Genomic DNA, 476,781 nt, shown 5'->3' on the forward strand with positions numbered 1-476,781 from the left:
AATCTACATTATTCCTTTATTTCCATTCTATTTCCCTACAGTTTTATAATATTTACACTTAGAAACCTATTCGTGCTAAGTTGCTTCAGTCATGTCTGACTCTTTGTGACCCTATGGACTGTAGTCAGTCGGGCTCCTCTGTCATGTGATTCTGCAGGCAAGAATAGTGGAGTGGGTTGCCATTCCCTTCTCCAGGGGATCTTCCTGACCCAGAGATCGAACCCATGTCTCTTACGTGTCCTGCATTGGCAGGCAGGTTCTTTTAAATTTAATTTAAAAAAATATCTATGTATGACCCTTAAATGTTGTAAAATATCCTGAAATGAGGTACTATTATAATTATTAGTGTGCACATTTGGTCAAAGTAACATAAATATATTGATATTAAATATAAACATTATTGGGAAAGCATTTATTTTTTTTTCTTTTGGAAATACATTTCTTAATTAACCAAAGTTTTTCAATTAATTAATGTACCAATAATTTGTTTCCTAGCTTCCCAGGTAGTGCAGTGGTAAAGAAACTGCCTGCCAATGCAGGAGATATACATTTGATCTCTGGGTCGGGAAGATCCCCTGGAGAAGGAAGTGGCAACCTACTCCAGCATTCTTGCCTGGAAAATTCCATGGACAGAGGAGCCTGGTGGGCTACAGTCCATGGGGTTGCAAAGAGTCAGATATGACTGAGTGGCTGGACACGGAGTGAAAAAGGGTTTGTCATACATTTTATTCCTTTTTTTCTTCTTTTGAATATGTGTTGAGAACATTTATTCACAAAAAAATTATGAATGATGGGAATAGAAAGAGTTTTAACTACATCACAACGTTCTTTAACCTCTTGAACAGTGATGCTGGAGAAGACTCTTGAGAGTTCTGCAAGGAGACCAAGCCAGTTGGTGGTCCAGTGGCTTGACCACTGGAGCATGATACCATGCTCCCAACGCAGGGGACCCAGGGTCAATCTCTGGTCAGGGAACTAGAGCCCACATGCCACACCAAGAGCCCACATGCCACAACTAAAAAAAGTCCCTCATACCATAGCTAAGATCAGGCACAACCAAATACATAATAATTAAAAAGAAAAAAAACCCTAAAGGAAATCAACCCTGAATATTCATTGGAAGGACTGATGCTGAAGCTGAATCTCCAATACTTTGGCCATGTAATTCAAAGATCCGACTCACTGGAAAAGACCCTGATGCTGGGAAAGACTGAGGGCAGGAGAGGAAGGGGGTGGACAGAGTATGAGATGGTTGGATGGCATCACCAGTACAATGAACATGAACTTGGGCAAACTCCAGAAGATAGTGAGGGACAGGGAGGCCTGGCGTGCTGCATTTCATGGGGTCACAAAGAGTCAGACACGACTGAGCAACTGAACAAGATACATGCAAAAAAAAAAAAATCCTTGTGATCTATCGCAGGAGATTATTTTTAATGATCAACTGACACTTCAATTAGGGTCTTCTTCAGTTCTGCTGGAAACTATTAGCGCGGCAAAAGTGTGGCTACCAAATAATTAGGGACATTCACTTTTTCAGCTTGTCTCTGGTGCTCCTTTTCCATCCTGGGGCAATATAAAATGATATAAGAAGATCAGGGATGAGTGGGTGATTTGCCCCTTTCAGTGCCGTGAAAGCAGGTGACTGGGCAAAGGCAGGTGGGAAAGGAAACCAGTTTGAGAGGAGAGATCTCCAGCAGTTCAGTTTTGGAAAATGTATGTGTGGAAGTTGAAAGCCTGACTTAAGGGCTTACATGTGCTGAGCTTAGTAGCTCAGCTGAGTCCAACTCTTTTCGACCCCATGGACTGCAGCCCACCAGGCTCCTCTGTCCACGGGGATTCTCCAGGCAAGAATACTGGAGCGGGTTGCCATGCCTTCCTCCAGGGGATCTTTCCAACCCAGGGATCGAACTCAGGTATCCCGCATTGGAGGTGGGTTCTTTACCAACTGAGCAAACAGGGAAGCCCTACGTGCTTACATATCCCTTGGAAATTCAGTGTATACCTCTAGAGCTAAGCACACCCCAGTTTGAAGGTCACTGGACTAGACCTGAAAGCATTAGTGTTTTCTTTGAAGTAGTTACATTCCAATCCTGGGATGTACCCTCAACCTTGAAGATACCCTAATCACAGCTTTGGGATGGTATGTTTCTTTTGTAAAAACCAATCTCATGATTGATATTGATTCTCTCTGCTTTAGTTTCAAAGTGTGGAATTTTCTGACCTTGACATTACCTCCAGATTCTGGGAGAAGGGAGTTACCTTATTTGGAATGTAAGACTCCTAAGAGTTGCTGCCTGCAGTGGTGTAGAAAGTCCCACTTTAGGTATTTGTTTATGGCATTGTACGTTATGGCCTTGGCATCTTTCTGCCTTCCATGGTTCCTCAACTGACCCTTCTAAAGGTAATTGGTTTGCATTTATAAATTTATGAAAGAGGTGAATTAGTGTGGAATGTATGGCTACTGAGCAGAGTCTAGTTATTTAATCAGCCTAGAAGGTCTGTGAACCAAACAGTATCTGTAAACTAAATATTTGGGATGGATCTTCTACAAAATCAGTAATCCATATGTGGTTTTATAATTCAGTTTTCAATAAAAATAAGTGTCAACCTCCTACCCCACTTTTCTCATCCTTTGTAGCCTAAAAATTCATATTGTAAAAAGAACTTATTTTTTTTTTACAATTCACATACACAAAAGAGGCATTTTACTTTTTACTTCATCTCTCTGAGATTAGAGTGAACTAACTCCTATCTGTGATTAATTAGAATAAAGACACTCCAACCACAAAAGGGTTCAGTTCAGTTCAGTGCAGTTGCTCAGCTGTGTCCAACTCTTTGCGACCCCGTGAATTGCAACACACCAGGCCTCCCTGTCCATCACCAACTCCCGGAGTTTACTCAAACTCATGTCCATCGAGTTGGTGATGCCATCCAGATATCTCATCCCCTGTCATCCCCTTCTCCTCCTGCCCCCAATCCCTCCCAGCATCAGGGTCTTTTCCAATGAGTCAACCCTTCACATGAGGTGGCCAAAGTATTGGAGTTTCAGCTTCAGGATCAGTCCTTTCAATGAACACCCAGGACTGATCTCCTTTAGGATGGACTGGTTGGATCTCCTTGCAGTCCAAGGGACTCTCAAGAGTCTTCTCCAACACCACAGCTCAAAAGCATCAATTTTTTGGTGTTCAGCTTTCTTCACAGTCCAACTCTCACATCCATACATGACCACTGGAAAAACCATAGCCTTGACTAGATGGAACTTTGTTGGCAAAGTAATGTCTCTGCTTTTTAATATGCTATCTAGGTTGGTCATAACTTTCCTTCCAAGGAGTAAGCGTCTTTTAATTTCATGGCTGCAATCACCATCTGCAGTGATTTTGGAGCCCAAAAAATAAAGTCTGACACTGTTTCCACTGTTTCCCCATCTATTTCCCATGAAGTGATGGGACCAGATGCCATTGATCTTAGTTTTCTGAATGTTGGGCTTTAAGGCAACTTTTTCACTCTCCTCTTTCACTTTCATCAAGAGGCTTTTTAGTTCCTCTTCGCTTTCTGCCATAAGGGGTTAGCGATCATTAAATCTGGGTTTCCCAGTTGGCAGAGTGATACAGAATCTACAAGCCAATGCAGGAGATGCAAGAGACTTGGGTTCCATTCCTGGGTCTGGAAGGCCCTCTGGAGAAGGAAATGGCAACCCACGCCAGTGCTCTTGCCTGGAAAATCCCACTGAGAGGAGCTTAGTGGCCACAGCCCATGGGGTCGCAAAGGGCCACACAAAACTGGGCACCACCAACCACCACCATTCGATTTAGAATTTAAATTAAAAGCGTAACTTCACAGATAAAGTAGTTTTGCATATGTTTTAATGATCTGGCAGCTTAAATTGAAATTATCACTCACTAGTTATAATTTTTTTCAATTTCCAAACAACCTCTCTACAACTGTATATTTTATGGAAATACCTTGTATTGTGTGATATGCAAATATTACCAACACTTAAAACCGACCATATTTCCGTTCTACCAGCTTATTCAGTAAAAAATCTGTTTTAGTCTTTTGTTGAAAGTTCAAGGTTGTAAGTACCTAGTGCCTGCCAATCCGCACACTGATATACTGTTGATTCATTTGACAAATTCTTCCTGATTCTCTATGTCAGAGCCACTGCTTTTAGATACTGAACACACAATATTGAGCAAACCCAGAACGGTCCTCGCTCACATGGAGCTATCAGTTTATTGGAGGAGTATGTGATAATCAAATAATTATACACATTTAAAAGCTGCGATTTTGACAACATAGAGCTTCCCTGGTGATTCAGACAGTAAAGAATCTGCTTGCAATGCAGGAGACCCAGGTTCAATCCCTAGGTTGTGAAGATCCCCCACGGAAGGAAATGGCAACTCCAGTATTTTTGCCTGGAAAATTCCATGGACAGAGGAAGGAGCCTGGTGGGCTACAGTCCATGGAGTCACAAAAAGACACAACTGAGCGACTAACACTTTAAAAACTGCAGTTGTGACAAATGCTGTGAAAGAGAGATGAAAAAGTGCTGGGAGAACCTGCAACAGGATATATGAATGTTGGGGAGTGTGGGTGGTCAGGGAAAGCCGCCCTGAGGAAGTGATGTAAGAATGAACGTGGGTTGATGAGAAGAAGGGAAGGAAGAGTGTTTAGACAGGGAACAGTGCAAAGGCCAGACAGAAATCAAAGCGAACCTGAAGGACAGGAGGAGTCTAGCTTTTGGAAGAGAGAGTTAGAGGAAGAGGTGAGGCTGGAGAAGTGGAAGGCAGCCAGACCTTGCTGGGCTCTGCAGGCCTCTCACGTGTTTTGATATGTAGACCAACAGAAAATAATTAAAGCCTTTGTAGGGTTTTAATGTTGGTGGGGTGATAAAATCAGATTGGCATTTTAAAAAGATTACTGACTTCACAGTGAGAAGGGATTAGAGGGCAGGGCTAGAAAGTTTGGTGAGATAGAAGCTTCACTGAATGTATATGCATGTAAACACAAGCTTTTCAAAAATAAATCATGTTCTAAAGGGATTTGGAATTTTTTAAGGAAAGAATCACTGTTTTTTTATCTTTTAACTCTTTGTGTTTATTTTTTGGAGGCAGGGTAAAATGGGTTCACAGATAAATGAAGAGAAAGAACAAAGAACAATATTTTCCAGAAGTCCTGGGGGAAAACATACAGAGGTAACTGTGTTAGCTTTATTTTTCCAATTACATACTCAATATAAATTATAATTTCAGTATATAAGACAGTATGGAGAGTTCATCCTCTAAATCACTTTTCATACTTATAGTCACACACAAACTTACATGTACTCAGCAGCATGGCTTAATAAAGACTAGGTAAGTGTTCAGTAGCTATGAATTGCACTAATTAGTCATTCCTATTATATTTGTTAATATACTTATTGCTTTTTCACTTAATAAAGATGACTTGGGTTACATAATACCACATCAACCTTTTTAATAGCTGGTCAATAATCATTATAGGCATGTGTCATTATGTCATTATGTAAAACCCCACACTGATGGAAGCTCAAGTTTTTTAGGTTTAAAATCCTTGTGATTCAATGAACATCCTTGCACAGACATTCTAATAGTTGCCTGGGATAAGTCCCTAGAACTGAAGTTGCTGGGTAAAAAGATATATACACATTTTACATTTTGATATATACAGCCAAAGAGCCTACCAGAAAGTTATTCCTACCTCCATTCCCGATTATATTCATTTTCTTATACCTCTGGTGGGTTGAAAAAAAATCACACCTCCTGGAGTTTTTTATGCACTTTTCTCTGATACCTGGCCAATTCTGCACATCTTCTCATAAGTTTACTAGTCACTTGTATTTCTTCTTACATGATTTTCCAGTAAATGTCCTTTGCTCATTCTTTTAATCTTCTACTAGGTATGTTTATCTTGTTGACTTAAGGCAACCCTTTGGAGATAGTGATATTAAGCCTTTGTCTGTCATATATAGCCTGATCTCTTTTTCCTAGTTTAATAAAAATCTTTATTATGATTTTGGAAAACAAAAGTTTTACAATTTATATAGTCAGTTCTGACAATCTTTTCCTTTAAGGTTTCTGGCCTTTGTATTCTGCTTAGAATTAAAGCTTTCACTCCCCAATATTACAGAAATACTATCCTAATAACATTTTCTTTTGGTACTTTATTTACAGTTTTGAGAGCATTTCTGGAGGGCAATCAGGTAGCTAGTACAGGACTTTATAAAATGCTGGTTTCCTTTGCCAGAAATTCTTTTAGAATTTATTCTAGAGAAATAAGATGCAAAGCTTTAGTTTCAAGGATATTCACTGAAAAGTTGTTAATAATTGCCAAAAACCCCAAAACTGTAAACAATGAAATGTTCAACAATGGAAGACTGGTTATATCAATTATGGTATATCTATCCCATTAAATACAAAAAAATTTAATCATATTAAAACATATAAGTCCAACTCATAAACACCAAAATTTTCTTTTGGCTATGCACAAAAAAAGGAAGCCTGTGTTTACACAATAATTTTTTTCTTTTCTTCTATGACAGTATTTGAACAATAAACACATTTAAATTTTAGTACAGCTTCCAATTATGCAGATACATTGTTAAGTGTACCATTTGTATTTTAGTAGCTAAAGGTGCTTTAGACTAGCGGGTTTTTAAAGTCGCTCAGTCGTGTCTGCCTCTTCGCGACCCCATGGACTGTAGCCTACCAGGCTCCTCTGTCCATGGGATTTTCCAGGCAGGAGTACTGGAGTGGGCTGCCATTTCCTTCTCCAGGGGATCTTCCCAGCCCAGGGATCGAACCCGGGTCTCCAGCACTGCAGACAGACGCTTTACTGTCTGAGCCACCAGGAAGCTAGAGTATATTACCTTTATATTCAGCTTAGGTCTGCCTCAACCAGTAACTTTAAGCAAGTCAACTGACCTTTTCGTTTCCTTATCTGTTGAATGAGAATAGTACCTACCCTGATTTAACTCATAAGGAAGTTGTGTAAATTGCAATTCAGTGTAGGCAACATAGAAAATGGTGCTAATGTTATTTATATTGAACTACATTATTATCATTGCTTTTGCTTAAGTTTATTAAGGTATGATTGACACATGAAAAGCAGTACATATTTAATGTATGTAACTTCATGAGTCTGGAGATAAGCATACACTTGTGAAACCATTACCACTATCTGTGCCACAAACATTTTCATCATCTTCCAAAGTTTCCTACTGCCCATTCTATTTGTTTTTTTGTGTGTGATTTGTTTGTTCAGTTGCCCAGTCGTGTCCAACTCATTGCGAGCCCATGGACTGCAGCACGCCAGACCTTCCTGTCCCTCACCATCTCCCAGAGCTTGCCCAAGTTCATTTTTGTGATAAGGACACTTAAAATCTATTCTCTTTTTGAGTGTACAATACAGGTTAACTATAGACACTACACTATACTAAGTATATATCTCGAAGACTGTTCATCTTGTATAACTGAAACTGTAACCTTTGACTAATGTCTCTCATTTCCCTCTCCTTCTGGCCTGTGGCACCATCCCACCTTCTGCTTCTATGAGTTTCACTAGATTCCTCATTCTGGATTTCATTGTATTTTTCCCTTTGTGTCTGGCTTATTTTACTTAACATAATTGTCCTCAAGGTCCACCTATATTGTTGCAAATGGCTGGACTTCCTTCTTTTATAGGGCTGAATAATATTCCATTATATGTCATATGATGGTTGTTGGTTTTAATGTAAATGCAATGGAAATAGTGGGTCAATATCTTCAAAAAGAATATTTTTTAGTTATCTAAGGGAAAGAAGACAAACGAAAAGAAAAGTGGCCTACTAAAACAGATTGTGAGGGAAGATAATTATCCAATAAATATTTACTAATTGCCTACTTCAAGCTGGGTTGGGGTTGGGGTAGGGGAGAGTAAGAGTGAATAATGCAGTCTCTATTCTCAGGGACTTTATTCTGGTGGATGACACATGTCAGTGCCACATACAGAATCACCGCATATTGTCCCTAGAACCTAAAGAGGCAAAGGGCTGTCGAGGCAAAAATGCCTCTCAAAGGCAACAAATAGTCAAGTTTGATCATCAGAGATCAGCTGAACCAGATAGAGTTTAGCCTCGTCAAAGAGTTACAGGGGAAAGAGTTATCAAGGTAACCTGCAGCAGTTCTACACAGCCTAAAGTGAAATTAGGGGACAAATTGGCTGGGGATGCCCCATTCTGGAGGGGTTCCCCTGGTAAGCATGAGGGGGAATCCCCTTGAATATGGTAGAACCCCAACAGCAAATATAGGGGCTAGAGGGGAGAACAGATCCCTGCCTGCTAGTAGGAGACTGGAAGGGGTGGGGGAATTCTTAAAAACTCCATTTACAGAACAGGAGATCCCCTTCTGTTACTCAAAGTTCCCTTGTTCAGGGTATTCTGAGACATTTTTGGATTACTATCCTCTTGAACTTTGTTTCTGATTTGATCTTCCTTCAGTGTTAAGAAGACAACTGAATATATATTTATATATAATGATAAAAATATACACACACTCATACATCATACACTCACACTGTTTGGCTGTGAGGTCAGCGGCGCTAGCATTTAAGTCATTTATTTGAATCAAGTGTTGTTCATCCCTAATCAGTGCACGTTTAACCAAATCTCCAGAGAGAAGATGGTGTGAATTTTCCAAAACAGAAGGTAAGCTACATGTCTGAGAAAAATACAGTTTGGACACAACTAACAACTTAGTGGAGTAAAGCATTTTTGGCGATTCTGATGCTACCAGAATCAGGAAAAAAAAAAAAAAAAAAACTAGCATACTAGCACAAATATATATTGCCTGTTATGTACTAGGCAAATAAGATGAAAACAACAACAACAACAAAGATATGAGTTTAACAGTTTGGGAATGGAAAAAAGCTTTAAAGCTGAAATAAAAAATTCTTAAGAACACTTACTTCCCATCACCTTAACCCTGGATAAGCGATTAACTTCAATAACTCTTCCCTCTTTTTCTGGAGAAGGGAGTGAGAGTTAAAGCTGAATAAATAATGTATTTATTTGCAAGTGCCTGGAATTTTTAAAAAATGCATTAAGGACAAAGCACCACATTATTATAACATTCTTCCATATAGTACATAATACATACAGCCAAGTGGGCAGAATCCTCTCATTTCTCCAACATACAAATTAGGTCATCAGAGATTCCACTGTCCTAAGTTTTCCAACAACTAAAACAAAGCAGGACAAAATTTTTTTAAATCCACAAACTCTACCAATCTAAGGACCTATATTGCAGTTTCAGGCTGTTTATCATCGGTGACCAGGTGACAACATGGATATGTAGCAATCTGATCATTACTAACAAAATAACTAAAAGCCAAAATCTCTTTGTGGCAGGTTAGTACTATCATTCTTTACATTAAAATTACATTTCATCTATAAGGTAGAACTAACAATTTTTGTTTGACATACAACACTGTTCATTCATTACAGATACTAAAATTACAGTGAATTAAGTAAAAGTTGATATGAATAAATCTATACAATATATGGGTATGGCTGTGCATGCATTTAGTCCATTCAAAAATATTAAGGCAAATAGTATTTTATAATACGTCTGGGATAACCTTTTTTTAAGGTTAATCTTGAAAAAATACCATATTCCTATTCCACATGATATATTCAAAGTTTAAAATGCTGTTTATTTTAAAAATAGAAATTACTGAAGAGAACAGAATCATAAAAGTAGAGAGCCTAAATATTGTAACACATGTTGTAACACGTTCTTTATTAAATACATATAACTTTCCATTAATATATAACATTTAAGATTAAAGCCTCTAACACATGATAATCTATAGAGTTGTGTTTTTCTCATTTTTCCCCATGCACATCCTGACATACATTAATGTAAAATGTAACATGTCCTTTTTTTCCCTACTCAATAATTATCTTGAACGTATTTTGAATGTTTGTGATTAACCTTTTAATATACAGTTTCAATTTCTGTAATTTACTGAGTTATTTTTACGGTTACATATACTGTTTCATTTAGTCCTCTTAACATATTTATTAAAAGAGTAAAAAGCTCCTCCATAGTTTGAGAATATCTTTTTTTAATCCGAAATAAATTTGAATAAAAATAATTTGTTTCACTTTGCTTTTTTTTTAACTTGTTTTTTAAAGTTTATTTCACGTTTCGAAGAGTAAAATGAATCTCAACACTTCAGAATTTGCTAAATTTAGCATATTAAAAAATATTTTAAAATATGAGTATAAGGGCTCCAAATTGGAAAATCTTTTTCTGAACAAGTAGACTACGATTATTATTCTAAGAGTTTCATTTCCAGCTCCATCTGTTCTTCTAATCACTCTAAATTCCATGTGCAGTGTAAACAGTTAAAAAAAAAAACAAACCCCAAAGTCTTAAAAATCAATTCTTGCCTTAACACACACGCTCTTCAGAGTCGCACGCAGCGTCTGTGTGAGCCGACTCCTCCCCACTCTTGGGGAAAACCCTGCCTAATATTTATAACGTTATGACATACTGTAATACTCACAAGGTGGTTGTAGAAGTATAAACACGACTGGAGCTATCTGATTGGCTGCTGGTGATGTAACACCCATGTCAATACTTCCCACTGAACGCACGTGTTCGACCTTTTATTTAAATTTCCATTTCATCACAGCAATAAGACACTCGGGGCGGTGCATTTTCTGTGAAATGATTATCGCCCAGAGGTGCTGCATCGAATACAAAATGCAGCAGACGAGAAGGTGCCCGCGGTTGTAACCTCCTCGCGCGAAAGGTACAGCCTGGTCCAGTCTTTGTGAAGGAACAAAAATAAGTTCACTTCCTCGGGCACCGTTACCCCCCACCCCCACCCACCCCACCTCAGCAAATGACAAGGCTGGAGCGCAGCTCCCACCGCACAGTTATTTCTCAAAGTCCCAGGTGAACTCGTGGCGAGGGAAGGAAAATGTGCGTCCCGGGCGCGGGTAGGTGCGTGCGGGCAGCGGGGAGGCGGCCAGACCTGACATTCGCCAGCTGTTTGTCCTCCGCGGAGCCCGGCCCCGGCCGCACACGCCCGCCCCCTCCCCGAGACCCCCCAGCCCGCCGCCCGGCCTTTTGTCCCCCGCCCCTCGGCCGACTTCCTTCCCCCGCGGCCGCACCCCCGCCCCCAGGCCGGAGGCGCGGCCCGGCCCCTTTCCCGGTCCCCAGGCGCCCCCACCCCACCCCAGCCCAGCCCCAAGCCCAGCCCCCTCCCCCCGCCCGGCCCCCACCCTTTCCCCCTCCAGCGGTTACTGCTACCCCGGTGCATTGTGGGCGCACGGTCCGTTGTTCATTTGCCATTCGACCTCCGCCAGGGCCTGGTCGGACGGAAACGCTCCGCCGGCTTTATTGTCGGTTCGTTATGTGGCGGAGCCCGGCAGTTTAACGTGCCTCTCGCCCTCAGCGCTTCGGAAGCCGGCAGCCGCGTCGGGACTCCTCGGCGCGCCGGAGGAAGGATATCGTGTTTGGAGGGTCGGTGTGTGCGCGCGGCTTTAAAGAGGGGGCGGCGGAGGGTGTCCCCGCACTCCGCCTCTCAACTTCGAAGGCCCCACGCGCGCCGGCTCGCTGCTCACCTCTCCGCCGCCCGCCCCCCCCTTCTCCGCGCGGGACGCTGCCCGGAGCGCCGCGGGGCGGGGGTGGAGGACGAGGAGGCGGCCGGAGGCGGCGGCCCGGCGGGCGGCGGCGGCGGCGGCGGACGCGTGAGGCAGCCCCGGGGAGCAAGCGCGAGCCGGGCGTCCGGGCGGGAGGGCGAGGCCGAGCCCCGCGAGACCGGAACGCCCGCGGTGGGGGCGGGAGCGAAGCGGAGGGGGAGCGGCGGGGAGCGCGCGGGACGCGGCCCGAGGCCGGGCGCGAGCCGGGGCACCGGGCGGCGGCGGCGGCGCGCGCCATGTCGTTCAGTGAAATGAACCGCAGGACGCTGGCGTTCCGAGGAGGCGGGTTGGTCACCGCCAGCGGCGGCGGCGGCTCCGCGAACAATAACGTTGGCGGGGAGGCCTCGGCTTGGCCCCAGCAGCCCCAGCCAAGACAGCCCCCGCCACCAGCTTCGCAGCCGCTCAATGGGCGGGGGGCCGACGAGGAAGTGGAATTGGAGGGCCTGGAGACCCAAGACCTGGAGGCCTCCGCCGAGGAAACCAAGGAGTTGCTGCTCCCCCAAGACGCGGGCGGCCCCACCTCGCTGGGCGGCGGTGGCGCCGGGGGCCCCCTGCTAGCGGAAAGGAACCGTCGGACTCTGGCCTTTCGAGGCGGCGGCGGCGGCGGGGGGCTCGGCAACAATGGCAGTAGCCGCGGCCGCCCCGAGACCTCGGCGTGGCCCCTGAGGCATTTCAATGGGCGAGGGCCGGCGGCTGTGGAGCTGGAGCTGGACGCGCTGGAGGGGAAGGAGTTGATGCCGGACGGCGCGTCCCTGAGCGACAGCACCGAAGACGAAGAGGAGGGGGCGAGCCTGGGCGACGGCAGCGGGGCGGAAGGAGGCAGCTGCGGCAGCAGCAGGCGGTCGGGCGGCGATGGCGGGGACGAAGCGGAGGGCAGCGGTGTGGGAGCTGGAGAAGGAGAGACTGTCCAGCACTTCCCGCTCGCGCGGCCCAAGTCCCTAATGCAGAAGCTCCACTGCTCCTTCCAGACCTCCTGGCTCAAAGATTTTCCCTGGCTGCGCTATTCCAAGGATACTGGCCTTATGTCTTGCGGCTGGTGCCAAAAGCCCCCCGAGGACGGAGGAAGCGGGGATCTGCCCCCGGTGGGGCACGACGAGCTTTCGCGAGGGACCCGCAACTACAAGAAAACCCTCCTTCTGAGGCACCACGTCTCTACCGAGCACAAACTCCACGAAGCCAACGCCCAGGTACGATATATGTTGCTCCTGCTTTTTCAGATCTTTGGGGGAAAGGTTTATCAGTTAAAACTCACTCTCCTGGGTGAAGACATCTTTCCTGTTGGGAGAGAGGTGTAGGGAGCTTAGGCGTGGGGGCTTCGAAAGCCTGGGAATAAGTTTTCAAAAGTTAACCGGGGGAGTTGGGGGGAGGGGAAGGAATGACAATTTTCTAATCGTAGCGCTGAATTTGATTTAATTTTTTTCATGACTCAGATTTCTTTGCCCGTCAGACTGAATCAGAAGGAAAGTTTAATAAGCGAGATGGAAGGTTTTAACCCTGTAAGGTTGGCTTTGTGGTTAGAATGGTATTAGCTGTGATTTTAGAAAAGCTGCTTTAATGTTGGTAGTCTTTTAACGTGGTGTTGGAAGTCAAATCTGGTAACTCTGAAGAATTAAACTCTTGCCTTAACCTTTGACGCTACCCCTTTTAGGAGAACATCCAACCGAGAAAATTCTTTTTATCATGTCAGAATAACGTGAAATGTGAGAGTAGTATGTAAATGTAGAGGAAACTCTTTGGATAAGACTTCGTGAATGATTATACTAAATTCATCTCGTTAAACTTTTTGTTGAACTTCTCTTTCCAAAGGTATGCTTTTGGTAAATTGTGGTAGTTTTTACTTGCTTCCTTCTCTCCAGATTTCTGTGCTGAGATTTTCTTTAATCCCCCTTTTCAAAAAGTTTTCATATAAATGTGGTTTACTTTAAACTTAGGATATTTGAAATGCTGAATGTAAAGTTATTTCTACCAACTAGTTGATTCGAACTGGTAGAGAATGTATTTACCAAAATTATAAGTTCTTAATTATAAAACAGGTAAACGGTACTTCAGTTCTTCTTAGATCTTGTCTTAATATTTCTGGGCTAAAGATAATAGTCTTATCATTTTGATAATCTCTTTTCAAGCCAAGCAGATGTTAATCAGTCCTCTTAAGACAACCTGTGGTTGTGGTTGGAATTCATTCTTTTGTATCGGTAGCCAGGCGTTGATTTCAGAAAGTCACCTTTCAGATACTAGTCCCTTTGTGTGTTGGAGTGATCTTGCTGTTTAGAACACTTTTAGTGGAGTTAATTAGGCACTACCTAATAACCCCATAGCCCAGAAATTTCTCAGAAGTTGAGACTTTAACGTTAAAGCATAGGGTTGTTTATCTCAGGTGGGCAATGGTAACAGTTTTTGCACAACTTTTAGTTGCCTAAGCCCTACAAGGAAGGTCATTTAAAGATGTAAGGCCCGGAAAGGTTAAGTAAATTGTCCCAAGTCTTACAGTTCTTGGTTATAAATGAGACTAGCCTTTATAAGGAATGTTGCAATGGAGGAAGAAAAAAAGATTTTGGAGTAAATCTAGGTTTACATCTCAGCTTTCTGCAATTACTAGCTTTGTGAGCTTGGGCATTGGAGTGCCAGACTTGTCTTCTGTATGCCAAACACAGATGTCCCTTATTTTGGCAAGTAATTATTCTGTTCCCATTTTACAGAAGAGAAGTCTAGAGGCTTCAACGCAGTATATATTCCTGAAGTTAAGTAGTGTGATGAGGTGGAGGGCTTGTGAAAATGAAAGTATGCTTTTCTAAGTGATGAGTTGGTTATTTAGAAAAATCTAAAACGACAATCAAACTGAGTTTTCTTAATTCGGTGGACCAGTTACTCTTCTTCATTGTAGTCTATGTAGGCAGATCTGAGTGGGAGTGCAGATTATTACAATTAGCTGCTTAGTGAACCTGGAATCAGAGGAAGGGCGAATTAGTTGGATAACCTTATGATAGACTTAGCATGGTGTATTCCTCTCCGCTAGGCATATATCTGGATTAGGGAATTCATCCCTAGGTAAAACCTTTTCTAAACTTAATCCCTGAATTATCCCTCCCTTACCCTTTGCCCCCTTGAAACTCCCTTTTTACGACATAATCTGCAGACCAACTTCTTTCTCTTAGGACATTATTTCATTAGACTGAGAATAATACAATTTAGTAAGTCATTTCTGTTTGTCTAAGGCTATTTATTGGTTCCCTTGATTGGATTTTGGATGTTTCCATCAGTTCCACTCTGAACTGATTCTAATCATTTCTATTTTCATTCTAAGCGTAGTTTGGGGTATTACCTTGTAATTGACCCCAGGTACCACCTATCGGATCTTTTTGTCTTGTTAATACATGAGTGACAGGTTCAAGAACTGACTTATTTCTTCCTATGCACAGTTAATAATTTTTTTTACATTGCCCTGCAGCTTTTGATTACCTGCAGGAGGCAGTATAACACAGTCTGTAAGAGCATTCTTGAGCTTAAAAGTAGGGGGACCTGAGTCCTAATTCTCTTTCTTGACAGGCAGATGAGTTAATTTCCAGTCATGTATGCAAAGTGTATATGCCAGCACCTAGTCACTTAGTAAATGATAACCATTATTTATTATCACCATTATTTATTTTCTTTGGAAATAACTAGCTCTGCGGTGGGGGTAGCTGGTCCCTCTGTCTCAATGTTACCAATTTTCTCAGTTTGCAAGCCACTTAATCTCATGGAATCATTCTTGATTCTAGAAAACAAACCAGTTTTTTCCATGCTTTTAGACACTTTGGCCATTCAGGTTCTTTGAACATTCTCATCGCACTTGCAGTTTTTCTCATCTTCATGAAGAATATCTTGCATGAGCTTTCTCCTGCCTTAAAATTACTGAAATAGTTTTGTAGTTCTCAGGCAAGAATTAAGTTTGAAGTTGGGACTTAGTTCATTCCCTTTATTCCCCCTCCCCACTTTTTTTCTTTGATTTTAAGGAGTCTGTTTTTTGTGTTTAGCCAAATCTTAGTATGTGAATAAGGGTTATTTTACTTACGATTTCTGTGAGGGAAAAATCATGGTGGTGGCCAAGAGACTGGCATATTTTGGGGGGGGGTGCTGCCTTACTACTTGTGGTTGGGATCCCTGACTAGTGATGGAACCTGTGTCCCCTGCAGTGGAAGTAACCACTGGACTGCCAGGGAATTCCCAGTGGCCCATTCTTAAAACCTTTGATGTTCTGTTATTTTGATGTTGATTGTTAAGGATTGCTCATGCAAGAGTCTACAGATGCTCTCAGAATCTGTTCTGTAGCGTTCTATTTCTGAAAAATCCTTTTAATTTATAAGGATTTAAGGGACAACATATAATTTCTGTTTTGAGTAACAACTGACTATATATATCTGGTTCGGTGATTAGCTTATATAAGATTTGACCGTCTAGCCCAGAGGACTTTAAAATTGCTTTAATAACATGGATTACCACTGTATCTTGGTTCAAATCACTTTTACCCAGTTGGGAAATTTTCATTGCCTAAATCACACATTCTGTCAACTCTTTCCAGTTTAGTAAGCCTAAAACGTGTTCAAGTGTGTTATTGTTATAAACTTAGTTAACCTTTCCAGAAAGTAAATACTTAATTCAGATCAGTGATCTGATTAAAATTACTAATTGGAATATGTTGGTGAGCAGCAAAAGCAAAGGTGAGACAGCGCTCCCAGACTTCTTTGCATTTGGCAAAAATTAAATTGCTTTTTAAGGATTTTGGAAGAAAGACTGAAAACCTTTCACTGGGAAGGAGAAATAGATATTACAGACAACCACGGAGCCATTGAATAACCGATTTGTATAATATTTATATAGGCTTTAGCAGTCATTCATTGTGTTTGTAAAAACTGATTCCTTTTCTCTTGTGTTTTTGACTATGCTTTATAATGTGTCTAGGGACTTCTTTCTCTCTCTTAAAATATACCTGTTAGGGAGATTCCAAGGCACTGAAGATAAACCTATGTAAATAAGACATTTTTCTGACCTCAAGAAACTTGTATTCTAGTAAGGAGAGAGAGACATTGCAGTAAAATGATAGCTACCATGTTAGAAATATATTCAAGTTACAGTTAAGATGCTAAAGGAAGTCATCATTCTATTTGTGAAGGTTGGGAGAAGCTTGTAGAATTGGCTCCTAACTTGTGTTAAATGAGTAAGTGTTGAAGAGGGGAGGGCATTCTAGGCATTGCAGTTGGAAACAGCTTGAGCGTAATGGAAATTGATGCCTTGATGTGTCTGATAAGTAGATGATTTAATTCAGCAGGATGAAAAATTAAGTTTAAGTGAGTAGACTGCAGGTTATGGATGATCCTTTCATGTTGAAATGATTGTATTTTTTCTATTGGGCAAACCATTTAGCAGTTTTAAGGAGAGGAGAACCACAATGAAATATGTGTAAGTTGATGTGTAGAAGCACCTGTTGGTATGTATGTGGTTTTTGAGGAGAGCTGGTAATAAAGCATATTTTTGGCACATAAAATTGGCTGGAAGTTGTAATCACCTGAAGACATCTACGATCCCAGGCCTATAGATCTACAATTTCTGGGGATAGTATTAATAGTTAAATTGCAAGAGAAAATGTCATCACTCAAGAGAAATATTGATTTCAAAGGAGATATTCCTTTCTTTATCTACTGACTTACATAATTTGTCAGTACTACTGGCAGGCATTTATTTTGCATCATGCTCACTATGGCCTTGTTTGTCCTCATACTAGAAATGGAGTTTGAGTTTTAGAATTTGGATTTGTAAATGGACATTGGTATTTTTATTCTTTTAGTATACCATTCCAGTGGGTTGCTGCAACAAAAGATTTTTATGTTTTTAATGCTTTTATTTTACACTTTATGTTTGAAATATCTTTTTTTCCTACTTATCCATTTATCAAAAGGGGACTGGAATTCTGGGTAGGGAAGTAAATACTAAGTACTTGATTAGCCAGTAACATTTTCTAATCATTTGTGAATTGACTACAGATAGCTAACTGCAGCTGAATTTCTCTCTCCCCCGCCTCTCTCAGAAGAATGGGGAGACTGGGTAGTGTGATCTTGGGTTCTCTACAGTAGCAGGTGTTATCCAGTTCTCCCAGCTGGAATGCTGTGAACACCCTATGATCTCCCTGCACACCTCTGCCTTGAAATCTAATTAATCACTCAAGTTTGGATTTTACTTTAAAAATTTCTCTGGGCTCTGCCTCACTTCCCCTCCCCCCATTACTGTTATCCGTCTTACCCAGTTAAGGTCCTTGTTTGTTGTAGGTATGCTGCACACTTAACAGTGGCTTGCCCTGGTCACAGTATTTCCAGTGTCATTCCCTAGTAATTATCCTCCACTTTGCTACCACAGTCATCTCTTTATCAGTTAATTCAGTCAGATCATTCTAAAGCTCTGTAGGCACCTATACCCTTGGTCTTTAATCTTGTGCAGGATTCAGATCTTCAGATAATCTGGTGCAAGTTATAGACACTTAGCTCCAAAAACATTAAGAGCATATTTGCATTTCTTGGGCTTTTTTGGATCACCTTGAAGTTCTTCATAAATCTAGAATTGTGAGGATGCCGTAGACATCCTTGGTTTTTTCTCATGCTGTCTGATTTGCTTAGAATCTCATCCTCTCATTCCACTCTTGCATCTTTCAAGGCTCTGCTCAGATCTTTGTTTCAAAAAAAGATCTCACCCAAACCCCTCCAAAAACTGGGTTAGGTGCACCACCTCTTTGCTCTCTTAAAGCTCTTGTTATACTCTTCAGTATCTTAAGAATCCTCCTCAGTAGTAATAACTTCAGGCTGAGAACAAAATCATTTTGGGTTCCCAGTATAGAACCTGTCTGATACAGACATTCATTTAATGCTTATTAAATAAGTGAGTAAAGTCAAGATTTTTCAAGCTTTTAGCAGCTTTTTCTCTGATTAAAATATTTACTTTTGGCCTCTCTGGAAATAAATTTGAAGATAGTAAACTGAGGATTTTAACCAAATGTATACTTCTATATTTTCTTAATTTTGGAAGAGTTAATTAAGGTCTCTAAAAATAATTTTACTTATGGGCATCTCCACAGGTAAAAATAACAGGAGACTTTTCATATTTATAGACTCTCAACACATTGTCTTTTTTTTTTTTTTTTTTTTTTTAGTCTGAATGTCTGTTTCCTCAGTCTCTCCTTGTTTATCTAGTTTAGACTAATGCTTGGCTAAGTTGTGTTTTCCTTTTTGGGAAAGGGAATAGAAATTTTTCCAACTAGTCTTTAAAAAAAATCAGTTCTGGAAATACTTAAACCTTTTTATCAGTGTATTTTTATCAGTGGTATCTCATGTTTATCAATATACTAAGAATGGACATAGAATGTTAAAGAGGGAACTGGAGAGACAGAGATGACTTGTTCTTAGGGACCTACCGTTATTTTTGTCTTTAGTTATTAGGAATTTATTTGGTTTAGCAAGTAATATTGGCAGTTTATTTTAGTGCTTATCCTGCTTTATTTTACCCATATCCTCAAATAATACTTCCCTTGTAGAGTACATGTTCTCTTGACTGGTAAACTCTTCCTTGTGGAGAGCATATATAACATGTGCTACAGAAACATGGCACAGTGCTGTGATCAGTCCTGAAGGAGAAACTGCTGGGGCTGTTGTAGCGTGTAACATTACTATTCTGTTTCAGTAGTAATGAAGAAAAACAGTTGTTGAATAGTTTGTTTGGCTTGTATAGCTTGTGTCAAAAGTGGAATGGACAAATATTTTGGTGGATAGGCTTTTCTCTTTAAGTTATTTTTAAAAATTAGGACATTTGGTGTGATAATGGCAGAGAATTACAGAAATTGGGCCTGGCCCAGAAATTTCAGAACACAGTGACCATGGCCTAAAATGACTGCTATGACATGGCCACTTCCTTCTTAAAGTGTTTTGAACTGCTTAATGCATAAACTTAAAGCACTTTTCTTGACTTGTAAAGGCTAATTCAGTGCTTCCACAGACACTTTACAATTTGCTGCCAAATTTTTTGCTCTTACTGTTACTACAGTATCTGTTAGAACTTTGAACCAAATGAGCTTTGCTGGGCAGGTATGACATGCACAGCAAAGCTTACTTTTAAGCCTGCATCATAGAGCAATGTAGTTTGGAAATTTTCTGTAGTCAATAGAGAGCATAAGCAAATTAATAATAAAAAGTCTTACTTAGATAGCCTCATAAACAGTATGATGAGTCTATAGAAAATTATAGCAGTAACAACTTTGGACATTTTTAGTATTCATTTAGTTCTTTATATAGTCTCTATAGTCCTAAACATTTCCCGTCCCTTTACTAAGTAGTTGGAAACTTCACAGCATACTGGTTTTATATACAGGTATAAAAGTTAAAATATCTTTTTACCTCACTTTCTTCCAGCCCCCAGAAGCAAAAATTTAATCGTGAATTACTTGATTACTTCATCTGTGGCTGTTAGCAGTTTTTGCTTACGATTGGGTGTCTTTAATAGGAAGAGAAAATAACTGATTTAGAATATGGGCCATTTTGGTATGATAGAGCAAGAATGTGGGGGTGGGGTTAGAGTATAAATGTGATTAATGATGCACTCCCCTGGGAAGCAATAGGGATGCTGCCAAGTGTCAGTTGGAAGTGCAAAGGGAATTCTCTCTGCTTCCTGTGCTTCATTCTATAGTGACCATATACTCCAGATTTGCAGGATTATCTCTAATGTTTCATTATTGCTGTGAAATACTGATGTGTCCTGGAATTCTGGCATTTTTATTCTGTTTCAGTTGTGATCTGGTTTAGTTTCAGGATTATATATGCCTGACCCACTGTATTCAGAATTCAGAATGGAACCTAATGTTTGTGGGATTAAGCAATACCCATGATGAGGTTGCTTCCCAGGTGATGCTAGTGGTAAAGAATCTGCCTGTAGTGCAGGAGACCCAGGTTCAATCCGTGGGTCAGGAAGATCCCCTGGGGGAAGGCATGGCAACCCACTCCAGTATTCTTGCCTGGAGAATCCCATGGACAAGGGAGCCAGGTGGGCTACCCAGTCCATAAGGTAGAAAAGAGTCGGACATGGAGAGAGTTGACACAGCTGAAGAACCTGAGCACAGAACAGCACACATGGTGGGGTTGAATGGAGATGTGGGATTGCTTGGAATCTCACCACCATTTGCAATATTGTATGAGAATCTTTTTGCATTCCTAACAACTTTGTTCCCTACGCCCTTTCCCCTGCCCCCCATTGTCTGTTCCTCTCCAGGCATATCAGTCCTCCCAGCATCCAACAATCCAGTATGTATCTTTTCTGTGTTTTTCCCAGACTCTGTCTACTCCATAGACCTGTATATATGTGTCTTATTATTTTATAGTACCAACTTGTATTTAATATTTTGTGCCAAAGAAAATAATCTTTAACACTTAATAATAGACACCTGCTTAACTTAGGGAGCTTATCCACCTAGTGCCTGGAGAAGGAAATGGCAACCCACTCCAGTATCCTTGCCTGGAGAATCCCATGGACAGAGGAGCTTGGCGGCCTACAATCAATGGGGTTACAAGAGTCAGATACGACTTAGCGACCAAACCACCACCACCCACCTAGTGACTCTGTGAGTAGGGCCTTATTTAGAAACACTCCTAGTACTTACTGCTTTATTAGTTTAAGAAAGGACACACAGTTAGTAACTAATGTAGGCAGCATTCCAAAATCTAGATCACATTCCTTTATTCTTGCTGTCAATACAGGAAATTACGGTAACGTAGTGATGCTAAACTGAACTGTAATGAGTAATTAAAAGATTGATAAGAGGGAAGATTATAAACATTAAGTATTTTGAGTTCAGGAATTTTACCTGATGGATGGTATTTATGATCCTAAAGAGAGAAGTCATTTTGAAAATTGATTGGGGATTTATATAACTGGGTATTCCTGTAGTTTGAATCACACTTTTTTAAATTAGGGTTTTACCTTACTTTCTCTTTCAGTTCAGTCACTCAGTCATGTCCGACTTTGCGACCCCATGGACTGCATAGTTAGATATGATTAACTTTGTTGACCTAAATGGTCCGACTCAGTATTTGCCAAGACTTTTAAAATTCGCTTTTTTTATAATGTTAAATAGAATGCGATGCTGAGCATATTTTAATTGAAATATTTTAAGTTCAACCAGAAAAACTACTGTGTTATTAGCAGTTACAGAGATAAGGCAGATTAATTTGATCACTTGACTTGTTGGATCTCAGTTCCCTGACCAGGGATTGAACTCAGGCAATGGCGGTGGAGTCCTAACCACTGGACCACCAGGGAATTCCCTGTTTTAATTTTGAATAATTCTCAATCCGTGTCTTCAGCTATATTTGGAAAGAGCATGATATGTGATACATAATATTCTTTAAGTGAAATTCTAGCCCTCAGGATGTTTCTATTTTTTTTTTTATGATAGTAGATTGCAGCAAGCTGTTTACACCCTTTCTCTTAATATTTAGATTAACACCTCAGTCTCAAAATATGTAATGATTACTAATAGATTAGTGTATTTGATAGTGCTTTTAAAAAGTTACATTGACAATGATTTATTGTCATTGATATGGAGGCTTTAAAAAGTAAATAAAAGTTAATGTTAATGTTTTCCATCTATTGCAGGAGTCAGAAATACCATCAGAGGAGGGATACTGTGACTTTAATAGTAGGCCAAATGAGAACTCTTATTGCTATCAACTTCTTCGACAACTAAATGAACAGAGGAAGAAAGGTATTCTTTGTGATGTCAGCATCGTGGTGAGCGGAAAAATCTTTAAAGCTCATAAGAACATCCTGGTTGCAGGCAGCCGTTTCTTTAAGACTTTATATTGTTTTTCAAACAAAGAAAGCCCTAACCAAAACAATACTACCCATTTAGATATTGCTGCAGTTCAAGGTTTTTCAGTCATCTTGGACTTCTTGTATTCTGGTAACCTGGTGCTCACAAGCCAAAATGCCATTGAAGTAATGACAGTGGCCAGCTATCTTCAAATGAGTGAAGTTGTTCAAACTTGCCGAAATTTCATTAAAGATGCCTTAAATATAAGCATTAAATCAGAAGCTCCAGAGTCTGTAGTTGTGGACTATAATAATAGAAAACCAGTTAACAGAGATGGCCTGTCTTCATCACGGGATCAAAAAATTGCCAGTTTTTGGGCAACACGAAATCTTACCAATTTGGCAAGTAACGTAAAAATTGAAAATGATGGTTGTAATGTCGACGAGGGCCAAATAGAAAACTACCAAACGAATGACAGTAGTTGGGTCCAGGATGGTTCACCTGAATTGACAGAAAATGAGTCTCAAGGCCAAACAAAGGTGTTCATTTGGAATAATATGGGCTCCCAGGGGATTCAAGAGACTGGCAAAACAAGGAGAAAAACCCAAGCTACAAAGAGATTTGTTTATAATATACCACCTAATAATGAAACAAATTTAGAAGATTGCTCGGTGATGCAGCCACCTGTTGCCTATCCAGAGGAAGATTTGTCATTCATCAAGGAAGAACCAGGTAAATACTATATTGAATATATACAGAGGTTTGTCAGTTTTTATTCTCATTTGTTTGGATATAATCTTGTGTGTATTATTAAAGTCATGTACATAAGAAATAGTAAATTTGAATCTTTGTAATAGAAGGGAAAAAATGACTCAATCACATATCTTATATAATCTTGTATCAAATGTAAGATTTGGTATATCTTAGTTTCTCTATACATGTATGTTGTGGGTTTCTCAAAGGTTGTGTTAACTAATCAGGAATTTGCCCATATTTTATGGCATGTGGACTCTATGTGTAGTTCTTTGATTTTCCTCGTCTGTAGCCTCTGCTCACTTTTTTGTACCCAGTGCTGGAAAAGATAAAATCTTTGGTTGTAATACGTGATTCGTTTGTCATTTCAGAACGTTTTTGAGATTTAGTTCGCATTCTTTACTGTCAATTTTTTGTAGTTAAATATTTGTCTTAGAGAATTTTGCAAAAGTTAATGGGATTCTACTTTGTTTAGAACCACTCACTGTTCGTTCTCCCCGTAAATCTTACAGAAACTAGAATGTTTTAAGTTTGTCCCACTGTTTCCTTATTTTCATTCTCATTTGCATTAGTGAAGTAAGAGAGGTCTCTGAGACCTTTCTCTTGACTATAAGAACCTTTACATATCACATCTTGTAGTTTTTTTTTTTTAATGAAGCGAGGCAGACCATTGTTGAAGAGTGAAAATAGATTTGAAACTTTAACATAATTGTCTGTGTGTAACTTACTTTTATTTGAAGTAATCCAGTGGGTTTGAGGTTTTCCTTTGTGGACCCCAGATTTGACCATGTCCACCACTGTCATATATCATTTAGTGCTTGTGTTGCCTCAGAGATCTGTAATTGTTCAGTGTCTGATTTATGTGATGGTGATCACCTGGGGATGAGTGCTTTCCGTTTAAAAGAATCATTGTTTTTAGTTCCCAAAGGGCAAAATGCCATAATCCTGTGAAATGATTTCCCTGGCTGTTTAGGTTTGGGTTTAGTTTTCATTGGTAGAAATCATGTGTAAATCAGTATACATGTATAATGAATACTGTTTGATGAGCTTTCCCCTCCAACTTGTCGAGTCTTTAGCAATAAAATCCCAAAGGTGGTTTCTTTAAAAGTATTAATGATAGACTTAGCAGCACTTTGTTTTGGCTTAATTTTTAATGTAGAAGATATTGAATCAGTTCTCAGAACTGCATTTTTTTTTTCTACTGCATGAATTACTCAGTTAACAGTATGGTGGGAGACCTATAGTGTATTTTAAAAAAATATATATAGGTGCATGGAATATGAGGAGTAAGATTTTTTTTGCATGGTAGTGCTAACCTCATTCTTAAAACTAATGCCACACATAATTGGAATGATTCAAAGAGAAGAAAAGCAGTATTAATTAGAACCACAGTGAATACTTTAAAAAATAACATTACTGGTGATTATCATCTTAGCAAGCAACTCCTAGCTGAGGTTTTATCAATGCACTAGGTCTGTCATAATTTTTGGTAGTCTAATATGCTTTTATCTTTGATAGCTTATAAAAGATAATTCTATTGTCTCATTGATGCCACCTTAATATCTGATGAACCTTGCTTAACTGAAATTTGATTATATCAGTGATGTGCTACATTCCTGCTGTTAAAGTTTTAACAAAAGTTTAAAGTTTTTGGTGCCTCTGAATCCACCTTCATTCAGTGGCAGAAAATCCTATAAGAGCTAGAACATGATATGATACAGAGCTAGGAAATTTTTACTGTAAAGGCCCAAGCAGTAAATATTTTGGGGTTTCTTGGTCGTGAAGTCAGTTACTTAACTGTCCGTGTAGTGTGAAAGCAGTCATAGAAAGTATGTAAACAAATGAACAGGAGTGTGTTTAGGTAAAGCTTTATTGCCAGCCCTTGGTGTAGAGCAGTGGGTCTTAATCATGGCTGCATGTTGGCATTGCTTGAGAACTTCAGCCATCATGATGCCTGACTGTCCCTGCCAGGGATTTTGGTTTATTGGTCTGGGATGTGGCCTGGTAGTTGAAATTTTTGTCAGCTGTACAGGTGATGGTGCTGAGAGTCACTGATAGAGGAAAGAGCCCAAATTGAATCAGGTTTTGTAAATGAGTTCTGCTATTTAACTATGTTACCATAACCAAATTAAGCTAAACGCTGGCCCCCAGTTTCCTCCTTCTTAGACTATGCTACTTTTATAGGGTTATTTTGAAAAATGACAAAATACAAAAGCATAGCTTTCGTGGTCATCTTAGTCCCCCATAATGATACCAGTGCCGTGTGCTGTGTACCAGATTCTTGATAGGTGGTCTAATAGCCTCAGCTCGACCATTTGTTTTCACGTAGGATGAGTATGATTATAAGGAAGTTACCTTATATTCAGCTAGAATTCGCTTCTCTTTAACTTCCTAATTCTGCCATTTTTAGTAGTATAATCTGAGCCTGACCTCTAACCTCTGATACCTGATAACCTTTCAGGTATTAACATTAAAAATTTCCCCTGACGTCCCCTTCTTTAGGCTAAGTGCCGTGCCTCCTTGCCGCCTTGTGAATTCCAAACCCTTTTTACCGCTTTCTTACCAGTCATAGGCAGTTTGTTGGCGCACAGGATTGACTAGAACTCCCCAGGCAGATTCTGAGCAATAAAGAAAGAACATAGTGGGTCTGTATTTACCAAGGTCTTTCAGTTACTGAAAATAGAGGCAGGTTCCATCTTTAGGACTGCCCAACATTAAAACCTTGGCAATTTATAAACTAGTGACCCAGTCTTTTAAAAAATTGAGGCTCATTTAAAACTTGTAGAAGTCCACATTACTGGTTAAACTTTCATTTTTATTTATTGAAAAAGACAAAACTTACAGTGATGTAATGCTTTTAAGTGTTTAATTTAGAATTCTTTATACCTAATCATCTGAAAAGTCATGGTGAATTATGCATTTAGTCTACAAGCAGTGCTTGATGTGTTTGGATTTGTGAGTCTCTTGTAGGAACTGTGATTTCCCAGATTCTTAAGCCTACTGTTTGTAGGCTATAAATAATGTTGTCTTCTTGCCATATACTATTGAAGGTGGTATTTGGGTGCTTCATAAAGAAATGTAAGATACTGAGATAGGGTTTATCAGAGGTTATATTCATAATGGTATTTCTTTAAAAATCTTAGGCTAGTATACCTATTAGCTGACTCTGCTGGGATTCCCTTAAAATCATTTTTGATTTGTACATGTAAACCTCAGATTAGAAATTAAATTGTATAGTGGCAAAAGTAACCAGTGCCTTAATTGTTTTACACAGTGTTTTCATCTATACTGTTGGAACAAGTCAGGTGTTAATCCCATTTTTTATCTACTCTGGACTCATGGAACGTGGGCTTTCTGAATCTGTATTTTGTATTGTTTATGCCAGTCACACTAGAAAGTTGCAGCCATTGTAAATAACTGTACTCTTCCTATAATACATTTGTATGTCTATGCATTCAGTAAGATTTTGAAATTTCTGACAAGAAAAAAATACAAATAAAATTTTTAGCAATAATAAAATGAGCTAGTCAAGAGTATTAATATGGTTAGCCTAATTAAGCTTTTTATTGGCTCTAAGATAATAAGCAGCCCTTCAGAATGAGGAAACGGTGGTTCTACAGGATGACAAACTTTCTGGTACTGAATTCTGAAAGGAATTCCTCCAGTGGGGTTTTATATAATTGACATCAAGACAGTTTTCTGAAAAGCATTTTCTAGTAAATACAGCAGTAGGTTATAAAATTGATTTTTGTCTTTAATAAAAGCTGGTAAAGTTTCATATAGATTGAATTTTTCATAATGATGTACAAATATTCAGATGCACAGTGGTTTTATTTGATCAAAGGATATAATTTAGAGTTTGTAAACAATCTAAAAGCTCCTTTCTCTCATCTGTACTTTTGTTTTGTGGCATTTGTGAATTTTTATTGATCCTTACAAGTAGAGTTGAAATCGGGTTTAAGCTTTAACATCTTCAATTTGTGTAATTGGGTTTTGGTTGAAAAGCATATAATTCAAATGTATAGAAAACAATTTTGAGAGAAGAATGCTCAAACTATGTCTTTAAGATACCCTAATGAGTCATATTTGAAGTAGTGAATTATTACTTCTAATAAAGTTGTCTACCAACCAGTACTTAGGCCCCTAATGTATTTTGAGTGACACTTGATACAGGGGATCCCTTCAGAGTTTCCAGAATCTTGAAATGCTTTCTTTCTTTATTTTACTTAATTTGGCTGAGTTGATCTTAGTTGTGTGGGACCTGACTAGGCATGAGGGCTCAGAACATGAGGTGTTAGTAGCCCTGCAGCATTGGGATCTTAGTTTCCCAACCAGGGATCAACCTGGTGTCCCCAGGTTGTCTGCAAGACAGACGCTTCACTGGACCACCAGGGAAGTTCCTTGAAATGCTTTCTTAATGATTGGGGGTTTTTGTTTGTTTATTTGTTTTAATTTAAAATATTTTTACAGCTTTGAACATTGGCCATCTGATTTGAGACTTTTCCATATTTTGGCCATGCCATATAAAATTACTGTATGAGCTACTTAAAATGTTTAAAAACCATGGAACCTAGACTTAGTAAAGATTTGGACTTTGGACTTGGTTCTGCCACTTAACTTGCCTTAAGTTTATCATACAGAATGTCTCTATAATTAGAAGGAAAGAAAATTTTATAATTATGAAATCTTGAAGGCTGTAAAAATTAACCAAAGCTTTTAAAAATTCATTTTGGCAACAAAACCTGATATTCAATTGGCAGCAAAACCAATTTGTATTTTTTGCTTCTTTCCTTAAATGTGAACATCCATATGTTTTGTTGCAGAAATACGTTTTGATTACAGGATGCCACCCTTGGACCCCTCTGGGGGTATATCATAGTTACTACTTTTCCTAAAATCTGAAAATGTATGTATCCTACATCTTAACCCAAACATTCCATATAGCAGGTTTATGGGCCTGGATTTAGTTCTTTCTCAAGGAATTCCAGATGTACTGCCCTATCTTTCAGGCATCCTTTTGAGTATATTATGAAGAACGAGTTACAAGTCACTTTTCTTTAGAAACTGTTACAGTTGGGTAGTCAGTGGTAGTTTGAAGGGCTGATGCTCATTTTAAAAAATAAATGTCCACCATTAGCTAATGGACTGTCAGTTATACTAATGTAACACTTCAATATTTAATCTTAAAGGATGATAATAAATAACTGTATGGTAGTAGGAATATTCTGCCATCTTTTTTTCCTTCTTTATTTTCCTCTGCCTAGTGTTCCTTTCCATCCCACTCTGCCATACTTGATCCACGGGATGGCTGCATTAGTGATTATTCTTTTCAAGTTATAAGCATTAAGGAAACAATTTGTATGGTCAGACTGTTGAAGAACTGCATGTTGAAGAAGCATTTTGTGGATCAGTTTTAATGCTTTCTACCTGCTGAGGGTATTAAGTTTTCTAAAGCCTGTTAATGTCAGCCCTTGAGAATTTTTTAAGACTGAATTTTTTATTTCTGATGTAGCCTTCTGGGGTGACCAGAAGTGTCATAACCAAATACTACTTTTCTGGGACCCCAAAATGACTTCCCACTTCATAAGAGGAAATTTGGTAGTAAAATTTTTGAGTCCACACGAAACTGAGCGAACAGGTTAGATGATATTGCTGTCAAGATTGAGAACTTGTTCACAATAGGATGGCTGTGAGGTAGAAACGTATCAGTGTAATGTGATAAATGTTAAAATCAGAAGTATGGCAGAGTGTGGTGGGGGAGGTTCCTGATTTCTCATTAAGAGTTGAAGAAAGCTTCACAGAGTTGGATCTTTTGTGTAGGAGTTTGCCAGGAGAGGGTGCAAAGTGGCAAGAAATTGAAGGGAGTAAGTGAATAGAAAGGGGAGTGTAGTAGGTATAGTGAGGTGGGGTCAGTAGGTTAGGGCCAGGTAGTAATTCTCTGACATGGTAATAAATTGTGAATTTTATTTCACAGACTGTGAGCAATGAGAGGTTCTCAATTAGAGGTGCAATCTTGCTTATTTATTTGCCTTTAACATAAAAGCATTTGGAAGGTGTTATTCATGGATTGAAGTGGAATAAGTTCTGAAGAGACCTGTTAAGGCCTGGTCATGAAAGAAATAACAACCTTGTTTGAATAGGAGCAAAGGAGAAACAGTGAAGCCTAGTCTGTCACTTGAATCATCACTGAGTTTGGGGGTAAAGGGAGACTACAGTTTGTTGAGTCTCAGCTGCCATAGAACTGTCAAGGGTGCTTTATATAATATGTTTGCAACTGAATTTACTCATCACTGAAAAAGGAAAAAAATCTTGACTGCAATGAACAAAGGAAAAAAAATCTATAACAGTTTATGAAATAAAATTAGACTTAGTCCTCAGAAGCTGTCTCCAGAGAAATTTGTTTGCTTGTATATATTTACAAGAAAACAAAAATTGAATAGATCTTAACTGAGTTTTTGTAGGACGGAGCTATCATTGTTTCTATAACCTCTATTTCTGATGTGCTCTCGTATGTCATTCTTTTCAAGAATATTTGTGTTTTAAGAAAATCTGGATTAGTCTGCACCTGCCTCATGTGTGGAATTTTGAGAACCAAAACAAAACAGGAAGACCTCCTTCCCAACGTAGTTTTGTTGAGCACTTACAGGCAGGTTCTGTGCAAAGCACTAGATGCTTCGGAAGTGACCCTTGTGCCCTCTGTGGTCCAAGAGAAACCTATAACCACATGCCCCAAGATTAACCTCGTTTAATGACATCATGATTTATGTTCCACTTTATAATTTGTACATTATTTTTGTTTACTGATGTTACTTTTCATAGCAACCTTGTGAAGTAGGTAGATACTGCTATTCATTTCCTTGTGGAGAAAATAAAGTTATGATTGTTAAAATTTTAGGAGAAAGTAAAGGCTGAAGTTTCTACCATGTCGTCCTTTCCATTGGTTGGTAATCAGGTTTTTAAAACCCATGAATGAGATGTCAGAGAAGAATAAAAAATGAATTCAGAGGTGGAAGTTGCTTCAAAGAGACAAAAATGTATATAAAGGACAATGACAGCTTATAGTTAGGTACACTTAAAATTTTGGAGGATTTTTTTTTTTTTGAGGGGGGCGTTACACTGGATCTTAGTTGATGTGTGCAATTGTAAGCAAGGATTGAACCCCAGGCCTCCTGCACTGGGAGTATGTAGCCTTAGTCTTTGGACCAGCAGGGAAATACCCAGAGATGTTTTTATTAAATAAAGAGATTAATAAAGTGAAGGTTGGTTTGCTACAGAAGGTTGATAGTTTTTTTTTTTTTTTTTAAATTACAAAAAAAATTTTTTTGGATGTGCCACATGGCATATGGGATCTTTGTTCCCTGACAAGAATCGAACCTGTTTCCCTTCTTCCCTTGCATTGGAAACACAGTCTTAACGCCAGAGCAACAGGGGACGTCTAGTCCCTGTAGATAGGTTTATTTATTTTGACTTAGCAGTATCACTGAATGGTATTAGTATCACTAGAAAAGTGAGTGAGTATAATTTAAGATGGGTATACTTCTGCACCCTTTCATTTCCAACATTGCAGTTGTACCTTTTTTTAATTGCCTGCTTTCGTGCCAGGTTTGGTGCTCATGTTGTCAGGAGGCAGTGTAATACTGTTAAGGAACAGTGCAGCACTCTGCAGTAGCTTTAGTTTCCTCTTAAGGTTGAGTGAGGATAAGCATAATCTTACTGCATAAATATGTAGTGACATTTAATATGTTGTGTATATTTGATAATATATGTGTATATATTCTTACTGCATAAATATGTAGTGAAATTTAATGTGTTGTATATGAAGATTGCATAAAATCAGGGGTGTATGCATAAAATCATTATGACTTTAGCCATAAAATCAGGGGTGTATTTTTTGTTTGTTTTGTTTAGGGGGAGGATCACCTATTCACTGGCAAAAATGCATTTGAGAAGGATTTCCATGGGAAGGTCATGAATGTCATTTATCAGGCTTTATTTTTTAATGTACTTGTTTATGTGTGGCTGCACTGGGTCTTTGTTGCTGTGCAGGCTTCTCTAGTTGCAGGGAGCAGGGGCTCCTCACTGCAGTACGAGGGTGGCTTGTGCAGAGCTCTGGCTTTAGAGCACACTTCGGTAGTTACGGTGCACAGGCATAGTTGTTCGGTGACATGTGGGATCTCCCTGGACCAGGGATCAAACTCATGTTTCTTGCATTGGCAGGTGGATTCTTTACCACTGAGCCACCAGGGAGTTTATTTTTTAACCCTATGCTTTTTTGAGAAAATGATGAATACAGAGTTCATATAAGTTTCCAGGTGGTTTGAGATAAGATACAGCAGTGATAGCATGTATTGATTCCTGAGTTAGGTGTGCTTTTATGAAAGCTATTGTCAACCTGGAGGAGCTCACTTGTTTTGAGATTTATTTTTGATATCAAGAACCAAGTAGTTGATGCCTTTCAAAAGGGTTTTAATATCTGTAGTATGGATATGACTTGTTCTTGTACACAGAGTTTGTTCAGTCACTAAGTTGTCCCCAACTCTTTGTGACCCATTGGACTGCAGCACGCCAGGCCTCCCTGTCCCTCACCATCTCCCAGAGTTTGCTCAAACTTATGTCCGTTTGAGTCAGTGATGCTATCTAACCATCTCATCCTCTGCTGCCCACTTCTCCTCTTGTCCTCAATCGCAGCATCAGGATCTTTTCCAGTGAGTTGGCTCTTCATATCAGGTGGCCAGAGGACTGGAGCTTCAACTTCAGCATCAGTCCTTCCAATGAATATTCAGGTTGATTTCCTTTAGGATTGACTGGTTTGATCTCCTTGCTGTTCAAGGGACCCCCAAGAGTTTTGAGAGTACCACAGTCCGAAAGCATCAATTCTTAGTGTTCAGCCTTCTTTATGGTCCAGCTCTCACATTCATACATAACTATTGGAGAGACCTCAGAAAGAATTTATTAGCCATCTAGTAAGGTTTTAGGTTGAGGTGAACATTCTGTACTAGTGTCCATGTAGGATTAAAGATCACAAACTAAATCCTAATACTTCATAGATAGGGTAGGAGACAGGGAGTGTCCATTAAGAACTAGCTGAGGAAAGTCTTCAACAAATAACTATAGAATGTTTATAAATAGAAACACCCTATATTTACAAACCTACTTGGCAGAATTTTAAGAAATGCCCTGTACACACTTTAGAGTGACTTTTTTTGAAAGATATTTTGAAGAGTAACATTGTTTGAATGATTTTCAATTTTTTTTTTTGAAGTTTTTTTTTTTTACTATTTTTGGCTGTTCTGGGTCTTCCTTGCTGTGTGCAGGCTTTCTCTAGTTGTGGTGAGCTGGGGCTATTCTTTCATGTGGTTTGTGGATTTCTCATTGATTGTTGAAACACATTTAACTTATCAAAGGAAAGCAGAGTCATTAGATTTCAATTAATTTATGGTTTATGGATGTTTTAGTAGTATTATATACCAGAAAATTGACAAAATTATTCTTTTCTTCCCCTTATATTTTTGCTGTACCATGCAGCTTCTGGAATATTAGTTCTGTGACCAGGGATTGAACCCAGGCCATGGCAGTGAAAGGGCTGAGTTCTATCCACTGGTCTGCCAGGGAGCTCCCGAGATATGTGAAGTTAAAACTTAATAACAGGTTGCAAAGGGCAGACTATTCAAGCCAACAGTTAACAGCACCTATTGAAAAAGCCTTTTAAAGTCATGCATTATGATAAATACTGGGAAAATAAAATCCTAGTTAGTATCCCTGCTATCAAGGAACAGGAAAGGATGAGTGTCTGTTTACTGTTCCTTCTTTACACGTAAACTACTTGTTTATTCTCCTGACTTCCAACCCTTTTACTCTAGGGAGTAACTTCACATTCTACATTTAATGTTAGAGAAAATAAAAGCTAACAGACATGTAGTTTTTAAGTGTCTGTCCTCCAACCTCTCTGTGTATGTATATTGATTGTCTAATGCTTCTGGATCCCAGACTTTCTAAGAATCTTACAAATTTGATAATTCCTTCCTTTGCAGTATTTCTCTTTGCAGTGTCGTCTTTTTCTTAATGACTCCTCCTTTCAACATTTAAACATGTTTCAATTTTCACCTTAAAAAAACCCAAACTCTTAACCTGTGTCTCACTCTATCCCTTTACAGCCAGATTTTTCATTGTCTGTCTTGTGTCTCTAATTCATCTTCTATTCATAACACAAGAGTAGACTGTAGCAGTGGGATGATGCTAGATTCATAAATTATTGTTGTTTAGTCATTAAGTCGTGAGTGACCGACTCTTTTGCTGTCCCATGAACTGTAGCCTGCCAGACTTCTCTGTCTGTGGGATTCTCCAGGCAAGAATACTGGAGTGGGTTGCCATTTCCTTCTCCAGGGAATCTTCCCAACCCAGCGATCAAACCTGAATCTCCTGCATTGGCAAAATAGGAACCTGAATATTAGGAAACTTGTATTGTAAATTAAAGAATTTTGAAGATTATCCTAAAAACTGGTCAACCATTGAAGATTGTTAAGTAAAGGAGCACCATGAAACTTGTGTTTTAGGAAGATCTTTCTGGCAATGTTGTGGGAAATGAAGAAAGTATTGTATCTTGGAGCAAGGAGACCAAGAAACTGTTGAAAAGAACTGTTGAAAGAAATCCAGGAGAGTAATGATGAGTTCCTGAATTAAGGCAGTGGTAGAAAAAAGAAGAGATAAAACAAATTCAAGGAAAATAATTACATCTTCCTTTTACAAATGTAGGAATTAATCTTCCTTTACAAATCTAGTATTAATTGATCTTTCCAATTCTGAACCAGTGCAGAAACAGTAATATTTTATACATCTAGCACTTAGTACTAGCAGCTGCAGCTATCTTTTGGATATCAGACACATACTTGGCTTGCGTTAACTGATTAAATTTCTGTATCAGATCTATGATACAGGTGGATGCATATGAGGATATTGAGGCATGTGGTCATACAGGTGGAGCTAGGGTACATAATTCACCTTGGCTCTAAGGCTCATTCTAATCCAGTGTGCTATTATTCCTGTGGCTGAAAAACATGTCTTATGTATGCTTTTATGCCTTGTAGTGTTAAGCACATAGTAGTTACTCAGTACTTGCAAATAGCCTCTATTTAGTCTGCATAAGAAGCATTTCCAAGAAGAGAGGGGCGTTTTGGGTGATGGCTGTGGTGTGGTTATAAATAACATACTTCTCTATCTCCTTTTCAGATCTGGATGGTGCTCTACTCTCAGGGCCAGATTGTGATAGGAATGTCAGTGCAAATTTGTTGACTGAAGCCAGCTCTGGTCAAGAAGGAGGTGATGCTGGTAGGTACAGTAGAATTTTAGCAGGAGTACCTTTAAGGATTTGAAGTTTGGGAATGTGTATGTGTTTATCAAGGACCTACAGCAGTTTCTTTTCCTTAAAGGAAAGTGTTAGGTATTAATATAAGCACTTTCAATCTGTGGCAGCTAATGTTAATTATAGAATTTAGAAGACTGGTAAATACATGAATAGGTGTTTCTTTTTCTTTGAAGGAGACATGTTAAAGCTCTTAAATATCAAAAGCAATTAAGTTAATAGATTGTGGCTTCTAGCTAGTGTATAGATGGCATGAGAATGGTAATTATCAGAATGGTTGACTAGTGTATTTTAACTAACTGTGATGTAAAATAATTGTTTGTTGATGACTATAGAAAATACCAATTCTAAATAGTGATATTTATAACTGCTTTGCAGAAAGTGTCCTGCACAAGAAGACAAAGAATCCATGAGTATTCCAAAGAATAATATAGGTACATTAAAAAGGGAGAAAACTTTCTTTATAGAATGTCATGCTGATAAATATAGAAGAATGATAAAATACATTTTTTTGCAACCTCCGGGGAGGTAGTTCAAAATCATCATTAGATAGTGAGCCACTATTGCTAGGTTCATCCCGTAATGCCTTGGTGAAGGTTTGTGACGGTATATTCCATGGTCTCAGTATCATCCATCTTGATTATATCACTGATCCAAAAAAAAGAGATATTTGCTTGGAGATAGTTGGAAAAGTGAATATGTAGTACGGTTTAAATGATATTCCTAACAGTATAAAAATTCTTGGATGTGATAAAGGCACTATAGTTTATGTAAGAGAAAGTTCTAAAAGATACTGTGTTGAGGGGTAAAGTGATGAAGCATGCAAGTTGTTTTCAAATAGTACATAAAAGGTGTACATGTGCATCCATAGAGAGAAAGCACTTGGCAAAACTAACGTGTTGAAGAAAGTGATAAAATTTCTCTAGCTTTAGAAATCTTTTAAACAACTGGGACAACAGTGGTACTCCTTACAGAAAGTTCTCAGGGGCTTGTGAATGTGCAGTGTGCACAGACCAAAATTAAGCTATAATTCTGAAGAAACTGCCTTAAGGTGGTTTCTCTTAACTGTTGAAAGAAGTTACAAAAAAAAAGTTGTTGTTTTTTTTTTTTTTAATTGGCTGCTCTGGGCCTTCTTTCCTGTGCACGGGCTTTCTCTAGCTGCTGAGAATGGGGGCTTCTCATTTTCGTGACTTCTCTCGTTACGGAGCAGAGGCTCTGGGTGCATGCTGTGGTGCAGGGGCTTAGCTGCCCCGAGGCATGTGGGGTCTTCTCGGATGAGGGATCAAATCTGTGTCCACTGCATTGGCAGGCGGATTCTTAACCAGTGAACCACCGGGGAAGTCACTGAATGGTGTATGTCTTGGACATTAAGAAGCACGGAGATGAGTCGACAAGCACAGTCCTTGCTCTTAGGGTTTACTTTGTTTTGCTCTGATTTGGACAAGAGCTCTGAGTCATAAACTCACAACTTTATTTAGAAGTGTGAAACTGAAAATTGATTAACCTTCACAGGCTGCTACTCCCAACCTTCCTCCTCACACACACAAATGTGGTGTCTCACTTTACCCCAAAGCAGTGTTACGTTACAATTAAAATACGTAATTATGGATTCAGAGGACTTTCCTAACATTAAAAAACAGTAAGTGAAAGTATTCTCAGTACAAAACAGTTTACAGAAGTAGTAATGAATCACAATTTTTAAATACATTAGAGATTTTTTTGTATTGTGGATATTAATACTTTCACTTTTTCCTTAAGAGGGAAATCTTTAAATTCTTTTAATCTTTATAAAAGGCAATGTGTTTGGCAAATAGATGTAGAAAATTGTATTTTCTATATTTTCTGTAAATTCTTAGAAAACCCATTTGACAGGCATTCTTTTATAAAATTGTGTGTATGGGAGAAAAATTGCTAAATTCCTACACAAGTGTGCTATGCTTATATCTTAGGAGTGTTCAGGCTGAGGACAGAGTAAGTGCAAAGTGCAAAGGCTTTGAAGTAGTAGCCATTTTACCGACGTGGAATGGCACAGAGGCTAGTGTGGTTGGAATAGAATAACCAAGGGTAAGGGCTAGATCAGTTAAGGCTTTGTAGTATATTGTTAATCTTTGGCTTGTACTGTGAGTAAGATTGTTAGTCTTAGCAGACTTTTTAGTTGGAGTAGTATCTGGTTCTGATTTAAAGTTTTTTTTTTTTTCCACTTTTTAAAAAAATTTTTTCGTTTATTTTTATTAGTTGGAGGCTAATTACTTTACAGTATTGTAGTTTAAAAAATCTGACTGCTGTGTTGAGAATGAGCTCTCTAGGAAGGCACCACGGTGTGAGCTTGGAGACAAACTGATGGCTATTGAAAATAATCCAGAGGCAACAATTGATGATGAGTTGGGATAGGGTGGCAGTAGTTATGGGGGATTCTGGGTATGTTTACATTGCCAAAGGAGTACTTTCCAAATTTTTATTTAAGGATGAAGTTAGAGAGATTTTGGTAAACTCCCAAATTCATTATTATCTTGCCCTCCAACGTGTTTGAAACAACAAACAGGGGTCTAATAATTTAAGAATTTTACTTTCGTAATTACCCTATATTTATACTCATCATCCTTAGCCCACCTTTTCTGTACTGATAGAAGACTATCCCATTCCACAGCTGGACTTCAGGGTGGTATAAGTCTTCAGTGGGAGAAACAGCAACAAGTAAAAAGGTAGTTTCATGTAGTCTCAACATACCATTAAATGGTATTTTTACTCTACTGAATTTTTTTTTCCTGTGTTTAAATTGTATTTTAAACTTTAGTTTGTCATTTATTCTAATACCAGGCTATTGTAAATTAAAATAATAAGGTATGAGGCCATCTCAGTTTTAAACTAAAATAGTTTTTTAATATATCTATTTTATATTAGGCTGTTGTTCATATAATGATGCTCGTAAAATAGTTTTATATCCATCTTTTTAATTCCAGTAAGAGTCATCTTAATTACCATCATTATATCAAAATCACTTTTTAATTGTATTAGGTCCTTCACATGATTTCAAGTATGGCCTGATGCCTGGCCCTTCTAGCGATTTCAAGTATGGATTGATACCAGGTACTTCAAACGATTACAAGTATGGATTGATACCAGGTGCTTCTAACGATTTCAAGTATGGATTATTGCCTGAATCTTGGCCAAAACAAGAAACTTGGGAAAATGGCAAGTATTAGTCAAAACATCTACAGAGCTCTTAATACTGTTTTTATCAATTAATTAAAAGCTTCCACATTCTGGGTTTTAAAAAACTCAGATGGTAGTAGCCATACAATAATCCCTATTCTCAGGAATAGGCAAGCTTTTGACGAGTTTTGTATAATGTATAATAATAAGTGCTTTTTTTTGTTGTTTTTAATTCTCAAAGGTGAATCATCTCTAATCATGAACAAGTTAAAATGCCCTCATTGTAGCTATGTAGCCAAATACAGACGAACACTAAAAAGGCATTTGCTCATTCATACGGGAGTCAGATCATTTAGCTGTGATATTTGTGGAAAACTGTTTACTCGAAGAGAACATGTAAAAAGACATTCCCTGGTAAGTAACTTTAAGTGGTCATTGAGATAAACTGTGTTTAAGATATTTTAACACTATTACCTGCAAATTTTTGCTTTAAACAATGAATGTTATTTGTGAAACTAGTACTGAACTTCATACAGAAAGATAATAGTATATTTACTCTGTTAAATGGGAGGTTTAATTTGAGTGGTTCAAATGTATTATATTGTCTGTACTGTCCTAATATCGGATTTGTTTTTCACCTTTTCAATTAGGTGCATAAAAAGGATAAAAAATACAAATGTATGGTGTGTAAGAAGATCTTCATGTTAGCAGCCAGTGTTGGAATAAGACATGGATCTCGGCGCTATGGTGTTTGTGTAGACTGTGCAGATAAATCACAACCAGGAGGACAAGAAGGTGTAGATCAGGGACAGGACACAGATTTCCCTCGGGATGAAGAATATGAGGGGAATGGTGGAGGAGAAGCTGATGAAGAGCTGGTTGATGATGGAGAAGATCAGAATGATGCATCTCGATGGGATGAATCAGGAGATGTTTGTATGTCTCTTGATGACTAACTGACCTACTATACTCCTCAAGGATGCTGCATTTGGACATAATATGAATCAACAATTTGGATTGTTGAACTTGAAGGCTTGCAAAATATGGTACATGCTGGATGGTAGTTACATTGCTGTGAAAACTGTAGGGTCAAAGCCTTATAGCAAAAAAAATTTTTTTTTTATATTTGCACAGGACTGTACAGCAAACAACCTTGTGGTTGAATTACATGGAGTTCACACATCTTCAGTCAGTTATCAAAGTAAAAATATTTTTTATTTATAGGATATACAGTAAGTATTTGGATCCTCTGAAAATATAATACCTGTTCTTAAAAAGCTTACATTCATGTGCCACTTTAACATGAATGAAGAAAATTCATTTATTAAGAGTACAGTGACAGCTGACCTAATTACTCTGTCCATCAAACCACTCAGGCTAGTTTGTACTAGTAGAGTTTTGTTTCTATTTTTATTTTTATTAATTTTATTTTTTTTAATACAGATTTTCAGTGAGGGGCCTTTTCAACCCCATTGGTTCTACTTTTCTGTATTTTTCACTTTATTTTGCTTCATAACTTAAACCAAGTCTCTTCTAGTCTTAGATATAATTTCTCAATTTTGTGCTGATGGGCATGTTTATAAGAACTGGAGAGGTAATTTATTGGAATGAACTAACTGACTTCCTCCATTCCCCCTTTCCTTTCTGACATGAATTTTACTACTTTACAAATGAAGAATGATGTTGCAAAGTACCATGGCAAGGTTGACAAATACCACTAAAATGATTATGATTTAAAAGTAACTTTCTTCTGCTGCTCTAATCTGATAAATGGTTACTATATGATGTTTTCTGACAAGGCATTTGGTTTTGGGTATCTGTTACTTTGGCACTACTCCTGTTTGCTTCTTTTTATTTTTGCCAGTGTACTATACCTCAGTCCTATTTCAAAAGACAGAAGTCTAATTGAAAGAAAAGTCATAGAAATAATAAGTAAAATGATTTGTTTTATAATTTATCCTCCATGTCCAGTTTGGTTAGCTTGTTATGCAATATAAGTGAAATATCAGGTTTTTACTCCTGTGCCCTTTTATCATTAAAATGAACACGAAAAGCGCATTCTCTTTTGTTTCATACTTATGGGGTATTCAGGGTTTGAAATTATGATAGAAAATTAATTTATTTTTCAATTCCTTGAAATCACTACATCTTGATATGTATATATATAGTCTTTTTAGTAGGCACCATGATTCAACAAATCTGAAAAAGTCTTACAAATAAAATATTACGAGGCTTTACAATTTATTATTCTGTTCACTAAATTCTTCAGGATACAAGGGATGATGTATTAAGTTGAAATCACCAGATTTATTTAGTCTAATGACAGATGAATTAACTGATTGACTCACAGCAGCATTTCACATAATTGATATGAATATGCACAATGTTTATCAGGAACATACTGTATATTATATAAGATTGAGGGATATCATATTTTCAGCTTTCTTTTAAATAGAAATTGAGTATATTTTCCTATTTTATATCAGGTAACTAAATTATGCTAGTCATATGGAAAAAGTACACTTTGACAGACATAATCCTTTTGGTGCTCTATCTGATCAAAGTTGAAAAGACTGAGGTTTTTAAGAGACAGACTTTCTTACTGTCTCTGAATTCAGTAGAAAGATGGTTTAACATTAGACATTGATGCTTCTGCTTCGATAAATCAAAGATAGAGTACAGTTACATGGTGAGATGCATCATTTGTCACCTATACTTTATCATAGTTTCTATAAAACTGAAAAACTGACATGAATAGTTTTGGTTTGGTTTTTGTTTAAGACTGAAGAGTACATCTTTTTCTCAGTGTTCTAGACAAATGAGTAAAATGTAATTCTGGTGGGGTCCAAAGTAGACATTAGTTGGGCAAAGATACTATGAATGGAAAAGTATTTTAAACGTAAAATGTTCTGCTTTGTGAATATGTAAGTATAGTATAAAGATTTCTTTCATCCCATTTATCCCTCTCCTTTAAAATAAACCATAGTTTACAATTGGTAGATCTGTCTATATATAAATATATATTAAAGAGAAAAGATATATATCTGAAAATCACCTAAATCTGCTTTATTAGACTACAGTTCACTTATTGCATAGAAACTGGACTTGGCTTTACATTCTTAATGTACTTTTACTTTTCCTTAAGATATGAACTTACTCTCTTTAAACTGAATTTTCTTTACTACTTAAATTGTTTATGTATATCTGGTAAATTATGACCAAATTTTTGTTAGATTGCATACAGTAAATTGAAAATACACACTTGGTACACTACAGATTGTTGTGCTTTTGTTTTGGTTTTAGTTGGAAACAAGGTTTGATGTAGATGGCTTGTTACTGTTAATTTAAAATATTCTATAATTATTGTCCATTACCTTCTGTGTTGTGTTGTGACAGATTTGGCTATATTTTTAGTCAACTGAAATAATGATACTTTAAGAATTTGATTTTAGAAAGGTAATCCAAAGGAAAAATGTTTATACTCTTGAATATATTAGCCTCAGCCTATATAAAAATTTCTTTTAAAGTAAACATTTTACCAGAAACAGAATTGACAGATTTTTCTACTTGCTGACTGCCTAACTTATTTTGTTTCATGATCTTGAAGGGACTGCCTTTTCCCTTCTAGGTCTTTTTTAAAAAAATAGTTTAGTACTAAGGTATACTACTGGATGTTTCTATTTTTTTAAGTATATTCTTTTTCTGACTTACAATACAATTTCAGGAAGTTGATAGATACTAAGAACTCATGATTGGTCTCAGAGAAGTAACAGTGGAATACTCATAATTTTGTCTGTGGCGCCCTGGCGGAATTATGTGTTACACACTTGCTGAATTTTTCTCTTGTAACTTATATTTTAAATGAAAAATATTTTAGATCTTTTATTTAATGAAGGGGGAGAGTATAAACTGTTTATTTCCTATTCATTTTGTAGTAACAGACCCTCTCATATAAATCAAGATACCATGTATCATTTCTTAGGAGTCTCAGAGGCAGTTACTTCCATACAGCCCCTGCTTTTTCATTGTTATTGGCCCTTATTTTTCACATTCACTAGATATTTTGCTAAATTTCAACACCCTCGCAATTAAGAGCTAAAAAAGAAAAGAAGCATTATAAGGGAAAACAGAACAGTAATGAATAGTTTTGAAATTTGGGGGAAAGCATGAGCTGGTTTTTTGGTAGAGCCATCCTGCTAAAGAAGAGATGAAGAAGTTTATTCATATATGTAAAGCACTTAGAACACTGCCAGGTGCATAATAGTGACATGACACATCTTAGTTGTTTAAATAATACATGGGAACCAAGGGGGAAAGGGGTGGAGGAATAGAGAACGGGAATGAAAAAATTGGGACTTAGAAATTTGTATTAATACAATGTTTTGTAAAAGGCCTGAAGATGACTAGTATAATATTGGGGAAAGTGTGATGGAAGAAGGGTCTTAAAAACCATAAAATTTAAAACCAGTAAGCTTTATTTACATTTTTAGGGTGTTGTCAGCATAGGATGAAAAAGTTATTTTTCTGAATAATTCCAAAAGCTAGCTTTTTTTTGGTGCCTGCACATGCCATTGCGCTTTACCTTATCAAATCCCTTATAAGTAGGTGCTATTGTCTCCATTTTATAGACAAGGAAAGGCTCCATGAAATTGCCTAATTGAACTAATGTAACAGTCACTACAAGGTAGAGCTGGGTTTTGACCAGGTCTGATTCTGAAGCCCATGCTCTTTTTTAGGGGGCTCTCTTACCCCTACTTTTGTAGGATTTTAGCTCTTTAAAGTGGTCTGTCTATGGAGACATATTTTCCGTATAAAACAGCTATGTTAGGAATTTGAGTGTCTGTCTAATCCTTCCTCCCCCAAATGTCCTTAACTACTCTTGCCTCTTAATACAGCAATTGTTATACCACATGACTGTAAACAAGATACCTTTCAGTGTAGCCCATGCTATTAATTGGCTGTAGCATTTTCATTTTAAAAGGATGATTTGTAACTGAAGAATTAAGACATGAATCCCAGTTTTGTGCCGTTCAGTCACCCAGATCCTTAAACTTAACTATGGTACATAATATACATGCTTAGAACTAACAGGTATTTTTTCTTAGTCACTTTAGGATTTTAAATGGAAACTTTTTTTTCCCTGCTGTATCCCTACTTTCAAGTGTAGTTGAGCCATTCAAGGTATTTAGTTTAAAATGTTTTAGGGATAAGCACATTTTAAAAGATGTTTTGTAGCCCTGAATTTTATGACATTGGGTACTTAAAATTTGGAGTATGCTGCCTATTAAGAACAAAGTTGGATTAAGGAGAGGGTTGGTTGAGGCCATTATGAGATGGAAGAATCAGCATTTTAAAAACACTGTAAACAAAAGAACACTTTCTGCCTGCTGTTTGTAAAAGCTCTTTGGGAAGATCTTTTACGAAGACCAATTTTTAATGTAATTTACCTACCTAGTATAAGTGTCCTAAGACATGTATGTAAACTTCCACAATGTTTTTTTTTTTTTTTTTGGTCTGTGTATTTAGAAAATACACAAGAATCTTTATCAAACCTAAAAATATAAACTTGTGAGCACTGAACTGCTTCTGGCTTTGTGAATTTTGTTGACTCATATTTCATCCAGATTGCTTTTAACGATAGTAATTTAGACTAACGGGGTATGGGAACTCCTTTATAAACTTCAACATGTATAATTCAGATACATTTGTATTGTAAAATATTAAGGTTTATCTCTTTTTACGTGAAGTGCATAAAAGACTCAAACTACCTCCTAGTAGTAATTCTTGGAGAGCTGCTTTAATGAATAGAAAGCAGTGGTATAATCAGCGTATCATTTGTCTTTTATCTTTATTACTTTTGAAATTCTCTCCAGGTTGTAGAAAACATTGAAACATTTTCCCTGAAAGTACATACTTGGACATGGGTTGAAAAGCAAAGGTAAACTGCTTCACTTATATTTATTGCATATGTAGCAGATTAATGGGTTAACAACTTTGAAGTCTTTGAAACTTTAATAATTCAGAAAACATTTTTTGTGTGTGGTGATGGTGTTAAAGTAATAGAACAAAGGAAATCATAGAATGACTGGATATCCAGACTTTTAATTATTAAATAAGTTTTGATTTAGTTTGGAAAATGAAGAGGGGATGCCCATATTGCATACAATTCCTAGTGTCTTTAAAGTTCTAAAAGAAGTCTCATGTGGCAGTAAGATACATTCTAATGGTTTGTGTAGATAATATTCTCTGTGGTTCCAAGGGGTTAAGATTGGGACAAAAGATGAAGTGGGGATTACTTGAGGGAAAAAAACAACCCCTTCACCCCAAATTTCAATTTCAAAATGAATTTTTTGGTTGCGATTTTTCTGGACCATTGTAGTTATCAACTTCTTGTTTTTCTTAGAACATTGTTAAAAACTATGTATAAATATCTCATGAAGGACATTTTGACACCAAAATGGACACAGCTGAAACTTAGAAAATCATGTTTAATTTTATGGAAAAAATTGTTACTTGAACTTTTTTCTTTTTCATGAAAAATCCAGACCAATGTTTGGAAGATGGTGGAGGAAATTCAATTATTGGATCTGTAATTGGATAAGAAAATTAAAGCTCTTTTGAATTTTAATAACTATCTGAAATAAAGGAAATTTAAAAATGGAATATAGGAAAGCTAAAGTGAATAAAAAATAGGTTCTGTAGGTGCCTTACATGCTATTAATATTACCTTTTGAATTTTTCCCCCACCTAACAGTCTGTTTGACAATAAAGTACTACTCTTCCAAACATAATTAGGTATGTTTTAGTCTTAGTGAAAGATATGCAAAAGACAAGTCTTCTTGAAACATATCCCCAACAGTTGTTGAGAGGACAGTATATAAGATGGTCTCATTAATTATTAAAAAGATTCTTAGAAGTAAAGACAATTTATAAAGTTAACCAATACAGAATCGATTCCCAGGGAGGTCACTACAATGACTTTACAGTCAGTTTTAGATCAGGGCTCTTCAACTTTCAGTATCTTACCTGTAGCCAATTCATTCAATAAATATTTAACATTTGGGAAAACTTTTGAAATTGAAGACTACAAATTATATTCAAATAACAGTCCTGACACATAGAGCTCAAAGTTATTTCTACAGTGGGAAAGACAAATAAGTTTATCTGTCCCTTGTTCTTAGTTATCTACTTAAATTTTGGTAGCTCCTGGATTCCTAAACAGAGATGGTAGTATTTACATAGAGACATAAGTGATTCCCCAAAGCAGGTTTTACCACACTGAATTTTCAAGTAATTGCCACTTAAATCATTAAGACAATTAGCTCATTCCAAAGAATGAGAGTGGAATTGGATCAGCCTCCAAGAGTTCTTACCCAAGGTCTTAGACTTCTCTTCTATGGCAAAGAAAGTGTGAAGAACTTATTTTAAGAATTACTTTGTGTGTGTTAGTTGCTCAGTCATGTCTGACTCCGACCACATGGACTGTAGCCTACCATGCTCCTCCGTCCTTGGGATTTTCCAGGCAAGAATACTGGAGTGGATTGCCGTTTCCTTCTGGTTGGGATCTTCACAACCCAGGGATTGAACCTGGGTCTCCTGCATTGCAGGCAGACTCTTTACTGTCTGAGCCGCCAGGGAAGCCCAAGAATTACTTTAGTTCTAGGTAAGCAACTAGAGTTTTATATATGTAGGTATAATTCAGTTGGTAATCTTGAATTTGCTTCCTTATAAGATTTTATTATTTCATAGGCTTCGGGGCATTTACCTTGGAGTCCTGCCTTAGACTTCAGGCAGTGTTTTTGAGTCATTAATCGTCCTAAACCTCTGCTGTGTTCCTGCCTTCTGAACATCACTGACTTTTGGGCACCCTAGTTTGTTTGCTGGCCTTTGTTACTAGTGATGACCTATATCACACTCAGAATGTAAGTTCCCATTTCAGTCAATGGACTCTGTTCTTTGGTCACACATATGTTCAGCAGACATATTCAATACCAGTTTGTGAGAAAATGACTACCTATGATGGATAATGGGGTCACACTGCGTTCACTATTTTACTCTAAACGATTTGGGATGGGAAAAGATGCAAAGTTAGACAATCAGGGAACTTTATCAAAGAGGCCTTTAATTTCAGTGATTTTTAAAAAGTGATTTAGTGGAAGGATCGAATGGCTGAAAATAGAAAATGGTGCAGATAAAGTTAGTAATGCATACACAGCACTTTGCCTTGCTCCTCTTCAATGTAATAAAAAGCTGAATATTTTCACCTTGAAAATTTACTACTTTCTACGTGCCTCCCAGTTCTCTGTCAGCTATACTGGACAAGTGTATAGTATTAGACAGGCTCTTCTTTTTTTCAGAAGACCTGACTGTACTCAGGGAAACAGACACCTTAGTGTAGGGTTCCCATACTGTTAGGGGGACTAGATGATGAAATGACTTGACCTAGAGCTTTCTTATCCAATAAAAGTTCACTCAATTGCAGAAATTTGGGGCTGATGTTCATTCCACATTTTTTGAATAGGGAAAGAGCATCACCTTTCCTCAAAGGGTGAAATCACTAGCTTCTGTATTCTCCCATGCCCTCCACCCCAAGTTATTCTTAAAGTAGTAATACCCTAAGATTTTTACTCAATTTTAATGTACCTTTTTTTTAAGCATGGCATATTTAAGTGAAGTAAAGTTGCTCAAGTCGTGTCCGACTCTCTGCGACCCTGTGAACTGTAGCCTACCAGGCTCCTCCATGCATGGGATTTTCCAGGCAAGAGTACTGGAGTGGGTTGCCATTTCCTTCTCCAGTGGAATCTTCCCAACCCAGGGAAGATTCTGGGTCTCCCACATTGTAGGCAGATGCTTTACCGCCTGAGCCACCAGGGTAGTCTGGCATATTTATGCATCACTAAAATTAATCTCACCTCATTCAAAATTCCAATCATCTAATTCATATTGCATGTCTGTGTGTGTTGTGTATTTTACAGTTTGCTTTTCAGTCAGGATTCTGATAATCTATAATAGGAGTCAGCAAATATTTTCTGCATAGGGCCAAACAGTAAATCCATCAATAGATATACTGAGGAAGGATGTGCCTCCTCAACATCAATGAATTATTTCCTTTCTAGGATTACAAATCTGGGGTAACAAACAGGATATAACACTTTGATGGCACCGTTTTATCTTACAGGTTTTTTTGATGTGGACCTTTTAAAAAGAATTTTTGTTTGCTGTGTTTTATTTTCTATTTATTTGTCTTTGGCTGTATTGGGTCTTTGTTGCTTTGCACAGGCTTTCTGTGGTTGCAGCAAGCAGGGGCTACTTTTAATTGCAGTGCATGGCTTCTCCTTGTGGTAGCTTCTTGTTGCAGAGCACAGGGCCTAGGCACGCCAGCTTCATTAGTTGGGCACACAGGCTCAGTAGTTGTGGCTCATGGCTCTGGAGCACAGAAGCTTGGTAGCTGGAATCTTCCCAGACCCGGGATCTAACGTGCATTCCCTGCATTGACAGGTGGATTCTTATCCACTGGGCCACCAGGGAAGTCACAGTGTGGACCATTTTTAAAGTCTTGATTAAATGTGTTACAACATCGCTTATGTTTTCTTTCACATGTTAGCTTTTTTGGCCACTAGGCATGTCGTATCTTAGATCCCCAACTAAGCGCTGAACCCACCCTCCGTGCATTGTAAGACAGAGTCTTAACCTCTGGACTGCCAGTAAAGTCCTTCTGTGCCACAGTTTAAGGTGCCACCTTGGCTGTGATGAAACAAAAAGATTTTAACAGGAAATCAGATAAATATATCCCAGTATACAGTGTCCCCTCCCATTCCCTAGTTGCTAAATGAGAGAAAGTGAAAGTCAGTTGTGTCCTACTCTTTGTGACCCCATGGACTGTACAGTCAAGTCTATGGAATTCTCCAGGCCAGAATACTGGAGTAGGTAGCCATTCCCTTCTCTAGGGGATCTTCCCAACCCAGGGATCGAACCCAGGTCTCCCACATTGCAGGCTGATTCATTGTTACCCAAATAAGAATATGTCAAATTCAGAAATATATTCAGAGCTTTAGGGAGAGATTTTAACTTGCTGATAAAAGTATGTACACTTCTAATTTAGACTTCTTTATTGCCACAATCCTGCCCTTACCCTTTGTTATAAGATTCTTTAAATCAGACTTCAACCTTAGTTGAGTACTATGACATTGAGTTTCCATAGCCTTTAGAATGTAAACTAGGAGTCTTTCATTAATATCTACACTTTAAAAAGGTGTACTTGAATCAGTTAGACTTGTGAGTCATCTTGGACACAGTTTGAAAATACTAAGCTTGTAAGTAACTGAGCCAAGATATGTGACCTGAAAAACACATTCTGTCAAGCTGAAGAAGAAAATTTCCCAAACTAAAGCCTCTCAAACTGAACCAGAAGCCTATGTCATTGTTTCAAACACATTTAATTCCCCATTATGAGCCCCATTGAGGATGCTTCTCTTTGTGTTGCTCGGTCTCTTGTAGTAGACTCAAGTACATGGCAAATGAACAAATACTGAGCACAATTATTAGTCAAAATTTCTCTTCAAGCACATTTTCAGCATTGGTCTAAAGTAGTTCCAAGAGTCTTTCCTCAAGGTTAAAATTAATCACAACAGATGGTCCGATTTTAAGAGATTTGGGAAAAGTTTTGTTGCTCTGTTAATGTGGTACTGTCCCATCAGCTGTGTCAGTATATCTAGAAAGGGCACAGTGATGGAAACTCTGAGAAGAACATAGTCACTTGAGATGACAGCAGGGGTTCTTATCTGGGCATCCCATCCACTCCTCAACTCATTGCAACCTAGAATGCAAATTCAGTATTTAAAACTACTTTCTTAAAGGCCACTAATGAAGTTGCCACAGCCCCACCTCTGCATCATTTCACACTGTTAGTGACTAATTTCCTTCCCACACCTGTCCTCTTACTTGACCCTGTACGCATCAATGTTCTTTTCTTTGCAGGGCAGTCTCTCTGTTCTTTCCCATGGGGGGGTGTGTGTGCGCGCGCTCAATTGCTCAGGCATGTCCAACTCTTTGCAGCCCCATGGACTGGAGCCTGCCATGCTCCTCTGGCCATGGTGTTCTTAATTACAGATGATCACAGTGACAAACCTTGGTTGACCTCTGTCCAGAGCTTACAAGTATTTGTTGAAATGACACTGCATTGTTTGATGCACAAGATTTTCAATTACATTCTAATTTGGGTCACTGTTCTTCAATTTCTTGTGGATGACCTCAAGGGTCTTTAGATTTACATTTTTGGTGTATGGAGTCTCATCATGATCATAGCAAAGTTACTTTTAGAAAAATTACAGCCTTAATTTTTTTTTGAAGCTATTCAATGTATGCTAGCCATGTAAACACAATTTGATGAGGTGATGTCTAGCTGACTTGATCATGTCATATCAATATGTATGTATCTCTGTTAACTATGCAGACTAATAAAACCTTCAAACTGAAGGGACCTGAGAAAAACGTACACATTTATTATCCAGTCTCTGCTTGAACTCCTGCCATCAGTGTTCGTCTCTGGCTCATAGAGCATCTGTGTTAGGTTGAGATCCTTCTCTTCTCTAAACTGAGTTGAGCTGAAATTTGCTTATTCCCTCTCCCAGTGCCACATGAAATCTACATAATGCTATATGTAACTGAAAAGCAAAGTATGTTATATATTAGGACTACTTAGCTCCTTAAATTTTTTCTCCTAGAAAACAGTATGTTTTCTGTCCTGTAAGTATAAAGTAAAAAATCCATACTGTTCATTCTTTTCCAGTTTAATGTTTCATTCTTCATTTTTAGAGGTAAGAATCAAATATTTAGTATGAAAACCTGATGCCCAAAAAAAGATTTTAAAGTATCCAGAAATATTTCTTGTAAAGTAGAATGTTAATTTGCTGGCACTGATAAATAACACTTAAGATTAAACTTGCTTCTTCAAGATAAGATCAAATTTGCAGCTTGATATAAAAATTTAAATGTTACTTAATCCTAGGCTTTCAAGAACTCATAATTGATTTCTTAATTCAGTACAATTTTAATGTATAAATTTAATGATTCAACTCCCTTTAGAAAATTATTACAAGGGAGATATGAGTTATTTTTTCCTTTAATTGCATTTCAGATCATATTCGGTATCCATGTCTGAGCACAAAATACAGGAATATAAGCTGAGGATCTGAGGACATTTTGCCTGTGTAGGTAATTAATTTCTTTGCAATTTTTCACCATTTATGGATATGAGAAAGAAAAAAAGGGGGGCATGTTTTCACCTTTTAAGAATTTCTCACTAACATCGTGACAGTCTGTTAGAAACTTTGGTGTTTAATGTGAGCAGTTTCTTTATAATATCATCGTAACTCTAATCTAGACCTCAGAATGGCAGGAGCTTTTTAGTTTTTCTTGTAAACTAACCTTAAATGATGCAGATGTGATTTGCCGGCAAAAATGAATAAATTTGCATTGGATAGTTTGCCACTGTAAAGGTCCGTTTTCTGCATATAATGAAAGTGAAGAGACTTGAAAAATCAGATTTGAGAATGTTTCCAACATATCATATTGCCATTAATGCCCTGCTTTTTAAATAGAATCTTTTTAAAACATTGATTCATTCATTCATTTTGGCTGTGCTGGGTCTTCGTTGCTGCACGTGTGCTTTCTCTAGCTTCGGTGAAGAGGGGCTCCTCTCTGTTGCGTTGTGGTGGCTTCTCTTGTGGAGCGCGGATTCGGGCAGTGAGAGCTTCCGTGGTTGCAGGCCCAGGCTCTCGAGCCACAGGCTCAGTAGTTGCGGCACACTGGCTTAGTTGCACTGTGGCATGTGCTATCTTCCTGGATCCGGGATTGAACCCGTGTCTTCTGCATTGGCAGAAGATTCTTTACCACTGAGCCATCAGAATAAGTCATCAACCATCTTATATTTCCACCTTTATTAGTATGTTAGTATAATTAATTGTTGGAGATGAATAATGAGGCAACTGCAAAGTCTCGCATTTTGCATTTTCTAAGGACTGCCGGGCCTCCCTAGTGGCTTGGATGGTAAAGAATCTGCCTGTAACGGGGGAGACCTGGATTTGACCCCGGGGCTGGGAAGCTCCCCTGGAGGAGGGCATGGCAACCCACTCCAGTATTCTTGCCTGGAGAATCAGAGGAGCCTGACAGGATATAGTCCGTTGGGTCACAAAGAGTCGGACACAACTGAGCGACTTAACACACACACACAGAAAGCAAAACTTATGTTGTTAAAGGAAATTGGAAGCGCTTGAAATTGTACTATGTAATTGAGTCCCATCATAATAATTTAAGTATGTTCAAAGTATTTTCATTGTAGGATTAATAATTAGAATATGGTATATATTTAAGACCTTTTATAGTTTAGTTTCAGAGTTGCAAGCTTTCCAAAGCTTCTAAAAAGTAAAGGTATAACTCATTTATGTGGCTCTCTCATTTATGGACATTAGAGAAGGGACTTTTATATAAGTCTTATGAAGCAAAATGTATTGAAAAAGAGTGTTCCTTAACAAAAGATTTCATGATCTGTAGACATGATGTAGAAAGGTTTCAGAATAAACTATAGGATTTCATAGGAACTTCACTTGTTTGAGCAGGTAAATTTGGAAACTAAAAGAGTGTTTCTTTAATAAATCCAGTCTACAGATAATTATCATTCAGTTCATATCTGTTTCTTTAGCTCTATTAGAGACCCTTTGTTCTTTCTTTAGTAAACAGTGATCTAAATTATCATATATGCTGCTGTATTCTACAGTGATTAATTAGCATAAGCTATTCAAACACACAAAGGCATTTCTATTTTAAAATCCATCCTTGAAGAGAAAATAACACTTTATAAGATAATTGCTAGTAACAGTATTCATTTTCTGTATATCTATTTAACTTATTTACAATGTGAATTTTAAAAGTGAGCATTTTGTTTGCACATTTTGTTTCCCTGTTTGCATTTTTACTCCACAGTCTCCACTCACTCTTTCCAGTTCCTGCTTTAAGTCCTTGCTTACGTTCATCTGATCTTCGTCTGACTCTTAGGAGTTATTTTTCTCTAGCTAAATTCTTTTAAGTAAATCTAGCCATGTTTTAGATATAAATACAAAACTATTCAAATTTGAATTTGAATCTTTTTTTTCCAAAATCCAATTTTAAAAAGTTTTTATTCTGATGGGCAATTTAAAGTTACTGATTGATTCTGAGTACTTCATCTCCAGAAACCGTTTCTTAGTGAATTTCTCTCTGCCTTAAATTTGGCTATTTTGCCCTGACTATGACCTTTCTTATTTCAGCCTAACTGGCTAACAAATGCAAAGCAAATCTCAAAAGAGGACCATTGTTTTCACTTCTAAATAACCACCTTCAGGGGTTTTCAAGCTATGCTCTAGGATCCTAAGAGTCTTTGAAGATGCCTTCCTGGGAGTGGGGTTAGAGTAGGTGGGACCCTTGGGCCTTCCGCCAAACCTCTAAAACAGCTTCACTTTTATCCTGCTATGTTTTCAGGGCCCAGTAATTTAAAAAAAAAAAACAAAACTTTTTTTTAACTAGCAACTTAATTTAAAAACATTCATGAATGATTCATATTATTAGTAATTAATAATAGTAATAGTAGCTTTTGTTTATAGAGGATTGTCATGTGCCAGACTCCCAAGTATTTTCTAACGTTAATCTATTAATCCTTAAAACAACCCTATAAGAGTAAGCATTTTTGCTATTCCCATTTTACAAAAGAGGAAACTGAGATTTAAGGGTATCAAATAACTTTCCCAGGAACCACAGCTACTAAGTGACAGACTCTGACTCAAATCTGGGTGTGCCAGTTAACATCTTAGTTTAAGTCAAGAGTGGCAAATACTAGGTAAGTATGCTCCCACCCTGTGATCCCACACTTGAGGCAGACAGAGCTAATAGCTGAAAACAGTGTTTGCTGATCACCAACACAGCCTTAGAATCCTTCTCCACAAGGTACTGTGGGCAGTCACTCCTAACCCATTGGTGTTGGCCTTCAAGAGGAGACCCATCTTCTTACCCTACTTTAAGGTATTGGTTGTAGAAAAACACCAAATTATCTTTGATTCTAGAGGAGACTATTTGATCAACAAAAATCTGTAATGGTATCATCATCATTCTTGCTAACTTCTAATAGAGGCTGTTTGTAACTTGTATAAATTCATAAGTTAGTTATAAACACTATATAACCCTCAAAATCAGGATACTTAAGGTTTTTAAGCTCCTCTTTGCCTGCCTGCAGGAACAAAGACAAAGTAAATTTATATTCTTAACCTAATATTTTAGATGTGAGGTGGAGGTGGTGAGGGAGAGGGGGGGAGAACTTAGGATTGAGGTAAGTCTGCCAGTTTCCATATTGTAGAATGGAGAATTCAGTGGTTTGAATAACTTTCACTATTTCCACTACCAGCATGCCCTGCCCAGGAATGTCAGAGCCACAGAATTGGGTGAATGCCCAAACATTTACAAAAGGAATACCCGTGCCCAACCCCCAGCTGAGTTTTCAGTTGTTCTTGCCGGGAGGTAACCAGTAGTTCCTGTACTATGTCCATTCTCACCAGAGAAAGCTAGGTGCAATTTAACTTTTTCCTTTTAGGTCCAAGACTTTTAAAATGACTCAGTAGTTTCTGCTCAAGACACATCAAGAGAGATCCAAGACTATATTTAGGAACTTGCTACAAAATTACCTGTCAGTTGCAACCAGTTTTTCTAATACAGTATATATAGAGAGTCAGTAGCAAGTAATTTATAATTTTCAATACACAAAAATAACTTGTCATTTTTTGTTGTTAACTGGTATCAAAACCTAGATTTCCTTAAATGGATGGACATCCCTTCAGTGAAATTATATAACATTTGTTTAGCATACACATTAGTGTACTGGAATGACCTTCATGTGATCATTATCATGGAACCCATTAACTCCTTGTTCATAAGAATGTTTGAATATGTCTTAAATATGTTCTCTATTTGAATAAAGTTTCTTCCTAAAAGCTATTTTTGATGCATTCTCTAATTATTTGTAAAATTGTAAATTGCCAGGCAGTGATAAGGAGAGTAAATCACAGTGACCGGATTTGATTTGACACTTGGATAAAGTGAAAGTCACTCAGTTGAGTCCAGCTCTTTGCTACTCCATGGACTGTAGCCCACCAGGCTCCCCCGTCCATGGAACTTTCCAAGCAAGAATACTGGAGTGGATTGCCATTTCCTTCTCCAGGGGATCTTTCCAACCCAGGAATAGAACCGGGGTCTCCTGAATTGCAAGCAGACTCTTTATGTCTGAGTCACCAGGGAAGTCCTATGGTTACTAACTAGGAAGTTATCTGGACTTTAAAAATCAACCTCCTGCTGATGAGGATGTTGGAAAATTCTATGCGGGTGGTGTATGGTAAGCTCCACGTACCTGACTTTTACTTTTGTTAAATGAGAGAATAAAGCAGCCAATTGTAAACTGTCCTATTCCTAGGTGATCAGGACTTGCTAAAAAAGATAAAAAAGACAACCAAAGCCATTGATTGAATTATGCAAAAGAGTTTACTTAGGATTAGTAGCCCACATGAAGTGGAGATAGGAAAACTGACCTAAGAATCGTGTGATGCTAAGATTAAGATTTCCAGAAAAGAACATTTTAATTAAGACTAGAGATGATAACAAGGTTATATTAAATGGTGATTGGAAGTAGTTAAGGTTTGGTGAGAAAGGTTTAGCTATGTGTATTTCTTTGAAAATCTTCTTCCCCTTCATATTTCCAAGTCATTGTGTATTAAAGTGTCTAAGCCTAAACATTAAAAGTTGAATTTTTTTAAGTGAAAAAACATGCCACTGCAGTCACCTGATGCTACCACATACTAACTGCATGAAAAATATTCTACAGAGATTAAAAACCCTTTTGAATGTTAATTTACAAACATGTATCAGTGGCAAATACCATGAGCTATAAACTGACCAGGCAAGAATAATGGAGTGGGTTGCCATTTCCCTCTCCAGATTTTTAGTGATATATGCTGATAAATAACCATATCAGTAATTTACAGATGGTGTTTTGGTGGTTCTGTGTTTATACCTACAGGTGGCAGAATATGTGGACTATCACCCTTTTCCAATCTTTATCAATCCATCAATCTATTGGTTTGATATATATATATATATATAATATATATAAAAATTGATATAAAATATTTCTATATTTTTAAGCGTGCAGTCATATTATGTGTTCTGTTTTATAATCTGCCCTTGTTTTATTTAACAATATAGTGACTCAGTGGTAAAGAATCCACCTGCCAATGCAGGAGACAGACCCAGGTTTGAACCCTGGGTCGGGAAGATCTCCTAGAGAAGGAAATGGCAACCCACTCCAACATCCTTGCCTGGAGAATCCTATGGACAGAAGAGCCTTGTGAGCAACAGTCCATGGGGTTGCAAAAGAGTCAGACACAACTTTGTGACTAAACAACAATAAACATCTTTTTATGTTAATAAACATGTGGGTCTACATAGTTTTAACAACCGAATTGTTTTTTATTGTGTGCTTAGCAAAATCTTCTCCACTTCAAAAACATTAAACTATCCATCTACCCTGCTTTCTGGTTAAGCTTATTATCTCAAGCGCAGTAGTCAGCAAACTTTTTCTGTAAAAGGTCAGATGGTAAATATTTTTGATTTTGTGAGCCATACAGAAGGTCTCTACCACAGCTGCTCAACTCTGCCATTGTAGTGGGAGAGCAGACACTGACAATACGTAAAACTAATGAGCATAGCTATGTTCCACTGAAATTTTATTTATGCACACTGCAATCTGATTTCACATAATTTTTATACGTCCCCTCCCCCAAATCTTTTTCAACCATTTAGAAATGTAAAACCATCCTGCCTTCTTTAGTTTGCCAGTTCTACAGAAACAGGTGGCACGTCAGCTCTGGGCCACAGGTGCTTTCCTTCACAGGTTTTGTCTCCTGCCATGAAGTATAGTGTCACACCAAAATTTCTTTCAGTTAGATACTAGCCTTTTTTGAAAGTGTTCTCTTGACGGTACCGAGAACCCCTAAGGAATAAAGCGAAACCACCATACGTCTGACTTAGCTGCCTGTTTCTGTCCAAAGGGCTTCCCTGGTGGCTCAGATAGTAGAGAATCCTCCTGTGATGCGGGAGACCTGGGTTTGATCCCCAGGTTGGGCAGATCCCCTGGAGAAGGGAATGGCTACCCACATCAGTATTCTGGCCTGGAGAATTCCATGGACTGTACAGTCCCTGGGGTCGCAAAGAATTGGACACGACTGAGTGACTTTGACTTCTGTGCAAAATCTAAAGTCATAAAATTCTGAGCTAAGATGAACACCTTCATTTCTATTTTAGAATAACAACTATTTCACTTTCTCCAGAAACTTTTCATTGAATGTACTAATATATTTTATAAATTCTCTTTCTTTCCTTGTAAAAGTTTCCCATTGCTTTATAGATTTACTGAGACAAAATTGACTTGATAGTGAAGATCTTATGTGCATGTTGTCCTGTGGAAGCCATACTCCATTATATATGCTTCTTTTTAATAATTTGTTTTTTAATTGACTGCCACAAAGAAATACTGCATATTAGTAGTGACCATGTATTTAGAAATGTTTTGTTTGCTATGTACTCTCTAAAGGACCTAATACAAACATTATCTCATTTAATCACCACAGAAACCTTTGTGTAGTAGGTGTTTATGTCATTTCACAGATTTAAAAAATATGGGTCACCCATTTCTCCAAAGAAAATACACAGATGGCTAAGAGGCACATGAAAAGATATTCAACATTACTAATTATTAGAGAAATGCAAATCAAAACTATAATGAAAAAAACTATAATGATATGTCACCTCATACCAGTCAAAATGGCTATCATCAAAAAAAATCTTCAAACAATAAATGCTGGAGAGGTGTGGAGAGAAGGGACCCCTCCTATGCTGTTGGTGGGAATGTGTTAATAAATTGGTACAGCTACTATGGACAACAGTATGGAGGTTCCTTAAAAAACTAAAAATACAGATATCATATGACCCTGCAATCCCACTCCTGGGCGTATATCTGGGAAAAAACAAAACAAAAAACCTTGTTTGAAAGGATACATGCACCCCAATGTTCACTGCAGCACTATTTACAATAGCCAAAACATGGAAGCAACCTAAATGTCCATCGACAGAGGAATGGATAAAGAAGATGTGGTACATATATACAATGGAATATTACTCAGCTATTAGAATGAAATAAAGCCATTTGCAGCAACATGGATGGACCTAGAAATTGTCATCCTGAATGAAGGAAGTCAGGGAAAGAGAAATATCCTATGACATGGCTTATATTCTGAAATCTATTTGCAAAACAGAAATACACTTGAAGACTCATGGTTACCATAGGGGAAGGAAAGGGAGAAGGGATAGTTAGGGAGTTTGGGATAAACATGTACACACTGCTATATTTAAAATGGATAACCAACAAGGACCTACTATATAGCATGGGGAACTCTGTTCAATGTGATATGGCAGCTAGGATGGGAGGGGAGTTTAGGGGAGAATGGATGCATGTATATATATGGCTAAGTCCCTCTGCTGTCCACCTGAAACTATCACAACATTGTTAGTTGGCCATACTCCAATATAAAACAAAAAGTTAAAAACAACAGCAACAAAAACTATGGGTCAGAAAGGTAAATGACCTGTCAGCTAGCACATGCAAGATCAGAAGTTAAATCTAGTTTTGTGAGTCTTTAAAGCCATGAATGCCCTTGAGCAGTGCTAGCCTGCATCCTTACAATTTATTTGCCACCCTGATGAAGTATAATTTTTAATACAAATAAATAAAAATTATTTTAAACATTAAGCCCAACAAACTAAATATTCAAAAAACCTCTCCCTGGAAAGAGGTATGTTTCTGTTTTTACAGTAAATATATAAAAACTTTTAAACATTTATTATCTTACCTGTTTGGTAGATTTTTAAATGAAAATGTATATATCATTTTTTAACATGGTCAAATAGATCATTTCTGTTTTGTTTATGGTTTCTACCTTCCCCAACTCAAATTTATTAAAATAGTCTCCTGGGACTTCCCTGGTGATCCACTGGTTAAGACTCCACACTCCCAATGCTGGGTGCATAGGTTCAATCCCTGGCCAGGGAACTAGGATCCTGAATTGCCCTGAAGCACAGCTAAAGGGGAAAAAAAAAAATAGTCTCCTATTTTTCCTTCAGTATTTTTCATAAAGTAAACCAATCTCCAAGCCGTTTATAAGATTGCTTACAGACTTATTTAGAAGAAATCTATGTCAAAGGATCAAATTTAGTATGCTTTTGCCTTTATTTCAGTCCCAATAATTTAGATAATTTTACAGTGACAGTCTTTTCCCCATTACAAGTCTTGATACTTGAATTTATTATGCTCAAACTTCACGTCTGAACAGATTGAATTACCTTTGAAACCATGTTTCATGCTTATCAGTTGCAGAGAAACCCATGAACTGAGAAAGAGAGCCCCTTTTCCTAGAGATTAAGCTTAGATTACTATCTAAATTCTTAGCTCATATCTTAAATGATTTCTTAAATATTCTTATTAATTCCCCATAAGAGACTAAACTTAATTCAGAAATTGTATCATTTCTCTGACAATGGATGATCCATATGTTGTGAAGGAACTGGCTAAAATTAGTTCTTTAGGTATTACTGTAATTGAAATTTATAATCACCAAGTGAGCTTTTCTGGTTTGTAGCTAGGAGCTGGCCATTAGGACTTCATAGTATCTTTTTTTTTTTCCTTCTTTAAATATTTCTTGATTCCACACAGATCCTCTGATTCCATAGCCTTGCTTGTCTCAAGGTGGAATACTACTGAATAATGCATACATTTAATTTTACTTATATTTCTCGTGTTTTTATGACTAGTAGTACAAAACTGTAAGATTTTAAAGTAAGTGAGAAAAAAGCAGTATATGTAACTATATATATATATAGTTATGACAAACCTAGACAGTGTATTAAAAAGCAGAGACATCACTTTGCCAACAAAGATCTGTACAGTCAAAGCTATGGTTTTTCCAGTAGTCATGTACAGATGTGCGAGTTGGATCATAAAGAAAACTTAGCGCCAAAGACTTGGATGTTTTCAAATCGTGGTGCTGGAGAAGACTCTTGAGAGTCCCTTGGACTTCAAGATCAAACCAGTCAATCCTAAAGGATATCAACCCTAAACATTCGCTGGAAGGACTGATGCTGAAGCTGACGCTCCACTATTTCGGCCACCTGATGTGAAGAGTCAACTCATTGGAAAAGACCCTGATTCTGGGGAAGATTGAAGGCAGGAGAAGAGGACGACAGAGGATGAGATGGTTGGATGGCATCACCAACTCAATGGACATGAGTTTGAGCAAGCTCCAGGAGATGGTGAAGGACAGGGAAGCCTGGCATGCTGCAGTCCATGGGGCTGCAAAGAGTCAGACACAAGTTAGCAACTGGACTGAATTGAACTGATAATATATATAGTTAGTTAAGTCACTCAGTCATGTCCAACTCTTTGCGACCCGGTGGACTGTAGCCCATCAGCCTCCTCCGTCCATGGGATTTTCCAGGCAAGAATACTGGAGTGGGTTGCCATTTCCTTCTCCAGGGGATCTTCCCGACCCAGGGATCGAACCCAGGTCTCTCACATTGTAGGCAGACACTACTGGAAAGATCATAAAGTTTGAAGTGGTTATTCCTATGTGGTGGGATTAATGTTTATCAGTTTCTTTATACTTACCTTTGTGGTTTTCAAACTTTTAACATGAATACTTATTACATTAGAAAATAATTACAGGGTTACCTGTAATCATTTTATTGCACTTCATAGATACTGCATTTTTTGCAAATTGAAGGTTTGTAGTAACCCTGAGTCAAGCAAGTCTGTCAGCACCATTCTTCCAATGGCATTTGGTCACTTCGAGTCTCTGTGTCACATTTGGGTAATTCTTGAAAGAATTCAAACTTTTTCATTACTATTATATTCCTTACAGTGATCTGGGATGGTGATCTTTGATGTTATTACTATTACTTACTGAAAGTTTGGATGATGGTTAGCCTTTTTTAGCAATAAAGTAGTTTCAAATTAAGGTATGTAGTACACTGCTTTCTGGGCTTCCCAGGTAGTGCAGTGGTGAAGAATCTGTCTGCCAATTCAGGAGATGCAGTAGACTGGGGTTTTATCCCTGGGTTGGGAAGATCTCCTGGAGTAGGAAATGGAAAACCACTCCAGTATTCTTGCTTGGGAAATCCCATGTACAGAGGAGCCAGGTGGGCTACAGTCCACGAGGTCACAGAGTCGGACACAACTGAGCACACATACACACACACACACACTGTTTTTTAAGACATAATGCTATTACACACTTAATAGACTACACAGAATAGTGTAAATATAAGTTATATATGAACTGGGAAACCACAAAATTAAATGCCACCCACTTTGTTTCGATATCCATATTTGTTTATTGCATGGTCTGGAACCGAACAAGCAGTATTTCTGAGATATGCCTATATTTGGGGGAAAACAACAACAACATAGGTCTATTACCTTTTACTTAAACACACAGGTATTACTTGGCATAGATATTACTTGGTATAATTCTAAAAACTTTGCTTCTGACTAAAAACATATATGTAAAAAAATACAGCAAAATATAAATAATTACTAAGCCATTGACCTTATTCTATAGCACTGTAGAAAATAAGGACACAAAGAAAACTCCAAAACGTGGGAACTGAAAGCAGGCAGCTGATGGACCAACGATGGGAAGACATTAAGATTTTGAGGACTCCTTCATATCCTTTTTCCTTTTTTCTTTTTCTGAAGGAGTATTTCCTAGAATGAGAGAAAAATCATGAAAAGCAAAATATTTCTACATTTATTATTTAGAAGATTAAATGAACTCTTTAATTACAAGCATTGGTGATGATGATTTATCCATTTTGAGCAAACATTTACTGAGTAAGGATATGTAGAAATGGCTTCCTAGGTGGCACTAGTGGTAAAGAACGTGTCTGCCAGTGAAAGAGACGTAAGAGACATGGGTTCAGTCCCTGGGCTGGCAAGATCCCCTGGAGAAGGGCATGGCAACCCTCTCCAGTATTCTTGCCTCCAGAATCCCATGGACAGAGCAACCTGGCAGCCTGCAGTTCATGGAGTCGCACAGAGTCAGACACAACTGAAGAGGCCTTATATAGGTCAAGAAATGAAACATAAAGTTTGAATTTTGTATTTGTTCACTTAGGTCTTGATTGGCTTTGTTGAGCCCCTTTTAGGGTTGAGCCCCTTTTAGGGCCTCTTTCTTGACCTTGGTGATAGTTACATGGGTGTTTCCACTTGGTAAACATCCATCGAACTCTGTATTGGGGTTAAAATGTGTGTGTTTTCCTATATGTGTTACAATTCAATTAAAAATTTTCTACTTAAAAAAAAAAACCAAACAAACCAACACTTCGCCATAGCTCTGCTCCTGCCTTTCTGAGGTGCATTACTGTGACCCCCGTGCACGGCTCCCCAGAACGTTTCCTCCACACCCCAGCTCTGGGCCCGGCCAGTCACCATCGCCCGTCTCCTGGGCTCAGTGGTGGTGGGAAAGGCAGGCAGGGCCACAGGTACCCTTCCTAGGCCGCTCTCTGCAAGTTAGGGGATTGTTTTAAAATATGGAGATAGGGTTGGTATATTTTAATACTTCCCTAGATTTTAAAAGTTTATTCAGTCTTTTAAGGATTCGTCTATGTACAAATTTAGCCAGTCTGAGTCAGAACATCATTCCTCATTTTCTCAATCCCTCCTTTCTCAGTCCTCTGTGGGGTGGAAAGTAAAGCCTTTCATATCCTCATGTTATCAGCGTCTTTTCTTGGTTAAAATGTTAGGTTATTTATTTAACCTGAGAAAAAAGGAGAAGGTCCTCCACGATACCTTTTACTTTATGGGATCCATGTGACACAGGAGTCTTGGACCTCTACAATGCAAAAAAAGGGCAAGACTAAAAAAAGAACAATTTTTTTTTCTACTCCTCCATTATCAAGCACTCAAATAACAAACACTATTAGCTATATGTCATCTGTGTTTCTAGGATCATTTGCCTTAGGCAGAATGAAATTAAATAATAGGTCTGAGCCAATTCTGAAGCCTTAGTCCCTCCAACCCAGGCTTTAACCTTTCTGAAGCTTTCATTTCTAACCTTTTAATCCTCTTCACAATGTGTTGACGGTCATCCTGGGAATGATTTATGCAAGGAGCCCACTGATCAGGACCATTCAGCTGTGGCACTACCTTCAGGCCTAGAAATAAACTAATTCGTCTATGTTGTTCTTTTGTGTTTTTCTGGATCCTCTTTATATGATCCATACCACATTTAACAATATATGTATCAACCAACACAACACTGTAAAGTAACTATATTCCAATTAATTTTTATATATGTTTACTGATATATATATATATATATATACACATACATATAGATAGATATATATCAAACAACACATTATTTACTCAGTTCTGATTGCTATGAGCCAGAGGGCTTAAAGGAGAATAAGAAAAGAAAATAATAGACACAGTGCTATATGTGTCTAATTTTAGTTATCTCAATTGCATTTAATATTATTTCCTCTACACATAAGCACCCTGTCTGATATTGGAAAAAGTTTTTCATACATTTCTTAATCTTCATTCATATTTCCCTTGTTGTGGTACCTTGAATAAATCATGCAATATTTGTTGATATATTGTGTATTTGCTAGTTCCCAGGAAAAGAACATTACATCATCTCTGTGAAAAAAACTGGTTTATTTACATATTTAAACACCAGAATAGCTGATACATGTATATAAAAGCAAATTAATAATTTGAAATTACTAAAAAAACAAGAATTGGGTTGATTTATATATCAGCCTCTACATTAAACATTGAGTCCTATAACCAAATATATGGGTGACTTCCTTCATTTCTGGTTTTTCTATACACTATACTTCTATAATATCTGTACATGAACCCTCCATGGATAAGGGTCCAAAGTAACTGTGTGTAATATAAATGCCCCCCCCAAATCATTAGGAATGCATGCTGTAAGCATCATTCAAAGAGCATCAGAAATTATTCCATTCACATAAAACTTAAAACTTCTAAATATAAGAGGTCACCATAAAAATAAAAAGGCAATGATTGCAAATTTATGACATAAAAATTTACTCTTGTTTGTGTGTAAAGAATTCTTTTAAAACCATAAGGAAAATACAAACAGAAAATAGGTATGGGCCATAAACTGGCAATTCACAACAAAAGGCGAAAAATATAAATGACCAATAAATGTGTGGAAAATATTCAGCTTCATTAGTGGTTGCAGCATTGCCACATAACAATAGGATGCATTTTTCATGTAATATCAATGAAATCAAGATTTTATTTATTAACTAACTACCCATGATATGTAAGGGGCTTCCCTCATGGCTCAGATGGTACAGAGCTTGCCTGCAATGCAGGAGACCCAGATTTGATCCTTGGGTTGGGAAGATCTCCTGGAGAAGGAAATGGCAGCCCACTCCAGTATTCTTGCCTGGAGAATCCCATGGACAGAGGAATCTGGCAGGCCACAGTCCATGGGGTCCAAAGAGTCAGACACAACTGAGTGACTAACATATGATATCTAGGATGCTGGGAAATGAGCACTCCCATATACTGTTAATGTAAGTAAAATGCTGGAAACTGTCAGGAAAACAATTTGACCATGTGCATTGAATTCATACCTTTGACCAAGTGATGCAGCTTCTAGGAATCTCTTCTAAATTATCATAGATTAATTCAAGGATGTATGTACAGATAGAGATCGCAGTATTGTACACAATTGTGAAAAATAACAACAACCTCAATGTCCAACTATCGCAAATAAAGAAAACTCAGGCTAAGAAAGTATTTAAGCAAAATTTCCAAACTCACAGGAAATAAAGTGCAGGGCTGAACTCAAACGCAGGTCCATCTGCCTCTAGCTCCCCACCCTGATGTCCCTCAAGCTTGTGGTTTCCCTGAAACTTTCTTTGTTTTTCTTTCCATTTATTTTTATTAGTTGGAGGCTAATTACTTTACAATATTGTAGTGGTTTTTGCCATACATTGACATGAATCAGCCATGGACCCTGAAACTTTCTTGAGGCGTCTCTCAGATTCTGGCATTTCTATTTTTTCTGAGCTCAGGATTAGATATTGGTTTCCTGCCTCTCCTGTGGCCCAGCCTCAGTGCTCTGGGGTCCAAGTAAGATTTCTTGGGGTGGGTGTGGGAGGGATGCAGAGTGGAATAATGCTGCTACTTTGACACCCTTCATCACATTGGGTTGAGTCCCATTCTGCACCAGTATGAGAGGCCTCCTCAGACCACGCGGCGGCTGAGTCCCAGTGCTGGCAGGCTGGCAGGAAGACACCCTAACCCAGGACTGTGTCATCAAGATGGCACACCTCAGGACATTTACTGCTTTTAGATTGCGATTATCACTCCCCTGCCCTAGGAACCAAGAGCCCCTGCCAGCCTGCCCTGTCCCTCTTTTCTGTTTTATTAACAGCAGTGTTTTCTCACTGCAGAAGCAGTACTTCTAAAAGCCTCTACTGTAGTTCTTTCGACAAACACTCTGACAAGGAAAGACAATGGCTAAGGTGCTTCTCACAGTCAAGAATGCACAGGCGGAACTGGCATCTCTAAGTTGGATTTCTGGGTTCCTCAATACCTGAATCAGCTGTTGTAACTGAAAATGCCAAATGTCTTATTTTCCCTGCCCTGATTTAAATGCCAACTAAAATTAATTATCCTAAGCCAGTGATTTTCAAAGATGGCAAGATCACCTGAAACTTGTTAGATATGCAGATTCTTGGGCCCTACTCAGAACCCACTGGGTCCTCTGGGGGGAGGGAGTACAGGAGGTGGGGTGCCTAAACACAGGTGGCAACAGACCCTCCAGTGGATTCTGATTTCCTCAGGTCAGAACCATTGCTCAAAGCTTCCACCCCTTCCATTCCTCACACTGCTGGACAACTTTTAATCACCCCATTCTATGTGGCTCCATTGTGTTGTTATATTACGTTATGATATTCAGTTGTGAGTCTGCATTCCCCCAACCCCGCCATTGTGAACTCCTTAAATAACAGAACCTAGGTTTTTCGGTGTTCGTATTTCTAGGGCAAGCACAGCACCTGGCACTTACTGCTGCGTCACTTCAGCCGTGTCCAACTCTGCGCAACCCCACAGACGGCAGCCCATCAGGCTCCCCCGTCCCTGGGATTCTCCAGGCAAGAACACTGGAGTGGGTTGCTATTTCCTTCTCCTGACACTTATTAAATGTGTGTTACATGAATATTGAGTAAATTGAGGCATTCAGAAAAGGAATCTCCTGGTGGCTCAGACAGTAAAGAACCCGCCTGCAATGCAGGAGACCTGGGTTCAATCCCTGGGTTGGGAAGGTCCCCTGGAGAAGGGAAAGGCTACCCACTCCAGTATTCTTGCCTGGGAAATTACATGCACAGAGCAGCCTGGTGGGCTACAGTCTGTGGGGTTGCATAGAGTCAGACATGACCGAGCAACTAACACTCCACTTAAAATAGTCAAGAGAAAGTCTGAAACCCACAGGCATTAGTGGGAGAAGACTATCCATCCACATAGTGTACAACCACCTACAGTCATGTTCTCAGGTTTCCAAAAGCTGCTTCCCCTATATCATCTTTCATAGGTTTCACTATATTTCTTACTGCATCTGAATTTTTAGCAACAGTTCCCGTCTACACAATATCTTGAGCTGAAATTAGTTCCAGTTTTGTCATCTTGATCACATCTTTCACAGAGGGCTTTTTTTTTTCATGTTGGAAATCTTAAGACATTGTTGAATGTGAAAGTGAAGTGAAAGTGTTTAGTCGTTCAAGGTGTCCAACTCTTTGCAACCCAATGGACTGTAGCTCACCAAGCTCCTCTGTCCATGGAATTCTCAGGCAAAAATACTGGAATGGGTTGCCATTCCCTTCTTCAGGGGATCTTCCCCACTCAGGGATCAAACCTGGGTCTCCTGCATTGCAGGCAGATTCTTTACCGTCGGAGGTTAGCTAGCATCTTCCTTGGTGGCTCAGAGGGTAAAGCGTCTGCCTGCAATGTGGGAGACCCAAGTTCGATCCCTGGGCCGGGAAGATCCCTTGGAGAAGGAAAGGGCAACCCACTCCAGTATTATTGCCTGGAGAATCCCATGGATGGAGGCAGCCTGGTAGGCTACAGTCCACAGGGTCACAAAGAGTCGGACACGACTGAGCAACTTCACTTCACTTCACTCGTTTACTTAAGAAATATGTATTGAGTGTCTACTGCATGCCAAGCACTATTCCAGGCACACTACAAAATAGAAGAGAAAAAAACCTGTGCTCTGTGTCTGACTCTGGGCTGGGTGTTTTCTACACATATCTTGTTAAATCCTATGCTGTGAAAATTAACTTGCCAAGTATCATGATGCGCTTTAGCTTAATGGGGGAAAATGTCTAATTTACATTCATCTCTTTTAACTCTATCTTGAATGGCAAAAGGGGCCATCATATTATCACTAACTATGCCATATCCCTGTATAGATTATAAAATTTACCAAACCCCTTTTGTGGCTCTCAGCTCTTCATTATCGAGCATGGAGTAGGCTCTCATGAAAACTGCATCCTAACCCATGGATTTCATCCAACTCTCCCTGTTTATTGAGTGAGGTGACTAATAGTATTTTGTGCCCGGGCAGCAACTTGAATAAGACTGTTAAAAGTCCTGGGTGCCTGGGTTCTTGTAACTCTTGTTACTGTTAAGATGACAACTACATGGCATAGGACTTCAAGACTCTTCAATTTGATTTCTAATCTCTGTTTACTCTGGGAACTACTGAAGAGTAATGATGAAATTTTAAATCTAAAAATTTTCCTACTTAAATAGTATTTTTAAAAACACACAGTAAGATATTGTTTTCCTGTGGTTTAAAAAAAAAACAGATAACATAAAATTTACCATCGGAATCATCTGAAAGTATACAGTTCAGTAGGGTTGAGAAAAGGTTGTGAAACGGATCTCCAGGACTTTATCATTTTGCAAATCGGAAACTCTTGTACCCATTAAGCAACCCCTTAACCTCCGTCCCTGGAATATTGTCACAGGGCTTTCAGACACAGAGTTTAGAGAGTTTGACCCTTTCTTCTTGTACTGGTCTCTAAAAGCCCAAGGAGAAAATAGCAAAGGCAAAAAACACTTCTGTGTTTCTCTGAGTTATCTTACTCATCTGTAAAAATCAGTGGCTGTTGGAGAGCCCCCTGAATGCCTTCAGGTCTTTAACAGATAACTCTGCCTTTAGTCATGCCAGGAAGCTGAAAAGTCTTTTGCCTGTTTGTGAGTTTTGGAAGAACATCTGGAAACAGGTTCTAGGAGACAAAAGGGCTCGCAGCTGTGGGCTCCTCCACTGCCTCCCAGTGCTGCGCTCTCACACTCACACTGCAAACTATAGCATGTGGCTTGCACTTACACAGTTCCAGTGGCAGAAACCTCATACCTGAGGCCAGGGCTCCTTCCTTGCCTTGCCTTTACGGTTGCTATAGATTCTGAGAAAATGTCACAAAACTGCTTTCCCACATGCCTGAAAGTATTTGGAATTACCTGTCTGGTCTGATTCTGAGTCTTAACTGCTTCAGGCTTGCTTTCTTTTCTCCTAGATGCACTCAGAAAATACTGAATTTAGGAAATAGTAAAAGAAAATATTTCCAATGAGCAGAATATTAATATGTGACAACTGAGCTTTCCCTATCAGTAGGGTTCATTCATGCATTTGACAGACAGCAATACAAGTAACAGCTTGATGCAGGATAGAACCTAAAAGCTGGGAGACCTACTAGTGGGATACCTTTCTTTGTTTGGCTTGGGTTTTTTTAATTTATTATCTTATTTATTTAATTTTCAGCTGCACTGGGTCTTCATTGCTGCATGCAGGCTTTCTCCAGTTGAGGCAAGAGGGGGCTTACTCTCTAGTTGCAGTGCTTGCTCGGGCTTCTCTTTGCAGTGGCTTCTCTTGTTGCTGAGCAGCGGCTCTAGGGCTCCTGGGCTTCAGTAGTCGCAGCTTGTGGGCTTTAGAGTGTGAGCATGTGGAATCTTGCCAGACCAGGGATCGAACCTGTGTCCCCGGCATTGGCAGGTGAATTCTCAACCACTGAACCACCAGGGAGGTCCTGGTTTGGTTTCTTGTCTTCTCAAAATCTCCAATGACATCCTCCCTCCCATTCTTAGTCCATATGATTCAGGTAAATTTGCCCCACAACTGCCTTTATAGGCAAGGATGTCATCCCCACCATGGTACGGATGGAAGCCACCGCATTACCCCTCATCCTTGGCTAAGGCTTTGGGAATTGCCTCTTGCGAGACATGAGTTTCCAGAGAAAGACCCAATAATAGGTGCCAGAATGTAAATTTTAAATACAGGATCATGGTCAAAGAGAATCAAAGTGAACAGGTTGCAATGAAGGTCACTGGCTCAATCTGATTGGAAGGATAGCTGGGAAATAATTAGATATACTAAGTAGTATAAAAATAAAAGTGAGATTTTATTAAGAAACTACTAATGGATAAAGAAAATATAAAGGCAGACCTAACCCAGAAAACATTTGTAAAGAATTAAGAATCAAATAGAAGTCATATATATGTATATCTGAAATGTATTGAAACTTTATTTTTTCACACAAGAATGTAACATGCTATTTCCATATTGAGCCCCGTGTGTGTGTTTTGTCTTTTACTTTTTTTGCAGTGTTGCTACAGTAATACCTTCTATACAGACCGTTGATGTATCCATCGCCTATTTCAAAAAGTATTTGTGGACATTTCAAAGTGAACGGTGCCTCTGAGTTGAAGATTAACTTGTTTAGAAGACTATGTGCTGCCAAAACTACCAAATGATAACCAAAAATAATTTAAAAAAATAAGCAGCTCAAACTTTGCTGATCTTTACGCTAACCTTTCTTACAGCTATCTACTTTTGAAGCTCCGTTAACTCTATCCTGCACAGGCTACTAGGGAAGTAGCTTTCCAGTTTTTTGACCCTGACACACATACAAAATACTTTATATGGAAGTTTAGAATAGACATTTACATGTATACATATGACAGAGAAAAAGTGTTATGAAATACTGCTTTCCTTCACTATTTGCAAGTCACTAATATTTTCTATTCCATTCCCTTCTGCTTCATCCTCTTCTATTCCCTCTATTTGTTTTGGTCTAACCTATTTCACTTTAAAATGTCATTTGGGGGGCTTCCTTGGTGGCTCAGTGGATAAGAATCTGCCTGCCAATGCAGGGAACATGGGTTTAATCCCTGATCCAGAAAGATCCCACATGTGCTGAAACTCCTGAAGTCTGAGTACCTGAAAGCCGGTGCTCCACCACACTGAGTAGCCCGTTAACCACAACAGAGAAAAGCCCTGTGCAGCAAGGAATACCCAGCACAGCCAAAAATATAAATGAATGACAATTAGTTTTTCATGTCATTTTTGACTCACAAAGTTGATTTCACAACTTACGAGTTGATCTTCATGAGTAGTTTGAAAAATACTGCCCTAGTCTATGGTGCGGCAAAGGATGAAAACCAGAAAGGTTTTCTCCCTGGACCCGGCTCAAGAACTTTGCCAATCTATTTCAGATTATTTCCACACTTCTTTTTCATTCATTCACTTATTCCCTCATTTCACTTATTAGAGGAATAGCTATGAAGTCCCTACCATGAGTTGGGCACTCGAGTCCATTATTAGGAAAACACTGATGGGCAGGCTAGATTCCAGAGCTCACAGAACTAACCAATTCTAAGGAAACTCGAGTCAGAGGAGATCTAAACCCCAAGAGAGGTGCAGTGGTGGCGTGAGGAAGGAGGTCAAATGTGCCCTTATATCACGGCACTGGGGGAATCACTTACTCAACAGTTTCTTGGTGGTAACAATGAATGCAATTTTCAGAAAGGAAGACACTGTATTTGGTTCTGCTAATAGATGAGGAATGAACACAGTCTCTTCACTGCTGCTCATCTGAAAATGTTGGGTGGGGAACACAAAGGATTACAATAGTGCAACAGATTCACATAACCATTTTGAGTTGTAGAGGGTTAAGGGATAGTTACAGAGAAGGCAATGGCGACCCACTCCAGTATTCTTGCCTGGAAAATCCCATGGACAGAGGAGCCTGGCAGGCTACAGTCCACGGGGTCGCAAAGAGTCGGACACGACTGAGCAACTTCACCTTCACTTTTCACTTTCATGCATTGGAGAAGGAAATGGCAACCCACTCCAGTGTTCTTGCCTGGAGAATCCCAGGGACGGGGGAGCCTGGCAGGCTGCCGTCTATGGGGTCGCACAGAGTCAGACACGACTGAAGCGACCTAGCAGCAGCAGCAGCAGCAGCAGCAAGGGATAGTTAAATACAGAGGAAATGGAGACTATAAGTAGGAGGAAACGGCAGAAAATGAGGGCAAACATTGGGGAAGGAGCCTGGTTGCGGGCAAATATTTTTGCAGACTAGGAAGAGATTTGAGTGTTTTTATCAGGCTGAGGGAAAGGAACCAGTGGAGAGGTCAAGATAGGTTATGATTAATTGATGTATTAAGGTGTTGGTGGATCTGGGGATGAGGTGAGGAAGTGAAAGATTTCATCTGGGAAAGAGTAACTAGCCTGCTGACCATTTTATGGATAAAACAAAGCATTAACAGTCAAAGTCTGCAATATTATTGAATTTATTACAAAGAGCAAAAAAATATTATTTGATATGGTGGGCATTTTTTCATTAGCTATCTTTTCTCATTTTCTTGAATGACATAGAGATAGCAAGTTTTCCTGAAATTACTTCTTCAGTTATAAGTCCTCCTGCCTCATCCCTTTATTTCATTGATTTTTTTTCCTTTGGGCCTGCCAAAATGACATCATCTTTCACGCGTAGCCCTTTATTTTTAAACTTGTACTTGAAGAATAGTATATACATAGCAACGTAAAGGAAACAAAAGTGTACAGTTTGATGAATTGTTCACAAAATGAGTACATCTGTGTGCAGCATGTGGCCCTTTTAAGAAACAACATTACCAGCACTCCAGAAGACATCTCCAGACCCCTACCAGTTATTCTCTATCCATCCAAGGGTAACCACTACCCTGACTTCCAACAAGGGGTACACTTCTTTTTAAAGTCTTTATTGAATTTGTTACAACACTGTTTCTGTTGTTTATGTTTTGGTCTTTTTTAGCTCCCCGACCAGGGATCCAACCTGCAACCGCCTGCATCGGAAGACAGAATCTTAACCACTAGACTGCCGGTTAAGTCCCAAGGGGCACACGTTTAGACAAGAAAATAATCTAAGCTCTCTAACAGATAAATATTACTGTTAGAGAGTAATAAATAAATCCACGTGCATGAAGGTATTTCTTTAAAAGTTGTCCAAACAGGGAAACTATTTCCAATCTGTTCTTAGTTGTTTACTCAAATGCTTCCCTCACTCCTATATTGTTTGCCCAGTTGGAGTAAAAGTGAAGAATAGACCAATCAGAAGGCTTTTTCCTGGAAGACTCCCCTTAGAAACAAACATTTTGAAATGAAATGGGAGATAGAATTGAAACCAAATGTGAACCACCTTTTATATAATAAGTAACCTGTATCTAGCTATTGTATACATCTGCATTTTGGTATCTTTTTCTAAAGCCCAGGATATATTTTCATATTACTTCCAAAATGAAACTCAAAAACTACAGGAAAGTCAAAACAATCCACAGTTACTATCTAGAGAGACCACTGTTTATAACAGTGAAATACAGGAAACATCTTAATGTCCATAAACAGTAATATTTCAATGCCCATCAATCTGTAAGTGAAAAAAGTGTCAGAACTATTAGCATAAAACTATCTCACTCGTTAAAAATGCACAGGTGAAAAAAATTTGGACATTTATTTTTTAATCCAAAACCACCTTCTTTGATCTCACATAGACATGATTTAAATGTTTTTTTTCAGAGTAATTAAGAACACTTTAATACTTTGAGAGACAATGCTATTTGAGAACAATGACAAAGGCTTATTTTTCATTTATTCAATGCATATGTATTGGTAAATAATGCTTTGGAAGCCAACACTCAAATGTCTTGTGGAAACATCAGGTATTTAGATATTACATATAAAATATATTATGCACTAATTCATAATTTTCAGCATGTCATTCTCTTTTGTCATTAAAGTGTCACTAAGCCAAGTGTCACTTATTCAGATATATTTATATGAGAAGCTGACCTGGAGATTCAGCTAGAGTAGTTAGCAGTGAGGAGAGGGAGTGAAGAAGAGGGAGGAGAGAAAGGGGAGGGGAGGAGGAGGAAGAGAGAGGGGAGGATCGAGAATGAGATGAAATTTTCTTTCCACATACGTATCAATATTTACCTGGATTATTGCATTTACACATATAAATTATTTACTTCAGGTCTCTTCTACTAGATTACACACTCTTTAAAGGTAAGGATAATGCCTTACTCCCTACCTTCTAGGATACTGCTCAGCACTATACCTGAGCCAACATTTACATAATGGTACCTAGAAACCCATAGTAGTAACTGAATATTTTCAAAAGCAGGTCCTTTTTTTAAATGGATATTTCCATCTGAATGATTTATTTAGCAACTGTGGAAGATTTTCTTTTCCAAAGATGACCACCAAGATATGTTCCATCCCTCACATCTCCTTGTTTGGTAAGGTGACACTCCTCCCATCAAATAGTGTGGCCAGTGTCCCCACCTCTCAAACCTGGGCCAACCTCTGTGATGGCCTCAATCAATACAATCCAGTGGCGAGTGGTGCCATATGATTTCCAAAGATAGGTCAGAAAACACCTTGGACTTCTGCGTGGTCCTCCTGGGACACCTGCTCTTGGAAGCCGGCCGTTCTGCAAGGAAGCCAAGCTGGTTTACGGAGAGGCCACATGCAGGTGTTCCAGCCAACAGCCTGAGCTGAAGTCCCAGTTTCAGCCAGCATCCACTGCTAGATGTGGGAGTGAATCTCTGGATGACACTCCTGGCCCCAAGCTGTTCTCAGCTGCTGCTGCGAGGAGAAGGAAAAGGGTGGCCTCCCTGTGCCCTATCCAAATTGTAGATTCAGGAGCATAATAATTGTTTTAAGCCACCTATACATACCTATGGGCTTCCCAGGTGGCGCAGTGGTAAAGAATTCACCTGCCAACACAGGAGACACAAGAGATGCGGGTTCAATCTCTGGGTCAGAAAGATGCCCTGGAGAAAGAAATGGCAACCCACTTCAGTATTCTTGCCTGGAGAATGCCATGAACAGAGGAGCCTGGCGGGCTACAGTCCATGGGGTCACAAAGAATCAGACACCACTGAACATGCACATACTACACGCTATACTTCCCTGTACTAACAGGTAGCTCGCTGTGTCTCAGTAAGTGAGCAGAACAGATCCCACTAGTTCACACACCAATGGAAATGGAGGAAAGGCTCAGGGCCTTCAGAGTCCCCCCCAATTCCTTCTGTTTCCTGTTCTTAATCCAGGCGTATTGAGGAGCATCATGGAAATGGAAGTAGGGTTAGAAACAGCAGGATGAGCCCAAACTAGGACAAACAGTCCCTGGAAAATTAATTAGAGCCCATTACATTTCAAACAGAAACACTAAAAATGCATTTGTGATGCCTGGATTTTTTTTCTCTTTTTTTCCTGAGAAAGGAGGCAGAAAGCAATATTTTCAGTGATCACCAAATGATTGTGACAACCTCTTCTAATGTCTTACTGATATGTTAAGAAACATGTTATAGGTATGGGAAGTTTAATTATCTAATGCTGGTATTTTGTGATCTTGTAATGAAGGACCTGTTGACTTGCTGTGGGACGATTTGCCTAAACTAACTGAATAATCAGTGTGGACAGAATGTGGTTACCGACCTCATCAACGCCTTTGACACAGTAAATCATATTGTGCTGAAAAATGATATAGGAGTGAAATGTGCGACGCAAGCACGGATGAGTTAACTGGCTGGTTCACGGACATAGGCTGCTTTCTTTCCTGGGAAATTACGTGTGACAGTTAAATTAACCTTAAGGGACTTGGAGGCTGGCAGAGATTTGCATATTTTTTTTCTATTCTTTATTTATGAACTGCCAAGTTCTTTCTAGAGTACAACAGTGGACTTTTATATTAACAATGAAATACATTATTTGGGAGGAAGCACTGAAAAATGAGATTGAAGAAACCAACTTGGGTCTTATCAACCATTTCAATCTATGAAAATACCTCAGCGTTTAACCTTGGGTGGAACTGCTTTGGCTTTTCAGTGAAGATAAAATGTAAGCTATTTTTTCTAATTAAGAACAAAAGGTCTAAATTAGATCCTAATTTTCCTTTTATTCCCATTTAAGTCAAACTACCTATTTTTGACTTTGAAAATGGCAGCTGTCAAGTTCACAAGTAGTCTGACTTTGGCCAACAGGGGTGTACTTCTTTAGTTATCCAACTGAACAAACGTGAGCCTTTCTACTTACTCTCTGGAAGTGGGATACCCGCTCTGATAAAGTTGGAAGAATTGGACATTGAGACCCTCTGCTCCTCCCTCTAATGTTTCCTTCCTGTTTTCTGTCTTCAACTCTGAGTGCAAGCTAATTTAAACAAACTACAAATCTGAATCCTAATCACATTTTTTAAAAGAATGTCAAGAATATTGTATTATGTGGTGCTTATATATTACGGTTATAAAGAACATTTAGCAACTAGGGAGATCTTACTGTATAGAACAGTACCCCAAACTGTAAGTAATTGTGATTACAACTATGCAAAGAAGTTGATTGGAAAAGGAAGGAAACATTTTAAAACGCTAACAATGATTGCATTATGATAGTATATTAACTTTTCCTTATTTTTCTCTACATTCTGTATATATATAAATGATAATGTAATTGCTAAGTTAACTGTACCTGTTAATAAAATTGGAAGAAAAGGAAAGGGGGGGGGGAACCAATTGGTAAGTACTTAATGCTTAAATCCAGCAGGAGAGAATAGAGACCGTGTTGAGCTACAGGCTAAAATTAAGTGACACGCAAGGATGGAGAAAGTCTTGACAGAGGTCCTTTCCATGTCGTATCACTCAGATCCAACAGGCACAGACACACAGACGACTTCCATCGTAACAGTGGACACATTCCCCTTACAGATAAACTACTTCCTCAAAAGAGTCTTTGCCTGACTTCTCCAGCTAATCCTCCACATTTTCAACCCTTCACACAAAGTGGAGTTTTAAAAAGGCATTCTGTTTATAAGGAGGCATGAATGATATCCTACTTTTTCATTTAGAAAAGGGCAAATGCAGGAATTGCAAGGCTGTTTTTGAGGAAATGAGAATCAGTCTACATGAAGAGCGATGACGAATAAATGAAGATGTGATACTGTCAGAGCTAAGTTTGGTTTTGAGAAAAAAAAAAAAAACTAAAACTAGCATAGGAAAGCCAGTAAGTGGTAGAAGTGGAATCTGCAAAATCGATGTAATTGAACCACAAACTTTAGAGACAAGTGTTGATAAAAACAAAAGTTAGGCTTTGAACAGAAATCAAATTAACCTGAAGTGGTTGGGAGAAAGGGGGTATTCTGTGTTTCCCAAGTGGTCTGGAGCTAGATATCTGCAGCCTTTATGATCTGCTCTTCTCTCACAACAAACTGTGGAAAATTCTAAAAGGGACAGGAATACCAGACCACCTTACCTGCTCCTGAGAAATCTGTATGCAGGTCAAGAAGAAACAGTTAGAACTGGACATGGAACAATGGATTGGTTCCAAATTGGAAAGGAATATGTCAAGGCTGTATATTGTCACCCTGCTTATTTAACTTACATGCAGAATACATCATGTGAAATGCCAGGCTGGATGAAGCACAAGCTGAAATCAAAACTGCAGAGACTAGTACAGCCACCATGGAGAATAGTGTGAAGATTCCTTAAAAAATTGGAAATAGAACTGCCATACGACCCAGCAATCCCACTGCTGGGCATACACACCAAGGAAACCAGAACTGAGAGAGACATGTGTACCCCAATGTTCATCACAGCACTGTTTACAATAGCTAGGAAATGGAAGCAACCTAGATGTCCATTGGCAAACAAATGGATAAAAAAGCTGTGGTACATATACACAATGGAATATTACTCAGCTATTAAAAAGAATGCATTTGAATCAGTTCTAATGAGGTGGGTAAAACTGGAGCCTACTATACAGAGTGAAGTAAGTCAGAAAGAAAAACACCAATACAGTATATTAATGCATATATATGGAATTTAGAAAGATGGTAACAATGACCCTATATGCAAGACAGCAAAAGAGACACAGATGTAAAGAACAGACTTTTGGACTCTGTAGGAGAAGGCAAGGGTGGGATGGTTTGAGAGAATAGCATTGAAACATGTATATTACCATATGTGAAACAGATCACCAATCCAGCTTTGATGCATGAGACAGGGTGCTCAGGGTTGAAGCACTGGGATGACGCTGAGGGATGGGATGGGGAGGTAGGTGGGAGGGGGGTTCAGGATGAGGTACACATGTACACCCATGGCTGATTCATGTCAATGTATGGCAAAAACCACTACAGTATTGTAAAGTAATTAGCCTCCAATTAAATAAATTAATTAAGAAAAAAAAGATTTTGGGGGAAATATCAATAACTTCAGATATGCAGATGACACCACCCTTATGGCAGAAAGTGAAGAAGAACTAAAGAGTCTCTTAATGAAAGTGAGACAGGAGAGTGGGAAAAGCTGGCTTTAAACTCAGCATTCAAAAAACAAAGACCATGGCATCCAGTCCCATCACTTCATGGCAAACAGATGGGAAAACAATGGAAACAGTGACAAACTTTATTTTCTTGAGCTCCAAAATCACTGCAGATGGTGACTACAGCCATAAAATTAAAAGGCGTTTGCTCCTTGGAAGAAAAGCTATGACCAGCCTAGATAGTATATTAAAAAGCAGAGATATCACTCTGTCGACAAAGATCCATCTAGTCAAAGCTATGGTTTTTCCAATAGTCATGTATGGATGTGAGAGTTGGACCATAAAGAAAGCTGAGCACTAAAGAAGTGATGCTTTTGAACTGTGGTGCTGGAGAAGACTCTTGAGAGTCCCTTGGACTGCAACGAGATCAAACCAGTCCATCCTAAAGGAAATCAGTCCTGATTTCAGTCCTGGAAGGACTGACGCTGAAGCTGCAGCTCCAATACTTTGGCCACCTGATGTGAAGAACTGACTCATTGGAAAAGACCCTGATGCTGGGAAAGATTGAAGGCTGGAGGAGAAGGGGACAACAGAGGATGAGATGGTTGGATGGCACCACCGACTCAATGGACATGAGTTTGAGCAAGCTCCAGGAGTTGGTGATGGACAGAGAAGCCTGGCACGCTGCAGTCCATGGGGTTGCAAAGAGTCAGACATGACTGAACGACTGAACTGAACTTCTCTCATAAGCATGTTATGAAACTGTAATTTATATGTGTACTTGGAATACAAATTCAGATTTTAGAGATTATCAAAAAGAAGTTCTTTCTCTCCTTGCTTAAGTAAGTTTAATCTTGGATGATTATGGTTTTCCTGTTCAGTATGCACTAACTGAAAAAGATTATTCTGGTTACAAGTAACTAATAATAGGTTAACACAAAATTTATATACAGTGTTGTTTTAAAATGTTCATTTTGCCTCCTACCCTGCATGAATTCAAAATAATTCCATCAAAATCATATTCATTTTCAAATATGAAAACCAGTATTCCTGAAATTCTAGCTGACATCTTTTAAACTTATCAGTATCATTATTTTGGGCATACATTTACTATAAAAACAAAGGACAAATCACACTATCCGGCAATGCCTTGCTTGAAGCCATTTTTTTTCCTGAAAAGTATCATTAAAAAGTATTTTTTTCTTAGCAAATCCATTTCATAGTCCTGATATGTGGCTGTACTAGTTCTTTGTTAATATCAACTGGGTAAAACAAATTGTTTATCCATTTCTCATCCCACCGTCATTTCTCTCTGACAAAAAAGTATGGGATAACTGTTTGCAGAAAACACCCTGTTAACGCTTTTTAAAAAATGTCCTCTTCTCCTTCTTTAAGTAAACAGTTCTAATCAAATTTTCCTCACCTTCTATGCAACATTCTTTCCCCTTCAGAAACAGCAGCTGTGTTCATCCAGAACTTCCAGTTTTTCCCCATGGAAGTTCCAGGCTCAGGACTCTATACGTACATGTGTGCATGCTAAGTTGATTCAGCTGTGTCTGACTCTGCTACCCCATGGACTGTAGCCCACCAGGCTCCTCTGTCCATGGGATTCTCCAGGCAAGAATACCAGAATGGGTTGCCATGCTCTCCTCCAGGGGATCGTCCCGACCCAGGGATCAAACCTGCATCTCTTAAGTCTCCTGCATTGGCAGGCGGGTTCTTTACCACTAGCACCAGCTCGGAAGCCCGGAGATGTACAGTCTACACCAATTATTTAACGAAGGACTACAGAGAATCTACTGACTGAATGTTTGTTATTCAACTGTTACACACATTTCAAACACGAGCCAAGTATTTTGGAGATAAATCACACATGAGTCAGGTACTTGACTCACACTTACTTTTGACAGTAATCCTTCTTAATGCTCTAATTTTATGATGTAATTTTAGTGGTGGAATTAACTTGGAACAACTCAAAATTATGTAATTAATTGCATTCAGCTTCAATTGTAATTACTGTTTGATCTCAGCCTGACACCCCAGCAGAAAGCCAGTACACACAGTGGCAGTCATGGTGGGGCGGAGGCCTTTCCAGGGGCTGGTTTGTATGGACTCACTAATTATATAAACTATATTTATCTTTGCTAAAAAAAAAAAAATCTCAGGAACTAATCAAGCATATGCCATTTATTTGGACATAAGGGCTTAGAGAAGTCAAGAGATAGAGAATAAAGGGAAATACTTTCAGCAATTCCTAATTATGTTTCCCTCAACATTCATTTTGAAAGGGTTTCGTTGATGTAATTTTTTAAAGTTTCTGTGGTCACATAAATTTGGTTTATGCTGGATTAAAAAATTAAATAAGTTTCTAGCGTTGCTTGGCCTTTAATATGTTAATATATGTTGTGAATCTCCAAGATGTGAGAAGTAAAGTGTTTCTCAAACTGTTTTAAACACAGAACACCCTCTCCTTTAAACAACAACTTCACTGAAGTATAATTTGCATGCCATGAAGTTCGCTTGTTTTAGGGTACAACTAAATGATTTTTAGCAAATTTACAGAGTTGTACCACCATCACTAAAATCTAAGTTTCGAATATTTTCACCACCTCAAAAACATCCCTTCTTCCCACATTTGCCATTACTCTGAATTCCCACCTCCAGCTCTAGGCAGCCACTAATCTACCTTCTGTCTGTAGATTTGCCTCTTCTGGAAGTTTTATATAAATGGAACCATACAATATTTGGTTTTTGTGTCTAGCTTCTTTCACTAAGCATGGCTTTAAGGCTGATTTATTTTGTAGCATGTATCAGGACTTCATTTCTTTTTACTGACAAACAGTATTCCAAATAGATATACCACATTTTTTTAATCCATTCATGTGTGGAAATTTGGATTGTTTCCAGTTTTTGGATACTGTGAATAATGCTATGGAACATTCATGTAGGAGTCTATGTTTGAACAACTTTTTGTATTTCTCTTGGGTATATATTGCATATTGAAGTTTTAAATCATACGATGAATTTATATTTAACTTTTTTTGTTTGTTTTCCATTTATTTTTATTAGTTGGAGGCTAATTACTTTACAATACTGTAGTAGTTTTTGTCATACATTGACATGAATCAGCCATGGATTTACATGTATTCCCCATCCCAATCCCATATTTAACTTTTTAAGAAACTTCCGAACTGTTTTTCCAAAATGACTGCACTATTTTGCATTTCCATCAGCAGTGAGAGTTTTAATTTCCCTACACCCTCACCAGCTAGTCATCCTCGGGGTAGTGTACTGTTATGCAACAGTGGGTTTGATTTGCATTCCCTGATGGCTAATAATGTTGAGCATCCTTTTATGTGTGTATTGGTCATTCATATGTATCTTTGCTCTATTCAAATTTTTTGCTTATTTTAAAATTGGGTCATTTTCTTGCACCGCAAGAGTTCCTTGGTCTTCTGGATATGATTTGCAAATATTTTCTCCCTTTTTTCATTTTCTTTTGGTGTCTTTTTAAGCACATATATTTTAAATTTTGCTGGAGTTCAGCTTATCAACTTTTTTCTTTTACTGCTTGTGATTTTTTTTTTTTTATTTCTAAGAAAGTCATGAAGATCTACTCCTATGTTTTCTTTTTAAAAAGTTTTGTCACTTAGCTCTAATGCTAATGCTAGATGGAATTTGAATAGGGTGGGATACTTTATTTGAATATATCTTTTTGCACATGGATATCCAATGGTCCCAGTACCATTTGTTGAAAAGACTACCTTTTTCCTGTTGAATTCCCTTGACACCTTTGTTGAAAAGCAATTGAGCATAAATATAAGAGTCTTTAATATGTTAATATATGTTGTGAATCTCCTACAGGGAGGATACAGAATGTTTCCCCAAATGTTTTTAACAAGGAATTCTACCTCCACCCCTCCCCACTTTTTCAAACACAGGCTTTCACAGCGGTTCTCACTGCTGTCCACAGCACAGACTTTAGGGAATGCTTCTCTAAGGTGCTCAGGGCTCTAACTTTTACTTGCAACTAAACTTGTTGCTTGTTTTTAGAGGCTGGGACCCGAGGCTGCAAAACCAAAGACATAATTTCTAGCAATATGCTTACAGTAAGTACTTAAGACAACTCACTATGCAGACATGTATGTAAAGGATGTTGGAAATATTTGGTATTGAATTAGATTCATATTTTACACACAGAAACAAAATGAGTTTTCTCATAGGCATAACTGATGAAACTTTGGAAGCAGGGAGAATTTTGCAGTTGTGTTTTACATTTTTAGGGCAATGCAGCTTACCTGATCATGACATCTGACAGGAGTGAAAATCAGTAATAAGTTGTCATAGTAAAGAAGATCTATTTACATACACTTTATCATATATATACATACACGCCTACAGACACGTATCTGTTGGAAATGTACTGTTTTCAAACTAGCAGATTTGTCCTAATGCTTTTATTTAATCAACTATAAGGTACACTGTTGGATAACTGTTTAAATGACCTTGTTAGAATGACAATATTATCACTTTAGTATTGTATTATTCAAACACACACAAGTACAAAAATAAAAAGTGGAATTAAAATTACTGTCTTTATCATCCAATATTTATCTGCAGAGCAAGAAAAATACAGATAAAAGTCAACAATGAGGGGAGAAAAGATGAACAAAACACTTTCATGGGGAGAATGTGTCATCAAAAATGTAGAAAAGCAGACCCAAGGAGCTCTGTCAATGCTCTAAAGACGAAACCTGGTGGATGTCACTGACAGACAGACAGGCAAACTACTCCAGTGAATGCCTGAGGTTCTAGAAACCCACGTAAAACGACAGTATAAACCAAACATGTAGGCGTGCTACCAACATAGGATGAGGTGCATTCAGTACCCTAACCGATATGTTGATTTCTCTCACCAAGCCTCTTTGTTAGTGATTTACTGTTCTTTTTAAAAGCCTCATTTTGTTTTCTGAAGATTTAAGATGGCATTATCTTGCCTTGTCTAAAAGAAATCATTGCATACCTAAGTTTCCGAATACATAATAATATTTTTCTTTTGGATATTCTATTATGCCAAACAAAATTTATAGCAGAAAAATACATTTTCTTGTAAAACTGTAGGCATATTTAGGTCAGGATTCAAAAATGTAAAGCCTTGGCTCCCTCTCGGTCAGGGTTTGTATTCTATCTAGTTTTGAGCCTTAACTGCCCTTGTCCATTTCTAGGCTCCCTACACTTTTAAAGTAACTTAAGAGTTCATTTTAGTTTAAATCTGAAACTTTTTTCAGACTGGATTTTAGTAATTAGCTAATTTAGGACAATTTACTTGTATTTTATTTTTTTCATTTGTTACTGAAACCACGCCCGATGCTTGCTCAGCATTTTAGACTTTTTTTCCCCCCAAGCATACTTGGAAATATCCAAGCTCCTTCCCTCTAAAGTGCCACTTAACAGATTTTGTATTTATCTGTTTTTGGCCTGTGTGTGTTCTCATTGTTTCTCCTCTTAAAGGTTATGTTAGGCTTACCTACGAGACCCTGCCGTCGAGGGAGTGGCGCTCAGCGTGGACGGTACCAAGTTGAACAGTTTTTACAAGTCTGCCCTCCGTGACCTTGTGAACCTCGGGCGCGCGGTGGGCGGGTGTTGATGACGTCACGGCCCAGATGCTCGGACCCGCAGTGACCTCCTACGAGCCCCGCGGGTGTGTGTGGGTGGAGCAGGGAGGGAGAGAGTTAGGATTTGACATCGTCGTGGGGCATCCGTGTTTCTGCCCACGGGGTAAATCTCGTTTTAGCCGGGTCCCCATCCCTGCTCCAGGAGGAAATAAAACTCCCTCCCACGTGCGCCCCTGGACAGTTTCAGAATGAGAGGGGGTAGGAGGAAGATCAGAGCCTGCTGCGAGCAGGAAGTCATTCCCCAGGCGCTGGAAATAAGGGGCAGGAATTCGCCGCCAGCTCCCAAGAGTATCAGTGTACAGGAGATTTTCCTCCCCAAAGTAAGATACCTTCAGTGGGACTAAAGAGATACCTCTCAAGGAGCACCCTGGAGCCGGCACCCGTGTAGGGACCAGGAGAACTTGGAAAATTTGGGAAGAATTCACTCAATTATGGGGATATTCTATTGCACACCTGGCTAAGATTTTTACAAGAGTAAAGAGGGATTGGAAATGAATCTGTTTGTAGTCACATATCAACTAGATAGTGTAAAATGTTTGTAGTTCTTATTCTGCAGTGTCGGTTCAATCATTACTACCATCAGTTACTCCTTTTGTTGTCTTTATAAAGCTCTGGTGTGAAGAGCTACCATGTTGTTACGGATACATGTTTGGGCTGGCAAAACTCCCACATCACTCTAAGTGACTAGTGGGCTGTTTTTCTGTCTGTTTACTTCAGTGCTGCACCTAACACCTGCAATAACAAATACAATGAATGATGACATGAGTGAAAAATGACCAGCAAATGGGTAAAGTAAATTACAGTAAGCTGACAATATCTTCCCATTTAGTGACTTGCACTCTTCCATCTCCATTCCTTCTATTTACTTTGGGAAGAGAAAAGCCCTTTGAACCCAAACATTTATTGACCCCAGAACCAGACAAGTCACAGAAGAGGCCGGAGGGAAGGCCACTCTCTCCAGCATCTACTTCTACCCTGAGTAGAATTGCAGGGAGTGACTGCTCAGGAGAATTTAAGCAAAGTTGGCAGTTTTCCGTGACGCAGCTAAAAGAATGGACTTGGAAACCACCCTCATACAGCCAGTTATTGAAAACATAAGTACAATATATTTACCAATTGAATGTGAATGATGTTTGAATTGTTCTCACTGCTGTTCTTTCTTATAGATTCTCTTTAATTACCTGAAATAAATGTATGCATTTTGGTTAAATAAAAAGAAGGAAGGAGGACTTTCCTGGTGATCCAGTGGTTAAGAATCCACCTGCCAGTGCAGGGGACACAGGTTTGATCCCTGGTCTGGGAAGATTCCACATGCCCTGGGACAACTCAACCCATGTACCATCACTACTGAACCCAGGAGATGCAATTACTATAGCCTGGGTCCCTAGAGCCTTGAAAAGAGGCCATTACAATGAGAAGGCTGAGCACCGCAGCTAGAGAGGAGCTCCTGCTGATCACTTGAAAAAGCCCATGTGCAGCAATGAAGGCCAAAAATTAATTAATTAATTTTTTAAAAGGACGGAAGAGGTAGGTTGTGAAATGAACAGAAATAGAGGCACCTATCTTGAAAGTATCCTGATACTCTGAGGTGGAAAAAAGAATTCCCCTGCTTATATATAACCAGTTTATTGACACTTCCTTTATTATTTGTTTTCTAACTTTTAGAAGTGCAGACAGCAAGATGTTTTCAAGGATTACAAAATTTTACACTTGATCTTAGCCAAAAGGCTGAGAAGCGGTTGATCAAAAAATTTTAAATTAGTCTGAATTTCTAGGAAGTTGGAGAATTTGAGAGTATCTACAAAGTGAGGTTCATGGTGGTAAAACTTGGATTTCAGTGTTGTTTGAAAGGCAAGTAGTATTTCTATGTACTCATGTGTATATTACTCTATAATCACTTACCATCTGTCTGAACCAGCTCTTAACCTCAGTTTTACACTGCTTTGGGGAAACATCATGCTTTTGATACCCAAGAAACTAAAGTTTATTCCAAAAAATAGTAAATAGGTTTTGAAACTCTCAAAGTATTTGTTCTGCATAGAAAGTGAAAGGAGCTCTTTTGTTTGAGAAATAGTGGTGGTTAAAGATGACTGTAAGTTCTGTCATCACCTCCCTTCCCTCAAAGGTGGAATTTATTTCCCCTTACTTTGACTAGGGACTGACTGTGCATATGTGTGTGAGCTCAGTCTCTTGTCGTGTCTGACTCTTTGTGACCCTATGGACTGTAGCCCACCAGGCTCCTCTGTCCATGGGGTTGTCCAGGCAAGAATACTGGAGTGAGTTGCCATGCAACTTTCAGGGGACCTTTCTGACCCAGCTATCGAACCCAAGTCTCCTTCATCTCCTGCATTGCAAGTGGATTCTTTACTGCTGAGTCACTGGGAAAGCCCATGGGCTAATTCTGGGACTACTTAATTAATAGAAGATGGCACAGAGAGGATGTGCCTGGTCTAGGCCTAGGCCTTATGAAGGCCTGGTGATTTCCATTTTGTATTTCCTTTGGGGAGCCCCAACTACCACACAGAGAGACCATATCCCCTGCATGGAGAGAGAAGAGACAGCCTGCCTGCCTGCCTCCTGGGGTGAGAGGAGGTCTCCCCACGCCTCCAGTTCCAGCCATCCTTTGGATGACTCCAAAAGAGACCAGCAGAACTGCCAGTTGAACTGTCAACATCTAGAAAGCCATATCTAGGAAGCAAACAAAGTGGCTGCCGTTTTAAGTCATTAAGTTTGGGGTAATTTGTTCTGTAGCATGAAATAACCTAAATAGGAAGCAAGTCATTCACGGTCACCTATAACTCTTGGTTCATAGGGAGTGGCTTTGCCTTATAGAAAAGACAGCTAGATGGGTTTCTGGCTGATACATTATTGTGAGTTGCAAAGGACTTGGGCAAGAGTTCCCTTAGTTAGGGAGGGTATGGAGATGGACTCAGAAAAGATGGTGCAGAGGGCTCAGTAGGGAGTAGGGGGCAAGAAGGGACCTTCTGGGCCTGGGATTCTGGTGGGAGATATGAGGAACCAAAGAAAAAGAGCTGTAAATAAAACCAGTGACCAAGGAGGAGTATAAGAGGTGCGTGGGTGGAGGGGTGAACAATAAAAATCTGTGCATGATTACTCACATAAAAAGTTTATGCAGGGGCAGTGGAGAGATGAATTAGGTGTTCAAAATTAATATATACACACTACTATATATAAACTAGGTAAACAACAAGGACCTACTGTATAGCACAAGGAACTATATTCAATATCTTGTAATAACCTATAATGGAAAAGAATCTGAATTAGAATATATATATATAATAAGAATATATATATATCTGAATCACTTTGATATACAGTTGAAAATACCATAACATTGTAAATTAATGATGCACCTCAATAAAAACTTTATTTATATGCTACATTAAATTATCTACCCCACTACACTTTTGGAAATACTGCCTAGAGATAACACCCTTTTAATACCTCATGGCTCCTTCTGAAGAATTTCTTCATGAGAAAGTAAATACATTGGGATTTTCTCATTTTTTAAAAGACTGAGATATGTTTTCTTACATAATGAAACTCAGATCTTTCTTCATTGCTCCATGTAGCAGTCACACTTAGCCCCATCAACATGGTTACACAGACACATGCACATGCTGAGAAACAACACACACAAACCCAGGCACACACACAGTCCCAAACATACATTCTTAAAATGGATGTTTTTCAAATTGGCAAAAAGGAAGAAAATTTATCAATTTTTATACTTATAAAATGTCCTAATATTTGTCAATTTAATGAGGGAAATAAGTTTATTCATGTTTTTCAAATATGTCAGCATAAAACTGTATAATTTTTAAAATCATATATATCCTTGATTTGCATAACTTCCTTAACATTTAACTATAAAGATGAGATTTCATGGCTAGCCTTTTTTGAAAAATCAAAGTGAAAGTAGGCTCATTGGAGAAAACGGTTCTTCTTGTTTTAAAAAATTTCAATTTTTCCCATCTCTTGAAACCTTGGGTTATGGACACAGCAGCATATAATTTTGCCTGAGACATCTTAAGTAATTCTTTGAATCACACTGTCTTTGCTTGTAAAAAGGGTTTTTATCTGCTTCAGAACAGGATCACTGCCATAGGATAATCCATGTTTAAAGAACTCCATAAACTACAGAAGAGAATAACTTGGTTAAGTCTTAAAGATTTAACATACAGTGTTTCATTTCATAATTTTAAAATTATTTATTGTTAAGACTGTTTTTTCCTTTACACAGTGGTTACAAGAGCATTTTCTTACAATTCTTAAGCAGTTCATTATTTGGGTTTTGGTTTTAAAATATCCTGGATTTTTAAAAATTGCATTTTTTCTGAGTACTATCTACCCCTTTTGCATTTTATTATATGATAGATTTCTCCTATTCTTTTTATATATTTATCATGAATCGGTGGGATTTTAGAACTGTGAGCGGTCATGGCAGTCCCTTAGTTCTTATCTAAACATTTCATTTGGTAATGGTGACCCAGAGAGAGTCATTTTTGCATGTGATTTCTCCAAGATATCTCATTTCTATGATGCAGCAGCTCTTTTAGCAGAGGGAACATTGTGCCCTAGAGGTGAACCACAGCCCAAACACCATCACTGACCTTTCCTGGAGCAAACCTTCTCCAGAATGCAGAAGATTTAGAAATACCACGTGTTGAGACCTGATCATCCCAAGTCCTGCCCTTGGAAACATCTGTACAATTGCATGGCACCATGGCACGATCACCGTGGCAGAGTGAGCACATCACTGAAGGTTGCCCACCCTGAGCTGAGACATACACTGGTGGTGAAGTTCCTGCTCTTCCTATTTTTGCACTTTGTCTTGGTCCCTGATACACTTGGGTGGAAAGCAGCATGTTACAACTGAAAAGGCTCTGTATAGAAAGTTCTGCCACCTGTGAGGTGTGTGATCCCAGGCAAGGCACTTAACACCTTTAGTTCTTAATAGACTGGATTAGTATGGCAGAGAGTGAAGAGGAACTAAAAAGCCTCTTGATGAAAGTGAAAGAGGAGAGTGAAAAAGTTGGCTTAAAGCTCAACATTCAGAAAACTAAGATCATGGCATCTGGTCCCATCACCTCATGGGAAATAGATGGGGAAACTGGAAACAGTGGCTGACTTTATTTTTGGGGGCTCCAAAATCACTGTGGATGGTGACTGCAGCCATGAAATTAAAAGACACTTATTCCTTGGAAGGAAAGTTATGACCAACCTAGATAGCATATTAAAAAGCAGAGACATTACTTTGCCAACAAAGGTCCGTCTGGTCAAGGCTATGGTTTTTCCAGTGGTCATGTATGGATGTGAGAGTTGGACTGTGAAGAAAGCTGAACGCCGAAAAACTGATGCTTTTGAACTATGGTGTTGGAGAAGACTCTTGAGAGTCCCTTGGACTGCAAGGAGATCCAACGAGTCCATCCTAAAGGAGATCAGTCCTGGGTGTTCATTGGCAGGACTGATGCTGAAACTGAAACTCCAGTACTTTGGCCACCTCATGTGAAGGGTTGACTCATTGGAAAAGACCCTGATGCTGGGAGAGATTGGGGGCAGGAGGAGAAGGGGGCAACAGAGGATGAGATGGCTAGATGGCATCACCAACTCGATGGGCATGAGTTTGAGTAAACTCCAGGAGTTGGTGATGGACAGGGAAGCCTGGTGTGCTGCGATTCATGGGGTCGCAAAGAGTTGGACACGACTGAGCAACTGAACGGAACTGAACGGAACTGAAGATAAATGAGAAAAAAACAATTGAAGCTTGTGTGTGTGTCCTCAGTTGTGTCTGACCCTTTGTGACACTGGACTGTAGCCTGCCAGGCTCCTCTCTTCATGGGATTTTCCAGGCAGGAATATCAGAGTGGGTTGCCATTTCCTTCTCCAGGGATTATCTGTCACTGTTTCCATTGTTTCCCCATTTATTTGCCATAAAGTGATGGGACCGGATGCCATGATCTTAGCTTTCTGAATGTTGAGTTTTAAGCCAGCTTTTTCACTCTCTTCTTTCACTTTCATCAAGAGGCTCTTTAGTTCTTCTTTGCTTTCTGCCGTAAGGGTGATGTCATCTGCATATCTGAGGTTATTGATATGTCTCCCTGCAATCTTGATTCCAGCTTATGCTTCATCAGCCCACCATTTTGCATGATGTACCCTGTATATAAGTTAAATAAACAGGGTGACGATATACAGCCTTGACATACTCCTTTCCTGATTTGGAACCAGTCCATTTTTCCATGTCTGGTTCTAAATGTTGCTTCTTGACCTGCATTCAGATTTCTCAGGAGGCAGGTCAGGTGGTCTGGTATTCCCATCTCTTGAAGAATTTTCCACAGTTTATTGTGATCCACACAGTTAAAGGCTTTGGCATAGTCAATACAGCAGAAGTAGATGTTTTTCTGGAACTCTCTTGCTTTTTCTATGAGCCAATGGATGTTGGCAATTTGACCTCTGGTTCTTCTGTCTTTTCTAAATCCAGCTTGAACATCTGGAAATTCTCGGTTCATGTACTGTTGGAGCCTCCCTTGGAAAATTTTGAACATTACTTTGCTAGCTTGTGAGATGAGTACAATTGTGTGGTAGTTTGAACATTCTTTGGCACTACCTTTCTTAGGGATTGGAATGAAAACTGACCTTTTCCAGTCCTGTAGACACTGCTGAGTTTTCCAACTTTGCTGGCATATTGAGTGCAGCCCTTTCACAGCATCATCTTTTAGGATTTGAAATAGCTCAACTGGGATTCCATCACCTCCACTAGCTTTGTTTGTAGCGATGTTTGTAAGGCCCCCCTTGACCCCACATTACAGGATGTCTGGCTCTAGGTGAGTGATCAGATCATTGTGGTTATTCTGGGTCATTAAGATCCTTTTTGTATGGTTCTTCTGTGTAGTCTTTCCACCTCTTCTTAATATCTTCTGTTTCTGTTAGGTCCATACTATTTATGTCCTTTATTGTGCCCATCTTTGTATGAAATATTCCCATGTTATCTCTAATTTTCTTGAAGAGATCTCTAGTCTTTCCCATTCAATTGTTTCCCTCTATTTCTTTGCATTGATCACTGAGGAAGGCTTTTCTTGGGCTCCAGAATCATTGCAGTTGGTGACTGCAGGCATGAAATTACAAGACACTTGCTCCTTGGAAGAAAAACTATGACAAACCTAGACAGCATATTAAAAAGCAGAGACTTTACTTTGCCCACAAAGATCTGTCTAGTCAAAGCTATGGTTTTTCCAGTAGTCATGTATGGATGTAAGAGTTGGACCATAACAGAAAGCTGAGCACCGAAGAATTGATGCTTTGAACTGTGGTGTTGGAGAAGACTCTTGAGAGTCCCTCGGACTGCAAGGAGATCAAACCAGTCAATCCTAAAGGAAATCAATCCTAAATATTCATTGGAAGGACTGATGCTGAAGCTGAAGCTCCAATATTTTGGCCACATGATAAGAAGAACTGACTTATTAGAAAAGACCCCAGTGCTTGGAAAGATTGAAAGCAGGAGGAGAAGGGGATGATAGAAGATAAGATGGTTGGATGGCATCAGTGACTCTATGGACATGAATTTGAGCAAGCTCCAGCAGTTGGTGATGGACAGGGAAGCCTGGCGTGCTGCAGTTCATGGGATCGCAAAAAGTCAGACACGACTGAGTGACTGAACTGAACTGTACTTGGTTGCCTTGCCATAATTCGGCCTTCCTTGCTGCCCCTTTTGTTGTTCAGTTGTGCAGTCATGTCCGACTCTTTGCGACCCCATGGACTACAGTACACCAGCCTCTCTGTCCCTCACTATCTCCCAAAGTTTACCCAAGTTCATGTCCATTGCATTAGTGATGCCATCTGGCCATCTCATCCTCTGACGCCCTCTTCTCCTTCTGCCCCTTAAGCCAGAAACAAAAAGAATGGAGGGGGGAATTCATGGAAGATTGTGGTCTATCTAGTGGAAGGATGAAAGTGTTGTGAAGTTGGGGCTATGGAAAGTAGAGAACACATTTATTATTATTTTTAAAATAATAAGAATGAATAGCAATAAGCATGGGAAAAGGGGAAAAAAGCATATTTTTGAGAAGGAAGTCAAGATATGAGGATTTAAAACATGATGTGGGGATTGTGTAGGAGACTGCCTTTCTAGTTCATCTCAAAGCCCTTTCTCAGAGAGGGACCCTCCTCCCTATATGAAATCAACATCCTCAACTCTGGGTGACTGGCTCAGGGGTGGACATGTGACAGAGTTGATCAGTCTCATATTTGCCCTCACACTTGGCTATGAGATTCAGTGTGTAGTGTTCCTGGAACTAAGGTGATGTAAATTAAACTCTTCTCTGACTTCACTGATCACATGTTCAGAGGAGCAGCAGAACAGGTCTGCAGAGGTGAAAAGGTAAGGGCTCCTGAAGAAAAATAGAAACAAAAGGCAGAAATGGGGAAAGCACGCTGTCTCACTCCTGACGACCTTTGAATTTGGAACCAAGTCCTTTCTGGGCCAGGGTGCACCTGCCCTTGGGTGCCATGAAATATGCTTATGGCCCTGAATCCTGACAGTAAACTCCCTGGGTAAACATTGTTAAGGCATCATATAAAAGGGGGTGGGAACATTCTTGTCTAGTTTAGGCTAATGGGGAAGATCAGTAAAGATAAAACATGTCCTTAGTCTGGAAGTTTGGTTGTTAGACTGCAGAGGAAAGCGTGGAATCCCAGAAAAATTGAAGCTGTCAGTTTCACAAGGTCTTTGCAAAAGCTGCCCCAAACCAGCCCCACCCCCCATATCCCCATCTCTCTTCCTTCCAGCTCTGCTCATGGTTGGCGCCTTCTTAACCAGTGCAAGTGTTAGTCCCTGAGTCCTATCCGACTCTGTGCGACCCTATGGACTGTAACCCACTGGGCTCCTCTGTCCATGGGATTCTCCAGGCAAGAATACTGGAGTGGGTTGCCATTTGCTTTTCCAGGGGATCTTCCTGGAAGATCCAGGAATCAAACCTAGACCCAGGGATCAAACCTAGGTCTCCCGCATTGCAGGTGGATTCTTTACCATCTGAGCCACAGGAGAAGCTCATTAAAGCAGGTGGAAGTGATGCTAAATAAAGTCAGCACCTCAGGGAGACCTTCCCTCCTCCGTCCCAGTGCTTCTATCCCTAAGTTTCCTCAGACCATAAAGAAATACACTAATGATTTCCAAATAAGCACATTCCACAAAATGAGGATCGTTTGATTAGATTTAATAATAAACTTATTAACATTATCCTCCATCCTTATTTCAAGTTTCAGCTAGTAGATTAGCTAAGAATGTTTCGCTCCCATTCTTCAACTCACTCCTAAGCTGTCATCACCCCCTCAGTTCTATTAGGTCAAAACTTATGGTTCAATACTGAAAACTACAGTCAGTCTTTTGGATTTTTCTAAGCATGTCTTGGATGCTCAAGAGATGACCTCTGCTTTCCACTTGATCTTAGGTAAAAGAGATGATATTATCTAAAAACTTCTCTCCATAAGGAAAGCTAGCAACACCCCCAGCTCTGATGCCTCCCCCAGTGATACGAGTAACACAGAGTAGAAGACTAAAAGCTCTAAACAGCTGAAAAGTGCTTCTCCAGGTGCTCTTTTCCATGGTGGTCTCCATCCACCTCCCCAACCCCCATACCCCCCGCCACACACGCTAATCAATGGGATGGAAGGATGACGAGGGAGAAAGGAGAGGGAATTCCATCTTTGCCGCCTGTGTCCTGGGTGTGCTGGGGTCAGTTATTCAGCCTATGCCATCCTCAGGCTCCTCACCTGTACAATGGGTCAGTGTTAGTCCTTCAGTCATGTCCAACTCTTTGGGACCCCATGGACTGTAGCCTGCCAAGCTCCTCTGTCCATGGGATTTTCCAGGCAAGGATACTGGAATGGGTAGCCATTCCCTTCTCCAGGGGATCTTCCCCACTCAGGGTTTGAGCTGTGGTCTCCCCATTATGGGCAGATTCTTTACTATCTGAGTCACCAGGGAAGTCTATACAATTGTGCAGTAGTAATAATACAGTGGGTGAGAGAGTCTTATAGGGTCAATATGAGGATGGCAAAAAAATAAATACATATAAGGATGGCAGATAATATATGTAACTTTATTGCTCGGCATCTTGCACACACACAAAAAAATGCCAGCTATTCTTTTTTTTATCCAAGCAGAGAAGCCCATCTGGACACTCAGTCTATCACTCTTGTCCATTCAGACCTCTCTCCTAACGTAGCCCTCATCCTGAGTCTTATCTTCTGTCTCTGGACACTATTACAGCTTCCGCTAAATAATGTGTCCTGCCCAATAAAGTTGTTTTCTAGTGTGACAGTGTCCCAAGTCCCATTTTATAAGTTTTTCCTCTTTTCCTCATGGTAATGAGGTCCAGATATAGTGTTGTTGCTTTTATTTTTCTAAGAAAATATATTGCTTCCTTCCTATGTAAATAGCACATGTGCTTAGAATTATTTGGTGATCAATACTAATTAGGTATTCTATTCGGTGGATGTTTAATGCTTTAATTCTAGACTTTCATCTAGTTAATTTGAATTGGTTAACCCAAACTCTATATGGATTAAATAGTCTTCTTTTTGTTTGAAGAAGCAAGGCATGCAATAACGTTAATGGCAAAATGTTGTCTATAAATTCAATTAAAATGAATTCTGTTGAGACAAAACCTAGAATCCTGTGAAAAATTCTTATCATCTCTCTTTCTCTCCCTCCCTCATCCCTTCAATCTTATTTTCTAATAAATGTTATTCAGACTTGAAACTCTACTGGGAAATTTCACTTTTGGTTTTGAGAAATGTCATCTGCCAGTGGTGGGAATATCACAGTTTTTAAGCAGAGATAATAACCTCTCTCACACATGTTAAAAAGAGTCACAGGGCATTCTCCCTCACTGCTAAATTCTGTAAAAGGAAAAAAAAAAAGACTACCCCCTGGACTAAATTAATGAAAAGGGTTTTCCTACGAGGAAAATCTTTTTAGAAAATTAAAAGAAGCACAAAGATTTGAAAATTGCCGTCACTCAGCAGAAGGACAGAACTTCCCCATAGCATCTGCTCGGGTAGAGCTCATCAGCCCCTTCTTTCCTTCCCCTCTTCCCCCTTCCTTGGGACAGGTCATCAGGGAAAATGGCTCTGGCCATGACCAAACATCCTTTTTTCCCCTTCAGTTTCTCAATTCAGTTCAGTTCAGTTCAGTCACTCAATTGTGTCCAACTCTTTGCGACACCATGAACCGCAGCACGCCAGGCCTCCCAGTCCATCACCAACTCCCGGAATTTACACAAACTCACGTCCATTGAGTTGGTGATGCCATCCAACCATCTCATCCTCTGTTGTCCCCTTCTCCTCCTTCCCTCAATCTTTCCCAGCATCAGGGTCTTTTCAAATGGGTCAGCTCTTTGCATCAGGTGGTCAAAGTATTGGAGCTTCAGCTTCAACATGACTGATCTCCTTTAGGATGGACTGGTTGGATCTCCTTGCAGTCCAAGGGACTCTCAAGAGTCTTCTCCAACACCGCATCAATTCTTCAGTGCTCAGCTTTCTTTATGGTCCAACTCTCACATCCATACATGACCACTGGAAAAACCATAGCCTTGACTAGACAGGCCTTTGTTGACAAAGTATTGTCTCTGCTTTTTAATATGCTGTCTAGGTTGCTCATAACTTTCCTTCCAAGGAGTAAGCGTCTTTTAATTTCATGGCTACAATCACCATCTGCAGTGATTTTGGAGCCCCCAAAAATAAAGTCAGCCACTGTTTCCACTGTTTCCCCATCTATTTGCCATGAAGTGATGTGACCGGATGCCATGATCTTAGTTTTCTGAATGTTGAGCTTTAAGCCAACTTTTTCACTCTCCTCTTTCACTTTCATTAAGAGGCCCTTTAGTTCTTCTTCACTTCCTGCCATAAGGGTGCTGTCATCTGCATATCTGAGGTTACTAATATTTCTCCCAGCAATCTTGATTCTAGCTTGTGCTTCTTCTAGCCCAGCGTTTCTCATGATGTACTCTGCATATATGTTAAATAAACAGGGTGACAATATACAGCCTTGATGTACTCCTTTTCCTATTTGGAACCAGTCTGTTGTTCCATGTCCAGTTCTAACTGTTGCTTCCTGACCTGCATACAGGTTTCTCAAGAGGCGGGTCAGTTGGTCTGGTATTCCCATCTCTTTCAGAATTTTCCACAGTTTATTGTGTCTAGCAGGAGAAATAAGGAAGAGTAAGTCCTAGGACTTCCTTGGTGGTCCAGAGGGCTAAGATTTTGTGTTCCCAATGCAGGGAGCCTGGATTTGATCGCTTGTCAAGGAATTTAATCCCATAAATTGGAACTTTATTTCCCACATGCTGCAAGCAGAGATCCTGCATACGACAAGTAAGACCCAGTGCAGCCAAAGAAATAAAAATAAATAAATCTTAAAAGAAAAATCGAGTAAGGCCCACCCTCTGAAACTTCCCGGGGGCCTGGCTTCTTGGGCAGACATCTTATCTCACCTCTGGTGAGTCAACCAAAATTCAAGCTTGACTTCTAAGTCAAGCCCCAAAAGAAGCTCTTGCTTCTAGTTAGCCTAAGAATTGGACCTTAGCCTTCTTACTAGCTCTCATCTCATTCCTCATCCCTTCCCCATCCTGAGTCTTGCCCAGTTTCAGTCCAACATTTGCTAAACCAGCACATGAAAAAGTCAGGTCTTTGCTTACTTTTGTGGCAAATGTTCCACTTCTGTTTCTTCTGTATTCCTTTCCTTTCCTTTCCTTTTCTTCCTTTGTTTCCTTAGATGGGTCAAGTGAAGACTGGAGAACTGATTCAGACAGGAGAAGAGAAAAGATTTCAGAGGCAAACATTTTAAGGGTGGGTATAGTCTCATTGGGGACTTCCCTGGTGGCGGAGAGGCTAAAGCATCTGCCTGCAATGCGGGAGACCTGGGTTCGATCCCTGGGTCGGGAAGATCCCCTGGAGAAGGAAATGGCAACCCACTCCAGTATTCTTGCCTGGAGAATCCCATGGATGGAGGAGCCTGGTAGGCTACAGTCCACGATGTCGCAGAGTCGGACACAACTGAGTGACATATTCTCCTATTCTATAGTCTCATTATCTACTGATAGAAGCTAAATTCAGCAGAAGACTGAATGTCTTGGAGTGTGCAGGTGATGCTTATCCATTTCTCCAAATTTGCAGATGACTAAGAATTTAAGGTTGTTGTTAAATCTTAGATAAAAAAAAATAAACAAGTCAGTATAAGTAACAGGACAACCCCAAATGTGGGGAAACTTGCATCCATCCAGGTTCTGGATAAAGAAAGAAACTTAAGGCAAGGGTAATCAAAATAAAACCACCTGTGTGGTCTATAGACCCTTAAGTTTTACTGGCTTCTATGGCTGTCCCTGGAGTAGGAAATGGCAACCCACTCTAGTATTCTTGCCTGGAGAAAATCCCATGAGGAGCTTGGCGGGCTTCAGTCCATAGGGTCGCCAAGAGTCAGACACAACTGAGCATGATATAACAAGAATAGCTATCATCTTTCCAGCCCCCAGCCACAGACTCAAACTGGAAATACCAGGGTCATTCATGATTCAAAATTCACTTCCTCTGTTCAGGTGCCTAAACCCCTGAATAGAAAATTAAGTGAGAATGAGACTTTAATCAGCATTCTTTCCTTAACTCTTAAAGATATTGAAGAATTTGCTGCTAAAGCAAATAAAAATCCCTAGACTGTATGGCTAAAGTTGTTCTTGATGATAGGATAGCCCTTGATTATCTGTTTGCTGAACACAGAGGTAACCATCTGTGTTGTGATCGACAGTTACTACATTTCTGGAGAAGTTGAGACCAAGCTACATAAAGTCACTAAGCAAGCCTCTTGGTTTAAATAAGTAACTCCTTCAGCAGACTTTTTCTCTGATCTGCTTGATTTAAGTTGTTTTGGGTCATAGGGACCATGCCTTCAGAGTGCCCTCCAATCACAGGGTATTATTCTGCATATAGTCTTTCTAATCATCTTTCTGGTTTGCTGTCTTCTCTCAAAAGCTTTACATGCATGCATGCAGTTGCTGATGACCAGAAAAATGATCTCCCTTTGCCTAGAATGCCAAAAATGGGATGAAGAAAGTCAGCTCAGAGAACAAGACTTTGATATTCCAACCTTTTTTTTTTTCCATTTGGAGATTCAACCTGACTCCAACATCAACAAGTGGTAGCTCAGAGTGGCACTAATACCTTAAACTTTGACTACACTGAGAAAATTGATCAAAAGGGGGGAATTGATAAAGTTAATTTGAATATTGGCACCCATAAAATGGAGGCCAACTCAGTGGCCCAGCCCATGTCACAAATCTAAACTTAACGTCAGCCTGCACTTATGGAAAACCCCTGTCAATGAAACCAAATATATATCTATCATAATCCTCCAACCCAGCTTTAGCTAGCTTAACTTACCCTAGAAAACAGAACTTCCAGGCTTTCTAAGGAAATCCCTGATCTCCTAGTTAATCATGCCATGTTTCCATATCACCTCTTTCTAACTCTCTATAAAACTCCCTCTTTTCACAGATTCCTAGAGAGCAGTACTCCTCTGCTTATGAGGCACAGTACTCCATGATTCATGGATTGTTTTCTCTTGAATAAAGGACATCAAACTCTTTACTGAAAAAAAAAAAAAGTATAAGCAACAGGGTTTAAACAACTAAAAAAGTTTGGTTTATCATTGAACTCAGAATATATGCTTTCACCTGTTGCCACAATTCTAAGTGCTCATGTGAAACTACATTAACAATTTGTACTTAGTAGGTTTGGGCCTGGTAGGTTGCTGCTTTTTATATTTCTGAAGTTTACAATATAGTACCAAGATTTTTTAGAGGAACACTTAAGAAATAAAAAAAATAATAACTTGTGAATTTACCTATCTAATGCCAGAAAAACTAGGTGAAATTGAGAAATTCAGTTTACCCATACACATATTGATCCATAGTTATATTCAGTTAATCCATACATATATTGATCCATAGTTATATTCAGTATTATTCTAGATGAGATGTAAGAGAAATCCCACCCTTGAGGAATGTGTGGTCAGGGAACACACTGCTCTGTGACAGCTGGCTTGGTGGGTCTTCATCCCAACCTTTCTAACTGCAGTTGTCAGGATCTGCACATGTTTTATGCCCTCTCTAAGCCTCAGTTTCTTCATCCATAAAATGGGATAATATTAATATTTACTGTCTATATTTAAGAAGATTAAATAAAATGCTAATGTCTATAAATTTCTGAGAATAATGCCTGGAATGCAGTGAACTCTCAAAAACTATTACATACCAACTAGTTGGGAAGTGAAGACTAGAAGTCATTCGTTTTATGTCAAAATAAGTTAACATTTAGAACAGACATACTTGGAAGTTTGCCTACGTTTTCATCTTTTCTTTTTGGTCAAAGAGTTGAAACCAGATGGGATATTGTACGATTACAAGCCTACAAATTTTCCTGTTTCTTTTAATTTGATACCTAATTTGGGAATATGTGGGGAAAAGAAACCAAAGAATATTCCTCTGAGTGATACCTGAAAACAAGAGTTACAGATTAGGGTTTTCAGAATAAACAACAAAACCAAAGCCCTGGCTATCTACACAGAAAGTGTTCTTTAAGGCTTGACAGGATTCTTTGACCTTTGTTTTATGAAACATGGACAATCTTACATTTGATTGGTGAATTTTCTGCTGGCTTTTTTTTTCTTCTTAAACCATGTTCCCTGCCTGCAAAGCTAAACCTATTTATGGTGAGCACTGTTTTTTCAATTAGGTTTATTTTCATTTTCCCATAGGCCAAGTTAGCTGAGAATGTCCCAAAGTTTATTTTCCTTTCCTTTACTTTGTATAATGGTTTTTAAAATTAAAATATACAGCACTTCTATCTATTGATTTTTTAAAAAATACTGTCTAGTTTTTTTTCTTTTTTGCACATTTAATGCTCCGTCATGAGACGTATTATTCAAAATGCTTTTCACTATTCAAAAATGCTTCTCAAGAGTGTAATGGTGGTCCATTTTTGTGGTCAACTCTTAGAGAGCAAGGATCAAGTCCATTCCGCCAACTTTGTGAAATGTCTCGTACAAGCTGGTGCTCAGCAGAGTACTTAAGAAAGCTGATGTGTTTGTGACTTGGCTTTTCCCCAAACTTTTCAGCTGGATGTCAGCATTCCATCCAGACTGTCAATTTCTCAAGCTTAACACTGGCAAGACATCCTTCCAAGAGGCCCCTCCTTTTGGGGGTGTGGGTGGGGGTGGGATGGGAGAAAAGGACTCTAAGCTCCGCATCAACTTTCTAATAGTTTTGTAACACTATTCTCTGGTGAGAACCCTGGGTGAGAGCGAGTCTTAGCTAAGAACTTTGCTTTCGGGAGAGCGCTTCAGGTTCACAGCCCTTAGGGAAGAGGGTTTGCTCATCCCTGGAAAACTGCGGGCGGCTCTGGGGCCGGGGAGCTGCGGGCGGCTCTCGGGGGCTGGGAAGGTCAGCGCAGCTGGAGAGGGGCCCTCTAGCCTCGGGGGAAGGGGAGAGTCCTCTTTCGCTCCCGGGGCGCTCCCTGCGGGCTGGGGTGGGCGGACCCCCGGCTCCAGGAGCTCCTCCCCGCACGGCCTCCAGCCCGCCGGCCGCGGTCCCCGCCCGCGCCAGCGCTCGGCCGCCGGCTCCCGCCCCTCCTCCCGCCCAGAGGCGCGGGGGCAGGAATTCGGCCGCCGAGCTCCCCGGGGCACCGCGCCCTGGAGGGCTGGGCCGCGCCCTCCTCCCCGGCTCCTTCCCGCCCCCCCGAGCTCCCCTCCTCCCGGCCTCCCCCTCCCAGCGCTCTCCCCTCCCCATTCCGGCCGCTCCGGACTCCTCCCGTTCCCCTCCTCCCCGCACTCCTCCCTGCCCCCCACCCACGCTCCCTCTCCCTTCCTTCTTTTCTCGCCTGGGCCCTTCTTCCTGCTCCCCTCTCCTCCCCGCTCCCCTCCTCTCTCCCTCCAGATCCCCATCCTCGCCCATTCCCCACCCTCCCCTCTTCCTCCTCTGCTCCCCCCGCGCGCGCCTTCTCCGGGCTCCCCCCCCACCCCCCGCCACTTTCCTCCTCGGTTCCTCCCTGGACCCCCTCCCCTCTCCGCTCCTCCCCCCTTATTCCTCTCCTCTGCTCCCCGCCTTCCTCCCGGGCTCCTCTTTCCCGGTTCGCGGAGCTCCCACGCGGTTGCTATGGAGGCGCCCGCGGCTGCTAGCCGCCCGCCGGGAGCTGCCCTGGGGCCCCGGGGACAGAGTGGTGACTCTGCCCGAGGCCGTGGCGCCTCGCCCCCTTGGGGCCCGGGAACAAAGCGCGTCCTCCCCCATCTCGGGAGTGCGCTTCGAGACCTTCAGGCGCCCCGGACCCGGAGGGCGAATCTGCTGGCCCCCAACCTCTGGGGATCGGACCCCAGGGGTCGGGGTGACAGCTGCGTGCTACCGAGCTACCTTTTGGCCCCCCGAAGATCACTCCCGCGCTCCCCATCCCTACCCCCCATCCCGGAGGTGTCTCTGAGGCCGGGGACGACCAGATGGCCCCATTTAAAAGGATCGTCCCCTTTTGTTGGGGGGCCGAAGCAGCGCCCAGGCCAATTTACATAGGAAAATGGGGTTTGTGTCCCCAATTCAGGGCGGTGCCCCGACAGCTGGTGGTTCTGTCATCGTGTCAGGACCCCACAGCGTGATGTTTAAATTGACTTGATGTGTGCAGATGTTTGCCTGTAAATAGCAATTGATTGAGAACCGGTAGCTATTAGGTCAGGCTTGGAGAAACTCAGTTCACAGAGGAAATTTTTATCAGCCTGGGCACAACGTAAGATGGTAGAATGGAATTATCCTGCTGAAGACTTAGGATGCTCTCTTAGAGAGCTTACAGTTTATCAAAATCCAAAAAGCCCAATAGTTGAACCTGAAGAGAATTTTGAAATCCTTACTGTTCATTTTGGTTGTTCCTTGTCAAAGTTGTAAGGTTGAACATAAAGAGGTGAGGAGGACTGCTAGGACTTCAAAATGATCCATGAAAGATCTAATCTAATTCAATTTATTAAAATAACTCAGCCAGCTGCTATAGCCTGTAGCAGACTGAAAGTTGTCACTAGTTTGAAATCAGTAGTTTAAACATGTATGTGTAAATGACAGACTGTTTAGAACAGAGGACCTTCAATTCTTATTTTACCAGTAAGGAATTTGAATCTCAGAGAGGTTAAGTGATTTTCCCAAGATCATAACAACTCTTGGAATATGATCTCAACGAAGGAAAAGGAAACTTTAAGACAGTAGATTTAGGAGCCCTTGAAAATACCTTAATCAGGACGCTCTCAAACCTTTCCACCAGTCCGCTGGAGCCACCAACAGGTAACTCCCTAGAAGACAAGGAATGGAGAGGAATTTTTTCCCCCTCTGTCTGCATTCATCAACTTCAGCTCAAGTCTGTTGTTTTTGTTGTTTAGTTGCTAAGTCGTGTGCGACTCTTTTTCGACCCCATAGACTAGCCTGTCTGTCCATGGGATTTCCCAGGGAATACTGGAGTGGGTTGCCATTTCCTTCTCCAGGGGACCTTCCTTACCTAGGAATCGAACCAGCGTCTCCTGCATTGGCACGCAGATTCTGTACCACTGAGCCACCAGGAAAGCCACAGGGCTTTGGGGCCAATTTTAGCCACTAGACTCTTCCTGAACCCTGAACTGAAACTTGTGACTTCATTTCCATCAGTGTTCATTTTGTGATGAAATGGAAAGGGACTGGTTAGAATTTGTATGAAATGGGAAATCAAAGCTAGGCAGGAACACTTGGTCTCATTTTCAGGAAGAAGGCCAAAGTGATCAGTGGAACCAGTGTTCACCTTACTAGAAGGTAGGATAGCTCATTTGGAAAGGCTTTGTGGTTAAGACTTTATACTCCCAATGCAAGGGGTGTGGATTTGATCCCTGGTTGGGAAACTAAGACCTTACATGCTCCAAAAAAAACATTGAAAAGAACGTTTGAAATGTGGTATCCTTACTTCAAGGATTGTGTTGGAAGAGTTTTATCTGCTAAACTTGCCAGTAGACTTATATTGGAAAAAACTTCTGCTTTTAAACCTGAAGTAACTGGGAAAAATTAGGAAAGAGTGTTTCTGGGTAAGATTTTAGAAGAGTTGTAAAATGCCACATAAAAGAAGAACATGAGTTCACACACTGTACTTCAAACATGAGAAATACCAAGAAATGTGCAGCTGGGTTGGAACTGGACATGGGTGTTAATTTATGCTCTGCTTCTTCTACCGAACAAAGCAGCAATGTTTTTTTTCTGCCTCCTATTTACTTGGCCCCAAGTGGTACTAAGATGAGAGTGCCAAATATGTGATGAGTATATTAGGTAATGAATATAAGAACCTCTCGATTCTTAGAAACAGTGTTTTTAGAATAATATGTTATATTTAAAAAATAACTATATTCAAGAAAATTATTTGAAATGGACTCCCACATTACTACCACATACGTACTCTCTTATCTCTCTTTACTATTTTGACTACCCTTTAGTACTTGTATTGGTTAGTTATTGAGGTGTAACAAACAACCCCCCAAAACACCAAAAAACAGCTGTTTATTAGTGTAGCTCATGCACCCATGAGGTCAGCTCCTATAGGTAGGGCACACTGGTGGCCCTGCTAATGCTGGCTCAGCTTAAGCATGCATCTCAAGGTCTCCTGGAGCTCTGCTTTAGCCTAGGTTTGGCTGAGGAAGTTTAGCTGAAACAGCTTCATTCCATGTCTTTTATCCTTCTGGCGGACCATCTCAGGCACCTTCTTCCCATGGCGATGACAGAGGAGCAAGAAGGGCATGGGAATCATGGGCTCTGGTGGTCTATATTTTCCTAGAGTCAGGAGCTGGCACCCTGCACTTCTGCCTTATTCTACTGGCCAAATCGGGTCACATGGCCAGACTTGATCAAATCAAGTCACAATGAAAGAAGAAAGCCTAGCTCACTGCAGAAAACACGACAGAGGGAATGGATAGAGGTAGGGTAAAGAATTAGTGCCTTGAATGCAGTCAAACACAGCTCTTGTCAACATCTGCTATAGTATTCATTTTACTTATAAGCTTATTCAGAAGTTTGTTTCTGTTCCTGCTAGAATGTAAGCTCCATATGGGCAGGAATTTTTGTCTGCCTTGTTTGTTGCTAATCCTCAAAATCCAAAACAGTGGCACAATTTAGATGCTTAATAAGCCTTGGATGCATCTTTAAGGAGGTTTACATTAATTTTTTGGCTTATATATAAAGCCCAAATTCCCTGGGACAGAATGTAATTTTATTAGTTTTTCTTCATCTTCTGATTTGAAGATCATGGTTTGCATTTGCTCACAATGGAAACTGCTGTCTGTTTGGTATAAACATTATTTCTTAAGTTTTTAAAAAATTTCCAGATCTCAAAGTAATTTAACATTTGTCTAGAACATATAAATAGGTACTACGTAAAAGTTGATTATTAGATGGGCAGAAAATTTGCAGGAGAGGGAGGATTTTACATATATTTTGGCAAAGAATACATTGATTCTTCCGATGTGGGAATAATACTGATAAAAATTTCAAACTTTCAGAATTTGAATCTGAAAAATAACCAAGATCTTTGAATTTGAAGTGCTCCAAAATGTGTAGGGTACAGGATAGTTGTTGTCATTGTTCAGTCACCAAGTCGTGTCCAACTCTTTGTGACCCCATGGACAGCAGCATGCCAGGCTTCCCTGTCCCTCACCATCTCCTGGAGTCTGCCCAAGTTCATGTCCGTTGAATCGGTCATGCTATCCAACCATCTCATCTTCTGTTGCCCTCTTCTTCTGCCTTCAATCTTACCCAACGTCAGAGTCTTTTCCAATGAGTCAGCTGTTCGCATCAGGTGGCCAAAGTAGGTACAGGATAGTACCTACCCAAATTATCTTTGTTGGCCTTTGGGGGGCCATAGAAATTCAATCATTTCTTTCTCCTCTCTACCCCTGTTTACCCTATCCAGGAGACATAGGGCAAAGGAATTTTCTTAAGGTCATGCATTAAAGGGGAATTCCTGTGCAATATATTTTTTTATTTCCTTGAAATTTGAATTTATGCTGCCACTTTTTGACTGTGGCAGATGATGTGGTAGGAGATAAAGTAGGCGTTAATGCTTAGTTACATAAAGGGGAGCTTTACAAATGTCCATACTTAGCAGCAGGTTAATTTGGGACTCCCATGAGAAACCCAGGTCTTGGACACTGGAGTGAGTTTCTGAATTGTCATCATGTCAGGTGACTAACTCCACAGACACGCAGGTGTTAGTTAGACCTGAAAGCTCGATTCTAGGTGGATCTATAATTTTCGAAAAGACAGGAACCTGGAAAGTTAAGGGCTTAGAGACATCCTGAATTATAGTCATTTCTTTCTCTGTCTCCCTCCCAACCCCCTCCTGTCTCCATCGCTTATCCCCTCCACATCACTCAATAGAATCCCCACAAAATGACTGTTGTGTTATAGATCTGTAAGTTGTGAATATTTCTCAGAAAGGTTTTACTTACAAATTTATGATTAGGGGCTTCCCAGGTGGCACTAGTAGTGATAAAGAATCCACCTGCCAATATAGGAGATTCAGGAGATGCAGGTTCGATCCCTGGGTCAGGAAGATCCTCTGGAGAAGGGAATGGCCACCCACTCCAGTATTCTTGCCTGGGAAGTCCCATGGACAGAGGAACCTGAAAGGGTGCAACCCATGGGAACGCAAAGAATAGCCTTATTAATAGTGAGTCTGTAAAAGCGCACAGGTTGTTTAGTTTAACTTTGGTCTTTGGGGTTGCAAATCTGGAATTCAGAGGTTTCTACATTTAGCAAATAGCAGCCTGGTGAGTTAGTCCATAGGCTGGCAGAGTCAGCCACGGCTGAAGCGACTTAGCACAGCAGAACACATTCAGCAAACATTCATCAAAGGGCTCCTGGCCGCACCAAACACAGTTAGATGAAGCCCCGGGCCCTGAGAGAGCTCAGAAACGGGAAAGATGTGCAGGTTGATGGGCAGTTTCAGCACAGGGGGATAAAGGCTGTGGTTGGGGAAGACTTGGGGTGGGAGCTCAATGGAGACAGAGGCAGCAAGCTAACACTGGTAACTGAATAATGCCTTCCGTTGCGGAAGTTCTCTTGCATTCATCTCCTTTCATCCTGGCAGTTTCCCTACCTGCAGGCTGGGACAGGGTATTATCCCCATGATGTTCAGAGGAGGAGACAGCGAGAGCTATACTCTTTGTAAGGGGTGAACCAGCCTTCACACTTGCCTCCCCTAAAGCTCTCTTTCCAGGCTCTTTGCATCTTGGTTTTACTCCTGCCTCCTCTCTCTGCCAGGCTTGCATGGTTTCCAGAAGTGTGGTCTGGTCCAGGCCTTGCATCCCTCAGGTGTAAAATGAGTACATGGTTCAGGATGATTTCTAAGACCTTGCGTCCCTTTGTTGTTACTGTTCAGTTGCAGGGTCCTGTCCGACTCTTTGAGACCCTGTGGACTGCAGCACGCCAGGCTTCCTTGTCCTTCGCTGTCTCACGGAGCTTGCTCAAACTCGAGTCCATTGAGTTGATGATGCCATCCAGTCATCTCATCCTCTGTTGCCCCCTTGTCCTCCTGCCCTCAATCTTTCCCAGCATCAGGGTCTTTTCCAATGAGGGTCTTTTGCACCTCTAACTGTCTCAGATCCCAAGAACGGTTGCTTTTGTAGTCAGTCTGAGGAAGTTTGATGTGAAAGTCCTGTTAAGTTTTTATTCATGTTTTGCAAAAGCCTTTGTGGCAGGTTGGTCTTAATTTTTTAAAAAAAAATACCTGTTTCAAGATGAAGATATTGAGGAAGTAGCACCCTGCCACTTCTCTGTGGCCCCATAGTGTCCTGGCAGGGTCAGCATTCACGCTTCTGGCTCCTGAGTTTCTGATCTCCTATTCCTGTCCGTGAAATGGCTTCTCTCATACCTCTTAACTTTTATTTTACTTCCTTTTCTAATGGGTAATGTTTGAAGCTCTGTTCTGTTATTAAATGTCCTAAGTGGCTTCTGGCTCTAGATGTTTTCAAGTATGTGTGTATGTGTGCCTGTGTGTGTCCTCCATAATTTGTTCATTGCTCAAAAGAGAAGCCACACACTGAAGGTTGGAGAGTCAAACATTTACTTGCAGACATAGTTTTTTAAACTTTTTACTTTATATTGGAGTAGAGCCTATCAACAATGTTGTGATGGTTTCAGATGGACAGTAAGGGAATTCAGTCATGCATATACATGTATCCGTTGTCCCTCAAACTTCCCTCCCATCCAGGCTGTCACATAACACTGAGCGGAGTTCCATATGCCATGCAGTAGGTCCTTGTTGGCTATCCATTTTAAATATAGCAGTGTGTACATGTCCATCCCAAACTCCTCAGCTATCTCCTCTCCCCAATCTTCCCCTTGGCAACCATAAGTTCATTCTCTAACAGATAGATTTTAAAATATTGTTTTATTTTGAATAAATTACCCTGAACAATGGTATACATTCCAAAATGACTTGTATAAATATTTTTAAGTTTAAGCTGATATTTAATGATTGAGAAATTTCAAATATAAAAATCTGGGTTTGTGACTTTTCATGAAAGTCAGATCTGGCAACTTGGCCCAGATTTCCTATTGTCACCAATCAGTCTTACCGTCTTTGGGTTAACTGTGGGCTCATCAGACCTCCTCCCCTCCTTCCTACTCCCAAGTCCTCACCACTGACAGCTCGGTGAGTCATTTAAATCCCTGGTTGGCCCCTTTAGACATTAGTGGTTGGCCTGCTCACCTCAAGTATTTGTACCTTAGATGTCCCACCAACATACAAGGGAGCCTGGTGGACCTGGGGCTGACCTGCTCTGAGGCAGCTGATGGCGAGAAGGTGTCTTTCACCTGAAATATCAGGATGAAGTGGGTGGAATCAAACAGGAGGCCCAAGAAGAAAATGCCAGTATATCAGGAGGAAAGCTTGGGATTGGCTGGGTTATTTGTCCTTTGGACAACAAGCAAGAAAACAGCAGTAACAAATAAAATGGGAAGACCAAGGGAGAAAGAAAGGAAGAACAAAATAGGGCCTGTTGAAGGACAAAATGTACCAATGAGAGCAAACTGAAGCAAGACACGAGATGATGAACATGAACAAATTTATTATCATTATTATTAGGCTTGCAGGATCTCAGTTTCCTGAGCAGTGATTGAACCCCAAGCTGTGGCAGTAAAAGTGTGGAATCCTAACCACCAGGCCACCAGGGAATTCTCCATGAACAAATTATTAATTTCCTTAATTCTCAACCACAAAATGGGGTATTTTCCTTAAAGGGTAGTCAAGAAGATAAGAGGCAGTGTAATTGAAGACTTGACCACAGTGCCTGGACTTTGACAGATGCTAGATGACCGAGTGATAACTCGTGAGTCTCTGTGTAACGGCTTTACTACATGCTCTAGGAAGTAAAAAATTACATTGCTTTTTCTGGATAAAATTCTATTTTTAAATAAAGCATACTTTGGAGAGGCTTTGAGAATAAGCTTTTGAATATGGCAGCGTTTTTCTTTCCAGTTTCATGGGGGCCTCCTGGTCCCACAGGGGTTACACAGGGCCTACAAAACAGGCAGCTACACAGTCAGGGTGACATCTGGAATTCCCAAAGTAAGCTGACCTCACCAGTCTCCTCACCACGGCAAGGTTCTGGCTGAGCCCCAACCTGGGTTCAGAGTTTGGCTATGTGTGCCCCTGACAGGGGGTCACCAGCTATTTGAATGGCTTTATTTGATGGCATCAGGCTATTCACAGCTATTCTGCTTCTCTTCCTTTCCAAGCACGTGGTAAGATTGTACTTACCTGTTGTCTTGAGTTTGGGCACACCGTGACACTTTGGTTGATGAAATGCACTTAGAGGTGATTTGTGTCACATGGAGCAGCTGCTGGGCCACAAAAGCCGGGGTAGCATGTTAAGATACTTCCATCAGCCTGGTTTCTTAGGTAACCCAGGTGGTCAGAGAAACCCCCTGACTGCCTGCACTGAACACACAGGAGACTCCATTTATACACTTTCGCTGCTACTCACTGCTAATTTTGGTTTGTTACTGCTGCATAACATGGCCTATCCTTACTGATAGTTGGTATTCTAGAGCCTTTTTTTCTTTTTTAACTGAAGGAGGAGAGAGTTTTTTTGTTTGTTTCTCTTTCTTCTTTTATGCAGAGAAAAGGAGGGATGAAAACAAGGACGGTGGAAAGAGATGGCCTTGGTGTGTATCTGTTCTCCATCTAGGCCCTTGACCTAGTTGGAAGGCCCCACTGGAGAAAGAAGTTGAGCTGGAAGCTGAAAGAACCCTTCTTTAAGTGATTTTCAGAGAATCTTGCCATAAGTTTTCAGGCCTGAGTGACAGAGAGGTGCCCTGAAATCAGCAAGAGGCCATGCTTGCCCTTCCCCCACCCCCACCCCCAGGGCCCAGCAGTGACATGACATCTGATGCACTGTGGTTCTGGGACGATCTTGACATGGCCTTTCTTTGTCCCACACTGGGGAGCCGCAAAGGCAGGTATGACATCCTGAAGAGACAGCAGGAGCAGGGAAACGTGAGTAGATTTGATAGGACGTGCCCTAGGTATCACTCTGAAGGCTCCCAGAAATAAGCGGGGAAGATTTGGGAGGAGTGGTAACATCCTGGCATCACACTGGGGATGCCAAGAGCCACTGTCATTTGAAGTTAATATTAGTAGGACCTCAAATGGATATTCAGGCTTGGGAGGTGTGAGGACAGTGAGTCAGCTGCTTTGGTTCAGCTGGCCCTGAGGTCTGGCTACCCGCTGGTTACTATATACCTACTGACATTTCTGACCACCCACCAGCTTTTCATTCTGTCATTTTCGCACAGAAGCTACTTTTTAAAAAACCATTAAAAACTGAAGTATAGTTGATGCACAATATCATGTAAGTTAAAGTACACATAGACTACTTTGATCTGACCTTATGGATCAATATATATTTTCTTCAAAGTCAAATTGATGCATGAAATATTCATTCCTTGACGAAGAAAACAAAACTGTCTGATATTTTTAAATACCACTGTAATTTCTAGACTTTGTTACAGGACTAATTTTCCTTTAGTTTTCTTTTTTATAAAAAAAAAAGAATTTCTTTTTAGGCGAGAGTTTGGGAGGCAGTTTGCTAAACTACACTGAAATTTCCTTCTCAAAGAAATACCTTTAGGAAGCCAACATATGCTCCTAAGGGAGATTTGATAATGAGTGAAGAGTGTTTTAAAGGAAGAAATAGAGAAACTGCTATAGAAACAGATGTCTGTGTGAGTCTGAATGATGCAAAAAATTAGAGATTATTTTATTATAATCAAACTTAAACTGGGTTGGGGGGAGTTCCATTTTAACACTCTTTACAAATCCACAAATTCAGTCCTACCACCTAGGGAATGTTATCAACAGCTTGCACTCATACTCAAATAACACAGGGGGTTATCTGCCCCCAGGAGATGACCTAAGAGGATTGACTGCTCCTCTCTCTCTCTCTCTCTCTCTCTCTCTCTCTCTCTCTCTCTCGGTTTTATCATCTTTGTCCCTGTCTTTAGGCAGCAGCAAATTTCCTGATGACACCTGCAGTGGCGAAGCTGGCTTTGAGAATCCATTAATTCTTTTCCATCTTCTTGGATCGATGGCTTAGGCAACCCTGGGCATTATGGTCTTGTGCACAGCGAAGCCATCTTCCTCTTGAAATACAGTGCAAAAATCTGGGACAACATCAACATGGAAAATAGTTTTATTCTCTTTGTGTGTGTATGTGTGCGTGCGCACTCAGTTGTGTCCGACTCTTTACAACTGCATGGACTGTAGCCCGCCAGTCTATATGTGTAATTCTCCAAGGAAGGATACTGGAATGGGCTGCCATTTCCTACTCCAGGGGCCTTCCTGACCCAGAGATTGAACCAGCATCCCTTGTGTTTTCTGCCTTGGTAGGCGGATTCTTTACCATTGCACCACCTGGGAAGCCCTATTCTCTTTATAAGCAGTGGCAAATTTTCGTACTTGTTAATAAAGCCACATTTCTTTCAGATATTATAACTTAAAATTTATAGCCATCTTTCAAATACATTAATACAATTTCTCACCCCTAAATGGTGAAGTCCTAAGTCTTTCTCAAGGTCACCAATTAGAAGCAGAAATGGAATTCAGACTCAGGACTTCATGCTCCTTGATTGTCCCCCTCCTCCCTTAGTTTGGGAACATTGGTAAATGATTAAAGGGGTGATGTTTTCTATATTACTTTTAATGTTTCAACACTGTTATTTTGCTTTTATAGAAAAGATTACAGAAAAAATATTTCTCTTTTGATGTACAGTACAATGGTATGCTACCAGTGTGTGAATTGCTATATTTCCCTGAGTAAAGCTCTCTTTCTTAAACTGGCAGAACAAGTCTGTGTTTCTATAAACCACCCTACAAATTCATCAAAAAATCTAGTTGCTGAAGAGCGTATATAAAGCAGATAGCTAGGATTTGACAATTAAAGAATATTGAGAGAAAAGTAAATAGTTGCCTTTAATTAATCCAAACCCCCCCTTATTAGTTTTAAAGAGAATAATAATAATAGACTATCAGCAGCAGCCTTACTGAATGACTATTCTGAGGTTAAGTGTGGCACTCAGCCTGATACTCATCTCCTGTCATTTAATGCTCACGATAACCCCATGACGTCAGTACTATTTTAGCCCTATTTTACTAGTGAGGAACTGAGGTTTATAGAGCTTGTGCAACTTGTCCAGGTTTTACAGCAAGCAAGAAAGCAGCTGAGTGGTATTTAAAACATACCACTGCTTTTTACTCTTCTATCTGAGGAAACCTCATTTCTGGAAAAAGAAATTTTTTCCACACACACATAAACAAATTCAGCCAACACAGAAATGAGTTGAAGAAGCCAAGAGACCTATGTAACCGATTTCAGCTTCTCTTATTGGAACCTGGCTTCAATGGAGACATGTTAATCTTGTCAATTTCCTTGGAAAATTAATTTGCTTTGAAGCAAAGCCTTAGGACTATGTATATTAAATATTGCAATTAAGCTAGACCCAGTCTACATTTAGCCAGGCACAAATTGTATAATTTAGAGGGAAAAAACAGTAAATTAAGATGAAGCAACATGAAACATTTTTCATTTAAGGAAAAGCTAACAGCTCAATATATTATTTTTTCTAGCTACAGGGGCTTGACCCTTTGGGGATGTTGAAAGGAAAGGAATAATGGAATTGATTGAAGAAAGGGAAAAACAGCAACTTGAAAATGGTTGTGGCAGATTAGATGGCATTATAATGCCTGTCATGACTTCCTCCTGCCAAAATGAGATTCATTAAAGAAAACTCTTAACTAAATAACTTCTCACCAATATCCTCCCCTCCAGATGTGAACAGCAGACTGTGGCCTGGTTAACAGGACTGTGGGTAATTGGTGGAAATATTTCATAACATTCTAATAAGAGGAAGACAAGAAACACTGAGAAACATTTTATTTACTTTTAACCCCAAATGACGAAGACAGCTGGTTGACTGATGACTTCTTCTATCAGGAATCCACAAGGAGACAGCGAGATGTTGTCTTCCTGAGAGGGGATTGCTCAGCTGCGGCCACTCTGCTCTAGCGCCATGCTGTGGTTGTTGCCTGACTTACACGCAGGATGAAAAGATGGTTTAAGAGCGGCAGTGAGGAGGAGCAGTTGGCTCAGGGAGCATCAGTTCCTTGGGTGAATTGTGTTCTGTTCTGGACTTTACTGGGATCATCTATACTGTGGGAAACAGCAACAACTCCTCCTGTGGGCATTTCAGTTTATGGGACGTGGTAGAAAACAGAACTGTCCATGTCAAACAAAATACATTATTATTATTATTTAAAATATTTATTTAGTTAGCTGTGCTGGGTCTTACTTGTGGCATGTAGTATCTAGTTCTCCACTCAGGGATCGAACCTGAGCTTTCTGCATGGGGAGCGTGGAGTCTTAGCTACTGGACTACCAGGGAAGTCCCTGTTTTATTTTTTTTGAGAGAGCTCTCAAAAACTTCCTGGGTGGCTCAGATTGTAAAGAATCTGCCTGCAATGCAGGATACCCAGATTCAATCCTTGGGTCGGGAAGATCCCCTGGAGAAGGAAATGGCAACCCATTCCAGTATTCTAGCCTGGAGAATGCCATGGACGGAGGAGCCTGGCGGGCTACAGTCCGTGGGGTTGCAGACTGGACATGACTGAGAGACTAACCCCTTCTCTCAAAGGGCACGTTGGATTATTGGAGCTGCCGAATGATGCAGCTCCTGCGCAGTGTGGCAGGTGGAGTTCTGCTCCTGGAAGAAGATGGTGTAGGTCACACATCTTGTGTTTCATGTAACTCTGAGGGGGTAGTTTAGAGTTCCTCCCTCTGTCACCTAAATCCCAGGGAATAGGAGTGTCGATGTGAATCAAGGTACTATTTGTTTCCTTGAATCTTGAAGAATTTTAAAAAATTAATTAACTGAATTTTCCTTCAACTTGTCCTGAGTTGACATTCAGCACTGTATTTGTTTAAGGTGTACAGCGTAGCGATTTGACTTACGTGTGTGTGTGTGCACATGTTAAGTCTCTTCAGTCATGTCTGACTCTTTGTGACCTTATGGACCCTAGCCCACCAGGCTCCTCTGTCCAAGGGATTCTCTAGGCAAGGATACTGGAGTGGATTACTATGCCCTCCTCCAGAGGATCTTCCCAACCCAGGGATCAAACCTATGTCTTTTATGTCTCCTGCATTGGCAGGCAGGTTCTTTACCACTAGCGCCACCTGGGAAGCTTGATTTGACTTACAGACATCATGAAATGATTATCACAGTAAGTTTAGTGAACATCTACCATCTCATCTCATGGATGCGAAATTAAGGAAACAGAAAAAAATGTATTCCTTGTAATGGGAACACTCAGGATCTACTCTCTTAACAATCTTCATGTATAACATACAGCAGTGTTAATTATATTTATCCTGTTGTACATTGCATCCTATAACTTATTTGTCTTATAACTGTAAGTTTGCACCTTTTGACTGCCTTCTTCTAGCCCTCTCCTTTCACCAGATCTCTGGCCTCTGGTAACCATAAATCTGATCTCTTTTCCTGTGAGTTTGTTTGAAGCATAATTGACCTATAATATTATGTTAGTTCTGTTACACAACATAGTAATTCAGTATTTCTATACATTTCAAAATGATTGCCAGGATAAGTATAGTTACAATCTGTCACCATAAAAAGATACTGCACGGTTATTGACTGTATTCCCCACATGGTACTTGTCATACCCAGGACTCATATATTTAGGAACTGGAAGCTTGTACCTCAACCTTCCCCACCTATTTCTTTTCTCTCCCAACCGTCCTGCCCCTCTGACAACACCTGTTCATTCTCTGTATCTATGAATCTGTTTTTGTTTTGTTTTTTAGATTCCATATAAATGAAATCATACAGTATTTGTCTTTCTCTGACTTATTTCACTTATCCTCTAGGTCCATCCATGTTATTACAAATGGCAAAATTTCATTCTTTTTTGTGGCTAAGTAATATATATACACACACACACACACACACACATATATATATATACACACATATATATTTATATATCCCATCTTCTTTACTCATCTATTGATGGGCACTTAGGTTCCTTCCATATCTTGGCTATTGTAGATTATGCAGCAATGAACATAGGAGTGCATATATCTTTTCTAATTAGTGTTTAAATTTTATTCAGCTAAATTCCAAGGAATTGAATTGCATGATCATTCTATTTTTAATTTTTGGAGGAATCTCCATACCATTTTCCACAGTGGCTTTGCTGATTTACATTCCCACCAATAGTGCATGTTGTTGTTCAGTTGCTCAGCCATGTCCGACTCTTAGTGACCCCGGGGACTGCAGCGCGGCAGGCTTCCCCGTCCTTCACTATCTCCCAGAATTTGCTCAAACTCATGTCCAGCGAGTTGGTAATGCCATCCAACCATCTTACCCTTTGTCACCCACTTCTCGTCCTGCCTTCTCCCTTTTCTCTACATCCTTGCCAACTTTTGTTGCTGTTGTTGTTGTCTTTTTAATAATAGCCTTTCTGATAGATGTGAAGTAATTAGTTATGTTGACCATCTTTTCATGTGCCTTTTGGCCATATTTGCTTGAATCTTTTGCTAGATCATGAACTCCTTAAAAGCAGGGACACAACTTGTTTAATTATATTCTCAACTTCTAGTTTAGTGCTGGCTCATAATAGGAACATAAATATTTTGAAGGAATGAATGAGTTTAGATCTGACTATAAAATGGAGTTCAATTCAGTTCAGTTGCTCAGTGGTATCTGACTCTTTGCGACCCCATGGACTGCAGCATGCCAGGCTGCCCTGTCCATCACCAATTCCCAGAGTTTACTCAAACTCATGTCCATCAAGTTGGTGATGACATCCCACCATCTCATCCTCTGTCGTCCCTTCCTCCTGGCCTCAATCTTTCTCAACATCAGGGTCTTTTCCAACGAGGTGGTTCTTCACATCAGGTGGCCCAAGTATTGGAGATTGTTTCAGCATCAGTCCTTCCAGTGAATATTCAGGACTGATTTCTTTTGGGATGGACTGGTTTGATCTTCTTGCTATCCAAGGGACTCTTAAGAGTCTTCTCCAACACCACAGCTTAAAAGCCTCAAAAGTAAAGTGGAGGAGGCCACTTTGTTCATTATCTTGGAGGATGCTGCACTTAGGCAGGAGGCGGGGGTGCCTCTTGCCAGGGTGGAGTCTCACCCTTAGGAGACAAGTGTGTCCCATTGTGCACAAGGGGGAATGGAGGTGTGGAAAGGGCTGCTTTGCTCACCCTGTTCAAGAGCTTAGAAAAGGAGATACTTGTGGTTTTAAGTTTATCCTAAAGCCAATCTGGAAGCCATTTGGAATTCTCTATTCTCCCTAAAGCCATTGGAATTCTCTATTTTTACTGAACCTCAGAAGCTACTAGGAATATTTTTCTTAAAATACAGATGCCTACTCCAGACTAATTAAATCAGAAGATGGGATGGTGATACCAAAGGGAAAGAAAACTTCAGAAAGTCTCTCATGTGTAGCCAGAGTTGGGCCACAGTTCCAATTCAGTGGTTCTGAGCTCTGTGGGTGTTAGAATCACTGGTGAATGTTCACAATGTGTAGCTGCTTGGCCCCGCTTCCAGAGGTGGGATTCAAGAGCTCCGCTGGGCTCACACTTGTATACTGACACAGGGTCTGGAAAAACATCAGGGCTGAGAACTCCTTGGCTGATGGTTTCACTGTTCTAAGAACAGTCTGAGGTGCTTGTTGGTGGCTGAGTAATATTCCCTGGTGTATATGTACCACAGCTTTCTTATCCATTCATCTGCTGATGGGCATCTAGGTTGCTTCCATGTCCTGGCTATTATAAACAGTGCTGCGATGAACACTGGGGTGCATGTGTCTCTTTCAGATCTGGTTTCCTCGGTGTGTATGTCCAGGAGTGGGATTTCTGGGTCATATGGCAGTTCTATTTCCAGTTTTTTAAGGAATCTCCACACTGTTCTCCATAGTGGCTGTACTAGTTTGCATTCCCACCAAAAGTGTAAGAGGGTTCACTTTTCTCCACACCCTCTCCAGCATTTATTGCTTATAGACTTTTTGGATAGCAGCCATTCTGACTGGTGAGGTGCTTGTTGGGAGCACAGATTCTGGGTCCTCCAGCACCTACTGTCTTGACTCTAACAGAGGGGCATGGGTATCGCTAACTTTAAAGGTGCTCCAGGTGATTCCCATGATTAGGGAAACATCATTCATTTTGTGTTTCTCAAAGTGTGGCTCCCAGACCAGCAGCATCAGTACCATGTGGGAATTTGTTCCTACAGGCTCTGAGGCTCCACTTTAGATCCCCCAAATCAGAAACCCTGGGAGGAAAGTCTTCCCTGGTGGTTCAGTTGTTGAGAATTAGCCTTGCAATGTAACAGTTTCGGTGCCTGATTCTGGAAGATCACATATGCCTTGGGGCAACTAAGCGTGAGCTTCACAGCTAGTGAGCCCTGGAGCTGCAACTACTGAAGCCTTCGAACCCTAGAGCCTGTGCTCAGCTACAAGAGAAGCCACTGTAAGGAGGAAGCCATGCACAGTAGCTAGAGTAGCCCCTTCACTCAATGCAACTAGAGAAAGCCCACTCGTAGCCAAAAATAAACAAATATTAAAAAAAAAATAAAGAAACCCTGTGGGTGGGACCCACCTCTCTGTTATCTCTCAAGCCCTGCAGGGGATTCCAGCACTTCTAAAACTTGAAAACCACTGCTCTAGTTCCTGTTTCTCAAAGTGTGGGACCCAGACAAAGGCATTAGTATCGCCTGGGAACTTGCTAAAAATGAAGTATCTCAGTGTCCCCGCCCCAGACCAAATGAGTCATAATCTACATTTTAAAAAAATCCCCGGTGATTCCTATGCACATTAAAGTTTGAGAAGCCCTCGTTATTATCCAGATAAATATCACTTTGCTGTGGAAATAGAAAAATGTAAGCTGCTTTAATAAGAAGCAGAACCAAAAATAGTAATATGTCTCCCTTTAAGAACAGAAGTGACTTTAATTAAAGAGAAATTAGGAGGCAGATCATTTAGAGCTGTATTAATGATAATAAATAAATCCCAGTTTTGTGTTGTTAACTGGGTTAAAGTATTGAAGTAAGGTTAAATGTAAAGATATTCTAACTCCTATTCTGTATTATTTCTCTCCATAGTGTTTCTTAATTCAATATACTACTGCTACTACTAAGTCACTTCAGTCGTGTCCGACTCTGTGCGACCCCATAGATGGCAGCCCACCAGGCTCCGCCATCCCTGGGATTCTCCAGGCAAGAACACTGGTGTGGGTTGCCATTTCCTTCTCCAATGCATGAAAGTGAAAAGTGAAAGTGAAGTCGCTCAGTCGTGTCCGACTCTTAGTGACCCCATGGACTGCAGCCTACCAGGCTCCTCCATCCATGGGATTTTCCAGGTGAGAGTACTGGAGTGGGGCGCCATTGCCTTCTCCGTAATTCAATACAGGGTCTATCAAATTGTTTTACTCTAGAGTCTGACTCTATTCCTTTGGAATATAAATTTGTGCTGTGTGTATGTATACATGCACTCATACACACGTATTAAAGTGTTAGGGTTAGCCTACAGCTCAAAATCTGTAGGGCAGACTGGCAGCCTAGAAATTTCAGCAAGAATTAACACTGAAGTCTTGTCTTCAGTCTGGAGACAGAATTTCTTCCTTCTTGGAGGATGTTATTCTTTTTCCCTTAAGGCCTTAAACTGATTGCACGAGAGTAATATATAGAGAATAATCTATGTTAATTAATTATATTAAATAATTAATCTCCACTTTGTAGAGAGTAATCTATTTTACTCAAAGGCTACTGATTTAAATGTTAATAGCATACAAAATATCTGCACAGAAACATCCAGATTGGTGTTTGACCAAACTTACTGGGTACCACAGTTGGAGCCAGTAGATCCATAAAATTAACCATTTGTACTCATAAAACATATCTTTGAAAGTTCTAGAAAGTCATAAAATATGGCTAGAATTAGAGCTAGTGATGATTCACTAGGTTTTGTCACTCATTTTAAATGTGATTGAGCTCTTTGAGTTTCTCTTCTGCCCCCCTCCACCCCAACTTTGCATTAAACTTCTGTTCAGACAGCATCAACTCTTAGTGCAAACTCTTTGCTCTTACAATGGCTCATACTTTGTTAATAACAAATTTGATTTAAATAAATAATTTATGACCATTGTAAATTTTTAAAAAATGAAGTATAGTTGATTTACAAATTTGTGTTAGTTTCAGGTGTATAGCACAGTGATTTAGTCATATATATGTGTGTGTGTGTGTGTGTATATATATATATATTCTTTTTCCTTTTTCAGAGACAGTTGTAACTGAGAACAGACTGTGGATAGTCATTTATCGTCCACATTGCTCTCTTTAGGGGTTTAAGTCAACTTAGCCTGAACCCATTTTTCAAGTAAAAAGTCCTTCTTACTCTTATTTTGAATTGCCAGTCTAATTGCCTCACTTCTCCATTTGCCTCCTCTTCTGTATCCAGGTGTTTAGTTATGGCTCCAGCTGTGCAGAAAGATAAATTTGGTCCAGACAAAGTCAATGAGATAGCCCTCTTGGTGACTGTCATCTATTAACTTTGAGATCTTTTCCCTTAGTGTGTTATTTCTTTAATGAGATAAGTGATTTCTATGTGATAGCATGGAGGTAATTTTGTATAACCGAGACTCTGAAGATACTGTGGTTCTGCATGGCCCAAAGAAAGAGAGAAGAGAATGTCTGTGTGTGGTCCCTGGTAGCTCCCTGGATTTGGACTTTGGCTTGTCTGAACTGCTATGCAGACGGGTCAGTCTAGAGGACAACGGAGGTAGGGATGACTGGTACCAAAATCATGCAAAACTCTGTGCAAATAACAGCGAGTCCACAGATGCCTTTGGCCACCGTTTAAGGTGAATGACTTCCCTGGTGGCTCAGAGGGTAAAGCGTCTGCCTGCAATGCTGGAGAGCTGAGTTCGATCCCTGGGTCGGGAAGATACCCTGGAGAAGGAAATGGCAACCCACTCCAGTATTCTTGCCTGGAGAATCCCATGGACAGAGAAGCCCGGCAGGCTTTGGACTCACAAAGGTCGGACATGACTAAAGCAACTTGGCACACAGCATGTATGAGGCTGAGAGCAGCTTCAGGCACTCAGGGATGGCTTATCCCTTGTCATCTTCTCAGGCTTTGCTATAAGGTAAGTGGGGCCTGATGCTGACTGAGCTGAGGTCAGGTGAGTGTCACTCATGGTCAAAGAGGGAGCAGGCTTTCTCACCTGCCTCAGCAGAAAAATCTCTGTTGAGGATTTCACTTGGCCCCAGTTGTGTTCCATGCCCATCCCTGGACCAGTCACTGAGGCAGGAAGAGGGTCTTGTGACACTCAAGCTGGGGTCACATGTATACATTCTTAAGGAAGGGGGTTAGGGTTTGTTTCTAGGGAAAGTGGAGACAAAGTGGGCTGGGCAGATAAAAACAAAAGCTATTGGGGTTAACCAGGAATTAATTTACTTATTCATGGATTTTAATAGCTCTATTGGAGGCCCTTTCTGTGAGAAAGATCTGCTCTTTTGTAAAAGGTTTTCAGCGTTTTGTTGTATGCTTCCCAAGGTAACCATTTTCTCCCATGAAGGGTTTTCACGTTCCATCTCATATTTATTTATTTTCCTTGGGGAACTCTTGCTATGATCACAAGATGTTTTATTTTGTATACATTGAGGTTCTATTTGATGATGGTATTACATTATCTGATAGGTGATATAATAGTTATTTAAATGGTTTTGTAAGTAGATACTCTTGTACTTTACTTAGCCAACCCTGTGGGACACCTAAAGTATTTCTACTTTTTCCTCTTATAAATGTGGCAAGATGGAGTTATCTTTCACCTTCAAACCTACCTTTCCTTTCTCTCATCATCTTTTGTGAGAGAAGACATTTTGCAGACAGAGTAGAGACAGATTCTGTTGAATAATAACCTCAGAATTTTGCTATGGGAGGTGGCCAATGTGAGGAAGAAAAAGGTTTGTTTTTCCAGTAGAAGTTCTGCTCTAAAGAATATTAAAGTCCAAAACTTCTCCCAAGAAGCATGATGAGAACCTCCTGTGACCCCTCAGGTCGGAGAAACTAAGGACTTCGTGGAAAATGCATGAAGGAGCAAGTATGATGAGGGGAAAAAAGGAAATTAAAAAAAAATTTTTTTAGCTTTTTATTTTACATTGGAGTATAGCTGATTAACAGTGTTGTGATAGTTTCAGGTGGACAGCAAATGGACTCAGTCACATATACACATGTATCCATTCTTCCCCAAACTCCCTTCTCATTCAGGTTGCCACATAACATTGAGCAGAGTTCTCTGTGCTATAAAGCCTTGATGGCTATCCATTTTAAATATAGCAAAGGTGTAAATGTTGATCCCAAACTCCCTAACTATCCTTTTACTCCTTCCTTCCTAATAAAGGAAAAATGTTTAAAAAGACAAAGAAGTGGGGAGAACATAGGAAAAAGAGGTTCCTGAAAACATATCCTTGGAAAAATCTGGAGGGATAGTAAGGGTTATTTAAGTTATAAACAATAGAAATCAACTATGGATAACTTAAAGATTGGAGAGGTATGGATAAGTCATGGGCTTTAAAAATAAATTCATGAACTAGACTCAGAGAGGACATTTATAAGAGCAGCTCCACCCTATGCTATACAGTAGGTTCTTGGTGATTACCAGGTTTGTATATAGTAATGTGCAAAGTAGTGTCATTTCCCCTGGAGAAGGAAATGCCAACCCACTCCAGTATTTTCTTGCCTGGGAAATCCCACGGACCAAGGAGCCTGGTGGGCTACAGTCCATGGGGTTGCAAAGAGTTGGTCACAACTGAACGACTGAGCACATACACACACGTGAAAAAGCTGTACACTTAAAGAGAAAAGAAAGCATGGAACCAAGGAGAAATGTACAATAATTAGTTATGTCTTAAAAATGTAAATGCAATCAAATACTTTTATATAAGAGTGATAATATATTTGATAGCTATAAGTGGAAAGATTTTACCTTTTAAAGATAGTGAAGATAGTGCAAGATATTATAAATATGACAGTTTTAAAAAGAAAAATAACCTTACTATATATAAGAAAAAGAATACATGATCTCTTTGAAATAAAAATATGTATTCAGTGGTTTTACTCTATAATTGAAGCTGTTTAAAACAATAGCTGTTAAACTGAAGAAGAAGAAAAAAAAAAAGATCAGCTCCAGAGACCTAGGGAGCAGGAACCCATGAACAGTCTTCAAGGATAAATTAGCTTCAGTTACTGGCTTACCTGGGTGTGGTCCAAGGATTCTTGGAAAGTCACACCAAATCTTGGCACGGTGGTGCAAAGGTATTTCTCAAAGCAAACTCAAAGTGTTGGTACCCAAAGGAAGGGGCATGGATGTTGTCCAGGCAGAAACAACAGTCGAGGAAAACCAATCCCCGAGCAGGGTGCTCATGCCTCACCACTCCTTTGATTTTGCCTGTAAAAGCACCGACCACTCTCCCAGAAAGACGTTCCCTTACTTCCTGCTTATATTCTTTAAAATTGTTTCAATTGGCAAGTTGGGCCTTTCTTGCCCTTGAGCCCTAATAGAAAATTGCTGATGGGACCTCCTCGGTCAATGCCCACGTGTCTTGGGTTAGACAGATTCAGAGATGGTTTTATATATATATTTATGTATATATATATACATTTTAGTGAAGTATAGTTGATTTACAATATTGTGTTAATTTATGCTGTATAGTAAAGTGATTCAGTTATACATACATATATATATTCTTTTCAAAAAAATATTCTTTTCCATCATGGTTTATCATAAGATATTGAGTATAGTTCTCTGGGCTATACGGTAGGAAACTGGTTTATGAGATGGTCCTGTAGCTGAGCATGAGAAGGCATTGAGGAAACCCTGGACGAGTTTTCCCACGGCAGATCCCAAATGGCCTCAGACTTTCCAAGCTCGCAGAGGTGGGAGGAGGTACAGGCAGGCCTAACAGCCTGGTTTCTGGTTTCCAAGGCCAGCACTTTTATTTTGATGTACCTGGTTGTGATGGTTAATTTTATGTGTCAATTTGACTTGGCCTTGGGATGTCCAGATAACTGGTTAAATATTCTTCTGGTGCCTATGAGAATGTTTAGGCCTCCTAGGTGGTGTTAGTGGTAAAGAACCTGCCTGCCAATGCAGGAGACAAAAGAGACATGGGTTCGATCTCTAGGTCAGGAAGATCCCCTGGAGGAGGGCATGGCAACCCACATCAGTATTTTTGCCTGGAGAATCCCATGGACAGAGGAGCCTAGTCAGCTACAGTCCATAGGGTCACAAAGAGTCGGACATGACTGAAGCAACTTAGCATGCAGGCATGTGAGGTTGTTTCCAAGAGAAATACATGACTTGGTGGACTAAGTAAAGCAGATGGCTCTCCACAGTGTGTGGGGGCATCATATAATCTCCTGGGGGCCTGAAGAGAATGAAAAGGCAGGGGAAGTTTGAATTGTCTCTCTGCCTGACTGCTGAGCTGGGTCATTGATTTGGGAGCTCCTGAAGCCCTTCTCAGGCCTTCAGACCTGGACTGGAATCTACACCACTGGTTCTGGCTGTAAGGCTTTCCAACTACACAATCAGCTTTCTTGGGTCTCCAGGATGATGGTGTGGGACTTCTTAGCCTCTGTAATATTATGAGCCAATATCTGATAATAAATAAAGAATGTATGTATATAATCTCCCACTAGTTCTGTTGCTCTGGAATACCCTGACAAGTACACTAGTCATTACAACTTCAGACAGAAGGTTGTGCTCCATGGATGTGTTTTTGCAGAATTTGAGAATCTCTGTGAAAAGTCAAAGAATAATTAAACCAAATAGTTGGAAGGAGAAATATTATTGATGGTAAGGGGGCAAGAAAGGGACAGAAACATTTCAAGGGAAGTCTTAGATTTAGAATGTGGCTATTGATGGGACATAAGGCAAGATGCTGCAAGAAAAAAGATGAAGCTCTTTATAACTTAAAAAAATGTATATTTATTTTAAAGATTATTTGTTTATTTGTAATTTTAGCTGTGCTGTGTCTTTGTGGCTACATGCAAGCAGGGGCCACTCGCTGGTTGTGGTGCGTGGGTTTCTCATTGCAGAGTACAGGCTCTAGGCATTCGGGTTTCAGTAGCTGCAGCATGCAGGCATTAGAGCAAGGGCTGTTGCCCCTTGGCATGTGGGATCTTCCTGGATCAGGAATGGAACCAGTGTCCCCTGCATTACAAGGCAGATTATTAACCACTGGACTACCAGGGAAGCCCGATGGAACTCTTTAATCCCGAGGCCGATTGATATATTACAAGCACAAGATAGAAATCAGTGTCCACAAATCTAAAAATAAATGATACAAATTAACTTACAAAACAGTAAGAAACTCACAGACTTAGAGAAAGAACTTGTGGCTGCCAGGGGACAGAATGGTTAGGGAGCTTGGGAAGGTCATATAATCACACTGCTATAGTCAAAATGTATAACCAACAAGGACCTATGGTATAGCATGTGGAACTCTGCTCAATGTTATATGCCAGCTTGGATGGGAGGCAGGTTTAGGGGAGAGTGGATACATGTATATGTATGGCTGAGTCTTTTTGCTGCTCACCTGAAACTACCACAACATTGTTAATCAGCTATACCCCAATACAAAATTAAAAGTTTAAAGTTTGGAAAAAAAAAATCAGTGTCTACAGAGAAATTTCACTTTTTGACACATACATATTTTGTCCCCCCAAAATCCATAAAACACTCTGTCATAGTTCAGAAACAAAGAGTAGGGGGTAACTATAAACACAGATCCTAATAGAAGTGAGGATCAAGAATCAGGCAAAGGCAGGCTCAGGCTAAGTGTCTGCATACTCCAGACTCAGGTCATTTCAGGGTGAAACAGGAGGGAAAGACAGATGAATGGGATGTTGTCTAGAAAACAAAGGGGAGAGATTTAAAGGATTATAGCCTGTTGGTTTAGAACCTACATAAAACACAATTAGATGATGTGGCTATCAGACACAGCCAGAAACTACAGTTACACCTGTTCTTTAGTTTTACAAACTTTGTTTAAAAATGGTATGCTGAAAGAGTACAATAGTAAAAAAGTTAGCGCTCTCTGTTACAATTCCTTAAATTGAAGTTAAACTCTGAAGTTCTCAAGTTCTGAAAACTAAGGTTAAAATTTTGTTTTCAGTTTTCATAGAAAGAGCAAAGCACAGGTGATTTGGAACAGCTGAAGGGGTGTGCTAGCCTAACCATGCAGCCACAGAGACCACATAAGAACCAGGACTACAAAGAAATAGAAAACTTTAGATGTGGATGGTATGTAAAAAGTACTCACAAAATCTGCTCTGAACTGACCTAAAGCTTTTTTTTTTTTTTTAACTTTACTTATTTATCCATTTGGCTGTGCTGGGTCTTAGCTGCAGCATGTGGGATCTATCTAGTTCCCTGACTAGGGGTCAAACCTGAGCCCCCTGCACTGGGAGTGCAGAGTCTTAGCCACTGAACTACCAGGGAAGTCCTATTTTTAAAAAAAAAATTTTTCCTATTTAGTATGATAATTTTTTTCTGCTGCAGAGTTAAAAAACATTTTTTATTGCAGTATACTTGATTTATAATTTGTGTTAGTTTCAGGTGGATAGCCAAGTGATTTGGTTATACATCTATATATTGTTTTTCACATTCTTTTCTCTGATAGGTCATTACAAAATATTGAGTATAGTTCTCTGTGCTGTACAGTAAGTCCTTTTTGGTTGTCTATTTTATGTACAGTGCTGTGTACATGCTAATCCCAAACTCCTAATTTATCCCTTCCCTGCCTTTCCCTTTCGGAAGCCATAAGCTTCTTTTCTGTGTCTGCTGATTACAGGCAGTTTTTGGGCTCTCCTTTCACATACATTCTATTGCCCAGGACTTAGGAAATAGTCATTCGGGACACTTCTTAAGGTTATCTCTTCCTGACCCTTGATTTTGGCATATAGCAGATGTTTCCATTATCCCAGAGTTGTGTCCCAAGATATGATGGGAATGGAACAAGTGCCTAATAGGATGAGCAAAAAAGAGCGAGGATAACTTGCCACGTCTTGATCTTTCCCCACTTGCCTTCTTTTATGATTCTACTTCTTGAGTCTTCGTTTGGAGTTCAGTGGAAAACTCCCAAGTGAGAAGAAGAATTCTTTCCCATCCAGAACTTTTTCCCATCCAGAAATAGTAAATCACTTTCTATCTCTGTTATTAGTACAACTTTGGCATCCCCCGTCACACAAACTCCCTGCCCACGCCTCCAAGGACTCTTCTTTGCACCTGGAAATTGTTACTTGCCTGAGCCTTGACGTGTTCTTCTCCCTAACATGACCTTGTTTGTGAGTACTCTATGTCCAGATATTAAAATATATAAAGTATATAAATATATAAAGTATATAGAAAGTGAAAGTGAAGTCGCTATGTCGTGTCCGACTCTTTGCAACCCCATGGACTATAGCCTAAAGGCTCCTCCTTCCATGGGATTTTCAGGCAAGAGTACTGGAGTGGGTTGCCATTTCCTTCTCCAGATCTTCCCAACCCAGGGATTGAACCCGGGTCTCCCAAGTTGTACACAGATGCTTTACCATCTGAGCCACCAGGGAAGTCCATAAGGTATATAACTCAAGTATAATTAATTTTCACACAATATATTGAATGAGATCATGAAAAGAACACATTTCCAGGCATTCTATTAAGATTCCATACCACATCATCATGATGACGATGTTGTTGATGATGACAGTAGTTATGATCTAAAAGTCAGACTCTCCAGTCAGGCTTGTCATTATACCACACTCATTTCCCTTACTGGTGACCCTGAGCTCATCTTGTACTTTCTGATGCTTGTTGTTTGGGTGAAAGCAAATGAGGTTTCCCCATTTTCTTGGAATCCCAAGGATCCAGCTGAGTTCTAGCCTCTCTAGGTCTTCCTCTGGATTGTATCCTCATCCAGGGAAGTGGCTTGGACAAAATCATCCCAGGACTGATGATTTTGGGCAGCACAAACTTAGAGGTAGAAAAGCTTCTCTGATTTATCCTAGAACCGTGGTTATATTCTCTCTTCATACATCATAACACTACTTACTTCTTTTTTTCTCTCTTTCAAGTAAGCCCACCTTTCCAATCCCACAAGAGAATAACAGATTCTAACTCTGAGAATACCTCCACAAGTTCCAAATTTGCTGCCTTCTTGATGCTTTCAAGAGCAAATTCAAATATTATATACCTTTGCTCTCCCTGGAAAACATATAATCTATGAATTATTTAGCTTCTTAAGCCACATAGAGTGTTCATACATTTTATTTCATTATCATATTAATAACCAGTGCTTATTGCAGATAAATTAGAAAATATGCATTTTCCACATATGAAAAAAGGAAAACAAAATTATGTGTAATTTCAACATCCAGGATTTTCTCTGTTAGCATATTAATGTGTGCGCTTCCATATTGCTTCATATGGGTCCAGTCCTTGAGATGGGATCATTGCGTACATACCATTTTTAACCTGATTTTAAAAATTTTAATTTAATATATTTTGAAAATCTTTACATATTAATAAATCAAATCCAGTGAAAACCCATCACTGAGGTTTGATGATGGAAAAGAGGGGAGTTATGGTGTGTAGCAAACAATCTTACTGATGGTTCATCAAAATCCACATGGAACCCCAAAATACACAAACATCACTATAGCCAAGGCCACCACATGTCTTGCCTTGTTGTTCTTAAAAGCTCTTATCTCTGCTTATTTTTTTATGTGTCATTTGTGGGTTGTCTCTCCTCCCAGAAGAATATAAGCTTTGTTTTATTTATCATCATACTGCTGGCACTAGAACTATATCTGGTACAAAATCTACTACTCAACCCAAATTTGTTGAATAAATTAATGAAGAAACCCCACATTAGTTCATTAGTTAATTAATAAAATTCATGCCACAATCTGTGATTACCTCCTTGCTTATTTATCTGGTATCTTGTTTATTGTCCAGGTAATTGAGAAATAAAGCTCTGTGGCAAGGGTGGGGGTTGTTAAGCCACTGATTTTTAGAGTTTTTCTTTTTAGGACTTACTGTAACATTAACCAAGATTATCCTGACTAACACATATATAAAGCCAGAGCTAGAAATTTGCTCTTTGGCCATGGAATTGAACAAATTCAATTGATATAAACTAGGATTTAGGCCTATGGTTTTCACCTAATGGTCTTATTTTCTTTTTTGTTATTAGAATACTCATCCTGCACTCCTGGCCTAAAAGCAAAAGATATAAACCCTGAAAATGTTCTGAATACAAATTAGTTTTCTTCAGATATTTGTTGAGCTTGAAATAAAATATTTCAGTTTCATACGCTATCTAGATTGTTTCTATTGTAAATTCGAATTTCACCTAACCCATAGTTGTTTATAATACTAAACGGGAACAATTAATTCCCTTAGAGCTGGAGTAAGAAACAAATATATGTGCTCTTCGTGGTGGTGGGGATCCTATTTTTAGGCTGACAGCTTCAGTGATGGTAAATTTGAGGAAGAGAGAGTGCTGGAGAAAAGTATTTACCTGCTTCAGATTTTCCCAAACTTTCTAGGCTCATGGTTATAGTCAGCTCAGTTATTTATTCATGGGTATATGTATAAGGTTTTAGATTACTAAGTAGTTAGATCCAAAGTAATTTACTGACTGTAATTTGTATGGCACCCACCAAGTGTTCTTGTGTTTTCCTCAAAAGTTTAAAATGTCCTAAAAAAAAATAATAAATAGAATAAAATAAAATAAAATATCCTGCAGGGTTCATCTGATTCACTGCAGTGACCCTGGTTTCCTCAGCACACACAGTTTGGGAATTCTAGATCCCTGACTTGATAGGTAGAAGGATTTGAGGAGCACTATATTTGGAGGAGATCTTTGGGGAAGTTCCTAGCTCTGCGTGAGCTTCTGTTTTGTTTTGAGGAGTCTATATTTTATTTAAGTCATTTTTTTAAAGCTCTAATTCACTCAAAATTCTTCAGTTTGTGGTGGTTCAAGTGGTAAAGAATCTGCCTGCCATGCAAGAGACCCCAGTTCGATCCCTGAGTTGGGACGATCCCCTGACCCACTTCATAATCTTGCCTGGAGAATTCCATGGACAGAGGAGCCTGGTGAGCTACAGTTCACGGGGTTGAAAAGAGTCAGACACAACTGAGAGACTCTCTCTCTCTCTCTCTCTCACACACACACACACACACACACACACACACACACACCAGGGTGGAATAGGGTGGGGGCTAGGGGTCAGGGGGACAGGCAGTCGTGGGGACAGGGTTGGGGCGAGGCTGAGGCTGCCCCACTCCCACCCCCTCACCGCCCCCCGTCATTCTTCTGCTCTCTCATCTCCATGTCAGCCGGCTGTTCTGCAGCCACTGCGGCCTGGGCCTTTTGCTCGCCTCCTCAGCCAGCCTGTCAGACGTGTTGGCACAGAGCTTCTCCTCCCCTCCAGCTGCTTGTGGATCTGCTGTGGGCACGTGGCCAGCTGAACCTCGGCCGCCTTGTTGCTGGGTAGAGCTGCAGGCCCTTCTGCAAGTCAGCCCGGGCGTTCCCCACTGGGTGGGCCTCTCCCTCGTGGACAAGGCCCTTCTCATCGTTGCTGTCCACTTCCTGGGCCTTGTTACGGTTTTCAGTGGCAGCTGAGAAGACTTGCAGCTTCAGATGACACATGGCCAGGTTGAGGTGGGAGGCCAGCTGAAGGGCCTGCACCTTCTTGTGCGTCCTCCTCAGAGAAGCCCCACTATTATTCCAGCCAGGACACAATCTTTTTTTAAAAAAAAAAAAAAAGTTATTTATTTATGGCTGTGCTGGGTCTTCCCTGCTGTGTGCAGGCTTTCTCTAGTTGCAGGGAGTGGGGGCCACTCTCTAGTTGTGGGGCACAGGCTTCTTACTGCCGTAGCCTCTCCTTGTGGTGGAGCACGGGCTCTAGGGTGCTCGGGCTTTGGCAGTTGGGGTGCACGGGCTCGGCTGCCCCATGGTATATGGGATCTTCCTGGACCAGGGATTGAATCAGTATCCCCTACGCTGCAAGGCAAGTTCTCAACCGTGACCACCAGGGAAGCCCCAGGACACAGTCTTTTTATACTGCAGCACAGCTTGCTTGGACTTGGCCTTCCTCAAAGTTCACAGTACCTCGCTCCTTCACTACGGTCCTCTGCTCCAGCGTCTCAGAACTCATCTCCCAGGACTCGACCCTCTCAAAAATTCTTGTGCTGTATTTCATACATCAGCTCAGCATTTGGTGGGATCTGGAACTTCTCCTTCCCAGCACTGCTGAAAGCATATAGGTATTAAGATACACAATGGAATGTTCTCTTTTATCCACACACTGAATGGCTTTCTCCAGCCCACAGGGGAAGATGCATGCTCTCTCCCTCACCAACTTCAAAGCTGAGCTCCCGTGGGTCAAAGATATGGTCCTCGAAGTATCCTTCCAGTGCAAACTCCAGGGTGGCGCTGTCACTGGACTTGGCGTATCCTTCCCCATCACCTCCGTATTCTCCTGATGATCCCCTGTGGTCCTCTTCCTTGAACTCCAACAACTCCACTTCAAACACAAGTGTGGTGTTGGGAGGGATCCTGGGAGAGCAGCCTGCTGAGCCCTAGGCATGTTCTGGCTTGCAGGTATTGTGGCATAATTCGCCTGCCTTCATGGTCGCTACAGCAACATCCCAAGCCCTGATGACCTTGCCTCTCCTCAGGTCAAAGGAGAACCTGTCCTTGCGGTCCAGGCTGGAGTGGAACTTGGTACCATCGAGCAGCCAGCCCCTGTAGTGGACAGAAACTCGGTCCCCGATCATGGGCATCTCTGTGCCAGGGCCTTCTCGCTTGATGAACTTAAGCACACCCTCATCCTGCTTGGGGCTGAGGTCCACTGCCTTGAGGGGCTGCGGCACCAACTGCGCCCTGCTCTTGGCCACCTTCATCTCCTTGGTGGTCATTAAACTGTTTCTGCGGTTGCCAGTGGCTGGCCTGGGCTTGTGCCTTATTTATTTATTTTTTAAAGTATTTATTTGGCTGCTCCAGGTTTTAGTTGCAGATGTAGGATCTTTCATTGCAACATGCAGGATCTTTAGCTGAACGTGTGAACTGAAAGATTTTGAAACCAAGGATCAAACCAGGGTCCTCTGCATTGGGAGTACAGCGTCTTAAGCACAGGACCACCAGGTAAGTCCTTACATTTCATCTTATTTATTTAAAAACGTTTTCATTTTACATTGGAGTATAGTTGATTAACAATGAAAAAGTGTTAGTTTTAGGTGTACAGCAAAGTGATTCAGTTACACAAATACATATATTTATTCTTTTTCAAGTTCTCTCCCCTTTCAGTTTATTACAAAATATTGAGCAGAGTTCCCCGTACTATATGAGCTTTTTTTTTTTTTTTTGTAGAGAAATCTGAGTATCTATGGACAACATATCCAAGGGGAGTAACTTGAGCTTCCAGTGAAATTTGGAGCATTGTTGCCATCACTCTGAATATTCACATTTCACTGAAAGAAGTCACCAGCATAGGTGACACCAGGTGAGGTCAGTAGATAAAAGACTAAAGTGGGTGAGCTCGTTCTTGGTGCTTTCAGCCTTTGTTCTCTTGGCTTCCAGAGTCCATGCTCTTGTGGATTTCCTGTGACCTGCTCTGGATAATCCCTCCCAGCTTCTTTGATCAACTAATCCTTGCTATGGAGCTTTTAATTGTTGACATTCTTCGGGTCTTGGTCTTAGATTTCAATTATAGTCTATGAGCAGATGACTCTCCAAACCTTTAATTTTTTTTCCCCTTCCTATTGGAGTTTTCCTTTTAAAATCACCCCAGTCCTTTAGTAAAAGAAAATCAACCTTGACAGCCATATGCAGAGACCTTGGGGAGATAGAAAGGCAGGGCAGTCTAGGGTTCCCTCCATCTAGCCCCACAGAGAGACACGGAATTCTATGAAGGAAACTCAGATACGGAGGTTCAGGGGGTCCCCAGCTGTTCAGTAAGGACTCAGTGGAGGAGACACACGACACCCACACATAGCGTCTGGGGACCTGACTCCAGAGACATTCAAGAGGCAAAGCTTCCACTTTTCCATGGTATGCTAGACCAAGGGTTCTTCACTCTGGATAAACAACAGAATCACCTGGGGAAATTGCTAAAATGCCAGAGTCCCACCCCGACCAATAAAGTCAGATTTAGAAAGAAAGACTTGGGTATCGGGGATTTTAAAAAACTCCTGAAGGGATTTCAATGAGTAGTCAGGATTGAGAACCACTTTGCTAGAGGAGGCTGACTTGAAAAACTGGTGGAGACATGATGGAGAAGAGTGAATGTGCACTTCTCCTGGCCCACCGGCAGGTTCAGGGGAGGGGCCTGGGTCTGTGGGCAAACATCTTGCCACCATGTGAAGCATAGGAATGAATCTACCATGGAGGACTATAGAGCCAAGATATGGAGAAGGGCCACATCTTGATGACATCCCTGAAGTTAGCACGGTGTCTGAGAATTTCAGTTTTATTTCTTATGCTTCCTTGGTGGCCAGTTGGTAAAGAACCCGCCTGCCAATGAAGGAGTTGCAGGTTGGATCCCTGGGTCGGGAAGATCCCCTGGAGAAGGAAATAGCCACCCACTTCAGTACTCTTACCTGGGAAATCCCATGGACAGAGGAGCCTGATATATTTCAGTCCATAGGGTGGCAAGTGTTGGACATAACTTAGCGACAAAACCATCACCACCACCACTTTCTCTGTTTACTTAAGCCAAAATCCACATGGACAGAGGAGCCTGATGGGTTACAGTCCATGGGGTAGCAAAGACTCAGATATGACTGAACAATTAAGCACAGCACATAGAGAGACAGCAGAGGGCTGGTATTCCCTGCTCCCCCTCCTCTGCCAACAATCTTCAAGGTACCTTCACGTTTTATTTTTCGGCTGTGATGGTCGTTGTTGCTGTGCTTGCAGGCTTTCTCTACTTGCGGTGAGAGGGGGCTATTCTCTAGTTTTGGTGCTTGGGCTTCTCATCGCAGTGACTTTTGTTGTAGAACCCTGGGCTCTAGCTGCTTGGGCTTCAGTAGTTGTAGCTCATGGGCTTAGCTGCTCTGTGGAATGTGAGATTTTCCTGGACCAAGGATCAAACCCATGTCTCCTGCACTGACAGGTGTATTCTTAACCTCTGGACTACCAGGGAAGTCTGACATTCGCATTTTAGACCTTCTTTAGGTCTTTGTTTTTGCTTTGGTCAGTAGAGACTACTCACTGTGTCCTATTATTTATTCTCCCTTTCTTCCACAGCACAGTTTTCTAGCTGAACTTCCCAGAGAAATAAAGGCTACAATTCTTAGCCTCCATTGTAGCTATGGCCATACTAAGTTTTGGCCAGTAGGATGCAGCAGGATAATGTGATTATCCAGAATCCTTAAAAGACAGCAAGAACAGACTGTTTTCTCCATTTTGCTATCTGAAACATAAATGTTTCCATCTTTGACTTGACGATGAGGCTGTATCTTAGGAGTGGGGCAGACGGGGAGCTTGAGTCCTGGGAATTCCAGGGGGTGGAGCCACCCCACTGACTCTGGCCTGACACTTCCAGAGTTCATTTGTGTGAATGAGAAATATCAAATTTCTCTCTTATTAAGCCAATGCTATTTTGGGTTTTCTGTCACTCAAAGCTGAATCTAATCCTAACTAATATACCCTATTAAGTTTCACCTTGAGATATTTGGACCATCACTTTGTGTCTTTGGGTACTAATGTCATCATTCAACATCTCTATGCCATCCAGCTCTCTATCATCGGTTAATGAGATGGGCGTGCCATCTGTTCTTCCACCGTCATTAATAAAAATAGGATCAGGAGAGGGTCAAGGACAGCAGTCTCCAGTCTACTCTGAAGAGCTCTCTCCTGGTGATCTAGCCACCTTCTTTTTGGACACAGATGTGAGGTGGTGCGGAGGGAAGCTGAGGGGTGTCATCCACAGATCAGTGGGTCTCAAGCTTTAGTGTGTAGCAGGACCACCAGGAGGGCTTGTTAAAGTACAGATTACTGGGCTTCAGCCCCGGAGTTTTTGATTCAGGATGTCTGGAATATGACCCAAGTATTATTTTTTAAATATATTTTATTGAAGTATAGCTGATTTACAATGTTGTATTGATTTCTTCTGTACAGCAAAGTGAGTCATATATATATGCATATATACACACACATATTCTTTTTCATATTCTTTTCCACTATGATTTATCACAGGATATTGAAGAGCTGATTCATTGGAAAAGACCCTGATGCTGGGAAAGATTGAGGGCAGGAGGAGAAGGGGATGACAGAGGATAAGATGACTGGATGGCATCACTGACTCAATGGACGTGAGTTTGAGCAAACTCCAGGAGACAGGGAAGGACAGGGAACCTTGGCGTGCTGCAGTCCGTTGGGTCACAAAGAGTTGGAGATGACTTAGTGACTGAACAACAACAATTGAAAATAATTCCCTGTGCTATACTGTAGGACCTTGTTGTTTATCCACTTTATATGTAATAGTTTGCATCTGCTAATCCCAAACTCCCAGTCCAGCTCTCTCACCTCCCCTCCCAAGTATTTGTGTTTCTAACAAATCCCAGGTGATACTGATATTGATGGTCCAGGGACCATACTTTGAGAACCATATCCTAGCATATCATCTTTCAGCTGGAAGATGATTTATAAAAGAGAAAGAATATTTAAAAGTTGTTTGCAGATGGAAAGCATGTCTTTGAAGGGACAAAAGGGGTGGACTGCAGAATATCATGGAGGGTTGGACGCTGGTAGGACCAGAGCACTGTCTTGTGGCTTCCAAGAAGACCAGCAAGACAGGGAGCAGGTAAAGGCAGACTGGTCCATTTCCTTTGAGGAGGTTGTAGGAGCTTCTGTCTAGTGTCTTTTATTTTCTCAGTGAAGAATATATAAGGGCATTAACTGAGGCAAGGGACATTAGCTGAATGAGAAATTTTGAAATACTTTTGGCATATCCAATATCCCAGGGGAGTGTAATATGCACCAGGAAATGATAGAAGACACAAGCAGGGTTGATATCTGCTTAACGAGCTAATTAACTAGTTTTTTTTGCTTTAGCATATTACTAAGAACATCTAAATGTTAAACCTTAAGCAGTTCCATGGAAGATACGGTACTAAATTCACCAAGATATCTCCAGACCCAGAAAAGTGCTTAGTGAATGTTCAGTTCAGATTTAACAGTAAACAAGCAGGTGAAATTCAATTTGTAGTTAAGATTATACCCTTGGGGGGGAAATGACACAAAATGACAGCTCATTACTTTTTCAGTTAATTATTTAATTAATTATTTAGGCTGCACTGACTCTTTGTTGCTTTCTCTAGTTGTGGTGAGCAGGGGTTACTCCTTGTTGAGATACATGGGCTTCTCACTGCAGCGGCTGTTCTTGTTGAGGAGCACAGGCTCTAGGCACGCAGGCTTTAGTAGTTGCAGCCGTGGGCTCTAGAGCACAGGTTCAGTGGTTGTGGCCCAGGGGCTTCATTGCTGCTTGGTATATGGGATCTTCCTGGACCAGGAGTTGAACCTGTGTCCCCTGCATTTGGCAAATTCTTACCTACTGAACCACCAGGGAAGTCCTCATTCGTTTTTACATGGATATATTTTTTGTTACTTTTAATGAATTAAAACAATATTCTGTTTCATGGCCAGGCATTATATAATGTGTGATTGTCTTAATAGAAATAACACTTTGCACATTGTTGGAATCTCACACCTTTAAAAAAAAGAAAAAGAAAGACTACAAGTGTACTACTGCCAAATCCTGAAATGCAATTTTCTTTCTAGAGTTACAAGAAACTCCAACAGGTTCTGCTACATGGAAGCACATTCTAGCTTACTTGTGACACACATGAGCAGTTAGAATCATAATTTGCTAGGCTTCTCTCTGGGCACATGAGAAGTCAGGTAATAAATCTAGGGACACTTGGAATAGCTTCACACACCTCCACAGAGGTGGAGACTGGCTTCAGATTGCCACTGGTTCTGAGAGCAAGAAATTAAGACCAGGAGACATCCAGAGGACAGGTCTATCACTAGATTGGGTCCTCAGAGAAGAGGGTGGTGACCCACTGTTCCAATTTGCCTGGGTCTCGGGAAATGCCTGGGATGTGGGGTTTTCAGTGCTAAACCTGATGGTCTAGGACAAACCAGGCCAAGTTGCTCACCCTAGCAGGGGCTGACCATTTTGGGGAAAATTCCCCAATATAGCTAGTACAGCAAGACTGCTGTTTTGATTTATGGTGGCTTATTTAGCTTCAGGAGTGTGCGACTGGTGTAGTGTTGCACACTAACCCTAACCTAACCCTAACCCTAACCCAGGGCCGCACCCTCAGAAGGGCCCAGGCTTGGTAGACTAAGTCCCCTACACACCAACCTTCAAGTTGCGTACTTTCAAAGGTGGGAATGTGTGTTCCATCAAAGTCGGGTGTGAGTGAAATTGCAGCTTGCCCTCCACTTCATATTGCTGATGATCCTGCAGCTCTACCATCTCCCATTTCCACTTTCTCCTCCAGTCAGTAACTCTTCTTGCTTGTTCGCTCGATGCCAGCCCTGTATGCCAGCTGCTGTACTGAACTACTGAACTTTTCAAGGTACTGTGATGGAAGCTTTAAAATGTTATCTTTATTTTTTTTGGTATTTGTATGTTTTTGTGTATAATTTGTGTGAAAAGAATTATAAACCATACTATAAACAGAATTATAAGAATTATAAACTGTACTATAAATTATAAGCAGTACCATTGTGTTAACTGGATATCCAGGTTAACTTTGTTGGACATACGAACAAATTGGACCCATGAACACACTCTCAGAACGGAACTTGTTGGTATATAGGGGACTTACTGTTTAATACTCTGGTATCGTCACTTGAAAGTCTTAATAACATTTGAAGGAAGTGTTCCTCACTTTTATTTTGTACTAGGTCCTGAAAATTGTGTCGCCATTCTGCAAATTATGTAGGAAGGGAGCTGGGCCTTCTGTTTTTATTTCTTTGTGTCTTTTCTGACGAGAGATGGAGACAGTTTTCTCTCCCCACTCTGCCTCTCTCCTCTCTGCTTCCTCTCCTCTTTTTGGTTAAGCCAAACTTACATCTATTAATTTTTTTAAAAGGCCATGCTATCTTATCACAAATGTTAGTGTCTGAAAATTAAACTTGGCTCAAATGCAGCTTTTCCATCCTGGATGTGTTTCTGCCAGTAACGAAAAGAGAGCAGGGGAAGGAAGAAGGAAAGTATTTGGAAAAGCTGAAGAAAGTGTGGCAGAAATACCAGCTGGGAGTCTCCACAGCGGGAGAAGCCACACACAACTCTGATCAAAGGAAGAAACCTCAGGGAAGATGAAAGGGGGTGATAATTGTAAGTGGAGGCAGAGTTTCATAATAGAGGTGATAATAACAGGCATTTATCTGTGAACCTGAGGGAGAGTTAAAATCGAGCAGGGTGGGTGTTGGCCTGAGGATGGTCCCTTGACTTACCTCTTCTGTGGAAATTTTCATTCCTTCCAAGTTATGTCTATTTCTCTTCTTGGGTGTTAAAATCAAGCTTTTCCCAACAAAAAGATATTTCACTGAGGTATGGACTTATGTTTTTAACATGGACCGTAAGGAGGACAGGAGATGGTTCGCTGAGAGAGAGTAAGGAAGGCTGAATTTGGACTGTGAAGCCAGCGGCTGAGCTCTGCTGTGTTCTAACCCTGACCGCGACTCGGAACAGGACCCAGAGGGCGGGCTCACCGTCCTTGTCCCCAGGGATGGGGTGTGTGGGGACCTCATTCTCCCCTGGCCAGGCCGCCGAGCGACAGTCGTGTTGGCCGTCGTTGCTCTGAGCTGCTCCGGGCAGCAGGGAACCAGACACCGCAGCTTAGAAAGGTAGGTGGAGTAGGGCCTGCTGTGAAAAACGCAGGCTCTTGGAGATTTAAAATGTATTTTTCTTCCTGTCTTTGGATGGATAGATGTAAAAGCCGTGTGATAGATGAGGCCCGGGAAAGGGAGTTGTCATCAGATGCAAAGATTCTGCCCCCAGGCGCTGAAAGGATGCTCTGGTCCCTGTCGTCTCTCTACCCCCATCCTTTGCTTGGACATAATTGGATTAAGAATCACTCTGTGGAGATCTGGACAAATCATTCTGGGCTTCTTAGGGAGGGAAAAGTATTCTGTAAATACAAAGTCTGACCTGGCTGGAAAAGAATAATTTTTAAAGCTTAGAAAACTTGGCAGCATGTGTGTGTTTGGGTCCCGAGTTTTATTAAACTAAGTGATGAATGACTTCCAGGCAATGAGGCAGAGAGGCTAGAGAGAAGTTTCCAAGTAGCTGCCAATATGTCTAGAGCAAGGACACCAAATTCAGGTTCCCCAACTGCTTTTTGCTACAACGCCCTTACATTGTAAAAGTTGCTCTTTTTTTCTGTTTTAACGGTATTCAGACTCAGAACAGGGTTGCTAGAATGTGATTTTTAAAATATTGTGCATACACCTGGCATCATTGACACAATGGACGTAAGTCTGAGCAAACTCCAGGACAAAGTGAAGGACAGGAAAGCCTGGCAAGCAGCAGGCCATGGGGTCGCAGTCGGACAGGACTGAGCAACTGTACAGCAGCAACAACACAGTTCTAGAAGCACCTTGTTATGAAATAGTATGCATTTAAACTTTTTTTTGGCGTGTTTGTGAAGTCAACTCAGGTCTGCTTTAGAAAGTAAAACTATATTTATGTGTTAAGGTAAAAAATTCTCAGCAAGGCAAATATTTAAAATATTTCAGGAAATGATGACAATATCAGAATGAGGTCATTGTTGTTGGATGGTGACTATTTAAATTCAAAAGACATACATCAACTCTGTTCTCTCCTTAAAACACATCTGAGCCTTAATTAAACATCTATTTTTAGCAGAAGGTTTTACTAGTGTTCCACTAGAGGGCAGCATTTGATAAGGGTTTGATATATGGATTCACGGTGTATGCTATCATAGAGGTTTAATTTGTTTTTTAAACAATGATAGAAGTAGAAAGTACTTATCCTGCTTTCATCAGCACAACTAAAGTAAAGAAGCTGTGCTGTGCTAGGTTTGAACATGGGGTAAATAGTCCTTAAAGCAGCGTATCCTGAGTTGAAGAGGGTGTGTTTGTTTTGTAGTTTTCAAGATGAAAAAGCCATCAAAGGAACTAAAAACAATTTAGGTGGTACTTTACAAGGGCTGGATTGATCCCATTGGCTTGCTAAAAAGGAGTTTGGTTGTTTTAACTCAATCTCCAACACACTATTTACCCTCCCTGGGAAACCATCCAAATTTGGCTGCATTCCATATGCTAGAAAAAGCTCGGAGCAGGAGCCAACTGTGGGTTTGACTGAGGTGGCAGAATAGCCCAAGGAGAGGTTGCAAGCTGCTTCCCAGGGGCCAGAAATGTCCTAGCCGCACGCGTGGAGTGGTAGTGACTGGGAAGAGGCAGAGAGGTGTGCCTGGCACATAGGTGTTAGTCAATAAAGATTGTTTTTCTTTTATTCACTTCTGGGCAATTGTATCCTGTCTTGCGGTGCTGCTTACCTTATTATAATTTTAAAAATTGAAGAAACTCATGCACATGGTAAACAAGCAATGTAAGATGGAGCATGATTAAAACTGCCTTTCTGAACTCCCAAACCAGACCCACTGTCCAGAGGTAACCACCAGCAATGATTTTTTGGCATAACATGCAGAAAATATTCTTGCAGAAAGATGCTTATATCATTATATGTATATGTTATACAAATAGGGGCAAATTATATAGACTTTAGTCTATACTTCTCTTTTTCTGTTCCACAATGCATCTCGGAAGGCCTCTATATCTTATGGCTTAGCTTTTCAATTTTATTTCTCTAGTGAGACATACTTCTCAACGGCAGGAACTTCATTTTTTTCCCTTTTCCTTTTTTGCCTCATAATGTCAGAGGGACTACTGTCATCAGTCTAGGTGTTTAATAACCACTCTGAGGATAAAGAAGATGTCGTGTATGCATATGTGTGTGTGTGTGTGTGTGTACGTGTGCATGCATGCTAAGTTGCTTCAGTTATGTCTGACTTTTTGTGACCCTATGGACTGTACCCTTCCAGGTTCCTCTTTCCATGGGATTCTCCAGGCAAGAATACTGGAGTGGGTGGCCATGCCCTCCTCCAGGGGAGTCTTACCCACCCAGGAATCAAACCCGTATCTCTCACATCTCCTGTATTGGCAGGCAGGTTCTTTACCACTAGCACCACCTGGGAAGCCTATATATATGTTTGTGTGTGTGTGTGTGTGTGTGTGTGTGTGTGTACAATGGAATTACTCAGGCATAAAAGAGTGAAATAATGACATTTGTTGCAACATGAAGGGAGCTAGAGATGATCATGTTAGGTGAGTTAAGTCAGAGAAAAAGAAACATCATGTGATATCACTTATATGTGGAATCTCAAAAAATGATGCAAATGAACTTATTTACAAGACAGAAACAGACCCACAAACATAGAAAAACAAACTTAGGGTTACCAAAGGGAAAAGGGGAGGAGGAGGGACAAACTAAGAGGATGGGATCAACAGATAGATACTACAATATATAAAATAGGCAAACAACAAAAACCTACTGTATATCACACAGAACTCTATCCAATATCCTATCATATCCTGTAGTAGAAAACAACCTGAAAAACAGTGTTTATATATTTTCTCTTATTAATATATATATATTCTGAATCACTTTGCTGTATACCTGAAACTTTGTAAATCAACTATACTTCAATAAAAAAAATTTAAAAAACAAAAATAACTATTCTGGTATTGTTTGGCTGGAGTGTTAGTCTGCTCCTGGTGAGAAAGGAGGAGGAAGGTTTATAATCATATTAAGGAATTTGTTTTGTTCATTTCCAAAAAGCAAGAACTGGAAAGGGTACAGTGGGTCATCTTGTCTAGTAGTTTACTCAGCTTCTTATACTTGAAATTGACTGCAAAAGCAAAAGCCTTGCATTATTTTGGTCTGCGGGTTGCCCCAGCTCTTTTCATTTGCCACTCAAGAGTGAGCTGTGCCTTTGAATTGGCAGGTGTTCATAATCTCATTATTACGACTGGATGCTCTGTGCTAACAGGGTATAAAGGGAGCCTCAGATGCCAAAGATGGCGTTCATGTGGGTCTAATATTCCCATGCTATAGAGCACTGACGGTGGTCCTTCATCTTAGAGGTTGTGTGTTAGGAGAGCTGAAATCGAATGCCAAAATCTTAGTAGTTTTTACATTTTATCCTTTGTTTAGCTTTTATAGTCTTGATTTGATGAAACTTTCGGTTCCCAAAGGATCTGTGAATTAGATCATTTAGAAATAATCATATCTAGAGACTTGATTGTTGTGTAACCTCTCAATTTTTTTCCAAGTCCTTGCATAAAGAACTAGAGGGTGTTATGCTAAGTGACATGTCAGACAGAGAAAGACACCATATGATTTCACTTGTAGGTGGAATCTAAAATACAAAACAGAGGAGCAAGTGTAACAAAACAGAAGAGGTGTTATAGATACAGAGAATAAACAGGTGGTTGCCAAAGGGGAGATGAGTGAGGGCAAGAAAGACATAGGTGAGGGGGACTTAGAGGTACAGGACTCCAGTTGTGAAATGAATGAGCCTTGGGTACGAAATGTACAGTGTGGGGAATACTATCAATAACTCTGTAGTATCTCTGTAGGGTGACAGATCATAATTAGACTTGGACTGATCATTTTGAAATGTACAGAAATGTTAAATCACTACATTGTCTAACAAGAACTAATATAGTGTTATGGGCCAATTATACTTGATAAACAAACTCTTAGAAAAAGAGATTGGGTTTGTGGTTACCAGAGGTGGGGATGGGGAGAAAGGGAATTGGAGGGATGAAGGCAGTCAAAAGGTACAAACTTTCAGTGTTAGATAAGTAAATACTAGGGATGTAACGTATAACATGATAAATACAATTAACAGTGCTGTATTATAAGTGGAAGCTGTTAAGAGTGTAAAATCCTAAGAGCTCTCATAACAAGGAAAAATATTTTTTTCTATTTCTTTACTTTTGTGTCTATATGAGTTGATGAATGTTCTCTAACTTACTGTGGTGATCATTTCATGATGTCCATAAGTCAAATCTCTACACAGTACACCTTAAACTCATACAGTGCTGTATGCCAATTATATCTCTATAAAACAGAGGAAAAATAAATAAAAGTATTCCGATACCACTTTGGAAATTAAAATATAAATGGTGAACCACAACCACTTCCTGCTAAATAAAGGCAAAGTCTCTTAATTTGGGGCAAGATCATGGTGAATTTTACACGTCTATTTTCCTCCAAGAACTCACGTGTCAACAAAATGGACTGTTTCCCAAACCTGCTCCCACTTTCTTGCTTCTGAGCCTTTTCTCCCTTGTTTGTCTTTAGACAAGTTTCTTAAGACACAGCTTTGGTTCTACCACTTGCATTCAAGCCAGAAGACATTGAAGGACCTCTGTGTGCAGAGATGCATCATGGATGCCTGGCTCTGGGGAAGACAGTATAGATAAGGCTCAGTTTCTTTCCTTGGCAGATCTGAGGGTGATGGGGACCACAGCTGCATGGAAAGTACTTCAGGGGAGGCTGCAAATGTGCTTCAGGAAGAGGCAAAAAGAAGTGATGAGTTCACACTGGGGACGACATTGTGGTTTCAAAGAGGTGATGTGTGAGTTGGCTTTCCAAGGGTTTGAAGGTCTTGGCTGACCAATTACAGTTAGTGGAAAGATCTTCTAGATTTGTAGTCACTTTCTAATGATGACACAGTTGAAAATGACAAACAGTCTGTGTCTAGAGGATCAGGTGAGTAGAAGAGGCTAGAGGCAGACCATGTCTATGTTCAGAAGAGCTTTAATTATCATGCTCCAGAATTTGGATGAAAACCCTAGAAAAATGCCATGCAGTGGATGATTGGATGGATGATGATTGTGTTAATCAATACAGGTAACATAGAGAATTCCCTAGTAGTTAGGACCTGGCACTTTCACTGCCATGGACCTGGGTTCGATCCCTGGTTAGGGAACTAATATCCTGCATGCAAGCCACTAGATACCACCAAAGCAAACAAACAAACACAAACCCCCAAACCCAAACAAACCAGGGAACATAGGTGTCCAGGGAGGGAGAAAGGATAGAATTATGTGGGCAGGGTCTTATACATACTGAGTTTAGGGCTCATCAGAGACTTTTCATTGATGGTTTCTGATAAGATTTGGGGAGTTCAAGCAGGCCAAGAATGGCAATGAGTGAGTAAAAGATGAACAAAGCATGTTCTTCTTTATGAGAAAAAAACAAAATGGCCTTAGGTTACCTTTCTAGCTCTGTTTGCCTGGCAGTCTGACCGAAATGGATGCTAGCTGTGTTACCAGGCAACATTGCTTCTGGTAAGAATGACCCATGGTTGGTAAGCTGCATGTGGACTAGAATGTCCGTAAGTGAATATAACTGCCTGGTGAGGAGGCACAGCTTTGGGTTTCTCCTCATCGGGACCAGGAGGCTGTGGCTCAAGGACTGATGTATGGGGCTTCTCCCCCACCTGCATGTTTCCAGGCTCTCATTTCTGACCTGTGACATACACCTTTACAATTAGCCCCTGGTCAACTGGGAGCGTCTCTACTGGTGTACTGCTTCCTGTCTGGGATCCCTAGTACACCCAGCACCAGGTGAGGCTTCTTGTGCCTTGTATGTTCCCTTAGCTGAGCCAAAGCTACAAAGAATGGACATTGCAGGAATAAATGTTGGATGTATTCATATGTGACTGGCCAGAAAACTTAATTTCTTCTTTCTGCCCCTGTAAGAATATTTTGGCTTTGTGTGAGCAACATATTCCTCCACTGAATCCCAACAATGATTCAGGTATATGTCCTTAGCATCTAGCACAGTCAGGGGTAGTCTCATGGCAGACACTTAGTCAATAATTGTATAACTAATATCAATAAGTAAATATTACATTCCACATATTTCAAGTACTCAGTTGCTGGGACACAAATACATGTCAATATAGCCCTTCTCTCAAAATCTTCACATTCTACTAGATGGAAGGTTATATTTAAACTCACATTTTTCTTTCTCTCTATCAACTTCTCGCTAATTATCCTCCCCCACATCATCATAATTTGCACTTACTGAGCACATATCTGCCAGAAACTATGCTTGGGGCTTTATACAGATTATCTAACTAAATCCTCATCACAACCCTATGAGGTAATTTCTATGCTTCCCCATTTTACAGAGGAGAAAACTAAGTTTGTGGAACCAGGATTCAAACCCCAAGAGCCCATTTTGTTTTTTATTGTTCCATTTTTTTTAAAAGATTGAAGTCTACTTGATTTAAAGTGTTGTGCTAGTCTCTGGCATACAGTAAGGTAATTCAGATACATATATATATATATATATATATATATATATATATATATATTCTTTTTCAGATTCTTTTCCACTATAGGTTATTACAAGGTATTGAGTATAGCTCCCTGTGCTATGCAGTAAGTCCTTGTTGGTTATCTATTTTATATATACTCGTATGTAGCTGTTAATCCCATCCTCCTAATTCATGTTTCCCCTCCCCTCTTTAGTAACCAGAAGTTTGTTTCCTGGGCCTGTCAGTCTGTTTCTGTTTTGTAAATGAGTTCATTTGTATCATTTTTTAGATTCCACATAAAGTGATGTTTATCTCTCTTTCTCTGACTAATTTATTTCATTTAGCATGATAATCTCTAGTTCCATCCAAGTTTCTGCAAATGGCACTATTTCATTCTTTTTTATGGTAGATCCCACCTTTTTAACTACTCCACCATTCTGCTTCTTGCTGCCATCACTTCAGTGATACTTCTGCTAAGTCACTTCAGTCGTGTCCGACTCTGTGCGACCCCATCCCTGGGATTCTCCAGGCAAGAACACTGGAGTGGGTTGCCATTTCCTTCTGCAATGCATGAAAGTGAGAAGTGAAAGTGAAGTCGCTCAGTCATGTCTGACTCTTTGAGACCCCATGGGCTGCAGCCCACCAGGCTCCTCAGTCCATGGGATTTCCTAGGCAAGAGCACTGGAGTGGGGTGCCATTGCCTTCTCCGTCAGTGACACTTGGGTGACATATATTTTAGGCATTTATCTGCTTGGGCCATAAGAAGGACAGAACTGCATCTTGTGTGTGTCTAGAAGGAAAGCAAAGCCAATTATTCTCCGACTGTTTCAAGTGTACAGTGGGTTTAGGAGTGATGTCATAAAAAATGTCTAGTTCTCATTTACAAAATTGCTAAGTGGGAAATCACTTAAAATTGTGTGTAAGGCTTTAAAAATACACATGAGGCAAAAAACCAAATTATCAAATTTTAAAATGGGCAAAGGACCTGAAGAAACATTTTTCAAATGAAGATAGACAAATGGCTAACAGGTATATGAAAAGGTATAAACATCACTAATCATCAGGGAAATGTAAGTCAAAACCATAATGAGATATCACCTCACATCTCAAAAAATGAAAACTAGAACTACCATATGATTCAGCAGTCCCACATCTGAAAATGTATCTGAAAGTAAATAAAGTCAGTATTCTGGAGCAATATCGGCAATCCCAAGTTCATTGCAGCTTTCTTCATGACAGCCAAGATATGGAAACAGCCTAAGGGTCAAAGGATGGACGAATGGATAAAGGCGTGGTAGGTGTATACAGGGGGATATCATTTAGCTACAGGAAAGAAGGAGATTCTACCATTTGTGACAACATGGATGAGGCTGGTGGGCATTACACTAACATGAGATAAGCCAGACAAAGATCAGTACTGTGTGATCTCACTTATGTGTGGAATCTAAAAAAGAAGAAGGAGAAATTTGTTAGAAGAGCAGATCTTGTCTTTTCACCACACACACACACCACACACATAAGGCAAAAACACACATGAACAAAGGAAATGTTGAATTCAAAGTTAGAAATTAATGCCTAATATATTTTAGATAGGGCTTCCCAGGTGGCGCAGGTGGTAAAGAACCCGCTTGAGAATGCAGGAGATGTAAGAGACACGGGTTTGATCCCTGGGTCAGGAAGATCCCCAGAGGAGGACTAGGCAACCCACCCCAGTATTCTTGCCTGGAGAATCCCATGGACAGAGGAGCCTGGCAGGCTATAGTCCATAGGGTCGCAAAGAGTCGGACACGACTGAAGCAACTTAGCACACATGCACGCACATCCTTTAGATAAGGCTCAGGCTATAGGACTTTTTGGTTTTACCTTACCTTCCACATGCTGACATTTTATTTTATACTGGTGGAAATCTCAGATAATTTTATTTTAAACTTTATGCCTTGAAGAATTTTTCAAGTATTGGTATGGGCTTAACCGCTATAGAAGTTTCTTCATACTAATACTGAATTTTTTCAAGCACAGGGAACTGGAAAGACTTTAATCTGTCTAATTTTTACTGGTAATGCTTGGAAATGCTGGAGAGACTCTATTTCTCTTTCCTTTTTTCCTTGACAGGCTCTCCTTACTCTGTCTCCCCTCTTCCGTCCTCCTCTAGTTTACTTGGGAAAGACAGTTTGGTCTCACTCCTGTCCCAACCAGGCCTGTGTGAGGGCCCCACCATGTTGTTTGGCTCCTCAGCTCCGGGGTCTGCCTCTCCCTCCCCCAGCTCTTATAGAGACTTCTGGGGAGAGGAGACAGAAAGTCCAAGTACATTCCTGTCCCTAAATCACCATGACACTGTGAATACAAGGCTGTGTGCTTAGGTAAGGAGTCCAAACGGGACACTTGTGAGAGTGAAGTAGACACTGTTAGCAGTTATACCAGGACGTTATACAGACACAAAATGGCAGCTCCAGGCAAGCTGAGATGAACGGTCACCTGAGTACTGGAGGCATTTCCTGAAGGTTTGTGGACAACAAGAGGGAAACACAGGGCGAGTAACAGCTTGAACTCGGCTATCACTCACTCATGGCCTTCTGGAAAGTTCCTCAGTGTCCCTGCTCTAGGAGCTTCCTGGTTTCCTCAGACTGCACCCTGTTGCTCATGGCTCAGGTTTGGGGAGGAGGAAGGATAGATCTGAAGGGTCCTCTTTTCTGCAACGTCCATTAGGACAACCGTTGGTCACATTTGGAAATTTAAATTTAAACTGAATAAATAAAAAAATTCACTTCCCTGGTAACATCACCACCTTCCAAGAATTCACAGGCTAACATGGCTAGTGCCTATCATGTTGGCTGGTATAGATGTAGAGAATTTTCATTATCTCAGAAAGTCCTGTTGGACAGCACTGTTCTTTCCTCTAATCTCCCCACTTCCGTTTCTAGTCCCAGGTCCTTTATCCTTTCCTCCTTACACACACACACACACACACACACACACACACAAGTTCAACTGTGCAGATAACATTTGTTTATTATGTGTGCTTCACAGGTGGTATTAGTGGTAATGAACCTGTCTGCCAATGCAGGAGACATAAGAGACTCAGGTTTGATCCCTAGGTTGGGGAGACCCCCTAGAGGAGGGCATAGCAACCCACTCCAGTATTCTTGTCTGGAAAACTTCATGGACAGAGGAGCCTGGTGGGCTACAGTCCATAATGTCACAAAGAGTCAGACACAACTGAAGCAACTTAGCATGCACATTATGTACAAAAATTGGCTACCCAGTCTTGCCCAAAGTGTCTCTTTTCTTTCTACTAAAAAGAACTATCAGTGTTTCCCAAGGTGTTTTCCTCAAATCTAAAGACCCCTCTAGCTAGAGATGTATGATCCCTCTCTGCCAGAAGGCAGAAATATCTACTGTTGGTTCTGGTTTCTCTAAAGTTATGACACTGATTTTCGAACGTGACATTTGGAAACATTTTTATTACTTTATCATCATATGGTGAAGAAAGAAGTAGAAGAAGTTCTAAATCAAACACTTTGTTTATTTGGCTATAAAAAGTAAAGAGAAGAAAATGAAAAAGAATTACAGCTCAACCTTCGGCACAACGTCAACTTTTAAATAGAAGATATTTGACTTGTACTGGGGAAGAGTCTGCACTGTGTTAAATAATCTTGCCAGATGGCCGTCCAAACAAATGAAGTGAAGCAAAACAGGCCAGATTTACGGTTTCATTGCAGTCAAAAATAACTTTTCTATTATTGTTGTTCAGTCGCTAAGTCATGTCCGACTCTTTGCAACCCCTTGGACTGCAACACTCCAGGCTTCCCTGTCCTTCAACATCTCCTGGAGCTTGCTCAAAATCATGTCCATTGTGTTGGTGATGCCATCCAACCATCTCATCCTTTGCCATTCCCTTCTCCTGATGCCCTCAATTTTTCCCAGCCTCAGGGTCTTTCCAATGAGTTGGCTCTTTGCATCAGGTGGCCAAAGTATTGGAGCTTCAGCTTCAGCATCAGTTCTTCCGATGAATATTCTGGATTGATTTTCTTTAGGATTGACTGGTTGGATCTCCTTGCTGTCCAAGGGACTCTCAAGAGTTTTCTATTATTAAAAGTAAATAATTTCATGTCAAGGTGTTGTGGTTTGCATAACAATTTGGGGTTGTGAGACTTGCTAAAAAATAGCTATATTGCACGAAATGGCAAACATATGCCCAAGAAAGAGGCTATTCCCTTTGTCTAGGCAATGCCAGGGGTGTATGCTTATAATCTAGTTTTTCCAAATGATTATCAGATTATTAAACTTCTAGGGTTTAAGCTTCTGTTCAGAAACATTTGTTGCTTTCATCTTAGAAAACCACCTTCCTTTCATTGCTATCCCCTCAAAAAACAAACCAGAGATGCTGCTCTTCATATTTTCTTTCTTTTTTTTGTAACTCATTGTTTTGAGAGAAGATCTGACTCCATGTGACTGAAGTTAGCCTTGCAGTTTTATTCTGTTTATTCATTTAATAAACTTTCAAGTGCATTTTGATGTCTCTTCCTCTCAAGTTTGTTTGGAATTTAGGCTTCCATTTCTGTCTTTGGTAGACTAGATAGACAGAGGCTACAGCATTATGTACAAGGAAAGGGATGTGCCCAATTCACTACTGGAAATTTTGATCAACTGAATGTGATAAACTGAATGTGATAAATGAAGGTGCATGAGTTGGGAAAATAATACATAAGAAAGGATGATCAATATCAAGTACAGTAAACCTCCTACATATAAACCTTGAAGTTGCAAACTTTCAAAGATGTGAACGTGTGTTCTCAAGTCCAGTCACATAAGTAAATTCACTGTTCTGGCATACATTGTCACACACATGCATCCTCTACAAGTGGTTGTGCGTTTGTGTATTTTATGGTACAGTACTGTATGGAGTACAGTAGTCCAGGGTCTTTATTTCAAGCCCAGAATTTCCAGAAGCAAGTGCAAAAACAGTGGTGATGTAGCTAGTAATGCTAAGAAGGGCCAGCTCTTGTTCTGGACTACTGTACATTTCAAGGTACTGTTCTATAAGATTAGAAATTTTTTCTTTATATCTTGTGTTTGTTTTTTATGTATTATTTGTGTGAAAAGTATTTTACAGTACTATATAACTGATTTGGCTTCCCTGGTGGCTCAGCAGTAAAGAATCCACCTGCAATGCAGGAGCCACAGGAGACCTGGGTTCGATCCCTAGGTCGGGAAGATCCCCTGGAGGAGGGCATGACAACCCACTCCAGTAATCTTGCTTGGAGAATCCCATGGACAGAGGACCCTGGCAGGCTATGGTCCATGAGGTCTCAAAGAGTCAAACACAACTGAAACGACTTAGCATCCACATATAACTGATTGTGTTAGTTGGGTACCTAGACTAAATATGTTGGATTTGACAAATTGGGCTTATGAACGCTCGGTTGGAAGAGATCTTGTTTGTATGTAGGGGTTTTACTGTACAGACAGACACTTTGGGTACCTAAGATTTAGTTCATGTTTCCTACTTGGATCTCCTTCCTTTGTATTCATTCATTCATGACCCATTGTATGCTATGTACTAGAGAAGCAGCAAGTAAGATCAGCATACTCCCTGCCTTTATAGAGCTCTTGGGCTGTGACTAACAGAATCCTCACCTCTGGCAGGGGTGGAAGGCTTCTCTGAGGAGGTGGTGAGGAATTAGCCAGATGAGGAGGTGGGGGTGAAAGTGAGGGCAGGGAAAAGGATAGTAAAATGCAGGGAGAGCTCTCTAGGCAGAGGGAAAAACTAGGACTAACGCGGGATGGGAGACAGGATGTGTGTGCTTTAAGGGGCTGGAGGGTCAGCAGGTGTCATGGGGAGGGTGACTTTGAACATAGCTGAAGTGGGCAGGGACTCACATATGCCAGCCTGGGCAGGATCCAGGTGGCACTAGTGGTAAAGAACCCATTAGGCAGAGCAGGAGATATAAGAGACTTGGGTTTGATCCCTGGGTTGGGAAGATCCCCCGGAGGAGAGCAAGGCAACCCACTCCAGTATTCTTGCCTGGAGAATCCCATGGACAGAGGGGCCTGGCAGGCTATAGTCCATAGGGCCGCAAAGAGTCAGTCACAACTGAAGTGACTTAGCACACACGTGGATATTGGATCTGGAGTTGTATCCTGAGAGCAAAGGAAATTTGCCAAAGTACACAAAATTGGAGTTACACAATCAGATTTCTGTTTTTAAGATCTCAGTGGCTTCTGTGAGGAGAGTGCTTTGAAAGGATGCAAAAGTGGCTGAGGGAGATCTGAGAAAGTACAGGTCGTGAATTATGAGGGCTACCACCTGGGTCAGCAGAGGAAACAAAATTGAGTAGATTTAAGGGATATTTGAGGAGGGCATGGCTACCCACCCCAGTATTCTTGCCTGGAGAATCCCATGGACAGAGGAGCCTGGCAGGCTACAGTTGATGGGATCGCACAGAGTCGAACACAACTGAAGTGACTTAGCACTCACACATGAGATATTTAGGAGGTAAAATCCAGTGCACTTGGTAATTTTCAATAGAGTTGCCACAAGAAGAAAAGGAGAAGGTGGTGTCAAAAATGACACTGGGCTGGGAGAAGTATAGGATGCTCTAAGGTGAAGACTAACTGGGGAAGGGAAGGAGGAATTCCAAAGAGGCAGAAAGGACAGTGAGGAGAAAAGCGCTGGCCTGGTCTCACCAGAGGTCCTACAGGAGCAGGAGATGCGAGCAGTACCAGTACATTTAGGGCGGACCCGTATACAGTCGAGTGGGCCTGTGCCCTGATCTCCAGAGGATGCTGCAGACAGTGGTTATCTTGGCACCAGAGAGGCCATGCAAGAGAGGTAGTGTGGCAGCCTTCCAGTCTCCCAGGACTCCAGGAGGGACGGAGAAGGCTTGAGAAAGACCAGGAGGCTGTAAGAGTTCTAGAGGGAGTAACATGAGACATTATCAGCAGTTGAACCATGGACTGTGGCCAGCTAGAGACCAAGGCAGAGTCATGATGGATAATTAGTCAAGAGTGGATGAGGGTCAAAAACAATGAAAGAATGCCATTTGGAAGCTACATGGATGGACCTAGAGATGATCATACTCAGCAAACTAAGTCAGAAAGAGAAAGGCAAATATCATATGATATCACTTATATATGGAGTCTAAAATACAACACAAATCAGCATATCTATAAAACAAAAATAGACTCACTGACATAGAGAACAGACTTGTGGTTGCCAAGGGCTGGTGGGATAGGGGTGGGAAGGACTGGGAGTTTGGGATTAGCAGAGGCAAACTATTAAATATAGGGTGGATAAACAACAAGGTCCTACTCTATAGCACAGGAAACTATATTCAATATCTTATAACTAACTATACTGGAAAAGAATATGAAAAAGAATATCTGTATTTAAAAAAGAACAGATGATGGGATGCTAGAGACAGGAATCCAAAGACCAGGTGGAATTAATTTCACCTTAGATGAAAATACATGACTTTCTGGGACCAAAGACTGTTCCACGTTACCATCTCCATGCCCGTGTGCTTGCTCAGTCGCTCTGTCCTGTCCTACTCTTTTGAGACCCCATGGACTGTAGCCCACCAGGCTTCTCTATCCATGGGATTATCCCAGCAAGAATACTGCAATGGATTGCCATTTTCTCCTCCCGGGGATCTTCCTGACCCCAGGATAGAACCTGCGCTCCCTGCATTGGCAGGTGGATTCTTTACCACTGAGCCACATGAGAAGCCCTAGCTCCATGCTTGATCATGTGCAAATGCTCAGAGAAAAAGGAGGCAAGGGTAACTTGGTTAACTGAGTTTAAACAGGAAAAAAAGAGCCTTGAGAAGATCCATAATTTTATAACAATTCAGTAGCTAATGGTAATCAGTTCTGGAAAATGACTGAGTTAATTGTAAATGAGATTGGGACAATTAGCCAGCTATTTGGGGAGAAAAAATACATTTTAAACCTTACCTATACAAAAATATTCTAGATAGAAAAAAAAAAGCCATAAATAAAACCTGAAAGAAAATATAAGGGAGTATTTCCTGACACTTAAATGTGAGGGGCTCATCTAAGCTCTAAGTAAGATGTGAAATTAAAAAAAAAAATTGGCAGACAATGATAAAAAGATTTTAAAATTTGCATGCAAAAATGTCTGATAACTGCATTTAAAATGTACATAAATTGGATACTACTTAGCCATAAAAAATGAAATATTGCTATTTTTAGCAATGTGGATGGGCCTAGAGAACATTATGCTTAGTGAAATAAATCAGAGAAAAACAAATACTATAATTACTTATATGTGGAATCTACAAAATAATACAAATGAATGCATATGCAAAACAGAAACATATATGCAGAATCAGAAAATAAATTTATGGTTACCAAGGGAAGAAGGGAGTAGGGAGGGACAAAATTAGGTGTATGGGATTAACTTTGCTGGCAGATTCTTTACCATCTGAGCCACCAGGGAAGCCCATATAGAAAACAGATGAGCAAAAAGGATGTACTCTATATCACAGGGAATTGTATCCATTATCTTGTAACAACCTATGATGAAATATAATTTGCAAAACTACTTAATGTCTATGCTATACATTTGAAATTAACATAATATTGTAAATCAAATATAGCTCAATCAAAAAATGCACATAAATTGAGATAACTATTATAGCAAATAAGGCAGAAATTTAAAGCCTAACAATCTAAAGAATACCTACTAATACACAAGGGCAAGGTTTCAAATGATAAATAGGCAAAGGACGTGAAGTGACATGTTGTCAATAGAAATTATAAATGGTTGACATAGAAAAATGATTAATACCATCAGTTAATATTAAAAAAATATAATTTATTTCTTTAAATTTTGTTTTTTTAATTAAAAAAAAATTTTTTGGGCCATTCTGTGTGGCATGTGGAATCTTAGTTCCCTAACCTGGGATGGAATCTCTGCTCCTATAGTGGAATCACGGAGTCTTAACAACTGGACCATTATGGAAGTCCAAGAAATATAATTTAAAAGAAGAATGATGTGCTTTTTAATATATATCAACTTAGGAATGATTTTAAAAATGATAACACTCATCTCAGTTGATCATAGAGAAAAACATCCATTTTGCTGATGGGAGAGAAAATTGAGCCAGATCATTTGGAGAGTAATTTGGCAATCTGGATTAAGGGTTTAAAAGAGTTTAAAATTGGAAATAACCTATGTTTTCCAAATAGGGTACTATTTTAAGAAATCAGTATATATCTCTATACTGTACTATTACCCAGCCATTAAGATAGAGGCATTTGAAAATATTTAATGATGTGAGAAAATGCACATGCTATAACATTAAGTGGTTAAGAGCAATGTGCTGAATTATATAAACAGTGTGATCACAACTATGCAAATAAATATGCACAGAAATAGTTTGAAAAAAAAAGTAGCAATCTACCCATGCTTATTTTTGAGTGTTGTAGTTATCAGTGATTTTATTTTCTTTCTAGTTTTCTGCACTTGTATAATATGGAAGAATTCTAAATTGGAAAAAATTAGAAAATAATCTTTGTTAGAAGTAAATATATACTTCTAGCTTTTACTGTAACTTAACTAATGGCTCTTTGTTCTAATGGTTTCCGGATGATTTTGTTGACTAACGCATTTGTCTCAGGGTATTTAAGTGATGACACTGTTGATGACTCATAAACTTTTATGGCCCTCAATCTGTGTCAGGCACAATTTTAAATACTTTACACTTATTAACTCATTTAGAACTCACAGTACTCTTATACGGTAGGTCATATTAATATCCACACTTTATGGAGCAGGAAATTGAAGCACAGATAGGTTAACTAATCTTTCCAAGGACACATTTCTAGTAAATGGTGGAGCTAGAGTTTGAACTCAGGTAGTGTCACTTCAGTGGTCCTACCCTCTGAACTCCACCCTGTTATGTTTAAGAGAATAGAAAACCTTGTCTTTCAGAAAGCTAGCCAACAATAAAGGCTTATGAAAACAGGCTAGCATCAGATAACATTGTTGTTCAGTCACTCAATTGCTGGGTAAGACTCTTTGCGATCCCATGGACTGCAGCACGCCAGACTTCCCTGTCCTTCACTATATCCCAGAGTTTGCTCAAACTCATGTCCATTGTGTTGATGATGCCCCCAACCATCTCATCCTCTGCCGCCCCCTTCTCCTCCTGCCCTCAGTCTTTCTTGGCATCAGGGTCTTTTCCAATGAGTCAGCTCTTCACATCAGGTGGCCAGAGGATTGGAGCTTCAGACTCAGCATCAGTCTTTCTAATGAATATTCAGAGTTGGTTTCTTTTAGGATTGACTGGTTGGATCTCCTTGCAGTCCAAGGGACTCTCAAGATCTCCTCCAGCACCACATTTCAAAAGCATCAATTCTTTGGCTTTCAGCATTCTTTAAGGTCCAACTCTCACATCCAAACGACATTAATAAATATAAAAGGGTCATGAATCTCTTGGGTCGTGAATCTCATCTATGAAATAAGAGAGTTAAACTAGATGACCTTTAATATTCCTCAGATGTAAATTTTATAATTATATTTATTAGCAATAAAAATGGACTTTCATTTCCTATACTAGGAGTGACAGCTATTTTCTCCCTTCCCATCACTGCCTTGCCAACCTCACACTTTTTAATTAGAGACCCTACCATGTGAACCCTGATACCACTGAGCCCAATTGACTGGAGCAAGGAAAGATATTTCGCTCAAGCCTGGCCAATGATTTCTGAGTTTGGGACTGGTGATACAAAATTCTTGTGCACTTTTGACCACATGTGCTGTGAATTCAACGTTGGTCTCTTGTGGCCATTTTCCACCTTCTGCCCATTTTTCATCTTGTGCTAGAGAAGCAAAGATAGCAGCTATGTAGAGAGAGAAGAAAAGAAACCTACAGAGAGGAGTCCTGATTCCGCTGCCGCATGGAGTTGAGAGGACAGGACTGGGAAGGTGGGGAGTGTGGCTTTCTTGCTTCCTAATGGCTTTCTCAATCTTGGTTCTAGGACTCCATGACATCTGGCAACTCTGTCTGACCTTGGATCCTATGAGAGACTCTGTGTCCTCTCAATAAACGCCGCACTTGTGTTTGCTTAATCTAGCTTGAGTGGTTTATTACTCACTTTCAGCCATGTGAGACGCATGGGTGCAGCTGGTCCCCAGCATGTCTGGTATGTGTAGCCAAACAGTGAGCAACTTTTGCATTGAGCCTTTTTGCAAAATCTGACTTGGGATGTTTTCCTGCAATGATCTGGGCTTTATCATGAAATCAGTTGCAGTAAGGGATACACTAAAAACTGGAGTGACAATAAAGATGGTATTAATAGAGATGGCGTGGGGGACTTCCCCGGTGGCGCAGTGGATAGGAATCCACCTGCAGCGGATTGGATTTGATCCCTGGTCCTGGAAGATCCCACATGCCACGGAGCAACCAAGCCTGTGGGCCACAACTACCGAGCCTGGATGCTATAACTGCTGAAGCCTGAGCGCCTGGGGCCTGTGCTCTGCACCAAGGGAAGCAACTGTAGTGAGAGGTCTGAGTGCTGCGACAAAGAGTAACTCCCGCTCCCTGCAACCAGAGAAAGCCTGAGTAAAGCAATGAAGACCCCGGAAAGCCAAAAATAAATTATTTTTTATAAGTAAAATTATTAAAAAAAGAAAAGAGAGAAAGCGATATGGCAAGGGACCTGCTAGCCAGCTTGTTGGCTGAAGGCTTTGGTCTGGCTTTCAGGGCTAGTTGGCAGGTTTAACATGGAGCTGAGGACTTTTGGTTGTTTTCAGTTTACCCAGGGCTTATCGCGCTTTGGAGGGGAGTTGATTGTTAGCCATCTCCTGAGAGACTCTGGGTCAGGCAATAGGACAGCGTCTTGGTGTTCAGGGAGAGAGGTGTGTGTTACTCAGAATTTTATCTCTTCACTGTCCTGTGTGCAGGGGCCCCCTTGGAGCAGAGGTGCTGACCTGTGCTGGGCACTTTGCCACCCTTTATGTATCCTGCAGCATTGTGCGGGACCTTGTCTCTCTTGGTTCTGATACTGTTGATGTCTTGGCCTGGGCTGGTCTTTCTGTTTGCCAGGCAACACTTGCATTGCTGTTGCTGGGTCACTCAATCGTGTCTGACTCTTTGTGACCCCGTGAACTGCAGCACACCAGGCTTCCCTGTCCTTCACTCTCTTCCGGAGTTTGCTCGAACTCGTGGCCACTGAGTCAGTGATGCCATCCAACCATCTCATCCCCTGTTGCTCTCTTCTCCTCCTGCCCTCAATCTTTCCCAGCATCAGGGTCTTTTCCAGTGAGTCAGCTCTTCATATCAGGTGGCCAAAATATTGGAGCTTCAGCATCAGTTCTTCCAGGGTTGGTTTCCTTTAGGATTAACTGGTTTGATCTTCTTGCTGTCCAGTGTCCAAGGGACTCTCAAGAGTCTTCTCCAGTACGACAGTTTGAAAGCAACAGTTCTTTGGCGCTCAGCCTTCTTTATGGTCCAGTTCTCACATCCGAACATGACTACTGGAAAAACCATAGCTTTGACTATAAGAACTTTGTTGGTAAAGTGATGCCTGCTTTTTAATATGCTGTCTAGGTTTGTCATTGCTTTTCTTCCAAACAACAAGTGTCTTTTAATTTCATGTCTGCAGTCACCATCTGCAGTGATTTGGGAGCCCAAGAACACATTTTCCCCATCTATTTGTCATGAAATGATGGGACTGGTTGCCATGATCTTACTTTTTTGAAAGTTTTAAGCCAGCTGTTTTACTCTCCTCTTTAACCCTTATCAAGAGGTTCTTTAGTCTCTCTTCCCTTTCTGCCATTAGAGTGGTATCATCTGCATATCTGAGGTTGCTGATATTTCTCCCGGCAATCTTGATTCCAGCTTGTCAGTCTTCCAGTCTGGCTTTTCACATGATATACTCTGCATATATGGAGAAGGCAATGGCAACCCACTCCAGTACTCTTGCGTGGAGGATCCCATAGATGGAGGAGCCTGGTAGTCTACAGTCCATGGGGTCACTAAGAGTTGGACATGACTGAGCGACTTCACTTTCACTTTTCACTTTCATGCATTGCAGAAGGAAATGGCAACCCACTCCAGTGTTCTTGCCTGGAGAATCCCAGGGACAGGGGAGCCTGTTGGGCTGCCGTCTATGGGGTTGCACAGAGTCGGACACAACTGAAGTGACTTAGCAGCAGCAGCATTCTGCATATAAGTTAAATAAGCAGGGTGACAATATACAGCCTTGACGTACCCCTTTCCCAATTTTGAACCTGTTTGTTGTTCCATGTCTGGTCCTAACTGTTGCTTCTTGACCTGCATACAGGTTTCTCAGGAGACAGGTAAGGTAGTCTGGTATTCCCATCTCTTTAAGAATTTTCCACTGCAGCACAACTTATCTTGTGCTCCACAACCACTGAGCCTGTGCTCTAGAGCCTGTGAGCCGGAACTACTAAAGCTCGTGTGCCTAAAAAGTCGTGCTCCACAACAAGAGAAGTCAGCACAATGAGAAGCCCTCGCACCACAACTAGCGGGTAGCTCCCACTCACTGCAACTGGAGAAAGCATGTGCAGAGCAGCGAAGACCCAGCACAACCAAAAAAAAAAAAACAAACAAACCCCCCAAAACCACCAAAGTTGGTGTTACTTCCCACAGTGAAATTTGTACTTATAGAGAGTTGATCTAGAGCCATACCTGGTTGCTTTATCACATATAATCTGAATGGCAGAGTGTATGGTACAAATGAGATTGCTACTAAAACATTTACATTGAAAAAAAAAAAAGAATTTTCCACAGTTTGTTATTATCCACACAGTCAAGGGCTATAGCATAGTCAATGAAGTAAAAGTAAATTTTTTTTGGAATTCTCTTGCTTTTACTGTGATCCAGCAGATGTTGACAATTTGATCTCTGGTTCTTCGCCTTTTCTAAACCCAGCTTGTACATCTGGAAGTTCTTGGTTCACAAACTGTTGAAGCCTAGCTTGAAAGAAATTGACCATAATCTTGCTAGCATGTGAAATGAGTGCAGTTGTACAGTAATACGAACTTTCTTTGGCATTGCCCTTCTTTGGGGTTGGAATGAAAACTGACTTTTTCCAGTCCTATGGCCACTGCTGAGTTTTCCAAATTTGCTGGTATTGAGTGAAGCACTTTAACAGCATCATCTTTTAGAATTTTAAATAGCTCAGCTGGAATTCCAGCACTTGCATATAATTTAGAAAAAATGTAATCAAGTTAAACAGAACTGGCTGCTTCTCAAATTGTGATGAAGGGCGGAAAGGGGATGAGCAGAAGGGCTTCCTTTCATTATAAGCATTTTACTGCTCTGATTTTTTTTTTTTTACTGTGTACATATATTACCTGGGTGTGAGCAATTACTATCATATCCAGATCCTCATCGTAAAATAGTGTTTATTTTTTAGTGCCAACCTAGGTTCTCTCTCCTCTGTTATTGACTCAAATCCTATTGACTTCTTCCATTTACTCTGCATGCTTTTAATAGTACAGACTTATGCTGCAATGTATTTCATTTTGAAGCATTCATTTTTTTCACTTACTACCTTTATTGAATTCTTGTTATGTGCAAGGAATTTCTACATAAAACCAGTGGATGTTACTGTACACTTTGTCCTATATTAGATAATTGTTAAGTAATCAACAGTCATTTGGAGTTGGTGATTTTGAGAATACATGTCTTCTAAAGAAACTTTAAAAATGCTCCTTAGACCAAATAAATGTCTATGTGCATGCATGCTAAGTTGTTTCAGTCATGTCAGACTCTGCACAACCCTATGGACTGCAGCCTGCAGGCTCCTCTGACGTGGGATTCTCCAGGCAAGAATACTGAAGTGGGTTTCTGTGTCCTCCTCCAGGGGAACTTCTCGACCCAGGGATCTAACCTGCGTCACTTACATCTAACCAGTATTGGCAGGTGGGTTCTTTACCACTAGCGTCACCTGGGAAGCCAATAAATGTCTATGCTAGGCTTCAAAATGTTCACTTCTTCCCTCTTTGCTTTGTTTGGGCCATGGTAGATGGAAAGCAGGGAGCATATCTACAGCCTGAAGAAATGCTTCATCCGAACAGTTTTTCATTCATTCAATTAAAAATTTATTGAGCACCTACTACATCCCAGAGTAAGAAGTGTAAGGTCTTGAAGGGTATTTTTTCCAAGGAAGGTGGCTTTCTTCTTTTTTTTAATATTAAAATAATTCATTACTGGGACTTCCATGGTGGTCTAATGGTTAAGACCCCACGCTTCCACTGCAGGGGGCAAAGTTTCAGTCTCTGGTTGGGGAACTATGATCCTGCATGCTATGTGGAATGGCCAAAATAAGAAAAGAATCCAATACTTTGTTAGAGGTTTGCTGCAGACTCCCGTCAAATAGTTGGCATTTGGTCAAAACTTGTTTTGCAAATATATGATTGACATATAACTTTGTAGGACAACATCTCCAGTCCAGTTTCTCAATATTTTCTCCTGTCCCCACCTGAGGGCCATGCAACTTCCTGGCAACTCTCGGGGAAGCGGAGTTTCCTGGGACCTTGGCCAGAGGGCCTGGAAGAAGCAAGAATGTGCGGTTTGAACACCATTCATAGAGGCTGTTACAGCTATCCTTCTCCTTGGCAAGAATGTGGGCATTAAAAGTGAACTGTTTAGAAATCATCTTCAAGAGCCCTGAGGCCTGAGGATGACAATATGTTGTGCAGAAGTATGTGACATTTGATGTGGCCGCAGGCTTGGCAGACATGCTGTGGGAAGCACGGGGAGAAAGAACTCTAACTGACGGATGTGAATACAGGGTCAAGCCTTCCCTGCACTGTTTTTTTGTTTGTTTGTTTGTTTTTAATGAAATATTGTTAATTTGCTATGTTGTATTAGTTTCAAGTTCTTTGCGACCCCACAGACTGTAGCCCACCATTCTCCTCTGCCTATGAGGATTTTCCAAGCAAGAATACTGAAGTGGGTAGCTGTGCCCTCCTCCAGGGATCTTTCCGACCCAGGGATCAAACCCAGGTCTCTTGCATTGCAGGCAGATTCTTTACCATCTGAGCCACCAGGGAAGCTCAAGAATACCGGAGTGGGTGGCCCATCCCTTCTCCAGGGGGTTTTTTGGACCCAGGAATTGAAACAGAGTCTCCTGCATTGCAGGTAGATTCTTGTAGATTCATTTTTCATTTTTTTTTTTTTTTTTGGAGGCAGATTCTTTATCAGCTGAGTTATCAGGGAAGCCCAGTCTCAAGTGCACAACAAAGTAATTCATTTTTATGTGTGTCTGTGTGCATCATCTTTCTCAGATTCTTTTCCATTATAGGTCATTACAAGATATTGAATATAGTTCCCTGTGATATACAGTAGCTCCTTGCTGTTTTTCTCTTCTATTTATTTATTTAAAAAATATTTATCTATTTTTTGCTGTGTCAGGTCTTCATTGCGGCATGCAGGATCTTTGCTCATGTGGGATACTTGCAGCTAAGACTCTCTAATTGTGGCCCTCGGGCTTAGTTGCCCACGTCATGTGGGATCGTTGTTCCCCAGCCAGGGATCGAAGCAAAGTTCCCTGCATCGCTAGGCAGTTTCTTTTTTTTTTTTTTTTTTTTTTAAATTTTTATTAGTTGGAGGCTAATTACTTTACATCATTACAGTAGTTTTTGCTATACATTGATATGAATTAGCCATGGATTTACATGTACTCCCCATCCCAGTCCCCCCTCCCACCTCCCTCTCCACCCGATCCCTCTGGGTCTTCCCAGTGCACCAGGTCCAAGCACTTGTCTCATGCACCCAACCAAGGCTGGTGATCTGTTTCACCCTAGATAATATACATGTTTCAATGCTGTTCTCCTGAAACATCCCACCCTCGCCTTCTCCCAGAGTCCACAAGTCTGTTCCATACATCTGAGTCTCTTTTTCTGTTTTGAATATAGGGTTATCGTTACCATCTTTCTAAAGTCCATATATATGTGTTAGTATACTGTAATGGTCTTTATCTTTCTGGCTTACTTCGCTCTGTATAATGGGCTCCAGTTTCATCCATCTCATTAGAACTGATTCAAATGAATTCTTTTTAATGGCTGAGTAATATTCCATGGTGTATATGTACCACAGCTTCCTCATCCATTCATCTGCTGATGGGCATCTGGGTTGCTTCCATGTCCTGGCTATTATAAACAGTGCTGCGATGAACATTGGGGTGCATGTGTCTCTTTCAGATCTGGTTTCCTTGGTGTGTATGCCCAGAAGTGGGATTGCTGGGTCATACGGCAGTTCTATTTCCAGCTTTTTAAGAAATCTCCACACTGTTTTCCATAGTGGCTGTACTAATTTGCATTCCCACCAACAGTGTAAGAGGGTTCCCTTTTCTCCACACCCTCTCCAGCATTTATTGCTTGTAGACTTTTGGATAGCAGCCATCCTGACTGGCGTACAATGGTACCTCATTGTGGTTTTGATTTGCATTTCTCTGATAATGAGTGATGTTGAGCATCTTTTCATGTGTTTGTTAGCCATCTGTATGTCTTCCTTGGAGAAGTGTCTGTTGAGTTCTTTGGCCCATTTTTTGATTGGGTCATTTATTTTTCTGGAGTTGAGCTGGAGGAGTTGCTTGTATATTTTTGAGATTAATCCTTTGTCTGTTGCTTCGTTTGCTATTATTTTCTCCCAATCTGAGGGCTGTCTTTTCACCTTGCTTATAGTTTCCTTTGTTGTGCAAAAGCTTTTAAGTTTCATTAGGTCCCATTTGTTTATTTTTGCTTTTATTTCTGAAATTCTGGGATGTGGGTCATAGAGGATCCTGCTGTGGTTTATGTCGGAGAGTGTTTTGCCTATGTTCTCCTCTAGGAGTTTGATAGTTTCTGGTCTTACATTTAGATCTTTAATCCATTTTGAGTTTATTTTTGTGTATGGTGTTAGAAAGTGTTCTAGTTTCATTCGTTTACAGGTGGTTGACCAGTTTTCCCAGCACCACTTGTTAAAGAGGTTATCTTTTTTCCATTGTATATCCTTGCCTCCTTTGTCGAAGATAAGGTGACCATAGGTTCGTGGATTTATCTCTGGGCTTTCTATTCTGTTCCATTGATCTATATTTCTGTCTTTGTGCTAGGCAGTTTCTTAACCACGGGACCATCAGGGAAGTCCCCGGTTTTTCTAGTTTATGTATCGCAGTGTGTATATGTTTCCCTGCTGTAATTTTAGATTATGGGGAGAAACTGGCAAAAGAAGTGATGGGAATGGACAGTGTAAAGAGGAGGACAGGGTTGGGAGAGAAGGCAGCATAGGGTGAAGAGCAGCCCATACCTGGTTCAAAGGAGGAGGAAACTATGAAGCAGAGAGAAGAGAAAGGAGCACTGTCTTTGATTGCTCACAGCAGATACATAGACTGAAAGCCCCTAAAAAAGGAGAAGAACCACTGGGTAGTGTCAGAGGTAGGGAACATCCACGTCTATGTAAGCTCTGTGACCTCAAGACAGTTAGCGAACCTTTATGAAGGTCTTTCATTCTGGATAAAATGGGGTGGTGGTTCCCACACGCAGAGCTGCTGTGACAGGCAGTCCACCTGGAAGCCTCCAGTACTTGCTCGGCACAGAGTAGGAGCAAAGTGAGTCTGGTGTCCCATCCTCCTGCATCACAGGAAAGGTCAAAGGGCTCAGGGTCCCTGTGCCAAACACAAGGGAATCATTGAGGTTCAATGACAAGCAGCTGGGCTGGGGGTTGGGCTGGCGGAAGAAAGCAGTGGGTGTCCAACTGCACAAGCTAGTTATCAAATAGGCTGAGCTTTAAAACTCTTTCTACTGCTGAGGCTATTAATGGATGAAATAATGATGGCCAGGAGTAACCAAGAGAACATTCAGATGTGGTATGTAAGCTATACTAAGGTTGGACATTTTTTATTTTAGAAAGAAAATTCTTAAATTGAAAAGAAGAAATTCTGCAGGCACTCATGAGTTTCAAGGCACTTATTCCAAATATCTGAGGATTCCAGTATTAGAGTATTGTGGCCCCCCATTTGGGAAACAGTTCTCTGTGTATGATGACCTGTTATTCCAGGTAATTCTGACAACAGCTCCATGAGGTAGGAGCTTCTTGGAAGCAGGCAGCAGACCATGAGTCATAGTCCTCCGCACCCCAGCTATGGAGGACTAGACTAGGAGTAGATCAAGATTTTGCCTAAGTCAGGCTAATTAGTTTTCATCTCTTCTATTATCATTCCTAATGTAAGAACAAGACTTACAAAGGTTAAATCTCATGTCCAGTTATCTATCTCACAAGACCCAAAACTCGGATTTCTGTCCAAATCTGTTGAACTCCAAAGCCTGCTGCCTTGCTGCACAAATACATATGCTTGGTCTTTGGAGGTGAATATGTCAAGTTCTAGCGGACATGGCCATGGCTTCAAGGAGGGTCTCCAGAGTGGCTTGGCACTAGATTAGACATTGAGTTTCCTCTGCCTGCCAGCTTGAGTTCACATGATCTGGGCAACAAGATCAGCAGCTCTGGGTGAGAAGTTGATATATCTGGGCACTCATTGCCAAGGGAATGCGTTTGAGTTGAAATTATCCAGGCTGAACTCTAGACGTGAGATGTACCTACAACATGCTTCTAAAAATAGTCTTGATGGTGAGCAGTTGCTATGGGAAAGAGATCCCTTTGGTTTAAATTTTTTTTTTTACAACTGTAGGTAAAACCTCAAACCCTCTACCCCCCGAGAACCTTTCTTGGGTAGCAGTTAGTTATCCTTTACTCAAATCAACAGCTCCCAAATAGAAGCAGATACACAAAAACTTTTATTAAGTGGAAGTTAGACTTCATGGTAATTAACCAGTTACAAGTGCATTTAAATGCATGTGTGTGGACACCGTAGAAATCAGAACGGTCTTCCTGAAAGTCCAGTGTTCTGGCTCGGCACGTGCCAGTGCAACCCAAGGTAGAACCATACACACAGGAAATACAGGGCGACGATGACGTCAGACTAGATTGGCAACACCATATTCATTGTTACAGCTAAGCATCACAGAACGTGAAAGTCCAAAGACCAGAAGACTATTACTAAAATGATTCTTACTATAGACCCTTACTTCTACTTAAATGCTTCCATAGGACCCATGTAGCAAATCCTCAACTCCGGGGGGACAGCACCATTTCCTGATTTTACGCTTCAATGGGCCACAGAAACCATAAAGAGTCAGGGGTCCTTCTGATGCCCGTGGCAGGGAGATGCCAGCTGTCCCCTTGGGAAAGTACAGCTTCATTTAACTGGTGTCAACATTTGATACTGTAAATCTTCCATTTGAAAATCTGCCTTCTATTTCAATTAGCACCAGTTTATTTGAAATCGTTTTCCTGGTGTTAAATATTTAGGAAACATTTTTTTTTTTTTTAAACCAACACACAAAGTCCCAAACAATGGAAAGCAAAAAACATTCAAAAAGTTGTTTTAGATAACAGCATTTAGAAAAACAACATCATTTAAACATTCAACAAATCTATGTACAAGGTGCCCAAAGCTGGCAAGGAGCATGGCTGAGGAACAGTCACGTAAAAGGTTTATTAACCTGAACCTCCTCAGGCTGTATTTACAGTCAGATAGGTATTCAGAAATGTAGTATCAGAACATCTGGATTTGGCTAAAAATCATATAAAAAGACACATCCCGGCCCCCAATAACTTCTAAATAGGTAGCAAACATATCCAGTATAACCACAAGTACCAGGTTTAGAAGTATATTTTTCCATATTTTACAAACAAACAGCTGAGAAACTTTATCAATGGACATAGAAGAGATCCTAAGTGGCAGAGAAATGAAGTTCTGTATGTCAACATTGTCAGATGAAGGAAAGAATTTTATTTTTCATGCCGAGTAACATAGGAAAGTACTGATTAAGGAGCAAGAATAAATTATTAGGGGAAAAGGTTTCATGGGAATACAAAATCCCCAAGAGTGCTGAAGACATGTGTGTTTATTTTATATGGACTTTCCAAAAAAATATAGGTGATGATCTCAGTTTAATTTTGAAAAAAAAAAAAAAAAAAGCCAATGGTTTTTCTTCGCAGAACAATATTTTTATATTGTTTATATTTCTATATTCTGTTTTTATATTCTTTAAAACTATATAATCCAAACCCTTTGGAGAAGAGTTTCCCCCCCCCCCCTTAGATTGGGAATTACACACAATAGACACAGGCTATGCTATATTTATCCAAGGCAATATGCATTAACTTCATGCAGTTTTGTTTGCTTGCTAATCCAGTGTTACTAGAACATTCACCTCTAAAAAAACTGGGCCCATTTTGTAACACCCACATTTCCCATTTCTGCTGAAGAAGTAAAATATAAACCATTTCTCCTTTAATCACCTTTGTGGCTGAGATTTGTTTAGAGCCTGAAGTTTCAATGCACTGTCTTTAAAAGTATCAGCTAGAAGTGTATAGCTGGAAGTCCTATATCCCCATAATGATATGCATTCAAGTCTGTTTTGAATAATTTGCAGTTGTGGTAAGTCTCAATGAAAAAAAAAATTGACTTGAATTGGATACAAAATAACATTACCCTTTGAAAATGCATAGCTTGTCACTTTTACATTCATTCACTAATATTAAAGACTTTTATACACAAGTACTTACCTCTAAGTAGTGGTAAGATTGTATTTTGAAAGATTTCTAAAAATTGGAGAGCACTGCCTCATTGTTTTTGAACTAGTGCCTGATTCCAAGTTAACACTGTCATGTTAACACTTGCATCTCACAGGAAGGACTGAGTCTTCTTTTTTTTTTGTTAGCAGGCACTAAAAAGCAATGCTTTCTACTGACAGCATTTCCACTAAATACCCCATTTTTAGCTATTTTGTCCTTTTATTTGAATAGGTTAGATTTGGTGTAGAAAACAACTTGAAAGATGGCTTAATTCTTAAAAGTAGAATGTTTTAAAATCTTATCATGGATGAAGGGCAACAGAGGTTTTGTGATGACTGTGGCTCTCTCACTCCCCGGCTCCCTCATTCAAAAAAGATGACCACAGGCCACTCGGCAGTTGTATTTGATGATAGTCACGAACCCTTTGGGACCTAGCGATTTTTTCTTATCCTGAGTTCTTCCTCTAAGTATATAGATTTTGATACATGAAACACTTTGGAAACTACACTAATGTCTGGTTATTCCAGAGAGCTTATGTTTCAATGGCTGACTATCGTCCAGCCATTAATTATAAAAATAGGAATTTAAGGTCGTGTTGTAGGAAAATATTGATTAATGGCATTTTTTTAAAAACATATATGATCTGCCTGCCTGGGTTATTTTACACCCAGGATATTTTCAGTTATTGAAGTCATGGAACAAGTATATTTGGGGGGTATTGAGTTCTTCCCTAAACATCTAAATCTATTCTAAAGCTTTCTACAAGTGATCACAGAGATTCCCCAAACAGCTGGGACACTTTGGAAGAAGAAGCTTTGCTATCATCACAGGGCTTGGTCAAATCACAGTCATTGCTTTCCAATTAGCAGAGTGTAAGGGAAAAGGCGTAAAGAGCAAAGCAACGGTTTACAGTCTGCAGTGATGCATCTTTCTCTGCCTCTCTCGTTTTGGCTGCACTGCACAGCATGTGGGATCTTAGTTCCCCAACTAAGGGATGGTACCCGTGTCCCCTGCATTGGAAGCACGGAGTCTTAACCGCTGGCCCACCAGGGAGGTCCCCGCAGCGACGCATCTTTTTTAAATTTCCCTCGGGTGGGGGTAGTTTGTGGTTGCTACACGGTAGATCCGTGAGGGGCAATTCCACTGGCCCCCGAGCTCTGCCTCTTTCCTGTCTTGGTCATCTGTGCCCAAAACACGGGAAGGAAGCTCCACTGGAGTGAGAGACACGTGCTTCACAACACGAGCAGACTGGAAGAGCCTTCTCTTCGCATAAACTTAAAACAAGTATGCCCCGCAGGAGCCACTTCCTTTTCACATAATAAAGGGCAGTTCCATTTTCACGCTCTGTGATTGTGGGCGGAGGTCAGGGCCCAGACCAACGAACGTGAAGCTCTCTTTCTGTCCTGATCACTCCATTGGCTTTGCTCCGGAGGGGGACTCATGGGGGTAGAGGACTTGCAAGGCGGGCTTTGAACCAAAGTGGAAGGACTAGGTGTCTGCCTTGCTATTCTTTGTCAGTGAGTCTGACCGGATCTTTTGTGCTGAACATGGCAGGTTGTCTGCTGATCAACCTGCCCTCTGAATGGTCATCCCAAACTGTGGAGACAAATGGAAATGTTTCACTGAAGGAAGTGAGGCGCCTCATCGACTCAGCCTAACATGCAAGTCCTGGTAGTGTTTATCCCCTTGGACCTTAATTGAAGAGTGAGAAAGCAAGAGCACAGAAGTGAAAATGTTTAATCCAGGGCTTTGGGAAGCAAACATACATTAAAAACAGCATGGCCGCTGGCTCAGGCAGATTAAGGCAGAGGGGAGACGGACATTTTGCTAGTGAATTCAAGATGGTTGCCAAAAGGGATAAAGGGACCATTGACTAGAATGGGGACTGTTCTTTCTCCCTTAAAGTCTTTTCCAGCTGCTGGTTTTTCCTCTTCAGTCAGGGATGTAAAGAGAATTCAGAAGGAAATAGATGAGAAACTTTTTTTTTTTTTTTTTCAAGAAAATTTTGTTTTTTAATGACAGTGCTCTTGCCTTTTTCGGGAGTTGCTGCTTGCTCCCCTGGCTAATTTTCTGAATTAAAAATTTAGAGAACTGCTCCTAGTAAGTATGTAAATATAACAGTTAATCAGACATGAGAATTAATTTTTAACACTTTCATGATATAAATAGCGGGGAGCTTTCCTTTGAAAGCTGGCAGTTAATATTTATGTGGATGGTGCTCAATAGGAAAAGAATATTTTGAAGAAAAAAGGACTATGGCCTAAGTGTTGAAGTCATAATCTCCACCTTCTTTCAAAACCTACAGTTATTTATTTTTTGAATGGTAGCTTTTCTCTTGTTCCCTTGAACTCGGGTCCTTTTAAGTCCTGCCACTGTCTTGGCATTGGGGCTAACCATTGCAAAATGGGCTTCTTTTCCACCAGAATAGGAAAGCTCACAATTTCCTCTTCTAGTACTGTATTGCTTTAGAGACATAATAAAAGTATAATTTATCAAAAAGCAGGTGATGGGCCAAAATGGTTTAGGCCCATCTAGCTCCATGAATAAACTTGTGAGTGACTTTACTCAAAACCTGTGAAACCTGTGAGCTGATGAGAGAAGAGGAGCATCCATTCATGGACTGGTCAACCTGTCAATCATATGATGACAGAACCATCAGGCATTGTCAGTGTTGTTTAAGTTGCATTCATATTTACCATGTGACATAACAATATTACCAGCTATTTCCAACTTTGAGATGACAGTATTTTTCAATTTAATCCTTACAAACGGTAAATTTGAGCTTATTTTCAAATTTGGGGGCATCAGTACAAATTTACATGGATAGCAAAAGCTGACTGTTAGCAGCAAAATAACTTTTTTCAAAGGAGTCAAAAGTTTAACTCAGAACATTGCACTAGCTAGTCATCTCCTATAATTAACCACTTAAATGGCTAGAATTTAGGGGATGGGGGCCTGGAAGGTAGGCTAAAGGGATAAATTTCAGAGTGAGTCTGCATTTGACACTGTGAATGAGAGGGTTCTTTACTTCCATGCTGAAATACTTGGATTGTAAGGATGGGTAAAGAACATGGGTCCCTGGGGTCTTCTCAGGTCTAGAATCATTCTGGAAGATTGAGGTCTAAGCCAGCTCTTTAACTTGCTCTTTCCCTCCTCCCTGGACGTAGTAATGAGGCTGACTCAGGTTCAAGACCACTTGCACCAGGTTTGGCTTTGGAGGTGGTGGAAGTAATTTTAAATATTCTCATTCTATGCTGAGTACTAGGGAGGGTCAAAGGAAGTCATGTATCTGAAAGAGACACACTTTCTTATATATCTGAAAGGGTTAGTGATTATCCTAATACCATCAGGACTCTGGTGTAAGATACACTCTAAAATTATCTAGTTTATCCAAATGGAGAAAGCAACTTCTAATTTTTTCCATGACACATTTATTCCTACTTTGTCTTTGCCCTCAGGGAAAGATGTTAAGGTTTTCTACATGGAAAAACTCCATTTTGAGGTTAGTGGACACTCTAAAATACCTAAGGACCTACCAGTTATGAAGCAAGGGTTTTGCTGTGTCAGAGGTGGAACAACGGAACTTTTATTCTGGGATGAAAACTCACGAGGCAGGATGGAGTGGGAAGGGATGTGGAGGGGTTGGCAAAGGGCTTTGGCACAAGGAGGCAACGTGTGCTATCTGAAACTGCAGGGGCTCCTGGCTGCCTTCGCTGAAGGCACAAGGCTGCTCTTTGCCAGCCCCTCATCACAGTGGTCACGGCAGTGAAAACAGTAAGGAAGTTAGGATTACAGTCATTCAATGCTTAGGGGCCCGGCCTGGGCATGCCAGGAGGCAGAGTGAGAGCTGAATAATACTTCGGTATATTTTGATCAGAAGCAAGGCTAGTTTAAGGATGTTGTATTTTAATACTCAAATCTTCCATGAGAGTGATTTTTTGGGGAGAACTGACTTCTCTCCCTTTTTAAATTTTAGTTGCCCAGATAGTGCCAATGTGTGAGTTGGGGGAGCTGCTGGAAGAACTTGACTTGATGGCTATGGAAGGTGAAATCTGCTTTTTCCCAACAGTTGAAACCGGTGCCCAAAGGCTGTGTCTGTCCATATACAGGTTCTCTTTGGTCTGCACACTGCTGGCCAAGAATTTGAATTTTGATTAAGTGTCAGGTAACATTATATTTCCAAGTCAGAAGGTCTAGCGCCCTGGGCCTGATTTCTGCATGGTTCTGATTGTCTACAGCTGGGGTCCCCCTTCAATGGGGACACATGTCCTCTGGTTCACTGTGATCTCTGTCATTCTCTAGTGTCCTTCTTTTGCCTGATCTGAATCATTCGTTTACACAATTTGCCTGTTCTTTCTAACGCATTTGCTATGTACCATTAGGAGGCTTCTATTTAAATATGAAGCAAGACTCATTTGATCAAAAACCATGCAGCAATGAACACTTCTTGGGAAACTGTAATGCCAACATTAGAGATATTCCAAGAGAATGAAGAGAGACATTGGACTGCCTCATCTCAGAGATGAAGCTGTACATGTCTTCCCGTAACCCTGTGCATTTCTAGTCCTCATGTGTGCAGATTCTGAAGCCTGTTTGAAAGCAGAGTCTGAGTGACCCTTTGACCACCTCACAGGGGTTGCCTAATGGGTGTAAGACTGTTCTGTCCTAGCTTTTCTTTTGATGTTATCTGCATACTTGACTAATTAGTCTAGCTTTTGAATTACTAAAATCTTAGAAAGAAAAGATGTTTTCTTGCTTAACAGTGAGTGGGCTAGAAAAAACTAATGCATTATGAAATGGTTTTGGCAAAGCTCAGAATTATTTGTGTGGTTAATCAACTCTCCATGGTAGCCTTCCTTGTTCCCTGACTCCTGGGAATATAGTGACTTTCTGATCTCAAACTTGCCTGTCTGTGAACTTCTCATGTGAAAAATCAAGCACTTGTTCTGATAAGGAAATGAAAGTTGTTTAGTTAGTGGTGAGCACAAAATTATTTTAAACATCACCAATCAGCTAAGAATTGTATCTTTGGGCTTATACACTATGATTTTAGAAATTACCATCAAATGACACTTGCTAGTCAAATGCAGCTTTGTGGTTCTGGTAGGCTGAGCATTAAGCTTGTCCTTGTGACAGAAATCTATCACGGTACATGACAGAATTTACAAGTTTATTTCTCTCATTGCCTATAAGCATATCTATTAATATTTTAAAGATTTCAGAGATATGATTCTTAAAGTGTTTTCTTTTCCCCAAATACTTTGAAAAAACACTGGTAAAGATAAAAGGAGTAGCTGTTGCAATCTTGATTCTCTTGTAATAATCTTTCCATCTGATCTGCATTTCTACTCTTGCTGCAGAGGGTGGATTGAAAAGATATGCATCAAAATGCTTGCTTAAAAGAGGCATAGCCCTTTGTTTGGAGAGCAGGAATTGCTTACAGTATTAACACTTCCTGTCTGGTAAAATATTGTATTTTAAAAAATAAGCTACAATGTATAAAACCAAGGTCATTTCCCACAAAATGTTCATGTTCTTTGTGATTACAAAATGCTGCATCTTGTAAAATATTTCCAGTTCTGTTAACTTGAGAAGTTAAGTACTAATGCTTATTATAAAAATGTCACATCTTTCAGAATTGTAGAAGCCTACGCAGTGTATTTCTTGCCTTATTTGGAAAATTAAGTTATAATTATTATTGTATTTAAGATCACATTTTGACACAACACATTACTATTGTGATTCTCAAACTCACAAGAAAAGTTATAAAACATGAGATTGTCTTCAATTAAAAAACAAAAAAGGAACTATTTACAAAACAGGACCAGAAGTAAAATTCCTATTTTGATTTCTAGTCCTATGATAGATACACCTTTTAAAGCACATACGTCATTGGATCTGGGCTTTTACAGTTAGTCATGATAAGCAAACCAGTCGGTCTTAAATACATTTTACACTTTCTTGCTCTACTGGTGTGCATTACTTAGTGATACAATTGGTACCTAAAAGTGCTTATAAGCTCATTTCATTTACCAATTTCCGGTTTGACTAGTTACAATGTGAAAAAAGGAAACAGTTCCGCTCTGGAGGAAGCCCCACAGGTATGGGGAACAGAGAGAGCGTGTGTGCTGCTGGTTGGGTGATTTTCTTAGAGAAATGAAAATTCCAGTTGACCCGTGTGCCCAGCACTTTCTCCACAATGATCCGCATCCTCATCCATATTCATGAATCCTGCTCTTGTTTCCACTCATTTGTATGCACAAATTCTTCCCTGCGTTCATATAGGTCAGAGCTACAGTTGATGTGGTCAATAGAAATTCTACAGGGTCATGAGAAAAGGCAGCACCTTGTCCACAAAAGTTCATGGAAGTTTGCTCCTTAACCTGTCATTAAAGCAAAATGCACAACTTTCACATCCCTCCCCTACAGAATTCTTGCGTACAGCTAATTATCAGTTCTCCAACCAGCTGATTATAAAAAGGAACACCAAGGCGTCATATTCATAATTACATTCAGAAACAGCCTTATATGAGTCTGTGAAAACCCACCAGGGACTGCGCTGTGGTTCAGACGTCACCCTTCGAATGCAGGTCTAAGAAACAAAGAAACTGCTCTGTTTCATAAAGCATTCCTCCACACCTCAAAAAGTTTGTACTGTCCAGTTCATGGAAATTGGTCATGAAATGGTATGTTCATTAAAAAACAAACAGAAATTATTCTGACCAGAAAAGATGCTGGAGATAATAAAAAACCTTTCTAGTCTTAAAATTCTCCAGATCCACTTTTCATATACCCTTTAGTTTTCCCTGAGGAAATGATTTTTTTTTTTTTTTACAGTATTTTGCTACTATTCTCAAGGTATTCTCTCCCATATGTACAGTTTGTGCCACTTTTCCCTAAACTTTCCCAAGTGAATGCTGCGTTTTCCTTTTCCAATGAAGTCAGATGGAGGCGGACATGGGTTGAGCAGTGCTGGCCAATTCAGAACTGCTTTTGAGTGTGGCTTAGTGTGACATCAGTGACAGTAGACTTCAAGTGATCTTGAAATCTGATAGAGGGCATGTTAATTTCAGACACTTTTTACAACATACACGTAACTTTAAAAAAAAAAAAAAAACTTTGTTGGAAAGTCCAAGAACTGTAACGTGCATCTTTCTCTATTGAAAAGTTTTCATCTGCAACAAGGTTATGACTGGACAAAAACTCCTCTCATAAAGGGCACCCGCCCTGTTGGTGCACGGAGTTGATGACAGGCACGCACATTCCTGCTCAGAAACCCACTGCCCTCTTCCTGACACTGGCTTTCGCCAAACAATGGAGGGAACTTTTCAGCAAGCGAGGAGGAGAGTAGCACGTGCCCACCGAGGATGTGCATGGGGCACGCAGCATCCCTGCCCGTGCTCTTCCCATGAAGGAGCTGTCTCTTGGCTTTAAGCAGTGGCTCCTTGGATGGGAACATGGCAGCTCCCTTGTAGATGCCCAGGGACAGTCACCACCAGCTGATCCGCACTAGGATGGTGAACCCCAGTCAGGGGTCCAGAGTCCTCCTGTATCCCATCTCTGGCTTCCCACCCACTTGCTACCGGATGTTTCCTCCAGGTGGCCACACTGCCTCCCACTCATCTTCTGGGAAGGACTAAGGCTTAAAATGACTGCTGTCTGTTGTGCAGCTATCTGGAGAAGCCTGTCCATCACCAGGGAGTGCCTTCTTTGGAGAGAGATGAGAAATCTTTTCTGCAGGAAGGGGCATCGGGGAGAGAAAAGTCAAAGGCTACCACATGCCTTCTTTAGAAAGACTCTGGGACCAGAACGCATTGCCTTTGCTGTTCCTTTTGCACATTCTCTGAGCTGCCCACGGTAGGCGGGGCTCCCATTAAGCAGCTCCATGCCCTGGGACTTCCTTCTCACTCATCTCCCTCCTCCCCCTGACAAATGAAGACACAAAAGAACATGGTACCACAAAGAAGGCATAAAATAAATCCTGGGCTTAATTTGGCACATCATTTAGTTCCAAAATATCTCTACTTTTTTTTTTAATTTTAGCATTTACAATCAGTTTTGTATATTACAATTTGTAGCTTTCTGGGCGGCTTGAAAGAAATTTTATCCCTTTTCTTCAAGGCCAGCCAGGTGAAGCCTGGTGGTCCCCTAGTCATAACATGCCTGGTGCAGAGAATAGGTGTCTGTGTGCAGGAAGTACGGAGGGTCTATGCCCACCTTGGAGTTGGAGCAGAGGACACGCAGAGCCCCGGGCTGGCCTGAAGAAAGGAGCCCCGCATGGGTCAGAGAGGTGGAGAGTGTGTGAGAAGAAGGTTTTAGAAAGGAGAAGAAATCCCAGGGAAGCTGCATTCAGATCTACGCTTCTGCTTACCCCCGTGCATCAGATAATAATCAGGTAAGGACTGAGCTTGGCTCAGCCAGGCCAGAGCCCAGAACTAGTCATGGACTGTCCCTCTCGGGGCAGAATCACAGAGCCTCACGCCAGGACTGTCCATAGCCACCATCTCTCCCAAAGTTCTGGGAGTGGGGGGATAGCTTTAACCCCTTGCCATTTTAATCTCTTTTGATTAGTGATTTAATCCAAGGAGCAAGGGCCATGGAACTTTGCTGGAGAGAAAACCCTCTCCTCCAGGGTTACACCCAACAGCACTGAAGTCCACAGTGAGCCTGCTCATGGCTGACCAGTCTGGGACTCACCAGTGGGCACTGTGGCCGCTGGGCAGTCCAGTCACAGCGCAGGGCTTCCTGGTTCAGGCCAGAGCGTCACCTCCTAGCTGAGATGCCAGTGGGTGAAGCAGCAGGATACCAGGGAGAAGAAAAGACAGGCTGGGATAGAGGGTGCAAATACGTTTCTGTTCTTAAAAAACCCTTTCCTGGCTGACCTTGTCAGTGCTAAAACATATACTATAGCTAGTACTGTACTGATTGGTAATCACAATGTGATATTAAAAGAGAAGCTCTTTCTCTGCTCTCTTAAAGTGTTTTTAAGGAAAAATGAAGGAGGAAAACAGGATCTCTTTCAAGGAATAATTCTTCAAATGTCATATGAGAGTTTAAAAAATAAAATTGCCAAAATATATGAAAGCACAGATTGTTACATTGTAGAACCTCCTTTTTCCCCTTGTGTATTTAAAAAAAAAAGGATATCTGTTATGACTAGATGACTTCTTTCTACTCTTTAAAAAAAAGTGTATGTACAACCTCTAAATATATTAAACTTTGCTCTGTGCAATTTCATTCAACATTCCTATGGCTGATCCTAGGCCCCCGTCCCACACGGTGCATCCTATAAGGTGCTCTTGCGTCTTTGCATAGGTACAGGACGAATAACTCAGGGCGATCAAGAGGAGGGTAGACAGAGAATGAGCTTATTTATAGGGCTTGAGAACTACCCCTGTCCTGGCACCACTCCTAGCAAGACGGACGAACAAACACACACCAGGCTAGAAAGTCTAATAAATGGAACACAGTGTAAGCCCTGGTCCTATTGAATTGAGAGATTCCTATACCAACACGCAATTTCCTTTTGGTGTTTCGTACATTCCCTTCTGAGCGAATTCTTAATGAATAGCTCCAATATTCTGATAAGAAAAATAAAGGTTTGGACCTTCCCTTACCCCATATAATCTTTATAGTGTTCATGAACCCATCTCCCAGACACACTAAAGCCTAAAACCTATAAAAGTGCACTCAGGATGGATGTTGACCTCACATGACTTTCTGAACGCATGGAGGCTGTGCTCTGCATGGTCTGAAGCAACCTGCTGGGATGGTCTGAGTTCTCTACCTTTTCTGAAACCAGTCTGCTGAAGGCCTGATGAGCCACTGACCCGGCAACAACTGTCAGATGAGCAGTGATGAACAGATCTGAGCTGGGGTTGGCATCGCATCACTGAAGGAAGCTTCGAGGCTTACCCAGATGGCGACACATCAGGTCTTGAGTGCACTGTAGCCAGGAGAAAGTAGGTGGGGCCATCTCTCAGGGTGGGGCTTCTGAGGAAGACTCCCAGACGTTTTCCAACAGTGACGCAGGATGTCCTGAACTCAGCTGGGGCTGAAATCTGCTGGTGATGTCCACTATCAATCTCTTTTTGGGCTTATGCCCTCAAGGGCCCTTCAAGCTAATAGCTCTACCATGGTTCAATTTGGGGCCATTCTTCAAAACAAAATAAAACAAACAAAAAAGACATAGAAAAGATACCCAGAGTGCTGCCACTTCCTGGCAACACATCATGATGTGAACTGCTCCCAGAAGTCCGATGGAGAACAGGGAAAAGACTTTACAATGAAAACAGCTATTGTTCTTTATACAAATGCTACTGAGTAACTTGTAGCTTCTTAAGTGTCAAAAAAAAATCTCAGAAATGGTATTATTGAGAAAGTTTATCAAAATAGGCCTCCTTTCTAGGAAAAATGGGCTTGGTTGGTTCGATTGCTACAGAAGTCCACAGTTTTCAGACCTAGACCTACAGCAAAAAAAAAAAAGTTGACTTTTCTTTTTAAGGAAAAGAATAGTTACAGCTGCTCTCAGCTGGGTTCTCAGCAAGAACAGGGAAGGTGGTGACCTTTTTTGTTTTTTTGCTGTGATTTCACCAAGGTTCCTAAAAGTGCTTTCCCTGGGCTTCAAGTCGGTTTGGTACGGAAGGAAAAGCACTTTTCAACACCCTCGGAAGAACGCGAGGGCAGGAGTGTCTGGGGCGGGCTAGGGGCCCACGCATCAGTCAATGAAACGCTGGCAGGCCTTCTTCCAGCGGCAGGCTGTGCACCACATATCCCGGTTCTCCATACCATACACCTTCCGGCACTTCTTGCCCTCTCCCCTGGGCTTCCTGTAAGACAGGCCAGGAAACGGCGTTCAGTGCGAGGGATTCTAGAGGCATTCTTTGAAGACCTCAAAATCCCTGGAAAGCTCTAGAGAAAGTTAGGCCACACCGTAGGGGATCTCTCTAGGTACAGAGGTTAACCTGTGTGGGATGTTTTCACCATACTTCATCACTCACCTGCGCGCAGTCTTGTCTGACTCTTTGCAACCTCTTGGGCTGTAGCCAGTCAGTCTGTCCATGGAATTCTCCAGCAAGAATACTGGAGTGGGTTGCCATTTCCTACTCCAGGGGATCTTCCTGACCCAGGGATGGAACCCGTGTCTCCTGCATTGGCAGGCCTATTCTTTACCACTGAGCCAGGTGGGAGGCCCTTCACTGAACTGTTAAAATTTGCTACTTTTAAGAGTACTTACAGCCTTCTTCAGCTTCTACATGTCCATTTAGAGACATGTCCATTGGGAATCTTCATTACACTGAATTACATGAGCAAATACAAGAATTAACAGCAGTGAGCCCTACTCTTTCACGTTTTTAAATATGTACTTGCAAGTGGTCCCTGGCTTCTCAAATGTCTAGCGTTCTGGTCAAGGGAATCCTGGGGAGGTCCTCCTTGATCTGGGTTAAAAACTAAAATTCATATCATACCGAGGTTAATGCAACATGCCTTTAAAGAGACCCAGTAATCAGCACTACCTATTCTGCAAGAGAACTAACCATGAACTGTTGCCCCGGAAAAATGAAAAATCTTTATTAATAGTTAATGGATGGGGGGAACCATGGGAACAAAAGAACGGGTGTTTCAGCCATTCCAGGGGAATTTTATGGAAGACTGCATCTCTGGTTTCTCTCTTCCTTGCGGTTCTGTTTTTGGCTAATTCCCTAGAGAGGAGGCACGTGGGGTTTCAAGCACTCATACCTCAGGCTGACCGTCCCTCTCGGGGGGGAGGACAGGATGGTGTGAGTGTGCGGTCTCTGCTCTCCTGTGCCCGCCGGGTGGCTGTGGGTTGGTGACACCTGTAAACACACGGGAAACAAAGTTGATGGGGCAGGCTCTCCTCACCATGCACTTCCTCAGCCTTTGCCATGTGGGCGGTGGTATCTGACCATTAGACACAGAGAGGCAGTGCCTCATTCACAGGGACCACAGGTTAAAATGGATGGGGTGATGCTCCTGGTGGAATTTAAACGCCTCCGCCAACAGAAAAGATCCGGCAACAATGAATACTTCAGAAATCTTCATGACTTCACATCTCTGCATTCCAAATTGCTCATTTTCACTTGAATAATATTTTAAACCTTGAAGGATATTTTTCTTCCAAGCTTCAATCATCTCTCTTTTAAAGAATAAAAGAGGTTAAGAAAGTTTTCTAAAATTATACAGCTACTCAGTGGCAACACACAGTGTGGACCTTGGCCTTCTGTCTATTCAATTAGATTATTCACAGTCAATAACATAAATGGCTTCTTGCATAAGACATCCACATGGCAGATTCTGGGGTCCGAACAGGAACAAAGGCAAGCAGCAAAGAGCCTGAGCAAAGCAAGAATGAATGTCAACCTTGTAGACCTTTTGAGCACCCACTTTGTGCCAGGGTCCCTGACAACAGCTTCACTTTCAACAACTACATGTAATAAGTGTTCATCATTCCCATTTTACAGATGAGGAACCCAAGCACAGGGAGGCTAGATAACTTGACCAGGGTTGTGGAACCGTAATGGCCAGAGTTGAGATCCTCCTGATGCCAGACCGTGTGTTTAACCGCCTCATGCTCTTGTCTCTCAGCTGTGATGATGGGAGAGCCCCCTTTGCTCTCCCTTCCTCTTGTGTTTCTCACTTATTCTCTTTGCATCACCTGCTCACATAACACTAAATATCTCCCAGCAAATGGGATTCTCAGAAGCTCCAAAAAAACTAACAAAAGACAAATGCCGTGTCATGTAAATATATAAGATTGCCATACACAAAAGAGCAAACATTTAATAAGCTTAAAAACTTTATCACTGAGAAGCCAGCATGACCACAGGAATACCAGTACTGATCAACAGTCATGGGAACATCCTTACGCACACTTAGAGAACTGACTTTCTCTAGTATAGGGACTTGGACTTTTAATTTTTTTTTTCAATTAAAAAATTGAATGTAAAAGAATGGACATATAAGTGCTATTTTCCCAGCTATAAATTAAGAAGAATTAAACACATAAGAAAAAAACTAACATTTTAAACCATTGTTGCTATAAGTCTGATTTATTCTGTACCATTGGTCTTCGCTTTTTTTTCTTTTTTAAAAAACTTTATTTTATTGTAGTAAGAAGAACTAACACGAGGTCTACACTCTTAACAATTTTTTATGTGCACAATACAACACTGTTGGCTCTAGATATAGTGTACAGCAGATCTCTAAAGCTTATTCATCTGGTTTAATGGAAACTTCATGTCCATTGATCAGTAACTCTCATCTATCCCCTCCTCCTAGCCCCCGTGGTCTTCTCTGGTGGCTCAGACCATAAAGTATCTGCCGGCAATGCTGGAGACGCAGGTTCGATCCCTGGAGAAAGGAATGGCAACCCACTCCAGTGTTCTTGCCTGTAAGTGAAAGTCGCTCAGTCGTGTCCGACTCTTTGTGGCTCCATGACCTATACACTCCATGCAATTCTCTAGGCCAGAATACTGGAGTGGGTAGCCTATCCCTTCACCAGGGGATCTTCCTGACCCTGAAATCAAACCAGGGTCTCCTGCATTGCAGACAGATTCTTTACCAACTGAGCTATCAGGGAAGCCCCATTCTTCTTGCCTGGAGAATACCATGGACACAGGAGTCTGGTCGGCTACAGTCCATGGGGTCACAAAGAGTTGGACGCAACTGAGCAACTAATGCTTTTACACTTTCCTAATCCCTAGCAACTACCATTCTACTTTTTGATTTTATGAATGTGACTATTTTAGATATACCATACATTATAAATGAAATCATACAATATCATATAATATTTGTCTTTTGGTGACTGATTCATTTCACTTAGCATAATGTCCCTGGGGTTTATCCACATCAGCATGTATTTTAGCATTTTCTTCTCTCTCAAGTCTTGAATATTATTTTACTGTGTGGAATACACTAGGTTGCTTTTTAAGCATTCAGATTCATAAGTACCAGTCCAGATGTACTGAGAAAATGTCTTGGCATGGTTTTCAGGAATTTACATTTAAAGTCTTTCCCCAAATTCTCATGAAAGTGAAAGTCACTCAGTCATGTCTGACTCTTTGCAACCCCATGGACTGTAGCCTGCCAGATTCCTCTGTCCATGGGATTTTCCAGGCAAGAATACTGGAGTACATTGCCATGCCCTCCTCCAGGGGATCTTCCTGACCCAGGGATCAAACCCTGGTCTCCTGCATTGGAGGCAAATTTTTACCACTGGAGCCACCACAGAAGCCAAATTCTCACGCTTACTTACTTTTGAGAACTAATTAACACCATGAGAAATACTCTGCTTGTTGAGATCATTATAAACTCCAGATTTACCTGATACAGTGCAAATAATTACTGGAGGAATAAATGAATATGTTAAATAGGGAAGAGCAAAGATGAAAGGGCATTTCAGAGTTCAAAGCCTACAGCAATGGTGTCCTCAGGGAATGACTAGCGTCCAGTATATCTGGTTCTGTCTTGTCCTTGAAATACCAGAATATCATTTTCCTTTTCTTTTTCATATCAGGATGAGAATTAATTTTCCATTAAAGAATTAATTAACTGACTCTACTTTTTGCTAAAGCTGGGGAGATTAAGGGCCAACAGAGGTGAGTAACATACATAATTTTTTTATAAAATGAAAGCTTTGGAGTTCAATGTATGCGTTTGATGTGGATGGGTATGTTCTTCCAGAAGCAGAATCCTCACACATCCCCCATCCCGTTGGGATCAGGATGCATGTCTGTGTGCTCAGTCGCTTCAGTTGTGTCAGACTCTTAGTGACCCTATGGACTATAGCCCTCCAGGCTTCTCTGTCCATGGGATTCTTCAGGCAAGATTATTGGAGTGGGTTGTCATTTCCTTCTCCAGGGGATCTTCCCAACCTAGGGATCGGACCCCCACCTGTTATGTCTCCTGCATTGCAGGTGGGTTCTTTACCACTAGCAGACCAGGATGCATATTAGCAAACCAGCGGCAGTGAAGGCTTCACTCCACTGTACAGTTTACCTCCACTGTAGATAATCTAGAATATGCTCATATGAATTTAAGTACTCAGGACAATGAAAAAAAATTTTTTTTTAAATTATTGTGGTGCACTGGGAAGACCCAGAGGGATCGGGTGAAGAGGGAGGTGGGAGGGGGGACCAGGATGGGGAATACATGTAAATCCATGGCTAATTCATTTCAATGTATGACAAAAACCACTGCAATGTTGTAAAGTAATTAGCCTCCAACTAATAAAAATAAATGGAAAAAAAATTATTGTGGAACTTGTAGAAAAAAAAAATTTTTTTTTAATTATTATGGAACTTGTAGAATCCCAAGAATACCTCCTTGTTCAGTCAGAGAACTGGAAACGTTTAGGTGACACGCCAGGGACACTATTTCCATCAGTTGGGGATAATGTGGAAGGTTCTAAATTTTGCAAAATGGCCATACCCTTTTTGTGGGCTGGTATGAGATGGTAAAACGCTCTTCAGTCAACAAATATTTATTAGGTTCTCACCATGCCCAGGTGGCGCTAGTGGTAAAGAACCTGCCTGCCAGTGCTGGAGACACAGGAGACTAGGGTTCAATCCCTGGGTCGGGAAGATCCCCTGGAGGAGGGCATGGCAACCCACTCCAGTATTCTTGCCTGGAGAATCCCATGAACAGAGGAGTCTGGCAGGTTACCGTCCATGGGATGCAAAGACTGAAATGACTGAGCATGCACGCATCCATGCCCTAGGCACTGTTGGAGATTGTGGGGATACAGTACTGAGTACTGAACAAGATAAAATCTCTGCCCTCATAGAGCATACCTTCTGGTGGGGAGAGAGACAATAATCACAAAAGAAGTAAGAGCATTTTAGTGATAAAGGCATGAAGAAGCTAGAACAGGCTACCAGACCAAGGGTGATGGGAAGCGTATTTGTTTCGGGTGGTGAGGGAAGGCCTACTGCATTGGCTGCCTTTGATCTACAGGGCACTCTGGGGAAAGGGGAAGGCGAGGGCCAAGACCTCCCAGGTGCAGAGGCCAGTGGGGCTGGAAGATGCTGCATGGGAGGCGGAAGTCAGGAGGATGGGAGGTGGTGGATTCAGGTCAAGCCTTGAAGCTGTGATGAGGAATTTCAGTTCCATTCTAAGTGTGAGGGAAGCCAGTGGAACATTTTAATAAAGTGAGACATCCGATTAATGCTTTAGAAAGATCACTCTGGCTCCTTGGAGAATGAACTGGAGATAGCCCTGGACAGGGCTGAAGACTACTTACGATGCTTTTGCACTAATTTAGTGGGGAAATGCATTGGTGATTTAGATGGGGGTGTGACAGTGATGGGAAGAAGTGCTTGGATTCATATCCTATAGAGGCAGACTCTGGGACCTGCGGACAGATGGTCTACAGGACAGGAAATATGAAGACAAATCTTTAGATTAGTCAGGGATGAATCAAGAGGAGTCAAGGATACATCCTAGGTTCTGGCCTGAGAGGATGAAGGGATATGGGTGCCATTTGCTGAAATTAAAAAACTGGTAACCTGGTCGGCTTACGGGAGGATGAGGACCAGGTTTGGACGTACTCCAGGAAGAATCCTTCTCTATTGTTCTTCTTTCTGCTAATGGCTTCTTTAACTCTGGAGTTGAGGGCACACCTGTTTCGTGCTTAGTCCTGTCGGATGGCAGCCCCTCCGGTTTCACAACAGACCTGGGGTTTCTACAGCCTTCAGTGTAGCAGAAGCCAGGACTCACTTCACATACCAGCATGTGGCCCAGTTCTGTGGGAGGATGAATACAACCTAACTCATGAGCTTTCCTGGAGACTTTTAAGATCAAGATGATCATGTTTTGGCATCTTATGTTAACCGGGGCTGAGGGTGGGGAAGTCAAAGGGAGAGACTGGCAGAGGAAGTCTGCCAGCATTTATTCAGTGCTTGCAAATGTGAAAGATGGGCCACTGGGTTATTTATAATCTCTTTTAATCTTCACCAAAAAGCCTGAAAAATAAGCAGTATCTGCATTTTGTAGGTAAAATAATATAGGCTTGGAGCAGGAAATTGGCTTATATGGATCCCAGAGTTAAAAGCAGCAGCAGTAATTTCCTAAGAACTTGTTAAGCTAAATACTTTCCCCCATGTTATCCAATTTAATCCTCATAATGACCCTGCATAAGCAATGCTATCACTTCCACTTTATAGACAAGGAGATGGAGAAGGTAAGGAAGTGGCTGAGGCCATGCAGTTAGTAAACAGTGGAACACTGGCTGTCTGACACTCAGGGATCTTGGTATTTGGTTCTGAATGGTGCTAATGCCCTGTTTTCTGCTGTCTTCTAACCTGCCTCATAAATGATGACAATAATGAGTGCCCTGGAAAACATGATTTCAGTTCTCTTTCCCAGTGGCTTCCATATTCTGTATTTATTTGTTTTATATCTTAACTTTTTAAGTTCTATTTGGGGACTTGTTTTATAAAGTATATAGCATACGTGGAGAGAGTACTATGTGGTATTACTTCTAAGTTAATAAAATGGGCTACATGCGTATAATTTCCCTCCTGATTAGGTGTGATTTCAGGAGAGTTTAAAGAACTCTAAATTACAGTCGGCAAAAATTATGGCTGATTTCTCCCATATGTTGAGTATATCTGTGATATATGAGTCAACGCCAATAAGGAGAATCCACTTCCTCGGCCCCCTGTTTAATAGTAATGAGATACAACACAGATAACAACGCTAGTAAGTTCTACTCAACGTCAACCAATGCCAAGCATTGTGCTTGAAAATACAATACAAGGTAGTGAGTGTACAGCTAAGTTGAAGGTGTTGCTTATGAGCCGTCCTGTGACTGACTGGCTAGAGGTCACAGCTTGTAAATGCCAGAGACAGTATTTGCGTCACATCAGATCAGTAATGGGCTCCCCCAGTGGCTCAGTGATAAAGAATTCACCTGTAATTCAGGAGATGTGGGTTTGAACCCTGGGTCAGAAAGATCCTCTGGAGAAAGGAAATGGCAACCCACTCCAGTATTCTTGCCTGGAAAATCCCAATCCATGGGGTTGCAAAAGAGTCAGACATAACTGGGCAACTAAACAAAAACAAAAGCAGTAATGCAGATATGTCCTTTTGTAAATATGTTAGAGAAATTTCTTTTCTTTGTGATTTTCTATCTCTCAAATGGAAAAAAGACCCCTGTCTTGGTTTTAATCTGTTCTAACAGACAATTTTGAATCCTCCATCAAAGTGTCAAAAAAAAAACAAACCAGCTAACGAGCTAATAAGTACTATTTCAGGTCTGGAGATGATCTCTCTGGCCTGAAGCCCTTGGCATGGCCCTTGGATAGCAGATTGATTAGCTCCTACTTACTTGCATGGGGCCTATTATGGGCCAGGTTTTGTGCAGTCCTACCTTCACATGTCGAAGCCCTAATTCTCACTGTGGCTGTATTTAGAGATGGAGCTTTTAAGGAAGTAATTAAAGATATGTGTTGCGTGTGTGCTAAGTTGCTTCAGCCGTGTCCAACTCCTTGTGACCCTATGGACTGTAGCCCACCAGGCTCCTCTGTCCATGGCATTTTCCAGGCAAGATGCTGGACTGGGTTGCCAAGCCCTCCTCTAGGGGATCTTCCTGACCCAGGGATAGAACCTGCATCTCTTAGGTCTCCTACACTGGCAGATGAGTTCTTTACCACTAATACCACCCAATGAATTAAAAAAGGTGGGACCCTGATCCAATAGGATTAGTGTCCTTATCAGAAGGGACACCAAAGGGCTCTCTCTCCATTTCCCCAACTCCAAAAGAAAAGGCCATGTGGGGACATATTGAGAAGGTGGCCCCTGACAAGTCAGCAGGAGGGCTCTCACTGGGAATTGAGTCAGTTAGCACATTGGTCTGAGATTTCTGGCCTCCAGAACTGTGAGAAAATAAATGTGGGTTGTTTAAGCCACCCAGTCTCCTCTTATGGCAGACTAACACAGGGGCCAAGAGCTCTCAGCTTTCTGCCCTGAGAAGATAGCGGAAGAAAGGGAAATAATTAGAAGAAAAGAGGAGTCACTGGGGAAAAACAGGTCAAGAAAGCTGTAATTAACCATGGTCTTCTCCCTACCTTATGCCCATAGCCTTGGGCTAGAAAAGACTGAATTTATAGTTAGTTTGTGAATATGCAGATCAACTTTCTCATCTATACACCTCTGGGAAGAAGTCTTACCCAGGGAACTTATTAAAGGCCCCAGTTCAGGAAGTCCAGTGTAGGCAAATGAATAAATAAAATTCTGCAAACCTTGGGATTTCACAGAAGGAGATTATTTCTACTTTCGAGGAAGCATATGAAAGCATCCCCTCTTCAACACTAGGTCTCAAAGACAGGGGAGAAAAGGAAATCTTAAATGGGGTTGACAACTTCAGGGTACTTGCTTTTGAGTAAAACAAGAAATGCGTTCATTAAAGAGGATTGGCTTTCCAGGATTCTTGCCTGGAGAATTTCATGGACAGAGGGCGACAGTCCATGGGGGTCAGAAAGAGTCAGACATGACTGAGTAACTAACACTTTCACTTTTAATAAAATGGCAACTGCTCTGTTCATCAGTTTGGATAAAGTTGAAGCCACCCCTAATACTAGTGCCTTATCATTTGAAACTTTTAGAGCTTTTGTCTGAAAACCCTATTACACAAATATAGGAGGTGGGGATTCACGTGTTCTCAGAGTCAGCCTGGCTCCCCATCTTCTAAGGGTGGGACTAGCACATGTGGAGAATTCAGGGACCGTTGTTGGCATCCAGTCAGTGGACATGTGAGGGTCCTAGGCTAGGAGGTGTGGTGTTGTGAGATCCAGCCCCCAGTGTAAGTGGGCAGACAGCAAGCAGCTACTTTTTTACCTTTTTAAAAAAGACATGTTTGAGAGTAGGACAACATGAACACTTTGAGTAGTAAACCTTCTTGTCATCTTTCTAGAATAAAACAAAAGCCTTGGAAAAGGGCAGCATTCCCTACTCCCTTACCTTTGTTTTTAAATAGTAATGGCAAGCTTGACTGCTAAAGCCATCTAAAATCAGATAGATTGGGAATTCTCTGGTGAAAGAATAAATTAGTAGCTCACATAGGATTTTAGTGGGAATCTACTTAACTCAGTTATTCTACATACTTTCTGTCAAAGCTCTAGTCCAGGATGTCCCTGGTAACCAATAGTGAAGGGATGAACTCTGAAAAATCTAGGACCTTGAGAGGAGGGCCGAGATATCCATAGTATCCATAGAGAGAAGAGTCTTAAACTTTGCTTGTTGAGAAATCATCAAGAGGAGGGAACCTGACTGGTGTCCTGCTGTGTCCGCCACTTAGGAGATTCAGGGGACTTAAAACTAGTGAAAAGCCACTCACAGTGACGTCACTTTATTTCAAAAGGAAATGATTTAATTAATAGAACAAAGGGGAAATACTCCATTTGGGCTGATAAAAAAGGTAACTTGAAAGGAAATCTGAACACCAATGTTCTGTCTACATGCTGTACTTATTTTTTCATCAGATGAGCAATGTGGGGTATGTTCCTGAAAATTCAGCTCTCATCAAAGACAGGAGTGAACAGAATTCAGAAGAGCAGGTCTCTGTAATTCTATGTTTGGAGCTGCCTCTCTGGGTTAGAAGGGTAGTCTCAAATGTCATATTGAGAGCCACTCAGGTCTTTTTATGTCTGTCCAAAAAAAAAAGTTGCCAAAAAGGCTGACACCCACCTCGGGGGAATTATTGTTCTTGCCAGAAGCAAAACTAATACCTCCACATCTAATCTCTTCTTTTTAAATGTTTGTAACAAGGTCATCCATCATATTCTTGTTCTTTGAGAACAACCAGCAGTTCCCACTCTTCATGAAGCAGGCACCTTTCATAATTACTCCAGATCCACCATACTGCTTAAACATCCAATTCTAGGAGTATTTTCTGGAAGCCACAGATTTTCAAATTGCAGCCAGCAGGATGCTTTTTTATTGTTGGCTATTCCTCTAAGGAATTTAATAAATATTCTTTGACAGAGCACAGCATAATTGATTGAGCCACTTTCATTTTTATCAGCTCCACAGGAGGCCTTAGTATTTGCTGGAAACCTCTGGGAGTTGCCAGCAGTTGCAATAAGAAGCTTTTGTGAGGTCCTTGGGGAAAAGGGTGGAGAGGAGAAAATAAGGTTAATATCTATTATCATAAGCCACTTTCTGAACCTTATCAGGAGTTGTAAACCCCTGAGCATGAGCAATGTGGAGGTCTATGGATATTCTGTGATAAGCTGTAAAAGACTCCGTATCTTCTAAATGAATAGTTAAGAATCAAGTAAATTCATGGTGAGTTTTCAGACAGTAATTATTTAATATGTCAAATCAATTCTAAAATAATCCTTAAATCCGACGGCATATTTCAATACTCATTTATTTGCAAATTACCCATCAGCATGGATTATTTAGGCTTTGGAAGAAAAAAGTTGATTTCAATTTCTACTATCTGAACTTTCAAAATGACATACCCACAAACAATAATTTCAAAGTCAAATTGTATATAGTTGAAAGAAAAATTGAAAGTGTTAGTCTCTCAGTCCTGTCTGACTCTTTGTGGCCCCCTGGACTGTAGTTCACCGGGCTCCTCTGTCCTTGGAATTCTCCAGGCAAGAATACTGGAGTGAGTAGCCATTCTCTTCTCCAGGGGATCTTTCCGACCAAGAGACCGAACCCAGGCAGATTGCAGGCAGATTCTTTACCATCTGAGCCACTACAGAGCTCATAATAATATATGCCATTTACCTGTAGAGTCTCTTTCTTTTATCTTTGGGGTCTGAGTTCAACTATTAATTTTATAAAACCTTTAGGAAACATACAAATACACCATCCATACAAAAAAATCTTGATATATTTCCAACAAGTTGTTTATCAACAGATGAAACTGTCTTTTAGTTTCTAAAATTCCAGTCAGAACACCTTTTCACAGAGAAGTTGGGCTAGTCTGGACCACAGGATAGCTTGCTAAGTTTACAAATGTCACTTAAAAAAAAATTATTCTGGCATTCCAATTTCTGTCTTTTTCTTGCATGTTTCTACCATTTGTTCTCTAAATGTATGCTTGGCTCTGACCAGATTTCTGGCTTTTTGCTTTTCTACTTACTGGAATGCCTGTGAAGGTAACTGGAGGAGACTGCCAAGAAATGCTGAAGCTGCTGCCATTGGGGGTGAACTTGGCTGCTCCTGGAATGGTCACGGGGGGCGTGGCCTGTCAAATAGGAAACAGAGAAAGTTGTTTTGAAAGAATATTTCTCCTTGGAGTCCTCAGCTGTCATTACCAAAATAAGGCTTCAGAAATAATCTCAGCTTTATTAATGACAAAATTATAATAGGAAGAAATTAAACACGGTTAAAGAAAGTAGCTAGAGGTAAACTTTTTATACATCTAAGCAATCTAAGGTATAGAAGGAGAAAGATTTTGGCTGCTGATTTCTGAATAGAAATTTGATACACATACCTATCTTAGGACATCTGTGAGATACAATTCCTTGTTATCAAGTTGGGAGATCAGCTTTTTATAAGTGATGGTAGGTTGTCAATTACATTTTGGGAAGGTAATTTGGCAATACATGTCAAAATTCTTAGTGTTCCGTACACTAGCTATTTCATTTCTAGAATTTATTCTAAAGAAATGGACACAAGGATGTTCATTGCAGAATTACGTATTATATGTTTTTTAAAAAACTGGAAACACATAGGGAAGGTGAAGCTGAAGAATACTCATTGGCATGGGAAAATGTTCATGAGATCTCAAGTGGAAACAGCGAAGTACAGTGGAAACAGTACTATAATAGATTCCGCTTTTAAAAATGCACACGCAAATAAATAAATAAATAAAAATGCGCACAAAGAACTGTCCTGAAGGACCTACCAAAAATATGAATCAAGGGGCTTTCTTGTTGTTGGGACTTGGGATGGATTTTCTTTCTTTGCTCACGTTTTTAATATATTTATGTTGAACATTTATATCTATAAACAGAAAAATCCCAATGCTGTGAATCTATAGTTTGGAAAGGCACTTCTAGATTCTTTAGTGTATGTTCCAACTCTCATTATATACATAAGAAAAATAATTTAAGTTGGTTCAAGCCCATGATTTTGGACCTAAATGCAATATTGACAAACAAGAACTAAGGGATGAATTATTCTTTTTGAATAGAAGAGGCAGAATGAAAGTCGCTGCATCAACTAATTTAATAATTAGCACTATTCCATTGCTCTTGAGTTGAAGTCTACTTAATAAATGGCTGAATGTCTCCTCTACAAGTTAAGTTTTTCTACTTTTATAAATATATTTGCTAGTGGCAGTGGTTTTGTAACTGGCACCATTGGAAAATATTTTGGCAATACATAGCTGTTCATGCTCTATCCTAAGACTCAATAATTACTCTTCTGGAAATTCAATGGGGAAAAAAAAAAAAACTACTGGCATGGAAGTGTCCTCAGTAGCCTTATTGATAATAATTAAAAAGTAGATACCTAACATAAGAGAAAGAAACAACTTGGTGTTTTGATTTAATTGAATTCAGTCATATATTCAGTTCTACAGAGAGTGTTTATAAACAAGAGTAGAAGAATACAAATTACAAATATGTATAGGAGAGTTTTCTTTTAAAAAGTTACATAAAGTAGTTGAAAATTATGGGAAAACTTTTTTTTTTCATTTGAGTGTATTGAAATTTTATTAAATCGACAATTAAAAGAGTTCAGAATTGCTGGGAGAGTGGGGAAGGAGCTTTAGCTGTGTCCTGTATTTGCAGGATTTGTCTCTAAGGCCTTAACAGACTTCAGAGTGAGGCAGAATCACTGGAGGGTTTGTTAAACACAGACTGTTCGGCCTCACCCCTCGCTTCTGGTCTGCAGGTCTGGCAGTGTAAATTTCTAACAAGTTCCCAGGTGACGCTGACACTGTTGATCTGCTGAACACTGACAACCATGGCTCCAGCCTGAGAGAGTTAGTTACCAATTCAGAGAGGCAGGGCACAAGGTCCTGTATCTGCAGTATAGGATGAGGCTGTCAATGTGCCAACGCTTTTCAAAGTTCATCTTTTCATTTATTTAATTTTTTTATCTAACAAGTACTCACATCATGTACCAGGCACCCTCCTGATAGTGTTACAATATTAAGGATTTTAATCCTCATAACAACTTCTCAGGGATCAGATCTTCAGTCAGTACTGGGAAGTTCAAGAACACCCTAGGGTCCAATCTGCATGAGATTCTGGCTTTAAAAGGAGAAAAAGGCGAACTCTGCTATTGGGCTCTCCTGGATGCTGTTTTCCCACTGAGCTATCCTTTACTCACCTTGGAATTGGAAATGGCAACTCACTCCAGTATTCTTGCCTGGGGAATCCCATGGATAGAAGAGCCTGATGAGCTACAGTCTATGGGGTTACAAAGAGTCAGACACAATAGTAACAACCCTTAACTCACAGGTCAGAATGCTACTGCTTCTGGTTAGGAGTAAAGTGATTGCTCTCACGATCCCTGGCCAGTCACCTGGTAAGCGTGGTCAGTGTGCACGAGGTAGAGGGTGGTGGGAGCAGAGCGGCTCAAGGGCGTCATCAGTTTTGTCTCAGTTTTGGCACAAGGAGTTTCTGTTCGGCTGGAATCTGGGATGGGAAAAGTAGGAGGCGAAGCCAGGGATTGGGAAGGCGAAACTGGGGCCAGGCTGCTCAGACCGTCTGCCACGGAGTCTGTGTTGAGCTTGATCTCAGTGTAGTAAAAGTCTTCTTCTCCATCACTGTAGTCAGACTCCCCAACACGCCTAATGCAAAAGAGAGCAAAGCAATCCTACTCACCCATACTGCTTTCTTGCCTTGAGATCTTGTACATGCTGTTCCTTCTGTCTGGAATGCTTTTCCTCTGTCCTGTCTGCTTGGCAAACTTCTACTTATCCTGCAACTGTCCCCTTCCGGGGAAGCCTTCCTTGATATCTTAAAGCAATTGACTCAACTAATCAACTAATCAATTATTCAAAAAAAATTTACTGAGAGTCTACTATGTCCAGGCACTTTTTTAGGAACCCAATATTAGAGTGAACAAAACAGATTCTGCCCTGATGGGACGTACAGTTTAGTGGGAGAGGCAGACAAGAAACTTGTAACAGGACACATCAAAAATAAATAATAATATCCCCAGGAATAAACCTGCCTAAGGAGGTAAAAGACCTGCACTTGGAAAACTATCTGACACTGATGAAAGAAATTGCAGACAACACAAACAGATGGAAAAATACACCATGCTCTTGGATTGGAAGAATTAATATTGTTAAAATGACCATGCTCTCCAAGGCAATCTACAGAGTCAATGCAATTCCTATTAAAATACCAATGACAGTCTACGGCCATACCACCCTGAACGCTCCCGATCTCATCTAAAATACCAATGACATTTTTCATTGAACTAGAACAAATAATTTTAAAAGTTGTCTGAAAATACGAAAGACTCCAAATAGCTAAAACAATCTTGAGAAGGAACAGAGCCGGAAGAATCATTTTCCCTGACTTCTGACTATAATGTAAAATTACAGTGAATGAAACAGTATGGTACTGGCATAAAGGGGATTCCCAGGTGGCTCAGTGGGTAAAGAATCCACCTGCAATGAAGGAGATACAGGAGCCACAGGTTTGATTCCTGAGTCAGGAAGATCCCCTGGATGAGGGCATGGCAATCCACTCTAGCATTTAGTTTGGAAAATCCCATGGACAGAGGAGTGTGGCAGGCTACAGTCCATAGGGTCTCAAAGAGTCAGACATGACTGAAGTGACTGAGCATGCATCCACTGGCATAAGAACAGATATATAGACCAATGGGACAGAACAGAGAGCCCAGAAATAGACTTACACACTTATGGTCCATTAATCTATGACAAAGGAGGCTAGAATATACAATGGAGAAAAGGTAGTCTCTTCCACATAGGTTGCTGGGAAACTGGACAGCCACATGTAAATGAATGAAATTAGAACATTCTTTAACACCATATACAAAAATAAACTCAAAATGGATTAAAGATCTAAATGTAAGACATTACACCACAAAATTGCTAAAAGAAAACATAGACAGGGCACTCCTTGACATCTACTGTAGCAATATTTTTTTTTTTTGAGTCTGTCTCCTAAAGCAAAGAAAATAAAAGCAAAAATAAGGAAATGGGACCTAATTAAACTTAAAAACTTTTGCACAGCAAAGGGGAACTATCAACAAAGACAAACTACTGAATGGGAGAAAATATTTTCAAATGACATGATTGATAAGGGGTTAATATTCAAGACATATAAATAGCTCATTAACTCAACATTAAAAAAACAAACAATTCTATTTAAAAAATGAGCAGAACTAAATAGACTTTTTCCCAAAGAGGACATGAAGGTAGCCAAAAGGCACATGAAAAGATGCTCTACATCACTAATTATCAGGGAAATGGAAATCAAACCAATAATACCAACAATGAAATGTTACCTTACACCTGTCAGAATGACTGTCATCAAAAAGAACACAACAAATATTGGTAAGCATGTGGAGAAAAGGCAACTTTCATACACTGTTGGTGGGAAGGTAAACTGGTGCAGTCACTGTGGAAAATAGTATGGAGGTTTCTCAAAAAACTAAAAATAGAACTACCGTATGACCTAGCAATTCCACTCCTGGGTATATATCTGAAAAAAAAAAAAAAAAAAAAAAAAAAAACACCAGAAACATCAATTTGGAAAGACACATGCACTCCGATGTTCATAGTAGTATTATCTATAATTGCCAAGATATGGAAGCAACCTAAGTGTCAATCAACATACGAACAGATAAAGATGTTATATATACACACACACTGGTGGCTCAGATAGTAAAGAATTTGCCTGCAATGCAGGAGACCCGACTTTGATCCCCGGGTTGGGAAGATCCCTTGGAGAAGGAAATAGCAACCCACGCCAGTATTCTTGCTTGGAGAATTCCATGGACAAAGGAGCCTGGCAGGCTACAGTCCATGGTGTTGTAAACAGTCTGACACGATTGAGCTACTAACACACACACACACACTCTCATACTACTCAGGCATAAAGAATGAAATTTTGCCATTGTGACAACATGAATGGACTTTGAGGGTATTATGCCAAGTGAGATAAGTCAGACAAAGACAAATACTATGATATTACTTATATGTGGAACCTATAAAATACAACAGACTAGTGAATATGACAAAAAAGAAGCAGATATAGAGAACAAACCAATAGTTAAGGAGGGGGAGGGGAAGAATAGGGGTAGAGGATTAAGAGGTGTAAACTATTATGGGTAAAATAAATTACAGGGATGTGTGTATGTATGTGAATATTGCGCAGTTGTGTCCAACTCTTTGCAACCCCATGGCCTATAGCCTGCCGGGCTCCTCTGTCCACGGAATTCTCCAGGCAAGAATACTGGAGTGGGTAGCCTATCCCTTCTCCAGTGGATCTTCCCAACCCAGGAATAGAATTGTGGTCTCCTGCATTGCAGGTGGATTACCAGCTAGGCTACAAGTTTTACAATGTATTATTGTAAAACACAGGGTGTATAGCCAATATTTTACAGTAAATATAAATGGACTATAGTCATAAAAATTTGTGAATTACCACACAGTACATGTGCAACTTATATAATACTATTCATCAACCGTAAGTCAATTAAAAAAAAAGTAAACCCACAAATAAACAGATATTTAATACATTGCTGCTAAAGTCACTTCAGTCGTGTCCGACTCTGTGCGACCCCATAAACGGCAGTCCACCAGGCTCCCCTGTCCCTGGGATTCTCCAGAACACTGGAGTGGATTGCCATTTCCTTCTCCAATGCATGAAAGTGAAAAGTGAAAGTGAAGTCGCTCAGTCGTATCTGACTCTTAGCGACCTCATGGACCACAGCCTATCAGGCTCCTCCATCCATGGGATTTTCTAGGCAAGAGTACTGGAGTGGGGTGCCATTGCCTTCTCCATTTAATACATTAGGTAGAGATAAATCCCAGAAAGAAAAATTAAGCAGCATTAAGAGCATCCTTAATCAGGGCAAGCGATGGGGGACATTATTTTAAATAGAGTATTCATAGGAAGACTCTCTGAGGAGATGACATTTGAGCAGAGGTCTCAATGAGGTTAGGGGAAAACCCTTGTGGGAACTATGGGAGAAGAATGCACAGAACCCTGGGGCGGGCTGGCTTGTTGGTTTCTGAGAAGGACCGAGAGGTAGGTGGCTGGTGCTCAGGGAGCCAGGCAGAGTGATGGGAGAAAAATGGGAAGGAAGGCAGAGACACAATGGCACAGGGCTTTGCAGCCCTGGGGAAAAACTTGGTATTTTTTTCTGAATATGATGGAAACCTCTGGGGATTTTGAAGAATCTAGGTTACTTGTTATTTTTATTTTTTAAAATTGAAGTACAGTAAGTACAGTTAATTTACAATGTTGTGTTAGTTTCACATGTACAGCAAAGTACCACATGTATGCACGCACACGTGCATGTGCGTACGTGCGTGCGCTTGTGTGTGTGTGTGTGCGTGTGTGTGTGTGTGCGCGTGTGTGCATGTGTGTGTATTCTTTTCCAGGTTTGTTTCCATTATGGGTTACCACAGGATATTGAGTATAGTTCCCTGCACTATACAGTAAGTCCTTGTGATTTATCTGTTTTATACATGGTAGTGTGTATTTGTTAATCCCAAGCTCCTAACTTATCTCTCCCCACTCCACCCCTTCCTCTTCTATGCCCTTTGAGAACCATAAATTTGTTCTCTAATGCCATCTAATGCCATTTGCAACATGGCTGGACCTAGATATTATCACATTAAGTGAAGTAAGATAGAGAAAGACAAATATCATATTCTACCACTTTTATATGGGATCTAAAAATAATGATACCAATGAACTTACCTACAAAACAGAAACAGACCCACAGACATGTTACTTTTAAAGGGCTCACCCCGGCCATTGTCTGGAGAGAGAACAGAGGGTAGGAGGGCGAGAGGAACAGCAGCCAGTGAGCAGGCTGTGGAGCGCTGGCAGCGGCTGGGCGAGGGGTGGGGGCGCAAGTGACCTGCGCTCTCAAACTGGGGACTTCGTTTGAGTGACAGGCATCAGGATTTAGCTTCAAACAGTTAAATCTTCTGAGCTCCCTTTGAAGAAGTGGAAGTGAAAGTCGCTCAGCATGTCTGATTCTTTTCAACCCCCTGGAATTCTCCAGGTAGGTGGTCGCACTGGAGTGCGACATTCCCTTCTCCAGGGGATCTTCCCAACCCAGGGATCGAACCCAGGTCTTTCGCATTGTAGGCAGATTCTTTACCAGCTGAGCCACCAGGGAATTACTCTGAAGTGTGTTCATTTCAATTCACTTTATTTATTTAATGATTTGGTACATTTCTGTAATTTTTTTTAAACCTCTGCTGCCTCCCTAAGACAGAGTCTTTAGGGCTGTGTCGTTCATTTTTGTTTAACAGATACCGCATGTTTCAGCGCATCTGGCACACAGTAGGTGCTTGTTAAATGCTGAACGAATGAAAGAAGGAAGCCGATGCTATAGCACAGTGATTACCAACATGAATTCTGGAGTGACACTGCCCAGGTTCAAATCCTGACTCCTCCCAGCTGCCTTTTGGCAGTCCGCGCCCTTATATAAAGTAGCACAGCAGAGCTGGCCTTCCGTGTCCACCGGGAGCCTGCCGAACACAGTGCTTAGAGGTATAGTGCACTCACGTGTAATAAGCACTAAATGTTTATTAAATAAAAATAAGGCTGAAGCTAGAAAGGCTCAGTGTTTACTATCACCAGGAAAAGTATCTTCTGGTGCTCCCACAGGTTCTTCTGAGACACAGAAAATTGTGCTTTTCCACAGTAAGTTTTGTGTAAAAGAAAATAACTCTCGTGTGTGTGTGTGGGGGGGGGCTCAGTCGTGTCAAACTCTTTGCAAACCCATGAACTGTAGCCTATCAGACTCCTTTGTCCATGGGATTTTCCAGGCAGGAATACTGGAGTGGGTTGCCATGCCCTCCTCCAGGAGATCTTCCCGACCCAGGGATCGAAGCAGCGTCTCTTGCGTCTCCTGCATTGGTAGGCAGATTTTACCACTGTACCACCTGGGAAGCCTGTCAAATAACTAACATTTGTTGGATTTGAGGATTTCTAGGGAAATGATGCACATTCTTGTACCCGGTTTTATGGGATGGGATCTGTAAATCTTCCTTTCCTGGGGCATCTCCAAGTTTCGTGACCATATTTGGCAGGAGCAGGGCACTGACTCAGAATAAACTTTTTTCCCACTGACAATCCCTGTACAGAACCTAAAATACAAATCTCCCTTTCTCCTGGGCCTTTCTGTTCAGCCAGATCAGCGGCTTCTACCAGCCTGGTTCCGTTTCCCCTGAGCTCTCTGGCTGAGGCGTCTAGGGAGGTGTCTGCTCCGTATCAGGTCAGGCAGGGCTTGGCTCTCCTACAAGCAAAGCATCAAAGACCCCAGAGAGTGGGCCGAAGAATGTGCATCTGTTCTATTCCTGTCCCCACTTCCTCTCCAGGAAAGGGCGAGCCGAGTCGCTACCGGCTGCCGAGTGCTACTAATAGACATGCAGGCCTGGGGAAAATTGTGTGTCCTACACGGGGGTAAATCAGGATCAGCCCCTGGTGTGTAAGAATGGAGTGAGAATTAAGAGAAAAACAGTGTACTGCTTATGCTGGCGTGGTGTACACTGCAGCTCTATCAGACACAAGATATTTATTTTGGGGCTTGGGGTATGCTCCCTTCTTCACAAGCAATCAGCACTCATTAAAAACTGCCACATCCTCCTATAGCCTCCCAGGCTCATTCCTGGGCGGTGGCTGGCAGAGATGGGGATTCTAACTCATCAAGGCCATGTGAAACATGCAGAGTAAAAAGGGAATCCCAGGGAAACAAATACAGCGCCTGCTGCACTTGAATTTCACCCACCAGGAGAGCATCCTGGAAGCTCAAAAGAAAATCATGTGATGCCACTCACAGTCTATAAACACATCGATAGGGTATGTGTTTCTGTGTGGTGCTGAATAGGATTTGACTTTTTGGGCAGATGGACTTTAAACCAACGACTTCCAGCTCCTGATTCTAGCTTCAGGAAGCTCTTTCTAAACGTTCAAATAACTGAGATATTTACAGTGTGAGCTGTCCTGATGGTGAGAGGTGAGGGGAGACGCTGTAGGGTTTCCTTCCCTGAAGGAGTGGGTTCTGTGTGGGGTTTCTTGGAGGGTGAGGTGGACCCTCTGGCTCGTGGAGCAGAAGCCCTGCTTTGCTGGGCCATGACCACAGTGCTTAGTGATTTTTCACATGCCATCCTCTGGAAGGGTCTGGCTATGTCCCCAGCATCCCCAGCCTATGGGTGAGGGAGCTGGATTCCTGCTTCTCTCCAGCCATGGCAGGAGCCCATCCACAGGAAGCAGCAAGATCACCTGAGAACCCGTTATTGTTTTCTTTTTCTACCACTTTTTATGGATGATGCCTTCCCTAGATTTATCCTTGGCTGAGCAAAGTGATTGTAATGCTTATTTCTCAGCACTCATAGCAAGAAGATCCAACCAGTCCATCCTAAAGGAAATCAACCCTGAATATTCATTGGAAGGACTGATGCTGAAGCTGAGGCTACAATTCTTTGGCCACCTGATGCGGAGAGCCAATTCATTGAAGAAGACCCTGATGCTGCGAAATATCAAAGGCAAGAGGAGAAGGGGGTGACAGAGGACGAGATGGTTGGATGGCATCACTGACTCAATGGACATGAGTTTGAGTCAACTCAGGGAGATTGTGAAGGACAGGGAAGCCTGGTATTCTGCAGTCCATGGGGCTGCAAAGAAACACGACTTAGCGACGGAACAACAACAACATCTTTTTGAAAAGATCCCTCTGTGTCCAGGCATTTGGGGGGCTGGATCATGTGTTTGGATTTGCCTTGTGCACAGTTTATCACTTACAGCTTTTCAAGATCCCTTCTTAGTTCCACATCCCTGGACACGAAAGACCTACAGACTAAAGAACAAGAGGCTGTACCATCACAGCCCTTCTGGAGTGGCCCCTAATCCCTGCTGCTCAAAACTTCCTTTTATCTTTCCTTGGAAAGGCTTTTTTTTAACACAGGGAAATGTATCTGTTGTACAAATAAAGGACTTATTTGGGCAACAGAAAAGGATAGAGCAGGTCATCAGGCTTCATAAGAATAGAAACACTGATTGTCACTGTGTTTCTTAAACCCTTTTCAGGGTATGTCTGCCTTTGAGGCTCAAAGTCATGAATATACTCCACTGGGGAGTATATTGCACATATAATTTTACAAACATTTTCAGGGGGGTCTAAGGACTCCTTATTCTACCCTACCCTGGTGCTCCATCTTTTACAAATCACTCTCACATACATTTTATTTTTGACCATCACACATGACCCTGCAGGGCTGATATTCTGAGTTTCCTTTTCAGACAGAACTGGGGCTCTGAGCAGCAGCTTGCTTAATATCACTTAGTGAATGTATTAGGGAGGCTTCACAGCTCTAAGTTCGTATTCTTTCCACTTGTCATACTGGCCTGTGTTATCTGCATGGCCATCTCCATAATCCATCTCTCGATTAGGAAGACCAAGCAGGCCCAGGCTCTGTTTCTGTGTTTGGAATTTTTAAGGCACAATGTGAAGTGTAATTCCGAGTGCAGGTGGTCCTGGACTGAACTTGATGAAGATACACCGAGCTCCAAAGCGAGGGCTCCTTACCCGAGATGAATGGTCCGGATGTGCTTCTGGATACCCACTGCAGTGCTCAGAACCTTCCCACAGTTCTTCCAGAGGCATTTGAACATCACCTTCATGGAGTTCTAATAAGGGAAGACAAGGTTACATTACAATGAAAACTAACCCATCAACATAATAGCTTCCCATTCTCTTGACAATAACTCAGCACACCATTCTAGGAAACCCCCCAGGCAAGGATCTTAGTGACCTCAAGAGATTTTCTTGCTTCCTTCTTGAATACTGAGCCCTGCTGGAATGTTTAGTTTACTTTTTAAAAAATTATTTTTAATTGGGGGATAATTGATTTACAATATTGGGCTGGTGTCGGCCATACATCAACATGAATCAGACACAGGTATATGTATGTCTGCTCCCTCTTGAAACTTCCTCCCACCCCATTAGTTCACTTTTTTTTTTTAAGGTGGTTACAGTGTCTTTTAGGCATTGTTCTGTGCTTAGTCGCTCAATCATGTCCGACTCTTTGTGATCCCATGGACTGTAGCCCACCAGGCTCCCCTGTCCACAGGGATTCTCCAGGCAAGAATAATAGAATGGGCTGCCATGCCCTTCTCCAGGGAATCTTCCCAACCCAGGGATGGAACTCAGGTGTCCTGCATTCCAGGTGGATTCTTTATCATCTGAGCCACCAAGGAAACCCGGCATTAATGACAGGGAATTTTAGAATATTCGTTCAGCACTTAGTATGTGCCAAGTGCTAATCTAAGAGTTTATCTCATTTAATCCTAAAAGATGGATACTATTATCATCACCGCTTTACAGATTCATGGAAAGCTTCAGTAAAACATGCCTAGTCAAAGGAGCCAGCTTCTAGCAAAACCAGAATACGAATTTTGGAAGTCTGGCTCCTGGAACTACTCTCTCCACCAGGACACAAATCTATCTTCTCCTACAAGGATCTTAGAAGTTTTCCAAAACAGTCCAGCAAAGTGATTGAGAGCACTGATTTTGGACTTACTTTCTCAAGTTCTAGTTTCCTTATTTATCGAATAAGAACAATAGTACCTGTCTCACAGGGTTATTATGATGATTAAATGAGGTTATGAAAGCAAATCGTTTAGCACAATACTGACAGGAGTAATTATTCAACCAATGGCAGCTATTATGGTCTTATGGTGATTATACTTCCTGGAGTGAATTTGACAGGGAGTGAGTTTTCTCCCATGTGCTCACCAAGCCCCATCCTTGTTTCCTCCTGGGAACACAGCTAGACTTCATTTCCCAGCCCCCTTTGAAGTTAGGCGAAGTCACGTGACTGAATTGGGGCCAATGGAATAAGGGCAGAAGTGACATACATTCCTTCTAAGCCTGGTCCCTAAGCTACTTGTCAATGTCACTCCAGCCTGTTTGGCTGATTAGAGGTTGGGGATACTCAAGGACTTAGGGGACAGTAGCGCCACTAGATCAGGGATTTTTTTTCCCAATATTTTAAAAATGGATGTATAGTTGATTTACAATGTTGTGTTAATTCTGCTGTACAACAAAATGATTCAGCTATACATTCTTTTCTATATTTTTTTCCATTATAGTTTATCATATGATATCGAATATAGTTCCCTCTGCTATACAGTCAGAACTTGTACTTTAGATTAGGGGTTGTTAATCTTTTGTTGGCCATGAATTCTTTTGGCAGTCTGCTAAATTCTATGAACCCCTTCTTAAAGTAATGTTTTTATTAATAATGTATAAAATAAAATACACAGGATTAAAAAAACTGTGAGTGTGCTGAAACAGTTATCAAAATACTAAAAAATTTTGTGAAGCGGTAATATATATACTCTTTAACACATAAACTAATAAGATCTTTAAGTGAACCTAGTAACTACCATAATTTCAAAGTAGCGTTGTGCATAAATGATATTTCATGATATCTGCTAAGATTGCAGGGTGATATGGAAACATCCACATTTCGTATTGGTAGTAACATCACAGGAGGCACTAATAGTATTGTGGTTTGATGTCTCCAATCATAATTGTAGGAAATGCTAAATTATAGTTATAACATTAATGACAATAAAGATTACTTTTGCTCCCATCTAATTTCACAGACTCCCTGAATTCTTTCCGCTCCCTTTACGGGACTTGTGGACTCCAAGTTAAGAATCTCTGCACTGGGAGGAAGGGGTCTGGGTCCCTGGAGGATGTGTAGAGCAGAAACACCCTTTCATCACTTCTGCTGACCTGATTGGATTGTGACATGAGAAATCCTTTATGGAGTTAAGCCACTGAAGTTTAGAAATGGGTTGTTTCAACCGTAAGCCTCCCCTGATCAATAAACAATGACACCTTCCCTGAACTGACGGAATTGCTGTAGGTTTGTTTACAAGTCTAGTAGGATTTCTGCTCTCTAGCCCTGTTCTAGAAAGCCATCATTTACACATTTAGAGGATGACTCACTGGCTATTATAATGGAATTAGTACTCTGATTCAGCCAGTCACCCCCACCCAAATCTTTCTCAATTGAAACAAAATACCTAGGAACTTACAGAAGTGAGAAGTATCCTGTGTGTTGGGAATGATCACTTTCGGGGTGGCAAGTGGAAGACACAGTGTGGTGGCACATGGCTACAGTCTGTTGCAACAGATAGATTAGTGGCAGCAAGAAGGAGCCCATGCCTCCTGTGAGCTTCACGAGCCCAGGGAACTGGGGGGTCCCAGAGGTTCCAGGTGGCTGGCCTTCCTGACACCGCGACCTAGCCATTCCCACTGCAGCTCCCGGACATGCCCGCCCATCTTCCTGCTGCAATGAGCAGTACTGAGCTCCAGGACCTAGCTGCAGCAGCAGAGCTGGAGCAGAAACTGAGAGAGGGATGTGAGGGGAGCTGAGAAGCAGAGACAGAATTAGGACACTTTAAAGTACACTATCCTGATGAGTTGGTGTTTATTCTAAGGAGACCATTCACAAATTTCAGGCTCCTTGATCTTCTTGAGCCACTGATCCAAATGCATGAGATGGAAGATGAACCAAAGGGGGAGAATTTAAAACTTGCCCTGCCCTCTACTCCAGCTCCAAGGTTCACAAAAAAGAATTTGGCTTGATTTTTTTTTTTAATTCAGAGCAGATGAAGACGATATTAATGAACAAATCCTCACCCTATGAGTGCTTTCTGCTCATTTTTCAAACAATGAAGCTGTTCTATTAAAAAATATCTTCCACTTAAGGGAATTAATGACTCAAACCAAAATTACAGGTATCTGAGAGTCCAAATATCCATCTGGAAATGAAGTCATGATAGATGAAAGCACTTTTTGATTCATTCCTAGCCTTCTTGCTGATGGTATTCCTTTATTCATTAAATTAAATAGCTACTTAGCAAGGAATATTCCAGTGGCTGTGATGGAAAGAAAAGAAGCAGTTCTTCAGGAACTTCCATTCTAATGGGGGAGAGACAGAAATGATCATAAATGATGACTGTTTCAGGTATGGTAATGTTTCTGGAAATGGGGGTGGGAAACGCTAGGTCAGACGAAGCCTCTAGAAGGTGACTTGTGAGCTGGGACCTGAAGATTGGAAAAGGTGCCAACCATGCTATGAGCTAGTGTTTTCCAGGTAGAAGGAAGAGTTAATGAGAAGCTGTGAAGATGCAGAAGAGCTTGACATACTGTAGGGCCAGAAAGGAACAGTTAGTTTGGAGGGAAAGGAGAGACGGTGTGATCTGTTTGAGATCATGTGGAGAGGCAAGGAGGGCCACGGAGGCAAGGAGGATTATGCAGGGTCTTGTAGGTAAGGGTAAGGACTCTGGATTTTATTCCAAAATAAAGAAGCTACTGAAGGGGTTGAAGTCGGGAAGTGATATTATATGATTTAGATTTTAAGAAAAAATCACTCTTGGACTTCCCTGGTGGTCCAGTGTGATTAAGACTCCATGTTTCCAACGCAGGGGGTGTGAGTCGGATCCCTGGTTGGGAAACTAAGATCCAACATGCTGTGTGGTATGGCCAAAAAGAAAAGAAAAGATCACTCTGTTCTGTTCTGGGGAGGAAAAATAAGGTCACCAGTGTAGTGCTACTGCAGGTCAGAAAAGACGGCGGCTTGAAGAAGGTTTGGGCCGTGAGAAGAGATAAGTAGACACTTTTAGGGTCCATTTTGGAGGCAGATCCAGCAGTACCTGTTGTTGGGCTGAGCGTGAGGAGTGTTAAAAGGGATGGTATTAAAGATGACTTCTGTATCGAGATGAGTTGAGGTTCTCTTTGGGATACATTCATTTTGAGATACCTACTGGCTAGTAGGAAAATGGATCTATGAGCCTGAAACTGAGAAGTAGTCAGGTCTAGAGATATACATTTGGAGTCAGGACTTGAAGGAGTTCTTAAAACAGATCTAGATGAGACCATCTAATGGGATATACAGCTAGAGATAATTAGAAGGCCCAGCATACTGCAGATTCAATATTTCATGTTGGAGACTGAGAAGGAAAAGACAGAAAGAGAGAGAGGGTGTGGGCAGTAGTGTTAATCAAAATAGGGTGGTATTACCAACACAAATAGAAGAAAGTGGCTTAAGAAGGAATATGTGACTTATGCAGTATCATTTGATGTTCCCAGGTGGCGCCAGTGGTAAAGAAACTGCCTGCCAATTCAGGAGATGTGAGAGACGCAGGTTTGATCCCTGGGTCTGGAAGATCCCCTGGAGGAGGGCATGGCAACCCACTCCAGTATTCTTGCCTGGAGAACCCCATGGACGGAGGAGCCTGACAGGCTACAGTCCTTAGAGTTGCAAAGAGTTGGATACAACTGAAGTGACTTCACATGTGTGCATGTACAATTAGTCAGTTATTAATAGATAGTCTTTCAAAATTAATATAATAGTATTACACAACATGCAGAGCCAAATTCCTCCAACACCTTAGGAATTTCTTACGGTCAAATTGGTAACTGTTTTGGGAAATGACAATCACAGTGGTATTTCTATGCCACAACGAGTATTATTGATAAGACTGCTGTTCCTGGTTCTTGAAATAATATGTCAAGCATTTGCTTCTTGAATTGATTAATAAAGCCTGGTACTAATGATAGAAAAATAAATCTCATTGGTATAACTCCTTTCCTTAGGAGGAAATAGCTGATACAGAGGTGTCAAACTCCCCAAATACAATCACTTGGATTTTGGAGAACTACCAATTACAAGTGTTTGTGTATCATCTCCTCGATTATGTGCTGTATACTGTAGTCATGTCTGACTCTGCCACCCATATCTGACTCTGCTACCCATGGCATTACACTTATTGTGGACTTTATCTGTATTATTAGTACATCAACTCCGATTCAGATAATTAGGAAATAGATCGTGGAGGTTGGGGACTCTTGCCTTAAATAGTGGTTTAAGTACTTTTCAGAATACTCTGTTTACTTTTAGTGGAGACAAATCCTTTGTCTACAGAACTATTCCCTGTTACGCTAAAGGAAAGTCTGCCACGGGAGGAGGAGAACAGGAAAACATAGCTAAATAAACAGCACCCAGATTGCCACATGGGTCCAGGCTCGCCCAAAGAAGCCAAACTAAGCAAAGCGGCCGGCAGAGTCGCAGCCGCCAAGTCTGAACGTGACCATCTGTGCCTCAGCCCTGGCTTCTCTTCCCAGCTTCAGCAGATGTTCACCAGGCTGGGATGTCTGAGGCAGGGAGAGGCCACTGCTGGCTGGGAACCTCAACGAGCTAGGGTCCTCTGCGCATCTGCCTGGTCTAGCTGAAGCTCCTGGCAGTTAGGCTTCTCAGGTTGCTCAGCAGTAAAGAACCTGCTTGTCAATGGAGGAGCTGCTGGTTCCATACACTGCAGAGAAGGAAATGGCAACCCACTTCAGTATTCTTGCCTGGGAAATCCCATGGACAGAGGAGCCTGGTGGGCTACAGTCCATGGGGTTGCAAAAGAGTTGAATGTGACTTAGTAAACAACAGCCTGACAGTTATAAGCCGACTCAAGGAATCTCACACATGCTCAGTGCGACGTTCGCAGCAGCTTCCAGGAGCTGCTTCTTTAGAATCACTCAACTTTGGCCTTGGGGCTACTATGGTTGGAGAGAACTTCCTGAAGACTCATCACCTTTGTGGCAGCTCCCAGGGTGTCTCTGATACCAATTGCTCTGGGGTGATAGGCTGAGATCTTTGGCTAAGCCTTCCTTCATCTTCTCTCTGCTTCCCTCTCCATGGCAAGCCTCCATGCTGGTTTTGACTTGTTTCATACTTAGGATACATGGAGTGGCTTCTATTTTCCTGAGAGAACCTGGACTGGTACACAGGACTGATAAGATCACCACTGAAGTCAACTTCAGATACAAGAGTGCAAACATGGCTGGATTTTGAAGTATACAAAATGCCAGGGTAAGTTCAATTACAGCTATATTCCAGAAGGTATATAGGTATGACTTTAATCATCACATGACTGGTTTACCAGATAGCAGCCTGGGGTTAATGCCAAGTTGCCTTTATTTGGTGATTGGCATGTTTGTGTGTGTGTGTGAGTGTTGGGATAAAGGGTGGGTGGATATTCATGCATTCAAACTTCCCGGAGAGAAGACAGTCCAGTTATTCTACACAGGTCAATGTGTTGCATCACACACGCTTCCTCAGCCTATCTCCGGGGAACTCACAGCTTTGGCAGAGCCTCCAGGGGCTCTTTCAGGATCAAGAAGTCCACTCAGACCCTCAGCAGGTTCCAAAAGACTGACAAATACTGTCTTTAAAAAAAAAAAAATCAATAACTGTTAGAAGTTGAAGGCATTCCAGTTCTTTACTGGGACAACAGCCTTGTACCTGTCACCTCACTAGTTTGGGGCTTTCTTTCTTTCTTTGTAAAACAAGAAGAGTGAACAAGATTAGTGACCTTGGATCCATGAGGTGTATAGGAAAATTCAGATGTTTATCAAGCAGGGATTAAACATTTCCCACCTATTTGTCCCATTTATGGGTGCTGTGTGAATACATAAAATTTAAGAATAACAAAAAGATTTCTATAAATGGAATAATACAGAATGTATTCTCATGTATCTGGTGTCTTTGTCTGAGCATATTTTTTTTTGAGCTTCACCCCCTGTTTCATAATTCAGTCATTAGTTCCCTTTTACTGTGGTACAGAATTCTGTTGTGTAAATATACCAGAAATTATTTATCCACTTCCCTGTTTATGGAAACAGGTCTCTAGTTTGGGGTGACAATGAATACAACTCCTATGAAACTTGTCTACAAGTGTTTTTGTGGACACGCTTTCTTATCTCTTAGGTAAATATCTGAGAGTGGAATTACTGGGTCATGTGGTGAGTATGTCCTTAACTTTATAAGAAATGGCCAAACTGCTTTACAAAGGGGTTATATCATTTTACACTCCTAAGAGCAATGAACGAGAGCTCCTGTGGCCCACGCTTGGTACTTAGTACACCAAAAAGTGCACACTGTCTGATTCCATTTACAACAGGCAAAATTAATCTCTGGTGACAGAAGTCAGGGCTGCCTGTCTGGGTTGGGGGTTAGCATTTGACTCCAGAGGACACAAGAACTGCTGGCCTGGATCAGAGTGGTGATTACTCACGTGGAGACATTAGTTAAAACTCACTGAATGATACATTTAAAGTGGGTTCATTTGATAGTGTGGACATGATACCTAAATATGGAGTCAATTTTAAATGATGTCTAAAACCACAAACTAAAGTATTCCTGAACTAATAGAAATCCCTAACCATTAAATTAAGTTTTCTCCATCAGTGAATTCTAAAAGTGCATCTCATCTTTGGGGACATCTGCACATTTCCAGACATGATCCAAGTGGTCCTGTAACTTGGAAACGTTGATCCTGGGCTCAATGAGTTTTTAAGTCCTTTGCGCTCCTGGACCACACACTGCCTGGCAGACTATTCTAAGATGCTGTCATTAAATTGCCGAGATCTCTCGTCTTTACCCGGATCCTCCCTGAGGTCAATCAGCCCTCTGACTCTGGCAGGCGATGCTGTGTCATCACCCTGAGATCCACACGGTGTGACCCCGAGTGGCTTTTCTTAGCACTGCCCTCCCCAGCACTTCTAACAGATGGGTCTATTTCTGGAGCAGCAGTTCTTCTTACAGAAGGCATTTCTCTGCTCAAAATTAGTGGGTTAGGAATTAAGTCAGCCTAGAGACTGGCAACAGTCATAACTGTGAGGGCCGTGAGGGTCTGTTGGAGCAGTCATTCACAACTTAAAAGTGATTCACTGCTTTCTGATTCCGAAAGATCGAACACGCAGAGTAGAGCAAATGTTTAATTCACTGTTTACTACTGTACAATGATGAGGGAAGTATCTTATGTGAACAGAGCTATTTTTTTCCCCTCTGACTTGAGATTCTCCCCAGTCTACCGGTAAAGTGGTTCATGGTCAAGATGCCTGTGAGATAAATGAATGTGATGAAGACGAATTTTGCGATTGCCTTTGAGTCGTGCTAATGTTTTGAAATGCAGAGTCCTGAGTCAGTTTTCCTCGGGAGACCCCAATTTCTGCCAGTGTCATGGCTTCCTTCACCCCTAACCTCACATAGGCTGGCCTCTTCCACTAACCCTAAGTAAGCCCAAGGTGACGGAGGTGGCCGAGGGGCCCTGTCCTGAGCTGCAGCGGCCCTGGACCTATGGGGCCAGAACAGAGGATGGAGGCAGGCAGCCTTCCCTGTCCACACGCACGCTTCTCAAATGCCATTCAGTCCATTGTCAAGTGGGTGAAAAGGAAAGCAGAATATTAGCAGCCAGCCCCTCACAACAACTTGACCATTACGGTGCTATCCTTTTTCATATTTTACAGATGAGGAAACTGAGCCTTAGAGAGATCAGGTTATTTGCTACGCTCACACGAGTACTGTGGGCTTCTCTGATGGTTCAGATGGTAAAAAATCTGTCTGCAATGCAGGAGACCTGGGTTCGATCCCTGGGGAGGGAAGATCCCCTGGAGAAGGGAATGGCTACCCACTGCAGTATTCTTGTCTGGAGAATTCCATGGACACAGGAGCCTGAAGCCCCGTGCATCCATGGGGTTGCAAAGACTCGGACGTCACTGAGCGACTAGCACTTTCACACTTTCATGAGTACTGTAGCTGGGGTGCTGATTCCAGAGCCCGAACGGTTTTATCCTGTTTAGGAAAGGACAAATCCCAAATCTGACTGAACTAGGAATCTGACGTGGAAAAAAGCACAGTATTTTAGTTATGAGCCCTTCTTGATTTTCTAGAGGTCTTCAGGAATTGAACGTTAACTCTTGGCCTTACATAGAACTGTTCTCTCCCAGACGCCCGGAGCGGCTGTCTTTAGGGCCATGGCATCACCTTGTGGTCAGGGTAGGAACTGCACCTTCCCGGTAGTCCCCGAGTCCCAGCTCATACTACTAGGCTTTTCTCAACATCTGAGTACACTCAGTCTGAAATTCCAGAGGAAAAATTCTGCTAGAACGGGGCTTGAGGCAGTTGGCTGGCTGATTTCCAGAGCCAGGAGAAAGAAGCCTTTCATTTCCCCTCCTCGCGTTCCCACCTACCTTGGCTAAAGAGCCATGTGCCCTTCCCGCGGCTAAAGAGCCATGTGCCCTTCCCGCAGGAAGCTGTCCGCCCCCCTCTTCCCCCAGCACAGTGGTCCACAATCTTTTAGGTATGAGGCACCGGTTTTGCGGAGGGGGGATGGTTTCAGGGTGATTCAAGCATGTTACATTTATTGTGTACTTTATTTCTATTATTATTACATCAGCACTACCTCAGAACATCAGGCATTACGTCTTGGAGGTTGGGGACCCATGCCTCAGCAGACAGCCTGGAGTTCCTTTCTGTCTTTTAACCCTCTGTTCTTTTAACCCTCTGCACCCCACTCCCACCCTGCCATGTTGTGCTGGCTGTAACTGGGTCTGACTGTTTTCTTTCCATGTTGTTTTCTTCTGGGTGCAGAGGGAAATGTGGATTCTTTGAAATTGCCTCAAGAGTTTCATCTTTGCTATTTCAGCTAAGCTGATCTTATTTCTAAGATTATAAGCTACAGGATTTTGGATAATTCACATAACCTCAGTGAGCCTCTTCTGCACAATGGGGATATGACTAGGCCAAAGATGTTCATGATGATTAAATGACATGCTGCACTTAAAAGTATTTTGTAAACTATAATAAAATATACAAATATAGTTATTTATATATGTATATATAAATTTGATAATATCAGCAATTGTTTCTTGCTCACCACTGAAAGTAGGCAGCAAAAATGCCTTATTTAGGCAATAAATCTCTCTTCCTCTTTACATAAGTGGGATAGGGATCATATAAGAGGTGAGAGTGAGGAAAAGTGTTAAGACAACTTCCCAATAAGTTTTCATGAGGAGGAGGACCAGGGTCTTTGCTTCATAATTAGTATAGGGTATGCCTCTTCCCACTTTGTTTCAGGGTCTTAAAATAGGTCTATTACAAAATTGCTACATTCCAGTTTTAGAGCTTATAAGCCCTTCCTATACTTATGGTTGGTCACACTTAGTCTTCATGATCGTCCTGAAAGAGGTTTGATAATATCTGTTTGCCTGTTTAACAGACGAAGAAGTTGATGATCAGACAGATGAAGTGTTTTCCTGAAGTTCTCAGGGTAGCAAAGTTGAGTCTAGAATGTGGATTTTTAGATTTCTAATCAGGACACCTTCACTTACCACTAATCATGTTCTCTCTTTATACTAACGAATAGGGGCTTCCAAACGTTTTTGACCATCAGTCACAGTAAGAGACACCGTTTGTAAAGTAGACACATAGGTGACAACTGAAACCAAAGCATCAAGGAACAGTACTCATCCTGATTATGCCCACTGCACCCTATTCTGTCCTGTTCCTTAAAGATGTGCTGTTCACAGTCATTAAAAAGATTCACAACCCACCAGTGGATTGAGACATGCAGTTTGGAAAATATTGATCTAGAAGGTTCTCAAACAATCCCCACAGGACATATGCCCAATACAAGTCCACGGTCTCAAATGGATATTATAAACCTCAGGGAATGAAGAGGAAAATAAAATGAATCAGAAAGTGTCCCCCAACTAGAATATATTGTCTATGGATTAGACAGTTAACTCTTGGAAATCGTTTGAGATATGATTTAAAAAACCAAAATAGCAGCACTACAGCTACTGTGATTCCACCACATTATGTGCCTGGTAAGTCACTTCAGTTATGCCCAACTCTTTGAGACCCCGTGGACTGTGGTCTGCCAGGCTCCTCTGTCCATGGGATTCTCCAAGCAAGATTACTGGAGTGGGTTGCCATTTCCTCCTCCTGGGATCTTCCAGACCCAGAGATCAAACCCACAACTCTTATGTCTATCTGCACTGGCAGGCGGGTTCTTTACAACTAGCACCACCTGGGAACCATATTGTGAGCACAGCATCTATCACTCATAATAATTATTGTCTTTTTATACATCAGTGTCCACCTGCCTAACTTTCGACCTTGAAGGAAGGGGCTGCACTTTAATCTCAGGGTATTGAGCATTGTGCCTGTTGGGTGCTCAATAAATGTTGGTTCACTTGATACACTAAAAAAAATGAATCATGAATTGCAACGATCCTACTTTCTTTTATTAACACTGTTCAAAATAACTTTAAGTTCAAAAGGCAATGACTTGGTCTATGTACGATCCATGCATTAAAAACTAAGGACTACTTGGGACTTCCCTGGGGGTCCAGTGGTTAAGACTTTGTGCTCCCAATGCAGGGGGTGCAGGTTCAATTCCTGGTCAAGGAACTACGATCCCAAAGCAAAAAAAAAAAAAAAAAAAAAAAAAAATTAGGGACTACAAGCTTCATCCTTTTGCTATCACCCTGGGGAAATCCAGAGTCTAAATGGAAGGAGAAGTCACAAAGAAAGAGGGAGAAACATGGCTCCCAAACTCCTGAAGAGTGGGTCTGTGCTATTCAAATAAATGCCAGTTTGTAATGATTTTTTTTTTTTCATTTGGTGACTTGACTATCTCCTAATTGAGTTGAAGCCTAAAGACTTTACATACAAGTTTGACCAAGGCAACCAAACTGCAATGCAAGAGTATGAATTTTGGCTCATGGCTATGTTGGAAAGGAAAAGCTGTGATGAGCCTTCCAGCAGGGCACCTTACAAGCACTGGGGAGCTCCCTCTGCTGTGAGTCTTTGCCACAGGCTTGGCTGCGCTTAATGAGAGCCAAGATCACACACTCCGAAGGCCCCAGAGACAAAGTCTGTGCAGCCTGAAGCAACAGGACAGACTCCAGGTCCACACAGCTGTCCTGCCTATGGGTTCTCACAGATGCAAGTGCAGCCTCTCTCCCCAGGTAGTCAAGACCCAGGATCTCTGGGGACCCACAGGATGCCTGGACAGCTCCAGGACCCTGCCCGATGGACTGGTGTGTGAAACAGCAACTCTTCATGCCCCAGCCTTTGGGAAGGACCAGAGATGACATCAATGCCCTGTTTGTTCTCTGGGCAGAGAGAGTGCGTGTACCAGCAGCACCATTACACATGCTGCCTGATGCTAAGAGAGATGCAGGGACGGATGGTGTTGGATCTGTGCCATCTCTTTGTTTTTCTCTTTGAAATGAACTGGGAAAATAGGTTGCACTGCAGTCCACAGGGTTTTCTTTGGATTTTTGTTTGTGAATAGTCATTAATAATGAAGCTACCAATTGCAAACTAAAAAACTAAAATATATTTAAAAAGTCTATTTACATGGAGATTTAAAAATAATGTTACAATGTCTTTTAGATATTGCAGATTAGTATTTCTTTATTCTATGAAACATAAATGCTTTTTAAAATTGTGAGTGAACATAGTCACTTAAATGTGTATGAAGAGAATGAAAAGAATATGAGCTTTCGGTTTAGGCAGACCTGGGTTTGAATGGTAGTGCTGGCCCTTTCTAACCTGCATGTGTGCATGTTAAGCTGCTTCAGTCGTTTCTGACTTTGTGCAACCCTGTGGACTGTAGCTGGCCAGGCTCCTTTGTCCATGGCATTTTCCAGGCAAGAATATTGGAGTGAATTGCCATTTCCTTCCTCAGGGGATCTTCTGGACCCAGGGATCGAACCCACTTCTCTTAGGTCTCTTGCATTGGCAGGTGGGTTCTTTACCACTAGTGCCACCCGGGAAGCCTTCTAACCTGCACGACAGGGGTGAAATGTATAACTTCCCTGGTCCTCAATTTCCTATTAAGATGGGAAAGCAATGCCATACAGGACTGCTGTGAGGATTAAATACAAGTGCAGTCAAATTAATTTATTAAATCAGCGAGATCTACTTTTTCACTTCTAATTTAATAAATACATAATTTGGGGCATGTAAATACTACATATGTTTACATGTTAGCTTTCATGTATATTTCACATCTAGTTTTATAAACGTAAGTCAGAAAATCTTCTTTCCCACAACCCTTTATAAGTCTGTGAAGCAGAAAAGAGTAAAACATAATTTTATTTTACAGATGAAAAAGTTAATTCCCACGAAGAGAGTGAGTTAATTACCAAACCAAGCCTGAAGTCCAATTTTTTGACTTCCAAATACTGGTAAAGTCCCAGGTGGAAGTGTTGTGAAAGTGTTAGTTTCTCAGTCCTATCCAACTCTGCGACCGCATGGACTATATACAGCCCACCAGGCGGCTCTGTCCATGGGATTCTCCAGGCAAGAATACTGGCTGCTGCTGCTAAGTCACTTCAGTCGAGTCTGATTCTGTGCGACCCCAGAGACGGCAGCCCACCAGGCTCCTCTGTCCCTGGGACTCTCCAGGCAAGAATACTAGAGTGGGTTGCATTTCCTGCTCCAGGGGATCTTCCCCACCCAGGGATCGAACCTCAGTCTCCTGTGTTGCAGGCAGATTCTTTTCTAGGTTACCTTATGTTCCCAGTGCAGCAATTTAAAACCAGGGGAGAGGAGGGGATGAGATTGGGGGTGGGGTGGGGATGCATACTTGGAAGAAATATAGTAATATTTTAATCATTTCTATTTGTCTTTAATCATGACCCTTAATTTATTTGAAGACTTCAAAGGACATTACAGGCGAACGCGGGCTGTTTCTGTCGATCAAAAGGGGCATGTGTTGGAGAAGTGCCAAAATCACCACCTCAGGAAGCGGATTCCCCCCACATGAAACCTGAAACCAACCTTCCGTTTCCTGGGGATGGGCTCATCAAAGAGCAGGTTGCCGGCCTCCGCCTCGTCGATGCCGTCGTCGGGGGGCGCGGGGCTGCGGAAGGGCTTGAAGCTGTCGGCGGACAGCGGCGGCGACGGCGTGGACGGGTTGGACTGGTCGCTGGGGGCGCTCCAGCTCCAGTAGCCGCTGCTGCTCGAGCTGGAAGGCACGCCGCCCGCCTCCTTCCAGGATCCGCTCAGGCCCTCTGTCGGAGCACACAATCACAGTGTCAGCGCCCAGTCCCCGGCTCCCGGGCGCCCAGGCCGGGGGCAGAGGGGCGGTGTGAGCCGGGATCCCCGGCTGCTGAAAGCACCTGCAGCCCACTCGGTAACCTGCAACAGCTCAGGACGTACGTTATACTCTATTTATACTTTCCAAAAAGTTGCATGGTAGTTTGTTCATGAACATTTGTTTTAGCCATATGTGTGTGCGCGCTAAGTCGCTTCTGGCCTGTGGACTGTAGCCCACCATGCTTCTCTGTCCATGGGATTCTCCAGGCAAGAATACTAAAGTGGGTTGCCGTGTCCTCCTCAGGACAGGCCTTTTCTAAGAGTTTTCTGACGGATGTTGCTTTATGCAACACTAGTTCTTTAGGATGATAGTGGAGAATACATGAAAACAAGGAGAAAAAAAAAAGATGTTATGGTTCACTAAGTTTAGGAAGTTTAGGTGTTTATGGACTATGTTACTAAGGGAGTAATGATTTGCAGTATTTCTCCAAACCCCATCCCCACATTTTAACATTTTAAAAGGAATTTCTTACAGGGCTGTGATCTTTGGAATACATTTATAGAGTTGATCTAAGATTTAAGAACCTAAGAGAGAGAATTTCTGATTAGTTACCTAAAGCCATTTGCCATCCAGCTTATTATAACAAATAATTGTGCCTTATATTTGGCGTGTGTTTTACATGTTACAAGGGCCTCCTGGTAGCTCAGCTGGTGAAGAATCCGCCTGCAATGCAAGCGACCCTAGTTCGATTCCTGGGTTGGGAAGATCCCCTGGAGGAGGAATCAGCTACCCACTCTAGTATTCTGGCTTGCGGAATTCCATGGACAGAGGAGCCTGGTGGGCTACAGTCCATGTGATCAAAAAGAGTTGGACACAACTGAGCGACTTTCACTTTTATTTCACTTACATCTTACAAAGCTTATTCACACAATCTGATGCATTCTCATAATATCTATCTTTCAGAGTAAGGATTATTATGCCCATTTTACAGATGAAGTCCCTGAGGCACCAGGAAATTAACTGACTTGCCATGATTAGTACATAACAAGGATGGGCCAGGGTCTCAAAGGCTGGTCTACCAGTTAGCCCTCCTTCTCCTTCAGTACATGCAGACTCTGGGTGTGAACATCCTTGTTTCTTTCTGGCAAAGCTGAGATCAGAAAAGGACTTATTGGTAATAATTACTGATAAGATTGGTGTTGAATTTTACCTTTCCACTTGTGGGAGAAAACATGAAATGCTTGCTAATAGAGATTTTTGCCCAGTTGGAATGTCTTCAGGGGCTCTCTTAATCACTGAAGATTTGCTTTACTTTTCAAAATGCCCAATCTTAATTAGCATTTGTATAAATTTGACTTTCTTTTGGATAACTTCTCCTCCATATTAATATGCATTTTGAATATATTAAAACTATATCCTAACTCTTGTAGGAAAAAAATCCCCAAATGCCTCATTAAAGAAATGCTATTAACATCTGTGTAATTAGTAATGAACTGAAGACAAACAACATGCTGGCATTCATCGAAAAATTTCTTGACTATCTTCACCTAATGATAGGTTTCCAGCATATTCCTCAACTATGTCAAGCAAAAAGTTCAGTTAGATGAATGAAGTTTTAAGTTGAATAGCAGAAGTAAGTTAACCATCTCATTAAAGCCAAGCTCTAACCGAATTACAAGGTCTGTTATGCAAGTTCACACCTTGATAGCATTAACAAAACCAAACCAGCATCTCACTCCCTGTGGTCTACACAGAGACTGAGATACTCCCTGGACTGGAGTTGCCTCTACTAAATAAGAAAGCTCTTTGCAATATATAAATTCAAGAGCAGTCTAGTGTAAGGTCTTAGGTAATATTACCTGGTGGACAAACTCACTTGGCAGGCCCAGGAGGCTTATAAATAAATATATTTATATTTATATAAATATAAATATATAAATATATAAATATATATATTTATATATAAATATATTTATAAGCATATTTATATATATGCTTCAATAGAAGCATAAACTTGCTTCAAAAACAAGTTCGTGGTGCAAGATCTGTAATCATGGTAAGTATGAGGAACTGGCAGGAGGAGAAGGGGACAACAGAGGATGAGATGGTTGCATGGCATCACCGACTCGATGGACATGAGTTTGAGCAAGCTCTGGAAGTTGGTGATGGACAGGGAAGCCTGGCGTGCTGCCAGGCTTGGGGGGTTCCCAGTCCATGGGGTCACAAAGAGTCAGACACGACCGATCAACTGAACTGAACTGATGAGGAACTGAAATAATTTTGAAGCCAACTATTGTTCCAGTGTGGTTACACACTGCTTCCTGCATGTGCCAAGAGTTAATTTATTTGTTTCCCTGTGAATGGCATTTCCTTTAGAAACACTATTTAATCAGAAGGACAATGGAATATAGAAATAAATCTTTCAGAAGCCAATTTCTAGTGTTTTTTAGAGAGCAGTGTCTTCTTATCTTAAACAAGCTTTTGCTAAAAATTCAGACAGGCATTTTGCTGGAATCTCCTTCGTTTTGGACCCACATCCTAACAAAATGATCCTTTCCTAGCACAGCAGAGGACCACAACAGTTTTCAAAAATTCACTGATATGCAATAATTCTGGAGATAATCTTCATTTCTAAAAAATAGCTTTCCTTATCATAAATTGCTTTCCCTTTTTAAGAATTTGCTTCCTTTTGCAGAATAAATGAGAGACATCAGATATTTGGGATTACTATCTGGATAGTTATTTTTTAAAGTCATAACGAACACTCTCTTTATAACTATGCTAAGAAAAGTTTGTAATGAAGATGCAAAAGGCTTATTTTGATCCTAACATTTCAATACAAAGGAATATAAAAACGTTCTTAATTTTAAAATTCCAATGGTAAAAGGAATGAGTACATAAAAATAATTGTTTTCCCCTGAGGATTCCATGAAATTCTGTCATTCTTTTTTCCTAGAATAGGTTTTGGGGATGACTTCAGCCTTGCTTTTCCTATCATCTTTCTTTAGCAGCTTTGCCAGGCTGAGAAGGCTATCAGGAAAGATCAGGCTCATCCCAAGAGCATAGAAGCTACTCTAAGTGAAGTGACATCACCCCAACTTGTGGGGAATCAAGACAGTAGGCACCGCTGATTTCTGGTACTGATCTGAATTCCCAGCATCTTGATCATTCTTCCCACTTCCAAATAGATTGCAGTAAGTTTGGGTGAGGACTTGATGGATGTTCCACAAATTTATTTTAACACCTCCTGTTTATAACCAGATTATGGGGGAACCCTAGCTCTAGCTTGCCAGTGACTAGGCTGGCTTTTGAGAGGAGGTTTTCCCTGGCTGGTAAGTTCTACCCGGTGGCCTCAGAATAACTGATCTGCATTTCACTGATCTGCAATGTGGCTTCCGCTCCACAGGTCGTCCACTGTAAATGCTCTTTTCAAAGCCATCACATTCTTCTTGATGCAGAATTGAGTCCTTTTCACCTCGACCTTCTGAATCATCAGCTGTTGCTCCCTGAAACAAGCTTTTCTCTTGACTTCCATGAAATCACACTCTCCTGCTCTCCTCTGCTTCTCCAGTTACCCCCTACCTTCCTGGGTTCTTTTCCTTACATAAGGAGGAGGCTCACCACTTCTCACTTAGCCACCTTCTCATTATCCTTTACTTTTCCACAGCTCTCTTAGGGTCAGCTCATCTACGTTCATGGCTTCAAAATGTCGCCTTTCAATTCTGCATCAGCCCAGATCTCTCTCCCAGGCTGACCCAGAACCCCATCAGATGCTGTCTTTGGATGATCCCCAGGTACTCCCTACTAAATGTGTTTCAAGCTGGATTTCTCTTCTTCGGCAACGCCACCTCTTGCTCCTAACATTCACCAATAGATCTCTTCCTCTGCCTTTGCTCATCACCACAGGGAATAGACTTCCCAGAAGTCACCCTTGTCACTCCTTCTCCTTTATCTTCTCTGTCTATCACCAAGTCTTGCTGATTCTGCCTTCTTCATATTTCTCAATTATGCCCTGTATGCATCCCCACTGTGACCACCAAGGTGCAGGACACGCACATGTTTTGTTCTGTTTATTTATTTTTTTGTTTTTGTCTTTTATACCCAATTATAACTTTCCAATGTTTCAATCATCTAATAGCTCTCCTATAGCCTCAGAAGAATGTCCAAACTCATAACCAGACAGATATGACTCCTTGATTTCCTGCCAGGCTCTCCAGCTTCATCTCCTACTCCCCCACTAATTTATCATATTGAATTATATGAGTCAATATTATATCATGACTGAGACAAGAGATCTGGAATCAGAATGATATGGAAAGAGGTTCAGCTCTGTTTAAAGTCAGCTAATCCTCAAGTGTCTCAGCTTACTCATCTGTAAAATAGAGATAACATCTCATAGAATTGTGAGAATTACATGAGATAAAGTAAACCTAGTATAAGGCACATACTAAGTTCTCAATAAATGCTAGCTATTAATACAGCTGTGATAGTCCCCCCCCCCCAAAAGGTTGTACATTACCTAGGAGTATGGACACTCTTTCAACGATATATTCAAACCATCTATTATGGTTGTTGTTCAGTCTCTAAGTCATGTCCAACTTTTTGTGATCCCATGAACTGCAGCATGCCAGGCTGCATCTGTTATGGTACCTAATAAATATATACTGAATAAAAGAATGGATTAAGGAGCCTGGGATAATGCTTTTTCAAGATACTTAATCTTCAGAGTTCTTTGGTCCAACTATCCCTCCAACCAAACAAAAAAAAAAAAAAAAAAAAAGGCTGGGGAAGTAACTTCATGAGACCAATCTCCATCTACCTGGGGCAATGCAGAACACAAGTTCTTAAAGACAAGTTGGAAAGGTGGTGGAGGTCAGTAAATGTGCACTCGATGGGTGGACGTAGGAGTGAGATGCAGTGGGGTCTTTGGGATGATGAGGAGGAGGCTGGTAGCTCCGGGGTCCATTTCTTTCACATTTCCGCTCACTTCCCACTAGTGGGTGAGGGTCCATTGTGTGTGTCGGGAATGAGTCTGCACGTAAGTGCAAAGACCAGAGTCTGGAAGGATGTGTTCCAAACTGCTGAGAGCGACTGCCTCTGGGGAGGGGCTGGCACTGGGAGGGTTTGTGCAACACATGGCTGAATTTTAAAATACGGGTGTGTTCATGTGCTGTGTCGTTAAAAAACAACTGGGGAACAAAAAAAGGGAAAAAAGGGGAAGAGAAAGAGAAAAAGAAAAGAGCTTCCTCAAAGAGCAGCTCTGCTCCTGATGTGAGAGGACCCTTCCCTGCGCCCTGCGCACCAGGCTCACCGTTCTGCCGCACGGGAGGGCTCCGAACCAACGGGCTGGTGGACAAGCTGGTCAGGACCATGGCTGCCGTCACCTTATCCATGTCCAGCTCCTCCGAAGACTTCCTGGAAGACAGGAAGGGACGTGGTGAACTGTTTATTCTGCCTCTCTGTGCCACGTTCCCACACACGTTTGCCCCTTTCGATTGTCCCCATGAAAACGCAATGCTTTGTTAGTTTTATTGTACAGATGAGGAAGTCAAAGTCCAGCAGTTAAGTGATTCAGTCAAAATCATATAGTATTGATGGTCCACGGTTAAGACTCCGAGCTTCCACTGCAAAGGTTACAGGTTCAATCCTTGTTCAGGGAACTAAGATCCCACAAGCTGCACAGTGTCTCAAAAGTTTAATTTGATAAAAAAATCTGATTAAAAATTGTATGTAATATTAGGAGGTGTCAGGTTCATCCATCGGTCATTCACCTAACAGGCGTTTATTCAGAGTGCAGTATGGGGCTAGACTCTTCTAGGCATGGGTGATTTGTGGTAAACCACACACAAGGCTGATGAGGAGAAACACAGGGTCAGCAAACAACCAAAAAGGGAGAGACTAATTTCTGGTAGTGACACGTGCTATGTCGGGTACAGACGATTTGACATGACAAGGACCGTGGACAGCTGCACTTAACGGGGTCAGGGAAGGTTCTCTGAGGAGGTGACCTTTCAGCTGAATTGTGAAGGAGGAGGAGGATAAATTGAGCCCCAGCAGCAGGACAGCTGTGCGAAGGCGAGGCATCAGGAATCGGCGCTGGACGTTTGGAGAGTGACCCACTGGTGTGAGAAGGGGAGAGTGGTGCTGAGCCGGTCACGCGGGGTCTTTTAGCTGTGGGAGGCACTTCCATGTTATTCCAGGTGGAACAGGATGTGACCAGAAGGCTTGAAGCAGGTCTAATGATGTAAAATGACTGATATTTAAAAAATCACGACCTGAGCTGCTATGTGGAGAATGAGTTCTAGGAAAGGTAGCATAGAAGCAGGGAGGCTAGTTAGGACATAACTGTTAGGAGTTCAGGCGGGGGGACAGAGTCTCGTGGACTAGGGTGGGGGCAGCAGCAGGGGCTTGGAGGACTGGCCGCTGCTCGGGGTGTGCGGGGTGAGCAGAAGGGAATGTGCCCAGGGGTGTGGCTGGAGCATTAACTGGACCCATCTACTGCTCTGGAGAGGGTGGGAGACTATGCAGTGAGGGGTGTTAAACTCCAGTGCTGACTTTTCCACGTTCTACGAGAGGAAGGCTAGGGCAGAGAGTAGTTGCTGTGTTAACATGAAGAGCCACTGAGATGAAGAGTTCACTCTGGTTCATTAATTTTGGCCAGCTAACCCTGAATAGAGGCTCATCAGATAATGATCATTGTGAATTGAAACCGGCTTGTTTAAATTCATTTCAATAATGAAGTCAGCACTGAGAGGGGGAAAATGTATGCATTAATAGTACCCTGACATTAGATAAATTGTACCGCCTCCTCAGAGATGAATATTTTATTTCAAACGAGGGAACAACTGAAGGAGCACAGTGGAGGATTAATAAGTCATATCGATAAAGGAACTGACATTTTGACAAAGGTGGTTTTCATCCACAGGTGTGCTGTATAGTTTGTAAAAGCAATGAACTCTTGAGAGACAAACTTTATAGCATCGCTTCAAAACAACAAAGGGAAAAAAGATTCCTGACTTGGAGAAAAATCAAACGGTTCCCAGTTAAGGTAGGTTGGGGAACTGCTCAATCAATTTCATCATGAAATTACAAAAATTATTACAATTTGGCTCTCTGATGTTCACCATAGTGCTGAATTACTAAGCAAAGCTTACTCTTTCAATCTAAGGTACCAAAAGATGGGAATGTTTGAAATTTTCTTCTATAGTTCTTCTCAAAGTGCCTTATGCTCTCTCTTGGCAAATTGATCTATCAAAAGACAAATTACTTGGTTCAGAGAAAAGTACTTCTAGAAAGCAAGCTTGAGAACACACACAATGAAATTCACTGCACAGAAACTTTCAAGACAGTTTCGTACACTTAGGGAAGAAACCACTCACTCATTTGGCATACCATTAAGAGATTTTACAGCATCTACAATTTATAAGATCCTCACACTTGGGAGTAAAGGTGATCCTAATTTTTTTTTTTTTTTTTCCCCAGAAATGAGACCTCTTGAAACAGCACCAGGGAAAGAATGTAAATCATCTTAAAGTAATTCTGAGTGTTTTATGCCTCAGTCTTCCCATGTAGTCATGGCCACAGAGGGAAGGGGTTACTTGGGGGGCGTGAAGGAGAAAAGGTTGCTGTAGAAACGGTTAGGTATAAACAGATGGTGGGGCGCCTTCCACAGGCGGCTCCGGCCGGAGCTCAGCTGTCAGGACCACTCCCGGCCAGCAGGGGGTGCACCTGAGCAGTCCATGCTGCCATCTCTTCCAGGACTGAATAATGGGAGCTGCTCATTTCTCTTTCCAATTATCAGCCTTCTCTTTTTTTGTTAACACAAGGTTTAAGAACCTGGAAACGAGTTCCATGAGCCTGGCGCAGGGAAATGGCATGACTCTGTAGGGAGAAGGTCCCTTTGCCACTTGCTCCCGTCCCAAAAGGGACCTGCTATACAGTCATGGTTTTTCCCTCTTCTATCTCTAGGTTTCAGGGACCTTCGTTTTTCCTTCCTCAATCTGCTCTGTGGCCTTTTTGATTTTTCACATCTAACATACACGTTTATGTTTTATAGGTCTCATTGATAATTAACACAAAAGCTGATTTGTGTGTTAAGTATGATGATCAATACAGCATGTATCATTATAAAATATGCATTTATTTTGCAATTCCAAAAGCTGGCATTTCAAAATAATTATTGAGTGTCATAAAGCAGATTTCTGATGAGCAAAAAGAGGAATAAACATTAGTATAATCAGGGTGTTTTTGTATTTAAGTTTCCCACCGGTACTGGAAGTCACTAAAAAACAACAATAAAAAAATCAAAAGAATACATAGCTAATGATTCAGTTAACCTATATTTCTTGGGAAGCATTGTTATCATGCTACATGAAACATTACCAGATGATATGGCCTTGTGCTGAGTTGTGTTTTTGTTTTTATCTTTGTTTAATTTCTTTTGGTACAGTACTATCTAATTACTGATTAATTGGTGCTGTAAATTCAAATCCTTATAATTAAACATGAAGAGATGATATCCAAAGTAGAATTTGTAACACTTTGAGAAAATCGCTACAAAGGCCCTCTGGTAGATTTAAAGTTGTTGAGGCAGGGGGAAAAAAACATTATCGGTAATACTAAATATTCTCTCCTAGTTTGAAATTGAATTTGAGTCTACTGTAGAAAACCTTACTAATCATATGTTTACAAAAGGCTTTTCAATTTTTCTTTTCTCTCAAACTTAGTTGAGTACTAGAAGACTTAATAATACGTAGAATTATTTTTTAAAAACAGTAATATTCATTGTTACTCTAAATGTCAGTGGTCTTGAACCTTTTTGGCACCAGGGGCCAGTTTCATGGAAGACAATTTTTCCATGGCCTAGGGATGTGGGGGGGATGTTTCAGGATGATTCTCACAAGGAGCGAGCAACCTAGATCCCTTGTATGTGTGGTTCACAGTAGGGTTCGAGCTCCTTCAATTCCATTCAGTTCAGTCACTCAGTCATGTCCAACTCTTTGCAACCCCATGGACTGCAGCACGCCAGGCCTCCCTGTTCATCACCAACTCCCGGAGCTTACTTAAACTCATGTCCATTGAGTCGGTGATGCCATCCAACCATCTCATCCTCTGTCATCCCCTTCTCCTCCTGCCTTCAATCTTTATCAGCATCAGGGTCTTTTTCAAATGAGTCAGTTCTTTGCATCAGGCAACCAAAGTATTGGAGTTTCAGCTTCAACATCAGTCCTTCCAATGAATATTCAGGACTGACTTCCTTTAGGATGGACTGGTTGGATGTCCTAGCTGTCCGAGGGACTCTATGAGAATCTAATGCTACCATTGATCTGACAGGAGGCAGAGCTCAGGTGGTAAAGTAAGCGATGGGGAGTGGCTGTAAATATAGATGAAGTCTGATCACACGCTTGCCACTCACCTCCTGTTGTGTGGCCCAGCTCCTAGTAGGCCATGGATCAATCCCATGGCCCTGGGGTTTGGGGACCCCTGCTCTATGTGATTTGTCCCTCAGGTTGACCTGGCTTACTGAACAGGATTTCAAAGAGGGGAGAATCACATTTCAGGCAAGGAATTAGGCAAGTCCTTGCCTTGCAATCTGCCTAGGAGTCCTATTAGAAGGATGGGAGATGACGGCACAGAGCCTGGGCCAGTTCGCAGGGCCTCACATGCCAGGCTGAGTGGTTTGTCATGTCCTTGCAAGCAGAGGGAAGTCACTGAACCCTTTTGAACCTGGGGGAGAGAGAGATGACCAATCTGTATTTTAGGAACATGTCAAAATGGAACATGTAATGGAAAGGGAAGAAGCTAAAAGTAGGTTGTTTAGCTACTTATAGTTAATCCATAATTCAAACCCCAAGTAATAGACTAAGAGACAACTATTCCTCAATGAACAGATAGTATTTAGTCTTTGAGTACAGACTCCCTATATATCTGCTAAGGAGGAGTCTTGGGCTTCTCTGGGAGAGGCAGTAAAGGTAATGGTTAAGAGCACAGGCTCTGGAATGAGTTAGATCATGTGGCTTCAAATCCACTCTGCCATTACTAGCTGTGTGACCTTGGGTAAATTACTAACATCTCGGAGTCTCTGTTTCTTCATTATAAAAAGGAAGACAAAAAATAGGTCTGTTGAGGGGCTTCCTTGCTGATCCAGTGGTAAAGAATCTGCCCGCCAATGCAGGAGACACAGGTTAGATCCCTGATCCAGGAAGATCCCACACGCCATGGGTCAACTGAACCTGTGCGTCACAGCTACTGAGCCTGTGCTCGAGAGCCCGCGAGCCACAACAACCGAGTCCACGCACCTAGACCCTGTGCTCTGCACCAAGAGAGGCCACCACAAGGAGAAGCCCATACACCGCGACAGAGAGTAGCCCCTGCTCACCGCAACTTGAGAAAAGCCCGTACACAGCGGTGAAGACTCAGCACAGCCAAAAATAAATAAAGTTCAAACAGAATAGATCTGCTGAGAAGATTAAATGAAAAAATGTACATGAGCACCAACATACAGCCTCACTAGAGTCAGGGTTCCATGGGTGTTAGCCTTTATTAACCTTCAAGTTCATGAACACGCCCATAGCACGTAACCCCCATGAAAGAGGAAAGTGTTAGGTTTCTTCACTTGCTCTTCTTATTCAGCACCAGCATTAGCAGTTGTTGCTTTTCTGTGTGTGTGTGTGTGTGTGTGTGTGTGTGGTGGTGGTGGTGATGGTATTATTTTTCATAAAGACAGTTGTAACTTCACAAGAAGTGCTCTGTAAGAGGTGGCAACTGTGTAGCGAGGAGCAGCTGCTGGGCTCCTCACTGGTGCCACATGCTGGAGCCTTGGCAAGGATGTGGCTCATGACATCATGGCTCTTGAGGTCCCCCCACAAGCAGCCAAAGCCTCCAGTGACCATTTGGATTTTATTTCTGCTCTCAGCCCTCATTCCTGCACTACTAGCTATGTGCTCAGAGCTCTTTTCAGTTCAGTTCAGTTCAGTCGCTCAGTCGTGTCTGACTCTTTGCAACCTCATGGACTGCAGCACGCCAGGCCTCCCTGTCCATCACCAACTCCCGGAGTTTACTCAAACTCATGTCTGTTGAGTTGGTGATGCCATCCAGCCATCTCATCCTCTGTTGTTCCCTTCTCCTCCCACCTTCAATCTTTCCCAGCATCAGGGCCTTTTCAAATGAGTCAGTTCTTCACATTAGGTGCCAAAGAGCTCTTTTAGTTCCTGGAAATACAGTGTCAAGAAAACTCAGCAGAGACTCTGCCCTCCAGAGCTGTGCTCTGTTGGAGAACCAGACCTTCATCAGACACATAGATAAACATAAATTTAGCTTCTCAGGTGGCTCAGGGGTAAAGAATATGACTGCCATTGCAGGGGACGTGGGTTCGATCCCTGGGTGGGAAAGGTCCGCTGGAGAAGGAAATGGCAATCCACTCCAGTGTTTTTGCCTAGAAAATCCCATGGACAGAGGAGCCTGGTGGGCTACAGTCCGTGGGGTCACAAGACTCAGACATGAGTCAGTGACTAAACCACCACCCACAGACGTGATAAATGCCAGGTAGGAGTGGCTGGACTGGGGGCTCCTGGCTAAGGGGAAAGCTCCCAGCTCAGGACTGGAAGGGGGCACTGGCCGTAGCCTTGCTGAGGGTGTGGACGAGCCCAGGGCCGGTCAGTACCGGAGCACGGGCCAGGCTGCCTTCAGAAGCAAGGCTGAGGGCGGTGGGGAGGGCCAGCTGGGTCTGGCAGCCCTCCCTTGGGGAGCGGCAGCTGGGTCGGGCCTGTGGAGTTCTCTAAGGCTCTTACCTTAAAGGCCTGGGAAGCATTGAGGTGTTTCCAGCAGGGTCGGGTGGGGAGGGGTCAGGTCAAGTTGAGGTGATGCTATCAGATTTACTTTTCAAAAAGCTCACCCTGGCCGCCATGTGGAAAATGAGTTTCTGGGGTTTGACAACTGATCTTTTATCTGAGGAATTGACTGCCTGGTGACTGTGGCAGCAGGTTGCGGGATGACAGCAACTGTGACACGAAGAGGCAGTCAGGGGGTGTGTGCAGCATCGGCGGACCCGGCCCCAGGCCCAGGGTCTCCGGCTGGGTGGGTGCGGCCAGCTGGCCCTGAGTGCTTGGCCCTGGCCTGCGCCGACAAGCCCAACTATTGTTCACGCCTCAAGAAGCGTTTTTTTTCTTTTGAAACACGTCATGCCTGAATGCCATCTGCTCGGAGGGTGTGTACAAACACGGTCTCCCCTGGCTAGCCCACCAGCTAACAGAAAAGTGTTTTACACCCCAGAGAGCCATAAAAGACATTTATCTGCAATTAAAATGCTGTAGTAAGAAAACGGAAATAAAAATGAATACTACATCCCTTAGATTAGAACTAATCTAGTTCCTTAGCAACCACTGAAATCTGCTGTCTAGACCAAGTTCAATTACTTTTAAAACTTGTGGTAATCTTCAGACAAGGAATAAATTCTGAAAATAAACTCTCTCCCACTAGAATGGGCACAGTGACATCTCCAATCCTGGAATTCTGGGAGAGCTTTCCCTGAGAGTTTGGAAAACTGGATTCAGTCACTGTTAAATGTGATTAAAAAGCACAAAAACTTCATTTTCTTTCTAAAGGGATCTTGTAGCAAAAGTGGTCCATTTTCCTCCAGTTTCATTTTAGCTGTTGTTTCTTTGAGACTACAAGGAAGATGAGAGAAGCTGCCTATTGTATTAAGGTGTCCAGTGGCCTTGATCAAACAAGATGCAAAAATGAGAGCAAACACATGATAATACATGAGGCAACACAGGTCAGTACTTCTGAAACTACCTGTGGGGAAGGATAATTTTTAAGAAATTTCTAATCAGTCATGGATCAATACTTTTGTCAAATACAAGGGGGAAAATGACCCATTGAAGATGTGTGTGCTAAGTCGCTCCAGTTGTGTTTGATTTTTTGCAACCCCATGGACTGTAGCCCACCAGGCTCCTCTGTCCATGGGGATTCTCCAGGCAAGAATACTGGAGTGGGTTGCCATGCCCTCCTCCAGGGGATCTTCCCAACCCAGGGATTGAACCCGCGTCTCTTGTGTCTCTTGCATTGGCAGACGGGTTCTTTACTACTAGTGCCAGTGGAAGATGTGGTCATGTCAAACTGCTATGCAAGTTTCTAAACTGCTGCTTCCTCTCAGTTTCTGTACCAGCTCACTGTGGGCTGATGACAGAGTGCAGACTGGCACTGGTCCACGGACCACCCACTGAGTACGTGGCACCAGGCAATTGCTTTGATGTCCATTTCACTTTGCCTGAAAAGTCAACATCCAGTCCCCTCCCTCTTTCCTGACTTGCTGCTCTGGTCCCCTGGGGTCCTCCCACCACCTTTGTCACTTGGTACCCCGGGGCCCACGTTCCATCATCAGTAATTCCTCACCTTCTCCCCCTACTGTATCTCAGCCCTCCTCTGAATTCTGTCCTCTTTTCCATCAGAGTTTCCTGTCAGTCTCACTGAGGTCAGGTGGGGATGCTCACCTTTGACCTGCCCCCCTAGGAGACCATCCCCCTTCACCCTCATGCAAAAACTCCTGGGCTTTTGAGGCTCAGCTGTGCAGTTACCTGACTCTCTCCTTCTTTCTGTTTGAGCCATCACCTGCCTTTCTAACAGCACCTCTCTCCCCTAACAGTCATCTAATATTTTGGCAAATACATTATAGCTGTTATTTTTTAATAATTTATAATTATAGCTATGCTCCTAGGAGACTGATCGAAAGCATCCAATAACCTAACTTCTGTGCCCCTAGCCCCCCAATATTCAGCCTAGTGCTGAGCTTAAGGAAAGACCCTGCAGCCAAGTATACTGAGGGTTAATTCCCAGCAACTCCATTTACTAGATGAATGATTTTAGGCAAACCTTGTAGCTTTGTGCAGCTTCATTCGTCTTGCATAAAATGGGTATAATAATGATACTGACCTCACAGGGTTTTGGAAGAATTAAATAATTTACGTAAACTATCTGACCTATATGTATGTGAGTGAGTGTGCATAGTCAGGTCCGACTCTTTGCGACCCCATGGACTGCAGCGTGCCAGGCTTCCCTGTTCATCACCAACTCCAGGAGTTTACTCAAACTCATGTCCATTGAGTCGGTGATGCCATGCAACCATCTCATCCTCTGACGTACCCTTCTCCTCCTGCCTTCAATCTTTCCCAGCATCAGGGTCTTTTCCAATGAGTCAGTTCTTCTCATCAGAGGGCTAAAGTACTGAAGCTTCAGCTGCAGCATCAGTCCTTCCAGTGAATATTCAGGACTGATTTCCTTTAGGATTGACAGTCCATGTTGCTGCAAATGGCAAAATTTTATTCTTTTTTTATGGTTGAGTATAGTCCATTCTGGGCTTCCCTGGTGACTCAGATGGTAAAATGCCTGTAGCTTAGATGGTAAAGAATCTGCCTGCAATGCAGGAGAGCTGGGTCAGGAAGATCCCCTGGAGAAAGGAATGGTAACCCACTCCAGTGTTCTTGCCTCGAGAATCCCATGGAGAGAGGAGCCTGGTGGGCTACAGTCCATGGGGTGGCAGAGAGTGAGTGACCAACACTACTACTGTTATATTCCATTGTAATATATATACTACATCTTCTTTATCCATTCATCTGTTGATGGACACTTAGGTTGCTTCCAGGTCTTGGCTACTGGGGACAGAGCTACTATGAACACGTTTCATGTATCTTTTTGAATTAGGGCTTTTGGTAAACAGCGGATACTCTAACCTCCTACATTTTACAGTAAATTAAGGCCACCAGCCATGACCTCTCACATTTTGCCTCTTCACCTCCTTTCTCCGGCATCACAAGTAGGTTCAAGTGTTGCCTTTCCTGCTTGAAGCCTTGCTCCACCGGACCCATCTTCATCCTCCTCTAAGAGCCTGCTCCTCCTTCTGCACCCACTAGCTTTTTTCTCCGTCCACTAACATGCTTAAGGGTTTCTTCCCATCTGCACTCGGGGTCACGGAGCAGGAATGGATGGGGTAGAACAGGAATGAGGGCAGGGGTTGGAGATCACAAGGGACAAAAGACTCTCAAGGAGGGACAGGCTTATAGTGTCAACGGCTGTGGAGACCAAGCCCATCAGGACCAAGGGAACCAGCAGCCAGGAAACAGAAGAAACTGTAGTATGGATGGAAGTGACATTGCTGTGGGTTGAGGAGTGAATGGTTACTAGGAGGTGAGAAATCCAAGGCAGGGATCATAAACGACTTTGGAAAGAAGCTTGGCTATGAAGGTAAGAAGGCTGCTGTTCCTGGAGGGAGTTAGAAGGTATTTGTTTGTCTTCAGATGGATGGGCTCTGTGCTCAGTCGCTTCAGTCGTGTCCAACTCTTTGTGAGACCCTATGGACTGTAGCCAGCCAGGCTCCTCTGTCCATGGGATTCTCCAGGCAAGAATCCTGGAGTGGGTTGCCATGCCCTCCTCCAGGGGATCTTCCTGACTGGGGGATCCAACTCTTGTCTGCTTGTGTCTCCTGCACTGCGGGTGGATTTTTACCCACTGAGCCACCTGGGAAGCCCAAATGGGAGTCTAGTGCATTTAAATGCTGACAAGAAAGGGCCAGTAGGATGGAGAAGTTGGAGATCCAGGAGAGGATAATAAATGGACAAGGTCTTTACTAAGGCTGCATAGAGTGGGGTCCCCAGCTCAGGTGGAATCCACTTTATACACCGGCAGAGCATCGTCCCTGTAATGAGCGAGCAGAGTGCTGGTGGCCTGGGCACAGCCACGTGTAGTGTGGGCTCGGGGACATGATGACGTGTCTTTATGGAGGTTTTCTGCTTTAGTTCTTTCCTCAGAAGCAGGCATGGTTCTCTGTGGGGAGTGGGGGCCCTGGGCTGAAGGTTTGATGTCAGAGTTATGAATAAGGAGAGAGAAAGCTGAACAGGACACCACAAGACAGCCACCAAGAATAGCTCTGCTGAGAGGCAGGGGTGGGGGCTTTGAGAGCTGCAGGAGGGGGTGGGGGGCAGCTGCTGGATTTTCCTGGTTGGGGGGGGGGGTCGATGAAGAGGTGTGCAGAGAGGGCCGTGGGATCTTAGTTTAGGAAATGAGTGAAGGCTGGAGGGGCCGAAAGATGGGGGAGCAAATGCAGAGAAACCAGAGATCTTAATGAGATCTAAATACAAGCGGGTGGGAGCAAGAGAGAGGAAGGGCTGAAAGAACTGGAGGTCATGAGCAGGCGTGGAGTACTGGAGATGGAGATTTGAGAGAGAGAGAGGAATCGTGGCAGACAGCAGGGCCAGGGCCTGGCCACAGGAGAAGCGCAGAGGTGGAGGAGGGGTGAAGTCACTGCATCATGAATGGTGAGGCTGCCTATATAATGGTCGCTCATGTCACCTAGGAGAGGAAACTGTGAGCAGGTGATGCAAGTCTTTAGTAAAGGGTGAGTGACCAGGATGTCAGGAGAGTCAAGCCAGGGGAGAAGTGGAGGGGCCTCAAGCAGCAGGAGGTTTATGCGGGAGTGGAGAAGCTGACAGCTTGTTAACAGCCGTGGGGACTGGGAGACATTCCTTCCTGAGAGGTTCCCCACCGCCTTCGGGAGGAGGTTCACACCCCTGCGCAGGAAGCAGAGGCAGGAGACGCGTGGCCCTCTCTAGTGGGGTGGCTGTGTCTCGCCGCATTTCAGCCCAGGTACTCCGCAGGGCTTCCCTGGGGGCTCGGTTGGTAAAGAATCGCCTGCAATGTGAGAGACCCCGGTTTGATCCCTGGGTTGGGAAGATCCCCTGGAGAAGGGAAAGGCTACCCACTCCAGTACTCTGGCCTGGAGAATTCCATGGACTGTATAGTCCATACAGTCGCAAAGAGTCGGACACGACTGAGTGACTTTCACATTCACTTTCCACAGGGCAGCTCCCCAGTGGTAGTCACACCCTCCTCTCCGTTCCTGGGCACAAGTTACCCCCTCTGCTTTGGGAGCAAGCTTCCTCTGGGTTTCCCCCTGCCCCGCCTGTCTCCCCCTTGCACCGTCAGCTCCGTCCCACAGGGAGCGGGAGGAGGGAGTGGGAGTCCTCCAGGGAGGAGGCCTGCGGACCCTCGGCCGCAGGTGTGGTCAGGTGTGCGCTCCCCCTCGCCCCTGGACATCACGATTGTCTGACATCTATTGCCAACATGGAGCACAAAACCTGGCCTAAGGTCAACTCTTCGTGAAGAGTTTGGGAGGAATCAGTGTCAAGTAGAGGCGGTGGCCGGGTGGCAAAGAGCAGCACAGAAGCCCAGCTGAAGATCTTGCGCCGTTTTCTTCCGCTCATTAGACCCAGTAATTCATTCAGTTCCTCAAGTGGAAAACAATTTCTCAAAAATTCAGCTATTAAATAAATCATTCACATGAATATCTTTTTTACTGGCTCCAAAGAGTGCCGGCCTATCTCTGCAGAATTGACGTGGGACCGGTGTCTAGGGTCCTGCTCCGTATTCACCAAGGCCCGCAGACCCGTCAGCGCACTCTGGGATGGCAGCAGTAACATTATTAAATAATAAGTTCCAAATCCCCTGAAAACAATTCTGTGTGATGAGCTGGACTTCTGCATGTGAGCAGGCTGCAGAGTGTAGCTCCGGGAAGCATCAAGAACACCCCTGGTGGCCTTTTTGCTGTGTAGGTTTGCGCTTTTGATTGCAGTCAGTGTGTTCTCCGGGAGCCACGAGGCTGGGCTGAAATCCACAGTTTTCTCTGCACACAAAGCCTTCTATAAATGTGAAAGTGCCCTTCTGGGATGGCCTTTTAGGCAACAGATGCTGGAAGACCAGAGGGGACATGTCAAATCCTCTCTTGTGACAATGTGCGTGTGTGTGTGTGTGTGTGTATCTGTGTTATCTTCATGCCTGTGTCTTTCCGGGTTGATGCCCTGCGTGGGTCTGTGTGTGACTGTCTACATGTGGACGTATGTGCTCTGTGCAGAGAAGGGGATGGAAGGAGCTGCAGGTGACCATGGTCCCAGACTCCATCTCCTGCCCAGAACAGTGGCCTTTTTCTTCCTGAACTCTGGATGGCCAGGTTCTTGCTGACTCTCTGTATTCCAGAAGCATCTGCCTGCCTCTCAGCAGTGGCCAGGCAAGGTAGTCAGACTGTCTGGAAAGGGCCCATGGATGTTTTAGCGGGTTTTTGCTTGGGCTGCTATCTGTCTTCCCCAGGTGGTGCTAGTGGTAAAGAGCCCTCCTGCCAATGCAGGGGACATAAGAGACGTCTGTTCAATCCCTAGGTCGAGAAGATCTCCCAGAGAAGGGCATGACAGTCCACTCTGGCATTCTTGTCTGGAGAATCCCCATGGACAGAGGAGCCTGGTGGGCTGCAGTCCACGGAGTCACAAAGAGTTGGACGTGACTGAGTGACTTAGGATGCACGCAGTCTGTCCATCTGGGCAGCAAGCCAGCCAGTCCCTGCGTTCTCGGGAGCACCTGGCTGGGCAGAGCCGGCCATGTGTGCAGAGGTGGTGGGTCCCAGGCCAACAGAGCCGAAGTCTGGGTCATTCAGGTCACCTGCAGCAGCTAACAGGCTGCAGGTCACATGCCCCAGCTGTCCTCAAGAAGGAAAATGTGATCACAATCGCATCTCTCACTTGTACTTTCACATCCAAGTCAGGTCATTCCAGACTTTCTGGTGGGGTTAATTACATTGTTGCTCCAAGGCCTGAAATCCATTGAGGCTTCAATGATAGATACGCAACAAGAAATGAAGGTTTACTCTCTAGCACAGGAAACCATAGTCAATATCTTGTAATAACCTATAATAGAAAATAATCTGAAAAATAATAACATGTATATGTTTAACTGAACCACCTTGCTCTGCACCTGAAACATTGCAAGTCAACTATACTTCAATAATACATATGTATGAAGAAAAAAATTCATAAGTTTAAAGATTAAAAAACAATAATTTCCAGCTACACTGATGGGAATAACAGTTATTTCATAAGGGCAATTGGGAAAAAACCAATTGAGTGTTTTCTAGTTTGCCAATTTAGGGGAAAAGTGATTTTTTTTCTCTAGATATTAATTTTTTAAAGTAAGGTTTAAAAATACTGTTTCTTATTTCTCATACTTCTCTTTCCTGAGTGGGTATCATTATTATGCTGGCAACAGGCCTAAGTGTGGGTGAGGGATGGTCACTGTAGCTGTCTTACCTGACTTTTTCCACAGAGAGAGGCTCCTACTGTTTCCAAGCAAGCCGCCCCAAAAGGCTTCTCCAGAGCAAGAGGAAGCCCCCTCTCTGTAGGAGAAAGCAGCTTTGTACACATTGCTGCCCACATACTACAGGCACCGGGGTACCTGCCCTACCTCCCAGGAGCGGCCACTTGAGCTGGGCAGACGAAAACTGTTAGCAGGTCAGTGGGCTAGCTCATTCCCCTGCTCTAGGCTGGGGCAGGGCTGGGGGGTGGGGGGGAGGGTGCTTGAGGGTGGTGGGAGGGGGTAGATATGGAACTTGTTGTTCTATTTATAATCCTTGGTTTATTTCATCTTTAGCTTGTCTGGGGCCTGCTTGCAGACTTCAGTCACTTCTGGCTACACCCATGGCAGGACTGATGTGTGCATTGTCTCATGCTATTAAAGAAGGGGGCAAACTGGTATGTATGTTAATGAATTAACTCCTTTTTAAACTGCTCATTTTAGATTTGACTTAAAAAAAAGAAAAAAGTCATCTTTTTTTCAAAAACATCTTTTTTCTAATAATAGATAATATTTATTCAGCATTCCCAATGCCAAATGCCTATGTACCTTATTTGAAATGGTCACTTTATTGATATTACTGCCCATTTACAAATGTGAAGACTATGGTAATTTCCTAAGGGCACTTGGCCAGTATGCTAGCCCTGCCTTATTCCAGTGGTCCAATGGGAGCTTCACAACACACATGAATGCCATTTTCATGATCTGCTCTGTAACCTTGTTTCAAATTCAAGACATGCTTGTCACCTTCTGTAAGTGCAATATATTGGTGAGGTTAGCATGATCTATTTTAGATTACACATTTTTTTCCTATATTACACTTCAAATTATCTTATAATGAAAAGGTTCTCTTTATATATATGGGTGATTCCACATTAATGAGAATACAAAAGTTCAAGTAGAAAAAATAAATTAAATTTTAGGCTTATTATTAGTTTTTAAAGGGGTTTGGCTTTCAAAAAGATTCTCTATGGATTTTCTTTAAATAGAATTCTTATAACATTCTTAAAATGTTTTGAATGATTAAATTTCAATTCAATTCATCCACCCAAATTCTAACCCCTACACAAGTACCTGTTATATTGAACTGTTACGTTGAACCATATGAAATTGCGATATTCACTCTTTTCTAATATACCAAAGTGGCAGTTTCATAGGGTTCAATCTGATTTATGCTCTTATCAAACATTTATTTTTAGTTTCAAAGGCTAGAAGTGAACCAGTTTATCCTCAATTTAAATCGATTGTTTGAGATCAATGAGCCAGACAGTGGTTCTTTCCTTAAGTGTGTATTGTGGGTAATTTTATTTCTGGAGTTGGCTTTTATTAAAGATAATCTCCTATTAATATAATTCAAGCAAGCTTCAATTCAATATCTACTATGTGAAAAGTACTTCTTTAGGCAGAACTCCTTGCCCCACACCTCATCAATGTTCTACATGAGACACTTGGAATGTCCAGATTCTGGGAAATGAGTGCAAGCATCTACATCGCCCTCTAGAGGACTCACACACACTGGCTCTGTTGGCTGAAATCTCTATATTTTAACTATGTTAACGATATATATTTCTGTCAATTCATACACCTATTATTTGGTGACAGATCAATTCAAACTGTCAGTTATGAATCTTCTCCCTTGAAAATGGTAATTCTACCATTCTTAAATGTGTTCATAACAGGACAATCTGAGCTCTATGAAATCAAACCTATTTATTGAACACCCAAAGTCTGAACAATTGCACATTTTGCTTTGTATACTCTGTGTATGCAGGAACATGACTTCCCCGAAGGAATAAGCAGGAGAAACTGATATAGTTAGGAACACAAGCCAAGGTTACTGCTGGACATAACAGCAGATCAGTGACACGGCTGGATGGCTACTGGCCAGGGCATATCCAGTTTCCTGTAATAAGAGGTGGATGAATACAGGTTAGGAATGCCATAGAGGGCTTAGGCTGAAGCCAAGAGAAGTCCATGGACCAGAGAAGTAAAGCATTGTAGCTACTATTTCACGTTTCTTCTGGAAACAATATAAATGGCTTATAAGGCTAGGATGCTGGAGTTAATATTTAATGTAAAAAGCATTACTGAAAACAATTGCACAGCTATCAGGTATAAATAATAATTTCCACCTCTGCTGGTAATTTTTCACTCGTTTAGGTTGTCACACTAGTGTACCAGCAGTTTATAGGTGCACTTAACTCTAATGGCACATTGATTAAACTATGGCAGAATTACCCATTCAATATATCTTTCCATTCTGTACTATTATGAAGTTCTAAATATTTCAAATGCAAATAGACCTCTATTAGTCAACAGTTCAGCAGTTACCTGTCTTCTTTCCTCTTTTTGGAATCATTACGAAGGCTTATAAATTTACTTTTCTGCATACTTGTACCAATAATCTTATGATAAGGAATTAACACACATACAGGCTAAGAATCTGGATTTATTTGAAATCTGATGAGAAAATGAGCCAATTAAAATGAGTATAAAAATATGGAGGAAAAAACCCTTTGACTATGATACATCACTGACTCGCTTGGTATGCCATATCTATGAAGGTTCATCCAGCACAGACAGAAATAAGCATCTGCTTTCATTTGTAGGCAGGTAAAACTTCTAGAAGTTCAGAGAGGGAGTAATAGCTCTGTGTCAGTCTGAGTGCTTCCAGAAGCAGTCACCAAGACAAGAGCAGCTCTGTAAGTTCACTTATAGAAGACTCCGTGGGAAGAGGCTATGAAAGGAGATGGGCTGGGAGCACGGGAAGGTGGGGGAGCCTGCCCCCATCCCCGAGCCAGGTCTGACACCTGTGAGGAAAGAGTAAGGACAGAAGATTGGGTGCTAAGTCACTTCAGTTGTGTCTGTCTCTTTGAAACCCCATGGACTGTAGCCCCCTCCCCAGGCTCCTCTGCCCATGGGGTTCTCCAGCAAGAATATTGGAGTGGGTTGCCATTTCCTCCTCTAGGGGATCTTCCAGACCCAGGGATCGAACCCACGTCTTTTACATCTCCTGTATTGGCAGGCATGTTCTTTATCACTAGCACCACCTGGGAAGCCTGAGGATTGGGTAGGAAGTACTTGGGAGCAATTCAAAGAAAGTCTCAGATCAAGCTGATGGGGTCCTGAAGTTGCCCTTTAGAGGAGCTCCAGGTCAGGCAGAATGGCCCACCTCTAGGAGCCCTGTTGAGCCAGGTCCTTGGAGGAGGGCAGCCCAGGAGAAGTGTGGTTTTACCAGCTGCAGTGGATTCAAAAGAGTGGCCTCAAGAGGCTGGCTGGCAACTGTGTTCCCCACAGCTGCAGCTTCTTTTGAAAGGAGATCTGAGTGGTGTACTTCCATGCCCTCCACAAGTACTGTTTCTTTTTGGTGACTATGCAATTTAACACAGAGATCTTGTTTCTTTCAGAAAAAACTCAAAAATCCCCCGATTGGACATCTTCCTCAGCTTCCTTGGGATACACTCCTGGAGGACCAGCTGTGTTCTTGTGTTTTCTTGATGAGGTACAGGTTATATTTGCTGTCGTGGTTCAGAAGGCTAAGCGCTGAAGAACTGATGCTTTTCGAACTGTGGTCCTGATGAAAACTCTTGAGAGTCCCTTGGACTGCCAGGAGATCAGATCAGTTAATCCTAAAGGAAACCAACCCTGAATACTCTTTGAAAAGACTGATGCTGAAACTGAAGCTACAATTCTTTGGCCACCTGAAGCAAAGAGCTGACTCCTTGGAAAAGACCCTGATGCTGGGAAAGTTGGAAGGCAAAAAGAGAAAGCGGGTGATAGAGGATAAGATGGTTGAATGGCATCACCAACTCAATTGACATGAATCTAAGCAAACTCCGGGAGATGGTGAAGGACAGGGGATCCTGGCATGCCGCAGTCCATGGGGTTGCAAAGAGTCAGACACGAGTTAGCAACTGAACAATAGCAAAACATGGTCCAGAGGAAAAAGACAGTCAAGTTATATAAAGCATCTGGAAGGATTTCCTGTCTCCAGAACTGCCCGAAGATCACTCTGACATTTGCCCAAGCGTTTCCTTTATTAGGGACTTCCCTGATAGCTCAGTTGGTAAAGAATCCGCCTGCAATGCAGGAGACCCTGGTTCAATTCCTGGGTCAGGAAGAACCCCTGGAGAAGGGACAGGCTACCCACTCCAGTATTCTTGAGCTTCCCTTGTGGCTCAGCTGGTAAAGAATCCACCTACAATGCAGGAGACCTGAGTTCGATCCCTGGGTTGGGAAGATCCCCTGGAGAAGGGAAAGGCTACCCACTCCAGCATTCTGGCCTAGAGAATTCCATGGACGGGATCACAAAGAGTCAGACTCGACTGAGTGACTTTCATTTTCACTTTCCTTTATTATAACTCCTTTGGATTGTGGTCCTACTGGGTCAAATCCAGGGTATAACCTACCTCCTTAAATAAATCACAATAGTTAACATTTATGCAGCATTTGCTATATGCCAGCTACTGCTCCAACCTTTACTTTTATAAACTCAGTTTATCCTCAAAATAAGTCTATGAGGCCAATATTATCATTACCTCCATTTTTAGGGATGAGGAAACTGAGGCACAGAGAGGTAGTGGAAAGTAAGTAGTGGGTACTGGATTCCCATCCAGGCAGTGGGACACCACCATATGTGTTTCTGATTGAGTGTCTGTGTCCTCCCCAAATTCAGTGTGTTGGTATTAGGAGGTATAGCCTTTGGACGTAATTAGGTTTAGATGAAGTTATAATAGTGGAATTCTCCAGGCGAGAATACTGGATTGGGTAGCCATTCCCTTTTCCAGGGGATCTTCCTGACCCAGGGATCTATATTGCTTATAAATATGATATTCCACAGCCTGAGCTAAGACACTGTTTCTACCCAGTATGCTAGGGAAAGAGACGGGTAAGACCTCAAGTGGATAGGGTGGCAGACATGTGAGAGTAGTTGGCCACAAGCTGGAGCCCAGTGACACGCTCACTGTGCAAGCCGAGCCAGCTTGGTAGCAGCGAGGGAAAGGGCCCACCTTGGTGAACTTGGGGTGCCTGGCAGCATTGCCAGGCAATGCCCAGAATCTTAGGCCAGGGGGAACACCATTCTTCCTGGTACATCGTGTACTTTTGGCCACAATCCAAGTTACTTCACGAGCTGTGTATGTTCCAGCTTCCTAGTGACAGATGTCAGAGACTATAAGCAACTGGGAAGATAGAAACTGATGACAGTCCTGATGACGGTGACAGTTCTGATAGTAGCAGCAGTGGTAACAGAAGTGAATAGTAGCAAACAACAACAATCTCATGGTAGTGGGGCTAATGATGCTTTGGTCTCATACAAAGAAGGATAGAGAAACCCACTGTGAGTGGCAGGTCAGCTGTAAAGTTTGAATCCGGAAGGAAAAATGACTATATACATGAGCACAAGATTTTGTATATTATTTCAGTGAATTGATAGATTGCTTGAAATTGATCCACAGCCTCCAGCAGGTTACAAACTGTTTTAAAGAAACTTAAGAGAGAACCTACAGAGCTCAAAACATATAATCTGTCTTTAAATAGCCCTGTGCTAAAGGGCAGAATATAACTAATTTTATAAGGAGTCCCAGGGGATTGTGGAAACCTACAACTACTGAGGCTCAGATTTTTTATCTTTGATGTTGGTCAAAGTAAAAAAGTGGGGCCACAGACACTGAGCAAATGATATAACTTCTGCAAAAGCAATTTATGGCTGATTCACCCATTATATTGATAAATTCTGGAGGAGAGAAATATGCACATAGATAGAGGGGAGGCAGTGAAGGTAATAGAGAAATATGCACATAGATAGAGGGGAGGCAGTGAAGGTAATAGCTCACAGCCCTGTCTTCCCTACTGATGTTTAGTGATAGTGCCGAGTGGGTTAGACCACACACAGCTTCCAAACCACTTCAGACTGCAACAGGAAATACATTGAAGGTAGCTCCTTTAGTCTTTTTCTTTTTTTAAAAAAGCTTTAGTCTTTAAAAATGCCTTTAATACAATTCCACCTTATAGACTATTTTTAAAAAGTGGAATTACCAGAGGATTGAGGGAGCCTTGTCATGAACAGAGAGCCAGTTTAGAAACAGGAAACAAGGTGGAAATGAATGGGTACCTCTCTGCATGGAGACATGTTAACAACCACGTTCCTGCGAAGATGCTGCTTGGATCATTTTATAAATGATCTGGACAAGGGCACAGAATAACATTTGAATTTGCTGATGATCCTGACTTTTGGTTGATAAGGATAGATTTCAGAAGATACTTTAAGCTCATGTCAAATAGACAAAAACACTGGTACATGTGATTGTGTGAAACTGCAAGTAATAAATGTACTTAGAGGGAAAAAAAAAAAAGTATCACAGACTTCCAGGCATATGAGAGCTGAGAGATCAGTTACAACCCGCAAGAGTTTCCTGGGATTAGATGATAGAATCCACTCATAGGAAAACTATCTCAGGGTCAGCCAGTCCGACCTGTCATTTGAAGCCACACCTGGCCTTCCATAGCATCCTGACCACATGAACTCTGACTCCTTGCTCTCACAGTGAGGAACTCCTCATGCTCAGAGAAAACTCTGTCTTCATTGAGACAATTCAGAAAGAAAGTTCTCTTTCGTGTTGAGGCAACACCAGCCGTTTCCTCAGGCAGCTCAGTATAATAGAGCCCGGTTCTGATTCCTCTCCCACATAAACACCAGGCAAATTTGAAGAACTGTGTCCTCAGCCTTGTTTTGTTTTTTTTAAAAAAAACAAAAACAGGTTAAGCATCTGATACATTCTCAATGTTCTGCTCAGAACAAGTCTAAATGTCCTAACTATTGAAACTGCTTTCCACTGGTGACACAGTTTTACTTTGCTTCTGTCCCAGGTGCCCAGGACTGAATTCAGTGTTTCAGGCGGGAAGTGACAAGTGCTCTATGAAAGGGACCTTGTTCTGGGGAAGCCTTCCTCATGCCACTGCCCCCTCCCCCATTTTTTTAATAATGGCTTTGCATGTGTGCATACATGCTGTCACTTTGGTCGTGTCCCACTCTCTGTGACCCCGTGGACTGCAGCCCACCAGGTTCCTCTGTCCATGAGATTCTCCAGGCAAGAATACTGGAGTGGGTTGCCATGCCCTCCTCCAGGGGATCCTCCCGACCCAAGAATCAAACCTGAGCCTCTTATGTCTCTTACATCGGCAGGAGGGTTGTTTTTTTTAACTACTAGCGCCACCTGGGAAGCCCAATAACACCTTTATTAAGGTATAATTTATATATCACAAAATTTATGCTTTTAAAGTGTAAAATTCAGTATTTTTTTGTGGTTTTTATTATGTCTACAGAGTTATGCAGTCGCTATTGTTCAGTCGCTAAGTCATGTCTGACTCTTTGTGACCCCATGAACTGCAGCATACCAGGCTTCCCTGTCCTTCACTATCCCCCAGAGCTTGCTCAAACTCATGTCCATTGAGTCAGTGATGCCATCCAACCATCCCATCCTCTGTCGCCCCCTTCTCCTCCTGCCTTCAACCTTTCCCACATCAGGGTCTTTTCCAATGAGTCAGCTCTTTGCATCAGGTGGCCAAAGTATTAGAGTTTCAGCTTCAGCATCAATCCTTCCAATGAATATTCAGGGTTGATTTCCTTTAGGATCGACTCCTTGATCTCCCTGCAGTCCAAAGGACTCTCAAGAGTCTTCTCCCACTTCCATACCTATCAGCAGTCTCTGCTTATTTCCCACCTTCTGGCAACCACTGATCTGTTTCCTGTATATACTTGTCTCTTCTGGACATTTCACATAAATGGGCCGATGGGTGTGAAATCACTTTGATTTGCTTTACCCTAGTGACTAATGATGTTGAACAAGATGTGACATTTTGTGACTGGCTTATTTGACTTAGTGTTTTACTTTCACGTTTATATTTTCAAGCTTCATCCGTGTTGTAACCTGTATCAGTACTTCATTGCTTTCTATTGCTGAATAATATTCCATTGTATGGATACATCACATTTTCTTTATCCATTCATCAGGTGATGGATTTTGTGTTCTTTTTAACTTGGGGATATAATGAATAATGTTTTCATGAATATAAAAATAAAAGACATACAAGTGTTTGTGCATGTGTTTTAATTCTCTTTGGTGTATACTTAGGAGTGGAATTGCCGGGTCATACAGTAATTCCATGGTTAACCTTCTGCAGAGCTGACAGAATATTTTCCACAGTGGCTGCACCATTTTATAATTCTACCAGTAAAATATGAAGGTTCCAATTCCTCCACATCCTTTCCAACACTTGTTGTTATCTCTTTGATAACAGCCATCATAGTGGGTACAAAATCACTTTGACTTGCCTTGCCCTAGTGACTACTGATGTCGAATATCTTTACACATGCTCATTTTCCATTTGCATATCTTTCTTAAAAAGTGTCTATTTAAGTTTTTTTTAAAAATTGAGTTGTCTTTTTATATTGAGTTGTTAGAGCTTTTCTAAATTCTGGATATTAGATCAGTATCAGGTATATGATTTGAAAATATTTTCTCCCATTCTGTGGACTTAGTGTTTAACTTTGATGAAGGCCAATGTATCTAATTTTCTTTTGTCACTTGTGTTTTTGTTGTCATACTTAAGAAACCGTTGCCTAACTCAAGGTTATGGACTTTACCTCTATGTTTTCTTCTAAGAGTTTCATAGTCTTACCTCTTACATTTGATCTTTAACCATTCTGAGTTTAAATTTTTTAATATGATTGAGGTATGGGTCTAACTTCATTCTTCTGCATGTAGACACTTTGTCTTAGCATGATTTGTTGAAAACACAATCCTTGAATTATCTTGGCCCCCTTGTGGCAAATCAGTCGACCATAATGGGGGACACATTTCTAGTAATGATATTGGCCATTTTCTCTTCATACTATTGACTCAGACTGAGTTTATCATACACAGACTCCTGTAAGTGCTTCATAGGTGTTGCTCTTAAGCCAAACTTCCGCCATCCTTCTCTTGTGCAGATGGAAATGGGGGCCCAGATAAGAGACTTCATCTTTATCGCTCTTAAATGTCACCTTGTCAGTTCAGCTGGTCATTCCACTAAGCTGACAGCTTTGGGATATGGAGCCTGAAGTCCCTCCCAGGTTTATATCATCTATACCATCAGTTATTCAGCTCTGTCATGGAATATTTAATAAAGTTCTTATCAGGCAACTGGTCTATGCTGGCGAAGAAGACAAGAACCCACCCTCATGGAAGAGGCACAGAGAAGGCAGATAATACAGAAGTGAGCTAACAAACAAGATAATGTCAAATAGTGAGCTTCTTCAGTAATGGATCATTTAGGGAGGATGCATGCATGAGCGCTCAGTCCTGTCCGACTCTTTGCGAACCCATGGACTATAGCCCTCCAGCCTCCTCTCTCCATGGGGTTCTACAAGAAGAATACTGGAGTGGGTTGACACTTCCTACTCCAGGGGATCTTCCTGACCCAGGGGTTGAATCTGTGTCTCCTGCATTGGCAGGTGGATTCTTAACCAATTTCACCACCTGGGAAGCCTGGATCATTTAGGGAAATCTCTTTCATTTACAATTGCTTTGCATTACAATTATGTGTCCACTATCATCTTAGAAGCCAATTATGTCTAAATGCCATTGCTCAAGGTTCATTTCAGAAAGCCGTATACTTTGAGAAGGGCCTTCCTTTTATCTGATGCAGACATGAAGGAGAACTCACACTCTCTGGTGCCACTCAGAGGGGCACATGGTAGGGATGGCTGGGCCACGAGACTCACCCGGCAGAGTCGGGCTTCAGATTTTAGAAGAATACTCTGCAATCCTAAATTGACTCCTGCAACCCGTTATTATTAGAGAAGGCCTGATAAACTCCACCGCCACTTTTTCCTGGATAAATAATTTCTGTCTGGAGTTTTGGTCCAAATTGTTTCACTGGCAGCCACAACAGCACGTGCATGTCCTTCCTCTCTGTCAAAAAAGTCACTTTGTGGGAAGTCTGTAGTCAATAGAGAATGATGTTTGACTTCAGAGTCCTACTGCAGCTGATGCAAATGAGAGGCACTGGGGGGAAAACCTTTTCCTAAACCTCCATCCCCTCTGAGATGAAAGTCTATCAACCCTAAAGGAAAGCAACTTTGTTGCTAGAGCTGAAAATAATGCCTGACAAATCCATCAAATCGTGGTTGAACAAAGGAGGGAATCAAGGAAAATTTCTGCACAGTTCAAACGTTTGGCCTCTTCTGTAGGTTCTTGTTCATGGGATATTTTTAAAAATTAATTTTTATTGGAGTGTAGTTGATTTACAATGTTGTACTGTCTATACCTTAAGGTGAATCAGTTATGCATACATTTACATATATGTAAAATCTATCTATCTATATATATAGAATCTAAAAAAGTAGAGATATATGTGTATATATATATAGGTTATGCTAGTGGTAAAGAATCCACCTGTCAATGCAGGAGACATAAGGGACATGGGTTCCATCCCTGAGTTGGGAAGATGCCCTGGAGGAGGGCATGCTAACCCACTCCAGTATTCCTGCCTGGAGAACCCCATGGACAGAGGAGCCTGCTGGGCTACAGCCTAGGGTTGAAAAGAGTGGGATGTGACAGAAGCGACTTAGCATGCACGCATATATTTCCCATATAGGTCTTTACAGAATATTGAGTAGAGTTCCCTGTGCTATACAGTAGGATTTTTAAAAACCTTATTTTGTATTGGGGTACAGCCAGTTAACAAAGCTGTGACAGTTTCAGGTGAATAGTGAAGAGATTCCGCCATACATGTACATAAATCCACTCTCCCCCCAAACTCTCCTCAGTAGGTTCTTATTAATTATCTATTATATATATATATATATATATATAATGGTGTGTATATGTCAATCCCAATCTCCCAGTTTATCCTTCCCTCACCCTTTCCCTCTTGTTTTCTTTTTTTTTTAATTTATTTATTTTTTTATTAGTTGGAGGCTAATTACTTTACAATATTGTAGTGGGTTTTGTCATACATTGACATGAATCAGCCATGGTCCCCCTTGTTTTCTATATCTGTGACTCTATTTCTACTTTGTAAATAAGTTCATTTGCATCATTTTTTAAGATTCCACATGTAAGTGATACCATATATTTGTCTTTCTCTGTCTGACTTACTTCACTCAATATAACAATCTTTAGGTCCATCTATGTAGTGGCAAATAGCATTATTCTGTTCTTTTTCATGGCTGAGTAGTGTTCCATTGTGTATAGGCACCACATCTTTATCCATTCCTCTGCTGATGAGCATTTAGGTTGCTTCCATGTCCTGGCTATTGTGAATAGTGCTGCAATAAACACTGGAGTGCATATATCTTTTTAAATTATGGTTTTCTCTGGATATATGCCCAGAAATGAGATTACTGGATCATATGGTATCTCTATGTTTAGTTTTTTAAGGAACTTCCACACTGTTTTCCATAGAGACTGTACCAATTTACATTCCTACCAACAGTGTAGGAAGGTTCCCGTGAGACTGTTTGAAAGTTCACTATCAAGCTTTTTTTTTTCCCCCCAGTTTCATTTTTAAATTTCTTCTTGATTAATGGACCATTGACTACTCCCAAGGGGCTAAGAGGGTATTAGTGATTGTCTGGGAGCTCTTGGTATCTTTAGACAATCTCTTTCCATGAAATTATTGGATGCTGTTAATGATCTCCTCTGGTCTCCTCTGGGTACCTTTGATCTTTTTCTTCCTGGCTTCACATATTTACATCAGCAGTTTTCTGCAAGAATGGAGGGCTCTAGAGCTGTGTTCTCTTATCAACCACTGGTTTCCATTTGATGGATGTCGCCTCATAAAGCACAATTGTGAATAACATACAGTTCCCATTCGCGGTCACATAAAGGGGATGGTGACAGGAGGCTGAGAGGGCTGGGTCTGTGATATTTCAGTAAGTATATATTTTAACACAAAACCTCTCTATTACCACTGATTTTTCTTTTCTGCCATTTTGCCTCCATGCACACAAGGAGCAGTCAGATTTAATATTCATCAATTCAGCAGACTCCATGGAAACAATAGTGATTTGTAAGATGAAAAAGAATTACGGATGCATGCTGATCATATTTCTTGGCTGCAAAGCCCCAAATTCTGACTCATCAAATTAAATTACTCATTAAAATACAGGCCAAAAAAGTATACCCTGCATTCAGGTACTCTTGACTATCAGATAAAACAAAGAATGAGATAATATCATGAAAGAATAATTCACTCCCCTGCTCTCTTGGGCAGAAGTGCAGCACATATTTCTGGGATCACTATTAATTTATGAAGGCCACACAAGATGTGAATTAAATTGCCCCTGTCCTTTGTTTTCAATAATGTCTAAGGTGCATATTGTTATACTCCTCAAAGTGGACATTTTATTCTTTTTCTCATGAGAGGGGCACTGAGATCCCGTTGGGGCTTCAGAATGGGCTCCTGAGGGCACAGCATTTGGGGACAACATCCCCAGGCAATAACTCACTTAGGGTGGTAACTCTGGTGTTTGAGTTAGAGTGGTGTGCCCCTTGGCCCTCTATTCTGTGCCTTCAGGCTTCTGTTTTGGGGGATGCAGGGTGACAGGGGAGTATGAGGCCCAGGGAAGGGGTGAGGGCAGAGGTTCCAGAGAGGTTCCACCTTCCAGAGAGGTTCCCCACTTTCCAGTGGCAGAAGACTCTCACCTTATAAAGCTGGTCTACAGAAACTATAAAACTCTTAGAGGAAAACACAGGCAGAACACTCTCTGACATAAATCGCAGTAAGATCCTCTATGACCCACCTCCCATAGTAGTGGAAATAAAAACAAAAATAGACAAATGGGACCTAATTAAACTTAAAAGCTTTTTCACAACAAAGGAAACTAAAAGCAAGGTGAAAAGGCAGCCTTCAGATTGGGAGAAAATAATAGCAAATGACACAACTGACAAAGAATTAATCTCCAAAATACACAAGCAGCTCATGCAGCTCAATACCAGAAAAATAAACAACCCAATTAAAAACTGGGCCAAAGAACTAAACACATTTTTCCAAAGAAGACATACAGATGGCTAACAAACACATGAAAAGATGATCAACGTCACTCCTTATCGGAGAAATGCAAATCAAAACCACAATGAGGTACCATCTCATGCCGGTCAGAAAGGCTGCCATCAAAAAGTCTACAGAAAATAAATGCTGGAGAGGGTGTGGAGAAAAGGGAACCCTCTTACACTGTTGGTGGGAGTGCAAACTAGTACAGCCGCTATGGAGAACAGTGTGGAGATTCCTCAAAAAACTGGAAATAGAACTGCCATATGACCCAGCAATCCCACTGCTGGGCATATACACTGAGGAAACCAGATCTGAAAGAGACACATGTACCCCAATGTTTATCACAGCACCGTTTACAATAGCTAGGACATGGAAGCAACCTAGATGTCCGTCGGCAAATGAATGGATAAGGAAGTTGTGGTACATATACACAATGGAATATTACTCAGCTATAAAAAAGAACACATTTGAGTCAGCTCTAATGAGGTGGATGAAACTGGAGCCTATTATACAGAGTGAAATAAGTCAGAAGGAGAAACACCAATACAGTATATTAACGCATATATATGGGATTTAGACAGATGGTAATGATGATCCTATATATGAGACAGCAAAAGAGACACAGATGTAAAGAACAGACTTTTGAACTCTGTGAGAGAAGGCAAGAGAGGGATGATTTGAGAGAATAGCACTGACACATGTATATTACCATATGTAAAACAGATGACCAATGCAAGTGCAAGCTCAAAACTGATGCTCTGGGACAACTTGGAAGGATGGGGTGGGGAGGGAGGGGGGAGGGGGTTTCAGGATAGGGGGACACATGTACACCCATGACTGATTCACATCAATGTATGGCAAAAACCACCACAGTGCTGTAAAGTAATTAGCCTCCAATTAAAATAAATAAATTAATTTTAAAAAGAAAAAAGAAAAAAAATAAAATCGGTCTAATTCTGTATCCCCCTTACCCTACACACATTAGACCTCCTTGTCCAGATGTCTAGCTCCATCCCAAACTAATTAAATCAGAATCTCTAGGGTGGGCCTGGGGCACTGATAGTTTTAAAACTTCCTAGGAGACTCTGATGAATGGCCTATGTTAAGATTTGCTGAGTCTGATTCTGAGGTTAACAGGTGAGGAATCCCTCACAAGGGGCTGGGGACTTCTACCAGCTCCTTTCAAAGGACTTTCTTGATATCACTTAATTTCTTTCCTCTTTAATTACATATACCAGGAATAGAGTATTAAACCAAATTTCATACATATTAGTATTAATGGGAGTTTAAGGCTTCCCAGGTGGTGCTAGTGGTAAAGAAGCCAGCTGCAAATGCAGGAGACTGAGAGACTTAGGTTTGATCCCTAAGTTGGGAAGATCTCCTAAAGGAGGGCATGGCAACCCACTCCAGTATTCTTGCCTGGAGAATCCCATGGACAGAGGAGCCTGCTGGGCTACAGTCCACAGGGTCACAAAGAGTCAGACACAACTGAAGCGACTTGGCATGCATGCATGAACTCCAAAGGACTTGGTGTTTGTAGATCAGAAAACAGGACTGTCTCCAACGCTTAACAGGACCCATCTCCTTCTGCCCGTTCTGCTTTCTAAAATACTTCTTTCCCTTGACAGGGTCAAAGGAAATCAGATCACTTAAGAAGTCAGTGACTCACAGAAAACATCTTAGTGCATCTGAGACCCTCTAGCCTTGGCTCACTCAAAGACATCTTAGCCTTCCAGCTCTGGAGCCAGAGTAATCAAGAAGACCTTGAGCATCCTTAAACACTGCAGCTGATCCTGATTACTCAGAGGAAACTAACTACATCAGGACTTGATCCACAGGAGTTTTAGAATAGACACCTAACTACACGTCCAGAAAACTCATTCATTTTGAGTCACTTAGTCTCTTTATGTTCAGTGTGTTAGTCACTCAGTCGTGTCCAACACTCTGCGTGGACTGTGGCCCACCAGACTCCTCTGTCCATGGGATTTTCCAGGCAATAATACTGGAGTGAGTTGCTATTTCCTCCTCCCAGAGATCTCCCCAACCCAGGGATCGGACCTGAGTCTCCCACATTGCAGGCAGATTCTTTACTGTCTGAGCCCCCAGGGCAGCCCTGTTTTTGTTCATAACTTAACAATTTTAAGCAAAAGAGCTACATTTTGGGTCCTGGTCTCTGTTCTGTATCCTTAAGATTGCACATTTATTCCTAAAATCTGGAAACAAGAACTCAAGAGTCTATTCAAAGTGGGATTACAATATTCATCAGCTTAATCTACTGAGGGAGCTTTATATTAAATTCTACATGGTAGGCATGTGCTGTCAAGAACAATATCTAAGAGCCAGATCAGCAAGATTTGTTACTGCTGTTATTCACTGTCAGCTTCTTCTGCTAGTTTGGTTTATCTGCCTCAGGGAAAACTAAGAAAAGCCAATTAAAACACTGCTTAAACTTTATCACACTTCCATTTGTAAGTTGCAAAGGCATTCCATACTCTTTAAACAGCTCTAGTAGTTAAAGCTTCTCTGAATACTTTGAGGTAATGTAAAAGCCCCCTTGGTAGGAAAAAGTTTAAGTAGAAAACATGTATCTGAAATATCTTAAGTCCTACCACAGTCCAATTCTCACCTTCAAGTGAAAAGTGGAAGTGTTTGCTACTCAATCTTGTCCGACTCTTTGCAACCTCACAAACTGTAGCCTGTCCATGGAGTTCTCCAGGCAAGAATACTAGAGTGGATTGACATGCCCTCCTCCAGGGGGTCTTCCCGACCCAGGAATCAAACCTGGATCTCCTGCATTGCAGGCAGATTCTTCACTGTCTGAGACATCAGGGAAGAAAAGAACAGAGCTAACCTTGCACATAAATGTTGAAGTGCGCACAGGTGAATTTTTCTAGGATGACACTTCAGAGCATCCACAAAGTTGCCATCCCCTAGAGATTTTTCATTCACTTATTAAACTCAGTTTTGTCCATAATGTTCTCAATGGAGTTCACTTTACCTGGAGTACACAACCCCTCAGCTTGGCTAATCCATATCCTACCTGCTCTTTAAGTTTTCTCAAATTCCATGTTCTCCAGAAAGTGAAAACTAATTTCCCCAGCTAACATCAATTACCCTCTATATTATGTCCCCCAACACTTTGAAATTCTATTATATCATTGTGGTAGTTGGCATCATTCTTCCCAGTCCCTCACTTTCCCCTGAATCCATGCCCTTTTTGAACTGACATTTTTCTATTCTCTAGAGCAGAGGTCCCCAACCTTTTTGGCACCAGGGACAAGTTTCGTGGAAGACCATTTTTCCATGGACCAAGGGGGTGGGGATGGTTTGGGGATGATTCAAGTGCATTACATTTATTGTGCACTTTATTTCTATTATTATTACATCAGCTCCCCCTCAGATCATCAGGCATTAGTTCCTGAAGCATGGGGACTCCTGTTCTAGAGGCTGAGCATTCTTCCTCACCCCATTGTTTTGGGTGTGCCAGTTCTGACCTTAGGCTTCAAGGGGGGGCGGGCATTGCAGGTTTCTGTTCTCCCCTGTGGCCATTTCGCCATCGCTGTGAGAAAAACATGCTCTGGCTAGCTTGCTGGTCCAAAGAGGAGGAGAGTCACATGGATCAAACCTGAACCCAACCTGCAGTTTGATACCCAGCCCTAACAAATCCAGTCTAGATCAATTGACCCCCGACCAGCCTATATGAGTGAGTGAGGATATATAAATGTGGGTTGGTTTGCTCTTTCATATTTTTGTGCCAAAAGCTAATGGATATAATTTTTGTACAGTATTGTATTTTAGCTTTTCATATACACAGGTCTGTTCCTTCCAGTAGGCAGAAGCCACACTCTTCATCTTTGTATTCTTTAGCGACTTAGTTTCTTTCACTGAGTGGGCATTCTATATATTGCCATTGGTTTCAATCAGATAATAAAAGACTTTTTTAAGGTTTAAAATCAACAGAGGGAGCTCTTGGCTAGTGATGTCTTGATTATCATCAAAGACTACCTCGTGTGCTCTGCATGGCGGTACCAAAACAATTTGACAAGCTTCCATGGAATGGTTCCAGGAAAGATCAAAGTAACAATAACTACTGATTAGTACACAAATAACTCCTAGTTGCTAGGCCAATAATGGCAGGGTTACTCTTTTCACAATGTGACATAGGTCAATTATCACAACGCTTTAAGGAGATGGGACAAAGGAACCATGACTTGTCTTGTAAATAGCAGATTTGGGGGTCTTTAACATGTGCTCAAAGAGGTTTCCAGTTTCCACAAACCTTTGAGGCTTTTTTCTTCCTTTTCACCAAGCATTTTGGCTAGTTCATGGCTGTTTAACTCAAAAGAGGTTTGTTTACCACTTTGTTTTTAGGAGCTACATTAGGAGCCGAGGGCAGGGAGAAAGCAGGTCACTGACAGAAGTATTGATAGGTTACTGAGTACATGAGCAATGAGCCAACTCCAGTCAGAGAATTGGGTCTGCCTTCCGGCCTAGAGTGGCTTCCATAGAACAGATTGTTTCAGGAAATCTCTTAGTTTACATGACACAGAAGGAACCACTACTGATGGGATGCGATCATTGGTCTCATATTCTATACATGCTGTCTCCTTTCATCCTCACAGTAATATCATGGGAAAAGGGAAGAGCTTTAAAGATGCTCATTCATCCGAGACTGCATGTGTATTCAGAGAAGGCAATGGCACCCCACTCCAATACTGTTGCCTGGAAAATCCCATGGACGGAGGAGCCTGGTAGGTTGCAGTCCATGGGGTTGCTAAGAGTCAGACATGACTGAGCAACTTCACTTTCACTTTTCACTTTCATACATTGGAGAAGGAAATGGCAACCCACTCCAGTGTTCTTGCCTGGAGAATCCCAGGGATGGGGGAGCCTGGTGGGCTGCCATCTATGGGGTCGCACAGAGTCAGACACGACTGAAGCAGCTTAGCAGCAGCAGCATAGGTATTAACTGGTAAAGCTCAGGTTTACTTTCAAGTCTGTCTGTCTGCCACTCAAACTCAAGCTCTTCCTAGGACACCCGTGTCCTCTGTTGGTGATCCCTGGTGCCTTCTTCCATCAGCAGATGTGACTTCCTTGGGTATCAGCCTCAGTCCAGGTTGCATCTGGGGTTGTCGAGCCCCCTTCAAGGAGATGTATATTTCTATGTCCCACATCCACTGGAAGTCAGTCCTAAGGCTTTCAGCCCCAGACACCAAGCCACTTCTATTTTCTGTCCTTTTTCCTTCCTTCTCTCAAAGTTTCAGTCAAGGTCACACAGGTTATGAGAGAACTCCTGAACTTTCTTTTTATACATATTTGTACATGAAAGCGAAAATTGAAAGCGAAAGCTGCTCAATCGTGTCCGACTCTTTGCAACCCCCTGGACTATACAGTCTATGGAATTCTCCAGGCCAGAATACTGGAGTGGGTAGCCTTTCCCTTTTCCAGGGGCATCTTCCCAGCCCAGGGATCGAACCCAGGTCTCTTGCACTGCAGTCAAATTCTTTACAAGCTGAGCCACAAGGAAGCTCAAGAATACTACAGTGGGTAGCCTATCCCATCTCCAGCAGATCTTCCAGACCCAGGAATGGAACCGGGATCTCCTACATTGCAGGCAGATTCTGTACCAACTGAGCTATCAGGAAGTGCTAAAGTATGAAGTGAATTTTCAAGACTAGTTAATAGAGTAGTCTCTGCGTTGTGGCCACAAGAACTTCCTATATAAATTTCCTCCTGTATTATTCCACAATGTTCAATGTTAGTAACTCAGCATGGAGAAGCCTAAGTATCTGGGAAGGAAAGGAGTCGTTCTCCTGCCGCCTGTGGTCTTTTCCTTTCAACCATACCTAGCAGCAGCAGTTAGTTGCTCAGTTATGTCCAACTCTTTGTGACCCAATGGGCTGAAGCCCACCAGGCTCCGCTGTCCATGGAATTCTCCAGGCAAGACCACTGGAGTGGGTTGCCATTACCTTCTCCAGGGGATCTTCCTGACCCAGGGATTGAACCCAGGTTTCCTGCATTGCAGGTAGATTTTTTGCTGTCTGAGCCACCAGTGGCCAAAGCCATAAGGGAAGCAGGAACCCAGCAGAAAGTTCATCTCATTTCCCTCAGTGGTAATGTAGGAAATAGAAGGACAGTGCCCATCAGCCCCACTTTCTCATCCAGAAGGGAAAACTTAAAAGCTGGTGAGAAAGCCCTGCAATTAACCATTCAAAGGTAAACCAGCTATTGCCCTTTGGTGAATCTCATCAATCTCAGTCAACCAGCTCACCATCAAGGGAGTTAGTGAAGTCATCAGTCCACCAACCAGGCAATCAGAAGCTCCTGGGCCAGGCAGAGAGGTCAGGCATTTACAACACAAAGGTTGACATTAGATGCCACCTCATCTTCTAGGCTCTGCCAGGGCATCTTTCACAAAGTACATACACTGCCCCACTTGTGTCACTTTTCAAATTTGATTTTGGATTCAGTTGCTCTCACCTTCTTCTCAACTATAAGCTCTGTGAGGGACAAAGCATTTTGTCTTTTGCTCCTATTCTACTGGACATGGAACAATAGACTGGTTCCAAATCAGGAAACGAGTACATCAAGGCTGTATATTGTCACCCTGCTTATTTAACTTATATGCAGAGTACATCATGCAAAATACCAGGCTGGATGAAGCACAAGCTGGAATCAGGATTGCCAGGAGAAATACCAATAACCTCAGATATGCGGATGACACCACCCTTATGGCAGAAAGCAAAGAAGAACTAAAGCGCCTCTTGATGAAAGTGAAAGAGGAGAAAGAAAAAGCTGGCTTAAAACTCAACATTCAGAAAACTAAGATCATGGCATCTGGTCCCATCACTTCATGGCAAATAGATGGGGAAACAATGGAAACAGTGACAGACTTAATTTTCTTGGGCTCCAAAATCACTGAAGATGGTGATTGCAGCCATGAAATTAAAAGATGCTTGCTTCTTGGAAGAAAAGCTATGACCAACCTAGATAGCATATTAAAAAGCAGAGACATTACTTTGCCAACAAAGGTCTGTCTAGTCAAAGCTATGGTTTTACCAGTAGTCATGTATGAATGTGAGAGTTGAACTATAAAGAAAGCTGAGCGCTGAAGAATTGATGCTTTTGAACTGTGGTGTTGGAGAAGATTCTGGAGAGTCCCTTGGACTGCAGGGAGATCAAATCAGTCCATCCTAAAGGAAATCAGTCCTGAATATTCACTGGAAGGACTGATGCTGCAGCTGAAACTCCAATACTTTGGCCACCTCATGCGAAGAACTGACTCATTTGAAAAGACCCTGATGCTGGGAAAGATTGAAGGCAGGAGAAGGGGATGACAGAGGATGAGATGGTTGGATGACATCACTGACATGATGGACATGAGTTTGATTAAGCTCTGGGAGTTGGTGATGGACAGGGAAGACTGGCGTGCTGCAGTCCGTGGGGTTACACAGTGTCAGACATGACTAAGTGATTGAACTGAACTGAACTGAACACAGAGTCTGGCCTGTAGGTATTGCTTGAACAGAGATTTGCAAATTAAATGTTAAATTTTGAGAAAGCTAAATTTACTTTAGAATGATGTAACTTTAAGGAAATAGAAAGAGGAAGAAACTTGAGGTTCCTTAATATAAAAAGGAAGGATATATGCAAATGTTGCAGTCTGAATATCTTAGATGGGCTAAATAAAAGTGGGGAGTTAGGGAAGAATGGAAGGTTCAATAGCAGAGGATAGAACAGCTCAAGGATACTTAGTATTAGAAGTTGCACTGGGGTTTGTCTGTTAAATTAAAATATATTGATATTTACAGTGTTCACAATTCTCTGTGATGTACCTAAAGGGATTCTGAGAACTTTTTAAAAGGCACACTATAATGAGAGAAATACATGTCATTTTTGGCAAAAATTAGGAGAACTTGTTCAGAGCTGCATAAAACACTTTAATATTCATTTTCACCAGGTATACAATGATTTATTATGTTTTTGTAACCAAACTGGCTAAGCAGCTTTTGAACACTAAGAGGTGCATTGCATCATTCGTGACTTGTAGTTTCTAAAATAATAACCATAGCTTATTATTTAACATTTATAGTCCTGCAGAAAAACTCTTAACATGCTTGCCTGATCAGTTAATCGAAGAAACTTATTAAAGAAGAAAATGATAAAAAACTCTATAGGAGTATAGAGTTAGTCACTCAGTCGTGTCCAACTCTTTGTGATCCCATGGACTGCAGCCTCCCAGGCTCCTCTGTTCATGGAATTCTCCAGGCAAGAATACTGGAGTGGATTGCTCCTTATAAATTCTATTTTTAATTCAAAGTCACGATCTTTGAGTAGAGGTTTATGTATTAAGAATATAGACTCTGGAGCAAGAGTGCTTGGTTATGTCATTATTAGATGTGTGATCTCTAGCAGTTACTGTCTCTCCATCTCTGTTTCCTCATCTGTAAAATCGGAATGAAAAGCTATCTACCTCATGGGGTTGTTGTGAGGATTAACTAATGAATACAAACAAATTAGTTAGGTAGGACCATTCCTGGCACATGGGAACTGTGTTAATTAACCTTTAATAAGTGTTAATTATTGTTGCATAAACTATGCATTGTATAAAATAATCAGTTATGATTGAAAGTGAAACAAGAATTTAAAGACATTTACCAAGCAAAATAAATGCCTAACTCAAAGATTTTTCCAGTCTGTTATAATGTTTTGTAGCATGTAGCATGTTATTAATTGTTAAAGCAACTTACCTTCTTCAAAGCAATTAACTTAGTTTTTAATAGAAATGACCTGTTACTACACTCCTTCACTTGTATACACATCTTCTAGCAATTGGTCTGAGAATATATTTGCTATTATACAGGGGGAGTTCTTTCTGTCTGTATTCCAAAGCACCTTGTCCCACTTTATCAAAAAAAGGCAACTTTTCATCTATCTGTAAATTACTCTCCCCTGGTAGCTCAACTGGTAAAGATCCACCTGCAATGCAGGGGACCCTGGTTTGATTCCTGGGTTGAAAAGTTTTCCTGGAGAAGCAATAGGCAACACACTCCCGTATTCTGGCCTGGAGAATCCCCATGGACAGAGGAGCCTGGCGGGCTACAGTCCATAGGGTCGCAAATGTTTGGACACGACTGAGTGACTAAGCACAGCACAGCACATAAATTATTCTAGTGTAGTAAGATCTCCAGGGTGGCAACCGGAGTCAATTAGAAAAATTAGTGTTGGTGTCAGAAAAAATGAATGACTCTGAGTATTGGATTTTAAAAGTTCTTTTGCAATTTAAGTGGTTTCCAATTCTTTGGTTTCAAGAGAACTGAAGGAGAATTTAATCAAGTCAGATCATTAAAAAGTTTTTGATGATTCAGTCCTGTGATATTTGGCATTTATCTCTCTTGAAAGCAATTTCATTAACTGAGTGACTCTGATATAATGGGCTTCCCAGGTGGCTCAGTGGTAAAGAATCCGTCTGCCAATGCAGGAGACACAGGTTTGATTCCTGGGTCAGGAAGATCTCCTGGAGGAGGGCACGGCAACCCACTCCAGTATTCTTGCCTGGAAAATCCCATGGACAGAGGAGCCTGGTGGGCTACAGTCCATGGGGTCACAAAGAATTGGACATAACTGTGACTGAGCATGCGCGCACAATATAATGAAACTCTTTCTCTTCCTATTTACCTGTCTATGTGCACAAGGTTTTTTTCAGTGCTCACATTAAAAATGAAAAATGGGAATAAAAATGCTGCTGAATAGTGTCTCATTCTCATAATATATAATATTTTCCACAGACAGATAATTAACTTAAAAATCCTGTATCTCATTAGAGATGTGGTTTTAATAAAACCGTACTTTATATTCACTTGTTTATCAAAATTTTAGTGTGTTGTGTTGGTCAAATGAGTACTACTAATAATTTTAAATATAGCTTACACCAGAAAAAATGTTAAGTACTCAGAAACATATGGTCACAGGAAATGCAAAATATTTTAATTTAAATTTATAAATATGTTTTTCTTGCAGAGAAGTATGGTGGGATGACCAATAAAAATCTTTAAAGCATAAATATATTAGGATAAAGTTCTGTGCACAAAGTGGAATGGATACTGAACTAAAAGGAAAAGGAACAAGTAGAATTTATGCCAGTTAAAAGTTTGTGTATTATAAAAAATGGATGATGGTAGGTATTAAATCTCTATGGTATTTAGATTCCATTGGATACTTTAGAAGTGATGCTACAGCTTTTTTGATCAAAATATCAATATTATTATTTAAATTACTATTAAATTACTACTTAAACCTACAATGTAAAATTTAAGATGTCAACTTTAAAATGTGTGAGGGAGTGCATGGTTTTCAAAATTCTCTGAATTTTGCTCAGAAATCATGAACAAAAAGTCTTCAATACCCTCATCTAGAGAGTAGCCTGGCAGTTTTGAGTTTAAGCCTCAAATGAAAAACACTGGTTAGTCCAGTGCTGTGATAAGTCACTTCAGTCATGTACGACTCTTTGTGACCCCATGGGCTATAGCCTGCTCCTCTGTCCATGGAATTCTCTAGGCAAGAATACTAGAGCGTGTTGCCATTTCCTTCTCCAGGGCATCTTACCAACCCAGGGATCGAACCCGTGTCTCTTATGTCTCCTGTACTGGGCACTGGTAGGCAGGTTCTTTACCACAAGAGCCTCCAGGAAGTCAGTTAACAGATATTCTAATGTTCTAAGGTTTCAAAAACCTTTATCATAGCTTAGTTATTAATGAGGGAAATGGTATTTGGTGGTGACTCACACCCTGACTCTTATCAGCTTCTACAATTCCAAAGCCATTACAAGCCTTTAGGCAGAACCATATTATCTTTATGCATGTACATAAAAATAGAACTGCTTTGAAGATTCTTAAAAGGGATTGCTTTTAAATAATATTTTATCATCATCAATAATTATCTTGTGATTTGGGAATTTCATTTTTTTTCTCTTCCATCTATGCAAATTACTTTGTAGACTGTATTCAGTTAGTCTTTAACAAACCTGATGAAATAGGTAGTAGGTGTTCAGAAAGGGGTTAAGCAACCTTTCTTTAGGAAGTCAGAGATAGTGTCAACAGTAAATCAAACCAAATAATTGACTCTCCCTTTTTATAAAAACACTATGGATATAGAACAGCAAGGCAATATTAATGACTCGTTATTCCCTTTCCAGGCTGATGCTAGGTTTGGGCTCACTCAGTCATTGCTGGGAGAAATATCAATAACTTCAGATACACAGATGACACCACCCTCATGGCGAGGTGACCTCAAAGAAGAACTAAAGAGCCTCTTGATGAAAGTGAAAGAGGAGAGTGAAAAAGTTGACTTAAAACTCAACATTCAAAAAATTAAGATCATGGCATCTGGTTCCATCACATCATGGCAAATAGATGGGGAAACAGTGGAAACAGTGACAAACTTCATTTTCTTGAGCTCCAAAATCACTTCAGGTGGTGACTGCAGCCATGAAATTAAAAGACGCTTGCTTCTTGGAAGAAAAGCTATGACCAACCTAGACAGCATATTAAGAAGCAGAGACATTACTTTGCTAACAAAGGTCTGTCTAATCAAAACTATGGTTTTTCCAGTAGTCATGTATGGATATGAGAGTTGGACTACAAAGAAAGCTGAGCGCTGAAGAATTGATGCTTTTGAACTGTGGTGTTGGAGAAGACTCTTGAGACCACAAGGAGATCCAACCAGTCAATCCTAAAAGAAATGAGTCCTGAATCTTCATTGGAACGACTGGTGTTGAAGCTGAAACACCAATACTTTCACCACCTGATGCGAAGAACTGACTCATTGGAAAAGACCCTGATTCTGGGAAAGATGAGAAGGATGAGATGACTGGATGGCATCACTGACTCGATGGACATGAGTTTGAGTAAGCTCTGGGAGTTGGTGATGGACAGGGAAGCCTGGTGTGCTGCAGTCCACAGGGTCACAAAGAGTCAGACATGACTGAGTGACTGAAATGAACTGAACCATCTGCAGATATGTAAATATGACAAATATGTATCTGCAAAATGGCATTTTCCAGGCCCCCTTCTGATTTAATTTTATACTCTCACTCTTTGCTGGCTTCATCCATTATCATGGCTTTAACTGTCAATGATTCACCCAATGACTCTCTGATGATTCCCCCAATTGTCTTCCTGTCCAGACTTTCTAAAGCCGTCCTCCTCCCGTGCTCCAATGCAGTGGTCCCCAACCTTTTCAGCACCAGGGATCCGTTTCATGGAAGACAATTCTTCCATCGACCTAGGTGGGAGCATGAAGGGATGTTCACTTCATTAGCATAATGCTCAGGATGATTCATGAGCACTGTATTTATTGTCCACTTGACTTCTGTCATTATTACATCAGCTCCACCTCAGATCATCAGGCATTAGATCCCAGAGGTTGGGCACCCCTTGCCTAATGGGATCTGGTCCAGACGGCTGTAGAACCCATAAACCTGGGAGCTCTCCAGGCCTTGTTCCCTTCTCCCCCCACCCTCATTCTTGAACTCATACCCAATCAATCCAAATTTTTATTGGTTTTACTTTAGAAATAACCCTAAAATGTTTCTCTCATTTTGATGTTTCACCACCACTGCTTGATACCAGCCCTGGTTCATCCTCCCCAAACAACAGACACTTAACTGGTCTCCCTGGTCTCCACTTCACTTAACCCATTATCCACAATGCCATTCAAGCAACCATTTCAGACATTAAATGAAATTGCCCCATTCCAGACCTGAAAATTTCTGATGTCTCTCCAATGTTTATCATTTGAATTCACATTTCTAAGTGTGCTTTATGAATCCCTTCATCTGTCCACTGTCTGCTTTTAGAATGACACTGCCCTGCTCTCAGCTTTGGTCATCCAATCTTCTTGCTTTTCCCTGAGTACACCATGTTCCGTTCATTCACTCATGCAACTGTTTATCAAGTGCTCCCTCTGTGCCCATCTCCAGTCAAGCATGGGGTCATATCAACGCAGACAAGATCAAGCTCCTATCCTTACAGAGACCACATTCTGGGTTTTTTTTGTCCATTCTTTTGCACTTGACAAGCTTTCTTCCTGGGGTGCTCATTTTCCACCCTTCACCTGTCTAGCAAGCTCATGCCTTACTCTAGGACTCAGTCTACTCATGAAAAATCGTGGAAGGCTTCCTGGAAACTCTCATTCACATCTACCCATGGGATATTCCTTCTTCAGGAAAGCAACTCCGGGGAAACATAGGCTTTCCTTGTACACAGTTGCATGCTCAGGGCCTAGAACACTGCCTGGCATGTATTGAGCTTTTAATAACTATTTATCAAACACATCAGACCTACCAAAATACCTACCTAGTTATGTGTTTCTACTTTGACACCATGAGTTACGTGTTTCTACTCTGACAACATGTGAGCTCCTAGTGATCAGAAACTTATCTAATTCACTCTTTACCTCCACTGCTTATCACAGTGAGTGGTACATGGTTAGGAATGAATAACGGTGAATATAGGCCATACAAATTTATATGGAGAAAACAAAACAAACCCAAAAGCAGTGAGAAAAATACTATGAGGGGTTAATGTTATCCAACCCCTGGAGTGGAAAGAGAGAGTGAGGTGTAAATGCTAAGTCTTAGAACGCTAGGCATAAGACACAGTGTTTGTGTATGAAGTGGCCACACATATGACCAGTTAAAAAAATACTAGGGTGTTTTTGTATGTAATTGGAGGTTCCAGCAAAGCAGAGTGTAGAGAAGGCACTCAGGAAGGCTTCTGGGAGGAAAAGCCAGCCCTTTAAAAGTTTCTTTAGGTTAGCACCATCAGATAAAACCCAGGACTCTCAGTTAAATTTGAATTTCACATAAACAGTGAATAACATTTTTGAATTACTACAGTATGTCACATGCAATATCAGGGATATGCTTATACTAAAAATGTACTCATTGTGTGTCTGAGATTCAAAATTAACTGGGCCTTCTGTAATTTTATATACTAAATTCAGCAACTCCACCTCAGATATGCGGAATAGCTTGAGAAGAGCAGGGGTGGAAAAGCATAGAGAATGGCCAGTTGTCCGACACAGCTGGAGTCTCAGGTATATGGGGGATGAGGGAACAAAAAAGTTATGGGGATTCTGCTAAGGAAGGAATGAGGCCAGGCCAGAAAGCCTTGGAGTGACCTTGACTTGTCAAAGAAGGATATGATGTCATGACGGGAACTTATATTCAGAAGTGAGAGACTATATCCTTCATGAAAAATAGAGTGTACATAAATTTTTTGTGGACATAATCCATGCCTCTCTGGAGACTTACTGTAACACTGATTATATGAATTTAAATACATCAGGATCCACACAGGGCTTTCCCTTAAATGGGAAAAGATGTATTTTCTGAAAGTTAAATTAAATGTTTACATTTAACCAAGAACAGCTATTGGCAAACTGAATGCTAAAAATCTTTCTAAATAAATTTCTACTGTACAGTGATTTACAGACATTAAATTAAGAGGGAACAAGCTAATGAAAATGCAGCAAAAAGAATAAATTATGATCTTATTTATATACTAAGTGCCAGTTTAAGTAAGATTTTAAAGTCATGTTTAGATAATGAGCACATCAAAATATTGGCTATCTGAATCACAAATACAAAACTAATGACTAAAAAATTAACACACATTTATTATTTGTCATTCTAATCAGTACAGAATCTCTTACTTTAAGACAAATCATTCAGATTAACAATTGACAAAAACAAATTAGTAATCTGTTTTTGTCCTACTGCATAAGTATCAATATTTGTGTTTACTAAAGTTTGAAATTTAGCTCTGAAAACGCCAAGAATCCACATATTTAGAAACCCCTTAAAAAGTCTAAGCATATTTTCTGCGATTTTTTTTTTTTTAAGGTATGAAAAGACATTTTTGAACAACTGGGGAAATTTGAATAAGGACTGGACATTACATGATAATAAGGAACTATTTTAACATTGTAGGGTTAAATTAAAAATAAAATCCTTTTCAGTTAAAGTATTACACACTCAAGTATTACAGGTGTGTATGTGTGTTCAGTCGCCTCTGACTCTGCAATCCCATGAACTGTAGCTGCCAGGCTCCTCTGACCACAGGATTTCCCAGGCAAGAATACTGGAATGGATTGCCATTTCCTGCTCCAGGGGATCTTCCTGAACCGGGGACTGAACCCGAGTCTCCTGCATCTCCTGCACTGTAGGCAGATTCTTTACCACCAAGCCACTGGCGTCTTCCTTACACATACACACTCAAGTACTACAGGTACAAATTTAATACTTGGGATTTACCCTTAAAATACTCCTTGAAAAGAAAGGGTGGAGAATAAGTGAAACAAAGCTGCCAAAATGTTGATAGTTGTTGAAGTGGTGTGATAGGTATGTGGGGGGTTCAGTATATGATTCTATTTTGGTGTATACTTGAAAATTTCTATAATGAAAGGTTTCTCTTGCAGTGAGTGGTTAATAAAGCAGTTGAGCATATATATATTTTATTAATGATCACTCACATGGATTGAGCACATTCCATGAACCAGGCACCGTGCTTAGTGATTATCAGGCAATAGTCATTTAATGTCTGCAGCACTCTTTTGATCTAGGCTTGACTATTATCCCCATTTTAGAGGTAGAGAAGTTGAGGCTTGGAAAGGTGACAATTCTCACCATCCTAAAGATACCATATGTGTCTGTGTTGAGATCCAGGCTCAGGATCTCTGAAGCTAAAGTCTGTATGTTTAATCCCTCTTTAAACAGTCAGGTAGATTAGCAGGTATGCAAATAAACTCACAATATATGTAATAAAGAAAAGAACGTGGGAAATGGTTCCCATATTTCTCTCTTGCCCCAGCCATGGCTCAGGACCAGATTCGTGATCCTCTGAGATCTAGCAGAAGACCCGGGTTCGAACTGTGGGTCAGGAGGATCCCCTGGAGAAGGAAACAACAACCCACTCCAGTATTCTTACCTGGGAAATCCCGTGGACAGAGGAGCCTGACCGGCTACAGTCCACCGGGTTGCAAAGAGTCGGGACCGACTGAGCGACTAACAGGCACACAACACAAATTCCGCCTGGGTTCAGTCACAGATCAAGCTGTTGTGAAAGCAGAAAAGGGGAAAGGCTGCTGGAGACAAAGAGGTGAAGCAAAGACAACCAACACAAGTCTCTTCTCATTGACAACAGTTCTGCAATCGTGTTTTTGTTTTTTTAATACAAAATAACAGCAATGCACGGTTTGCCTTTATTGTGTGCCCTCCGATGTCTGGTTATATTTTGCAGGACTTCACCTCCGGTTTAAAGCACTCGTCTCGCAGTGCCTCTCCTCGGCGCAGGCGGCAGGAGGTGGGTGGAGGGGGCCGCGGGGAGAGGCGGCAGGGGGACGCACATCCTACAAGTAAGGGGCCCGCGCAGCTGCAGCCCTGCGAGACCCCGCCCCATGAGCTCATCCCCTGGCAGTGCAAATTAGGATGACATAATGCTTCTGGAAAGCTCCTGCAGCCCACCGCAGTGGGAGCGCTCTTGCTTTTCCCGAGCACAGGAAAAATTAGCATCGGTATTTCTAGCTGTTCCTGAGGAAATGGCATTTTATTCAGAGGTGTCGAGGGAAACCGAACACCCTGCCTGCGTTAGGATCAGCTTCTGTGGCAAAGGAAGACAGAGCTTATCAGTATAAATAAGTCACTGATTACGGGCCTTATCAGACTAGGAAGGTAAGTGGCATTCTTCAAAAATAGACTCCGATTAAAATGGCAAGAGGTAGCCTTCCAGTTTCTTCAAAGTTATTTTAGCCAAAGAGTATTAAAAAAAAAAAAAGGACAACACCATAGCAAAAATATTAAGTAATAGTAACAATCATTACCATTTATTTAGCTCTTGCTGTATGCTAGGAACTATGTTAAATGTTTCACATATTTTATCTAATTTAACCCAGTGTGTATGTGTTGGGGGGGCTCAGTCATCTCCAACTCTGCAATCCCATGGACTATAGCCCGCTAGGTTTCTCTATCCATGAGTTTCTCCAGGCAAGAATACTGGAGTGGGTAGCCGTTCTCTTCTCCAGGGGATCTTTCTTGACCCAGGGATCAAACCCAGGTCTCCTGCATTGCAGGCAGATTCTTTACCATCTGAGCCATGAGGGAAGCCCTGTTACAAACTTACTAAGTAAGCATAACCCCCTATCCCACCCCAATCCCCCAACACACACACACTTTAAAAATGACAAAGCTGAGGCCTGGAGAGGTAGGTAATTTCCCAAGGTCAGAAAGCAGCAATTGGCAAAGCCCAGGGATTCGAGTCCAAAGCCGGCATCGTTAATCATTGTGCTGCCCTGCTCTGGAGGCCCTGGGACAGGCCTGTGCACGGAGATGTGTAATAACAACTCAACAAAATATAGACGAGGGAACTGTTTCCACCAAGAACTCACAGGCCAAAGCTTGGCATGCTGAGCATGCCATACCTGCCATGCTAGGCATTTCTCATCTCATTAGAAACCCCATCTGGTAAAGGGGTAAGGAGGGTAGAGTACTGTTTATTAAGAACCTAAATGGAGTTCCCCTGGTGGCCCGGTGGTAAAGAATCCCCTGCCAGCGCAGGAGACGTTGGTTTGATCCCTGGGTCAGGAAGATCCCCTGGAGAAGGGAATGGCTACCCACTCCACTATTCTTGCCTGGAGAATCCTCTGGGGAAAGGAGACTGGCAGGCTACAGTCCATGGGTTTGCAAACAGGTGGACACAACTTATTGACTAAACCACCACCACTTTCCCACATAGTTGGTCCTCTGCATTTCTTCCATCTGTATCCTTTATCTGTTTATTTTTATATACATTCTTTTTAAAATATTCTTTTCCATTATGGTTTATTACAGGATATTGAAGATAGTTCTCTGTGCCATGCAGTAGGACCTTGCTGCTTATCCATCCCATATATAAAAGCCTACGTCTGCTAGCCCTAGCCTTCCACTTCATCCCTCTCTCATGTCTCCCCTGATCCTTTTATTATAAACCGGCAAAGAGTAGGTAACTTTTCGCTGATGGTGTGAACTACTCTAGCAAATTAGTTGAACCAGAGGAAGGGGCTGTAGGAACCTCTGATGTGTAGCTAACTGGCCAGAATCTGGGCTTCCCCAGGGACTCAGTGGTAAAGAATTTACCTGCAATGCAGGAGACACGCGTTTGACCCCTGGGTCAGGAAAATCCCCCTGGAGGAGGGCATGGCAACCCACTCCAGTAGTATTCTGCCCTGGAAAATCCCGTGGACAGAGCAGCCTAGCAGGCTACAGTCCATGGGGTTGCCAAAGAGTCAGACACGACTCAAGGGACTTGGCACGCACGCATGGTTAAATCTAGACTTGTGATTGGTGTTGGCAGTAGGGGGCAGTCTTGTAGAGCCGAGCTCCTTGCCCCATTTCAGATACCAGTGGAGGAGAAGAAACAGTAGAGAGAGAAGGTGGGATGAAAGCTACCAAAAGGGGAGGAAATGCGATGTGGCATGACGGTTATGTGTGGGGTTCTGGAGTCTGGGGGATTTAACTTTGGGTACAGGCTCTACTACAAACTCTGGGTGGCCTTGTGCAATAGACTCAATGGGTTTGAGTCTCAGTTTTCTCATCTGGAAAATGCAGGTGATAATACACTCCTCACGGTGTCATTGTGAAGATCACCTTTGTGGTAACTGAAATCTTGTGTCCTCTTGGCTCACAGAGAGTAACCATGTTTCACTGGATTAAGTGAGAGCTGATCACTTTTCTGTGAATTTGGGGGGAAGATTTTCACACCAGAAACCATTTCACTCCCAGCTCACTGCCTTTTATTTTAAGCATTTTGGTTCTAACAGGGGTTGCAGTTGGGGAAGCGCCACCCAGTTGGCAGGTAACTGAGCACTTCTACTCAATTGTAGCGCTGATCACCGATCAGAAATGCAATCATGGTCCTGGGGGATTCCAATTGGGCAGAGAATCTATTCTCCATGTGTGAGATTTCATTAAACCTGGGCTTATTAGGTATAATGAAATCTCACCCGTAGAGAAGAGATTTTGATTACTACTAGAAACCCCTGGAGCCAGGATCAAATTTTTGATTAGCTCTACTACAGAGAATCACCTGAATGGCAACTTATTATCTGTGCCTAATATATCTGTCTGTAAAATTACATGCCCAGTTGTTAACACTTATTAAGCTAATAAGGCAGCGTGATTTTAATAGCATCAAAATCTATGCCTTAAGATGCCAGAAACAGAACACTCCTGGGGAGATGCACTAAGAGAGGAACTTTAAGCTTCAGTCACATGGCAAGGAAGTAGACTAAAAAAATGCAATTCCTATGAAAGAAATTTTTGTCTTATGGTTAAAAGGAGAAGTACACATACTTCCAGAAAATATTGTTTGTATACTTCATGACTATATCTGAAATCAGGCTGTATCTTTCATAATAGTTACAGATTTAGCTAACTGTGGTTTCAGATGATAAAGCATAATACTTACCAACAGTAAAAAATATGTTTTAATTTCTAATTAAAAGAAATACCTGGCTGGATGAAGCACAAACTGGAATCAAAATTGCCAGGAGAAATATCGGTAACCTCAGATACACAGATGATACCATCCTTATGGCAGAAAGTGAAGAGGAACTAAACAGCCTCTTGATGAAAGTGAAAGAGGAGAGTGAAAAAGCTGGCTTAAAACTCAACATTCAGAAAACTAAGATCATGGCATCTGGTCCCATCCATCACTTCATGGCAAATAGACGGGGAAACAATGGAAAAACTGAGTGACTTTATTTTCTTGGGCTCCAAAATCACTGAAGATGGTGATTGCAGCCATGAAATTAAAAGATGCTTGCTTCTTGGAAGAAAAGCTGTGACCAACCTAGATAGCATATTAAAAAGCAGACATTACTTTGCCAACAAAGGTCTGTCTAGTCAAAGCTATGGCTTTTCCAGTAGTCATGTATGGATGTGAGACTTGGACCATAAAGAAAGCTGAGCACCAAAGAATTGATGCTTTTGAGCTTTGGTGTTGGAGAAGACTCTTGAGAGTCCCTTGGACTGCAAGGAAATCAAACTAGTCAATCCTAATGGAAATCAGTCCTGAATATTCACTGGAAGGACTGATGTTGAAGCTGAAACTCTAATACTTTGGCTACCTGACGCGAAGAACTCACTCACTGAGAAAGATCCTGATGCTGGGAAAGACTGAAGGCAGGAGGAGAAGGGGATGACAGAGGATGAGATGGTTAGATGACACTGCCGACTCAATGGACATGAGTGTGAGCAAACTCTGGAAGTTGGTGATGGACAGGGAAACCTGGCATACTGCAATCCACAGGGTCACAAAGAGTCAGACATGACTGAGTGACTGAACTGAACTGAAAAGGTTAGATTTCTTTTCTCCCACTGTGGGAGCATCTCCTTCCCCACCATTTTAAACTGGATGTTTGTAAACATGAATTCTGACCTTTGCTCTGGTACAATGAAGCTGGTGTTTTATACTAGGGGGAAGTTACTCTTTGTAATGAAACTGAAGACCCTCAAACAACATGAGTTGAATTTATTACAAATTGGGAAATGAAAGGTGTGATAAGGATGCCTCATGTGCCCAAGTTTTTATTAAACTTTGAAGAAACACATAGAAACATATAGTTTGATAAGTGAGATGTTCTTAAGATATTTACTTTAAGTATTCTCATATTTGGATAAAAATAAGTTCATCTGAGAATTTTTTTTAACGAAAGAGAGGCCAGTCTAAGACATAATGGGTTAAATACTATCTGTTTAAAGTTGCTCCTTATGACAACCACCAGTCATTAGTTGCAGCTGAATGGCCATCTGTCCCTACCTGTGATGAACAAGAACCAGATTCTATCTCAAAATGGACAGCATCCTCTACATGGACAATCCATACCAACATTTTGGGAGCTTTATGCTATTCAATTTATATTGTTAAATTCTTGTCATCACTTTAAGTATCTGTCACTTAAAAACAACTAGTACAAGCAAAATTGGCAGTTTTTCTTTACACAAAAGAGTTAAGTATGAATCAAGTTAAGTCTCACTGATTCCTTCCAGGTCAAGGAATGGTGTCTGTGGTTATTCATACACTCAATTACTAGTGCTACATGGTCGATTTCTAATTAATTGGATTAAATGATGATGTATTGAACCCCCAAATATAACAAATACATCATAATGTTAAAAGACCTCTTCATGGATCACAGCCTTGTCATGCTGAAGGGGCTTGTGTAACTCAATCAAGCTATGAGCCATGATAGCAGGGCTACCTAAGATAGACAGGTCATAGTGAAGAGTCTGACAACGTGGTCCACTGGAGAAGGAAATGGCAACCCACTCCAGTACTGTTGCCTGGAAAATCCCATGGACTGTACGAAAAAGCAAAAAGATATGAGGCCAGAAGATGAGCATCCCTTCCACCCCCTGTAGGAAGATCAAACTGCCAACATTCCTTGGATCATGGAGAAAGCAGGGGAGTTCCAAAAAAAAAAAAAAAAATCTACTTCTGCTCCATTGACTGTGCTAAAGCCTTTGACTGTATGGATCACAACAAACTGTGGAAAATTCTTGAAGAGATGGGAAAACCAGACCACCTTACCTGCCTTCTGAGAAACCTGTACGCTAGTCAAGAAGCAACAATTAGAATCAGACATGGAACAACAGACTGGTTCAAAATTGGGAAAGGAATATGACAGGGCTGTATTTTGTCATTCTGCTTATTTAACTTCTATGCAGAGTACATCATGTGAAATGCTGGGTTGGATGAATGACATGCTGAAATCAAGACTGCTGGGAAAAATATCAACCTCAGATATGCAGATGATACCATTTTAATGACAGAAAGTGTAGAGGTAAAGAGCCTCTTGATGAGGGTGAAAGAGGAGAGTGAAAAACTCAGCATTCAAAAAATTAAGATCATGGTATTCGGTCCCATCCCTCCATGGCAAATAGAAGGGGGGAAAGTGGAAGCAGTGACAGATTTTCTTTTCCTGGGCTCCAACATCACTGTGAATGGTGACTACAGCCATGAAATTAAAAGACGCTTGCTCCTTGGAAGAAAAGCTATGACAAACCTCGACAGTGTATTAAAAAGCAGATAAATCACTTTGCCCACAAAAGTCTGCATAGTCAAAGCTATGGTTTTTCCAGTAGTCACGTACAGATTTTGTGAGAGCTGGATCATAAAGAAGACTGAGCACCAAAGAATTGATGCTTTTGATTGTGGTGCTGGAGAAGACTCTTGAGATTCCCTTGGACTGCAAGGAGATCAAACCAGTCAATTCTAAAGGAAATCAACCCTGAATATTCATTGGAAGGACTGATGCTGAAGCTGAAGCTCCAGTACTTTGCCTGCCTGAGGTGAAGAGCCAAAAAGACCCTGAAATGACTCACTGGAAAAGACTCCAATGCTGGGAAAGATTGAAGGCAAAAGGAGAAGGGGGCGACAGAGAAAGAGATGGTTAGCTATCATCACCAACTCAGTGGATATGAATTTTAGCAAACACCAGGAGATAGTGGACGACAGAGGAGCCTGGTGTGCTGCAGTCCATGATGTTGCAAAGAGCTGGACATGACTTAACAACAGCAATGTTAAAAGAAATATTCTGATGATATTTCAAAACTTCAAAGTCATTTCTACAGATTTCAAATGTCACTGCTTTCTACATGTGTGAAAGTACCAGTGAGTAATAACTGAATACTAGACATCTAGATAACATCAAGTTAAAGAGAGTTTTATTCTTTGCTACACTGCACATTTTCCCTTTATATAATACTTTGGGCTGATCCAAAATCTAGTTACTGAGGACTAGGAACAATTAAGAATAAAACACAAACAATATCAAAATTGCACATCACATTAAGGAAGGACTTTTCCAAAATTACAAAAATGAACAACCCCATTCAAACCAGCAACAATGTTTTCAAACAGAGGCTAAAAATATTAAGTAAGCAAAGACCAATTATATGTGCACATAATGCAGGAGAGACAATGATTTTGTAATTTTATCCTGCTTGGAACTCATAGGGCTTCTTGAATTTGTACCTTGAAATCTTTCAACAGTTTTAGCAGAATCACAGTTGTCTCTTCAAATACTGCTTCTGCCTTAATCTCTTGCCTCTGAAAATCCAGTTACATATGATATCCACACCCCCACTTCTGGATTTTCTATCCTTCTGTTTCTTTGTGCGGTTCTGCGATTCTCTTTCCCTGCTCACGAATTCCTCTACTGCGTCTACCCATGGCAGCCATTATCAAGTGAGCTCCGACCTCAATAATCCTTACCGTCTAGTTTTCACACCATGAGCAGCTTCCTTTCACGTTAGAGCAGGGTTGATTTGTATGACCAGATAGGTATGACAGAATATCACAGGGTCTACAGAAGTGGTGGTGTGAGACTTCTGAGGCTAGGTCATGAAAAGCATTGCACCTTCAGCCTTGTGCTCTTGGATTTCCAGCCCTGAGGAAAACCAGCCACCATGTTATAAGGACACTCAAGCAGCTCCCCAGAGAAGCCCACATTGAAAGGAACCAACTTCCCGTCCATGTGAGTGAACCCCCTTTAGATGGTTCCAATCCCAGTTGAGTTTTTAGATGACTGCCCCCCAACCAATTATCTGATGGCAACCTTATGAAGGACTTTGGGCAATAATCAGCCAAATTAGCCATTCCTGAATTTTTGACTCACAGAAACTATGAGAAAGATTAAGTGATTACTGCTGCCTTAAGTTACTAAGTCTTGGGATGGTTTGTTACATGGAAATAATTAGATAATTCAGCCATCAATCAAGTTTTAAAATTCAGATCTTGGATATTTCAGGTGGCTCATTTTGAGAGTTTCTTGTTCTTGTCTAAAATTTCCAGTCTTTTAAAAAATCTGACAGAACATATTAAGAATATTTTTTGGAAGTCTGTTTGTGCTAAATTATGTGGAGCCCCATGTTTCCATTACCTGTTGTTTTTCTCGTTTTTTTCATCCATACTGTTTGCTTTCCTCATGAGCCTATTATTTAAATAGTGGACATGGTATATGAAAATTTGTAGAAATAATATGAGATCTTGATAACATTCTCTTCCTTGAGAGAGATTTTACTTTGCTTTGCTATCAACAGGTTTAGAAGCCAGCAATCTGAGATCATCTTGATTCAATTTCAAGGATTAAAAATGACTTAAAGTTGAGTTTCCGGCTCTGAGAGGATAGTCTATTTACAGTTTAACTTCTGGTGGGTAGATATTGAGTGTCTCAGTACAAAGTCTGGTACATTTACCAGTCTCACCTCAGCTTTGGCGGGTTCTGGAGTCCAGTTTTATTCATCTAGTCCATGGGGCTGTTAGGAGTCCCGTTCAGTTTCTCAGCCTTTCAGTTACTCAGCATTTCAGTTATGTTTTCTGGGGTCAGCAGACATCTGAGAGAAAAAGTGGCCCCTCATGGCAGGCTCTCTCCTCTAGATTTTCTTATTTCCCACATTTTCCCCATAATTCTGCCTGGTTAGACCTCTCATGTCTCCAAGCAAGTCCAAGTGAGTATATTTCATCCAGGTTTTATTGCTCTCAGTAGGAGGACTGGCCTAAATTTTGACCGTTACAAGAAGTGGAAGTCTTCACGTTGTTTTATTAGCTAATCTAGAACACTTCAGACAACAAAAACAAATATGTACTTTCTTTTTTTTTTTTTTTTGGCTAAGGGCCTAATGGTATCACTTTTTCAAACCACTTTACATAGTATAGGAATAAGTATTCTTTAAATAAAGTTGTAAACATTTACTACAAGTCAGCCTGTCAGAGGAGTATAAAAAAAAACTCCTATTGATAGAAATAAACTCTTTCTAGACAATGTCAAGCCAATTCCTCCAAGGCCAAACCACTAGACAGGTTGGCTGTTGCTCCTCACATTTAGCCTTCAGAAAACAGCACTGGTCTAGCTCTGTGGAGAACCTGGCAATCATGTTGTGAGACACTCAGTGCTGTGGAGAGGCCTACAGGCCACTGAGAATATTCCCCACCCATTTCTGGGTTGTTTGATACTGTCATTACACCAGAAAGCATAAAAGTTAGTTACTGAGAAAATAAAAGAAAGAAATATTTCAAACATGTAAAGAAATCTTATTTTTATAGTAATATGACTATTAATTACACTTCCCGTAAGGGTCAAAATTTAGACCAACTCTCCTACTTAGACTATTAGATCAAACAAGATAAACTAGAACTTAAAGCATTTTTGATTAGGAATGGAGGAAACAAATTCCTACATGTAACAAGGTCATTTTAAAAGGAATATTTTAAGTTTGTATTATAGACAAAACCTTTTTACTGCTGAAATACAGTTTATCTAAAATAGAAAGCTGAACATTTAATGAAGATGTCTTTGCAAGTTTTATCATGTATCCCAATTGAATTACAGGATTTTATAAGAACTACAGGACTATAGAATCACACTCTTGGTTTATTGATTTGGGACATGAATGTTCAGAATAGGTTTTTTTTTTAGCTTTTTATTTTATACTGGAGTAAAATCGATTTTACAATGTTGTGTTAGTTTCAGGTGTATAGCACAGTGATTCACTTGTACACACACAAGGAGCTGTCTTTTTCAAATCCTTTTTCCATTTAGGTTGTTACATAATATTGAGCAGAGTTCACTGTGCTGTATAGTAGCTTCCTGGTTTTCTATTTTTAAATATAACAGTGTGTACATGACCATCCCAAACTCTCTAACTATCCTTTCCCTCTCTCTCCTGCCCCCTCCCAACCATAAGTTCCTTCTCTAAATCTGTGAGTCTGCTTCTGTTTTGTAAATAAGTTCATTTGTATCATTTTTTAAAGATGCTGCATGTAAGGGCTATCCTGTGATATTTCTCTTACTCTCTCTGACTTACTTCACTGAGTATGACAATCTCAAGGTCCATCCACATTGCTGCAAATGGTATTATTTCATTCTTTCTAATAGCTAAGTAATAAAATAGAAGTATAGATAAGGTGGGAGGGGGGACTGGGAAAAAAAAAAAAAAAAGAAGTATAGATAAATGGAATGGGATAGAAAGCCCAGAAATAAACTCATGCACCTATGATCAATTAATCTATAGCAAAGGAGGCAAGAATATACAGTAGAGAAAAGACAGTTTTTTGAATAAATGATGCTGGGAAATCTGGACAGTTACAGGTAAAAAAATGAAATCAGAACATTCTCTAACATCATACATAAAAATAAACTCAAAATGGATTAAAGACTTAAATTTGAGACTGGATACTATACAACTCTTAGAGGAAAACATAAGCAGACCATTCTCTGACATAAATCACAGCAATATCTTTTTTTTTTTAAATCCATCTCCCAGAGTAATGAAAATAAAAACAAAAATAAACAAATGGGACCTACTTAAACTCAAAACATTTTGCACAGAAAAGGAAACCATAAATAAAACAAAAAGACAATTCTCAGAATGGGAGAAAATACTTGCAAACGAAGCAACTGACAAGAGATGAATCTACAAAATATACAAACAGTGCATGTGGCTCTGTATCAAGAAAATGAACAACCCAATCAAAAAATGGGCAGAAAATTTAAATAGGCTTTTCTCCAAAGAAGACATACAGATGGCCAAGAGGTACATGAAAAGATGCTCAACATCACTAATTATTAGAGAAAAGCAAATAGAAACTACAATGAGGTATCACCTCACCAGTCAGAAAGGCCATTATCAAAAAATCTACAATTAATGCTGGAGAGGGTGTGGACAAAAGGCAACCTTCCTGCACTGTTGGTGAGAATGTCAATTAGTACAGCCATTATGGAGAAGAGTATGGAGATGCCTTAAAATAGAACTAAAATAAAACACTAAAAACAGAACTACACTATGATCCTGCAATCCCATTCCTGGGTGTGTATCTGGAGAAAAACATGGTCTGAAAGGATATATGCACCCCACTGTTCATTACAGCACTGTTTACAATAGTGAAGACATGGAAGCAACCTAGATGTCCATCGGCAGAGGAATGGATGGAGATGTGGTACAAAGTAGGTTATTTGTTGACAGAAAGCCCAGTGTTTTTATCTCCATCACTATCTATTGATGGCGATTGGCCACATGAAGCTGGCCCTCAGACTGAGATGCATCTGCTAAAGGGAGACTACACATCTACTAATAAATAATCATCCAGTTTCTTTATTCATCTCTACCATGTTTGAGATTTCTCTCTCTCTAATTTTCTACTCTTTCTACATCATCCTGCAAATGGCTTGCCCCTCCTATCCTTTCTCCTAAACAGCCCCCACCCATTTCAAACTGTTCCAAGAATCTTCAATGATTTCTGGGTACTTACCCGGATCTTCAAGGATCTTCAACATTATCTGGTCTTGGTCTCCTTATTCTTTTTCAAATAAACCTCTACTTTATATGTCAGTCATTTCACCACTCCCCACATGATGCTTAGTTTTGCTTTTGTGATTCTTTTCCAGCTTAGATGCTCTCCTTTCTCCTTATTTATTCAAACCATATTCAAGATTGGGTCATTGAATACCAAGCACCTATCACTCTTATTTATTAGCATCAAACACTACTTTTACCCACATATCTTTTCTATCAAATCTGATCCATGCTTGTAATTCTTTTCATTGAAATTATTTAAAATGCAAAAACTTGAAGTACATTATATACCAACCTTCATTTTATCAATGGTATTTGCAAACCTGCTGAGTCAGTGGCAGAATCTTCATAGTCTTCTAAAGTGCCACTCACAAAATCTTCATTCAACAAATGCCTTTAAATACATTCTACTTAGTGTCCAAATCTAAGTAAGTCTTTCATTGGACAATAATGAGACTGCTTAGCTCAGAATTATCATTTGATTCACTCCTTTGCCAATAAGTTACCCAGATGACAAAATTAAAAGGTCAAAACTCATTTTGATAGAGACCTAATGCCTGGTGGATTATTTCCTTCCTTGGGTTATGCAAGGGGATGAAATGACAGACTCTGCTATGTTAATTATAGATTTCCTATTTCATGGCTCCATATTTTCAGTATGAAATATGCAGACCTTTTTTTTTTGTCAACTAAAGGATATTTAAACAAGTTTGCAATTAATTTTTTCCTAGATGCCTTAAGTAAATCATTCTCTTAGATTCACGTTCAGCAAGTGCTTCTTTGATACTTATGCTTGACAGAGAGAAAGAAAATATAAACAGGAAAGAAGGAGTTCCAGTTCAGCATATTAACCAAGGAAAACATTAACTGTCCTTCAGAATACAGTCCACAAATAGTCTGTTTCACTGCCGCAAGGTCAACAGAATTATCCTGTGGTCTCTCTGCCTAGCTGATAAACTCTTAGTTAAAGGTTGCTTCATTCCCTTCAAAGGAGGCTGGTATAAGGTAATATGCTATTTCAGTGGACAACTTTAAATTTTCTCTTTGTTTGCAATACATTTTCCTTAATGTATAAAGACTATTTTGATAAATTAGCAAGAAATAGCACTTTATGCTCCTAAAGTCAGAGGTCTTAGAATTTTAGTAGTCCTTATTTAAATATTATTGTTTCTATAGCAGTGGTCATTTACCCTGTCTGTCCATGAAAATTACTATGGGAGTTTTTAAAACATTGATTTTTGAGCCCACCCCAGAATTCTTTATTTAATTAATCTAGCCTAAGGCTATAGGCCTTAAGGCTTTTTTGTTTGCGGTTTTTCTGATGCTGTGGTTTTTATTTTTTTTAATTTAATGTGCAATAATGGTTAAGAATCACTATTCCAAGTGGAGAGCAAATGGGAGGACCAGAATAACTGGGTAAGAGAAATAAGTTTTGAAACAATTAAAAAAAAAAAAGGCGGCGGGGAGGGGGGCGGTTTCCTTGGTGGCTCAGTGGTAAAGAAGCTGCCTGCCAATGCAGGAGATGCAGGTTCGATCCCTGGGTTGGGAAGATCCTTTGGAGAAGGAAATGGCTACCCACTCCAGTATTCTTGCCTGGAGAAGCCCATGGGCAGAGGAGTCTGGCAGGCCTCCATCCATGGGGTCCCAAAAGAGTTGGACATGACTTAGCAACTAAACAACAATAACAACAATAAAAATAAAAACTATAATTTATTCAGTACTTACATATGTATATCAGACAGCATGCTAAGCATGTTTCATATTGCATCAGTTATCTATTGCTGCATAACAAATGACCCTAAAGCTTAATGGCTTAAACAACAAGCATAGTCTCATGGTTTCTGAGATCAGAAATTTGGGAGTCACTTAACTTGTGTTCTGGTTCAAGGTTTCCCTTGAGTTTGTAGGCAAGATACAAGCCAGGACAGCAATCATCTGAAGGCTTGACTGAGGCTAGACAGACCTCTCATAGAAAGGGTCAATGGCAAGGGGGGAGGCAGGAAAAGGTAGTTCTTTGCTGACTGCTGGCAGGAGCGCTCAGTTCTTTACCATGCGGGCCTCTTCACTGAGCTGCTAGAGTGACTTCACAGCATGGCAGCTGGCTTCTCCCAGAGTGAGTGATTCCAGAGAGAGCAAGGAGGAAGTCATTTGCCTTTTATGACCTAGTCTTGGAAATTATATATCATCAATTGTGCCATATTTTATTCACTAGAAGTGAATCACTAAACACAGTCCACTCTAGGGAAAGGCAGTCAAGCGCTGTCTTCTGGTAGTAGGAGTATCCAAGAATTTGTGGAGATATACATATATATATATATATATATATATATATATACAGATATATGTATACACACACACACACACACACACACATATTTAAATAAAGACAAATGTATTAGATTACAATTCTGGAAGTCAGAAGTTCAAAGTGCATCATCAGGACTGCATTCCTCCTGGAGATGCTAGGGGAGAAACTGGCTCCTTTCCTTTTCCAGCTTCTGGAGGGAGCCTGTACTCCTTGGCTTAGGGCCCCTCCCTCCAGTGAAGCATCTTCCAGTCTCTCTCTACTGCTGTTGTCACACTGGCTTTTGATTGACCCTCCCCTTCCCTCTTATAAGGATCTTCATGACTACCGTGAAGTTGAAACTGAATATCCTACCCAGATATTCCAGAATTGCCTGACAACTCAATATTCTTAAATTAACACATCTTTAAAGTCCCTTTTTCAATGTAACGTAACATATTTCACATGTTTTAAGGATTAACACATGGACATTTTGGGGGGACCATTATTCTGCCACACTGTCTAAGCTGCTGGGTATAGACACCTTCCAAAATCCATTCCATCTGAGTAAACATGCCAAAACATTTCTAAGCTGTGTTATACAACTAAAACTGAATACAAAAATGTATCTCATTGTAAAATATGCAAATACTATCATAAAATTGATTTTACTTCACCATCACATTTAATTTCCTTCCCTCTAGGTGACTATTATTATAAATGAGCACCATCTATGTTATGAAGTCTATCTACATATTTGCATAAAATAAATGGACATATATATTTTTTAATTAACTCTTTATTTGGAATAATTTTTCAAATAGATTTATTGAAGAGTTGTATAAAACAATACAGAAGGGGACTTCCCTGGTGGTCCAGTGGTTAAGACTTCACACTTTCACTGCAGGGGGTTCAGGTTCAATTCCTGGTCAGGGAACTAGATCCTACATGCCTCAATTAAAGATCTTGAGTGCCACAATTAAGACAGCACAATCAAAAAAATGACAAGCATCAAAAAAACAATACAGAGATTTCCTGTATGCCCCTAGCTTCACTTTTCCCTAATGTTATCTCACATTACTCTGACATGTTTGTCAAAGTTAAGCCAAAACTAGAACATTACTATTAACTAAACTCCAGACTTTATTGAAATTTCCCAACTTTTTTCATAACTATTCTTTTTTTCTCTTCCAAGATCCATCCAGGATACTACGTTGCATTTAGTTGCCATATTTCCTCGAATGTGTGATGATTTCTCAAGTTTTCCAAGTTTTTCAAGACTTCAGTTGGTTTTAAGGAGTGCTGGTCATTTATTTTGTAAAATGTCCCTCAATTTTGGTTTGTCTGATGTATTTTCTCATGATTAGACTGTGGTTATGTGTTTAGGGAGGGATTACCAACAGAGGTAAAGTGCTTCTCTCATTACACTGCTGCAGAAAGGAGATCTTATCAACATGATGTTTCTCTCATTATATTCATCTTGACCTTTTACCCTTTAGGGATATCTACCACGCTTCTCCACTATAAATTTAATATTTTTCCTTTTCCAGACTCTTTAGAAGTGAATCACTAAGTCTGGTTCATACTGAAAATGAAGGGAGTTAATATCTACCGCCAGGAGGAGGGTATCTACCTAAATTATAAATGATTTTCTGTAGGGAACATTTGAGTGGACATGTTATTTGAGAGATGCACACATATATTCTATCATTTGGTTTTTACAATGACCCCAGAGGACCATTGCTATTCCTACTTTATAGATAAGAAATCTATACCTCAAAAAAGTCAAGTGATATGCCAGAGGTGACACAGTCAGTAAAGCCTGGCTTTTAATGTGAGGTTGGTTTGATACCAGAGTCTATATTCTTTTACTGAGCCCCTTGACCTTTGTACTATTAAGAACCTGTTGTTGGTACTATTCAAATGTATTTTTAATATTCTACAAAATTCTCAAGAACTTGTTAGAAAAGGCAGTATAGGGCTTGTGCTCAGTTGCTGTCAATTCTGACTCTTGGCAACCCCTTGGACTGTAGCCTGCCAGGCTCCTTTGTCCATGGACTTTTCCAGGCAAGAATACTGGAGTGGGGTGCCATTTCCTCTTCCAGTGGATCTGCCCGACCCAGGGAATCAAACCTGAGTCTCCTGTGTCTCCTGCATTGGAAGGCAGATTCTTTACCACTGAGCCACCTGGGAAACCCAATTCAGGGCTTGCTTGCTTATATCTTGTTGTGTATTGTTTCCCTGATGTATGTCTGGCTTTCCAATCAGACTTTGAAAACAGGGACAAGTTTTATACACTCTGCCTCCTCTGAACACCTAATACACAGGTACCCAGAAAATACTTCTTGCCTGAAAAGAAAGTGACTCCCTTTCCTCACAGTTTCCCATACTGTCTTGAGCATCTACCAGGGGACATCTAAATTTACAGTGGTTGATCCCTTCATGCTCAGACCCGGGGCTAAGCCCCAAGATATGACAGGTTCACACCAGAATGACTGAACAACACCTGGCAGTCAGGCTAGAACTGCAGGAAAAGCAAGGAATGTTGAAATTTTCCCTCTTTCTACTCTAATGTGCAATTATCTAATGAGAACAGATACCAATTTGGATTATTTAACAAATGCTCAGCCCAGAGATCCATCAGGCTATGAGTACAGTTTTTGGATTTCTAAAGTAGTGCATTGTTTTCATCCCACCAAAGACTAGGAATCATATTTCTAGGTCATACATAACAAGTCATTTTCTCCAGATCTTGGGTTATTTGGGAGTCTTGATTCCAGGAAAACCATTAGTCTTTCTGTCAACCTTTCTTGCATGGCAGGTATCCATGCGGCTCAGGTGGGTGTCCCAAGCGTGTGCCTGCTAAGTCCCTTCAGTCATGTCCAACTCTCTGTGACCCTATAGGCTATAGCCCACCAGGCTCCTCCGTCCATGGGATTCTCCAGGCAAGAATACTGGAGTGGGTGTCATGACCTCCTCTAGGGGATCTTCCCAACTCAGGGATTGAATCCATGTCTCTTATGTCTCCTGCATAGGCAGTATTCTTTACCATTAGTGCCATCTGGGAAGCCCACACTTGGGTTTAGTTGAATCACTCTGTCTCCCTGGGATACAGAAGCAAACCTTTCCTCTGGAGAGGAAGGCAGCAAAGTTCCAATCTTCTTTCCCCATCCTTCCTGGCCTTGTCCTATATTGCTGTGTAGTTGGACAAACAGAAGCAGTCCAAGGGAAGGGGCTAGCTCTGGATAAGCATATTTGTCGACATGCTAACAAATTTACGGAGAGTTAACAAAGTTCTCCAATGTCTCCAAAGTCTCCTCTAGACTAAAGAGACTCAGGTCGAGATCCTTACTCCAGAGAAAAAGAAAAAGCCTCCTCACCAACCAATGTGGGGCATAAAGACTCAGCAACATTTACAAATATGCTTACGGCTATGTCTCTATGATGGTAGTGAGTAAATATCCTTACATGTCTCAGTAAGCAAATATGAACCAAAATATAAATGTGTTCTGGAAAGAGAAAAACATGGGCGTGGAGATGTTCAGAAAAGCAGGTAGTTTTCAGAGCTAACCTAACTACTTCCCCAGCTGTGAGATGCCATTGTGTACCTTCTCCATTCCCACCTGATCTTTGAGGGCTCCTGGGAACTCAGCCTGAAGTCCCCTCTCCAGCCCGGAATCCTCTCTCCAGTTCATCACCGTCAGCACAGTAACTCTGCCAGCTACTACCCATGTGACCTTCCCTGGTGAAACAAGCTCTCTAATCTTGACCCAGCCACCTACTACCGATGTGATCTTTACCAGGTGAATCAATCACTCTGAATCTCTGAATCACTCTAAATACTCAAGAGTTATCAGTGCCTAGCTGCATAAGGTCACATGAGCATAAATAAGTTAACTAATTAGTGTAACATGCTTAATTAGCACAGTGGATGGTTCAGTCTGTGATGGCTTTTATAATTATTGAAATGTCCATTCCTAATGATCTTAAGACTTCACGATAGTGAAATGTGGCTCTAAATTAAGGGGAAAAGTTAGGAATTTTCATGACAAAATCAGTGAGTGGCTTCCAGGTGGCAGGATAGGGAGATCTTTCTAGAGTTGAAATGAGGCTAGTCTAATTTGAGGTGTGTTGTGAGTGTAAAACAAATGCCAGATTTCGATGATTTATTTTGAAAAAAAAATCTAAAACTAAAAAAAAAAATCTAAGATTATTAATAATTTGAAAATATTGATTACATGTTGAAATGATAATGTTTCAGACATGTTGGGTTAGACAAAATATAACTTATTAAAGTTAATTTCACTTGCTCCTTTTCATTTTTTAAAAATGTGACTATGAGAAAACTTAAAATGACATATGTGTCTAGCAATATATTATTTTTTTGCACTGTGTCATTCTAGAACACTGAAGTAGCACTGAGAGAAATACTCCATTGGATTACACCCTAGGCCATGAAAGAGTTAATGCATCTCCCCAAGATACTGCTTGAAAGTTACCCAGTTACAATGGAGCATGAAGCCAAAAATGTCACAAACTGCTAATCACATCATTAAATATAGTTTCCCTTACTGCATTGTATAATCACTTATGAGCAAAGAGCTTAGGGACTTTCAAATTACAGAAAATTTCAAATAGCCATTTAAGAAATGTTCTTGTCATCCCTGCTACATTTGTCTTGATCTAATCTGGCTGCAATTTAATGCATGGCATTTTTATCACAATCCACAAATGCACTCAACTAGCACAAATACACTTATTTATGCACAGAGCCAGGGGAAGGGTTATCTATGCTTAAAATACTGTGCTTAACTAATGAACTGTCCCTTGAACTGTTGGGGAGGCCAGAGGTAATGGGCAGACACACATGAACTAAACCAATACTAAATCTTCACATAGTTAATTACATGGTTTACATGAACCAGAGGATAAACAGATGCATCTCCATTTTTTATGGATCCTCAAAACTCAGCACTAGTTCCTAAACTTTTAACTTACCCCTTGTGGTAGTATATTTCTATAAAAAGGAATCAAAACAATAAAAAGAAACAAACAAAAAGAAACTACCCCTGTATGCACTGATGAACTCTTTTTTAAAGAAATATACAGTCAATCATTTAAGAAAAACATTTACAATTGAAATGGTCAATTTTTAAAATGTGTAAGTAAATTTAGAATGAAAATTGTGTGTGTGCTTTTAAGAGGAGAACCATCTCTTCCACTCCTATCACATCATGTAACATTTTCCTAAAATATACTTTAAGTATAGGTATCATCCTCTCAACATACTTAATATAAAAAATTTAAAATTCCCAAATTCATAATTAAGGAACTAAATAATTTTACCTCTTTTGAGCCCCTGTGGAATTAAGCAGTGTTACATTATATTTTTCATGGCACCCTTTACTTTTTCAATGTTATTATCTATTATATTAAACTTTAAAGATAATCAAGATTAAAAAAATTTCAATTCAAGGAATCCCTTGAGCACAGAGGGAAATTCCTTGGTTACGGTTGATAAGGAGGTGGCAATTATGCAGCTCAGTTCTAGCACCAGAAAAATGTTCTAGAGAAATCTAACTACAGATGGGCATAACAGCTTCCAGGAGAAGTAACGCTCTGTGTTAGTAATGTCTGGTATCTTAATGTATTGGCCACCCACTTCAGCCAAAGTTTATTTGAATAGGGGAGATACCCTAAACTTACACTAAATAGAATACTCTAAAAAGTTTATATGCAATTTTGCTAGAAAGCATATATATCACAACAGGAAGGATTCCTATACATTTAAGTGTTTCCATAAAAAAAAAAAAAAAAGTACTTTGCAAACTTTGCCAGTCCTCTTTCTGGGCCTGGCCAAATTCCACAGATCAGATTACAGCTGAAAAAACACCATACTTCAAAATGAAGTGGAACACGAGCTTGGAACTAAGCAGATTCTAAAGACAGACAGAGTGTATGAAACAGGAACAAGCAGGCCCTTTGGAAAGATAAGGAAAACATCAGAATCGTCTCAAGTACTCTTAGCTGATTAAATATATTTCTGCCAAGGGAAAGTAGATTTAATTTCCTAGTACAACTCAGACTTTCTCAGGACTCTTGTGAGGATTGCAAATTGGTGCAATCGTTCTGCAGAACTGTGTGACAGTTTCTTATAAAATTAAACAAATATCTACTCTATACTTCTAGGTGTTTACCCAAGAGAAATGTAACCTCACACAGGACTGTTCTCAGGGCTGTTGGAAAGATTAAATGAGATCATGTGTGTGAAAGTGCACACAGAGTCGTGCACGTGGTAGGATCTTATGAAATAATACTTTCAATCTCCTTTCATGTATTTGGATATAATAGCATATAGGATTTCAGCAGGGCAGACTCTCATTTATATCCTGGTTCTGCTATTCACCTGTCATATCCATTCATCCAAACTCTTTTGAGTACATACTCTGTGCCAAGCATGCTTCTAGATGTTGCGGATACCATATTGAATGTGATAGCTCCCGTCTTTACTCTCATGGGGTTTATATTCTAGTGCCCTGAGCAGGATGATTAAGTTTTCTTCACTTCCCTTTCCACCTCCATAATTCAATTCAGTTCAGCACCTTTGACCAACTGAGCTGGAGGACAGAAGAATCAACTAAATACAATCCGTGCTTTCAAGTATGGAGGCAACAGACAATGGAAGCAAATTCAATGGTGAATTTTGGCAGTAGGTGCTGTGAGAGGGGTAAGGACTCAGTGCCGTGGGGGATGGGCTCTGAACTACGCTTGCTGGCAAGGAGACTGGTCACAGGAGTGAACCAGAAAAGGCTTCCTGGAGGAAGAGCATTGAAGTGAAATCTGTAGAGTAAACCAGGCAAAACCTACTCACAAATTCACCATATTATCAGAAAGCTAAACTGAGAATATAGTTGTAAAGGCACTAATCAGTCAATAAAGTCCTTTATAATTAAAAGCAGTTCTATTTCCACTTTTAGAGCAATAGTATTAAGATGGAAAATTGGTGGGTAGTCTTGAATCCAGTTCATATTCTCTCTGACAGTATGTTTTCTTCCTAACACATGTGATTAATCTGGGCTTCCCACATCTACCTCCTGGGATCCCAACACTTCGAGCTTTCTGCTTGAAGGGAGTGGGCCACTGAAAAAATTGTAATCATACGGGGCCAATTTTGACTTCCAGTCAAGTTTCTGGATTTGCTACAAATCCAGGCTTTTGCAACAAACCAAGATTCTTGCTCTTCAGAAACCCATTGAGTACTTAATAATTTGTATTTTTCAATTTAATTGAAAGGCTCTGTTTATGGGACTCAAATACAGTTTATATCATAAATAATCAGAACTTTAAAGCCGTACAAAAAGCACCAACTCTGCTGGAAAACTTTTGATCTGTACTTGATGCTTTGTTTTATATGCTACACACACCTCTGGGAAAAAAAGGGAAGTAGGAAGTGGGGCTGGGGACACTTGTGCAGAAAATTCCTGCTTCCAACTACTGAGGAATTAAAATGAACTTGGAAAAGGATGTCATTAGAGAAACATAGACTACGTTCAGTACATCCTCAGTCCATGGAGTGACTTAGCCTGACTGAAGGCCTTCATGATTGCATTAGCAATTAGGATGGAAGTCACTCCAGCTACACGAAACTTAAACCATTTCAGTAACTTTAAAAAATATTTAAAACACCTCATTTTCCTCTTGGGAGGTTGTGATAGTTAATAAAGCAATAATTCTTTCAATGACAAGGGTTTATGTGATATTATAATTCAATGTTAGAGATGTTTTCTGGATTTTCAGGGGGGAAAAATGAATTATGATAAAAGATGTCCCTCCCTCAAATAATGGCAAGTAGATACTCAGAATCTGGATTTTCAGGGGGAAAAAAATGAATTATGATAAAAGATGTCCCTCCCTCAAATAATGGCAAGTAGATACTCAGAAACCAAATCAGTGGTATATTCAACAAAAGTGGGCCCTATGCAAAGATTAATAGAACCCTCTCCTCAACTGGGGTACACTTGTGCCCTCTCATGTGAATAGGGAAAGTATTATGATGCAAGATGAAGGAAAGATTTTTTTATTTTGGGGGAAGGACAAGCTGAAACCAAAAAAGGTGCCCAAGGCATCTGAGTCAAGTACATCAGCCAGTCCTGCTAGCCCTGGCATCAATGCCTTATACTCATACGCGATCAGACTTCTGACTTCAGAGTTCTCACTCTGCCCTGGAAGAATCTCACAGGCTTCCCTCATAGTCTGATGACCCAAACCAATGATTTAGCAACATCCTCTTCTTTTTTAAACCACTATATAAAAACAGTGAAGGACAGGGAGGCCTGGTGTGCTGCAGTCCATGGGATCGCTAAGAGTCAGACACAACTTAGCTACCGAACAACAGCATATAAAAACAAACATCTTAGATGAGTGGAAATAGATGAGGAATGGGCAATGATGGTGGGAAATAGCAGGAGAAAAAGCAACTTGCTTTTGGGTGGGAAGAGGAACGAGCCAGAGAAAGTTCTGGAAAGAAGACTGACTGGAACAAGGGAGACTTGGCTTAGAATCAGAAAAGACAGCACATTTTGGAAACAAAGAAGAGGAAGTTAGCTAGTTTGAAGATGTCTTCAAGTTCTAAGCCTCCAGGAGCCATGTCAGGCCTGGAGAACAGAGAGGAGTACAGAATTTCACCTCAACCATTGTTTATTTAACAAATACATATTCAGCACTTAACTGTCTAATCATTGTTTTTGGTGCTGGGGATTCAGCAATGAACCAACAGAAACAAAACCCCTTGTTCTCATGGAACTTAGGTTCCCTGGGCAGGTCTAAAGCAGCTGGATATCCAGGTTCCTCTTCCAATGAGTGAGGGTGCTTTTGAAATTAAGCAGGACCCTATGGTCCTTGCCCCCTGCCCATGTCCTCCGCCTGCCTTTCGCCTGTGGAAAACTTTAGTCAAAGAATAAGTTTAATCAGAGAAGTGAGAAATGCTGAAACAAAGGAAAACAGTCTAAGGAGACTAAATAATAATAATACAGTCATTAAGCATAGTCAAGTACCGTTAGTTCTTTCTCAAGGGCTACAGATAATATTCTGAGCCATAGCCTGTGAGCTGTCTTAAAGATACTGGAGAAGTTAACTACATTAACAGATGACCAGCCTATACCCAGGGCATGAGCTGCCACGATTTTAAGAACTGACTGCAAAAAATGGGAACAAATGGACCCTAGAACTGAAGACTGACTGTAACTAAAACAATGAAGATGGTGCTGGTCAGACCACTAATGGCCAATTCAAAGATGACTGTTAGAGATCATGTAGCCCCCTACCACACTGTCTATAAAAGCTCTCACCCACTGCTTGTCAGGTGGGGGAGAGTCAGCCTTTGGACAGATGTCCACTACCCTCCCCACCACCCCTAGTTGGCAGCATCTGACGTAAAGCCAACTTTCCTTTCCACCAACCTGGTCTGTTTATTGGCTTTTGAGCAGTGAGCAGCCAGACCCCCTACACATACCTTTCGGTAATACTTTCAGACCCTCCACCCACAAAAGAGTTCCACCTTCTAATTCCTAAGGCCTGTTCCATTTTCAACTCAGTTCAGTTCAGTTCAGTCGCTCAGTCGTGTCCGACTCTTTGCAACACCATGAATCGCAGCATGCCAGGCCTCCCTGTCCATCACCAACTCCCGGACATTACTCAAACTCATGTCCATCGAGTCAGTGATGCCATCCTGCCATCTCATCCTCTGTCGTCCCCTTCTCCTCCTGCCGCCAATCCTTCCCAGCATTAGGGTCTTTTCCAATGAGTCAACTCTTTGCATGAGGTAGCCAAAGTATTGGAGTTTCAGCGTCAGCATCAGTCCTTCCAATGAATACCCAGGACTGATCTCCTTTAGGATGGAATGGTTGGATCTCCTTGCAGTCCAAGGGACTCTCAAGAGTCTTCTCCAACACCATAGTTCAAAAGCATCAGTTCTTCAGCACTCAGATTTCTTCACAGTCCAACTCTCACATCCATACATGACCACTGGAAAAACCATAGCCTTGACTAGATGGACCTTTGTTGACAAAGTAATGTCTCTGCTTTTTAATATGCTGTCTAGGTTGGTCATGACTTTTCTTCCAAGGAGTAAGCATTGTTTAATTTCATGGCTGCAATCACCATTTGCAGTGGTTTTGGAGCCCCCCAAAATAAAGTCTGACACTGTTTCCACTGTTTCCCCATCTATTTGCCATGAAGTGATGGGACCAGATGCCATGATCTTAGTTTTCTGAATGTTGAGTTTTAAGCCAACTTTTTCACTCTCCTCTTTCACTTTCATCAAGAGGCTTTTTAGTTCCTCTTCACTTTCTGCCATAAGGGTGGTGTCATCTGCATATCTGAGATTATTGATATTTCTCCCAGCAATCTTGATTCCAGCTTGTGCTTCTTCCAGCCCAGCATTTCTCATGATGTACTCTGCATATAAGTTAAATAAGCAGGGTGACAATATACAGCCTTGACATACTCCTTTTCCTATTTGGAACCAGTCTGTTGCTCCATGTCCAGTACTAACTGTGGCTTCCTGACCTGTATATAGGTTTCCCAAGAGGCAGGTCAGGTGGTCTGGTATTCCCATCTCTTTCAGAATTTTCCACAGTTTATTGTGATCCACACAGTCAAAGGCTTTGGCATAGTCAATAAAGCAGAAATAGATGTTTTTCTGGAACTCTCTTGCTTTTTCGATGATCCAGCAGATATTGGCAATTTGATCTCTGGTTCCTCTGCCTTTTCTAAAACCAGCTTGAACATCTGGAAGCTCTCAGTTCACATATTGCTGAAGCCTGGCTTGGAGAATTTTGAGCATTACTTTACTAGCGTGTGATATGAGTGCAATTGTGCGGTAGTTTGAGCATTCTTTGGCATTGCCTTTCTTTGTGCCATTTTAACCATCTTCAAATGAGCAACAGCCTTTACCCTCCTAGTAGATTATAATGCCTTTATAATCCCTTTGACTTGAAAAACATATCTCTTACTTTATATTTAAAGCACAGAAGGAAACGTAGAGCCTGGATCACTTAACACATGTGTAGTTAGCGTTCAGCAAATATTGTCTGAGGGAAACAGTCCCTGAAGAGAGCAGCAAGAAGCAAGCCCCTGGGACCCTGCTCCGGGGTGTCAGTCACCACTGAAGGATGGACCTGTCCTCCATCCCTTCTTCCTTCCTGCTTTCCTGACGTGACTTTCCAAGCTGGATTTGGTCTGTTTGGGTTTTGTGAGGTGTGAAGAACTTCTCTCGCCAGAGCTGTGCCAACTTCTTCTAGGTGGAAGTACTTACAGAACTTCTTTAAGCTTTGGCCTGTAGTTAGTGCCTAGCAAGCTTCTACTCAATATCCTTCAAGGGGATCAAGAATTCTTCCTGGGTGGGCAAGTAAGCTGAGGCCAGGAGTTCAGAGGATGCTTTCCCACTAGGCCCTTAGTCTTCCCCAGCACACCCCCTCAGGCAGCTGCAACACTGCTCAGGGTTGGTCCAGGGAATCATCCCTTGGGGTCACTCAGATCCACCCAGTTTACACTTAGAAGAGGCAATGATCACCAAGTGGTAGAATTAGGGGCCAGCTATCATTCCCTACTCTCACTGACTTGGGGTGGTCAGCGGGGGCCTCCTCCTGTTCTCAGGCACCATTCAGTAAACATCTGTCCAACAGAGACAATGTAAGCTGCTTACGTCATTTCAAATCTTCTAGTAGCCACATTAAAAAAAGGAAAGGAGGAATTAACTTTAATCATGCCTCTTATTTAGCATAACATATGTAAAATATTGTCATTGCGATTACATTGCAATGACAATTGTGATTACATTGTCAACATGTAATCAACATAAAAGTTACTAAGATATTTTCATCGTTTTTTTTCCTTACAAAGTCTTCAGAACCCACTGCGTATTTTAAACTTGGAGCACACAGCTACCTCTTAAAACTCAACATCCACAGAGGCCCATGCGACTAGAGTGGAGAACTCAGCTCAAAGGAGTTCTGTGAACTCTCTCAGGGCATCTTGTTTGAAGACAAATCTTTTCGCATAAATGTCAATTTAGGAAAAATGTTTAGAATAAAGTGGAAACAGTGACAGACTTTTTTTTCTTGGGCCCCAAAATCACTGTGGACGGTGACTGCAGCCATGAAATTAAAAGACACTTGTTCCTTGGAAGAAAAGCTATGACAAATCTAGACAACATGTTAAAAAGTAGAGACATTACTTTGCTGACAAATGTCCTTATAGTCAAAGCTATGGTTTTTCCGGTAGTCCTATATGGATGTGAGAGCTGGACCATAAAGAAGGCTGAGCACTGAAGAACTGATGCTTTGAATTGTGGTGCTGAAGAAGACTCTTGAGAATCCCTTGGACTGCAAGGAGATTAAATCAGTCAATCCTAAAGAAAATCAAGCCTGAATATTCATTGGAAGGACTGATGCTAAAGCTCAGACTGATACTTTGGCCACCTGATGTGAAGAGCTGACTCATTAGAAAAGACCCTGATTCTTGGAAAGATTGAAGGCAGGAGAAGGGTGACAGAGGATGAGATGGTTGGATGGCAACATCAACTAAATGGACATGAGTTTGAGCAAACTCTGGGAGATAGTGAAGGACAGGGAAGCCTATCATGCTGAAGTCCATGGGGAAGCAGAGAGTTGGACATGACTGAGCAATTGGATAACAACAAAATGTTTACAAAATAATAGCTCTAATAAATTTTTTGTGGAAAAAGTTTATTTTTGCAATATTGACTACTAATTTATTTTAGCCAAAGAATGCTATTGTGAAACTTTTGCTCCTTATCAGTCACTAAAATCTGAATATCTGGACACACTGGAGAAATTATGTGGCAAAGCTGAGGAAGTTTTTAGACTTTCAGCCAGTTCCTCACTGCTGGGGGCATTCTGCCCTGACCAAAGAATGATTCCATGGGTCTGTCCCCTGCTTCTTCCTGGGTTTTTGCTTATAGTGGCAAGACAAGAGCCCTATGAAGAGGCATAGAAATAGACTGCATCTTGGTTTCCAACATGTGGGCCCTGATGTTTCTGTAGTCTGCCTGAACACTAACAACTGTCCCTCAGATGAATAATGTTTGCTTCCAAGGTGGTGCAGTGGTAAAGATTCTGCCTGCCAATGCAGGAGACATAAGAGATACAGGTTTGATCCCTTGGTCGGGAAGATCCCCTGGAGGAGGAAATGGCAACCCACTCCAGTATTCTTGCTTGGAAAACCCCGTGGACAGAGAAGCCTGCCGGGTTACAGTCCATGGGGTCACAAAGAGTTGGACACGACTGAGCACTCATGTATTGAAAGATGCTTAATTTTCAGTAAAAATTAGTTATTGACTACTAAATATGAGGTGAACATGGTTTCTGGGGCTGCATGTTGTCTCCCACATATTTGTACTATTTCCCAAATACAGATGGAAGATATTATAATGATAAGATAAAAATCCATGTAAAAGTATTAGTGAATTACCAGTAATTATTGATATCTCTCTCACATTTCCTATAATGGAACCTAAAAGTACACGTAAGTATTCATGAAACTGCCTGGTTCTAAAGTATGGCCTTTCGGCATCACAAATCACTCTTTACCAATTGGTTGGCATTAGTTCACAGTTCTGCTCTCGTTCGAGTGGTCCAACTCATTGTCAGCCAGGGTTCGCCTGAGATGGGAACCTCCCACTGCTTCTCTGTAACTGGGTTCATGTCTCTGATTAAGAAAACCTGGGTTCAGAACCAACTGTGTGCTGTGATTAATTGCTCAATACTAATACATTCAACATAGATGATTGCATTACATAACACGTACCAGCTACTTTGCAGTATTTCCTTAGGCATAATAAGCTTTTACCAGTAAAAACCAAATCAACATTAATCTGCAAAGCTGTCATTTTATGTCCACTGCCAAGAAAAAAAAAGAAGACGAAAAACAGAGTGAGATAAAGTAAACCTTATCAAGGAAGTGGACCCAAACAGTTGTCCAACCAGTGCTCTACATCCCCTTCAGGCAATCTGATTCATATAAACTGAGGTTCCAAAGTATATTTTATTTAATTGCTGAGAGCAAGAGCTTGGTAGGCAGTTCTGAGCTAAGTTGTTTATTGTACTGACCTGCTCTGCTTTTGGGGAAAACTGAAAAGTGATCTTCTAAAGTTAGCATTTCCAAGCTGGTCTACTTATTCTACGTGCTCTATTTCCTTTCAATTGCATCAAGAGGAAACAGGTAGGAAAGATGAAAAGTCACCCTTGTGAACAAGAGCAAAATAGTCAAGTTTCAAAGCTTCCTGGTAGACAGTAGCTAGCAACACCCTCTCATATTTCCAAGCAAACACAGGCGAAGCCACATTTTTTCCTACCTCCTGTAAACAACTGTGTTGAAACAAGGCATCTACAATGCCTTCTCCTCGGTCTCTAAAGCTGGCTGTTGTTACGTGTTTAATCACACATCTGAATCCTGAAGAGTAAAGAAGCCAGCTAGGTAGGGACTGTTTGATTTACACCTCTTGGCTGGAGACGTGAGTGCCAAGCCGACCTGCCCTGTGTCCGTCTTTGCAGTCAGACGGGGAGCCCCCTGCCGGAGGGCAACTCAGCCAAAGCTGCCCTGTCCCCCTGAAGGGTGGTGGGGAGTATGCAGCACACACCAGTTGCGTTCATGAGGAAACCATCTCCCTGCCCACCCAGCACTATATTTAGAGCCATCTCTTGGCATGCAAACTTATATTTCTGGGCTTTCTGCCACTCAGACGGGGCGGGGGGAAGGGGGAGGGAAGGACCAGAAAAACTGGTTTGGTTCCAATGCTGAACCCAAACAATAAACGTTGAAAGTGGCCTTCCCCACTGCTGCGTGTCCGTCAAACATCACTCCTTTTTCAAAAGCAATGGGCACTGGATGTGGCTCTGGAGAATGCTTTTTTCTTCATGACCCTAATGAGGAAAATGCGTACTACTCTAAAGGAAGCAGTGAAGCAAATTTCTATGGAAAGGACAGATGATGTTTAACTTTTTAATGTAGTATCATCCAGGCTGGAGTTGTCAACTTCCCCAAAGATGTGTTAGCCCCTGAACAAAAGTGAAAAAGTGTTGGTCACCCAGTCATGTCCGACTCTTTGTGACCCCATGGAACTGCAGCCTACCAGTTTCCTCTGTCCATGGAATTCTCCAGGCAAGAATACTAGAGTGGGTTGCCAATCCCTTCTCCAGGGGATCTTCCCAACCCAGGGATAGAACCTGGGTCTCCCACGCTACAGGCAGATTCTTTACCATATGAGCTGCCAAAAGTCACTTCCCAAAGCTAGCTCCAAAGCGGATGTAAAAAGAACACACAATACTAAATTGTATGGCCTCTCCAAGCCTTTAGTGAAGACCCAACAAGAAATACTCCCGATCATTCTGCCGTTTGGCCACAAGAACATCTGGCATTTGGGAACATCTGAGTTCTTTACCAGGAAGAGAATTGACACAGGAAGGGACCTTGATACACACCCACCCTGAGCCAGTAGTTACAGGTTTTAAAACACCAGTTCCAAACCATGGAGGGCCTGGCCATATGAAAAATGAACAAGGCAAATGGCTCTCTTCAACCTAAGGGCCCTTCCCAACTTTTCTCTCCTGGTGTGTTTTTTTCTTACAGTCATATTTACTGAGTTAATTTCAGTAAGTCTTCTTGCTCAGTATCCTGCCATAGCACTCACTGCCTAGAAGTATAGTAGTGGGACAGCCCATTTCGTCCATAAACAGAGCTTGAGCAGCATAGCCATTCCGTGGTTTGGGTATTTCCTCCTCATCAGCACATGTCATTAGCTCTAATGACTTTAACAGCTATATTAAAGGAAAGAATAAAAATATTCTTTCTGCGGCCATTCCTCCAACCTAAAACTAATACTATGACAAAAAACTAAAACAGTATTAAACAAAAAAAAAGCCCTCCACAAAATTTCTTGAAAATAGTAAATGATATGCATGCAAAATAGAGGTACTGGATGTGAAGTATGAACACTTCTGAAAGTTACAGTTCTATATAAAACCTCTAAACGCCGGGGGCTCAGTCACAAAGAATCCGCCTGCAATGCAGGAGACGTGGGTTCAATCTCTGGGTCAGGAAGATCATCTGGTGAAGAAAATGGCAACCCACTCTAGAATTCTTGCCTAAGAAATCCCAAGGACAGAGGAGCCTGGTCAGCTACAGTCCACAGGGGTTGCAAAAGAGTCAGACACAACTTAGCAACTAAACACCACCACCACCAAATGGACAAGTGCAAAGGAAGCTGACTAGCAGTCAAACAGAAAAACACTCTCAGTGTTCTGGGGACTTTGGGACTGTCCACAAGGCCTCCTTCTTCCAGGCCCAGGTGGAATTCAAGTCCTGCTCCCCTGAAGTTGGGTACAGCCATACAATTTGCTTGAGTGAGAGGGATGTGAGGAGAAGTGACCAGTGTCACCTTTCTAATACTGGTGTTCACGTCTCTGTTCTCTTCTGGGCCAGATGCACCTCAGTTCTAGACGGATGTGAAGCATAAGCCGGAAATAAACCTTTGTTGTTTGAATCCGATGAGATATGGGGGTTGCTTGTTACCATAGCAAACCAAGCCTAACTGATCAATACAGTAAATTAGTAAATAATGAATAATAATTAGCAGAAGATAATTGCATCACAGGTCCCTGTACTGAAAAGGCACCCAAGTCAATCCTTCCAGGGGCTCCCTTCCATCACAGCTTAATAATTGTAGCCAGTCAACTTCTAAGAACTGTGGTGTTGGAGAAGACCCTTGAGAGTCCGTTGGACTGCAAGGAGATCCAATCAGTCCATCCTAAAGGAAATCAGTCCTGAATATTCATTGGAAGGACTGATGCTGAAGCTGAAACTCCAACACTTTGGCCATCTGATGCAAAGAACTGACTCATTTGAAAAGACCCTGATGCTGGGAATGATTGAAGGCAGGAGAAGGGGAATACAGAGGATGAGATGGTTGGATGGCATCACCAACTCAATGAACATAAGCTTGAGTAAGCTCCAGAAGTTGGTGATGGAGAGGGAAGCCTGGCGTGCTACAGTCAATGGGGTCGCAAAGAATCGGACATGACTGAGCGACTGAACTGAACTGAACTCAACTTCTAAGATACCTCTTAGCAGCTCTATTGAAACCCAAAGCAAATAAAATGTTCAAGAAAAAACAAAACAGAAAGGGTCCAGCTATGAAAACAGACATGACTGGAGAGAAACGAAGTGATCCCAGAATCTCTAAATCGGATTCTTAATCCTATGCGGACCTGGCCCCAAAGATTCAATGGCTTCACTTGGTTTCAGTTAGAATCCAGGCATCTGTACTGCATAGTCTCCCTCTGTGGTTTCAGCGTGCAGCCCAGTTTAAGAATCATGGCTTCATGTGGCTGGGATCTGTTATTTTCCAAAACTCAGTCCTGAGACATTAAATATTATAGGAAAAAAAGAAATGCTCCCAAAACAGTGTCCTTAACTGGCATGTTCATGTTACACGAAATGAGTGTTTTCAAGTGCTGAGATTGTCAGTTTTCCCCTGGTCCAGCAGTAGAACATGTTCTCAATCCGTGGTTAGTGGGTCATTTTTTACTCTTAGCATTCCATCCTTGGAGTAGCTCTAATAGTAGCTCTAAAGAGGCAGTAGCTCTAATACCATAGCATGTGACATTCAACAGTCAGGGAGTCAGCTGTCCTACAGAACTCTAAACACAAGTTCAGTATGGATCAGCATCAGGGCAAGAAGTCAGCTGGGCTAAGGGACACTACAGATGCATGGGATATGTCAGCAGAGAAAGTGTAGCTGAGGACCTGGAGTATTATCGGAGCCCCTCAAAGAACACATTTAGCTACAACAGAAGGCTAAGTCTTTTGGAGACCAGGAAAGACTATTCAAAAGAACTGTATCATTTCTCTTCCCCCTAAGAACATCCAGAGCCTCCCCATGAGGAGGTATTATTCTCATTTCCATTTTAGAGACTAGGCAATTGAGACTACAAGTTTCACCACCATCACATGGCCATGAACATCACTGAGGTGCAAAGAGAGCACCGGGGTTCATAATCAGCCCCATGGAGTAAAGCTGAGAGGCAGCTGGCTTCTAACAATTCTCTACTGCTCTTCCCATCGGCACAATACCTATTTCCTAGGAACTTGGTATAACTGAAAGAGCATGCCTTCATGGTAGACCCATAATGCAGAATTTTGACAAAGACATCCCTGAATAATTATTTCTGTTCAAATGTATTTATTTTAAATTGAAATTTTGATAAAGTGTGGTATCAGTACACATAATTCACTCCCCTAAGGTTAAACATCATTTACTCAACCATCCGTGAAGATTTTAGAACCTTCTGAATGTTTCCTACTGCATACATAAGGGGAGCAGGAAAGACACAATCACCACCCCCTCGGAGCTTACAGTCTGGCTAGACACACAGACAATTAAATAGCAAGAAAACTGTGCTACAGGGTACGAAGGGACAAGTATTATGAAGTCTTTTAAGGTGTCCATGGCTTTCCTAGTAGCTCAGATGGTAAAGCATCTGCCTGCAATGCAGGAGACCCAGGTTCGATATCTGGGTCAGGAAGATCCCCTGGAGAAGGAAATGGCAACCCACTCCAGTATTCTTGCCTGGAGAATTTCACGGACAGAGGAGCCTGGTGGGCTACAGTCCATGGAGTCGCAAGAGTTGGACAGGACTGAGTGACTCACACACACACACACACACACACACACACACACAAAGAATGGACAGCTGTCCTTCTGAACATTTGAAAAGCACTGGGGTTTGCTTCTCATACACACAGCCAATTTAACACATACCCTCTGTGTCCAGGCTTTGTGCTTCTCTGGTGCTGTCTTAGAGCTCTGCCTTTAAAGCAACTGATATCAATACCACATCGCTTCAAATAGCTCTTCACTGTCATTGGAAGCATTGCCGGCTTCAAGCATAAAGGCCTTCCTTTGGTTTACTGTGGAGCAATTGCTCAGCCAGTCGCCAAGTTATCAGCTATCACAGGAGCAGGCAACCGAGCGGAGCTGCATTAAAAGCTGGCTTTCAACCTGTTGAGTTACTAAGCATAATTTGGGCCTTTATTCTACCTTCATTTAAGACAAGACATGTGGGAAGCACACTTCCCACCAAAAGCCCTTTGTCAAGTGTTACACTTATTAAGATTTTTGGACAGAGTCATAGCTCTGAGACATTTTGCCAATATCCCACTCCTTATCTGCAAAAATCAACACTGGCTTTGTAGATCTGGTCTGCAACTCAATTTGAGACATTAAAAAAGAAAACAACGCACAATCATTTGCTTTCAGAATTTCCAAGATGACCATTGCTAATAACAATGAAATAGCTAATATTTATTGGGCTCTTACTATTTAAAAAGTACCATTTGCTAGGTGTTTTATGCATGCTAGCTCATTTAAACTTTATAAAAACCACATCAGATCAGTACTAGGACAATACATAAATTCTAAAGCACACATTTCCCCCCCATTCTATGTTAGTAAATAGGGTACATCTTAGAATAAATCAAGTTATATCACAGTGTAAGACTCACAGGTATCGAACAGACTTGTGGTTGCCAAGGAGGAGGTGGGTAGGAGACAGATGCGTTGGGACTTTGGGGTTAACAGATGCAAACTATTATATATAGAATGGATAAACACCACGGTCCTACTGGATACACAGGGAGCTGTATAGGATTAAACCATAATAGACAAGAATTTTAAAAAGAACGTATCTACCTATCTGTCTATAACTGAGTCACTTTGCCGCACGGCAGAAATGAACACATTATGAGTCTACAATACTTCAGTTTTAAAAAGCTATATCTAGTTTAACTGGTAGCAATTTTTCTCTGTGAATTACACACCAAATAATGGTGCATTTTAAAATCCAGGGTGCCTCGGATGGAAAAGATTATGGCATTATCAGCTCCATTTCACAGATGAAGAAACTGAGGCTCTGAAAAATTTAAGTATCTGGCCCACCGTCACATAGAAAATAAATGGCAGAACAAGGATGTGATCCCAGGTTTTTCTAGCTCCAAAGTTTGTGCTCTGGACTGGAACATTGTACTGCTTCAATACAACCTTTAATAAACATTAATTCATTAAGCTCCTAGCATCTGATATGAGTTAGTCACCAAGTTGGGAATGCTGGAGGTACAGGGTAAGACACCTCTTCATAGCACTATTTAAGCACTGGGAATCTGAACAATGAATTAGAATGTTAAGCTTCATATACTTTTGATGGACTCTAGTGTAACACCAGATCTAAGCCTGGATTTTCTTTTGGAAGTCTTATTCTACCCCCGCCCCCTGAGAGCTGCTTTTTCATTAGCTAAATACCTTACTTCTAGCCTTACACTGGGTGGATATTATGTAAATCAACATTTTAGTATGACAGACAGATGCTGAGTTGCCCATCAGTGGTATTTCCCCACTACTATTCACACCTTGTGTAATATCATCCCCATGAGTGTGGGCAGGACTTGTGACTTACTTGTGACCAATTGTCATTGCCCGATTGCCCAGTCAAGTCCAGTTCTTTGCAATCCCATGGACTGCAGCACACTAGGCCTCTCTGTCCCTCACCATTTCCCGAAGTCTGCCCAAGTTCATGTCCATTGCATCAGTGATGCCATCCAGCCACCTAATCCTCTGACACCCTCTTCTTCTGCCTCAATCTTTCCCAGCATCAGAGACTTTTCCAATGAGTCAGTGGTATACATCAGATGACCAAAATACTGGCTTTTGAGCTTCAGCATCAGTCCTTCCAACAAGTAGTCAGGGTTTATTTCCCTTAAGATCGACTGGATTGATCTTCTTGTTGTCCAAGAGACTCTCAGGAGTCCTCTCCAGCACCACAGTTCAAAGTCATCAATTCTTTAGCACTCCACCTTCTTTACAGTCCAGCTCTCATAACCGTACGCGACCACTGGGAAGACCATAGCCTCGAGTATATGGACTTTTGTCAGCAGAGTAACGTCTCTTCTTTTCAACACACTGTCTAGGTTTGTCATAGCTTTCCTGCCAAGAAGCAAATGTCTCCAGGTTTCACGGCCGCAGTCACCATCCATGGTGATTTTAGAGCCCTAGAAGAGGAACTCTGTCATACTTCCACCTTTTCACCTTCTATTTGCCATGAAATAATGGGGTCAGGTGCCATGATCTTAGTTTTTTTAATATTCAGTTTTAAGCCAGCTGTTTCATTCTCCTCCTTCACCCTCTTCAAGAGGCTCTTTAGTTCCTCTTCACTTTCTGCCATTAGAGTAATATCATCCACATAGCTGAGACAGTTGATGGTTCTGCCTCTCTTGATTCCAGCTTGTAAAAGTCATCCAGCCCAGCATTTCTCATGATGTGCTCAAGCATTTAGTTTAAACAAACAGGGTGACAGACAGCCCTGTCATATTCCTTTCTCAATCTTGAACCAATCAGTTGTTCCATACAGGATTTTAACTGTTGCTTCTTGACCCACATACAGGTTTCTTAGGAAACAGTAAGATATGGTCTGGTATTCCCATCTCATTAAGAGTTTTTCACAGTTTATTATGATCCACATAGTCAAAGGACTTAGCATAATTGATGAAACAGAGCTAGATGTTTTTCTGGAATTTCTTAGCTTTCTCCATGATCCCACAAATGTTGGCAATTTGATCTCTGGTTCCTCTTCCTTTTCTAAACCCAGCTTGGACATCTAGAAGTTCTTGGTTCACATAATGCTGAAGCCTAGCATGCAAGATCTTAAGCATGACCTCACTAGTGTGGGAGATGAGTGCAGTTGTCTGATTGTTAGCACATTCCTTAGTACTACCCTTCTTGGGAATTGGGATAAGGATTGACTTTTTCCAGTCCTGTGGCCACTGCTTCCAGATTTGCTGACATATTGAATACAACACCTTGATAACATCACCCTTTAGGATCTTGAATAGTTCTGTGGCAATAGAATATGGCAAAAGTGACGCGTTGTCACTTTTGTGATTAGGCTACATGACTGTGAATTCTATCTCACTAGCAGACTCTCCATCTTACTGCCTTTGGTGAAGCAAGTTACGGAGACCCACATGGCAAGAAGTTGAGAGCTGCCTCTAGACAACAGTCAGCTAGGAACTGAGACCCACAGTCCAGCAATCTTCAAGGAACTGAATCCTGCAGACACCCATACAGGTGAGCTTGAGAGAAGACTCCCTCCCCAACTGAACCTCTAGATGAGACCTCAGCCCTGGCTGAAAACTTAAATGCAGAGAGACTGATGAGACAGACTTGGAGCTAAGCTGTGCCCAGATTCCTGACCTACAGAAACTATGAAATAAAAAATGTGTTATTTTGTACTGCCAAATCTGTCATAATTTGTTATGCAGTAATAGCTGAGTGCTAAAGAATTGATTCTTTCGAACTAGTGCTTCAGAAGACTCTTGAGAGTCCCTTGGACAGCAAGGAGATCAAACCTGTCAATCCTAAAGGAAATTAACTCTGAATACTCATTGGACGGACTGATGCTGAAGGTGAAGCTCCAATACTTTGGCCACCTGATGCAGAGTCGACTCATTGGAAAAGAGCTTGATGCTGAGAAAGATTGAGGACAGGAGAACGGGGCAACAGAGGGTGAAATGGTTGGATGGCATCATAGACTCTATGGACATGAATTTGGCAAACTCTGGGAGATAGTGAAGGGAAGCCTGGCATGTTGCAGTCCATGGGGTTGTAAATAACTGGATACAACTTACTACTGAACAACAACAATAGCTAATATATTTGGTGAAAAGGCAAATTTCTTTGTCATGGACCTTTATGATGTTCTCAAATAGTTGACACCACAAAATTCCAAGGTGATTTCAGTCTCTTGGTTACATAAAAAAAAAAAAAATCTCAGCTACCACTTACTGAGCATTCTCTGAGTGCCAAGTAAGTTCTAGCATGGTATCAGCAAACCAAGGGCCACAATTACCAAGCAACATCTCATTAGTGCAGTTAACTGCATACATAAGAAATATTAAATATTCACTTCATTTCACAATTAAAAAAAAATGTTAGTGGACTTTATCATTTTATTGTCTATTCCCCTTCTTTTGGTAAATGTAATCTTTCCTTCTAGAAAATGCTTCTTCCTCTAATTCTAGTCATGTTCTTCTTATCTAACCCACTCACTGCTCAGTGACTGATCCAAGCTTGTGCACCTCATCACACAAGGCTGGGCTAACAAGCATCTTTCTCTAACCCTTCTTGAGTCTTACTGTTGTGAGAGCCCAACGTTGAATTCTCAATGGCCATGCTCCCTGCAATTTGCAGGAAGACATTCTGCAGGAGGAGAGAACAGCCTGATACTCAGAAAGAAGCAGAGACAGACAGGAAGAGCCTGCTTCCTTCCAGTCCTTGCTGATGGAGTCCCCAGAGTCCAGCTGCGCCCCTCCCCTTTCTCCAGGTCACAGAAACCTAACTGTAAACTTACTCTGAGATCCCAGCCAGCATCCATCAAAACTCAGTCACTTCCACTGAAAAAGACTCAGGTAACACATGGACGAAGATTTTTCACTATTTTAGACTGTCCTTTCCTGATCTATGTTACTGACGTTTTGAAATATCTGGGCCCCTCGTGTTAGTTTAAAAATAATTGTTCTATGACTGAATTACACCACACCCAGCTGATTGCTGCACCACAGAATGTTAAAGTGGGAGAGACATTAGGGGTGATATGGTCTGACTCTCATTCAAAAAAGAGGAAACTGAATCTAGGAAGGTGAAGCTACTTTCTTTCCAAGATAAAAGTGAGTTTGTGCCACAATTTCCTAAAACTTGACCTTTTGTACCCATTCCAGTGAGTTTTGTCTATCATACAGCTTTATTTTGAAGAATTTATAGAGGCTTAACTTAAGAGTTTGATTTTTGTTATAAAGCTCCTTCAAAAATCTGTCATCTCTCAAAGACTTGTAATTAACTTGGCTAATTAATAAATAACATAAAAATTAAGAACAGTTTATTTGACTTCACCCATAAAAGCACTTATTCCTGATTCTAACCACATGCGAAACAAATGGTCACCAGTTTTCAAATGATTTAAATATAAAGAACTCTGTGTTTACTAATCTATATTCTGGTTTACTTTAAGCATTTTATTTTGGACTGAGTAGTATTTGCTACACAAATAAGAATAATTAAACTTATTTAATAATCAATAATGCTCTTTCATTTTCTAATTATGTATGATTTTTCAATCACAAAATAATACATATTGAAGGAAATATGAAAAGACAGAAAGAAAACAATGACTTATGACATGTCTGAATTTGATATAAGCAATGACCTTGAATTATGTAATTCTTAGGCTAGTTTTTATAAACTTTTTAATACGGAGTAGTTAAAATTCAATGTCCCAAAGAAACAGATGTTAATATGTTAATCAATACCCTGGGTGTTCTCTCATAACCATGTTTAGAAAGAAATTGTCCCACTTCCCTCTATTCAGCTTTTTTGCTGCTTTCAAAATTGCCCTCCTCAAGCCTGTGTCATTAAATCACACTTCCTGTAGGTTCCTTTGCTTGCAGCACAAATGTTAAGAATCCAGGTCTACTAAACACCTTGAGCTTTAGAAAATACTAAAGTGGCTTCTCTGAGGTTTTCTTGGACCATTTGGCTGACTTGAAGTCTCTAGAACAACCCAAATATACAGATATCTTTGGAATAGACACACCATGCCAAAGCAAGCAGAGATTGTGGCCAAAGGGCATGCGTGTTGCAATACAAGCTTTGAGTGTAGATTATGTAGCAGCTGCGAGACAGAGTGCAGAGAAAATGTTGTCTTTGAAACACTTTTCAGAAACATTCAACAAGACTGAAAACAAGCAGAGGGTAAGGGTGATTAGAAGTTAACTCTTTAATACTGAGAAACAAGCCCACAGTACAAAGCCAACAGACTTCTCCTTTTTGGATTCCTTAAAAACAGAAAGTTTTCTATTGTATGTCCTTTTAAGTATATCACCCATAAGTCATCACCCCCAAGAATAAATAAAAAGGCAAATCATGAAAACTTCGGCTACTTCCACTGTGAGTTGGACTTAGTGTAACCCACTGTAATTCACACTTTCCATAGCTCTCCATGCAGATGTCCTATCCATCATGAAAAAGAATCTGTATTTACCAGCAGTATGCCAGGTTCTTTTTTATTTCTATTTGCTAGATGGAGATCTTGGATTTATTCTGAGCCAACTATTTACTAATTCTCATTGGATCTCTTAAGCCAATATAATATCCTTGTTGAAGAGACTAGGGAATAACTTGATGCTCAGTTCTCTTTTTAATTTTAACTGGATAACGAAAGGTTGATATCAGAAAATAAGAGTATATAGTAACACACACTGTCCAACTCTGTTCTGTCCAGCTCATACTGGCTCATGAAGGGTGATCATTAACACAACTTCTGGACTCTGTGTGTAGTTAGACACTGTGAATTGATTGAAAATGACCAAGTAGAAGTATTTACACCAGAGAAATCAGCAAATGATGTGAATCAGCTGTTTTTTTTTTTTCTTCTGGAGAGTTAATTATTAAACATTTACCAACAAAACCATTCATCCATCCATCCAACAAATTTTTATTGAAATCTAATATGTGCAAGCTAGACCTTGTGATAAAATTTGAGGGTACAAAGACAGCCTGGACAAAGACAATGTCCCCTTCTCCTGCCTTCAAACTTTCCCAGCATCAGAGTCTTTCCTGTATTATGACTGATTTTCCATTGAAACCTGGACATTTGTGTACAATGTATGCAATGTAGACTCTGGACACCATTTAAGCCTCCTGTTTTAACTGACTTTCCTTGACATGCCTCTGGCAGGGAAGGTGGGGAGGTCCTGTCTGACTATTGCATAGTGGAGGAAGATGTCTAGGTACCCTACCTGGGTCTGCTGACAGCCGAGGTAGGGGGCTCCTGCTTGGTGGGGGAGTTCCAGTTCTCCGCATGGTCTCCACTGAGGGGGCTTCATTACTGCCTGGTGGGGATGAAATCTAGGCTTCCTACTTGGCCTTTTCTGGAACACCCCAGTGGGTAACTTTCTTTTTTTTTTTTCATCCCACTCATAGCTTCACAAGGGTGGAGATCTAGGCCCTCCGCTGTGCTGTGGATGGGGCTGAGCCCATGGTTTTTTCTGTGGTGTTTGGTTGAAGTAGAATGGTTACTGTCTAAAAGTTTTCTGTCTTCTGAGGTTGCCCCTTTCCTGTCTTTGGACTAAGAGACAGCAGACTTTTCTGTTGTTAGAGCTTTTTTTGTCTGTGCCATTGGTATTTCCTGACTCCCAGTTTCTTCAACAACAAGTCTGGGATATATGAAGCAAAAAGAAAAGCCAGAAAACTCAGCCCCATGTTGTTCCTCTGATCCTGAGGTTTCTAGCCAGTCTACCTTCTCTCCATTTTTCACCTTTGTGTTTGTTTCATGTAAAATGTCCAGAATTTTCAGTTGTTCTTAGGGGAAGGAAATACAGAAAAGTATATTTACTCCATCTTCTGGAAAACTTGTCTTCCACTTAGCTATTTTTTAACTACCTTGTCATCTGAGAGATTAAAAAAAAAAATCAGTTGATATTCTTGCCATAATTATAAAACATCAAGTATCTTGCTTAGATTAACTGTAAGGAATTTACTGCTAATGTGTAGAGAAGATTATGGATTTTGTGATATTTGTTTCATTCCCTGTTTACATGACATAGAATAGTTTTTAAATTAGAATATCTTTTCTATCTACAGTAGGATAAAAAGCTTGGCTGTCCTCTAAGTCTATGTTTCTAAATTTGTAATAATGGCATCTGAGAGGCCATGGAAAGTGTTTGAAGGTAAAATAATTATAAAGTTGCTTTCAACAAGTTATTTTTCACTGTTTATAGAGTAGATATACTCAATTTTATGGGTAGACCTGTGAGCTATGTACACAGTTGGGACCAAATCTATGGTAGGCAAAATTTTAGAATAGTAACCTTTAGTTAGTGGAATATCCCAAATATATCATTCTCTGGGAATATCTTCCCTCAGTCTGCTTGTTGATTTACTCACGGTGTGGTAAAAATGATAGGGTAGAAAAATGAGAAAATTATACAGCAAGTACAACAATAAAATACAGTTATTTACTTATCTTTCTGGACAATTCTAGAGAAAAATGGCAAGTGATGAAATTTTGCTCTAAGACATAGATAAATGCTGCCTTTCATAGGAGACTTCATTGAATTATTTTTCTTCCTTGATGGAGGAAAAAAAGATATACTATAAGGAGATAAACTTTGGTAAGATGAGTAGATTTTTATCTTAATGATAAAGAACCTCTCGGAAAGTTGGCTTTAAGTATATCATTTGTATTATGCATGTAATTTTTCAACATTTTAAAACTTCACATTTCAAAGGAATATTTTTCATGCAATTGCCATAATCATTATTTTAATAGGCGGACAATATTCCTTTGGGCATTATATAATTCATTAAATAGTCCATTATTGCTAAACAGTTAACTCACTTGTAACATTTCACTTGTATAAATAATGAGTGACATGTTTTTGTACATAGTTTTCACCCTACCTACTATTTTGGATTATTTTTTTAAGCTAGAGCCTGTGAAACAGAATTACTGAATCGACAGTATGATGATTCTTATGACTCATAACAGGAACCACTAAATTATTTCCCAAAGGACTTGTATGCTTTTATAATGACATCAACAACATAAGAGAACAGGAGCTTAGCATCCTCTCCAGCAAGTCACTGTTACTGAAAAAAAGAAAGTGACTTTAAGGTAGAAATACTAATTGCTTAATTTTAATGATTGAGTTAGCAGTTTTTACTAGTTTTATTTCTTTTATGAAATACCTATGGTTGACCTTTGCCATTCATCTCCTCAGATTTGGGGATTATTTTAAATCATTTTGAATGAATTCCTTATAGTAATCAAAATATTAACCTACAGATTATTTTCATATTTTTAATGTGATAAGGTTTTCATTGCTATAGAGTTAAAATTTCTGATTCTTTGTGATTTGTTCAGTTTATTCTAGGTTTAGAATGTCATTCACTATAATTCTGCTTTTCTTTTCCTTTTTAAACTTATGTATATTTTAAACTTTTTATCCAATATAATCTAGCTCAGTGTTTGTCTTGAGCGGATGGGCAAAATTGATTTTTTTTTTGAAAATTGCTAAGAATTTATCTCACTATGATTTCATGAATAATCCTACCCTTCACTATTGATTTATCATGTGAGAAATTTTTAGTTATGCCAAGTCTTTTGACTGTCTATTTCAGCTCACTGACCCTTATTTAACCTTGTGCCATTTCTGCTTTAAACACTGCAGGAATATAGAACATAGCACACAGTCAATAACTACTTGTTCAGGGAATACAGTATCTGGCAGGGTTACTAACCCTCATTACTAATTTTCTAGAATTTTCCTTAACATTATCTCTCATGTATGTTGCTCTCTGCCCCCATGGTTTTTTTTTTTTGACCAATTTAAAATTGACAAAGAAGCTAAAAGAAGGCTACAATTAATACCTATATACTCATCACCTTGATTCAATTACTAATTTTATTTTCTTTATACATATTTGTATACAAAGCACAGGCATACAAACTTATTATTTTTTTGAACTCTTTGAAAGTGACCTGAAGACATCATATCTCATTTCTAGATATTTCAGTGTACATCTCTTATGAACACGGCCATTCTCCTTTATAACCACAATACATTATCACAGCCATTATTATTATCCAGTTTAAATTTCCTCAATTCTCCCACAATTAACTTTATCAGTTCAGTTCAGTTGCTCAGTCATGTCCGACTCTTTGTGACCCCATGGATTGCAGCACGCCAGGCTTCCCTGTCCATCACCAACTCCCAGAGTTTGCTCGAACTCATGTCCATAGAGTCGGTGATGTCATCAAAGCATCTCATCCTCTGTCATCCCCTTCTCTTCCTGCCCTCAATCTTTCCCTGCCTCAATCTTTCCCAAGAGAAAAGACCCAATCAGGTTCTTTTCTAATAAGTCAGTTCTTCTAATCAGGTGGCCAAAGTATTGGAGTTTCCACTTCAGCATCAGTTCTTCCAATGAATATTTAGGACTGACTTCTTTAGGATTGACTTGTTTGATCTCTTTGCAGTCCAAGGGACTCAAGAGTCTTTTCCAACACCACAGTTCAAAAGCACCAATTCTTCGGGGCTCAGCTTTCTTTATGGTCCAACTCTCACATCCATACATAACTACTAGAAAAAACCATAGCTTTGACTAGACAGACATTTGTTGGCAAAGTAATGTCTCTGCTTTTTAATATGCTGTCTAGGCTTGTCATAGCTTTTCTTCCAAGAAGCAAATGTCTTTTAATTTCATGGCTGCAGTCACCATCTGCAGTGATTTTGGAGCCCAAGAAAATAAAGTCTGTCACTGTTTCCATTGTTTCCCCATCTATTTGCCATGAAGTGATGGGACCGGATGCCACGATCTGCTTTTTGAATTTTGAGTTTTAAGGCACCTTTATATATATATAAATTAACTTTATAGCTTAAAACAAACAAAAAAGATCTGACTAAGAATCACTCATTACATTTAGTTGATGTTATGTCTCTGACCTCTTTTAATACACGTCATCTGACCACCTTCTTTCTCTTTGTCTCACTCTCTGCCCCTCCTCTCCTCTCCTCTCCCTCTTTCTTCTCCTCCTCATCCACCTTCTTGTTCTTTCTCTCTCTCACTCTCACTCCTTGTCTCCATCGCTTCCTGTTTCTTCCTCTCTTTTTCACTTTCATGGCATGACATTTTCAAAGGTCCAGGCCAGCTGTTTCACAGAATATTTTAAAATTTGTATATCTCTGACAGTTTCCTTACTTGTGTATTATTTTAAATACATTTTGAATTCTTTTAAGCTTCAGTCTCATGTTTCTCTCTTCACATGTAATTCTACCATCAAAATCCTATTGGAATTTTGATCAGTACTACAAAATATAAATAAAATTGTTTAAGTAGTCCAGAGAAAATTGTACTGGATCTTACAACAAATTTATTAAGAATGGACATTTTTATATTATTTAAAAGAATGTGTATTTCTTTAAGTCATCTTCTCTTATAACTCAAAATTTTGAAAAATTCTTCATATAGAACATATACTTAGAAATATTATTTTGTAACAGTTACACTATTTTGCAAATGAAAAACTTTTTCGAGAATTTTTTAAAGTTACATTTCCAACTAGAGGGTGATTGCTTTTTTTAAATTGGTCTTATTTGTAGGCAGTTTACTAAATTTTTGAATTACTTCTACTAATATCTTAATATTTAAATTTTCTAGTATGTGATCAAAGTACCTGTATATAGTAATAATTTTTATGCTTTCTTTCTCAGCATTTATACATATTATCCTACTAATGTGGCCAAAATGTTCTAAAACAGTATTAAATATGAAGATGATAGTGACCATTCTTCTCTTAAAGACACTGAAAAAGATGCTTCTAAAAGAATTCCAAAAATGTTTTTAACAAAAACAGGCTTAGTGAAAACCAGGAACTATAATTACTGAATAGTCATATAAGTATTTTAATTTATAACTCATTTGATGGAATACATTTTTGTATTTTTGTTGTTTAAAGGTTAGTTTTGGATGCTCTTCATATATCTATTTTAGCCCCAATCCAGCATATTATCTTTTTCAAAGAACTTTTAAAAGTAATGCATTAACCAAGAAAATAGAAAGTATTTCCTGTTACTTTGTGTCTATAATCAGAAGGATGTACTTAGAGACAAAACCCAGGGTGCAGTCAAGTTGCTTATAAAACAAACATTAGCAGTTGCCATCTTTACCTCCACCCCTGCTCCACTCCAGCCCTATTCACCCATCAACATTGCTTCTCCAGAATCCCACACAAGCCATCTCACCTCTCTTCCTTCCATCACCATTTTTTCTCCCTTAGAAAGACCATGTACAAGCCACATTTTCCCTTTCCAACACTCACAGAACATCAAAGTCATCACAAGAGACTGTTATTCAGGGCATGAGAGTCTTCGCCCACGCTCAGCTTCCCCAGGCTGACTCTCATTCCTACGTGTCTCATGAAAATCACTCTTTACTTCACTAGGACAAGTACCAAGAAGACTGCACTAAGAAATAAAGTGAAATGAGACTTAATATAACTTCAGTTTTTGAACCTGTCTGTAGACACTCACAAATCTCCACCTATATTCTCACTCTATGTATTCCTCTAATTAAGCTTGCTTTTCTTTCCTTATCAGCATCAAGAGTAAGAAAGCTCATCTTATTGACTTTTTCTGTTATCTTGCTTTGTTTGAATGAATGGTATTGAACTGGCTCAGCTTCGGTTATCAGCAGGGCTTGGGACACCACATGATCACCTGCGTGGTTCAGTCGGGGCAGAGGGGAACAGATGTGGAGATGGATGAGGGACAAATAGGAGAAGCTGGGGTTCTGTAAAGTCCATGACAAAAGCAGCAGCTTGGGGGAAGGGTCAACATCACCAGTCAAGTCCAAGTGAGAGCCAGGGCAACGCCAAGACCAATGGCGGCTGCAGATAATACAGCGGGGGCAGTAGAGCATCCCTGGGAGCAGGACGTGGGTAAAGCTAATCGCCTGGAGGTCATAGTGAAAGAGAAAGTCACTCAGTTGTGTCCGACTCTTTGCGACCCCATGGACTATACAGTTCATGGAATTCTCCAGGCCAGAATACTGGAGTGGGTGTAGCCTTTCCCTTCTCCAGGGGATCTTCCCAACCCAGGGATCGAACCCAGGTCTCCTGCATTGTAGGTGGCTTCTTTACCAGCTGAGTCACAAGGGAAGCCCAAGAATACTGGAGTGGGTAGCCTATCCCTTCTCCAGTGGATCTTTCTGACCCAGGAATCGAACTGGGGTCTCCTGCATTGCAGGTGGATTCTTTACCAGCGGAGCTATCAGGGAAGCCCCTCTTGAGGTCAAAATAGAGTATTATAGGGGCAGTACAGCTGTACCTAGAAAAATGCATCTATAAAGTTGCACAAGGAGGAATGAGGGGAGGCCAGGGTCTGGAGCTTAGACGCTGGGGATGGACAGCCTGGGTTGGAATCCTGGATCTCATCTTGTTATCTGTTTGATCTCAGCATCTTTGTTAACTTCTCTAGTGCTTTGGTTTCCCTTATCCAGAAAATGGTGATAACAAATCTCATAGAGCTGTAAAGACTAAATGAATCAACATCCGAAAAGTGTTTGGAACCGTATCTGGTATATAGTAAATGTTATAGGTACATTAGTGATTATTTCTAAAATCATTATTATAATTCTTATTCAGGTACAGAGTTTCCAGATTGAATGAGAAACCCCGCATGTCAGACCTGGATATAAACTATACAAAGGAAACTACCATCTGAGGGTCCATAAAATCTAGACAGCTTTAGTTTTCGGCCAAAAGACTTTCCAAATCCCAGAACAAAGAGAGAGTTTGAGAGAAAGATGAAAATTATCTACTTGGCTGTTCTGCCCTGGCTTCTGAGGATGAGATTCTTGCCAGGTAGCAACATGCTCCCTGTGGATAGGTAGGGTGGGCAAAGAGGGACAAGTAGTATGCTTTTAAGGATACATTTTATTGTCAATGTATTACATTTTGGCTACATTGTGGGTTAAAATGGCTTTGTTGTTTTTGTTTCTTTTTTAAATTATCCTTAGAAGTGAATTTAATAACTTTGCTTCCATGAGGAATATATACATTAAATTCCACAATAAATGACTCATAAAGAAGGAAAATCCATTTGTTGGTGAATTTATGCATGTCAGGAAGAAGTTTATTAACATCTAAAAGGGCCTACAATAGGATTACTCAGTAAAATCCCGGAGAACTTCCAAAGAGCCAGATCCTGTGGGACCAGAAAGCCTGACATAAGAACCCAACGTCAGGTTAATCAGGCCCCTGCTGTAAAAACTGCCGTCTCTGCACAGGGGCAGACTGATCGTGGCAATCCAACTGTATTTGCCAAGTTATATAATTATAGCAACTCCTCCAAAATGTGTTCAAAATCTGGTTTTAAGCCAGAGCTCTGCCCACATTCCTTTACTACTTCTGATCAAGATATCCAGAATTGACATTTTGAAGAACACACCTTCAATCCTCTGTAGAAGCATGTTCATCAACGAGGCTAAAAGCCTTAAAACCAGCCACCTTCTAAACTCACCCAGCCTCAGAAGTCTGCCTTTAAGGCACCTCCTGAGGCCACCAAGAATGTCCTCTGCCCGGAACCCATGCCCTACAGAAGAGCTTGTCAGATCATGAAGTAAGTGCAGTCTTCTGGGGCCATATTTAGTGGGAGTTGCTATAAGGGCATTCTTCCTTAGGATTGTCACTATAGTCTGAAAAGAAATCTATAAATTACCAGTGACTAGCAGGTATCATGGAAAAGGCAATGGCACCCCACTCCAGTACTCTTGCCTGGAAAATCCCATGGACAGAGGAGCCTGGTGGGCTGCAGTCCATGGGGTTGCTAAGAGTTGGACACAACTGAGTGACTTCACTTTCACTTTTCACTTTCATGCACTGGAGAAGGAAATGGTAACCCACTCCAGTGTTCTTCTCTGGAGAATCCTAGGGATGGGGGAGCCTGGTGGGCTGCCGTCTATGGGGTCACACAGAGTCGGACATGACTGAAGTGACTTAGCAGCAGCAGCAGGTATCATAGGCCCATGGCTCCTTTCCTTTTCCCAGGTATTTGCTCCCATCAAAGGACTTTATGAAAGTTCCCACTCCGTGGTTACTTCAGGCTATTTGGTGTTTGGCTACAAACTAGGTTGTAAGATAGAACTCACCAAAAAATGAAAATCATATTTAACCACCAATTATCCATTTGGGCTTCCCTGGTGGCTCAGATGGTAAAGAATCTGCCTGCAATGTAGTAGACCTGGGTTCAGTCCCTGGGTCAGGAAGATCTCCTAGAGGAGCACAAGGCAACCCACTTCCAGTATTCTGGTCTGGAGAATCCCATGGACAGAGGAACCTGGTGGACTACAGTCCACGAGGTTGCAAGGAGTCAGACACTGCTGAGACATTTTCACTTTCTCTATCCATTTGATGAAGAGAAACAGAGTAAAAAACATTGTGACAGAATTTCTAAGAATACTCATAGCCAGCAAAAGACAGAAATCTTGTTTACTTATATTGGTTCTTGCTAAAAACATGTCACACCTAGTGAAGGGGTCCAAACAGAAAACCTCAGGTCACTGTTTCTGGTTTCAGGTTTGAATTGGATCAGTTAAATTCTATACACATGTATTTAGTACCTATCTAAGGCAGTCCTTGTGTTGGCATCAGGAAATAGAGATAAGACAATAATGACAGCTAAATTTTACATGCTTACTATATTCCAGGTACTTTACATGCATTTTCTCATTTAATCCTTAAAATCCCAGAAAGGAGTTATTATTATTATTGTCCCTATTTATCATGAAAAAAACTATAGCAAGGCGACATTCAACAATCTGCTGAAGGATACATAGTACTAAGTGACTGGAGGTCTACTAGGCAGTCTGACTCAGAGCCCTAGGTCTCAACCACTGAGCAATACTGTTTCTCACAGTCCCTGACCTGAGGAGTTTAATCTAGAGAAAGTTTACATCTAAAGCCATGATAACACAAGTACAGACATTATGACATGAGGTAAGGTAAGGTAAATACCATAAAAGGTGCAGATCGTTCTGAGACTCAAACCCAGTGGGAAGAAGTGGTAAAGCTCTCAAGGGGAAACGGAACCTCAGATGGGCTTCGAAAGATGCTTAGGTTCTAAGTGATGCAAGAGTAGGGATGATGATGGAGGAAGAGCCAGTCCCCTGGTCTTCCAGGAGGAAGGAACAGTGTGGATGAGTTCAGGAAGAGGACAGAAGTGGGGAGGGTGACAGCAAATAGCACAGTGTGGCTGGAAGGCAAGGGACGCATAAGGAGGAAGAGTGAGAATGAAACAGAAAACACCACTGCAACATGACTGCAGAAACTCCTAATTCCAGGCTCAGAAATGGATCCAGAATTTGTAAAGACCACATGGCACTAATGGTAAAGAACCCACCTGCCAGTGCAGGAGACATAGAGACATGGGTTCACTTCCATGGGTTGGGAAGATTCTCTGGAGGAGGGAGTGGCAATCCACTCCAGTATTCTTGCCTGGAGAACCCAATGGACACAGGAGCCTGGTAGGCTGCAGTCCACAGGGTCGCAAAGAGTTGGACATGACCGAAGTGACTTGGCACACACACAGGACACCATCATAAATCTCTGTGTCAGGAATTCCTGTTGACTGAATGGAATCATAACAATACTGGAGAGGGAGCGATGGAATCTTGAAGACTCAGAAACTGAATGGACAATGGCATCTGTACTGGGTTGAATGGTGGCATTCCAAGAGATCTATCCATGTCCTAATCTCTGACCTTAATTTGGGAAAAAATGTCTTTGTAGATAAAATCAAGTTGAGGATCTTGAGATGAGATCATCCTGGATTATCTGTGTGGGACCTCTATCCGATGATAAGCAGCCTTACAAGAGAAAGACAGAGGAAGATTTGAGGAAGAAAGGAAAGCCATAGAGAAGAAGAGGAGGCAATGTGGCCAGGAAGGCAGAGATTGGAGTGATGAGGCCTCAAGTTAAAGAATGCCAACAGCTACCAGACCCTGCAAGAGGCAAAGAAGGAACTCCTCCCCTAGGCCTCCCAGAGAGAACACAGCTTTCCTGGATTTGGGATTTCTGGCTTCTAGAACTGAGGGAGAATACCTTTCTGTTGTTTTAACCAATTTGCCGTGATTTGTTATGGCAGCCTTAGGAAATGAATATAAACATTCTTACTAAAAGATAGACAAGTCTGGATGAGAGCTGATTTTGAGAAGTGCTTAGAAACTGATTGATATAATTTATGCAGTTTGTAGAAAAATTATGGCCCATAGGATAAGGAAGTAAGATGGGCAGAAAAAGAAGGGTAGCATTTCATCCTTCCATGCATCTGGCTCATTATATCTAGTTTTGTCTTAGTGTTTGTCTAGGTGTGTACTACACGAGCTTGGGCCCCATCTCCAGATTCTGACCCCTTTGGTGTGGGGTGGGCTCAGGAAGACAGTTTCAAAAACATCCCAGTGAATCTGATGCAAGTGATCCTTTAACACGTGTGTGCTAAAGTCGCTTCAGTCATGTCTAAATCTTTGTGACCCCCACGGACTGCAGCCCACCAGGCTCCCCTGTCCATGGAATTTTCTAGGCAACAATACTGGAGTGCATTGCCATTTCCTCCTCCAGGAGATCTTCCTGATGCAGGGATAGAACCTGCCTCTCTTGTGTCTCCTGCATTGGCAGGTGGGTTCCTTACCAGTAGCATCCCCAAACTTTTTCTATGAAGGACTAGATAATAAATATTTTAGGATTCATGGGTTGTAAAGTCTCTTGCAAGTACCTGAATCTGCTCTTATGTCACAGAAGAAGCCATTGACAATATGTAGCAAATGAAAGGGACTGCATTCCAATAAATTTTTATTTTGCATACTGAAATTTTAATTTCACAAATTTTCATGTGTCATTCAATATTATTCTTAAAAATTTTTTTTTACCCTCAACCGTTTAACAATCTACAAAAACAGGTGGTGAGCCAGATTTTGTCCACAGGCCATGGTTTGCCAATCCAAGCTTTAACATGCTGAAGTTGGCAAATTGCAGCTTTAAATGTTAGAGCTGAGGTTTTTCTAGCCAGTGGCATGCCATGAAGCAGCAGGAGAGAGAGGAGTGGTGAACATCTGATGCACCAAGATCAGCCTCAGCCTGCTGGCAGCCTCTGCTAACGCAGCAGCCGTGACGTGCACCCACCCTGCAAGAGGGCACCACTCATGGGAACATGATCCCCCAGGCATACCATGGACTTGAAAATAGACGGAGGGCCATTGTGCTGGAGCAGTGATGGGCAAACCTGGTGTATAGGCCGGAACCTATATGAGAAAACTTGGTTTCCACTGGTTTCATTCCAGTTCTTTCTTTCCCCCTGAAAAGTATCTCAGAGAATGAAAGGGAGTGGGAGGAATGATAAAGATGCTTTCAAATTCACTCTAATTTTTAAGTCTCTGAAAAATTTCAATTTGTTAAATGCAATTAGCAATGGATGACTTTCAGTATACTTTACCTGGGGGCTTCCCAGGTGGTGCCAGAGGTAAAGAAACCACCTGCTAACGCAGGAGATGTAAGAGATGTATCTCTGGGTTGGGAATATCTCCTGGAGGAGGAAATGGCAACCCACTCCAGTATTCTTGCCTGAAGAATCCCATGGACAGAGGAGCCTGGCAGGCTAGAGTCCATGGGGTCACAAAGAGTTGGACACGACTGAAGCGACTTAGTAGCATGTATACTTCGCAATGGCAGGTCAAATTGTGACCTCTCTCTCTCTCTCTCACACACACACACACACACACACACACACACACACAAATAGTACAGAATTTCTACTTTGTTAGAGAAGACAGGTTGTCTTCTCCCTTCCTGGGCAGTCCTCATTGCTGTCTCCTCCTTGTTCCCCTGCCTTGAGTTAGCCCAGATGGGATTTTTTTGCAAGCTTCCTCTATCTGGGTTATAGACATAAGCAAGTACACATAACAGAAATCCATGACTGAACCAAGATTCAATAAGATCTCAACAGGCTGGAAAATAATAAGATGAAATTTAACTAGGACAAATGTAATTGTCTGCATTTACATTTAAAGAGATTCAATTATAAAAGCACAAGTTGCAGGAGAGACTTTCTGAGCAGCTGTGTGATGTACCAGTTCACAGGATAAAGGCCTCAGGGATGTTTTTAACTACAGTCTCAACAAGAACTACTGAGATAGGGCTGCTAAAGTCCTTAATGCAATTTTTGGCTGTATTAAAGCGATGACAATGTCCAGATGAACACAAGAGTCCACTGTACTCTGAAATAATCAGATGACACATAGAGTCTTTGGCAATTCTAGGCACTAGGTTTTAAGAGGAACATTAAAATAAAATAGTAGGAAAGGTATTTAGTAATAGGAATGTAAACAGAGGAGGAAGAAAAGAATAAGAGAGAGACTGAAAAATACATTACATTGAGAATATTCGAAGGAGTTGGAGCTGTCAGTGGTGTCTTTGAGGAAGTACTTGTAAATATTTGGCAACGAAGGAAATGTTACATTTTGAAAGTTAAACTACACAATCTAAGCATAAAGGGTCAAGGCCATAAAGGTATAAAGTCTAGACGCTCGGACTCCTGGATAGCAGAGCTGAAGGTACCGTATAGAACAAAATGTGTGCTCCGGCAGAGGTATGGATGTCTACCAAAAGGTGGCAACAAAAGTGAGTCACAGAAGCAGATACTTGTCTTGCCCATCCTCCACTGCGCAGGGAGAGAAGGCCTGTCCATCCAAGAAAGATGAGCACACTCTATTACTGGAATCTGAAGTCATTTCACAATTTATTACCTATGTTTTTAATAGAATGCACTTAATTTTGCATGTGTATGCTCAGTTGTGTCCAACTCTCTGTGACCCTATGGACTGTAGCCCACCAGGCTCCTCTGTCCATGGGGATTCTCCAGGCAAGAATACTGGAGTGGGCTGCCATTTCCTTCTCCAGGGCACAATTTAAGTCATACAACGTAAGTCTCTTCTTGTTCTTACTCCATGTTCTATCAACCTGGTTAACCCTGGGATAATCTGACCTCCATTCAGCTTGCCTACCAGGAGAGGATGTAATTTAAATTGTTTTTTTAAAAAAATACATTTAATTTTTTTGAATGGTTTTAGAGTCACAGCAAAAGTGAGTGAAAAATCAGAGTGTTCCCACATATGGACAACCTCATCCACTACAGGCATCCTCCACTACAGTGGACCATTTGCTCCAATCAATGAACCAACAATGACACATCATTATTACCCAAAGTCCATAGTTGATTTTAGGGTTCACTCTTGGCCTCGTACATTCCATGGCTTTCCACAACTGCATGACTGCCTGTATCCATCCTTGTAGTGTCACAGAGTACAGTTCACTCTGAAAATCCTCTGTGCTTCGCCTATTCATCCCTCCCTTATCCCTGGAAAATCACTGCTCTTCTTACTTTCCCCACAGTTTTGCCTTTTCCAAAATGTCCTGTAGTTGGAATCATACAGAATATAGCCTTTTCAGACTGGTTTCTTTCACTTAGTAATATGCATTTCTGTTTCCTCCATGTCTTATCATGGCTTGAGAGCTCATTTCTTTTTAGTGCTGAAAAATATTCCATTGTCTGGATGAATCCCAGTTTCTTTATTTATTCACCTACTGGGTGACATTTTGGCTCCTTCCAAGTTTTGGAAATTATGAATAAAGCTGCTATAAACAACTGTGTGCATGTTTTTGTGTGAACACAAGTTTTAAACTCCTTTGGGTAAATACCAAGGAGTGCGTTCGCTGGTTCACATGGTGAGAGTATCTTTAGTTCTGTTAGAAACTTCCAGGCTGTCTTCTAAATTGGCTGTATCATTTTGCATTCCCAGCAGTGAATGAGAGTTCCTGTTGCTCCACATCCCTGCCAGCACTTGATGTCACCAGTGTCCCAGATTTGGGCCATTCTAAGGGGTGTGGTGGTATCCTATAGTTTATTACAAAATTAGTTTGCAATTTCCCAATGATATATGATGCTGAACATCTTTTCATGTGTTTATTTTCCATCTATGTATCTTTAGTGAGATTTCAGTGAAGGTCTTCTGCTTGTTTTTAAATTAGGTTGTTTTCTTATCATGGAGTTTTAAGGGTTCCTCGTTGATTTTGGATAGAAGTCCTTTATCAGATGTGTCTTTGGCAAATATTTTCTCCCAGTCTGTGACTTGTCTTCTCATTCTTTTCTCATTGTCTTTCACAGAACAGAACTTTTCCATTTTAATGAGGCCCAGCTTATCAATGACTTCTTTTATGTATTGTGCCTGTAGTGTTGTATCTAAAAATGCATCACACACCTAAGGTCTTCCAGGTTTTCTCCTGGGAATATTTTACTTTTTTTTTTCAAATAAATTTAACTTTTTAGAACAGTTTAAGATTTACAGAAAAACTGAAAAGACAGTACAGAGTTCCTCCATACCCCCTCATCAAGTTTCCCTGATTACAAACTGCTTACACTACTATGACACTTCTGAAACCATTAATAAACTAGCATCGTTGCTGCTGCTGCTTAGCCACTTCAGTCGTGTCCGACTCTGTGCTACTCTATGGACTGTAGCCCACCAGGCTCTGCTGTCCACGGGATGCTCCAGGCAAGAGTACTGGAGTGGGTTGCCATGCCCTCCTCCTAGGGGACTTTCCAAACCAGGGATCGAACCCAGATCTCCTGCATTGCCGGCAGATTCTTTACCACTGAACCACCAGGGAAGCCCATATGGTATTGATACATTATTATTTACTGAAGTCCATAATTTTTATTAGGATTTCCTTAATCTGTCTAATGTCCTTTCTCTGTTATGGATTGATCCAGGATACCAACACTAAATACAGTCAATATACCTCCTTAGGCTCTTCTTGGATATGACAGTTTCTCAGACTTTCCTTGTTTTTGATAACTTACAGTTTAAAGGACTACAGGTCAAGTGTCATAAAAACACCCTCATTTGGGATTTGGATCATGCGTTTTGCATGATTATACTGAAGTCTTTGGTTTGGGCAAGAAGACCACAGAAGTAAACTGTCCTTTTCATCACATCATATCAAGGGTACACAGTAATAACAGGACTTACCACTGTTGATAACCTACATGAACTATATTTGTTAGTCTTCTCCACTAGTTATCATTTTTTCCTCCTTTCTATACCATACTCTTTAGAAGGAGGTCACCTTCTGAGCAGTTTATACTGACAAAGCAGAGGATTATATTATGCACTATGTCCTTGAGGTGGGAATATTTGTATAAATTCTTTGGAATTCTTCTGCCAAGAAATTTATTTAATTTCTCCCCGGTAATTAATCAATTTTATATATATATATATATATATATATATATATATATATATTTCGTTGTTTACATTGTTTCTGCTTTGGACATTGGAAGCACTTTCTGTCAAATCTGGGCTCGCTGATGTGCACCCAGCAATGTAGCTTTTTTGTTTGTTTGACTTCCGCTTTGTTCTTCCTTGCTTTCTGGCATGATGAGGTTCTCCAGGCTCATCCTGTATATTTCCTGCCAAAGTCCTGGGGTCAGTCATTTCTCCGACCCTCGGTTCCGAAAACCAAGATCTGAGCTGTTGCTGCCTCTTGAGCATCTCAGCTGACAGAAGGAGATATATGTGTGTCTACTCACCCATGTAAACAGACATGTTTATAAATTCTGCCTCTGCATTTAAACCCTCTTCTCATATGAGCTGCCCAGCTGCTGAGTTGCACATAATTATCTGGCCAACTCCGAAGAGATTCCACTTTGGTGTCTGCCTGAAGCCTACTGGCCTCTACTTGGAAAAAAAAAATGCCCCGCTACAATGTCACACACTACTACTCCTTTGCCTCAAACACCCATAGGGGTTTTTAGTCTGGAGAAGAAAATATTTAGAAATATTTTAATAGTTGCATTCAAACATGTGAGTGTTTCATAAAAGAGAGATAATTTGGGGTTGCTCCATAGGGAAGAACCAGAACCAACCATTAAGTTTTACGGAAGACAATTTGAAGTTAACGTTAAGGAAAAAAATATGTAAAAATCAGAATGTTATTTTAAAAAGGAATGAACTGGTTTTGAAAAGTCATCAACACTGTATACATAGATGTGCTCTGAGACTGGATCACCATCAGCTTGTCCTGGAGGTTATGATGGAGACCCTTGTACTGGGCATAAACTGGACTCATTGAGAACCATGAGTTTTAAACCAAGAGCTGCTTTTATAAAAATGGTCTTAAATTCTAAGACCATAATCTAACCCCCCAAGACTGAGATTTATTATCAATAAATGAATAAATATGACTCCTGATTATTATTATATTAAAAAACCTATATTTTAATAAGTCTCTTTTAGTTGTTAAATATGGAACTAAAATATACTAAAGAACAGAAGAGGTTTATTTTTATTGAATAAGTATGAGTGAAGTAGAGGTGGATAGTATACACTTTAATTGCTAAGATTACAGCAAATATTTGAACCATTGCAATAACCTCATGCAGAGAAAAGATTTCAAGCGCTATTTTACATCTGCTGTGAGCTGTGTGCTAGTTCATCTGATGAGATGTTTCTGGGATAACATCCAAGGAAATCAGGCAATTCTGAACACCTTTTTCAGAAACGCTGCCAGATTTTTTTTTCCTCTTTACCTTTCCTTTTCCTTAAAAATTATGCATATGGGAGCGCAGATAGGTGCAGGCACACACATACACTTTCACTCTCCTTAAATAAGTGATAAAGATCTACTCATGTCACCAACACATCACCAGAAAACCAGATGTTCATACTCAGGAAAAGAATAACACAAGCCCTACAATAGCTAGAAGATGAAAGTGCTTCCTAAGTGAAGCTTTCAATAACCACAGCCATGGCATCATGTAGAGGGTAATTGTATTTACACAGGCAGCTAGCTATGTTCTTATAAACTATGCAGGATGAAGTCATCAGAAATTTAAATGAAAAAAGAAGTACTTCAACCGAGTCAATGAGAATGGCTGACTCACCTAATTTTCCTCAGTTAAAAAGAAATATTTAACAGCAACGCAAATTTTTATTACCTTGTGTTCATCCCTTCCCAGTATATTTTCTGGTGACAACAATTACAACTCAGTACTATTCTCCATCTCCACAGATTCTGGGATCTGAGATCCACCATGGAGCTTTGACTGAAAATGACCCATAGGTGACACAAGTATGTTGTAAAGAGAGAAGAAAAAATTATAAAGAAATGCATTTCTTTAAAAAATGACCTTTCTTGGATGCATGAGACAAGTGCTTGGGCCTGGTGCACTGGGAAGACCCAGAGGGATCGGTGGAGAGGGAGGTGGGAGGGGGGACTGGGATGGGGAATACATGTAAATCCATGGCTAATTCATTTCAATGTATGACAAAAACCACTGCAATGTTGTAAAGTAATTAGCCTCCAACTAATAAAAATAAATGGAAAAAATAAATTAATTAATTAATTAAAAATAAATTAAAAATGACCTTTCATAAAATCTTAACTACAATATATTTTCCATCTAAAAAAGGCCCACTGTGCTGAGAGGGGAGAAACAGTCTCTTTGCCATATTGTAGCCACAGTGATTCAGCAGGTTCCTGTTTTCCCATATTAGTGGGATTTCAAGAATATTTGCAAATCTCAAATCAAAACACCAGGCAGCACGAAATTATGACACATTTTATTTTTATTAAAAAAATTCCATGCATGACAAGAATCAGAATTTTGTACAAATGCAGTGACATGATTTTTAAAAAGTGTTGGATTAAGTACATGAATACTTCTAAAAACATAGAAAAAAGGAAAATCAGTACCGTAAAACTCCACTCAGTTGAACCCAACACATTTATAATTTATAAAAATCTAGCAACTGCCAGTTTTGAGCTAACAACTCTTTTTTTGTTTACATTTTCTTTTGTTTTCCTTTTTAAAAAATTGACTTTTAATGAGGGAATAATTGCTTTACGAGTTAGTAACTCTTTTAAGATGATAAAATTCTTAAATTTTAGCAACAACTTAGGATAGAAAAAGTAAAACGATGAACTAGAATGGTAGACACTGCCAGTTGCCAATTCTACAACCAATCTCCCTTTCTTTCTTACTACCAGGATGTTTGGTTTATTTGAGACGGCAATGTTCCCAGCTAAAAAATGACATTTCCCAAGTTGTAGAAGTGGCCAAGTGATAATTCTGTCCAGTGAGATGTAACTGGAAGGCACAAGGTAGGCTTCGGGAAAGGTAAATTCTGAGAGAGCTCTTCAAAAGGGCAAACTCAACTTTTTACCATTTACTCTTTATCCTTCCTCCTATCTCTGCCTGGAAAAAAGGTCAACGTTGGAAGCCAAAGAAGGAATCTTGAGTCTATGTGGATGACAGTCATGCATGAAGGAAGCTAGAGAGTGAAGTCAAGAAGCATGGGCTTCCTGTGACATCCTGGATGTTATTATATAAACTATGCAGTGGTTCTTAAAAGATGTCTTGTTACATGAAGGAGGAAAAAAGCTAACTTGTTTAAGCCACTCTTAGTGAGGTTTTTACGACATGTTGCCAAACCAATTTTAACTATAAAAATAATGTTGAGCACCCTTAAGTAATTTAAAAACCCCCACTTGAAAATAGCTAATAGACTAACCACTACCCAACTGTTCTCACAGCAGATCTCCTGAGGACCTCTACTCTGAAATATGACTGAGCCTGAATAAATATGTGCTCCGGCAAGTAATGTACTGTTTTCATTAAGAATACTTTAAAATTAAATCATCATTGTTTGAGGGATAATGTACGCCAAAGTGTTCAAATAAAATGAAATACTGTTATGTGTATAGTAATTGGTTTCAGTTATTGAGCTTTCCTATACACAATGGCACAATGCTAAGCCCAAGGAAAACATCAGTAAACATACTCCAAAAACACTCATTAGGAAGAAACCAGAATGATTCGGTGAAAGAAAATGCTGTCTCTCACAGCATTTTTGATGAGAGTTTTAAAGTGAAGAGATGACTAAAAACTGGCCTAAATTTGTGGGGAGTTATGCAGTGGGTACCTCAGCATGTGCTTCTGAGAGGGTCTCCGCGTAACTATGAAAGGCTCTGGTGGGACGGGAACTAACTCTTGATTCTCATTACTAATTTGAGTTATCACACTTAGATTGGTATATCAACAAACAGAATATATATTGTAGATTTAGATGAAGTCTTGTTATGGGCTAAATTAAATTGCTTGTTAAAGATGGTGAATACCAAGAATAGTCCAAGGATCATAAATATTAACCAAAACAAAGCCCTGTGGTTCAGGTTCAACAATTAATACGGATGAATCAAATAAAGTAAGTGTCCCCAAAGCTTCTGCCATTCTCCCTAGGTTGTGCTTCTGTTTGATGGGGACAAAGATTATCAGATTCAACAAAGGTTGTCAAGAAGAAATAGTTAGAGGAAGGGTAGATCATCTCAAATGTGTTATTTGTATGTTAAAGACAACATGTCAGTCAACAGACATTTAGTGATAAGTGTGCACTTCAGCATCCGGTCAGAGAACAAAGGTAAACAAGGTGGGGAAAAATTCCGTGTGGGACTGTGTGGAGCTGGTTATAAATGCGGTAACATTGCTGGCATGTTGTATCAGCCAGAAGCTGTCATCCTCACTCCTGAGTGCTTATCTCGGTGGGAATACAGAACAAAAACAAAGCCTGGGTCCCAGCCAAGAGTTCAGGTTTCAGTTGTTCCAGGACCCAGTCCAGATAAAATATTATTTGAGAAACACCTCAGGTGATGTTGCCGTCAGCCAGTGTTGAAATTCCTGGACTGGAATGATAGGGGATGGGTCTTGAGTTGGACCTTGAGGGTGGACAGCACAATAGATCAGTGGGGAGAAGGAAGATGGGTGTCCTAGAGTCTACCAGATCTAACAGATCTAATCTAACAGAATCTAATAGATCCTGGTATCTAGTTCCTACCCTAGGAAATAGAAAAGGGATGGAGGAAGGGATAACCAAGGACAAAAGACAGTGATGAATAGTGGAGACAGTGTGTTAGAAAGTTCTAGAAAATAAAAAACACATACATATGAGGCATACATACATAAGATTGGATCAGGTCACAGACATTTTTCAAAATAGGGGTAGGAAGTGGGAAATTCTGGGCAAGGAAGTGACCAGGTAATGAGAATAGTAGGTCAAGACGCATAATGGATTACGGCCAATGCCGAGAAACAGGAGCAGGAAGAGCCGCTAAAGGCAGATGCAGAGGTCCCAGGTGCAGGCCTGAGAGGGCCAGGCTAGGCAGAGCGGACAGCCTGGAGGAAAGGCAGCTCTGGGGGCGTGGAGCCGAGAGGATGTTGGAGGATACTGGGGACATCAAAGGAAAAGGGCGAGGAACAAAATGACAAGAGGTGACACTGAAGGAGCTACAGACAACTAAGAAAGAAGTAACCACAACTCCAAGCTGAGAGAGCCTTGTGAAAGGGAGAAAAGAAACTGCACACGGCAAGCCCCTGTGTCAGAGGGGAGAGAGGGTGAATGAAGAAGCAGAGACCCACAGTATTCAAAGATGCGGTAGAAGCTTAGCATGGTTTGGTTGCTAAGTCGTGTCTAACTCTTTGTGACCCCATGGACACAGGGGAGCCTGCTAGGGATTCCCCAGGCAAGAATACTGGAGTGGGTTGCATTTCCTACTCCAGGGGATCTTCCGGACCCAGGGGTCAAACCTGTGTCTCCTGCATTGGCAGGTAATTCTGTACCACTGAGTCACCTGGGAAGCCCATTATGAGCTTGGGGGAGGGAAACTCTGGCCAAGAATTACAGGTTGACGTGGGGCTGGTTTGCTAAATGCATCAGTTTATGGAGAGTGAAAAACAATTGCTCTGCTCAATGTATTCAGGTGAAATGAAATTAAAGTGAGAATATGGAATGTAAAATAATTTATTTTCCATGTGCAAATTTACTTGCACTTTGGGGTAAGGGGGTAATTAACAAGGACCTCCTGTTCTTGCTCTGCGCTGGTGAGAGAGGAGTGTATACAGGGGTGAAGTGGGATGATGGTGTGTCACTAGCTAATGCAGTCCTTGTCCCTAGGGAAACTCAAGCAGAAAAAAAAAAAAATTGCAGAATCTTCCCAGAAAACGATAAAGAAATTTCCTTCTCCAGTCAGAGCAGGTGATAAGTTCAGGGTCCGGAGTTACAAATGATCAGAGGCGAGGTCCATCACAACTGCAGAAAATGAGCTGGGTGGTGGGGCTGGGGGGAGTTTGGTGGCTCACCCAGGGGCATTCTTAGTGGGGAGGTGACCACTGAATCGCAGCCACAGGAGCCCATGGCTTATCACTCCTATTAGCAGACTGACTCGTAGGCATACATAGCTCACTGAACTCCCCTATACTGAAAGCAACTCCTACCTACACCTCCAAAACCTTTCGTGACCCTGTGCAGGGAGAATCGGCTGAGGCTGTCACTGCTGAGACTTTTCTGTGTGCAGTGAGTGACCTGGCCTGGCAATACTGTCAGCAACAGCATAGGGGGCAGCCAGGAAGGGAAGTAGCTGTCGCCAGGAGGAAGAGAGGACCAAGCAAGTGATGCATTTGGTTGGAGAGGTTAAGTCTGAGGCATGTCCAGGACATCCAGGCAGGCACAGCTGAAGGTGGCTGCACTATTGGAGCAGAACCCAGGAGATGGCCTGGCTGGACTTTTGCTTGGAAATTCACAGGGGTGTGCCTGTCCCATGAGTGGGTGGAGCTTCCTACAGGCACAGCACACTGTCAGCCCTCAACCATCAGTTGAAAGACTGGAGAAAGGAAAATGGGTCTTCAGACTGAACCTTCAGACATATCTTATGGGGGCAAGGGGAGTAGAAAGAAAAGAGATAAAAAGGAGACAGTCAATGGGCAAGAATACTAGAGAGTTCAACACCACAAAAGTCAAGGGGAGAGATTCAAAGGAGTCCCATTTTTTTTCACTTATTAGACTGATAAAGACTGCAAACAGAGAGAACTGCTCAGTTTTTTGGAGAGTTCAATTGCTGTTGGGGATGCAAGCTGGAACAACTTCTGCAAAGCGATTTGGCAATAGACATCAAAACCTCCCCAAAGGACACATAGCTTTTAATCAAGAATTTTTTCCCTTGCGTTTATCAGTTGGAAATATGAATGAATATGCATGAGGCTTAGCTACAAGATAGTTAATATGGCTGGAATGCTCTAAGATGAATCCCAGTGATCCCTGCCTCCTGGTAGTCAGTCACACCCTTGTAAAATACCTTCTGCTTGACTGTGGTCTGTGCTAGTGACTTGCTTCTAACAAACAGAAGGCACTTGTTTGGGTTATGATTAGGTGGCATAAGATTGTGACTTTTGTCTTGCCGTACTCATCCTGGTATAGTAAGCACATGCTATCATTTTGACATGTCCAGGATAAAAAAGGATTCCTCTTGCTGGCTTTGCTGAAGCAAACTGGCATGCTGGGGAGACCCATATGGTAAGGAATGGAGAGCCACCACCAGTCCACAGCCAGCTGTGAACTGAGGCCCTCACTTCAGCAGCCTTGGAAGAAGTGAACTGTGCAACAGTCATATGAGCCTAGAAGGGCATGTGTGCTTGATTGAGTCTTCAGATGAAATCCAGTTCCAGCTAACACCTTAACTGTACATGTGTAAGATTTCCTGAAGCAGAGGACTCAGCTAAGCCATGGCCAGATTTTTGATCCACAGAAACTTTGTGTTCCCTTAAACCAATAGGTTTGCAGGTAATTTTTTATACAACAATATGCAACTGAGTTAACTACAGTGCTATGTCTAATAAGAAATAAATGGAAACAAACTAAAATGATCAGGTAATGATTGAAGTAAAAAGTATACAGACATGATATAATTCACCCATTAAAGTTATGCTATAGATAAATGTAGATAAATATTTGTGGAATATGCAGTGTAATCATTACAATATATATTTTAAAGTTTAAAATACTCTGTGCTATAAAAACATTATTTAAAATATGTCTTTTTATATGTAAATATAAAAGGGTGAGTAGGATTATACATAGAAAGGTGCTAACAGTAGTTATCACCAAATCAGTGCATTAAGTGTGTTTTGGGTTTTTTGGTTTTATTTCTTCCGCTGATCTATACTCACAAATTGTTTAAAATGACTGTGTACTGCATGATAATAAAAAAGCACAATTAAATGCATGAGTAAGAGAAAAAGAACAACAATAACAACAACAACATAGAGTACCACAAGAAATTAAGGAGGTCTCATTCATTTTTTTTATCAGTTGCCTTCTATGTGCCGGGATGAAAACTGAGAAGAGTTATATGATTTAATTTGACAGGAAAGAACGTGGAAATGAAAGTGTCTGTCACTCAGCCGTGTCGGACTCTGTGACTCCATGGACTGTAGCTCACCAGGCTTCTTTGTCCACAGGATTCTCCAGGCAAGAATACTGGACTGGGTTGCCATTCCCTTCTCCAGGGGATCTTCCTGGCCCAGGGATCAAACCCAGGTCTCCTGCACTGCAGGAGGATTCTTTACTATCTAAACCACCAGAGAAGTCCCATGCAGGAAAGGAACAACTGGTTAACTACCACAATGTGGCATTGCCTCTTCATCAGTGCAAGAAGGGTAAGTGATTCATTCTGACTGGCTAAATGCACCTGATCGTATACAATATAGATAAAGAAAGGAAAGAATTTCAAAGACTGTTACAAAGACATCATAATTGTTACACACGGATAGGATTAATAGCCAACATCTGAAATTGATGCATGAAACAAAAAATAAGAAAATTGAAATCAATTAGACAAAATGGAGGTAAAAAAATTACAAAAATAAGAGGGACTGAGAAGAGTAAACACAAATAGATACTATGTGTACACAGGACAGAGGAAGAGAAAGGTATTACTGCTAAGGAAATCTTTTTCTTTTACTTTTTAATTGAAGGATAATTGCTTTACAGAATTTTGCTGTTTTCTGTCAGACCTCACCATGAATCAGCCACAGACATACATATATCCCCTCCCTTTTGAACCTCCCTCCCATCTTCCTCGCCATCCCACCCCTCTAGGTTGCTACAGAGCCCCTGTTTGAGTTTCCTGAGCCACACAGCAAATTCCTGTTGGCTATGTATTTTACATGGTAATGTAAGTTTCCATGGTACTCTTTCCATATATCCACCCTCTCCTCCTCTCTCCCCATGTCCATAAGTCTATTCTCCATGTCTGTTTCTCCATTGTGGCCCTATAAATAAATTCTTCAGTACCATTTTTCTAGATTCCGTATATATGCGTTAGAATACAGTATTTATCTTTCTCCTTCTGACTAACTTCACTCTGTATAATAGGTTCTAGGTTCATCCACCTCATTAGAACTGACTCAAATGTGTTCCCTTTCATGGCTGAGTAATATTCCATTGTGTATATGTACCACAACTTCTTTATCCATTCATCTGTTGCTGGACATCTAGGTTGCTTCCATGTTCTCGCTATTGTAAACAGTGCTGCAATGAGCAATGGTGTTGGGAAAACTGAACAGCTACATGTAAAAGAATGAAATTAGAACACTTCCTAACAATATACACAAAGATAAACTCAAAGTGGATTAAAGACCTAAATGTAACACCAGAAACTATAAAATTCTTAGAGGAAAACATAGGCAAAACACTCAATGACATAAATCAAAGCAAGATCCTCTATGACCCACCTCCTAGAGTAACGGAAATAAAAACAAAAGTAAGCAAGTGGGACCTGATTAAACTTAAAAGCTTTTGCACAGCCAAGGAGACTATAAGCAAGGTGAAAAGACAACCCTCAGAATGGGAGAAAATATGAAACAAATGAAACAACTGGCAAAGGATTACTTTCTAAAATATACAAGCAGCTCGTATAACTCAATACCAGAAAAACAAACAACCCAATCAAAAAGTGGGAAAAAGACCTAAACAGACATTTCTCCAAAGAAGACATACAGATGGCTAACAAACACATGAAAAGATGCTCAACATCACTCATTATTAGAGAAATGCAAATCAAAACTACAATGTGATATTACCTCACACCAGTCAGAATGGCCCTCATCAAAAAGTCTACAAACAGTAAATGCTGGAAAGGGTGTGGAGAAAAGGGAACAGTATTGCACTGTTGGTGGGAATGTAAATTGATACAGCCACTATGGAAGACAGTAAGGAAATCTTAATATTGTTTTTTTGTTTTGTTTTGTTTTGTTTTTTTGGCCTGGCTATCTCTTTCTTTAGTATACAGATCATTTTAGGGCAGAAACGAGTTTCTTCAATTCTATTGACCTTATGAAGAAACATACCTGTACAGTAATCAATCAGAGTTTGATTCTAATGATAATTATGTAAGAAAAATATTAGATCAAGTTAACTATCAAAGGAAACTATTGTTCATTTTGTTGCTCTATATTTCAAAAAGACTACCCAATATAAAAACACTCTTTAGAAGACAAATCAACTATCTGGAGAAGCAAGATATGCTGAAAAAAACTAAAAGGTTTTTTTTTTTTGCATTTAAAATATTGAAGTATAGTTGATTTACAATGTTTCAGGTATATAGCAAGGTGATTTAGTTATACATACATATATATATATATATACATTGGTGTATATATATTTTTTTTCAGATTATTTTCCCATATAGCTTATTATACGATATTGAATACCATTCCCTGTGCTACACAGTAGGTCCTTGTTATCTATTTTATATACAGTACTGTGTATTCAATAATCCCAAACTCCTAATATATACCTTCACCTCTTTCCCCTTTGGTAACCATACGTTTGTTCTCTATGTCAGTAAGTCTATTTCTATTTTGTAAATAAGCTCATTTGTATCATTTTTTTTTATATTTCACATATAAGTGATATAATATTTGTCTATCTCTGTCTGTCTTACTTCACTTGTACGATAATCTTTAGGTCAAGCCATGCTGCGGCACATGGCACTAATTCATTCTTCTTTTAATGGCTGAGTATAAAAATTGATTTTAATTTTCCAACATGTCTCCCTTATCCCCAGGGAGAAAGCTATGAACATGAAGCAACAGCTCCTAGATCAAGGAACTCAAACAGTAAAACTACCAAGGTCTTTGCAGACATGTGCAGAGTTACTTACAAATTCTGCTTTTGTTTGGACACACACAAAGCTGTGTCTGGGTACAAACCAACAAATGGATGTTAAAAAGCTTTGAATAAGTGAATCATTGGTGGTAACTGTATAAAATGATGAAACTGCAACTAAACTTGGAGGCTCTGAGTTAGGATTATTTTCCCTGCCTGGTCTCTATGGTTCAATGAGAAGAATTCAAAGGAACTTTTTTCATGCAAGTTTATAAAAACACATCTGAGGAGCCACAGCATAAATGTATGGTACATGAAGCCCCAGGTGGCGCTAGTGGTAAAGATCTTGCCTGCCAATACAGGAGAGATAAGAGACGTGGGTTCGATCCTTTGGTCTGGAAGATCCCCTGGAGAAGCAAATGGCAATGCACTCCGGTATTCTTGCCTGGAGAATCCCATGCACAGAGGAGCCTGGCCGGCTACAGTCCACAGGGTCACAGAGTCAGACACAACTGAAGCAATTGAGCACACACACACCCACACACGGAGCATCGCATGGGGATAGAACCACAGAGGGTGAACACAGAGCTAAGAAAGCCTGCATTCAAAACCAGAAAATGAATGACATCTTACTTCCTGGATGCAGAGAGGATCCAGCTGTCTCTCCCCCAACCCTCAACACACATGGAGAACCTACATGAATAGCAGCAGAAATAATCAGCTGGGACAGCCAAGAAACGCCAGCACCCCAAAATGTAGACAATTCAAATGAATGACCCTTGGGTTTCTGAATGGAACTTTTTCTTTCTAAAAAATGTTGTTCATTCTGTTTAAATGGCACAGTATAAAAATGGCACTGTAACTTGTAATTTCAAGATATAAAATGTGAAACAGAAAACAAGGGGTTATAAATCAGCAGGAGACCAATTAAAATACTTAGACTGTCATTCAAAAACATTCCACAGAATGTAATAAAATGAGTGGGTGGTTGTTTCTATTTTAATAACTGAAGGCTGCAGGAAGATTTTATTTCTTCAAACTATCAGCCAAATATATCCAGGACTGGCTGGAACATGGAAAACACAGTTTTACATTATGTTAAGCTAAAAAATAAAATGTCTCAGAAGACTGCATCTGAACAGTGTTCTGATTCACAGCAAGGCTCACTTGAGGATAAACCACCCTTTATATGCAGTATTTTGTGCAGTTAATCTCATAATCAAATTGTATTCAGCTGTTATTCTACAATTTTGTCATAAACATAAAAGCAACCAATGTTTCGCAATGAGGGTGGGCTGATATTTGGGGCACGAGAATTCTTCGTTGTGGTGGACTATTTTGCACAACTCAAACTGCCTCTGAGACATTTCCAAAATGAAGCAGGGCAAAGACTAACAGAATTTTGTCAAGAGAACACACTGGTCATAGAAAACATCCTCTTCCAACAACAAAGAGATGACTCTACACACGGACATCACCAGATGGTCCATACCAAAATCAGACTGATTATATTCTTTGTAGCCAAAGATGGAGAAGCTCTATACAGCCAGCAAAAAAAAAAAAAAAAAAAAAGAGTGGGAGCTGACTGTGGCTCAGATCATGAACTCCTTATTGCCAAATTCAGACTTCAAGAAAGTAGGGAAAACCACTAGGCCAATCAGGTATGACCTGAATCAAATCCCTTATGATTATACAGAGGAAGTAACAGATAGATTCAAGGGATTAGATGTGATAGAGTGCCTGAAGAACTATGGGCAGAGGTTTGTAACATTGTACAGCAGGCAGTGATCAAAACCAACCCAAAGGAAAAGAAATGCAAAAAGGCAAAATGGTTGTCTAAGGAGGCCTTACAAATAGCTGAGAAAAGACAAGAAGTGAAAGGCAAAGGAGAAAAGGAAAGATATACCCATCTGAATGCAGAGTTCCAAAGAATAGCAAGGAGAGATGAGAAAGCCTACCTAAGTGAAAAATGCAAAGAAATACAGGAAAACAATAAAATGGGAAAGACTAGAGATCTCTTCAAGAAAATTGGAGATATCAAGGGCACATTTCATGCAAGGATGGGCATGATAAAGGACAGAAATTGTAAGAATCTAACAGAAGCAGAAGATATTAAGAGGAGGTGGTAAGAATACACTGAAAAACTATACAAAAAAGTCTTAATAACCCAGATCACCACAATGGTATGGTCACTCATGTAGAGCCAGACATCCTGGAGTCAAGTAGTCCTTAGGAAGCATTACTACGAACAAAGCTAGTGAAGGTGATGGAATTCCAGTTGAACTATTTCAAATACTTAAAGATGATGCTTTTAAAGTGCTGCACTCAATATGTCAGCAAATTTGGAAAACTCAGCAGTGGCCACAGGACTGGCAAAGGTCAGTTTTCATTTCAATCCCAAAGAAGGACAATGCCACAGAATGTTCAAACTACTGCACAACTGTGCTCATTTCACATGCTAGCAAAATTATGCTCAAAATCCTTCAAGCTAGGCTTCAGCTGTACGTGAAATGAGAAGGCTGTATATTGTCACTTACATGCAGAGTACATCATGTGAAATGCTGGGCTGGATGAATCACACACTGGAATTAAGATTTCTGGAAGAAATATCAACAACCTCAGATGTGTAGATGATACCACTCTAATGGCAGAAAAATGAAGAGAACTTAAAGAGCCTCTTAACAAGGGTGAAAGAGAAGAGTGAAAAAGCTGGCTTAAAACTTAACATTCAAAAAACTAGCATCATAGCATCTAGTTCCATCACTTCATGGCAAATAGAAGGAGGAGAGGTGGAAAAAGTGACAGATTCTATTTTTGGGGGCTCCAAAATCACTGCCAACAGCCACGAAGCCATGAAATTAAAAGACACTTGCTCCTTGGAAGGAAAACTATGACAAACCTAGACAGCGTATTAAAAAGCAGAGACATCACTTTGCTGACAAAGTGGATACAGTCAAAGCTATGGTTTTTCCAGTAGTCATGTATGGACCATAAAGTTGGACCATAAAGAAGGCTGAGCACTAAAGAATAGATGCTTTCGAATTGTGGTGCTGGAGAACTCTCGAGAATCCCTTGGATTGCAAGATCAAATCAGTTCATCCTAAAGGAAATCAATCCAGAATATTCATTGAAAGGACTGACACCAAAGCTGAAGCTCCAGTACTTTGGCCACCTGATGCCAAAAGCCAACTCCCTGGAAAAGACCCTGATGCTGGGAAAGACTGAAGGCAAACAGACAAGGGAGCAGCAAAGGATGAGATGGTTGGATGGCATCACTGACTCAATGAACATGAGTCTGAGCAAACTCTGGGTGATAGTGAAGGACAGGGAAGCCTGGTGTGCTGCAGTCCATGGGGTCACAAGGAGTCGGACATGACTTAGTGGCTGAACAACGGCAACAAGAGGTCACTACTGTTTTAAATTGCCCACAATTTAAATATGAAAAACAACCTCTCACCTGTGACCATGATGTCATAAAAGAAAAGCCACTCTAACACCAAAAAGTGTAGAACCAACCAAAGGACAGCCCGTTAGACTGAAAACTTCATCCTGGCCCAGTGTGTGGAGGCTCCAGTATACTGCTTGATTATTTTACCAATTTCTTATTTGTGATCCCCATTGCAGGCATTCAGTCAGTGACTACTAGGTTTATTAGGACTTTTAAAAATGCTCTTGGGGGAAAACATTGATATTCCTTATGATTTGCATAGATCTATTCTATTAAGAAAGAATTTTTGAATAGAAATATGATTTTCAAACTATGATACCAAAAAGGAGAAAAGAAATCAACACCCCTGTAACTCTGCCCTATCCCAGTTGAAGGTCAATTCTGATAAGATTTAAGTCATAGTTTGAATTCACCTCGTCTATGAGTAGAAGAAACAGCATTATATTCAGCCATACATGGCATTAAAGAAAGATCTTACAGCAAGACTAGTCATTTCATAGGAGGCCATGGGGAGTTATGATTTTAGAAAGACTCTCCCACTAACCAGAAAAAAAGTGCATTCAGGCTAAGGAATTTGCTCAGTGAAATAAAGACAGTGAAAATGCAAATATACCAGGCTGTCATTACATGTTAAGCAAAAAAAAAAAAGCTACAGGGATGTAATTATCAGTAGTGTGATTAAACTGTAAACATTAAATAGTTCACCACTGAAATAGGTAAGTTCAGTTCACTTCAGTCACTCAGTCGTGTCCAACTCTTTGCAATCTCATGGACTGCAGCACACCAGGCCTCCCTGTCCATCACCAACTCCCAGGAAATACGTAAAGCCTAGGTATATAAAACTTCATTCTTCCTCAACAGACTAGTTGCCTGCTGTGGAAGTTTCAAGCTTGGGGGACTACCTTGTCATTTAACGAAACGATCATGATTGCCTTCGAAGCAGTCATCCCATGCTTTTCCTTGGCACTTCTGGCTTTTGATGCTGCAGCTTTGGTGAACACGAAGAACAAAGAGGAACTGGGAATTCCCTGCTCTCTGAGAAGACACTGCTCTGTGTTCCTGTGTCCACAACCTGAGACCAACACTAACTCAACAGCAGGGTCTTTAATGAAATCATGGGGGACCCAGCCTTGATCTAACATGCCCTCTTAAATAACACAGGGAAGGTTTCCTGGGAGCAATTTCAGTCAACTCAGAGAAAGAAAGCCCCCAAGAGTCAAGGAATGAACTTTAAAGCTAGAGTTTGGAATTAACATAAACACACTGCATGCATGCTAAGTCACTTCAGTCATGTCCAGCTCCCTGCAATCCTATGGACTGTAGCCCACCAGGCTCCACTGTCCATGGGATTCTCCAGGCAAAAACACTGGAGTGGATTGCTATGCTCTCCTCAACATTAACACACTACTAGATATAAAATAGATAACCAACAAGGACCTACTGTATAGCACAGGGAACCATACTCAATATTTTATAATAACCTACAAGATAAAAGAGGGCTTCTCACGTGGCTCAGTGGTAAAGAATCTGCCTGCCAATGCAAGGAGACACAGGAGACATAGGTTCACCCCCTGGGTTGAGAAGATCCCCTTTTAAAGGAAATGGCAACCCACTCCAGTATTCTTGCCTAAAGAATCCCATGGACAGAGGAGTCTGATGGGCTACAGTGCATAAGGTCATGGAGTTGGACACTACTGAGCACACACGCATGGATAAGAAAAAGGAGTCTGAAAGAGAATAGGTTGGATGTATATGTATTATTGAATCACTTTGCTGCACACCTTAAACTAAAACAACAACATTATAAATCAACTATACTTCATTTTTTTAAAAAACTAGCTACTCCATCTTTCTTCCTATAGGATTACTAATTTTTGTTTCTTTCTCACTAAGTTTGAAAATTTTTCTTCATTTGTTTTTCACGTCCAAAGGTAAAGGAAAAAGAGAGCAAAGATGAGGTGTTCTATCCATCGAATTAAACATCCATTTCCCCAAATGATCATAATTCTGACTAGAGTAACAGTGGACTTTTTAAAATTCCCTAGAACGGTCAGATTTACCTGAAATCATTGCCCGCCTTTGACTTTCAGCTTTCCCCCTTTACTCTAGGATTCTCGTTGGGCTCCTGCACATCTCAATGTGCAGCAATGCATCACACGGGTTGCACTGATCACCCCCTAAGCTGCCACCTGCTATCACCTCCCACCTTTGATCCTTTGCCATCATCAGTGGAGCCTTCAAACAGCACTGCTGTGTTCTCACTGCAAAAACAAGTGCACTCCTCAGTGGAAAAATACCGCATTCCAGCTTGGTAAAGCAGGTGGTGTGTTTCAGAGGATAGAGCAGAAAGTAGTGTCTCTTCCTTTCAGACAAGAAGGAAGACTATTAGCACATCCGCAAATAAAGTCCTGCTCGATGAATTTTAAGTGCTGCCTCACAAATGAAAATGTGGCAAAATCTGAAAACTCAGCTTTTAGCGAGAGTGCTTCAGTCCATTTTACAACCCCAAATTCTGAACTTTCTTTTAAACCAATCTTCCTATCTTTCAAATAATGTGGAAAGATTTTCAAGATGCTCATACTTCTTTTTGCTCTGTGAGACAGAAAACCCTGACACTGGCTTAATACAATGACCATCACACCCAGCACTACTCTGGCACACACAGGGCAGATGCCTGACGTGTCTTAGAGGTCTCAGCCGGACGAAATAGCCTGTTTCATTGCTATCCCAGGAAGGCAGAGAAAAAGGCTTGTGTTTTCGCTTTGTTTGGATAATTAGAATTTATATAATTAAATTACTCAGAGTCTGGGAAACAAAAAGAAAGCAGCGATCATATTTGGACTTTGAAGTTTCAGCTATAAGCTCAGAAACACTTAGTTTTCTTTTTCTTTTCATTTCTATTCTTAGAATAGAAATGAGGTTTTTTCCCTCTATTAAGGCTGCTTCCTCTGCAGCCAGATAGGACACACGGAGTTTCAATAACGTGAAGACAAAACCCCATAAGCAAGAGTGGCAACTGTCCCTCGGCCACTGACAGAACTTTATAAATGCAGGGAATTCTGCCCAGTTTTGATTGGGGCTAATAAAGAAGACACATCAAGCAAAGAGATGTCCTTCATGGCAAACACCTCAGCACTGGGAAAGTACTAGATGTGACAACTGCTGTCCTGGGTCACGCTGTCATCAGACTGACGCCATAGACACACAAATCGTTTTTCATTTTTGCACACAGTCTCACCACACACAGTGAAGCAATGGCTGAAGCAGAAGTTACTTTTTTTTTTTTTTTTTTTGCCACAGATTCTGGAGCACACTTGCAAACTGGTGGATTCACATTTGAGATCAAAGGAAGCCAACATCAGACTCAGTCAGCTCAGCTGGGCATGATTTCGAAGGAAGTGTAAGCAGCTTTATAATTCCAACATAATAATGTCTCCCTCTATTTACAAGGGTGGTAGCAGAAGGACTGATTCAGTACATACAGAAAACTCTGAGTCTGGAAACATCAAACACATTAATGAAAAGCTGTGGAAACCTGTTCCTTCTGGATGTGGCGCCCTGGCCCCCTCCTGCTCGTCCAGAGGGTATGCATAACCTTGTCTCTGGGTGACACATTCAGGTGGCACCAGCGGCCGCTGCTCTGTCACCGCTACGTGGAGTTTATCACGACGGGATGAATGAAGCAGGGAATCCTCATGGCCAAGAACAACGGATAAAAGCTCACTTAATCACATTCCTACAGAACACCAACTCACTGGAGAAACGTGGGTGGTTTTCCTTTTTTTAATTGAAACATATTAGCTGATGTATGTTAGTTTTAGGTGTACTCTTTAATGATTTGACATTTGTATATATTATGAAATGATCACCACAGTAAGTCTAGTAACTATCTGTCCCCACACAATGTTATTATATTGAATAGTATTACTGACCATATTTCTGATGCTGTACAGTACATCCCTGAAGTTTATTTATTTTATAACTGGAGGTTTGTGCTTCTTAATCCCCTTCACCTATTTTCCTTACTTTCCCAACCCTTCCTTCTGGCAACCAGAGATTTGTTCTCTGTATCTATGAGTTTACATTTTGTTTTGTTTGTTTTGATGCACATATACGTGAGATTATGTGGTATTTGCCTTTGTCGGACATTTGACTTAGTGTAATAACATCTAGATCCATCCATATTGTCACAAAAGGCAAAACTTCATTTTTTTAAATGGCTAATGAAATTCCATTGTGCATATATGCCACATCTTCTTTATCCATTCACCCACCAACGAACACTTTGGTTGCTTTCATATGTTTGGCTATCAGAAACAATGCTACAGTAATGGAATGCATATTATCTTTTCAAAGAGTGCTTTCTTTCTTTTGGTTAAATACCTGTAAGTGGGATTGCTGAATCATATGGTAGTTCTATTTTTAATTTTTTGAGGCATCTCCATGCTATTTTCCATAGTAGCTGCACCAACTTACATTCCCACCAACAGTGCACATGGGTCCCCCTTTCTCCACATTCTCACCAATACTTGTTCTTTCTTGTCTTTTTGATGACCGTTATTCTGACAGGTGTGAGGCGGTATCTTATTGTGGTTTCAATTTGCATTTCTCTAGTGATTAATGATGTTGTGTATCTTTTCATGTGCCTGTTGGTCATCTGCACATCCTCTGCCCATTTTTTTACTAGGTTGTTTGGGTTTTTTTGTTGATACTGAGTTGTATGAGCTCTTTGTATATTTTAGATATTAACTCCTTATCAGTTATATTGTTTGCAAACATCTCCCATTCAGTAGGTGGACTTTTTGTTTTGTTGAGAGTTTCCTTTGCTATCTAAAACTTTTTCAGCTTTATGTAATCACATTTGTTTATTTTTACTTTTGTTTCACTTGCCTGAGGACACAGATCCAAAAAAATTATTACTACCACTGATGTTAAAGAGCATACTGCCTGTTTTTTTCTAGAAGTTTTATGATTTCAGGTTTTAGACTTAAGTCTTTAATCCACATTATTTTTTGCAACATGGTGTGAAAAAGTAGTCCAGTTTGATTCTTTTGCATGTAGCTGTCCAGTTTTGCCAATATCATCATTGAAAAGGCTGTCTTTTCCCCATTGTAGATTCTTACTGCCTTTGTCACAGATAAATTATCCATAGAGTATGGACAACCCAGAGTTTTTTTCTGGGTTCTCTGTTCCATTCCATTGAACTATGTGTCTGTTTTTGTGCCAGTACTATACTGGGTTTTGGGGGGGGTTGGTATTTTTAAAAATTCATTTTTTTAATGGAAGTATAGTTTTTTTCTTTTAAGGTTCTTATTAGTTATCTATTTTATACATAGTAGGAATACTGTGTATATGTCAATTCCAATCTCCCAATTCATCCCACCCCGCCTTTCCCCTTTGGTATCCACACAGTTGTTTTCTATGTCTTTATTTCTGCTTTGTAAATAAGATCATCTATACTTATTTTTTCAGATTCCACATATAGGCATTAATATGTGGTATTTGTTTTTCTCTGACAGGTCTGAGAAAATATGTGAAGTATAGTTGATTTACAATGTTGTGTTAATTTCAGGTGTACAATAAAGTGATTCGGCTATACACATTCTTTTTCAGATTCTTTTCCCATAAGGTTCTTATAAAATATTGAGTATAGTTCCCTGTGCTATATAATAGCCTTGTTGATAACCTATTTTACATTTAGTAGTGTGTATATGTTATTCCCCATATCTTAATTTATCCCTTTCCCCACTTTTCCCTTTGGTAACCAAAAGTTTGTTTTCTATGTCTGTGAGTCTGTTTCTATTTTGCAAATAATTTTATTTGTATCATTTTTTTTAGATTCCCCATAAAAGTGATATCATATTTGTCTTTCTCTGACTTCACTTATATGATAATCTCTAGGTCCATCCATGTAGCTGCAAATAGCATTATTTCATTCTTTTTTATGGTTGAGTAGTATTCCATCATATATATACACCACATCTTCTTTATCCATTCATCTGGCAATGCACATTTAGGTTGCCTCCATACCTTGGCTATTCTAAATAGTGCTGGTACGAACATTTCAGCATATGTATCTTTTCAAATTAAGATTTTCTCAGGTTATATGACCAGGAGTGGGATTGTAGGATCATAAAATAGCTCTCTATTTTGAGTTTTTTGAGGAAACTCCATACTGTTCTCCATGGTGGCTGTACCAATTACATTCCCACCAATAGTGTAGGAAGGTTCCCTTTTCCCCACATTCTTTCTAGCAATTTATTATTTGTAGCCTTATTGATGATGGCCATTCTGACTGGTATAAGATGACATGGCACTGCAGTTTTGATCTGCATTTCTCTGATAATTCCTGATGTTGAGCATCTTTACCTGTGGCACTTGGCCATGTTACCATACTGTTTTGATTACTATAGCTTTGTAGTATAATTTGATATCAGGTTCATGATGCCATCAGCTTTCTTCATTCTCAAGATCACTTTGATATTCAGGGTCTTTTGTGTTTCCATACAAGTTTTTTATTTGTTCTAATTCTCTGAAAAATGTCATTATTATTTTCATAGGAATTGTATTGAATCTATAGATTGTCTTGGAAAGTATGGTCATTTTAGCAATATTAATTCTTTTAATTCATGAGTAAAGTATATCTTTCCAATGTTTGTGTCTTCTTCAATGTCTTTCCTCAATATCTTTTAGTTTTCCAAGTACAAGTCTTTCACCTCCTTGGTTAGATTTATTCCTACATATTTTATTCCTTCTGATGCAATTATACATGGAAGTTTTTCATTTCTCTTTTGATAGCTCATTGCTAGTGTACAGAAACAGAATAGATTTTTGAAACTTTATTATTGAATTCATATATTAGTTCTAATAGGGTTTTTTTTTTTTTTGGTGTTGTCATTAAGTTTTTCTATATATAGTATTATGTCATCTGCAAACAGTGACAGTTTTACTTCTTTTACAATTCAAATTTCTCACTTCTTTTTCTTCTCTGATTACTATGGCTAGGATTTCCAATACAATGCTGAATAAAAGTGTTCCGAGTGGACCTTCTTGTCTTGTTCCTGTTCTTAAAGGAAGCTCTTTCAGCTTTCCACCACTGAATATGATGTTGGTTGTATGTTTGTCATGCTATTGTTGTTCAGTCAGTCAGTTGTGTCTGACTCTTTGTGAACCCCCTGGACTGCAGCACACCAGGCTTACCTGTCCTTTGCCATCTCCTGGAGTTTGCTCAAACTCATGTCCATTGAGTCGTTTGTCATATGTGGACTTTATTATGTTGAGGTATGTTTCCTAATACCAAGTTTGTTGAGAGTTTTTAATCATAAATGGATGTTGAATTCTGTCAAAATTTTTTCTGTATCTATGAATGAGTTTTATTATTCAATTTGTTAATGTGGTGTGTCACACTGATTGATTTATGGATACTGAATCATTCTTGCATACCTAGGATAAATCCCACTTGATCATAAGCATGAAAAAAGTGAAAGTGTTAGTCTCATCATGTCCAAGTCTTTGCAATCCCATGACTAGCCAGAAGTAGCCAGGCTCCTGGAATTTTTCAGTCAAGAACACTGGAGTGTGTAGCCATTCCCTTGTCCAGATGATCTTCCTGACCCAGGGATAGAAGGTGGGTCTCCTACACTGCAGGCAGATTCTCTACTGTCTGAGCCACCAGGGAATGTAGTCCTGGATTTGGTTTGCTAATATGTTGAGGATTTAAGCCTTCCTCAGTGGTCAACACAAAGAAATAGGAAAACAATAGAACAGGAAAGACTAGAGATCTCTTCAAGACAATTCGAGATACCAAGGGAACGTTTCATGCAAAGATGGGAGCAATAAAGGACAGAAATTGTATGGACCTAACAGAAGCAGAAGATTTTATGAAGAGGTGGCAAGAATACACTGAAGAACTATCCAAAAAAAAGATCTTCATGAGCTAGATAACCACAATGGTGTGATCACCCACCTAGAGCCAGACATCCTAGAATGTGAAGTCAAGTGGGCCTTAGGAAGCATCACTATGAACAAAGCTAGTGGAGGTGATGGAATTCCAGTTGAGCTATTTCAAATCCTAAAAGATGATGTTATCAAAGGGCTGCACTCAATATGCCAGCAAATTTGGAAAACTCAGCAGTGGCCACAGGACTGGAAAAGGTCAGTTTTCATTCCAATCCCAAAGAAAGGCAATGCCAAAGGATGTTCAAATTACTGCACAGTTGTACTCATCTAACACGCTAGCAAAATAATGCTCAAAATTATCAAGGTAGACCTCAACAGTACATGAACCAACAACTTCCAGATGTTCAAGCTTGATTTAGAAAAGGCAGAAGAACCAGAGATCAAATTGCCAACATCCATTGCATCATAGAAAAGGCAAGAGAGTTCTAGAAGAACATCTGCTTTATTGACTATGCCAAAGCCTTTGATTGTGTGGATCACAACAAACTGGAAAATTCTTAAAGAGTTGGAAATACCAGACCACCTGACCTGCCTCCTGAGAAATCTATATGCAGGTCAAGAAGCAACAGTTAGAACTGGACATGGAACAACAGACTGGTTCCAAATAGGGAAAGGAGTATGTCAGGCTGTATATTGTCATCCTGCTTATTTAACTATATGCAGAGTACATCATGCAAAATGCGAAGCTGGATAAAGCACAAGCTGGAATCAAGATTTCAGGGAGAAATACCAATAACCTCAGATATGCACATCACACCACCCTTATGGCAGAGAGTGAAGAAGAACTAAAGAGCCTCTTGATGAAAGTGAAAGAGGAGAATGAAAAAGTTGGCTTAAAACTCAACATTCAGAAAACTAAGATCATGGCATTTGGTCCCATAACTTCATGGCAAATACATGGGGAAACAATGGAAATAGTGTCAGACTTTATTTTCTTGGGCTCCAAAATCACTGCAGATGGTGACTGCAGCCATGAAATTAAAAGACACTTGCTCCTTGGAAGAAAAGTTATGACCAACCTAGACAGTATATTAAAAAGCAGAGGCATTACTTTGCCAACAAAGGTCCCTGTAGCCAAAGTTATGGTTTTTCCCATAGTCATGTAAGGATGTGAGAGTTGGACTGTAAAGAAAGCTAAGCACCAAAGAATTGATCCTTTTGAACTGTGGTGTTGGAGAAGACTCTTGAGAGTCTCTTGGGCTGCAAGGAGATCCAACCAGTCCATCCTAAAGGAGATCAGTCCTGGGTGTTCACTGGAAGGACTGATGTTGAAGCTGAAACTCCAATACTTTGGCCACCTGATGGGAAGAACTAACTTATTGGAAAGGACCCTGATGCTGGGAAAGATTGAAAGCAGGAGAAGGGGACAACAGAGGATGAGATGGTTGGATGGCATCACCAACTTGATGGACATGAGTTTGAGCAAGCTCCAGGAGTTGGTGCTAGACAGGTAAGCCTGGTGTGCTGCAGTCCACCAGGTCACAAATAGTCAGACACTGCTGAGAGACTGAACTGAACTGAACTTCTCATTTATTTTGAATAAATCAGGGACATTCTTTTCTTGTAGTGTCCTTGTCTAGTTTGGTATACAGGTGATGCAGGCCTTGTAGAATGAGTTCTGAAACATTTCTTCTCCTCAATTTTTTAAAGAAGAGTTTAAGAAGGATAGATGCTAGCACCTTAAATATTTGGTAGAATTCACCTATGAAACCACTTGGTTCTGGACTTTCATTTGCTGGGATTTTTAAAATCACTGACTCAATTTAATTACTGGTAATTATTCTGCTCATACTTTATATTTCCTACTGATTCAATCCTGGTAAACTAAGTTTTTAGGAATTTATCCACTTCTAGTTCATCCATTTTATTCATAGTAATCTCTTATGATCCTTCGGATTTCTGTGGTGACAGTTGTAACTTCTTTTTCATTTTTGATTATGTGGGCCCTTTCTCATTTTTTTTCTTGATGAGTATGACCAAAGGTTTATCAATTTTCTTTATCTTTTCAAAGAACCAGCTCTTAGTTTCATTGACCTTTTCTATTGTTTATTTTTCAGCCTCTATTTTATCCATTTCTACTTCAATCTGTATGATTTCTTTCCTTCTACTAACTTTGGGTTTTGTTTATATTTTTCTAATTCCTATAGGTGTAAGATTAGAGTGTTTCTTTGAGATTTTCCATAGGTAGGTTTGTATCACTGTAAATTTCCCTTAGAACTCTTTTTGCTGCCTCCCACGGATTATAGATTGTTATGTATCCATTTTCGTTTTCTCCAATCCTCTTACATTTTCAAATCCTCTTTGATTTCTTCAATGACCCATTGGTTGTTTAGTAGCATACTGTAAACATGTGAAAAACCCTTCATGTGTTTGTGTTTTTGCAGTTTTTTCCTTGCAATTGATTTCTAGTCTCATGCTGCTATGGTTGAAAGGGATGCTTAATATGGTGTCCAAGTTCTCAGATTTACTGAGACTTGTTTTTGTGGTCTATCCTAGAAAAAAAAGTGTGCTTTCCCAATACTGAGAAAGAAAGCTTACTTAATTCTATACAGGATAGATCCTGGTACAGCATACTATACTTTAAGAGGACACTCAATAAACTTCTAAGTGGTTATCCAAACAGTTGACTCTTGAACAATGCAAGGTTTGGGGCACCAACATCTGTGCAGTGGAAAATTCATGTATAACATTATAGTCAGACATCAATATGTGTGGTTCCACATTTATGGATTCAACCAACCACCAATTGTGTAGTACTTTAGTACATATTTATTGGGAAAAAAAAAATCTGTGTATAAGTGTACCCATGCACTTCAAACCCATGCTATGTTGTTTAAGGTCAACTGTAATTGATTTTAATAAAAGCTCTCCAATAGGCAATGAACCAATGTTTTCAGAGTAGAAAGTGTGAGCAACAGAATGTGCTTGCTTAGCTTATAAATATATCAGCTCTGCTTAATGGTCTTTTTGTTTTTATAGAGAAATAGTTGAAGTATAAAAAGTGTAAAGATATATATAATATACCACTGACTGATATACCAAGGAGCACGATGACCCTTTTACATATTCATCACTTAGTTACGAAAAACTGTTGACAATTTATTTTAGCAAACTAACACTCTGAAATCCTGAGTTGAATATATTCATGTTTTTGAAATGGGTTTTTACTTCTTTTTAACCTTAGGATGTTGTTAAGTCTTCTAGCTTTGAAGGAGATAATAAAGACCCAAACCTTCTTGGTTTCTATTATCCAGTCTGATTATATCTATGGGAAGCACAGCCTATTTCACAAGATTTGGACAGTGTTCAGAGAAGGGAAACTCTCTGGCTAGCTCGAGAGAAGCTGAGACACAGCCAGAAAGTAAACCTTCCAAGGGGAAGAAGCATGGACAGTGCCTGGCCCTGGACATATGGAAGAAGGTCAAAGGACTTCCTAAAGATCAAAAAGCAGCAGAACCCCAAATCCCTCCCTCCTAAACACCAGTTCTATTTTTAAAACTACTTTATCTCTAATATAGAAATGTGCTCTTCAAGAATTTTCTTATTCCTTAAAATTATATTTTTTCCCAAAGTGATCTGAAAGTGACAGCAGACTTGTTTTTGACTTTATTTTGTTTACATTGCATACAGAGAAAGGGACAGTTATTAATTGAATGTGAAGATGAATTTGAGACAACATATTGGTGGAAAATCACAAAAATTCATTACTTCTCAAGTTTTCAGCAGTTTCTCTGCAAATGCAAATGTTAATTTTCACTCTGTGTCATTATCTGTAGATATGTGGAAAATATGACTGCATAGTTTACTCGTTAGGGATGAATCAAAACAGACAAATAAAGCTTGTTTTAGCTCTGAAAAATAAACATGTGGGGGAACACAATTCTTAAATACAGCTTTCCCCAAACTTTTCAGGGGGGAAATATAGCTTTCAGCTTTCTGTGAAGATTACAAAGCACAATACAGGCTAAATGCCATGCTCCCCATGCCTCTAACCCTCCTTATAAATGTGGTGCAGCTGTCTGGCACTTTCACCAGTGATAGCTCTGTGTGATCATTAACACTACCTGCTTAGTATTTGTGAAATTACATTGTATGTGCAAAGAACTGAGGTGATATTTTGAAACCCCCATGGTTAATATATTTACCAATTCGTGGTTAGAGAGCATAGTTTTTCCAAAAACAGTATTTAAGATTCAAAGTTGTGCTTTATTCAGTGGCTTTGCACAACTTGGTACAGTGGTCACATTCAAGTAACCTCAAAGATTAGAGTTATCCTGATGAAATCAATTCCAGGGAACAAAAATGCCAAGTTTGAAGCTCCAAGACTTTGGCCACCTGATGTGAAAATCTGACTCATTGTAAAAGACCCTGAAGCTGGGAAAGACTGAGAGCAGGAAGAGAAGGGGGCAACAGAGGATGAGATGGTTGGATGGCATCACTTATTCAAAGGATATGAGTTTGAGCAAACTCTGGGAGATGGTGAAGGACAGGGAAGCCTGGCGTGCAACAGTCCATGGGTTTACAAAGGGCCGGACACGACTTAGCAACTGAACAACAATGTGATTTGATGAAATCTCATATTCTGAAGATGAAAGCCATATTTTATTTATTTTCTAGTATGTGGTCACAAATTGGATACAGAAAATAGCAGATAACCTTATGATATGTTATTCTTAGAAAGGGGCAGAGAAATTAGGCAAATCTATCAAGTGACTGAAATTGATTTAGGAAAGTGACTTAAAATGATGATTTAGGAAAGGGGAGTGCATGCACTCCATTAAAGAAGCAAATGTTTGTCAAATCTGGTCAAAACAAACCCTGAGCTGAGGAGAGTCATCAAAATCTTTTCATCATTTAGAGATTAAACTCTATGAGCAGCTCTTGCCTCAAGAAAAGCCATTATGTGAATATCAAGATGTGGAGAAATGATAGTTACGTTAAAATAAAATAAACTAGTAAGCACATCTAGTAATGTGTTTACATTATAATTGTGCTCTGACTGCTTCAGTTGGTCTATATGCTATTTTTCATAAACACATTTATTATTCATATGATTTTTGCTCAGAGTACAGGCCTTTGTTACTATGGTTTTATTGTTAAAGGTAATTTGGATTTAACATGTTTAAAACCAAACCCCTTTCCTCCATCCAACCTATTTTCTCTTATATTACTTCTGAATTACTTTTTTGTTTTTTTAAACAGCATCACCAACCACTTTATTCATCCAGATATGCACAACACAGTTTCTGGAACCATCCCGACTACTTACTTAAGCTCCCCATCTGCTTTATTCCCCCAAGTTCTGTAGAGTCTGCACTTCACACTCTTGAACATAGCCCACTGCTGTGATGCTTCTGTCCTACTTAAAGGTTCCACAATGATCTCTTTCAGATTTCTACATCTGCCTCTTATTCTTTCTGCCTTCAGTGTCAGAACTTACACAGATGTCCTCCCTACCTTCTCATCTCCACAGATACCAGCTGACTTTTCTGAAATGTCAGTCTATCACTTGAATAACTTAACAGATAAAAATCAAATTCTGAAAGTATTTCAAGTCAAGCCTAGCTCTCCAGCCTAACCTCTTATCCCTCTTCCACCCAGAAATCTACATATAGGAGGGGAAAAAAACATAGGTCAATATTTAAAAGAAGAATCAATAATAGCTTTAAGTTGGAAACAAAGTAAACCATTTGTCCTTTGGAGTCTTTCTAAAAAATGATATATTTGCTGTATTTTCTACTTTATCAGTAGTATGCATTCATTAACTATTTTGTTACTATATTAAAAAAAAATCATAAGAAATACAATAAGTGTGACAATCCAGGTCCAAGCCTAAAGTCTTGACTTGGCCTGTTAGAACTGGTAACAGCTGCTACCGTAGGGAATGTCAGAGTATCTGGTAACAACTAAAGAGCCATTTTCAAACTCTGGAAATGAAACTGCTTTCATATTTTAAAAAAAGCCAGAACTGTGGCTATATCAATTTAAACTTTCTTTTATTTTGATGGAATTTAAATATTCTCATGGTAATTATAATTGTACAAAAGCATTAGTTATTCACAACTGGAAAGGAAGGGACATATCTTGGATCTGTGCTGCAGATTTTTTTCTAACTAAATATTCCCTGATCCACAGACGCTGAAATTCTCTCCTTACATGGGCTACTGCTGCGTCCTTCACTAACCCTTAAGAAACACTGCAGTAGAAGGCTACTGTTCCACTGCATCACTGTGAGTGAGGCATTTTCTTCATGTGTGTTGGAGCAAGAAAAAAAGAGAAACCCCTGTCTTAGGGATAAAGGATAAGCTGGACTGAAAGGTATAATAACCAATGTTTTACTCGGAACATGCACTGTCCAATAGTCATCACAACCTCTGCAGCTACTGATCGTTTGAAATGTGCCCAGTCCAAACTGAGAGGTGTTGTAAGAGTAAAATATGCATTGCATTTTTTAGACTTAGTATGCAAAAAAGAATGTAAAATATCTCACCGTTGTTTAGTTGCTAAGTCATGTCCAACTATTTGCAACTCCATGGACTGTACTTCTGTTCATAGAATTTTCCAGGCAAGAATATTGGAGTGGATTGCTATTTGTTTCTCCAGGGGATCTTCCTGACCCAGGGACTGAACTTGTGTCTCCTTCACTGGCAGGCAGATTCTTTATTGCTAAGCCACCAGGGAAGTAACACTTTATATTGATTAAAGGGAGATAATGACATTTGGGATATATTGAGTTAAATAATAGGTAATACTGAAATTCTCTTCACCTGTTTCTTTATACTGCTTTTAATGTAACTATTAGAAATTTTAAAATTACATATATAGCTCATATGAAAACTCTATTGTACAATGCTGCTCAGACACAATTTGTTTTAAATAAATGACCAACATCTTGCTTAATTATTATTTGCCTTTCTGTAATTAAAGCAGAATACAGAAATTTATATTGGCAGGAGAAAGGAGGGAGTGGGAGGTAGCGGGAATCCAATTGTTTCTACTCCCTTGTTTAAATTTTGAACAGAAGTAGGGAGGGGGAAAAAAAGATGTGTAAAATCTAAACATAAACCAATTCTCAGAGGCAACCAGTGACATCAGAAAAGCAAAATAATGGCACTCTTAAGCATTCTGGAATATTCCCATTTACCCAACCCGTGCAACAAAGTCAGTGGTCCACTGAGTACAACAAAGCTACTGGTCCACCAAAAGTTTTGGGCATTTAATTTTCTCCATTTTGCTACTAGAAGTGATTTCCATAGAAGAGCATTTAGTAATTATCTAAGGACTCCCTGGAGGTGATGCCTGCAAATGCTTGAATGTCACACTTCTTAAAAAATTGAAGTAGAGTTGATTTACAGTACTGTGTCAGTTTCATGTGTTCAGCACAGTGATTCCATTTTTTTTTTTGCATGATAGGTTATTAAGAAATACAATAATCCTATAATTAACCTCATAATCTTGGGTATAATTCCCTGAGTCATACAGTAAATCCTTGTTGCATATCTCTTTTATATATAGTAGTTTTTATCTGTTAATCCCATACCCCTAATTTTTCCTTCCTTTCCACTCTCCCCTTTGATAACCATACATTTATTTTATATGTCTGTGAATCCATTCCTTGTTTGTATATAGATTCATTTGTATCATTTTTTTAGATTCCACGTATAAATGATATCATATAATTGTGTCTTTCTCTGTCTGACTTATTTCAGTAAGCAAAGTACTCCCTAGGTTACACTTCCAGTATTTTACTCAGTACTGCCCAACTGATACAGAGAGAATATCCTTCATTAATAGCAAAAGGACTTAAATTACTTATCATTTAAAAATCCACATTGATATGCAAAATTCAAAATTCACAATGAAGTTATAAACAGGTGGCACATTCTAATTTGGCACTAATGTGGTACTTATAATAAAGAGATATACCACAAAATGATTGTAAATGAGTGAAAAGACCCTGATGCTGGGAAAGACCAGGGCAAGAAGAGAGGGGGGACGACAGAGGATGAGATGATTGAATGGCATCACTGACTCAATGGACATGAGTTTGAACCAACTCTGGGAGATAGTGGAGGATAGAGAAACCTGGCGTGCTGCAGTTCATGGGGTCGCAAAGTGTCGGATATGACTTAGGAACTGAGCAACAACAAATGCATGTTTAAAGTCAACACAAAAAGTGTGTAACGTTGTCTCACACATACACAACCTGAGCCACTTATATCACAAAACACAAGCTTTCCTAAGTTATCACTAAGAAAATATTGCCAGTCAATGTCATCAGAGTCAGCACAGGGAAGAACCACTGTTTTAGAATTGCTGGCTCCTGACTCACCTTATTAACAACTTTCATAATTTCATAGACAATTATGAGAGTAGAGTTGTAGCATATGTGCATTTAGATCACAGAAATTCAGCTATAAGCATTTGGCAGGGAGAACCTTAAAAAAAAAACACAACAGACAGAAGTCCTACCATTCGGTTCAACGAAATTTTGTGTAGGAAGGGAGAGAATAATTGTCTTTTTTTTTCAATTGGTTTCTGATCTCAAGTCTTTCATGGAGGGTGCTGGTCTCACAGGTGATCAAAGACATTGTAAATAATAACTTTGTTTCTACTTAATCTTGATTTATTTGTTGACTTTAAATCCCCAGCAAGATGTGACTTGATGGTGTCCCGATAGCACAATGTGTTTCATTAAGTCCTGATGTCAATATGTGGGTTCCTAGCAACTTCCTGTCTCTTTCCTCTATCCACATTATTGTACCTGTGCTTTGGGAAGATCATTTTGGCTGCTGTGTAAGAAACAGACAGACCAGACTGCAGCAAGAAAACAGGAACAACAGTTATTTGCTGACCTGAATTACTGAAAGGATAGGAAGGGATGCAAGTGGATAAAGCTTTCCTGGAAAAGATGGTCTTAAAAGCTACTTTGTAGAGATTGCTTTGGTTCTTAACAATTACATAGCATTAGTCTTTCTCCAACATAGGTAGGTACATTTATATTGCCCTCCCAAGATACTTTGTTAAAAAGAATATGTTCCATGAGATTCTTTGAGACCTTTAACAGTTTCCTTCTTTTCAGTAGTTTCATACTGGTTACAGAGTTTGTGACTGGAAGTGTTTTTAATACATTTAAACATTAAACATTTGCTCCAGAAACTGATATGTGTCTGGTGATTCAGAAATAATGATCGCAATCTTGCCTTCTCTCTCACTTCATTCCAGGTTAGACATAAAAGACTTTTCTATCAGTCATACACAGGACATGAAAGACAAAGAAGAAAACGTGGGGAACACTACTGAGAATGACAGTCCAAATTAGTTCACAAGTTTCCATGTACACATAAGATATTGCTTTTAGCTCAGATCCTTTCCTAACTTTGAACTCAAAGGTTAACAAGCTTCTGAAGTTCTTTTTCAATGATACATAATTCCCAGTGAGGCATTCTATAAGGAGAAGATGACTTCATTTTACCCAGCAAGTGATATATCTGACATCACTATATTTTAAAACCCTGCAAAACAAACAGGGCCGTATGGCTCCATTTTTTTTTCCAACAGTAATCTAACAATCTGGAGGATTCTAATAAACTGCTGTTAGGTCTAGGAATATTTGGGGCCAAAATTTTCTTTTTTTCCCTCGTTATAACTAGTTTGCTAATAGATTTCTTTAGCTTTAGAGTTATAATTAGAAGACAGTTACTACTTTGCATAATCACATTGTAATTGTTATTTGGGTGAAATCCAACCAATTTAAGCATCAGCACTTCCAAAAAAACAATGTCTGGCAAAAAGAATAACAAATGCCATGCTCTAATGGGCCCAGGTTATCTAATAATGTTTGCCTAATGGTTTAGTCTTTTTTTTTTTTAAGAGGCTCAACAGCAACTAACATTAGAAATCAATGTATTTTAAGGCATCACAGTTGTAACTGGCAATAAGTTAATGTTCTCTGATAAACACTAATGATGATAGTAAGAAACAAAAATTCACCTGGGGTCAGAAACCTAGCCGCCTTAGATCTGTCATTTGTTAAATTTGTGTTCCAGTGGCTGAATTTATTTCTAGTGCCTGGAGAATTTCCAAACACACACATCTCTTGCTTCAAAAGCCAAGAAGCTCAGTGGTAGGCCCCAGTTCTATAGAATGAATGAACACAACTATGTTTCTAGCTGCCCACCCTCCTATCCACTTTTTAAGTTGATTATTCAGCCTTCCTAGAAACTTCATAACTCCTTCAGGAAATTCCATCCTTTGTTCAATAAGCCAGCTCTTTGCTGTTGCTTACAACCGAGAAACCTCACATCTACTTCAAAAATATACGTGCGTCTTTCCACTTCATGTCAGCTGTCATTACTCTAGTCCAAATTCCCATGACATCTCTTCTGTACTAAAGCAGTAGCTTCCTAACTAGTCTTGCTGCCTCCATTCTTGCCCCTCTCCCACCCAATCTGTGCATGCTAAGTCACTTCAGTTGTGTCCGACTCTGTGACCCCATGGACTGTAGCCTACCAGGCTCCTCTGTCCACGGGATTCTTCAGGTAAGGATACTAGAGTGAGTTGCCATGTCCTCCTCCAGGGGATCTTCCCAATCCAGTGATTGAACCCAAGTCTCTTATGTCTCCTGCATTGGCAGGTGGGTTCTTTACTGCCAGCACCACCTGGGAACCCAATCTATATGTAACGTGATCTAATGTGGTCACACCTAAATACAAAAGGACCATTAACCATTCTTTTCTTATCAACCTAAATATATACTTTAAAAATCTTTACCTCAATCAATATAGCTCCATGTGATTTGGCTCCTGCCTGCCTCTCCAACCTCATCTCTGGCCGCTCTCCCCAATTCTCTGTGCTTCGGCCACATAGGCCTTCCTTCTTACCTTAGAGTTTTCATGAATATTCTCCTGTCCCTGGAACACCTTCCTCCCTAGTCAATATAACTTCCTCATTCTTTAGGTGTCAACTAAAATGTAGTTTCCTTAGAGAGAGCTTTCCTTATGCTTCAATATAAGCCTTCTTACTTGTGGACCTCATAATGTCCTGTACATTTAATAGGTTGAATGTCCTGGACATTATAAGTTATATAATTTATAATTATATATTTGTATTGTTTATAATATCTCTCTCCTCATTTTTATGAGAGCAGGAAATATATTTAATTTACTCTACCTTGGATTTCAGTATCTGGTACATAAAAATCCACTTAACTAATAAATATGTTGAATAAATTAAAGAAATGCATATTACTCAGTGAAAGAAGCCAATCTGAAAAGGCTGCATAGTAGATTATTCCAACTACAGACATTCTGAAAAAGACAACTATGGACACAGTAAAAAGATGACTGGTTTCCAGGAGTTCAGGGTAGGGAAGGTATCAATAAGCAGAATATGGAGTATATTTTAGGCAGCAAAAAAATAAACACTCTGTATGATACTAAAATGAGGGAAACATGTCCTTATACATTTAATGCACAACACAAACGTAAAATTTAGGACAAAAATAATGACAGATGGAAGGGTGTGTTGTGTGTGTGGGGACACAGGGTATGTGAGAAATCTCTGTAACTTCCTTTCAATCTTGTTGCGAACCTAGAACTGTTCTGAAAAATAATAAAATCTTTTTAAAAATAAGGTATTGAGGAACAAATAAAAAAAAAAGAAATAGAATGTATAACTTTATAATCAAGCTAAATGAATTAAACAAAAGGTAGGAAAAAGAAAACATAGTAAAGCATCATTTAAAAAAATTAAGTTGCCAAAATTATCAGTAATTACAATGAATCACATAGCAGTAATTATAATGAATGAAATGAGTTAAATATCCTATTTTAAGAATATGCTGCATATTTCTGTGTTCTGGGTTGTTTTCCCAACTACAAATAATAAGATGAAAAATGTATCTCTTTACTTTTTAAAAATAAACCTAATTATAATAATCCAATTTTAAAAAAGAAACAACTGAACAAAATTTGGGAAGTACATATAAACAAGTGATTTCCCAGGTGGCTCAGAGGTAAAGAATTCACCTGCCAATGTGAGATCGGTTCAATCCCTGGGTCAGAAAGATCTCCTGGAGAAGGAAATGGCAACCCACTCCAGTATTCTTGCCAGGGAAATCCTATGGACAGAGGAGGCTGGCAAGCTATAATCCATGGGGTCACAAGAATTGGACACAATTTAGAGACTAAACAACAACAATATAAAGAAGTGCTTCAAAGGAGTCATAGCATATAACTTATAGTTGTAAAGAAGAAAAGTCTATAGTTGATCTAAAACTCTACCTTAAGAAACTAGAAAAAGAAGAGGAATTTAAACTCAAAATTAGCAGAAAGAAAGAAATAATAAAAAATAAATCAGTGAAATAAAGAATGGACAAATAACAAAGTCAACATATGCAAAAGCTGACTCTTTGAGAATAGCCATAAAAGTGATAAACTGCTAGTAGACTGATTAAAAAAAAGATAACACACTGACCAATATCGGAAATGAGAGAGGGAGCATTACTGTAGATTCTCAACATTTTTTTAAAAGGCAATATTATGAACAGCTACATGCTAACAAATATAACAATGTATATGTCATGGATAAATTCTTTGAAAGACACAAATTACCAAAATTGACTCAAAAAGAAATGTGAAACCTGAATAGCACTACAGTTGACCCTGGAACAATGTGAGGATTAATCTGCATATAATTTATAGTCAGCTTTCTGTATCCATGATCCCTCCACATCTGCAGATTCAACCAAGGACCATGTAGTACTATAGTATTTACTACTGAAAAAGATCTGCATTTAAGTGAACTTGTACAGTTCAAACCTGTGTTGTTCAAGGGTGAACTGTATATCAATCTTATAAATTGAATCTGTAATTAAAAAAACACTTCCATAAAGAAAACTCCAGGTCCAGTTGGTTTTACTAGTAGACCTACCTTTTAAGGAAAAAATACCAGTCCTAAAACAAATTCAGAAAACAAAGAGGGGGAAACACTTCCTAAACCATTTTATGAGGCCATCATTAAATTGATATCAGAACCACACAACAATCTCCAAGAAAATAAAATGATAGGTCAATGGGTGGAAATGAATGAATCCTTAACAGATATTTAGCATAAATTATGAATTCCAGGTCTCTTAATATATAAAATGGTCTAATGAAAATTTTCCATAGAGTAAGTTCTGTAGAATTGCAAATTGGCACCAGACTATGTGACAGTGGGAAGTCTAATTCTTGTCCTACAAACTTAGGAAAAAAAATAAAACCACAGCTCTTCACATTCAAATTACATGTCATTCATTTTACCTGTGAGTCAACCAAATAACAGATATGAATTGAAGGGCTTGTCAGGTTCAGGTCATGATAAGGCATTTCATAGTGAACTCCCAGTTAAAGGAATTAATCCTAAAGAATTTAGCATGTACTTTATATGAAAAAATTAGACAAGCAAATAATTCCAAGTAGTTAAGCAGAGGTAATGAACATATGAAAAGTTTCAATTAAAAGTTAAGGGAAAGAAAGAGGCCTATAATTTTACAAAGTTTGACAAATTTGATAGCAGAATTGAAAAATACATAGTTTTTTAAGAGAAGAGACTTATGATTTCATATAAAAAGAAATGAAATTCTAATTACAGGCAGTGAATGGGTAGAAAAGGAATATTTATTCCTTTTCCAAAGATATTATTTTTCTAGTTAGCTGTCAGAAACCACTTGCACAAATGTAGACCTTCTACCAACAACTGCTTATGAAGTTTCATTATAGATGGTTTTTGGTAACAAAACATATTTCATACATTAAAAATTAGCAAGCTTTCATGCAACAGCATTTCCTTTCTTTTCTCCACTCAACAAATATTTACTGAGCCCTTAATATATAATTAAACATGGTCTTAGTGCTAGAAATGTAGCATAAACAAGGTGGACTAAAATCACAGCCGACATGGAATTTACTTTCTAGCTGAGATACATGAGAGGCCAGAAAATAAGTAAAGTTCTAGCATGTATATTCTACCACTGTTCCACTGTCACTCTGCCATAATATTATCCTCTGATTCAGTGCTGTTGGATGCGGTTTAAGTAGAATTACAATGTGATAAAAGCCTTTTGATATTGCAGATAAGCCCTGTTGGCCCAGTTCTAAGCTAGATCTGTCTTAAAAGGATTACCATGATATAAACCAGGAATCACCAAACTTTTCCTGTAATGAGTCACATAAAAATATTTTAGGCTCTACAGGCCACCTATGATCTATACTCCATATTCTTCATTTTTTTAACCCTTTAAAAATGTAAAACTGTTCTTATCTGGCACGGAATTCTCCAGGCCAGAATACTGGAGTAAGTAGCCGTTCACCTTCTCCAGGGGATCTTCCCAACCCAGGGATCAAAGCCATGTCTCCTGCACTGCAGGTGGATTCTTTACCAGCTGACCCACCAGGGCAGCCCTCTTATCTGGCAGGCCAAACAAAAACGGGTCAGGGGCCAAATCTAATCTGCAGCCACAACTCTCCAACTCCTGACCAAAGGATCTCAATATCCTTGCTTGTAAGTGGCTATGCTCAGTCCTACACTTTGTATTTCTTTTAATTTTTTTTTATATTTCTTCTCTTGCTGTTTGTTGTTTATTTGCCAAAATCTAATAAAACATGCTTTTCTAGAGCTACAGTAGTTCGACTGCTATAGCCTCAAAGTCAGCTCTGAAGAACAGAACCACCTGCTCTGTTTCACACAAGCAACGGAAAGATGTTCTCAGCAGAAAAGCCTTCTATGTCTGCGTACTTTAGAGAAATACAGCAGAGACAGTACCTGCTCTCCACTGACTTCCTGGGGCAGACACATACAAGGTCTAATGGTCCCTTACCTTGCTGGAGGAACATCAATATTGGAAGAAACAACTTTTCGTTTTTGCTCAAGGAGACAGATGGAGCGAGTGTTTTCTTTTTCATGGTCAAGTGCTCGGTTGGCTTTTTTGGTGTCTGCTGTTTTCGCATCTTCCTCCATGGCCAAGGGAAACAAGTGTTGATGGGACATTTTTTTACTAGAGTCACGTTTTAAGTCCTCTGTTTGAAACGTGAAGGTCATTTCCCGCTTAATGCTCCCCACCTGTGAAACAAAACACAAAAATTCTCACTCACCCAAAATATCAGCTTTACATGACTATGTGCAGATGGCCAGAGGACAGACCACAGACACTGCTGTCCCTGTTCATCTTGAAGATTTTTTAATTTAAATGGGGAAAATCTAACATGGAAATAAAATAACTGACTTTACAAAGTAAGGTACAATTGATGTGCTGCCTGTCATAATGCAAGCAACAAGCATCATGACCACAAGAGAAGCCTTTCAGATGGGCAAACATTTTGAAGACTTGAAAGCATGAGGCTTCTAAAAAAATGAGAATTTAAAACATCATTGTTTTCTCTTCTACAACTGAGAAAACTCAAATAAATAAGTTCTTAAATATTTCATGCTGATTATGCTTAACAGAGGTTCAGTTCCTGGGTTGGGAAGATCCCCTGGAGGAGGGCATGGCAACCCACTCCAGTATTCTTGCCTGGAGAATCCCATGGACAGAGGAGCCTGGTGGGCCACGGCCCATAGTGCTGCAAAGAGTCAGACACCACTGAGTGACTAAGCGCAGCACATGCTTAACAGAAGAGAGCTATACATATAAAAAAAATCAAGTCTTAAATCTTTGACTATGAATAATGACCTTAACCCCACTCTTCACCTCATGAAAAATGTTTTTATTAATTCTTTATCTATAGCAGTTTTGATCTTAAGGAAAGCCCTTCATTAGTATGACAATTAAAAAGTCATAACACTGGAACTTCCCTGGAGGTCCAGTGGTTAAGAAGCCACCTTCCAATGCAGGGGATGTGGGTTCGATGCCTAGTTGGGGAACTAGGGCCCCACATGTCGCAGGGCAAATAAGCACCCACATGCTGCAACTATGGAGCCCACAGTTCTGGGGCTCATGTACCACGACTGGTGTGCCCATACACTGCAAAAGTCATAATAATCTATCATTTTTGACTAAATGCAATGTTTAAGACAAATGTAAATTTAAATGTCAAAGGAATTATATCTGGTGATTTCAGAGTTTAGAATTCTGATGGATGAAAAAGGAGACTAAAGTTAAAAAAAGGGGATTTTGTATTTTGTAAGATGACTGGCACTGTTCATGAAGTTTAGAGTGACCCTGTTAAGCCCTGGGCTTCCCAGGTGGCTCAGCTGGTAAAGAATCAGCCTGCAAATCGGGAGACCTGGGTTCAATCCCTGGGTTGGGAAGATCTCCTGGAGAAGGGAATGGCTACCCACTCCAGTATCCTGGCCTGGAGAATTCCAGGACTGTATAGTCCATGGGGTCGCAGAGCAACTTTCACTTTTTACTTCGTTAAAGTTCTAAGTGTACAAAGAAGAGCTGGACTATCTGTCAACCCGGAGCCTCACTAATCAGTGAAGAATGTTTCAAAGTATGCATGTCTGCCCTCAGATTGGGAGAAAATAATAGCAAATGAAGCAACAGACAAAGGATTAATCTCAAAAATATACAAGCAACTCCTCCAGCTCAACTCCAGAAAAATAAATGACCCAATCAAAAAATGGGCCAAAGAACTAAACAGACATTTCTCCAAGGAAGACATACAGATGGCTAACAAACACATGAAAAGATGCTCAACATCACTCATCATCAGAGAAATGCAAATCAAAACCACAATGAGGTACCATTACACGCCAGTCAGGATGCCTGCTATCCAAAAGTCTACAAGCAATAAATGTTGGAGAGGGTGTGGAGAAAAGGGAACCCTCTTACACTGTTGGTGGGAATGCAAACTAGTATAGCCGCTATGGAGAACAGTGTGGAGATTTCTTAAAAAACTGGAAATAGAACTGCCATATGACCCAGCAATACCACTTCTGGGCATACACACCAAGGAAACCAGATCTGAAAGAGACACGTGCACCCCAATGTTCATCGCAGCACTGTTTATCATAGCCAGGACATGGAAGCAACCTAGATGCCCATCAGCAGATGAATGGATAAGGAAGCTGTGGTAAAATATACACCATGGAATATTACTAGGCCATTAAAAAGAATTCACTTGAATCAGTTCTAATGAGATGCATGAAACTGGAGCCCATTATACAGAGCGAAGTAAGCCAGAAAGATAAAGACCATTACAGTATACTAACACATATATATGGAATTTAGAAAGATGGTAACGATAACCCTATATGCAAAACAGAAAAAGAGACACAGATGTATAGAACAGACTTTTGGACTCTGTGGGAGAAGGTGAGGGTGGGATGTTTCAAGAGAACAGCATCGAAACATGTATAATATCTAGGGTGAAACAGATCACCAGCCCAGATTGGATGCATGAGACAAGTGCTTGGGCCTGGTGCACTGGGAAGACCCAGAGGGATCGGGTGGAGAGGGAGGTGGGAGGGGGGATCAGGATGGGGAATTCATGTATATCCATGGCTGATTCATGCCAATGTATGACAAAAACCACTACAATATTATAAAGTAATTAGCCTCCAACTAATTAAAAAAAAAAGTATGCGTGTATATGAGACATTTCACAGGTCAGAGTCACTCTCTCATGAAGTCCATGTGTAGAGTCAGTAAACCTTCACTCACCCACTTAAATAGAAAGTATGCTCGCTTGTCTCTTTTTGATTTTAGGTAGGAGGAAAAGCACAAAGAATATGATCAAGTAGATTTAGAATTTATAGAGCTAAAGCCACAAATATAGGGGATTTTTCAGAATGAAATGAAAGTATGTGTGTTCAGTGAAGCAGAGACTGGCAAAATACGGTGTGAATGGCTAGAAATTCTCAGACTGCAAGAAAACTTGAAGCTATGTGTTTGTTGGAGCCACAGAACCAGCTCTCATATGTATTCTCCTTGAGCACAGGGGTAACTTGTGAGCCTCAGGATCACCATGGCTGGAATGTATCTTTCATATGAACCCGGAGCCCTAAATTGAGCTCCCTGCTCTCGTTGGCCTGCACTTGTCAGGCAGAAGAGACTATCTTCCATGGTGTTCCGGCCACACTGAGCCCGTGCACCACAGGACAATGTCAGTCACTTTGGTACATTTGCAACTCATTAAAATTTGCCATATTTCTTAGAATGTATTAATGAATGAACCAAAGTAAGAGTCCAAGAAAAATGAGTGCTTTTAAGAGCAGTTTCAATGACATCAATACTCAATAGAGAGGAATAAGAAACTATTTTATACTTCTAAAATTCAATACATTTTCAATAAAAATGTAGTTTGGAAAACTAATATAATTACAAATGTTTTAAATATCCATCACTAATCACTTTCAGTGCAACTTCTTCTGCCTGGAGGTGGAAGGGAGTGGGAGGCAGTTTTTTCACTTCTATAGCAGCTCATTCCCAACTATGTTACAAATGGAATATGCCAAACATCAGCCACAAAAGATGAAAACAAAGGCCTGGCTTTGATGATTATAAACAGTTTCTCCCTAAGTGTCAAGTATTACATTAATTAAATATTTAAGTAGTCATTAGTATTAAGTTGTAGCAATAATTGACATCCATACCTCCGCAGGGACCAATTCATCTGATTAAAAGAATTCAATCCAAAGAGAGGTGGGGTTGAGGGAGAACATTACAGGAAGGTTAGCTTTTAGCTTCAAAACTTTAAGGGAAGAAAACAGCATTTGAAGCAAATTAATACAAAGTAGAATAAATTCACTGTAGAAATGATAGTATAATCGTATATCATGCTCTTAGCTAAGACTTCATAATAAAGTAAGCCATGGTAATATTCAACAATGTAAGCTATAAATCTTCCATAATACATTCTAAACATAAAATTAATCTCTAAATGGTAATCAGGAAAGTTTAGCAATGTAATGAAATTCAAAGAATATTCAGCCCAGACTCCTTTTATAAAAGTGGAGTTAAAATGAGTTAGCTAAGATCAAAGAGGACAAAAAAAAAATGCAGAGATGAGCAAGACATTTTTGATACTTTGAGTCATGTGTTCCACTGTTTGTAAGGCTGGTGGAAGGAGTGGGTGACAGATGTAGATGTTCATTGTATCTCTATGCTTTAAAGTTTACATATATATATATATGCTCTTTTTAATGTTCTTCCACTCATATCAGATACTACATTTTTTCAAATTTTAAAAGGAATAGTCACAGGGGAGAAGAGAGTAGAGAGAGAACATGAAGTCAAATCTTGAGACATGGGCTCAGAAATGGCCCAGAGAAATATGGTGGTGGCTAGAGAGGATGCTGAACCAGGGAGAAGGTTCTAAGACAGAAGGTAACAGAGCATGTCTGAATGCTGAGGCAGGATGGAAAGAAAGGGATGAGCGAGAGTTTGTAGGAGCAGTAGAAGGGGGCAGGGCCAACATCCAGCCACCACACCACCAGCAGATCAGCAGAAGAAAGCAGCAAAAGGAAGATATAACCCCAATTCAATTTGAACCCCTATTAGATTAGCAGAGGAGAGCAGCTAAAGGAAGATAGGATCCCACTTACATGAGATTTCCAGAAAAGGCAAAGCTATAAAGACAGAAAGCAGATCAGTGGATTGCCTGGGGCTGGGGTTGATAAGGGAAACTGATTGCAGATGGACATCAAAGAACTTTGTGCCGTGATGGACATGTTCTAGAACTAGACTGTACCGATTTGTACCATGCTATAAATTTATAAAAAAAAACAAACCTGAACAGTATTCTTACAATGGGATGAACATTATGATATGTAAATTGTACCATAATAGTACTGTTGATTAAAAAAAAAAAGAAAAGAAAGAACCAAACCAGGAATAACTGGTGTAGAAAGTATGTTTCCCAAGAACTCCCAGACCAGAAATTGGGAACCTGTGCCACAAACAGGCAGCCACGGAGTGCCATGACAACGCAGGCTGCTGCAAGTAGCTGTGCTAATATATCCTGTTCACAAGTAAGGCTGGCTGAAATCCAGTCCCTCCTCAAGCCAGGTCCCCAGGCCTCCTCACCCATAGAAGAGGGACATTTTTCTAATTCATTCATCTGGAGAAGAACTTTTTATGTATTTGCCCAAAGAGGGCACTCTTTCTTATTTTTGTTCCCAATTTGCACAATGCCCTGGTGACAAAAGGAAACCCTTCTGGTGGTGTGGAGGGCCTGAGCCAAGTTAGCTTCCTTCCTTGAAGCTGATATCAATTAATGATGTGACTCATATGAGCTGATATTTTTAATAATAGAAAGCTGAGGAAATCTGAAAAATCTTTCGTATCATAGCTCACAAGGAGGCAAAGGGTTCAACAATACAAGATACCCAGAGAAAACAAAGAAACTCCCCAAATCTAGAAGTCCTGGGTGGCAAATAATGAAGAAAAACAGCAAAACTCTTAACTAGGAATTTTAAGAAGAAAACACAAGGCAGAGGTTTAGGAATAATCTTAGTCTAGATTTTAAAAAATGCGTCTCTTACATGAGGAAGGATTAATCTGATTGTATCCCACAATGACAAGACTGTAAATTGGAAGGCAGTAGTATTTGATTATGGTCTTCTAATTTCAAGATGGACATTGACAAACCAGAACAAACACAACAGGGTGATCAGGATGACAAAGGATCCTATTGGGAGGAACTGGGAATATTTCATCTAAAAGTCAGAAGGTTTAAGATTCACAGGTAGCAGTAGGGATAGTCATCAGTCATGTCCAACTCTTTATGACTCCATGGACTGTAGCCCGCCAGGCTCCTCTGTCCATGGGATTCTCCAGGCAAGAATACTGGAGTAGGTTGCCATTCCCTTCTCTAGGGGATCTTCCCAACTCAGGAGTGGAACCCGGCCTCCTGCATTGCATGTGGATTTTTTACCAGCTGAGCCACCGGGGCAGGCCCACATAGCTTCTCTTAAATACGTGCAGAGCCCTCTTGAAGAAGAGAATTTGAGTACTGTGTTTCTCTGGAAAACGAGGCTCAATGGCGCCCACTTCTGCTTCCAACTGACTCCATTTTGACCATACGGTTTACTCTCTCTTCCTCTTTTTTCTCACTCTTCCACCACATTGTGAATGAAACATTCTGTATCTATAAAGAAGACTGACTACTTTTCACCTGACTGATTTCATGAACTCATAATCTGTGAAGCAGGCATTATCTTAGAGACTATCTAGTCTCACTTCAATGTTTTCTTTTTCATTGTTCCTGTAGAGCCTGAATGTACTTTCCATTTTTTTCAAACATTCATTTATTACAAAATATATGCTTGTTGTTAAAATTTCCATAAAAATGTGTGTAAAACAATATGGGGACAGCTTTATATTCCTCCCCATTCTCCTCCCAACCCTGCCCAGTCAGGTCCAACCCCTAGAAAGAACAGCTTTTAACAATTTACTGCAAAGCCTCCACTTATTTAAAATGCATTAAATTCCTAACTGTGTATATGTCTGTTTGGGGTGTCCAAACATGAATGTATACTGCATGTATTATTCTGCAGCTTATTTTTTCACTTCACAATAAATCACAGGCATCATTTCATGGTAGTAGTAAATGCACTATATTTAAGTTTTGAATACAGTAACATTTCACAAGATCACATGGTTTAGCCCGTCTTTTCCTCTCAGACATTGAGGTACTTTTCAGTTTTCCAGACATTGAGGTACTTTTCAATTTTTCATCATTAAACATAATGCCACCATAAATACCACTGTTGTATGTATCCATGTACCTCTATACACTTGTGCAAGTCATTTTTGTATGAAAAATTCCTGGAAGTTAGAATTGCTGAGTCAACCAACCAAAATTTTTCCTTATGGAGGGACAAACTGTGGGAAATCCATACAGTGGACATACCACAGTGTCACTAAAAAAGAAGAACATCAGAAAAAATCCATGATGTATTACGAGGAACATATTCACTCATGATTTACTAAGAGAAACAGGTAAGCTGCAGACTAATATATTAGGCAGGATTTCACTGCTCTTTGAAAGCAAAGTAGTTTGTTAAAAAGTTACACACCTTATGGGCCAAGAAGGTTCTACTTCTTTCCTTATATAATTAGATACTGCATACACACACACACACACACACACACAAACAAGTCAACGCGGTGAGATTATGGGGACTTCTTAAACTTTTTTTAAGGTTTTCAAAGTTAAAAAATTTAAACAAAGATACAATTTTATAGAGATTCACAAAAATTGTGAGGAATAATGCTCTTTGCTGGTCAACATATGAGGGAACTGGCACTCTCAATAGCTGTTGGTGGGAACATACATGTTGGAGGAGGCCAGCATGCAAAAGGCAATGAATTTAATGATACATCCCTTTGATTTAGCAGTTCTATGTCTACGGAGAAAAAAATATCTAGAAAAGAACACAAGAATGTTTACTACAGAATTTCTTATAATACAAATATTATGGGGAATTAAATATGAACAAATAAAATGTATAGTTAAAAACAAAGACATATTTCTGCATTTATTGAAATGGAAAGACATTCAATATACTATTTGAAAAAAAGAAATCCAAATGAGTCTTATGTAATATAATCTTGGGGAGGAGGGATATATATATATATATATATATATATATATATAGAGAGAGAGAGAGAGAGAGAGAGAGAGAGAGAGAGACAAACAATTCTGAAAGGACATTCCAAAATGTTAAGAATGGTCTTCCTTGGAAGCAGATTTATAGTCTAATTTTGCTTTTTACCCTGTTTGCAATTTTTACAATATTCATGTATAGCTTAGTATTTTAAAACCTATAAAGTTATTTCAAAAAAATACACATTACTTTTATATAATTAAGTTTCTCAAGAATACAGCATTTACATAATAATTTTTTTTCCTTCTACCAGCTTTCAGTTATTAGTATATATGCATATGCATGTGTGCATGCTCAGTCGCTCAGTCATGTCCAACTCTTTGCAACACCATAGACTGTAGACTGCCAAGCTGCTCCTGTCCATGGAATTTTTCAGGCAAGAATACTGGAGTGGGTTGACATTTCCTCCTCCAGAGGATTTTCCCAACCCAGGGATAGAACTTGTGTCTCCTGGCGCTCCTCCATTGGCAAGCAGATTCTTTACCACTGAGTCACCTGGGAAGCCCATATTTGCCTATACTAAAGGGGAAAAATTAATTACTTCAAGTTATCCATCCAGTTGCACTATTACTTCCCTTGATCACCAGTACCTCTCAGCTATATCATACTACAGTGATTACCACTGAATTCCTCCTTCCTACCCAACACAGAAGCCCTTCAACAGCACATCACAGACACACACTTTATTCAGTGCAATTTCTTGCAAGAGAACAAAGCTTCAGTGTTCAATTATATGAGAATACTACCAATTACCAAGTTAACTAACAAAATTCAAAATTTCTATTTTGATGAACATCTTTTGTTTTCCTAGACAAAGATAAACAGTATATCTATAAATATGATATACTTGGGGAAATTGCAATTTTTTAAACAAGATGCTAACAGTATGTATCTCCATCTTGAATTTCTCTAAATGGTGTCCTTTGTAAACTGGACTGAAGCTCATTGGCTTTCTTCAATACAAAAACATCTGCTTTCCATAGGAGGACTCTAGCAGCACAACAGAAAAGAGAATGGCTTCTAGCATCAGCCCATTTACTCGATCAATCCTTCCTTCTGTCCACACTCAAGTGCATTCCAGGCTACCTTGAACCCAATACTCTCCCTGTGAATATATGATAATAAGGTGCCAAAGTGCATGAGCCAATATTCACTCTCAGAAACTGTCGTCATTTACTCATCCCAACCCAATAAGATTTGAGGGATTGGCTCTGGAGATTAATTGGATTTCCAGGAATAATCTAAAGAAAGTCAACCCATTTGCCTTCTGGAACTTTCTGAATAGTAAGAAAGTAGTAGAGACATTTTAGAAAAGAGAATCACATTCAGGCCACAGCAAAATCCACTTTTGGGGAGCAAGCCACGGGAGACAAGGGAATGGATCACTTGACCAAGTGACTTTTTTCAACTGACTCTTCCATTCACCAGGCAAGCACACAGTCACATTTGACAAATTATAAGACAATTTTCCCTATTTCAGATTGTGCTTCCACACCTTAGTATTTATTTTTTAACTTGCTTTAGAATACATAAATATGTATGTTTAGTGATTGATGACAATGACACATCAACCACAGTGTAGAGCATGTAATCAGACTCCCACATTTTAAAATATGCTATGAAAGAAGCAAAAGTTATATTACTAATAGGAACAATTGATTTTTAAATTAATTTAAAATATTGCAACTAAAGGTCATGCTCAAAGAAAGACCAGACTCTTGAGTCAAGTGATAAAGACTGTGTCTAAAAATAGTCAACAGAACTCTGCTCATCAGTTCAGATTAAATTCTTCAGATTTCATGCTAGATACACAAGAAAATAAGTTGGACAGCAAATCTATCCAGTCCTAGTGATTAGTTGTAGTAGAAACAGTTTAAAAATAACTGCTTCCAATCGCTAGCCCTTTGATTATATTATTCCTTAAGCTCTCTGAAAAGAATGAAGTGTTTTTTTGACTGCTTTAACTTCAAGTTTATAATTTCTCAATACCAACACAGACTGACTGGCTGGTGAAAATCAGCCTGGTTTGGCAGTGTGATGATGGGTGAAAAGTAAAACAGAGTTGAGATCTGGTGACGGCAACCACAGCGCTACACTACTGTAGCCATCAATGTTACTAATGCCGGGATTCCTATACGAACCTGCACCTCTAATATCTTGACAATTTAATGTTAAACAAACCATGACTTGGCATGCCTAATGACAGATTAGTCAGCCACACATTTAAGAAATTTATTGCAAAAACTTTTGGTGGAAGACAATTTGACTGAAGTTTCAAACCTTCTATTAATAGTAACATCATGCAAGTGAGAACAAAGTATGTAAGTATTTAAAAAACACTTTCTGAAAAATTCCGAATAGAAATAACCATCTCTATGAAGTCCAATATTAAGGTCAAGCTGGGCTAAAGTCAACCATATATTTTTCCAAACAAATGTAAGGAGAAAGAGGAAACATCAGTATGGGTTGACCTCACTGGATTTAACTTTACTATAGAGAATTTTGAACTTCACACAGTAATTAGATATTCCACTTATTTTATATAAGTCAAAGTTTAATTCAACCCATCACACCCAGTTCAAGTGAAAACTCTGTGGCCTTTCCCTTCAGAATATATCCAGAATCCAGTCACTTCTTACCACCTCCACAGTTACCATCTTGGTCAAGCCACCCTCATCTCTTGCCTGGATTGCTACAAGTTTCTTCCCTGGATCCCCATCTCCATTTTTGTCCTGCCTTTCCCACACCCCAGTTCCTTCTCAGAAGTTGTAGCCACCTTATCCCACACAAACTAGAGTCAGATCATACGTTTCTTCAGCTGAGAACCTTCCAGTGACTCCCCATTTCATCCAGAATAAAATCCAAAGTCCTTGCAGTGGCCTCCCAGGCCCTGTTTGTTTTTCCCTGCCCCTCTTCCCATATCCTTATTTTCTCCCTCTCCTCTTCTTTCCTCTATCCTTACCTCTCCCTCCCACACTTGCTGGCCTGCATCAGGCCAGGCACACCCCTGCCTCAGGCATTCTCACTGGCTGCCCCATCTTCCAGGAATGTTCTTCATACCTCCCACTGCTGGCTTCCTCACCCATTCAGTCTTCATTCAAAAGTCTCTTTCTCAGTGAAGCCAACTATGACCCCTCCTATTCAAATTTCAGTGCTCCTTACCCACTCCTCATCTCCCATAGTCTATTCTACTGTTCTTCTACAGCACTTATAACAAAAGGTATAATTTACTATTTCTTATGTCTATTGTCCAGGATGTTTTTGTGTATTGATACTTCCAGTACTGAGAAGAGTATCTGAAACAGAGTGGGCCCTGAATAAGCATTTGGGGAACAAATAAATGAATGCATTTTCAGGTGATTATATGTGCTATATGGTAGCAACTACTAACAAAAGTCTAAGGAGGCTTGATGCCAACTTGCTGGAGCTGCAAAGAGTAGAGTCATAGTCAAGAGAAGTTTCCTAAGCTACCAAGAAAGAAATAGTGAATTGTGCTATAATTTGGAGAATAGATGGAAAATAATTACAGGAGAGTTACCATATTAATCTTTTCTTTACCAAGTGTTCAGTTTTATTTCATGGAGGATTTTCTCTCCAGGCATACAGTCCTTATTTTATAATAAAATCTACAAAGCTCAGTCGGTAAAGAATCTGCCTGTGGTGCGGGAGATCCAGGTTCGATCCCTGGGTTGGAAAGATCCCTTGGAAAAGGAAAGTCAACCCACTCCAGGATTCTTGCCTGGAGAATTGCATGGACAGGAGAGCTTGGTGTACAGTTCATGGGGTTACAAAGAGTAAGACACGATTGAGTGACTCAACCACCACAGAGAAAATAGGGTTGGTTTTGCTTTTAAATTAAGGGACTCTGAACCTTCCTTCTACAAATATCACCCAGCTCTATCAGGGCAAACCTGTTGAGAGATGAGGCAGAATTTCAGAACCAAGTCACAGTTAAAGTTCTCTACTTTTCAAACTCCTTGGCAGCGGAGATTCCGATAACCCGGAGCAGCCTGGTCTCCAGGGAGGCCCAGGAATGCTTCCCCCTCCTGTCTGAGGCTCACGGCACAACCAGCCCACTTACTCTCTCTGTGAATTCTAACATCCACAGTCAAGAATAACAATGCCGATAATCACTGCCATCTTTAATTTCTTCCACATTTGGCTCACAGAGACTATTTTTGCCGATGGGATTTGCGCCCCTCCGGAAGTATTTTCTTAGAAGTTTCTTTCTGAAGAAGAACAGGCAGCTGCGTTGCTGAGGGCCTGCTGACCTAGAGAAGACTTGTCCACTCCAGCTGCTGTGACTATGTAGAGGCCGGAATTGAAACTCCTGCAGCCCCTGCCAGGAGGAGCTGGATCCCCAGACACAAGCTTCGCGGTCTCTGACCTCTTCTCACTGCAACTTCCCTCCAGAGGAATCTCACAGTCTCCATTCACAGGAACCTTCCTCAGCCCCTCACACAAAGAGGCTACCCCAGAAACTAATAGTTCACAGAGCCTTTTCCAACTTCCTACTGGAGCCCACCCCCATGTCCCAGAATCCCTCTCATCACTCCCACTGAGTGTCTCTGAGCAGCTCTTTCTCCACCTGGCCTGAATCCTAGGCACAAACACACACAGCAAACAAGAAGAGATTCTTGGCAATTCAAGGAGTACATTAGAGTTCACTTTTTCAGGGGTTACTGGTTTTTTGCCATTGACCTGGGACCCAAACCACACTCTAAAATGTGACTTTTCTGACCAAACCACACATTTCTCCAAAGTGGTTAGAAAAGAACTTTTTGTTATTTTGGACAAGGTAGTTCTGATACGTATAAATTAACCCTAGTGGCTCAGACGGTAAAGAATCTGCCTGCAACGTATAAGACCAGGGTTTGAACCCTGGGTCAGGAAGATCCCCTGGAGAGGGGAATGGCAACCCACTCCAGTATCCTTGCCTGGAGAATCCCATGGACAGAGGAGCCTGGCGGGCTCCATGACAGAGGAGTCCATGGGGTCGCAAACAGTCGGACAGGACTGAGCGACTATCACTTTCACAAAGGGTGAATCAGTTTTCAAAAAGGACAACGCACAATTTCTCTGCGCACAGAGGACCAAGAAAATCCTTTCTTTCAGTAGCCTAGGCTGAGGGCCCACAAACTGAGGTCCCGTAGCCGTGGAGGCTTGGAGTGACGGTGTGATCAGGCTGTTAAGGGCATGTGAGAAAGTAGAGGACACCAGGTTACAGGGAGGAGGAATGGGGTGCTGCCGGCTTTGGGGAGAAATAGAAACATGGGACGGTCGCGGGGGGGCTCAGAGAGACGAGGCGTCTGAGAGCTGCCAACACCCCTCCCCAGCCCGTCAGCATCCACACCCAAGCACACTGGTTGCAGGTTGTCTCTGCGCCTGCTCACCTGCATCTCCCTTCTCATCACCAGAATCCCCACACCACCCACCTCACCCTACCTTTCTTTTGTGCAAAAAAAAAAAAAAGATTTTTTTTATTTTTTGTTTCTTTTTGTTTCAACTTCTTGCAACAAAAACAGTTGGACTAACTAACCCAATGCCTTGAATTCCTTTGGCAATAAGAACTATAAATACGGCTTCTCCAATTCATCAGTGGTTGTCACAGGCTAACACAACTTCTTCAACTTTTCAAGGCAGATTAAGAAGCCATTTTTAAGTAAAAAAGAATTCTGGTTGCTAAGGGTTCCTCCTGAAATAAACATTTTATTTAAATACAATTTGTCCTTCCTTTGAGCAGTAAACAGCAGGTGAAATTAAAAACTGAAGTTGAAAGCTAATGAATTCACATTTTAGCTTGAGTTGTGCTCTTAACTCACAGACAGCCAATTACTTCTGCTAGCTGCACAGATGACTAAATAAAATCTGCTAATAAATGCAGCTAGAGTATATTCAAGAAAGTAAATAGTACATATTAGAATAAATCTGTATATCTGCTTATCACAAATTTAATTCTTTAGAATAAAGGTCCAACAGGTATTTGGGAGAGTGGATGGGAATATGAGAGAGAAATACCTCCCACTTCAACACAGTCCTTCACAAGAAGGTAGATGGTTCAACAGAAGAACTGGACAGGACAATGAGCGTAGGAGGATCTTAAGATAGAAAATTGTGCTCGTGGGGTTTCAGTCTGGTCACGATCCTTCCTTCCTGCCTTGCTGCCTGTGGACTTTAGGCTTGCTTAGCCAGCTCTAATAAATATGCAAATATGTGTGCACATGTATGTATCCATGCATGTATGTAGGAATGAATAAATAGAACACACACACACACACACACACACGCACACTTCCTGGTGGTTCTGCTCCTGCTAGCACTCTGACTGATATAATATAAAACTTGGTATAAAGTAGTCATGCCCCCCCAGCCCTCTCCTCTAGCGTTCCAGATGCTAGTTAGAGGTGGAGAACAAGTTCTGCTCAGTTTTGTGTCCCAGACACCTAATGTATGCATACTTGGCACATTCAGGTGCTTGGTAAATGTTTACTTAATTAATGTAATTAGTGATGATAAGATGGCAATGGGGCCAGCTTGTAAGAGCTGAAAGGGAGACTTGTAAATTCAAAAGACAAAATGATTCCATATTCACAATACTCTAAGGTATAGAGAAGACAGTAACAACAAAAATAGTATTAGCAATAATACTAATGGCTATGCTTATGAAGCCTTTCCCTAGAGTAGGAAATGGCAAACCACTTTAGTATTCTTGTCTGGAAAGTTCCATGGACAGACAAGACTGGTGGGCTAAAGTCCACGGGGTCAGAAGGAGTGGGACACGACTGAGCGACTGAGTATGGTATTAAGCCCTTATTAAGTACTAGACATTGCATTAAAATTTCTTCATGGACATTATTGCACTCCAACCCAAAAAACTCTAAGACGAGGATCTTATTATCTAAATTTGTTAAGGAAACTAAAGCACAGAGTGAGTCAGTTTCTCACTCAGTAGTGTCTGACTTTGAGACTCCATGGACTGTAGCCTGCCAGGCTCCTCCGTCCATGGAATTCTGCAGGCAAGAATACTGGAGTGGGTTGCTGTTTTCTTCTCCAAGGGATCTTCACAACCCAGGGATCGAACCCAGGTCTCCTGCATTGCAGGCAGATTCTTTACCAATAAAGCCACCAGGGAAGCTCTAAGGCACAGAGAAATTACGTAATTGACTGAGGTCTTACAGATATTTCCCCTCATGTCTCTCCTCTCTTCCTGATACTTCCCATCAGCAATCAAACACGCTCCACTACCCCTTATCTTTAAAAAAACAAAACAAAACATTCTGACCTCTGATCCTGCTCAACTACAGCACCTCTACTATACTCCCTGTCAGTCATCAATAGAGACATGTGCATGAGCTGCCTTCATTCCCTACTTACTGTTTACTCTTAAACTTATTGTCACTGATTGCTTCTTATTCTGAAACAAACAAAATCCCATGCTTTTGCTAGAGTCACAGTGGACTATATATATATATACATATAGTTCATTTATATATATATATATGTATATATATACATTTATATATATATCACTAAATTTAATAAATATATACTTTAAAATTTCCATTATTAATTTAATTTCCATTGTCTCAGTACTAAACACAATTAGCCTCCTTGAAGCTAACCAGCCTCTTCTCTCTTTATCTTCTTTTGAATTTTTGGTAGCAGGACCAGTTGCAATTCTTATTTGCAGAGCAAGACAACAGATTCTCTAAGAAGCCTGGAGGATCAGGCTGGGCTGCTGAACAAGACAACCACACAGAGCCAAAAGGAAGGTCCAAACACACCACAAGCCTGCACTAGCACATGTACCACAGCACTGCCTCCCACCACTCAAATCCCATGACAACAGGCACAGAAAGCTAGACTTCCACAACAGATGCCCCTGCAACTCTAGGAAGCCATGACACTGTGTTTTGCCAGAAGATCAATTTTGCACACAGCGGCCCCTCACTGCCTTCCTCGTGCCTCGTCACATGCCTCACGTGGGTACACTGCTTTGACAGAAGCTAAGTCACACAGAATTCTAGCTGCAAGGTATTCCGGGAAGTTCCAGCCACAGAAGCACAGAAATATAATATAGGAAGGGGATGCAGAGCTATTAAATGAACCAATATACAATATTTCCCATGCCACCACCTGCTTCTGGACTTTTTTATTTTCTTAATTTTTTTAATTGGAGGATAATTGCTTTACAATACTGTGTTGGTTTCTGCCATACATCAACATGAACCAACCACAGGTATACACATGTCCCCTCTCTCTTGAACCTCCATCCCACCTTCCACCCCATCTCACCCTTCTAGGTTGTCACAGAGCACTGGGTTGAGCTCCCTGCATCAAACAGCAAACTCCCACTGGCTATCCATTTTACATATGGTAAAGTATATGTTTCCATGCTATTCTCCCAATTTGTCCAACCTTGGACTTTTTTATTTTTTCCTTGCAGCCTCCTCTGTCTGCTACCCCCTGCTACATATTTTTAATCTATGTATTTTATTTCTATTGCCACCATCAATTTCCTTGGACTATGACAATAACTTCAGGCCTAATCTACCCATTTCTATCCTTAACTCCTCAGAATGTTTTTGCAAGAATCAAATAAGAAAGAAGGTTTCACAACTTTAGCATACCATATAAAAATTAATGCTAATAAACTAGTGTTTTTAGTTATAACCATTAAATTTTTTAAAAATCATTTAAGTAGGCAACTATCTATGAGATTCAACTTGAAAGTGAAAGTAAGTCTTAGTCGCTCAGTCAGGTCTGACTCTTTGCAACCCCATGGACTAGAGCCCACCAGGCTTCTTCATGGGATTCTCCAGGCAAGAATACTGGAGTGGGTTGCCATTTCCTTCTCCAGGGCATCTTTCCAACCCAGGGATTGAACCCATGTCTCTTGCATTGGCAGGCAAGTTCTTTACCATCTGAGCCACCAGGGATAGTGCCATAAAGATCCCTTGTCGAGATTACATTCCAATAGCTAAGAATGATGCCAGAAATTTTATCAACAGGGTTAAGTCATATTTACATGGTTAACCCAGAATCCTTGGTTAAACTGTAAATACCCCAGGAAAAGGAGTCTATGTTTGCTGTGAAATCATATATTACTGGAATCAAATTCCAGTCCTGCCACTTGCTAGGTGGTTGATTGGGGAAAGTTTATTAACCTCTCTGCAATTCAAGGTCTTGTCCTCATCTATAAAATAGGGATGACAGGTTGGTAGGAAGGATCAAAGGGCAATATCTAGTGAAGGAACTGATGCATGGTGAATAGGCAATGAACTGCAACCCTTTCTCTCTGGCAGCACTTATTGAGAATTAGCTTGTGAGAGTAGTTCATATCCAGTTTGCTGATAAAGGAAAGAAAAAATGCTGTAGCAATCCAACACAGGTATCAAAGGGACCACAGACATACAGAAAGGAGGCTCTGCTGAAAAGAATGGGGCTCTGCTCAGAGAGAACGGGTGGGTCACCAGGGGCAGCTAGAGGTACATAAGGCTTCTGGGGACCTTGAGTGATCATAAGGAAAATAAAAATAGCAATAAAACCAGGAAGGGATAAATAACGAAACCCACCTCTTTCTTAAAAGCTTTTGCCTGGAGTGAGCCCAATGGGTGTCATCAACATCTCTCACTATGGTCCAAATCATCCCGCTTCCTGAACTCTAACCTCACTCAAGAAAACATAGGAAATAGAATCCGCAGTGGAAGATGGGCAGGAAGCAGGAAGTGTTTAGTGATAGCACATCATTCCTTGTTTTGCTCTATATCCCAGAGCTTATTCAACAACAGTAACAATCTTCTTATCAGTGGGGTCCTGCATGAGTCTCCCAACCAGAGACAGAGGGCAGGCTGCAGGCTAGGAAACATGCCAAACAGAGGTGAACCTTCTCACCTGCTGACATCTGCTTTCATCTTCAACTCAAGAGATGAGCCAACAGATAACACTGCTTTGGCTGTTTTTAAAATGCACCGGTAGCAGTTTACCACTGCAAATTGTGCAGAAGAAATTACGTTCCACCAATTTTTTTTAAAATGTATTTAGCCTCTGGGTTAACTTTAATTTTTGATTTTCTGAAAACAGAAACTCCGTTTTGATATAACCTTTACTAATTTAGTAGGAATTTTGCATTAGTTTGATATTCTAGAATGGTGGCATCTAATTTACTGCTTTCAAAGACAGAATAGCTAGGAGGCTGGGATTCTGCAAGTCATTTAACAGGTTATACACATTGAAATTCTCCTTATAAACACAACTATGTGGCCCTGACATCCCCAGTATAAGAAATGAAACTTGGCTGGCAGCCAAATAGCACTTATCACAGGACTGTACATAGACCAAATGACTCATATGTGTTTATGAACGTCAACGGGCACACATTCAGATTTTTAAAAGTTGAAGTCTTTTGTTCACATGATAGCTATTTAAGGGACATTCTATAAAAAGAAGGTAAAATATGAATAAGCCACAATTTATTCTCTAGCTTCAAAAGGCAAATAAGTTGTTTACAGCTAGAAGCATGTACAGTCTTCCAGGAAAACAGCAGACAAGTGATAGACACTATATAAACACCTTCTGCATCTCTGTGTAACACACAGTTTTAAAGTATATGTTAATACATTAATTTCCAACTAAAACGTCTCTTTAATTTTCTTATTTAAAGATCATTTCCCTGGAACTCTTTATAAAAGAGGTTATATAAAGAGATTTCAAGGGGGATAAAAATTCTAAAGCTTGAATATTTATTCAAACCACACATAAACCAATCTCTTTTTTTTAACCAGTGATAATAAGAAAGGTATTTTAGTAGACCTTTGAAAAGAGTGTTTGTTTGAAAAGTAAGCATTCATTTAACAAATATTTTTACTAGGTATTGTAGGTACAAGGGTTAAATGTGCTAAATATGTATACATATACTAAAAATGTACAAAAGTCCCTATATTCCTACTTGAGATCAGTGGGAAGGAGGGGCATAAATAAGTGAACTATACAAACTGGTGACTCAGATGGTGAAGAATCTGCCTGCAATGCAGCAGACCTGGATTTGATCCCTAGGTCAGGAAAGGCAACCCACTCCAGTATTTTTGCCTGGAGAATTCCATGGACAGAGGAGCCTGGAGGGCTACAGTCTATGGGGCCTCAAGGAGAGTGACTGAGTGAAAGTGTTAACTTTCTATGAAAGTGAAAGTTGCTCAGTTGTGTCCGGCTCTTTGCGACCCCATGGATGTCCATGGAATTCTCCAGGCCAGAATACTGGAGTGGGTAGTCGTTCCCTTCTCCAGGGGATCTTCCCAAGCCAGGGATGGAACCCAACTCTCCTGCATTGCAGGCGGGTTCTTTACCAGATGAGCCACAAAGGAAGCCCAAGAATACTGGGGTAACCTATCCCTTCTCCAGCGGATCTTCCAGACCCAGGAATCAAACCGGGGTCTCCTGCATTACAGGCGGATTCTTTACCAACTGAGCTATCAGGAAGCTATTAGGGAAGTATCCACTTCTATACTTCCTCACAAACATAAATAATATAACAACTGCCACAAATACTCCAATTTGAGAAGTATACAGAGAAACTCTGAGCACATGAAAGGGGGAAAGTCAGAGAGGTCTGAGAAGGAAATTCCAAGAAAGTATCTTTGTTGGTTTGGGCTGCTATATCAAGAATACCATCTACTGGATGGCTTAAACAACATTTACTCCTCACAGTTCTGGAGGTTAAGTCCAAGGTCAACTCACTGGCAGGTCTGGTGCCTGGTGGGGGCTGGCTTCCTGGCTCATTGACAGCTGTGTTCCCTGTGGCAGAGAGAAAGAGAACGCTGGACTTTATGAGGACATCAGTGGGGCTCTACCCACCAAAGACCTCAACCAAATCCAATTACTTCCCAAAGGTCCCATCTCCAACACCATCACACGGGGGTTTAGACTTCCACATGTGAATTTGCAGGTGGGGCCGAGGGACACAAGCACTCAGCCCATAGCAGGAAGTGATGATGTTTGGAGTGAGGTCTGATGGGAGATGGTGCTATCTTGGTGAAGAGCAGTTTGGGAAGGAAAGCATAGCAAGTTCAAGAGCTTGAAAGAAAGCCAGTGGGCTGGAGACCAGAGCAAAGTCTGTTACAGGGCATGAGATGAGGTCAAAGAGATAGAGGGGGCTAGATCATGTGTTATGAGCTAAATTGTATCTCCCTACCCTCCTAAATTCATGTGCTGAAACTCTCATTCCTAGTACCTCAGCATGTACCTGTATTTGGAGATAGGGCCTTTAAATAGGTAATTAACACAAAATGAGGTCTTAGCTACTGCTGCTGCTGCTAAGTCACTTCAGTCGTGTCCGACTCTGTGCAACCCCATAGAGGGCAGCCCACCAGGCTCCCCCGTCCCTGGGATTCTCCAGGCAAGAACACTGGAGTGGGTTGCCATTTCCTTCTCCAGGGCATGAAAGTGAAAAGTGAAAGTGAGGTCGCTCAGTCGTGTCCAACTCTTCACGACCCCATGGACTGCAGCCTACCAGGCTCCTCCGTCCATGGGATTCTCCAGGCAAGAGGACTGGAGTGGGTTGCCATCGCCTTCTCCTGAGGTCTTAGAGGTGGGCTCTAATTCAGTATGACTGGTGTCCTCATAAGAAAAGAGATTAGGACAGAGATAACACACAGACCAAGGGATGACCATGTGAGGACATGGAGAAAAGGTGACTATCTTCAACTCAAAGAGAGAGAGAATGCTGAAGATACCACACCTGGCCAGGACCTTGATCATGGATTTTGAGCCTTCAGAAGTAGTCCATAGTACTTATAGCAAAGTATGACAGCCTTAGCAAACTAAGGTTATACAAGGAACGGTAAAGAACTATGGTCTTAATGCTCAGATCATAGAATTCACAGATGGGGCTTTAACTGGGAAGAGGAAGGGTTATAGATCTGGTGTGCCATTTGTCTCTCTGCAGTGTCAAGGTGAACTGAAAGAGGCTGAGTGGATACAAGACACAGTAGGCTGAATGCTGTTGTTGTTTAGTTGCTAAGTCATGTCCAACTCTTTGTGACCCCATGAACTGCAGCATGCCTGGCTTCTCTGTCCATCCCTGAGTTTGCTCAAACTCATGAGTCAGTGATGTCATCCAGCCATCTCAACCTCTGTTGTCCCCTTCTCCTTCTGCCCTCAATCTTTCCCAGCATCAGGGTCTTTTCCAAGGAGTCAGCTCTTTGCATCAGGTGGTCAAAGTATTGGAGCTTCAGCTTCAGCATCAGTCCTTCCAATGAATATTCAGGGTTGATTTCCTTTAGAATTGACTGGTTTGATCTCCTTGCTGCCCAGGGGACTCTCAAGAGTCTTCTCCAGCATTATTCAGTAGGCTGAATAATGGCCTCCAAAGACATCCATGTCCTAATCCCAGGAACCTGACCTTAAATAGCAAAGTGACTCTGCAGATGTGACTAGGCTAAGGATCCTGTGATAGAGAGATTAGCCTGAATTATCCAGATGAACCCTAAATGTAATCACAAGAGTCCTCATAAGAGGGAGGCAGAGGGAGATTTCACCATAGAGGAGAGGGGCATGTAACAACAGAAGCAGACAATGGAATAATATGCTTTGAAAATGGAAGAAGAGCCTACAAAACAAGAAACATAGGCGGGGCCATCAGAAGCCAGAGAAGGCAAGGAAATGGATTTGCCCCTAGAGTCTCCAGAAGAAACCACCCTTGCCAACACCTTGCCTGTAGCCCAGTGAGTACCTGTGGATCTCTGACCTCCAAATCAGTAAGAGAATATACCTGTGTTGTAAACCAAATTCATGGTACAGTAATCTCTTACAGGGGCAACAGAACCCTAATACACAGTGAAATGAGCCAGGGGTCTGCAAGCAGTAGTCTAATGTAGAGATGCTTGGATAGTGATGGTGGGAAGAACTTGAGAAACAGGAAGTAAAATCAAAAAGAGTGGATGCTGGATTACGTGGATGCTGGGGGAGAAGGAAGGGGAGGCAGCCAGTGAGAAGCACTTGTACTCTCCCTACCACAACCTTCAAATCCAGGCAGGGCAATGACTCTACCATCCCACTTTGGGAGTCATAAATCTGACAAGGCATTTAATGATTTGAAGGCAGGAAACAAAATCTGTTTTCCTGATTTATTAGGTTAGCAAAAAAAAAAAAAAAAGGCGTTTCTGGTTTTTCTGTGTCATAGAAAATCTTGAATGAACTTTTTTGGCCAACCCAATACTTCATCTTGGAGTTTAAATTTTAAGTCTAATATGCTATTAAAATTTCATGTGGGGACAATCAAAACCTTTAGTTTAAAAAGTACTTCTGAATGTGAAATATTTCTTGACTTTGATTTCAAAAAGCCTGGAGCCCCCGAGGTGCTTACCATAAAGATTCACAAATGGAACGTATAGAGGACCTATTCTCTTCTATTCACTTATTATATATTTATGCTCTCCTCAATACACTTTTAGCCTCTTAGGCCACTGAAACCTAATACACACAGAGGAACACACATCGCTTTGCAATATATAGCCCTACAGCACCCACGCCACACCCTTCCTCGCTTTTGTAGTGATTCGGATCCCACGGAGCTCAGGGCAAACACAGTCATGAGCAGGGCCTTCTCGATGCCAGATCTATTTCAGGTCATTTCCTGCACTTGCACTTCAATTTCCTCACACCGGAAGCTGACCTTGCTGATAAGAAGAGTCTTGGCTACACTTAGGAAGTCCATGCACTTGATGATTAAAAGTGGTGCTGATGTGACCTGTACAGTTGCCCTCACTCACACTAACTGCCTAGCTTACATCAGAACAGAAAAGAGCTAGTATCCTCCATTTTTCTGCATTCCTCTTTTAAAGGCAGAAGTATTCCACATATCTTAGACACAACTTCTACAAATATTACAGAGAATTTGGTAGAACCTCTCAGTGTTGAGAAAGGAACTATCAGTCTTAAAGACTGTGAGCTTTGCTGTAGTAAAGTGGTAAGACTATCCTCAGAACCATGAATTTAGACTTGGTTTTTAAGTAAGATTTTGAAGAAGAAGAGACATACCCAAGTATCTTTAAACAGGGGAAGAACACCAAAAATCTGCAGAATTATAGCAATTGGGAGCCATTCATTCAGATGTTAATGACTCTGAGTGACATAAGAGTCTCCACATCAAAAGCAAGGTATCTGATGTTCTTAAGTCGCTGTGTTCATCCTCAGTGGGGAGGGAAGTATGTGCTTTAATTTTAGAAGATTTTAATAAAAATTGCTCAAGTAAAATGGCTAAGTCCTCAACCTCTGTAACACCATAAGTTATGTTGCACTATTCATTTATAGTAATACTAAACTAATGAAATAAAGAATCTCCTGTTGGTTTCTATATTGCTGGGTTTATGCAATGAATGTTCAAGATTTTGAAGGGCAGGTTGATGCTATCTTGGGTTGTTACCAGGAAATGCTGTTTGTGAATCATGCATGACTAAATCAGGCTTTTGGTTTTGCAGAGATTTGCATTCCTCTCTAGGATATCCGGGGTCATACTGATCTCACTGATGGACTCAATTCATTGACAGTGACTTACATACTCTTCACTGGTGTTTTTTTAGCAGGTGTTCATGAGGGAAATATACATGTAGTTTCTAGCAGCAACTATCTATTTCCTAAGCAGGAACTTTAAAATATAATAGATATTTATCTTGGAGGCTACAAACTAAAAGACATTCCAGACTTACTGAGTAACCCAGCTCTTAAAGAGACTTAATACACACATACACACACACACACACACAGACTTATTTAAGTCTTGATTATTCTATTTTGAGAATATTGTTACCAGTACATTTTTAAAGGAATCAAGAGATCTTGAGGGTTTACTCAGGAACTGAATAGATTATCTAAATCAAGCAGTATGTCTTCCAGGAAAAGCTAACTATGGCACTGTCAGAACTCTCAAAGGAGGAGGCATTTTCTAGGCAAGTCTACTAAAGTGGTCCTGTTTTGGGTTAGTAAGTTCTTTTGGATGGACTTGGGTTCCTCTCATGGCTCAGATGGTAAAGAATCTGCCTACAATGCAGGAGACCTGGGTTCAATCCTCTGGGTTGGGAAGATCTCCTGGAGAAGGAAATCGCAACCCACTCTACTATTTTTTCCTGGAGAATTCCATGGACAGAGAAGACTGGTAGGTTTTAGTCCGTTGGATCACAAAGAGTCAGACACAACTGAGCAACTAACACACACAACCTGGTTTCTACTCTAGAAAACTTAACTTGGTTTCCACTCATTCCATCTTCACTCAGATAAAGAATAATTATTCACTGTCCTTTTAGATTTTCCAGAGCTAAAAGGATTCCAAATGTAACTCACCAAGGTCACAGTGTCGCACAAGATTAACAATGCAAGAGACAATTACATTTCTATATATTGCAATACTTATAACAAACACATGGAAACTGAAATTTAAAACACAGTTACACTTACAATCACTCAAAATAAAATTAAACACTTAGGTATAAACCTAGCAAAAACATGCAGAGAATAATCTGTTTCCTGAAAATTCAAAAGACTTCAAAAAGTAGTTTATTTATAATGGCATGTTAGTTTCAGGTGTACGGCAAAGTGATTCAGTTATATTTATATATTAAAATGTTCATTTTCAAATCCTTTTCCCTTATAGGTTATGACAAAATATTGAGTATAGTTCCTTGTGCTATACAGTAGGTCCTTGCTGGTTATCTATTTTATACATAGCAATGTGTGTATGTTAATCACAAACTCCTAATTTAGCCCTCCCTCAAATCCCCTTGGTAACCATAAGGTTATTTTCTATGTTTGTGGGTCTATTTCTACTTTGTATATAAGTTCATTTTTTAAGATTCCACATATAAGTGATATATGATATTAATATTTGTGTTTCTCTGGCTTACTTCACCTAACATGATAATCTCTACATACGGACATGCTAATTCTAAAATGTATATGGAAAGACATAGAGCCTAAAATAACTGAAACAATTTTGATAAAAAAGAATAAAGTGAGAGTAGTCACCCCACTGTGTATAAAGGTTTATTCTATAACTACCATACTCAAAACAGTGTGACATTTGCAGACGGAGAGACACAGAGATCCACAGAACACAACACAGAGCCCAAACAAGACCCATACAAACACGTCCAGCTGATTTCTGCAAAGGTGAAGATGCAATTTAAAGGAGGAAAGACAGCTTTCTAACAAATGGTGTGGAAGTGTCGCACATCCATAAGCAAAAACATGCATCCCTTAACCTACACCTCACAAATTTAACTCAAAACACATTGCTGGTATGAATGTAAAATGACATAGTCACTACAGGAAAAACTATGGCAGTTTTTTACAAGACTAAACATACATGTTCTTCCTGTAATTGAACCAGCAACTCTACTTTTGAACATTAAGCCTAGAGAAACAAAACTTTATAAAAGTGCACATTCATGTACAAAATGTGTATATGAATGTTCACAGTAGCTTTATTTATAACAGCCAAGAACAGGAAACAAACCAAATATTCTTCAATTAGTTAAACAAACTGTGATATATCCATACCATGGAATACCATTCGGTAATTAAAAGGAACAAACTACTGATACATGCAACAACTTGGGGTTTGTTCAAAACCTCAGAATCTTCCTGGGTGAAATCTGGAACTGGTCTCCATACATAGAGAGAAACGGAAGAAAGAGGCAGTCACTCCAAGTGGTGGGTGGTAATTTCAATAAGCAAGGGAATTTACATAGGGGGCTTGCCTTGGGCAGCTACCAGATGACTAAATCTCTGCACACCCACCAGAATCTTAACAGCTTATTCTTGTTGCTGTTCAGTCGCTAAGTCATGTCTGACTCTTTATGACCCCGTAGATGGCAGCATGTCAGGCTTCCCTGTCCTTCACCATCTCCTGAAATTAGCGCAAACTCATGTCCATTGAGTCAATGATGCCATCCAACCACCTCATCCTTTGTTGCCCCCTTCTCCTCCTGCCAGCAATCTTTCCCATCATCAAGGTCTTTTCCAATGAGGCAGCTCTTCACATCAGGTGGCCAAAGTATTGGAGTTTCAGCTTCAGCATCAGTCCTTCCGATGAATATTCAGGGTTGTACAGAGGCTGTAACTGAGTTCAGTCACGATCTAATCTTGATGGTCTCAGCAACACCTTACTCTTCTAAGGCTGCTTAGAAACAGCTCCTACTGTGCAAACAGTGGGCAGAATGTACACTCCAAGGACAGGGGAGGGGTTGAGGAGCCTCCGGTTGCCCAGGTCCAACCCTTGGGTCACATCTTCTTGATGACCTCCTCCAACACTTGAGTGGCTCTCAAGGGAATTAGGATAAGGCAGTGGCACCCCACTCCAGTACTCTTGCCTGGAAAATCCCATGGATGGAGGAGCCTGGTGGGCTGCAGTCCATGGGGTCGTGAAGAGTCGGACATGACTGAGCGACTTCACTTTCACTTTTCACTTTCATGCATTGGAGAAGGAAATGGCAACCCACTACATTGCCCTTACCTGGAGAATCCCAGGCACAGGGAAGCCTGGTGGGCTGCCGTCCATGGGGTCGCACAGAGTCGGACACGACTGAAGCGACTCAGCAGCAGCAGCAGCAGCAGAGGTAGGAAAGAGGAAGGTGTGGCTATACGAGGGCGACTTGGGGACCCTTGGGCTAGGACTGCTCTGTGCCTTCAATGTGACGTTGGTCACATGATGCACACCTGTGACAGTACTGCACACACACAAGTGCATGTAAAACTGGTAAAATGTGAACAGGGTCAGTGAACTGTATCAATGTCAATTTCCTGGTTGTGATATTGTACTGGAATTATGCAAGATGTTCTCACTGGAGGCAACTGGGTGAAGTATACACAGGATCTCTCTGTATTAATATTATTTCTTAGAACTGTGGGTGAATTTACAGTGATCTTCTTAAGCTTTTTCAAATAAAGAAATGTAAAAGAGAAAAATATATAGTCTATTCCCATTTTACAGATGAATGAAGGAACAAGAAGTAAAGAAATTTACACAATATTACACTGTAGTCTTTTAGTTAGGAGGTAGGTCAAAAATAAGACTTAGGCCTCTGAATTTCCACTATGCCACAAACCTTAACACAAGTAATAAAAAAAAGCCATCACTACTGTCCCACCCCTATTGGGGGATTAAAATAATAAAGGCATCTTTAAGCAGCTAAAAATGTAGTTTAGGATATACAGAATAATATTAAGGGAATAAGTGAGTGCTACATCCAAGTATTATATAGCTCTAATTTAAATATAATAAGAATACATATAATAAGAACTCAGAGAAAAAAGGTACAGACATTTGTCACACTATTCTACTGCAAATCTGAACAAATCCTCTGTGTTATATATAACACACAGGAAAGAGACTTCTTATTCAGATTTACCTCCAACTATGTTCTACGCTTAGAATACCGTGTTACAGGCAGAAGATGGACTACCACAGATGTTAACCACAGGCTACTGGTTACCAGATACCCCTGCGTTACCCTGCCTCCACCCTCCTCGGTGACAAGTCCAGCAACACAAAACATCCCAGAAAAGAAACACGCCCTTTTGGTCACAGAAATAAGCCACATGCAACAAACGAATCCAGCCCATCCGAAGCAGAATTCATTACTTCTCTCAGACTCAAGATTTAAATTTATTACTATAACAATCTGTGGCCCAGAGATGAAGACAAAGGCATTACCCTGCAACAGAACACTATAAAGAACTGAGGCGTGGTCCCCCTGCACAGGGCGCGGACTAAATTTGCACTGCAGTGAGTTCCAAAAATGACTTTTTAACACTGAAATTCTTTTTAAAAAATTTTTATTTATATATTTGGCTGTGTCAGGTCTTATTTGCAGCACGCACAGCCTTTTAGTTGCAACATGCAGGACATTAGCTGCAGTATGTGAACTCTTAGTTGAGGCACCTGGGATCTCGTTTGCTAACTTGTTTAGTCGCTAAGTTGTGTCTGACTCTTGCGACCCCATGGACTGTAGCCCGCCAGGCTTCTCCGTCCATGGGATTTTCCGGGCAAGAATACTGGAGTGGGTTGCCATGCCCTCCACCAGGGGATCTTCCTGACCCAGGGATCAAACCCTCCTCTCCTGTGTCTCCTGCATTGGGAGGTGGAGTCTTTACCGCTGAGCCCCCTCCCCGTCCCCCGGTGGGTGGAGAGGAGGGGCGGCGCGGGCAGAGCCAGGGATCAAACCCAGACGCCTGCATTGGAAGTGCGGAGTCAGCCATTGGATCACCAGGAAGTCCCCAATAATGATTTAGATTATGGTAATGATGTGGATTTTCAGTCTCTATTTACCTGGCTCTGAAGGTGATAACTTTCAAGTTCTCAGGATGAAGATGAAAACTTTTATGATATTTTTGTTACCATTTTGAGAGCTTGTTATATAGCTTAAATGTTCACTGAAATACCTTTCTTTTTAGAAATCCATTTTTCTTTCCCAATAAAAGATATGCTTTTACTGTACCATGAGTGGCACACCAGGATTCCATTCCATTTGTTCTACTATGTTTCACATCAGTTTTTCCCGAAATATTTTTTTGAAAAAATGTTTTGCATTCATATTCAATGGTAACTAGGACTTTTCTCAAATTTTTTTGTAATTTTGCTGACTTTGTACCTTTATATTTGCTTTTCAGTCATGTAGTGGATAAAAGTGCATTCTTAGAGACTGACTATTGTTGTGGCTTGCTCTTAAATTACAGCCCCATTATTTGTTTTATATAACATGCATGGCATGGACTTAAACTCACCAGAAAGTTGTCTTTTCTGGTTGTTTGCATTCTCTAAAATAGAAACTTCCCTGTTCACACTTTTTTTTTTTTTCAGAATCATAGGCCATCACAATCTTTCCATAGCTTATTATTTCTTTATGTATGTGAATACATCTTAAAAATCATGTACAATATGCACATGGGATAAAAGTACTTAAAAACCCCTCTCCTGCCCCTCCCCCCAAAAAAAAGTCCTTATAAAACTGAAATGCTTCTCACAGGATGACATGTCACCAGCAAATTCAGCAAAACCGATGATGTCTGGCACTAAGGCTGGCTGCCACCACCCTGTCCTTGCACCAGCCTCCTTCCTGTCCCCTGGTCTCTGCATTTGCTCTGTGCTTCTCACTGTTGTTTTGTTTTGCTTTTTATCTAGGGGTGTCATTCTCCTCCTTCTCTACTTTACAATCTCTTTCTCAGGCTTTAGACTTAGTTCTAACATCATTTACCCCAAAGCCTTTATGAGCTCCCCTGAGCAGTTAACTTCCCCTTCTGTGTTCCCGGAACCCATTGGAGCTCATTACTGCAGAACTCAAAAGGCTGGGCTGTGAATGTCACAAACATGTCTGTTTCCCCCATTTGACAGGAACGCCTCAGGTGGGGACCATGGGAAGGCGCCTGACATAGAACAGGTGACAAAGTGAGCAAGCTGGCTTCCTGATCGGCCCCGGCCCTCGGCCTGCTGGTGTGAGCTATTGTTTCATTTTTGGAAAACAGGGGCAAGTTTATTCTCATGATCTAGGGAAAAGGCACGAGCCAAGTACACAGGCTGGGACTTTTTATTTTTCCAGCTGATCCAGGCAGTGATCTCTCAGGACTCCCATTTAGAAGTAAGAGCTTAGACAGAAAATCCATGTTTGCTCAGAATCCTTTATGTTAGGAGCCCTGTGAGGGTAGGACTTGTTTTTCTGGTAGGTGAATCTAGAGGGCAATACAAGTTGGATAGCAATATCTAAGGAAAGAATCCAGTGTCCCTGGTCTTGAAAACACACTCTTTTATAAGTCCGGTGTACTCTGGACACTAAGGTTAGAATATCATCTCTTGGATCTTTAAGATCTGCCCTTGAGAAGGAAGGGCAGGAAAACAACATGGAGCTTTGCGGACAAGAACCCTTAGACAACTGTTGAGGATGAATCAAGTCATTTGGGGGTGCACTTCCATGCTGGTGTACACATGGTAAAAACAATAAGTCTAACAATGATAGTGCAGCTATGCCACATAAATCAATTTTTAATATAGGAAGTTTCTACTGCTTTGGCCAATAAACTTCAACAATTTCTGTTGTACGTTTCTTGGAAATGCATTAGTTACTTTCTTGTTTTTCTACTGAACAAACTTCCCTTGATGGTACAATGTCATAGAAAGACTATAAAAAACTGTAACATGGAGTCATATGCTCTCAGGAACTCCTTGCAACCATATTAAATGACTCCAGAGTTTTAAAACTATTTCATGTGCTCACTTGCACAGTGTTTTAAATATAGATTCCATATGTCCCATCAACGTCAGTTATACGCCTGCTGCTCTGAGGACACTGACTGTTAATGGAGAGATGTACTGTCTTGCTACTTCCCAGGTTTTCATTGGCTGTGGGCCAAGAAACCTCACAGACTTCCCAGGTGGTTCAGTGGTAAAGAATCTGCCTGCCAACGCAGGATACGCAGAAGACTCAGGGTTGTCGGAGGAGGAAATGGCAATACACTCCAGTATTATTGCCAGGATAATCCCATGGACACAGGAGCCTGGTAGGTTACAGTCCATGGGGTCACAAAGAGTCAGACATGACTGAAGCGCCTGAACACACACATGCAAGAAACCACATTTTTGGGGACTGGATGTTAAGACTGAGTAAGGCAACAGGCTCGTGTTTCTCACTAGACTGAATATTCCTAGAAAATAACTAATCATTGCTACCTTTGAGCCCCCAAAATGTCTAGCATGGTATTTTTATACCATGGCCCTAAGCAAATGTTTTCTGATTTGAATTAAACAAGTATGAGCTATGTTTTTTTTACATCTACTTCAGCTCCTCAAGCATTGTTAGCTTAATTTTTTTTTAAGGTAGGTTGCCAAGAACAGAATTTGCAAGATAAGTGATCTCCCTATAAATGACATTATTCTTGTGGTCCAGAAACATAAACACAGCAAGGTGAAGGATCAGTGTAATTCTAGATGATTATTAGTTCCTTCTTTTGTCTTATGGGGACTTTTGAATTATCAGGATAAGGACTGCTCCTATGATGTGAAAAAGTTACATAAAACCAAAGATTATTTCAGCAGTTTTATGGAAAAAAGACTTTAATGAGAAGGGAATGGAAGCAACGAGGATACTACAGGAATGAAGACAGTGATTTTTAGGGAAGAAAAAAAATGGTAGAAAAAAATAAATAGGATCTGGTAATAAATAAGATACAGAGAAGGAAGGTGGTAGAGGAAAAACAGAAAATGTTTGTACATTGGCGCAGGATCCCCACGGCGAGGCGGAAGCCGCGCGGCAGCCTGAATGCGCGCGGAGCCTCCGGACCGGCAGCGTTTGAGCCGCCATCATGGTGCGGAAGCTTAAGTTTCACGAGCAGAAGCTGCTGAAGCATGTGGACTTCCTGAACTGGGAGGTCACAGACCACAACCTGCATGAGCTACGCGTGTTGCGGCGTTATCGGCTGCAGCGGCGCGAGGACTATACGCGCTACAACCAGCTGAGCCGTTCTGTGCGCGAGCTGGCCCGGCGCCTGCGCGATCTGCCGGAGCGTGACCCGTTTCGCGTGCGCTCCTCGGCCGCGCTGCTGGATAAGCTGTATGCGCTCGGCCTAGTGCCCACGCGGGGGTCGCTGGAGCTCTGCGATTTCGTCACGGCCTCGTCCTTTTGCCGCCGCCGCCTGCCCACGGTGCTGCTTAAGCTGCGCATGGCTCAGCACCTCCAGGCCGCTGTGGCATTCGTGGAGCAGGGCCACGTGCGCGTGGGCCCCGACGTGGTCACAGACCCCGCCTTCCTTGTCACGCGAAGCATGGAGGACTTTGTCACCTGGGTTGACTCGTCCAAGATCAAGCGGCACGTGCTGGAGTACAATGAGGAGCGTGACGACTTCGATTTGGACGCCTAGCGGATGTCCCCTCGCCAGGACTGCATTTTGTAGATAGGGAAGCTGAGACACAAGCTTCAGATTCTGTGAAGGCGCGTCTCCGCAAGAGTGTATCAGCCAGTCGTCGGTTCTTAAGAACTTGCCTCCTCAGCTACAGGCCACGCGCGGAGCCAAAGGGTACGCCCTTTTCCACGAAATTTTCTTAGCTCTTGGACAATTGGTAATTCAGTGACTGCCGTAAGAAACAATAGGAAGCGGTTTTGTGCTGCACTGGGGAATTGTTATGTTCTTGTACCTGAAACATTGCGGTGTGAATGCAAGGACTTGGGATGGGGGAGGGCCTACCCTCGCCCCCAGCTTTCCTTTCGTTTCTTTGTAACAGGAAGTGTGGTTTAATTTATTTAACTCAAATCCTTGCTCTTGTTCCTGATTAAACTATATAGATGTTGTAGAGGTTGGTCTCAAGTTTTCATAAAATGGATAAGATTTTAGTGTTCAAGGTTCTTTCTCTTGTTTAAAGGAATGCTCTCCTAATGCCAATAAATGACCTACCTGCTTTTTAAGTGCAAAAAAAAAAAAAAAGTTTGTACAATGGTATGCTTATTCTTTCATTTTCCGAACATATTAACATTTATTGAGCACCCACTCCTACTCGAGTAAGTTTAGTGGGGTCTAGTACCACTAATAATGGAGAAAATCAGAATCAAAGGGTGGTTTTGGAGGAAGGGAAGACAATGATGGCTTGGAAGTTACTAGGAAACAAAATAAATATCACTAGTTCAACATGGGTAAACAGAAGACTAAAGCAAGAATAAGTCATAGTTGAACATGTAAACATGAAAATCTACAAATATATGGCAGATGAGACAAAAATGGGGAGAATCAGAAAGAAAGAATTCGAAGTCATTTATGAAGTCATCTTGAAATAGTCATTTAACATCTAGCCAGGGTTGCCTTGTGATTTAATTGAAATGATAGTGACTATCAAAAACATAAGAAATACAAAAGGTACTGTACGTGAAATGTACTAAATAGTACAAAGTTTTGCACAACAAAAACTATAAGCAAGGTGAAAAGACAGCCCTCAGATTGAGAGAAAATAATAGCAAACAAAGCAACAGACAAAGGATTAATCTCAAAAATTTACAAGCAACTCCTGCAGCTCAATTCCAGAAAAATAAATGACCCAATCAAAAAATGGGCCAAAGAACTAAACAGACATTTCTCCAAAGAAGACATACAGATGGCTAACAAACACATGAAAAGATGCTCAACATCACTCATCATCAGAGAAATGCAAATCAAAACCACAATGAGGTACCATTACACGCCAGTCAGGATGGCTGCTATCCAAAAGTATACAAGCAATAAATGCTGGAGAGGGTGTGGAGAAAAGGGAACCCTCTTACACTGTTGGTGGGAATGCAAACTAGTATAGCCGCTATGGAGAACAGTGTGGAGATTTCTTAAAAAACTGGAAATAGAACTGCCATATGACCCAGCAATCCCACTTCTGGGCATACACACCGAGGAAACCAGATCTGAAAGAGACACGTGCACCCCAATGTTCATCACAGCACTGTTTATCATAGCCAGGACATGGAAGCAACCTAGATGCCCACCAGCAGACGAATGGATAAGGAAGCTGTGGTACATATACACCATGGAATATTACTCAGCCATTAAAAAGAATTCATTTGAATCAGTTCTAATGAGGTGGATGAAACTGGAGCCCATTATATAGAGTGAAGTAAGCCAGAAAGATAAAGAACATTACAGCATACTAACACATATACATGGAATTTAGAAAGATGGTAAAGATAACCCTATATGCAAAACAGAAAAAGAGACACAGATGTACAGAACAGACTTTTGGACTCTGGGAGAAGGCGAGGGTGGGATGTTTCGAGAGAACAGCATCGAAACATGTATATTATCTATAGTGAAACAGATCACCAGCCCAGGTTGGGTGCATGAGACAAGTGCTCGGGCCTGGTGCACTGGGAAGACCCAAAGGGATTGGGTGGAGAGGGAGGTGGGAGGGGGGATCGGGATGGGGAATACATGTGCATCCATGGCTGATTTATGTCAATGTATGACAAAACCCACTACAATCTTGTAAAGTAATTAGCCTCCAACTAATAAAAATAAATGAAAAAAAAATAAATTAAAAAAAGTAATAAAAAGTTAAAAAAAAAAGAGTACAAAGCACTATGGAGATATAAGACACAGTATATATTTCGGTCACAAATGCAAGGGTAAAAAGAAGGACAAATGTATTCATTCCCAATAAATGTTTACTTTCAAAAGTAAAGTCTTCTCTTCCAAGTGAAATGCTCTGAGTCCTGTATTTTTCTCTGTACTTCCCAGCACCTTCCTGTTAATTCTGCTAACTTTGGAAAAAGGACACACTGCTTGGCAAAGCACAGATGAGAGGGGCCTGCCTAAAAAGAGCTCTCTTTTGCAACTCACTGGGCACTATACAGCAAGAGAATATCCTTAGAGAGACTTACCTAATTTTGATGTTGACATCATAGTTTGAAAAACTAACTTCAAAACAAGGCTTTAAAATGGCAACATTGAAGTGGAATTTCTTTAAACAGCTCCAATCCCATTTCTCTTCTTAGTAAACTAGAAGCATGAATACCATTTGCTACTTGATCCCTGGCCACTAAGCTTAAGTTTAAAATTCCACTCCCTTTGCTTGGAACAGAAATTTTAAAAAATAAAAATAAAAAGGTCGAGGGCAAGAGGGGAATAGGTGTCAGCAAATATGAGCTTAGACTGGCTTTGCAACTTAGCAAATTATTAACCACTGCCCGGTTTCTACACTTGTAAACTAAAACCATAATATGAGTTTTACACTTTCACCATCCTTGCACTTGTCATTTCATATTATAATTATTTATTTGTTTGTCTCTTTCTCCCACTAAATTGAATGTTTCATGAGGACCACACCTTTCTTGTTAAATAGTATATTCTCTCCATTCAGCAAAGGGACTGTGCAGAGTAAACACAAAATGAATGCAATGTTTGGATAGTTCCAGAAAAAAGTAGTAACAGAGGAAATCTATTTAATTATTAATCCAGTCTCTTAATTGTCTTTCGATGGTCATACATATTTAAATTTTATAAAGTATAATTAATTGTTTTTTCTTTTGTATCTCAAAAGTCGTTGCCTACCTTGAGGTTGCAATGATTTTCTATTTTCTTCAAGAAGCTTTATAAAGTTTTGGTTTTGATATTTATGTTTATGTTTCATTTTGGAATAATTTTTGGGTATGGTGTAAGGTAGGCATAGAGGTTTTATCTTTTCTTTCTAGGGCCATGAAAAGACTTCGCCACTGAATTTCTTCGGTGCCTTTTAAACCATTTCTGTGTGGGTCTATGTTTGGCCTCTCCTCTGTTGCATGAATCTACCTTTCTATCTTACAGTACACCAGTAGCACACTACTTGGATAACTCTCACTTTATAGCAAGCCCTGAAATCAAGTACAGTAAGTATTGCAATTTTGTTCTTATGTTTCTTCTGTTTCCATAAACATTTTCTATTAGCTTGTGAATTTCTACAAAAATTTCTGCTGAGAATTTCATTGGGATGGCATTGAATCTATAGATCAATATGTGGAGAATTGACATCTTAACCATACTGAATTCTCTAATTGAACGTGGCATATCAATTCATTCGTTTAGGTCTTCTTTAATAACTCCCATCAATGTCTAGTAGATCTTGCACATAAAAGTAGTAGTGAAAGTCATTCAGTCCTGTCCAACTCTTTGTGATCCCACGGGCTATACAGTCCATGAAAGTCTCCAGGCCAGCATACTGGAGTGGGTGGCCTTTCCCTTCTCCAGGATCTTCCCAGCCCAGGAATCAAACCCAGGTCTCCCGCATTGCAGGTGAATTCTTTACCAGCTGAGCCACAAAGGAAGCCCAGGAATACTGGAGTGGCTAGCCTATCCCTTCTCCAGTGGATATTCCCAACCCAGGAATTGAACTGGGGTCTCCTGCATTGCAGATGGATTCTTTATCAATTGAGCTATCACTGGGATGGCACTAAATCTATAGATCAATATATGGAGAATTGGCATCTTAACCATATTTAATTTTCTAATTGAACATGGCATATCAATTCATTCGCTTAGGTCTTCTTTAATTACTCCCATCAATGTCTAGTAGATTTCACACATAATTTTTGCACATTTTCATTAATTTTATTCCCAAGTGTTTAGATTTTGACACCACCGTAAACAGTTTTTTAAATTTCATTTTTCCAGTGAAGTACACACAACTAATTTTTGTAAACTGACCTTGTATACTAAGTTCACTGATTAGTTCTGGTAGTTGTGTTAGGATTTTCTCTGAAGATGGATCATATCATCAACACATAGAAACAGTCTTATTTTCTCTTTTTCCCTAATCTCTATGCCTTGCACTTATTTTTCTTCGCTTACCACACTGGTTAAACCTCCAGCACTATGTTGAATAAAGGAATTAGCACACACATCTTGGTCTTGTTCCTCATAGTGGTGGAGGAAATTATCTTTTGCTATTAAGTGTTAAGATGTTACAGGTTTCTTATATATGCTGTTTATCAATTTGAGACTTTCCATCCTTATTTGTTGAGAGGTTTTTCTTTTTTAAATCATGAATAGGTGTTGAATTTTGTTTTCTCTGCATCTATTAACATAATCATGTGACTTTTTCCTTCCTATCTAATATAGTAAATTATACCAATTGATTTTCAAGCATTTAACCAAAATTACATTTATGAAAGGGAAAAAAAAACTTTGGTCATAACCTATTTTCCATTTCTATATGACTAGATTTGATTTGCTAACCTTTTGCATAGTATTTTTGTGTCATGTATAATAAGAAAGACTAACATGTTATTTATTTATGTTATTGTATGTTTTTAGCATTAGAGTTATGTTGACCCCATAAAATTTATTGGGAAGATTCAATCTTTTTCTTTTTTGGTAAAGGCTTTTATAAAACTGAAAGTGAATGTGAAGTCACTCAGTCATGTCCAACTCTTTGCGACCCCCTGGACTATAGCCCACCAGACTCCTGTCCATGGGATTCTCCAGGCAAGAGTACTGGAGTGGGTTGCCATTCCCTTCTCCAGGGGATCTTCCCAACCCAGAGACTGAACCCGGATGTCCCACATTGCAGGCAGATTCTTTACCATCTGAGCCACCAGGAAACTGTACCTTTGTAAGATTAGTATTACATATCTCTTTCTTAAATATTTGACAGATTTCACTAGTAAAGCATTCAGGTCTGGAGTTTTCCATGTGCAAAGGTTCTCAATTATAAATGCCATTTCTTTAACAGATGGTAGGTTATTCAAACATCCTGTTACTTTTAGTGGTCAGTTTTGTTAATTTGTGTTTTTCAAGGAATTTACCCATTTCATCCAAGCTGTCAAATGTATTGGCATAAAGTCCTCTACTAACACCAAGTAATATGTCGTAATTATTCTTTTAAAGTCTGTAGCTCCGTATGACACCCTGTCTTTCATTCTGGATTCTGCTTTCTCTCTTTGCAAAATCTTTACAAAACTAGGAATTTATCAATTTGATCTCAAAGAATCAGCTCTTGGCTTCATAGATTTTCTCTATTGTTTTCTACTTATTTCACTGATTTCCTACCATATCTTGTTTCTTCCCTCTTCTTTTTCTAGCTTCTTTGGATGGAAGATTAGATCACTGATTTAAAGCAATATATTTCCCTCTAAGCAGTGATTTAAGTTCTGCAAACTTTGATAGGATACATTTTAATTTTCAATTAAAGTTCTTTTCTAATTACCATTGTGATTTCTTCTTTCTTCCAAGTGATTATTTAGAAGAATACTGATTGATTTTCACATATTTGGGGATTTTCTAGTTTTTTTAATTGATTTTCAAATTTAATTCCATTGTGGTCAAAGAATATACTCTGTTCGATTTCAAGCCTTTGAAATTTACTGAGACTTGGCTTTGCCCCCATGATATAGTGTATCTTTGTAAATATTTATCATACAATTAAAGGCAGTATTTATATTTCAATTATTCAGTGTGGGGATCTATAAATGTTAAATAGGTTAAATTGGTTGACAGTACTGTTCAAACAGTCTATATTCTTACTTTTTTTGCTATCAACCATCAATAAATGAGAGAGTAATTAAAATATTCAGCTATACTTGTAGATTTGTCTATTCCTCTCTTTTTGATTCTATAGACTTTTGCTTCATATATTTTGAAGCTATATTAGGTGTATAAATATTTAGGACTTTATGTCTTCTTAATAAACTGACCCTTAGCAGAGACATTACTTTTCCAACAAAGGTCCATCTAGTCAAATCTATGGTTTTTCTGATAGTCATGTATGGATGTGAGAGTTGGACTATAAAGAAAGCTAAGTGCTGAAGAACTGATGCCCTTGAACTGTAGTGCTGGAGAAGACTCTTGAGAGCCCCTTGGACTGCAAGGAGATCCAACCAGTCCATCCTAAAGGAGATCAGTCCTGAGTATTTATTGGAAGGTCTGATGCTGAAACTCCAATACTTTGGCCACCTGATGCGAAGAGCCAACTCCTTGGAAAAGACCCTGATGCTGGGAAAGAGTGAAGGCAGGAGGAGAAGGGGACAACAGAGGACAAGATGGTTGGATGGCATTACTGACTCAAGGGACATGCATTTGAGCAAGCTCTGGGAGTTGGTGATGGACAGGGAAGCCTGGTGTGCTGCAGTTCATGGGGTCGCAAAGAGTCAGACATGACTGAGTGACTGAACTGAATTAACATAATAAGATATTCTTTTTTATCTCTGATCACAGGTTCTAGGCTCTAGGCCTAGAAAGTGGCCTGGATAGGACAACTGTTTTCCTGTTGAAAAGACATGCACATCCCATGCTAAAGTAAGAAGATAAAACATAGGACCAGGTTAATAGGCTCAAGAAGCTACTACTTTGTGTGAGAGGACTCTCTCCAGGCAGGGCAGGGCTGTTTCCCTGTCTTGTCTTTCCCATGACCCACTGTTGGTACAGGGTGCTAGGAACGATCCCACGGGAGATGCTAGCAGGAAAGATAAAAGGGGAGGGATTGGGGTAGTATCTGAAGGCTTGCTGCCTCAGGCACAGTTCATTCCCCTGCTGTTCTGATCTATTACACATTTATTTGCTCATAACTCTAACTTGGGTCCGGCTTCCCTCGGGGTGCTGATAGCACTAGCTATGCAGGAATGACATTCACTGTGTACTGAGTCTTTTCTTCATTTTTCTGAATCTAACTCTTCTTTGTATCTTTGAATACATTATTCTGAGAGGTCCTCATGTGCACACTGTGCTCTCGGGTATAGGAGAAATCTCAGGGATAAGTAAGTCAGTAGCTCCGGGTCTGCAGAGCAGGACCAACTTCAAAGAACAACTCTGACTTACCTCTCAGATGTATGACTGGAAGTCAGCCCTGAACGGGAAGTGACACAGAGGTTAGAATAAGTCAGAGTTGGCAAAACAGTGTGAGTGAAAACAAAAAGACTTGTGTGTGTGTGTGTGTGTGTATGTATATGTGTGTATGTGTTGTTTTTTTTTAAGAATTCCTGACCAAATATTTAATCCTGGAACACTGACTCACTTTCCATATGAGATCTTACCTTCTATTGGATCAGGCTGTCTACATTACCCAAAAGTGGGTGTAGGATATGTGTGTGTCTGCACAGCCACACTCACGCTTGCAGTATAAAGATCTCAAGATAGTGTTAGGGAAGCAAAATTTTAAGAATGAAACCTCTGTACTCTCCCATGCTGCCTGGGAGGCATGCCTGGAACAAAATTAGAATCCTTAACCTTTCAAAACTCTGTACTTCTGTATGGTTCCCAGATGATCCTCTAAACAAGAGCTTCTTTGTGATTCCAGGGCCAGTGTCCCCTGCTGCAGCGGTAACAACAGTGCCAGGGTAGCTAATGGAGAAAGGACAAATTAGGAGATCAGCACAGACCTACTGCACCGACCACTGTGTGCTAAAAGATGCCAAATGAAATAGGACACAATGATCAAGGTATATCACCCTGGATGCCAGTTCCCTCCAGTTTCTGGGTTTATATGAGCTTTGCAGGACTTCACAAGTTATGATTTGGTGTGATATTTTATGTGATCCAGTTTGTATAAGTATAATATGCTAGCATTTCTCACATTGTTTGGGCGTGTTTATTGTTTACAAATTTCTTTTTGTATTGAAAGAAAAAGAATCAAAGCATTTTTGTGAAAAGATTCTGCACCAGGCAAGATGTGACCTGTGAGGTTGGTGCCACTTTTCACAAAGCGGGAGTTCCTCATCCATTCTCTCATTCCTTACTTCCTATTTTGGACAAGTTTTTTTATCCTGAAAACTTGACTCCGTCCCACCTTTAGCCAAAACAAACAATAAGACTCTAAATCCTAAAAGATCTGCATAAAACCTAAACAAACTAGGAACTCTCTACTCCTCATTTCCAATGCCAGAAAGGGGCTTCCACATAGAAACTCAGAGTGAGAGACTGAGAAAGGAAAAGAAAGTCTGCCCAATTCATTCAGGGACTTTTCTGCTGATGCCAAGAATCTGATGTTAAAGTAGACATAGGATTGCCTAGTAGGATGTAGACTGGATGTAATTCAACTCCATGTTCACTGCTAGAAACCAAGTTTTATCTGGAATTGACAAGGAAGAGAGTGGGGAAGGAAACTGAGGGCCAGTCTGTGGGCTGTCTCTGATTCCTTCCCCCCTTTTTTTCTGAGCTGTAGGAGACTGGACTCCCTTGAGCTGTGGTGAACCCCTCACTGGGGTATATTCATCAAATGGGTGATTTTGCTGTACTAGCTTTTCTTCTCTCTTCCTCCTCTTCTTGTTTTCTAATATATGTTAACCCTCATCTCCCTCCTGCCTTCTTTCCTTCCTGAAAAAGCACAAGGAATGAATAATGACTTATTGACACTGAAAAATAAAACCAAATGAGTATGCTGCTGCTAAGTCACTTCAGTCGTGTCCGACTCTGTGCAACCCCACAGACGGCAGCCTACCAGGCTCCCCCGTCCCTGGGATTCTCCAGGCAAGAACACTGGAGTGGGTTGCCATTTCCTTCTCCAGCACATGAAAGTGAAAAGTGAAAGTGAAGTTGCTCAGTCGTGTCTGACTCTTAGCGACCCCATGGATGGCAGCCTACCAAGCTCCTCTGCCCATGGGATTTTCCAGGCAAGAGTACTGGAGTGGGGTGCCATTGCTTTCTCCTCCAAATGAGTATAGGTGCATATAAAGGAGCGTGGAGTCGTGACTGCTGATGGCTAGTGTTTCTTAGGGCTTTCCTGGTGGCTCAGATGGTAAAGAATCCGCCTGCAGTGCAGGAGACCAGGGTTTGATCCCTGAGTTGGGAAGATTCCCTAGAGAAGGGAATGGCTACTCACTCTAGTATTCTTTTGGGGGGGGTGACAAAATGTTTCAAAATTAGACTGTGGTTGATGGCTGACCAGCTCTGCGACAATACTAGAAAGTACTGACTTGTGTGCCTTAAAAGGAGCATTATAGACCATTATATGGTCTATTATGTGAATTATACCATAATAAAGGTATTGAGAGAGAAACAGACAGAGGAAGCATTACAACTGAAGTGTTCCAGAGCTCCTCACTCCTAGGCACCTTCCCTTCTCTACCCGCACTCTCCCTAGAGGTATTCTCACTGCTCCCTCACTGTAAATATTGTCCACATGCCCATGAGTTTTGATGCCCATCCCCGCTTGTCTTCTCTACCTACCTCCTGTCTACCTGACATCTTCACACGGGGTTCTAACAGGCATCTCACACTTAACACAGTTAAGACCCTTATCAACAGTTAAGGGTGAACTGTTGATTCACCCTTTCTAGCCCAAATCTTCTCTTCCTCCATGCATTCTGAGCTCAGCAATGGACCACCATCCACAAAGTTTACTGTCTGTCTCTCCAGCTAGAATGTGAATAGAAACCCTTCCCAAGTCTTTTTTCTTCTGAGTCCTTGAAGCTGACAAAGAGTATAGCTGTTGAATGAATAACCATGGGATTGAATGAAGTAGTAACCCCCCACCCCGCAAATTTCTTTAAACAATCAAACCATTAACTTGTCACTGAATTTAAACAAGATCTTCAAGATATCTCCATTTTAACACATAAAAAATAGGCATAGTTTACAAACAATGAAAACTACATCATTTCTATTATGGTTTTTAAAGTAAAAAGAATTTTCTCTAATAACCTCTGTGCTAGATTTCAAGAAAATTTCAAGTGACAAAATCAATACAGAGAGTGGAGAGACCTATTTGAATAGAAATCTCTTTTAGAATAAGAATAAAGAGCTGAAAAATATTGCTGTCACCCAACAGATGGCTAAGAGCGCATTTTCAGAACCTCTTAAATATCCACCAAGTACTCACGTAATGGGAAATCCAAATAGCAGTCACTGTTCTCTTTCCATAAACCCTATCTTGGATCATTTCAAACCTTCCAGTGGCTCCTCCATATTATCAACCTCCTCTTTCCCACCTAAGATGATACAGTGTTCAGTGCTTACATAGGCCCAAGGGTTCATTTTCCTCCTTTTTCTGAGACAACTTTTATTGCAAGTAATATCTGATGAAAAAAATTGTTTTTGCCTCAGATACTCTTCACATTTTCATTTTCATAAGTCCTAATAGCAAAAAGATCAAACCAGTCAATCCTAAAGGAAATCAACCCAGAAAATTCATTTGAAGGACTAATGCTGGAAGCTCCCATACCTAAGCCACCTGATGCAAAGAGCCAACCCATTGGAAAAGACCCTGATGCTGGGAAAGATCGAAGGCAGGAGGAGAAGGGGACAACAGAGGATGAGATGGTTGGATGGCATCACCAACTCAATGCACAGAGTCTGGGAAAACTCCAGGGGTTGGTGAGAGACAGGGAAATTTGGCATGCTGCTGTCCATGGGGTCAAAAAGAGTCGGACACAACTCAGTCATTCAACAGAACTAAAGATCCTTATGCTAACATTTTGACTATTTTTCTAAGTTTGTTAAACTAGTTCTGAATTTTAAGTATATGAACTTACTAATTGAAAACACTGTCAAAAGCTTACATTAAAAAAAAAAAAATTGTTAAGCTCAACTTGGGATCCTAACCTAAACTGATACAAATTAATGGTTTGTTCTTCAGCAAGCACTTGTAGGGGAGTTTTAAAACATAAACAAGCTAAGTGAAAGTGCTTATGACAACCTATGAAACTGTATTTCATGTTGTTTTAATTTAAAATTTACTCCAAAATAAAGTCCTTCTCTCCTTAAATTTCCATTGTTGCTTAGGTAACAATACCAATTATTTTTTAAATCTGTTGGCCCCAAATGTTTTCTGAAATGTTTGACAAATATGTCATTTGGTAAAAAAAATTCTATATGTATGTGTATATATATGTATATACACGTACATATTGTCCACAAAAACTGCCCCATTGTTCTCCAATATATTTTTCACATCTATAAAATGGAGATAATAAAATCTACCTTCCAAGATTACCAAGTTAACTATGACTTGTTGTTGTTCAGTTGGTCAGTCCTGTCTGACTCTTTGCAACCCCATGGACTGTAGCACGCCAGGCCTCCCTGTCCATCAACATTTCCCAGAGCTTGCTCAAACTCATGTCCATCCAATCGGTGATGCCATCCAACCATCTCATCCCCTTCTCTTCCTGCCTTCAGTCTTTCCCAGTATCAGGGTCTTTTCCAATGAGTTAACTCTTTGCATCAGGTGGCCAAAGTACTGGAGCTTCAGCTTCAGCATCAGTCCTTCCGATGAATATTCAGGAGTGATTTCCTCTAGGATGGACTGGTTGGATCTCCTTGCAGTCCAAGTGACTCTCAAGAGTCTGCTCCAACACCACAGTTCAAAAGCATCAATTCTTCAGCGCTCAGCTTTCTTTATAGTACAACTCTGACATCTATATATGACTCCCGAAGAAACCATAGCTTTGACTATATGGACCTCTGTCAGCAAAGTAATGTCTCTGCTTTTTAATATGTTGTCTAGGTTTGTCATAGGTTTTCTTCCAAGAGAGTGATGAGCATCCTCTATAAATGATAATGCATTAAATGCTGGGTAATATTGAAATATTGAACAATAGCCAATAAAGAGTGCAGCATCGGGTACTAACTTTTCATAAATGCTTAACCCCTTTATTTGTAGTAGTCCTACTGCTATTAACAGAAAAGGTGTCAATCCTACTCAATGTATATGTCCCTTCTCATTTAAACAACTGTGATACTTTCAATCTTGTGAAAACCATATTATTAAATACACCCGCCTTGGTATCAGCACTGTGTGATATTCTGCTTCCTGGGCACCTTGTAATTCTTTCATGATAGCACTTCCCACATTTCCTGTCTCCCCCACTGGACTCATCACAGAGCCTGATTTACCAAGAGAAGTAGGGTTTTCTACCAGGTTTTAAACTTCACACCAAGGAATGGTGTTCACAGATACACAAGTGAAAATTCACTACATAGAATACTCATTTTTTTTATAGTGAAGAAATTTGCAGCTTTATGAGGAAATATGTTTCAAAGCTTGCAAGACACACTAACAATATTTCAGCCTTGCTCTGTGACAATTTATTTCTTTAATAATGATATTTTAGGAATTTATCCCAAGGATAAGCCACTTATCCATGGATTTCCCATTTAGAAAAAATAATTTTAAATTGGAATTTCCCAAAATGCATCTGAAGGGAAAGGTGATCTAGAAAAAAAAAAAGGCTCCAATAAATATGTAAATTTCCCAATAAATATGTAAATGCAACAATCTATATTCACCTTCTTAGAAATTCAAAATGGCCCTTGTTATCTACAGTGAATAACTTACAGGTATATGGGTGTTATACTTCTCTTTCAATTTATTTTACATTTAAAACATTTTATAACTTACCAAAAAAAATCTGTATCTTTCTTTTTAACTGAAATTCCCCTAAATTGTTAAATTAGAGTCCTTTTCTCCTTCTTCTAGATATCTTCCGATAGTGGAAGCAAGCAGTTACAAGCATTTAGAAGAATACATTGAGCTTTGCATCCCCATTTACCCAAAGAACAAAGACTTCACCAAACAAAAGTACAACAGGTCGTAGACACCAATGCAGAGGTTTTCAGCCCCAAGCAAGTTAGAGGTGAGAGGTAACATCATTGGTACTTGCATCACAGGTCTCAGCAACACATCACTCAATGTGTGTGGTAAGACTTTCCCCTCCTGCATGGCTTGTGGCCAGACTTTTTCCAAAATAAGAGCTATACGTCTGAACAGACTGGTGAACTTGAGAGCAGGAATGTTTTCGTCCTCTTTGCACAAGTAGATAAATGACTCTCAGCTTCCTGAGATGAAAGGGGAGATTCAAGCTCACCACTGATACAATGGAACACTCAGAGTTCAGATGAACGAAGGCACTTCAGGAAGCAGCTCTCTGAATTACCTTGGGCGTGTGGAACAAGCAGGAGGCTCTAACAGTCAAAATGACTGTAGGATTTTGGGTCCTTGAACAAAGTTCTACAAAAGAGTCTTTTCTGGAACCAGAAAGGAAATAAATTGCCATCCATCTCTAATTTCAGGAGGTCCCTGGTCATATTTAATAACAATAGGCAAACTTCTCTGGTGATCCAGTTGTTAAGATTCCGCCTGGGGACACAGGTTCGAGCCCGAGTTGGGGAAGATTCCACACAGCATGGAGCAACTGAGGTCATGCGCCACAATGAGAGAAGCCACCACAACAAGTAGCCCCATGCTTGCTGCAACTAGAGAAAGCCCAGACACAGCAGCGAAGACCCACTGCAGCTAAAATATTTCTTTTTAACTTAAAAAAAAATAACATGAGGCAATGGCAAAACAGTATCATCCCAATTTTATTTGATAACACTGAAGCACTGGGACATCAAGTTACTTGATGAGGCCATGCAACTAGCAGTGGAGAAGCCAGAATTGGAACCCAGAGCCTGTGTTACCTCATTTCCTGATTTATGAGGAGGTCACAGTGGGGAGGGGGCAGAGGGCAAGGTCATCTGCTCTGACTCAGTCATGTTCCCTCTTGCCTTACTAATGAGCCCACAACACAGATCATACTAATGGACAAAAATTACCCTGCTTATAGGTTTTACTACATGATATTTCAAGGCATGTAGCCTTTAAAAAATTGGATTTAATTTAAAATGTCAAAGCACTTTTGACATTCACTTATTTTGACCATCCATCCCCAATTAGTCCTTCATCAGGAGACTTGACTTTCACTCAGCCTTCCAGTAGGACAAGAATATAAGGAAAGCAAGTGTGTCGCTGGTAAGTGTTGTGTGTAGCCTGGAAAACTCACGCTCTTAGTACACATGGAGCGGTGGACAGGCAAAATCCTTTTAATTCTTTGCATCTCAAAGCTCCATGGTCTTCTGCAAGATGAATGAACCCCTCTTGTATGTTACTGCAGAGTTCTTACCCTAAAATTACAGATCTCCTTCAAAATTCTAGTGTGTGTGTGGCTGTGTGTGCACTCAGTAATCTCCTGACTCTTTGTGACCCCATGGACTGTAGACCACCAGATTCTTCTGTCCATGGAATTTTCCAGGAAAGAATACTGGAGTGGGTTGCCACGTCCTTCTCTAGGGATCGAACCCACATCTCTTGCACTGCCTGCATTGGCAGGCAGATTCTTTACCACTGCACCACCTGGGAAGGCCCTTGAAACTCTAGAGTCGAGCCTATTTCCCCCATGTATAAATTTTAACTCCGGATCTTCCAAATAGTGTCTTAAATGAAAAGTGAGAACTTAATCACTCTAATTCCACTACACAAATCTCAGAGTTATTACATTCTGTTCCAATTCATCCAGTAAATGAGAGCAACAGAAGTTATTTGTCAAATTTATGATCTAAACTCATCCTTTGACTAATTACTCAGGAATCACCTCCTGTCCAAGTCATATAATCTTCTTCATATAGACTGGCTACAAATGCTTTAGGATACATACCAAAATTTCATCCCAAACTGTAGTAGCCATGCAAGGTCTCTCAACAGATCTAATCTTGATCTTGGGGATAAAGAGGAAAAGGGGCTTTGAACCTCTTGATCGATAACTTGGCAGGAATCTGCCAGGCTGTGGTCTCTCCAGAAGTGGAAATTGGCCTTATTCATTCTTGTTTCCTACATGTATATCAGGAACATGGCATGCAATGACCTCTAATAAAGATCTCCTGAGGGAATGACCAGAAACCTGGAGAGCAAACCCAAAGAAAATCATCTTTATTTCAAAAAGAGATTCAACTATGCTGGAAGGTTGGTTACAAGTGCCTCTGAAAGTGTTACTCACTCATTTACTCATGTCTGACTCTTGTCGACGCCATGGGCTATAGCCCACCAGGCTCCTCTGTCCATGGAATTCTCCAGGCAAGAATACCGGAGTGGGTAGCCATTACCTACTCTAGCGGATCTTCCTGACCCGTGGATCAAACCCGGGTCTCCTGCGCTGCAGGCAGATATTTTACTGTCTGAACCACCCACCAGGGAAGCCCCAAGGGCCTCTAAGTCCCAGATATTTCAGAAAGTCTAATGGAAACCATGAGTTTACCTTAAAAGAGATGGGACAGGGCAATGAAAGGTCAGGTTTCCTCCGCATTAGCAGACATCGTATCAAGCCATGTGTAAGACTGAATGCTCCATGTAGACCAGAAGCTCTGACAGTGCACATGGGTGGGGAGGGGCAGGCTCCCACACCTCTCCCCTCGGGGCTCCCCTGAGCGGGGAGGGCGGGCTAATGAGACCAGGACAGATTTACTAATGAACAGTGTCCAGTCTCAGAGGTCAAGGGCATCCTGACTGTATCTCTTGGCTCCTTCTCACTAAGCTCAGATGAGCAGATCCCAGGCAGAGCTGACTTCCCACCTTTCCTCCTCCTTTCCTAACCCTTGTGCTCTGGGACACTGCAGGCTCAACTAGTAAAATCTGGTAGAGGAGGAGAGGTCCTGCTTAAGGGCTGAGTATAAACTGTTTTCTAGGCTGGTTTACCAGATGCACCACACCAGAAATTAAGGGAATTTGGTTCACAGTAACATGGGTTCATCTGCCATTTATTACCATCCACTGGAGGCTCAGTGGTAAAGAATCCGCCTGCCAATGCAGAGATATGGGTTCAATCCCTGGGTCGGGAAGATCCACTAGAGAAGGGAATAGCAACCCGCTCCAGTATTCTTGCCTGAAAAATCCCATGGACAGAGAAGCCTCGTGGGCTACAGTCCTCGGGGTTGCAAAGAGTTAGACACAATTTAGTGAACAACAACAACAACAAACAGCAACAAGAAGTCATCCTCTGAGTACACAAGTGCCTTGGGAACTGCCCAGAAGTGGGGACTGATACGAACAGGATTCACAGAGGGTCCTGCCCACCTCCCACAGCCACAAGTGAGACCACCTCTCCCTGATGTATTTTAGAAAGCAGAGTGTTCCCAGAATAGAAGTGGATAAACAGTGAGTGGTGGATCATTTCAGGAAACTGATTTTTCTAACTACAACTCCAAGGGAGAAAAGGAGGTACAGACAGATCATTCCAGGCACAAAGGACTACTAGGCAAGGAGGGTGATAACTTGGCTTTGGCAGACCAGGTGCTAATCCTGGCCCTGCCTAACTGGCTAGTCAGCCCTAACTAGACAAGGCATTTCTGATTTCCCAGCCCCAGTGTCCTGAGCAGTTGAAGGAGGGTGTCGGGTTACCAGATAATCTGTTTCACTTCCACGTCTGGCAGTGACAGTTCAGTGAATGACAACTTTGTCTGGTATCAGAGGCACATGCCTTCCCCTTGAGCCAATGCAGACCGTGTGCAACACATATACTTGTTAATAAATTGAAATTCAGTGCTTGCACACAGTCCCTGCCAAGGGCTTCATAAAGTCATCTGATAGCCCAGAGACAGTCTGAGAGACGTCCCTGCAGAGCCAGCATACATGAAGCAGATTCCTCTTGAGTAACATTTATTAAGCACTGAAAGTGGACACTTTGACATATATCATCTCACTTAAGTGCCAAAGAACTGATGCTTTCGTACTGTGGTGCTGGAGAAAACTGTTGAGAGTTCCCTGGACAGCAAGGAGATCCAACCAGTCAATCCTAAAGGAAATCAGTCCTGAATATTCATTAGAAGGACTGATGCTGAAGCTGAAGCTCCAGTACTTTGGCCACCTGATGCAAGGAGCCAACTCATTGGAAAAGACCTTGATGCTGGGAAAGACTGAAGACAGGAGGAGAAAGGGATGACAGAGGATGAGATGGTTGGATGGCATCATTGTCTCAGTGGACATGAGTTTCAGCAAACTCAGGGAGATAGTGAAGGACAGGGAGGCCTGATGTGCTGCAGTCCATGGGGTCGCAAAGAGTCAGACCTTACTGAGTGACTGCTGCTGCTTAAGTCACTTCAGTCGTGTCCGACTCAGTGCGACCCCATAGACGGCAGCCCACCAGGCTCCCCCATCCCTGGGATTCTCCAGGCAAGAACACTGGAGTGGGTTGCCATTTCCTTCTCCAGCGCATGAAAGTGAAAAGTGAAAGTGAAGTCACTCAGTCGTGTCCAACTCTTAGCAACCTCAGGGACTGCAGCCTACCAGGCTCCTCTGTCCATGGGATTTTCCAGGCAAGAGCACTGGAGTGGGGTGCCATTGCCTTCTCCTACTGAGTGACTATAAACAACGACAATCTCACTTACAAACCTGTCCTCCCAATTTTTCAATAGATGAGCTCTTAATAGAACTACCAGCAGTCTTTCAGGTCCAGGTTTCTCCTAAACTTATTATATAACAGTACATGATCAATCTCTTCAGATTCTCTGGCTCTCATCCCTCAACTAATACACAGCATCACAGAGCAAAGTCTGGCCTTGTTATCTCAGCCCCCTACTGCTTTGCTTTCACTAAGTAACAACTTATACTAGGATCCTTCCTCCGATTGATCGAGTCCTTGTATTTTTTCTTTTATAAAAAATAAAGTTCTGGTTGAAGATATTTATCTGCTATTCATCATTCAAGGACCCAGGAGGTTAGTTTCTTTTGGTTTTGGGGGCTGTGTGGATCTTACCATTGCAGAAAATGTGAAACTTCTTTGATTAGAAATTGACAACTATGTAACACAAAGTTTCCCTTCTTGTCTCATTTAAAGCCCAACTTAGTGTCCATGATAGTAATCAAGCATCTCAGATACTTAGTATCTATTCCTCTAGTTCCTGAGCTGTAGCAAATCCTCCTCAATGTAAATGGACATAAACATCGCAAACAAATAGGGAGAGATTAAAAGCACAGGCTCTGGATGTGAACCACAGCTCTGCTGTGACCAACAGCCTCAGGTGTGTTATTCCAGGTCCAAGTTGGTACATTCAGCTGGAGCAGGTGTGCGAGCATGCTCAGTTGCTTCAGTCGTGTCCAACTCTTTGCGACCCTATGGACTGTAGCCTGCCAGGCTCCTCTGTCCATCGGGATTCTCCAGGCAAAAATACTGGAGTGGACTGCCATGCCCTCCTCCAGGGGATCTTCCCTACCCAAGGACTAAACCTACATCTCGTGCATTGCAGGTGGATTCTTTACTGCTGAACCACTGGGGAAGCCCCCAGCTGGAGCATACCAATTCCCAAATCATAATTTCTCAGGAGAGCCTCCTTCATATAAAGTATTTAGCACACTTCCTGGTTTATAAGTATTCAGAAAATATTCATTAACATTATCTTGGAATCCAAACTGTCCTGCATTTCATTCCTATTCTTTGAATGATTTTATTGGTTCCCCTTTGTTTTCTCCAATCCACTCACCCCTAACTTTTTACCACATGGCCCCTTCCTGTCCTTACTTTTCTTAGGGCCCATAGTCCATCATTATAGTCACAGCAGTATCAACTTCATCAACAATATAGTCTCTCTTTCCATTGCTCAACCACCTGGCTAAATTTCATCTCTGCCAAATATAGCTCTCTGCTTTGTCTCCAACAAGAGACATTAAAGTGTAAGGCTTAATGGTACTAGATGTGGAGTTGGACTGCCCAGGACTCAAACCCCTGATCTGCCACCTAACACCTGTGTATTTTTAAGTAAATTGCTTATCAGTTCTGTAAAATGAGGATGATATAATAATGCCTGACAGGGATATGTAATGAAGTTTCAATGAGACTGTACACTTAGACCTGCACTGTGTGTGCATGCTCAGTCATATCTGACTCTTTGAAAACCCACTGGACTATCTCCTGCAAGTCTCCCTTGTCCATGAAATTCTCCAGGCAAAGAATACTGGAGTGAGTTGCTACACCTTTCTCTAGGGGATCTTCCCAATCCAGGGATTGAACCAACATCTCCTGTGTCTGCTGCACTGCAGGAAGATGACCTCTGAGCCACAGGGGAAGCCCAGATTTGTGTTAGCATAGTTAATTAAATAACTTGATAAACATTAGCTTGGATTCTTTCTGTTATTATTATTCTGTGTCTGAACCAGCGGAATGAAGCTGGGAAAATCACACACCCAGACAGAGTGCTTACTCTGTCCATGTAAGAAGCACCAACATCAAGTGAGTCCTTGATACTATCCAGCTGCTCTATTTGGTGTCTCTGGTACATCTGTTCTCCTGCTCTCTCATAGCACTACATCCTGGCTTCAGCTCTTACTCCAAAGCGCCTTCAGTCTCAGCTGATGACCTTCCCTCCTGCTGCAGGGGGAAACAGAAGCCATCGGATGACTACTACTTTATCTGACCACCACCCAATGCACAACCACCCCTCGGGACCCACTTTCCCTACCTTCTCTCTAACTCAATGGAAGAAGGGTCTTTGCTTCTGTCAAAGGCCAGTATCAATACTCGGCGTCCAGGTCGCCCTTTCCAAGGACCTTCCTCTTGCAGGTGTCCCTCTTTTCTCTATCTTCCGCTCCTCCCCAAGGTGACCCACAACAATGCTCACCTCTTGGTATTCATGCCCTTGCATATTTCCTCCCCTCAAGTGTGGGCAGGACCCATGTTTCACTTTTAAGCAATAGACTATGGCAATGATGATGCAGTATTATTCCTGTGATTACAGTGCCTGATATGAGACTCCACCTTACCACAGACAGGGGCTTAGATTCTCCTTGCTGACTTGATGAAGTAAGAGGCCATGCTGAAGAAATCATGCAACAAAGCATTGCAGAAATGGAGGTGGGGCTGAGGGAAAGGGGCTCCAGGAACTGAGGCCAGCCTACACAGGAATAGGCAGCAAGAAGCTGGATCCTCAGGCCTGCAGATGAAAGGGAATGGATTCTGCTAACAACCAGAGGGAACTGAGAAGTGAATTCTTCCCCAGGCAAGCCTCCCAATGAGAACACAGGCTACCCAACACTTTGACTACAGCCCTGTGAGACTCAACAGAAGACCCAGCTAAGCCTGACCCTGACTCCTAACCCACAGATGTTGGGAGAATGCTTGTAAGCCAAAAAGCCTATGGTACAGTAAATCCCCTACATATGAAGGAGTTCCATTCTGAGAGTGCTTTCGTAAGTCTAATTTGTTTGTAAGACCAACAATGTTAGCCTAGACACCCAACTAATACAATCGACTCTACGCTGGCTTCGGTGTTTGTGTGTGCTCAGTCATGTTTGACCCTCTGCGGTCCCATGGACTGCAGCCCACCAGCCCCTCTGTTGATGGAAATTTCCAGGCAAGAACACTGGAGTGGGTTGCCATTTCCCACTCCAGGGATTGAACCTGTGTTTCTTGCATTGGCAGATGGGTTCTTTACCCGTGGCACCACCTGGGAAAACTGGGAGACTGTACTCGATAGGTTTATAATACTTTTCACACAAATAATACATTTTAAAAAATAACAAAGACATAATTTTACAGTACCTTGAAAAGTACAGTAGTACAGTATAGCAGCTGGCACAAAAGGGCTGGCATCAAGTGAACAGGCAAGAAGAGTTGCTGACTGGAGGAGAGAGAGGAAGTGGGAGATGGTAGAGCTAAAGGATTGTCAGCAATAGGAGATGGAGGGCAAGCTGCAATATCACATTGATGGCATCAGGCGTGAGTGACATTGCAGCTTGCCCTCCATCGGACAGTCCTGACGTAGACATTCTCTCTACCCAGTGACGTCTGGGTAGTGGCTCTTTTTTTCTCATTTTCTTTGTCGTAGATGAAACAGCAGCACTGGATTGCATTCTGAACAACTGCTGCAACCTTCGTGCCCTGCTCTACCTTTGAGTCCTGCGACTCAAAAACTAACAGACCCTCCTCAGATAAAGAACATCTCCTTGCCATCTCCTGTGCTGTGATGCTCTTTGGTACTTCAGTAACTTCTGGATGCATTTCCGGAACTTCCCAGGCAGCTACCATATCTGCACTCGCACTAGCTGCCTCTCCACTTACTTTTACATCATGAAGGTTGGCTCGAGCCTTCAACCAATGACACCAGCCATAGCTGGCATTAAAAGATGTGCCCTTTGATTCTTCACTGTGTTTCTTCAAGTCTTCATGAAGGCTTTTAGCTTTTTCTCAAATCAGCAGTAAGCTGAGTGGGACTCTGATCCTGCAACCAAACACTGAGAAGTTTCTCCATCTCCATCACTTTTCTATACTTCTTCAACATTATTGTGGACATCATTGGCAGAGCAGACTTTACATGATCTTGTCCTTAGAGTTGTGCTGATGGCTGAATGATTCATGTTATAGAATAATTGACATCTACAATCTTTTTGCCTCGCTCCACCCTCAATTATTTTCACTTTTGTTTCCATTGTTATTGCTTGGCCATTCTTAGCAGTACCAGCTACATCACTGCTGCTTTTACACTTGCTTCTGGACATCCTGGGTTTGAAATAAAGACACTGTACAACTGTACTCTATACTGTACTATATAGTAATGCATACAGAAGCACAACCACTTGCAGAGGATGCACACAAGTGACAAAGTATGCCAGACACATGAACTAACTCACATGCTTGGACATGTGAATGCACGTTCGCATGTTTGAAAGTTTGCCACCTGAAGGTTAGTATGTAGGGGGCTTATTGTACTTTGTTACACAGCAGCAGAAAACAAATATACTTCCCATACAGGTAACAGATAATTCCTACTGTGCTACAGTCTCTATATTAGAGCCTACTGTGCATGTGTGCGTACTAAGTCGCTTCAGTTGTGTCCAACTCTTCGCAACTGTATGGACTGTAGCCCCGCCAGGCTCCTCTGTCCATGGGATTCCCCAGGCAAGAATACTGGAGTGGGCTGCCATGCCCTCCTCCAGGGGATCTTCCTGACCTAGGGATTAAGCCCATGTCTTCTGTGACTCCTGCCTTGCAGGCTTACTGCAGAGTCTACTGTATCCTATCTTAAAAAAATTCTAGACCATATGTTCTCCAGATTCTCCCCCTTCTCTCTACTTTCCTTCCTAGCAAAGGGCTTTTAAAAGAGTTTGAAAGAGTTTTTCACTGTGTTCTCAATTCTGCTCACTGCTCAGGCCACTCAGGTCACACCGCTGACTTTACATGCTTTGGTTAAGGATACCAATACATTGTGCATTATCTAATCTGAATGAACATGTCTCTGTCCTTGTCTTACTCAGTATCCCAGTGGTATTCAACACAGTTCATTACTCCCTACTTCTAGAACTATATCTTCTCCTGCCTTACTGTACTTTCTATCTTCTAGTGTTCCTCTGACTTGTTTAGTTGCTGCTTCTCAATTGTCATTGCGGGCTTCTCCCTCCATACCCAAACTTAAACAGTGCTGTGCCCCAGAGTCTAGCCCAAAACTGTCCTCTGGCTCGCTGTGCTTCCTTTCTTGTCCCCAGCTTTACAGGACATCAACACATCTCCCCAAATTTTCTCTCCAACCCCAACCTCTCCTCTAAGCTCCATACCTTACAGCCATCTGCCTACCTGCAGTTCCCATGCCTATGTCTAAGCATCATCTCAGGTTTAACATGCCCCAAAAAGAATATTTGATTCTTCCCCTCACAAAAACCTATTGTTCTCTAGTTTTCCAAATATCAGCAAATGGCACATCTAACCAACCTTTACACTGGGGTCTCATCCCTGATTCCCTTCTGTCTGTCAGCCCCCCACCCACTGCCACCTAATCCATCAGCAAGTTATCACAGATGGATCTTCACAATTGATCCTGAATTTGTCCCCTCGTGTCTAACACCACTCTGGTCCAAACTGCCTGGCCTCTCACATGCACTTCAATAACACATTCGAACTAGATCCCTGCCCCTCCCAGCTGCCTTTTATACCCTACACAACATGACCCTATTAAAAATACAAACCATGTATCAACCTAGAGGGGTGGGATGGGGAGGGAGATGGGAGGGAGGTTCCAGAGGGAGAGGACATATGTATACCTATGGCTGATTCATGTTGAGGTTTGACAGAAAGCAACAAAGTTCTGTAAAGCAATTATCCTTGAATTAAAAAATTAATAAAAATATACAAACCACTTTGTATGCCTTTACTGCTTAAAACCTTGCAAATATTTTTTTCTCCACTTTAAAAAGGCCCACCAAGCTCTATGTTGCTGGCCTGTAAGCTAGCTTACCTGACATATCTACTACCTACCAAGCTGCAGCCACACTCGGCCTTTTCTCCTTCCCACCTCATGACCTTTGCAATTGTTATTCTGGAAAGATCTTCCCAAACTACACATCTCAAATCTCAGATCAAATGTCCCCTCCTCAGGGAGGCCTTCTCTCTATTAGCTTTCTCCTCTTCTCCTAGATGGTATCATTTCCTTATGAGGGGATGCATCACAATCTCAAGCACCAGGCTTCTTTATTTGTTTGGATGGTTGTTGCTTTGCTTTCTCTTATAGGATATGGGCATCTGAAAGGTGCTGTGTTCTAGAATAGTACCTGGCACATAGTAGGTGCTTAATAAATATGTGAATGCATGAATGCCTAAGTATATATAAAATATTGACATTCTTGGGCTTCCCGGGTGGGAAGAATCTGCACTGATAAAGAATCTGCCTGCAAAGTAGATGTGGGTTCGATCCCTGGGTCAGGAAGATCCCATGAGTATTCTTGCCTGGAGAATTCCAGGGACAGAGGAGCCTGACAGGCTACAGTTCATGGGGTGGCAAAGAGTTGGACATGAGTTAGAGACTAAACAACAAATTGACAGTCTTAAATGCATTAGAATAAAATGATCCTATTTTATTCATTAGAAAACCTCTTTAGATGTAGTGTCAAGATGACTTTAAAGCAGCAAAGATTATAAAATTATACCTCAAACTATTCAATATATAAATTCCTGAAAAGTTATGGGCAACCCAAAATGTTATAAAATAAGACCCATTTAGAAAGAATTTAACAGAAATTTTCCTGGAGATGTGAAAATCTTTTTCTGATAATATGAATGATCACATTCTAGTTCTTTGGTTTTTATAAATTTGATTTTTTTTTCTATACTGGGTTTGCTTTGATCACAGGACATAAATTATAATTAGTTTTTCCATCACAACTTGTGCAACAACTGTCCAAAAGACATCTTTTCAGTATTTCTGGACAAAAATGGTAAGGAGTCACTACTCTTGTTACTTAATGTCACTGATGCCATGTGATTTAATTCCAAACCCAGCTATATCCTGTAGCCATACAATGCAGGCTTTTTATTAGACCATGGTAATGAGGGTGGTCATGGTCTGGATTCCAACAAGCAACTGTCAAAAACTATCATCCCAAATGACCACTTGCTGAAAATTTCTCACTCCCAGAGCTGGTACTTCCAGGGTGGTCTAGGGAAGAAAGTTGTGCCCATGTCTACTCTGGGGCTCTTCAAATGCTAATATTTAACATTTCTTTGGAACTGCAATTTCATGTTTTGAGGAGTGACTTTTTTGCTGGTTCCTTTTTTTTTAAAGGTTTTTATTTTTTTTAATAGAGTCTATCTATTAAGCTCATGTATTTTTCTTCCTGAAATACCAATATCTTGTGAAAACTCCCATCAACAGTGTTATTAAGTGGATTTTAACCACCACTCTTCAGAAAAATCACTCACTCCATTGCTTACCACTTGCTGCCCTCAAAACTTCTTAGCAACATACACTGTGTATGAACCTCAACGTGGTTTGCTTTATCCAATCACATGCCTGAAAGCCCAGCCAGTCAGTTGTGTAATAATAAACCCCTTATCTCCTGAAGATACACAAACGGAAAGATCTCTCAGTGCTTCAGGACACAAGGGACTTTGCTTGAATTCTCAGCTGAAACTCACGTCCATTTTAAATGCCAAATGACCCCCACTTCCTCTGGTTTCCTTTTTTTTTTTTTTCCTCTCATTTGCAATTTTGAGGAGGGGGGAAAAATATCACAAATGCTAAACAATGTCGAGTTTAAACGGGGGTGGGGGGTTGGGGGGTGGCAGGCACTGCCAAAAGCTGCCAGCAAAATGCATGTAGAAACCCAGGGCTTGGTTTGTGTCCTGTCCTGGGCTTACCGGTTCCCTCACAGGCGCCGGTGATGGAAACTCACCCACAATTGTTCTCGGATGCAGAAGGGGTTGAGAGATTGACAAGAGAAGCAGTTTGCTAGTTTCCACGCGCTAGACTCGTCCTCGGAATAAGGGGAAGGGGGACCCTCGAGCTTCCCGGGGAGGAATATGACCTCACGGCCCCCTACCTCGCCCGTCCCCACCAGGCGCAGACCCGCTCCTACCTCGTCCCGCCTCCAAGTTCCCCGCCTCACCCGGGAGAAGCGTCCTTTGCCCGCAACCCACCCCGGACGAGCACGCCCGGCCGGCCGGCCCTGGAGGAAAGGGGGAGCGGCCGCCCGGGGAAGGTGTGGGGCCCGAGCGTTGAGCTTCATCAGTCCCCTCGCTCGGCCCGCGCGGCCGCCGGACACACCCCTCCCGGGCCGGCCTCTGCGGTCGCCGGTGCTGGCTGCAGCCGGCGCTGCGCCGGAGCCCGGGGCCCGTCCCCTCCCCGCGCCCGAGGGTCCCCGCGCGCGCCCCCGCAGCCGGCTCGCACCTTCAAGGCGCCCCGGGCCGGGCCCTTGGGGAGCGCGCGGCCGGGGCCGAGGGCCACGAAGCGCTCGTCGCCGTCCTCGTCGTCGTCGTCGCCGTCCACCACCTCGACGACCACCTCCTCGTCCTCGTCCTCGTCGTCGTCATCCTCCTCCTCCGCGCCCCCTCGGGGCTTCGCCGGCGCCCGCCCGAGCCCCCTCCGCCGCCGGCTCCCGCCCTCTTCGTCCTCGTCTTCCTCCCCCAGAAGCAGCAGCACCGGAGACGAGGCGGCGGCGGCGGCGGCCCCGGCGCGAGGGGGGTCGGTCCCGGCGTTGCGCGGCGGCGGCAGCGGCGGCCTCCAGCTCTCCGGGGCCGGGGCCGGGGCGGGCAGCGGGAGCCCGGGCAGCGCGCCTTCCCGGGCGGGCGCGGGCGCGGGGCCGGGCGGCTGCAGCGCGGCGCTGCCCCGGCGGCTGCCCAGGCTGGAGCGCTTGGCTAGACGCCGCGCCTGCATGCCTGCCCGCGGGCTGCCGGCCGCCGCGCCGAGCCGGAGAGTTGGTCACCTCCCCCTCCTCGTCCTCCTCCCTCTTCCTCCCCGGGCGGCCGCTGTGGTCGCGAGGCGCCCGGGGCGCGGAGCTGCCGGGGGGCTGCGGGAGCCGCCTCCCCGGGGCCGCCGGCTGCCACTGGCTGCAGAGGCGCGGGCGCCGCCTTCGCTGGACCGGCCCGCGGGGACGCCGGCGGCTACGGCGGGGCGGCGCGGCGGCCGCGGGCGGGGGTGGGTGTGAGCGAGCGGCGCGCTGCCGCCTCAGCCGCCGCCGCCGCCCGGGAGCCGCGGGCCGCGCTGCGCTCCATGCGGCCGGCGGCCGGGCCCGCGCGCTCCGGGCCTACAGCTGCCGTTCCCCGGCGCGAGCTGTTTGTGTTGTGTGTTTTCCACCACCGCCCCCCTCTTCGCGAGCCGTTCCTCGCAGCCCTCCGGTCCCCCTCCCCCGTGCAGACAAAACCCGGACTGGATTTATTTCTCCAACCCGCAGCCTCCGAAAATCGGGTCCCTCCGACCAGTCGGCCCGGCGAGCCGCAGGGGCCCGCGCTAGCCCACGGCAGCTTATTCCCTTCGAAAAGAGGATCGACCGGGCTTCTAGAAGTAAGGTTGGCGGTCCAAGTCAGACTTTTGAAGGAAGAGATTTGCCACAAGTCATTTGATGATCTTTACCGGGCAAGGCTTGACTACTCTTGAGCTTGTACGAAATCTCGAGGAAGGTGGACCAACCCGAGAATTGGGGTTAATTGCTAACCTGAATCATTTGGATTTTTGAGATGCTGTTTCTGGACATTGCCCGCCAATCTCTCCGGCTCCTTGAATACACCGCTCTAGGCCCTGTCTTTTGAGTTCTCTTGGCGCTGTGCTTTTTTTTTTTTTTTCATCTTTTATTTCTGCATTTTTTATCTTGAGTGCCTGATTTTAACAGCTAAATTGCAAGAAGCTTTTGGCTCTCACCATTCAATGTGCAGACTGCTGGCGCTGTCCGGACCTTGAGAGAAGCAAACTGGGGCAAGGGTTCAAGATTACTTGAGTTTGTTGTTGTAAAAATTAATATGAAGTGAGATCAAGTGTGGAAACCAAGCACAGAACCAGTTTGCCACATGACATTGTCACTTTCTAAGGATTCTTAGGTGTGACAAAGGAAAGTCATTTGCTAGTGTTTGGGGTTAGGCTGTATGGTAAGCTGCGTTGTTTACATTCAGATTATAAGCCAGCTCCACCTTTGTTGCTGAGGGCTCTGGAGGATCTCCAAACACTATGCAGGTGCCTTCAGAAGACCAGTGAAAACGATGCCTTTGCCCAGCTCCCTTTCACGGTAATGACTGTAGGTTTAACATCACATGCCCTGTTAGACTCTGGAAGGCTGCTCATTAAATGCTCACTTATGGTGTCTTCCAACTGTTGAACATTTCCACTGGGATGATGATGAAGATTCTAAAATGAACTTTTTGTTCTCCCTGAATAAGATTAGCTTCCTGATAGACCTATTTCAGTAATGACATGCTCATTAGAATCATTCAGGCCCAAAATAGCGGTTATTTTATTCATTCCCTTCTCTACCTTATTCCTAGAGGCAGTTGCCCACAACTCCACTGGTCTTTCTGAAATGTCTCTGGAATCCACTCATTCCTTCTCATTCCCAAGCTCCTACAGAATTTCATGACCATAAAAGTTAGCATTTCTAGCAAGCTTCCTATCCCCTGACCCTCTCCAAATATAAGCCCCAGATTCATCTTCCCCAAACTTCATTCAGATCAAGGCATTTTCCGGTGGAACTTCTCATGTCAATATTCCACTGGAGAATTCAGAGAGAGAGGGAAGGAAATGGTCTGAGCATTTTGAGATGGATGTGCTTGATCAAAGCATGAAACAGCAGAGGGGTCAGCTAAGAAGTAAACTAATCAGTATTAGTGAGTGTGAAGAATGGAGGGTCACAGAAGTGATTTCATCCCAACTGCAAGAAATTTCCCTTGGCGATTTGGAGAATGATTTTAGAGAAAGGCAGCAGAGTCTTTCTCTGACCAGGAAGAATAAAGATCAGAGGCAAGGGGCTGGCTGACAGATACAAGGAGGGTGGTGGAGGGGAACAAAGGTGAGACAAGTGGGCTAGTGGTTAACCACATGGTCTCAGGAGCTAGAATACCTGGGTCTGAATCCCAGCTCTGAACTTAACAGCTATATGCCTTTACTCACCCTACCTCTGTGCCTCAGTTTCCTTATCTTTAAAACAGGGATAATAGTAGTACCTACCCAATATGGCTTCCCAGGTGGCACTGCGGTGAAGAATCCACCTGCAATTCTGGAGACTACCTGCAAGGCAGGAGCTGTGGATTCAGTCCCTGGGCCAGGAAGATCCCCTGGAGGAGGAAATGGCAGCCCACTCCAGTACTCCTGCCTAGGAAATCCTAATGGACAGAAGAACCTGGCAGGCTATAGTCTATGGGGTCACAAAGAATAGAACACAAGAGCACACACACAAATACATACACCCCTAATAGTTACGTTGTTTTGTGGGATAGTGAACTAATATGTGTAACAGCTAATATGTTATATATTAGATATATATACTAATATATATATATATATTAGTTACATATACTAATATATCTATTAGTATAACATATACTAATATGTATAACATATGTAAAAACATCTATATAAGGGCTTCTTATAGTAAATATATTCATGGTGGTGGATAAACAAGGTGTTTTGGGGGTACTGTCAAACAATAACAAGGTAACTTTCCTTTAGCAAGTTCAGAACGGTCAGTAACTATAATAACCTGCCTTTAAAGTCCAGCTAGATCTTATCAAGGGGCTGTGGGCAGGCCAAAGATAAGCTTTTTATGTCTGAAACTGCCATAGATAATGGAGAGTATTTTCCTGACAACTGAGAGGAAAGACAGAGTAAAGTGAGTTTGTGATTGGTGTTCGTGGTTTAGTGGAAGAGGTACTAATTTACACCATTGTACCTTCTTTCAAAATTGCTACATGTGTTTTGAAATCAACTGTTCTTTCACTCAGGCCACCTTAATGGAGTCCACATATATGTGTTCCCTGGTCCCACTAGGCCCGAGATGCTCCCCTCGGAGTGGGAGAAAAAGACTGACTTTCGTGTACTGGGACTACTAAGTTGAGGTTAATGTTACAGAAGAGGTTTGTTCTCAGCTGGGCTTTGAGGGAAGAGAAGGATCTAGATGAGCAGGGAGAGCAGTATTATCCAGGTAACTGCAGGCTACTGCAGACTACTGCAGACCAAGCTCATGAAATCAGAGCATATGCGGCAAGAAGTAAAATCAAATTACCTAATTCATCAGGAACCAAAAATTATGTCATCACATGGGCTCATGGTGCACTGCTCATGGTACTCATGGGCTCAGAAGTCAAGAACTATTAATATCTCATGATGTCAGACATGGGTGCCTGACAACTGCTCCCCTCTCCTCTATTCCTTAAATATAACACATTTTTACTTATAATACTGGGAACACGTGCCATTGAGCATGAGGTGTGCCTCTTAAGTCATGAGATACAGAAGGCATGTCTCCAGAGAGTCCGGTTTAACTTGTCATCATTCATGCCACCATTCATTCAATATGTATTTACTGAGCTCTGCTAAATGCCATGCCTTCTTCTTGGCACCGGTGTGCAATAGCAAACAAAATAACCGTCACTGGAGAGGGAAAATAGATAACCATCAAGGAAAATAAGTGAACTCTATGATTTCATAGATGCCCTAAGTGCTACAGAGGAAAATAAAGCCCGGAGGTAAAGAGTGCGGAAGTTTAAAAAAAGAAGTAAATATTTATGCTTAATATTTATTTAATGTACTTAATTTCTTCTTATTATTTGTAGTTATTTTTAAAGTACTTTTTATTTGCATATAGTTGCTTTACAGTGTTGTGTTGGCTTCTACTGTACAGTAACAAAACATGTACAGTAAAATGAATCAGTCATACTCATACATATATCCTCTCTCTTTCGGACTTCTTTCCCATTCAAGTTACCACAATGCATTAAGTCGAGTTCCCTGAGCTATACAGTAAGTTCTCATTAATTACCTATCTTACACATAGTAGTGTGTATCTGTCAATCCCAATCTCCCAGTTCATCCCACCCTCACCTCCTTTCCCCCTTAATATCCATATGTTTGTTCTCTGTGTCTGTATTTCTATTTCTGCTTTGCGAATAAGACCATCTTTCTAAATAAGACCATTTTTCTAAATTCTACATATATGTGACACTTATTTTTCTCTATTTATTGTAATGATCTATAATTATATTTATTAAAATTTATTATATATTTCTCAGGTAAGTATATATTTCATATTATATTTAATATAAATAAAAATATTAAAACAAACTGAGAAACAGTACGGTCGTAATGTAAAAGTCGAATGCAGCGAGTGCTTTCAAGCATTGTAGTGAACTCTGTCTTTTTCTGTGGAGCAGGCTCAGTTCTCTTATGCATCCTGTAGGCTTTGTCTGAACAACCGGAGAAGGGCTGATGAGGAAGACAGATGATGGACTTTGGAGTAAGTGCCACCCCACAACCAAGGAGCAACTGGCTACCTCGTGCCTGGTTTCTTCTGATCCTAAATGATTCTTAAACCATTGAATTCTGAGTCCCAAAGATACCCAAAGAATTTTTTAAAAACATGTACTAAGAAATTGTACAGAGAAAATCAGGCTCAGTTTAACATTTTGTTCAGTTTTTTTAAATCTAAGATTCAGAGAAAGAATAATCACACTCCCCAGATCACAAAGAACTGACTCATTGGAAAAGACCCTGATGCTGGGAAAGATTAAAGGCAAGAGGAGAAGGGGATGACAGAGGATGAGATGGTTGAATGGCATCACCAACTCGATGAATGTGAGTTTGAGCAAGCTCCAGGAGTTGGTGATGGACAGGGAAGCCTGGTGTGCTGTGGTCCATGGGACGGCAAAGAGTCGGACACAACTGAGCAACTGAACTGAACTGAACTGAGGTCACAAAGTATAACCATAACCAGGACAGACATGTAGCAAATGCCTGCCCTCACACGAGAGCTCTTTTCTGTCCTTGAGAACCTTAGATAGATGGATTCCTTGAGCGTGGCAGCTCCTTTTAAAAATTACTCTAAAACTAAAAGTAAAAATCTGCCCTTTAAACAAGTTATAACAGTAAGATTAAGTTAGTTTTTCCACAGTTCTGGGAAACTTAAAAATGGTTTCAGATGATGACTGTCATCCCACCGTATGAAAAATAGATTAAGGTTAAGAGAATCACTCATCTATTACACCCTTCAGGCTAAAAGCCTATATAAGTCAAGCATAAACCTCCACCCAGATAAATGTTTCTTCCATGAGCGATTAACTCAAACTCTCAACAACACAACGTACTTTCTACACAGTTCTTTAAAATATCTCCCAGAGACTTGGATCTTTTTTCAATTTTTCAATATTATTATTTTTAGTGGGCATAAAACTGATAGAATTACTTTTTTTATGAGACACACATTTGCTGTTTTGGGGTGGGGTGGGGTGGGGTGTAGGGGGTGTGTGTGTGTATGTGTGTAGAGAGAGAGGGGTTTTGTTTGTTTCCTGATTATGCTGGTCATCTTACATTTGAACTTGAAAGGCAATAGAAAGAACACTGGACTGGGATCCCAGAGACATGAGTTTGAATTCTGATCTGAGGATTATTCGCTGTATGACTAGTTATGTAATATGCTTAGTCACTCAGTCGTATCCAACTCTTTGCAACCCCATAGACTGTAGTCTCGCAGGCTCCTTTGTCCATGGGGATTCTCCAGGCAAGAATACTGGAGTGGGTAGCCATGCCCTCCTCCAGGGGATCTTCCCAACCCAGGTATCGAATCCAGGTTTCCTGCATTGCAGGCAGATTCTTTACCATCTGAGCCACCAACTGGTTAAGTCCCCTGATCTCGGCAGAGTTCACAAAGTAGGATCAATGAGTTGTAGTCTTTAAGGTCTTTCAACTTTTGAGTACTATAAAGGAAGATATGGACCTGAAGTATGCTTTAAGATTAAGCCAAATGCCTATTATTCAAATCCAGTTATTCAAATGCCAATTACACAAATGGCATCTAGTGTGTAAACCTACAAACGTATATAGGATTTTTTATAGACAAGTCCTCTAAGCCAATGTGTTGTGCTGTATCTTAGGACTGCCCTCTCTGTTCTGATCACTCTCACCCTTAATTCCATAGCCCCTCCCTGCTTTGCTGGGAATCCAAAATTATGAAAGTGTGCAGACACTTGCTGCCATCTTATTTTGCTAGTTATATCTTTGGTGGTAAGATGCCCTAATGACTACCAACCAAGTAGTTGCTACTTTATATCATTTGTATTAAAATCTTTTCCCACAAAGTGAAGATTGCCTCCACCCAAGATGTATATTTACTTCCTACTAATGATATGCTCATATCTCTGAAGTTTTGCTCTCATCCTTCTTTTCCTTTTGCTTTTTAAAAAAAATCCAAGATACTTCTGGTACAAGTAACTGAAGTCCCCATTCACCCAAAATGAAAAAGAAGGGAAGGGATTTATTCATTTGGGTAACTCAACCACATTTTAAAAATTAAAATTCTAAAACATTAAAAAGCAGAGGCATCACTTTGCCGACAAAGATCCGTTTAATCAAAGTTATGGTTTTCCCAGTAGTCACGAATGGATATGCGAGTCGGACCACAGAGAAGGCTGAGAGCTGAAGAATTGATGCTTTTGAACTGTGATACTGGAGAAGACTCTGGAGAGTCCCTGGGACTGCAAGGAGATCAAACCAGTCAATCCTAAAGGAAATCAATCCTGAACATTTGTTGGAAGGACTGATGAAGCTCCAGTACTTTGGCCACCTGATGCGAAGAGCCGACTCATTGGAAAAGACCCTGATGCTGGGAAAGATTGAAGGCAAAAGGAAAAGAGGGTGACAGAGGAAGAGATTGTTAGATAGCATCACTGACTCGATGGACAGGAGTTTGAGCAAACTCAGGGAGATAGTGAAGGACAGCGAAGCCTTGTGTGCTGCAGTTCATGGGGTCTCAGAGTCAGACATGACTGAGTGACTGGACAACAATAACTCAACCACAGATGAGCCTGGGTTTGGGGAAATTTAGATTCAGGGCTTACGTGATATGTGGTTGTCTGTCTTTCTCTCTGTGTGTTTGTGTGACTTGTTTCATTATCTGGCCAGCTAGAGCCAGGTCATAGGCAGCTCTGACCATGCATCTGTCAGTCTTATAACCAGAAGCAAAGGCGCTCTCTGCATCTGCAACTGTTAAAGAACTCCTAGCAAAAGACCCTGGAAGGCCCTTGAGTTGTGAGTCTGTGTCTGTGGCCAAGGGTGGAAAGCTGTGACTGGTGGCCTTCACTGTACAACATGGCTAAAGGGGAAAAGGGGGACTGCTGTCCTCAGCAGAAAAAGAACATAAGAGGCCACTATATCTTATAAATATAACCAATACTATTTAAAAGCTGAAACATGAAAATAGGTCAAAGGAAAAAAACACATCTAATCTAACCTCCCTACCCAAAGACAACCACTGATATTGTTTTGGTGTGTTTAATTCGTTTTCTGTGCATGCTTTTTTTGTTTCATATTGCTTTTGCACCTGTTTTTACAATTTAAGCTTTCACTCACAGCTAGCAATATAACTTGTAGATGGATTATAAGCTAGAAGGAAAGAAATAAGTCAGGAAAATATTACAAGAAAATGCACGTGAATATTTTTTTAAAAACCCTGGGGAATGATGGCCATTATAAGCAGGATATCAGGTCACAGCCATAGAAAAAGATGATAAATTTGACCACAAAAAAAGCCCCCTTAAACTTTATGGTAAATGTACCATTAAAGAGTTTTAAAAGGCAAAAGATGGTTGACTTTCAACATAAAATCATTGATTAATATGCAGCAAAATACAAATAATTCAACATTATTAAAGCAATTATATACAATGCTCACCTACCAGACTGGTAGAAATGTTAAAGCTTTGAAAATATTCAGTGTGACATAGAGTATGGACAAACAGGTCCTCATATACAATATATATCATAATTCTAAAATGCACTTGCCATTGGAAACCACTGATTTCACTTCTGGCTGTGGATCCTAGAGAAACATTGATACATGAGCACAAAGGAGCACAGAGACCGTCCTTGTTGCAGTACTGGTTTTCATAGCAGAATGTTGAAAGCAGCATAAATACTCATCAGAAGGAGAATGGTTTAGAAAGAAGCCTTTGACAACGTAGGAACCCCCATGAAGCAGCTAAAAAGAGTTAGGGAGATCACTGTATACCAAAAGGGAAAAGACTCAAAGTTTTAAATGGAAAAGGCAAGTTGTAAAATTTTGTTGATGCATGCTCTCATTTGCGTTTAAAGCAAAACCCCACAGAGTATAATGTACACGCTACATAGTGTGATTTCAGATGGGAAGGTGGACAGATCAATGGGAAACTGACTAAAGGTACTGCGCAAACTTGGGAGAGGCTAATGGGACTGAAGGAAAAGATAAAGGAGGTCTCTTACTTTCTATATCTTGGGTTTTTAAAAAACTTGAATTTGTATTCAGATATTGCATGGATCAGGCTTCCCAAGTGGCTCAGTGGTAAAGAAACTCCTTGCCAAGCAGGAGACATGGGTTTGATCCCTGGGCCAAGAAGATCCACTGGAGAAGGAAGTGACAACCCACTCCAGTATTCTTGCCTGGGAAATTCCAAGGACAGAGGAGCCTGGCAGGCTACAGTCCATGGGGTTGCAAAAGAGTGAGACATGATTTAGTGACTAAATCACCCACCATTATATCAATCACTTTAAAATAAAGTCACAGCATTATTTTTTGTAGAATATTCTGTCCTGCCATTGTGCCATGATTTCACCATATCTTGCTATTTTCAAGGCCATTTCTGTACAGAAAGTGCTGGACATCTTCTGGATTCCTTCCTTGGGACCAGAGCCAGAACTGGAATCAGTGGTCCCAGGCTGTGCACATTTTCCTGATAACGTTTTACTAGACGGCTCTCTGGAGGAGTTACCACAATAGACGTTCTGACAACCGTGAGAAAGTGGCCCATTTCCTGCACTCTCCCTTGCTTTGATCACATCATATCTCATTCTTTCCATCATTTTCCCGCTCTTAGCTGCTTTGATAAATGTTCCATCAAATCTCATTTTGTTTTAATTTCTTTCTTTGATCATTAATGAAGAAAAGTATTTCCCCATGTGTTCAAGTTTTATTTCCCCTTCTGCAAATGCTTTTCTTATCCTTTGCCCATATGCCTACAAGAGTCTGGGTTTTCCTCTCCACTGGTATGAGCTCTCCACATTAAAAGTCCTCTTGTCATAGCTTTTGCAGATACTTTCCTAACTTTGCTATTTCTCTTTAAATTTCTTCACGTTTTCTTTCCCAAAGCTTTAGACTTACCTATGAGCCTTTCTTTTCCTTCCTTTGCTGATTTTATTTACAAATTCCTATCTCTGTTTTTCCCCCGAGATTTGCACTAATAACCTCTGCTAGACTTCATCCCTTATCATTTTCCTTCAATGCTTTTTACTTATTTATTTACCTATTTTTTGCTGCAAGGCTTCATTTCAATTTTATTTATATGTTACCCAACATAATTTCCTTATACTGCAGAATATGCTATTATTTATTCTTAAAATTAAGTTTTCAGACTTGATTCTCATTTACTTAGTATTGATCACATGCCTTCTTGTCTGTATTTTACTAAATAACTCTCGATTAATAGTTCATTCAAATAAATATATTTTTAAGTTTAAATAATTCTCATCCAAACAATAATATCTGTAATAAATAGTTTTCAAAAATACCAAAGTTAACCCTTTTAAAGTATTTAATATTAATACAAATGTGAACATGCAGATAGTTCATCTGCCAGCACATCCTGTAAAAAAGGAATTGGTCTATAACTGTACTGTCCAATACGGTAGCCACTTGCCACAGGTAGCTCTGGAGCACTTGAAATGTGGCTAGCACAAATGAAGACCCTGATGCTGGGAAAGACTGAAGGCAGGAGAAGGGGACAACAGAGGATGAGATGGTTAGATGGCATCACCGACTCAATGGACATGCATTTGAGCAAGCTCCAGGAGTTGGTGATGGACAGGGAAGCCTGGCGTGCTGCAGTCCATGGGGTTGCAAAGAGTCAGACATGACTGAGCAACTGAACTGAGCTGAACAAATGAAGAACTAAATTTTTAATAGCATTTAACTTTCATGAAGTTAAATAGCCACACGTAGCTAGTGGCTGTAGGATTGGACAGTGCAGGCTCAGACCTTCCAAGGATCATCTCTGACTTCCCAGATCCATTTTTAGGTGCACCTCACTGAGCTAATTAAAGAAACAGAAACTACACTCCTGATACTTTGCTGCAAATCCAAAATCAAAGCTACCGTAACTATGTTTTCTCATCTACCTGCCCAGTTTTTGAAACCTAATGTTTTTTAATTATTAGCTTATATTTCACAATTCTCATTTATTACCTTCATCAGGCTTCCAATTGGGCTGTTTTTCAGGTTTGAGGTTGATGAGATGTCAGAAGCACCCAATCTCTCCCCTCTGCCTCCAGAACTATTTTTACCTACCCCATTTTAGTCCCTATGTTTGTTATTTTATTCTGAAGCTATTCTAAAGAAAGAAGTACCTGAGTTAACCCTAGTAACCTATTATAAGAGTCTTGAAAGCCATAAAATATAATGAGACATTAACGCATGCTGATATAAATGCCCCTGGGATTTCTTAAAAGCTAGTTGTAAATTTCTTTTTGTTGACATTATTAAGCCAGAAAGAAAGAGAGACAGACAGAATTTTACAAACTGTTTGAAAATTCCTTGGAGCTCTATACCCTCAATACTAAGATCTAGAATTTCCCCTGAACCAGTATAGCTATAAAGACTGTCCATCTGGTCTCATGCCTGGAGTGAAGGAGGGCAGGGGGTAAGGAGTAGCGGCCTTGGTCATCTTCAGTTTGTTTCCTTAGGGATGCAAAGACTATCTGCAAGTTTTTTCTATCATTTCTTTAAAAGCGATGGTGGTGCTGCCTGTCCTCCAATGTATAAACCACTTCCCGTATGTAAACCCCACTAACCACAGAGTTACTGCTACTGCCAAGTCACGTCAGTCATGTCCGACTCTGTGTGACCCCATAGACGGCACCCCGCCAGGCTCCCGTCCCTGGGATTCTCCAGGCAAGAACACTGGAGTGGCTTGTCCTACTAACCACACCGCCCAACTAAATCCATCTGTTTACCTAGTCACAGCCACCACTGCCACTGGATGAGCTACTTCCATACGGCAGACAAGGCGGATTTCCAGGACCTTTGCCTAGACTGAAATTTCAAATACAATCTGGTACAAATACTATTATTTCTTCCTCCTTTCCAGAAGTTGAGGGAAGGGAAGAGAAGAAAGAAAAACAGAAAAGGAAGGAGGAAAAGAAAGGCAGGGACATGAAGAGTGAACAGCAAAAAAATATAACTGTCTTGGAGCTTTGATAATTTACTGTGCTATATATACACATAAAAGATTTTCTTCTATTTATCCTAAGTGTGTCCTTCAGAAAACTAGGGCTAATTTCCCCTTAGTCAATTCTCAGTAAAAAGAAAAAATTACTAGTTATGATCTTGGATATTAAAATAATGATCTTTATTATTTTTTAAAAATCTTTCCCAATTTTCAATATGGCATTTCAGTCACAATGCCAGTCATTTCCCCCATGCTGTCAGATAAAGTTTTTGTTTTTTGTTTTTTACTGCTTCTATATTATTCTACTGTTAGTGATATCATTTTCTTGTTAGCTTTAGACCTCTCTCCCATTCTCACTTTGTGTTCAATTTCCTGTTCTCAATGACCTCTGTATTACTTTTAATATCTTCCAACTCATCACTCATTCCCTATCTTTCAGAATCTAAAATCAGAGGTCACCCTAAGTATATAAACTGCCATCTTTTAGAAGAGCATTCAGCTTGTGTTACTCAGGACTATAAGATATTACCAGCCGATACTGGCTGCATAATTTGCAGGGCCTATCTTGGGCTTCTTGCTCCAGATAATTGCACATTTCAAGATGGCAGAGCACTAAACCAAATGTGGGGTCTTCTAAGTGTGAGGCCCCAGGTGACAATCAGCCCATGAAGCAAGCCCCATTTCTAGGTTTATCCATGACTCTCGGAAGGGTGGTTACAATACCCTTATGGTTTCTTCCACTTCCTGTTCTCCAGATTCTTCTCTTTCCTTGGAGGAGAATTCCACATTAGGAACTGAGAGTTATTTTGTGGGATAGGGTGGGGACGAAGTGGGTTGGGGGTTTCAGGATGTTGGGACACAAGTGTACCTGTGGCCAATTCACGTTGATGTATGGCAAAAACCATCACAATATTGTAAAGTATTTATCCTTCAACTAAAATAAATTAATTTAAAAAGAAGCAGAAATGCAAAGTCTTAATCTATACCTACTGAATCAGAAAATCTGGGGGTGGGCTTTAAGAGGCCCTCCAAGTGACTCTGTTACACTTTAAGGTTTGAAGAGTACTGCCTAGATCATGGCCATCAAAGTGAGATCTGCAGACAAGCAGCTAATTTGAAATGCAGAATTTCAGCCTTCCCTCCCCCAGAATCAGAGTCTGGGTTTTAACAAGATCCCCGAGTGGTTCATAAGCACATTCAGCTAAGAAGCACTGAACTTAGTAGTTTATGCTCTCAAGGGGTATTTATAGATTAGCCAGTGGAGTCTAAATTGGGGGATGACTTTTAATGGAGTAATTTCAGGTTCAATTTAGATGGGAGGGGATATGTCACATTTAGAGGCTAAGTACCCTGCCTGACACCATTTACTTGCACATTTCAAATGACACCACACAGCACACATTCTGTCTTCTTCCATGCCTTATATATGAGAGCAAGATTTGAAAATATGAAACCAAACCAAACAATTGCAACTATGAAGGCCAATCTTTGCACAAAGATGGTTGAGTGTTTCCTGTGTATGTCCAGGTCTTTGCTAGACTCTGAGATGCCCAGTTCCTGCACTCAGGAACTCCAGTCTAACAGAGGACATAGTCATGGGCTGACATTATCACTGTGCCTCTGACAAACGCATAGTGATAGTGTTAGTCACCCAGTCCTGTCTGACTCTTTGTGACCCCATGGACTGTAGCTCACCAGGCTCCTCTGTTCATGGAATTCTCCAGGCAAGAATACTGGGGTGGGTTGCCATTTTCTTCTCCAGGGGATCTTCCTGATTTAAGGATCAAACCCAGGTCTGCATGTCAGGCAGACTCTTTACCATCTGAGCCACCAGGGAAGCCTGGCAAACACATAAGCATGGTCTTCAAGAGAATTTGGCAGTCTCGGAGAACAGTGAAGCCTGGCTGGCCAGAGTGGGCCAGAGATGGTTTATGGAGTGAGGTCTTGCCGGAGTTGACTGTTACAGGGTGAGTGGAGATCCACCAGATGATGAAGTGGCAGGAAGAACATTCCAAGGAGAGGAGCAGGGGAGCAGAGATGCAGGGACAGCACCAAAATTCAGGAATTCTGCCCCGGGGATGGAAATACGTTTGTGGCAATGCCAGGACACATCTCATTGAAATAACAGTCCTTTTTGATGTTTCCGCTCCAACGTCTATGCCGTCTTCCTTCTGAGCACAACTCATCTTGTACAGGCATGTGGCTCAGCTGCCTGATGGAAGGATTCAACAGTGGCAGCAGCACTGCCATCACTCACTTCAAACAGGAACCAGCCGTCCAGAGAGCAAGAAATCCAGACGTGTCAGGTGGTCTGCGGAGGAACCCCTCCATCATCACAACCTCTCCTCTTCTCAGTCCAGTAACCTGACTTCACCACCATAGAGAAATGTGAATACACTTGTTGGAAACATTTGACAATCTCTTTTCTCCATCAGGGGCTTCCCTGGTGGCTCAGATGGTAAAGAATATGTGCAATACAGGAGACCTGGGTTCGATCCCTGAGTTGGGAAGAACTTCTGGAGAAGAGAATGGCAACCCACTCCAGTATTCTTGTCTGGAGAATTCCTTGAACAGAGGAGCCCAGTGAGCTACAGTCGATGGGGTCGCAAAGAGTTGGACACAACCAAATGAGTCACACTTTCTTAACTCAGTGTTGTTTCTTAACAACACCTCAATTTTTACCCAGGACAGGGAATGGGTTCCTCTGTAGACCTTTCTCTCCTCCATCCCAGCTTTATCTTTAAAATACATCCTACATCTAACCAATCCCACCACCTCCACAGTTATCATACTGATCTAGCTCTCACCATCCTTAAGGTGGACTACTGTGCTAGAACTCCAAACTAGGCTTATTGCTTTCACTTTTATCTTTCTACAGGCAAGCCTTCACACAGCAGCCAAATGGCCTTAAGTACAGAGAACAAAGAACAGCCCTCTCCTGTCTAAGAGCCTGCAATAATTTCCCAGCACATGCAGAAGGAATTGAAACATCCTTGAGAGGCTTAGAAGACCCTGTACTATCCCACCTCTCAATCACCTGCTCTCGTCTCCTTGTCCACTGTCCACCCCACCTTCTCAGTCTTTCTTGATCAGACCGGCTCTTGATTCAGGCTCACATCAGGCTGTCTACTCCCTTCCACCAGAGTGCCCTCTTACACGTCACTTGGGCATCTGCTCAAATTTCATGTCCTTAAGAGGCCTTTCTTCACCACCCTGCTAAAAACAGTACTCCAAATCTGACGCTTTTTTCCGTTAGAGCACTAATTACCAGCAGCTAGAAGGTAAGCTCCATGAGGTTGAGACATCATCTGTTTTGCTAGAATAGCACCTAGGATTTGTAGATGCTCAAACATTTCTTTCCTGAATTTAAAGTCATACTCAACTCTTCCATCTACATTGCTATAAGAATGGTTATCCAGTCTAGTGAGCTTACAAACCGAATTTGCATCTTTTTGTGGCAAGCTTCAGTGGCTGTCAAACTTCCCCTGCCTCAGAATCACCTGGAGGGCTTATTAAAACACAGAGTCAAACAAACATAATGAGTTAGTGATAAGTAAGACTTGAGACTGGGCCTCCCCAGTGGTTCAGCTGTAAAGCGTTTGCCTGCCAATGCAGGAGATGTGGGTTCAATCCCTGGGTCAGGAAGATCCCTAAAGAAGGAAATGACAACCCACTCCAGTGTTCTTGCCTAGGAAATCCCATGGACAGAGGAGCCTGGTGGGCTACAGTCGATTGGGTTGAAAAAAATCAGACACAACAACAACAAGGAAGGTGTTGAGCTTAGTAAAACTAGTACTTAATTATACTTGGAACTTTTTAGTTCTTTGAATCTCCACATAAAGTATGAACTGTGATCTAATACTCGAGAAGGAAATAGCAAAAAAGAAAAACACACAGGTTCATGGCACACAGCCTCAAAATCTGATTCCAAAATGAGGTTGGGGCTGGAAAATAGCATCAGGAACAAGTCACTGGATGCAGCTGATAGTGCCGATCCAGGAACCACACTTTTGTAAGAGATCTCTGTGCCAAACATCCCCTCCAGCAGTGTGTCTCCTTCTCTTTTGTCTCTCCCAAGCCCACTACTCTGTTCATAATTGCCAATACAGTGAGTCCCCTACACACGAATCTTCAAAGGTTCAAAGTTGAGAACTTTCCAAGATGGTAATGTGACTTCGCGCATCCAATCACGTTAGTTCACGCATCTGACATACATTGACATATGTGTACATCCTCAACAACTGGTTGTGCTTTTGTGTACTTTACAGTACCATTAAGAGTACAGTTGCACAGTATGTTTATTTTAAGTCCAGAATGTCCAGAAACAAGTGTAAGAGCAGCAGTGATACAGTTCGTACTACTGTACTTTTCAAGGTATTATATGTTAGATTTAAAATGTTTTGTTTTTTGTGTTTGTTTTTATGGATTATTTGTGTGAAAAGTATTAGAAACCTATTTCTGTACAGTATGATACAGCCGATTGTGTTAGTTGGGTACCTAGGCTAATTTTGGGCTTCCCTGATAGCGCAGACAGTAAAGAGTCTGCCTGCAATTCGGGAGACCTGGGTTCAATTCCTGGGTGTGGAAGATCCCCTGGAGAAAGGAAAGACTACCCACTCCAGTATTTCGGCCTGGAGAATTCCACGGACTGTATAGTCCATGGAGTTGCAAAGAGTCGGACACGTCTGAGCGACTTTCACACTAGGCTAACTTCATCAGGCTGGCAAACAGATTGGACTTAAGAATGCGCTCTTGGAATGGACTCATGTGTAGGGGCTTACTGTAGTGTCATAAAGTGAAGGCGAAGGGGAACTAGTGCCTGGGCTCTGCTCCTGGGTAAGAGGGTGTCCTTGTGATATGAAGCACAAAACCTCCACTTCTCACTCTGGGGATTTGGTGTTATTATCAGGCTCTGAAAAAAAAAAAAAAAAAGTCTGTGGGGAAAAAAAAATGCTTGTGGAACATTATGCATTCTAATTATGTTAGAGTCTGTAAAGGGAATGCTTTTCGCTCTCACACCCTGTCGGGCTATAAGCCAGTGCTTCCTGCGCCTTGCAGAGTCTGTCAGGGTCACCAGCACTTAGAGTCTGTGGTCGGCCACAGACAATCGAACAGGGCTCTGCGGCGGCGATTGCAAGACTAGGCACTGGCTGGTGGTTTAACTTCTGACCTGTGCTATTCAGAGGGAACAGACCAGAGATGCAGTTCTTGGGCTCCAACAGGGAGACTTCTTATTTGTTCCAATAGGTGATGGAGGTGGTGATGAGGGGGAGGTTTCTGAAAGTCACCTCATTTTAAAGATGTGTGCTATGGTCTGAAGGTTCGTGTCCTCCCAAAATTCATACTTTGAAACCTAACCTCCAAGGGGATTGTTAAAAGGAGGTGGGGCCTTTGGGAGGTGAATAGGTCATGAGGGCAGAATCCTCATGAATGGGACTAGTGTCCTAATAAAAGAGGCCAGAGACAGCTCCCTCATCCTTCCTACTACGTGAGGTTGCAAGGAGACGATCATTGTCTGTGAGGAAGTAGGTCCTCAACAGACACTGAATTTGCCAGGGCTATGATCTTGCACTTTTCAGTTTGTGGAACTGTGAAAAACAAACCTTTGTTGTTTGTAAGTCACTCAGTCTAGGGCACTTTGTTATATCAAATAGAAACCCAAATGGACTAAGACAGTGTGTATTTGCATGTGTGTGTTAATCCTGGCACACTTCTGGTCAATAAGAGGCTTCTGTGTTTCTTTCCCATCTCAACCTTCTTCATGCACATTGAAAGTCCAGTAATAATTCTGAGCCCCATTTTCCTCTGCTTTCTCCCTTGATGTTCTCCTACTACTCAGAGAAAAATTATTGAACCTCTCTGAGAACACAGTGATCTTGGGGGTGTGCTCCATTCAACACTTGTAATCCACTAAACCCTAGCCATGGGCTTCCCAGGTGGTGTTAGTGGTAAAGAATCTGCCCACCAATGCAGGAAACCAAGAGATGTGGGTTGGATCCCTAGGTCAGGAAGATTCCCTGGAGTGGGAAATGGTACCCACTCCAGTATTCATGCCTTGAAAGAGGAGCCTGGCACGCAGAGTCAGACATGACTGAGCAACTGAACTGAACTGAACTGTAACAGATTTGTTCTGAATCTTGACTGTTGTGGTGATCACACAAGTCTACATGTAATCCACATCTACAGGCTTCAACAGTATACGTGAACCGTGAACTTCCAGATGTTCAAGCTGGATTTAGAAAAGGTACAGGAACCAGAGATCAAATTGCCAACATCCATTGGATAACCAAAAGAGCAAGAGAGTTCCAGAAAAACATCTACTTCTGCTTTATTGACTATGCCAAAGCCTTTGACTGTGTGGATCACAACAAACTGGAAAATTCTTGAAGAGATGGGAATACCAGATCACCTGACCAGTCTCCTAAGAAATCTGTATGCAGGTCAAGAAGCAACAGTTAGAACTGCACATGGAACAACAGACTGGTTCCAAATAGGAAAAGGAGTACCTCAAGGCTGTATGTTGTCACCCTGCTTATTTAACTTATATGCAGAGTACATCATGAGAAACGCTGGACTGGATGAAGCACAAGCTGGAATCAAGATTGCTGGGAGAAATATCAATAGCCTCAGATATGCAGATGAAACCACCCTTATGGCAGAAAGTGAAGAAGAACAAAAGAGCTTCTTGATGAAAGTAAAAGAGGAGAGTGAAAAAGCTGGCTTAAAACTCAACATTCAGAAAACTAAGATCATGGCATCTGGTCCCATCACTTCATGGCAAATAGATGGAGGAACAGTGAAAACAGTGGCAGACTTTATTTTTGATGGCTCCAAAATCACTGCAGGTGGTGACTGCAATCATGAAATTAAAAGATACTTGCTCCTTGGAAGATAGGCTATGACCAACCTAGACAGCATATTAAAAAGCAGAGATATTACTTTGCCAACAAAGGTCTGTCTGGTCAAAGCTATGGTTTTTCCAGTAGTCATGTATGGACGTGAGAGTTGGACTATAAAGAAAGCTGAGTGCCAAAGAATTGATGCTTTTGAATGTGGTGTTGGAGAAGACTCTTGAGAGTCCCTTGAACTAGGAAATCCAACCAGTCCATCCTAAAGGAAATCAGTCCTGAATATTCATTGGAAGGACTGATGCTGAAGCTGAAACTCCAATACTTTGGCAACCGGATGCTAAGAACTGACTTGCTAGAAAAGACCCTGATGCTAGGGAAAATTGAAGGCAGGAGGAGAAGGGGACGACAGAGGATGAGATGGTTGGATGATATCATTGACTTGATAAACATGAGTTTGAGCAAGCTCCAGGAGTTGGTGCTGGACAGCGAAGCCTGGTGTGCTGCAGCCCATGGGACTGCAAACAGTCGGGCACAACTGAGCAACTGAGCAACTGAACTGAACTGAATACATAAGACAGGATTGCACAGAAGTAAATTCACACACATATGACTGCATGTAAAACTGGTAAAATATGAATAAGGTAGATTGCACTGATGTTCGTATCCTGGTTATTATACTATCACACTAGATGCTAATGTTGGGGGAAACTAGATGAAGAATACACAGGATCTCTCTGTGTTATTTCTTACAACTGCATGTGGATCTACAATGATCTCAAAATAAGCACTTAAAAAAGAAGTGCTGCAGAGAGGACACATTAGTTGACATCAGAATGCAGGGTCCTGGGCAGCTGGGGCATCGAAAGGGCAGTCGGCCCAGAGAAAAAGAGAGGACCTATATCTAAAGGGAAGGAAGGCACAGACATGATAGGATATGTTCCTAAGAAAAAAATTCCTTCTCCTCCTGTCCTTAAATTATACTGCCAGCAAAATATAGTCTATCACCAAGCCATCATTTCTAGAATGCCAGCATTTCCATCATATGCTGAAGGTAATAATAATAATAATAGCTGACACTTAATGAATGCTGCCAGTAGTGCCAGTGCCTTTCCATGAGCTATCTTATTTGATGGTCTCAACAATCCTATGAGAGTGATACTATTATTATATCCACCTTACAGATGTGAAAATTAAGGCACAGAGAGACGAAGACATACAACTATAACTGGCAGAGCCAAGATTTCGCTGATCTCAGCAGCAGCACCACCAACAATAACTGGACACTCATAAGTGCCAGGTATACAGGCCGAAATTCATTTCTCTTCATGAGAAAGAATGTGACTAACATCCTCCCATTATTTCTGGAAAATTCTCCATGATATTTTGGCATTGATTAACCACATTTGTTTATTATGTGCTTTCTAAGTGCCAGCCACTTTACATAATTTATTCCATTAAACCTTCACAGAGAGTCTGGATTATTATCTTCACTTCACTAATAAGAAAATGGAGGCAAGGTCTTGTCCCAAACCACACGACCAACAGACACAGCCCTGGTAGTGGCCGCCGGGTGAGCAGACTCCAGAGCTACTGTTTCGCCTCTGAGCACTGCTGCCACCAACCTTGAAACTTCAGACTCACCATCATTTAATTTCCCCCCAAAGCTAGATGCTTTTTACTCTCCTGGTCTCCACTGACTAGGCATGAATCTGTTTTATTTTGCCTCCTGTGTAACTGATAATAGATCTTGCACATTCATTTTGCAAAGCACATTCTGGGAACTTTCTTTGTTATGTTACTCTATTCGCTGCTCAAAGCTCAAGTTACCAAACCACATAAATAAAAAGAATTTCTGGTTAAGCACACATCAGCAAGAGCGATATAATGTTTAACAAGCAGCATCATGATGATGGCAATGACATTTTGCCTTGAAGCGTTGCAGGAAGCAATCAACATCTTAAACCTGTAAGCTATCAGCAACTTCAGTTTCTCTCACCGGTGCCACTTCAGAGCACCTGTGATGGGGTATTCAGAGCCTAACTGTTCATCTATCAGTCCCCTGCCCCTTACAAGTAAAGAGGACACATTCTGTTACTCTGTGTTAGTCACTCAGTTGCCTCAAACTCTTTGCCACCCCATGGACAGTAGCTCACCAGGCTCCCCTGTCCATGCGGATTCTCCAGGCAAGAATACAGGAGTGGGTAGCCATTCCCCTCTCTTGGAAGTCTTCCCCAGCCAGGGGTCCAACCTGTGTCTCCTGCATTGCAGGCAGATTCTTTACTGCCTGAGCCACCAGATAACTCGTGTGTGTGTGTGTGTGTGTGTGTGTGTGTGTGTGTGTGTGTGTGTGAGTTGCTTAGTCCTGTCCAACTCAGGCGACCCCATGGCCAGTAGTAGCTCACCAGGCTCCTCTATCCATGGGATTCTCCAGGCAAGAATACTGGAGCAGGTAGCCATTCCCATCTCCAGGGGATCTTCCCAATGCAGGGATCAAACCAGGGTATCCTGCATTGCAGGCAGATTCTTTACCACTGCTGGCTGTTGCTACTTTACCCCTGAGCCTCCAGGGAAGCCCAGGGAACTCTCTATTGCCCTATGATCACAGAGTTTGTACGCACGGAATCAGAAGGGTTTACCAGGGAAATTTCTTGTAGGAGTTTACTAAATAAGCTCACAGCACCTTGCTGCAGGCCCCGGGTGACCACGTGGCTTCCCAGGGCGGCGGGCCACACACTGGCACTTTTCTCCCGGGGCGCCCGCCCGCTCCGAGCCAGTGACTCCACGTCCTGGTTTTCCCCCGGCTTCCTCCCCGGCCGCGGCTGCCTGTAAACACGCGGGGCTGCAGGCTGGGCCGCCGCGATTGGAGGAGCCCAGCCCGGCCTCCCCTCCGCCGGCTGCCGAGCTGTCAGTTACCAGTACGGTGTGAGCTAGATTTTGGCGCCACAGCTGGGGAGTGAGGCTTTTGTTCCATAACAAAAACAAGCGCCTGAATGGCAGGGCTGCCAGCGCCCAGCCCGGCGAGGCAGGCAGAAAGGAACCGCCTGGTGAATGTTTGTGACCTGTCATTAGAGACAGCTCTCTCTATTTCTAAATGATCTCGTGGAGGCAATGTGGCGTCCCCGCCACTACCCGGCTCAAGCCTCCCGCCAGGGTGAATATAGGGCTCCGTGCTCTAATAACCGGCCTATGAGCTCAGGTGGAAATCCACCTGGGTGGGAACCAACTGCAGTCTCTTCCAGCGCTTTCTGCCTTGTCTGTCAAAGAACTTCTGTTTTCCCTCTGCGACTGAAAGGCCGGTCTTCTGGCTGAGACAAGTTAAATGATGGATTTATTTATTCCAGGAAGAAAAGCGAGGCATTGACTGTCATAACGCAGTTCACGAGATTGTACTCTCTATAAACGCATAGACAATCTCTACTATATGATTTGTTTGCTTTTGGCTAAGTTAGGACACATCCAGATCCAAGCTGCTACCTACTCCGGGAATATTCCAACAGAAGACGCCGGTTTGATCCCTGTGTCGGGAAGGTCCCCTGGAGAACGGCATGGCAACCCACTCCAGTATTCTTACCTGGAGAATCCCCATGGACAGAGGAGCCTCGTGGGCTGCAGTCCATGGGGATCGCAAGAAGTCAGACACAGCTGAGTGACTTAGCGCACATCCTCATTTCAGGAAGGATTCTTTAAGTTCCAAAAGCATTTAGAAAACTTGAACATTCCACACCCCATCCACGCCACAATCTAGGAAAATGAAAAAAGGAAAAACAAACCCTCCATCTCAATTAGTGGTGCTGCTATTTAAAGTGTGATGATTAAAAATTTATTCCTTCAGCTTTAGATTCAGTCTTGTTGGAATGAAATGTTTTTGAGGAAATTATGAGGTTGAAAGGTAGTCATTTACACCTCAGTGTGAATGAGTTTAATGACTTTGCTTGAGAACAGGTTTTCAAGAAGGGGAGAAACTAGTTGCAACTGAGTTCCTGAAAAGATACAAAGGAAAATATGAGTGGCCATGAAGGCACATAAAGAGAGTCTGGATGCTTCAGAACATAGATGTTTGTTGTTTCCAATTCTGAGAAAAGTCAGCTTTTTAAAGAGAGCAGGTTTTTTGGATTTGTTCTTTTGTTTTTGCAGGACTGTCCAATAGAACTTTCTGTGACAATGGGCATGTTCTATATCCACACTGTTCCAATATAGTAGCCACTAGCCACATGGAGCCCTGAAATGTGGTTAATGTGACTGAGGATACAAATTTAAATTTTTGTTTTATTTTGATAGCCCTGTGTGGCTAATGGTTCCCATGTTGAACAGTGCAGTCTCAAAGCATTTTGAAAGTTGAATTTGCACACAAATCTTTAGGAATAAAGAATTGCATAAAGTTATTGTGGTGGGTAGCCTCTAGGATGGCAACCAATGATCCTGCTTCCTGGTAGATTCCCCACCCCTCCGGGTGAGACCCCCCCTCATTTGAAGGAGGCTATACCTATAGACTTGCTTCTAAAAATAGAATATAGCAAAAGTGAAGGGATGTTATCTCCAAGATCAGGTTACACAGAGACTGTGACTCTGTCAGGAGCGCCCTCTATGACTCTCTCACACCTTTGTTCTGAGGAAAGCCAGCTGCCATGTCATCAGCTTCCCAGTGGAGAGGCCCCTCAGACAAGGAACTGATGTTTCCAGCCAGCAAGGATCTGCGGCCCTTCTGAAGTCACTTTTCTAATGGCAGAGTGACTGCTCTGCCATTAGAGCCTTGAAATGATTGCAGGCCTGGCCAACACCTTGACTGTAGCCTTCTAAGTCCTGGAGCTAGACGCACCAAGCTAAGCCATGCTGAATTCCTGACCCCCAGAAAGTGTGAGACAATGAATATATGTTGTCTTAAGTCACTATATTTTGAGGAAATTTGTTATATAGCAATGTAATAAATTTGATTGTAATATGGTTGTATGTGCTTGTGTGTGTTTAGTCACTCAGTCATGTCTGACTCTTTTGCAATCCTATGGACTGTAGCCTGCCAGGCTTCTCTGTCCATGGAATTTTCCAGCAAGAATACTGGAGTGGGTTGCCATTTCCCCCTCCAGGGAATTTTCTTGACCCAGGGATTGAACCTGAGTCTCCTGCATCTCCTGCATTGAAGGCAGGTTTTTTACCCACTGAGCCATCCCATTTAAAAGACATTTGTACTAGTTAGGGCCTCACTAGATCCAGAGAAACTGGCAAATATTAATGTCTAATGCAATAAAAGTTCCATTCTTTTAACATTCCAGTCTGGGTAGTCTTCTGATGGTGATTCAGGGGCTCAAACCCTTTTTGATTATGGCTTTGCCAACTTTCACTTATGGCTGCTTAGGTCACCAACTAGAAGGTGAAAATTGCAGAGTGGAACCGTGGCGGAGGTGTTCTGGTAGAGGAAGAGACCTGGAGATGGCACGTATCATTTCTGCCTAAGTTCTACTGGCTAGACTTCAGTCAAATAGTCCCCCTGAACTGTCAGACTTGGAGATCTTGCCAAACCCCAGGGTCTCACTGGCAAAGCTCTCTTTACAAACAGCAATGATGGTGATGAAAAATGAGAAAGGGATTGACTGTGCTTCCCAGCATAAGAGGGCCACTCACCAAAGTTATCAGAACATTCTATTCCTATAAGTGCCCAGGATTGAGCCCAAAGTTCACCAAATTAGAATTGTTCATAGGAAGGCTTGGGCACAATTTTGGAAATGACTGTGGGAGAAAGGGGACTTGGGAACCACAGAATGGGATCTGGGGTAGAATTCTGTAAGCCAATGAGGCATCACTCAGATATGAGTCCAAAGGCACTGTCCAAAGTCTGTCATTGCTTCTGAGGCCAACTCACATTTTCCTGGTGCTGCTCAAATGTCACCATCAGTCCTAGGGTCTATGTTCTTGTTCAGTTGCTAAGTCGTGTCCGACTCCTTGTGACCCCATTGATGGCAACATGCCAGGCTTCCCTGTCCTTCACTGTCTCCCGGAATTTGCTCAAACTCATGTCCCTTGAGTCAGAGATGTCATCCAACCATGCCATCCTCTGTCGCCACCTTTTTCTCCTGCCATCAATCTTTCCCAGGATCAGGGTCTTTTCCAAAGAGCTGGCTCTTCTCATCAGATGGCCAAAGCACTGGAACTTCAGCTTTAGCATCAGTCCTTCCAATGAATATTCAGGGTTGATTTCCTTTAGGATTGACTAGTTTGATCTCCTTTCTGCCCCAAAGGAGGGACTCTCAGTATCTATAGAAAAAGGCAAGGAAATACTGATTTGATCAATTTTTATTGTTTTAAATTGAGGAGCTATCACTCATATATTGATACTCTTTTCATCTCTCTGGGCCTTCCATCCACCTCCCTTCATCTCAAACTGTAACTTGTTCCCAAAAACAAGTCAGTGAAGGTGGGAATGTTTATTTAACTAAGTGTGGATCTGTCAACATGACTTTAAAAAAAATTTGGCAACATGAAGTACTCACATAACCAAAAGAGAAAAAATGGAGGAAAGAATGGAGGGAGGGAAGGAATAAAAAGAGAAAACAAAAAAATGAAAGGAAAGAGAATGTTTGGAGTTCACCCAAAGGCAGATTTCCTAGGAGCTAATGTAGCTCAAGCATCAGGGTTCCTCGCTGGCCGGTGCCCCTTCCAAGGTTTTGTGTTCTCCTCCAGAGAGGAGCAAAAGAAGCAGAAGCTCAAGCCTGTGCCTGAGGCCAGGAGAGCTGCCCTAGCCTGGGCTCCGCCTGTATATACATCATTTTAAGAACTTTATTGAGATTTCATACACATAACATAAAACACACTTATTTAAACTGTACAATTCAGTATCCTATAGTATATTCACAAAATTGGGCAACCATCAGCATAATCTAATTTTAGTACACTTTCATCACTCTCTAAAGAAACTCCAGACCCATTAGCAGCCTCTTCCCACTCCTACTCCCACACCCTTAACTCAGGCAACCACTAATTTACTTTTTGTTTCTACAGATTTGCCCATTCTGGACATTTCGTATAAACAGAATCATATAACATATGCTTTTGTGACTGATTTCTTTCATTTAGCATAAAGTTTTCAAGGTTCACCTATGTTGTAGCATGTATCAGAATTTTGTTTCTTTTTATTGCTAAGTAATAGTCCATGGTACAGATAGACCACATTTTCTTTATCTGGCCATCAGCTGATGGGCATTTGGGTTGATTGTATAATCACTTTTGTGTCTATTGCGTATGTGCATGGGGCTTTCTGGGTGGTGCTAGTGGTAAAGAACCTGCCTGCCAAGTCAGGAGACATAAGAGATGTGGGTTCGACCCCTGGGTTGGGAAGATCCCCCGGATGAGGGCATGGCAACCACCACTCCAGTATCTTTGCCTGGAGGAGCCTATGGCCAGAGGAGTCTGGCAGGCTACAGTCCATGGGGTCGCAAAGAGTCAGACTACCAGTCATCCCAGAGTTGTGGGTGTGGTCGGCAGACTGTCAGCACTATCTTCGTGTCCACCTGACCTCTTCTGACAACTTGTCTCTGTCAGTTGTCAGGGAGCATTTGGGCTTTATTTTTGAGCCCTGGAGAAGTATCCCAGACCAAGATTCAACACTGCACCCTGCCCAGGGTACATTATGACCCAGACTTCCGAGTGTCTTCCCTCAATCCCAGGACCACACCAACATGGATAGGAGTATGAGGGAGAGGTGAAAGGACCTGACCAAATCTAACTAAGATACTGGTTGCAGGAGCCACGCCAGCTATGACAAAGAGCTGGAGTTCTTTAAGGGCTTGCTCTAGTAAGAAGCTCTGCCTGAGCAAAAACTGGATGAAGTTATAAATGTGGCATTCCTTATGACCACAACACAATTTTCTAATTTTTTTAAAAAAGTTTAGTCAACTATGCTAAAAGACTCAATCATCCTTCTACTTTTTCAATAGAAACGCATTCCAAAACTGTTTTTATATGAGGAAATAATAAAAGAGTATCCAGAGAGGAATGATGTCAGTGAAAATGGAAAAGAATACAAATATTCTGTCTCTATAAAAGCAAAGGAAAACCTGGCAAAAGTGGGCAGCATCAACTTTTGCAACCCTGGAAATGAACTAATGGCTTGCAGCAATCAGGGAGTGCTTACTCAAGGGAAAGGGGGGAATCTCATTTGAGATTGGCAGCTCTTTATTCTAGCCTTGGACCTGCCCCACATCCCAGCTCAGAGGTAGCCTGGAAAACAGAGCCTGCCTTTCCAGTACTGGAGGCACAGAATGGATATCATTTGCAAAGAATTGTAATTACTTTCTTTTTATCTGGTGGCTCCTTGGAAGACTAACTCAAAATGCTTGTCTTTATTTGCCTTGTTTTGGAACTGGCCCAGTTCAAAAGATATTGGGAGGGAGTGGGGCATTTGTCCAAAGCATTTACTGGCAAGTGTTTTAGCTGCTGCTTCTGGGGCTATAGATAACAGTTGGCATAAACCACAAATCTTGGGAGAAAAGGCTGGGAAATGAGGTGTCCATAAAGGCTTTGAAAAGCTCACACACGTTCCTGAAAATCTAGAATACTGTGGGTGCTCAGGATCAACATGAGAAGGCTGTAGGATCTGCCACTGGGCTGACTTTAAGGTTCTGCACAAGAAGAAAATGAAGGCTAAGGCAGAGTTGTAAACTGTCAGGTTGCATGACAAAGGCCTGCCCACCCACCACACCCCCCAACAGAGCCCCTTGACCAAAACTTTGAAATATTTTTGGTATCAGTTTTTTAAGGAAGTAACCAACTCTTGGAAAATACCCTGATGCTGTGAAAGAGTGAAGGCAGGAGGAGAAAGGGACGAGAGGACAAGAGGATTAGATGGCATCTCTGACTCAATGGATATGAGTTTGAGCAAGCTCTGGGAGAGGGTAAAGGAGAGAGAAGCCAGGTGTGCCACAGTCCATGGGGTCACAAAGAGTCAGACATGGCTGAGAGACTGAACAACAACAAATTTAACAAAATATCTGTTCAATCATCAGTGGACCACTAATCTGAGCACACACAATCTAATAGAATAGTGACTTCAATGGCCACATATGACAAAAAATACAGAGTTTTCAGGATTAGTTCATAAAAACCATTATATAAACAACAATAAGTAAAACAAACAGCAAACAAACAAACAAAAAAAACCTTGGAAAGAGGAGAGAATCTGATTTCTAGAGTTGCCACATTATAGTATTCAATATGTCCAAGTTTCAACTAAAAATTATGAAGTGTGCAAAGAATAAAGAATATACAAACACAGGAAAAACAAAAATTAATAGAAGCTGTCCCTGAGAAGATCCAGATGTTGGATTTACTAGTAAAAGACTTTCTCTTTATTTGTTTATTTTTTTGGCTTCACTAGGTCTAAGATGTTTTGTGCATGCTTTCTTTAGTTGTAGCAAGTGGGAGCTACTTCCTAGTTGCAGTGTGTGGGATTCTCTTTGCAGTGGTTTCTCTTGTTGTGGAGCACGGACTCTAGGGGGTACACGCTTGGCGGTTCAGGTACTCAGACTGTAGAGCCCAGGCTTCAGCAGTTGTGGCATATGGGCTTAGTGGCTCTGGGGCATGTGGGATCTTCCTGGATCAGGGATCACACCTATATCCCCTGCATTGGCAGGCAGATTCTCAACCACTGGACCACCAGGGAAGTCCTAGTAAAAGACTTTAAATGAGCTACCTGAAATATGTTCAAAGAGCTAAAGCAGACCATGTCTAAAGACCTAAAGCGATGTATCAGAATGATGTCTCACCAAATAAAGAATATCAATAAAAAGAAATTATATTTTTATATAAGAACCAAATAGAAATTCTAGAACTGAAAAGCGCAGTAACTGAAATAAAAAATTTACTAGAGGAGTTCAACATCAGGTAGAAGAATCTACAACATCCAAACAAATCAATTGAGGTTATCCAGTTTGAGGAACAAAAGCAAAAAATGAATAAAGTTTTAGAAATCTGTAGGACACCATCATATGTATAATGTGAGTCCCAGAAAGAGAAAAAAAAGAGAAAGGAGCAGAAAAATTGTTGAAGAAATATTAAACTAAAATTTCATGAAAAGCATGATCTATACATTCAAGAATTTCAATAAACTCCAAGTAGGAGAAACTCAAAGAGATTCACAATGTTGTTCTTATTCAGTCAGCCAGTCACGTTCGACTCTTAGTGAACCCATGGACAACAGTACGCCAGGCCTTCCCATCCCTCACCATCTCCGGAAATTTGCCCAAGTTCATGTCTGTTGCATCAGAGATGCCATCCAGTCATCTTGTCTTCTGACACCCTCTTCTCCTGCCCTCAAACTTTCCCAGCATCAAGGACTTTTCCAATCAGTCAGCTGTTTGCATCAGGTGACCAAAATACTGAGACCCACAATAAGACATATCATAATTAAACAAATCAAAAGACAAAGACAAAGACTGTTGAGTGCACAAAGAGAAAAACGACTCATCACCTACAATTGTACCTCAATAAGATAAACAGCTGGTTTCTCATCAGAAACCAGGGAGTGAAACCAGGAAGCAGTGGAATAAGGCATCTGAATTGCTCAAAGGAAAAAAGAAGTCAGTGAAAAGTTTTATATCTGGCAAATGTATCTTTTAAAAATGAAGAGAAAATAAAATATTCCCAGATAAACAAAAAGAGAGTCTGTTGCTGGCAGACTTATCCTACAAGAAATGCTAAAGAAAGTCCTTTGGGCTGAAAGAAAAGGATGGACACAAGGTGGTAATTTGTAGCCATATGAAGAAATAAAGATTTCTGATAAAGATAATTACATGAGTAAACATAAAAGACAACATGACTGTATGTTTTGTTTGAAACTGTATTTTTTCTATCTGATTTAAAGACCACTGCATAAAGCAATATTTATCAACATATGTTAATGGGCACACAATGTATAAAAATGTAATTTGTAATAGTAACAGCATTAAGCGGGAAAAGAGGCAGAATTGAGCTATGTAGGAGGAAAGATTTGGAATACTAAAATTCAATTGGTGTTAATCTAAATGAGATTGTTATAAATTGAGAGGGTTATTGTAATCCCCACCACAACCACTTGGAAAATAACTTAAAAAATTTATAGTGAAAGGGATGACAAGGGAATGAAAATGGCACCTAGAAAATATCTATTTAACATAAAAGAGCATTAATGGAGGAATTGAGAGACAAAAACTATCTAAGACATATGAAAAACAAATGGCAAGATGGCAGAAGTTCTCCTTCATATTCAGCTGATACGTTAAAAGCAAATGAATTAAACTTTCCCATTAAAAGAAAGTGGTAAAATGGATTTTAAAAATCCAATTATATGTCATCCTACGAAAGACACATTTTAGATTCAAAGATTACAAATAGCTTGAAAGTAAAAGGATGGGAAAGGATATTTTGTATAAATGGCAACTAAAAGAGCTCAAGTGGACATAGCAATAGACAAAACAGACTTTGTTACTACAGTAAAGGATATTTTATAATAATAAGATTCTATCCATCAAGAAGATATAACAATTATAAACGTGCATACACCTAACAGTGGAACTCTGTTGAAATATTGAAACAAAAGCTAGCAGAATTAAAGGAAGAAATAAACAACTCAATAGTTTATTGTGGGAGACTTCCATGTTCCACTTTCAATAATGACTACAATTAGAAGATCAGCAAGGAAACAGAAGAATTGATAGTAGCAAAGAACACAATAAAGAACACTTACAACTCAATGACAAACACCCTGATTAAAAATGGGTACAGGATCTGAATACATATTTCTCCAAAGAAGATAAGAAAATGGTCAAAATGTAAACCTAAAGATGCCCAGCATCATTAGCCATTAGGAAAATGCAAGATAAAATAATAATGAGATACCATTTCACACCCACTAGGATGATAATAATAAAAAAACAGAAAACAACAAGTGTTGAGGAGGATACAGAGAAATTATAGCTTTTATACATTCAGGTAGAAGCTAAAATCCCTTAGCTGCTTTGGGAAATGATTTGGCAGTTCTTCAAAAAGTTAATGTAAAATTACCATATGACTCAGTAATTCCACTCCTCGCTTTGTACCCCAGATAATTGAAAATGGCTAGTCAAAGAAATCCACATACACATATTTTAGTAGTACTGCTTACAATAGCCAAAAGGCAGAAAAAACATATTTCCATCAGAGTAAGAATGGATACTTATCATACTGTTCATGGGGTTCTCAAGGCAAGAATACTAAAGTGGTTTGCCATTCCCTTCTCCATGGCAAATAGATGGGGAAACAGTGGAAACAGTGACAGACTTTATTTTTCTGGGCTCCAAAATCACTGCAGATGGTGATTGCAGCCATGAAATTAAAAGATACTTGCTCCTTGGAAGAAAAGCTATGACCACCTTAGCATATTAAAAAGCAGAGACATTACTTTGCCAACAAAGGTCTGTCTAGTCAAAGCTATGGCTTTTTCAGTAGTCATGTATGGATGTGAGAGTTGGACTATAAAGAAAGCTGAGTGCCGAAGAATTGATGCTTTTGAACTGTGTGTGTTGGAGCAGGCTCTTGAGAGTCCCTTGGACTGCAAGGAGATCCAACCAGTCCATCCTAAAGGAAATCAGTCCTGAATATTCATTGGAAGGACTGATGCTGAAGCTGAAACTCCAATACTTTGGCCACCTGATGCAAAGAGCTGACTCACTGGAAAAGACCCTGATGCTAGGAAAGATTGAAGGCCAGAGGACAAGGGGACGACAGAGGATGAGATGGTTGGCTGGCATCACCGACTCAATGGACATGAGTTTGAGTAAACTCCGGGAGTTGGTGATCAATGGGGAGTCCTGGCGTGCTGCAGTCTATGCTGTCACAAAGAGTCAGACACAACTGAGCAACTGAACTGAACTGAAGAGTGGATAAACAAATTATGATACATTCATACAATGTAATATTACTTAGCCACAGTGGTGGTGGTGGTGGTTTGGTCGCTAAGTCGTATCTGACCCTTGTGACCCCATGGACTCTAGCCTGCTAGGCTCCTCTGTCCATGGGATTCTCCAGGCAAGAAATACTGGAGTGGGTTGCCATTTAAGCAATAAAGTACCAATATAGTCTACAAAACCTTTTGTGAAATGATAGAAACCAGATACAGACAGTAACATACCATATAATTCCCTTCATGTGAAATAGGTAAATCCATAAAGACAGAGATTAGGTTGGTGGTTGCCAGTGGCTGGGGGAGGGGAAAAGGAAATAACTGCTTAATGGGTGTGGGGTTTCCTTTAGAGCTGATAAAACTGTTCTGTAACTAGATAGAGGTGATGGTTGTACAACACTGAGAATGTACTAAATTCCACTTGAATTGCTCACTTTAAAATGGTTAATTTCATGTGACATAAATTTTACTTCAATACATTTTTTAAAACATATAAAATCCTCTACAACATGGATGAACCTTAAAAACGTTATGCTAAGTGAAAGAAGCCAGACACAAAAGATCACATACTATATGATACCATTTCCCTGGAGAAGGAATTTGCAACACATTCCAGTATTCTTGCCTGAAAAGTTTCATGGACAGAGAAGCCTGGTGGGCTAAAGTCTACGGGGTTGCAAAAAGTTGGACATGACTTAATGACTAAACGACAACAACATGATACCATTTATATGAAAAGTTCAGAAGAGACAAATTTATAATGACAGAAAATAGATTAGTATTCCTAAGGGACAGGGAGTTGGGGATAGTGTTGGGACTGACTGCAAATAGTGACAGAGATTTGGGGGGCCTGATAGAAATGGTTGGTAATTAGATAGTGGTTATGATTCCCTGATAGCTCAGTTGGTAAAGAATTGACCTGCAATGCAGGAGACCCTAGTTCAGTTCCTGGGTTGGGGAGATCCACTGGGGAAGGGACAAGTTACCCACTCCAGAATTCTTCTGCTTCCCTATGGCTCAAATGGTAAAGAATCTGCCTTGTATACGAGAGACCTGGGTTTGATCCCTGGTTTGGGAAGATCCCCTGGAGAAGGGAAAGGCTACCCACTCCAATATTCTAGTCTGGAAAATTCCATGGACTGTGTAAGTTCATGGGGTTTCAAAGAGTTGGACACGACTGAGCAACTTTCACTTTCACGTTCATGGTTGTATGACAATGAATATACTAAAAACCACTGAACTGTACACTTTGAAACAGTGAACTTTATGTTACATGACTATTATAAATAAATGTCCAATCAGTCTCCTGCAAAGAAATTAAAACTCAATTTAAAAACAAATACTCAGAGAAAGGATGTCAGGCTCCTAATTAATAATAATTATAAGAGGGACTTCCCTGGTGGTTAAGGTTTTGCATTCCCAGGCAGAGGGTGTGGGATCAATCTCTCCCTGGTCGGGGAGCTAAGACCCACATGCCTCAGGAACAAAAAACAAAAAAAATATAAAACAGAAGCAATATCATAACAAATTCAATAAAGACTTTAAAAATGGTCCATATAAGAAAACTTTAAAAATAGTTATAATAAAGTTATGCCATTTTCTTTTTCAGCTTTTTATTTGAGATTTGTTGTAATTTCCTCTCTCCCTCCAATGAATATTCATTTTTGTACCTATTTTGTATTTTTTTCCCCTAAGAAAGCTCTTAAAGTTAATTAAACTTCAGTTCAGTTCAGTTCAGTTCAGTTGCTCAGCCGTGTCCGACTCTTTGCAACCCCATGAATCGCAGCACACCAGGCCTCCCTGTCCATCACCAACTCCAGGAGTTTATTCAAATTCATGCCCATCAAGTCGGTGATGCCAACCAGCCATCTCATCCTCTGTCGTCCCCTTTTCCTCCTGCCCCCAATCCCTCCCAGCATCAGGGTCTTTTCCAATGAGTCAACTCTTCGCATGAAGTGGCCAAAGTATTGGAGTTTCAGTTTCAGCATCAGCCTTCCGATGAACACCCAGGACTGATCTCCTTTAGGATAGACTGGTTGGATCTCCTTGCAGTCCAAGGGACTCTCGGGAGTCTTCTTCAACACCACAGTTCAAAAGCATCAATTCTTCAGTGCTCAGCTTTCTTCACAGTCCAACTCTCACATCCATACATGACCACTGGAAAAACCATAGCCTTGACTAGACAGACCTTTGTTGGCAAAGTAATGTCTCCACTTTTAAATATGCTATCCAGATTGGTCATATCTTTCCTTCCAAGGAGTAAGCGTCTTTTAATTTCATGGCTGCAGTCACCATCTGCAGTGATTTTGGAGCCCTCAAAAAATAAAGTCTGACATTGTTTCCACTGTTTCCCCATCTATTTCCCATGAAGTGATGGGACCAGATGCCATGATCTTAGTGTTCTGAATGTTGAGCTTTAAGCCAACTTTTTTACTTTCCTACTTCAGGTCATTCAAAACCTGGATGCCAACCAGGTGCAGGTTAATGGGTGCAGAAACTCAGCCACCCATAGCTCTACAAGATGTAGGAATTCTGTTCCCAAGCAGGCTGTGCAGTTTCAAGAGGACTCACTGCTGACTCCTCCACCCCTCTCTGCCCAGACTCCCAGGTCTCCAGTCCTCCTCTGAGATGGCCTTCTATTCTCAGCCTCACACTGCCACTGCTTCTTCCGGGTCTTAATCAGTCATATCACCTCACTGCTCTACAGTTTCACAAACCGCTTCCTCCAATCATTCTCCAAAGTGCTGCCAGGAACAATCTTTCCGAAACACATCTCTCCCTTCTCTCCCTACTCATCCCTACCAAGAAGCCTCCCAAGGCTCTTTATTTGTAGGGTAAAGAACAAATTTCTTAACTAACAGGTCCCAGCCTGTCTTTGCAGACCCAAGTCCTAGTCTTTGTCTCACTAAAACGCATCTCTGCATCACATGTCACGTCCGACTCTTTTCCTAACCTCAGGTTTTTATGTCTCCCCTTAGCTTTTGCATGGTTCTTCTCTCACCTTCTCTCACCTTCTTCTCTTCTCCTTGAGGAGTTCTTCATCTGTCAAGACCCATCTCAGGTTTTGCTTCTGCAAGGCTTCCCAATCCTCTCTGCAGTGTTTATGATCTCTCATTGTGCTTATCAGTACAGGTAGTTGTGCATTCTATACATTCACATATGTGTACAAATCAACTAAAGATTTTGAACTATTTCCCTGTACATATAAAAATATATAAAACTCACACACACATGTATATTACATGAAAAAAAGGGTAAGTGTTAGTCATTCATTCATGTCCAACTTTTTGTGACTCCATGATCTGTAGCTCACCAAGCTTCTCTGTCCATGGAATTTTCCAGGCAAGAATACTGGAGTGTGTGTATATATATATATGTATTCTAAAGATTTAGGTGCCTATCAACATACTCAAAGCAAAGACAGTGTCATATCTATTCTAAAAATGTTCTCCTTGATAGTTACTATATTTTCTGTACATAGTATGTACTCACCCATGTTCCAGGCACTGATTGAATCAGAAGTATCTATAGATGTGTGTGTGTGCTGTGTGTATATAAACACTCTTTTCCTTAAGGACTTTATACACTGAATAAAGAAACAAGCACATGAGAGCAATTAAGAATCTCATTATTATAAATAAATGTCCAGTGGACCACTGCAAACCAATTAAATGAGCACTGATGACTCCCAGAGCAGAGTGCATTGAAATCTACGTGTTCTTATGCAGTGACCAAACACTCAGATGTTTTAAACAGCCATAACTGGTAGCTTCATACCTTAAGACAGAATAACCACCCTTTGTTTGGCAAATGTATTACTTACCCAGGGCATTCCTGGGCACTAGATACGAGGCACTGTGACAGGTGCTGGGGGCAAGAGCAAGGGTCCCAGATCTCAAGCTGCTCACAGCCTCTGTGGGAGGCAGCCAAATTCACCAACAGGCCTTCACATCCTTGAGTACTTTGCAAAATACGTTCTGTCTTTAGCTCATTGTGACTCAGCTCTCATATTACAGGAACTGTGAGAGAGAATATAGAGATAAATGCCTGGACTCTACCTGCCCTCAAGGAGTTCAGAGTCTAAGAGGGGAGACAGACATATCAACAAATATTAACAGTGCAGAGTGATTCATCAACACTGTAAGTATGTGAAAGGTTCACTGGCAGAAAAGAGAAGGGGGTGATTAGTTCCTCCCAGTTCCCCTTCCCCACTGGGACAGAGTAATTGCAGATGTATTTGTGGAAGAGGTAACACCTTACCTACTCTAGGTTTTGGAGAGCATTCTGAGCAGTGGGTTGGGACACAAAGACATAGAAGGATATGGCTGGAGGCTGAATGGTGGTGGAGGTGAGTGGATGAGAAGGTGAGGAAGGCAGCAATGTGAAGGGCTTTAGGTGCTGGTCAAGAGTTAGACAAATGTTGAGGAGCCACAGGAGACCACAGGGAATAGAGAGATATGGATAATGCAAGCTCCTAGGTAGGATCACGGCACACTGATGAGGTAGGGACCACGCTGGAGGTGGAGAGATGGTCTGAAAGATGATGGCAAGAATCAGACAAGAGAAGATGACGGTCAAACACAAGTCCATGGCATTGGGGATTAAGTGGAGAGGCTACACTTGAGAAGGTTTCAGGGAAGAATCTGAAGGTTTCATAACTGGATGTGCAGGAAGTAGGAGGCATTGAAAAAAATGTCCAGAATTAAACTCAGGTTTCCACCTCAGAAAAACTGGGTAAATGAGGATGTTACCAGCCAAGAGAAAACATGGAAGGAAGAGGGACAGTGGGAAGAAGAGAGAGAGGGAAATCAGTTGTGTCAGAGATAGTGAAGGAGCATTTAAGTGGAGATTGTCACAAGAAAGTTGGGTCTACATGTCTGGAATAGGAGGAAGTAGAACTAAAATATAAGTATAAAATCTTCTGGAATTTGGATGTCAGAAACAAGAGAGAGGTTGAAATCTCCTAAGCAAAGAAGACAGGAGAACCCAAGACAGAATCCAGTCTCTTACAGGATGGGTTCAGTTCAATTCAGTTTAGTTCAATCGCTCAGTAGTGTCTGACCCTTTGCGACCCCATGGACTGTAGCATGCCAGGCCTCCCTGTCCATCACCAACTCCCGGAGCTTGCTCACACTCATGTTCATTGAGTTGATGATGCCATCTAACCTTCTCATCCTCTGTCATCCCCTTCTCCTCCTGCCTTCAATCTTTCCCAGCATCAGGGTCTTTTCCAATGAGTCATTTCTTTGCATCAGGTGGTGAAAGTATTGGAGCTTCCAGTATCAGTCCTTCCAATGAATATTCAAGGTTGATTTCCTTTAGGATTGACTGGTTTGACCTCCTTGCTGTCCAAAGGACTCTCAAGAGTCTTCTCTAGCACCACAGTTCAAAAGCATCAATTCTTCAGTGCTCAGCCTTCTTTATGGTCCAACTCTCACATCCATACATGACTATTAGAAAAACCATTGCTTTGACTAGACGGACCTTTGACAATAAGGTAATGTCTCTGCTTTTTAACATGCTATCTAGGTTGGTCATAGCTTTTCTTCCAAGGAGAAAGTGTCTTTTAATTTCACGCTGCAGTCACCATCTGCAGTGATTTTGGAGCCCAAGAAAATTAAGTCTCTCATTCTTTCCATTGTTTCCCCATCTATTTCCCATGAAGTGATGGGACCAGATGCCACAATCTTAGTTTTTTGAATGTTGAGTTTTAAGTCAGCTTTTTCACACTCCTCTTTCACTTTCATCAAGAGGCTTTTTAGTTCCTCTTCACTTTCTGCCATAAGGGTGGTGTCATCTGCATATCTGAGGTTATTGCTATTTCTCCTGGCAGTCTTGATTCCAGCTTGTGTTTCATCCATCCACAGGATGTGTAGATAAAATGATTATGGGAAAGACATTATATAGGAGAGAGTGGAGTTCTTAAAGTGAAGAGGATTTCAAGGAGAAAGTGGACAAAATTATCATTGCTACAGAGTAACTAAGAAAGGCTAGACAGGAATTTGGCAGTTAGGAAACTGCTGGAAATCTCTGGCTGATATCTTTCCCTGTGTTGTAGGGACTGGGAAACCAGGTACATTCAGGGTGAAGGGGTAAAGGAGTGGAGCTATTAGTAGAGTTTATTCCATCAAGAAACTTGACCTTGAAGGCATGGGGGGAGAAAGGCCAGTAGTTATTAATAGAAGGGGGCATTGGATTTGGGGAAGTGTTTTATGTGTCAGAGTCTTGAATGTGTTTATCGATTGAGAGGAAAGAGCCTGTAGAAAAGGAAGCTGAAGAATCAGATGCTCTTAGAGGGACAGAGGGGGGTAGATTCTGAAGCAGAGCTAGAGACATTAATTTTCAAGAAAAAAAAAGAACAAATCTTCACCTGAAATTGTAAGAATGGCAATGGATGTAAGAAGGTTGTATGTGGGGAAAAAAAGGTTGTAATGTATGTGTGTGTAAGGAAAATTTAGGAACTTCAAGCCTGATGTCCTCTATTACTCAAGAAGTCAGTTTTCATGGCTAAAGAATCAAGAAAGAGAATGGGAACTGGAGGGCACACAATGTTTTTATGTGTCCTGTGGACATTGGAGGAATGGAACAAATGAAACTATCTCCTTCCATATTAATAAATAATATCACAGCCATCAGTGATTTCTGGCCTCCAAATATGAATCAGGGTTCCCAAAACTGCAATCCAGCAGATGTTGCCACCCCTGATGGTGATTGCTGAGGAGTTGGGGGAATGCAAGAAGCAACCGTCTGCCACTCCTTAAGATGAACAAGGAAATAGGATTGGCACCAGATAGCTGAGGTGATACGAAAGGAATGAATTCACTGAGCCCAGGGTGTTGCATCTTCCCAAACATAGAATGCTAAATTCCTTAACCTGATACCTGATCTTTGATGTTCAGGCTGCCTTTTCCCTTTATGGCAAACTTGTATATAGCCTGACTTCCCCTTCTGCCTCCTTGGAGCAGTTTTCTCAGAGCTACTGAGATGCTGTCTCATGGGCTCAGAGTCCTAAACATTCCCACCAAAGAAAAGAGCTCTCCACTTTCAGGTTGTGACTATATTTTTCAATTGACAAAACTTACAAAGTGGAACTAACAGGGTGTTGAAACCACTGGAGAGATCGTAGGTTAGTGGAAACGCTGTCAGCAGTATAGAGGTTTAAGTGCCTTGCTCATCTCACACTAATAACTCAGGTCTGATACACATTTAAGCAGGTTGTGTAATTCCTAGAAGCTCAGGGTTCTTTCCCAATGAGCTAAATATTCAAGGTAATGAATTAATATAAAACCAATATCATAGAAGGATGGTGAGATCACTGAATCTGTGGACTCAGCCACTGGCGACCAAGGGCAGGCGTTCCAGGGGGAAGAAAATGCTGTCTAGCTGTTTGGTCTTCACTGAAGACAGGACAATAGACAATGGGCTTAAATTGCAGCCAGATGTCAAGAAAGAATAATATTCTAAGAATACAAGAGGGGGACACAGAGCAACCTGCCTTGGTGATCCTTAGAAATAAGTGCACCTCAGGTGGTTCTGATTCCAGCCTTGGATGATGGCTTATTTGTACTTTTTACTTTCCCTTTTAGCTCTATGCCACAGTCTGATGTTAAGTGAAAAGAATATATAGTAGCACACTCCAAACAATGGAGACAGAAGAGTAGTTTGTTTTCCTTTGCTCTCCTTCTTATCTTACTCTTTTCTCTAATGGGCACATGAGAAACAGCTACTATGTAAAAATAATCTGGACATTAAAGTAAAACAGTCATATGTAATTATTAACTGTGTCATAGCCCAATCAAAAGAGAGAGAGATTTAAACCCCTCAGTCCTCTATCCTGCCTTGTTGGTTATCTCTAGCTTGATTAAAGGGAATGAGACTCATTTGTAAATGCATTTGGCAAACTTACCCTGCTATTGTTTCCATTATTTTGCAAATTACAGACATTGAGATGAAGGCTCTGTAATTTCCTAGCATTCCCTTTATTCCTGCTTGGAAAACTGGTATTGCCCTGGCATACTTCCACTTTGCTGTTATTTCATTTGAATACAGCAAATTCTTTATTATGATTAACAAAGACTTCTGCTCCATCCCTCTTTGAATATCAGTCTGCTCTTGGAGATGAGTTGATTTTGAGCCCTGCTGTCTCCTTCAATCTCTCAAAGATGTTCAAGACAGCAGACACCAGTGTATTCCTAAATGACATGTTTTCTGTGTGTTTCCCCTTTTGAATCTGTTATATGTTTAGTAATTTTATCATCGTCTGGAACTTTTTTTCTCTTCTATCAATTGTCTGATTCTAAATGTCTCCTACACTCGTTACTTAAAAGCCTGCAAATATGCAAGCAGTTGGGTTTAGTAATCTTGTTATTTTTAAGCTTCTTTCTCTTTTCAGTTTTCCTTTATCCTCATACATACATTTCTCAAGATTTTACAATGTTTTGTAAGCAGTCTTGATACCAGGCACTTTGCGTGCGTATATGCTAAGTCGCTTCAGTTGTGTCCGACTATTTGAAACACTATGGACTATAGCCTGCCAGACTCCTCTGTCCATGGGATTCTCAAGGGAAGAATACTGGACTGGGTTGCCATTTCCTACTCCAGGGGATCTTCTCAATCCAGGGATAGAACTCACATCTCCGGGTCTCCTGAATTGACTGGAGGATTCTTTGCCACTGCCCTACCTGGTAAGCCTCAGGCACTTTGGGGCATTTCAAATAAATAGATCTTCTCCTTGAGCGCTATATGTTTCTAGTCCATTCATTTGTCATTGCACTAGAATCATATTCCCCCAGATAAGTCTCTTCCTCCTTAAATGTCCACCAATTTAATACCCCTGTAGCAGTCCTCACACTTAGAGAGTACTAGCTAAATATTCGTCTCCTAAGATCAGTCATATTGTTACCCGGAAGCTGGGTTTACCCCTTGGTGGATATTGAGCCAAAAAACACAACCAAACCAAAGACTGGGAGATGGAAAGATTTATTGCTTGCAGTGAGTAAGGAGAACATGGAGGATTTTTCCCAAAAAAATGTCTCTCCAAGGAGTCAAACTGGGAAAGTTTAAGCTAAGGGTATATGTGTCTTCATGAAGGGCCTTGAGCAGAAAAGGAGAATTCAGCATAGAATTAGGGCAAAGGTTGAGGGCCAGATTATTATTTATATCATTGGAGGAGGAACTAGGACTCTGTTTATTACCAAACTACTGTTTCTTAACTGCTTTTCCTTTGTTCCTGCATTCCCTTACTTCCCTTAAGTAAGAGACCTGTGTAAGGGCAAGCATTATGGCCAGGCTTAGATCACAAAACTGTTGTGCGATCACCAAGTTGTATCTGACTCTTTGCGACCCCATGGATGATAGCACACCAGGCTTCCCTATACTCCACTGTCTCCTGGAGTCTGCTAAAACTCATGTCGATTGAGTCGATGATGCCATCCAATCATCTCATCTTCTGTTGCCCCCTTCTCCTCCTGCCCTCAATCTTTCCCAGCTCAGGGTCTTTTCCAATGAGTCAGTTCTTTGCATCAGTGGCCAAAGTGTTGGAGCTTCCACATCAGTCCTTCCAATGAATATTCAGGATTGATTTCCTTTAGGATGGATTGGTTTGATCTCTTTGCTGTCCAAGGGAGTCTTAAGAGTCTTCTCCAACACCACAATTCAAAAGCATCAATTCTTCACTGCTCAGCCTTCTTTATGGTCCAACTCTCACAACCATACATGACTATTGGAAAAACCATAGCTTTGTCTATACGGACCTTTGTAGGCAAAGCAAGATCTCTACTTGTCAAGAAATCTATGCCTGATTCTCTTTCTCTGTGAGCCCCTATCCTATCTGCACACAAAATTTAGAAAAAGTCACATTCAAAGGATTCTTCTAAACCACAAGCCTTGGTACAAAATGCTGGAAGTGAAACAGGTGCACAATTGTGACTTGGGGGCTCCTCTTCCACAATCAGATATCAGAGCACAAAGTTCTCTTATTCCTCTTTGCCTTCATCTCCTCCTGCCTTATTTTCTTCTCTCCTCCATGATGCCAGCATCTTTAGGAACCAGACATCATTTCTTTAACCTAGTTGGGCCAAATATGTGGAAGAGTATATTGAGGTGAGGATAGTTTAGCCCCGTTTATTCATGTTGGGTAGGTAGCATTGTAGAAATTGAGGGTAATACCAGGGGAATTGGTATGTCTCACACTATTGAGAGCTTATTATATGCCAGGTATTGTTTCACCTGCTGTACATGTTTCATCTCAGTTCATCACAACAATAAGCGAGGTGGACCCTCAGGACGCAGAGAGAATGAGGAACATGCCTAAGACCCCACAGCTAGCCACTGAGTCGCAGGTGCTTGAGAACCTGGGGTGTCTGATGGCAGAGCTAGGACTACACTCTGTCTGTGCAGAGGAAGCACACGGTGAATTGTTAGCATTTTATGGTGACCATTGTTCAAAAATTTCTCTCCCATGTATTGAGAAATACTGCATGTTAGGCTGTGTTTGACACTTTCATCTTGTGAACTGAAAAAGTAAAATTCACAGAGTAATTGTTGTGAGTTAAGTTTTATCTGGGGCAAGATGAGGACTATAGGCTGGGAGACAGCATCTCAACTCCGAGGAACAGCTGTGAAGAGGGGTTGGGGAAGTCAGTCCATGTGTGATTTTGTGAAGGGGAATATGTACAATCAAGCCACATCTTTTTGCAAAAGGTTGCTGCTAGTCTCCTGATGGTTACCTCTAGTCATGAGGAGCAGATGTCCCCAATAACAATCTTAGTGCCTTTCTAGATGTGAGAGGATGCAAGAATTTGGGCTTATAAAATCTTCTCCTGCAAATATCTAACTATCTGAAAACCTGTTCTGCCAGTTTTTCCCACACCAGTGTGCCTAAGTTCTGAGCTCCACCCTGAACTCTTTTAGTGTGTGTTGAAGGTCAGCAATTACACTGGCTAGTGACTTAATCCTTGTAGAGGCAGGTGACAAGTGCCAACTTTTAGCTGGCAACCTCATTTAATTTTCACAATAACCCATGGGATTACGGTTTCCATTTAACAATCAAGGAAACTGAATCTCAAAGGCATTCTGTAACTTGCCCAAGATTACTCAGCTAGTGAGAAGGAATGGTCCTGGGCACTCCAACTAGCCCTCACACTCTTTTTATTTCTTTTCAAAGCTCTCTTTGGAGGACATATTGAATTTTTCCTGACTAGACTCCGGAATCTAATGAGGTCATATTGTGACAGTAATAACTCGGATGTGAATGACTGGCATTCCCACCTGCATGAACCCCGCTCACACACTTCTCCTTTTGCTGGGAGCTGCTCCTGCACTGTGGGCGCACTACTGCCTCCAGGGGATCCCCCTCTCCCAGGGGCCATATAGTCCAGTGGCCTCTGGCAAATGGAGAAGGACTCACATTAGCCTTCACTCAGGCAGTGCTTCTGGGGCCCTGGGACCCTGATGTTTTAGTGTTTTCCTAGAAATGTAAGAAAACCTCTTTTGCTCTGTATTTACAGCCCGTCTGCTGTCTGATTCAGCTGTGAGTGCATGGGGACCCGAGTAGGGATCAGGACCACGAGACAGGTAACATTCTGTGTTCAGAATTATCCTCCTGTTCACTGACTAAGATGTGGGTTTGGACCCAAGAGCCCCTAATTCTTTTAGGGGGGAAATTCCTTTTCCTGAACTATGTGGCCTGGGTGGAAGGTAGTACCTGTCTCCTACTAGGGAGGCTGAGGGGCCAGAGCCTCCTCTCCTGCAGTCAGGGAGTAAGCATGTGGCCTCATTTGACCAATCAGTGCTCTCCTCTGAAACAAGCTGAGTGAGTGATACAAAGAAAAAAGGGATGAGGAGTCCTCAGGTGAGTCATCCAGTCCTGAGGCCTGACCCTCCCACTCCCCTAATGTCTGCGGGTTTCAGGCCTTTAGCTGATTCTCTGAGCTCTATCCTTTCAATAAGTGGCCTTTCATGTAAAAATACCCAGGGTATATTTCTGTTGTACACCATTAAGGAGCCTGAATTGCACACGGATTTACAAGGTAAATGTCAAGAAAACTTTGTGGTCCTTTTCCCCCTTCTTTTCATCCCCCTCTCTCTTAACTTCTCTTCTGCTCCCGAGTCCCCATGGGTCAGGTTAGCCTTCACTGCTCAGACCCCCTCATGCTGCTAATTTTACTAAGCTTCCCTTTCCAGAACCCAGAGCTCTGGGTTTCCTTCTCCACTTTTTACCACAATCCATGTGACAGCATATCTCAAATTTTCTTCAGCAAGCGCTGCTGTTCAACAGGACTTCATGGTTGTACAGCGATACCATGAAACCATATATTTTATTTATTTTCTTTTTATAATTTTATGTATTTATTTTTGGCTGTGCTGGGTCTTCATTGCTGTGCAGGCTTTCCCAACTTGCAGAGAGCAGCGGCTGCTCTTCACTGCAGTACACGGGCTTCTCGTTGTGGTGGCCTCTTTTGTTGTGGAGCACAGGCTCTAGGGCACGTGGGCTTCAATCACTGTGGCTCCCGGGCTTTAGAACACAGGCTCAATAGTTGTGGTGCCCAGGCTTAGATGATCCATGGCATGTGGACTCTTCCCAGATCATAGATCGAACTTGTGTCTCCTGCATTGGCAGGCAGATTCTTTACCCCTGAGTCACTAGGAAAGCCCAAAGCCACACAGCTTACCTCACAGAAAATTCCGGAAACAAAATCTTATAGGAGGGATATGTGGACCAAACAAAAGAGCAGCTGCTCTGGCCCCCATTGAGCTTGGAAACACTTGGGGAAAAAGTGTTATAAGCCAACCTGTGACTCCCCTCAGCTCCCTGAGAATATTCACAGGTGATAATGGTTCTGAACAGGCAACAGAAAGTATTTGATGGCGCCAACTCCTCCCATCTCTACCACCATCCCAATGTGTAGTATTAAACAAATCATCGGACACTTTTGAGTTTTACTTTTTGAGTTTGGAAAAATAAGGCATTATATTTTCTCTAAGTTTCTTTCAATACTATGGTCTGAGTGTTACATATTCCATTACCTTTTTCATTTTAATATAAGAATTTTGAAAATGTCAAACTTTTGAGTCCCAGGCACATCATCACTATACTGAAATAAAGCTTTATGACAGGCTAGAAGGAGGAGTAGTTTTGGTTGCTTGGTTGGCGGTGAGAGAGAAGGGAAGAAGAGAGGTGAGGTACCCTCAAATTTTTTGGTTCGGGTTTCCTGGCAATTGCAACTCCACAACCAATTCCTTCTCTCATTAGACTAAGAATGCCAAGAGTTCAACCCTTCCCCCTTTCCCCCACCCCAGCATGGTAGGAAGGCGCTCCCTAATGCACTTCCATATTTGGCCCAAGCTCAAGACAGTTGCTCTCCTGGTATTACTGACCACAGTTCTTGGCCTCCTTAATTAATAGAAATTGCTAAGAGGCCAGACAAGAAATTCAGGCAAGGCTTTATTGGGACTCCTGTTGCAGAGAGGGAGAAAGAACAAGCAACAGGTTCCCTTGCTTGCTTCCTGGTGTGGGGACGTGGGGGGGTGAGCTGCTTCCTTATATGGGTAAGGGTAGGGGTGTATCCAGGGGGTCCAGCTGGAGGGGTGGCTTAGGTCACTTGTCCACCTCTTTGGTGATGTTGTGTGCAGGGGGCATGCTCAGTACCCTGTTTTTGCTCCAGCTCTTCAGAAGCAGCAGTTGGGTTTTCAGTCTTTGTATATCTTGTTGTCCATAACTTTCCCCAACTGGCATACACAGTTATCTATAGTTTCTTTGTATTTTGTTGCTCAAGGAGACACTGCAAGCAAAGAGTCCCAGGTTCCAGGTCCCAGCCTGTCTCACTGGTATTAACACTTGTAGAGCATTATCAGTCATCACTCAAATGCAACATTATCAACTCACATTGGAGTGCTTTGGTTCAAAACACAGTAAGTGGATCCACAGTTTCTCCTGGAGGAAACAGAAATCCCCACTTGTCACTCTGCACAGAGCAGGGAAGTTTCTTTTCTTATGGCTTCGTGTGTGAGTGCTAGGTCTCTTCAGGCATGTCTGAAACTTTGCAACCCCCTGGGCGTAACCCCCCAGGCTCCTCTGTCCATGGGATTCTCCAGGCAAGAATACCAGAGTGGGTTATCATGCCCTCCTCCAGGGGATCTTCCTGACCCAAGGGTTGAACTCACATCTCCTGTGTCTCCTGCATTGGCAGGAGGGTTCTTTACCACTAGCGCCACCTGGGAAGCACGTGTCTTTGTATTTCTCTCCCTTGAACTTGGGGGGGGTACATTCACATTGCTACCTCAGTTACAACTCATACCAATAAATGTTAGCTATGATTATCCTGGTAGTAGTTACTATCTCTTCAATTTTGCTCTAAAGTTATAATGTTTGTAAATTCTTAAAAAATAGTACCATTTACTTTCAACATTTATATGGAAGAAATGTACTCTTATCTTTATTGTAGATGAAGAAACCAAGTGATGAAAGTATGGGTAACTTCCCCGAAGTCTCACAAACTGTAGGAGGCAGAACTGGGACTATGAACCAGCGTTGTTGATCTGTCTCCAAGTTATTATTGCTGAAAACAATCTTGAAGGAGAAGGAAAATTTTCCAGAGCTTGGGCAGATCACCTTGGAAATCGGAGGCAGATAAGCACCTATTTAGTCTGTATTCATTTAGACTCAGGGCTCTCTAAAAGCAGGAAGTGGAAGGCGCGAGGGTTTGCCACAATATTTGTCGTTCATAAGTCAGAAATAAGCAATCAGTGCCTTTTCACGTAGGGCACTATAATAAAACACTGGCACAGTCCCTGCAATTTGGTTTTGCAAAGAAAACAGGAAACAAGCACATTTTCACTGTGGCTTCAGTCTAAGGAGGGCTGGCATCTGCTGACTGGCGGGCTGGATTTTCTTGTCAATAGCCCGTGTTTACTATCCTGGTAACATGAGCAGAGGGAGGAGGGTGAGTCACAGTAACTGACTGCTAAATTAGGAAAATGTAATCCATTTGTTTCTTTTAAATTAGATGCCCCCAAAGCATCTTAAAGCTTTTTTCCTCAGCAACCATAGTCACAACCTAAACAGTTAATGGATTCCTAATTTGTGCTAATCTAGCTATTATAAGTAAATAAATGATCATTTTGTAGCATTCTTTTCCTATGTGAGGGCAAGACTTTGAATATACTGCTTTTCATCTACAAATGCCAAAACCTGGTAGATTTTCTGTCTTTGCTTTTCTCAAGCCCGCCCCTCACTACTTACCTGCAGAGTCATCGAAATACAGTGCATCACTTTGCACGTTACATTGCTAGCGAACAACATCGCATTTCTCAACCAATATGAGTCACTGATCAGCAGCTCTGCAAGGAATCAAAGGGGGTCACTCGATGTGACTTCTCCATTTTATAGATAAAACTGAAGTCCAGCAAGGTTTAAGGAATTTGATGAACTCCAGGTCTCTGGACGCCTAATTCCCCATTTAAGTCCCTTTCTTTTCCCTGTGGTACACCTGCATTCCAGGAAATCAGTGTCACTCAAGAAACTCTGGTTTGAATGAGTGAAATGTATGATGATCAAAACAATCAGTCCATCGAGCAAATAAAACAGCAGATCCATGCAACAGTCATCATCCCTCAAGAGGAGTACTGGGTTAAAGTCACTGGCCAGGAGCTTTTCATAGAAAGTACTTCAGTTTAATCTCTAGACCTGCACCCATTCTCTTAATTTCTTTTTAAAATTTTCTGACTTGAATCAGAGCCTGGTTTCTGGTTTCACCCAAACTTAGCAATGAGGTCCGAGACATCTGGATTTATTCACGCATAAACATGAGGTTGCCTGTTTTGAGCTTTATTTTCATGCTGCAGCTCTTTGAAAAACCTCTGATTGGTGTTTCTCCAAATGAATAGAGCTATGCGGAGCACAAAGCAAGCACAAAATAATTGTTGTCAGTGATGGTATTGACTGAGATAAAGTATGGGTGATGATAGAAAGGGTGGTGGGGGCGGGGGGGTTAGATAATTCAGGATTGAAAAGGTGGATGAGGGAAAAGAGAGGTTGAGGCTTGAGTAGTAAGGGCAGAAGTGAGGAGCACAGGAATTATGCAGGAGGACATGGAACAGGTGATGCGAATTATCCATGTGTATGTTAAATGAGAAGGAGATAGAGCAATTTTTACATTAAATTCCAAGCAATGGGCTAGTTTATAGTAAGCCATCTTAAAGTCAATGGCATGGTTAATACTATGTGGTGAGAAGAAAGTCAATGAATTCAAAGCCAAATGCGTAGCTTTGCAAGCACTGACTTGTGAAGTAATCCACGTTTCAGCTTTAGAGAGAATGTTCACCTCAAGGAGCCATGTATTTTAACATTTCTGGGTGCGATAAAGCAAGAATGGTCAGGGCACTTTGGTGCAACTCAGGTTTCAGGACATGAGTCTCTAATATTTGGCCCTGCCGCTGTGGAGCAGTAGCTCTGATTACAGTGTTTCCAATGAGCACTTTCGAGGATATGACTCTGGGGAGAAGAATACCAAGCCTGTGATTGTGACTGCAACACAAATTGGCTCTGAGGGTCCTTTAATGAAAAGATTTCCACATCACCTCCATCCACCTTTACCCTCCCCCCGCACCGCCTCAATATTCTGGCCATGTTAGAGTGGATGTGAATTCCATAAACTGCATATGAGAAAGAAAACAACAACTGTATTTTTAGTGTCAAAACACAGAAAGGAGAAAGGGGAGGGAATAAGATATAAGTGCTACAGACCCTTGGGACTCACAGCTATCTTGCTCCTTGGGGCTTAGAAGTTTCTTTCTGGCAGATGCTCCCTTGAAAGGGGGAAACAGAATTCAGACTTATTGCAGGTAGGGCTTCCCAAGTGGTTCAGTGGTAAGGAATCTGCCTGCCAATGCCCAAGATGCAGTAGACGCAGGTTCAAGCCTTGGGTCAGGAGGATACCCTGGCAAGGCACGTGGGCTCCCTCTCCAGTATTCTTGCCTGGAGAATCCCATGGACAGAGGAACCTGGCGGGCTACAGTCCATAGAAGCACAAGGAGTCAGACATGACTGAGCATGCACTCACTTGCAGCAGATTAGGGTTCAGGAGGCCTTGATGGGTGCCATGGGATCTGGGGAAAGGTGGTATCATTCGTGTTTCAAGCTCTGCTTCTGTTCTGCAAGTGTGGTAGGTGGAGTTTAATGAGCAAATATTTTCAGTTTCCTCCCTCTCAGGCCCTCATCTCTTCCATGGATTTCTGTGCCTCCCTTCCCATCTACTACATGAGAATCCAGTTGGATTCTTGGACGGTTTATGAACAAAACTTGGGAGAATTAAAGAGGGTAGGCTAGATAAAAAGGGGGTCAGAGAAGTGAGGATTGAAATGGGAAGGTTGGTGGAAAGGGAATGGGATGGGGTAAATTGCTTAGTGTGGTAACGTGAGCATCTTAGTCACTCTATTACGTCTGACTTTTTGTGACTGCTTGGACTGTAACCTGCCAGGCTCCTCTGTCCATAGGATTGTCCCAGCAAGAATACTGGACTGGGTTGCCATGTCCTCTTCCGGGGTAGGTAGTATGGCAATGCTGAGCTACCAAAGAAGAGAGGAGAGAAAACAGTGTGGGCTATTCTGGAGAGGGAATTTTTTTGCAAATGAGGGACACAGAAGGAGTGAACAAAACCTGTGAGTGTGAAAGAAGGGGCTTGCCCTGAATTAGAACCTCTGAGAGGGATGAAAATAAAGATTCACATCTTCTTAAATTGCTACTTGGCAGCTGGGCCAGTCCTCTGAACATAGAGATGAGACCACAGGAGATCTGCTTATATTTGGATTATACAACAAAGGTGGAGACTTAAATACCCTCTAGTATAAACTGTCTCTGTTTTTCTAAGAAAGAAACCCAGGGAATTCCCTGGTGGCCTAGTGGTTAGGATTCAGGGCTTTCACTGATGTAGCACAGGTTCCATCCTTGGTCAGGGAACTGAAATTTGGCAAGCTGTGTGGTGTAGCCAAGAAAAAAAAAAAAAGGAAAGAAACCCAAATGATGCAGAGATCTTTGACTGCAACAAAGATTGGGGAGAAGCCAATAGCTCTGAGAAGCTGTGCTCAGTCGCTTCAGTTGTATCCGACTCTTTGTGACCTACGGACTGTAGCCTGCCAGCCTCCTCTGTTCATGGGATTCTCCAGGCAAGAGTACTGGAGTGGGTTGACATGCCCTCCTCCAGGGGATCTTCCCAACCCAGGAATCGAACCCATATCTCTGGCATCTCCTGCATTGTAGGCAGTTTCTTTAACCACTGAGCCTCTTCGGAAGCCCATTAGCATACTAAGACCCCCTAAACCTTGCTCCCTTTAGCTCATGATATTAGAATGTGGAGAAGCAAACCTCTTCTCCAGGGGATCTTTCTGTCCCAGGGATCAAACCTGGGTCTCCTGCATCACAAGCAGATTCTTTATCATCTGAACCACGAGGGAAGTCCCTCTGAGAAGCTAAACTCTTCTATTATGAGACATTGGAAACTTGTTCTATACGATTTAGACTGAGATGCTTAAAGGGGTTGTCTTTGCAGGGCACTGGTTTTCAATGGCTGTATCAGATGGAGCTGTATCTCTGCAAATGTTTCTTGCAGAGAAATTGCCCCTCTGACACCAAGAATGTGAACTGTAAGACATCCTCAGTTACAGAAGCAGGCGATATCCTGCGAAGTTCAAAAGCTGAGAGAACTCTTCAAAGAAATTGAGATCCATTGTTTTAGGAAGATTACATTCCAGAGACATTCATTCAACCAACTACCTCCTTCTTGCTTTCCAAGTTAAATTTCAGGGAAATTGAAGTTTTGGTTATAAACTAGCTGAGAGTTTCATTTAATTTGTTCATCATGACCATAGTTACAAAGGGCTCTGCTCGTTTTAAGGTATCCATTTCTTTTTCTTGTTTTTAAAATTTTCTATTTTAAGAAAATAAAGAATATCCCTCAGAAAATAGCTCTCTAATTACCGCTTTCAATCTTTCGGAAGGTCCTAGTGTGGTCATCAGAGCCCCCGTTCTGGTCAAATCTTCATTTCTTCGAAGAATACTTCTAGCTGTTGCTTCATCCATTGTGTAATCAAAGGGAATACTCCTGGGGTACCTGTTTAAAGAATGGGTGGTATAAGAGGGAACCATAAACAGTCCCAGACCAGGGACTCTTTGCAAGGCTTTGGTATAAAACAATTGCCTGAGTGTAACTGAAAATTCCTGTTTATGTATCAGGTAATATTTCTTAAACCTTGGATTTAAAATCAGCCTGGGACATTAAATCTCTCAACCTTCCACTGTCCCCCCCCCCCCCCCCCCACCGCTTAGTGAACTCTGGGGAACAACTATCGAACCAAACCAAACCAAACCAAACCAAAAACTGTACTTTGAATTCCCTTATGTTTCAAGACATACACGTCAGAGGAAACTGTTTAAAATGACTTACCCCAACACAAACAATTGTGAGGGAGAAGGAAGGAAGAAAAACTTGCCAGTTCACAAGATCACTTTTCCTCTACTTACTGCCTGCTTTTGCTGACCTGACAAATTAAAAATACGTTATTTCCTCAGAGCATTTTAGACATACTTGTAGCAATATTTTGAAAGAGGAAAAAGAGTTCTGTTTGCTTCCACCCTCAGGCCTCTTGGACTTTGGTCCCCTGAGCATGATCCTGCGTTTGGAAGCCCTCCAAGTGACAAAAAATTGGCGGGTTCCTCATCATTGATTCCTTGCTAGCTCTTTGGGGAGAAGAGTTCTGCTCAGGACTTGGCCGCGTTCTTAGCTTGGGGCCCCAGCCAGTTACTCAAAGTTCAAGGAACTTGACAGACAGAGGCTGTTTGTCTGGCAAAACGATGTGAACTGGCCGGGCCGAGCCTGCCATCTCATGCCGGCACCTTCTGTCTCCTTCCAGGGAAGCTTGTTTCCAACCAGGCTCTCAAGGCTGTGCTCTGTATGAGAAGACCTTTGCCCAACATGGGTGACATTGGCCCTGTGTTGAGGCGAATTTTGGATCTTTGTAGAATCCTAATCCATGCAGTCTCATAGTGTATTGCAGGAGCAGTGGTAGTGTGTGTGTGTGTGCACGCATGTGCACGCGCGTGTGTGTGTTTAATCCAAACAGTAAAAAAAAAAAGACAGAAGGCTAAGACAGATTTCCAGGAAACAGACTGTGTTAGTCTAGACTAGCAAAATCTAGCCAATTTAATTTCTGAATTTGTGATCATTATTTCCATACTTATTTTGTATTTAATCTCCCTAAGAATGAGTTCAAAAGTGAGGAAAACAATGTTTGTGCACTGAGCTTTCAAATGACCAACCAATTTCAACTAGATGCCATACTGGCATCTAGAGAGCTAAAATTCCAAGAATTAGATTTCTATATTGTTTCTACGAAAAAGAACTTTCTTGTGCATCTTAAAAAGCCTACTTTTTTTTTTTTTAATAGCAAAAGCAACACATGTCATTGTTGAAACTTTAGGAAAAAAATAAGCAAAAAGAATAAAATTAAAATCATATGTGTTCTCCCTATCCAGATATAAGATAACACTGTTTTGTTAGGTAGGAATTGATTGAATTAGGTAGAACAAAATTTGAATTATGGGTTTAAAGGTATGATTCAGAGCAGGTTCATCTACTTAAGCATTAATTTTCTCTAATTTTCTCTCTGTAAAATGAGAAACCTGTGTTTATAAGAGTGTTGGAAGATTGTGGCAAAGTTCTGGGGCACAAAAATAACTGTTGATTGATAATATCTGTATTTTACTGCCTAAACTACTCATAGCTTGTTATTAGTTTTGTACCACCTTCCAAACATGAGCTCATTTAATTAGTCTTATGCTTCTGTCCTGTGTTGTGATGACATGAATTTATGGCTCTAGTATTCTGGTTCTTGGGTCTGTTACTTAACACTTGTCTGGGAAAAGAAGTATACAGAGCCATATTTTGTAGTGAGCAAATCTAGTTTCATCACTCCATTATTTTTGGCAGTAAATGTTGTTGAGGCAAGTCTGAGACCAACTTGATTTTCTTCTTTTTTAAAACAAATTTTATTTACTTACTTGCTTGGCTGCATCAGGTCTTTGTTGTGTCCTGTGGGATCTTTCCTTGCAGCTCATGGACCCTCTAGCTGTGACACGCAGGCTCCGGAGCACACAGGCTCAGTAGTTGCAGCTCATGGACTCTAGAGCGTGGGCTCAGTAGTTGTGGCTCACGGGCTTGCTTGCTCCACCGCATGTGGGATCTTTGTTCCCTGATCATGAATTGAACCTGAGTCCCCTGCATTGCAAGGTGGATTCTTAACCACTGAACCACCAGGGAAGTCCTGATTTTTTCTTTAAAGGTGATTTATTTTACCTAGTAGATGCCTGAAGATTTTCTTCAAGTTCAGTGATGTACTCAGGATAAACTTTGATATTGATATTGTAATTTAAAGGTTCCTGGAACATGGTATTCACTTTTCATCTATAGTTTCAGTGGTATCTTAAAATTCAGACAATTCTCTTGTATTATATCTTAGAAAATATCTTCTATTTTGAGGTTTTTCAACTCAAATGTATCAATTATTCTTCTATTGGATTATGTCTATCTACCATATATTGTTTTCTGTATAATTGCCTTGTTTTTTCATTTGTATCCACTGGGTCAGTAATTTAATTTTCAGCAGTTTTTATTCTCTTTAAATTTTATTAGCTCTAAAACATTGCTGGTTTGTCTTTCAATTTGTTTACTTCATCTAGAAATCATCTTTTTAAAAATCTCATTTCCTTTCTATTTTATTGATTTGATCTTTTTATTTGATTGTACTATAATGAGAAGGAAGTTGAGTAACGTGCTTCTGTAACTTGAGTTAAAGTTTTATCTAGAATAGAATTTTCATCTTTTGCGTAGTATAATGTCTTTTTCCCCCTTTATTTTCTTCTGCTTAATGCTTTTTTTTGTCAGACTTTTTATTTTATTGTATTCTTTTATGTGTTTTTAATTAAACTTTTTACTTTGAGATAATTGCAGTTGCACATACGTTGTAAGAAACAATATAGAGAAATTTGGGATATTCTTTGTCAATTTCCATCAGTGATAACACCTCATAAAAACTATACTACAATATCACAGCTAGGATATTAGGGTATTGGCATTACTACAACCAATCTTATTCAGATTTCCCAGGTTTACTTGTACAGGCATATCTCAGAACTATTTTGGGTTTGGTTCTAGACCACTGCAAAAAAAGTGACTATTATAATGAAGCAAGAATGGAGCTGGAGAAATCAACTTTCTGGACTTCAGGCCATTCTACAAAGCTACAGTCTTCAAGACAGCATGGTACTGGCACAAAACCAGAAGTATAGACCAATGGAACAAGATAGAAAACCCAGAGATAAACCCACACACCTATGGATATCTTATCTTTGACAAAAGAGGGAAGACTATACAATGGGGCAAAGACAGCCTTTTCAGTAAGTGATGCTGGGAAAACTGGACAGCTATGTGTAAAAGGGTGAAATCAGAACACTTCCTAACACCATACACAAAGATAAACTCAAAATGGATTAAAGACCTAACTGTAAGACCAGAAACAGTTAATTTTTGTATATGGCATAGGTCAGGGGTCCAATTTCATTCTTTCGTGTGTTGATATTCAGTTGTTAAAGCACCATTTGTTGAAATGACTATTGTTTACTTATTGCACTGTCTTGGTATCCTTCCCCAAAATCACTAGACCACAAATACGAAGGTGTTTTTCCCTCTGAACTCTCAGTTTGGTTCCATTGAGCTATATGTCTATTCTCATGGCAATTGTTGATGCCTTCTCCCTAGGCCTGTGTGTGTCCTGTCCCTCTCCCTTTCTCCCCAGTTCACTCATACACATGATTACTTTTTATTTTTTTGGCTATGCTGGGTCTTCATTTCCACCTGTGGGCTTTCTCTAGTTGCAGTTGAGTGGGGGCTACTCTTCATTGCAGCCTGAGGGCGTCTCATTGTGATGGTTTTTCTTGTTGCAGGCTTTAGGACACACAGGCATCACTAATTGTGGCACACAGGTTTAGTTGGCCCATGCATGTGGGATCTTCTAAGACTAGGAATTGAGCCTGTGTGCCCTCCTTTGGCAGGTGGATTCCTAACTACCAGAGCACCAGGGAAGTCCCAAATGTGACTACTTTGAGATTGCCATCATTTCCTTTGGAGTCTCACCTCTGCTGCTTCTCAGGGCCTTGGACGTCTTATTGCAGTCCTCCGCCTGTAACCTCCTGGTTCAGACACCCATGGTCTGCAGTCCTCCTGCAGCTCTCCCCGCGGCCACTGCTTTCAGCCTCCTTCAGTTTGATATTCCAGTTACACCATGGTTCCTAGAAGCCCTCTGTGTTAGGCAAGACTGAGGCAGTCCCTTATGTAACTCCCAGACAAGCCTGAAGGGTGCAAACAGGTTTCACTTTTTTCCTTCTGTCCTGAGAAAGGAACTGGGAGTTGGACGGCTTCCTCAGTTCACCAAGGTGGGGTGGAGATGGGAAAAGGGTGAACAAAAACACCAGAATGTCCTACCATTCTGAGTGTGACTTCTTGTTTCGGGATGGGCCTGGTTGCTGTAGATCCTAGCTAATGTCTACAGTCCCCACAAAACTGCTTGGTGTGTATGCAGCTTGGTGTTTCATGGGAGAACAGAACGGGTAGCTTCCTAGTCCACTGTCTTGCCGATGCCACTGCCCTGTTCCGCCCTTTTTAAGTCTCTCACAAGTGTGTTGCCTCGGCTCTGGCAACCGTGTTTCTCATCCTTGGTTGTCCCATAGATCACCTGGGGAGTTTTAAGAAAAATCCCAATATCCAAACCACACCCCAGACCATTTCAATCAGAACCCACAGAGAATGGACCAGGTCATCAGGATTATTTTCTTTTTTCAGACATTTTTCTTTGGTGGTGAAAATACTTGCCACTTTAACCATTCTTCAGGGTAGAATTCATTAAATCATTCATTTAAGTACACTCATGAGCTTTGCAACCATCACCACCATCCTTCTCTAGAACTTTATTATTTCAAGTAGAAACTTAGTATCCATTGAACACCAACTCTTCCTTCCCCTTTCCTCTCCAACCCTTGGTAATCACTATCTCTAGGAATTTGTCTATTCTAGACAACTCCTGTAAGTGGAATCATACACTTGTAAGTGGAATCATACAGTCCTGTTGTGTCTGCCTTATCCATTTAGCATACTGTCTTCAGGTTTTATCCATGTTGTGACATGTGCTAGAATTTCCTCTTTAAGGGTGAACAACATTGCACTGTGTGTATATACCACATTTAGTTTATCTGTTCATCTGTTGATGGACACTTGAATTGCTTCTACCTTTGGCTCCTGTGAATATGCTGCTGTGAACTTTGGTATATAAATGTGTATTTGAGTCCTTGGTTTCAATCTTTTTGTGTGTATACTCAGAAGTGAAACTAAGGGACCATATGGTAATTCTTTAATATTTTGAGGCACCTACATCAGTATGCTTCAAGTTCCCCACGAGACTCCAGGGTGCAGTCACATTGACTTTCACTGCCATAGAAACTTACTTGTTTCTTTCAGTTAAATGTTACCTCTTCTCTTCTGAGTTCAGTTAACATTTTAATGAATCTTCCTTATGGCACCTGTTTATTTCTATGTTATGTTATTTATGTTGTTATACATAGTATTTGTCCTAGATGCCGAATATACAGTGACAAGTACAAGCCCCCCACCCCAAACTAACTGCTTTCATGAAGCTTGTAATTAATTGGAAGAGACAGATATTAATTACACAATTATATAAATGTATAATTATAAACTGAATTATCTGCTAAAAATGAAAGAAACATGGCTCTATTGAGGGCAAATTAAGAAAGAAGCTGACCTAGATTGAAGGTGGGGGTTAGGGAGTCTTCCCTAAGGAAGAACTACTGGAGTTTAACTCAAAATTATGAGGAGTTATGTCAGCATTTAGTAAGAAGAAAGATCATTCCAGGTGAAATAAACATGAAACATAGTGGGTGAAAGGAAGGTCAGTTTGTCTAGGATATGGGAAGCCAGGGGCCAATGTTGCAAGAAAAAGTTGACCATTAACAGGGGATGGACCATCTAAGACACTGCAGGTATTTTAATGATTTGGGTCTTTATGTAAGAGCAATAGGGAGCCACTGAAGAGTTTTAAGCATTGAAGGGTTTTTAGGAAAGATCATTCTGCTGGTGTGTGGAGAAGGAATTGGATGGGATTAGAGTGATTTTGAGGAAACCAGGTGATTACAGTGGTCCAGGAGAGATGCTGCTTCCTTGGATGAGGGAGGTAGCAGTGGTGATGGAGAAAAGCGTCAGAGTTGAAAAATACTTAAGATGGATGATCTTTGATGATAGGTTTAATACAAGCAGCCAGGTGAGGGCATTGTCAAGGTTGGTGTCTACTTTTCAGACTTTCCCAAAACTTTGAGATTATGACTATGCTTGATTAAACTTTGCATATATCCTAAATAGCCTGCACAAAACATATGTTCACTGAAAAATAATCTTCAAATGAATGAATGAGTCAATAAACCAACCATTATATTATACGGACACACTCATATCAAGCAAACTAATAGTATTATCTTCTAGATTCTTTTTTTTTCTACAGATGGATATTTGCATGATTATCCGAACTGAATTCAATTCAATTGAATTCATTATAATGAATTGAATTAAATTCAGAATTTTTCTTCTGCTACTGTTAGCATTGTGCTAGGCACTGGAAATACATATATAGGCAGTATTTTATCTGGCTATAGATAGTTCCAAATATAGTGGGAAAAGTACACACAAATAAATAGCTACAACAAAGTATAATTATAAAAATTATAAATGCATACTTTAATTGCAGAAGAAGTATAGAGGAGGCAGTGATTGATTTTTTTCCCTAAGATAGAAAGGAAGATTCCCAAGGCAGAAACGGAAGTGCAACATATTCCAAGCTGAGGGTTTATTTTTTTTTATTGTACTTGCATATGTGGGAGAATAGCTAGCTTATTGTGGTTAGATACCATGGGATACCAGGCAGACAATACCATGAGGGTGGAAAAGGAGCTGAGAAAGATGAAGAGGGATATTTGATCAGAGGCCAGAGCATCATGACAGCATAGGCACTGGAAAGAGTGAAGAGGCCAAAGTATACTCCCTAGTACATTGATCTTAAGATTTTTTTTTAAATTAAAGGATTTTGTGGTCAGATAACTTTGGTAGACATGGATAATTGCACCTTGGAGATTTGTATGTACACTGGCATATCAAAGGCTCTGCAGGATAGACAGGTTTAATTGTGTTCAATACAGTATTTCTCAAATTTATTTGACCAGTAAAACCCCTCTTCTCCCATTTAGCATCACACCTATTGACATCCTGCAGGAGAGAGCAGTTTGAAATGTGCTGTATTGGGCTATAGATTGAAAATGGTTGTCAACCACAAATTGGCACTTGCCATCCACCTCTACAAAGATTAAATGATGTGCTTCAGCAGCTGCTGATTTTCAACACCCCCTGAAAAGAGTTTGGGGTTGAGAGCAGAAATGAGGTACTCTGTGCTCTGGGAAACACTGGCAGAATAGGTCTTCAGACAATTAGGTATTTTCAGGAGCTGATGTTATGAGCCCAATTCTTATATCTCCTCATATCAGAAAAGCCCCAGAATCCTTCACGGTGATATTTGCTCCTTGTGACCAGCAGAAACCTTCTGCAAAAAAATACCTGTTTGATTGCTTGTACTCCCTCTTCACCAAAACCACATATATACTGTCCTTCCCCCTACTTCTCTGAAGCAGTTTCTCAGAGCTATCTGAAATGCAGTCTCATGAGGTATAGTCCTCATTTTACCCCAAATAAAACAACTCACAACTTTCACCTTGTGCATTCTTTTCTTAAAGCCAAGGTTTTTTTATATGGTTTTGCTGTCATCAGGGTCAAGGTGTAAAGTGCATTTTTGCTGCTAATGAGTGTGTATGACGTGACAATAAATCTTTCAAATGGAACCCTGGGCTGAGCAGGATACAGTAGAGAGCAGGGTTCAGCTCTCTGCTGGCAGGAGGCAAAAGAAGAAAGACACCAATTGGACATTTACTAAAACACCCAAAATGCCACCTCAAGAGTAGAAAAGACAGGGTGGATAGACTCCTAAACTCTTGTGACCCTGTAAGAAGTGGATTGTTTTATAAGCACTGTGACACATGGTTACACTCTAGTAGTGATGGCGTTGTCATTATTACTGACTGGCTTGGTGTAGTTTTGAGCTTTCACTCCTTTTGAGATGGCTGCCCACGATTCTAATATTTGAAAGGTTCCATGGAGAGAAGAAGTTGAAACTCAGTGCTGCAGCCTTGTCAGTGACGGAGGGACACCCAGAGTGTCCGTGCCAGCTCTAAGGGGCCAGCCATTTGGGCGGGTGGGGCTTCCAGTCAGATGAGCAGAGCTCAGGGGCTGCTACTGTTTTTCTATGTCTGGCATCTATTTCCCCTTTTGGTAAAACATCCTGATTTTCCTTGCAGGAACAATTTCCTGAAATTTACTTTGGGTAGTTCAGTATAAAAGAGCCATCTCATTCCTATCTGGCAGTACAGCACGCTGCTCTTTTCCTCAGGTTTCTATATTACGCTTCTGTTTATAAACTCTTTTGCTACCCAATGGTGCATGGGTTTCTTCTATGATGGTTTTGTCCTAGGTAGCAAAATCTTTTTATTTTTTACAGGATCCTTCCTACAGGTCCTAGATCGTACACGTCATATCACTGGGACTAAAAATACAATGAATAAATGATGACTAGATATAGCATAAAATATCTCTTCAATCAGAGACTCGCTAACCCACTTCGTTGCAATGTAAGCCATTATAGGGTACCCAACAGAGCCCACCTACCTCGTATTTTCTCTGAATAATAATTATAGCAGGCTTTTCTTTCTGGCTGCTTCAGGACTTACCCATAAGTTCAGATCAAATGGCACCCTGGCAGCCTTTATGTTTTCCAGGAGAAAAGAAGTATTATCTTGGTATTCCACTCACAGAAATTTGCTTTTGCTTTTTTAGGGTTAAAGTTCTTGGTTTGCAACCTTTAGTGTGCTTTCAAGTATTTTTTATTTGATCTCCCTTTTGAAGCTCATGTAGCTCTTCCAAGTCTAGAATAAAACAATTCTTCCTTCTGTCCTTGGATTTCTTTAAAAACAAATAAAAATAAAAGACATCTCATTCTCGATGATTTGGAACTCATCTAAGAAGGTAAGTTTTACCTGAGGAACTTTTGGTCCCAATGTATTCATTTTTCTTGTACAATTGTAGTCTGATCTAAGCTCACTTTACTTTTAAGTTCTCTCACTTGGGTGAGACAAGTTTGTTCGAAATAATATGAACTTTTAGGTGAGTCTCATACATTTTTTTCATGGCATCAGGTACTAGCATATTAATAGAGTAGCAGGAATAGAACTCGAATAATCCATTGTATATGCGTGTGTGCCCAGGTGCTCAGTCATGCTTATCTGACATGCTCCCTAGGACAGAATAGGACAATTTTTACCACTTCCAGCAGAGGAAATCAGAGCTATTCTATTGGAATATCAAGGGCTCATTTACATTTCCTTTACATTATACAAATTTTACAACTGTAAAGGAAATGTAATCGAACACTTGATCCAATAGAAGAGCTCTGATTTTCACCGTTGGAAGTGGTAAAAATTGTCCTAGGGAGCATGTCAGACAAGCACAGCTTGTTTCAGTAAAACTCACTGGGTTTCAGGAAGGAAAGACCATGACTTTATCCATGTCTGGAAATCTTGAAAGGCTTTAGTGCCAGAGTAAGCAGAAAATATTAATAGACACAGTTGTCATCTTGGATTTTTAAAGGTGTAAAGAGAAGACTGGGCTTCCCTGGTGGCTAATCCCCAACACAGAAGCTTCCCAGACCAAGACTGGATCAAGTAGGATACTAAAATAATGTACTTTATATGAGAAAACAGGTCTTTGGTGACCAAAAGGAAAATTATAGCATAGCAGGTCCAGTAATATCCCACTGTTCTGAATTCATTAAGGAAAAAGGGAAACGTCACACTGGTAAAATGTCTAGATCATGTCCACTTATTTTCACCCATTCCCAGGTGGCTCAGTGATAAAAGAATCCACCTGCCAATGCAGGATACGCTGGTTCAATGCCTGGGTTGGAAAGATTCCCTGGAGCGGGAAATGGCAACCCGCTCCAATATTCTTGCCTGGAAAATCCCATGGACAGAGGAGCCAGGCAGACTACAGTCCATAGTGTCACACAGAGTCAGACATGACTGAGTATGCATGCACTTAAAAAAAAAAAAATTGCGAAATTCCTGCTACATACCAGGAACTTTCCTACGTGCTGGAAATAGAGTGGTGGAGAGACAGGCCCTGCCCTTGTGCAGTTCACTTTCCAGTGGGAGACAGACAACTTATATATATGAAATTAATAACTTTTTCTTATTGGCAACAATGAGAATGTGAACAGAGAAACAGGATAGAGTATGACTGATAGCGGCCAGAATGAGGTGAGGACTTGATAAGGACCATCTAGGACACTGACCTCTCAGAACTAGAGGTTCTGACCTCCCACCACATCAGAACTGGAGCTGATGGATGAGAAAGAGTCAGTCCTGTGAAGGTGGCAGGGGAGCATTTTAGGCACAAGAACAGCAAAAGCAAAGTTTTTGTTTACCTTTCTCTGTCTCTAGAAAATTGGGTGAAACAGTTATCCGTCCCGTTCTTGCAGGGGTGTCCTAGCGTGGGAGAACCGCAGTGCAATCCACTTATGCCCGGAGGCTTTGGTGGGGGAGCTGGTTCTCATGAGAACGCTGGCTGTATTTTCTCCTGAGGCGCACTCACAGCCACAACCTTGGTGGGAGGTGGGGCTGGAGTTGGAGGCGCTAGACCTGAGCTGGTGTGCGCCTGGGCTTCTCCACGGCAGTCATCACCCTGACTACTGGGGGCAGGGATGGGGCCTGACTGGCTGGAGCAGGGGCCCTGAGGTAGTAAGGTTTCTCCTGGGTAGGAAGGAAGTTTCTTGAGAGCTTGGGGCTGTGCTTTTTTTCTCTTCACATTGCCCTCTGTGAGCATGCCTTGGCTAGAGACTGGGTCAAGGTCTGAGGAACTGGAGTCACACTCTTAAGCTGGTTTCACTCCCTCCCAAGTATGCTCACAAAGTGCGCCAGCAATGGTGGGCTCAGCGCTGGAGCTGCTCTGCTCCCTCCTGATGTGTGCTAGGGACAGCTGCCCCCACCCTGGTCAAGGGTGGGCCTGGACCGAGGTGGTTCCTTCTCTCTAAATGTATGTTCTCCTGGGCACCTGTGACCTCTGCCAGATAAGCCCCTGTCTTATTGTTGTTCTTAAGACTCTTGAGAGTCCCTTGGACTGCAAGGAGATAAGACAAGTCCATCCTAAAGGAAATCACCCCTGAATATTCATTGGAAGGACTGATGCTGAAGCTGAAGCTCCAATATGTTTGTCACCTGATGCGAAGAGCTGACTCGTTGGAAAAGACCCTAATGCTGGAAAAGATTGAGGGCAGAGGAGAAGAGGGTGACAGAGGATGAGGTGGTTGGATGGCATCATCGACTCAATGGATAGGAGTCTGAACAAACTCTGGGAGTTGATGGACGGGGAAGTCTGGCGTGGGGTCACAAAGAATCAGACACAGCTGAGTGACTAAACAACAATAACAAGGGGCTTATCTTCCCCATGTGAGACCCCAGTACTGGGACGCCTAATACACAGCTGAGCCCCTTGCTTCTCAGCAAGGTTCCTGGAGCCTGTGACATCCTCCTTTTCTTCTGGATCTCCCACTAGGGACATGAGTCCCAGCAAGATCACTTCTCCCTCTCGACCGATTCCACATGGATCTTTCTTTATAGCCTTGTTATTAGGAGAAGCCAGCCTGCTAGTCTTCAAGTGTATTTTGTCAAGAGTTGTTGTGTATATGGTTGTAGTTTTGTTAAGTTCTGAGGGGAGGTGAGCTTAGCATCCTCATGCTCCACCATCTTGGTCCTGCCTCACAAAACCTTTTAAGGCAGGTGATCCTCAGTAAGCCACCAGGGATAAAATGTAACCAGAATTTAAACAAAGAGGGGATTTCATTTGTTTTCTCTGTGTGTGCATTTAAGAGAGAGGAAGAGAGAAAAAGAAAATTTAATGAAAATTCAATCATATGGAAGGACTGAAAACTAAGTGGCTGGCAGACGTTCCACATTTCTCTTCTTCCTTTTCCCTAGAAACCCTGTAAGCACCCCTCCACACACCACAAATGCTTAAATGAAATCTATTGTATTAAAAACTAGAGAGAGTATTTGTTTTTGTTGTTGATGTTTAAATAGTTAAATGATATGGTTGAGTGCAGTGGCATGGGCTGAAGCCAACAGTGGTCATGAGAATAAAGGAAAGAATTTGTCAGACTTTGGGCCTCTGCAGGGCATGGAAAAAGAGGTCAAACTGACCTTATCCATCACTCATAGGCCAGGCTGCTCCAACAAACATCTGGAATTCATATGTAGCCACAAAGGCAGCATCTTTCTATCTCGTCTCCTGTCTTCATAGCTGTGTTGGGAAACGTGCATGTTTGCAGTTTTGGAGACGGTTTCTGAGGGTTAGATTGAAGGCAATTCCACAATCCTAGAACCTCACGTTTTCTGGTCTCTTCCTCACCTCCTTGGGGAAGAGCTGCTCTGATAGCCAGTGTAAGGGACCTCGCTCTTCTCTCTGGTCATTTTAGCTCCTATCTGAGACTCTGCCCAGACATTTTGCTCATTAATTCACTCATTAATTTAAAAAAATTTATTGAGAGCCCACTAATACCAGGTATTGTTTTAAATGTTGGGGATTCAGAGCAAATAAAACAGATAATAATATTTATCTTCATGGAGTTTAAATGTTAAACCATTTCTTCCACCTTGATTCATACCAATTCTCAGTGTCATGCTGAAAAATTGATGCTTTTGAATCGTGGTGCTGGAGAAGACTCTTGAGAGCCCCTTGGACTGCAAGGAGATCAAATCAGTCAGTCCTAAAGGAAATTTTCCTCGAATATTCATTGTAAGGACTGATGCTGAAACTGAAGCTCCAATAATTTGGCCACTTGATGGGAAGAGCCGACTCACTGGAAAAGACCCTGATGCTGGAAAAGATTGAAGACAGAAGGAGAAGAGGGCAACAAAGGAGGAGATGGTGGGATGGTATCACCAACTCAGTGGACATGAGTTTGAGCAAACTCCAGGAGATAGGGAAGGACAGAGAAGCCTGGTGTGCTGCAGTTCACGGGGATTGCAAAGAATCAGACAGGACTTAGTGACTAAATAACAAGAACAGCACAGTGTCACTAGAGGGAGGAGAAAATAATCACATGTCATAGAGGCTGACACATGCCCTCATGGAGGAAAGGATTCTCTTGTGGCTTAGACAGTAAAGAATCCACCTGCAATGCAGGAGACCTGGGCTCTATCCCTGGGTTGGGAAGATCCCCTGGAGGCGGGCATGGCAACCCACTCCAGTATTCTTGCCTGGAGAATTCCCATGGACAGACGAGCCTGGTGGATTGCAGTCCATGGGGCTGCAAAGAGTTGAACACGACTGAGCATCTAAGCAGGACACGACTGAGCATCTAAGCACAGCACTGTGGAATTACTGAACCTATCCTAGGGAATCAGCAAGGGTTTCCTGCAGGTGGTATCTGCCTTGGGCAGGATGATCATGGAAGGCAGGTAAAAATTTCCTCTGTCTTCCAAGGGAGGACTAACATAAGACAGATCAACAGGGGAAACACATATATGTAAGTTTTATTTATATAGAGCCAGAAGAAAAATGAAGACTCAAAGAAATGACTAGGCCTAAGTGTTACTATAGCAAGTTGAACAAAGGATAGCCATTTTTGCCATAGTATAGAAGTAACCAAAACATATGCGTGAGCTAAAGGAAGATAGATGTTTTAACAAAGTCTGCTTGTCACATTTCTCTAGGCATCTACTTTCTGTCTCTGATGGCGAGAATGTTTCTTTCTCCTGGTAGTGAGAACACTATTCACACTGGAATTTAAGCTCCTATTTTTTGGAAGAAAAAGGAAGGTCAGGGTGCCTTCTTTGCATTTGTAGTTTTTCAAGTGTCTTTTTTTTTAAAATGTGGACCATTTTAAAAGTATTTTATAGAACTTATTACAGTATTGCTTCTGTTTCATGTTTTGATTTCTTAGCTTCAAGACACATGGGATCTAAGCTCCTCAACCAGGGATCAAACCCACACCCCCTGCACTGTAAGGCAAAGTCTTAACCACGGACCACCAGGGAAGTCCCTTTCTAGTGTCCTTAACTCAAAATAATCATCATGCCAAAGTGACACATTTGGGGGCAGCATGTTCTGAACCCCTTCAAGTAGGAATAGTTAGGTGAGAAAATGGGACAGGTGTTCCTGGAAGAGGGACAGCAGCCTGGGAGACTAACCCCAGTGTGGCTCTGGTGTGGGGTAGGGAAGGAAGGGTAGTATAACCTTAGGATTCGTAGGAAAAAAATAATCTAATTAAGTTTGAGACACACCCCATAGTGTGGAGAAAAGGAAATTAGTTTTTAATCCTGGTTTAAGGCATGACTAACTTTGGAACACAGGCTAAGTCTTCCTAGAGACTTCCCGTACTTTTCCCAAGAAGAAGGTTTTGCTTAATTTATAAAATGGGGGTGTTGGGCTAGACCATTGCTGAAGTTTTCTCCATCCTGACTTTTCTGATTCTGTGAAAAGGAGATGGGGGTTGTTCGCACCTGATTTAGATTGTAGCTTAAAAGTAAATCAACACTTGACTGAAAAGACCATTGTGCACGTAACCAAAGAGCTCAGGCTGGGTGAGGCACCATCATTTCACCAAACTACAGAAGATAAGAGCAAATGCTTCAAGACAGGGAATGTGAATGACTCTGTGAATCCCTAGAGCTGAGAGACTCTGAAATTCTCTGGATGTTTTCAAAATAAATGTAACCGGTTTTAGTTTCAATTCCTTTAAAGCTCACAGGCAGAAAGAGTAAAGTGAGGAATGGACTTCCACTGTGTCCAAGGGGACTCTTGGTGGCAATCAAGGGGAGCGACCTCTGTCTTGGGAGCATCTAGAGGACCCAGAGATTGGCTGAGGGAGTGAAGGACCATCAGGGAACAAGGGAGCGTGGAGACCTCAAGACCAACAAGGAGGATGTTGCAGAAATGTTTGGGACATTGTGCACCCTTGTTTTTTCCAGAGTATCTGACCTTAAATGGTCCCTCCCATCTTTGGGTTAGCAGCTGGAGATTCAAATCCCCAATGGGGATGATTGGTCACTTACCCACTCCCTTAGCTGAAGAGGAAGAATCCATCCCCTCAGTCTGGCTTCCCAAGTAGCTCCCTATCCACTTGGGAAGAAAAAGGTCAAACTTTTAAGGTGTTACCCTTTGTGTGTCTGGGGGCTTCCCAGGAGGTGCTAGTGGTAAAGAACCTGCCTACCGATCCAGGAGACATAAGAGACGCAGGTTTGATCCCTGGGTCGGGAAGATCCCCTGGAGAAAGAAATGACAACCCACTCCAGTATTCTTGCCTGGAAAATCCCATGGACAGAGGAGCATGGCAGGCTACAGTCCATGGCATTGCAGAGTCAGACATGACCGAAGTGACTTAGTACACATTTTATGTGTCTAAGTGAGAGGCTGGAACCAGCATGCTGGCCAGCAGGAGAGGGGCTGGTGGAGCAGGTTTGATGAGTTCATTTCTGTGCCAGTCCCCAGACTGGTTGCAGAGAAGCAGACAGAACAGAACCACTTTTTCTTCTCTCTGTACCATTAGAATGTTGGAAATACTCAAAGCCAGTGACTTTGCCATGGAAAGCAGCAGTAGCCGTACCTTCAGGAGGATAAGGTGCTTGGGCTCATGTCTTACCCTTGTCATGTGTGCTGCAGGGGCTGTTAAACCACCTCCGTCCCCAGTCTCAGGGAGGGAAGAAGTCAAGAGTAGCAATTGGCAAGGTCCATGGCCAGGGTGGGCTGGCCCTTCCCACCGAGGCTGAAGGCTGATGTGTTGCTACCCACCTCAGCACAATCACTGGGGGTGGGGGTGAATGAACTGAGAGGTCGTGGGAGGAACTGACGTCACCCCCAAAGACCAGACCTGGTCCTAACCTTGACAACCAGAAGCTGGGAGGCTACGAGGAGCTATATGGGAGAGCAGGTGAGGAGAGAGACTGCTTGCACTTCTGGGTGGGACAGAGGATGCGGGGATGAGAGGAGCTCACAGATACCCAAGAGCACCATTTAGAAAGAACCCAGGATTCCCTGGCTGTTCAATGGTTAAGACTTCACCTTCCAATGCAGAGAGTATGGGTTCGATCCCTGGTCGGGGAGCTATGATCCCACATGCCTCTCGGCCAAAAACCCAAAACATAAAGCAGAAGAAAGAACCCAGCCCTGGAGACCTGCCCACGGGGGCCCTCACTCAGCCTGTGTGAGGCTGCGGGGTAGCACCTGGGGGCAAGAACGGAGGTCGGGGCCAGAGGTTGACTCCAGTGCAGGGTACATGTCCCCCTTGGCCACCTCTGAAGGTCCCACTGATTCTCCCCTTCAAAGAGACACAATTCGGTTGCCTGCAGTGGCAGAGAGACTGAACAGCTAGGGTAGAGGTCTTTTACTTCTATTTTCACCTTCCGTTCCTGTGCTTTCACTCTCCCCAGACCCTGGAGTGGCCTGAAGTAGCCAAAAGAGGTAAAGCAAGAGAAGTGGATTCAGGAGAGGAGAGGAAAAGACCAGACTCCCCACCTCCATCGCTGCTGAGCCCTGCAGAGAGATACCATCAAGGCAGAGGGCTGCTGGCAAGTTTGAGAGGGAATTAGGTATGAGCTGTTATTCAGTTGGGAAATAGAGGTCTGAGTTATAGAGACTAATACTCTAACTCAGGTTTTTGAGAAGAGTCTTTCATAAAGTGGGATCAAGAGAATATACATTAGTGGGATGAAAATGGTGTCATGTGGCAATTTCATTTCTATTCATTCATTCATTTAACAGATATCAATTGAATGCTTGCCAGAGGATGCTGCATCTATAGAGCTGGTCTTTCTGTATTTAGGCTGATGGCCCTGATGGCTCAGTCTGTAAAAAATCTGCCTGCAATCCAGGGAGACCTGGGTTCGATTCTTGGGTCAGGAAGATCCCCTGGAGAAGGGAATGGCAACCTACTGCAGTATCATTGCCTGGAGAATGCCATGGACAGAGGAGCCTGGCAGGCAACAGTACAAGGGGTCACAAAGAATCTGACATGATGGGAGAGACTAACACTTTCTGTAGTTAGCATTGAGGGCTCAAGCCTTCTATTGAATTTCTATAGCTGTTGATAAGATCCCCCTAGTGGCCCTTTGGAGAAGGAAATGGCAACCCACTCCAGTATTCTTGCCTAGAGACTCCT

General features: G+C 41.1%; 3 protein-coding genes, 3 long non-coding RNA genes and 1 pseudogene across 8 annotated transcripts; 2 read left to right on the plus strand and 5 right to left on the minus strand.

The window, feature by feature from the left end:
- Window positions 1-4,205: 4,205 nt before the first annotated feature.
- On the minus strand, window positions 4,206-11,113 carry LOC139038469 (uncharacterized). The gene is made up of 2 exons (XR_011491473.1): window positions 9,156-11,113; window positions 4,206-9,021 (listed from the first exon to the last, which is right to left on the minus strand). It is a non-coding gene; the product is annotated as an uncharacterized lncRNA (long non-coding RNA).
- A 746-nt stretch (window positions 11,114-11,859) lies between these two features.
- ZBTB10 (zinc finger and BTB domain containing 10) lies at window positions 11,860-39,852 on the plus strand. Its single transcript, XM_020891161.2, has 6 exons — window positions 11,860-12,900; window positions 22,373-23,261; window positions 34,509-34,607; window positions 37,657-37,833; window positions 38,036-38,208; window positions 38,445-39,852. The coding sequence occupies exons 1-6, from the start codon at window positions 11,950-11,952 to the stop codon at window positions 38,748-38,750; spliced, it is 2,595 nt and encodes an 864-aa protein (XP_020746820.1). The 5' UTR covers window positions 11,860-11,949; the 3' UTR covers window positions 38,751-39,852.
- Window positions 39,853-70,584: 30,732 nt separating this feature from the next.
- LOC139038470 (uncharacterized) lies at window positions 70,585-82,359 on the minus strand. The gene is made up of 2 exons (XR_011491474.1): window positions 82,129-82,359; window positions 70,585-73,123 (listed from the first exon to the last, which is right to left on the minus strand). It is a non-coding gene; the product is annotated as an uncharacterized lncRNA (long non-coding RNA).
- Window positions 82,360-99,927: 17,568 nt separating this feature from the next.
- On the minus strand, window positions 99,928-128,927 carry LOC110135839 (peptidyl-prolyl cis-trans isomerase FKBP4-like; annotated as a pseudogene).
- Window positions 128,928-162,139: 33,212 nt separating this feature from the next.
- ZNF704 (zinc finger protein 704) lies at window positions 162,140-409,298 on the minus strand. Its single transcript, XM_020891160.2, has 9 exons — window positions 408,605-409,298; window positions 351,006-351,247; window positions 216,443-216,546; window positions 210,873-211,105; window positions 196,754-196,854; window positions 188,525-188,792; window positions 186,129-186,233; window positions 175,748-175,845; window positions 162,140-174,837 (listed from the first exon to the last, which is right to left on the minus strand). The coding sequence occupies exons 1-9, from the start codon at window positions 409,088-409,090 to the stop codon at window positions 174,726-174,728; spliced, it is 1,749 nt and encodes a 582-aa protein (XP_020746819.2). The 5' UTR covers window positions 409,091-409,298; the 3' UTR covers window positions 162,140-174,725.
- Window positions 382,016-383,178, plus strand: LOC110135838 (U3 small nucleolar ribonucleoprotein protein IMP3-like). Its single transcript, XM_020891173.2, has one exon. The coding sequence runs from the start codon at window positions 382,082-382,084 to the stop codon at window positions 382,634-382,636; it is 555 nt and encodes a 184-aa protein (XP_020746832.2). The 5' UTR covers window positions 382,016-382,081; the 3' UTR covers window positions 382,637-383,178.
- A 40,023-nt stretch (window positions 409,299-449,321) lies between the features above and the next one.
- On the minus strand, window positions 449,322-459,986 carry LOC110135848 (uncharacterized). Of its 3 annotated transcripts, none has more exons than XR_011491476.1 (4): window positions 459,798-459,986; window positions 459,332-459,464; window positions 455,600-455,697; window positions 449,322-450,424 (listed from the first exon to the last, which is right to left on the minus strand). It is a non-coding gene; the product is annotated as an uncharacterized lncRNA (long non-coding RNA). The 3 variants fall into 3 exon arrangements; XR_002313469.2 differs by lacking the exon at window positions 449,322-450,424 and adding an exon at window positions 452,623-454,969; XR_011491475.1 differs by lacking the exon at window positions 449,322-450,424 and adding an exon at window positions 454,978-455,274.
- Window positions 459,987-476,781: the final 16,795 nt, after the last annotated feature.

This window comes from Odocoileus virginianus, chromosome 15 (assembly GCF_023699985.2).
Source record: "Odocoileus virginianus isolate 20LAN1187 ecotype Illinois chromosome 15, Ovbor_1.2, whole genome shotgun sequence".
Taxonomy (NCBI): Eukaryota; Metazoa; Chordata; class Mammalia; order Artiodactyla; family Cervidae; genus Odocoileus; species Odocoileus virginianus.

Bases quoted from the DNA above. Each gene is read 5' to 3' on its own strand.
- ZNF704 (XM_020891160.2), bottom strand. From the start codon at position 409,090: ATGCAGGCGCGGCGTCTAGCCAAGCGCTCCAGCCTGGGCAGCCGCCGG. The intron at 351,248-408,604 runs GTGCGAGCCGGC...TTTGTTTCACAG, and splicing joins CGGCCCGGGGCGCCTTGAAG to GTGGGGAGCATTAAGCGGGA. The intron at 216,547-351,005 runs GTAAGGGACCAT...CCTGTCTTCCAG, and splicing joins ATTGATGTTCCTCCAGCAAG to GAAGTCTTCGGAGGAGCTGG.
- LOC110135838 (XM_020891173.2), top strand. From the start codon at position 382,082: ATGGTGCGGAAGCTTAAGTTTCACGAGCAGAAGCTGCTGAAGCATGTG.
- ZBTB10 (XM_020891161.2), top strand. From the start codon at position 11,950: ATGTCGTTCAGTGAAATGAACCGCAGGACGCTGGCGTTCCGAGGAGGC. The intron at 23,262-34,508 runs GTAAATACTATA...TCTCCTTTTCAG, and splicing joins ATTCATCAAGGAAGAACCAG to ATCTGGATGGTGCTCTACTC. The intron at 37,834-38,035 runs GCAAGTATTAGT...TAATTCTCAAAG, and splicing joins ACAAGAAACTTGGGAAAATG to GTGAATCATCTCTAATCATG.